Genomic DNA, 545,406 nt, shown 5'->3' with positions numbered 1-545,406 from the left:
CATGATAGGTCTCCTTTAAAGGTGAGAGCTGATTCACTTCATCTTTAAAGTCTTATCGTCTGAGTAGCTGCATTATTTATTCATCTTGTTCTGTTCTTTAGAAACAGCACCGTCAAGCTTCACAGTGAACGATCGATAGAGATGAACTAACTTCACAAGGAGCCAAAACAATGTCCGAGGCCAAACTGATTCAGCTGATTGTGTACAGTTATTACATTCAAACATCATCTGTCAGCCTTTGCTTCCTTATTTCTTTGATGTTAGGATGTCTCAAATACGTCACCACAAATTTCAACAGGCCAAGGAACAGGTCTTTGACGACAACCGACAACAACTCAAGATCTTTTTTTTTACAGGAGCTTAACATCGTGACGTAGGCTGTGACGCACATTAAAAGCATTATCTATTATAAAAATAAAATAACAAAGTTGGAGAACTGTGCGGTCTTGCCTCACATATCCACTCTGAGCCTTCCTATTCTCTGCTTATTTTTAGTTTTACTGAAATATTTGCATGCATGAGCTCAGGATGAAAGTCTAGACTAATATTTTACGCCACTGAGACAAATTAGAGACCCAAACAGCGAGTGCTGGTCTATTCTGGTTTTTCTTATCTCCTGCCTGCAAAAAATATCCAGGCACGCACTGGATCGCTGCACAAACATGTGAACCCGGCTGCTCATCTCCAGCACTTACTTCTAAACAAAGACTGATCTCTCTCTCTCTTCCTCTGTTTCCACATGCACATGACGGTCCGTCGTGCTAAAGGCCGAGCTGAGTGGTTGTAATGTTGCTGGTAGCTCAGGTTGTATTCTGGTTGTTTTCCAGTGCAAATATTGCAATCTTAATGTGACACTATGAATATTTCAGCAGGGCTCCCCATTAGACTCCGGAGCAGGGGAAGTTACACACCACCATGCATGTGCAAACGCACACACATCGCAGCGACAGAGCACTGGAAGAGATGAGATTGTAGACATGGTCACGCTTTTCTTTTCTTCAACCTGTGTATGTCTCACTCATGATTTTATACGATCAGTCTTGCTTGATCACATAAAATCGCCGATCAATGCATTTAACAGCATGTGTTCTCTGTTTGCAGATCTACTTAGAGGCCAGAGTCCACACACACCGTAAAGACAAATGTGGAGAAAATGAGGGCGAAGCGAGGGCTAAATTGAATTATCCCGCTAAGACTATTACAGTGATGATCTCTATTTATACAGCTCACTCAAATGGGAAAAGGTTGGAGGGAAACATAGGGTCGCTCTCCGCTCTTCCCTCCTCTCCACGCTCTGCCAAAGAGACTTTTTGGCTGCTGCTGGGACCTTTTATGCTGAAATATTCTTAAATCAATAATGGAGAGATCCATTGATCTACTGGCAACACCCAATTGGCTCTGTAGTGCCCATAGAACTGAGATATTAATATTGATCCCTCCGTTCAGCCGCAATATCACAGCCCTTCAAAAACAAAGCCATCTCAGAGTGGACTAACTGAGAGCTGAAGCTTGACTGTCGCCAAATTCAACAAACTCCACAGTCAAGGAAAGTGAGCTGGTGCCTTTGTATCAAACAATAATGACGAGGAAACGCAGTTTTACAACAACACCACCAACAAACTCTGTTTATGCATCTACTTTAACATCTGTTCTTATGGAAAGCACCATAATGCTAATGCTGTTACTAATACTGATATGTTGTACTTACTTAACCCCTGACACCATTAACAACACAGCTGCTTCAATATTTTGCACCATGCAAACAGAAAAATATTATATTTTACACACACATCTGAAGTATTTATGTAGATGAAACACAAATGATTGTGTCAAAAATAATGTAAATCTAAATTGTGGAACAGTGGAAGGGGTTAATGACAAATAGGGCAAAACGATATGAGAAAAAAAAAAAGATTATTCTGACATATGAGTCACGATTTTAGTAGGAATGTTAATTTTTTGTATTTCATTTTCACTGACAAAAAATACTGATGTGAATCTTGCTGGGACCTGCAGCAAACAATCATGTTCTCTTACATCTGGATGACAAGATTTGTAGGCCAGAGCCTCTCTGTAGCACTTCAATGCTTCTTTCATTTATAATGGTATGTTGTGACAGATTTCACCTTTATTAAAATAGTATCTCCTGCAATTTGGATATTGTACTTGTGATTTTGATAATATTTCGATTGATTGTTCAACTTTTAATTCAAGGAAAAACAAACAAGATGCACACAAATGGACTGGATGTAAAAACATATAATAGACACAGACAAAAATATAAGATACAAGATTGAAAGTTGGCAAGATCAAAACACTGACATATAAATCAACTGTGTTTTTTATATTTGTGAATTTCTCCAGAACGGCTTTTTACAGGCTAACGCCTGATGGCACGAGTGCAATCAATTTTCAGACAAATGCTCGAGCTTTTAATCGACTGAAGAAAAACGATTCAAATGATCGATTCATCTTTTTAAGTCATTTTTCAAATCACTTCATTCGCTGGTTTCAGCTTTTCAAATGGGAAGATTTGCTGCTTATGTCTAACGAGGACATTTGTACACATCACCTTGGAGTCGAGGATTTCATGATGGGCATTTTTCCAAATTGGATGACGTTTCAATTGGTTGACATGGACCAATTAATGGATTTATCGAGAGAGTAATCGGCTTAATATCTGAAAACAATCATTAGTTACAGTCCTGATAAATGTTAACATGTGCAGAGACAATAATTAAAACAAACCGATTAAATTCAAGTCCTGATGGAGGGGACATCAATGTGTGGATCAGTTTCTCCAACACTCCACAGACACCAAACACCATAAAGAGTAGTTAGTTATAATCCATCTCTGGCAATTCTAAATGATTGACACTAAGGTTTTTATTCTTACTGCACATGTATATCGGCTCCAAATATCACTCAGCTTGATTACTAATAATCAGAAAAAAACATATCGACCGATCCTTAGAGAGGAGAGCATGAAAAACACAGCTCGTACTGGTGTATGTATGGATACAGTGAAAAATGAGTATTTAAACTGTTTTAACAGATTTCAACATTTGTTGTCAAAAATGGCATCTTAGGTTTGAATATTTTTGAATACATAAGGTATTGTCAACCTAACTCTGTAAAATTAAAGGTAATTTGAAGAGAACATGTTTGTGATTTTACTAAAGAATAAAATTTACGTCCAGAAACCCTCACATTGGGGACATAAAGTGTGGTTTATCTGTACTATTTACAGCCTGAGGAGCTCAGCTGTTGGCTGAAAGGCGGTATGGCTCTCTCACTATAGTGGTGCATATTTCAGGGAACGCAATAAAATACATCACTTAGACTGCATAATGCCTCCATCACAGCTATTATTTGAGCTATTATTTGGATACCCATAAATCCTGAGGCTGTGTTATCACCAGGTCCAAGCCTGCCGCTTGAGAGTAATATGTGCACATGAGGGGATAGGAGGAGGCCGCCTGTCTGACAGAAATACATGTATCTAGATCACATTCGGGCATGTGGTGTCTTATCTCGCAGACGACCTGATCGAAATCATATCACACACATATGATTTCTCACTTTTCTGCAAGATAAAGCAGCTTATCTTCCTGACAGAAGCATTATCTTGAACACACTTCAACATACACCTGCGTCAGCCTTGCTTCAATGTAAGTCCACCTTTTTTTTTTTTTTTAAATATTCCTTATAAAACTCTTAACTTTCCAAACTCTTATCTGCCGCTTCTCCTCCACTGCTTAAGTTTCTATTAAACCTCTGTGCTCTCCCTCTGCTTCCCTCTAATCTCCAGGGCCACACACTGCCGCGCTGCTGCTACTACTGCTGCTGCACATTCATTCACACAAACACACTGACTCACACGCGCGCACACACGCATAATCTCGCACAAAATCACACATGAGAGCACACAGTTTTACACACGGAATCACACACGTTCTCACATACAAATGCGGGCCCCCGTTGTGTGACCGCCGTGCATTTCTAATCGCGGACGCAGCCCCTTATCCGCTGATCTGATCCTGTTGCTGCCGTGTAGTGGGAGTCGGTCCAAAGAGATAGAGACGGAGCAAAATGAGAGAGCGAGATGAAGACAGATAGTGACAGATAGAGAGAGACACGGAGAGAGAGAGACAATAGGAGGGCTGTTGTAATGTGCAGGTTGAGATGCTGCAGAGATCAGTGGGCTGGAACAGTGCAGCAGAAAAGTGATGACAGGCTAAACTGACTGAGCAGAACTTTCTAGACCGTAGCACTGCCAAGGAAATGGTTAGTTGATATTCACTAAGTGCATTCATAGAGCGGAGGACAAAGATTATGGCATATGCATACACTCACAGTCACACATGCAAAGAGGCCACCTTGGCCGTGCATCAAAAACGAGTCTGATTTAAAGATGAAAAAAAATATGAAAAAAGCGAATCCAAGTACACTTCACGTCCTCTGGCTGATGAGACTGTCGCACAGCGGTGTGCTCCATATCCAGTAACCCCCTGCATCAGGTCAACTCAGCACCACAGACCTGTTTATTATGCATGGCCTGCAGGGGAAATGACAAGAGACATCCTCCTCACACAACAGGACGGCCACATCCTCACGGCAGCGTCTGAGACAGGTGCTGAAATGTCCTTGAGCGTCCTTGCACAGCCGCTGACTGTGAGACTCCTTTTGTGCGTGTTTGTGTGTGTGTGTGTGTGAAAGTCTTACATAAGAAAGTATTGTTGTACGTCTGGAGGTGTAAAGTTGACTTTTTCTCTTTCTAATTCCATCAGCACCGATGTTTGCTCTGAATATTTTCTTGTAACGTGAGAAGTTCGTCTGCATCTGTGCACAAGTTGTCTTTTCTGAGTTGATGCTCGTGTTGTTTCTTTGTGGGGAATCTCTTGAATGTGTATCATAAGACGATGCTCCATGTGAGCATCTCTACAAACCGTGTGTTTTGCGTGTGTTTGTGTGCGGATTGAGTTTGTAGTCTCTGAGGATGACGCTAATCAGATTTTCTTCCCTTAGGGGAGGATGAGTCATTAGTACTCCAGCGCTTGTGAAGCTCTTTAAACTGATATTTCTTGTCGGTAGCATTTTTCTCTTTTAGTGCACGTTTGAACTCAGGAAGTGATCGCTCGGGGAGACCGAATATTAGCATCTTCCATACAAATTCCAGGCCATGCACATTTTTTAAAATATTTTTTATGCAATTCAATTAATAAATGATAATAATGACAAGTCAGTCTGTAGAGTCTATCTTTTGGGTAAATCTTTTTACATTTTTTTTGTTTAATCTCAACAAGTACTTTACAAGTTTTCCATGTTTAAAGTTTGTTCTATTGCCGATATCCATGAGTTCAACTTTGGTGAATTTGGCTGTTTCATGTCCTTATCACCTGTGCCATGGCAGTTACACGCAACATGTTGAAGAGATGTTTGTCAGCCAATTTTATTGTTTTCCGGTAGATTGATACACAACATATTCTCTGGTTTCAAAGGTACTTCTAGGTCAAAAACAGAACACATGTCTGTATTTCATGCATTCTGGTAAGTACTGTCTTTTTTTTCTGTCACTCTGTAATTTTTGGAGTTTCAAAATTAAACAGTAACTTAAGCCTACTGTAAAATTGTACATAAATTTGCTGTTTTTTGTATGTCCATGTTAGGCCCTGGAACGATACGATAACAATACATTTCATGTCCAACATTAACTGTGTTTCACGATGTTCCCCCGATAATCATCAAAATATTCCTAAAACTTATAATAAAAACTAAAATTGCACTAAAACATGCTGGAATCACTTTAACTTTACATGATCTAAAAGATAAATAAATGGTGTTAACCTCATCTCACATCCGATTTAACTTCAGCCAACTTTTGCACTCGTCACTTATACGTCATTCATCTTACTTCCTTCTCCACGGCACAGCCATATCTCATTTCAAAACTATAATGACTGTTTTTCTTTTTTATTTCTGATTAATTGTATTATCTGTTATGCCTTTCTCTTCTTGCCTCTTTTGTATTTGTGAAGCAAACGCCACAACACAATCTTTGTACGCTAATAAATAGATTCTGATTCTGATCTGTGTGTATATCTCAATGTTATTATTTTTGTTGTGCATGATTACTAAAAGTCGTTATTATAACAATAACCAAAGCCTACTTTTGAAATACTACATGTGTTTTCTTTGTGCGTGTGTGTGCTTCGGCAGCTTGTGCTTGAAATGATAAATGGCAGGTTAATGGAGGTCAAAGCGTTTGATCTGTTACTGTACGTCCTTGTGATTGTCTCTGGATGTAATGTGATGTATTGTAAAGCTCTCCTTCCGTGTGTGTGTGTGTGTGTGTGTGTTTGACAGAAAGAGTTAGAGTGTATGTGTGACAGAGAGAGAGAGTAGGAGCATGTTGTCGCCATGGGTGCTGATGAACAGTTAGTCAATGTGAGGCAGATGGCCAGGTGTGTGTGTGTGTGTGTGTGCGTGTGTGTGTGTGTGTGTGTGTGTGTGTGCTGCTACACAGGCAGTGACAAACTGTCTTTTTTGCTCAGAGGCTCTGCGCTGACCTCTGCCCTGTCACTACTATGGATTGGCTGCAAATATTAAGGCAGGAGTAATTCACCCAATCAGCTGACGTGTTTCCTCCCGCTCCTCTTGGGGCTGAGCAGAAATTAACACCAAATTAGAGCCAACTTACGGATGGGGAGCATGTCCAAACACTCGAATGGCTTTACACTTAACGCGTAGCTCATTTGCTCGGGAACACGCTGCAGCAACAGCGTCGTAAATAAGACTCATCTGCTCAATGCACGTCCTCCACAGAGACTTGAAGACCATCTATCTGCCTGTGCAGGAGGCTTTTCCCGTACTGCTGCTTGATGACACATCATTTGTCCTCTGATGACAGGATGTAGAAGTTGTTTTAGCTCAACAGTGCCTCTCATTAACCTGCCCACTCAATGCAAGACCTCAGTGTTAATGAGGGAGAGGGGGGGAGGGAGTGGGGGGGTAAGTGGGTGATAAATAACATCATGTCATTCCCTCTCCCCCCTTTCTCTCTCTCTCTCCTCTCTCTCTCCCTCTCTAATGTATACCAAGAGAGGATAACTAATGCCACAGTGGCTCAGAGTTTTTTTTTTTAAGGTGGGTTAAAGCTTTGTTGGAGACTTCTGCACCTGCTGTGCGTGTTGTGTCGTGCAACTTCAGCAAAAACAAGCCCTGTGCTCTTCAAAAATGTGCTCAATCCTGTAAAAAGTGTGATTTAGCCCAAACAAAAACACCCAAAATAACCAAATATAATCATGACACAATACCACATGGTGTACTTGATAAAGAAAGGCCACAATAGACACCCTGCATGTAAGGGATTTCCATCGAAATCATGTTAGCTTCGCATCTGCTAATGCCTCCACACTGTGCGCATGTAATATATGGAGTGGGCAATATTTCTCCACTACATCATCCCGTCGCGCTGACTGATGCTGTTATGAGAAAGATGGTGACACAGCAACGAAAGAGTCCCTTTTCTCTCCACCTCAGCATCTAACCACTCCTTTTGTTTCCCCACTCTCACATTACTTTGAAGAAAACCCATCCAGACACCCCGATTGCGCGAACGCACGGTGAGGGTTTTTTTTTTTTTTTTTTTTTCTTTGGCCCTACAAAGGTGACGACGCGAGCATCGACGGAGCTGTCTGTGGAGCCATTATCGCACACGGTCAAGTTACTCACCTCCCGCAATGGCGAGGAGAGCCAGCAGCGGCAGCCAGCCGTCCATCATCTTGCGTGCGTCCGAGCCCGAAAGGTGTTCACCGCGATGGAGAGTGGAGAGGCCACCCCGAGCGCACCCGCAGTGATACACCCCTCCTCCTCACGACCCAAACCTGCCTTCAGTCTCTACCTGGCATGGTGGCGTCGGGGGCTCTCCGTCGGTCCGCGCTTCTTCGGAATAGAGGAAGAGGAGGAGGAGGAGGAGGGGGGGGGGAGGGTTATAAATATCTCGGCGGGGGCCAGGTGAGCTGTGCGCTGGGTCGTGCGGTGCGGGCTTGTCCGTGCTGAACACACCGCGCGCTCAGCGATGCGACGCGCTGGAGGAGAGGCGGGGGCGGGGCGCGGAGGAGCAAGGGGGAGGAGGAGGGGGAGGGAGGGATGGATGTGGCATACCTCTGAGGCTCCACAGCTCGGCTAAGGATGCCAGCGACTTCCCCGCACAAAGTCGCACATCAACATAGAATATTCAGCAGTCTGGGCGTGTTTGTGGCGCTAATAGTGACTTTAAAGGGAACCCTGTCAAACTTCATGACATCTCTCATCTCTCTCTGCTTTATCTTTAATATCAGCCTCAAGCGCAGGTAGCTGTGGTGTTTCATATCTTCTGAAATGCATTTTTCATCAAGCAGCCAAAAAGGAAATACGGGCACCAAAGTCTTTTTCATTTAATGTAATGAGAAATTCAATTAAAATAGAATAAAATAGTCAACAGGAGCGCCTGAGCCTGATGTAGTCATTATTCAGTGAATAATCCTCACCCTCCAAAAGCTAGAGGGCTTTCTCTTGCCTTCTCTTATGTGATCTCTTCTTTTTATTTTTTTATTTCCCAGTCACTTATCTTTCATTAAAATGTCCATTTTTGTTTCCTCGATGAAGTAACCTCTAATCCCCCAACCAAAGTCACGGCAGCAGAGGGTGGGACGATGGGGAGGGGGGGAAGGGACAGGCAGGTGTGTAGTCAGGTAGACATAAGTTGGGATCTCATTCCGGATATTGCAGCATGCTCGCTGAGAGCCGTTGCCGGATGATAAAAAGAAATACAACAACTGATGTGGGTGATGAGGGGTGGAGGGGATTGCAGCAAATAAAGAGGGGTGTAGGACTCAAAATGCAAGAGAGAGGGAGGGAGAGGGGGGAGTCAAAGGAGCGTGGGAGGCAGGGAGGGATGGATGGGGGAAGAGTAAACTAAGTAAACAGGAGTGCAGGATGGAGGGAGGAGGCGGTTGCCGTGGTGACTAAGAGAAACCAGAAAGCTCCAGGAGGAAACGACCTGTTTCTCCTTCATTTTGTCTATTTTCATCACCAACACACACACACACACACACACACACACACACACACACACACACACACACACACACACACACACACACACACAAAGAATACACATGCGCAGCTGGCACTCACACACACACACTCATGAATAAATGCACACAATGCCTACACACACACACACACAAATGTGCATATGCATGCACACCCAGGCAAAAACTCTCCCACTGTAATGTCTTCCTCTCTCATGCTATCTTTATCCGCTCTCCCTCTCTCTGTACAGTCCTTTCTACCTCTCCTCTGCAGTGAATGAGCTGACCTGACAGTGCTCCTCCTCTGCACTGAGTGCTGTGAGTCTCTCTCTGAATTATTTAAAAGCTGGGACCCCCACAAGTGCTTGTCTTCCCCTAACACCCCCTCACGCTCTCCCTCTCTCTCTTCTTTCCTCTGTCCCTTCCTCTCTGGCTGTCATTCTGTCTTCTGGTGGCTGCAATTACTTCCCGTGGTTCTGTCATATCTGGTCAACACTTTGATTAACAACATACAAATCTGATTTAAGATTCACAGACTGATCACCAGTGTGAGACAATGATTACTTATGCATACAAGCACGGTACGTCAGAACAATTCTGAAGTATTGGTACTTCCTGTTACTATACTTCTATAAGAGGCAAATATTGTTGTATATTTTTGTATTGTAATGTTGTTTAGCGATGTGTAGTTACTTTTCAGATGAAGATTTTATTTCCCAAACATATGATCATCTAATGAAATATGATATACTGTTAAAGACAGAAAAGTCACACTAAAAGTAAAGATATTGTGTTAAAATATTACTTTGGTAAAGGTGTAAAGTCACCCCACTCAATGGTTCTTGAGTAAAAGTCTTAAAGCATTTTGATATTAAATGTACCATACATAAATACTGTTTGTAAGTATCAAAAGTAATTTTTATACATAAACTTACCTATATTTATATACTGTATATTATCTGATCCGATATTCAATGTTTTTTGGATTATTGGAGTCAGTGGGTTTTTTTTATCCAATTGCTGAAAAAATAAATTGATTTAATCTGCAAAGTAAGTGTCAAAAGTACAAGTAAAAGTAGATACATATATTTACATGTATGTATACATTGAATACAGTGGGTCAACTGATCATTGGCCTGACTGATTAGCAGATTCGATATGCAACATTTTTCTGATTATTGAAATCAGTGGGGGTTTTTTAATCCGATTGCTGTTTTGTCTGTAAAGTAACTAGTAACTAATGTTACCAAGTAAATGTTGTGGAGTAAAAAGTACAATATTTGCCTCCAACATGTAGCCACTACATGTTGGAGGCAAATATTGCACATGAAGTATGAAGGAGCAGAAAATACTCATACATACTCAAGTAAAGTACAAGTACCTCAAAATTATACCTAGGCACACATGAGTAAATGCACTTAGTTACATCCCATCACTGAGAGTAATCCAGTGGTATAAAAAGTAGTTAAAATAAGCTCTGTGTCAACTAGATGCAACATCAAAATGCTGCTTGCATGCTAACGAAACAACACAATAATCAGTTAACACTGTCATTTTACATCACTATGTGTACTTTAAAGGGGCACTGTGTAACTTTTGTTAGACCAATATTGTCGCCCTGAAGGTCTCACCCCATCATAACTCAAAATACAAGCCTGTTTAGCGATAAAGTTTAACAAAATGTAAACATATGGATTTAAAGTACTTCTAAAAGCTCTTGTATGAAGAGCTGTCTCTGTTAAGGCCCATAACAAGTTGCATAATGCACCTTTAACTATTGATATCTTTCTACAAACGTTACATTTTGATGGCAGCACTCTTATTTGTACTTTTACCTATTTTGATATTTCTAGTAGTACATAAGTAAAGGATCTGAATAATTCTTCCACTACTGACACATTATAATCTCATACGAGTGCAGGTGACAGAAATTATGCAAATCATCGATGTCCAGGGTCTCTGATGTGTGTTGAGCTATGAAAAACAGTCCTGTTTTCAGCTATGTGACGGTGCAGTTTTCAGATCCTCCGATGGTTTTTCTAAATAGTTTATTTCTCTTAAGAAGTCAGTTCACTTTCTCGGCCCATAAATGAACACATGAGCCTTCATATTATCAATAGAAATAAAAGGGAGATGCATTTCTTTCACTTTCCAACAATTTATGTAACCAAGAAGGAGATTGTTGGCTGGATGGTTACTGAATGCAACATTCCCAAAAAGCAGACTGTCAAACACTGCAAGAATCATGCGTCCAGCACCCGGGGCCTCTTGTTTGTTTTGACCTACTTAGTGATTTAATTAAGAGAACATAGAAGACTAACCACATCAGATCACACAGATGGAGGGAGGGGTGATACTTAGTGGTGTCTGTTTATGTATAACAGTTTGTGACACCCTCGGTAGCAGGATGGCCAAAAACAGGGATGGTTCCTCACCTGCAGATTCATCGGCCTGGCTGAGGTGTCATTGAGTAAGTATTTGTTCTGGACTCAACCCTGGACTCTGACCCTTTGAGGCGGTGTCTTACAATCAATAAGGTGCTAAAAAAAATCTGCTTTTTGAGCTGATGGTAAGAGGAGTGAATCACTTTTTACTCACTAATTTCTGGCACTGCTCTGACATTACATGTTGCTGCTCTCCATTCACAAACCGAGCGTTCTGTGGGGGAGCTACATTGCTACTATGGCACTATGGCCACGGTTATTCATAGCTCTTTTTATATCGCAGCCTGTCCCTCCTCCCTCTTTCTCTCCTCCCTCTCCTCCTTCCCCGTAGAGATGGCCCTACCTCACTCTAACTAATCACCATGGCAACCTGGTAATCCCTGAACAGAAAAATCCTGACTCTCTCTCTTTTTCTCTCTCTCTATCACACACATACACATAACAGGACTGCATGCACACACGCATAAACGCACACATGGGTGCACACACAGACACTCTGAGAGATGCAAACCAATACGCGGGTGTTTACTGGTAAGACATATCTTACTGCAAACACACGGCTGTGAGGATAAAGCTTTCATGTGTGTGTCGGCGAGGATTTAAATACACCACCTTTCAGGGCGGTGTGATTAAAAGCTATTTGTGTGTACACTATTTATGCATGTGTGCTCATGTGTGTCTGTATTTGTTGCCTCCAAATAGGTGAGTGCGTGTGCATGCATGAGGTGCCTGTGTGTGTGTGTAACTGTAATTGATTTCACACTCAGGTCAATGGTTTTACAGCTACAGGAGGAAAAGCACACAGATTCACTCGGGTTAGTTTCTCATCTCTGTTTCACTGCCTTCTTTTCCTTGAACCCTGCTCTGACTTTTTGCTGCTGGCGTGTCTATTAATAACACAGTTTGTCTGCAGATAATATGAATTTTATTTACTGCATGAAAGTCTTACAACAATAATATAACAGCACACATCACTGTGTACAAAAAAATCTGACAATATCAAACAATCACTTCATACATACATACATCATTAAAGGTGCACTATGTAGTTTTGGAGAAGAAATTCAAACTCAGAATTTTAATATTTACAACATTAATGAGGTAATAATACAAGCTCAGAAATGTTATTTTTTCCATAACTGAATAAACAAGCTGTTCTCAAGGGAAAATAAGGTTCCCAGAACACTGATTGAAGCTAGAAAGGTGGCAGGGTCCGCCACATATAAACAAAGCAAAACAGAATGAAACTGTGTTTTCCTTTAAGGTCAGTTTGTTTAAGCACGAAAGAAATCAGTCAATGAAGATCTTTCTCTTCCGATCAAAATTTCTTCCCCAATACTACATAGTGCACCTTCAAAGCATGGGTACATCTGAGCGTAAATCAGGTCAGTTAATTCACAATACAGTAAGATAACCTCAGATCAAGGCACATGTTCACTTTGCCCACTTACAAACACTCAAACAATTTTGCTGACGGGGCACCGTAATGCTATAAGACCCCTCCCACTACACTAGTACTAATCATCTAATCAATAAAGCTCTTTCTCTTGACTGACAGAGTGGCTGGTAAATGAGCCTGATTTCAGGAGTGATCGATGTGCTGATTGACACGTCAGATGGATGGATGAATATACTCCAATCAGGTGTATTGATCCGGCAGACCACGCCTAACTAGATGGCATGGTGCTGAAGGATGTGGTCAGCACCTCGATGTAAGGGGCATCCCGTGAGGTGATTATAAACCTTTTCCGCTTGCTTCGAATATCAGATTGGTTAAAGTGAGTGCGATGCTTCATCATGTGCATTGTTATGGAAATCAATTTGGTACAGTGCTGTGTGTGCTCTGGAGGCTCAATGGACAAAATAATGGAGCAAATACATGAAGAAAGGGATGGTTTTCCTGTTGGGTTCGTGAGTTTTGTGGATTTAAATTTGGGGACAATTAGCTCTATAACAATGTGATCAATGCATTTTGTAATGTATGATTTTGGCCACTAGGGAGTGCATGTGAGAGATACAAACAAACTTATGAAGGTAGTACACAGGTCAAACTCCAAAGCAGCATATCTTTGAGTATGTGTGTGCACACATGTATTAACAAGTGTGTGTCTGTGTGCATTTGTGCATAACTGTGTGATGCGCATGTGTATTTCTGTCCCAGTGTGTTTGTTTGTTCAGTGTGGCCTGGGCACAGGATGCTGCAGGGTCATGTGCTCTGCTCCAGTGAAAGGCAGTCTGTGCGTGCAGTAGTGGTGGACCAGCTCCGGGATACTGGAGAAGACACAGCTACTCTGATCCAGGGTGAAGCCCAAGCCCTTCACGCTCTTAGTCTGGGCCACGATGATGTGCACACAACTCTGACTGGTCCTAATGGAAGAAGACACACAGAGTAAAAATATTTTGTCAGAGGAGACAGGCTTGCAACTAACAAACACGCACAGCATTAGTCAGAGTAAAGAGTGGCTCAAGACTTGAAACATAATAAAGATGTCATAACTAAGAAATGTTCTCTCCTTTCTCCTTGAACGAGGCTGTGCATGGAGTTCAGTGGATGTGTAAATGGGGTTAATGATGTGGACTCTCAAATGAATGAGCAGCGCACAACAAATGTGCACTCATGCGCATGCACACATGTGCACATACACACACATACATACGCAATCGCACGAGAGGATTTCAGCCTTTATCCAAGAGAACCTGTTCTTTCTGGCACGCTTATCAGTAGTGTCTACTCCACAAATGGCACACATATTATCATGCACTAACGCCTGAGAGGTTGTCACCCCAATGCCAGTTGCCAGAGGCTCAATCACTACTGACATATAAGAAAATATAAAAATCAAAGACGCATATTTGATTTTCAAGCAAAGCTGTCAAACTCAGACGATGACAAACTGAGCTTGTGATGCAGCCAAACAAAAGTGGGTAAAAACAGCGCTATAAATAAAAATGTACATGTTGCATTATATAGCGTGCATGTACCGTGTTCTACAAACACACACACACATGGGCGCACTCACTTCAGAGCGATGGAGTACTTGCTGGTTCCTGATTCGCTGTCTCTCACCAGGAAGCTGGCTTCCCTGCAGCGCTGCAGCTGAGCCTCAGCCTGCTGCCGACTCACACTGCCATGGTACCAGCTTGGAGAGGTGAGGGTGGGGAGGGGGGAGGGGGAGGAGGGGAGATGCAAAGAGAGAGACAGCAGATCACTGACATATAGCGCGGTGACATATGGAGATAAGTCAGATGTCAAGTTAATGATAGGTGATGATGGCGAGAGAGAACGAGACTGGCGGGAGGAAGCAACGCAGCGACACCAGCAAAGATTTACTGTCATAATAAATCAGACAGTCAGATACACATTGTGGACTGAATGAGTTAACAATGTCAAAGGTGAACGCGGGAGGGCAAAGAGATAAATAAAATGGACAAACATAATGTATGTGGCTGTGTGAGTGTGGAGGGAGGCCTGCTAGGACACAAGGTGGTGCTGACAGTGGCCACAGGTTAGAGCCATATATAAACAGGCTGTATGTGGCCTTCATGCTTGGAGGCAAAACACAGACTGACATTCAGCCGCAACATGAGAGGAACAAATGCTAACATGCTCTGAGCATGTTCCCCACATGTTCCATCTGAACAGAAAGGCCATGCTTGTATGAGTCTATCCAGTCCTGTCTGTTCAGGCCTCGCCTCAAGGGTGCACCTCCCTTCAGCGTTTACGTTCATGAGGGTGCCGCTGGCTTACACTCTCAGTGATAAATGCCAAATTTTACTTAAAATTAAAAAAAGAGCCAAGTGTAAAATAAATGTGAGATTTTGGCCAAGAAGCCTGGCAGCCACTGCAGCGTATTTGACATTGTGAGTCACCAGATAAGTTGTTGGAGGAAATATTCTTGATTGCTTTACAACTTTTACAAAGGGAGATTGATTTTCAGCCCAAAACTGAGGAGGGCGCCTTTCTTCCAAAGTGTCTCATGAACACAAATAGTAAAAGTCAAAGGAAATGGAAGAAGTATATAGGCTAGGCACAAGAAGACAAGATTTGGCATTTTCCCTCTACATAATTTGTAAGATAAGCACTTATAATAAATAAAAAGATGAGATGAGATGAGATGAGATGAAGGCAACCAAATGTCTCAACCCCATCTCCTTTGTTTGATTCCTTCAATCCGGTGTCTATGAGTGAGTCCATCTGCGCTGTTTTGTTATCCCAGTGGCTGGCTTTTTAAAAATTTAGTGAGCTCAAATTATTATGGGTGGTTAAAAATGTAAAGTAATTCAGGGCTTTCAAGTTTGATACTGGATTGGGCTTCATTAAATGAAAGGGGACTGGTGGACCATGGGGGAGGTATTTTTGTTTTATCAACAGCTTATTTTCTAGTCATCGGGGTCTGTTTAATCTTGTATAATGGTATCAAATCATCACTATTTCGTTTTTGACAATTTATTGCATCTCGTATTGTTTTTTTGTGCATGATGAATACAATTCTGTGCATATTCCCCTCTCCTATAGATAAGTATATCTTCTCCCTCCTTACCTTTGCTTCTCCAGGGGCAGGCTGGGCTCCACTTTGGCTGCCTCCCCATCCAGTGGGGCACTGGGGGAGGTAGGAGACGGAGGGGAGAGTTTGTTAAGACTAGAGGAGGGTGAGAGGGGTGAGAGTTTGAGGGTGGGGAAAGAGGGAGATGGAGGTGAGAGAGGGGAGAGTTTGAGGATCGGAGAGGAGGGAAATGAGGGAGAAGAAGAGGAGGGTGAAGAAGATGGTACGAGGGTTTTATGGTTCCAGTTTTTCTGCCTCAGGGTGTGTTGCTGCTGTTGCTGCTGCTGCTGCTGCTGCTGCTGCTGCTGCTGCTGCTGCTGTTGTTGCTGCTGCGGCTGCTGCTGCTGCTGCTGCTGCTGGCGGCCGGAGGTTGAACCGTTCTCTTTAGTGGGAGAACAATCCACAGCCTCGAACTGAGCTGAAGGAAGCAGGAGAGACAATATCAACCTTTCATAATAATATTCTATCAAAGCATGCCAGAGACACCAAAGTAAACACAACTCTGGAAATTGATTCAGCAGGATTGTTTTGTTTCCTCTCTAAAGCAAACACAAAATTGTTGTGGCATCGCTGTACAAATAAAACTCATGGCATCCTTCCTCCACACCCTGAGCCCCCACCCTTCCCATCATCCCACTCTCCCTTTCTCTACCTGACAGCGCTCTCACAATGTCCTCCTTTCTCCACTCCCAGGGCAGTTCGTACTCTCCGGCGGGACGGACGTCAGACTCTGGCCGTGTGACAGGGATCCACACCCCCTCGCGGTCGCCTTCCAGCCCGCCCTCGTATGGCGTGTCGTAGATATTTGGGGGTGTGGGCTTTCCCTCTCCTCCCTTCCTCTCTCTCTGGCCTCGGTCCAACAGAACACACACTTTCAGGAGGTCTTTGGAGCCCCGTCTGCGGACCTCTACAGAAAAGAGGTTAAAAGGTGATTAGTTAACAGCATTGCAATGAGGGATTTTTGTGCAATGCAGAATTGCAATCTGCTGCTTCATGGTTGTTGTTGTTGTTGGTGGTGGTGGTGTTTTATTTTTTAGAAAAGTGTCATGTTTTGAGGCCAAAAAGGTTCTTCTGTGATTTAATACAGTTTTTTTTATCATCATGAATCTGACAAAGAGACAACTTGGCGGAGTTTCAAATGAAGCAGGTGACAGTGTTGTGAGTCCTCTGGGAGTGCAAATCCGCACCAAAAGTTAAAAGACCCACCCTCCATCCAAGTTTCCTAGAAATCCGATCAGTAGTTTTTGTGTAATCCTGCTGATAAACCAACCAACCAAACAAGGAACCTACAAACAAACAAACGGGTGAAAATACAACCTCCTTTACGGAAGTAATAATGTAATAGTGAGCTCTCCCATTCTAGTCTATCCCTTTTTATATCCAAGGTATACCTTGAAATTAAACACTCAGCTGCAGATCTATCAGGTACATCAGTTCTGCAAATAAATTCCACCCTTATGAAGGTTTTAATGTTTAGTTTTTGCTGAAACAGTCTCAGAGGGATGTTGATTTGACTTATTGTTCATTTAGCATGCTGTAGTTTGTCCTCCTGTTGAACAATACCATTGCATTATGCTAAGAGGTGTTTCTAATAAACCTTTGTTGATACAAGTGGGAAGGACCTGTCAGTATAGCACAACACAGTTAAACAGCATGCCAGCCTTCAAAATAACCAAAAATTTAAATAACCGTTTCTCTAAAACAGTATAAATAATAGATAATTAGATAATTATAAACTTCAATTAAGTCAGGCATTCACTTTCTGCAGGCTTGCCATTATTCATCTGCATAACATTTCTGTCCCATAGCCACAGAGATCCACAGGAAGTATTATTTGAAGGAAGTGTCAATCAACTACATCAGAAACTTCACAACATAAAAAGGAGGATATCAAAACTGATACATATGCTAGAAAATAATATGTTCAACATCCACTTGTATTTCACATTTGTATATCTTTGAAGTGGCATTCCTGGAATGTTTTTAGAGTTCAGTAATACAGAGAGTTAAAGCATTGTACCCTCAAAGTTTGTACGCCAACACTAGTGTGATTTGCTCCCTAAATTCTGCTTGTTATGACATGTTGTTAATTTATTTTTGGGGGGGGGGGTTAACTTGTTGTGTTTCTTTAATGTCTGACAGGTAGCCTGTGAGTCTGCACTATTGTGTGACCAAACAATGGAGCTACAGGAAGAAAAGGTCAACACAGCTGCTGATTGGCTGGCTGACCAGGCCACTTCCTGGCTGCTGGGAAGTGATTGGGCGAGACCGGGGGGGGGGCCTACAGGTTTTGGGAAGGGGTGAGGGGGTCTTTCGATTCTCTTCACACATAAGGGACCATAAAGTATTATGTGTGCGTGTGTGTGTGTCTGTGTGTGTGTGTGTGTGGGGGGGGGGGGGGGCACTGGGGCCAACTTCCTATCAAGAGAATGGGGCAAAGGAAACAGAGGCAGGAGACAGGAAGTTGGAAGAGGAAGCTGCACCCATTGTCCCTGCACAACACTGTTCCTATGGCAACCGCCAGCAGGGTGGGAAGTCAGCAGAGAGACTGAGGGTCGACTTTGGCTCTAAGTCCCTTTAATAGGGCTCTTTAGAAAGAATGTGACATGCTGTAAGTACAGGAAACTTAGCTTAGATGTGATAAAAGTGTCCCTTGGCTTGCATATTATTTATTTAGCTAATCAAAGATGATGTACAAAGAGGATTATGAGGTAAATTAATGTGATTCTGCCCTTACTTCATTATATTTTTATGCTCTGTTGTACAAGATCTGTTGTGGCAAGACAATCCTTACACCTTGCAATTTTGGTTTGCTTTCAACATATTTTGTCTTTAAAATCAATCTCTGACAAAACAATCTAATACCCTGGAGAGCAGCACTAAATCACAGACAGATTTGTTCAAAATATGTGCAGTCAGGATGCCACGCTGCTGAGATAGATCATGACCCCCCTGACCTCACCTGTGATGATGACCTGGGCATCGTAGGGCTCCATGTAGCCATCGTTCACGCCTGCTCTCTCAGCCTCCCTCTGCTCCTTGGTTTTCTCTGCATCGAAAGGATCCGCGTAGTCCTCCAGGATGATCAGCTGTGAGAAGGAAACAAGACGTCAGAAAGCACAATGCTGGCCTGTTATATCTATTCATTTACCTGCAGACAAGAGAGCGGGCAGGGGGAGAGGGGATCTTATACAGTGTGAGTGTGTGTGTGGTGTCTAAGAGTGACGAGTGATGAAGGGACGAGCAGAAATACTTGTGCAAACAGGTCAGCGCATTGTGTTTGCCTGTTTGATGTGACACAATGCAGTTTCACTACATTGTGTTCTTTTGAGAGCGGTGGAAACTGAATACAGAGTTATGAAGTGAGGGAAAACACAAAGGAGAGCATTGACCTCAAGCCTACAATGACATTAGCTTTTTGTACTGTCTATTGACTTTTAATATGCTGCTTTTGTCTGGTTTTGCTTCATTCTTTAAGGTGAAATATGAAGATGCAAAAGTGGAACATGTTACTCACCGTCGTTTTGATGTCAGATTTTCCCTTTTCGTTCTCGGGCAGCTTTTGTTCACTTATCCCGTTCAGTTTGGGGGTCTTGTCTTGCTTGTCCACTTTGATCATCCTGCTGATGTACGCTTGCGCCAAACTAGAGGTCCTGACCTGGCGGTTCTCATCTGGTGTCTCGACCTTGGAGTTCTTGCGACCTTTACCGGTTGTGAGACTATCCCAGACCGTCCCACCAGAACCAGCGTTGTTACGACCCAATTCTATAGCCGAATTTTTCCTATTTCTCCCTGCCAGTAACCCCCCCACTCCTCCATCTTTGCGTGGATTTCCTTTCAGACTGTCACGAGAAAACGAAGGTTTGGGTCGGGTTTGTGGACCAGATTCAGAGGCCGAGCGGACCCTTTCGCTTCCGTTCTTCAGGTTGATGGGGAAATCTCTGAACCATTTTGCCATGGCTGTCAAGGTATTAACACTTCTCACTTACTTGAAAGTTTACAAATCTGTTATATTTCATACGTTTTTTGCATTAGCTGCCCCACTTGAGCTAAATTCGAACCGTGTGCAAAAGCTCCAACTTTACGCACAGATATTTTACGCACGCCTCGGTTGAAGTAGCCTTGGTCTGAATCTCCTAGTCGCCAAATTCACCACTTCATGCTGCTGAACTGATTTCTAGCGTCTGAAACTGTCGTCAACTTCTTGGAAGTCATTGGCCAGTGACTCTTTGTTGCTTTCTCCCTGCTGCACCTGCAGCAACAACTATCCCTGCAGTTTGAAAAGTAGCTTCTGGAGAGCGTAAACTCGAAAGAACTCGAAGTTTTTCTTTTCACCCAGTAGAGATCCCATTCCCGGAGCGTGAGATGATGCGTCCAGTCTGTCGACCAGAAGAAGTGATGAGATGGAGAGGCAAGTTGTGAGCGCAGACTGTGGGATGTCGCTGGATTTTTGGGAGGAGCTGTGCGTACGGGATGGGGCAGGAGTTTTACTGTAACAGTCTCAATGGATACACAAGTGAAGCTTCTGAAAACTCCAAACTTTATCAGTAGTTGGTTTAATGCCAATGGACAAGTTATTTCACTGTTTGAAAACATTTCCCCTTTCAGTTTTTCTTGTGAATGATCACAGAGGACTGAGGAGTTATTCTTTGCCTAATTTGTTTATGCACTTAATTTTATTGATTTATAATGCAACAAACTCCCTACTTAAAGGGGCACATTGTAGTTTTGGTTAAGAGATTTAAACTCAGAATTCCAATATTTACAAACTCAGAAATATTTATTTTTCCATAACTGAATAAACAACATGTTCTCAGAGGAGAATAAGGTCCCCAGAACACTGTTTGAAGCTAGAAAGGTGGCAGGGTCCGCCAAATATAAACAAAGTAAAACAGTATGAAATTCTGTCGTCCTTTAAGGTCAGTTTGTATATTCAGTTTATTCAGCCATGAAAGAAAGAGAGTTTGTTTATTTAGTGTGTTTAGGCATAAAAAAATCAGTCAGTGAAGATCTCTCTCTTCTGATTAAAATTTCTTTCCCAAAACTAGATACTGCACCTTTAAATACATCGTAATATAAGTACTTTTTAAATTAGTTATTACTATTATTATCATTATTATTATTACTTTTTCACTTTATCTTTATATTATTCTATTTTTGTCTTGCTTGCTCTGTTTTACATTTACTATCTATAACTCAGTCGGTGTTGTTCTTTTCCCTCTGCCATGACTCTCAAACTGTGGATTTCCCAATTGAGGGATTAATAAAGTCTTATCTTATTTCATCCTAAATGGCATCTTAAAACAACTAAACACCCACCTAAATAAAATTACTGTAAAACAACATTAAATTAGCTGCTTCATGTGATTGGAGGTCATGCACTTGCAGCAGAGGGTTGGAGCTTTAATGTTAGGGGCCCTGGAGGATGTTGCTAAACTACCAGCAGGTTGCGCCATCTACTGGCGAATTGGAGAAACAAACAATAATGAGGCACCAGTCTGTGCATGCACCTTGCTCCATCACATGTCCTGAAAAATCTTGTTTACATGTCTCTCACCTGCAGTCCTCTAGGCTGTTTCATTTGGAGTAAACATGCAGGATCCCGTTTCTCAGCGAAAATGTCATAAAGTAGCGCTCAACAATGAATGAGTGACGTAGAGATGTCACCAATAGCGAACGTAGCCGATATCTTTAGCCCCGCCTCTATCTAGCTCTCCGGTCCAATCACAGCGCTTCCTCCGGAGAGGCTGGGCGGGACGGTTGCATCCCCGACAAAGGTAACAGGTTGCAGTCGCCGCATAATGAACTTGTTGCTGTCTCAATTTGCGTAGGAGTTGTTTTTCCACTTACTTTTTCTGTGCGGACTTTGCTGAATACCTGTGAAAATACTTGAATCATCATCAGTTTAAGGAAGTCGAGGTGTCAGCGAGGAGCAGAGGAACAACTTCAGAGACAGAGGTAACTTTAACGCTTGGTTTTTGACTTCTTATAGCCAGACAGCTAAACCAGACAGACACGACCTGTCAGACAGCTAACAGTTATACCACTTGTGGGAAGTTAATGACGGTATGTGGCGATGATTTATTCGGTTAAGTTGGTCGTGTAATCATTTCACACAGAGTTGTGTCACTGGGGGGTTTTCATTTAGCATGTTTAGCTTGGTAGCTAACGTTAAATTGATGGGACAGCTAACTAAACGTTGACGTTGCTCCTGAGTAACTTTTGAATTCGTCTGCTAATGAACCGTGAAATACACGTAAGAGATGTCTGTGTTTTAAAGTACAAGTACTCTCAAATTCCTTCATGTAACGAAAGTGGTATTTAAAAGCTGTTTCACACCGAAACAGGTATGATATCAGGTCATAAGCTGTGTCTCAGCCCTGTGCTCCCAAAGGATTTGTCACTGGAAAAACTGTGCACTGACAAACAAACAATATCAAGACCTCTGAGACAATGTTAAAGACTCCAGGGCTTCATGTAACCACATTTAAAATGCTCCAAGGCCTTGAATCTATGCAACATAATGATAAAATAACCTGACATGTATCTGCTGCAAACTCTCGAGGAAATGTTAAAGAGCAGATCTATAATGCAGAGATGCTCTTTAAGATTAAAGGGGCACAGTGCAGTTTTGGACAAGGAATTCAAACTCAGAATTTAAATATTTAAAATACTAATGAGGTAATAATACAAACTCAGAAATGTTTATTTTTTACATAACTGAACAAACAAGCTGTTCTCAGAGGAAATCAAGGTCCCCAGAACAGTGTTTGAAGCCAGAAAGGTGGCAGGGTCCGCCACATATAAACAATGTTAAACAGTATGAAACAGTGTTGTCCTTTTAAGGTCAGTTTGTTGATTCAGTTTATTCAGTCATGGAAACAAAGAGAGTTTGTTTATTTAGTTTATTCAGTCATGAAAACAAAGAGTTTGTTTAGTTTGTGTAGGCATAAAATAAACCAGTCAATGAAGATCTTTCTCTTCTGATTAAAATTTGTCCCCCAAAACTACATCGTACACCTTTTTTAAAGCATGCGTCAGATGAAACTGATGATGCAAGCAAGAAAGAAGTGCAGATTATAGTTGTAAAGTTCAGTAATGATAGCACTGACCATGCTGACACAGTTTCATTCGAAAACAGAGTTTAACCTGCTAGAGATTCTTAATTTTGAATAGAGTGATAAAGGTAAGTCCAATGTTACAGGTAGAAATACTCAAGTGTGCAGATAAAATCCCATCAATCAATCTCTCTCACTCACATACACACAGATCCACTCTCAGCCGGTGTAAGTGAGGAGGACAGAGAAACAAGTGTCTGGAATGTGGGGAAAGGGAGGGGCGTATTTATGTGCTCCTAATATGGTGTCAATTGTGTACTATTTGGTAACACTGAAGTCTCCCTTTGTTATGCCAATGAACTTCTTTGGATTTGAAAAGAGGAATAAATGGCTGTTTGTTTGAGTGTGAAAGAGGAGCAGTGACAGGTCTGGAGAGAGGAAGAAGAGGGCCTAGTTTTATGTGAAGAATGTAATGGAGAGGGAGAGAATACCCAGAGGACCGAGTGGCTGCTTGTCCTTTAAGGACGCAGACAGTGAGAGCTGCTGTTAGCTGTTATTTACACCTCTATGTGTCTATCTTCTAGGTTATGCCAGTAAAACTTAATGTTTCATCTGGAAGAAATGGGGCAAACTACAGTTTTACAGCACGTCCCCATTGGCTTTATAGGATGCTGTAAACTAGCTGTAAACTAGCTGAAACGGTTAGTCAATTAATTGATTAAATTGGCATTACATTGGAGAAACAAAATTGAATTAACCAATTTTGGTATTTAATTAAATTAAGAAGAAAAATATAAATGATCTCAAATGTGTGGGTTGGCTGCTCTTCTGTAAAGAACTTAATTTATCCCTTAGGAATATAAAAAAGTTCTGTCTTATCTTTTCTCTGTTATATCATTGTAAATTGAATATAGGCATGACCTTGGCAACAGTACATACAAACCTTCACTCAAGGTCTGCTCACTAGTTTTTATCAGCGCTTCCAACCCAAGTGCTGTCAGTCACCCCCAACAGACAGAAGATATCAGTTTTTCACAATTTTCTGACCTTTTTATAGATTAAACTAATAATCAATCAATTGAAAATGATAGCCAACCACTTAAAATACATTTTGATATAGTCCATATACTGAAAAAGACAGTATACTATGACTATCACATACAAATCAGTATGTAGGATGGGTACATTTGCAAAATAAATTAAATACAGCTCACACAGAATGGGCCTTGTTTAGTTGTCATCCAAGATGTTGTACTCTCTTAGAATAAGTTTTGACTCAGATAACCTTCAGCTTTATCTTCTCTCTTCAGCCATATCAGTTTTAGGCCCAAGATGATGTGATCATCACATGAACTGCAGCATCTGTATGAGTCAGCAGTGGCAGTTTCATGACTCCACACTGCTGTTGTTTCATTTTTCTCCACACCCGCTCTAATCTCCTAATTATATTTTCCATTCCATCTCAGATCTTAACAGGGAAGCAGCCCCGATTCAATTTACTCTGCGATATTCAATTTGAGGCCAGAGGCAGAGAGCCCGTCAGCATAACTGCAGGCTAACATGACTGGCAACAGAATCCAAAAAGCACCAGATGACACTCTTAGCTGGGCAAGCAAGCCTGAGAAAGCAGGTCTGTTGTTAAAGACAAACCCATTTGATGATACAGGATCTTGAGAGCCTTCTAAAAGGCTAATTAGGGCTGAAACTAATGATTTTCTGAAATATCCAATAGAGTGATATAGCCAACTAGATGGCTATGCTAATTGGATAAATTACTTTACCTCACTCTTCCTCCTAGGTGACGTAAACAATGCAACATGAGGCTGATGGCTGATGAGCAGCTTGTGGTGGGCCGGTTCGCCCACCCCTATTGTAAATTAACTTCGCATTATTTACTCTATTATCCTTTAAATCAGCAATCTTACAAATTGAACCTTTAACTTTTAGCCCAACAATAACCAGTTAAATATCACATGAGATTTAAAAATGCAACAAATCCTTACAATTAAGATGCAAAAACTAGAGAGTGATCACCATTTAATCACTTATTGATTATTAAAATAACGTTTCAGCTCAGAAGCATACAGTTAGACACGAGGGTTCTTTCAAATACAGAAACAATAACATTAGCTGCGACTGACAGGTTGATATCACAACACAGGCGCTGTATAACCAAATGGATTTGCAGAAGAACTTGTTTGATATCCTCCTTTTAGTATAGGATAGGATGTTTATTTTAGAGAGGCGTGAAAAGAAATTAGCTTTGGGGAGGTTGTGTGGGGACAAAATATATCAGGGTTGAGATAAACTAATGAGATTGACATTGGGAGGGAGGGAATGAACAAGCGTGGGGATGCTTTCGACATTCTCAGAATTGCTGCCCTCATTTTCCGCCCTACATCGGCTGGACAATAGGATGGGTTCCCCCTCACCCCTGTCCCTCTTTGGAGTTCGGCCTGCGTTTTCCCTCAGTGGCTTAGAAAAATTAAACCAAAGATGCAAATCATCAGACATTAAGAAAAGTGCTACCTTACAGTTACCTATCTTTGGCAAACTTAGACGCTACAGGTTCAGATGGGCATTGTCTTCTTCGTTTTTCATATAGCGTGTCTGCGGCACGTTTGTCAGTGCATGACATGTTTGCTTGACCTTGCAGTGACGGCAGTGGGCTGCAGACTTCATGCTCGACTGCACAGATGCGTTGTGACATGGTGCTTCCTCTGTGGTTCCCAAAGGGTGGATAAAAAATCGACTAACTGAGCACGTCTGATGAGCAGGTCTGTCTACGGACGATGCATACGCACCACAAGCACACAGATATCCTCAGAAGGTCGTTCATGTCGTGGTGCTTCGCTCACTGCCAGCACAGACATTTTTATTCACCTATTCTTGCTTCAAAGTGAAAGTATTGACCTTTACAGAAAGCACATTTAAGAATATTCATTCTGGTTCATTTTGGCTTGGCTTGTTGCGGGGTGCGTCACGAAGACTCCAAAATCTGTATGGAAATGTAAAAATGTGTGTAGGCGTTCAATAATGTATGGGTGCATGTGTCAGGGCAAAACAGAGTTCTCTATTTGATGGTTACTTCTGGAGTCAGTCCCTTTGTGTGTATGGGGGAGGGAAGATTGTGCACAGGACCAGCTTGACTTTGGATTTTATCACACAAGGCACTGATAAGAGAAGAGAAGGCGAGTGTTTTTCCTTCTCTCTTTCTTTCTCACTTCACCCTCCCTTTCACTCTCCAAGCCCACTTTCTGTCTCACACCTCAGAAAGCTGTGGAGAGGAAGTAAAAGGTGCGGAGGTCAGGAGGGAGTGTTGCAATAGGTTTCGAAGGTTAGTTAATGAACCGTAACAGTGTAATGACGTGGGAATGTGATCTCACAATGTGACCTAACAAAAGGTTTGATCAGTCAGTCGACGTAATACCAGAAATGTTCAGTTCAGTGGTTTAGATTATTGCCAGTGCTTAATAAAGATGGCAGTGACTTATAACTAAACCTTGACGTACAATAGATCAGTTGAAACGGACTAGATGTAGTTTCAGAAATACTCATCAAGGGTTATGTGAGTATAGAAAAAGGGAGGATTAGGGGTCAAGAAAAAAAAGTGGAGAAATTACTATAAAAGAATGAAAGCTTCCTGACTAGTTGCTATGGTACCTGTCTGTATTCAAGCTGTCAAAGTTTTGTTGAGGGGAAATAGGTTAAGTATTTGACTGGGAAAACTTCCAAAAGTTGGGAAAGGCTTAGCCGATCCTCACAAGGGGAAAGTGATATGTGGGTGTGTGCTTTCAGGTTAATGACTAATGGAGTGCAGTGAGGTCAAAGTCCACACAAGCAGTAAAGAGACAGAAAATAAGTGTTGCTGCTAAAATCTGTGTGTGTGCCTGTGTTTGTTCAAAGCAAGGCTGCATCGCTGCGTTTGTCTAACAAGGTTTTGACATCTCAGGGTTGCGTGCTAATGAATGTGTAGGTGTTCTTTGACTTTCTAATTCTAGGGCAGAGCTGTGGTATGTTAACCTGGCTGTTGATTGTACTGTAGAAGTTTTTTTTTTTTTCCATGCTTCCCTGAATCTGCTATTGTGAGTATAGCCTGACCGATACTTGATTTACTGGGCAGATACTGATATCAGTTATCAAATCTGATAACAATATATAGACACAAAACAAGGTTGGTACAGAGTAGACACAATATTTTTTTTTATGAATTGTGATCAAGATACAAACAAAGGGGGACATTTTTCAGTGAAAAAATAAACTTGTCAGTGTTAGCTGGTGGACAAACTATGTAATGGTGACACTGTTTGAGTTATCCCAAACCTAGTTTGGCATTTCGGTAGTGCAGTCTTTAAATACTTCTTGGCTAGGGCTGCATGATGTATTAAACTACTCATATTGTGATGATTTTGACGGATGTTGCGATTGAGGATATAATTCAACATTAGTGGGAATCATCATTTTTGCATCATAATTTTCATCTTCACTGAAAACGATCAAAATCATGAGGATGTGACATTTATTAGGGTCCAACTCTGTACTAAACAAACCTGTTTCCTTACATCTGGACAAAAAAGATTTGTAGGTCGGAGCATCTCTGCAGCACCACATTACAATTTTGATTATATTTTAATAATCATGCAGCAAAAATATACACAGATACCAACATATCTACAATAAGCTAATATCCTGCAGTACATTGGGCTAGACAATTTCTTTGTCCACCTCCTAATTGTGAGTTTTTTCAGTCATTTTTGTGTGTGAGGTGTACAGGGAACATCTTGACACATATCTCAGTCAAACCCTGAACACAGAATACAACCCCTTTTTGTTGTTTTAGTGTGAAAATGACCAGTGCAAGATTTATTTTCTTGCTGTAATATCATTGTAAAAAATAATGATGTAAATAATATTAGTAATTGTTAATGCAGCTCCAAGAATAACTGCTAGTTGTAGCTCCATTTGCTTCTGTTATGTCAGAGCTTGAACCACAGCGTATTACGGGCAGCTGTATCTCGGGTGGTAGTTGAAGTGTTCTTGTGCAAAACGCCAAACCTCATTGGAGTTGTTATTTAGCATCGTGTGTTAGTAGATGTGTATTAGTCTCAAGCTCCAAGTTAAATTTCAATTTCCAAGGGGCATTTATAGCGGCTGCAATCCAAAATGTCTCTGGATGCAATTGGATAGACCTATAACCAAGAGGAGCAATGAAACGTGACCCACAACTAATCAGAGCAACAAAACGTGTGAAGTAGCACTGAAAGAAACATGCAAGTTTGGGTGGTGCTTGTTCCATTTTCAAGCATTGTATCAAACATGACTCATATTGCATGAACTTTGTGATTAGCCCGACACAAACCAGGACAGAGGGAAAGGTTTGTCTGGGCTAGGCCAGGCTATAAAAAAAATCTAGACTACAGCAAATATGTAACCTGTTGATTGGGTGCAGAAATCTAGATAAAACTAACCACATCTTTGCTTCCTGCTTCTTTTAACCTGCTCTCTGCTGCGTTCCCAGCATGAGCGCACCATCTTCAGGTCGGAAGACCCCAGTGGACTACGGTGTCCAGATCCGCTTCATCAATGACCTCTGCGACACTGGCGGGGGGCAGCCTGGGCCCCAGCCCAAGACCAAGACTCATTCTACCTCCAAATACGGTGTGGCAGTCAGGGTGCAGGGTATTGCTGGTCAGCCATATGTGGTCCTGAAGGATGGAGAGAAGGGAGACTCATATGGGGTCCAGCTCAGGACCAGTCACCCCTCTGGTTACAGTAGCCTTCCCCGGAGGAGAGAGAAAGCAGAACCAGGGACACAGGGGGCAGATGTTGGAGGAGGGCAGGGAGGCGCACTACGTCGGGCGCAGTCCCAAGGCTCACTGCTGGACAGGGATGGGGAGGGAGGGGCAGGCAATGAGGATTTTCAGCTGTCTAGGCCACCAGGGGATGGGAAGTCTGGTAGTTATGGGAATTTGGATGCAGGAATTGGGGTACGGGGGGAGAGAGAGCAGGTCAGGAATATGTGGGATGGTTCTTACAAAGCGGGACTGAACGGGTCAGTGGGGAGCAGTCAGTCCTATCCTGATCCACCTCAACGAACAAATGAGCATCACTCTAATCAAAGACAGACTCCTGTCAACAGACTAATAAACAGGTTTGATGGTGGAGGCCAACAGAGAGGACTCCCTCCTGCACCACAAGACCCCAGAGCTACATCTCCTCTCCTCACCCCCAACCCCTACACCTCACCTCCGTCCTCAACTCACAGCAGCTTGGGACGCAGCCAGGGTGCTGTCACCAACGTTCCTGGACACTCTTCTAATCAGTGGACTTCACCTGGGAGGTACACCACTGTGGAGACGCCACAGGCCAGTCTGACTGAGGCACAAGTAAGAATAAAATGTTTTCTGGCTCGGCGTTACAGCTGACTTTCAGTGAGCTACAAACACCACATAGCATGCAACATTGCAAGAGTAGTTTTCTGATCTATGTCTCAAGGTGACTCCTGACCTTTTGCTGGACCAGGGTCCGAGTGCAGAGATGAGCAGTGAGGAGGAGCAGGTCATGCAGACTATATACAACATCCTGAGACAAGGGTATGGAGATACATGTTGTCCTAGATTAACACATAAAAATCTTTATTTAGCTGTCATAATACAATCTTAATGTATGATTATAATCATACATTTTTCTTCCCTTAGGACCAATGAGAGCGATGTTGTCATCAAGCATAAAGTCAAGGTTATCTTTCAAAAAATTCAGAATCTAAAGGTTAGTACTTTTTGAAAATATTGAAGTGGTTCTGCCTGCACTGGTTCATATGTCAGGTAAATAAATAGCATGAGCATATTGCTTACATGTATGTTCCCATATACATTTTTCTGCAACAGCCCAAAGAAAGACCTCAGGAAGATTGGATGAGAGAAAAAAGAGAGCTTGAAAGAAAGATGGCTGAACTACAAACTGCCCTGCAGGAGGAAAGAAGGGTAAGCAAAGCAGAAATACAAATGTGAGGGCAAAGAAATTCGGAGAGAGTTTATGTTTAATTCACAATACTTTTTTCTCTAGTGGATAAGACATAGTTTTATTTTTTAATAGAATAAAAAGGCCCATCGTGTACTTTCTCTTACTTGCAGGTTATTCCAAAGTGTGCCCTCATTTGAAGCCTCAAAATCCCACTGATTAAGTGTTGTCTTTTATTGCCCAACATAAGGTAAAAGGCATGTAGAGAATATGAGCTAGAGTTTGGGTTGTTACTGTGGTATCCTTGGATGACCCATATAACTTCCTTAAATTCACTTGGCTGATTGGAACTGGCTGCCACCAGACGATGTTAACATTCAGAGAGTAACCTGCCACTTTAAATCAGCTCTAATTACATGGCGCACATCCAGAGCCACACATAAACACTCATCCAAAGTCTCCTTGAAATGAGAGCACCAACTATCAAGTGAAGGAAATTGCTGTTGGTTGCTAGAGAGCAGGAGACTGTTCTCAAGAGTTTTTATGTCTTTTAACTAATCTAACCAGGAGGGCTGGAGTGTGCTTCAGATTAATCCTCAGATTAATCCTTAAAGCCCTCTGGGTTAGTCAAAGGTGCACACACACACACATGGTAATCTAACTTCAATAATGACTCATTATATGTTGTCTTAAGGAAGGTGGGCAGGTCTTAATCTCTAATAGCTCCTAAGAACTTAATCCCTTATGCATATCGATCGTTGGGCAAATGCAAGCCCACTTAAACATTTCCTAAAAGCCCATTGTTTATGCCACCAGAGCTACCTGATGTCTAATGTTTCACCGCTCTCATTTATTCATCATGTCTGCTTGTGTGTAGGACTCTGTTAGCAATTCTGATCCCGCTCTGAAAGCTGAGCTGGAGTCCTGTCTGGATGAAAATCTGCAGCTCCGGGAGATGCTGGACCGGAAGAAGAAAGAATTAAATGAAACACAATCAGAGTGAGGACACAAGAGCTTATACACACACACACACACACACACACACACACACACACAGACAGAGGAAAAGCAGGAAGGGGCATGGTACCATTATCTGTTAGTGTTGGTGGTCAGGAGTGAGACAAGCCCACTTTGTTTTCAAGCACACGCTCCTCACAATTTCACAAAACAAGCACTTACTGTAACTTATTCACAAGACAAACAAGTGTGCCATCGCCATTTGAATTCAAATCATTCAGTAATGTGTGTGTGTGTGTGTGTGTACACGGTGTGTCCCCTATTCCTCGCAGGCTGACTCAGCTGCGTATGGACAGGGAGAACGCAGAGGCACGGGTCAGAGAAATGGAGGACCAGCTGGCTGAGTTTCAGGATGAACTGAGAAGAGAGAACGGCAACAAGACGGTATCAGAGAAACATGCTTGCACGAACACACCCACACAGATATAAAGGGAGGAACTATCTCTCCCCCACTATTGGAGTTTTTTTTAAAACAGCTGAGACTCAAATTTAAACTAAGTTGCTTCACCAGTAAGCATTTTTGCAAATGAGCAATACAAATGGTAGGATAAGAGATCAAAAGTATCAAGTTAGTACTGTATCTTCTCTGTGTCTGTAGGACCTGATGTCTTGTCAGGCTCAGCTGATGGAAGTCTGCCAGCAGAAACAGAAGCTGGAGGACACACTCAGGCAGAGAGAGAGGGAGCTAACGGCCCTCAAAGGAGCTCTGAAGGAGGAGGTGGCCAGCCACGACAAGGAAATCGAGGTGCTACGGGAACAGTACAGTGTTGACATGGAGAAGCTCCGCAGCAGCATGGAGCAGGTGTCTCAGGTGTGTGAACAAACACAGTATGGAGACATTCATCACTTACAATTGAATTGAAATTGATTGAAGGCAAAATGAGAAAACCAATCCCTCAACAACAGACCCTAGACCCTGAGAAACCACCTCTATGTGCTTGTCAATTGTTTCCTTTGCAGTGACAATATCTGTTTGTTAGCTTTTTGTAGATTTATTGAGAGAGAGAAGAAAGAAAGAATCATCCATTTCTCACTCAAGGATGTTTTGACTGCATGAATGGATGTTTATGATTAAATACATTTCAGAATATTGTAATTTAAATAGTGCACTTGACAAACTGTGATTTCAACAATATTTCAATTTATTTTTCAGCCCTGTTTCGTACATAAACATTTAAAGAGAGGGATTTCATGTGTACTACCGTTCTGAGTACTGTTATGAAAACTAAAACTCCCCTGATGAAAGCCTGAGGACAAGAGCACAGGAGTGTCTGCAGAGGAAAAGCTGCATGAACAGGTGCACTGAGCACACTCAGCCTCAGTGCACTATGTAGTAACATTTCCTCTGCAATTGTTTATCTGGAATATTGGAAAGAAATAACATTTTAAACTGTCTCTCTTCAAATAAAACAGTGCAGAGTCTATCCACACATGTATTTATGTCTATGAAATGGTGGAGATATAATCAAACAGGCTCTCATTTTTTCTGTCTCCTGTTTCAGTCTCACGCAGGGATCGAGGCGGAGCGGTTGCGTGTAAATGCATCAGTTCGCTCCCTGCAGCAGCAGCTTGAAGACTGTAGAGACGAGAGCAGCCACTGGATGGAGCAGTTTCATGCCACCAGAGACGAACTTCGAACAACTAAACAAGAGTGAGTCCATTCTAATACGTTATGCTGTTCACAAGAGTAGAGAGACTTATGCCTGTTGTATTGTTGTATTCATTATTACCTACCTGGATTTGGGATTTCCATTACTTACTTTGACATGGATTTTGTCACCATCTTCTTATGGTTTCTCTTTGCACCTACTGTACTACTAATGTGTGTCCATCTCTTCTTTTTCATTCCACCTGTTTCACCTGCTCTCTGTCAGAGAGCCACCCAGCAGCCCTGAAACACCGTGAGAGTCACTGATTGAACACCATCTGTGTTTAGATGTGCAGTCCTGTAGATGTGGCTAGCTGTGCTAACAACTGTCTGACTGTAGTTTGGTCATCCACACTTACACTCCTAATTCATGTCTGTGTACAGTAATTAGATGATCCAAATTCAAATACTGTCAAGTACGTGGGTGCGATGTCAATTTTGGCCATTTTTAGTACTTTAGTTGAGCAGAAATGATGCTAAACACCAGTTACAGTCTGTAGCTTCAGTACATGACATATTTACATTAGGCTGTTCTCTTTCTCATTGTGTCCATGCAATGTAACACTGTATGTGAGCAGAAACTATAAAGATACAGAGGAGTGGTGTGGATGATCTTAGATTTCTGTGTTTAGCAAAAAACTTGTTGTAGACTGTCTGACTGTGGTAACAGGGGAATGCTGATTTATTTCCTGTTGTTCGAAGATTAAATAATGATTTACTGGCTCATCAAAGTCAATTAAGCTCATCCATGCAATCCAACTGCTTCTGATCAGATAAATAACAATACTTAATGTGTTGCATTTTTTGAACAGCCGTATTTGATCCTTTTTTCTTAGACTTCTGCAAGCCCGTCTGGATAAAGAGGAATTTGAGGAGGAACTAAAGGAGCTCCAGGAGAAAGTGAGCACCATGAAACAACAGATACCAGACCCGAGCCACGCTCAGTCTCTAAACCAGGTGCAGTAAACATACACTCAGCCCTATGTGACCACCAATGCACAGGTGAATAACCTGACCTGTTCAATGAAAAATGAAGCAGTTTAACCATCAAATTTTTCGTATTTCTGTTTAGGAAGTTCAGCGATACAGTGCTGATCTCCAGAAGGCCAAGTCCGAGGTGGAGAAGCAGAGGACGGAGTACGACAAGAAGGTCATGGAGGTCATCTCCATAAAGAAATCTCACCAGGCCCAGGAGGCAGAGCTGAAGTATGAAATCGACAGGCTAAAGGAGCAGTTGCAGAGGGCCAAAGAGGATGTTGCCAGGGCACAGGAGAAAAACAAACGGGTTAGTTAAATCTTACAATGAAGGATTAAAACAACCTGAAGGGAATATTTAGATCTTAGTGAGGTTAAAACAGTGTAAATGACAGAAATTACCTGGTTATATATTCTCATTTATAATCTCTATCATCTCTCTTTGTCTTTTTTCGTCTACATAATGGTCTTGTCTCCCTGCCTATAGCTTCCAAACCCAGCCATTGTCTCAGAGCTGGAGCAGAAGCTTGATGAGACGCGTAGTGAAGCTAGCCAGCTCAAAGAGAAACTCTCATTAGCTGAGGAGGAACTGGATACCAGTAAAACACATCTCAGTAGAGCTCAGATTGACGTTAAATCGCTCCAAGATGCCCAGCAGGAGCAGGAGGAGGCCAACACACGTCTTAAAGAGAAACTCTCACGGTTAGAGGCGAGTAACATCCTCTCACACACCACATCGAGGCATGAAATCCGTGCAAACCGTAGACGTATTTAAACATAATTGGGCCTCCTCTGTGGTTTCCTCAGGCTCAGCTGCAGAACAACGCCACAGAGAGCTCAGAGGCAGAGCTCGCCCTCCACACTGAGGTGAGAGGGCTGAGATCTGAGCTAGATGAGGCCATGCGAAAAGCTTCCAGACTGAGCCAGGAGCATCGTGGTTGTAGCCAGCGTCTGGAGGATACAGAGAAAGAGAAGGAGACGCTCAAACAGGCCATCAACCAGCTGGAAGAGACCAAACGACAGCAGGAGAGAGCTCTGGAGAAACTCAACAAGGAGGTAGGAGGGAGACATCCTGTTCATACTTTAACAAACAAATGAGAGCCTCTGCAGCTTAAAGTCTCCAACTGCTCTCTAGAGGATTCACAGCACAAAATAAAATAATAAAAAAATTTTCTCCTCGTCCCCCCCCTGGTCTCCTCTGTCAGTATGAGTCTCTGACCGTGTCCTCAAGAGAGGAAGCACAGGCTCTCAGGGTTCAGCTGGAGGAGCAGAGAGAGAGGACACGCAAGGAAATGCAGGAGGCGCAACGTCACGGAAACGACGCTCAGAGTGAACTGGATAGAAGTCACATAAATCTGAAGAGACTGGAGGAAGAAGTGTGTATTTTTGTTTAGAGTGTTTGCTTGCATGAGTACCGGCTTGCTTGGCCTGGTTGTTGTTTGTATTATGAAAATGATGTCTGGTCTGAGTGTTTTCAATAGTTTTGACACACAATATTCATGGCGCACGCTTGACCGGTTGTATTCATGTTTCTGTGTGATATAACATGCAAAACCACACAATGATGAACATTCAGTCCGACATTTCTGTTTCTAATATGATGATGCATTTAACTAGATGTCACGACAGAAGAAGGAGCTTCTGCTTGCAATTGAGGAGAGAGACAACCACCAGCTGGATAAGGAGCTCCTCACTAACAGACTGCGCCATCTTGAGGGAGAGATAGAGGCCAGCAAAAACAGCTATAATGAGAAAACCCGGGAGATTCGTATCCTGGAGGTAAGATATGGGCATCAGCACACCTCGTGGTTCAAAATATTTTTTTTATTTATATAGCCCAAAATCACAGTCACATTGCCTCAGTGGGCTTTACAATGAACGACTTTGGGGTGAATTATCCCTTTAATGTGCATACACTTAGTTATTACAGACAAAGAGTATTTATATGCTCACATGTCCAAACTCGGCATCATCAAGTACACACAGTCTCCCCTCTGAGCATCTGCTACAGTCGATCTCATCTCGTCTCTGTCAGGACAAGCTGAAGCGTTTGGAGTTGGAGCTGGAGGAGGAGAGAAGCAGTGCGGAGATGATGACAGACCGAGTGGCCAGGAGCAGAGACCAGATCGATCAGCTCCGCTCTGAGCTCATGCAGGAGAGATCCTCCAAACAGGACCTGGAGCTGGACAAGAACGCCATGGAGAGACATGTACGTACATACGCACACACGCGCGCACACACACACACACACACACACACACACACACACACACACACACACACACACACACACACACACACACACACACACACACACACACACTGTTTCCTGACATTTGTGATCATTTGTAACTGAAGCATTCAGTCATTGTTCAGTCATTCATTGTACTCACTGAAACTCATAATACAGTCCAAAGCTTTTACACAGAATCAAGTGTATTCTGGGTATTTGTTGACCTGCTGTTTGTCCGTGTCTGTCCTGCAGCTGAAGGAGCTGAGGGGTCGTGTGGCTGACATGGAGGGCCAGAGTCGCTCCTCTGCAGGAGTCTCCCAGCTGGAGAACAAGATCCAAGATCTGGAAGAACGCCTTCGGAGTGAGGAAAGGTAACAGAGAGACAACATGCTGCTATCCAGTAGATATTCATTCAGGATAATTTTTTTTCATGCTTGTTTGTTTGACAACTGAATATCTCAAATGTTAATGAAACTATGAAAGTGATTTAACTCCTTCTTCGAGGGGATATTTTAGCATTTAAGGAATGGAACCCATGTTTTAGGCTCGAACATCAAGCGTTTTCACTGTCACTCTCACTTCAGTTTTGCATCCACACAACTGAGAGTCCAGTAAAGCCAGATTTTAATACCTGGCTCCAGAAAGCTTCATGAGAGTAATGAGGTGGAAAATGTTCATTCTCTGTTCTTCTCTTGTATATTTAAAGGGATAAGAACACTGTGTTGGGATCTCAAAGACGTCTGGAGAGGAAACTAAAAGAACTCAGTATGACGCTGGATGAGGAGAGACTTGCACACACTGAGCAGAGAGACCAGGTATACACATATGTCAATATTAGAACATGTATCAAACACATATACAGTCAAACTACAGTTAAACCTTATCCCATGTTGCAGCTTTCTCTGAGAGTGAAAGCTCTGAAGAGGCAGGTAGACGAAGGGGAGACAGAGCTGGAAAGGATAGATGGGATGAGGAGAAAGGCTCAGAGAGACATGGAGGAACAGATGGAGCTCAAAGACGCCTTGCAGACCAGAGTCACGGCACTCGAAACTGAGCTCAAGTAAGCATTTCCTTTTCTTTCTCTCGAATTGTGTTTCTCACTGAATAAAACAACAAGTGTCTGTTAGATAGCGTGCCAGTGTATCACAGGCAAAATTGGTGTGGGGTGTAAAAGAACAGTGTGCGCATCTGGTGTGACGTTTTACATATGCATCGGGCAGGACTTTCTAAACTGTTACATGGCAGTTACATGGAGCTCCCAGACCTCATTGTCTTGCAACTTTGCAGACATTTTCAGTTGCTGTTTTTTCTTCTTTGAGATAGCTACTAACTCCTGAGCTGCCCTTAAATCTCCCTGTGGTGGGTGACAGTACGTTTTTAAAACCCCACACCCCTGTTCCATCCTATTACCTCGCAGACTCACCCTTTTTACATAGATGTCTTTTTGGCGCTCAGGCAGAATAAAGGCATATGGGTTTTTTGAGCTTATGCAAGACACTTCCTCACAGCCACATGAGTCAGAGGCAGAGACACCATCTCCTCCTTCCCATGTCACTGAATGAATAAAACTGCATGTAAATGACGTTCTCACAAATGAACTCAGATTCTTTTGTCGTTACACACACTTACAGACACCTGGTAGAGATTCACACAGGCTCCCTGAGGTGCAGTATTTCACAATGTGATGTGTGTAAAAGAAATCTGCAATCACCCACGTGTGAAACTGTGTGTCATTAAACTTTAACAGCACATTACTCATGTGCCGCATGAGGAATTCAATTCCATACATGCTCGCACTAGTAACAGGAAAAGGCATGTTGTTCCCTAATATTCCAGCAGAGGGCGCGCTATGATCACCTGGCAGCATTTGCGAATAAAGCAAGTGATCACTATCATTGTTTCAATAGTTAATGATGACTACATGGGTGGACCCCAGGAAGAATAGTTTCTGTCTTGCTAGTGGCTAATGGGGATCTAAATAAATGAATTAATGACAATGTTTGATATTAATTACATCAATGATGTTTCTGTGTCACAGGAGAAAAGCCCAGGCATCAATGCGCCCAGTTTTGGATTCCTCAGCCCTTAGCTCAGATGACGACGACAGCCTGTATGACCCCTCCACCATCACCTCCATCCTCACTGAGAGCAACCTCCAGACGAGCTCCTGTTAAAACAGCATTTCAGGGACAGGGCGAGGTGTTGGCTCGCTGCTTTCTGGAGTAAGCCAAAAGGCAGAGTGTTTTACACTACAGACAATGAGGACCTGGGAGGTTAATGACTTATTGTAGAGGTTAGTTGGGGAACGATTTTCCACACCCGAGTGAAAGGGAGGAAACAAAACATCCTCTGCATTTCATGGAATTTCCTTCAGGCTACAATGTACACCGACGGTACAGTTTGAAGGACTCCATTGCAGTCACATAATTCACTGCACAAAAACTCAGTACCACTCAAAGTCAGTAACTGGATCATAAGGAGAGAAATAAAGTTAGAAGCACAGAAAAGCATAAATAGAAAATTCCTCTTGGATTTTTCTAATTGAGTATGTCAAACCATTTCAGGGTTGAGATTCTGGATCAAGCACTTAAGGTACCAAGTCTGACTATGACTTTATAATCAGAAATACATCCTTCATTTCTTGGTGTAGACAAATTACTGTCTGAACACCCCAGCAAGAACAAATATTAGCACTACTGAGAAACGTGGACCAAACGCTGACACTGAGTGCGTTCATGATTTCCACAAGTGAAAGAGAAAGTACTGTATGAGCAGTATAACACTAATTGTTATGGTTGAAGTACGCAAATAATTATTTTTGAGTGAAATCTGAAGTTTGTTTACATAAAACAAAACATATTTTCTTGTGTTTTAAGTTTGGAATATGTCATTTTTGTGCTCATAGATCATTTGGGTCAGGAGGTTCCCACCGTCCAGTCTTTAATGTCACACGGTACACAGTTTAGGAATTATGAATATAGCAAAGTATGACACTAGTAGCATCTAAAATGAATTCTCTTGGACAGAGACACACAGATAAAATAATATAAATGTGATGGAAACCTCATCATGGTGTAAAGGTTTCTAATTTTGTTGTTGCACGAGTCGAGTTTATTCACTGTATCTGAAGCAGTTTCCTGGTAGAGGTAAAACACACTTTAGGCCTTATGGTTTTAACTTTGAGGACACTGACTGTCCTTTGTCAGGAAATCTCATATTGTATTAAAGTGGTTTTTCACTTTTAAAGCAAACTAACAGCCAAAATGTCTTCCTGTCTGATGAAAACTTTGATAAAAGTTTATTTGTAGAAGCTGCACAATTTCTATGCATTCCCTCATAGCAAGTCACTCATATAGATATTCTCATCATATTATTGCAATGCCTTAAAATTGTTAAAAAATAATTTTGTAACTGACGTGTAATTCTTATCTGGATGATTTTTGTAAAGTGTCTGTATTTAACATTTGTAGATGTTTTGGTTGATTTTTGTACACACTTTGAACAATCAGTTCGCACTATAACTGTATTACATTTTGCTGTAATGTAATGTCTCCCCCTATCTTCTCAGTGAAACTGGAAAGTGGTACTTAATGATTTGTTAGTTGTTTAAACATCCTGTTATATTTGTACTGTAATTATTGACTGGAAATATTTTCACACCGCGACTGTTCTTCACGAAATAGATCTTTTTTTTCTATAAATTTTAGCAACAATTAAACTTAAGTTAAACTGATACATGTTTCTTGCCTTTGTTATGCTTACAGAATGTTAATCAACTACTTTTACTTCATAGTTAAATGTTTTCTCATTTCTACAATTTCCTCATTGTATTGGTGCTTTTGCTTTTGCCTTTAACAGGAATCAGATGTAACTGGCTTTCTGCCCACGGAAGTTTAAGATTACAGAGAAGTCACTCCCCCGCACCTTCAAATTTCTTAGGAAGGTCAGTTGGCTTCAATAAAAAAGGAAGTCAACACATCTTTAACGTCAGTGTGCAGTAATACATTAATTCTACTTCTCCATGTCACTATTTAACAACAAATACTGGATTTCTTTCATTGAGTTCCCTGCTCCCTGAATAATATGTTAAATGTGATTTGTTTTCTGACTTGATAACAGTACTTGGATAAAAACAAATATTTAAAGTGGCTATATTTAATATTTTTATAACAACAATGAAATAAAAATGTGAAAGGTTAAAGTGAGTTTCAGCTTTCTGGCCCACGACTTTACTGTTGATGATCTAATGGAGCATTTTAGAAGCTAAAGAGACAGATATGTCCCTCAGGAGTTGGTTGAGGCCAAAAACAGCAAAAAGAGAGTAAAAGTCAGACAAACTGGGGGCGCCCATTAGCCCAGTTGGTAGAGCAGGCGTCCCATGTGCAGAGGCTTTGTCCTCGCTGCAGCCTGGGCCCTTTGCTGCATGTCACCCCCGTCTCTCTCACCCTGTTTCCCGTCATCTCTCTGAAACTGTCTATCAATAAAGCCATGCAAAGGCCAAAAACAATAATAATAATAATAAAAAAAAACAGACACACTAGACATCCATCAAGTGGCCGGAAGCACGGCTCCAACTGAACAATAATGTTGCTCCTTAACTGTTGGATGCATAATTAAAGAAATATTTGTCCCCATTGCCCCCAAGATGCCAACAACATCAGTTATTGTGGGTTTAATATAATATGATTGATCTGTAGCCATGGGGAAAGACACATACACTAAACCCGAGCAGCTATATCTAAACAAAAGTAAAATGTGAAACGTGAGATGTATGAACAGTCTGTGTGATAGACAAAAGCCACAAACTAAAGGATCTAAGAAGAAAACATTCCTATTCAAATAGGAATGTTTGGTATATTCTAGCATTTCAATGCTTGAAGGCGTATGGCGACAATTTCAAAGGTACATGATAATAGAGATGGATCAGGTTTATTGTTTTGGCAGCAGGCCTGTGCTTCTGTGGAACTTAATGTTTGTTATCTACACTTGAGTTACACAGAAGTGTGCTGCTGAACAAGTTATTCGATGCCACCAACAGGTATTCACTACACGCGAAATGTTTATCATCAACATGACAAGGACTTATATTCACATCGCCTGTGCGTGACTACAGCGTTATCTCTGCAAACACTGGCGCTGAACAGGCAAATTACAGTGAGCCAGAAGACACAGCACAGGTGTAACAAATAAGCCTCCTTTGATGTGGGTTTATACCTTTCCTAAGGTCCTTTCTGCTTTTTGATATGTCACAGTATCTGCTGTGAAAAAGGTGTTTAGATTGCTAGTTCTCTTATTTTGTTCTGCTTGGAGTGGAAGCACTAGCCAACAGAAGGTCATCCAGCTTTGCAAGACATCATGCAGCCGCAAAAAACGGAGCATCATCCAGCAGCACCTGTCTCACAATCATGCTACCTTACCCCCCAAAGACACAGCACTATATGCGACCTGTACTGTTACTGTATGTCAGCATCAGCTGTTCCTGCAGAGAATCAGAGCGTGTGTTGACACACTGCTCACTGAACCTGCAGCGCTCACATGGCTGAGTGCCTGTGTTGTTGTTTTGTCCTCTTATCTCGTGTTGCAGGACTGTTTTTGTTCCTCATATCTAAGCATCGTGCAGGGCAGAAATGTCTGCTGATGTGTCGATAAAAGAGGACTGTGTTTCCCAAATTCACATTCACATGCGATTGTTGTGTTCACCCAAACCTGGATAAATAGCTCAGACCTCTACTTTACCTGCTAGACTTCAGCTTTCTCTGTAGCACAGCTGTCAGCTCACACCAAAACTATCTAGGTGGATAAATAGCGCTACAGGTAAGAGGGAAAATATGTATCTTTAAGGATCATGCAGGGCAGAAATCAGAGCTGAGCTGATGTTGATGGAGAAGACTTGCATTCCAATTGTGTACACATTCACAGATTTATTATGATCACACACGTCTTGATGATGAATAATTTGGGCCTCTGTTTCTACATACAATCATACATGCAGAAATATATAAGCCCCATTCTTCACCTTGACAGAGGCTGTGAAAACACTAAACAGCCCACCTGCCACACCCCTGATTGATCTAAGACAGATTAATAATGTCAGTTTGTTAAGCTTCAATTGTGTAATCAAGATTAAGTTTTGTGCTGCCACAGAGAGCCGTCTGTTTGGTTTGTACTGTGGGCAGTGATGGACGGTTTGTTAGTGGAGCACCACAGGTTGAGGCATGATAGGAATGTGAGGGGTCAGCTGAGATCAGCTTCAAGGAAACTTCTACAGTGATTTTATGTTTCTAAAATAGAATCTGACATCAGGAGGTAATCCCATTTGAAACACCTGCGACTGTTGATCCAACTGATCTCTAAATCTCAGGAAAAATCTCTGGGAATAAATCCACATCTTTATGCTTAATGCCAAAACATTTTTATGACTTCAGACAGTTGTTTTTCATACATTTGACGAGGAGATGAAAGTCAGCACCCTGGAGGGAAACTTCGGCACCTCCTCTGGTTATGTGCGTGTTCACTATGTTCCTATTTGGCACACTGGCACTCGTAACAAGGCTGCGCTGAGACCCCACAGTGGCGTCTCAGAAGTGTTCAGGTCTCTTGCTGACTTTAACTTATTTCCCCTCCTGTGGTGCTATTGTGTAACTGATCTTCAAAAGACCCTGAAAAAAGACCTTTTCCTCTCAGTTCCCGGGAATTGATCTATAAATTCTTCACTTGAAACAAATTTGCTGGCATGAAGTCACACCTTGCTGAACAGATGCTTCCATGATACTCCACCTCCCATCCAATGTAACCAAACCTGTACTGTGCCAACATGTCGTGTGCACTATACCTGTTTTGAAACTATGAGTCGACATATTTTCCATACTTTCCATGGGTGGGATTGGGTTTCCATAAAATTCCAGCTTTCCAGAGGGCTGGTGTGCTAACCGCTGGGTGTGTTTTGTTTTGTAATCATGGTGTGTTTTCTATTGCATATGAGCCCCAACGCAATAATATTTTTCCATCTGTGTTCCACATGTGGAAATACAAGTCTTTCAGGCCTGGATTAGCTCAGATACAATGGGAAATGTTTTTTCAATTGTTATGTAATGAATGAGATAAGGAGTGGGGAAAAGACTGTCATTATTTGTATACGTCAGTGCTTTTAATATCTTTGTGATTAACAGCATGTGATTGTCAGGACAGAGGTCAGGATTTTAGACAACACAAAGATGTAATATGTGACATGTCTGCAGTAAAATGTCTGAAAGCGACTAGATTTTCATTTTATATTTTGTTGAGTTGTGTGCATTATCCTTACCGTCTCCAGCAATTGTAACGGCGCGTTTCATTCAGTCGCCTGTCACTCTGATTTAAGGGGAAAGACCTGAGGAACGATGGAAGTCGGCGAACAAGACCGAACATGGCGTAGACAAAACTTTATATCTTTACCTAATCCGTGAAGATGTCTACCTGAGTCACGAAGATAGTTTTTCATCAACAATGGTGTTTGTTTAACAATGAAGACACCAACTCCTATGATCCCACGTTACTCATGTCTTTTGTTTTGTGTTGATAAGGAGAACCCATGCGGAAGAAATTACATATTGTGTGTTTAATGTCTAAAAATGTGGATTTAACTTAATTGGAGAGGTTTTACTTGTGAAATAGTAATAAATGAAATCGTTCCTCTGGAATCAACAAACGCTCAAAAACCTAACTAACTAAATTCAAAACAATATGAATATCAACATGACTTTCTGAAAGCTCTGTGCTGCCAGGGATTGAATTCTTGTGGAAAATGTAGTCCAATTGAAATCAAATGAAAACACCCTGTTCCAGATAAAAAACAGAGGACTTGACCTCACTTTCATCACTGGTAGGTTTGGCTCTGATGATCACAAAGGAGTGGAAATAATGACCTTTCACTGTAAGGTTAACTTTGCTAAATTAGAGTACATGACTGCATTTATAAATAGTGTCATCATTGTTTTGAGAACATCGTTGTATCACCGCACACTGACTCGGTGTCACCCAGTGCACTTTTAACCCTTGACCATTTACTTCCACACAACCAAGATATGGTCTGATATGTTCCTGTTTATTGGTCAGTGTTCTGTTGTTCAGGTGATCTGAGTAGATTTTAATGGGTCCACTCAGCCAAAAGCAAAGGAAACTTCATTGTTATCATTAATTAGTTTATCTAAAATATTTCATACAGCCTTTTCTTATGTGTGATTTCAGTTTTGATTTCTATTTGCAGTTAAAGTAAGTAATTGTGAAATAAAAGACATTTCATCTGTTTTTATGTACAAGAACATTGTGTGAAACTTAATGAAACATTTTACAAACGATATAAACAAGACATGATTTAAATGTCCAGTTTGTAGGATTTAGAGGCATCTAGCTGAGTGGCTGCAGATGGCAGCTGGTAAGGCTGCTTAGCAGGTGACTGCTGTTTGAGTCTGCGTTTCAACACTTGTAAGTGTGAAACCACGGGATATTTTTAAGGAGCCAGCCATGATTGTGACGGGATGTTGGGCCATCTACAGCTGTGCTTGTGGCAACAAAACCAGTATTTTTAACTAGACCCATGGACATCTCCAGCCATGTTTGTGGTGACAGAACCAGGTATTTTTTTTGCCAAAAATAGATGTTTTCCAAACCTTAACTGAGTGGCTTTTGTGCCTAAACCTAACCTAACCATCAGCACAGTATTTTGACAAGAGAAAAATGCAAAACTGAACCTGAGGAAACGTAATTTTTGAATTGATCTTACTTTCAGGTAATTATAGATTAATGAAAACATGATTATGAATATCGTATTCTGTTTCATACAAAGCCCTTTAAATCCTACACACTGGAGCTTTAACAATTAACTAATGGTCTTATAAAAAGAAACTAAAAGTTACATAACATGCTGTGCACTTTTTGTAAAAGTAGCTTTTATCTGCTCATTGGGGTGGTGGTGTAACATGTCTCTCCCTGCTGGATTCTCTTCTTGCTGACTTGTGTTTTTAAGACCTGACACACTGCAACAGACTGTTGTGGCTCTATCAGGTTAAGTACGACTAATCTTTCAACAAGATATTATCTCTCAAAGTGTGCCCGACCAAAGACCGTTGAAGTCACATCAGAAGAGACGGAGTGAGCAGCAGGATTCTGACTCACCCTATAGTCTCAGACGTGGATGTATGTAAACAGCCCTCATACGTGTCTGCTGTCTGATCTGAGGATCAGTCTGTCTGACTGTGGTCAATGATGTTAACACATAATTATGGCTCATATCACGGCTGAGTATCTGGGACACATGATGACATACGGCAGGTAAGGTTTAGGTGTGTTTGTTAGTGTTCATGTGGTATTACCTCATTCCTAATGTTAAATCAACCATTAAAACAATAACACCCACTCTCTGCATTCCTGGTTAGTGATCTATTAGGTCAGAATTAGCTTGTAATATTTACCTATTAAATCCTCAGCTCATTTCTGTGTGCGCTTGTTGTTTCTGCTCCTGGTTCACATTCACTTAGCTTCATCCCCTGTATGCCACCATGAGCTGTTTTTTGCTCCTCAACAGCCATTAATGCCATTAGTCTTTATCCAATTTGAGGTCTGTGCCGGCCTCAGCTGCTGCTGCTGCTGCTGCTGCTGCTGCAGTCAGCTGAATGCCAGCAGAGAAACTCTCGCTCTGTTAAGAGGGTTTTAACATCTCGCTCCTGTTGTTTAACCTCAGTCAACTCTGGAAATATGTTGCATATTGAAATAAATAGATTAAATGCCTGCTGAGGTTTTTTCAGTTGAACTCCTTTGTTAAACCCTTTGAGATAAATATGTGGTTTGTGATTTTGTGCTGATATAAATAAAATTGACTTTACTTTATCGGTCACATTGAGCTAGTCTGCATTTTTTTTTTTTGTTAAACTTGCATTGTTCTTTTTGTGGTTATGTAGTTGTAAGTACAGACTGGACTGAAGAGTCTGTGCTGGATAAACCACACAACAATAAGCAACTTAGTTTTCTGTGATAGATGACTTATCTCAAGTAATGTCAAGGTCTCTGCAAATGTGTTATCACCACATGAAAATGAACGGCAGTTATTTCCTGAAATCTGCCTTTTACCCAGTGGCTGTGAAGAGATAACAGGGAGGGCTGCACAGGGATGTGTTTTGTTTTACGTCAATCAAAGTGCTGGATATGATGGAAACTGAAGCAGCTGAAATAACTAACATCTGACACACTGTGCAGCACTCCCAATGATACAGGTCAGGAGACCGTGGTAATCATTTGGCCACACTTGGAGACAGCAAATTTTTTTTTTTTAAAAAGCAGCATACCACTGAATCAAGCAAAGGGCAACCAATTAAAATGTTTACTTTTTAAGTTAACTGGTCCTTTGCTAAATCAAAATTGTAAGCAACCCCACAACATTGGGAACATGTCCCAAAATGTCCCTCACAAACATACTATTTGTCCCACATTTGGTTTGTTGGGATGTGGTCAACGTACTTTATATAACCATCATTAATAAATGATAAACAAATGGTTAATTAAACTTTAGTCAAGAGTTCTTTCACTGTCATTTATTAGGCAATTGTTTATTGTAAAGTTTCAACTAATGTTTATAATATTTATAATTAATGGTTTAGAAACCATTTCATTGTTCGTTAACAGTCAAATATCAATTCACTAAAGTTTAATTAAAGGTCCCATGTGTAGGATTTAGTGGCATCTAACAGTGAGGATGCAGATTGCAACCAACAACATACCGATCCCCTAACCATCCCCTACGGTGGTTGCTAAAAACGTTAAAAACTCGTAAGACCTTCCACAGAGACAGCAGCCGTGTTTCCTCAAAGCATTTTTATGCACATTCAGGCGTGACGTAGCCACGTAGCCTACGCTGCATCATCCTCTGATCATCCTCTAGCTCATTCTTTTAAAATAGTTTCATTTAGATTTTTTTCATTTTTTTGCAAACTTTCAGAAGTTCGCTTAAAATTCACTTGACATTTTATCAAAACATGGCTACTGCCTGGTTTGTCCGTTCTGAGCTACTGTAGAAACATGGCAGAGAGAAATGGCGGACTCTTAAATGAGGAAGACTCAATGATTCTTATTTACAGGTGATTATACACTAATGAAAACATAATTATGAATATTATTTTTATTCCATCCTATGCGCTGCACCCTTAACTATTAATGTGAAAAAAATCAATGAAACACCTTTGAAAGTCTCTTAAATCACTGAATTTAATACCTTGCTCTCCACTACTTTGTGAGGTAACAGGAGACACTTCTTAAACAGGTTCAGTCAGGGGTTAAACCTTGTGAATGAATAATTCATTGGGAAACTGAGCGGTGTACTGTAGCGGCAGCCTTTAGTCCAACAAGTGATGGTCAGCCTCAGTGTTTACTGACTCTGTGTGCTTTAATAACACCTCTGTCATGTGATGATCCTCATGTAAAGTGTCTGGAGGTTATTGTCCCAGAAGCTGTCCCAGCAGAGAGGACAGCAGGTACCTCCACCTCCACCTCCACCTGACCCTCCCCACACAGCTATTCCCGCTCTGCCCAGCAGCTCCCTATTTGGCGTTTCGGTCGGTGTGTGGGCGGGACTGTGTGTGTGTGTGTGTGTGTGTGTGTGTGTGTGTGTGTGTGTGTCGCTCACGCCCATCAGTGACGTCATGAGAAAAGTTCCTACAATGAGCCGAGAGGCAGAAAGAGGTGGGAGCACACACACATGAACACACAGGACTGCACACCGGCCTGAGGACTGATAACAGCAGCAGCTACCGAGGAGAGAAGTTCTTCTAACGGACCGAGACTACATCTATTTATTTATTATTTATTGGGTGGAGTATTTATTACATTAACATCCGACATGAACGGAGGGACGAGGAGCCTGTGCACGTTTGAGGACATCAGAAGTCAAGAGCAAGTGGTAAGTTGCTCGATGTTATTCATTCATTATGGTCGGATTTCTTACTTCTGTCCACTTTACTTCCTGTATAAATGCATTATGGGAAAAAGAGGCAATTTTATGACAGCATTTTAAACTTTTGAAGTCTCGTTTCTGTTTCTTCCTGACTCTTCTCGGTTGTGTGAGCTGCATCTTTCAGCCTTCGTCTGCTCTAAGTGGTATTTTAACTATTAAAGGGGCAGTATGTCGTTTTGGAGAAGAAATCCAAACCCAGAATTTTAATCTTTACAGTATTAATATTAGAGATTATTTTCATTATTGATGAATTATTATTGACTGATTCAAATGAAAATAAAAGTCAACATAATGTCATCAGAAACCAAAAGATATTCACTACAGCCCGATCAATATATCGTAGGCTGATATTCGATCGGTATATGTTGTCCAATATGCATGGATATGAAACTCTTTTTTTTAGCAATTATAACAGAAAAAGGTGCTTGGGGTAATCTGTAATTATTAAATTCTCAGTGAAGTTTACTGTACTGATGTAACTTTCACACAATGAAGTTTATTGTTAAACCGTAAAATATAATCGCCAGAATAAAAGATGGTAGATGACCTTTTCTGTTCTCCTTAAAGGAGCGCTATGTAGCTTTGGAGAACAAATTCAAACGTTTAATATTACTAAATAATACTTTCAAATTTTAATATTTACAATATTCATGAGGTAATAATACAAGGTTTGAAATATTTATGTTTTCCGTAACTGAATAAACAAACTGTTCTCAGTGTAAAATAAGGTCCTCAGAACACAGTTTGAAAGCTAGAAAGGTGGCCGGGTCCGCCACATATAAACATCGTCCTTTAAGGTCAGTTTGTTTATTCATATTATTCAGTCATGACAACAAAGAGAGTTTATTTATTTAGTTTGTTTAGGCATCAGAAAATCAGTAAATGAAGATCTTTCTCATCTGATTTAAATTTCTTCTCCAAAACTACATAGTGCACCTTTAAGTCTCTGGTCTTGTAGTAATTAAAGTATTAGCCCCTACCTCCTCCCCCAAAGCCCCATCACACACACACACACACACACACATAAGTGCAGCAGCTCAGAATTAGTCCAGATAACATCTGTGCCTGTCACCAGTGCCTTCTGCCCAAATCATCTGAAGGCTTACAGTTACAGTTGTGACAGTCAGTGAAGGCAGCTCAGGAAGCCAACCTGTGAAAGCTTTGCTCGTGCAGTATGTGCACCACCTGTGCGTGGATTTAACATCACACTTGCTTAATAAATGTGTGATCAGCAGCTCATGTCAGGAACAGTAGATGGGCTTTATCCACCGGTTTAATCATTGACCTCACCTGAATAAGCAAACTGTTAACCTGTGCTGAGGTTTATAAGGTTGCGGGGCAACATGACACTTTCACCTTATCACCACAGCAGCAGCCTCCTGCTGAGTTCAGTGGTCCGCTGGGCTCATATCAGATGGTTTTCTCTACAGAGGGTCAGCACAGTGAGCAGTCTGGTTGTAGAAAGTGAAATCTGAGTGTGATTAGAGCAGAATTTGAGAGCCAGACTATTTGTGTCAAAAGTCGAGACCTAAATATCAGTTACTGTTGTGTAACCGTACAACTGCCAGAAAGGTAGAAGTGTACAAAGGGCAGCTCCACTTCCACGTAATAAACTGATTATTTGTGCTGAGGAATGTGTCATTAAGCAATAAGCGAAACTCTGCGTTTGTTTAATGTATCATACATTACATTTTAACATGCGACTGATAGCACATTTGCATCAGCTTCGCACAGAACACATATCCGTCTTTATCAAAGTCAAACTCAACAGTCAAATAGTCCCCAAACTGCGGTATTTACATATCTGATATGGTTCTTATTAAGGCGAAACAAAGCATCAGCGGTTTTCCACCTCGACGTGTAACAGTCCCTCATGACTGTGCAGGAAGATCATTAACAAAAGATGACAGCGTTCACTGTTTATCAGCTCTATAAAGAAACATGAGGAGAAGGAATGTGCCTGATGTAGCAGAAAAGGGCCTTCAGAGGTTTTTTTGTTGTTTTGTTGATAAGTGGGTTTCCTGTAACTGAGATGATGTGATCTGGAATATAAAACAGGAGGAAATCCAGGCCGGGCTTTAAAACAAAATGTTCTATAACAGTAACAAAAATTCTGATTCTTCTGCTGTTATTTCGAAACTAATTTAAACTTGTGACACGACTTCCTCCCCCTGAAACGTCAGCGTATTAAGTAAGTGTTTTTTTTTCCCATGACGGCGATTTTTGAATAATGCCACAGTTGTCCTTCCAGGCAGACGTTTAGTTTCCCCGAGTTGTGTTACTTCACACATTCCCTCTGTCTTGTCTCATCCTCAATCATCATCGTCAGGAGTTTCTGACGTTACTGCCTGGGAATGAGCCAAACATGACATATTTATATATGTATGTGGAGCAACGACTGGAATATGCGGAGCACACCTGGTTCTGTCACACAGAGCAGTAAAAAAGAGCTGATTATTATTCACAGTGGGACGATTGTGTAAAGATTGGTTCTTCTTATTGACTGATTGCAGCGCTCTCTTCATGACTCAGCTCCATGTTCCAGGACTAACTGTCCGCCGCCAGCGTTCAGGATCTCACGTGACGATAAAACACACGCAATCCTTCAGCAACACTTCACACCTCAGCTTGTCTCTTCTTGAAACTTTACTTAACCTTTTAGTTCGTACTGACTGCTGAGTGAAGCCCCGAGCCTGACAGTCAGACATGCAGCCAGACGTTCACTACCCTGGGGAGAACTGCAGCTTGATCCTCAAGGGTTTAATCCCAAAACAGGACATTAAGAATTATTTTTATGATTGATTAGTCCATGGTAAAAGAAAAATATATTACAATACCTCAGAGTTTAAACTTCAAATTGGTAATCAACTAATTGTTGCCATAGTCGAAAACTTCACCAGTACGTCCCGCTGAGGTTGGATATTGAACCTTAGTACTTGTTGAGAGGTGGCCAAAAAGTGTCCATATCACTAAATTCGAAATCGAAACTTGGCACTGAATGCGTGAATACTTGTCTTGTTTACTTGTTCTTTCTTCAAATATTTCCTGATCCATAACTTTGACGTTCGACCTGTATTTTATTAAGTTCCTGTTCAGCCTCTTACTGTATGTTGAGACAATTTTAAACACGGATGTACTGAGGGGTTTGGAAAGTTTTGCTGATGGAAAAAAAAACGTTTGTAGAACACGTGTATATATTCTAATTCCTTATGTAAGTAAGGTAGTGAAACTGGAAACGATGTATACCTGCCGTACCGGCCCTGGTCGGCTCACACCTGTTGCCTATAAAGCAGCTTGACAGGAGACAGAAGTGACATCTGTGCAGCAGGTATCTTAAAGCAGTGCATGAGAGGCAAAGAGTGATTTAATGCACGGTGAAGGGCACACACACACACACTAACACACACACAGCTTCATGAGTAGATTTTTGTGGAATGCAGGTACTGAACCTGGAGGCACACGGCGGTGTTTTACTTTTTATGGCCGTGATACCTTCTCGACAGGTACTCTTTAAAAGTGTCTCGTAAAGGACATTTTGTTTTTCTGTTTATCAGCAACATTCCCAGGTTGATCGTCACTCCTCAGCTAATTTAACTCGGATGATTCCTGATGCCAAAGTCCAAAACAAAAGCTCCCTCCCTCCCCTTAAGCTTTTCACCCTGGCTGTATCCCGTGATCTTTTTGTGCCCATTGTCGGTGCACCCAGCAGCGTGGACGCCGTGTGTGTGTGTGCTCAGTTTCAGGTTTCTTCCCTGCTATAAAGGCAGTGTGTACTTTGGTTTACTGTGTGTATGTGTGTGTGAGAGAGAGGCTGTGTATGTGTGCAGCGTTCGTCACTGTCCGTGAGCACATCCAACTGGTGCCTTTGTCTGTGTTCCCGGGAAGTCTAGTATTACAGGTTGTCTATGAAAGTGGCATTTTTGTGTGTGTGTGTGGATATAAAAAGAAAGCAGGCAGAGAGACCTGCGTGTAAATAGTGGATGGCAGAGCGAGGATTAGCTGAGTCTTTGTTTAGAAGGGCCAGAGAAGTTGTATAATGATGGATTCCTTCTGAACAAACCCTCTCCCTGTTCCTCCTTTCTCCCACGTCTCTCTGTCTTATTAGAGCTTTCAGGTAATCTGAGAGGAAATCATGCAGAACAAAAGGGGAATTTTTGGCTTTCTCTTTCACTTCTCGGAGTTTTGTTTGTCGTAGCTGGACCCCCGCCCAAACTATTAGGCTATTTCCTCTGCCCTTTTTTATTGTTCTGGTCGCCAGTTTTCTCTCTTATTTTTCCTGATTTCTCCTGACGTTTTCACTCCCATCTATCCCTGTCCCTTATCCTCCATTGCTGTGCTTCCTGAACAGATAATCATAAAGGCCTTCTGTAGTCTGCAGAACACATGGCTATTCTTCTATAACCTCTCACAGCTTTTTATCACGGCATTACGCAACACAACCCAGTTCACTTCCCCTGTCTGGCTCATATCATGGCTGTTTTCTGTCCAGAGGGGGAGGTACAGAAGAATGATTGCTACTCTTACTGTAAACTGCAAAAAGTCAGTTTAAAATAAGGCTGTGACCAACTATTATTTACATTATTGACTGATTAAAAAGAAAAAAAAGTCAATGTAATGTCATCAGATATCTTCTTTTGTTCAACTAACAGTCAGAAAACAAAAGATATTCAATGTATCGGGAGGCTGATATTCGATCGGTTTATGTTGTCCGATATGCACCGATGCTAAACTTTTTTTTTATATATTATAACAGAAAAAGGTGCTTGGGGTAATTTGTAATTATTAAATTCCCAGTGAGGTTTACTGTTTCATTGCACTGATGTAACTGATGTAGCAAATCCTCACAAAATGACTGATGACTGATTATTGCAATAGCTGTTGATTATTTTTCCTGTCTTCACCCTTGATGTTTGAATCAACAGTTCAAGGTCCATTTAGTTGCTCCTCTGGAGCTTTGAATCACACCACATGACTATTTATGTTTGAATTTCCACCACTTTAAAGGAAGAATGAGTGGGATTTTCCTGACAACAAAACAATGACTCATACTGTAGACTGTATTTCATACAAAAATAACCCTTCTCAGTCATCACTTATGACCCACTAGAAGTGCCTGTGTTCTGCTGTGTTCAGGACATTTCTGGGTGTAAACCTTTGGGCAGTGGTGTTTAACCCCCAGCCAATAACAGTGCAGAGTGTGGGGGCGGAACGCTATAAAAACGCAGCGACCAGGTGCCAGATCCTGCCACAAAACCTGCTCGTTTTAGCCTTTAAGTACTATTTTGTACACGTTGCCTTTAAGTCCAGCTTCGTCTTCAGGCTTAAAAAAGCTCTGTAAAGTTTCAACAGCAACAGGGCAAACTCCATCTCCTGGTGAAGATCATGCGATATGATCAAAAGCTAAGTGGACTTTGCAGTAAGATTGTTTAGCCAGCCGTCAAAACAGTGTCTTCTGCAGTCTAAACAGGACGCTGTCACACAAGGCCACTTACAGAAGCTGCAGGTCATGTTCCAAAGAAAACAATTAAAATTCTACAAAGGGTTAAATAGGTACAAACAAATCATGATGCACACACGCCCACTTCTGTGTAACTGGATGCATGTGTGCGTTTGCTTGTGGTTATCTTATTTCACCACAGTAAAGCGTTCCAGCCGTCTCTTCTTCGTGTGTTGCGTGTCTAAGAGCTGACATGAGTTGAGACACCAGGAGGACGCAGTGAATACTCACGGGAAAATAAACAGAACAAGATGTGGCGGCTGGACTGGAGTTATGTAATGTCTCTGACCTCCTCCCTCACATCCGCATACTTACACTCGCACACACACTAAGTGGCTATCACTTACGAGGGGGTTCCCTGTGCCGGACGACACACAACCAGTCACATCCTGGCCCAGACTTTTCCTGTTGAAGTGCTTCTTCTCTTGGGAAGGTTTGTGTGTTTCTAATTTTTAAAGTGTTTTTCGTGCGTCGCATCTGTGCATTGTCTGTCTCCTCCCTCTCGTATTGTTAACAAGCCAGATAGTTTATGGCTACTGTGAGGTTTCGTTGCCATGGAAATGTTCCGTCTCGCTTGACATTACATCTTCTGCCCACTTTCCCAGAAATCCAGCCGCCGCTTCCAATTGGCTCGCGAGCGCCCCGAGAGTTTCCGCCTATAGTCCCTGTGACGTACATAGCACACAATTTAAATCAAACAATCTGTCTCTGTGCAGCTGTGAAAAACTTTTGCTTTCTCTCTGACGCTCGTACCCCCTCTTTCCCTCCTGCGCTGAGCGTGACTCAGTCTCTCCTCCTCTTTTTTCCCCCCTCTCCTCCCTCAAAGTAGTCCTCATCAGCCTCTCCATCACATAACGGTCTCTTTGTGGATGGACTTCATCGTCTCCTCTCTTCTTTGACTTTTTCTCAGGAGGGGTGCAGGCGACTGCGGCTCACGCTGCACAACCAGAACCAGGCAGCTCAGAGCAGGGAGCACTACAGGGACAAGGTAAGAGCCTCCTGAACCTGATAACCTGGTTATAATCTGGACTGTTACATCGGTGTAGAGAACAAGTGGTGGGAATCAGAGCTGTTGGAGGAAGAGGAGAATGATGGAAAGTTGCACTGTTTTAAATGCATGTTTTAGGCAAAGTATTTATTTGAAGATATTATGCTTTATTTGAAAAAAAAAAAAAAGCTTTCCATCTTTAATGGATACGCTGGGTCAGATTTTTCTGTCAGTTCCAGCAGTGGCACTGTTTCCTTTATAGGTAAAGGTGCTCATCACTCGAGCCATATTTGGATCTGAAATTCCAGCCACTTAATCATCTCAGTGATTCTGAGGAATTGGCTCACAGCTACTGTGCATCTATCATACCACATTCCTACACGCAAGCCGTACAGAGGCACAAACTGCTTGTAAACATGCCATAACTGGCATCTGCTTTTTATTAGCGTGGTTCCCACTCTGAGAATTTCAAGACAACCATTGTTCTACCAAAACCAGCGCCAAAGTTACAGGAAAAAATAAGAAGAAGAAAAAAAAGGCCACCAGAGCAGCAGAGTTACATAACATCTCCCCACCTACTTCTGCCTCTCTCTGCTCATGGTTCTGACCAAAGACTGCCAAAGTAGCACCATATGTTTATGGGTCTCCTTCATAGTGATTATGGCTGAATGCTTCTGCCCCCTGATTATAGAGAGGCGCAGTCCTGTGGCACACAGATATGAAGTATATTCACTATAGTTTCAGTTTTGTCTCTCAATAGTTTAATTGCATCATTCATGTCAGACATTCCTGATGGATGTTTCATAATGATTAATAAATGGAAATACTACAGGCTTTCCTTCCCAATTTTGTATTGCAATATTATCCAAAAACATGCTCCGACTCCTCCCCCGGTGTTAGCAAAACACAGTGACCTCACTAATGTGCGTATGATCCTCAGAAATGTATCCCACCCATCCTTCCGTGCTCATGCAACAACTCCTCTGCTCTCCTCTCCAGCCAGTTGGACGTGCTTTTGCACTGGTGCAGCCGGCCAGCGACAGGACATCTCTGACCCCCGAACCGGTCAAGTCTACAGAGGAGCAGGTGGAGGTTATCAAGGTGGGTGTGGCACATTTTCTGTTATTTTTGAAGACATCAGTGGTGTGTTTGTTTCATGGTTTAACATCCGTGTCTCTCCTCCTGTTCCAGGTTTATCTGGAGGCGCGCAAACAAGAGCAGCACAAACACCAGCAGAGCCTGAAGATGCTGTCAGACGAAGTTTCACAGATACAGGAGGTCAGTCTCTGGACAGGACAGTATCTCTGCTCAGTTCTGACTGTCTCACTCACACACAAACACATGCCAACGCCAGACTGTCTCTGGATTATATAACAATTTGTATGTTTGCATCATGCAAATTCCTCCCACGTCTCTTCCAGACTTGTCCTTCTTCTCTGTCTGACTTGTTAATCATTTGACAGAGCCTGAAACACACCAACGCTGAAATATTATAACATAAATATATGATAATATCTCCGTAACTCACGATTTGTCTGTATTTCACACAGGTGAGGTATTGCCTGAAGACACTGAGGGAGCAGATGGCAGCCAAAAACAAGGTAGGTCTTTCTTGTGCTTCTCACCATTGTTAACCATACATCCTGTTTTGTCCTCCACTGCTCTCGTCTCCATCTTTCACTCCTTCCTTTCTGACTTCCCCCTTTTCTTTTTCCAGCCGCTCACAAACGGGTGGAAAGTCGGCGTCCCCTTCAGAAAGAGCAGCTCGTCTGCACCCAAGGCAGGAGCCAAAACTGACGGCCAGGTGAGCAGAATCTCACGTGCACGACCTCCATTCGAAGTTGTTTATATACAATAGAAAGCATGAGTCTTTTCAGTAGGCGATGCATGTATCAAATCATAGCCGGAGTCTGTGTTTTCCTGTGGACAATGTGTGCCAGTGTGTGACGCATGTAAAGCGATCACCTCCCCGAGGCCCACCGGCAGAAGGAGGTGTAACAGAAATGTGATATAGGAGAAAAAGGAAGAAATAAAACTGAAAGCCAGAGAATTAAAAGCTCTTACAGCACCCAGGGGTGTTCGAAAATGTGTGAGAGAGCCGTTCCAGCACACACTGTTCCTCTCCCCGGCCCTCCTCATTGTTCCCAACATTCCACAGATGCCTCTCCTTTAATAGTTTTGTTGCTGTCTTTGAGCACTTTTAGCAACCACAGCTATCTGCCTATCAGTAATGTTGTGTCTAAATACAACAGAGCTGACACGTCTGGCTGAATTGTTTTTGCGCCAATTATAGCGTTTATTTGTGAGTCACGCTATGGCTTACTAGCTGAAGTGTTGCTCCGGTGACGCACGCTGACACGCCTGGTATGTTTGTGACAGCCAAACCCACTGAGCTTGAGCGCAACGAAAACATTATCTCATCATAAAAGTATCTTCCTCTCTATCTGTGTTTTATTATTTTACAACATTATATCAAAGCAGATTTAATGTGGCTTTTTGGTAACTGATTAACAGAAAAAGAAACATTACTGTCAAAGCGAAACCAGCTCTGTACAAAGTGATCTGAATGATTTACACATTTAAAATACAAAATACTTGTTTGCATAAGAATTCACCTTTCTAAGTCTTCTAAGCATCCTGGTTATGATCAGGTTTTATAGTATTAAGGTTATGTTTTGCACTTGTAGAGTAATCAGCTTGCCCTGGTTTCAGAAACTTGGTTAAGACCTGTTTTGAAAAACCTGGATATCCTACCTGGGAATAGAAACCAGGATACTATGGCATGTAAACACCTTAAAGGTGCAATATGTAAGAATTGGTCGCCTGTCAAAATTATACTCCAAACAAATAGGGGGCAGCATATCACTAGAGTTACTGTTAACTGTAGGTGCCCTTAGCTTGTTAGCTCAGTTAGCTGTGCAACTAGCAGTTCAGACTGGGAGCTCGGGGACCAGGGGAGTGTTGGTGTTTACACCGCTAGCACAGGAGCCTTGGACCAGGATGGGTCACGGCTAGCTGGTTAGCATGCTAACTACATATTGCCCCTTTAAAGTTGCTGAGCAAACAAGACTCACCAGCAGGCATACAGTTAGAAACCTGACTACTGTTACTATCATGTGTACAGGGATATTAATAACCAGGTTTTCACGTTTCACGATAAAGTCATATCCTGAATATAATCAAAAACAGGATAAGGCTCAAAACCAGGATACTAACTCACATGTAAACACACTGTGGGTATTGATTTAGCAGATGCGCCTTAGGCAGCAATTACAGCCTCAACTCTGAGTCAGCTTCACACATCTGGACAGTGCACTTTCTCCCCCAAAAGCCACTCAAACTCAGTCAGGTCGTGCCTTTTTCAACTTCAACCACACGTTCTCGGTTGGATTGGAAGATTGTGACTACTTCAGGACATGACAAGAACTGTCTGCTTATCTAACGCTTCATTTTTTTCCCTATTAGGAAGCAGATGAAGAGGCAGAGAGAACCAAGCTGAGGGAAGTCAGTAAGCGCTTATATGCACAGCTGCAGGAAGCAGAGAAGAAACACCAAGAGGAGAGAGAGAGGCTGCAGGTAACGATCATATACAGAGCTTATTTTTACTTTCATTATGCATCAGTAGGAGTGTACACCACATTTTCAATAAACTAAAATAATAAAGTGTTCTTTTGTTTTCTCCCCAGGCTGAAGGCAGCATGCTGAGGGAGCATCTGAGCGAGCAGGAGGAGAAGCTGAAGACGGCAGAAGAAGGCAGCGAGAAGAAAGACAGGCGCATCGAGGAGCTCCAGAGGTTGCTGGGAGGGATGGAGCAGGAGAGCGCCAGCCTGCGTGAGACAATCCGCAACCGCGAGGAGGAACTCCGCGAGCTGCGCAAGATCAGAGAGGAGGGCCAGAAAGGGGAGCAGAGGTCCGTTAACTGAGAAACAAACAGATTCTTTATCTTATCTCTCTTCTTATCATTCGGTGAGAATCAAATCAGGAGAGGTGTTTCATAATTCTCTGTGTGGACTTTCAGGACTGAGCAGTTGGAGAAGGAGGTGGCTATTCTCAAAGAAAAGATCCACCATCTGGACGACATGCTGAAAAGCCAGCAAAGGAAAGTCAGACACATGATTGAACAGGTGAGAGGCGCATGTGTGAGGCTCTGTAGAACAAACACCTCATCTCAGTGTTCATATTTGTGCAGGATTGGCTCAGTGTTTGACTGTGTGTTTGCTCGTCTGCAGCTCCAGAACTCTCGCATGGTGATCCAGGAGAGGGACCGCGTGATCAAAGAGCTGGAGGAGAAAGTGGCGTTCTTGGAGGCTGAGGTGAGAACTGCTCATTGTCTTCTCCTATAATTATCTTTATGGCTTTTCAGTGGGATTTAGAACAAAGGGTCAAGGTTAAAGATCCGACTCAGCCTGATTTCTGCAGGGAAGTAGATGCAACCGCTGTCTGTTTTGGTTGCCACTTTAATTGGTATCATGTGAACTGACCTCTGACCACCTGTGTTTGCAGAACCGAGAGATGCATGATCAGATGGATTACTTCCTGGGAGGACAAAGGTCAAATTCCTACCTTTCATCAGAGCGCAACCCCCAGATCGTCTACAGGTAACTTAGCTTTTCATCCACCTTTTTTTACTTGCAAATTTCAAGCCCTACAGGCAATTTTGGCTTTTATTTTGATTTATGAAATGTATCAAAATAAATGCAAAAGCAGATAATCTCAAGTTTGTTTATCTCAGCCTGCAATTTGCAACTTTGGTGAAATTGGCCCCAAAAATGCAAACACACACAGAAGCACACTCAAATATTCACCTGTTCTACTGGTTTGGATGCCGTTTCACTATAAAAACAACTAATTTATCTTCCTCTTGCCCCCGCAGTAAGCCGCTCAAGCCCTCGACCACGTCCAACAAACCACTCCCTTTCATCAAAGTCATCGAGATCAAGTCATGAAGCGACTGCGCGGAAGGAAGAGTTATTGACGAGAAGGCGTCAGAACCACCAAACCTTTTCAATGCAGACTGAAAACAAACACCACACGTGACGGCGTGAATGTTTGGGATGTGAGAGCTGAGCTTCCTGCTACGTCCTACATCAACACTTACACTAACACGCTTGAACCACAAACACTCTTGAAGGAATCTGTGTGGTGTTTTGCGGCACACACACACACACACACACACACACACACTGATGCTTGCTGTGTGTCAGCTTTAGTGTCAATACATAAAGTGTACTGATTGAGCTGATTTGAAGTTTTACATGTGTAATACTGTATGCAAGTGTTTCCTCGTCCTGCCCTGTTGATTGCTTTTCTAACCTTTGAGTTTATGACAGTGGCGTTGTTGTTGTCAAAACAGAACAGCTGGGCAAAGAGCAGAAAGTTGGTCACGACATTATGAAGTCTGTGTACAGTAACGTAGCAAACAAAGCTAAGCTAAAAGTTTCATGTAAAAATCGCTAACCAGATGATCTTCATCCATTAGTCACTCATCCACGACTCTGTTCACTTTGCTGAGTGAATGACGCTTTAAACATGTAAATACTGACTGCAACCTGTTTAAGGTCAACATCACATGATGAAAATAGATGTTTTGTAGGCCCCAAACAACAATATGGCACTTAATGAAACTGTGAGGAAACGAAAATGTCAATGGTGATGAAGATATTTGACATTTCACAGAAGTGTCTTTATTCTTCATGTTTCTTGTAAATCATTTCAGTTCCCTGTCATTGTGTATACAGTCCCCTTGTTTTTGTACATAATATTAATGAATGTGATTTGATGTTTTAATTTCTAACAGCTTTCTTCTTTGTATTTATTTATATAAAATAAAACCTTTAGACAGACTGTGTGATAGATTTTTTATTAAGTAGATTCTGATCTATTATCTGTTTGTGGTTCTCAGAATAAATTATGAAAAATTAATGCTTGTTTTGACTTCTTCAAGTTACAGCACACTTACTTTTAAATAGATTGCTCTGAAGGTAGCACCCTCTGCTGGCAGAGATGGCAAAAGTACACACATTCTTTACTCAAGTAGATGTACAGAAACCTGTGTATAAAAAAAACAAGTACAAGTACAGATTCAACTTTTTTACCAAAGTAAAAGTAAGACAGTACACGATCTGAAATGTACCCAAATATAAAAGTAAAAATTATCCCTCTGATATATATTTCTGCCGGCCATTTCTGTGCAAAGCTAACTGACAATTTTCTCCCTATTCGAGTCTCCCTCTGTCTGTTTCTGCCTTGTTACGTCCTTCACATCATTTCGTCTTACTAAGCCTGCCATGCCTGATCTGCACTTATAGGTTGAAATCAGTCTTGACGCAAAACAAAAAAACGAAAAAATATAGTATCAATAACCAGCCTGTTTGTAAGGAGCAGAAAAGTACAGATGTTTGTGTTAAAATGCAGGAAGTAAAAGTAAAAAGTCTTCAGAAAAATAAATAATAAAGATACTTGAAAAATCTACTTAAGTACAGTAATAAAGTATTTGTACTTCATTACTTCCCATCTCTGTCTGCTGGACAGTATACACAGTAAAAGTCTTGCGCTGACCACATCTAAGAACACTGTACAATATTTGGACTGTATGTAACTGTTTTATTTGGATGGCATCTTGTACAATAGGCACCGCAGACAATACAATTACCTCATTAGGAGCCCTGAATATGAAATAAAAACAAACCACCAGTAAAGACAAAAGACTTCCCCTGATGCATTAACTCACATTCAGAATGCATTAATGCACAGAAACACTGTTAAAATACATTGCACTGAAATAATTGATCAAAAGAGCACTTAATCATTAAAATTCATTAAATTAAGTATGGCTTCTGTAAAACAAACGTTTAAGGCTCAAAAAACACACGTACACGTAAACATAAGTGACACAAACAGTGTGTTTTTCTCAGTGTGAGGCAACCATTAACACCTGTTAGACGCTGTTAAAAGTGCAATATGTAAAAACATTATTTTAAAAAACATTAAAAAATTAACTAAAATTATCAACTGAGTGTGAAGAACAGTAACAGTAATGTTTCGCTAAACGTGTACGTACTATGGTGCAGATGTATCTCATGAAGTTAGCATGCTAACCTGCTAGCCCCACGCCTGAAATCCTCTCAGTGGTCCAAAGTTCTTGTGCCAACTGTGTGAGCAACAACACTCCCCCGGCTAGCTGCACGGCTAACCGAGCTAAGAAGCTAACAGTGGCTACAGTAATGGATGTATAAACAGAAGACAGCAGTTAACAGTTACTATGTTGATACGCTGCCCTTATTTGTGGCCAATCTTACATATTGCACCTTTAAATATTAGCATATTTAAATACAGTTGGTTAATTGCTGCATAGGCCTTTACATTGTGCATAAATACTGATTGTCATATGCTGTTGCATAGCCCCATAGCTCTGGTTTTGTTTTGGTCAAATCAACCCTACTTACTTCTAGTGTGTTTTCTCCCCAATCATAGCACTCATACATGCATTAATACAGGATATACGCATAAGCTACACTTAGGTGAAAAGCATTGTGCCAGTAGTCTGATATGCACTTTACTGTAAACCAGGCAATACGTGTTAGTATATAAAGGCAGTGTTTGTATCACTTCACTCTAAACTACATTCACAGGCACTTTAATCACCACCTTATCCTTGACCTTTCTTTTGGATGGGCGTTTCTTTCAGAACGAGCTGTCCAGAGTGTTGTAGTTGTCTTTGAAGTTCTTCAGCTCCAGGAAGTGTCTGGGCCGCTTGCTGCGCTGCTGCATTGAAGTGAGGTAGGTGGTTTGGGTGGGGGAGGAGGAGGAGGTGGCAGGCTCCGTGCTGCTGGTCAGGTCTTTGGCTGCAGACTGGTGGTGCTGGCTTGGAGAGCCGCCGCTGCTGCTGCGAGACTTGACGCTAAAAAAAACAAGAAAACCACAAGAGAAGCAGATTGTTCCCGGCGCATAATTAACATTCCCTGATGGGATTAGGATAAACGGAAAAGCTGTGAGGAAAGGATGTTTACTCACACGGAGGCCAGTTCAGTTAGAGCCTCATGGTACTTTAAAAACTCTGCTTCACCAAAAGCCTGCAGACAAAAAACAGTTTTTAATGCAATCATCACAACAGGATGGGCAACTTGGTAAAAAGGAAAATCATGGTACCCATAAGATGCATTCATAGAGCTTTTAAAAAGGTGCAATATGTAAAAATTGGCCACCTGTCCGATTCATACTCAACTGCTGCTAACTAACAAATTTAGCATTGTCCAAACTTTTAAGACTTTGTGTGAACAATGCATAAGGATATAAATGAGTAACAATTCAAAACAAGCCACAATACAGTCCACATATAAAAAAAATCATGTGCTACTATGTAAATCGATGTTTATGGTACTAAACTACAAAGCACTGTTAGATCTGACTTTTTCAAATGATGTCCAATAAACTCAGTTTTCTTGTTATTAATTTAAATAAGAGACTGTGTACAAAACATCACAACATCACCATGATATGTTTCTGACCTCTGCCCCGTGTCGTGCTTTATTGTACCCATCCAGCACCGTGTAGACGAGCGAGCTCAGGCTGTCTCGGAACATGCAGTTGGAATTCCGCAGCTGTAAAAGCCAGGTCCGAAGTCTTTTACCTGTCACCGCGGTGGACGTCCCGCCCAGCTCACGGAAAGGGAGATCTATTGACAGAACGGACAGGTGGTTTGTAACAGTGGGGAAAGATTTATGACAAATAAAGCAAGTTAAAATCAGTGAGAGCAACAGCTTACCAATGTCTCTGATGGCATCCAGTGCTTTCAACCTGTACAGGTAGTCATAGGAACCTGCAACACACACACACGGATTCTTTGGAAAACTGCCATAAAGACTACTCATGTAGATACTTTCTGGACTGGTGTGTATGTGTGTGTGTGTGTGTGTGTGTGTGTGTGTGTGTGTGTGTGTCTAACCAGACTGCTTTAACCGGTCATCGTCTGGGGACAGCAGACGAGGCTCAAAGTGGATTTTCTGGACTTGGCACAGTTTGGCTTCAATTTCTTGTCTCAGCTCCTACAGCGCGCGTGCGCACACAAGAAACAACACAAGAAACACCCAGCTGTAATATCATAGTTTATCAGCAGAACACTGTACAGCATCATGGTGTGTGTGGGTGTGTGTGTGTGTGTGTGTATCACCTTAGGAGCATTGTGACCAATGGGGACATGTGGTCCTCTCCGGGACTTCATGGCAAACCGCATAATTTGTCTTTTCACAAAGATAAACAGCAAAACAAAGACCTAGAGGACAGTCAAGAGTCAGTTACCTGCAGCTTTTCAAAAGTTTTTTAGCTTATTGAGTGGGATGCCAGGGAATGATGAACAGAACCATATAACCAAATAAAATACATGACTAAATAAACTATATATATGAGTAATAAATATATATGAGTAATTAAAAAATCATACTGAACTTAAGTATGTATATATTATTAAATGCTTTAGCATGATCTGCATCATGATCAATTCAATTTATTCAGTCATGAAAAATAAAAAACAGTCAATGATGATTTTTCTCTTCTGATTTAAATTTCTGTCCTGAAACTACATAGTGCACCTTTAAACATACTGTATAATAAAACACAAGTGATGTGGTCTGAAGTCTGACGCAGCACTATAATAAACCTCACAATTAAACAAGGCAGCATTAAGGTTTTGATCCTGTACTTCATTTTACTGTTTCTGTGAAATATCCACCACAGATTTTGTGTTTGTTTTGAAGAAGAACTATAAGATACTTCAATCACCTGTTAGTAAACAGCAAATACAATAACTTAAATGTATAATAGTGTTGGTGAAGTGATCAGATGATGGTCAGCAGCTGTGTTAAACTGGGTTAAGTTGTTAAAATGAGAAGACAGATTTGCTAAGGACTGAGCATAGGATTAAATGTTTTGTACTATATATATTAAATACAGCACTGTGTGTTAAATTGACTTTAATCTCAGTCAGTTTGGCACTTAAAAATAAAAACCTTTGTTTTCAGACCCTGGTGTGTAAGTTCAGCCACAGTAGTTATAAAATAGACTGTAACTGTTTATGTTTATTTGATAGTCGCAATGCTCTTGGGGTTTTTGACATTACATTAGTGTGAGTTATGATTTAAAGTTGGCTTGAATAAAAACAGTTACAAAGTAAAACAGACTCACCAGACTTCCGAAGGCCATAACAAGCACCACATTAATGCTCGACAGACGGGACTCATTCTGCATCCTGAAACTGTAAGTTTCTTACTAAACTATCTGACGTCAAAGCTTGCTAAATAACGGTAAATAACATCCAGCAGTCGACCTCTGAAAGGCACACCGTTTCATTTAGGTTGTAGTTTCTAAAACACATGAAGCTAACGTTAAACGGAAGACATAAAAACAGGGAACTAAAGTGAAGTGAAGTGCTTTTGGTCGTTACATGTCGCTGCCTGGTTTGTTGACTTCCGCGTTAGTCACATGACCACTGAGGAGCGGCGTGACGTCAGTCTGACGTTTCTCTGGTCTCTTCTGCCACCTGCTGCCTTCACAACGACCCAACAAACAAACAAACAAACAAACAAACAGATCAACAAGCAGCAGGCCTTGTGATAAAGGAACTCATTTCACAATCGAAAACGCTCAGTTTTGTTGTTTCACGATGACAAAAAAAAGAAGAAAAAAAGAAGAAGAAATCTATCTATCTATCTATCTATCTATCTATCTATCTATCTATCTAGATTAAAGTCAAGTCAAATTTGTTTCAACAGCACATTCAAAACAACACGAGTTAAACCAAAGTGCTTTATAAATACAGGCAAAAGAAAACAAGGTCGCTGGAGCAGTCAGCACAAATCATGCAAATGCACGCAAGATAAAATCAACAAGTTATCACACTTCTTGTAAAACATCCATGTTTTTCATGCACTTTCATCTTTTTACTGTCATTTTATAGATTTTATTCTCTTTTTTTGTAATGCTTTATATGATATTACCATTTTTATTGCTTTTAGTTTTTTTCAATAATAATTCATATTGACATTTTGTGTTTTGCCTTCTTGTTGTGACTTCTTCTTAATCTGGGCTTCCTTCTGTTTGGCTTGACTGTTGAGTGTTCATTCTTTTTATATTGTCTTCCTGAGGCTCTGTCTGTCAAAACACTTTGTGAACTTTGTTTTCAAAGTTGCTATATAAATACAGTTCTTATTATTATTATAAGAGCCCATTTAATAGTAGCAATTTAAGTATGATCAAAATAGATGGGCCTTGAGCTGTGTTTTGAGCAACTCAGCTGAGGGAGCAAATCTGATGACCATTAAATTGTCCAATTCTCCAATTTTCACATTCTTGCAGTTTATTTTAATGTTGCAGACTATTTATATCCACTGTGACCTGCTGATTAAATGCCATAAACTGCCCTTTCTCACAACACTGGTGCTGTATCCTACACCCTTAAGAATGAATTTAACCAGCGTGTCTGTGTGAGCAGGACAGTGATTTGCATCCATCCTGCAGAGACACTGAGTGCCATTCTTCTGTCAGGAACAAGGGTGGGTGTCTGTGGAGACGTAGCTGCTGGAGCTATTTACCCCTACTCACAGAGTTATCTCTGTCCTGAGAAGAGCATGCAACCTATCAGCCCTCTGACTGTACGGCTGATCATTGATTGGGTCATTAGGACACAAAGGCTTGGCCTAATATTTCTAACTCACTTTTGACAGGCACAGAGGCATGTGAAGACATCTTTTACTCAGTGCTGCAACATGCTGATTTGGTAACCACAGTTTCCTCTGTGTCAACGGAAGGCATTTGCAGGTGCGTGCAAGAAAAGCAGTACTTGAGCCTCTCAAACAAAACTGTAAGTACTGCTAATTTTTTTATTTTATTTCATACACATCTGTCTACTTTCTCTGCTTGTGCATTTGTGATTCAAAGGCTGTTTGTTCACCTTCCCACTCTGCAGAATCAATTTTTCCCCTCAAACAATTCTTCCTTTTCTTTTTCTAAAACGAATCAGCCATCTCAGATACGTTTCTCCTTCAGTCCACATTACAGTCCCACAGACTCTCAACAAGTCCGCCTGCAGTTGAGCTCTGTTTTGTTGAACATATGTCACAAAAGACGTGTACTTTTAACAATATTTATTATTATTATTATTATTTATTTATTCATGGGTCCACATGAGCTCTTTGTTGTCTCTGGTCCCAATTAAAGGTGCTCTGTTATTATGTATTATGATACCTGTCCGGCCCAGATGATTAGACTCAGGTTTGCCTGAGGTGGGGTGATACCATAAGGCAGTGTCGTGAGATGTCATTCTTGTTTTCTGTTTCACACAATTATCTGAATTGTATCTCTTCTCCCCTGAGCTATGAAATGCTGATGTGAGATGGAGTTTGAATATTCTGTAGGGCGTGTACGTAAGCTTGTGTGTGTGTGTCTGTGTGTGACACATTGAACTGTAGTCAGGAATGCTACCCTGTGAGAAGAGGAAAAGAGGGAGAGAACAACAATGGGAGGGGGAGGAGAGAGAAAGAGACAGACACAGAGAATGGGAGAGAGAGAGAGAATAAGAGAGAGGACGAGAGGATAAACCAGTGTGGCAGGTTTACGTCACTGTACACAGTCCATCATGCAAAGCTGATGGAAAGAGGGGAAGACAGACACACACAGAGAGAGACAGAGTGGAGCTAGGAGCTGATGTCACTACAGAGCACTGCCTTCATTATGAATCAACACAGCCGTGAAGGATAAGGACAGAGGACAGAGAAGGTAAGGTGCATGTGTGAGTGGATTAATAAGCTGATCTGAATGTGTATCTTCGTTTCTGCTCAATCGGCGTTTAAAGCAAACTGTGCAGTGTTGCCCCGGTTACCCAGATGGGAGGCTTTGTGACCTAGCAGAACAGGTGTTTCTGTAAACCGACACTCAGACTCACCTGCACTGAAAAGCACCTCAGAGTCTCCCAAGAGCCTATAGACTTCATTAAATGCTTCATATTTAGATGCAGGTAGTGCTCCTCTAATTCCCTTGTCCTGTTGTGTTTGTACAGGGAATCCACAGCTTACTGTATTTGTGTTTAATGTCAATACAAACAACTGGATACTGATTCTGACTTGATTAGTGATCAAAGACAGTTTGCTTGTCGTGTGAACTCAGATATCACCGATGAGCCATTGTCCATCTGCAATGCTATCTTTCCTTTGGCACGCTGTATGTAAATCAAAGTGACTTTGTTCTCACCTTCATACAACTTATCTGATCACGTCACCTGAATCCACTGTTACAAGGTTTCACTCAGACTCTATGAGACCAATACAAGCTGCACAGAGAGCGATTGTAGCACTTTAATGCATTGTTTTTTCCCCGAGTGGATTGCTGTTAGGTGAGTTCTTCCAGTTTTCGGTTCAGGTTTAGCTGACGATGACAGGTAGTCATGAGTATGTTGCTTGTGTAAACAGCCGCTATGATATGTGTGTACAACAGAGTCCACATTGTTCTGTGAATGGGCTCACTGAGTCAATGTGAGGGGAATGTTTTTGGTTCTCTGGCTCTCAACCTCTGTCTTTTTCTGCTCTTATCTTTTCCATCTCTACATTCACTGTCCACTTTATGCTTGTCTGCTGTGTCCTGAACTGCTCTATGATTCTGTTTGACCATTTCAAGGAGCCACAGCGACCACAATCCACATATCACAACATTCCAGCCCGATCCATTCTGAGGATGGAAATTTGTACTTTTTTTTGCTTGGCAGGCAATGGCAGCTGTTCGCTGAAGTTGTGCTTGGGGACAGAGCAACAAGAAATCAAGAAAGAGAGGAGCTCAGAGAAGGAATCACCAGGAAATCATCAGGAGCGTCGCTAAAATGTCAAACATTTTGATGCAGGACTTGTTTCTAATGAGAGGACTCTAATTCTGCCAGCATTCAGAGAAACTGCTTCCAGATTGCAGGCTGAAAGACAGCTGCTTGGAATCGTTTAAATATCAAGTTCACTCTTCCGCTCTCTTTTTGGGATTTGGCACTCTCCAGGTGGTCATTAAGTTTGTTTACTCTCAGACAATGGACTTGTCCTTGCTCCCTACTCCGGCGAGTGAGTACAACAAGCAGAGGACAGAAGCCCGCTTCACTGTCCGCTCAGCTCACTCTCCCTACTACAATCTGACTCGCAGGTCAGCTGTTAGGAAACCCAGAGGTATTTTAGAGGAGGAGACTGAGGAAGTCAGAGACAGAGAGAGATGGAGGACGGACGCTGGCGCAAATGGTACCAATAAGGAGGAGGACCACACAGTCGCTGGTTATCAAGCCAGGAGTCGGAGTCGTAGCGGTGTCAAAGGTCAGCGTGAGGAGAAGGAAAAATCAGGCTTGAAAATGTCTACCAAGCCGAACCAGAATGGCTCAGCAGAGAAAACAATCACAGAGTTTGGCACTCCTAACCCTGCATCTGAAAGCCGTGGCAGGACAGATTCGAGGAGAAACAACCTGTCAAGTAGAAGTAGGAGTTTAGATTGGACAACAAAGGACAGAAGCCCTGATCGGGGCAAAAAGGGTTATACGTTGTCAACCAAAAGAGGAGGGATCGGAAGCTTGGATGAAAGAGGAGTTGAAGGCGTGAGGGGCAGGGTGATGTCTTCAGTAGAGTACTATAACTCCACAAGAACAAGTAACGACGCTCGAGAGAGTCAGATCTTGGACAGAGCCAGTAGAGGTCATACTCTCCCTTCTAGGTTCAGGTCCCAGTCTGGCTCTGCGTCAGGACCTCAAGGAGGTCAGAGTATACTGGAGCGAATAGAGAAACTCTATGGGTCAGCTGGTGTTTGTAAAACAGAGGATAGCAACAAACCCAAGGACTTTTTTTCCACACAGAAGTCATATGAGAAAGCATCTGGGGGAACCTTCCCCAGGCATTACTCCTCAGGAGAGAAAAGCGGCCTTAGTCCAAAGCAAAGCAGGAGATCATTCACCTGGACAGAAAAAGACACTTCAGGTTCGGAGAGTTATCTTTCTCCAGGGACAAGTAAGACCACAGATAGTTTGTCGAGGGGACAGTGGCAAGGACAGACCCAGAGCAAGTATTCAGAGGGGAGCAGCGGGTTGGAGGATACTGGCACGAGGTCTCTGGATAGAGCTAGGAGCAGGTACACTGTTGCAGCTCAGATAAGATCTGCAAGGGCTGCACAGTCTAACACTTTCTTAGAAGAAGGGAGATCAGATTCATCTCGATTGAGAGAGCGAAGAGAGGGTGAAAGTAAGAATCAAGGCAGGCTGAACCATCCAGAGGAAAAGGGCAAGACTAATGGATTAGATAAGACATTCAGAGACAGATGTGGGCGGCTTAAAGAGCAGGAAAAAGAGAATGAGACTGAACTGAAGAGTAGCAGCACAGATGAAGATGTGTTCGAGTCAAACCCACAGAAAATCACAATGAAAACAATCAATAGAAAGAAAGTCCCGGAGATGTCCTCTGCAGCCAGTGTGAAAAATAAGATCAATCAGTTCGAGGCTCTGACACAGAGATCCCAGGGTTTGGCTACAGGACAGGTCCTGATGCCCAGACGGGCCTTTTCTGTGCCAATGCAGCTCAGCAGGGCGCATGATGGAGTGAAAAAGAGTGGGTCAGCAAAAGCAATAGGTGGATTGAGAGACAAATGGGATGGATTGAAAGAGGGAGAGGAGGAGAAGGGGGAGGAGAAAGCAACAGGAGCAGGAAAGAAGCTCGGGTCTGGGAGATCTTTATCAGTGGACGAGGTTGGACTAAGATTGGCGAGGAAAGAGAAAGAAGGGAATGATTTGGTTGAGAAAAAGGAAAAAGATACAGATAATGTGAACAATTCTGCTGAAGATTTTGATAAATATTCCAGACTCAAGAGCACGCTAGAAATCCCACTAGATGGAGGAGCTCAAAGGCGCCGTAGAAACTTTTACATAGACGAGACAGATTTCTCCAAAGTCTCAAGCCCTGAGGAGGCAAGCAACAGATCTCCGCCCTCACTGCCGTCCAACTCCAGTGACACCTCTGCTGGTGTACAGAAAACTACTATTGTTTCTTCACCTGTTAGTGATGAAGACAAGACTCCAACAGACACTCCAGACCACTCATCCTTTCTTTCACCTACTGCACAACTGGAAACTCCTGATCAAGAATCCTTGCCTCTACCTCGTCCCCTCGCCACTTCATCCCACAGCAACCTCCCCGACCTCATCTCTCCTGATGTGAATCCAAACAGGAAGAAGCGAGTGTTGGACCTCGATGCCTGGGTTGCTGGCTTGAATCCAAATATCAAGGTCTGGAATGGCGATGATTATGAGGATGATGATGAGAGTACACAGAAGGATGAGGATTCAAACTATGATTCGGACTCTGGAGAGTCCTCGGTGACCATTACCAGCAACATGAGCCAGTCAGATCGCAAGAGCTTCTGCGTCAGGTGGGTGCTGTTTGTAGAATCAGATTTCTGGTTTGATGGAAGTGTTCCTTCCAACAATCAGTCAGAGCTCTCCACTTTCCTCCCTGTAGTCTTTCAGACCTGTGTAACTTTGCTGGAGCTGACTATGAGTCAGAGAACGACAGCGATGAGTGGCAGTCTACGAACCGGCGGTCTGCTTCGCTGAGCTCCGACATGTCAGCCATGTCCTATGTGTCTGTGATGCCCAGTGAGGAGCTCGACAAGCTGCTGGAGGATGTCAGGAGCCTGGGGGACAACAACCTGCAGGTACACACAGGAACTTTTTACATGCTTTGCTGTGGTTTGTCAACAAATCATTCTCTGGCTGCAGTTGCACTTGTCATTTCAGTGGGCCCTCCTTTAATTGGCTTTAACATGTGTCTACGTATGAGTTAATAGGAATAAATTACATCAGTTATTCTTTCACATGGATAAGACAGATTTCTTTAAAGAAAGCGTGTGTGATAATACAGCCAAAAATAAAGCATCCTTTGGAACCTTTATTCAAATCATCTCCCTCTCTTCCCCATCTTCCCTGCTCTCATTTCTATTTTAAAATGTGAAATATATTGTTAAAAATCACCTGAAGAGTGTAACTACAACTTCTTGCTCATTCTCTGTACCTTTTCTCTTTGCAGGACTATGACGATGTGCAGGTGGTGGTTCTCCATAAAGACGTGGGAGTGGGACTGGGCTTCACCTTGGCAGGAGGCGTAGACCAGAACAAGCCAGTCACTGTGAGGAAAAAAACAGCTGCTTTCTCCTGAAACATACTGTATCTAAATGCGTTGTCCTCAGTCTCTTCATTTGTCTCTTGATGTCTTCTTCTCAGGTTCACAAGGTGTTTCACTCAGGCGTCGCAGCCCAGGAAGGCTCCATAAGGGAAGGGGACCAGGTCTTGTCAATCAACGGCACATCGCTGTGTGGCTACATCCACTGGGAGGCCCTGAGGGTCCTGAGGAGAGCAAAGTGTCGGGATTTGGGGGTGGTGGTCCTGAGGAGGGGAGGGACCAGCAGTGCCTGTAAGGGAGGAGCTCAGACAAATTATCCTGGACCAACACAGACTGAGGCCACTGAGACGGGTAAGAAGTCATACTTGATTTAAATAACTGAGTTAATTAATCAGCAGCAGTTGAAAGTGATTAACTGTGTTTTTCTGCTTTCGCTGCTCTGTCAGGTGAGCTTCTTTGTGTGCGTCTGGAGAAGAACAACAGGGATCTGGGCTTCAGCCTGGAGGGAGGTGTGGGCTCCAGTCAGGAGAACAGACCACTCACTGTACAGAAGATCTTCCAGGGTGAGAACTGAAGCTCAGTATTTTAGATCTGTATGCAGAGATTTGAATATTATACAAACTCAAAGAGGTGCACATAAAATACATTTTAAGGCCAAAAGTATGAAGACAACCAGGCGCTGTCCATGCACATGGGTATTTCTTTTTCACTAAAAATTGATGACGCAGACATGTTTGCTTCCTAGTTGGGCCTTATCAGTATACAGGGCCTTATCAGTATACAGTATGTTGCATCATTGGCAAGTGTTATCGGACTATGTGTTTTGTCATATGATACTGGAGTATCTAGGCTTGTACATTGATGGAATGGATGATAAAGTGTCAATATTTAGAGAGACACAATCAAATATCCCAGATAGCAAAATTGTACCAGAAACATTTATCTGGTCTGGTATAATTGTGGAAGGATAGCACTCGGGTGCTGAGCCATAAGCAGGCCATAGCATGGCCAGATGTCAGCCAAGAGAGAACCGCATAAACCAAAACTGGCCATCGGTCAAGTGAAATCATTCCATGTGATATTTGGGCCGGATGAACGTGTCCGGTGTGGGGCCAGATCTGAGCCACAAAGATTTTGCTATCTGAATTTGATACCACAGTGATGGAAAAGAGAGTCAACAGTGGCTGCTCACACTGTTTTAACAAAAACAGCATTATCTAGGAGGGTTCTGTGAAGAGCAGTCACATTTGCCTGCCTCATTCATAGTATTTTCTGTAACAAGGCAGATACAGAATATACAGTCTGCTTCCTGTTTGCACCAGCACACGCATGTCTAGTGTACGTGAATGGGCCCTCCATGACTACTTCACAAACTGATTTTTCACCAACAATAAACTGAAATGACGATCTTTCCCTAACCTTAACTGAAGTGAATCCTATAGATTAAATTTCCTGGTGTGCTGTTTTTGCCTAAATCTAACAACAGACAGGACAAGAACCCTTGATTCTAGTGTCAGAATCTTGCACTCTGTATGGCCGCCATCCTCCCCAACCACCTCCCTGCCACTCAAACACAGTTCATAAATGTAGTGTTTCATTCACTCAGAGAAACTTGGTGCAGGCATGATTACATTAGGTCGAAAGTCATGCTGGGTATCAGGAAAAAAACTGAAAAATTCATGTCCATGTACACGAATCCTACAGATTAAATTTCATAATTACTTCACAAACTGCAGTGATACCTGAACTTTACTCTCATATGTAACTGTGGAACATCTCGTTCGAAACCCATGAGCATTAACATAACAGCTCTGTCAGCCTCCATTTTTTGAGAAGTCTTTCCACAACATTTTTGTCCCTGGCTGCAGGGATTTGCTCCCATTCAGCCACAAGACACAAGAGCATCAGTGAGGTCAAGCACAGACACTGCGTGATAAGGCCTTGCTTGCTGTCTGTGTTTCAGTTTATCCCACTGGGTGTTGGATGGGGTCAAGGTCAGGGCTCCCTGCAGGCCATTGAGGCTGCTCCATGCCTTACTCAGAAAAGCATGTTTATGGACCTCACTTTGTGCACATGATCACATTCATGTCAAAACAAAAAGCACATGATTTTATAAAATATTACTGTTCGCTGCAGCATTAAGATTTTCCTTAGTTCGGAGCTCAAACCATAAAAAAGCCACAGACAAACTAGTCGTGGATGTATTCTATCATTTTACTGCCAAACAAAATGGGAAAAGAAATTCATTTTAAGGACATAATGTCTTGGCTATGGTGGTCCTTAAATTCTTTGTAAACAGGTGGAAAAGAGAAAGATAAGTTCATATACTTTTATTATAAGATCATTTCTAAAAAACAGACACATACCAATAACTTTACATCATGGCTGCTTCGAGTTGACTTCTCTGTTTAAATAAAAGCCATCTTTTGAATGTTCCCTTCAGGAGGTCCTGTTGACAAGGTGTGTCCTGGTGATGAGGTCCTGGAGATCGAGGGTGTGAGCATGGTGGGGATGAGACGCCTGGAGGCATGGACGTTGATCAGAAAACTGCCCCCTGGGCCTGTGGACGTGGTGCTGCGTCGCCCTCTCAAACATCCGGAAACATGATGATTATTGAGGTGCTTTGCGCACATCAAAGTTCAGAGACTGATGACGGACAAGAGGCTAAAAGTCATCCATGAGCAGTGACTAAGAACACGAATTAAGCGAGCAATTTGGGCCTGATGCCAGTTATTTTTTATAGTCATTATAACAAAGCCCTAAAGGAAATATAATCTTGGACTACCAGTTCAAAAGTGTGCATTCTTCTTCACTTTATCTACAGGGTTACATCTACCTCAAGGCCTTGGATATTTCTGTACCAGCCAGAATTAAACTGCACTGACGGCTCTTACATTTATCAAGTGAACCAACCTTTGTAACAGTTAAAAGCTAGTATCGTGGTACCTGTAAATGTAAACATATGTTGTAATTTATTGTGAATAGAAGCTAACTGCATTTAGAGTTTATATTGCTTTTTAATAAATCCTAACTTTAAGTGATGCTTCTCATTCTTATGTCCAGCAGAGGGAGACAGTGTGATATGATAACATCTTACACATACATTACATACACAATATACACAAATGACATGCAAAAAGATATTTAGATCAATATGATGCTTGGAAATCTGATTGTTGTAGCTCATCATGTAAAACACCAGTACACATAATCCAGACAGTAGATCAAGGGCCGATCCCAATATACCCGGTGCCCCTACCACTTAGCCCTCCATTTTGTGCCTTCACGTCGAGGGGTAGTTGTCCTGATTCTTGTTAGGATAGAGGGGTTATAAAAACTCTCTGTTGTCTCAGTGTATTATGGTCCTATTCTCTGCTAGTTTGCAGACGTCTCTCAATGTTGCATTTCCCCCCTTTTAATCTCTCCAGCAGCGAAGTTGCAGCACTTGTTGCCGCTCCTCTAGCCTTTAAAGCACAGCTAGTGGCCAGATAATGAAGCAATGTTCTTTTTCACTTGATATCTTGATTGATAGGGGGGAAGTTCATCCATCCAAACATCCATGCTTTTGTACCTCCATCAGATAAATGGCAAAATGTAATCGAAATAAAACCAGGAATGCCACAGTAACACAAGAGAAATCACCAGCTGAAGATGCCATATTGGAAATGACCAGCCTCATCTGTTTAAGTGAACGCCGTTGATGACTGATGCATACGAGGGTCTTCCCATTTAATAGGAGGATATTCTCAATCACTGTGCCCTCCAACTCTGTTGTGAGGCGCAAGGGGTCACTCCAAAACAAGGCATAGGGATAAAAAATTGGAAATGGGATCTCTCTCTAGACCCCGATCAGGGTGCTTTAATGTGGCAGCATCTCTTTCCTATTAAGTCTATAAAATAATCCATCACTGCTCAAGCTTGGAGTTCTTCTCTTTGAACACAAAACAAATTTCAGCAAGCAGCAAGACAACCCAATGTTACGAATGTTACAATGCTTACAGAGAATCTATCTGTGTTTCCTACTATACACAGTATGGGACATTTAGGTGCTAGATGTTATCAATCCACCAGCACAGAAAAAGCCCTCGGGACAAAGCTATCTGTACTTTTACTACCAAACAGCGATACACCTCACAAGTAGATGTGATAAGATGTCATACTAGCTGTTGATGTAGCTTTTGCAGTCTCCATACTGTGTCAAAGTTTATGTTATGGAGAGATAGACATCATTTCATTTTCACTCAAATCTTCAAATTCGAAAATATAACCTACAATGTCGACACATTCTTTCACCCCATGCATGTGCCTCGCTGGTCAGCAATAACGCTTCTCCTCAACAGCAATTATTATGGTTACATAATTTATTAGGAGTACAGAGTTCACTGTGAGGGACGATGGTGATATCTTTGTCTTTGATGATGAGGGAAGCTTCATGATCAATTATCTTATCTAACAATCACCAGGAGTGTTTCACCACACCAGTGACAATATTGTTGTACATTTGTCCACCTATCTATAGCTTTTTTTCCATATCCATTCACAGAACCTACAGGGTTAAGCCAGGCTGTCCTGACACAGATGACTTAAAGAATAAAAAACATAAGTATAGATGCCAATTTGTCATTAACATCTGTGATTGATTATATATGATTCTGCCTCTGCGTTTTATTGCCCTCGCTCTGTTCAGTCAACATGTAATCACATTGTTCTTTATGGCCTCTGTTAATATGAGCAGCTTCTGGAGGTGTGACAACCCAATAAATGAGTAATAGTGTTTGAGCAGCTGTGGAGAAAGAGAAGGAAGAGAAGGAGGGATACAGTGCACAGGTCCTCGGACGCTCAGGTGGAAGTTCTGAGAAGTGGTTTGTCATCACCTCCTTCATTAACACCACCACATCAGCTCCTGGACACACAGCTGGTCTACAACAGAGACAGAGTTCAGTGTGAGATGAGAAGAGCGATCTAACATCAGCGATGATGAAGCTACGAGCTCTGAGAGTGAGGAACGCTCTGGTGCGAGAGTGCATGGCTGAGTTTTTGGGAACTTTTGTCCTGCTGGTAGGTGACGCTCGTTGAGTTGGCTTTTTGGTTTCGAGGGTACAAACAAGATCCGTGCTGTTTTCAGTTTATTTGGAGTTTCTGTAAATCCCTTCCAAAAAAGAAAAAAATTCCATCATTTTCTCAAGAAATTTTTTTTGTCCCATAACTATTTAGCTTAAGTAATTTTAAAAAATCATTTTATTTATTTTTATCTTATTTTTTAAAAAAGTTTTTTTCTTAGTTTTGAGTACATGGGGCATTTTAGTGCGTCCTTAAGTTGAAGGTTTCTTTTATTAATTAAAAAAAAAAACTCACTGGTAATATTACAGTGTGAAAGCTGCTCTGAAGTTTGCAATGTAGTGCTTTATTTTTCCAGAAATCAAACTAATTTGCAAAGATTGTATATGTGTTTTGGGCTCTTTTTATTGAATAATATTCATTTTACATGTGGCACTTGAACCCCTTGTGCAGTTTTAGACTGAAGTCACATAGAGACAGCTTTTCAAAAATCATCAAATCACTGTCCAGAACCAAGGTGATATTTGGATTTTAATGCTTCCAATATTATTCAGTTAAAGTGGTGAAGATTTCTTGAATTAGTTAGTTTACAATATTTATGTAGTCATATTTATACAAATATTAATGGACTAACAACATTTTATGATATTTTAAATACATGGATAGATTAACATGATCCAAGTTGAGCTGACATGATAATCCTGACCTTTCACGTGTCATCATTTTACCTGACTACTGTTGCAAAAGTTTCAAGGGCCATTAAACATTTGGCATTAACGTTAACCATTTTACACAACTCATTTTAGGGTTTATTGCAGGTCAGGGTGACCTATAAACAGATAATAAAACAATATCTATTAGTGATTCATTGACCATTAAGATTTCATCAGAAAAATCCTGCATACTGCATGTGTGTGTGTTCCCTCTCATCTGTGAGGGGATGCTATATGGTCATTTAGATACGACGTTCCATTACAAGGTCAAAGTTTACAGGTTAATGAATTAATTAAATTTTCACAACCTCAAATTCATCTCTGATAAGTTTGTTTGACCTATATGTAATTAATCAATCACAAGAGAGCCGTTAGTGTGCATGCATTCATGCAAGTATCTGTTTGAAGCGAGCTTGGATGTCAGTATTTTCTTCCATGGAGGGCTCGTTTCTTGTTCCCCTGAATATTTTTTTCTCTCGCTCACTCTGCTCCCTTTATCTGCCGTGTGAAGCTCTTTGGCTGCTCCGCTGCGGCGCAGGTGAAGACGAGCAGAGAGACAAAGGGCCAGTTCCTGTCAGTAAACATGGCCTTCTCTGTGGGCGTGATGTCAGCTATGTATCTCACCAAGGGCATCACAGGTAAAATAATGGACATGAACTTTTCTTGTGATCTTTTAACTCACTGTCTTCACTGACATCCTTGAGAGATTAACATACAGTAAAATACACAATGTCAGGATTCACTTTGCTGCCTCACACTCTGAGTTATGACTTTTCCATTACTGCATTACCGAGCACTCCAGATTTATTACACTAATGTCTGGCGCTCTCTGCAAAGAGGCCTTGTCCAGCTTCTCAAGGTCTTCACTGACTGATATCCAGCAGAATACAATTACTCTTAGTTGGCACACTATATGGCTACAAATAATCTGAGATTTCATTACCTTCTAGTCTCCCTCTCACTATAATTCACTTCTATCTTCTTCCTTCCTGTCTTCCTCTGCCTCCATCTCCTGTTTTTCTCTGTAGGTGCTCATCTGAACCCGGCGGTGAGTCTGAGTTTCTGTGTGCTGGGACAGGTGCGATGGGGAAGGCTGGTGCCCTACTGCCTCTCCCAGCTGCTGGGGGCGTACGTGGCATCAGCGCTCGTCTACCTGGTCTACTATGGTTAGTCTTTCATGCACCTCAAACACTTCATCAGTGACACACAGATGGGTGATAGCTCAAAGAAAAGATTTGAATACCTTGGTCTGTTTCTTGTTAGCTCACTGACCTGACCCAGTTTATCAACACTGGTCTAATTCATAGTACCATGTGAGATTTATTATGCTTATCTATTGGTGATTGACTATTTTATAGTTGTGGTGAAGCGCCTCTTGTTTTTAGATGTGTCTTGCTCTCCAGCTGTATTTTTATAGTTGCAGCACAGGGAGAAGACAAAATTTAGGGCTTCAAAAATAACGGGCTCCTGGGTCCTACTTGCCAACCTTGAGACCTCTAAAATTCGGGGGTCCTTCCACCCGGAAAATTTGAGTTTCAGAGACTTTTTTGCCTTCTGGTGACTTTTAAGGAACGAAATACAAAATAAGAAAAACAACAAAATAACAAGAACAATGTAACACCATTTTTGTGCAGAATAACTGACCCCTCTGGCGTGAACTCACGAGTCTCTGGCATAAACTTATTTTCAGCAGTTTCATTAATTCATTCAGTTTTTTTCCCCTGTCCCCTAGAGAGTCTGTGCACTGCCCTGTGTTTTTCAGCCCCTCGCTGATGATTGATGTCGATGCGAACAGCAGAGTGGCAGATTTTATAAAATTCATTCCCCTTTCCTTTAAAACTTTCTGTAAGAAGTAGCAATTCTTCTTTCTCGGACGTCTGAAATTTCTTTGAGTATGTGTGAAGTGTGAAAATTAGTCATAAATCGGGAGTATCCTAAGAAAATGGGAAGGGTTGGCAAGTACACCCTGGGTACAGACATATTAAAGACCCCCCCGCCCCTCCTTTATATGAGCACAGCCAGATTGAAAGTGTATTTTTGTAGTCGTTTGTCTTCTTTTTGGTATTTTTTGTTTTTGTCTCTGTTGTCATTTTGTGTATTTTTGTAGTCTTAAATTTACTTTTGCAAAGAAATGTTAGCAACAGATGCTCTGACACCTGGGCCCCTGTGTCAATACACCAAACACCAATCTCTTCAGAGTAGCTAGTAGTGGAACACCTTAGATATTTTGGATTATCTGAGGAAAATACTTTTTCTGTGTATGTGAATCTGTTTGTACAGTAGTTTTCCTACATGACCTCTGTTTCTGTCTCAGATGCTATAATGGACTTCAGTGGAGGAGATTTGACTGTATATGGCCCAAATGAGACGGCGTCTATATTTGCCACGTATCCCTCACAGTACATGACTTTGGGCAGAAGTTTCCTTGACCAGGTCAGTGGGAGGATTTATTTTAATTGAATTAGTACTTTAACAGCTGTTTCTTCAGTGAACTTATAATTGCTGCATTTCTACTTCCATCAGGTCGTGGGCACTGGCATGCTGATGTTGTGCATCCTGTGTTTGGGTGAAAAGAGGAATACCCCGGCTCCCACAGAGCTGATCCCTGCGATAGTGGCAGTGATCGTCCTGGGGATCTCCATGTCAATGTCTGGTAACTGCGGTGCCGCAATCAATCCTGCGAGGGACCTGGGGCCGCGCCTCTTTACCCTGACTGCAGGCTGGGGCACAGAGGTCTTCACGTGAGTATCTTATCTTTAGCTACATATACATTATCTATCACAGTAAAGACACGCAGCACTAAAAAAACACATTTCAAGGCAGATAAGGTAAGGACAGATATCTCTTATGAAACATTTTAAAGAGTCTCTGATGAAGCTACAAACTCATTCAAACTCTTATAATGACATGTGAAGAGGGACATTGTCTTCCTCTGTTACAGGTCTGTGACCTTTGGTTTCTCTGAACATCATATATGTCAGAGGTTATCAGAGGTTAGAGCTGTTTTCTGCAAATCAAAGGAACATGAAGTGTCAGCTTGTTACAGAACATCTGAGTATGACCCAGTGTGACCCATTACCTGATATGATCTTATAACCCTATGGCTATTCAGTGGAATCTAATCTAATTGATTACAGCTGAATTAATTGATTCTTGACCACTAGGAGGCAGAAAAACTCCATAACATGCTGTCAAACATACAGCCCTGACATAATGTGGCCTTATAAAAGTGCTGTGATTAACTTGTTAAGACAGAGAGCAACATTATCATCCCTTTTGTGTTTTTGTTCCTAGAAACAAACTCTTGTCTGTTGTTAATCTGCTCTCCAGGTGTTACAACTACTGGTTCTGGGTACCCCTGGTGGCTCCACCTATAGGAGCTGTAACAGGCACTTTCATGTATTTGATTTTCATCGAATGGCAGCTGCCTGACCCGGACCAACCTGAAAACCTCTCAACTCTCTCCTCCATTAGTGAGACAATAAAGCAGCCCAGCTCCACATGGGAGAAAGATGTGGAGTTAAAGTCTTCACATTTCTAAGTGTTACTGTTATAACATATGTCCCGCACGACAAAGCTGCTTTTAACCTCCCTGTTTAAAGACAGTAATGTGCTTTTAAATTGTTTTTGAGAGAGCAGACGTGAATATGTGAGTTTAGCCACTATTCAGACATGCACACATCACAACAGGGATTTCTTTTTAATACACTCTAAACTATGAACTGAGCTTCTACTCACAGCCAGTAGAGGTGGAGGCAGCTGAAAGAGATATTGATTGAGTGTTAATGCTGTTTACATTGATGTCTGTATTTTCCAGAATATTGATTTATTCTCGGTAGATTATATTACCGAGTTGTATTTACTGTTTATGAAATGCCTTGATGACTATTGAGGACATGTTAAGCTGATTTAATAAAACTTTGCTCTGAAAAATATAACATCAATATCTCTCTTAATTACAGTGATAAGTAAAACTTGGGGTTAGAGGTTAGTATCTTTATGGTAAAAGTTGTGTAAATGTTGTGTTTCATTTATATCTGTTTTGAAATCCTTACAGAAATGTTTGAGTACACCACTTTGCAGTATATTTTGTATTTTTCACACATAGCTGAAAGAGCAGGAAACCATTTCATTGTTTCTGCCAGGTAGTTAGATGCATGTCTTTGTTGTTAAAAGCCTGTCGGGAGGTTTACTTTACTGTATGCGTGGAGAAGAGGGTCACTTCAGGGACTCAATTCAGAACATACAGTTCTCCAACCTCTGGAGGTCCACATTATGATTACCTGACTCATTTCATCAGTGTTTTAGATTGCTTCAGTCCTTCTAGGATGCACTCAAGAGAAGATTGTGAAATAGGTTGATTACAGAGTAATGATGTGTTCACAAAGGTCAAGACTGTTTTCAATTGGTGGTCTGTGACATTGACAGTGTCACAAACTGCACATGACATCGATTCACAATCAATAACAGGACAAGTGAGACAGAAAGGACAAGAAAGCAATCTCGTTGGTCTTTTTAATCAAAGTATTATTTCTTAGAGCATAGATTTTTTTTAACAAAAGTGCTACTCGTCTGTACTATTCCTGTGCTTTGTCAGCTATGGTTAGCCCACAATTCAACATGATAGATTTGGCTTTTTTCCTGGCCATACAGTTTGGATGTGTCATCATCTCCCTCTATGTTCTTGGTTTATGCCATATATATTGTTTTGACATAATAATACAATTTATGTCCTTCTTGATCTAAACAAAAACCCATAAAGAAAAAGAAAAACTAACTTAGGCCAACAGAGAACAACTGGTACACTGACAATCATGGGCTGTTGTCAGCTTTAGTTGACACACTGGTTGTGTCCTAAACAAGTACCTTTAAGACTGGACCGGTCTTGTTTATCCTTAAAGCGCAACTGTTTGACTCATTATGGACAGCTTAAAAAAAAGATTAAAAATAAATACTGCAGAACCAGAGATATCTCCTTTTTTCTTACATGCATTCTTCTTCCTTTTCAAAAACTGGTGCCTACATTACCCACAATGCAAATTAGCCACTGTGTGACATCATGGTAAGTAATTTATCAGATTACATGCAGCTTCCTCTGGAGCCACAGCCAAGCTTTACAGTTTTTTCACATATGCTGTAGTACTCCAAAAGACCTGTAAAACACTGCAAAGTAACTAGTAACGAGCGAATAAATGCTGTGGAGTCAAAATGTAGTCGAGTGGAGGTATAAATTCTTTACAGTTTAATTTATAAAGCAATCAAAACCTCACATGCTTTATGAAAGATCTATTGGTGTACCATGAATTTGAAAACACTACTAGAAATATTATTATAAGATAAAATAGGACTTTATTAAACTCGATGGAAATTCTTGTGCCAGAAAATGCTTAAAAATGTACCAACATAGGAGCAAAATGCAAAAACACAATTGACTAATAACAAAAAATGGTGTAAATGCGTGGTGATTATTAATGTTGAATAGAATAACAATAAAAATTTTAAAAAAGGTGATTTAAGGAAAATAAGTAAACTACAATAAAAACTAAACGAGAAGAGGCAGTATATATAATGATATTAAGAAGTAGAAGAAGGTAATATATAACATAAGTGCTATTGAACAGTGAAAAAGTAACATTGCACATGATATTTAAAGTAATAAATACATTTATACCGTCGAATCCGCAGATGCAGTGTAGGTTCCCACAGGAAGGTCACAAGTATTTTTGGCATTATGGTGGACATACTGCAGATGTTGCGACCTTGAGCAGTGAACAGATGTTGGAGCAGAAAATGCTGACAGAGCAGTAGAGGGCGGTATGACACAGAAGAAGAAGAGGCACATGGTTAATGATCAGTAGAGTGTGTTCAGGGTGTTAAAGCAGCAGAAAATTGAATGTGTCGATAATAAAGGTAAAGTGTTAAAATTAAAAAGTACAATATTATAAATTAATTTAAAGTATTAAAAGTTGTTCTTCCAAACATCAACGCTGATGTCAGATGTCAGATAATCACGTGCTTTAAAGGTGCACTATGTAGTTTTGAAAAATATATTTTAATCAGTTGAGAAAGATCTTCATTGATTTTTTTTTACAAACTCTCTTTGTTTTCATGACTGAATAAACAAACTGACCTTAAAGGACAACACAGTTTCATACTGTTTTCTTCATTTATATTTGGCGGACCCTGCCACCTTTCTGGCTTCAAACAGTGTTCTGGACCTTATTTTCGAGTTCGTGTTATTACCTCATTAATATTGTAAATATCAAAACTGTGAGTTTGAATTTCTTCTCCAAAACTACATAGTGCCCCTTTAAGGTCCTGAGTGCAGAAGGTACAGATGGAGGTGGAGAAGGTGAAGGAGGTGCTGCCCCAGCTCCTCCTCCTCTTCCTCCCTCCTCCCTCCTCTCTCCTCTCTTCTACCCTGGCCGAAGCCGAACCCTCCCTCACCTCGACACGGTGCCTCCAGCTCATCCCGGGCTCCTGCTTCACCCTCCCACCTCATCAAGGGCCGGTCCGTCCCATTCAAGCCCGAAACCTCATCATGACCTCGGCGAGAGTTGCAGCGAGGATGTCTCCAGGAGGAACATAGGCGGATATATATCTAACAAGACTTTTGAAAAAAGGTAGGCTTGCTGTTGTGGCTGCTGTTGTTTGGCCGCCCCCCTTCATGTGTGGCCAGTTTGCGCTGCAGTCTGACTTTACCAGCTGAAAGTGTGGATGTTTCTACAGTGTTCAGCTTCTGTGTGCTCAGCTCAGACAGCAGACACAGCTCCTAGTTTCAGAAGTTACCGTAGTCTGGCGTTAGTCAAAACATTTTTCCAAAGTCAAAGTGAAAGTTAGTCACGACACTGTGCAGCTACTCCAGACACCAGTGCATTTCCTCTAATGGATGTCTGACAGAGCTCATGGTGTGTAATTCAATTTGAGCAAGCTGGTTTGACTTTGTTAGAGTTATTCTTGTCTTCTGTTGTTTCCAGTTTACTTCCTTATGAAAGTGAATGACCTACAATAATAGGAGGACATTCAGTCACCACAAAAACACCAGTATTTAGTAACAACAACAACAACAACAACAACTGCTCACTGTTACTTGAAGGCAGATATTGTGTTGAGCACGGAAGACACTGGAAATTATTATTATTATGATAACCTTGTGTTGATTATAGTTCCACACATATCTATAAGTTGGTCATTTTAATTAACTAATACATTCATAGTTAATTAAATGTAAGTTAATGGTTATTTCACTTTTATATCAGTTGCAACAAAGTATTTTAAACATCTGTTACAACTTAACGATAAACTGCATATTAAACGTCCAATAAAGCATTTCTATGTTTGTTAACAGTGAAATAACCATTAGCTGAACTTTAATTAACTATAAATGTACTGTTTATTAAAGACCTATCAATTGATTTCTCCTTAAAGGGGCACTATGTTGTTTTGGATAAGAAATTAAAACTCAGAATTTTAATATTTACGATATGAATGAGTAATAATACAAACTCAGAAATATTGATTTTTTTTCCATAACTGAATAAACAAGCTGTTTGGAGCTAGAAAGGTGGCAGGGTCCGCCAACTATAAACAAAGTAAACAGTATGAAACTGTGTTGTCCTTTAAGGTCAGTTTGTTTGTTCAGTTTATTCAATCATGAAAACAAAGAGTTTGTTTATTTAGTTTGTCTAGGCATAAAAAAATGAGTCAATGAGGATCTTTCTCTTCTGATTAAACTTTCTTACCCAAAATTACGTGGTGCACCTTTAAGAAATATACAACCTGCCTTCTGAGCAGGTCAATAACATGGTGATATAACTCTGTTAGAGTTGTTGTAGTCTACTCTTGTTCTCTGCTTCCTTATGAAAGTAACTCTAAAGACCTACAGTACACTAGTTCATTGTAACAGCATGCAGACACCACAAGAAACGTGGCTATATTAATATCTGTGTGACAGAATCACATGAGATTATAAACCCTGTAACTTAATTAACAACGCAACCTGCCCTCAACGCAGGCCAAGTGTTTAACGGTGTCAAATAAGTGCGGGTAATTAAAATCATCTGTAACTTTGTTACTTTAGGGAGATGGAGAGAGAGTCTATAACCAGAACTGTAAAAAAAAAAAAAAAAGCAGACAAAAAGAACAATCACACTCATTTACTAGAAAAAGGCAACTAGATGAACTCATTAACAAAAGACCTAACATCTCTGCTGGATTATTCACACGATATTATCATGTGTGTATTATAACACAATATCAATATTTGCTTGGCTTCTTCATGTAACAGTAGTCTAATGTTGGGGTTTATGTTAACAGGATGTCATGCAGATATCAGGAAAACTATTAGAGCTGCAACGATTCATCAATTAATCTTAAATAATTTTTAAGAAAAAAGAAGTTAAAATGATCAGATTCCAGCTTCTTAAACGTTAATATTTGATGGTTTCTTTACTCCCTTATGGCAGTAAACCAAATGTCTTTGGGTTGTGGGCGACATTTTATAGACCGAACAACTAATCAATTCACAGGCAGATTTATCGACATCGAAAATAACTGTCAGTTGCAGTAGCCTAGCCTGTCACATGGGATGCTTTAAAACCCCTTGAGCTCACCCTGAATCCACTTTATTACCTGCTCTATATGTGGCGAAACAAAACAAAGAAACAAAGCAAAATGAAACATCAGGTACATCACACCGAGAGGGTTATATAGCCTTTCTACCTATGATTGTTTTCTTTTTTTGCTCAAGATATGTGCAGCCTGCCTTCAGATCAAAGAAATTACAAACCAACTGACAAAATGTTTGAGAGTTATCCTTAAGTATCACCAGGGAGTATTGCAGGCAAACCGGCTTATTAAACAGTGCATGTATGATTGCTTTTTGCCATGTTTAAAATGTAAGGCATTGAGTTTGGTCAGTTTAAAGCCGCACATTTCATAAAGGATTTCTGCCGCTCCAGATCCTCTACAACTTCAGCCAGACTCCAGCGCGAGACATGAAAGGTATTCTGCCCAGACGCCAAATAAGGTGCTCAGATATTCAGCATGTCCCTGGTGTTTCTCGCTTCCTCGGCTGCCAGCTTAATTCCACAAGGGCACTGCAGGTCTATAGGGTTATACAAGACGCCGGCCACAGATGGACCGAGATAGATGGAGGGAAGGAGGGAGGTGACAGGTGAAAGACTGATGAGAGGAGAGAGGTGAGAGAACATGGCAAACAGCTCTCAAACCACCATCTCTATTAGATTGTGTAGAAAGTGAGCAGAGGCCATGCAATGAAAGGGAAGAGTGTATGACAGGGCGAGAGACGATGCTGGAAACTGTAGCTGAAAACTGATCTGCCCAGCTCACGTGGAGAGAGGCAGAGCCGCTCTTTCTCAGGAGTATTGATTGGAAGCTCGCTGCCTGCCATACTGTTTGTGCCTTCTAGTGTGCACGACAAAGATGTATTACGCTTCGCCTCTGCAGCCTCATCCCTCATCTTTCTCCCCTATTCTGCACCGTTACTTAGCCAAGATAAAACACAGGGAGTGAAAGCAGTGAGGTGTGTAATGTTAACAGCTCAGCACAAATGGAAATAGAGGAGACACGTGTAGAGAGGAAAAGCATCGCTCCATTACTGACTCTCATCCACTGTAGGAGGAGACTGACAGGGGATCTGTCCGAGCCACCGGTCCCCTGATACTGTGTGCCATGGAGACAGATGCAGCTCTCTGCTGAATGTCATTTCCTCATTACGGCTCTAACAGACCAGAAATGGTCTGGTGTGTGTGTCCTGATGTGTAGCGGCTGTAATGCCTGATTGATTTTTACTCTCTCTCTGTGAAGCAAATAAATGTTTTTCACTTTCTAAAACAAAAAAAACCCAAAACATGACAGTAAATCGAGTGCATCGTAAGAATATGGTTCTCACTCCTTCCTCTCTTCACAAAAGGACACTTCTGTCCTCGTCGTCCTTCACCTCAGGGATGCTGGAGGTCAGTCACAGTTGAGGGTCAGTCTATATAAAGACGTCATTGTCAGTGGTATGCTACTTCATGTTTTCTTGTATTCATTTGAAGTACTGTACTAAAACTCCAATTTTGAGGTACTTGTACTTTACTACCATGTTCTTCTTCTTTCTACGTCCACTCCACTACATTTGGAGGCAAATATTGTACTTTTTATTCAACTGCATTTATTTTATAGCTTTAGTTACTTTACAGATTACAAACTGCTTCAAAGCCAAAGCAGCACATTGTTAAATTTGTTTATTTTAGTGGCAATCAGATTTTAAAAAGCACTGATTTTGATAATCAGAAAAATGCTAACCATTGTCTCGGACAAATAATCAATAAACTGAGGAGACAGGAGAGAAGCAGAACAGTGGGAACTCAGGAGAGAAAGTAACAACAAGACACAAGAGGATACAACTACAAAATAAAACAGGAATTCAACAAAGCAAAAAAAACCTGTATATTTAACTTTTGCTCATAGTTTGGATCCTCAAGTACATTTAATTACAGAAAATCACTCTTGATACTTATGTACATCAAATATCAAATACTTAAAGACTTTTACTGAAGTACTACTCCTGTGGGTGACTTTCACTTTTACCAAAGTAATATTTTAACACAATGTCTTCACTTTTACTCAAGTGTGACTTTTGGGTACTTTTTACAACACTGCCGATATCTAATAGTTATAAACAACAATTTACAACAACTTGAGGTTGTTTTGCAACAGAGCAAAACCTGCTGTTAAACCCGAACACTGACATCAACAGCTACATCAACTGCAGTCAACAACAGCGAGGAAATGAGGGAGAGAAGTTCTTTTCCTTATAAAGTTTGTCCCGTTGTGATTAGATCACCAAAGACGCATGTTAATGCCAGAGAAAGACAGCGTCATAGTTTATAATAATGCATCGCAGCGAAGACACAGGCATTTCCCAGAGGAGACGAGTGTTTATAACACAGATCTGCCTGTTTGTCACTGTTAACAGAGACTCCCGTCAGCAGTATAGTTCATACATGATGGATTAACCCCAGAACTGTAGAGTAACAAGGCGTCATGATAGAAGAAATTTCTATCCTGTGGACACTTCTGTTCATATTCTCATGCTCCCTTTTTCTGTTTTCCCTCTCCAGACAATCTCATGGGCCATAGCAGAAGGACGCTGGCAGAGTGGAGATGTTTAGAAAGAGGCCTCCTCCAGGTCAGTACCTGACACTAAGCATACCGAGGTGGAGTATCTCTTTGAAGATGAAGCTCACACAGCCCTTCAGAGTCTTGACTTTCATCTGCTGGCATTAACAAATGTTCATCATGACTGGATTGTAGTCAGATTACACTTAAACACATAAGCATATACAGGTGTAAATGCACAAAGGAAGTATGGAGGATAGATCCTCATATGATCGTCTGAAGTGCTGAGGTGTTCAGGGATGCATTAAGAGCTGATAGGAAGACATCATGTTGTAGACTTTTATAATAAATGACTCTAGTACTCTACGGTACTTATTATAAAGGCTAATATAAGTACATCGGTAGGTGTGCAGACAGACAGCGTCATCACTGGTGATGGCTGGAAAGACTGAAAAGAGCAGCCTTCTATTCAGCTGTAGCTGCTTTTACCTCAGTATTGAAAAGAAAGAAAATATTTTTGCCTAGTGCAGAGGGGACCGTGCTGGGGCGGTGATAGTACTTTATTCAAGGTGCACAGACAGGGCTGGAGGGAAGAGCCATCTCATCAAGGATGCATTGAAGGACATTAAAGGAATCCGTAAATCACATGTTGACATGCAAATAAAGTTTGATCTTAAAGTTGGTCTGTTGTATGCTTTGCTGGCATCATTAAGACTTGGAAGCGCTGTTGGGCTGATACATGGCATGTGTGTAATTGCAGTGTTTTTGTTGTTTTTTGCCACTGAGGATGCATTTTTGTAGAAGAATCCTTATTCTACTCTCTCACCTTTGCTTCAGATCGTATCTGGCTAAAAAAAATAGATTAATGTCCTTCAGGTTCATTACTCTAACCGGGCTATAATTATACCTTTATTATAGCTGTGACTCTTAAATGTATGTGTCAAAATGAATATGTGCAGCCTACCTGTAGTGGTGGAAATGCAAGCCAGAAACACCACCTGCAGCTCCTTCAGTGTGTGTGTGTGTGTGTGTGTGTGTGTGTGTGTGTGTGTGTGTGTGTGAGTGTGTGAGTGATAATGATATGCTTCATATAGTACCTATATGAGTGTGCGCGCATGTCTCAGTATAAACGTGAGGTCGGCATTCTTTAATGTATCGGCACGAGGCTCGCCCGCAGCACGTGCTCGGGCACCTGCCTGGCCCCGCCCACTGCGGTGCACCTTATCGCAGGAAACCGGGACCGCTGCACGAGACAGTTTGGCTCGGGAGCTCCGCTGCTCTGATTGGGTCAGCTCGTCTCTTTACAGATCCAAAATGGCGCCTAGTTTCCCCTCATCCAGCGGCTCGCTCAGCTGTGGCATCCCTGCAGAGGCGGTTGCCATGGCAACGTGCATTAAACTTCCACAGCCTGTGTGATTACGTCATGCCTCCAGCGGACAGTGTTGATGTTGTGATGAGACTCTGGCTGCGGGGTTTGCGTCAAGTTATTGATCAAACACACACAAAAACTTAATGAAAACAATCTTAACGAGGACGAATGAATTAGTCTACAATCTACATATTTAACACGCTTATTAATTACAATTAAATATTATTATTGTTGTTAGCAGATTAACCGTGAGGTCGCTGACTGACCTAATTAGAAGAAAAATGACCTCAGTGTTTTTGCGGCAGGAGGAGGGAGAGAAAATAGCGCGAGGGACGGACCGAGTGTGTGTGAGTGCGTGCACGTGTGTGTGTGTGTGTTTGGGGGAGGCAGCGACAGAGGGGCAGGGACGGGACGGTGCGCGGTCAATCCAACTTCACCGAAGTTGGGACCGGAGCTCTCAGCCTCATCCCCGCGTCCGTGCGGAGATGCGGCGGTCGTCTGTCAGTGAAACAGCGAAGATCACATAGACGGAGACTGTTAGAGAGGACAAGATGACGGTCCTCAAAGACCTCCCGGAGAAATGGTTCCCAGTCGTTCTCCCTCTGCAGAGAAGGAAACAGAAAGGGCTGAATGGAGCCAAGTCGAAAAAGAAGCGGACAGGTACGAGTTTGTGTGAAGAGTGTTTGCTGACATCTTCATCATCATCAGCATCATCATCAGCATCATCACCATGGAGAGGCACTTGGTTATAAACTCTATGTCACTGTTTTCAAATAAACATTTCTCATCTTCATCCCAGCTGAGTCCAAGTTTCATCCCTGTTCTTCATCACACAGCCCACACTGAATACTTATCTGTGTGTTAGTGTATGTGTGTTCAGTGTGCACCTCATCATATCACATGTCCGCATTACAGACCTAATTGGCTTTTTAGTACTGTACCACTTTGTGTGTGCTGCCACTGAGCTTTGTCATTCAGTTTATGAGACGCCAGCATCTGACATCAACTTAGAAACAGATTAAATAACAGGGAAATAATGACAATGATTGTATTTCTTCAGTGTGTTTTGGTTCGGTGTCACCTTTGTTTTGTTTTTCCTGTCCCAGTAGTAGGCGATAAGCTGTCTCAGTTTTGCTGTTTTCTTGATGTTTAGTGCTGATTATGAGTCAGTGTTTACATGTGAAAACAGAACTGAGCTCATCTGAATTAGATTTCTGTGTAAATAAGTCTGATGATGTCCTTGTCTCTGCCGCCTGAGACGCTGATCAATCTTCCAGGCGCCAGCCCCCGCTGTAACTGCACTGCCTCGTCTGTATCCTTATTCCTAAGCTTAACTATCACAAATCACGCTGCATGTGCACCTTCATTTGACCTCCAGCCCATCAGTCTGTCACTGTGTCACTCGCATCGCTTTCCAACAAATTAGATCACTCTGTGTGTGCGTGCGTGCGTGCGTGCGTGCGTGTGTGTGCATGACTGCAGATGATTCCACTATCCCATTTTCTTCTAATTGAATCAGCCTCAGTGAGTGATGATCACTTCTGCACAGAGTCTGATCCTGACTTTGCTTTAGTCACGGCAAGGACGACAGACTGACTGTGCTCTGTGTTGTCATCGTCGCTGTGACTTCTGTGTGTGAGCACTGTGTTGTGAGAGTGTGCGTCGCTCATGGAGACTCTGAGCTGTGGCACGTGCACTCACATGTCCAGACATGGGAGTGTTAAAGAGACGGGGGGAGGAGAGAAAAGCACTTTCTTAGTCATTCTGTGTAAGATAGCATGATATTAAGTATTTTAGCCCGTATCAATATTTATGTGCTCCTTCGTGTATCAGTTGTTTATGGAAACCTTATGCTCGCAGCAGAGTAGGCTTCTCAGTAATGGAGCTTTATAGATTTACAGACTTGCTGTGTAGCATCTAGTCTGCGTCAGGGCTTCTAATGCCCTTGAAGCTGTCAGAGACATTAAACACTTAATGGGCAGTTTGCTAAAAGATGCTCGTGCATTCAGGTTGGGGTGGTCAGCCTGGTCCTGGCATCAGATGCCGTGAAGCCTCGGTGTGTCTGTGCTTACCTGGCACCTGAATCTTGGCCCCTTCGTGGTGGGTTAATGCCGCCTTGGCAGTGGCTGTGAGACAGGTCTCTCTGGTGAACACTTGCCCCAGAAAGCAACATAACGACCTTCAGGTAGACGGGAGGAGTGCCAGAGGGGAAAGGAAAGAGGAGGGGAAAGGATTGGAAGAGTTTCAACAGAATAGATGTTGGAGGATATGCTCCTACATGACCAGACAAATCTGATATTGTTATTCTAACCAGAGTTTATGAGAGGAGACATATCAAATACCACCAGCACAGAGCTGGATTCTTATATTGTGCAGTTTTATATACACTCAAACAGCCCTCACTTAAATTAACTTTATATACACAGAAGATAAGAGCTGAGTGATATCCTAAACTCTCACTAACTAACTATAACATATTTTTCTGAATCTTACAAGTCAGTCACAGTCTGTACACTTCTAAAAGACAGGAACATTTTTAGAAATAAAACAGAAACTGAGGCCTATTCTTTATTGTTAGTTATACATATTTAAGAGTTTTACTGTTACACAGGGGCAGTATGGTGCGTATAGTGAGATGATCTGAGTTTAATTTGTCATATTTATATGGTGGAAGCAACCCCTTCAATATTATGAGGTGTATTTGTGGTTAATATTTCCACTGAATGACCAAGGCGGCTTTATTTTTTAATTTATTTTTTTTTGATCTATGTGATGAAATTTCTTGATTTGTGAGTGTGTATTTTACATGTTTGATAAGTTAAAACCAGACCTTTCTGCCTGGTAATTTAATCAATCAACATATTCTCAAGAGAAATTTTACAATGTATGATAAGGGTGTCACAAATTCAGTTTTGATTTTCAGTTATTGAATCTTTTTGTCGGTGTCTAGCTTATGTCTGAAGAAGAATTAAAAACAGCACTTGTGGCTTCAAAAAGCAACAGAAACGATACGATACGATACGATACGATACAATACAATACAATACGATATGATACGATACGACTTTGTGGACAGTTTACACTGAAATTCATTTTGCAGCGTGGAAAGAAAATGTGTAATATGTTATTGAATACAGCATGTATACTGTGATAGAAGATATTGTCCACTCGTTCTGTTCCACTTGTTGTAAGTCTACCTTAGTTGTTAGCATCTGATAGAAACAAATGAGGAGATGGAGAATACTTTGTATTTTCTAACTTGACTAAATCAGCTGTGGCAGCAGCCCAGCTGGTCTGTAGTCAACTGGAGCTCACCTGCCGCATCAAATCTGTCTTATAACCCGACAACAAAGGGACCTCTAATGGGATCTCTTTAAGTGGGCTTTGTTTGTTTGGTGAGGCTGAACACAGCAGAGACACAGATGTACGGTTAGCTTTGAGCTGTACGAGGTGAGACAGGGCTTCACACTGCTGCACAACACAGGAAACCACAGGTCTTTGTTTATGTCAGTGCATGTGATGCTAATGTTTATGGCCTCTATTGTGTGATGATGTCCCTTCCTGTGGCGCCTCTCTGCCTCTCAGCCATCAGTCAAAAGTGTGTTAGGGACTTTGTGGTCTCAGAGCCACAGTGTTCAGTGCAGAGAGGCCTCTGCAGAACATATGCTTTGGCCCTGAATTTTATAGCTGTGCGTGTGTGTGCATGTGAACTGTGTACAGCCCCGTGCAAAGCAGACCAGTCATTTCATTTAAAAAGCAGCCTCATCAATATTAGAGGAGACAGGCCGGGTGGAGGAGGAGGAGGAGGAGGGGGAAGTCCCAAACTACTTTACATCAGCATAAACAGAAAGCTAAAAAGAGCAAGAGGATAAAGAGCGGGGTCAGGAGGAGAGAGAGGAAGAGATTTCACACTTTTAGTTTTATTCTCTGTAGATTTAATCCTGCACATGAGTGTAATGGATGTAATGCTTCATCTGTGATTACCTGTAATGGGTCTCAGTGCTCCTGTTGAGTCATACAGATGTGCAAACTCACAGCTGTGGAGCATATCTGGCCCAGATTGGACCACCAGTCATTAGGAGGCAGGCAGCAGCTACTTAAAGACCAGAGGTAATGAGGTATTAGTTCTGATGTGTGTGGATGTGAGACAGAATGATTGTGTCTGCTCAGACAAGCCCCAGCAGACGCTCCAGCCTCATCGATTTATAAATGTATGCATAAACATATCGGACTGTTGTCTCCTTTACTTTTTTTCTCTGTCCAGGAGGGAAGTATTTATATTGACTTTCTTTAGAAATCACACTTGTTATGCACTTTGAAGAACAAAGATGAAGCCGTTCGAGTGCTTTCTGTTCGTCTTTGTTGTGATACCATCCATTTATGACTCATTTTGTGTCTGCAGAGGAGGAGAGAAGGGTCAGAGCCAATGACAGAGAGTACAACGAAAAGTTTCAGTATGCGGTAAGACAGTTTCCTCCTCTACATGTTCCAAAATATACACTCTGTCATTAAAGGTCAGAGGGTGTTTAATCTTTACACCAATCAACGGAAATATTGTGAAAGTCTTATATGTTGGTTTCATCCAGAGTAACTGCATCATGACATCCAAGTACAACATCATCACCTTCCTGCCCATCAACTTGTTTGAGCAGTTCCAGGAAGTCGCCAACACCTACTTCCTGTTCCTGCTCATACTGCAGGTGAGGAGAGGAGGTGAAGGAGGGGTGGAAAAGAGGGATGAAAGCAGGCATATAGAGAGTCTATGCATGTGTGTCTTTGTGTGTGGGTGCAGCAGGAGTGTCAAAGGCTGGTGAGCTACTGGTTCACAATTGTAAAGGACCAAGATGTGTCAGAAAGTGATGAAGCAATTTTACATGAACACCTTTCACAGTTTATGAGTCATACGTTTTTCACAGTTTAAATTTCACAGTTACAAGGCTCAACCTTTTCAACATTGTGACTTCAGTTTTTCTGATGTTAGAAGCGTGGCTGCATGGATTACATTGAAATTGTGTACAGACATTGATGAGCCCTGGAGGATGAATCCAACTGACGTGGTGAATTTGTGACTTTTCCTTTAGCTCCCAACGCAGGTTAAAATTTCAGTTTGTCCAATTTGTTTTAGCGCAAAACGTTCCTATCAGCCTCAGTTGTACTTTGTGTGAAGTGATAATGTTAGCGCCATCAACATCAGCATTGTCACTGTGAGCCTGTTAGCATGCAGATGTTAAGGACAGCCTAAGAGCATGGCTGCTGACTCTAGTCTTGTTTTGTGATATTCTCCCAAAAGTACATTATAGTCAAGGTACTTTGTTTCTCATACTTTGATGAAGTTATTAACCTCTTAATGAACATAAGCTTACAAAATAAGAAGCACGCAAACAAATATGTTTTTGAACTGCGAATTCACTGCACACTTGGAGCCATCTTACGAACCCGATTCCAAGCAAAGCTTAGCAAAGTGTTCCTAAACTCATGTAGTAATACAATTATGTGTTTCACCAAGTGGTAAACCTCGCCCCATCTTTGCTTGTGAAACTGAGCCTTACCCAATCACAGTACTCTCACCTGTTACCAATGAACCTGTGGGATGTTCAAGCAGATGTTTTTTAAGCTTCACAACTTTCTCAGTCTTTTGTTGCTCCTGTCCCAACTGGTTTGAAACTTTTTACTGGCTTAAAATTAAGAATAAACTTATATTTAGATGAGGTTAAACATTAAATGTACTGTTTTCGATGTCAAAATGGATTAGCAAATTAAAGGGTTGTCCAATCCGGTACAGTCAGGTGCACTCAGGTTCTTAAGGAGCTCAGCGGCCTGCTGTGTGGTGAGGATCAGATGGAGCTATCTCTGACTCTCACAATGCCTTTGTGCCCTTAATCAAACTAATCCCTTCTCTCTGTCTCTTTCTAGTTAATACCTCAGATCTCCTCCCTCTCCTGGTTCACCACCATCGTGCCTTTAGCTCTGGTGCTGAGCATCACTGCAGTGAAGGATGCCACAGACGACTATGTGAGCAGGTTTTTCACGCAACACATACTCAATTTTGCTACGTAATCTCGCTTATAGGCAGGATAGCATTACAGTGAAGGACAGTGCAAGGACTCACAATGATTTTGAGCAGACCTTAAACGTAGCTCACTAACAAGCAGCTTTTTAAAATCTGATGAGCTTGACTCGTTTCCTTCAAAGCTCACGGTGATCTTTGTCTACTGCAGTTTCGTCACAAGAGCGACAACCAGGTGAACAACCGTCAGTCTCAGGTCCTCATCCGTGGCTCGTGAGTCTCCTGTCTTGTCGTTTGCAACCAAGCACATGCCATCTCTTGCTTCCATATCTAAGTCTGCTTATTATAAAATTAATAATTCAAGTTTTATCAGTTTATCTTTACAAGCTTCTCTCACTCTCATCTCTCTTTCCTTTTTTCTCTCTGTTTCAGGCTACAAAACGAAAAGTGGATGAACGTTCGAGTGGGTGATATCATTAAACTGGAAAACAACCAGTTTGTGGCAGTAAGTGTTTGTCCAGTGCAGTGATATACAAACACCACACACACACACTGATCAGTAGTCAATCAAGATATATTGTGCTGTACACCAAACGCTATAATGCTAAATGGATTTCAGATCGATATGTTCCTTAATAGGGGAGGTCAGCTGTTGTCGGTGATTACTAACCTGTGTCCAGATGCATATACTGTGTCGTTTTTATCATCACTGTGTCATCTGGGTCTTACTTAATTCTATTCCTGTGCCGTCAGTGCTGTGCAGTGGATGCTAACCTCAGCTACTGTGTCTATTTTCAGGCTGACCTGCTCCTGTTGTCCAGCAGTGAACCTCACGGGCTCTGTTACATCGAGACAGCCGAGCTGGACGGGTCAGAAAAGACACCACACCTGACCATCGAGTCACAGTACCTCACAATCTGCAGGAGCAACAGGATAGCACATCTGAATCTCTTTGTGTTGTATTATCTTGCAGAGAGACCAATATGAAGGTGCGTCAGTCTGTCTCAGTGACATCTGAACTCGGCGACCAGAACAACTTGGCTTCATTCGACGGTGAGATTTAAAAAAAACTCGTCTTCTTCTCTCGGTTTCCGGTTTGGTACATCCTCCTTTCTCGATAAAGGTCAACAGTTTTTCAGTCTGAGCGTTATCGTAATATGAGTTATCTACCTTCACACCCTTCCACATGAACACACACAAAACACACATACACACTTTATGCACTCCCTTGCCAGCTTTGAGCGACAGCCTATCATCACCCGCCCACTAGTATACAGAACGAAAGATGTCTGTGTCAGCACAGCGCGCCCACACACACACACTCCTCACCTGCTCAGGAAAATGCATTACTGCAGCAAATCAACCCACACTTTGCCTCATATCGACTTACAAAAGGTGTGTGTTTCAGTCTTGGAGTGTGTGTGCAGCAACAGCATGTCATGGCGATGATTAATTCAACGCTATATTGTACAGCTGAAAAAATAAAGCTGAAGTTGTAATTGGATTTCCATGATCTGGCATCTGATTTAGATTTGTTTGTGTTTGTGTGTGAAGGTGAGGTGGTGTGTGAGCCCCCCAACAACAAGCTGGATCGTTTTTGCGGGACTCTGTACTGGCGAGACAAAAAATACAACCTGACCAATCAGAACATGCTGCTACGAGGATGTGTCCTGCGCAACACGGAGGCCTGCTATGGCCTGGTCATCTTCGCAGGTCTGTGTACATCTGTGTGTGAAAGAAGGGGTGGGCACGGACATCGCTGTGTTGTTCATGTAGCTCAGATCTGCTAGTCGATGAGGCTATGTGAAGTTTGGAAAGAAGTAAGATACGATGAAATAAGATCAGATCAGACAAGACAGGAAATGACAGGATAGGACAGGAAAGACAAGACAAGAAATGACAGGACAGGACAGGACAGGAAAAGACAAGACAAGATAAGTCAAGACAGGAGAGGACAAGACAAGATAAGACAAAACAAGTAAAGACATGAAAGGATGGGACAAGACATTATAAGACAAGTCAAGACAGGACAGATCAAGAAAAATCAAGAAAAGACAAAACAAGTCAGGACATGACAGGACAGACATTAGTAGACAATTAAAGACAGAACAGGACAAGACAAGACAAGTCAAGATGAGACAAGACAAGTCAAGACAGGACAATACAGGGTAGGACAAGACAAGATAAGATAAAACAAGATCAGATTAAACAAGACAAGATAAGACAGGTCAGGTCAGGATAGAAAAAGACAATACAAGTCAAGACAGGAGAGGACAGGACAGGACAGGACTGGACTGGACTGGACGGGAAAAGAAAAGAAAAGAAAAGAAAAGAAAAGAAAAGAAAAGAAAAGAAAAGAAAAGATGAGACTTTTTTGATTCCTCACTGGAGAAATTCACTTGTTACAGCAGCTCAAGAGTCCTAGGCTGAGGGGAAACGTGATTGGATGATAGATAAAAATGAAACATAAAAATAGCATAGAAAAACAAAGTTAAAGTAATAGTAAGTAATAATAAGATCAAAGCGTGAAGTGTGTTCAAGATCGATCACAATCTACAATCATCAGATCTCCCACCTCTATGTGAAAGCATGTGTGTGGTGGGTGTAACAGGTCCAACTGTCCCTGTTTCTGTCCCAGGCCCAGACACCAAACTGATGCAGAACAGCGGTCGCACCAAGTTTAAACGTACGAGCATCGATCGTCTGATGAACACTCTGGTCCTCTGGGTAGGACACCTCAAACCTCTCACTTTCATGCCTCATACAGTAACTATTTCAGGACTTGATCTCAGTGGCTTAAAATCTAGTTTCATATATCTGCTCTAATGATGTATCTTATCCTAATTTGGGCTCAAGTGACCAGAGATCCAGGCATCAGATATCTGATTGTACTTTTACTTTACTATGTTTCTCTTCATCTGTGTGTTTCTGTCAGATCTTTGGCTTCCTCGTGTGTATGGGTGTGATCCTGGCTGTGGGTAATGCAGTGTGGGAGAGAGAGGTGGGCTCCTTGTTTCAGAGCTATCTGCCCTGGGACCCTCCTGTAGACAACTTCCTGTTCTCAGCCTTCCTCTCCTTCTGGTCCTATGTCATCATTCTCAACACCGTGGTGCCTATCTCTCTGTATGTCAGGTGAGGAGGACTCGCAGCTAATTACTGGAAGTATAGAAGGGTTCGATCGGGTGACTATGACTCGCTGTTAGGTTTAGAAAAACCTGGTTTGGCTGGTTTTTGGCTTGTTTCAAAGGATTTCTTCTCCCATGTATGTAAAAACGTGATTGTTCAGTTGCAATTATATGTTGGTGTTGTTCCGGTTATGATGTCCCAGGAACAACACCAACACAGTGATATCAAATTGTTGTCTCCAAAGCACCACATTACAGTATGTGATCCCATGCACACCCTGCATTCAGTGAGAGGGAAGATGCAACAACTATATATTTAATCCTCATATTCTAAAAGTGATATAAATGCAAACCTGTGCAAAAATGAAGGAGAGCAGGAGGAGTATGTAATAATAATAATAATAATAATAATAATAATGATACATTTTATTGAGATACATTTGTTCATTATATAGATCTTTTCATGATACTCAAAAACAAACACATTATGTAAGGGAACAACACATTGAGAACAAGTAGAAAAAGAAACATATACGACAAACAACATCATCAGAGTGACGATGGAGGTTTGAATGATTTGAATAACTAATCACAAAACTCTCACACAGGACAGGCTCAACATAATGAATTAATGTCCTAATTACAATACATAATTTAAGAACAAGCTATAATCCAGGCAATGAATACAAGTTACACGTGTCACTTCACAAAAACAATGCAGATCATACCAACTCATACTACAGTAGATATACTCTTAATACAAAATGAAAGATAAACAGACATGCTTTAAGACATATAAAAATACAAATAAATATTCTGCTTTGGATGATAATTTACATTTGATAATTACATTCTTAGTTCTTCTCCTTATTAAAAAATTAAAAAAAAATTAAAATCCACAATCTATGAATTTAAAAACTTCATCAGAAGCTGATCTCGCGGAGGCCGATGTCTCCTACTTCACTGAGAAGTCTCTTCTCAGTGGAGGTTTCAAGTTTCCACATCACACTTGCGTAAGTTGCATATTGGACGATGATATGCTTCCAGCCAAGCAACGATGTCAAAAAATCGTGCTTGTATGTGCACATCTTAGACTGAGATTTAAGGTCAGCACAGAGCAACTTTGCCCTGTGGGACTACGAGCTCTGTGTGCCTCCACAGGCCGACTAAACTACTGACTGGTGGAGAATTTGTTTTCTGCTGTCTCTGGTGTCAAGGTGTGATGCTAGAGAACCTAAATCGGCAAAAAGTTAGATGACTTGTACTGTTATTATAAGGATGTGCCTCTGTCACCTGTCTGTGTCACAGTGTGGAGGTGATCAGGCTGGGCCACAGCTACTTCATTAACTGGGACCAGCAGATGTTCTGCTCACAGTGTAACACAGCAGCTGAGGCCAGGACCACCACTCTGAACGAGGAGCTGGGCCAGGTGGGCACCCACACTTTCCAGACAGAAAACACAGTCTGTGTGGGTCACACTAATATATCATGCATGTTTACTGATCGTCTATCCCAGTTTCTGTAGCTTTTCTTATGCGTCTGATTCTCAGTTAATTATTCTTTAAATACAGTATTTTAAAAGTGTATTTCCACTTAACTTTCAACACGTTCTGCCGTATGTGAATGATGGAACCACTTGTCTCTTCCTGCACAACAGAAGTGCACCAGCAGACTAAAAGAAATCTAATGCAGAGATTCAGAGATGAGGAGGCTTCACAGATTGATCTGAAGATTAGATCACTCTCTCGGCCTATAATTGGTGTTCAGTATAAGCAGTAAAAAATGCCCCACCCTAAATTCATTTTAAGCATATCAGTAAAAATCGCTTGAATGTTACTTTTAGATTTGCAATATTTTACAGTAATTGTTTTGTTTCTGTAATTTTAGATTTAGTTTTACGTGTTATATGTTTGTTTTTCGTTTCCTTTAGGTTGAATACATCTTCAGTGACAAGACTGGAACTCTGACTCAGAACATCATGAGCTTCAATAAGTGCTCCATCAATGGACAGACTTATGGTGAGTACGTGCAAGCACACACGCATGCACGCACAAATGTGCTTACCCTAATCCTAACCTTAACCGTTGATCTGAAAATCAGCTTTTTTCCAATTGGGGACACGGCTGTGCTCCCCAATTGCACCAGTTGTCCGCTGTTAATTGTTCTTGAGTCTGACATTTGTTCCCGAAAAGTGACGCAAGTTATACCAACACACACACACACACACACACACACACACACACACACACACACACACTCTTAGTAGGCACTTAAGTAGGTACACGTGTAGAGTCATTTTCAGTACAATAAAACCGCTCTGCCAATATGTTGGTAAAATGGGAATTTAATTATACGTTGATTAATGAGGTTGATTACTGGACTACATTATACTGAGAGGTGTTTCTACTATTTTTGTCCTTCCCTGTTACGTACATGAGAGGACCAGAATATTAGCTTATGACAGATCTTTATGACATTGTCAACAAAAACTGAACATTACAGACATCTTAAAAATAGAAATCCTGTACTGGGTTACATCGGGTTATGGGGTGTACCTATAACAAAGTGCTCACTGAGTGTACACACATAAAATAAATAAAATACACAACAGAGTCTCACACGTCTGTTTGTGTTACTTTCAGGTGAGGGAACAGATCCGCTGGCCCCTCAGCCAACGGTAAGTAGCCTTTTTTTTTAACTAAACCACATAATCACAAACATCGGTACACACACATTATATACAGTATATATATACTCCTAGTTCACTGAAGTCCCCAACTCTCCATTTGTCTTCAGAGATTGGACTTCACTCCCTTCAACCCGCTGGCGGACCCGGACTTCTGTTTCTATGACGACACACTGCTGGAATCAGTGAAAGTGGGAGACTCACACACCCACGAGTTTTTCCGCCTACTCTCCCTCTGTCACACCGTCATGAGTGAGGAGAAGAGTGAGGGTGAGCAAACAGACACCAACACACCATCAGTCTGTTACTTATTGCCCATTATTCATTATCATGTTTCCTCTGTCGCACCAGGAGAGCTGGTTTATAAGGCTCAGTCTCCAGATGAGGGCGCTCTCGTGACAGCAGCCAGAAACTTTGGCTTTGTGTTCCGCTCGCGAACGCCTGGGACGATAACCACGACAGAGATGGGACGACCCGTCACCTACACTCTGCTCGCCATACTGGACTTCAACAACATACGCAAGAGGATGTCTGTTATAGGTGTGCATCATCTTTTTCAGTTTACAAGTAACAAAAAAGGAGAAAAATCTGGAAATATATTGGTGTTTATTTTAGATCAGGAGAGAGAGGATAAAACATTGCTGAATAATTCGATTAAAACATTTATGAGATTAATCATGTGCAAGGAACGACTCTGTACTTAAAGGGTCAATTTGTAAGATATGCCCAGAATTTTATTTTTAAACATTCAAAAAATCAACGAACAAAGTGTGAAGACACAATAGCGACATCTTTCTTTGTGTGACTGAGATGCTACTCAGCTAACTGGGCTACCTGCTAATCGCAGCTAGTTTCTACAGCCAAAGGAAGCTACAGCAAAGATCACTTGTTATAAGGCAACCTTACTAATTTAAGGTTACAGTGATCAGCACCTTGTTGCAGAAAAAAACACAATGTCGGGTATACAGGGACATAAAATTGTTGTGAAAACAGATCTGTGATCTTGGACTGTTTATGCTGTTATATGTTCTGAGGTCCATTAACACAACTAGAACTGATTTCTGTTGTTGCAGAGGGAGTCATTAGATTGAACTCATCTGATAAATTGATCTTTTTTGTGTTTAAATCACAAATATGAAGTTCAGTCTTGATCCACACTCATACAAACTGACAGGCGACAGGCTTTAAGTTGTAGTTTATCCCTCAGTGAGATTTCACTGTGTTCCTGTGATTGGTCGTCCTTTCAGGTGCTGGAAAACTGCCCAGAAATCACAGGTCATAAATCACCCTTTCCTTAGCAACAACTTTGGTCTAGCAACAGAGCAGCAGGACCACGAGGCACTGAGCACGATTTCATGCATCAGTGCCAAAACGATATTCAGACAGACAGCCTGTGTGACCCACTCACTGTTGTTGACAGAGAAGAGTCTGGTTAATGTCGGATCGATTCCATAGAGAATTTTGTCTTCATTGCACTCTGTTCATCTTCTCTAGTGCGTAACCCAGAGGGCAGGATCCGTCTGTACTGTAAAGGAGCCGACACCGTGCTGCTGGACAGACTCCACCCCTGTAACCAGGAACTGATGAACATCACCTCAGACCACCTCAATGTGAGTAAAACGCACAAACACTTAGACGCATGGACAGAGTTCTGCTGCCATCTAGTGTCCCCAAACTCAAAAACACCTAAGCCTTCACTCGGATCTAGTTTTTCCTGATCAGATCATGTGTATCACCTTGACATGAGGCAGACACTGACAGTTCTTCTGCCTGTATTCAGATCTAATAATCGTAGAATAGAGTAGCATCAACCTACAGGACGTTGTTGTTTCTCTTCATGTCAGAATGTGTGTATATGTTTTGACATGTCTGTGTGTACTTGCTTCCAGGAGTATGCAGCAGATGGTTTGCGGACGCTGGCGTTAGCCTACAGGGATGTGTCAGAGGACGAGTGGGAGACGTGGTCAGAGAGCCACCGCTGCGCTGACAAGGCCACCAACTGCAGAGATGACCGACTGGCGGCTGCTTATGAGGAGATAGAACAAGACATGATGGTTAGTGAGTTTGTCTGAGATTGTGCCTCTGTGTGTGTGGCAATGTGCGTGCGTGTCTGACTTTCGTTTTCATTTGCATGGAAGATTAAGCCATTTGTCTCTCACCCAAGTTCCTTCTGCAAACTGATTTAAAATAGCATTCTAAGAAAGGGAACTTAGTTAGTGGTTACTTAGTGGTGAAGGGAAATTCCTGATTAAGATGTTGGGATGTTGTTAAATGATGGTTGATTATAGACTAATTTAAATTTCCAGCCGGTATAATGAACTGAAACTTGTGTGTGTGTGTGTCTAGCTCCTGGGTGCCACAGCTATAGAGGACAAGCTGCAGGAAGGCGTCCCAGAGACCATTGCTGTCCTCTCTCTGGCTAACATTAAGATCTGGGTTCTCACTGGTGACAAGCAGGGTGAGACACACACACTCTGACACACGCTTCCAGAAATTAGTTTGCATGCAGTTGTTTTAAAAAAAGCACCATAATTTGCGTAATTGTGTGTCGACACACAAAAGGGTAACTCAGCATACGGACTATCCTACGGCTGTGTCTGTCCTGTACTCTGACACTCTTGTTTGCACTGTGAACTAATTTGCCCCAAACACACCTGAAAGTCACCCAGATGGTCAACATAAAACCAGGCAAACCTCCACGTTCCCTTTAGGGATGAACGATTAATCAGATTCTTATCAAAATTGCAAAAAGGACAAGCCGCAATATTTGTTAATAAGTCAAAGTACCATTCTGACTTCTGAAGAACTGTGATGCTGCAGTCGTCCCAGCCTACAAATCGTATTCTACACATCTAAGAAAAATCTTTTTTGTGACAGATCCTCACACAAATCACACCATCATCATTTCAATGAAAATAAGAATAATGACACATTCCCTCCAATATTGTGAAGCATATCGCAATTGGAATATCAGTCAAAATAATCACAATTCGATGTTTCTTCCAAGTCTTTCAGCCGAAATTCAGTTTTACAGTGCCAGAGATAAAATAATAAGATTCTACTTTAACTCTACCATCATACATGTTGACCTTTGTCTTGTCATGTTTACAGTTAGTGGCTGACTCAGGATGTTTGAGTCAGGACGTCAGGGGCTAAAAAAATTAAAAAGGCACCACATGTATGCAGGGGGGCACCAGAAGAAAGATATATTTATAGTGAACATAGTGCACCACATTTTGTCCACTGGAAGGGCACTTTATTATGTTTTGTCTACATTAGGGGCAATCAAGAGGGCACTTTTGCAGCGTTTCTTTTAACATGGGGGCAACATGCACCTCCCCCAGAGTCCACCAGTGCCTATAGTAGACCTCCAAACTGTCAACCACTGAGAAGCAGAAAAGCAATATTAAAATCCTTGTACAAAAGAAAATATGTTCACCAGCTTATTACAACCAGGCTACACTGACCAGGAGGCAATCGTCCATATGACCGGTGGAAAGCACGCAGGCAGCCTATGATGATGAACAGTGAAACAAGCTAAAAGCACTTTAAAACCCAGACTCCGTGAGCAAATCTACCACAAACACACACTGGAAATTTCGGGGAATTCTGCCGTAAAAAACAAGATGACGGTGATCTTCTATGTGTTGCTCTCAGTCTGTCACCTGTTCTCTGTATCAGCTCAGATGCTTTACTCCACTCCAATAACCCTCTTTCTTTCTCCCACACAGAGACAGCTGTCAACATCGGCTACTCCTGCAAGATGCTGACGGATGACATGACCGAGGTGTTCATCATCAGTGGACACACCGTGCAGAGCGTACGGCAGGAGCTCAGGTCAGGTCCGGACAGCTGCATGTCCATCTTTCCGGTGTTTCTTTTTCGCTACACGTGGGAATCCACACTGACAAAAAACACAAAGGGCAGGTGTTGGTTTGAAAGAAACTGTGCAGTGTATGCATGATTGGAGTGAGTAGGTGTGGTAGAAATGTTTCCACTACTGTACAGGAGTTAGTGATGCTTTGATGTAGCCACCTGTAGTTAAAGCAACACATTTAAACCACCAAGCAACTTACAAGTGTCTAAATGCACAGCCCTGCAAATGAACTGCCTCCTTCAAAATGGGCCTATTGTATTAAGCCAGTTCATTAAGTTCTATTAAGAAGTGAGAAAAGATTTTTTAACTCCATGATGAATTCAGTGACTCATAAATCTGTCAACGTTTTGACTGATGCCCTTGTGAAATCTTCTGTACTGCATGGTGTATGAGCACACACTGTATTTCCGTCATACGTGGCTCTCCAACGTTTGCATGTCCTGACAATTGCACACTCCACTTCCCGTACCTTGTGTGAATTGCAGAACACTAATAAGTGTTGAGTTGAGTGTAGTTGAGTAAACTTTACTGCCATGACAACAAAAAGTTCTTACCTCAGCGAGCTCATTGTGCTACAGGGAAGACAGGATGACAACCACCACATCACGCTAATGAGACCTTAACATGATAAAAACATTTTAAACAAAGCTAAGCACACAGGTTTACCATTCAAAGGTCAAACAGCTTCAACATATTGTGGCACCCATCAACATGTTTTCCTTGTGATGCACAAATGAACACGGAGGTAGATCAGGAGCTGAAACATCACCACGGTTACCTGAAACCTCTGACATTAACCTGCTCTTAATCAATTTTCTCACCCTGCTATTTTCATCTCTTCTTTCACTTCTCTACGATTCCTCTCTCATCTCTCCTATTTTTCTCCTCTCTGTAGTCATGTTGTGTTTTGGTTCTTGTCTCCGTGGCGTAGGTGAGCCCTGTTGATGTCAAGTTTTTTTGTCTTCCCCTCCAGGAGGGCGAGGGACAGGATGATCGAGATGTCACGGAGCAGAGATGGAGAGAAGGAAGAGGGGATGGAGGGATGGGGAGAGGCGGGTTTCATGGGCAACGGGTTCAGAGAAGGACAAGAAGGAGATGGTACAGCAGCAGCAGCAGCAGCAGGAGGAGGGAAACAGCTGCAGTGCCCTCCTCCTCCACCTCCACCTCCACCTCCCTCCAACAACCTCATGGACAACATCTCTGGAGAGTTTGCCCTCGTAATCAACGGTCACAGTCTGGTATGAATAACACTCCCCCAGACTGACACATATACAAACATTAAACTGTCAGGAAATAATGAGTTGCCAGTGTTCAGTGTCCCTTTCTTCTTAAAGTATATGTTTTTCCACAGCTGAAACTCAGCCCCCTCACCAATGATCCTTAAACTTCTCAACCCTCCACTGTTCTCTGACAGGCCCATGCACTTGAAGCAGACATGGAGACGGAGTTTGTGTCGACGGCGTGTGCGTGCAAAGCAGTGATCTGCTGCAGAGTCACCCCCCTGCAGAAAGCCCAGGTGGTGGAGCTCATCAAGAAACACAAGAAGGCCGTCACTTTGGCTATAGGGGACGGCGCTAACGACGTTAGCATGATCAAAAGTGAGTTGTGCAGGCAGGATCAATATGTGCAGGATGGAGAGGAGGAAGTGTAACTGGATTATTTTTGAGACGGAGGGAAAGACAAAAGGAGAAGTAGGGGTTAGCCATGTGGGTTATAGTGCCTGCCATTAGGCAATGGAACTTCTCAGCAGAAGCGTCGTAGTAGAGGTTGTTTATCTACACGGTGTTAGCAGTGACGAAGGCGTGTGTGGAAATGTGTTGCAGCAGTTATGATGTCCTCATCAAGTTTGGTCTTAGTGTCTTTAATCTGGTGACTGTTTATGCATGTGTCAACACTTAGTTAGACAGTTCAGCCAAAATCACGATTCCTTTAACTTGCTTTACTGTCCAAATAACTGATTATAAAATGGCATGCCCTCTGCTTAAATCTGTAATAGAACTACATACTGGACCCAAAGATGGTGCCTATTCAATGCAAAGAGAATTGCTCACCTGCCAAAAATGTTTTTCTAGCTGCTGGGTTTACTTCCTGGGTATGCAGCCCACTGAAACTGCTGAATCTACTGAACTGGGCAACATTGGAAGCTAGTCTGAGCAGCGCTGTTGTATCCAGCTCTAAAGAATACATTAATGGTCTCCTTGTCATCTCCGTATCTAACCCAATACAAGACATCCTTTCTTTCTTGGAAATAAAGATAGCTACTTAAACAAACTCTGGACTGTAACATTAGTGTGTGTGTGTGTGTGTGTGTGTGTGTGTGTCCATGTCAGGTACACTGTCCTCAGCTCCCGATGTTTCCTCGTGTGTACTGTGTATTTCCTTACGTTCCTGTTGGACATTCTACAACTTGATTTCCTGTTTTACTCAGTTTACACAGCTTTGTGTGATTGTTGCGTTGAACGGTGTGGTGAACTTGTCGACTTTGTCCTGCTGTATGAGAACCGGGTCTCAAATGACGACTGACCTCCTCTTCATTCATTCCCCTTCCTTTTTTCTCTGCATCTCTATCACATACCTCCAGTGCCCTTTTACTTCCCCAATGATTTTCCTTTCTGTAGATTCTCAGTTCACATTTCAAATTTAGTCCTTCTGTTTGAGCAATCTTTAGTTATTTTGATGCTCCGCTTCTCCTTTTTCTTGAGGCTGTTTTAGTGTTATTTCCACTTATTTGATTCCATTAATAATTCAGATTTGAGCTGCAGCACATTTTCTGATTTCAAAGGCAAGTGTCATGCTGGAGGAAAAACAGAGAGTTTTCCCAACCTGGAAACCCAAAAGTGGTTCTTATTAAAGGAAAAGTTCAATATTCTCAATATTTTGTGAACTATGCTTATTCTCTTTAGACAAGTTAGATGAGTTTTCTGGATAGTAAAGCTGAGGCTAGGTACAGGGCCCAGTTAGCTTAGCTTAGCTTATCTTAGCTTAGCATAGCGACTGGAAACATGGGCAAACTGAGTTGAAATGTTGAATAATTTATCACCTGTTAATAAAGACTGATTTGTTACAACTTATAGATACTTTATAAATGATACCTTATTAGAAGATGGTACTTTTTATCTACACGAGTTGAAAGTTTCTCCACAGTAGGCCTTCAGGGACTTTTCCATATCCTGGTCATATCCTACAAGAAAGCCAAAAATGAAACTGTAGTTTATTTGACTAAAGCCAGCTTCATCTCATTTACTTTTCTTTCTCCTTCTCTCCAATCCCTCAGGTGCTCATATCGGAGTTGGTATCTCAGGTCAGGAGGGGATACAGGCTGTGCTGGCCAGTGACTACTCCTTCGCCCAGTTCCGCTTCCTGCAGCGCCTCCTGCTGGTGCATGGCCGCTGGTCCTACCTGCGCATGTGTCGCTTCCTCTGCTACTTCTTCTACAAGAACTTTGCCTTCACCATGGTGCACTTCTGGTTCGGATTCTTCTGTGGCTTCTCTGCACAGGTATAGGTCCTCAAGGACATCTTTACAGTTATGTGAGGTTGGTGAATTGTAATCATGATGTTCACTTTGCCTGTGTTTGTCTTTCTTGTAGACGGTGTACGATCAGTACTTCATCACTCTCTACAACATTGTCTACACGTCCCTCCCTGTGCTGGCCATGGGGATATTTGACCAGGTCTGTTCAAATTATAAACACACACAGAGCCAGATTTTTGCTACACTAGCGAGTTTGGACCAGACTAAAAATATCTCAACAACTACTGCAGAATATCCATATTTAATGCATCTTCTCACTTGCTCTCTGATTGTAGGATGTACCTGACAAGAGGAGTTTGGAGTATCCTAAACTGTATGAGCCTGGACAGCTAAACCTCCTTTTCAACAAGAGAGAGTTCTTCATCTGCATCGCCCAGGGTATCTACACATCAGTCGTGCTGTTCTTTGTCCCCTTCGCCGTCCTGTCCGACGCCACTCAGAGCACCGGAGTGCCCCTCGCTGACTACCAGACCTTCGCGGTCACCACGGCCACAGCTCTGGTCATTGTGGTCAGCGTTCAGGTGAGTGAAACCAGAGTGCTGTTATCTTTCCTCACAGCTCACGATCTCTGTATTAAACTACTGTCTGTCCCATCATTGTGTATTAACTGTGCACCCCTGGTGTGTTTTGCATGTGTGTTTGTGCATGATTATGTAGATCGCTCTTGACACAGGCTTCTGGACAGTTATCAACCATGTGTTTGTGTGGGGCTCTCTGGGCTCCTACTTCACCATCATGTTCGCTCTGCACAGTCAGACCCTCTTCAGGATCTTTCCCAATCAGTTCCACTTTGTAGGTCGGTCCCCTGTTCTCTTTATTTGTCTGTCATACACAAATACACACACACACACACACACACACACACACACACACACACACACACACTAGAGGCTGACTGAACTTTTGTAGCAGGTATTTCAGAGTGAAAAAACAAATCTAATAAGACAACATTTTATTAATTTCAGTATGCCTCAGGTAATGAGAGATATTTCAGAAATGTCAATGAAGGATAAAAGTACATAAGCAAACATAACTAAACAATTTAGAGTGCAGCAGGGATGATGTAGCTTTGTAGGCTAACCTGGAAGTTAGCATCACCCTGGTTCCCTCCACAAAAAGCTATTTTTAATTGGATTTTGGATTATCTGCGGCAAGTTTATGATACTTGCACATTTTGTTCAGCAAGATAAATCTTCAGTGTTATGCTAGTGCAGCATAACAATAGAGTAACTAGTTAGCTGCTGCAGTTAGTTCAGTAAGCAATGCAGCCAGTGGTCCAGACTGGGAGCCCAGTTAGTGTCGGTGTTTACACCACTATCACAGGAGCTTTGGACCAGGGCAGGCCGGGGCTAGCCGGTTAGCATGCTAACTTCAGTGGATATCTCTGCAACACCATACACAGACGACACAACGTCATAACTGTTGTCTCGTCACATTCTGTTGAAAATTTTAGTTTTTTTGTTTTGTTTCTAACTAAAATTCTTACATATTGCACCTTTAAGCTTTTGTTAACATCAGACCTTATTTCAGGCATCTAACCTGTTCAAAAAACCCATTGACTTCCAGACTAGGGAACCATTAAGTGTAACAATGCTAACGTATTTCTGAGTTTTAGGACTCATTCCTGCGGCACTCTAAGATTTAATCAGAAAAATGCAATCAAATACACATAAAAATCTTCCAATAACACATTAATGCACTGCTACCTGATATTATGTATGTGATAAGCCCAAATCTGACAGTAACATGAGCTCACCGGTATTATGGTTGGTCTTCATGATCTCCCCACTCACGCTTAGACACAATTGTAAATACATAGTATTGTAATAGCCTGCACACACACACTCAAGTGAGGAATTGGTTGATCCAGCAATATCTGAACCATGTTAACTGTAGTCACCTGCTAAAGTCATTTCACACCAGCAGTGAGATCATTGTGTAAAGATTTCTAATATCTGTGTGTTTACAGTGTTTGTGAAATGCTATAAACTTGTGTAATGTGTGTTTGTGAGTACAGGCAGCGCCCAGAGCACATTACTGCAACCAGTCGTGTGGTTAACTATTGCACTGGCAACAGCAATATGCATAGTTCCAGTTTTGGCATTTCGCTTCCTCAAGGTGGACCTCAAACCTCAGCTCTCAGACACGGTGAGAAAACATTGATGTGCCCATCTTCTTCTTTGCAACATGTGTCAATGTCACGTCTTCCCAGAAGGTCCATCCGAAAATGGTCCCAGCCAATGATTAACTGCTCATCTGAGTGTTTGTGTGTGATGATGTGTTCAGGCTTACCGTCACTGGCCACATGCACTGCAAATATTGACATTATCAGTGCCCTAATGACACAAGTCAGTTTTAGTGCATGAGCTCAGCAGGTGTCCTTGTCAGTCAGTGCTTTTCTAGTTAGTTGGGCGTCCAACCGAAGCCGCTGTCAGAGTGGTGTGAAGAAGTTCCTTTTTTGATTTGTTTGTAGCGTCCGGGGTTTCTCGACAGGTAAAATTACTGTGGGGATAAGATTAATTCAACATTCCACATACATTCATCACATATGTAGGTTAAAGACAGGGTAAGATAGCTGTGGGGAACAAGAAACATATCTAAGAACAACTTATCAAAATATACAGTAAAAGAAAAGAAAAAGAAAAAAGGAGACAACTACAACTGAAAATTAAACCATTAAATAAAAAATAAAAGTTGCATAATGAAGTTCTGAGTTTGATGAGATTGAGGATCAGAAGGAAAAGTGCTAAGTTATGTAAGTAATACATAGTATAGGCAAAACAGCATCTAAGTTAATGTACTTCTGGAGGAGGTGGGGCTGTGTGGGCATGACAGCGGTGCATGTGTCAATTTGCTGTCAGAGAGGACAGCGAAATATAACAATCTGTTTAGTTCAGCGTGAAGCTCTCAAACAGAACATGTACTTATGATGTCCCCTTTTCTTTCCTCCGTTCCTTCTCCAGGTACGCTACACTCAGCTGGTGCGGCAGAAGAAGCGAAAGCCGATAGGCCGTAGCGTGGGCAGCGCCTGGCGTGGGGCGGGCAGTGTGTCAGAGGGCCGTCTGGGCGCTCGCGGCGGTTCTCGGAGGTCTGGCTACGCCTTCGCCCACCAGGAAGGGTTTGGAGAGCTGATCACCTCAGGGAAGAACATGAGGCTCTCGTCTCTGGCCCTGGCCACCTTTGCATCCAGACACAGCTCCAGCTGGATCGACACGCTCCGCAGGAAGAAACATACTCATACTCACACTCCCTCCAGCGCCTCCGGGGAGTGCAGCCCAGCGCCCAGCTGTATATCTGGGTCAGTTCCACCGCTCTCCAACTCGTCTTCTGTTCTGGGCGGCTCACAGGATACGCCCATCGAGGAGGAAACGGGCACGCCACCAGCCCAGAATACACAGACTGATCTTGCCTCATCCACACAAACACCACCAGCTTCAGAAGCCGCTGCACCCCAGGCTTCAGCCCAGGCACTCGCTGCTGGCGCTCTCACCCTCACAGCAGTGAGGAATCATGGGGGAGACTCGCCTGGAGGCTGGGCGATCACTCTGGGGACTGTGCAGGTGAGCTGCTGTTGCAACACATCTTAAATCACACACACACTGACTGACACTCGTCTGCTCTATCTGCATAAACTATATTCCTTTAACTCTTCTTCTCCAACAGGAAGCTCTGTTTGGACGGAAAAGTCGTGCCGCTGCATCCAACAGCCCAGGCCTACCATCTGTTGCCAAGGAAACCAGCCAGATTGTGTGAAACATTCAGAAAAAAACGGAGGAATTACTTGTTCACTACTGTCCATCACATGTTTGCACACTCATGCAGGAGGTGTTGTGTGCTTCAGTGAGGAGATACTGGGAGCACACAGACAAAAAACCCTCTTCTCTCTGCTTCCCAACTGAAAACAAATGAATCCAAATCGCAGGAAAGAAGACGCACGTCCTGATGACACGGGCGTGTGTTCCCACGGCTGAATGATAACTGTGTTCATGACTGATAGAGCATCTTGAGAGTTACGCTATATAACTGAAGGAAAGCAGCAGGAGCAGAAACAGATGTCAAGATAACTTAATATTAATGATCTAAAAGTTTGTTTTGACTTCAGAAAGTTTAGCCTCAAAAAATATCCTCAAGCCTCTGTGTTCACTATAGTTCTCAGTGAGAACGGCCCTTTAAGTTACAGAGCGCTGCAAGACTGTTGCAAAAGCTGTGTCCCTTTTGTCTCATTGATCCGTTTTCTTACTCGTTGGACTTTACTTGTTTTCCTTTCTTTCTTTGCATCATATTGATGTGTTTTATAATGGCCTAGTTGAGTTGCACCTTAAAGCAAGCTCTCAGTGCTTTTTCTCCTCTTTTCATGTTCAGATCATGTTAATGTACCTCTGATGTGATGTCTCCTACCACCACAGTAAGAAAGAAACTGCCGCTGGCTTACTTTTCTTTAAATCTGGGCAAAGAGCAAAGAAACTCGAGGCAGCAATGGACATTTAAAGGCGGTTTGTCAAATCCTCAATCGTACATGTCGTCATTCTGTGTGAACAGTTTGGTACTGTTTGCATACTGTACACTTCAGTAAAGTGCTTTACATTTTTATTTGTCCTGAATAAAGGGAAGGTGTTTGGGGATAATCATGCCTTAACAATGACGACATTATGGTCCTTTCTGGCTCCTGATATATTGATCGAGTTCAACATCCCATCTGTGTTTTACAGTAAATGCTCCTATCAAATACTGACCCCTGACCCAGATTGGGGTGAGATAATAATTAAGTACAGGGTGATCAGAGGAAAGATATGAACCTGTTTTTGTATCTGTGCTTGTAAAACAGTCTGAAACAAAGCAATCTAAGAATGAAAACACAACATAATGTTACATGATCTGCAAAAACAAGGCTGTAAATGAATGTACTGTGCAGTGATTGGCTCCATGAATTGTTTAAGCATGGGTCAACTCTTGAACATGGAGCTGTTGAATGAGGGTCAATAAACATGTCATCTCTCTTTCACATAAAAAAAAAAACATACTGTGTTCATGCAAATGTCAGTTGAAACACCAACCACAGTCTAAGGTGGAAATGACTTAACTGTGGTGGGGTGAGAAATGAGGTAGTGTGAAAAATAACCGACACATTTTTTAGGCGACTAAATTAACCGCACAAAACACTTTTGTGGTACTTTTTGTGACAAAAATACCCTTAAGTCTAGTTTATCATGGTGCACTATCAGTTTCTGTTGACAGAGATCAAAATATGAACAGAAATTAGAGAGAAATTAGATCTGTGTCCAGATCAAAAAAATAAAAATGCAACCCTTACAGGCTACATCCCCACACTTACATATGGGTAGATGGGTAGATAATGTCACCGATATAAATAGTCCTTGAGCAGAGGCGGACTCAGGATGTTTGAGGTCCAGTGGCGGAAAAAATAAAAAGGGCACCAGCACACAAAGGGCACTGGAAGTGTGACTTTATCATGTCTCCCATAGGGGCATCAAAAGGGCACTTTCTCTGCATTTCTTCAAACGTGGGATGTTTGGCAATCTGGAACCCATTGGCCTATTCATTTATTCATTTTGTCTAAAGGGACGAATCCAGGAAACTTTTTCTCATGTTCTTCGACATTCTTCAAACGGGTGATTCTCTACATTTTCACTAATTTCTTAGGAATATGGATCTCGATGAAAAAAATAAAATAGTATCAATTTGATGCGAGTCCAAATAAAAAATCCAGATGTAGCGGATTTAAATGTTTTATGTTATATTGAATTAGTCTTGATTGAATTAAAGGGGACTACAGGGCCTTGGCGTGGGGACGTGCTCTACTGAATGCCACTTTAGTTTTGAACATGTGCTACTTTGGCTCTGATGCAGCTTGTAATCTGCAAAGTAACTAGTAACTAAAGTTATTAAAGACATGTAATGGAGTAAAAATGTAGAATATTTATCTCCAAAATGTGGTGGAGCGGACGCAGAAAATGGAGATACTCAAATAAAGTACATGTACCTCAAAATTGTACTCAAGTACAGGACTTGAGTAAATGTAATTAGTTACATTCCACCCTTGGAATTAGACCATACTGTGCACCGAGTGTGATGTTTGAGAGATGAATATGAAATTAGCACTTCTATATTCATCTCCATGGGGGTTTTGTTTTGACGCTGAGGAGGATTTCCTCTGTGTAACGGGCTGAACAAGGGGAAGAGAGCTGGGATTTCACAATAACGGGTCATACGTACAACAGTCTGCCGCAACCAGAGGAAGCCGGTATCTGTGTGGAGGAGGACTACTTGTCCGTGTGAAAACTTTGATGGGACTCACAACAACCTCCACCTGACGCCCATGCGTGTCGGAGGACTCGGTAAAGGGAGATTCATGCGCAAAAATGCGGATTTTTCTCCCTCTGCTGTGTGCTCTGTGCGCCTCAGCGGTCGGCAGCATTTTCGACGGGACCTGCCTCAGAAAAGGTAAGATCCCAAAATACATTTAATTTGTCCAGTCATGTGAGCCAGTCTGCTCAGTTACTGACAGCTGAGGAGAGGTCAAAACACGCTTAAACAAGTTTAAAAGCAAGTTGGAGGTGTTTTTCTTCGCTTTCTGTCACCCACAGGAGTGACTCAGATGTTCTCATTTTTCTGATTGAAGATGAATCACAGCAACTGATGAAACTGTGACAGTGACTGACGTGTTTGCAGTTTGAGCACTGTGTTCAGATGTTTTACTTACATTCACTTTGCACTGTAAAAATACTCTGTTACAAAAGTGAAAGTTCTGCATTGAAAATGTTCAGTAAAATCAGTGAAGTATAATCAGGAAAAGTGAAAGTACTCAATGCAGACACATGGTCCCTCCCTGTGCCTGTTAAACTAATTATTGATATTATTATTATTACTTAAGCATCAAAACAAAAGCAGGATTTCACCGTTAGTTGAGGTGAAACTAACTTTTAGTTATTTGTATGGGGCACCCTCCAGATCTTCACAGATCCATCTAATGTGTATAGCAATTTTATTCTATTTTATATAATTCATTTTGAGTCTATTTTTATTTTATTTGTTTTTTTAGTACATGTCTACTTTTGCACTGCTACTTTTTCCCCTGTTCTGCTGTGTCAGATAGATAGATAATTTATTGTCATTGCATATTAAATACAAACAAAACTTTTGTTTACACATATAAAGATAACCTATAAAAAATTTGTACATAATAAGTAGTCCATAATAAATAAATAAATAAATAAATAGAATTTCAACTACGGGGGACCATAAAGGTACATCTTATCTTATCTTATCTTATCTTATCTTCACACTGCTTGTTTTGTCCAACCAATAGTACAAAACTATTAAAAATAAAGTGTGGTGCAGTAAAAAATTATTAGATATAATGTTTCCGTCCTTAAATGTGGTAAAGTAGGAAAATAGCATTAAAAGAAAACACTCAAGTACCTTCAATTTGTACTAAAGTACAGTACTTGAGTAAATGTATTTAGTTACATCCCACCACAGGATACTAACCCTAACCAAAAAACTTCTGTATGATTTTCTTATTAAACACAAAACACTGATTTAAATGATTTGTCTTGTCATTTTGTGTCACTTTGAAACAGCTGTTTTGTAAAATTTTGTGGATATATTTTTCATCCTGTCCCCAAGCTATAAACTGTATATTTACAATTTTTAAGTTTGTCTTAAAGTTGGTCATTCTCTTGCTTCTGTCATGAAGTTCAGCCTGGACACAGGGCTGAATTATTTTCTCTAAATGTTGGTGTCATTGGCAGCGTGTTTGGATAGCTACTCCTGTTTGTACGAGCTGTTTCTCTCCAATCAGAACGTACTATACGTGTGTTTTTAACCTTGGTTGTGTTTGTTGTACTGGACTAAAACTGCTGGAGGGAGTTATGACGCTTTGAAACAACTCCTTTTAACTCAATGCAAAAAAAGATTCTGCCTTTTAATTGTCCCAATTCTTTATGCACAGGAAAATTCAATTTTTAAAATAAGTACGAATAAGTCAATGTATAAAACTTTAAATCATCACTCATCAGCTGTAGAGCTTCTGCTTTCTGTATCTAATTCCTCCGCAATAAAAGGTTCAGTGAGAGAAAGGGGGAGAATGTGTGTTTCACATGATTAATGGACTTCTGATGTCAAGTGCCAGTCAAGTCCAAACAGGAGGCTCTAAACACAAATACAGCTCAGGCATGTCTCAAGTCACGACTGAGTTTTGAGCTGTATCAGAAAATCTGAATAATGAGGGAACGTCACATATGTAAATAAAGGAGACATGACACAGAGGGGGGCAAGTTTTAGGACAGAAAAAGAAAGAGAGAAGGCGAGGGACATATTAAAAGAGGAAGTTTAGAAGGAGGTGGTAATTTTAGCCATGCAACGTGGTATCCTATCTGTGCTGTGTCTAGTCGACCGCAACCAATACTCAAGGCAAAGCTTGTCATTTTGCACCAAATACAGTATGAATGTACAGTAAAGTCAAAACTACCAGCACATACAAGGAATATAAGGAAAGGATAAGTTCACCCAAAAATGAACATTTAGTCTTTATCTAACCACATGCTGATAAAAATCAGGTGAAGTTTCGCTGTCCACAAATCATTTCTGGAGCTTCACAGCAAAACAGAGTCGCAGCATTCTCGTAACCAACTGAAGTAGATGGAGACTTGTTTCAAAATGTAAATAAATAACCGGGAAAAAAAGTTAAATGGCTCCATACAGCGTGTGTGTTGTAATCCAAGTCTCTGCCCACTCCAAGATCCCAAATTGATTTGGAAAAGACGTTATTTACACCCTTTGTTAAGCCAAAATCTTCACTGTAGCTAAGCGTTAGCTTGCACCCCGTCTGAAGTAGGTGCACAAACTGGACCATAATGTGAAAATAACAAGACTCCCCACCTACTACAGTTGTTTAGGAGAATGCTGCAATGCTGTTTTGCTGTGAAGCTCCAGAAATGGACCACGAACTTCCCCAGATTTTTCATCAGCATGCGGGAGAGTGGACTGAATTTCCATTTTTGGGTGAACTGTTCCTTTAAGTCTGTAACTGATGTTATTGTTTTTTTGTGCAGACCCTCCCTCTGGTGCGTTGGTTTTATCTCCTGGTAGTGAGTTGGTCCTGACCTGCAGCGGCCATGTGGCGGTGGATGGAGTAAAGGTCAGAAACGGCTCAAACGCCAACAGGAGAGGCAGTTCTTCAGCTGCAACCCCAACCACTGTAAACATCATAACCAGCCGTGGAGTTCAGCTGAAAAGTGACACACATACTACGGAGAATGCAGTAGGTCAATGGTATCACGCTAACCCGACTGAGGCAGGAGACAACAGAAGCCTCAGACATACAGATACAGGATACACAGCTTCGCCCACGGCTCACATGGGCCAGCCAACCAGTGCGCGCAGACTGCTAAACACTGCAAAGACGGATGGCGTGGATTATGAGGAAGAGGAAGGGGAGGAAGAGGAAGGAAGCAGGGTAACAAGGGGCATAAGGTCTCAGTGGAAGTTGAACAAGAGGACCTTGGGAAAAGGAGACAGAGACCGGGGAGGAATTACATTTGATAGGAGTGGAGCTTCACTGTCTCTGTCCTCAGTGAGACTGACAGACTCTGGGACGTACACGTGTTTCCGCAGAGGCAGGGAGAGGTTCTCCTTGAAAGTGATCGTAGCAGGTGAGTCTCAACGAAGACGTTTTGGATGATTGATGTTATAAGTGATGTGTCACAAAAATATTCAAAAATGCTATGTTGGAACCTGGCACAGTTTTATGGGCATTTGGCATTATTCTTAAAACAGCTAATCCGAAAATGATTGACTGTTTAATCTATAAGAAAAATAAATTGTCTGATGTCACACAACAATGGCAGCACCCATGGGAAGGGGATAGGGTGTATTTGTAGACTACAGTATCTATATCAGGCGTGGTAATGGAATATTGCGATACATTTTCAGGATTTAAAGTCCCGTAAAATAAATATGTATGTAATTTAACCTCCTATTTCATTTATATAAGCAAGGAGGCTGCAACATTATAGTTATATTGTGTGTACACTTGCAAAGGAGACATCATTTTGTTACGGTCGGGTACATTTTTTGTTACCTTTTTGTTGTTGTACACCTGGAACACTTGGAGTTGAGAAGTTGTACATTTCCACAAGGAAATTCCAACCCCCGACCTTGGCTGGAACACAGCATACAGTAAGTGTACAACATTGTTTGGGTGGGTCGTTCGTGTCAAGTAGTATCCACAGGAATGCCAGGACCCAAGGCCTCCCAGCAGATCACTGGATTATAATCAGTAATTATTCAGTTTGCCTGTTATTCCTTTTAATGTTGTGGCTGATGACCTGTACGTGTCAGATCCTCCAGGGAAACCCAGCCTGAACTGCTACAAAAAGTCACCCAGCAGCAAGATTCGCTGTGAGTCGACACCTCAGAAGCCCAACACTGTCAGGCCTGACTGTTCCCTCTTACTCAGTAAAAAGTAAGCACACACACTACAACTAGAAATCCCCAATTAATCATTTATACATAGTGTGAAGATGGTAGAAAATACTTTATAACACAATATAGCATAAACTGGTATTTTTGTCTTCATGTTATTCATCTTTGTGTAAGTGACAAGGCTCTTTTCCTGTGTCAACAGTGCACAGCCATTCATTCGCAGGCAGTGCTCGTACTTGTCTCTGAAGTCCCGCTGTTGGTGCGCCCTGGACCACAACGAGGAAGAGCGGAGAGAGACTCACATGGCCTTCCTGTGTGTTACGAGCTTCGCAGGCAACGCCACCAGCGACCTGCTGGAGTTCCATCCCCTGTCCATAGGTAAGTGTGCGTGTGTTTGTAATGTGACTCATGTCATCCGGTCTAAGTCTCAAGCAAGTTTCAAGTCAAGTCACTTTTTCCCCAGCTGAAACACTACAGTTGTACATGCAGTACTCAGCATTATAAAGAGAAAAGACAAGGTATTATTACCTGACTAACAACGATATTATCTGCAATTTATTAAACCTCTTCAAAAAGTATGACAGTGAATTGTATTATTGTAAATAACTCCATCAAAATATGGAATAATAAGTAATGACAGGCAGAAAAACTAAAACAGCTATACTGAAAATATAAAAAGTCATTTTCAGATCCGTCCACATCTCTGAAGGTAAATAAATCACTCACTATACTCCTTCCTGCACCCTCAGTAAAGCCCGACCCTCCGGCAAATGTGACAGTCCGGCAGATGGAAGGACAGGAGACGAGGTTGAAGGTCGTGTGGAGTCTCCCGACCTCCTGGAAGTCTGCAGACAACTTTTATGAACTAATCCATGAGATTAAATACAGGCCACACAAGTCGCCGTTTAATCAGGAGCAGGTGCGTGCTGGGAGACAAGCTGCTGGGTATCCATGTTTTTGAGCCTGTCACACTGTGTGTTTAGTTTTCACAGCTCAGTAGTTCAGTGCAATAAAACACTCTGGTGATGATGTGTGTCTATGTAGGTACATGAGATTCAGAACAAACGCTCTGAAATTATCACTGACGCGATGCCTGGTGTTGAGTACATGATACAGCTCAGAACTAAGGAGCAATATGATGGCATGTGGAGCAGTTGGAGTAAGCCTGTCTATGCCACCAGTTGGACAGGTAAATACACACACACACACACACACACACACACACACACACACACTAACACAAAAAAAGCCAGCTCAAAGTTAGATTTACTGATATTTCCTCTCGCTCAGGGGCCAGCAGCCAGAAAATGTTGCCTTATGGTTTTAAAGACATGGAAGTGATGTTAATTAAGTGGACCAGTAGATCACTGAACTTGATATTATCCACTGTGGACACAGACAAAAGTAGTCATGACAACTGGAGGAGGCAGGACTCCTGTTTCCTTCCCGTATGATTAGGTTTTCCAAAGAGGCTGTGTACAAGAACATCCTCCCATATGTACATTTACCCCGTCCAGTTGAGTTTCTGTTTCTTCCTGAATAAGTTAACTCATTGTGCACAGCATGCACACAGTATTTTAAATGAACATATCCACATATCCTGATGATCTGTGCAAAATTAAATATACCCCATTGAATATGAAAGTGACAAATGCTAATTTTGACCTGAAAGTGAAACCTTTTTCATGCAAATCTATCTATAATCTATATATCTTTCGCGTTTGCCTGATAATATATCTCTCTCTTTAACACTTTATATATTATTTGAAAGTTTTTTTTAAAAATATATATTTGGGGATTATTTGGGAAATACGCTTATTTGCTTTCTTGTGAGTCTGTTTCAACTGATTTTAAACCAGTGACTGCAATATCCCAGGCATTCCCAGGGATTAACATATGAGACAATATTGAGAGTTGTTGAGTGAGAAGAAATATAAAAAACTTCAAAAAAACGGATAAAACAAATTCTAAATCATCTGTGTCTTCTTGTAAATTTGACATTAAATGCAATACATACAATAGTGGTTTGCTTGGCGCCGCTGTACCAGCCTGTCTGCTTAAGATAGTCTTACCTGGCAACATTTAGCAGCTGTTTGAAACGCACTGTTTCAGCGGATTTCACCATTCACACTACGTTTCTGAAAGAAGACATGTAATTGACGGCAAACATGTCAAAAGTTTACTAATACAGTAAAAAGTAACCAATATTGGCTAGGTGGGGAGGTGAGATCTGATCACAAGTGGTCACTCACAGAGCTGTTATCAATGAATATAAATATAATATAATTTCCCTGCACTTGTTTCACATTCGAGACAGTTGTATCAGTAACATTAACAGAATATTGTGTTCCATATGGTTCTTCACAGTCCTTTTAAAAAGAAATTTAAAGCTTGAACTCAGAAGACATTATGGTGGGACCGGTTTAAAACAAAGTAATGTGTGTTTGTTGCCCCTTGGTACTGGTTGTGCAAGTCTTGCTGTGACCGGTTCAAATGAAGAGAAATGTTCTTTTTCATTTAAAGAGGCTTGAGGAAGTAAAACTATCATCAAATAATTCACTAGAAAAAAGAGCAAAGATTACACTGAAATAAACAGGAATTGAGTAACAGTCTTTTCTTGATCCTGTCTTGCTGATCATGCAACCTCTTAAAGGGTAACTCCACCAATCTGACACATTAAAGTGTGTTTACAGGTCTTGGGTATGACTACAGCATATGGGAAACAAGTAGTATAAATGCTTTCAGAGGAAGTTGCATGTAATCAGTGACTAAGTTGCATTGCGGGTAATGGGTCCAACAGTTTTATAGGAGTACAATGCCGTACCAGTGACCTGCTTTTTCAAAACCTTATGCCGACATTACCCACAATGCAACTTAGCCACTGAGTGTCATCACTTGAAGGAATTTATCAGATTACAAGCAGCTTCCTCTGGAGGCTTTATACTACATTTTTCACATATGCATTAGTACTCCCCAACACCTGTAAACACATTTTAATGTTACCTTTTAAGTTTTCTTGAGTCTCTAAGTGCAATATCGTAGGCAACGGGGCTTGTTTCAGTTTCACCTGTCATCCAAGAGGCTCCTTCAGTTCTAACTAACTTCTCACAGATGACAGATGGTTTGAAAGAGGCGTAAAAGAATCCATCTATGTCAAATGGCCTAGATAATGCAGCAGTATCTTTTTTCCTTTGATAACATGTCCTTTGTCTGGATGTCTCTCTCCACAGCTCCAGCAGCAACTACAACAATGGTAAGAGTCTCAATGTGTGCATGACAAGAGGTTAGCGCCCGCACACTTAGTCCATACTTCAGTTTAAGACAACATTTCAATCCCATTCATCATTCATTCATTCTCTGATAGATTTTCTGATAGCCCTTACACCTACATGATGTAACCATGTAACCATATAACCAGCGTTCTCCTTTTCAAATAGTCTCAATGTTGTTGTTTATGAGAAAATCATTAATTCTCTCTCTTTTTTTTTTGTTTCCCAACCTCCAGTATCTAACGCTGTCTCGTCTCTCACTTACAGTATCCAGTCTACCCAGACGTGGAGAGCTCTGGCGATTACCCTGTGATGGATGGCACATGTAAGATAGCTGTCAGACAGTAAAATATCTTGGTTAATGAGGTTTGTGTATGTGAGAGAGATGGGACAAAAGAACAAGAGAGAAAGAGGGAACTCTCAAATGTTGTTAGTGTTGAAAATCCCCTCTGCCCCACTGGGTTTTAACAGGAAGACATGTCATCATAATAACTGAGGCTCAACAACGAAACAAGCCACAGGAAACATGGCTCAACACACCTATCTCTCTCTGTCTCTCTCTCTCTCTCATACACACACACACACACACACACACACACACATCCAAATATATACTTTCATGGATGTACTGATCTTTATAAGGGTTTCATTCCTCTCTTTACTGCAGCTCCTCCTGCACTTCCTTCAAACTCAAACGAGGTGTCAGCTCACGTCCTGTGGATTTCTGGGTCCTTTGCTCTCTTGTTAATCATTTTGGCTGCCTACATATTCAGGTAGTGACATGTGCACATTAGATATATTTTTGCATGTCTTTTTTCCTGCTGTACAACCATGGCTGGGTCACATTACTTTGCTGAACACAAATTGCATGGCATTTTTGAAATTAGTAATATAATCCATTGGATTACAAAAAAAGTAGTCTAATCTGAATACCTTTTATTTACTTAAGAATCAAAGATTGAAAATATAACACAAGGAATGGCAGCACAAATATTATTTTATTTATTATTAACATCTCAAAATATTTCCGATGCAAACACAATGGATTTTGCATATGCAGCATTTACACTCAGGCAAATGAAATTACTCTTGAATATAAATATATTATCGAACATAAACAGTAAAGGCACACACTACAGCTATGCTGTGTGTGTTGTACAACATGTGGAATAGTGTTTTTTTTTGTTTTTTTTTGGTGTACATTTTGTTGTTTTTAACCAAAGGTCACATGGAGGACTTTGCTCTTGTAATTCAAGAGGAGCACTTACTCAAAATGTTCTTCCATTTTCCACGTTGATATAGTAATTAAAACTCCATTATCCATACATCATCATAATTTTTTAAAATTTTTTTTAAAAACAATTACACCTGTAAACTCTAAGGTGGTGTTGCTGAAGTCTGGAAGTATATTTGTGTTGAGTGTTTCTTATCATAAAAAACAATTTAATAATTTAAAAAAAGATGTAATCAAAAATGTCATCAAGTAATCCCTTTAATGTTACTATAATATGGTCATGAATACTTATTTTTGTAATCTGATTACCCATTACATGTAATCCCTTGCTACCCAACCCTATGTACAACAAACATTATGACGTGTATTAAATAATTGCATGTGGATGCATGCCAGATTTCAAACCTCAGCAAATGACTTCACCCAACTTCTCTTTTTGGTCATTTCAGACACAAAGAGAGATTTATGTCTAAACTCCACAGCCTGAGTGTCTTCACCCAGTGTGGTGACTCACCTCAGCCTCAGCCTCCGCCCTCTGCCCCAACAGCTCCAGAAGCGCAGGCTTTGGTGACTTTTAGCCCTCCTCTTTACAAAGAGCCCCCACCGGGCGAAGTGAAAGAAGGAGAAGAAGAAAATGAAGAGGAGCAGTGTCTGAACGAGAGGACTGAAGCCATGCACTTCAACAACACAAGTTATTTCTTCCTCCAGCAGCAGTGATGACCACGCAGAAAGAGGAATAAGGCAGAGCTTTTAACGTCTTTGTGTTGTTGGATTGTTGTTTTTCACTTCATAGCCAGCCAAAAAGTTTTTGTTTCTCCAGTAAGCAAACTCAGGCACAGCTTGTACAGACCGTCTTGTGTTCTATCTCTCTAACTCTATCTAATGCCTAAAATACCTCTAAAAGACTGTTTGTTGTTGTATTTTTTCTTAAGAGCAGCCTTTACACTCTCTCTCGTATGTCTGTGTCAATTTAAAGTGTGTTAATAAACTGTAGATTACACGTCGGCCTAATGAAAGGCCTATGATACCACCTCATGTTCTGTTTGTATATAACTTTGTTAAGGTTTATAAAATATATCACTTACATCCTGCCCTCTCAGTTTCATCATATTCTTTACAAGCAAGTTTGAAAAGGATTGTGCTTCTGCCAGGGGCCTCCTGGCAGCTGTGTGTGCAGCTGCCAGGAGGCCCCAGAACTCCAATTGTTCAGGAACATTTACTGTTAAAGCACAATATCAGCCGATATGACGCAGGCCTTAAGGTTGATCCTGCTTTATTGCATGATCTTGAGGCTTTGCCTTGATGAGGGTCTTTGCTGAAATATAGTTTTAAGACCATCATTATCTGAGTTTTGTGCTTATATGTTGAATATTTATTAAATTAATTGAATAAAATCAGATTTCCACTCAGTAGATATGAGGCCACATGGTATTATAGTATAGAAAGCATGGAAAAACTGCACACATTGCAAAGAGTGAAAGGAGCAGGCCCAGCAGCTCATTCTAGCAGCTTGATCCAGGCATGCTGGGATTTTTAAATAGTTTGCTATGACAATATAAAACAGCTAAATTAAACATTTCACCTGTTACACGGCCTCCAGAAAGGGATTCAAGATTCATCAGGAAAAACCTTATAAAGTTGGATTTGGGTAGTTATACACCAATCAAATTAGTTAGTATTTAGTTAGTTAGTATATAGATGCATATATGTGCATGGATATGCAATAAAAGTCAAATGAAATGTGTCACATTATTTTTGGTGACCAAAAATATTCACAGAACACAAAAGAAAAATTTTGAGCTGTGTATGTGGCATGTGATGTTTGGTATTAGAAAAGTTGATGAGCGATGAAAGTGTCACGTGACAGAAAGTTGTCAACTTTGAGAAAAAGGGCCTTAATATTCACAAAAAATAGCAACAAAACAAAAAAATATATACAAATAAATAAATATAAATAAAAAATAAATAAATACAGAAATGAATAAAAATAAAAAAGAACTAAAAATAAAAAATACCTAAAAATGAAAAAAAAATATACAAATAAAAAGTTATACAAATAAAAAAGAAATGCAAATAAAATAAATAAATAAATAAAATAAATAAATAAAATAATTAAATAAAATAAATAAATAAATAAATAAATAAATAAATAAAAAAAATCTTTTACATCCTGTCCTCTGCTGCCACCTCGCGGACGCAGCCGTTAGTCGCTGGAGGACGTTTCCATAGCAACAGGTGTAGAGTCTGTCAGTAACAGGTGACCGTTTTTCTCTCCGTGATATGGCTACAAACATTTTCTGACTTATCTGGACTAACAGAAAACACTACAGAAAAAACAATTGGTCCAACATTTGTAGAGAAACGATGGCTGGAAGAGACGGTTTGGTGAAACTGGACGTCGGCGTGTTAAGCGCCGAGCAGCAAGAGAAACTGCGACAGTTTAAGGTAACTAGTTACCAAGCTACAAAGCTAACGCTGTATTAGCTAGCCACAAACTGCAGCTTCACTTGTTTAGCTTCTTTGTATTAGCCAGCCTGAAGTGAATAAAAGTGTCTTTTGATTGCAAGATCAAGACAAGAATCGACAACGAGACGTATTTGAGGTCGCATCCAGAAGTAGACGCATTGATAGGCGACTTTTTAAGGTAAGTTGTTGAAGAATCAGTCAGCAGATTAGCGTAACTGTAAGATAACTTTGTTCAGGGTGTTTCTAGTTAGTCTGTCGGAGACTGAGACGACAAGAACATGCTCCTGTTTACCTGAAGAAGAAGCTCTGTCTCATTTCTTTATATGAGCTCAAACAAATCCCATTGAGTAACTACAGGACAAGGCCAGCCTTTCTTAATGTAAATGGATCTCTGTAAACATCCTTCTAATATTAGTGAAACTGTGTAACCTCATTTTCAATGCTAGTTTTATTTGATACTAGATATGATAAAATAAACCAGCAATATAGGCGACCTAAAGTGAATAAGATATAGTTAGCAGTAGTTAAATTACTGCATTCAGACTACATGTGTGACAAAAACATGACAATATATGATTAAAATGTGTTAAATAGAGATATCAACATGTCAAATACAAAACAAAACAAGGCTTAAAAAATGTGCTTTAAATATTTTCTGATTAAAGCCTGATTAAATTAAGCTTTATGCAAATATGTTTGAAACGCAATTCAAGCTGAGTTTGATAGTCAAATGTCTTCAGGCAAACTATTCCAGAGTATAGATGTAACTTAACACTGCTGGATTTTGGATAAAGTTTGGCTGGTGACCTTGAGCTTGTCTTGCTTTTATTCAGTAATTTCTTGGATGACAAAAGGTCTGAATTTGCCTGTATTCGTGAACCAAACCATTCATTATTATGGTTAAAGACTGTTACCAGCCCATATTCTGGACTGTTTCCACAAAAAATTGAGAGTTTCATATATGTGATTGTCTTCTTGTTTGAAAATGCATCCACCTGTTGAGTCATTTTTAAGACTCTTTCGAAAGTAATTAACCTGCTTTGAAAAAAACTATTTAACTGTATAAAACATATTAGATAAACATTTGACTACTTTGTTTGTTGGATGAAGCCAACCATCCTTAAATTTCATTTAAGAATATGGTGCTTAAACTGGCAATAAACAAGTTTTCTGCTTCAACACTTAATGGATATAAAATAATGAAACCGTCAGCGTTTACACTGATTCCCTATAAACCTCACTATCACGATACAATTTTGTCTGCCACCAGGCAGGTTGTCACTCAGGAAGAGCAAGGTTAACTGACGATCCATTTCTATTACAGACTAAATGATTGAATAAACTCATGTTTTGTCCTGTGTTGTTGTTATTTACCATTCTGAGAAGAATGTAAACGATCCAGTTGTCTTTGCAACAGTGGCGCCAACATTAGTTACAGTTAACTCCAATAAAATGTAAGCTGATTTTATGTCATCATTACATTACATAGACGAAGAAAAGCACTAGAATGACACTTCAAAATAGTAAGCGAATAAAAACCTAATAAAATCCATTAGGATCAGATGAATTAAGATACATAAAATTAAAAAAATACTCAAAAGGTGACCATACAGCACAGCAATGTCAGTGTGATAGACATCATACTGTGGTTGCATATTTACATGTCTTTCCTCCTCCAACAGAGATGTACTTCTCAGAAGGCCTGATGACGTCCGTGAGTTTGCAGCAGGTGAGTTGTCCACACATAGTGTCCAAAAAATATATAATGAAAACGCCAAAACCAAACACCAATTGATCCTACTAACGAGTAATGTGTGTGTAGCCCAAAATCTGATACAGTTTATGTTTCTGTGCCTACTAACAACAAACTGACAACATATCAATGAGCTACACACTGACATCAAAAAGTGCATCAAAGGTGTTGAAAATAGATGAAAATAGTCTAGAACAAATGCACTATTGACTCTTGTAATTGTTGCAAAAAACTGAAGTACATAACTTTTGGGGGAATTTACTGAGTCTTATTTAAAGATAAAACTTTATGATACAATTTTAAAGATTTTATAAAATATACTAGAACCAAATGGGATTGTGGCATAATTCCACTGACAGGGAATGACTTTATAGAATATGAGAGATGACTTATGCATTGTCGATTTTTGTCCTTTGATTGGATTTGACAACAAAAAGAAAAACTTAAAAAAATTAAATAAACTGGCCTTATTCTTTAAAACCTCAGGAAGAGTAGTTGTTGCTCAGGTACTAACTAATGGTGATCCTACAAAAGTGTAATCTCACCCACTAATGTGTGTCAATTGTCAATTTCAGATCACTTCGCCAAAGCAAACCTTCATGCGGTTATTAGCTCCAAAATGGAAGAAAACAGTAACATGGAGTGAAACACACCCAACACTCAGCATGGTGCCTTTCCTGTATGTCTTTTTCTGTACAGAACAACACATCCATGGACTCTATATATTATTCTCATAACAACAGATTGATATCAAGGAAGTCAGTTAATAGTTTAATACCAATATCATGAATGTGATTAAAGGTTAATGAGAAGAGGATGTCCTGTGGTTATTGATCATACAGTACTGCATGCTCTTTGTCACATCACCAGCATGATTGGGAACTATTGAAGAATGGAGCTGGTGATCTTTTTCTTTTCCTATTTTTATAATATAGAATATTTATTCATTTTTGTGCCCTTGGTAAGTTAAATTCATATTTGTGTTTAAAAAATAAAAACTATAAATTTATAGAATTAGACTTGATAATGAAACTTTCAGACTCAGACACACATTTATAGAAACGGAAATGTCATGAATGAGAATGAGAACTTTATATCTTGTTCAGAAAGTCTGCTGGCTATAATTGTCTAGTTTACCTGTTTAACTCTTTACTGTACATGTTGCATGTAGTATCTCAGTCCAATTGCCATAATAAAGGTCGGTAATATCTCTGCAAAAGCACGGATATGCTGAAACTTTATGTTTCTTTTTGTTGCAACTTTATGTTTCTTGAGGTTTGGCTTTTCAATTTTATGTTGTGACAACGATGTGCTTATGGTCCACTTAGGTTTGGGCACAAAAAACACTTGTATAGGGTTAGGAAAAGATCAAGTCTTGGCTTAAAATACCTGCTTTGGTTGCCACAAACACAGCAGGAGATGCCCTGAGGTCTTGTTAAAAACACACAGCTGGAAATTGTCCCAAGGTCTCCTTAAAAATATCCAAATCAATCAATCAGATGTCACTGTGGTCCCTTGTCAAAAATATCCAATACTTTCACTCTTACAAATGTTGACTCTACCTCTTGATATGACAGACAGGTCTTAAACATGTAATGTGGGCATGATATGATACGTTTTGTAAAAATGTCTATATGGTATGGCAGACATATTAACTGCCAACATTTTATCTTGGAGACTGGTCTGAGCATCTGGCAGCCATTACATGAACTGCACCTTTGTCTACTTCATTGTTGGCGCCATGTATTCAAAAGCTGTTGTCTTGTTTACTATCTCTCTCCGGGGAGAGCATGAATAGAGCTCTTTACTCTGCGGCTATCTTCATTTGTTTGTTGGTTTGTTTTGCTGGTGTAACATGCAGGTGTGTAATGGGTTGTGGTGCGTGGATTTTATTTGCACATCCAATTTCTTCAGCTGTCGTTTCAAATAATGGATCTGGGGAAAAATCATGAAATCCTTTGTATACAGAACCTTAAAATAAACAACTGCTCATCCAATCAAAACTCATTCCTTTGTGATCTATTGTGAGCTCAGCATTGTGTATCACTGAATCAGATTTCCAAATCTGCGTCTGATTTTTGAAAAGATTAGAATAAAGTTTACTCTCTGGGTTCGTGGTTTGAAAATATTTATCAGAATGCTTCAGACATCATTTGAGATTCGCAACCCTCTCTCGCTCTCTCTCTCTCTCTCTCTCTCTCTCTCTCTCTCTCATTCACACACTCACACTCACACACACACACAAACCGAGCTGTTCTTAATATCGAGGACAGGTAACCACCCATCCAACTCATCCCAGTGTGAGAAGGGAAGAGGAACAGCACGCACATCTTCACTTTGTTCTCGTGTTTGCTTTGCTCATAGAATCAACCAGGGAGCAGCTGCAGATTCTGTGAGTAAACACTAATTTGTGCCTAAATCAATAACTTATTTATTTTTCAGGCTTTTGTGATGTGTCTATAGTTTCAGGTATGAAATCTTGTCGTTGCAGTGTCATCGTCGAAACATGTACCAGAATAACACATATGTATTTTTGTGTGTTTTAAAGTTTTATGTTTCTAAATGCTTTATGTAAAAAGCAAATAATTCAGTTATGGAGTAAGATACTGTCTGACTTTACGCAAGACTATTCAACATCTTGGGACAATGTGTTATTAAAGTAACTTGTAAAAGTAGAAAACATAGTTAAAAAGTAACTTATTCTGTTATTGTTTTTATTTGTACCCGTATTAGATTTGGCATATTTAAATGAGAAGTCAAATCCAAGGGAAGTAAACAAATTGAATAAAGGCAAAATAGTTACATGCAAATGTTATGAGAGATGGAATGAAGGGTGTAAAGTTGTTCGTGCAGAGGTGATGGAGGACAAGAAGAGAGGCTGACAAAATGTTCCACAGTACATCATGTACATTACCAAACCTGTTTATCATTGCGTGTTATCCTCCAAAGTCTATAGAGCCTCCCACAGGATGAGTAACAAAGGCAGTAACTAGGGAAGTATGATCACAAGAGAGAGAGGTTCCATAACAACTAAAGTCATAATGACAAAATCCCTGCACGCTGCAGAGAACTTTTTTCTATTATGGAAAGAAAATCATTGAAAACAATGCACATCTATATCCACATCACTCGTAATATGTGTTGGTATTAATACACACTTTGAATTATGCCTTAATGTTCAACAGGCAGGCAGGCAAGTCTTTTCACCATGGCTCCAAAAGGAGGAACATTGGTCCTTCTCCTCATTGTGGCCTGTGCAGCCATGGGTAAGCATCAACGTCATCACATGCATCATCTCCTCTTTAAATGTTTAATGTGTACACACTGTAAATGTGTCTTTTTATGATTATTCATTAATTTTCTATTATAACACCTGTTCAGGTAAGAACCCTTATACAAGGCCTGGAAATAAACCTGATTTCAAAGACATGGCCAAAAAACTGGTATGTAAATTCCTGTATACTTGTTTGCTTTGAATGAGATTCTCATCTAAGTAGTATGCAGAATAACATCTTTTAAGTTCTACACATTTTCAATTCCAACATAGTTCAGTTTTCTCTGTCCTTTATCACAATTTTCTACTTAACTTCAGTCAATTTTCCAATAGTTTTGAAAAGATTTTCTTTTAATAAAGTCGTTCTTATGTCATAAATGACTAAAGCAGATACATTACAAGCAACTAGCATCACTAGCTGCTTGCGCCAGTCTATTCTACACCATGACTGTCACAATCGGATCCCATTTTAATATTTTACACTGCTACCATCCATTTAATAATCTTGTTTATATATTGTCTAAACAGTATATAGAGAACCCCATACGTAATTGTTGTTCACATTTATTTTGAATGTTTTCTAACTACATACAGAGATTTGAAACAATTAAATATCTTACCCTAAACATCTGATGACATATTGTTTGTTTGTTTGTTTGTTTTATCAGATGAGAAAGTGCCAGGATAAGGGTGAGCAAATTCTCAATGCACTTTTTTTTTTAATTAAAGGTCCCATATTATACTTTTATTTTTTATGTATAATGTTCACATGCTTTAAATGAACAACATTGGCAAATACGCAGACCAGCTCTGATGTGTTTCAACCGTGCACCATATAAATATGGAGGGTTGATATGTTACAGGATACCCGTTGCCAAAGATGCCGCTGCTGAGAACTGTCTTCAATAGCAGGTATCTCTCTTAGTGTGTCTCTGTTGTGTGTTCGAATGATTTCCTAAAGAGATTAAAGTAACATGATTTATATATTCCCCTAAACTCGTACAAACATTTTGTTGCCTTTTTTGACATTTATCTGGTCCATGCTGCAAAAATGCGAGGAGATCAGGGATCAGTTATTGACGAAACAATCCTGACTGTTAAACCCCAGTTGGTTCAGTAGAGCTGCTCAGCGGCCCACAGTGGAGGACTGTTGGCGCACTGTGCAGCATGTATTAAATGAATGAACAAATAAAACAGAACATCTAATATTTAAAATAATTTCTACTCTCTCAGTGACTCGCCTATGATGGACAGAAACGCCGACCAATCGAACACCTACCTTTCTGCTTTTATGAAAGCCTTGGATTCAGTCAATTCTGTCAAAAACACACTCAGTGGAGTCCCCATGGATGATAAAAAGGTGTGAATACACACATGGTTGATCACTTAAATCACATTAGATTTCTTCACATAAAGAAAATGCAGTCATTATTCGCTATTAATACTGTCATCTTAATGGGTGACGGCCATGTTTATTCACTGTTTGTTTTAAATCTCTCACCCAGCACACATTAATTGCCTATTTTCTCTGTTTTTCTTTTACCCAAACAAGATGTGGAATTGCACTGATCTTCTAACCATGATTAAACTGATGAGGAACTCTTCGGTCTGTATTCCCTTCTACTGCCAAGATCTTAAGAAAAGAAAACATAATCCATTAACTAATGCTGCTTTCTGAAAGTCTAATTATTCCTGCGATCTCTCTAATTCCTTCAGGTGGCATCTGCGTGTTACATGCGTGCATTTGTAGCCTTTCTGTCCTGGAGGACTTTGACCACACAGAGTGAAGACAACATGGACTCAGACGACTATGACGAACTGCTGTGGGCTGCCAAACCGGCACTGGAGGATATGCCTCCTTCAGAAATGAAGCTTCCACTCATAGCAACTCGCCAAAAAGTGAAAAAAATGTGAGTATAAATTTAATAAAATGCTTCCTCCACTGTCTCTCAGATAGCTTTTCTTAAAATTGAAAAATTGGTCGTTGGTTCCAGGATGAAGGTGATGCAGGAGGAGCGTGAACGCATGTCTGAAAACAAAAGGAAAAAGGTTGCAGATTGGATAAAACAGCAGATCGCCCAGAATATCTTCAACTGTACAATGAAGCCATCATCTGACTCGAGATTAAGTAAGAAATTCAAGTCAGAAAAAAACTTTCTACCATAAAATCACACATTGTTCTCTCATCATTCACCATTAGCTAGAAAACAGATGAATTTATACTATGTTTAACAGAAAGAAGAAAGAAAGAGGGAAGAGAAGGTAGAAAAGACAGGAGGAAGTAGAGGTGAAACACTTGAAAGATGAAGAGGCTGCAGAGAAAAATAAAGTGGGGAGGAAAGAGTGAACTAAGCAGGTAACTTAAAGCAAACTTGATGAACGTAACAGGGGAAGAAAGAACCAGGAGAAGGAACGGGAAGTAGACGAGCAAAAAGCAGCCTCTCATATGGAAATCATGCAAAGCATATGGAGAGTCATTTCATTTAACAACAAAATAGCCACTAATAAACGTGCGTCACAGAAACACCGCAATTGTTACCTGTGTATGTGGTGCTCATATTTTGCAAGCCACATATTTTGCAAATGTGTGTGCTCGGTCTCCAGCACTGGTGATACTTAATAGTACATGTGTATCTGCACAACAAACACTCAAACCTTACCCATAAAACCTTAATGCATTTAATGTCTCTTTTCTGTTGTCACTTTCCTGTGAAGTATGAATGGGACTTGTAACAGCTTAATTAATTCTATAGAGCAAATGCGGCCCTGCAGAGCTTCTGAGAAGTGGCTGAACTGTGAGGCGATGGACATGATTGGACAATACCTCGTACAGTTAAAAGCAAACGATGTTGATTCTTCTCCCAAAGAAGAGGTGAGAGGTGTCTGCAAAAGAGCATAAAGAGCCAATTAAACTAGAAACAGCATATAATTCATTTGCTCTGTTGGTTTGTCTCTATCACTTTCCTTTTTAGCTGCTTGAATGCTTCCGCTCAGGCAAGCTCAAATCTGCCTTCAGAAAGGACTCTGAGATGAAGCCCAGCCTGGCCAAGAGGTTTCTCCGAAAAATACAAGAGTCCTTAAGTCCAAAGGAGTTTGAAGAGAATCTGGAAAGGTGTGTATTTACATGTGAATGTGTGTACGTCAGTGCATAAAAGGTCTGGATTTGTCACATGTGTCATATCATTTCCTAACAATGTCTCATTGTTTTCCACTCACTGTTTACTCACCCTCACAGATGGACAGTATTTCAATTAAATGTATTAAAATATTAATTTTGAGTATTTTGTAAATTTGTATTTTGCTGGGCAGAAAATAATAGCATGTAATTTGTTACAAAATAGTTCAAGAGCTTGTATTTGTATATTTGAAATCTGCAAAGTACATGATTCAATAAGTCATTTTATTCTCAAATAAGTAACATTTTGAATCCCCAGGTCAAACTGTTCAAAAGAAAACTCAGAATTTTAATATTCACAATATTAATGAGGTAATAATGCAAACTCAGAAATATTTATTTTTTCCATAATTTAATAAACAAGCTGTTCTCAGAGGAAAATAAGGTCCCCAGAACACTGTTTGAAGCTAGAAAGGTGGCAGGGTCCACCAAATATAACCAACGTGAAACAGTAGGAAAATTGTGTTGTTTGTTCAGTTTATTCAGTCCTGAAAACGAGAGTTTGTTGTTTGTTTGCTTGAGCATAAACAATCAGTCAGTAAAGATCTTTCTCATCTGATTAAAATGTATTCCCCCAAACTACATAGTGCACCTTTAACTGAATCGAATTTTCTCATTCTCATTTTATTTTGATGCATGATGAGCAAGTGTTTGTAATTTGTAACAAGATACTTTTTGATCTATTCATGCCCATCTCTGTTTACACTGAACCTCTCACCTCTGTCTGGGGGTTTTGTGAGGAAAAATCTAACCAGATGAGAAAGCATTGTTACAGATAGTCGTTATAAGAGAAAGAAAAAATACATTCAAATGAATAAAATGATAAGTACTTACACAAATGATATGATATTGTAGAGAGCTGATTCAATTTTAAGAATCGAATAATTCATACATTTTTGCCTGTGAAACTCCTCAGACTTGGCACACTCGTCTGTCATTTAAAAAAGCCTCCAAACGTGACTGCTGAACTCGGCAGGAAACTCCTGCCTCAGCTTAACGCCTGCAATGACGTCAACAACCCTGGAATCAAAAAGGTATCACTCGCTTACCCAAACTCTCACCTGTGTAAGCCCTCAGCAGGGCAGAAGTAACAGATTTCATGATTTTTTGTAATTGTTTGCTTGCTTTTTGTCTTTCTGCCCTCTGCTGCCCTCACTTAAGATGAAGAAGTACCTTACCAAGCTTATGATGTCAAAGTCCAACACTGCTAAAACTCTACTTGAGCTGGGCAAAAGTGTCCGGGCGTTGTCTCCCAAAGATCTGCCCCGTATCTCTTGGGATGATCTCAAATTGTTCAAAAGTCTCGATCTGACAGTGGCCCAGCAGCGTGCCGTGGTCAAGCAACTGCTTGGAAGAACAAAGGTAAGCCTGCAGGGCTGCTGAAAGCTTGTCTCTGTCATGCTATCCCTCTCACTATATCTCATTCTACTTTCCCTCAGTGTGGAGAGGTATCAGATATGAAACTGATGGACCTTCAGCCAGTACTACGAGGTTTGCCATGCTGTGTCCTAAAGCGTATAAAAGCCCAGATGATCCTGAATGACACAGAGCCCCTGAAGCAGATGAGCAAGTGTCAGCTGAAGGCCATGCTGAAGGGGGTGAGTAAAGAGAGAGAGTCAGGAAAAAGAGGCTAAGTCTATATTGATTAAGACCAATTATGACTCTGATGAGTTACTGTCCTTTGGATCTCAAATCTCAATCTCATATAAAAAATATTTTTTGTTATCTGTTATATACACTGAGAACATCATTTTAAAAATTATTGAATGTTTCCCTGCAGCTGCGTAAGGATGTGAAAACCCTCGACTGGGTGCTGAAGTTGGATGGCGATATGCTTCGCAGTGTTCCTCTGAGATACCTGGCCAAAGCAAACATCACCTTTTCAGACGAACTAAATAATAAAACCTGGAGTCAGTCACAGGTAATGTCCCTGAATACCTCTTGTCTGCTGACAGGCTGACGCTATTGACACATTTTATTATGATCTTACATTCTTAATGCACTCTGAATCATCGGACCTCTTTTGATGCAAATTATTACTGTTTTCCATGTATTCGTCTTTCATAATTGTTAACTAATGGTGCCATGTTTCTTTCTGTTTTGGTCTTTTCTTTTCAGGCACTTTGCTTGGTCGAAAAGATGCAGGAGGGAAAGCTGTTTAAGATTAGGTGAGATATACAGTTGCAAACAAAACAGTTTCAAAGTTGGTTTCAAATCTTAAAAATGTCTCCAATATATATAAAGACAAATGCATACATATACGCATATATTAACTTGTTAGATAATGAAAGATTAACACTCAAAACTCTCATTATGTGTATTATATTTTGTGGAGTTTCAGTAATGTACATGGTCTTGTACATTGTCTGCTGTTGCTTTACATGCTTTACATTTAAAACATTATTGGCCAACCCAGGGGGCTACGATCACTTGCTCAGGGTGTAACCTGTGAAATGATTAACCAAGTACCAGACAGTGAAGTTCAAAATGTGACTCAGAACCTAACAGACGATCCACGGTGGCTCTCCAGACGGCTGGTATGTATGCATACACTATTTCATGCAGGTAAATAAAAGATGTGTAGATGAGTATTCTAACTGATAACAAATATATGTTTTCAGGCATTGTGTCTTGCCAAAAAGCTTTTTGCAACTTTAGAGAAAAAGAGGGCTGACTTTTTCAAAACCATCACTGAGGAGGAGATGAATGAGATTCCCTCACTGTTACTTCCTTTCCTGCCGTAAACAAACAATCCATTCTCTATCTCACTTAATCATGTACTTTAAAAAGTTCTATAATAAGATTTAACAGCTCTCTATCCCTGTCTCCCAGTCCTGAGAAGTTGAAGGATTTGCCCGACTCCGTGTGTCAAATCTTCCTCAACAAGATGGAAAAGGCCAACGTGTACTTGTTACCTCTTCGTGACCGTCGTTCTCGCAGCGCACTCGCCAATAAAATCCTGTCTTGCCTGGTAAATGATATGCACACACAAGGATATAGACAGGTGACAAATTAAAGGAAAAGACAACATAAATTATCTCAGTAAGGTGTTAAGCCACCATATGCTGTTAGAGCAGCAAAGATTGGCATAGACTGTCCTAGTCTGACAAACCAAAAAGTTCAGTGAGCTCTGTATGGAAGCATCATCCGTCACATTTTTGTATTATTTATTCATTTCACTTTAAATTGTCACCAACCTGCACCTACTGCTCTGTACACAGTATTATCGCATAGTAAGTCTTTTCTGTGCAACAGCAACCTGAGATTTTTCCTGTGAATTTGTAGGGGGGAAACATATCCAGCCTGACCACTGAGGAGGTGGACAGCTTTGGACCGCTCTTGTGTGAGTTTAATGTTTCCCAACTCCGCCAAATGGCCCCCGATGTCCTCAACGCCAGCCTCCAGGCCATGGCTCAGCACCGCCACAATCCTCGACGCAACTGGACGGATCTAATTGAGCTGGTCAAAGAGACTTTTGGGTAGGACAGTTCTCCGCTGGATGCTGGGGTTACTGCAGAGAAAGTATGATTCTAACAGATTTTTATTTTTCATCATCTGCAGGGATCCATCTGGCTGGTCAACTGAGACCATGGAAGATCTGTCTCCTCTCCTCCTTTTGGATGATAGTGCCACATCTGCTCTGCCAAATGAGGTTTGTATTTTTCTGTCTTCGCAGGTCGTCTGGACAGGGATGCAGCACTTGATGTCCTGTGTTTGACTGTTCCAGTCAACGTGAAGAGGCCATGGTTCATGTTTGAATTTCTCATGATGTTTTTGTTTATTTTCCATTCTCTCTGTCAGCCTCGGATGAAAGACATTCTCTTTTTCTTGATGCCGCGCCTGAAACGCATCTCTGCCGCACTGAGAAAGAAAATGTTTGATCTCATCACCACCACCACCACCAACACCACCACATCCAATGAAGCACGCAAAAAGAGAGCAGGTGTGGCAGAGAAATCCTTGAGTGCTGTTGATTTTTAAATCTTGGTTAGTGATACTACTGAACTGTACTCTACTGTACGTCTCTATTTCTCACTTGCTATGTGTGTCTCTCCTGTCTCTCACAGCCAACAGTGGCAGCAGCACTATAAATGCTAAAGTACCGACTGTGGAGCTGATTGAAGAATTGGAAATGTACAACGTCCAATGGACACCTGAAGAGCTGAATCGAATGTCAGACCAAACCTTCCGTGGAACAATAGAAACACTCGCTAGCGTCGATAACTACAGGGCAGACCAACTGGCCGTACTCAGTGAAAAAGCAACTAAGGTAGCGTAGAGGCACTGAAAAGAAAATCAATATATAATTATCTCTCATTCCAACATATTTTATTTTTTCTGTTCTGAAAAACAAAAAAAACATTCGCTGCTCTCGCTGGTCCTCACATCTAAACTACACCCGTAGCTGCTGGTTGGTTCCTCAAAGTATGCTGATTAGTTCAGCAACTGTGTGTTCAGCAAAAAGCACATAGCTTAAAGCCTGGCAGCTGCCTTACCAAGTAAGACAATGGGATCCCAAACATTCCAGCCACTGTCTTTTTGACCAATGAAAATTGCAGATAAAAAAAAGAAACTCAACTCAGCTCTGAGCAGCTCATGGGACGACTGAAATATTGACTTCCTCCTTTAGCCAATACTCTTCATACAGTCCCTTATTAACAAACAGAATGGTGACCAACAGATATCAAGCACCAGCACAGTCATTTTCTGATTCTGTTCTTGCAGCTCTTGGGCCCAGTGTCAGAGATGACTGAGACTAACGTGGTGGAGATGGGGTGTATAACTCAGGGCTTCTCTGACACAGACCTGGAGATGCTTCCCTTCACATCTGAGGCTCTGGAGAACATTGCTCGCTGTCGCTGGAATGAGTCCAAGGTGATGTAATAAAAACATCTTCAAGTGCTCATGACTGTTATACATTATTATCATGACGTTCACTAATCAAGATAACCTGTCTGAACAGATGGAGTCGGTGTGGAAGGGTTTCTCTAAATATAACAACCTGACAGCGGAGCAGCTGGATGCTGCGGATATGGTGGCACTAGGCCGGTTCATCTGTGGCCTGAACTCCAGCGAGATCGAACAGCTAGACATGGACGCCTTTACGTGCGTGCTCCATACAGAACTCACCTGTGATTTTATTTATGTCACCACTTTCTGCTTGTGATATTCACAAATTAGTCCAACCCACACAAACACTTACACTGGTAAAAACCAGCAAAACTTTTTTCAGCTGTTTTCAAAGATGAAAACAGTAAATATTCAAGCAACTTTTTTTTCACCTGGCAAAACTTTATTTGTTTCCATCTGTTTCACAAATAAAAAAGAAAGAAAGAAAAAAGAAGAAAGAAAAAAAATAAGAAACTAAGAAAGTTTATCCTGGCAAAACATTTTTTTCCACCAGTGCAACACCACTGTCGCAAATACAAATCCCAGGTCTGTAATAATTTGTCAGATGTAATGTAGGTGCTAACTGCAAAACTGCACATGTACAGTATGTAACTGAAGTTACATAGTGCAGAAACAAGTGATGGGGGGGAGGAGTGGCTGAGACAGAGACACCATTAACACTATTACAAGACACTGTACCTTTAAAATGATTTCTGAGGTAAAAAGTTGCATAATGTTGCTTTAAGTAGTAAACATGGATTTTTATTACAATTTAGATGTGAATTAGAAAATAGATCATCAGAAATGTTTTTTTCTCTTTTGCCTCTCAGGGCCGCTGTACTGATGTCCATATTAATACTAATAAATCATTCTGAATACTTAAATAGTTTTAGTAGAGGGTAAGAGTAAGACAGAGATTTCTTTCAAACGTGGGTATACGGAGAGTACGATCAATTCTTTTGACTTCGTTATGAGCTGCAGAACGTGACAACTACGTAATGTGTGTGTGTTCATGTGTGTCACAGGGACGCTGTTGTGGATCTGGATGTGCAGTGCTCCTACAAGGTCATGGAGCAGTTTAAAAGTCTTGCTGTGTCTGTGTTTGGAGATCCCAAAACCTGGACTACAGCACAAGTGTCTGAGCTGAAGAACATCATTGGTTAGATAATCCCCTCTGCTCGATGCTCTCTGCAAGAAACCAAACCTTATTGTAGTATTTCTTGAAAGTACTGGTGCAGAAACTAGTTTTAATTCACGTTATTTGCCTTTCCTCAGCAGCTTCTCACAAAAATACTGAACATCTATTTCTGTCTCCCCCAGCTGGGTTGAATGCGACTGAGTTGAAGTCTTTAGACAAGTCTGTCTTCTCATTTATCAGCGAGTCGTGCATCCCTCTCATACCACCAAGAAACTTTGCGGTAAGTAACTTTCTCTTTGTTCTTTCCTTCCATCTTCTATTAGCTCTGAGTCAAATCCGGAAGTGGAAAGTAACTAACCACAGTAACTCAAGTACTGTACTTAAATAGAAGTATTTGTACTTAACTTGAGTATTTCTGTTTAATGCTACATTTATGTTACATTTTTTGGGTTTATTTGTTTTTATTTTTTTATATTATATTATGATAAATTGTTCAGTGATCTGAAAATCTCCCTTTTATAGTCATTTTTGTGTGGAACTAATGTCTTAAAGTTTTATTTTCTTGTAAAGTAAAGAATTTTTATTTGTAGTATAGTATCAATACTCTACATTTACAGGATATCAGAACTTCTTCCTCCTCCTGACCTCTGTGCAACTTCCTGTTTCCCTCTAGGCTCTCTCTGTTGAACAGCTTCAGGCTCTTGGACCTGACAACACTGCAATGGTAACCAGTGAACAGCTAGCTGCCCTGAGCAAAGAGAAACGGGAGGCTCTTCAATCAGGCAAGGCGGGATCTCGTGATCAAACCCAAACTCAAACTCAAACCCCTGAAGACTCAGGTAAGAAGATAAGTGTACACTGCTGTAAATTCACATATTCTTTAGTGTTTAAGTGCATCTTAAAATCCCTTTACTGTCATACTGTTAACATATATGTCCAACCTGACTAATCCATGCCTCAGTGATAGGAATGAGAGTAATAAGTTAACTTTAGTAGGTGGAGTTGGATTTCCCAGCACAAGAATATAATGAGCATAATGATATATATTTAACCAGAAGGCTTGAATTTTTGGATAACAACAAAAAATATGCCAGTTGAGTTAACATGCCATGGTTGCCCTGCATTTCCAGCAAACTTCATCACATTTTGATTGATACAACTCTAAATCCTGATTGGTGTGTGAGCACCACCAACCTCACACCAGTGAGAGGGGCACAGATGAAAATACAAATTCTCAGAATTCAGAATTCTCTCGTGTAAAATAACCAAATCTGTTCTAAATTGGGCAGAAAAATTGTGTTAATGTGGGACCCCTTCACTCATACTAAGAAAATTAGGTTTCCTTAGATTTTAAAGGCTCTCAGTGGAGGTGTTTGCATTGAGTCTTCATGTCACTCTCATTCAGGAGCTCCATCAGTGAGTGTCGAAGGGATCGCAGCCTTCATGAAGCCCCTTCTGTTTCTCCTCACGGGGTTCCTGCTGCTGTGAGATCAGAGAGCCACAACACACTACTGCTGGACTGGCAGAAGCTTTATTTAACCACACATACACTCACAAGTTATCATTATAGTCGCAACATGTAATTCTTACTTTGTGATGAGGACATGTTTCTCATAGATTATGATCTCATGATGTGAGCACAGGAGTGTAGCCACAACATAATCCTCATGAGCTGGTAAGATGTGTAAGGATCCTTTATTATTACGTTTAGTCAAGTTTACTTTTAAATATTCTGTCTATATATTTATAAGAAAGTATATTTTGGTAGAATGAAGAAGAATGTGTCACTCGGATGGCCTATATATGGGATGTTTGATACTGTACTGACAAACTGGAAAATGATCATTAAACTCAATAAAGAATATTAATGCACTCAGTTAATGTTGAGGTTGTTTTTAAAGAAAAAACAGGTTAAAGAAGACAATGTGCCATTTTTTATTTATCTTTTTATATAAACATTTGGTTAGAAATGGTCTTGTCAACAGAACATGTGTTAAAGCATTGGATTATCTCCTGAGAAAATAAACACAAGCGTGAAAAGGTCACTGATGAGTACAGCACATTAAGGGAACAGTTCTGTTTAATTCTTCTAAAATTCATTCAGACGCATGAATATTAGCTCTCAGTCTGTGGATCCTCGTCAGACAACGGTGCCACTAAAAATAAAAATAAATCGGAACACAGCACTCACAACATTTTAGACCTCTATATATCAAGCAACAATTCTGTCACACTGTTCTGCTTTTTCAGTTTCATGTCCTTCTGTGTTGAGGCCAAGTCAACACCTGTCCATCAATAACCTGATCTGTGCTGACAGTGACTGAAGAAAAGTTAAAAATATGTGTAACATCTTCTCATATTCTCACGAAAGCATTCGGAATCGACATGATCACATACATACTGATCTTTTTACATTAATCATTTATTTAAAAAAAAAAAAGCCAAAGTGAAAAAGCCATAATACATAATTTGACTTTTATATCTTGCACACAGAGAAGGAATAAATCCGTTAATCTGATGTAAATACAGTACATTCCACGTAAAAAGCTGTTAAACGTTAATTTTAGTTTCACTCCATTAACTACGACTTGTGTACACTTTGGATTATTGCTCACCATTTCCCAAAGCATAGTTTGAGTTTTTAGATTGTGTTCCTAAGGACACATTCACATCAGCTGCAATTGCAATATGAGTCACGACCATTTTAGTTGGAATGGTAATTTTTGTATTTTGTTTTCCCTGAAAAAATATAAATCCATGATGATGTGATTTTTTTTTTCTTTCCACCAATTTTACACATTAAAGTGTGCTTACAGGTGAACAGGACTTCTACTGCATAAGTGAAAAAGTAGTATAACGTCTTTTGTGGCTACAGAGGAAGCTGCATGTAATCTGATAAATGCCTCCAGTGATGTCACTCAGTAGCTAAGTTGCATTGTAATGTAGGTGCTATGTTTTGAAAAGCAGTCCACTGGTCTAGAACTTCTATAGCACTGTTTGACTCATTATGGACAGTTTAAAAACAAATTGTCAAAATTGATACAGCAGAACCAGAGATATCACCTTTTTTATTCCAATTATTCTTCTTCCTTCTCAAAACCAGTGCCTACATTACCCAGAGTGCAACTTAGCCACTGAATGGCATCACATCAAACAAATTAAGTGGGTATTTTTTTAAAGTTAGTCTTTTTAAGTTAAAAAGAACGTGAATTCCTTCATGTAAGTATCCTTCTATTGCAGCTCAGCAAGGGAACATGAAAATAAACTGATGGGTGATCCATCTGTAAGTTCAAGTCTAAATTCACTGAAATGTGTAGAAGCAGTCATCACCTACAATTAAAGTTAGGAATTAATCTAAGATGTTATTGTATGTTTTTGAAAATGGCTGGCAATAAGTTCACGGTACACACACTAAATAGTAACTGAGCTAACATATTCCAAATCAACGCCATGATTCTCTAAAAAAAATTTAAAAAAAGAAAAGGACTTTACAGAAAAACACCCGGGGTGCTGTTCCAAGAAATCTCCTCAGTAGGATGAAACATTCTGTCGCTGTCCATCAACAACAGCCATCGTGATCACAGTGGTATCTGGTTCTCATATTCACATTCTCTACAGGCACATTATTATGTGGATGTGGTCACAGCAGTGAACTAGTCAGACTATCTGTTCACAGACAAAGAAGTAGCTAAAATATCATTAGCATCATCACTGAACACAAACACAACATTAGATCCTGAGAGTCAGAAGTAGAAGGTTAAGGCTGATTTCACCATGAGAATCACATTTGATTTACTTTTCTACAATCTATTCACATAAAAACTCTGTTCCGCCAGTCTTTGGTTTAATTAGTGCATAGGTGTGATGATAAACAAGGCACTTCTTTCTTTTATCACCTACCCACACTGCTCCCTCACCACGTATTTGGTGTCTCAGGTCGTTTTTCCTGCGTTCCTAGCGATGATAAAAGCCATGCCGTGAGTTCTGAAGTGTGTATTCAGATCTGACGCCTTTTCAAATTTTTTGCGGCACACCTTACAGGCCAGTTTGCCCTCCTCCTCCGTCCCCTGAGAGGAGGGCGATCCTGGTGCAGAATCGTCCAGAGAGTTCTTGTCATCATGGTTCCTGTTGTTACCAATGGAGGGTGCTGGCACACTGAGGGACTGCTGGCTGTCAGTGAATGCGTTTCTTACTTTGTGGGTGATGAAGCGATGGCGTGACAGGGAGGAGGTGGATGTGAAGCAGGCGCCGCACTGTAGACACTGCTGACCGCCGCCCTCTGTCGCTCCCCGCCGGTGCTGGATGATGTGCTCCAGGAACGCCGCCTGGTCCTCTGTGGTGAAGCCGCAGGGGGCGCAGCGGAACCCAGACTCAGGAGCGGAGTAGGGGGCAGGAGCTGAGGAGGAGGACTTCTTCACTGGACTCACCCCGTCTATGGACTCTTCATCCTGCTCCATCTTCACTGCTCCTCTTCGTCTCGGGCGAGCCCCCAAACTGCTGTCCTGTTCTGAGGAGCTGTCGGCCTCATCTCTGCCTCCCTGTGACCAGAGAATATCTGTGTTGACGTCATCTTAGTATAAAGTAGAGATGCAAATTTTAAGCAGATTCTTTGATTGACAGTCGACTGCCTTAACAATCAATTATCTGTTAATCATTAATAGTATATTAAATACGTTGGATGTTTTTCCATTTGAAGACTGTTTTAACCACTGACTTGGTCTATGATTGATGCAAAATCACAGTGAGCTACAATTAGAGCAGATAAATTAAACACCAAGGTACTTGAATAATAAACTAGATAACACAAAAAAACTGTTTGTATTTTTTTAATTACAAATTACTTCTTATTTAATCAAATACATTTTCTCATCTCAGTACCAGCATTTTATTTTTATATATTTGACAAGTATGTGTAATTTGTAACAAGATACTTTTTGATGTATTTGTGATTTTTAATTAGTTTCAATTCTTGACAATAATTAAATCGACTACCGATTCATCATCAGCATTCCCAGAATAAAGTGTTTCCTGTTTGGCTTCTTAAAAGAAATACATACACAGTGTCTTACCATCAGTGTGTCCTGGCTTTCGGTGTCCACGCTGTGTCTCAGCTGAATGTGCCTCTCCAACATCGCTCTGCTGCTGAATGTTTTCTTACTCTCACTGCAGAACCTACACACATACACACACAACTTATATTCACAAAAACACTGGTCTGATTTAGTGATTGCAGTGAAGGTTTGAGTGGGCATCATATTAGCATCACTAACATCAAGAATCACAGTTACACCTGCAGACTTATCAAGAGTTTGCAGCAGAGATTGTAACTGGGCTAAGATCATTTTCCACAAGCAAAAATAGCTGAACGATTGTCTGACTTTACAGGCTGTTATAGGCTTTTTAGCTGCAGTCTGCCCTACAGCTGTCAACACGTATTCTAAACTGCAACAAAAAAAGCAAAAAATAAATAAATAAAATAAAAACACTGTTTCGTGACACATTTTACCTTCATGAAATAATTGCAGTTCTTGCGAATTGGATATTACACTTAGTCATATTGTGATTTAAATTTGTTTGCGATTAATTGTGCAGCTACTACACAAGTAGTCATATCTCTTGTTGTATTGGTTTGCCCTCCTATGGACATAATGTGTAAAAATAGGAATTCGAACCAAAGCTATTCTTTAGATTTTTTAAGGAGGGAATGATTGAGCGTCATTTTGGCCTATTTCCACAGCCCTAGTCTGTGCTGAATTTTTATTGTTTACTCCCCGTTACGTCTACAACCACAGTATACTGATTTTGTGGCATACTGTGGCATACGCCAACAACGTCAACTGGTAAGGATAAAGATGCAGAACTCACTGGCAGCGAAAGCCACGATTTGTGCCTTTGTGTTTGTCTCTGATGTGACGTCTCAGACTGGAGGTGGTCGTGAAGGAGCTCTCACACTTGTTACAAGGAAACTTCTTCAGAGTCTGCACGATACAAGCACAAAAACATTTATAGCCGCATTAAAAAGTCAATTTAGTCAGATTATACATTGTAGGCGGACAGGTGCACTTCCAGACCTTGCCATGTTGCTCAGCCATATGATGGATGTAGTCTTCCCGGTCTGCGTAGCGTGCGTGGCAAGGCGCACACTTCCAACCTGAGGGGGCCTTTATGCTTTCTGTCTTCACTTTCTCTTCTTTACCTTCATCCATCCGTTCCTCCCCATCTGAGCTCTCCAACTTCAATGAAGGACGTGAACGAGAGGCAGCAGCTGGAGGTGAAGGCAACTCTTGTAACACTGAAGTCTTATGTGTCTGAGGAACAGAGAAAACAGGGTAAAAAATATAGAAAGAGGGGAAATAAGTGGCATCATAAGGCAGATATTCAATATTAAACATGGTATGAGCAGTCATATACCTTGAAATGGTCCAGTAGTGAATTCCTCTGCGAAAATAACTTGGTGCACTCTGAGCATTTAAACACATGCACCTTCTGATTGGTTAAATGAGTGTCAAAGTGGATGTGCAGCAGAGACTTATTCGTAAAAACTGTGTCACACATCACACATTTATAGATCGACCTGTAAAGGGATAAAAACTTGGTCAGTTGAATAAAGGAATACAGATAAATCACAGATGTGTGTGTATATATAGATACATACATGGTCTGTCCATCAGTGAGCGTTGGATGTTGGGCACTGATGTGGTTCTGTATGCTGGGAGCAGACTTGAAAGCCATGGGGCAACTGGGGCATTTGTGGAACATATCACAGTGAGCCTGCTGGATGTGAGACTTCACTGAGTTCAGTCCTCCAAACACCACCAGGCAACTGGAACACCTGCAGAGAGAAAGAGATGTTAAAAGACAAGTGAAACATGGGAAACATTGAGTATAATTCTGTTTAACCGAACACCAACATGAAGAAGACATCACACCTGTATCCGATGCGCCGTGCAAAGTGCAAACAGGTCTCGTCCAAGTGTGTCTGAAACCGCGGCGGCTCGGCCGTGCCGCCGCACTCCGGGCAGACATGTGGCGAGAGGCCTTGGTGTATGCGTTGATGAGCTGCTGCACTGCAGCTGTTTGACAGGAGCATGGGCGGAGAACACTCTGTGCATGACTGGAGAATAACAGAAGAAAAAAGGAACAGAATTAAATTGGAGTTCATATCTATATCACTGGAAGACAAATTTCTTGCTCTTCTCCCTCGCGCTCAAAAGACTCACAGTGGTTTGTGCTGGTTTGATTTCTTGGAAATGCTCAGCCACCTCTTCTTTGCTGCTGAACTGAGCCTGACACTCGGGACATTTATTACTGTTGTACTGCAACGTCTCTGCTTTCTTGTTGGATGTTGCTTTATGTGGCTGGGGTGTTGGGTTTGTAGCAGCCTGGCCTAAAAGGGATGATCCTAAAGAGGACAACAAAAGGGATGGAGGAATGAATGAGGAATACAGATCCACAGACAGGAATAACATCTGAAAAACGCTAAATTAACAACAGAAACAATGTTCACCAACCAGCTGCTGCAGATTCCTTCTGGCCAATCATCTGCTCTAAAGGTACAGGTTTCATGACCAGGTGTGAGCACTGCATGATCAGGCCCTTCTCCTTGTGCTCTCTGGCATGTAAAAGCAGGCTGCACTTGTTGAAGAAGGCCAGCCGCTTGGCGCAGTGATTACAGGTCACTTCGATCCTCAGCGAGCGCCGAGCGTAGTGCCGTGCCAAACTCTGCTCCAGGGCGAAGGCGTCACCGCACTCCAAACAGCGGTAACCCTGCAGGGGGTCAAACATCCATCTTAGATACTGATACATTCATATGAAATTGAGCTATGTAATACAATGCTGTGAGCCTGTCGTGAAATTATGATTAACAAGACCGTATTCAAACCCCTCGTTCATCCAGTCAAAAAACCCAAAATATTCCATGAACTATGGTACATTAAAAAGGGGGGGAAAAAAGCAAATCCTCATAAGACACAGTAGATGTTTGGCATTTTTGCATGAAAAATGATGATTTATCCAAATTCAAAATAGCAGCTAAATGCAATTAATTTGAATGTCAATTAACTAATTGTTTCTGCCCTGTACACATTAACAGATTACCTGTGCAGGTAGAGGGAGGCCCCACTCTGCAGGAAGAGGTGAGCTCAGATCTGGTTTATAGCAGGGCAGCAGGTTCTTATTGTTGAGGATCTTGTTGAAAGCTTCCACCAGGTTGGTCTGACTCTTGGATATGATTGCCCCTGTGCTGTTAACTATGGAGGCCGGTCTGCTGCTGCCTTGAGGATGGAGCAGAGGTGACGGTGCAGGAAGTGTCAGACTTTTTGGGCCCAGGCTGCGAGGGTTCATCCCGCCCATGCCAGCTCTGGGAGAGGAGACAGTGATGGAAGGCAGCGCTGCAGATTTGGTGATGCTAACAGCTGTGGGGGAAACTTTCGGCTTGGTGTCCACTGCGGTTTTGTCTCTGACTGTACGGGCACCTTCCTTGAGCATCGCCATGGCAGGGATCTGAGATTGCTGTGGTAACTCCCTCTTGGATCTTGTGTTATGGAGTTCTGGCGAAGGCTTTGAACTAATCACACCCTTGGTAGTGGCTCTTCCACCTCTTTTAGATGCAACACCCTTAACAGTCCTTGTGATGCTGCCTTTCTGCATTTTGATTTTAACTTTGAGGGGACGCAGTGGAGGTGAAACTTTCTCTGCAGCTCCATCAGACACAGGAGCCTCAGTGCCAGCACCGCAGCTCTCCTTTTTTACATTTCCTCCATCTCCAGTCACCTTCTCACTCAGCTCCTCAGAGTCAGCTGGCCTGTCTTCTTCTCTGGGCCCACTTCCCATGAGCTCCTCCTTGTGGCTTACAGACAGATCTGAAGTCTGGGCAAAATCAGGGCTCCTTTTGTGGACTAAAAGGCCTGTCTCACTGGGCGGTGGACTCTCAGGTGAGTCTCTCTCATCAATCACATGCTCTGGGTATTTCTCCTCTTTGACTGATGCAGAGTCCATACTGACAGAGGGGTTGCAGTGCAGCTGTGGAGCTTTGGAAGGAGAACTCTGGGTTGTAGGCAATCTCTCGTCCTCCGGTTGAGGTTTAGGTTTTTCATGTGCCACAGAGGAGAGATGAGAATGATCAGAAACAAGGCAAGAAGAGGTTTCAGGAGACCCGAACATCTCAGGGCGCCTTACTTTTGCTCTGCGTTTAAATTGGGGAGGGGAGGACATCACAGATTCTGGGCTCTCCTGGATCACCAGGTCTGGCTCTGAGTCATCGTCATCTGAGTGCATAACACGCTTAATTCCAGCCTTGATGCTACCGTTTTGTGGCAAAGGGGATGATGGATTACTGGGGAGATGAGTTTCCTCCTTCAGAGGAGAACGAGGAGAAAGGTGAGGGCTGACAGAGTGTGGTGAGGGAGGAGTTGAGGGGTTGGGACCGGCACTAGGTGAAGACTGAGGGTAGAGGAGGGGCTTCAAAGTGTTTATGACATCTGTCGTTTGCTGGGCCGATCCAACCTCAGCTCCTTTATCGTCCTCATTCACTGTGGACCTCAGTGGTGAACGACGGGGCCATGGCTCTGCGTCGGACTGTCCCTGATCCCTAGCAACAGATCCCTCGATGCCATTGGCAATCTGGGGCTCCACAGAGACATCAGCAGGAGTTTTGGGGCCAAGCTGTGATGTGAGGTCACCAAGCTTGACCTGAACCTGAGAGTTTAAGCCACTGCTTGAAGGATTGTCTGTTTTATCTCTGTTAGACTTCTCTTCCTCCTCCTCCTCCTCAAAAGACTCAGACCGCACTGTGTTCTTTACAATAACACTGACCACGGGAGGGTCACTATGTAAAGCAGGAGGACAGGGAAAGCATGAAGGAGATCCACTCTCTGTCATCTCATCTGCATTAGCCCCCGCCTCATCTCGTTCCTCCTCTGGACTTGACTGAATAGCTTCTTTGGCATCAATGTCAGGAATGTCAAAAGCTGCCAGCAAGTCATCAAAGTCTGGGGTCTTCATGTCCCCCATGGCCAGCACAAGGCTCAAAACCTATCGAGTCAGAACAGTTCATATGAGGTTAATTTAATGTCTACACGTTGGCTCAGCTGGACTATGAAAGGTAAACCGGAATGTCTGGTTGAAATAAAAATGTGACAGCTGGTATCAAAGCAGGGACGAGTGTTTGGTTAAAACAAAACGTTAATAGGTGCTCCAGACTTTACTGCTGAAAATAAACAAGTCTAAAGAAACAACAACAGTACGATAAAGCTGCTGTTTAGCGTCTCAAACTCAACTGTCATGTTGCAACAAGTGGCTCCTTCTGCTAACAGCTAGCTACACCTTAGCATTTAGCTGCTAGCTGGCCTTGCTAACGTCAACCGGCCAACTTTAGTGGTAGTCAAAATCTATAATTGGCTACATCACTGTAGCACTTAGCTACTGTGGTCATAATAAACTACATTTAATGCATTTTGTGTTTGCAGTAGCCCACGTTAACATTCGCTCACGCTTGTATTTAATTTGAATTACCTGCTAGTTGGCGAAGTTGGTTCCTGACTTTCCTCTCGGACGCATAAGATCTACGTCATCAAGTCATGCGACGACTTCCCGGAAGCCTGCGATGTTTCCAGTTTTCAGTGATGTAAACAAAATTAAAATACTAAATCTTTTAGGCATTAAGTTTGGAAAGATTAAAATAATATGTAATATATTTTTAACTACATATTAAAATATGATTTTGGTTTTATACATTACAGTAACACAAAGTTACTAGTGATGGAGAGTGATGTTTACTCAACCTCCTGAAAACACGGGAATGTAAACATCTGTTATCAGCCAAAGGCCTTTGTCAACATGTCTGTCCCCAAAGTTGTGTTAACTTGTATTCATGTTTTGTTCAACATCCAGCAACTAGAATGTTACTCAGTAAAGTGTATACCTCCACCAAGGCCCAAGAGTCCCCTTTATCTGCATAAAATCGTCATCAAGATCCATGCATTACTCCCTGAGAAATTAACAAAAATGTACAAAAAAACATCCTATCTCGCAACATTTAAGAAACCGAGAAGAAATCCTAGATCTGTCCCTTTATCTGGATCCACACCAAAAGTTAATGGGTCTATTCTAGGCCGAGACCCATCCTCCATCCAATACATAACATCCTTGGTGGAGGTAATAATTATATTCTTGAAATGCAAGTTCATCTGTGCACTAGATATGACACTTGCTGTGCATTACCAGTGAAAGTTTGTAGATTTAAATACAACATCCATTGATATTTTGGAGAATAATTTAACAACAAAAGTGTAAATAAGTTTCCAGCATCCAATAGAGTATCACCTTGTGTTCTGTAAATTTATTGAGGAAATCTGTTATTGAGTAGTTATATTACAAAAGATTCAAAAGTAAGCATATTTGCTTGACACAAAAAATTAAATCAGAATAGGCCTTTAACCTAATGTTGAAAAAAAAGGCAAAAGTTGTTTACAGTTAACACAGCTACATAAACAAAAAGATAAACAAAATGGAACCTGTATGGAGGAGAGTGATAACATTACTGTGAATAACACATGCAGTGCAATTCTCAGGTCTTTTTTATTTAACATATATTATCATAAGATCCTCTCTTTGGATGTTCATTTCTTTTTCTCCTCATCCTTCTTGGCGTCTGGTTTCGAGCCCGTCTGGGAAGCCAGAGAGCCCATGGCGTTGCGGATAGCCTCATTGTTGGGGTCGACTCCTGGAAGGTTTTCCAGGACGCTCTGGAGGAAATCTGAGTCCTGCATAACATCGTAGTCCTCTTCATCCTGGACACAGAAAATGACATGTTGTAACTCATCTTTACCAAGCAATTTTTGATCTGATGAAAATGACAAGTGAGAACTAATGAAGGCTTGTGCTTACCTTAGTCTTACTGGAGTCCAAGTCAGCTCCTGTGTCCATGTCCTCAGCACCAAAGTCTGCAGGAAAATGGAGCACATGTTTGAACAAGGAAAATGGGGTGGATGGACAACTTTTTTTTTTTTTATGTCCTTGAATGTAAGGTTGTTCAAAAAACAAACATATTCAATAGCGGAGATTAAAACACATCCTTTCAATCGCATCTAATATCCCATTATTCTTATTAAAAGTGATGCAGAACTGGTTGGATTTTTTAAAGAATGAAGAACAATTCTATGCTTGTACTACAAATGGGCTGCAAACAAGTAAAACTGCTCCTGACAACAGTTTTTTGTTTCCCAGGCTCCAAAGTCTCCATCAGGCATAATAAATTGTATTGGAGTGCCAATACAAACAAACCAATAACCCCAATGTCAGTCCATCCAGGTAATCATTATCCAAAATAGCAGATAGATATTCAGACCTCTACAAATCACTCAAACCCACAGTGATAAAAGGCAAATACGCTCTAAATTCTGGAGTTTGTGGCTTATTTTAAACTTGAGAATACAAATTATACGAGTAAAACACAACAGAATACTTCAAAACTGAAGCCACAAAAACTGGTTCTTCTGCTAATATGCCTTAAACCACCAGCCAGCAAAGTAAATAAGGGAACTATGTGAAAAATAACTTAATAACTTAAAGAAACTTTCATTTTCTGCTGGAAGCTGAAAGCAACCATTATTTAAGTTTCTGTAAACTGACCTCGATCTGTCGAAAGCAGGCATTTACTGTTAAGTGCAAGGGTGTGAAGATCTTTCTGTACTTTAAATTAATTCTGCTGTGTATTTTCTATCATTGGTGTGATGCATTCTGAATCCCATCTTGTAGTTATCAGTTCTCTGGTCACAGAAAATCATAAAACTCTAAATCCATGTTTAACCTGCTCCAGCTCCCTGCATGGACATCTGCAGAGCGTAGGCGATCTGTTCATCCTCTGTCATGCGGCTGAAGTCTGGTAGAGCAGGTGTGGATGCGTCTGTAATGGGAACAGACATCTTCAACAGGGCATCCTCAGACTCTGCAACAGAAAGAGAGACAGATATGATGTGTGAACACACTCAAGGTGGGACCTATAAAGTGTTTACTGAAGGAAGATGGACAGAAGTGTTCTCACCATCTGCAGCAGGGGAGGAAATGCCAGCTTCAGCAGCTGATGCAACAGCGGCTCTGCGAGCTTCATCCTCCTGTCGTTGTCTCTGCTCCTCCATAGACACCCGCAGTGCCTAGAGAGGAGAGCAAGAAAAATAATCAAATCATATCAAAATGACAGTCTTGCATTACTCTACATAATTAAAAAACATTAGGGCACATAGCATGACAGCACAGAAATATATAATAACAGAAAAAAAAGACAACAAAATGTGCTATAGAAACCTAACCAGAAACATACCACTGTGAACTATCATCTTTCCCTGCTCTCTTACCAAGGCCAGCTCGGGGTCTGCGCTGGGATCGACTCCAAACTCAAAGTCACTGGCACCCAGGCCCAACACTGCACCTCCCTCTCCTGCCAGGATGGGTGACGACAGCAGGGCATCAGCCAGACTGGGGCCTGGAGGCACTGTGACCAGGTGGGAGCCTGCACCCTCTTTGCCATTCAGTGTGTTGATGAAGGCAGTCAGCTTCTCTGTGTTCATCTCCTGCAGGAGATCCTCCACATTAGATATTCAAGAGGTTGAGTGTGTGTGTGTGTGTGTGTGTGTGTGTGTGTAATTTTGATGTGAAAATACCTCCTCTCCAAAGTTAATGACATCCACGTTGACCTTTTCCTTCTTTAGACGCTTTGCCATTTTGACCAGCTAGAGGAAAACAAAAATACTTCAGTCGACACAAAAACAGCATGTTTTATCACATGTTTGATCGCCTGAGTAATATATCCAATTTATCCCGCAAACATGAACAGGCTGCTGTTTAATAAAAAAGGATTACAATGCTGGATAACAACACTGAATAAACAAAGAACAGCTCTTTTAACATCAGCCCGTGTTCAAGACTTGAAGATTTTCTGGACTTTACACAGCAATGTTATTATCCAGACTACTTCATCCTCCTTTGTGAAGGAGGCGTCAGCTGTCTGCACATTTCCACGTTTAATGTAATGGTACGAATTGCAGAAAAAACGTAATACTAGGAGTAAGTTGAGCTCAACTTTTTCAAAGATCTTGCCGTTTTCTGTTGATTTTGTCAATTCTTTATGTAACCCAGAGCAAAGACTTGGGTCAGTTGACATTTCTGCATTAGTGAGTCAATTCTTTAAATAAAGTGTGAATACGTATGAGGTAATGGTGCTTTGGTGTAGACAGGCAGCAGTGTTCAAAGACTGCTCAGTATATCTTCTCTGTTCAGAGTGTGATGAGAAGCATGCTTTTGCAAGAGGATGCCGACCATCCCGTCAAAAAAAAAACAAAAAAAACTTCCAAATCTCATAGAAAGCCTCCTCCCTGTTTATCAATATCAAAGTTACAAATCCGTTTTTTGCACCGATTGTGAAATTACAGATCAATGCCAATACTGATGTTGTTTATGATGTGACACAACAGATCAACATCGGACCCCACTATTGGTTAAACTCATCTTATTTACCATTAAGCCGATAGCATTCACTATATTGGGGCATTACTAGTATTTACTGGGTAATAATAACCACTAACGTCATGCAAACAATTGACTTAGCTCACCTCTTTTTCGTTGTCCTCCACTGGGCTGCCAACAAATGCAATAATGCGCATCTTGTGGTTTTTGCCCTGTCTGTGCTTAAGCGCCAACTAGAGAAAGAAACATGACAAATGAATGTTTTTGTTTGATGACAAAATGCATTCATGTGACAAAAAGGACAGTAGATCTTTTTACCATAGACATTTTGGCATGTCGTAGCAAGAAAAGCACAAGTGTAATTAATAACACACTATATATAATGGCTCAATTACAGTTAGGTGAGCCAGTTCCCATTAGATATATGTTAATTTACAGTATCAAAAGCGAGAGAAAGCATTCAGAGTTGGGTAAAAACAAGTTTGCTCTCGTTTTGAATATGGAATTGTTTTTTTATTTACAGTATTAACTTTAAAGACCTCTCCATATGTCCCAATGCTCCTAAAATTTATTCCACACATCACAACTCTTTTCCAGCCCCTCTTTTGGTTTCCTGCAAAAGGAGCAGGAGAAGACCCGCTGTTTCATGAAAGTCACAAACTCACATGTGCCACCCTGATGCCGGTGCAGAAGCTGATGTTTCCGCGAGGCTGCACAGCATGCAGCTTGGACAGTATCCTGCCCGTGTCTGGAGTCAGCGTGGTCAGCACCTCACAGTTGCTGCATAGGCACATAACACAACTTTGTGTTATCACACTAACATATTTTAAATGTCAGGGCACTAATGCAAACACACTGCCTCTTACTTTGCCATGGTGATGAGGCCCACGTTGTTCTCAGGGTTGGTGCGGGTCTTGGAGTGACAAACAATATTAACAGCGTCCTGCTGGGCCTGCAGTCTGGTGGGCAGAAAGTCTCCATTGCGCATGTATTCACTGTTGTCCACACTAGGAAAAATTAACAACCGTGTTAACAATTACTAGTTCCAGGAACACAATTACACAAATTGGGTTAATATTGGTTGCTGGCACAGGTCAGTGTGGATAGTATGAGAATACATAAGTGCATTTCTAATGAGAATAGTGTATAACATATACACTCTTCAACATTAGTTTGGGGAAATTGGGATATGGGTGCATATATGCATGTGCATTTCAAATGAAATGTGTCGCATTATTTTGGGGGACCAGAAATATCCACAAAACACAAAATAACAATTCAGATATGTCACAGAATGAACAATTAAGTAAAACACAAAAATATCCCAATATACCTAACTAATTTTAAGTAGTGTACAAGGGGTGGAAACAGGGTGCAAAATTAACATTTACATCCACTTGCCAAATGGCTAGTAATTGACTTTACCGGCCATTTTATAAACACAATAGATGACAATTGTTTTATGGCTGTGAGTGAAGGATATCTACCAGCCACTTGCATATTTAACTAGCATTTAGCCGTTAGCTGGTGCCAATTTTTGAACAATTAGTTAATTAATCAATGAGTCGACTGACAGTAAAAATAATTATCAAGTGGACATGTTGTTTTATATTGTTGTAAATTGTATTTTTTTAGGATCCTGGACTGTTTGATGGACAACACAAGCAATACTAACACATCACTTCAGGCTATGAGATAAGCATTTTCACTATTTTCTGGCATTTAATTGGCACAATGAAAATAAATAACTACCAACATTCAATACATGAATGAAAATCAAAATCAAAATAACTGTTGTGGCCCCAGTGAACCAATACAACACCCCTGCAGCACTGCTACATATGAAAAACTCATCTCTTTTGACCAAACGGAAGGTTTTATATGTTGTTCTGAAGAAAACTAAAAAAAAAAGGCAGCGTCTGTTTGATAACTAAACAACACGTTAGCTCATTTTGTTTATGTCGGTCAAACAAAGGTGACAATAGATCCCACGAATTGCCTGTTCTGTCAATGACAGAAGGTTGGGGGTTTGTTAGCTAGCTAATGCTAACGCGTTATACAAAGCCATTATCCAACTTCAGCCGCACTCTTTACAATCAAGTCCTATTAACGTAAGGCAGCAACACTTCACTGATGAGCGTTGACCAACACATAGCTTGTTAAATGTCCACAACCGGACCACAAGTCGTTAGTTAGCTGTGTCCTGGCAGCTCCTGCAGGCTAACGTTTGGTTGTGGAGTGACTCAGGGAATAGCTCGAGCATCTTAAGCACAAAACAAAACAAGTCGCTAAACCTGCTCGAGTTTTTCAGACAAACGACGTCAAGAGACAAATCTTCCGTTTATCAAATGATAGCTTGTTTTAAATACAGTTAGTCTTTTCTATTTCAACTTTAAACATATTTCTAGTTCCTTACCAGACCATAGTACTTTCAAGCACCATCTTGATGTCTGTGGTTTGCTACGTCATCGCGGTGGTTTATGGGTAATGCAGTTTTTCTTTAAAAAAAAAAAAAAGAAGCTCCAAATTTCATACAATCCTCTCATAAGGATGATTAATAACTATTACAAATATGAGAGATGGAAGTAATAATAATAATAATAATAATAATAATAATAATGATTAACTTTTATTTATTTATATAGCATCTTTAAAAACAGAGTTTACAAAGTGCTTTGACAATCAAGCAAAAGCAGGAAACTCAGGAAGACAATATCACAGAATAAACACTCAACAGTGAAGCCAAACACAAGGAAGTCTAGTCTAAGGTGAGTTAAATCATGAAGGCAGTGCAGAAAATGTAAAAACACAAACAGTCTATATGAGTTATTACAAGTAAAAGGAACAAAAGCGATAAAACAGACAAAATCACAGAGAAGGAAGAGAGAGAGAAGATACATAATAAGAAGAAAAATAAATGCAAAAAATAAATAAATAAAAGTATAAAAACAATAGGACAATTAGAAGACAGCATCACATCAAATGAATTAGCAATCGATAAAAAGATTATAATAAATAGATTAAAGAAACAAATAAAAGCAGTAAAGGACGGTATGAAAAAAGGAAAAAGACATCACATTAAAAACAGATAAATAGATAAAAGAGCAGTAATAGGAATGGAAGATGGAAAGATGAAAATTCAGTTAAAAAAGGTAACACAAATTTAATGATAAAATGCAAAATGGATTGATAAATTATCAAGTGATTTAATATATTTAGAGTCAATTTGATTAAAATAAGTTGTGATATGATAAAAACAGTATTTTATTTTCTTTCTTTTTTTTCTGACCCAGTGGTGTGCACAGACTCATAAGACCAAGGGCTAAAATGAAAAAGGGATACCTTTTTGGGCCCTGGGGTGTGCAGACATAATGAAAAGCTTGGTTGGCAAACAACATTTAAAGACAGTATGTTGGTTCAATTAGAATAATAGGATACTTACTGGGAAGGGACACTGCCTAATAATACAGACTAGGGTTGGGCTGATACACAAAGCTATTGTCCATCGCTGATGGCTGACAGTCATCGACCCTGTACCATTGTAACAGAAAGCACAAGAACTAGTGTGCCCCCTCAGAGCTGCCATAAGGAAGGAGTTGTTGGTGTTTGTGACATGAGGGAAAACATTTTTTAATAAGGTTTGTTGCTGCTCAGTATAGCTAGCCAGCTTGTTTCAAGCTGCTGGGATTGACCCAGTATGCCCCTTCAGACCTCAACAGTCCTTTGCCTCCTTTATGTTTGAGTTCACAGTCCTCCATGATGAAAGCATATTTGTTCTATAAATACAAGTGGGACAATCAATCTGAACCTGGGACATGCAGGACAAGAAGCTGACACAGCCAGACTACAAGGTAAAAGACACTTTATACACCTTAACAACTGTACTGTTTTTCAACTTCATTTGCTCTTTGTATTTTTATATTTTGTTGATTTATTTACTGTCTCAATATAAATAATCAGTTAAATTAAATGTATTTCTAACCAGTTGCAGCTAGATAGATATATCTTCTTTATCTCTGTTTTTTAATCCAGGCTGAAGACACATTTTACTCATTGATCTTGCTGGCCCACTAATCTTTTAGTATGTTGTGGCGGTACTGGCAGTAAAATGCTTTCAAGCCAGCCCAATCTACATACAAATATAAACAAAAAACATGTAAATTTAGAGGGGATGCCCAATGTCAGCTACTTGGACAATAAACCAATAAACAAATGCCTCTTCAGGGGATAATCAAACTGAAGGTGTGTAGAGGCTTGGGTTTTAAGGGTTCAAGAATGAACACAGTTTCCCCCACTAGAATGACGTGGGGCAGCCAAGAGTCCAGAGGGATTTTGAAAATCAGCCCAAAACAAAGAAAGATATCAAGTCTTAAACAATGGGGCTGCTACAATGTTGTCTTGAACTTTGAGTTTTTATAACCCTTGTTGTATATTGTTTTACGGTGTGTTTTTTTACTTAATGTTCCCTTGTACAGCATTTTGGTCAGATTAAGCTGGTTTAAACTTAACTTAAATTAATTATAGAACTGCTCAGATACTCAAATAGTGACTTTTTGAAATCTCAGATGGAGAAACTCTTACTTTTGATGGTGATGTTTGCAACATGCTGCGCCACACCAAAAGGTATGTCAACTATTGTTGAATCTACAGAGTTTTGTGTACAAGCTTGTTTACTGAACAGCATTTACAGCTAGAATATCTATGTTTGTTTTAATCACAAAACACTAATCTTTTCTTGCTCACTCTCCTCCTCTGAACACTGTTTTGGGTTTGATGTTCTACATGTGCAGATCTGTCAGGCAAAGTGTTCGTCTTTCCCAGAGAGAGTAACAGAGATCATGTGAAACTCCTGACATCTCAGAACAAATTCAGCTTTTTGACCACCTGTCTCAGGTAACTGCGAACCAGAAAGCTTGTTTGTGGTTATGTTGGCAGAATTGTTTGCCCAAGTTCCTAACAGCTGGTGCATCTTATCAGATTCCAGACAGATCTCACCAGGAACTACGGGCTCTTCTCATTGGCTACTGCCACACACAGCAATGACTTTGTGCTCTTTAAGACCAGTGCCCAAGATGTGATCAGGGTGCACGCTAAGGACGGGGGCACAGACTTCTTGTCACTGTCATTTCCACCTGGCACCTGGCACTCTGTGTGTGCCACCTGGCGCTCTGACAATGGGTTGGCTCAGCTCTGGGTGGACGGCAAAGCGACCATCAAGAGATTCATCCAGACTGGTGCTATCACTGGAGCACCAATCACTATCCTGGGCCAAGAGCAGGACACCTACGGTGGGGGTTTCGATGCAAGCCAATCCTTCATTGGTATGATTTCTAAAGTCCACGTGTGGAACTACGTCCTGACGGCCGCTGACATCAAACGCTACATGGATGGACAACATATCACTCCAGGCAATGTGTTCAACTGGGGAAACCTGGACTTTGAAATCACAGGGCAGGTTTTAGTTGAGGAAGAGTCTGAAGTGATGTAACAGGGTGTGAGAAACTGTGACTATTTGTTGCAGCATTCACCATATTAAGTAAATGTAATGTTGTCTAGACATTATTAAAATCTCTACAGAAACTTAAAAGATGCTAGTCCCCTTTTTTCTCAACATACACAACTTTTCACAGCTATTAACCGAGTGGCAACCTCCAGGGCTGAAAAATGAAGCCAACGCACAAGTGTCAAAAACTGCAGTTCCTCAAATGGCCACTTGAGCCTGACAATCAACATTTGTGCCAAACCCCATAGACCCTCATATAAAAAACCCAAGCAGATTGAACATGTTTGGTCTTTATAGCTAATTTCACTGTTCATGACATTTTTACAGGGGTGAATACAGAGTGACTGTTGGTCGCCTCACATCTAGGGTCTGTGTTGTGAGAGAAAATACCCTTCCACGCCACCAGGTGGTCAAAAAATGAAACCAGAAAGACTTGACACAGCGGATATACAAACCACTGTAATGATAAAGCAGCGCCAATATAGCCGCTCCTAATTGAATACAAAAATCTGTTAAAAAGTTGCAAATGGCAGTGGGGAAGAGGCGAAGGTGAAAAATAAAGAGAAACCAGGCTAAACGGGTAAAATCATGGATCTTCTTCCATTTCCTTTCTCGTGCACTGACTTGCTTAGTTGATCAACCTGAGTGATTCGAACACTGATTCTACACACTTAGCTAAAAAGTCGTCAACAAGGGCCTTTAAAGGCTGACTGGTACCAAAGATGCCAATGGTGTGGGAACACACTGCAACAACAAGAGCTACAAGATTCCCTGACTGACTGCCAACCCTCAGCCAGGTGTGTCAGGGTCCTTTTGGCTTAAAGTTAGCTGCTAGCTGTCAGCAACCAGACTTTGAGCCACCTCAGCTCCACCCACGGTCCACCCCTTTGCCCATTTTTGAATTACCCAGGAGTTAGGTGGAGCCATCACACTGAGCCTCACAATAGCTCTTCAGAAACGTATAGGAGAGGTCGAGGAGAGTATAACCATGTTCGATACAGTCTATGCACTTAACAGGTAGTAAGAAAATACACATGAACAAAGGGACCAAAACCAAGATTTAGAAAATATGTTTAATCCTTTAAAATCAGACATGAAAACATCACCACCACATAACTGAAACATGGCAGGAGGGACAGGCAGCACATATTGCATGAGAAGGCATTTCCGTGACTCCTATGTACATATACACATATTATACACAGTAAAAATATAGTAATTGAAGCATATAGGACAACCAGCAACGTTGGCTCGTGAGCCGTGTGAAACATTCATGTAGAAAAAGCGTGGGAGATTAACAACCCAGAATCATCATGGAGAGAATCTATCTATAATATCACAATCTAAACATGAAATATAAAAAGTGAAATTGTCAAATAGTCCCCCTTCATAGGCAACACACGCTATAAAGTTTCAGACATCCTTCTGTCAGTATACAGTATACGTACAATCATCTAAGGTACATAATACAATTTTTTATCATTTCAGCCTCCAGCAATCAAACATATCAATAAATATACTTCTTACAGCTGAAAGGTGGCAGATTGTGGTTCATATTGCATTATTTCAAATATATTGTAGTGTCGCCAACCTTTAAGCACCGAAGGATGATGTTTTTCTTATGCCATGGTGTAGTACAGAACAACTACGACAGAACTGGTCTGCATCTAGCAATTATACAGAACCACCCATTAAAAATCATAGTTATTATAACATAAAACAACAAAATGCAGGTGTTAATAAAAAGTTATCTGCACTATTCTAATAAGGAAGAATTTCTTGGAGTGTTTTCTTTGGTGGCTGTTTGACTCCTTACCAACCAACTTAAATGGATCTGTTTGAAATAACATTTTACATTTCAGCGTAAAACCAGGAGTAGTTCATGACAAATACATCATCTCAACTAGACAAAGGTGGTAAATAATGGGGTTTAAGAGCTACAGCAATTTGTAGAAAATTTCTCTTGAATTTCAAAGGAATGTGGAGTTGAATCTTGAAATGTCTTAGGCCACGATGTAAACCAATTCTTTGATAAATAAAACATAAATCTTTACAGGGACCAGGTCAGATACAGCTTATCAGACGTGAAATTATTTAGCAAAAACAAAACAAAACATCCAGTTTAATAATAGATCCTTAAAACACAGGTCAACCCAGTGTTATTACCATATACAACATTGTCAGTCCAAGCAGGTGTCCAGGAGTGTTTCATTTCATTTTCATGTTAACCTTACTGGATCCTGAACATTCGCAGGAACTCTTTTCTTTGGCGCCGCGACTGGCTTATAATACAAAAGACTCAGTCCTTAATCCTCAACTGTCATCCTTCATTATATATTCACAACTCACATTCCCCTTTCTCCCTCTCTGCTGCATAGACCACATGTGCCTAACAAACATGAACAGTGATTTCTTACTTGAGATGATGTCTACGATCTTCAGTTTTGCTACAGTCACTCGGTAGTGATTCAAATTTCTGTATCAGAAATATCTCCAGGGGTAAAAATCTCCCTGCCAGCCACCTCACTAGCTTGTTTAGTGCCCTAACATTAAGATAATAAACATTAAACATCTTGTGAAAACAAAGCATAATTGTTATGAACAGCTGAGTAAAAGCGGCATACAAACGAAAAAAATAATAAAATACAAAAATTAGTTACACACACTGTTAGTATTATTGGTCCAGAAGTGGATGTGGGCAGGTGTCATTTCTGTAACCAGCAGAAATGATCAATCAGAGACAAACATCCTCACTGTCTGATGTCGGGAGAGCTGACGAACCACAGGGATCGACCGATTACTTGATACGATATTTACTATTTTTCTGATTATTGGAATCCATGTTTTTTTGGACTGATTGCCGTTAAAAAAAAGAAATGTTTTTGAAAATGTGCTACTTTTGCTCTGAAGTCAAATAATGATTCAACATTTAAGTTACTACAAGGAACTTCTATCTGGTTATGAAACAGTCTCAATTTAATATTGATGCCTCTTTATGGCCTACATAGCAAACAAGACCATCAGAAAGAAGATTGGTCATTTCTATAAAGACATGTTAGGACTTATTAAGACAGGATTAACAAAAGAAAAAAAAGGAAAAGAAAGTTTCCGCGAAGTGGCTTTAATAATCTGAATCTGCAAATGTACTTGTTATTGAAATTATTGAATAAATGTAGTGAGTCAAAAGTACAATATTTGCATCCAAGATGTAGTAAAGTAGCAGAAAATTGAACTAAAGTACAAGTATCTACCAAGTACTGTACTTCAATTACATTCCATCACTGGTTATTTTAAATTTTGACAGTAACATTTTAATTTTTCCTGCAGACGTATATCAGGATTGGTATAAAACTGTATCAGTCGATCCCTAAACCACAGTGACTGAACATTCAACATACACATAACCAAAATGGATTGTACTAGTGTTTGCATTAAAATCTTTGAAACCCCGACAATGGTTGTTCCAGACATACAAATGGCAGTTCATTGACTTCAGCTGTAGTGATAAGGCAGGTTTCCCTGTGTGACACTAACCTGTAAAAAAAACGTCAGTTATACACCACATGTTAGTGAAGGGACAAACATGTAAAGGCACAGACATGACAGACATGTGACAGTAGCTGGAAATTATTACTCTTCTGTTATCTTAATCGCATGACTTCATATGACAGCATCTGCTGGCCAGCGATGCCGTCGACAGCTCTTTTTTTATACTTTAGCACATATGGTCACATCAGAGGGGGAGATTTTTACGGGTTGTAAAAATGTGGCCTGCCATGTTAATAAGACACATTCTATAATAAGAAACACATTGTAATGTACATTCAGCAGTGGCAAGATCTGGTCGGACCTTCGCAGCACCACCGTGGCATCCAGCAGAATAACTTACAACAAAACGTGAAACAAAATGACCGTATGGGTGTGTTTGAACCCATCCCTCCACTGACTTTCAAACAAATACTGTACATCCACAACCAGTAAAAAGAAATGCATACATGATTGCAGAGTCGACAGCAGCAAGTGTTGATTTGAACAATCTGACCACTGATAGCTCAGAGTGCTCCTGCTCATGAGGAGCACGGAGGGGGAAATGGATGTGCGGTAATGGGAACACTAGAGTGTGAATCACGGAAATGTGAACCCAGTTAGACTGTGCATGAACACACAGGGAATTATTCACTCCTAATATGCAGGCTGTGCCCTTCATGTGCTTTTGAGAGTGTGTGTTCCTTCTGAAATGTTGCTTCATACTGCGGAAATAGGACACGATGGCCGACCTTTCGTGGATAATATGACTGCCTTCACCATCCACTGGTGACTGGGGCTTTTTACAATATACAACTAATTCATTTTTTTTCATTGGGCAAGAAAATCTTTCTTGGATCAATATAATGCTGCCAGAGCTGCCAAAGAGCAGCAGATTCAGGGCCATACACCTTTTGTTTCAGGTGTATTTCCAAGACAAGTGGGACATAGGGGGGCAAATGTGTGCACACAGTGCCAGTGTTGACGGCTGGGAAAGCCTACTTAACACAGTCTTCTTCTTCTTCTTCTTGATCTTCCCACCGCTGCCTTCTTCATTGTCACAACCTCCACTGCACCTCGCTGCTTCATCCAGCGATCCCCGTGTACTATATGGGTGAGAAAACAACAAGAGATGCACTCGAGGGTCCGTGATGGATGGGTGACTCACTCTCTTTGTCCTTACTTCCGCCCGCCTCACCTCGTCCAGAAATTTCTCGCCTTTAGATGGCACTTGTCTGTGTTTTACTGTGAAGATGAAATGAATATCAATACCAAGATTATGGAGGATATGAGAAGTATAAGAACAATAGAATTATAAATAATCTTCAATTACAGATGTATAATTTCTTTGTTCAGACTTACAAAGCAGATGTTGGTCTCAGGGATGATGTCTGACAATGAAACTACATCTTCATTTCCAGACAGGTTGCCTGAATTATCTAAAGCCCCTCCAACCTCCATGCTGAAGCAGAAAAAAGACAATTTATATGACATATTGACTAACACAAGAGAGAAAAAATACATTTATTTTACAATCCAATCTTATGACCCATCACTGCCCTCTGTACCTGTGAGAAGAACCCTGGTCAAGGTCTGTGTTTGCAGCTTTGTGCACTTCAACCCCTACAGACCTGCGAAGAAACGTCAGAGCAAAGATTATTAAAATGTGCCAGTGAGATGAAAGATTAAAGGTCATGTATTATTATCTGGGTGAAGCTTTACCGTAAGGGAGGAGAGGCGGAGGGAACTCCTGTGCTGCCTAGTGATGAGGTGGACAGGTTGGCCTCACAGTCAGCAAGGTTATCTACCAGCGGAGGGGTCCTCGGAACAAGATCTGGTCTGCCCGACTGCACGCCTGAGAGCAAAGAATCGATAACAAAACAAAATGAATGCATATTTCAACACCAGTGTCTCCACTCGGAGCTCAGCTATGAGTGATATTGTGGTTATGGACAGAATATATCTACCTAATGTTCTTATAACTTTGCTTGTGGTGTCTCAGTTCTTACCGCTGTCTGCTTCTGAATCTGTGCTTCTAAAGTGGCTGTGGTACACTAGTCTGGAGTCGACGCCTGACTGTCCTGTTGCGTGGGAGAGCGGGGTGGGACCTCCCAGTGTGGGGGCCCTCCTGAGACCTCCCGGACCTCCGCTACGACTCTTCTTAGAAGGTGAGGGTTTTACTGAAGATGGAGGGAATAAATGTGGAAATGATCAATAAGGGCACCTTTTACCCCTGGAATTTTTATGTAACAAGTTATTAATTTCAGGACATTTAAAAATACACACATACAATATGCATACTTACGTGGGATTTTCCTGAACACTGTGCTGCACATGAATTGCTGGAAACGATCTGCATAGAAGCCAGGTCTGTGGACTGAAACTGTGTCCTAAAGCAGTAAAACAGCAACAGAATCATTAGAACCTGACATATACTACAGCACTCACGTCTAAATGAAATCAAAACTGTGCTACAAACAGCAGTAGCTACTGCTTTTTATTTGCAAACAATTACTTAACTTATCCGTTAATCTGACATTTATTTTAAAGAATCAAGAAAACTATTTAAAAGTGTCTATCTCAATTTCTTAAAGCTCAAGGAAATCTTGTTGTAACATATCTAGGCTCACACAGCTAGCTGTAGCGCTCAGTTTGGATTTATTGCTCAGATCCAATTATTTTATTTGGCTGTTTACATTATCTTTTAAATATGGCAAATACATTACGTGGGTGGGCAAAAAAACATTGAGCGCACTCTTATAGAAGATAACATGGAGGCCAATGAAGTCAACGTTTATGTTTTCATTCATAAGTTAATGTGCAGTGGAAGCCAGCAAATCGTGAGTAGATGATAGAGAGAACAAGGATGAGGAGAAAGAGGGACACATTTTTTATTTTGGCTTGATGTGGAGCAAAGGCTGCTATTTCTGTACGGAGGTTTGTGTGAATGCGGAGTCAGACTTTGATGTAGATGGCTGACACAGATTTCATCCAAAATTTCAGGATGTCAGGGGCTAATTTTAACTACATCTCTCAGCGTCTCTCTTCAGCGGCAAGACACTCAGACGTACAGCCGATATAGTGATGTAAAAGTTGTATGAATTGCGATATAACTGTTTAGACTAAGGTCACATTGCAAAACACCAGACCAAAAAAAAAAGGAGAAGGAGAAAAAGAAAAAGAAGGAGTAGAAGAAGAAGGAGGAAAAGAAAAAGCATTTAGTGTGTAGGCTCTTACCCCATCATGCACCAAGGCCTTCCACGAGTGCTCCAACTTCTTAATAAACCTAAATAAATAAGACATAATAAAACTATTTACTGCAAGTTATTAAACAGGTAACATAGGTGGGACGAACAAATGTTTATATGAGGAATCGATTTGGCTGCTCTTAGACACAAACCTGTAGGACTGAAGAATGTCAATGATGCCGATGTAGATCAGCAACCTCTCTCCTTTACTATTACGAGATGGAATACCGCCCATGCTGGAAGGACAAGGCCAGAGAAGAAACAACAGATCATTTTGTCGTCCCAGTCAAAGATTACACTACAAACAAACACCAGCTCAAATTCAGCTCATGTGCTTAAGACTCACTGGTCTTCTGAATCCAAAGCTCCCTTCCCTCGAGCCTCCCCCTGAATGGACTCCATGGCCGTACAGTACAGACTTTTCTGGGCTTGTGGCCGCCGCTGATCCGGGGTCACTGCTCCCTCCGACCCCCCACTGTCCCCTGAATTTCCCCCAGCTCGCTCCCGCTCTCGACTGGCCTGGTCCATGTTGTGGATGCCCATCAACAGACTGTAATCCATGATCTTGAAACTCTGCAAGAGCTACAACAAACATAAAAATACAGTAAATGTGTTGACATGACCATCGATTGTCTCTTAACAGTTTAACTGGCTACAGACTCATGGCAGAATTGTTTTAAATGTTTCTACTTTGAGTACTTGTTTGTTATTTTGTCTGTTGTTTGATTAGCCTGTAGTAGACAGTGTAAAAGGAAGTGGAAGGGAAAGAGAGATTAGAAGGTACCATTGTAGAAAAACTGCACCAAACCTTTTTGCTATTCACATTATTGTGCATGATTTGTCATTGCCTTAAACAGGATGCCAGATCATTCATGAACAGTTTTGCTTAAGTTTAGTTTTATTTCTAAGATTAAGTTAAAGCAACATTATTTAGAAATTGGCACTTTGTGGGATTTGACATCCCCCACATTTTCTGAGTGTAACACCACTGCTGTAAATAAATATCAATGTAGGTGCTAACTAAAAAGCAAAACTCATTACGTCATAACAATGTTACGTGTTGAAAACTTGTATGTATGATTTACAGTCAACCTTTACTACTGTGACTTGAACTAAAGTGGTCTGGAGTAGCAAAGAAACAGTGACCACAAGGCAACCACAAAGACAGATTAGCCTCTAATGGAAAGAGATATTTTAATGAATAAATGATGTGCAGCCTCTGTCATATGAGTTGATTGGCTTTCCCACGTCTGATAAACCAACACTTTACACAAGGCATCTCGTGTTAACTGCCGCCAGTCTCTTCCATCATTTAAAAAGGAATCATCCCTCAAAGTAAACAAGGTATTAGTTTGCAGTGTCATGCGAGCTTGAGTCATCTCTTCAACACTGGGCTGCTAATGATCCTTCGACTGCCAGCAGTGGTGGAGCTTAACATTAAGCAACAAACAACTGTCTAACAACACTGATTAACTGCTTGAAGAGAGCCTTAAAATTACAGACGCCTCTGTACAGAACAGCTCTCCACACCTGCTGCTCAGTCTGTCAACGTGACAGCAGAATATCTAAAAAAAAAAGTGAGTTTTCATAACATTCGTTGGTACCACACAGAATAAAACATACCCACTATACCATTGGTGAAAAAGTAGAGTTCGACTAGATTTATTAATTAATTTCTAGAGTTTGATGTTCAGTTCAATAGATTCTAAACATCAGAGACTATCATTATTATATTTGCATTTAAAAATCCTCTATCAGTCTAGTAATGTCTAGTAATAATAACACTCAATACTTGCCAGCAGTGTTTTTTAAATTTTTTTAACGATGACCTAAAGAATCTGATTCAAAAAAGAAAATTGGATCTAAAATGGCTTTCATAACTCAGGACATTTGTTTTGTAAGACAATAATAAAAAGACTTGAAATCCAGTGAGGGCACAACGATAATTACGTTCTGCTGGTGTACTATTGTATTGAGATTGTGAATATTAATAACCTTGCATATTGTAACACTTCACAAGAATGCCTCCTGTAACTCCATGTGGGCTGAGAGGCTTGAATTGATACATGAATAAAAATCAATCAGACGATGAAAAAGAAGTGTCTCTGTGACTCACCAGGCAGTCCCTCTGTATAGTCTTGCACATGGCATTATAGTTGTCTGCTTCCAGCAGCAGGCCATCAGGCAGGTCCTGGATGAAGTCCAAGTCTTTGTGAGTGGGGACGGCCTTTTCTCTCTCCTTAGGGGAAGCTCGTCTCTTATAGGTGGAGCCCTTCAGGTCGTATTTGATGTGCATGGGGACGATCCGAGGCAGAAGATTGTTCATCACGCAAATACGGATATTTTTGCCTCCTGCCTGAACGCAATACAGTCCATAGAATTTGGGCAGCAGGGTGCGCTTGTTTTGGTTTATATTCTGGAAGGGAGGAGGAAATGCGGAAAACAGATTAGATATGTGGCACACATAAATTAGAAAGAAATGATTAGAGCTCCCACTCTCATGGTAATTATAATTATTGCAATAGTAATCACTCATACTGAACACACTCCCACTTTCTGTTATATTCAGGGGTCAGGCTCACCATGAAGTATCCAGGCAGCAGTTTTTGGAGGAACTCTGCCTCTTTGTGTTGAACAGTCTTGATGATGAACTCGTCATCACTGGAGACGTAGAAGAGGGATCCGCTGGCTCCCGGGTTAGACAGCTCAATCAGTGGCTCGTTACACAGAGAATACTTTAAGAGGAAGAGACGACTGCATTAGTATCCAGTGGAAATATGCTGGCATATCCAGAACTCTAATTTATCAGTGGCTATAAACTGAGGGTACAGAACTTGGGAATGATCATTTTTACAGCACAATTTCCCTTCTCTGCAGTACAACACTACTTCATTATAACGCTGTTTTGTCACATATTTTATCTCTATCAAAAAAATGCAGCTTCTAAGATTTAGATGTTGCACTTGGTCATATTGTGATTTCAATAATATTTAGATTATTCTGCCCTTGTACCACCTATGAGCCACTTGATAGAGCCATTTCTAATTATTAAACATTATATAAATATCTCTATATATATATATATATATATACATATATATACATGCACATATATATGTATGTATGTATATGTATATGTATACATATATACATATATACACATATGTATATGTATATGTATACATATATACATATAGACATATATACACATATATATATATATGTATAAATATAAATATATAAATAAGTGTGTGTATATATATATAGCAACAGTGACCACAGCCTTAACAGGAAACATGGCAGTGTGTGTTTGGTGTAAGTACTAACCAGGTAGTCATCTGGCCGAATGCCAAACAGTTCCCTGAAGTAACGAAAGGCAATAGGAGCGTAGGTCTTAAAGCGAAAGTCACTGTAGTGATGAGCAGGAGTCAGGTTACTGCCTTCACTGAAAACATGGGTGTGAGAGAGAGAGAGAGAGAGAGAGAGAGTCAGAAGACAGAAAGGTTTTAAAACTACATGAAATCCAAACCCACAAAGTCACGATGTTTACTCAACTACAATTTCAGCCACCAACCTGGGGAAGAAGATGCTTTCGACCACCACAAAGTCCTGCATGAGAACATCCCTTTCTGCCTTTTGGCTTAAGCTGCCAACTGTGTGAGCGATGCCCAACTGGATGGCACCTTTCAGGGCGGACGACGTGGTCTACAGAGGTCAGAGAGGAAAAGATATTAAGCGCTGGAACAAACGATATTTTATCTCTGTGACTTCTGCTGTTTCACTTACTATTTTTGGGTGTCCAGTGAGAGGAATTCACAAACTAATTTTAGAATATAAACACCAAACATCCTTTCCACTTTTCACCTCTGCTGCTAAATGTTGTGTGTCCAAAACCACCGGTGTCACTGACCCCTCTCCTCCCCCACCAACGCCCTGTTCTGACCTTTTTATAGGTGGTCTCTCCTGTGGTGGTCTCAACGCCCCGGTGTCCGATGGTCTTCTTCATACTCTGAGTTGTGCCTGAAGAGCCAGGCGCCTGAGGAGAGGGGCAGGGAGAGAAACATATAAATTTGGCCTGGTGTGTGTGTGTGTGTGTGTGTGTTTATACTTGTGAACACAGACGACAAAGAGCGAGCTGTATGCAAGCTTTTGGCCACATTGAGTAAACATCTTCGCATGACCGCCATCAACTCGGCTGATGAGTTGCTGAACTCTCAACGAGGGTAAAGTTGTGTAGCAGAAGACAGGAGTGAAAGCAACATCAGCTGGTCTGTTTTTTTGTGGTGTGTGAAGGATACCTTGTAGTCTACTTTCAGGGCACAAAATTAGCAACAGCCACCAGCCAAATGGTGGTAAAATATGCAAGCTGGTAGATTTGCTTCACTCACCGGCCAAAAATCAATTTGAACATTAATAAGCTATTTTGGCAGTAATTATGCACCCTGTCTACTTTACATTTGCTTTTGTAAATAACTGCAATTAATCACGCACCAGATAAATTTAAATTAGTTTGTACTGTCTTCTGTCTGAACAAATTACCCATCCCTTCAATAAATATTCTTATATTTTTTGTTATCCCTTAGAATTTTTATTGTATTTCTTTTTTATTAACATTATTTTGAATTTATATTATTATCTGTAATGAAATTACAATCCATTTATCATTAATAGAATCAATAACACAAAGCCAAATTACTTTCATGACTTAACAAGTGCAGCATCTACACACATGTATAGAGTGGGTGGCAGTAAGCAACTTTAATTTTGATTTGCCATAAATTCGAGGAGGAGAAGGAGAAGCAGAAGCAGACGAAGATGCGAATCAAGCAGTCTAACTGCTGCACCTGTATGGAGCCACACAGTGTAGACCAGAGAGCCAAACATGTTGTTGTGGACGTTTTTTACAGTTACAAAGGAACACAAGACGATTGCATATTGCAATAAATGTGCTGCAAGGGTTCTGAGAGGAGAGAGAAAGTCTACAAGTTTTTTACCCTGAGGTGTGCATAAACTACAGGATATAAACTTATTTTTAAAATACAAAAATGTAAAATTATTGGTCAACTTAACAGTACCGGTCATGAGAAGCAAGTAATTATCGACTATCTGTGTCAACTCTTGGTTCATTTACTGGCTGTGGTGCAGACAATCTCTCCAACAATACATGAAACTGTGTTTTCAGGCATTTATTCACCTGTTATCACCTGTGTAAAAAAAACTGGGACCATGTGTTTACTTTGCTTAAGCTGCTGATTGCTGCATGAATGCAGGCTTGAACTCTCTAAACTTGTTCCCCGTCCCTCTTTGGGATTGACTGGATCAACATTTACATTACTTGGGGCTGTACATAGCACAGAGTTAATTCAGAAGGACAATTTCAGTCATCGTTACCTCTGCAGGGGCCATTTTTCGGATGCCACTGGTCCCTAAAGAAAGAAAAACAAGTTACATAGGGATTTACAATGTGAGAAAGGAACAGTTCTGCTAGTTTCCTTGTTCAGAGTTGACATAGGTGTCAACCAATGCAGCCTGTGTAAATTTGATGCTTGTTATCATTCTTAAGACTCTGAACTAGCAGCTTTTAACATGGAAGAATTTGTTAATGACTGCTTAAGAATCGCTCTGCTGGTTAATTAGCAGGGCTATTTCCAGCTTTGGATGATGACTATAAGGCCGATGATGAGGCCAGACCTAAATGTGGCCACCGTGACTGACTGCCGCCCTCGATACACCAGCTCTACACAAACTGGAACTACTTCTCCCCTGAGCTGGCTGCTCCAGTTTCATCTGGTACCTGGGGATGTGTGTCTGCAGTCAGTCACCACACTCCTTCCAAAAAACTGCAGTTCATAGCTCTTGCTGCAACAGCCTACTTTGTCTCTAACAGTAACTTAACTTTTGACTCCAATATGCTAACATTATTGCTATATTTTTGTTAAATTAAGCCATTCAGTAAACTCAACCGTTCAGCACAAGAGTAGTTACTTGTTGCCAAAATAAACACATGCTGAATGTTTGAGGCATCACCAAGCAAAGACCTCTGGATGTGTGTAAAATTTACTGGCTTATAAACAAAAGATGAGCAGTGTAATTGAATTACACAACCCAGACACATGGATCTGTCCTCCTGGGTAAGCATGATAACAACAGCAGCACACAGTAGATTTGTAAGAAAAACACACAGTTGAAATAAAAGAAATATTCAACGTGATTTCCTGTGTCCTTACATAAACTTGCTGTTTAAACCTACTATCTCGCCCACTCTGCACGCACCTCTAGCCTGTAACCAATGGCAACATCTACTTCAATGCTGCAGTGCCACAGGTCAATATATACAAAAGGATGCTGGGAAAATTATACACCTGTAGTAACAACCCTGTGTGTGAAAAGTCATCTATGGCCAGCAGATTCAATCCAGGCGACGCACACACATCAACCCAAGAAAGCTGGGAGTGTTAATAACAAGGCAGAATCACTGAATGCCATGCAGCTCTTCTCAGTTAACAGGGACACACACGGCAATCCTCAGGGAAACAATGAGCATCGTTCTGCCCACATTCCCTCTCATTATGTAAAGCCACACACTATATCTTCACTACTCATGCAGTTTCTGCTCACGCACACAGAAACACTCACGCACACCCATGCGAGTACCTCGCTGCAACGCTCTCCTCCAGAACCGAGTCCTAATGTCTGTGGAGCAGGACACGGTCAGCCTAGACAGCTTAACCTATTAAATGAGCGACACTGAACACCTTTAAAGCATGAGTGTATATAGATACGAGAAATTGTGTTTCCTCTAGAGCGGAAATGATTAGTCGATTCATCATTTCAAATCAGAAAATTAAACAGCAACTTCTTTGATAATTGACTAATCAATTTTCTAATTTTTAACGCAAAAATTTCAAACATTGTCTGGGTTGAGCACCCTAAATCTGATAATGAACAATTTCTTTGGGTTTTAGTGTGATGGTCAGATAAATCAAGTAATTTAAAGATGATGCCTTGGAACATGTTTTTCCATTTTCTGCCATTTTATAAACAAAACAGTTTCCTGTTAAATCAAGGAAATCATAAGCATTAATTGATCAAATTGCAATCTTTCTTGAAGTCAGTGTTGAGCTAGACCAGTAATTCCCAAAGTGTGGGCCGCGGCCCCCTGGTGGGCCGCGAAGGTACTGCAGGTGGGCCGCGAGAGGTCATTTTCTATTTTGTAATTAAGTTTTAAGTTACCATTAAATATTTATGGGTACATATTTTAATTTAAATAAGTAATCACAACTAATAAAACAAAAACGTGATTTAAATTACGTGTTATTCTTCATTTATCTGACCTATTTTTGAGCCGGAACGTATCTTACATTTCATTATTGACGGGGGAATTGTAATTGAGGGAATACCTTATCACTGGCGGGAAAGAGTAACAATGGATTGGTGGCTGTAAGGAGTCAAAAGGAAAGCTGTTAATGAGTCAATCTCAACAAGTGAAGAGGGTCAAAATGAAAAAAAAAAAAAGAGAGGCTCGTCGAAAGTACTCAAGTGAGTACCTATCGCTTGGATTTACGAGTGTCGGACCAGAAGACAACCCGCTGCTGATTTTCAGCACTTGTGGCTTTAAAGACAAAGTACAGGAATAAACTGGATGTTGAACCTGATCTCCACATAAAGCTGACGTCTATTCAGCCAGACATCAAGACTTTGACAGCTGCTATGCAGCAGCATCACCCCTCTCATTAGGTGAGTTGCAGTCGACACAATGTAACGTTACCCAAAGTGTGGCTCAGAACCAGTATATCGAGATAAACTGCGGGTGGTTTCACAGAGACTGGACGAAGTCTTGGGTTAATGTCAAGATGGACTTGTGTGTGAAATAGCACTTTGTTTTGCGCCGTTAAACGGCCCAGCTATGATGGATTGTACGTCTGATTCAACGTTCAATGTTTCCTACATTAGGTGAGATGCAGGTGACATAATGTGGTTCATATCCAGTGTATCCAGATACTGTTTGCAGGTGGTCTCACAGAGACTTCAGTAAATCTTGTTAATGTTAATTAATATTCTGAGAGAGAGAGAGAGAGAGAGAGAGAGAGAGAGAGAAAGCGAGAGAGCTTTTGTGCCGTTGAACGCCTCACAATATTACACGGCAGCCCAGCTGTGATGGATTGTAGTAACTGCATCAGACTGCATGTGTTGAAAAAGTGCAAGTGTTGGCCTGATTCAACATTCAACGATAATTTCTGCCTGTTTTCTTCATATTGATATTGGGTTGGATATTGTGAAATTTTATGTAAGTATTTTATTGGTCAGTGGTGAAACAGCCAGGATACGGGCTTAATAATTTCTTACATTGGTTACTGTACAAATCGTTACGTGCATGTAGATGGATTATTAATGTCTTGTGTGTTGATCAGAGTTGTTGGGTGGGCCGCGAGAGATTTTCAGATTTTAAAGTGGACCATGGCACTCTGAAGTTTGGGAACCCCTGAGCTAGACAATAACACACTGTGCTGCATATTCGGGATAGGAATTACCCAACCCAACCCAATTACTTAACAATGACTTAAGCTTGTCAGAGACAGGCCTTACGACAATAGGCAAACCATCTGTTCCTCCCTGTGTACAAAACAACTCTCTGCCAGGCTTGTTCACTTGTAGCCTGCAGCCTGTACAAGGCAATAATATGGGACACACACGCTCTCCTAACATCATTTTCTGCCTATGAAGACTCCATAAATACACTGGTTCTTGCCCCGATTAGGAAACAAGGCCAGTAAGGGGCTAGCACAGTTACCACACTTTGTTACTGTCACTCAAGTGTGTGAGTGTGTCTGTGTGTTAGACAGAAAGCTGGATCTTGTATGTGTCCAGTCTAGGGCTCTCAGCCATGTGGGAGCCACAAGAGTGCTCGGAAGCCCCTATTTTTATTCACTGATTCAGCCTGGGTGGTTACAAAGAGAAGAGCAACTCCTCTGTACACATGGAGGCTAATAAGTGACGCACAACTAAACGGATTAACAAGATGCCCATCATCTGTCCTCTCCTCAGAAAATAAGAAACCTCTGATGGGACTTGAACTGCCCTCCACCCATCTGTATCTGTACTGCACAAACCTCTTATCAACAGAAGAGATTACGTCTGTTCAATACATAGATAAGCATTGGCAAGTCTGTGTCTTGGTAAGATATCAATAAGATCAATATGTGTTTTGGTAAAACATCGCCTCAGCTGTGAAGCTTTGGAAAGTAGCTGATAGAGGGCTTGTGATGAAGATACCAAATGGAAAGTGTATTTGCTGGCAAACTTTACCACAAATCTGATCAGACAGACAGAGGAAAAGGAGGGGTGTAACGGGCGAGGAAGGCTCGGAGATAACGGCAACCACTTATCCCAACCCATTCATTTACCAAACAATACACAGATATTTATTACACCTCATATTAATGATCCGGCGACAGGCTAACTCGTTAGCATGACACACCGTGTAACGTTAACAAAATTACCGGCTTGATAACAAAACACAACATTTGAGCCAACGTGGTCACGGGAATTATTTCATTAACGTGTTATCAACCTCGTTAGATGAGTCGATATAAACACTGATGGATGCTAACTACAGCTTTGTGATCGACAAAAAAAACACTGAGGTTTATAAAATAGGCAGCTAAACAAGCTAACGGTTGCTTGGTTCATTTGTTAGGTTGAAAGCCTCGATGCTAACTAACTAGCTAACTGGCTAGCCGGGACTTGATAAAGCAAATAGTCACCGAATCACACCGTTTTCATCGCTACAAAATGTTACACGGCTCTGTTTGAACGCTCGTTTCAAGACAACAAAGGAGGAAGGTTTAGCAGCTTGATACCTGTCGGGGCTGTTGATCCCGAGTCTGCTGTTCCAGCAGTCGCCATTACGATTTGACTGTTCACATCACAGACAGCGCCGACAGTTGAGTTCTGATGCTCATGTCGCAGCAGCGCCACAGCGCCACAGCGCCCCCAGCGGAGCGACGTGGAACAGTTTCAGTTTCTCTTTAACTGTGATGCCACATATAATCATTTTTAATGCTTTAATGCATCAAGTTTATATGGACGGAAGAAGATAAAACATGTCATCTTATTTCAAAAACCTTTAATTAAATGATTTTTCTATGTAATAATGATAATCTTCCCCCTTAGCTGGACTATGATTTAAAACCACTTCTGGATCTTTTTTTTTTTTTTTTGGATAAAAATCTTAATTGTTTTATAAAAAGGTACAAAGATCTTATTAAACAACAGAAAAGAATACGTTTATTATGCTTGTTTTTCTGTTAGTCATGGTAGTAAGTTAAGATCAAATAAGACAGTAAATAAGAATATATCTAAAAATAGAAACTATACAAGTGCAATTAAACTCAAAATTACAAGGCAAGCAGCGCACATACAGTACAGTACCAACAAGTGCAATAGTGCAATACCGCCTCAAGTAAAGTGAAATAGCCACAAAGTATAGTCAGAGTAATATGATACCATCTACTATAACAGGGTACACCAGAATGATAATACTTTGTGCTTGTCTGTATTAATATAGAAATATGATATAGTACATAATGTAATAAACTATATAAATATTAACATACTGTGATATCATATAGTAATGGATACAAATTATAAGTTGGAATGTAATGTTACAGAACAACATAATATATAATATAAAAGAGCAATATAGCATAGAATAACACATTATAAAACATAGTATTTGAATAATGTGCGCATATATATGCTTATATACTGTATAGTAAAATAGATTTAATATTATATTAACTTTAATTGTTTTAATTCTGTGCTCAGCTTTACACTTATGATCTTGTTTGTGCTACATACTATGTATAGTTTGTATTTATTTAATTTTATGTTTTTACTCTTTGTATGTTCTTGTCCTATGTTGGATTGAAATTGTGGTATGTGTATGTTCTTAATGATAGAATAAAGCTCATTAAATAAATGTAATAACTTTTATTACATTGATTTTATAAGGGTTTTGTGACATCCATTGATCAACAGTTGAAATTGTTAAATAGGCAAGATTTGGAAAAAAGGCTACTTTCCTCTGATGTTAAAAGGCACCCTAAGAATCAAATTAAAAACCATGTGTTGCAAAGTTAAGAACACATTATAAAAATGGGTAGTGTGAATAACAATTTTGAAATTGTCTATATGAAATTGTGTTGCCCTGTAAGGTCAGTTTGTTTATTCAGTTATGAAAATGAAGAGTTTGTTTATTTAGTTTGTTTAGTACGGAAGCCCTAAAGGGCCATGCATTCATACATTTTATTTCCTCTGTTTTCCCGTGATAACGAGTTAATTTCATTTATTTTCTCAAGATCTCGAGTTATTATCTCGAAATAACAACTGCCGTTTTCCCGAGATAACGGGATAATTTTCTCGAGATCTTGAGATAACGAAACGATAGTGTAGTATATTAAATCATTGCAGGAAACATCATTCAGTGTAGCAATGTCAGAGGAGCAGGAGCATATCGATCACCACGTCACATATGTTTTCAATCAAGGCCTGACACAGGCTGAAATAGTATTATGCCTTGCTATTACAGATAATATACACATTAGTGTGCTTAATGTAAAAAGATGGTTAGCAAGGCTTTAGCTATATCGGCTGCGCAATCTAAGTGAGCCTGATGTCGTCATTAACTACATAGCTGACCAACTATGTAGTTAATGAGGAGATCTCAAATTAATTATATCGTTATCTCGGGAAAACAAAATTTCGTTATCTCGAGAAAATTATCTCGTTATCTCGAGATCTCGAGAAAATTATCTCGTTATCTCGGGAAAACAGCAGTTGTTATTTCGAGATAATAACTCGAGATCTCGAGAAAACAAATGAAATTAACTCGTTATCACGGGAAAACAGAGGAAATAAAATGTATGAATGCATGGCCCTTTAGGGCTTCTTTAGTTTAGGTATAAAAAAAATCAACTTATTTTACCAGGGACGCTGTGGTTAAACTACACAGGCCCTGCATGCAAGGAGACAGTAAACCACACGAAAGGTATATGTAAAACGTTTTATTAGAGCTGTTGTAGATATGATCTTAACCACAAACCCATATAAAAAGAAGAAAACTGATCTTGCAGCTCAAAAAGGAATTAAAAAAATGCATTTATAATCAAATGTGTAAAGAACAGCCTATAAAAATAGTGGTGTGACACAGACAACAGTCTGTCTGACAGACTAAGCATTAACAATATTTTTGTTTCTTTATAAATGTAATCTTGTGATAACAATGCTTCTCATGTGATTTCAAATGAAGTAGATGAAGCTAGAAATTGGTCCACATTTTGAATATTCTAATAGACCTCTAAATTGGATTTGTGCCGGAATAATTGTTCCTCTTTAGTGATTTTAGGTCACTTTTGCTGCTAGCTTGCTGTTTCCTTGAATGGTCCGGCGCCAAGGGTTTAGGAGAGAGGGCACCTTTTCTTCTTCTTTTGGCGTAAGACATTGTTTGCCTTGGTGACAGCATCCATGAGAATTTTGGAGATACACTGTGGAGCTTCTTCTAAGGACCCACGACAACAGCGGCGGACAGCTGGAGGAGAAGCCTTCTTTGATGAACACAGCTTCTCTGACTTTTCCTTAATCTGATTTCATGAGAGAAGAAGATCCAGACAGAAGACAAACAGCATTAGAAAATACAGATTTGAGGTTATTTTCAAATATCACATTTAAAATGTTCCCATCCCAAACTTTGTCTTTTGATCTGCTCACTTCCTTATTTAACTCACTCTTTGCACAAAACAAGAGGTCTTGTCTTGTTCAGGCAGGGGGCAGCATTGGCTCACAAAGCTCTTGAGAGGAAAACCGACAGAGTACCTACAACGCAGTGACAACGTTACTCTCTCCACCCTATACTGGTCACAGATTGCACACATATGTTTAGATCCATGACAACAGGAGATAAAACACATCTGAGATTCATTTTTTTTTCTGTGACAAGAGAGAGGAATGCATAAAAAAAGACCCAGAAAGAAAACATAAATCATGTAAACGCCAAACACAAAGAACATTAAAGGAGCGTGGAGAAAACAGATAAACAGATTAGAGGACAGTTGTAGGAAGTGTTGTCTTACTTCTTCTTGATGATCTTGTGAGTGTCACAGATCTTGTTCAGTGAGAGCTCCTCAGTGGGGGATGTCATATTGTAATGTGGGTCGGGAGAAGTTGATTGGAAACAGTCATATCGATCATTTTCCCCCTCAGCCGCGGAACAACAGTGGAAATCCACCTGTTCGCCATTCTCACCCACGCAAAACTTGTCAAGCTCTTCACGCCACTAAAACACAAAAAGGAGAAAGGATGTGAGAAGGTACCAAAAATGACTAAATTAATTAATCATGTTATGTTTAATGCTATACCTTCTGATCAGCACATTTGAGCACATCCTGCTTCTTTTTGCAGCACTGTTTGAATCCCTTTTCAATACGATTCACGCTCTTTGCCTGACGAGCCAGCTGCTCATAGCCTGACCCGGGCAGGCACTTAACAGTATAGAGGGGCCGTAGCTTCTGGTTGTTACACAATGACTCAATGGTGTCAGCGGTTGGCCGTCCAGGAGGAAAGTTGATGTCAACTTTTTGGGAAGTAGATGGTTTCTTCATCTTCTTTCTTCTGTTTTCTCTGATGCTGTACGGAGTCATCACCGTCCTGTAAAGTATGAGGCATAAGTGTGTTTTGCAATGTGATGTCTCATAATCACACTTTTTAATTGACCTCAATTCAATTTCTCCATCTTAAAGGATAAGGTTGGTGTTACTCTATAATTGCCTTATTAGCTGTGATTCCACCCAAAGGATCCTGAACTTTTAGTCTCAGGAACCACTAAAAAGTTACTGCAGCCCACTGTCTGCATTTCCACCATGGTCTAAAAACCCCTGAGAGGATTAGGCAAATAACTCATTGTGTGACCAATTGTTGATTTCAACTTCATGGTGATGTGTCAAAGCACAGTGATATTGTGGCTGAAATAAAATGCTGCGAGAAATCAACCAATGTGAGAACCAGAAATGTTCAGCACTGCACGCCCCAGACTCTTCTCAACTTCCTGTACTTTCTGAAAGTGCTAGCCTCCATCAGGAACTTTTTGTTGGGTAAAATAATGTTCACTGAACTTGGTCCCTGAGTTGGAAATGCACTGAGTTCCTCCAAATGTTCCTAGTGCCTGGGGAAAGTTTCTGCGATGGAAACCCAGCTACTGTCATCAAATCCCAAAAAAATGCAGCCCCATCATTCATCAAAATGCTTCACTATATTGATGCAGTTTCAGTGATTAGGGTTCTGGCAAAATAAACAAAAACACAAACGCTGGGTGGTCCAGCAAAAAAATAAATAAATAAATTGAACCTCTGTCTGCATTGGCCAAACAAATATTAGATGTGCAAGTGTACAATATATAATTATTGCCACAATAATGCCATTCCAGAACAGTAAAATCCTTCCTCATAATATTATAAACCACTGTGGCGTGTGTTGGCATCTGATAATCAGTCAAATGTATGGATCATGGATCAGTGAACTGTCTCACTGGTAACTGAAGAACTGCTCACCAACCAGCCATCAGGGCCTGTTTTCTGTCCTAATGCCTGTCTTAATGTTCAGACAGTAGACATAATTGGCCACATTTTTTTGCTCATATGTGACACATATCTGTTTCTTTTTTCATAACAGTGTGAACAGCACAAATCACATAGGATCTGACATTTTCAATTCTGTATGTCCCTCAACACTTTCTGACTTCCCTGCCTTGTCTTTTTCAGTCCCAGTAACTACTGAAGATGTAAATCCTTTACTGGCTAATGTTACTCAAAAAGGAGTAAATAGTGCATTTATTATGGACTATTTTCAGTGGTGTATTAATACACATTTGGTGTTTTAGTGTGTGTTTAGAGCAGCAGACACCGTATGTGGGAATGACTCAAAGTAAACTGCAGTGTCAATGTTCATTGTAATAAAGGAACATGTCACCCAGTGCAACAGTGTGGCTCATGTTTTTAATAGTTTCTGGACAAAGTAGATTCTCAATGACACATTTTGCCAGACACATTCTTTAAGGCATTGACAGAATCTCAACATACTAAAAGTTGCTAGAGAAACGTCTGAATATGTCCTCTGCATAGGAGCATAAATGCTGTATAGTGTCCTTCAGCAACTGCTGAGTGGACCTAAAAGAAACATAGAACCTGTATTATCACTCTTGAATTTCACTGATTTGAAAAACTTAATGATGCTTCCTAACTAAGACATTTTTATTGGTGTTCACTGGATTTATTACCCTTCATACCTCTGGCCGTGGCAAGTGTTGGGGTCAAAGCTGAAGCTGTCGGTGGAGGTGGAGGGGAGCGGTGGCACCGGCAGCTCCTCTGTCGGTCCGTAGTTTGGGTTTGGAGCGTCGTTGTGGAAGCAGTTTAACCTGTCTTTGCCGCTGAGTATGCAGCATTTATAAACGAGATCCTTTACTGATGAGTCCTCCTCACAGAAGGAATCGACTGACAGCTCCCACTGAAGCAATCACAGAAGAGTAACACAGACAGTATTAAATCCTTAACTTATTGACATAGTGTCTGTACGCCTGAGGATGTGTGTTGAGTGAATGGGCCACCCTGCAATTATGTAGAGTATAGTGAGAAACAAACATGGTAGGAGGTAGGCGATAAGATTAAGGTAAAGCTTTATTCACTTAAGTATTTGGAACAGGTTTGTTGCCTGTCTTCTGACAGCTAAACTGGTGCTCATGCCAAGGCATGTCAGGCAGGGCTGCATATAATGGGCTTATCAAGTGGCAGCGCCCAAGGCCTTCAACTTTGTTTCAAAACTGCGAGCACCATCAGCTCTGCAATGTGAAGAATGTTTCATGCCCTTTTTATATCCAGGGTTATGCAAAAACATGCAAAAAGAAGATTGTTTTTGGTACGAGTATATGAGGCAAGGACAAATAAATTAAAGCGTCAGGATTACAATTTTTATAAATATTAAACGGAGGGAGTTTTTAACTGGTTATGAAACAATCTAATACTGATGCCTCTATATGACCTACATAAGCAAACAATCAGCGAGAAGATTTTCCATATGGTTTTATACAGTAGTTATTCTTAATGCATGCCACCAAATATGTTTCTGACTTACTCGGATTGGATAAGTCATAAAATAAAAAAATGTCTTTATGCCGTGCTACTGAGGATAAAGGCGTCTCACACACTGAGGAAAGCTGCTCTGTGGTCTAAAGTTTACTTTGTTTCGGCATCATATCATCGTTAAAGCCACAAATATATAAATGATCTCGTTGCTATCAATCCTGCTATCAGCTGTGTTTAACAAAGAAAAAGTAATAAAAATATATTTCTTTCTTTTACTCACTTTTTTAATATATGCACACGCTAGCCATGTCAAGATCTTTAAAAATCAAGGAGTTGCTGCTCATACCGCTTTTGTTCACAGGGGTTGCCAGAATAAACACAAAATTAAAGTTCCCTGTAGCTGCTTTGAGTTATAAATGTTGGTAATAATATGACATCTATGAGAGCCCTCCTCTACATGAGGTATTAAGTGGAGAACATTTGGTTATTAACAGGAAATCCTATTTGTTTGGGATCCAATTTTATCTCTTTCATCATGTTCCAGTGTTTCTTGTGAATTATGTTGAGCCAAATAAGAAGAAAAAGTAAGAGGAGCAGAACTAGGTCAGGAAGACACAGGATATCCTCATTTTATATTTATAGGGATTATAAACTTAATGACTCAGCCGTGGGAGCTGTTGTGAAAACTCACCGCCTGTGTGGCGCAACACAGCGTCACTTCCCTCCCCCATGTCTCATTCCGTTGGCAACATGAACTGAACCAAGACTCTGCATTATTGACAGCACTGGCCCTTCGCTTCAGCGAGCCAAAACCAGAGGGAGGAAAGTAAGATTGTGGGTAGAGGGGACGCTGGTCTCCATGGAGACAGATGGCTGGGAGATTGTCAGAGGACGGCCGGGCGAGGGGGAACTGAACGGGATATTCCAGCGCGGGAGGACCACCAAAGGAACGGGGCCCAAAACTTGGTCGGCCTAAAAGGAAAGGATGGGAATCATACCGTTACTTGATGGCACACATGAAGTTATAGAAAACTGAAACGAATGAGAGGAAAATAGACACGAACGTCCTCCTGGTCTGGAATCCGCTGGGACACAGAATAAAGGCTGTATTATTAAACAGTACAATTCAAGTGTTTTATAGGTAGGTAGGTAGGTAGGTAGGTAGGTGTAGCCTACCTTTGGGATCCAACAGCTCTGACATGTCCAACGGTCTCTGCAACATGAACGTTGAATCTGGTTGTTGCATCTCTGAAAGATTTTTTCAAAAATTAATTCAAAATAAGAATATTCTACAGTCTCAAATACTTAAAGGTCATATTGATAACATTTTTATGCAGACAAATTGTTTCAAAAATAATACATCTACAGAGCTTGTAGAAAGGTCCAGAATAAAAATTAAATTTAAAAAAAAACCTTAAAAATATCATTTTGAGGTAATAATTTTTAAATGTTTGTCGGGTCCAAAACTATTGTTTTGTTCATCTCTGTGTAAAAAATCAGACAGTTGGCTCCGGCTTCTAACAACGTTTGTCAGCCAATAGTATAACACCGTTGGTATCAGGTGGTGTTCTGTCAACGACAAGACTCTTGGTATAACTGCCCTAACATATTAGCGTGAGGGACGTAGGTAGGTAGGTAGGTGTAGTCTACCTCTGGGATCCAAGAGCTCTGACATGTCCAACGGTCTCTGCAACATGAAAGTTGAATCTGGTTGTTGCATCTCTGAAAGATTTTTTAAAAAATTAATTCAAAATAAGAATATTATACAGTCTCAAATACTTAAAGATCATATTCTGTCAACAACAAGACTCTTGGTAGTTGCCAGTTTGTGGGAAAAAACGTAAAAATGGCGGATGTATAACTGCCCTAACATAAGTTAGCTAACGTTAGGGACGTTAACGTTAGCTAGCATTAGTGAGGTAAATGTATTAATGTTGCGTTAGGGACTTTAAAGTTAGCAACGTTAAGGTCAGCTAGCTATGTTAGGTAGTACAACAAACTGGCAGCCGCTTGAGGGGGCAGATGATTGGAACAATAGCGATGTTGTGATGTGAATGCAATGGAAGGAGGGAGATGAAATGGCACATTTATTGACTGAATGTTATCAATAACATCTTTAAGTTAATACTGTACTTTACTTGAACCTGACCTATATTAACCTATAAGAGTGCCTATTAGAACTCATCTCTGACCTAAACTTAAATGCATACTATGCAGGATTTGTCAGTAGGTGTTTGTAAACACTCCATTCAAAGGTGCAGTAAGCGAATCTGGAGAAAGATAGTTGATTGTTGAGTTTGTCCCAGGCTGTCAAATACCTAAAACGCTCAACCCAAAGCATCGGTAATTGAGGACCTGGGGCAGAGACTTCAATCTCAATCTCAATCTTCAATCAATCTGTCTCGGTCAAGGCGCAACAATCCCTTTAATTTGCATCAAATTCTACTCACTCATTTTTTCATCAAGCTCCACGTATTATTCACTGAGAAACTAATAAAAATGTTGAAATGTCATGAGTGATGATTGAGAGGGATTATTTTTGAGTCTATACATTGTTTTGTAGTAAAATCCGGCATAGTATACTTTTAAAGGAGATCTCTCAGGATTACTTTCTCACACTTTAAAGAGCTCCCTCCAGATCCCTGGCAGACATTAGAAAGCTCATTTCAAATGTAAGTATCACTCCTTGAGACAAGCAAACTGAGCTTCATGAGTAAAATCAGTGGAGCGCTTCTTAAATCTTAAACTCAGGTCCTAACACTGAAATAGCCTCTTGAAGTAGTGAGAGCTGGCCAAATGCCACTCTGAACAGCTGAGCTTCTAAATGGTCCTCGCAGAGATACTGCACTCGTACGTGAATGCACACACCTTGCATGATTTTGTCAAGGTCAAAGGTGGCTTCGCGCTGCTCATCGTTGTGCTCATCTGGAAAAATTGTACACAGAAAGAGAGAGAGACAGGGAGAGGGAGAGACAGAGAGGGGCAGAGAGCCAGATAAAGTTATGTAACACTTCACTGGTTTTCTGTAATGCGCAATTTATACTGGGAGACAGCCAGTGGTGGAAGATTCCTTTAAATGTTAGTTGCTATACCGCAGTGTAATAATACCCCATTACAAGTAAAAGTCATGCTTTTCAAATGTTATGTAAAACTTTGGAAGTAATACCAGAAAAAATGTGCTGAGTTTAAAAGGAAGTACCCATTATACTGTCAGTGTTACTAAATGTACTTCCTCATGTAATTTTCTGACATTAAATTTAGATGACTAAGTAAGAGTAAAAGTAAATCATGCAAATATTTACATCTATGTAAATGTTTTATACAAAGACCGATTATCAGATACAATACTTAGCATTTTTCTGATTATTGGAATCTGTGTTTTTCACTTGATTGCAGATTAATAAGATACTTTTGTTTGAAAATTGCTGCTTCGGCTCTGATGCAGCATGAAATCTACAGTAACTAGTAAATAAAGTTATTAAATACATGTAGTGAAGTAAAAGTACAATATTTGCCTCCAAAATGTGGTGCGATAGAAATATAAAGTAGCAGAAAATGGAAATAGTCGAGTAGTACGCACAAGTATCACAACATTTACAGGTACAGTAGTTGAGTAAAATAACTTAGTTACATTCCATCAGTGCATATAATATAATAAACATATATAATATAATAAACACATGATATAATATATCATTACTGAGTCTAATGTTGTTGCTGGTTGAGGTGGAGTTATTTACAATAATTGTAACTATCTGTTAGTTGACATGTAAAATATTTGTATCTTTATATGTCAATAGTATCATCTTATATTATATTACCTTATATAGAAATGTGCAAAATATAGCTATGACATAAGTGTAACAATAAGTAAAGTACAAAAATATTCAAGTTAAGAATAAGTTACATCAAATTGTACTGAGGTAACTCAGTACTTGTACTTAGTTACATTCCACCACTGGAGACTTCAGACCAGACTTATTAAAGATACAGGGTGAATGTCAGGAGGTCTGCAGGCGAAATAAACGCACTTCCAGACGAACAAAAATGGAGCCCGGCTGCCAGCCAAGAAGCAAACACAACATGAGAACAACAACAGAGAGGAGAGGCAACAACAACAGTACCAACCTTTGGATGCTGAGCTCAGTAGAACCAACACAAAGGCGGTGGAGCAGACCAGAGCCCGAGAGGAGCCCATTGTTAACTTGATGTTGTGCGTGCTGTGTACTGTTTGTCCCGCTGCCGCTGCTGCTGCTGCTGCTGACTGCTGACTGTCCTGGCAGAGAGCTGAGAGCTGAGGCCGCCCAGGAAAACACGCTCGGCGGGGCAGCGCACAGACCGGCCCGGTAATTGGTCCAACAGACGCTGCCGTGCTGTCCGTCTGCAAACAGTTTTTATGGTTGTTGTGGGCTTTAAGGGGGGACGAGGCGGAGAGAGGAAAAGAGGGAGGGGAGGAAGTTTTTCAACATGACTCATGAGCGATCCGTGCAAAATCCTGGGTGCTGTTAGGGTGCTCTTATATGGGAGCTTATGATCTTCAGTTGAAGGTCTCTGTATGGAAGCCTGTGTCCGCCAGGCAGAGAAAAAAATACATGAGATTAAAAGCAAGTTTAGTGAAAAAATATTCACATTGCAAGTCATAGGTATGAGATTAAAAAGTCAACATTAGTCTCACAATTAATGCATAATTAGGCCAATGTATTTATCTATAATTTAAATTTTTCATAGTCTCATAGTGTGGACGTTTATCTCATAATTATGACTTTTTTACTCATAATTTCAACTTTCCATCACATAATTCATCTTTTTTGTCTCATAATTAGGACTTTTTAATCCCATGATTTCGACTTTTTATGACTTTTTATCTCGTAATTTGTTTTGTTTTTTTAAATCTCATAATTCTGCCTTTTTATCTCATAATTTCAACTTTTATCTCATACTTTTGATTTTTTATCTCATAATTTGTTTTTTTAATCTTATAATTCTGACTTTTGATCTCATAATAATAACTTTTTTATCTCATGATTATGACTTACCATGGGAATGTTTTTAAATTTTTTTTATCAAGCCTAAGTTTTAATTATTTTTCTTTTCTTTAGCTGGTTGAAATGGGCTCCCATACTCTGAGGCTGAGCACATGTGTGAACATGATTCTCATCATTAAAATTATTCAGCCTGGCTGTAAACTCTTCACTCATTTCCTTGCCATTAAGCTCAGCTGTTAATTATCACCTGCTGACTGATCCAATCAGCAGCTCTTGCTGAAACTGATAAACAAGTCGGTGTTGAAAAGTAGGCTAATTATTAAACTAATTGTGTAACTAATTTTGTCTCATAGGGAATTAAAAACAAGTGTTTTTTTAATTATTACTTTAGCAAACATTTCTTCATGTCTTCACAAACAGTAAATACGGGGGTGTGTCCAGGAGTTTTTGACTGGGGTGGCATGAAATACTTGCATGCATACACACACACACACACATTGGAACAACAGTAATTTACCATTTCTCACATACTTTAATTAAAAACATTACAGTGTCAGTTACTTTTCTGTGTTGACATATTTTTACATTCATAAAGATGTCCCTTTGATCCAAAGTGATTTACGATAAGTGCATGTAGAAAATAAATAGTCCCACCAGTCACAACACAACAGAGTGAACAAATAAATAGAAAACCCCCCCAAAAAAATTCACACTTTATTCTCGAATAATGGGTAGCAGTTGGGGTGGCCAATCAGATATCAGGGATGGCCACTGTCACCTCATGCCCTCTTATAGACACACCCCTGGGTAAATATTCAGTAAATTAGATTTGTTTGTCAGCATGGTTACTTATAATATCTAATTTCCCCTTTAACAAAATAAATACATTTCTATTCCGCCACATTCATCAAGGGCCTCTGTGCAGTGCAAACCAATGAAAATGCAACCAATTACCATCAATCAGATGTGTTCTTGGCCTCAATACCAATACAATCGTTTATTGTCTGTATATATTTATATCATTTTTAAAAAAAAGTGTGGATCACATCCCTTTAGATGCTTGGTTACAGATTGCAAGATTTTGTCAGATTGCAGGTCCGTGTAGTTGGTGAACTGCAAACAGAATCAATTTCTTAAAAAAGAATCATCCAAATCTAAGAAGCAGAGCCAGAGATATCCTGTCTCAAGTGTAGGTCAAGAAAACAGGATCCTACATGTCCCATAATGCAAATCAATGGTCTATTTTGTTATAGTTTCCCTGCCTGGTAAATTCCAATGTCTTTCAAACTCTACACCCCGTGTTTGTAATCCTGCTAGAAAGAATTGTAGTCATCCAGCCCAAACTGGTATACTTAATATCAGTCTGTGAAGTGTAAACTGGACTTTATGTCAGATATCAGTGGAATGCTCCTTTAAATGCTGGAGGACATATATTTTTGACTGTTAAGTTTTTTGTACAAAGCTGGAAAAAGGAGGAACATGAGATAACACTTGAGAAAATATCACCATGTACTAAGATCTTCCCTGTCGGTGAGACGTCATAGGCATCTGTATTTGTCTATCTATTCAGCCCTTATTAAGAAGTTTCCATCTTATATCGCAGCTATGTTCGACTGGTCTGGTCTGTATCAAGCTCGGTCTAATGACTAACTTTCATGCACCTCCTTCAGGTTTGTACTGAACTTGGATGATCTGCTTTTATTTCTATGCCCGGACTCCCTGGAAATCTTTACGAATCACCCTAAATTAATAATTGGGTATGATCATAAACCATTCAGCTCCTGTTTTTACCTGTTTTAATTAAATTGTTTTTGCAACTCGTAGCTTTTATGAACTCTGTTTATAGACTTGTTTTGATTAATGCTTTTATTTTTGTATCTTTTTATATTTTCTATCTTTTAAAGTCATTTTAAACTGTTACTCAACATCAGTGTAAAGTTTAAGTGAAGGCAATATATAAAGTGAATGCTGTGTGTGTTCCTCTATTTGAATTCTGTCCTTCTCTCCCACCATGTTTGTAATTTATTGTTTGTTTTGGTATTTAAGACCTTAAATTCCTTGCTATCTCACACTGAGTTTGAGTCGAGGGCTATCGTTGCCTCGCAGATTACAGCCTGAGAGACTGACAGTGACCTCCAGACAATCCCTCCCACCATGTTCTTGTAAAGGAGGGAGAAGAAAAACTCCCCGTTCAGCTGCAGACTGTAACTTAATGAGTTTCCACAGTTTGCTCTCTATAGGGCCACAGCTTAAACTGGAAGGATTATCCTGCTTTTGCTGTTCTGCCCACAGCTCTTTCCCATCATGTACAGTACAGTAAGATATCAGGATCAAAGTTGTGGTTGTGAGTGATGGGGGTCCGGAAACTGTTCAGAAGTGTTTGCGCTGGGTAGAAATTCCCCCGAGAGGTCAGAGAGCAAAGAACGGCAAACAAACTCGGGCAGGGCTGCAATGCATTCTCTTTCAAGAGGGCTGCTGTTAGTCATGAAAGTATTGAGACAAGCGAATGCAAAAGATTTAGCTTGTTTCAAAAACTGGTTTTATGGTCAAAATATGAGCATGAGTTGACAGAACAGACTGCCAGTGGAATGATTACAAGATTGTTGCCAGATTCTGAATGTTTTCCTGCACTTTCAGAAGTAAAAAAATTCAAGTCTGGTTTTATTTTATTAATGTTGCTCAATTCTACGTCTCTACAGACTTTACAGCTCCAGAACAGTGAATTCTTCGCACGTCAGAAAAAAAAGAAGAAACCACAGGAGAGGAAATTAAAAGAGTGCTCCCCCTTCTTGGATTAGTGTGGGTGTAATAGTTGCCACCAGTGGGAAAATGGCAAATAAATAAACAGTTGCACTGCTCTGTTCAACATGAGAGAAAGACATGTTTGTCTGACGTCTTTCCAAACCAAACTGAAATAACAAAGCAAAAAATCACAGCATATGGAAGCTGTTTAGAAGCTGCATTTTAGTAAACAACCGCACACAGAAGGAGATAAAAGCACTGCTGGTTTTCTGGCCCGACTTGAGGTACACGTAACATAAATTCTTTGTGGCTTTTAGTAGGAAAATGTCATATTTACCACATCCAATTGACTCAGTCTTTTGATTTGCTTCCTCTTTACTTGGTTAGCAACAGTCTCTATAACCCGATGACGACTTTCCATTGCCAGAGTCTACAGAATGGTCATCCGCAGTGACTAATATTTCCTTTGTGTTAAATGCTGCAGCTGCAGATCTACATGGTGCAGAGATTATGTCTGGATGTTCTTCAATTTGCAACTGAGAAAAAAACTTTTTATCATACCATAACAGGAGTGTCTTCAGTCTTACACAGCTGTTTGTATTACTCACTTCTTTCACAAACAGACAAAGTTACCAGATCTGCTCTGTGTCACGGCTTCAGCAGTTTATTAAAAGATTTACATGGATTATTTTCTTCAAAACATCAGCCGTTCCAGGAACAGGGAGGACTACATCCGGACATGCAGTACTTAATGCTGAAACCTCTCATCATTTCCTCTTTGCTCATGGCTTTATTCAAAGATATGTAGACAAAACAAAAACATATACAGGTTAATCTGGAAAAACAAAGGAAAAGTTTGCACACAGAGGAAGAGACTTCTACTGTATCTCCACATTTTTTTTCTACATTTAATGCAACATCTTTTCAGAGCTCAAAAGATATAAAAGCCTGTGAGGATTTAGTCAAACACAAAGGATAAAAGTTTAGAGGTACCGCTGCTTTGTCTGCGACAACATCAACCTGAGGAGAAACATTTCTCTACAGACATACAGACACAAAGAGGCAGGTTGTCTCTTGTTCTTTGGGTGTGTCGAGCACTAAATATGTACACACATCATATTCAGCTCTAATTAGTAATTTGGTTTCTGAGGTTGGTAGTCTGTTAGTTTACTGGCATTCGTCAAACCTGATATTTATGTTTTGCATTTTATTGCTCTGTGCATTTAAACACACTGAAAGCTGTTCATGTGTGTCATGAAATATATTTCACAAATATGCATGTACCATCAACCTTATGTTTACTTTCCTCTGCCATGTTTCAGCATCACAGGAAGTCAACTCGGCAACTCGTGTACCCAAATTTTCTCTGACTTTCCGAGTTGTTGCTCTGACGTGAAGGGGCGTTCCCCAATTGGAAATAACTGTTTCTGATTATTCTTACATCACATGAACGCGCTATTCATGCAAGCAATGTAGCAGCAGGTGGACAGATTACAGACACTTAACCAAAGGGCCCCTCTCATTTTCTGCAAAAAGGCAATCCTGGGAATCCCAAATATAAGATAAATGTAACAAATGAGGAAGGAAATATTAAAAGGCCTTTATTGTGGTTGATAATTCATTAAACCACATGAGGTCTTCATCTGGGCTTTCAATCTCATGACCCAGATATTAACATGACAAGTGAAACAAATTGAAAGGAAAAAATGAGATGATGAGATTACACAAAAATATTTATATGTACATATTTAGTAGGTGGAATGGAGTCATTATCAGGCTTCAACAGAGCTTGATGATGAGTTCACTGTCATCATTATTTTCAATTTGTTTCGCATGTCATCTGGGTCATGAGATTGAAAGCCTAGAAAGACCTACTGTGGTTTAACAAATTATCAATAGTCCCAGGATTGCCTTCTTGTTGAAAATATAAACTTTCGGGACATACTGAGCACGTGAATAGACACTGGGAAAGTGGATTGTGTAACATTGATAATATTATCAATCAAGTGTGTACATATAATCATTATTTTGATTGTGTGATGTTCTTATTTTGTTCCTGGAATGTGATGTTTACTTCTAAAGGGAGAAGCATGATAAGCTTCTTGTGGATTTTTATTTTTTTGTCTCTGCCTGCACACTTGCTGTTATTCTATGTTTCTTTCCTTGTGTCTTAACTTTTTGGAATTATGTTTAACTTGTTATGTTTTTAGTTATTGCGCAAACAAAGGAATCAAGCGGATAACAACTAATAGCATTCACAACTTTTGAAAGTCATCTTTTAATTCCACAGGTGGTCAGTGTTTCATACTGTGAAGATACATTGTCAACTGCCACACTGACTGTCACTGACTGCCTCTTTGAATCTGCATGTCTGAACACACTGTGACACACTGTAACTGTAACTGGAGAGAATCACAACAGCACATCCTGAGAGAAAATGAATCCCACTGACAATGTGTCAAAAAAACAACAAAACACATGTTCCCTGGAATAATCAAAATAGTTTTAAGCTATGAAAATATTTGAAATTCATATGTTTGACACAATCTACCAAAAAAAAAGCTCTGCTGGGTCTCATATGACTCTAAACACGCTATGATTACTTTTCACATTTATTTTCATTATTAGAAAAATAGATTCTGTCAGGAAGAAATAATGAGATATAAATGCTCTCTTAATGTATGTGCATGTGTGTGTGTATCATCAGTGAGTGGTCCCAGGCAGCTGCTCGGCCTCAGAGGCGAACAGCTCCTTGTACAGCGGAGGGAACAGTGAGTGAGCAGTGAGCGGGTAACGCTGACTGAACCAGCGCAGCTTCTCCATGTGCATACTGCACAGCGAACGCAACTCTGCCATCTTCTGGTACAGCTGCAGGGAGGACACAGACACATTTATGCTCTGTACGACAGTAAGGAACATGCAGATTAAAGAAAAAATGTTTGCTTTTCCATTAGCCAATCAGAGGGCTAAAGAAAACGTATCTGCTCTGTACTGAGACATGTACCTTGTGCATTAGACTTTCTTGGTTGTCTCGGTGTAGAATGTGTGTGAGTCCTAACTCCACGCTTCTTTGCACTCGCTGAACCCTGCCTCTATCCTCCAGACATGGACGATCTGCACAGAAAGACAAGAAGGTGAAGACAGTTTTATTTTTATCACTCTACAGTTGTGTGAACAGTCCTGGTTCACGTGGTCTGTTAAAGGTCCCATATTTATTTTCAGGTTTCTACTTTTTTGGGGGTGTTTACCTGCTTTAATGCTCAAAAAACACATTATTTTTCTCATACTGTCTATTGCTGCAGCACCTCTATTCACGGTCTGTCTGAGAGTGCCTGCCTCTCTTTAAGGCCTCCCTTCCAACCAGCTTAGTCTTCTCTGATTGGTCAGCTCTCACAGGCCTGAGCAGGCACCCTTGTACCATGTTTCTGTATCAGCTCTGTCGCTGGTTTTTGCAACCACAGCTGTGCTGGGGGTGTTGCTAAGGGTGGGGACTGCGTAGTTGTGACATCACAACTTTACAGAAGTCTTGAAGGCTTATTTAAAGGTACAGTTTGTGAATATAGGCGGTGTGCTTTTTCTATGTGGACTAAGAGATTAGATACTTTCACAGTATTTGTATAGCACACAACCCTTATGATCAAAATAGACATGGAAATCTCACTTTCTACAGTATGGGACCTTTAATATTACCATGTTTGTTGACAGCCACTAGGAGGCAGAGTGGCTAATTGTGTGAATTGAATGAATGCAGCAAAACATGATGGAAAATATGCTGAAAGACTTGTGTTTATCAATAAGTTGTCTGATATTTGTCAATGAACGTGGAGGAGGGACTTTAAAAAGGGTGAATATTTCAGAATCATGTTTTATGTTTGTTATTAGCTAAATTCAGACCACAATTAATACTGTTCTTTCAAAATGTTAACTTTTTGGTCTGAGAGATGATAGACTGACTAGATTTAGCAATCAAGAATGATCAGTTTAAATATATAGATGAGGTAAATACTGGAGAATAAGAAAAGAAAAGTCAACAAAATAAAATGTATAATGGAAAGTAAAAAGCTTGAAATATGTTGTTCATCCACTGGTACCCATCTGCACCGAAGTGCATTTTTTATGTTTCAAATACTGAGGAACAAAATGCAACATAATTGAGAGACAGGTGAGGTGATCTTACCTGTGTTGATCAGCACGAGAGCACTGAAGAGAGCAATCTGGTGCTCAGTGAGCTTCAGAGCACACGTACCGTGAGCAAATTCAAACACCGCTGTGATTAAATCACCACATGCTGCAAGAGAAGAAACCACAGAGCACTGATAAACCACAGTATTTTTATTTTATGCTGAATGCCATACAGTTTCCAAACTGCCTTTGTGCTTCAGTGTGTAGACAAATCCTCACCCAAAGACTTGAAGACTTCAACTCCAGCAAACTTCCCGTCAAAGAAGACAGTGTTGTTCTCTGTGTTGAAGAACCGACTCATCCTGACCAGAACCACCTCCATGGAGCCTGAGCGAAAAAAAAGGGAAGAAAGAGATCGGTTAAAAGAGCGATATGAAGTATTTCAGATTGTAAGTGAAGGTGTCTTCTTGTAAGGTAAACCCACCAGTCTTCAGGAGAGCGATCTGGTCGTTCTGGCTGAGATTACGGAAGCCCGGGATGTGTTTTGCGAACTCCACCACATACTGCACTGCGTCAGTGAGCCGGATGGCACAGTGCTGCCACATCTCATCCACTGACTGAAAGTGAGAATAAGTAGGAGAAAAAAGATTTTAGGGTGAGATACATTTGCAACATAACCGTCAAATCAATCAAAATTTAACTCATCCCACATAAACTCACCCTCTCTGTCATAACCACTCAGCTCTTCCTCTAATTTAGAATATAACGTTTTTGTATTATAGTTCTTTATTTACTCTAATCATAGCATACTTGTACGTGCTAATGAAAGGTCATTTTTTGAGGATCAAAAAGGTCATTAAACTTGAATTGAACATAAGCTTTCTGTGTGATCAAAGACAGAGAAGAAGAGGAGGGGAAAATGACGAATCAAGTTCTTTCAGTCTTCTCTTTGATGAATCAAAAGTTGCCTCAGCCTCAAGCCATCTGAAATGGCATGTTTTGCTTTGAGACTGGGTAACTGAGTAATGTCACACAAATACAAAAGGGAGTGTGAGAACCACTACCTACTTTGTTCTGGTAGGTTTGGATCTCCTCTCTGCTGAACAGCTTCCATCTGAGAGCCTGCAGCTCCTCCACTCGGTACTGGCTGGTCTCTCTGTGGGAGCGCACAATATTGGCACACAGCTCATCTGAAGAGAAAGAAATATAATATTAAAAATAAAACACACATGTTATTGGGTATGGAAGCCAAGAAGGGACATACTTGCAATAATTTTTTTAATGCCGAGTTAGTTATTCCGAACAAACAAAGTTTGTTATCATATGAAAATCTCGAGGATAATTTACCTTGTTATCTGGTAAAAAACAAAGAGGCAGATGAATCTGTCCGGGAAGCAACAACCAAAGGAATTCTCGTTGGGATATTGTTGGGTATTTGAATGTTACAATAAAATATGTTATTAAATAAGTAAGATTGAAGCACAGTCTAATGCGTTGATCAATAAGGGATTCTCCTTGATCTGACATTCTCTGCTTAAATCAGTTGCTACAGTTTAACATGCAATCTATGAATGCTGGTGTGGCATTCCTGATCTTTGATAAATAGTTTAAGTTAAAAGAGGAAACAAGCTTTTGTTTTCTCATGATACCAGGTTGATTATCTCATTATCTCGAGATAACAACTCTTATTTCCTTGAGATAATGAAATAATTAACTCGACATATTGAGATAATGGCATTAAAGGAGACATATTATGCTCATTTTCACGTTCATAATTTTATTTGGGGTTACTACTAGAATAGGTTGAATAGGTATGAGCATTAAAGCATACTTGCTGTGGGAGAGAGGAGCTTCTGTTGGTGCAGACTTTGACCATTTTATCTTTCAAGATCTTTTACATGCACAAGGAACTGTATAAAACACTGAAGGAAAGGAAAAAACTAAAAAGCATAACAGGTCTCCTTTAAAAAACGCAAGCACGGCTCATCTCAGCTTCCGTATGTTAGCCCAGTGTGCAGTTTGCTCACCCATGTTTCTCAGAGAGTGAGGATAGAGGCTGTAAGGGTCCTCCAGAGGACTGTAGGCATGAATCGCCATCATATCATGAGGTACTTGTCTGGAGTCAAACCCTGACATGAGGAAGAGAAATGACAGAAAAATAAGGAACAAGCAGAAGAGGATAAAGGGAACTGTACACAGTGAAGTGAGTACACACGAGTGCCTCACCTCTTATGTCGGGGTGACCACTGTTGTCCCCCCTCCCCTGGGATCTCGATGTGGGAGAGACACCTGAGCCTCGGTAGATCATACCCGACACCTGCGACTCGTTTGGGGAGCACACCAGGTAAGGATGCATATCAGCGGGGTAGGGCAGTAGATCGGCGTCCCCGCTGAAGGAGTAGGCCATGGGCTGAAGGAGCTGCGGGGAGCGGTCTTGACGGGCCTTGGTGGGGTAGGACAAGACAGACTGGGTGTCTCCCTGTAGCTGCTGCTGTTGCTGCTGCTGCTGTCGGTGTCTCTCCACCTCAGCGATCAGAGAGTCCCGCTGACGTTTGGACATCCGGCCAAACTTCACCGCTGCGGAGGACAAAAAATGGACATACAGAAATAAACAAATGCTGAATGAAGGATTGAGTTTGTCTGTGTGTCAGTGTGTTTATGTCTCACCATCTCTGCTCATGCCCTGCGCCAAGCACTTCTGCAGACGGCAGTGTTGGCAGCGGTTGCGGCTGGCCCGGTCGATCTGACAGTTGCTCTGCCTGGAGCAGGAGTAGGATACAGTGGGCAGCTGGCTACGCCGGAAGAATCCCTGAGGAGTGAACGGACCAACAGAAAAAGGGGACATTTTTAAGCCAGATACCAATATAGAGTCTTGAGATCCCTTAAAATATCATTTTTTAAATGCACAGTATGTCATTTCTGCTGCTTGGGATCTCTCAATCAAAACCAAATCATGAGACCCGTGATGATGTCACAAAGTAGCGCAGGATCATGGGAGTTGTTGTCTCCATAGTTGAAGAACCACTATTGGCTTGCAAGATATGTAGCTAGCTAGCAGGACATTGGCTGCTGGCGTTTCTAAATTACCTCAAACATATCTTGAACATTTTTGTGCTAACATTTATCTTATGTATTTATCAGCTGAATATATATAATGAAACCAAAAAAAATCTGCAAGAAGATAATAATGAATATACCAGATTCCCTAAGTTTTATGTGCTTATTTGACTTCTTCTGAGAGTCAAATGAAAAGATCTGGATCTGTATGTTCAGTAGGAAGCTGGAGCAAGCAGCCGGTTAGCTTAACTTATTGTCTCAGGAGGGAACAGTTAGCTTGGCTCTGAAGTGGAGACTCCACAAAGTAACCTTAGTCAAGAAATAAAAATTGTGTAAAACCAAAAAAATGTCATTTTACATTTCAGGTTTTGTGCTTTAGAGGGGCTGGTTGGTGGACGTTTTACCTTTAGACAGAACAAGGCTAGCCGTTTCCCCTTGTTTCCAGGTTTTGTGCTAAGCTACGCTATCAGGCTGCTAGCATACTGAACGGATACACATGAGAATGGTGTGAAAAGCCATTTCCCAAAATGTTGAACTGTGCCTTTAATACTGATGCATGTGTTTGTACAGTGAGTGTGTGTCGGACGCTGCCATCTCACCTTGCAGCCCTCACAAGTGATGACTCCATAATGCACTCCGGAGGACTTATCACCGCAGATCTTGCAGGGGATGACTTCAATCTGGGCTGAGCACACATGGAAGTAAAAAAATGTTATTAACATGTCCAGATGCAGCTCTCCTCTACTTTTCTCCTCACAGGTGCTTCTTCACAGTCACTTGGTTTATGACACACCAAGAGGGAGAAAACAATTGTAACACACATACAAGCAAGTAGCTTCCAACAAATGTCTGACAGCTGACCTGATGATCAGTCCCCTGTAAGTGTAAGATGAACTCATTACCTCGTATTTATTAATTCAAATGTCAGCACGGTATAATCTCAAGTGTAAGAATGCAATATCTAAATGCACGAAATGTAATTTCTGGCACTATAGGGTCTCTCTATCAAAACAAAACAAGCTATGGAACACCCAAAGTGACATCGGATTCTGCTCTGATACTGTTAAACTTTTCTGATTAAAAAGTGGATTTATCTTCACTCCCGCTAATCAGCCTGACTGCAGCAGCGATCCACAAAGGGGACTTCCATTGTCGGTTGTTTATTGACTGTATGTTGACTGCTGACTGGAGCTGGAGAGGAACTGTACTTTACTTCATGAACGTAACATTACAGAGAGGAGAGGGGAAGGATAAGAGAGAGAACCGGAGTCTCTGGTGAGTGCTGAGGTGAGTGAGAAATCAAACACACAGACACTAGCTTAAGTTATCTTGGGTTGGATAAACGCAAATTGCTCCCCCCTCAATGGTGGTAAACACACAACGATTGCTGATAAAAGCTATCTGACGTGACTCAGGGCACAGATGTTCATGGACGGGAAAATGTTTTAAAGTTTTATTACTGTTAAGTTTAGTCTCGTTCCCCAACTGCAGAGTCAGGCAGCAAACCTGAGAATTTCTCTGGGTTTGAACATTGCTGGAAACATCTGGACAATGTAAGTAACTCAACAAAATGTCTAACAAAGTTTTTAGACTTTTTAATGTAAAATTCTTTCGTATATTATATATTTAATTGATTTTAACAATTTTGAAAGATTCCTTATAATTTCTGATTCATAAAATATCCATAAATAAATACATTTTAATATCCAATAAAACATCAATCTCAACCTCTATAAAGCAACGCTTGTGCCTAAAATATGCCAACATCATAATGACACTGCATGTTTTTTACCCAGAGAAGTAAACTGGAAATTGATTCCCACTGTGAGAACTTAGTGTTCTGCTGTACTTCCCCTTTCACATCTACCAGTTGTTTTGTGACCGGAGTAAACCAAAGGTATTTTCCTCTCCAACACCCCTTGCCCTAATAATAAAAGAGCAAAATAACATCAAATATGATGAGGAGAGTCTTCTGAGGACGTGGAATATTTGCAAATGGAGTAAGGCGGAGAATATGAAGGTGTCAACCTCAGAGCACTTTCAAGTGGTTGACTGGCTTCTCTTTCACTCTGACTGTCCCTCTTTCATGTCACTTCTTTCTTTGTGAATCCTTCTCTGTCTCGCTCATAAAGGACATAGCTGCCAGTAATGCACTCTCTCCTTCATCACTGCCAGTAACCGGCCATCCCCCTCTCACCTCCCCACCCCCCCCACCCCCCCATGCCCCTGATCTCTGTGAGCTCTTACACCCCTCAGATTTTTTGCGTAGTGGCCATTTTTCTGTCAGAACTAGACAAGTACAATGCATGTTGCCTCAGTGACAGAGGAGTTTTAAAGCGTGTTCTGTCAAACGTATCTCTAATTAAACGATAGAGGACCGCGCATCGCTAGCTGCGTGATTTGCATTATGTAACACTTTCATGAATGATAATACTCACTCAGGAAGCAGATCATACAGTATTGTTATTTTGTTCACTATTATCTCTCTTTTTATCTATTCCTGTCATCTCCTCTCTTCCTTCCACAAATGCACTGATGGTGTGACAATTACGTCTGATGCTTATATGCAGCAGTATTTCCGTGCATAACTGTGTCAGATTTGTTCACGAGTGTATGTGTGTGTCAGTGTGTCAGTGTGTGCCCTCTTTATGCGGTGCCACAGGGATCAGCTGAAGGCTCCTGGGGAGGACAGGAGGTCTGAGGTAAAATGCACTTTTTGGATTATTGCGTCAAGCAGTTGCATGTATGATAAAGCAGAAATACTCACTGCTGATTGGATTGTGGCCGCTACCTATAGAAGTAATTGATTCACCTCAAGATTCACCTCGAGATAAGGATTAGTGTATTTCACAGATTTGACAAAATACTGAAATATTGAAAAAAAAAGCCCCCTCGGAAGATGAGACACGTCCCTTCAAATGCAACATCATGTAATATTATATTGATCATTGAGTAAAATAAAGTTACTGAGCTGCGACTATGATTGTGTTTCTGTCAGCAGTGCAGGATAGGTGGAGAGAACATAAGTGGTCTCTGTTTTTTCACTATTTCAGTTCTGATTGTCAACCTCAAAAAACAGGAAATCCACTGAGACCCACAACCTTTCACTGTTCATGTAGACACGCACGCACACACACAAACAGCAATCGCACACACCGCTCCTACAATAACTTTCCATACAATCGTAGCACTAATAATTCTCAACTGAACTGAGATAACAGCAGCATAGATCGTGACTAAAACCAGAGACAACACCTGCAAAACAGTGTTGTACTTGTACTTTACTTTTCTGCTACTTTATACTTCCACTCCACTACATTTTGGAGGCAAATATTGTAAATTTTACTCCACTACATTTATTTATAAGTCTAGTTACTAGTTACTTTGCAGATTACATGCTGCATCAGAGCCAAAGCAGCATATTTTTAAAGAGTAACTCCAACAATGTTCCACATTGAAGTGTGTTTACAGGTCTTAAGGTGTACAATTGCATATGTGAAAAAAGCAGTACAAAGCGTTTTGTGGCTCCAGAGGAAGCTGCATGTAATCTGATAAATTGCTTCCAGTGTTGTCACTCAGTGGCTCAGGTGCATTGTGGGCAATGTAGGCACCAGGTTTTGAAAAGCTGTCCACTGGTCTGCATTGCACCTTAAAACACTTTAACACAGTTTAAAAATAAATGGTCAAAATCAATACAACAGGAGATATATGCAGTAGTGCTCCCCAAGACCTGTAAACACACTTTAATGTATGTAATTGGGCGAGGTACCCTTTAAATGTATTTATCTTATTGGCAATCAAGAAAAAAAACAAAAACTTAATACTTAAGTACTTTTAATATCAGATACCTGAAGACTTATGTTCAACGCTATTCAAATAAATAATTGACTTCAATCAAAGTGATACTGTAACACGATGGCTTTACTTTCACTCAAGTATGACTTCTGGGTACTTTTTTACAATAATGGTGGAAAATTAACTTTGACGGAATCTGCGATCAGCAGCTGTGAACTCTTTGTGTGTCACTTGGGTGTCTCTGACCACACGTCTTGATCAATCAAACCCATCATCTCCTGGTGTCTGTGCACGTGATAGATAAAAATACCAAAAAAGAACCAAACCACCTTCATTTCTCCCTTTAGTGTCTTTCTCAACGACAGAGTAGGGGTTATAATATCCAGCCCGCAATACAGCTTAAAGACGAGTGCTTGTTTTACAAATACATGTACGTTGGAACTAAAAGTGGACTTTTTAACTGCCTAATGCCTAAATAGCTAATATTGATTTACACTCGTGTGGCAGGCCTGCTCCACAGCTCAACATGACCCAAATAATGAGTTTTTTTGGGTTATAGATATTTTTAAAATAGAACTGACTTTCCAGTCTAGTGGTGCCAAGCAACACTATTTTGTTTAGCTGCATTATGTCATGACTTACTCTTAACAATCGCTGAATATTCTATATTTCCGTGGCATCCCAGAAATACCCTACATTAAGAAACCAACCATAAACACACCGCACAAAGTTGCGTTAACATCTACATACTGAAGCATGATCATGTAGATCTGATCGCTTTAAAATCCAAGATCGTGCTAAATCGTTCTAGATCATTCTAGATCGTTCTAGATCATTCTAGATCATTCTAGATCGTTCTAGATCATTCTAGATCGTTCTAGAATAGCTTAATCATGTGCTGGTTGATGTTATAAGCAGTGAAGAGGTTTGAGTACAGTCAATGGAAATATTCTGGTCTGTCAGACAAAATAAAAGAGTGCCACCTTCCTCCCACGCTTCCGCACACAAAGTATACAAAGACACCGCCACACAGAGATGGACTGATTTCTTTCAATCATTACTCCGAGTTATCAATGACTTAAAAAGCACATTTGTCGACGTACAAACAACTGAAGCGTTGCCGTATAAACACAAATACAAATCAGAAAACGTTCAGAGGTTTTAGTGCGATGACTTTCTAATGAACGCGGGACAAGAAAAAATTTAATTCTCAAGCTTGATGACAATAAAAAAAGAGTACTTCATCAAGACGTTTTTAATGTGTTAAATGACGACAGCCTGAAAAAGAGTAATCAATATGTATCACTTTAAATAAACCATAAATATATCCAAATATCAAATACTGAGTACGTCATATGAAAAAAACAGATGTTTCAACCCAGACAGAGTTACTCTCAATAATCACAGTACTTTTGTGTATGTGCGTGTGTGTTTGTATGTGTGTCGGTGGGCGGTGTGTGGTGTGGGGAGTGAGGAGGTGGACGATACAGATTGCCCCTCTCAAGTCATCACTCTGTGCCTGAAATCACCTTGTCAGCAGCCTTTTCTTTGCACTGTAAACGGACAAAAAACCTCAACTTTCCTCTGACGGAAGCTTACCTTTAGTACACACGCAAGCAAGACTGCAAACAAAGTTTGTCTACACACCCCACACCCATATGTGCACACACGCACACACACACACTTACACAGACACACAGAGATTAACAAACAAGATGGTTAATCTCTCACAAACACACAAACTGTTAATCAATCCCAAGTTTTTTAAATAACTTGTTATTAAATCCAGAGCAGGAGGATTACACACACACACATATGTGTATATAAATACACACAGGGCGCGAAAGTCTTTCCGCCAACCAAATGGCTAACAAATGATCAAATTTTACCAGCCACTCAGTAGATTTATTGGCTGGTGAGTGAAACAGATCTACCAGCCACCTGCATATAATACCAGCATCTGTTGAATGGTGCTAATTTAGTGTCCTATCCTATTTTATTCATCTACAACACCACCTTCTCATAACCTATGTAAAATAGATTTTAAAATGATTAAATCATTCATTCAATTTCATTATTGTTGATGGTAAAGATTTCGGGGGGAGTATGTTGCTTTCCACTGTATCAATTAATATAAATTATACTATAAAATATTTTAATTTAGTATGTTGCTGAGCCAAGATGTTAAAAACATCTCAACGTTTAGTTTTTTGTTTTTTATTTTTTATTTAAACGATCAAGCACCATTTGGTCAATAAACACAGGTGTATTTTCTATTGTATTAGAATTTATGAGGTGGGAAAAAAAAACTTTGTCGTGAAATATTTGTTGTCACCAAAATAAACTATAATACATAATTATAATATACATAAAATTGATGCTTTTCTTTTCTTTTCTTAATAAAAGGTAAGTGTACCAAATCCTACTTTCGATTCATTGGTCCTGCCGTGCAAAGCGAAAAAGGATCTAAAAATGACTCTGACTTACTAACACAAAATTAAAATATGTCTGTCAGAGATGACTTCCTTCATGAAAAGCCGTCATCTAGGACTGCAATTTTCTTAAAATAACTGTAATCTGTATTTTAGGATATAGATTTAAAAAACGATTTAAAACAAAAAGAACAGAAAAGAAACAAACTAAATGAAAAGTATTCATCACCGCATGAAATAAAGATTGTTGCCAACAATGACAAACTACGGTATTCTATTAAAAAGTATCAGACGGCACTCGTCTGTATTAAATATTTAGTCACCGAACATTTCCGGACACGTATATTTCACCGCTGCCTACGAGTCTTTGAGTGTTCAATAATGTGAGAACTGCTTCACTACTTGGTTTCATTCATTATTTGACAACAACAGAGTGAGAAAAACTACCTACAGAACCATGTTTGAGAAAATTATCAAAGCTGATCTGAAAACTAATTACCATCACATTTACCATATTTTACTTTGAAGTGTGGCTGAACTTGGGGGTGTTTGAAAGAGGTAATGTTTTGACAATGGGTATGAATCAGCTCAACTGTTGCAATTCTTTTACCATATTTTTCGGGGGGAATGTGTCACCTGCGACTTTTGATGTTAGCTTTGATCTGAAGCCAAACGCTTCTGCTGCTTTTGGAAGTGCTCTGCAGGTTTGTGCACCCGGAGGAACAAGGAAATCCTTTGTGATAAAGAAACTGTCTAATAGTCAACGCAGGAATCCCCCCAACACAACAACAAAGCCATATGAATCGTGTGTGCGTAAATTCTGGGCGGCATCAAGCCCACTGCCAGTGTGTAACAGCGGAGAGTAAGACCATTAATTGTTTATCACTGAGGTGAAGACCCAAGTTGTATATTTTGCAGTGGGAGGCTGCTTTTCTCTCTCTCATGCACACAGTATCCACACACAGCTGCAGGGCTGAGATATGCTTCATCTAGGCGCCATCTAACAAGCAGCTGCAGATCTGTGTGTGTGTATGAGCGTGTGTGTTTGTGTGCCCGCGCGTGTGTGTGTGTTTGCATGTTGCAGGAGAGGGAGTGTGTAAGCAACTTGCAAAGACATTATTTCTCATGCCCTTCTCCGCTCTGTGTTTTATTCAATCAATTCTGAAATACTTTGTAAAATAAATCAAATTCTTTATCACTTTAATAATCGCATTTCTACAATCTTATCAGCATTTCCTCTGCATCCTGTCTACTGTATGTGTGTGGAGTCAGTCCATTCAAACTGATGCACTGCGGTTGTGAGGCATCCTGTTTTCCTGTCTCTTTCGGTTTTAAGTTGGTTAGAATTCGGTGGAAGTGTATTTGCAAAAAAGGGTTTGCAACATCTCAAATGTCATATTATGACCTGGCCTCTCGGTTCTTAATTGGTTTTCATTTGTTACTTAAATTACTTATAATGGAAATATGGTTACTCGAGACAAAAACACGAATGGCGGACATCTGGTTTTTCAAAGTGAACTTTTTAAACGACTTATTGCACCCTGATTCTCAGCATCTTGAGTCGCCTCAGCCTGTCGCCTGAGGTGCACTGTACATGTGGGAGTGAGACAGCGGGTAGAAATATCTGAGACATGATTCAAATCTTAAATGCATCAAAGGAAGCTCAAAATTGAGTCATGCTGCCAAACCATAAGACTGAAACACATATATCGATGTGAACGTAAACCAACAGTCATACGATCAAGACCTCTGGAGAGACGCTACATTTCAAAACAAATAAGAACATCTGCCTTCTTAAGGTATGCTTTAAACTGTGTGTGTGTGTGTGTGTGTGTGTGTATGTCTTTAAGATGGGATCTTGGATCCAATACAAACCTACTAAAAATATCTGGTTGACTAAAGCTTGAACTTAATTAAAGCATTAAAATCGTTTACAAAAAATGCTTGACATAAGTGCAAAATCGTGAAATTTAGAGCAAGTTTCGCTGTTTAACCAGGTGTTACATCAAACCTGAAGTAAAAAGCTTAATCACAAAGCCTGATAACGTTCAAAAAAAGGCAACGCGATTGAAGACGCAGGTGTCGAAGTCTGCATGAAAACAGTTATTTCAAGGACTTCACAAAAGCTAAAAAAAAGTTTAAAACCAAAACGTGACATTATTAGACGTCTTGAACACACAATGGTCCGTCAAAAGCATCAGCTCGCAGTCATATCATCGCTTTGAACAATCGTAAACTGTAAAATCATGGTGCGTTGGAGAGAAACTTTGCCAAAAAAATCATGCAATTGATCTAATCAATAAAATATCTTTGATTGTACTACCCACACACACAAACACACAAACACACACACACATATACACACCAAAGAACTTCATCCCTACCTCGCATCATCCTCACTCCTCCACTCGTCTCAGACGTTGTCCCACTTTCACAATCTCACTTTTCCTCTCACTTTGTCTTTCTTTTCACACACTTTTTTTTCTTCACACCACCTATCAGTCCTATCAATCTTTCTTCTCTTTTCGTTCGTCCTTTAGCAAAGCCAGGTCAGGTGCTCACTGCAGCTTTAGCAAACATATTCAGACTTTTGAGTGTCAGTCACCGCCTCACCTTCCTTGTCTGTGTGTGTGTGTGTGTGTGTGTGAGAGAGAGAGAGAGAGAGAGAGAGGAGAGACACAAAGAAAAAGGGGGGACTGTCCCCTTGCCTGGAGTCTTTCTCAAGGTACTTTTTCCTCATACCTTTGTTGTTATCCTTCACCCCCTCACTCGAGACGACACATCGAAAAATTTGCCTTATACTGTCTGGCACCTTTTAGACTCTCCCTGAGAACTGAAGTCAAACTATTCTCAACAGGAATGATTAAGAGATGATGTAGTAGATTTTATCTGTTCTCAAAGTCACATGAGAAAGTCACTATGATTTCCACTTAGATTATTCAGGTTGCTGAATCTTTTGATGCACATGGGTGTGTTTTTTTACTCTGACAGTAATAAGAAAATACATTGAGATCTTTTATTTGAGTGAAAGTCACTAAATAAAGTCCTAAATTGTGTTTGTTTATACGTAAAATCTTCAACTGACAACTTGTCAGATAAATGTAGTACAATATTTCTTGCTGAGATGTAGTAGAGTAGAAGTAGAAGTAGAAGAAAATTGAAAGCAATGAACTAAGTACAGTAAAAGTTCCTCAAATTCATCCTTAAATCAGGCTGAGCCCAGTCACCAGGGCATAATGTTATATTCTTATTAGCAGACTTTCTCATCAATAGGTGGAGGGGAAGGTGGCGGTGATATTACAAACTGCAAAGCTGCCAAACGGGTGACCGCTGTTCAAGTGTGTGGGGACATCTACAGCCATTTTTGTGGAGACCAAAAGCGGCAGTTTTTCACGGTAAGGCGGACCATCTCCAGCCGTTATTGTGGCAACCAAAACATGAATTTTAAGGCAAACCATGATGTTTTCTTCACCCTAACCAAGTGTTTTTTGTGCCTAAACCTAAGCAAAGCATAAGCTCTGTGACAAGAGAGAAATAGGAAATTCAACCTAAACAAACGTAAAGTTGCAACATTAAGTTTAAACTTTTTTGTGGAATTACAGAAACGTACTTAGCTAGCATTTACTCTGGCTTACAGTACTTGAGTGAATATAATTAGTTATCTTTCCCTCCCTCCATCTATAGCACCTGACTGATAAACGACACAAGACCTCCGTCCTTACTGCTAACCTCCGAAACAAAATCCTGAATAATAACTCCACTCTTTCTGGTTTTACGCGCATTCATTCACCAACAACAATCAATACAGTCATTATTATTTATGCTCGTTTTATCATCACACCACCTAACCTGAAGGTTGGCGGAGTGTTACACGCAGCATCTCTACTGTTGATAACACACCCAGGTGTGCTAAAGCTGCGGCAGAAAGTGTTAAACCAAAGAAGTTAAAAAAAGACAAGATGCTATCGCTGTCATCTGCACTCAGATGCCAAAGTGCCAAAGCCAGAGTAGTTGTATTTTCATCACTGTGTGTATGCAGTGTGTGTGTGTGTGTGTGTGTGTGTGTGGGGCAGCACAGGTGCAACACACAGCACCTAATAGCCCAACTCCAGTGACACCACAGTGCTTGTGTGTGTGTGTGTGTGTGTGTGTGTGTGTGTGTGTGTGTGTGTGTGTGTGTGTGTGTGTGTGTGTGTGTGTGTTGCTGTACAGGTGCAATGTTGTATGTTCGCTAACTATGAAGTTAACCACAATGCATGCACAAATATCTAGCACAAACACAAGCAATGTCATTACCACACGCAGACAGACAGACACACATGCATACTAACACACACACACACGCAGAATCTCATAAAAAAAAACTTACTCAAATGAGTCTTCTTGGACACGGCTCCTCCTGAAGGAGAAAAATGGAGTAAGTGAATCAAAATTACACAACAAACTTGATTACAGATGAGCATCAGGGGTGAATATTTTCGAGGCAGAAATATAAAGATGCAGTGTACTCGTGGGCTTCATACGTCAGACTGAAACTGGGGCTAAACCCCACACTGAGCCCCGGATTACACAACACTGTGGGACTTTCTATTAAAGAGGGTCAGATCTGATTTTAAACCAGCCACTCTTACAAAATGAAGCACATTTAGTCAAGAACTGTTTTTACATTCTTGTATTTACATTTTCTATCACTTAACACCTCTACTGCATTACATTATATTTACCTGACACCTAGAGTATAAAATATCAAACTCGATGCCTAACCATAATTAAGATCACCGGATCAAATTGTACTCACTCATAGATACCAGCTACCTAAATACGCCTGACTTTTTTCATCAGCATCCTTGGATTGTTCCCCAAGAAATTAACTAAAATGTTGAAAAGCGTCCTATTTTGCAATGTTCACAAAAGGGGGTCTATTTCAAGACCCATCCTCCATCCAAGTTTTTGCACTTTCTTTTTAAAACTACATTTACTTACATAATTGTACTTTATGTTCCCAGTACTTCTGCTATTTAAAGGTCCAATTTGAAAGAAAATTGATTTTTGAGTCTCATTTGCAACTTATCAAATACGGACACTTTGGGATTGTATGTCTGGATGGCTGCCATCCCAAAGCGTCAGTATTTGACAAGTTGCAAATGAGACTCAAAAATCTACTTTTCTTTCAAACAGGACCTTTAAATATAATTTTAAATGAAGGACTCAGATTTTTACTACACGATTATTGTGGCCAAATGAATTCATGATAATGATATCATAATAAAAGACAATTGTTATCAGTCAAATTCATCTTTAACTTTTTTTACTGTGTGTTTTGACTCTTTTTTGGCTAATAAGCACGCAAATGAGATGAAATAAGAAACAAAAGATCCACCTTGTGATTATTCACACTATATTATCATAAGTGTATTTTTTAACACGTTATCAATGTTTAATTTTCATGTTTATTCACAATATTACATCCATATCTGGATACCGCGACACAGGACTTTCATGTAATGCTGCTTTTACTTACTGTAATCCGAATACTTCCTGCACTAGTGAAACCTGCACTGTAGCAGGATTAGCTTTGCAATGAAACATCATGCCCACAGTATACACAGTATTGCCCACAACTGTAAATCAAGCGTAACATCAAAACCTATAAAAACATACAAATGAGCATGTCACCCCACGGTCATCTATGTGTAATCATGAAAGTTACTTTGATTGCATCAGCTATTACGCAAGGTGTTAAAGGAGAGCAACTGAGACAGAAACTCACCCCGGATTCAAGTTAAACTTTGGCTACGACAGATTCAGCCGCGATAAACTCATTGTCAAATCCTTAATGACAGTTTAGACCAGGGTGAGCAGCACATAGTACATTTTGGTACTTTTTCCAATGAACAAAGGCCTGTGTGTAGATAAGAAGCCTTACTGATTAAATTAGAAGATTCGTATTTACACTGGTGGGTGTCTGTGTTATGTTTGTGTGACTCTCAGGCACCCACACACACGCAGGAGATAAAGGCAGAGGAAGGTGGGTGTCTGTGAAGCAACAGGTCTTCTTTTTTGTCTGCCTTTTTGACCACAATTGTGAGAAAGTCGAAGTTGCAGTCAGTCTGGGCAAATGCGTGGAGGGTCTGAAACAAGGGGTTTATTTCTGTGTGTATGTGTGCGTGCGTGTGTGAGAAACAGAGAGGTTTGAAGGCAGGTGAGATAAGTATCAATGGAAGATGTAGAGCTAGCCGGCCTTTGTCTGGCGCCTGATCAGGGCCTCTGTGGTTTCCACTGTTTTCCTCCCATCATCAAATCAGTTTTGCTTCATAAGCAGAAACCATGGAATGAAAGCAGAGCGATGCACGCACACGCGGAAAGTGCAAAGAATTTCAACACTAACTGAGCGAAGGTGATTGCTAAATAAAATGAAAAAGATTTGCGCTTTGAACAAGACTTTTTGAACTACATATGAGCTTCGTTTCCAAATTGAGGGTAGTCCTTTTTTTAATTATTTGACGGGTTTAAAATGTTTCCATGAGCCTGAGGGTCTTTGAGCTAAATTAATATGTTGAACAGTTACATAAGCAATGCATTAATATGATTTCAGAGGGGAGTGTGAAGACTGATTTACCTTTTTTTCAGTTGTCAGTTATAGAAATACAGCAGAACATTTTTCTATGTGAAAATAATTTGTAAGATCTTTTTTTTTTTCTGATAATTACCGGACGCTTTAAAGGTTAAAGCTGATTGATTGGTTTTGTTCTTTGTAACATAAATGAGCCATGTTAAATGAGTCAAACTCACCTGCAACACACTGAATTTCACACTGAGCCACTGTCATTTCTGAAATGTGTTATTAGTGATTTTAAGGTATTAAAGGTGATCTCTGCGCAGGGTGGAATAAACGGTTGTGGTCGGTGGTTCGTGGTGGAAAAATAATCTCACACAATCACCACCATCGGCTTCCGTACAAACTAAATGTGACACAGTGGCACGTACACACACTTAGCAAGACACACCTGTCAGCCAGACCATAAACCTACCACCGTGTACACACACACACAAACAGACACTCGCTATACACGACCCTGGTGATTACAGAGGCACAAACATCAACACTGCTCATCAGTCAAAATCTCACTAACGTCTCTACGCTGACATCTAAGCTGGCTGCTGAAGTGACAGTTGCAGCATTACATAACAGCACTGAAGACCACTGAACCCAGAGAGTAGTCTGACCAATGTGCCTGAATATAAACCCGACACATACAGCACAGAACAGGGACACAATGTTTACAATAAAGCCAGATGAGCTAATAATCTTATCTAACCAGCCCAAAATAAATGTAAGACAGATATTTACAAAACAAAAAGAGAAAATGAACATACTGTGGTGAATACTTGAAACAAAAATACACATGTATACATTCAGATGAGAGCAGGCCTGTTGAAGCACGTCTGGATTATAGAATATCTGCCAGAAATTGTAATTATCCTTCAATCTTTTGTGCTGATTCATAAATAAATTCATAGATTGATATATAATAAAGAAATAAGAAATCTCGCTCAGCACTGAAAAGAATCAATATTAGTTTGAATTAATCCTTAACTACCGTACATTTGCAGTCAATGAGGGGGAAATAAATTTGGGGCTAATGTTCTGTATTGCTGCTTAAGATAAGAGGTCAAAGTGCGACAAACCAAAAGTGTGACAATAACAGCAGGATTCACAGCTTTAAGGTGATTTTAAACATTTTGGAGACTGTCTTGTAGAAAACAAGTGACAATGATTTACATGACTGAATAATAAGAAAATAATATAATAAAAAAAGTACTTTTGGTCTGATACAAATAAATTCAAACGTTTTGTCGTTGGGTAGCGGTATAGCAGTTTTAATTCTAAATTCAAAATCAATCAAAATTAGCATTCGGTTTCAATTATTCTTCTTCCAGTGTTTCTTTCTCTTTACTCTCGCTGACTTGTGCGCGTCCTACACGTGTTAATGCTGCTACACACACGCACACTGAAAAGAGCGTGGGTTTTGCAGGTGAGGAGACTCAAGCTGTTGTTGCGAAGTGCCCATCTGCCATCTATTGACTCTACTTTTTGTTTTATGTTGACTAGGGAAATATTGTTATTACATGTCGAATCAATTCTTTAAATTTGACCATCTTTACAAATGAGTACTCGATTAGTCTAACAGTGGCACGGCTGTCATTGCTGAAAAAAAATGTTTAAAACCGAATCCTGACTTTAAATTGTGAGTCAAATTGAATTGTGGATTTGGAGAACTGTGACGCCCTCTTTATAAAATCAATGAGCAGACGGCTGAGGAGGCCAAATGCTTGACATCACTTTGATTTACAAAAAGCACTAGTATTTCCCCCAAAACTGCAGAATAACATGTATAGTATATGTAAAAGACAAAAGGTCACTAAGGGACACCACAGATAGTTTGTATCCAACAATGAACGGGAGCACAGTTTTACTCTACAGGAAGAAGGGACAACAATGTGGAGCAGAACCAGAGACGAAACCAAGCACTCGAGATAAATGAGAAGACACCCACAACAGCCACTAAAACCAAGACACTCATCATCTTCAGATGAGCCATCTCAGCAGTATGAAAAACTGCACAACCACACTGAAACTCCACTTTAACCAGATTAAAACACCATCACAGCAGTTCTAGGACCTGATCAGTAAGTTCCTGGTGTTTTTTTTGTTTTTTTACACAAACCTTTAACCCTTTCACATCTATCCTATTTCCCTTTAAGTACCGTTAAGGTTGTTAAAATCGTTTTTCTCCACTTTCCGCTTTCCACGGTATCGTGTATGATGTTGTTCCAGCTCAAGATCATTTTTGACACATTTCCCCCAAAGTAACCCTGTCATATTTGGTATATTTGGAAAGTTTGGCACTCAAAACAAATTTGTGTGGGTTGTTTTGTTGCTTTTATGACTGTGAAACTAACTCATACAAGCATCTACAACACATTTAATACAATATTTAATAATATTATTTACTTTTACTCCTACCTTATGTTTCTGTTCCCTTGTAATTACATTTTACTTTAGATGTTCAAACCACTACATGACATTATAAAAAAATGTAACTAAGTACATTCATTCAAGTACTGTCCTTAAGTTAAGTTTTGAGGTACTATTTTCATTTTCTGCTACTTTTTATTTTCACTCCACCACATTTATTTAATAACTTTAGTTACTAGTTACTTTTCAGATTGCAGTCTGCATCATTCAATAATCTGAAAAATTCTGAATACTGGACTCAATGATTGGCCAGGCTGGTAACCTTCAGCAGATAGCAAGAAAAAATGTAAATATATGTGGAATTGTACTTTTACTTTTTTACTTTTACTTTTTATACTTAGTACATTCATTGCCATAAACTTACTTTTGATACTCAAGTACATTTTTTATCAGATACTTTAAGACTTTTACTCAATTACTATCTGTATGGGTGACTTTCACTTTGCCAAAGTAATATGTTTACATATCTTTGCTTTTGCAAGTATGACTTATGGGTACTATTTACAGTACTGGCTTTAAAAAATACTTGATGATGATTTTGTCCTGTCTGTTATCGCTCTTTCTAATGATTATACTACTAAATCATTCTACTAATGACATAAAGGCATATTTTAATATAAAAGACAGTTGTAGAATATAAGTGCTACGCTCTAGTTAACTTTGCTGCTGACACTGTTCACTATTTATTTTTGATGTAAAATAATAAGGTTCCCAGGAAATTGTGCCTGGAAAATAACATCACTGTTGAGCATTTTTGTTACATGTTTTTTTTTTTCTTTTCGAAAAGCTTCAATGGCAGACATCTCGAAACCTGGGGAAAATAAAACCGAAACTATCTGCATGGCTCAATGTTACTGTCACTGACGAACTGATCAAGTATCATTTAAAATGCACGACTCTCCTACATTTACAGTAGCTTGCAGTTCAGCTGACTGCATGATGACACTTCAATTAAAAACTGTTAAATCTCTACCACCTGACAATATAAAAAAGAAACTTTGAAGCTTATTTGTGTACATGTGTCAGCATACACCTGACACATATACCTGAAGAAAAATTCTTAATCTGTTTGTGCTCTTGTCCTGTATGTTTATCTCTATATTTATACTGCAGTACCACCAAATACTTCTATTACTGTCATGATAAATGACTAAAAGACAACAGCCACCCAGCCACAGTCTGTTCACCCTGCTGCCATCTGACAGAAGATACAGAAGTATCCGGAGCAGCTTCATTCCTCAGGCTGTGAGACTCCTGAACTCATCCTCAACACTCCATCATAACCTTTTTGTTTTCTTGTGCGGCATAGAGGGACCACAACTTGCATTACGTGGTACAACCCTGTGTTGTAGGGTGACAAATAAATAAATCTTGGTCCTTGAACATAAATGAAAAGAAGTGGAATTTAAGTACATTTCACTGATAAACAAACTATCTGCACGTCCGTCTGAGTACAATTTAAAATGCAGGCCTTCTAATGGAATATTATTCAGTTGTCATCCTGCTATGTTTACTAATAATGCTATGTTAAATGCAGGCACTTTCTTTTCTTGACTCTGCGCCTCACATCTATCAAACTGAAGCATCAACAATGATGTTCATCCTTGATGCAGCAGTGCAGGTGAGCTCTGGCACACTGTGTCGCTCTGCTATGAGAACAGTAGTTAAGGTGTGCAGTAGGTCTCTGTGGCAGAGGCACCAGGTGTCTTATCTCAGGCGACTGCCAACAGTTTGATTTTAGCCGGGGAGAGGCCTTGAATAGAACAGCATTGACCAAAAACAGAAGCAGAAATAAGAACTAATCCCTGAGGATTACTCCGGCTTACTGCCATTCTTACGCACTCACAGCACCTTAACCACACTCCGGTGAATGGGATGAGGAGGGTTACTCGGGTAAGATGGATGAAAGGAGATAATAGTGAACACAGTGAGACACAGTGTCAGCTGGTGGAGGACAGGTGAGCAGGAGTGGGTAGAGAAGGGCATGCTGGGAGATCAGAGGGACATGAAATCACACTTTAGAAAATAAAAATCAACAGCAGCCTTGCATCTTGCAGGTGCATTACATTTCAAGAACAGCAGTCTGATGTGCAGAATCAAACCTCAGTGATGGATCCTCTTACCTCTTTTGATGGGGTTGTCAGCTAGGGGCACGTCAGGCTCCTCATATTCCATAACTCTCCTGTCAAAACACTGGGTGGCCCTACACTCACACACTCACACCTCTCAAACACACACACACACACACACAAACACACACAAACCACAGACGCCTCGCTATGTCAGTCTGTTTTTAAACTCCACCTGCCGCCATTTGACTCATGAGGAGACAAACACTGGAGCTGTCACACTACCTGTTGGTCGTTCTAGCGCCCGGGACGGCGCAGGCATTTGAAAACGTGCAGTGCCATCTCGCCTCCTTTCTGTCCCTTACAGCGGCTCCAAGAACCCGCTCGTCATCTTCTTTAGCCCTCTCTGTCTTGTTCAACAGTACACCTCCTCTTGTGTGGTTGTTTTGAAATAATTTAATTCCCCCCGAGGCAGCAGCAGCACAGAGGAGAGAGTGCAGCTGCACCGGCCGGCCGTTCACAAGCCGTGCGCCCCGGCCTCCCCCCCTCCTCCCCCTCCTGCGCTCTCTGTGCGCCCTGACCGTCCCAGGCTGGGGAGAGTTATGTCACCGGCTGTTACGTAATAGCAGCGGATCGGGTTTTGCTTTGTAGTGCTCAGTTGAGAAATATAATCCCATGTTGCTGCCACAAATTTCCGCCACACTAATCGAGAAATTACAAGGAGACATTGAATTCCGGCGCAGGTTTGGCCTTTTACCTCACGGTTTAGTGGGGTATAACATATTTAACATACATATAAACCCCTCTTCTCAGACTGGAGGCTTGTTCAAACCAGCTGCAGGGATCTGCACGTGTAATACATGCAGGAGAGTGTTTTAATAATGCCATGCAATAGGTCATTTTAACTGAGGAAGGGAAACAACTGCAGACACAAAGAAAACGATGAATAATCGATATGTCTTCTCGGTTTACATCACTGTGGTGAACGCTCCTCTAAGACACTGCTCTTACACACATGCTGAACAGCCAATGCAAGAAAAGGCCATTTGCTGAAGTCTTAGACTCCATTACATTTATCTAACAGCTGGAGATGCTGCTTACTTTGGAGGGAGGACTTAAAGGGTAACTCCACCATTTTGACATAGGCCATTAAAGTGTGTTTACAGGTCTTGAAGAGTGCTACTGCATAATCAAAAAAAGGAGCATTAAGCCTTTCCGCTTTTCCACCAACATTTTTTAAACACGGGTCAACCCGCTAAAAACCGTCTAATGAGCCCATTCCCACTTCCCACAAGCAAGGCAGCCTGTCTGTGATTTTTATCTCAAGTGTTACGTTGTACGTATCACGTCACGATTGCGCCTGGAAACAGTTGTAACGGAAGAGAAAACAACAATAGACACATTGTGAAAGAAGCGTCTGTAAAACGGTGGATGAATTCTTTTGAGAGTCACAACCCCCATGAAATGACTCAATTCACTGTCATAATTTGAGTCATTTGGAAAGTCTAGAAGAGCCGCACGATTAAATCATTTAATCCACATTCAAGTTAGCTGGGCGCTAAACCGGAAGTTAGCCGGCTCTGTCGGCGGTCCAGGTATTTTCACAGCTGGAAAGTCAAGTTTTTTTGGCTGCAAAACACAACTGAGCAGCTTTCATAGGAATGAACGGGGCTCCACCTCCAACACTGTGTCCAGGAATAAAATGTCCTTGAATAGACTGCATCCCAAATTCCTTTCTTATTTAAGCACCACCACCGGATGTTGACAACACGTCATCACTTTGTGCGCAGAATTTAGTGTGTTCATCCGGGCCTTACGTTTAGATCAAAGCCGAGTCGAGGTGATAAACACATGTCTACTGCACAGTCAAGTGACTCGGGTGTAAATGCCAAGTTTACACATTTCCATTGCACACAAAAGCCTGATCTTTGCGGGTTTAAGTGGGATTTTTGGCCAGTGGAAAAGGGGTATGCGTTGCATTCTGGGTAATGTAGGCACCAGGTTTTGAAATGGAAGAAGAATGAATGGAATTAAAACGGTGATATCTCTGGTTCTGCTGTATCAAAAGTTATTGTTTGCTTTTAAAGGTGCAATATTTAATAATTTTAGTTTAAAACATTAAAAAATTAACCAAAATTATCAACAGAATATGAAATAACAGTTTTGACGTTATGTCAAATTGTGTTGCAGAGATATGTATACTGAAGTTAGCATGCTAACCAGCTAGCGCTGGGCCTGAAGACATATTTCTCCCAGTGCTAGTGGCGTCAATACCAACGGTCCAGCTAGCTGCATGGCTAACTGAGCTTACAAGCTAACAGTCATACACAGAAGACAGTCAGCAACAGTTAGCCACTCTGGTGATATGCTGCCCATATTTGTTGGGAGTATGAATTCAATAGGTGGTCAATTCTTACGTATTACACCTTTAAACTGTCCACAATGAGTCCAACAGTGTTGTAGGAGTGCAATGTTAGACCAGTCGACTGCTTTTCAGAACCTGGTGCCTAGATTACCCACAATGCCACTCAGCCACTGAGTGACATCACTGGGGGCAATTTATCAGATAACATGTAGCTTCCTCTGGAGCCACAAAAGACTTTATACTCCTTTATTTTCACATATCAGTAGTACTCCTCAAGACCGGTTAACACACTTTAAAGTTCAAAACTGGTGAAGCTGCCCTTTAAAATATGAGGTACAAGGTAGTTTGAATTAAAATACTGCTTACACATTTATGCATTTACTTACATTAACTTTAGTACTTTTACTTGATTGACATTTGCAATTATAAAATAAACAATCGATAACTGTTTCAGAAGTAGACATGAGGCCTATTTTGTTAAAGAAATTGATCCACAGCAATATTAATGTCAAGACAGAAAGATAAGTGTTCATTGTAAAGTCACTAACAGACACTTGTAGCAGGAAAGATTACGAGTCAAGTCAGCGATTAAGCCTTTCCAATGGAAGTTGAGCTTTCACGCTGATATCTTCAGTGAAATCAGTTCTGGCAGTGCGACAGTGGACAGAGGTTGTTGCAGGCAGTTTTAACTGAAACTTGAAAACAACTGCCCCCACTCTGCCCCCACCCCCCACCCGCTTCCTCGTCCTGCATCCACCACACACACGCACACACACACGCTTTAGGCACTAGTTGCATTTCCACCTGCACTTAACTGAGGTTAAACATGTGAGGGGCCCTCAGGAGACCACCAGGCATGTACTGTGATGAGCCCACACTCAGAAACCACACACCAGACCAAACTGTGTGAGAGCTCCAGTTAAGTGCAGTCACAGGCATGCAGGGTCATAGCTAATAATTTACTGAGAAATAAAAAAACTCACTCAGCGGCATCTGTATTTAAAATGGATGCAAGAAGAATTTACTTTGTAACTGTCACATGAATTTCAGTGATTATTCAGAGAAATGCCAGAGAACATTTTAATCTGTCTCAAATACATCAGTGGATTTTATTAGAAATAAGTCACTGATATTAGCGAGCAGTGACAGCAAACATGAATAAGACCTCTGATATATTTTAAGATCTTTTTTTGTTTTACATCTAGCTTGAATCCAGTAAATTTAATTGCCATGTCTCTTTTTTTTTAAATAAACATCAACATTAGACGTCACTGCTGGAAGTGCAGCTCAGTGATCTTGACGACTTGTGGAAAAATTAAGAGCAAGTGGCCTTTGCTCTTAGTTGCTAGTAAAACGTAAGTATCAAAACCTGGTTCTTGTTGGCTCAGTAGCATTTTGACAAAATATAATTAGAAATGGTGAGATTTAAAAAACACTTTAACTACGATTTTTAAATAAACAGAATCTAGATAAATAACAGACATCAACCTCCTAACTGAGAGTAAACATACCATATGGTTTCATGAAGCTAGCGAAGCAAAATACTATAAATTAATTCAGAAATTCATGTTCAGTGGACACTTAAGGTGAAGTTTATATGTTTTGGTTCTCTAGCTTCATGTAACCATGGTATGTTCACTCTCAGTGAGAAAGTTGATGTTTGTTATTTCTCTTAATCTCATTTGTTGATTGTGATGCGGTTGCAGGCTTGCAGCCACTCCCTATTTAAGATGGCTTCTCTCTTGAACAAACTATTTGCCTGATGGTCTAGCACCTAAAAGTTGCGAATAAATGCGTTTCAGCACATTAGACGGTGTGCGGGAGTTTGTTGATCTTCTCATCCCTCTCCTATACACCTGTCTTATGTTATAGATGCGCAAGGTATTTTTCTTTTTGAGATTCAGACTGAAACAAGATTTAAACACACATACTCCATATTTGTTTCCAAACTGCCAGTTGTCTAAAGCAGCGAGGTCTTTTTTTCCCTCCCCCCAACATGTCACACACAATGTAAACATTATAAGTGTTACACCAACAACAGCTTTGTGTTGTTACATTCACATGCAGATGTAAAAATCAAAAGCAATGCTGTCCTCATCTGTCAGTACAGTGTTTGTAGAACCCAAAATGGTGCTCTTGTTGCTTTCAGTTGTCATATTTTTAGCATCATGTCTTGCAGTAGCTGCCAGAGCAGCGCAGATCTCTGTGATGTGGACAGTGTTACTTTTTATGGCATTTTGTGGCATGCCTATGTCTGACAGTAGAAACTTGTGTCAGAGTGACTAACCAGCCTACCAACGACATGAAATTGCTACTGTATCATGATGATTTTGGGTTTTAACTAATTGTTCTGCCATTTTAAGTCAAGATATTCTCATGGCACCCCACATATTCAAATATAAGTTAACAACCTCTACATGAAAATCAAATTAAAATGTGTTAGAATGAAGCATTAAACTCTGTCTTTTTAGCTGGTGGAACAAAAGATGTATCTCTTTCAATGAATCTCTTTGATTGCATCAGTTGATCAAAAATGACAGCTGAAAACTCAAGTTTCACAATAAACATAAAATCAATACATCCTACATTAGAGACAAAAAACATTACATACACTCACACTTTTCTCGAGCAAATTTTTCAAATGGCTTAATTTTTTGCACAAATCTTAACTTTTATTAAATATAGCAATTTCAGTAACTGACAATTATTCCTAATTACATTTACTACATATGCTGCTAGTTATACTGACAGGTAAACTATCAAGTCTGATCAAGGGACTGATTAAAAAAGTTTGTAACTATAGTTTGGAGTGCTTACTTACTAAAATCTACACTGCTCTACGTTCAATATTTAAGAAACTTTAATGTTTCTTTATAATACAAAGAGAAACTCAACTTCATCTTTTGAATGAAGGTGCAATTCTTGGATCCATCTAATTTAAGATCCAGTAATTTCTTTGTGGAAAGGTCTGACGCAAAACCCTCAGTATATTAACCAAAAAAGGAAGACAAAGTTCCCTGTTGCAAACAATTTCACTTGATGACGAATAAATAAAACACATGGTTTGTATAATTTATACAATACCGATCAGTAAGGCTTTATTAGAGAAAACAAAAAATTAATGTACAGTACATTTTGAGCAATAACCTCACTTAAAAAGGCCCAAGTATTATATCTATAAAACCATCAACACTGTTGAACTTTGAATAAATAAACTTTAACATTAAGCTCAATAAATAATGTTTAGATATGTACTGTTGATGTGTTAGGGATACTAAGAAGAGGTAGTTGAGTAAAGGTACTTCATCAACCTGTACACTTTGTTAGTTATAACAGAGGTCAGCAATGAGATTCATGAATACTAGGATATAATAAAAGATCAACAATGTTGTATTAAGAGAAGTTCCCTCTTAAATACAGATTCCCCCAAAAATACTGCAAATATATGAGACAGTCACACAGGCGCTCAAACACACACACATTTTGTGGTCTCGGCTCGCTGACAGTGTTAGCTGGTGGTAAACTGGTGCGTTTATGTCAGCCTCCCAGTAGTAAGTGGCCGATGTTGATTGACACGAACAGTGCTGCACAAAAAGAAACAGGACAGTGACAATACAGCGGAGCAGAGAGGTGACCAACCACAAGCTCCATCAGACATCATGGCCATCAGACATGAGATGTATGTTACCTGTTGTTTCTGTGTGGACTTTGGAGCCATCGGTGCTGGTCACTTTACATATAATAAATGTTTTTCTGCCTTCCTTCTTATCCAGAGTGGATTCAAGCAGCACTGTGCTTCCCAGTGGGATGGGGCTGTGGACAAGACAAGTATTAGTCAAGGCAAACTGACTGTGGATGATGATAGTCGTACAATTTGACATCATTATTTTAGTTTTTTTGTTATCTGTGAACATCTGGCATTCAGTACATTTATGCTGATTTTGTGAGTCAAACAACAGTGTAAAAACTACACAGATAACTGAATTGGATCTTTCATTTGTGTGTTCAATCACTGTAAATGCACACTAAACCAACCCAGAGGTGGTTGACACTTGTTTGACTTCTAATGAAACGCCTCATATGAACACTTACACCCTGCACATGGCACAACGTTCCACTGAAACAAATGAGGTTACACAGACACACAGACCCCGCCTGTTCCTAACACCGAGATGAGATGATAAAATTAACAACAGGATATAGTATATACCAGAGGGTGTAATGGACAAAACGTACAGAAAACCAATGTCTATCTATACGCTAAGAAATTATAAAGCAGCTTTTACATTTTGACTTATATTTTATCAAAGCAATCAACATTAAATCTGCTGGACTACATAACAAAAAAACAATTTATTTCCACAACAAATCAACTGTTTAAAGTCTATCAAAATATTTTCTTTGTGTACCTGCGGTAGCTGATGTTGAGGTTGGCAGTCATTACAGGTCCAGAGAGTATTGTTGCGTGAGTTCCTGTCACCGTATCAATCATGGTAGCTATTGCCCCCCCGTGGACATGTCTGGCAACACACACAAGACATCAAATCAAAAATTTAGATTTCAAGATTTATTTATTTGTTGCCATTTTTGCCTTTAGTGGAAAGCTGATAATATAGATGCAGACAGGAAATGAAGGGAAAGAAAGGGAGAAGGAGAGGGAGCATATTCCATATTACAGTCCAACACATGACATTTATTAAATCTGCAAAATGTGAAAACTGTTATATATATATTACCATGTTGTTTACAGTATGGAGTACAATTTAGTTGGGACAGTATGTTAAAATACAACAAGCACATATGTTTATACACAAAGTTGTACAACATCAACAGTTATCTCACCCTGGCGGCCCCTCCAGTAGATGTCCAGCCTGGAAGATGCACACACACTTCTTCTCCTCACTGTTAACAAACAAAACATACTCAAATGCTGCTCCCGCATCTCTGATGTTCCTGGTAAAAAGACGAGCTTTTGACTGGATTATCTTACTAAGATACACTCCACCTGATGGAAAAAGCACACAAAAGAACTGTCAGCAGCTAATAGAGCATCCCAGGAAATAAAAGAAAAACATAATACAAGTGCAAGCAGGGGTCGTACAGCATATATATATATATATATATATATATATATACTGCCTTTTGGTACATTGTTATTACAAAAAAAATAATGAAATAGTTGATTTAAAGTCTGACAAGTTCAAGTTTACAAAAAAGGATAAAAACTAGTACAAGTTATACATTATTAAAAAACAGGTAATATGTCATGACCAAACTATGTCCTAGAACATAATTATGATATATCAATAATATATGATAAGTTATATTTTGTCAAAAGAACAAAGACAAAAACAGTGCAGTTCAACCCTAAGAGCTCAATCCATTAATTATTTCCAAAACTGAAGCACCATCACCATGCCTACTCAATTTCATGAACAAAACAAAAACACAGAAAGACAAACATCCCATTCACAGTCTGCACTTTTACCTGTAGCATACTTGAGGAGGCGATTGTAGCTCGGCAGTCTCCTCCACGGTCCTTCCTGTTTCTCTCCTCCCTCCGTCTCCACCTCACACTGGCTGTTATAATGCTCGTATAGCCGCTTCATTTCTGAGCCCCACGAGGAGTTAGGCAGGCTGAAGTCCCGGGGCTTGGAGGAAAAGGGTGATGGCAGTGCCAGCTGTACAGGGAAATGTTTTATCACCCAGTAAGTTATTGTAAGTGGGATTAAAAAGGCTTTTTACAGGTTTTCAGACTATATTTTTATACTGGTAGCACTGGTGTGTCTAACTTTTTCATTTAGGTGCCTATGCACATAATCTAGGCTCACCCAATTACACATTTGAATTCAATTTCTTAATAAATTATGTAAATGAAGGGTAACAGTGCGTTTTAATCAGAAGAGAAAGATCTTCATTGACTGATTTTTTTAATGCCTAAAAAAATTCATGACTGAATAAACAAACCGATCTTAAATGACAACTCAATTTCATACTGTTTGTTTATATTTGGCGGACCCTGCCACCTTTCTAGCTTCAAACAGTGTTCTGGGGACCTTATTTTCCTCTGAGAACAGCTTGTTTATTCAGTTATGGAAACATAAGCATGTCTGAGTTGTATTATCACCTCATTATTATTGTAAATATTAAAATTCTGAGTTTGAATTTCTTGTCCAAAACTACATAGCGCTCCTTTAACACCAGAGAAGGTACAGACTGTCCAGTCATAAAGATTAGAGGACCTTGAAGTGTCTCAATCTCTTGAGATATGTTCTCCCCCCTCATTATGACCTTGTTTTCTTGTTTTCTATCTATGCTAGAACTGTATTAAATACAGTCTTTCAGTCAAAAGCGACAGACCAGAGAGTGATCTATTATTCATCCTGCTGTCAGAGAGATATCAATGTCACTATATGCTTCTGAGGTTGTCATTTACATTATATACGTTTGCATTATATTAAAATACATTTGAAATATTCTTCTGCTTCATGTTTGTAGATGCAGTGGGCAAAACATCAGAAACACCTCTAGATATAATACAGTCCAGTTCAACAACAACACCACAAACTACATCCCCAGTAATAAACAAATGGTTGGATCGACAGCTCTCTTAACAGGGTGCCAAATAAAGTGACCACTTAGTGCATATGAATAAGAATATAATAACAATATAAACTGACATATTCATGGGTTTACATTATAGTTATAGGCCCATTCATAAAATACATCTAACAGACTAATTCTACATGGCTTTAAATTAACATTTTGACATTTTTTGACAATATAGACTTGAGTTATATTTTCAGGTCCTCTTGACAACCCCAGTGCTTTACACTGTATCACAGGCTAACTAGAGAAAAGTCTGGAAGGGTTGAAAGGAGAATGAGTTTACATGGCAGATGAAACTCCATTCAAACAGATCATCCAGTCATTTCAAGCACTTTCTTCCAAACAGTACCTACCACCATGCTCCGTACAAGGGTGCTCCTGACTGCCACGCTTGTAGCAGACGGCTGGCTGAGGTGAGCCTTCATGGGAGAGAGACAGCCGAGGCGTTGAAAGCCACTAAATATTCTACCGAGGCTCCTTGCCATCTGTACACTGCTTCAGCTGACGAGAATGGAGGGAAACCTTTCGCTGTCTCTCACAGAGCTTCCTGTGTTTTGAGGTAGTAGGCTGATGGTGTAACAGCAGTTAGCAGGTGTAGCTTTAGCTAGCTAACGTTAGCCAACACCTTGACAGCACTAACGTTGTAATAAAGAGTGAGCTGCTTTATAATGTCGAGTAAGCATGTTTAACACATGTTTGCGTTAGTCCAAGAAAATAAAAATACGCCCTGTTTTGACACACTGCTCTTGTTTCACCGGTGACTTTCATGTGTCATCAGACCTGATCAGACATTTGTCAACTTCCGGCACGAGGTTTTCCAGTACAGCGTCATCGAGGTCACATGACTTACTCCCTGCACTGTGATTGGCTGCGGGGCACACCGGAATATTGCTTCACATTTTCCAGTCAGGTGTGGCGGTTTCATACCTGATTGTGCGTATATATGTATATATATATATATATATATATATATATATATATATATATATATATATATATATATATATATATATATATATATATATATATATATATATATATATATAAAATTAACCCTCATGCAACTGATTAAAAAGAAAATCTTACTCACAATTAGTACAAAAAATGTTCCATGTCAAAAACTGCCATAAATATACTATATTTTATTTATATGGAAAATAACCTTTTTATGTGGCATCATGTAAACAAACTGGTATTTAAACATCAGTCCTGATGATAACTACCAAATATGCATTCATTTTCAGGATTTTAATACCAGTTTGTTTACGTGATGCCACAATATATATATATATATATATATATATATATATATATATATATATATATTTTCCATTTACTTAAAATATAGTATTTCTCTTCATTTTTGATATGGAACATTTTTTTGTACTAAATATGGTCTTTTATCAGTTGCATGAGGGTTAAGTTTTATTAAGAGGCATTAATACAGCCAGAGTGATCCAAAAATGTTGCATGAGGGTTAAATATGAGGACTTTTTAATATTCAAAAGTGTCATACAATAATGTTTGAAACACAATCAAACTCCAGACTGTGTACAAAAGTATTTTCAATTCAGGGGATCTGATATCAAATATGATCTGAGGAGTGTTTGTAAGTTTACTGTACTAAATATAAACACACATTTAAGGATGTGGACTTTGCTTTTTTTTAGATTTTGGAGGGTAGCATGAATTGATAAGAATTTAGTTCACTTTTCAAACAATCACAGCAAAAGCAGTCAATGTGTACTAAACTGTGGGACACTTTACATTGCTTTGACACAAAATGCATTCAATGACCACAACTTTCAAGTTTTATGAATTCACACTCAAACAAAACCATCAAAACTCTATTTACAGACCATTTTGCAGATGTTTAAATACTGCGGGAATGGATCAGATCAGGCATGCAAAAAGATTCTTTCCCAGATGTAAGAGAGGATATTAGGATGACATAATGCAGAATTTCACAGCAATTTCCATAACATTAAAATATACTACAACAAAGGACTAACCATGCAGTAAAGAGCTGCCATTATTCTTATTGTAATAGAATCTTAGTTTATGCACAAGAAACACAAAAGTTTAAAAAATGGGAAGCAAAATAAATTAACAGTATCCTCTGGGTGAGTTCAACAGAAGCAGCTGCAATAAATGTTTGTATTTTATTCACTTTTGTTAATATAATTTAATGCAAGCATTAGACATTCAAATTATTCACAGGTCTTGCCTCATTTTATAAACCCTTCTCCAAATGTGATCCTGTGAATAAGACCTGATTGCTCATTGCACTTGTTGTAACACTAAAGTTGTTCACAATTAGACAACATTTCACTCAACAGCATTGAAGTTAACTTTAGTGCATTGGAAGAGGTGATAAATTGACCGAGACAGATTCAACCAGACGTCTCTCTGTTACGCCTATTTAGGAGACTTCAACTTTGTCATACCATCCTCTAGAACAGTATCTAGTGTTTGGTAACATGCTGGAGACAAACTTTGACGGCTCAGATGCAAAGCAGACAGACTGAAGAGGTAGAACAGGAAATGGGAGATAAACTATGCATGCTAAGTAGCTTTTAATCATGACTGAAAAATGCAGTGAGACCTTCAATCTTAATCCTTGGTTCTGCACTAGGGGGAGGTAGAGGAACATGCCACTCAACTGTTTCTTATCATCATTTGATTTCTGATGAATACATGATATAGAATAATGTACTTTGTCAGAAATGATTAAACATTTTCTTGCTCAGTTTAAATGATGTTAGTTATGGACTGAACTTTTCCACACCCTTGGATGGGACGTGGATTTTTCCAAGCTTATTGTTCCACGCACATTAGTGAACAGATTCCTCCACACACAAGACCTTTGACATTAAACAGAAGCCCATGTACTTTCCTAGATGCTGGTAGTCAGTCAGGCTTCATTAGGGCGGAGGGCGATATAAACATACTGTAAATGCCTCAGGCAGGTTGAGTCAGGTGCAACGCAATGTGGTTTTACCGGTTCAATCAGGCAAAGCTATCTTTGATAACAACTATGCATGAGTCAGGGTATTTATTTGTGAAAGCTGTAATTACAAGCATCAGTGTGTTTTACAGACAAAACACAGAATGAGGGGGTGCCCATTAGCTCAGTTGGCAGAGCAGGCGTCCCATGTACAGAGGCCTCGCCCTCGCTGCAGTGGCCCGGGGTTTGAGTCCGGCCTGGGTCCTTTGCTGCGTGTCACGCCCCTTCCCTCTCACCCTGTTTCCTAATAAAGCAAAATAATTTAAAAAAGACCAAATGAGATCTGACCAACCAACGTCATCACATTACAAAATTAAATAAAACTACATAACATTTACCCACTCCCTATGCCTGAGCCATTCATCAACGTTTTTTTTTTTTAATCTTTTTTTAAAAACATACTTTTTACTTTAAAGAACTAGCAGAGCTGTTACCACATCAGGAATATTATAAAACATAGCCTTGTATGAAAGGTTTGGCTTTTCTCCATAAAAGCTCACAGTCAATGTTGAGTGTTTCTGAGATGACTTTTATTGTGGAGCCTCAGAGATGCCACACAGTTTCCTGCAAAATGAAGAGAAAAAAAAAGTTAATTAGTGTGCAAAGTCTGGATGTAATAAGTCTGCTTTAAATCTTTACTTTTGCAGCCATTACTTTATTGTTTGTCTCTGTTCTGTAATGGATGATGTATGGATGTAATGGATTTGACTGCTCTTTTTCTGAGGATGCAGGTAGGCATTTCAAATCTTACCGTGCTTCCTCCTTGGTCGTATCCACAAAGGCACAAATAGCTTTGTCTCGATCCAAAATCTGTTGTTTCAAGCTCTGAACGTCTTTCTCAGCGGTTTTCTTAGCCTCTTCGTGATCAGCTGAGGAAATGACAGAGGGAAACAAATGTTATTCCTGAGCATGTATAGAATGAGAATGTAAATAATTTAACTCACCATTTAAAGGATTGATTTTAGGTTGAAAACAAATAAATGAATTGTCAATTATTAAGGCATTAAAATGATAATGGCAGCTACTACTTTTGCTGGACTCAGACTTATATACATTACTGTAGCTGTGTGCAGGTTAGAGACTGAAACAAAGCAACAATCAGAGCAATTTGTGAAATTGTCAAAAAATGTAATCTACAGGATTTATCGACATGGACAAATATAAAAAAACATTTAAAAAATAGCATCCAGCATCCAGGTTTTGCATCTACTTTGTGGTTTGGTTTAAGCAATAAAAGCTATTTTTATTTTTAAAGATATTTTCCGTTCGTGAAAGAGTCAGAGAGTTTATTGGATTATATATTAATTAACAATCAGTTTGTGAACTAGTGGCTAGTGAATAAATGTAATCCTTGAGATGCATGTACATGGACACAAATCTTCCTTTTTGAACTCGTGCCGAATGTCACAAGAAAAATGGACAAAGTGTACCCATGTGAACTGCCGTCATTCTGGGTTGACCTTGAAGCAGTCTGCCTGGAGCCCTGTAGGTAAGAGCTGTCCCATCTAGTTCCACAGGTAGTGATGGAATGTAACTAAGTGCATTTAGTGAAGTACTGTAGTTAAAGGGTAATTCAACTAATTTTACACATTTACTACTGCATACATTAAAAAAAAAAAAAAAAGTAGTATAAAGCTTTTTGTAGCTCCAGATGAAGTTGTATGTTTGATAAACTGCCTCCAGTGATGTCACTCAGTGGCTAAGTTGCATTGTGGGTAATGTAGGCACCAGTTTTTGTAAAAAGGAAGAAGAATGCATTCAAAATAAAACAGGCAATATCTCTCTTTCTGCTGTATCAAGTTTGATCATTAGTGTTTAACTGTCCATAATGAGTCCGACAGTGTTATAGGAGTGCAGTGTACTTTTTAAAAACCTGCTGCCTACATTACCCAAAATGCAACTTGAGCAACTGAGTGACATCACTGGAGGCAATTTATCAGATTACATGCAGCTTCTTCTGGAGCCACAAAAGGCTTTATACTTTTTTCACATATGCAGTAGTACTCCCCAAGACCGTAAACACACTTTAATGTGTAAAACTGGTGGAATTACTCTTTAAGTACAAATGTGAGGTACATGTAGGCCTCTTTTACTTGAGTATTTCCATTTTCTGGTACTTTGGTATATTTCCACTCCAATACATTTTGGAGGCAAATAATGTCGGCTACTTTTTACTTCAATATATTTAGTTGATAACTTGCTTACAGTTGCTGTAACTTTAAGGGCTTCAACCAATGATTATTTACATTGTCGATTAATTAATCGATTAGTGGTTTGGTCTATAAAATGGTGAAAAATGTTGGCCGGTGTTTCCCAAAGCCCAAGGTGAAGTCCCCGAATGGCTTGTTTTGTTTACAACGACCCAAAGATATTCAGTTTAAAGAAACCAGAAAAGATTCAGATTTAAGAAGCAGGAGTCAAATAATTCAGACTGATTTCTTTAAAAGAAATGTTTAGCTACTTTTCAGATTGCATGCTGCATCAGAGCCAAAGTAGCACATTTTGAAATAAATGTTAATTGGTAATCAGATTTTTTTTTAAATATCACAGATTTCAATGATCAGAAAATTGTATTTGAATATCTGAAAATCAGGCAGGCAAGTAATAAGTTGACCCATATCGGTACTTTAGTATGAATTTTGGGTCCTTTACGACACTGTCCACATGTTTGAATAGAATACAAGGAAGTTCTTCCAGAATATCTTGTTGTGTGGTTCTTCGTGGCCTGTATAGACTGTGTGAGACGTCTCAGCAGCTCCAATTTATCATTTGTCTTTTGAAAAAAGGCCAATCAAAAGCCTGGTTGAGGTGTGTTAAATAAATGAGCTCGTCACATTCTCCTATGTGGATCAGTTTTGGCCACACTTTTACTATCTGCCCAGAGCTGACAGGTGGAACAAAAGGCTGCCTTACCTTTGAGTTTATTTATAGCCTCTGTCATCTCTGGCTTCTTCTTCTCAGCATCTGTCTATTCAGGGCACAGGTGGAAGTATTTGTCAGCAATTGGATGAATGAGCTAGTAGAATAAAGGTACACTTAATACATAAACCTGATATTTTGAAGGATATGTTGATCCTGACATGCAGAGTTCACACAGTCGAGTGAATGCGCAGCAGAACAAACACTGTCCCTTACCTTTTCAGTGTTACAGGTCTGCAGACTTTTCTCGAGTTCCTCTCCTCGAGTTTTATCATCTGTCTTTTGCTTCTTCAGATCAGCCATCTGGATGTTGAGGGACCCCAGCGTCGCCTTCAGGTCATTCATTTTGTTCTTTATTTTGACGATGGCTTCCTCCTTCTGCCTGATGTCCGCCGAGCTCTCCGACATGCTGATTTTCAGCTGATGCAGGTTATACTCCTGGCGCAAGGCCTGGGAGATCATCGTGATCGTCACGGCCAAACTCACGCCGGTTATAATAATGGCGATCTTCATCGTGGTTGAGGTGAAGGACGACGGGGCCAACTGGTGGAGACTGCTGCCGGTCACTTGTTGTTCATTCCAGGTGTAGGCTACCTCTGCAGCGCTCTGCAGGTGAGACGGTGTGTGGCCACTGTGCTTGAAAGCTGCCCCACCTGCTCAACAAGTTGGGCGGGACGATCCACCTGTTGCCACCTGTGACTCCCGCATACGGTCTCTGCAGGCACACCTTCACTGGATGTGCGTCATTGTTATGTTGCTGAAGCTTCCCTACATTTACTCCATTGCATTTATTTGAGAGCTATAGTTACATTACACATCAGGATTTTACATACAGAATGATGATAATGATACATAATATAAAACAAACTACCAACTGTATATATTTAAAGTACCAACATCATTAATATGCTGCTTACTTTAATGCATCATAAATAATATTATTATTATTCCAATGAAACAAAGTATATAACAATATAATACTCTGAAAGGGGCCATTCTGCATTACAAGTACTTTAAAATGTGATACTTTAAAATACATTTTGTAAATAATGCTATAATGTTACTTTGCTTTAACTGTGATGTACTGCTACCTTTGCTCATGAGGAATATCTGAATACGTCTTCTACTGTCGTATAAAGACTCCTCTTGTTTCTTGTTTGTTCAAAAGGTTTTTCAAAGTTTCAAAAGTCAAAAATCACCAGGAATCCTCAAAGCTCAGTGCAGTAGAGCTTTTATTGCCGGCAGTAAGAGCATGAAATCATACAGAGACAAAGTCCATGAACAACTGACCTGATGTTCAACAATAGGTGTCTTCTTTTAAGCCCAAAAACTGGGAGTGTCCTCCCATGGCGAAATGGTGTCATCCAATCCTTACTCTTCCTCAACTCTGCTGACATGGGTATTTTTCCCTGGCAATGCCCGTCCTCACAGCTGCACCTGGCCGTGCCTCAAGGTTACATGCTTCATTCTTAAATGTGTGGTTACGTTTCACTTTATGTTATCGCAATACAGTGATTCAATTGATAGGTGCATATTCAATCAAATGGTGCAGAGTAATACATGTTTCAACCATCCATTGTGATTTCTTCACACTTGATTATTCTCTTTAACGTCACAGCAATTATTACCAGTTGTCATTTACCACCAACTACTTACTATGGTTATATTCTACTACACTACCACTGTTTAAGTCACCTATATGAAATGTAAACTTATATTCTAATACAAGTCAAACTAAATTAACTCCATCATTTTAGACTGTTAAAATGAGATAATTGCATTGTGCCAATATTTAGTCACTGGTCAAAATGAAGCAGGGCTGTCATAAGAGCGCTGGTTTGGTACGGTGGCTCTGTGGGTCAAAACACAACAACACTTCAGAAACATAACAATTACAAAAACACATTTCACAAATCACATCAACATTTCAGAAAACACAACATTTTCACAAAACACAATGAAAATTCAGGTCAATGAAAAGGTTGGACAACAGCTCTTGTTGGACAGAACCTACTAAGTGACGCAGCAGCGGCACTTTCAAGGCTTTCAAACTGTTAGCTAAGTGGGCTATGCCATAATAATAGTATTAGTTGTACTCACTCTATAAAGTCGCTAACCTAGCTCTTCATGACTGAATGATAAACTGGGCGGATCACTATAGGAAAGAGGATTAGCATCCTGTTACCATGGAAAATGCTGGTTCAAGTGAAGTGACAGGATGCTACGGCAGTCATGCCCACCATGGGGGTAAAGAATGTGGTGTTCTCTCAAATGTTGTGATGTTTTCCAAAATGTTGGTGTGTTTTATGAAATTCTGTTCCGTTTCATGAAATTTCATTTTGGTTTTTAACCGTTGTTGGGTTTTGACCTCAGGGCCACCATACTAATCGGAGCTCCTGCAGTCCTGCTACATTTTGGCCTTTTACAAAATGTATACACAGGATCAGTAACCTATCTGAACACTTTAAAACTATAGTTCATTTAGTTTGACTTATATAAGAATACAAGGTTACATATAAACATTGTTGTGTTTTCTTAAAGGTCTTTGTGTTTTGACCCTCTGGGCCACCGTACAAAACTGGAGCTTCATGCAGCCCTGCTACATTTTGGCCAGTGAAAAAATATATACAGTGTAACTGACTATTTTAATACTCTAAAACTACAGAGTTCATTCAGTTGGAGTATTAAAATGAGATTTGTGCCAATATTTTGTCACTGGCTAAAATGTAGCAGGGCTGTCATAAGAGCGCTGGTTTGGTACGGTGGCTCTGTGGGTCAAAATACAACAACACTTCACGAAACACAACATTTTAGAAAACATGACATTTAAGAAAATGAAACAAGTATTTCAGTATCTGAAATGTTGATGTGTTGTCTGAAATATCATTTTGTTTTTTAAAATGTTTGTTGTGTTTTGACCCCTCGGGGTCACCGTACATCTGTCCTGTCTATCAACACAGATATGACACGTAGCTTATCTACCTTCATGATTGGTGTGTTTGATAAAGGTTAGCAGGACATAACAGGGTCAACCTGTCTGTCACAAGGCACACGGAACAGAGCAGAACAGGGCGTGTCTTCTCCGCTGCTCTCAACCCAACACACCTGAGCATGTGCCCAATCCAGACGCGCAGGTTAGCCAGCCTCCATGTTTGATCGCCTTCGGCAGAGAGGTGTAACCAGGGCGGCTGTGCACTCCTGCTGACTCCGACTCTCACATGGAAGTGAGGGAGGCTGTGCTGTGACACCTGTAGAAGAACCAGACCTCACCAAGGACGCGTTTCCTCCACGGAGAAGGCTCACAGCTCCCGGAAAGCATGAAGGTGCAGGTGATCCTCCCGGTGTCTTTAGTCCTGTCCGTGGCTTTGTTGGGTGTCTTGAAAATCCGGAAAAAGGAGTCCGACAAAGTGTACAAAAAGGACGGTTTTGAGAATATCAAGCTGCGGGTGACCAACGATGTGCTGGGAGAGTATGAGAAAGAGCTGGCAGAGACGGAGAACCAGCTGAAGACGGCCCAGACCGAGCAGAAGGAGCTGGAGAAAGAGGCGAACGAGGTCCGGGCCAAGACAGAGGCGGTGAAGGGCGACTTGGACGCCTGCGATGGAGCCAAGGTGAGCAGGAATGAGAGAGAGGAAACCATGTGATATAACTGCACAGCTGGAAGACGTGAGAGGGCGGTAAACATTGGTAATCAAGAAACACTGAATTACTTTATAACCTTTTTAAAATGGCAGCACTTGTCTTTTCATAGCCACTGGGATGTTCTGTGCAATGTAATCTCTGTCTTTGAGAAGTGGGGCCCTGTGCTTGAGCCAAACACAACACACATAACCTGTTTCACTTGTTAAGGATAAACACATCATCAGCACCTGCCACCTACCGACTAACTAAAGGCCTGCAGGCATGAGGAAACTCTCAATAATCCAGATTTTCTTCCATTGTCTTGTGATTTGTAAACCATCTATTGCTTAAATGATGTAAATCTACAGCCTCTGCTTGTATATATGGCTTGTAGACCTTCACCTTTATGGGGTCACACGCTAATTTCCTTTCCCCCCCTACCCAATCCTTTTCTCAATGATGCTAGATATGTTATTCTTTCAGAAAAAAAATGCATATTATAATCGAGAAATATAATCCATCCCCTCCCGTCTCTGGGTGCGACTGTTCCTGTGCTGAAATATGTTGTTTTTGCTCACGTTTTAAAAACGTATACAAATGTATAAGAAATGTGCATCACCAGAGCAAATGTTCTTCTGCTGTGGCCAACAATCACACGACTGAATAGCATACAATCACACTGTAGCTCTGTGTGGTTTTTTTCAGAATCTGCATTTACATACCTATCGGTCGTTCTCTTCCCATTTACTGCCCTTCATGAACCGCAGTTCCTCAGGTCATCTAATGAAACATCACCCTAAAAAGAGTCGTTCAGTGCACATAAATAATGGTAATGTCAAAGGAATCAGCAAGATTTTAGGAGGTGGAAAAATAATCTTGTAACTCTGATTAATGTCATGAAAGAAATGTTATTTGGAGGAAGTTGCTGCATCAAAGTTGAAGATGTATGGATACAGGATGTTAGATTTTCTCTTACGATCTCAGGTTTGTGTTGCTGAGATTCTCTCTTTCACTTGCAGAAATCTGCCAAAGATGAGCTGGCAACAGTCGAGTTAGAGCTCAATAATGTCAAAGGTACGTGCCGATTTATGGGCCTCATGGTCATGTGTCAGGTATTCAATAATTGAGAGAAGAGACAAAGCAATCAAGCACATATACTTGTTCAAATGCATTTTAGTTTATTTCTCTTCAGGCTAAAAAATGGAGCTTTTAATTGGTGAAACACTTACATTTCCCCTTGTCATTTTATAATACCTGCAGCTGAAACGGAGAAGCAGCAGAGCGACTGGAAAACAGAAGTGGAAACACTGAAAAGTCAGCTAGCAGCACGGAGCTCAATCTGTGACCATTTGAAAGCAGATGCCCAAATAGGGTAAGATTACTACTTTACTGGACTGAAAAAAATATAGTTTTCTGCAAATTGTGTTGAACACCTATGATTATATCTATGCATTCACCTCAATTTCTGCTGTTTGCTTAAAGCAACTTGTGTGGAAATGTGGAGGCCCCAAAAAAAGAGGAGCCAAAGGCAGAGGCTCCCAAACCAGAGGAACCTAAAGCAGAGGCTCCCAAACCAGAGGAACCTAAAGCAGAGGCTCCCAAACCAGAGGAACCTAAAGCAGAGGCTCCCAAACCAGAGGAACCTAAAGCAGAGGCTCCCAAACCGGAGGAACCTAAAGCAGAGGCTCCCAAACCGGAGGAACCTAAAGCAGAGGCTCCCAAACCAGAGGAACCAAAGGCAGACGCTCCGAAACCGGAGGAACCTAAAGCAGAGGCTCCGAAACCAGAGGAACCAAAGGCAGACGCTCCTCAGTAGAGACGCTCTCCACAAAACTTCATTTGTTAAACAAAAACACTGTCCAGGACGTTGTTTTACTGGGTCACTGTCACATGTTGTACGAGTAGGAACCTAACATTTGACTCTTCAGGTTTTGCACCTGTTCATTGGGATGTTAATGAATATATTCCTTTTCAAGCTGCTATTTATTTTTTATGCAACAACGTGATGAAGAACGAAGATATGTTTTGTAAGGTATGTGTTAGAAATGCTTTGTAATAAACAGATTGTCACAATGCAAATATTATATGCTGTTAGGGTCAAGAGTTCACTCACTTTTGTTACCGAAAGTCAATGTGAGAAGAAAGCTTCTCTGCTTCATGTATTCAGCAACTGTGATTGTCTGGCATAATTCAGTTTGGATTTATGGCTCAAATAAAATAAATACGCAGCTGTAAAGCAACGCTTGTTCATAAAGTCGGGGGGGATGGATACAGTAATATTGTCAAGAATCAAACTTTGAATAAAAAATATTCTAATAAATTGTCATGACCATTCAACATACATCTCTTACATTTGAAGAAATGTGGTATTATAAAATTTTAACTTGAGTAAAAGTGCAGAAGTATAATCAGCAAAATGCACAGTATCAAAAGTGAAGGTACTCACAAACAGTACTGGGAAGATTATATTAATTGTTAGATATGCAGTTGTGTAGCTAATCTATAAAATGCTTTATATCTTTTTTAGGATGAGCATATTATGTAAATCTGCAAAGTAACTACAGCCGGAAAATCAGAATCAGAAATATTTTGTTGATCCCCGGGGGGGGGAATAATGTAACTGTTTATTACAGCCGTTCCTTCTAATAGAAATATCACACTACAGATCTAAAGAAGGTATAAATAGAGAAAATGAATAAGACATAAGAGTAAATGAGAATTAAATATTTAAAGTACTAAAATGGCTGTAAAAAAACAAAGTCAACAACAGTAATGGAGTATAATATTTCCCTCGTGTGTCGTGTAATGTATCATAAATTGGAAATACTCAAGTTCAAATTCCTTAGAGTTGAACTGAAGTACAGTACTTTAATAAGTGTTCTTAATTACCTTCCATCACTGCAAACCAGTATGTTAAATCCCATTTAAGTCATGGTACTTGTCACAGAAATATCAGGAAAAAAATGCTCATATCGAAAGCACCACATCGGGTCCACCAGTGTTTATTCCTTCAGGCCCGTAAAGCAGCATTCTCCTAGAGGTCCCTGAGGGGGTCCCCAGCAAAAAGGGGAATCATATAGTCCATCCATAAGTAACACAATGACAGACTGTAATTGACTATTTTGGACATGGGTGTCATATACTTTCTGTAATAAGACATACAAAAGCAAAACTTTTAACAGATGGGGGTCCATGGTCTAATTTGTGTCACTTTACTGGTCCTTGACGTGAAAATGTTTGACAGCTTACACAAATAACTCAAAGGACACATTGAAGCCTCTTTTTGAAGTAACTTATTCAAGTTTCTTGTTTAAAGTGGCAGAAGAAAGGATGTCCTGATCCCTTTTTTTTTTAGATGTCTTGTTCTATTGAATATCTGCCAACCAAATCCAATGCAATATTTGTTTTGCCTGTTATTTCATTGTGTTAATTTAATATTACACTGAGGCTATAGTAACATTCAATTTCAATATAGTGAATACAGAAAATATAACCTGTACCTCAGGCCTTCTTTGATGGTTTCCTGTGATATTTTGTATAGAGTGCTGTACTGTGTCTCTGCAGAGTGTCTGTGTGGATCAGCTGTAGCAGGTTATCTCAATCTTGTACACACCATCACTGCACCCACACCCGTCATTATTCCTTCAGTAAACAATTTAACACTATCAGTATGTTGGATTGCGCCCAACATAACAAACTTGACTGTACATAATAGTCAGGGTGTGGGCTTGACAGACACATGGTTGTGAAATAACTGCTGTTCTGGTTACACAGATAATAATGAATGCAAAGTAATAAAATCCAGATCTACTGCATGCTGATGGTCATAGCTGTCAATATTTGAATGCATGTAAATTGGGGACGCTTGGAAATAAAACATTACTCTGAACCAGGAAGAGAGAGACACAAAGTGCTCCTCTGTTCAGTTTCACCAACTTGCACATCATCTGTACATTACGCTTTTTGGCCTTTAGTTTACTTCAAGTGTGTTTTTTCTCTTTTGTTAGATAACTCCTCTACCTCCACCGCTGAAAACACAGATAGGTATTGAATAACCGTTGTTAACCTTGTCCGCCTCTTTTTCTTAGTGACCCTGCCTCAGGGTTTGTGTGTGTGTGTGTGTGTGTGTGTGTGAGAGAGAGAGAGAGAGAGAGAGAGAGAGAGAGAGAGAGAGAGAGAGAGAGAGAGAGAGAGAGAGAGAGAGAGAAAAGCACTGACCATCAGTGAACCCAGAATCACAGAGCCTTTGTCTGTCACTTTCTGTAAACCTCACTACGTTTATCTCAGGCTGTGCAGTTTTTATTCCAGCTCAAAGCTTCCTGTTATGTTATGCCTGAGTTGTTCACTGCATGCTGCATTGTTTTTACTTTAATACTTACAATACAGAGCAATCTTTATCAGACAAAACGATTTGAAATGCACTTTTAACTCATAGACTGATGCTAGAACAGCAGATTTAAAGTGTTTCTTGTTGCTAGTTTAATATATTTTCATCCTCCTGGGATATTTTCAACAAAAATCAAACAACATAGTGTTGACAAGTTAATGTTCAAAGGCAATTTCATCTGGCTGGACAGGTGTGGTGTTTTTTTTCTTTCTGTAAGGCTCCACATTCATTACATTGTATTTGTTTAACTGAGATTAATGCTTAATGCCTTTTATTGGTTTTCCAACTAATAGTAAAAGGAAGCATTATATTTTTTCTTATGTACCAACACAGACCTCAACAAAGAGAAAAATATCAATACAAGAGTTAAAAAACAAATTGAAATAACATAAAATTAAAATAAAAGATCAAATAGGAAACTAGAGGGATTATGTGTTGTTTCATGAGATGAGGGTCTGGAGGATAAAGTAAACAGAATAAAGTATAGTTCAAGCAACGTATCCAGTAAAGTGATAAATAAAGGAAGCACAGACCGTTTATAATGCTTCAGGAGAATTCCTCAAGATTCTGGGAACTTACTTACTTTTTATAACCCTCTCAAAGATAAGATGCAACTCCGTCCATGCTCTTAATAATAACAACATTAATTATAATCAATGTTTTGGTGTTATTTTAACAATGTTTGTGTTTGTGTTTGAGGTCATTTTGTTCTGAAAAAAATGCATGTAATGATGCCCCCCCCCCCCCTTGTCTTCTCTACAGCATGTTTCCTGCATGTGAACATGTGAAATGGTAACTTGGCTGTACTTGAACATTGCTGTTTTTAAAATTGTAAAATTAAATATAGATGTTTTAATGCATGCATTCTTGATGTCAAAATGCATCAGTAAATCTGATTGATATGTCAGCTGAATAGAGTCTAAAGAAAATGTGAGTCGAATAGCATAATAGGAAGTAGGACTTTAAAAAGACTTACAACTGAATCATAAATGTGTGTTGGTCATCCCAGGATTAAGTTTTTTAATCCTTGTATAGTTCCTTTTTTTTTTTTTTGCTTTCTATTACCCTGTCATCTCTCACTTTGCCTCACACTGCCCTCCATCTGCTGGAGATTAAAATACTCCCCCCAGGCTCACAATTAGGCAATCAGAGGGCTATCATTCCGCCCCAGTAGGCGCACAAGGTCGGCGTCATACCAGGAGAGGATAGAGAGACAGCAGAGGGGGGACAGTCAGTCTGACTGATGTCATGAGCGAGGGCTGCTGTTCATGAAATGTACTGTCTGATCTGATGTGTGTGTGTGTGTGTGTGTGTGTGTGTGTGTGTGTGTGTGTACAGAGGTATAGAGCGTAATGTACCTTTGTTTTAAAAATAGCAAATAGTCTGCCACTGATGACATTGTTAAGCCAAATACTGACTGTCTCTTTGCATTATGTACTGTATTCTGGATACAGAATAAATTCTCATTCTATTTTTTTTTACAGCTACAACAACTCTGCATCTACTTCTTGCTGACTAAAAGCAAAAATCCTGAGTCACCTACAGGTGAAAGCGTTGTGTTCTTCATTAACCATCAGGCCTGACAGATGATGTGAAGTCAACACGTGTTACAGTCCCACACTACTCCACACAGATCAAGTGATAATAACATCACCAGTCATCATTACAACCAGAGGTCATCCTGACAGCCAGAGGTCACTTTGACTGGCAAAACCCAATATCCCTTTGACTGATATTTGGTAATTGACTATAACTGGTATTGTCTTACAAAATTATTTTTTCTTAAACTTTTATTTGAATTTCTGAATATTTATAGTTATGTCCTTCTGCTTGAAGATACTGTAGACTCTAGCTTTCCCTGTTGGCCAACAATCTAACAGGTACAAAACAAACACAACACAGGTTTTGATTTTATTTAATAAATGGTTTCCATATGTCGAAATTCTAATCTAAATGTGAAAAAGGACAGTCGCTCATGAGAATGTCCTTTTCAAATGACATGATTTTATTTCACGTTAAAATTTTAGCTCACATGTAAAAAATAGCCAATAGCATGTGTAAATGTGGAATTCACATGTAAATAAGCAGATGTCACTTAATTTAATGTGCCATGTCTTGTTTCTACATGAGGAAATTGTAATGCACATGTGATTAAAGATCAATAAATGTAAATTTCACATGTGAAAATGTGGAATTCACATGTGAAGAAGCAAATATCACTTGATTACATGTACCAAGTTTTGTTTCCACGTGAGGAAAGGATAATGCACATGTGGAAAAAACAGTGATCAAATTTAAACATATGTAATTCACATGTAAAATTTTGAATATAATGATTTGTATTGATATTTTGACAGGATAATAGAACAAAACAGATGCTATAGTATCTTATATTATTCGAAAGACATGATGTTCACTGTCCCCCGCTTTTTTTCCCTTTCAAACAGAGAACACAGACAATATCTAATTAGTTAACACAAAGGGGAGTATAGCAGACCTAAGAACACACGAACACAGAGATTTCACCCCTAAAATAAAACCAGCCCTTCATTACAGCATCAGCATGAGACAGACATATGAGAAAAAAATAAATCAATAAAACAAAAGAGAAAAGTGCCTTGAGTAAGTTATATCAGACCTCTGTATTAACCATTTAATTATACCAGGAGCCAGTACAGAATTAGTCAGATAAAACCCCCCTTAAAGCCAAAAATGAGCCTCAAACTTGTCTACAAATATTTTCTCTCCCGAGTGAATTTCTTATGTTAAGAAACTCTAATCCACATGTGAAAATGTAAATTTCACATGGAAAAATTCATTCGTTTGTGAAATCAGCCAATAACTTCTCCATTTCACATGTGACATTATTTTCTTTTCACATGTGAACATTTTCAGTTCAGTTCAAATTAACTTCATACATCTTCATCCCTGAAGGGTAATTCCTGCTCACTTTTGACATTATTTACTTTTCACATGTTAAAATTTAACCTCACACGTGATAATAGCCAATTCACACGTAACATTTTTGTAAGGGTCGCACTACCTTGGGGTAAAAAAAGCAAATATATTAATATTTGACCTTGAAATGTAGTTGAGTTATAGTGTGGAAGTAACATGCCAGTACCTTTAAAAATTGTACTTAAGTGAGTACATGTAACTTTTCACTGCTGCCAAAAACAATCCAACAAATATCAAAACCATATCACAAGGCTTTACCATCGATCCTTGTCAGTTTTGGGGTTGTAAGTTATCAAAAAAAGTGTATCGCTGCAGGATCCACTGTATCCATAACATCTCCTGATACTGTGCCAGACTTCCACTTTGGAAACCTCAAATTTAAGGACACTCTGTGCTGGCAACACCCGTTTTCCTTTAATTTAATACATCTTTATTTCATTTTTATTATGGTATTCATTTGAGATATCCATTTTGAATTGTTAGAGGAAATATTAGTGACAGGATACGACTAGTGACTTAGTGCGATGACCATCATGTGTCTTACGCTTGTCCTCCCTACAGGCAATAACCAACTAATAACTGAAAGTCATTTGACTTTGCATGTGCGGTCGTGTGTGTTTGTGTGTGCGAGAGGGAGCTCACAGCAGGATGAACATCACATCTATTGATCAGGCTAATGTGGGGAGGAAAAGCTGCAGGCCACAGCAGCTGATCAATATGCCTCTAATTACATGATGGGGCACTGAGTGAAAGAGTGACTGTAGGTGGTCCCCCCCAAACTCACAGCGTTCTGTATATAAACGCTGGCCCACTGAGGGGTTGCTCACTCGCTCATACACACAGATCATAGAGCACACACACACATTGAATCACTTTTTAACGAGATCTTTTCTGATGAGACGCTGGGACGCTGTGTGTGGATAAAGGGAACTGGTGAGTATCCTCCTCTGTGTTTGTATTTGCATGTAACTTGAGGGTTTCAGTGGAGTTGTGGAGGTTTCTTTTTGTGAATCCTATCTCACCACTGTTTGCCATCAACCCTGCCTGTCCTGAAGCAAATAGAGCCACTGATATGTGATCTCAAATGCCAACAGGATCTTTGATTCCCTGTGTTAGTGGCTCTCTCCCTCGAGGCCTTGTCACGTCATTCAGGTCCTTCCTCACCATTTGATACACCTTTCATGTATTCTCTTGTATCATCTGTGGCCTACATTCAGTCTGGAATGAGCAGACTGACTCTAATGTTTGCAGTACGTCTGTCACTCCCTTGTTTATTCTCACTGCATTGTCTCTCCTGTCTGTTACAGGCTTTTCCACTCTGCTGAGGCTCTGACCGGCTAGGCGCTGTGTGATATGTTTGATATTCGGTTGTTCTTGTGCTTGATCCTGTCAACTAAATATCAGACATATTCCTACAGAGTCTGGCATTGACTTCTGACCCTTGTTGTGTCTCTTCAAAAAAAAAAAGTCATATGTTCAGGTAAATAGAACGTAAACTTTGCATTTGTACTGCTAAATATTGTAAGTGTTTGCTTGAATTCCTTCAGTTTAATTGCAGTTTCTTTATTAATTTCTGTGAAGAAAGTGTGAACATACATTATTAGTATTATGATGTTTTACTGGTAAAATGCACCCAAAAAGTGAAACATTAACAATGATTTATTAATAATTAAAAATGTCTTTATGTACTGAATAAAAAGATAAACAAAAATGAACCTGAATATCAAGTTTCATTGTTGACTTGCTCTTTTCATTCTCTCTCGCAAACACACACACACCCACATACACAATAATCTTTACGAGCGTGACAGATGAGGAATTACAGTCTTTTCTTTTACAATAGGACGTGTGTGAGTATATCCTGTTTCATAAGCAAATAGGGGTTTTACTGGCACTGGATTTTGACATCAGAGATCACAACAAAGCCAAACCTGATAACAGGCAAAGAGATCAGAGCGTGTCCTTAAACTCACTTGACGAGCCCTTTCATTTATCAGTAGGAATAGGGAAGTTTGAAAAACATTCTTGGAGCTTCACTTTAAAACGGCGTCGCAGCAGTCTCCTAAAAAGTAAATAGGACTTGTTTTATAACGTTAATAAACAACTTAAAATGGCTCCATACAGCCCACTTGGTGTTATCCAAGTCTTCGGAAGATCCCCAATTGATGTGAAAAGATATATATATATATATATGTGTGTGTGTATATATACACACCCTTTTTAGGCCAAAATCTTCACTGTAACTGATTTGCTAAAAATGTTAGCCTGCACTCTGTTGAGCCTGGGCACCCACTTCAGGACGCTTTTGGCTTACAGTGAAGTTTTCTTTTTAAAATAGGGTGTAAATAATTTTTTTTTCTAGTTTTTTATTTTTTTAAATTTACATTTTAAAACAAGTCACCATCCTCTTCAGCTACTATGCTATATTGCTGTGGCGCCCCCGAAATTTTGTGGACCACAAAACTTCACCAGACTGTCCATCAGCGTAGGGGTGAGAAGATAATGACAACTAAAAATGATAATGCATTTTCATTTTTGGGTGAACTGTTCCTTTAAGGACATTTCTCATCAACTTTGATTTTATCCACGCGGGACATAAATAAAACCTGATGGTGTATTAACGTCATCTGCAGAGATTCATTACTGTCTCCACATCTCTGATTCACGTCCTATTAAATCAAACACAGCTTGCTACATGCTTCAGATTCTATTTTTATACTTTAATTAACTGATTTTACATAGAGGGAACATGCTTTTGGACTTTTGGCTAATTAAACGTCCTCCCTCACAGTCAATGAATTCTTCAAAAGGGCAGTTTATTATGTAAGAGTCCATTTTCTAAGGAAGCATAATAAGTTGCATCCTAATGTGCACAAGCCTGCGGGAGCCTGGAGAATAGTTGTGCTAATGTGGGTAAATAATTTGCTTTCTAATCAAATGAGTCACTGTATCAGAGTAAAATGCAGCCAACAATTATGTATCATACACGGACATGATCAGTGTAATGTCATCTGTGGACACATCAGTGCAGCACAGAGAGATAAAAAAGTCAGGACAGTAAATGTTCCAGCACTAGAGGGCGCCTGGGTTCAGTGTATGACCTCTGACCTGTACTCAATTTCAGGTTTTAATTTTTAAACCTGTTGAGAATCCAGTTCAGTGTGAGCTAGATTAAAATGTATGTTCACTGAGGATAGGTGGATGGGAGAGTGAGCCCCCAGGCAACGAAATTGCCTTTAAAGTGTCAAACAAATCTGTGTGTGCATTTGTGTACGTGCGTGTTATCAGAGGTCTCAGGATGGACTGTTCAAACAACCCCCAGCACGAAGAAGAAAAACACTGAAACCCATCCTCCAGCACAGAAGTAACCTCAGATTCAACTGAGAGGCCCTCAAATATCACGCCCCCTCCTCTGCTCCTGACAAAAAAAAGCACAAAAAAAAACAAAAACACACAGTGACGTAAAAACATTTCATGTCAAAGAGACTTTTAATAGGAAAATTAAATTAAGGTTCAGTGGATCATGTAAAACCATGTTCGCAATCATGTAAATTGCTTGATGACTCATTAACAAAATGATATGACATTGAATTAAGCAGCTGATGTGCATCAATGAATTTGATTATTATTCAGTTGTAAGAGAAAAACAATTATCAAAAACATCCTCAGCATTGTTATATTGTATCTTTTTAGATACAATATAACAATGCTGGAAAATAAGTACATATACTCAAGTGCAATTTTCTTGTACTTGTACTTCACTTTATCATTTCCATGTTATGCTCCTACTTTTTACTCTACTACCTTTATGGTCCTTCTTACATTAAAAAAAACACATGATGTGCTTGCATGATATGATGCAGTACTGCCTAGTAGTATACAAGTATCTAAAATAGGCTCCAAACTGTCATCATATTTATGTTACGGACATTTCTTATTTTATCGACTTACATTTTATCCAACATGATGTCAGAATAACGAGGGTTATCTCTACCATTTTAAGATCTGGGTGTAGCACCAGCAGTTAAGGTCAAAATGGCCCCCTAGAACATTTTCCTAAAATTAACAGTAAGCGCCACCATCTGGTACAATTTGTATTTCTAAAAAAAACTGTCAGGTTTTTCTGTATGACAAATATATTGAAAATTGGGGTTGTCAGAATTATCGTGTGAATTCTTCAAGAGAATGAAGGAAATTTAATTTTCTAGCTTTCAAACCACACCAGGTGCAATCAAGTCCACTAAATGGCACTTGAAGGCTCGATTGAGAGGTACTACCAAGAAGTTATTATAGTGTAAACACTTTTGCTGCTGGTCATTTCCATGGAAAAGCTGAGGGCTTAGTTCAATTTCATAAAGGGGGCTAATAATTTTGACCTCAACTGTACACATTTTTTAAATTTATTGTTAAAAAAATTTATTGTTTCTTTTTCTTTTATTTATTGTGTGGTTTATTTATGTTTTATTTATCTAGGATATTATTCAACAAGGAGCATGGTGAATAGCAAATGTAAAATACCACATTGTAGATCTAAATTTGGACTGTCAGCTTTCTCAATAAAAAATTGTGCTGGCTAACAGACAATATATCATCCAAAAAAAGTTGTTTTTGTGAAAAACGTAATGCTCTTGCATGTATTCATTAGTGATGAAAACAATAAATATCATAAATATAACACTGTGAAAAATTGGGAGTTAGGAGTGCTTTTACTATTCAGGACTCTTACCTGTAATGAACATTGTTTAGACTATTACTTCCACTGAAGTGAGTAAATCTGTGACTTCTTCTTCCACCACTGTGTTATAAATACTATCAGATTTTAACAATAAAAACAAAAAAAATGAGGCCTTTTCAAATTCTTTTCATTTATTGTGTCAATAAATATACGAAGAAATAATGAATAGTAAGTAAGTATACATGTGTGTGGATGTTTAGCGTGGGGTCAAGGGTTAACACACGTGCAGCTCCTGTAAAGGACAATAAGCCACTGGCTGCTTGTCTTATGGATGTTGTCACCAGTGAGATCTGCTGATAGGGTCAAACAGCTGCCCCTGAGACAAATGTTATCTGAAAGAGTGCACACTGTATACTCAAGGGCCATTACTGTGAAGCAGTGAAAAGACGGCAAATGACGAACATTGTAGTAATAATACTTGTGTGTGTGTGTGTGTGTGTGTGTGTGTGTGTGTGTGTGTGTGTGTGTGTGTGTGTGTGTGTGTGTGTGTGTGTGTGTCTGCATAATGTGTGTGTGTGTGTGTGTCTGCATAATGTGTGTGTGCAGATATAGAATGGTATTTAATGAATGGGGGCACGTGGGGGTGGACAAACAGCAACGAAGACAGACGTAGAAATGAGTGCAGAGATAAGTCAGTATAAATATTGGTGAGCATCAGTTCGGGAGGAGACACAGAGCGAACAGGTGAAAGGAGGGAATAGAGAAACAACAAGAGGGTGAATGAAAGAAAGAGGAGCGGAAAGAGAAGAGCAGCAAGGGAAGGTTTTTATATTACATAGCGGAAAGAGGTAAGACTTTTTCTCATCTGGTTATCCTGTTTTTGGTGGCAGTTTTAAAATCTGAGCACTGTTTCTTTTTTGTTTCAGAAATGGCAAACACAGCAGGAGGAGTGCTTTTAGCTTTACTGTTGTTGCTGAACGCCAGTGTACCATGTTTGTCTGTGTATAACAGTGGAGAGTGCTTCTTCAACACAAAAGGTACAGTGTGTGTATAAATTAAATGCGTAATGTTTGTAGGCTGATGTGTGCACATTTCTAGTGGTACAACATAATTAAACACACTTTTATGCTACTTTATACTTATTCAGTGTACTGTATTTCAGGTTTATTTTCTTTTAACCTCACTACATTTATTGGACGTTTATAATGACTTTGCAAAGTCAGATTTTTCATCCATAACATATGATCAGTTTATGTAGTTTTACACGTATACAATAAACAACCTGAGAGTAGAGCTGAGCAACATGGCCTTAAAATAATATCTCAATATTTTCGGGCTATATCACAATACACAATATATATCTTGATATTTTGAAGTCTCCTCAAAAGCACTTCATAAATGCTAGGAAATCAAATGTCACAATATTTTTTACCAAATACCTCAATATCTATACTGCAGCAATATTGTTTGGATGGCCATCGGTACTTTCACAAAATATTAACAATAATTAATCATCTGTAATGTGAATATAATGACTGGGTAAAGGTAAGTATAAGATAAGTAGAACAGTTCTGAAAATTACATCACTTTACTGTAATGCAGCCTGTAAAATCAGGAAAAGACAACAGGATGTAACGACATCCAAAAATTGAAGATGATGTATAGTCTCAAACCACAATAACAATATATGCATATCGTATATATTGCCCAGTTATAAATAATGCTATATAGAGCGATCAAATAAATCGGATCTGCTGCAACATTTACATGTAAATGCTGCTTAATGCATCAGTAACAGTAAAAATATAATATGACATGTAAAAATGTGTAGCATAAAGGTAGAATCAAAGGGATAATTCTGTATAATGCAGGAATTTTACTTGTTTTACTTAAGGATCTGAGTGCTTTGTCAACTGCTATATATGTCACAATAAGTACTTTTTTTTATTTCCAGGGAGCTGTGAACACATGGGACAAGTGTACGGGATAGGAGAGAGCTGGATAACCAGTGACTGTTACCAGTGTGTCTGCATGGAGCCTTTTGGAGTCGGATGCTGTGACCAGTGAGTTTGTTTTAAATTCAAATTCCCAACAAAAAAGACTAAACTTATTCGGATGTATTATATTCACTCTTACTCTGGTCTTCCCTACAGAGAATCTAAACCTGTGGACTATCCAGACTGGTGTGAGATCATCCGTAAACCAGACTCTTGCACGAGTGTTGCAGTGATGAGAGTCAATCATAAACTACCCTGCCTCTGGGGACGAGGTGGTCTCAGACCAGCTGCAGGCCAGCCGTGGATGTCTGACAATGATCCTTTATTTTGAGTTTGGCAATTAATGAAAGAATAGCAATATAACAATGTGTGATGTTTTATTTTGGATTCAGACGACAGGTTTTATTTCATCATGAGAGACTAAGCTGTACTGAATTTTATAATCTGTCCATCCTGTTTATATGTATGATTTCACATTTTAAAGTTGTGCTGTCAATGTTTGTTGTTGAGGACTCTGTCTGAATGTCTGGATTGTTTCTGGTTGATGTTTTAAGATTAAATAAAAATGTATGTCTGATTTCTGGTTTTGTTGAATGTGTTATCTGGTATTTACTATGCTTTTTTCTTTTGAATTTCTACCTCTTGCTTGCTCTACAGTTGAGTAATATATAAAATAGGGAATTCGCCCTAAAACAGAATTTATATTGTGCCATTACAAACATATTTGACAGTTTAATCAATAGAAGACTGTCACTCTACGTGGAATATCGCCAGATAGCATCATAAATACAGGGTTTTTTTTTCTTCTCAAGTGCCTTGTTAAAATTCTGATATTAAAAATACTTAAATAATGTCAAATATGTTAAATAAAAAGATTGGATAGCTTATTGGCACCCACGAGAAAGGCAAGTGTCCCAGTACACCTCTGTGTATTTTTGGCATAACATAGCCTATATCTATGCAATGCTTTTTATGCTTAAAGGGGCACTATATAGTTTTGAAGAAGAAATTCAAAGTCCAATTTTTTTATATTTACAATGTTAATGAGGTAATATAACATATTTATGTTTTCCATAACTGAATAAATAAGTTGTTCTCAGAGGAGAATAAGGTCACCAGAACACTGTTTGAAGCTAGAAAGGTGGCAGGGTCCACCACATATAAACAAAGTGAAACAGTATGAAATTGTGTTGTCCTTTAAGGTCAGTTTGTTTATTCAGTCATAAAAACAAAGAGGATTTGTTAACTTAGACATAAAAAAATCACTCAATGAATTTCTTCCCCAAAACTACATAGTGCACTTTTAATTGTCTGAACTGGATGTTTTATGAAGCATCCATGAGTCTGTAGTTTACTTGAGTAAATGTAACAGTACCACAGAGTATAAATACTCTGGTGCAAGTACAGTCATGTATTTAAAATTGTGAAATTACAAAAGGAATATTCCTCACCGGAATATTCCTCACTTCACCATGATGTCTATTACCTTTCCTTTTCTTCAGGAAAGTAAAATATTACAAACTTAACATGAGAATATTCAAATTTGTAAAAGATCCACTAACTGTTGATGAATTGACTTTTATTTTGAAAAGAAAGCGGTGTCGCAGGGTTTGAACGTCACACAGTGGCGCGCTGTGGCGTCCACCTTGTTGATAACTTTGTTTTAAATGCACTGGTAGCTGTAAAATGGTGCTTTTCTCCTGACTTGTTGGTACTTTTAATTAATGAAAAGGCAACAAAAAGCAATAAAATGTGGATACTGACACCGCTGCAGCCTGGAGGTAACTTCTTCGTCGTTGTTGACATTTTGATGCTAGCTTAAAACACAGCTAGCGAGTTAAAGTTGACGCCTTGGTCCAGTTAGATGAGCTGTTTGCTAAGTTTTGGTGTAGACTGTATATATAAAATGTTTATGGCTTTGTTGACGAAATGTTAGTTAACATTACTTATGTGTTTTTGGGTGAAGACTTGATGTCTGATTAACTTTGGTCATTAGGTTTCATTTCGTTAATGTACAAGCTGTGGATGTGTTTTCGTTGTTATAGCAGAGATACATGTACAGCTGAATGTTGCCTAAACATGCCAGTGGATGATGGATTGTTCACAAGATTACATTTATATCTGCTTTCCCTTCACAGGTTACAGTAAAAACATAGTTACTTTCGATTTCGATTTATATCTACATTTTATTACGTATTCAGTTACATAAATACAAGTATAAAATAGAAACTGAAGTGCAGCACATATTATCTTCATTAATTATCAGTCAGTCAGTCACAGTGATATGATGTTTGCTCAGTTTTAACCCACAGAGTTACATTTAGATGTCAACACAAAATTAATTGACAACTATCAGGAAAATCTGCCATTTTATAAAGAGAAAATCTCAAAATCCTCTTGTCTCCAGCATCTCCAGTGTGAGGAAGTGGAGGTTTCTCTTCTTCTACAACTGTAGACTGAATATATTTGACTGGTGGACTGTTGTTTGGACAAAACAAGACATATGAAGGTGTCACCTTGGACTCTGGACACCTTGGAAATTGAGATGAGCATTTTCTTAATCAAATAATTAATCGATGATGAACCTAATCATTGGTTGTTTTCTTTTCCTGGACATAAAGGGCTTAAACTTGACCTGCAGAGCTCCAGACCATTGGAAGCAAATTGGGCTTTGATGTTTTGCTCATGAGCTGGGTTTTAATAACAAACACTAACCAAGCTGCCACAAAATAATGTGCTTGTTCATTCATTCCTCTATCTGTTCTGCATTATATTTTTTTTCACATGATTAACCATGTTTTCAACCCCTGATTTAGATTAAATGTGTGAAACCATTAAATGTCATACTCAATAGTTTGATTGATATATTGGTCAGGTCTAATGTGAAATAAACGTATGGAAAGAGGATCTGATTTGGCATACATAAAAAAACAGTCACATGCTTAATCTTAATTTAAGATTAATTTTCATCTTGTCATGTTAGTCGATAAGTTTGTAAAACCACAGTTTGGTTGTGTGTTCATAAATTTACATTTCCTCCTGTCACTCACAGGTGAGACCCACTATCTGCTCTCCCGTAAAGACTACGTGGTGGGGCGCAAGAACTGTGACATCCTCCTTCCCAATGACCAGTCCATCAGCAGGGCTCACGCTCATTTCACTGCTACTGACCAGGTGAGAGGAAGCGTTATCATACAGTATATAGTTCACTATTTAATGGAATGAATGTGTTTATCAGAAACAAATTACTGACCCCATCATGTGTACAGTATCTTACATGTAAGGGCTACTGTATTTTCATGATTATGTGAAGCACAACAACCAGTAGAATGTATATTGTGTCATTCCACATGTATTGAACAGTTAAGTCAATAAATATAAACATACAGAAGACCACATGTCACTGTAGCTGGGCTTTATGTCAAGATGCAAAGAGAAACTGATACTGACTAGGTTGTGAGCTGAAGTTTATTCTTTATGCAAGACAGTACATTAATATTAATAAAGATAACCAAAGCCGATTGTCCAGAGCCGTGACACTGTTTCCAGAAAAGTTCACAAAGTGTCTCAAGTAAGGGTGGGTCTGTTAGTGTCTTCACTTTCCTCTGAGATTTCAGAGAAATTCCCCCAGACATTGACCTCCTTTAGGCTTGAAAGTAGGAGCTTGGGTACAGTCGACTTTTCATGTCAGAAACTCAAAACATCCATAGAGTTTACTCAAGCAATAAAACAGCATAATTCACTCTTCCATTGTGGGCTAAATACTCAGTTTCCATTTAAGCTCAGAGGTAACATAGAGGGTTTGTGCCAACTGCATACTGACTATAACACATCGCAGGAAAGTAAGTTAAACGTGTGTGTGTGTGTGTGTGTGTGTGTGTGTGTGTGTGTGTGTGTGTGTGTGGGCGCAAGTGTAAAGGCTCATGACTAAAGACAAATATAAACGTAACTAATCCTCCTGCATCAACAATGTCGACAACAAGCCAACCGTCCAACACATCAAGCAATAACTCAGCACCTCCTGTGTTTGAACAGGATCACATCCTGATGATGTGAAGGCTTTGAAATAATTACTGATAATCAACAAAGACCTAGTGAGAGGAAATAGTGAAACAAGAATTCTGTTACCACCTTAGTTTGCTCATACAAGAGTTACAGTATGTACAGTAGATACATTTGAACATATCACTTAACCCTTCTAATAATGTGCCAAGTAGACAAGTAATATATTTTCATTTGGATAATATTTGCCTGTATGATGACACTTCTGAACAGAAGGTGGTGCTGTTGCACCAGTCCAACATAACTAAAACTGAAACAAACTACTAAATTGTGGTCAGTCCAGTCGTATAGAATGGACTTCTCAGAGATTTTAACATCTCTTGTAGTTAGTTAGATGCACATACAGGTTTACCCGTCCCCCTTTAATACATTTTAAGAGACTTACAGGAGACCAACAATACAGTTGTGGTAGTGAAACATTATAACAGTGATATATATCAAACAAATATAACAGCAGTTTTGTTTTTTTATAATCATCTAACCAGATGGGTGATCATCTGAAATTAAGTACTTAATTTAGCATTTTTAAAAGATTAAGCCCTTAGATTACCATATAATGAGGAATAAACCATTAAATGAATTAATTACTCAACTTAATCAGTATCACCCAAACCCCTTTACAGAAATAACAAAGAACTAAATGGATTCATTATTGTTGGATTATTTAAAACCATGCAGCCTTTGCTGAGTGTTAACGCGTTTAATTAAAAAAAAACATACAAGAAAAATATTTAACAAAAATTAAAATAGATCAATGCTGATGCATGTTGTGGTTCTCCAGGACCATAAATTAGACACTGCCCTCTCTGCACCACTGAAATGCTCTTCAACTGCGAAACATAAAGCTATGTTTACAAACAATCTTAAAATTCAAAAGTAAAGTTTAAGGCCAGTCATGTTTTTTTTATGCTGTTTCTTTCTTCTGTCTAATGGGGATTATTAACTTTGTTGTTATTGTGAATGCAATGCATATTTAAAACCGTCACCAAACCCATCCCTTATAGTTGATTTTTATCAGATTGTTTTTTCTTAATCAATTCCTGTCTTTCTGTTTTCTGTGTGCACTTTGTGTCTAAAAGTAATTATCTATCTGTTAATGCTTGAGAATCTGCATTTTTGCATGTATACAAGGTTATAGTATAGGAATACACTTCCATCTAAGACCTAATTTAAAGGTTGGGTATGTCATTATGACATGGATAATTGAACAGAAAAATGTACAATGGTTTGTTTGACTGATGGACTGTTTTCTTTATTAATTTTATTCCTAGACACTGACTCTGAAAGACACCAGCAAGTATGGTACATCCGTCAACAGCCAGCGCTTGACAGAGAACACACCAGTGAACCTGAAGTCAGGGGACAAAGTTACATTTGGGGTTTTTGATAGCAAATTCAGGTAAGTAACTGAAAAAAGACCTGATTAGTTATGCTTTATATCATAGAGCCTTGACTTTGTTTTATCACAAAGTCTGTTTTTACGCTTTAATTGCACTTAACCAGTTTTATTTCACCCCAAACTCAGAGAATGCTTAATTAACTCATAATTAGTACGATTTCCATCTATTGCAACATGCTTCATTGCTTCATCTCAGTGTGGACCATCAGAAGCCAGTGGTTTGTTCGTCATGTGTGGACAACGATGGCAAGGCCTCGCTCACTCAGGCTCTGTCAGCTTTGGGTGGAAAGCTGGTTAACAGCTGGACTCAGGAGTCCACCCACCTGGTCATGCCCACTGTTAAAGTCACCATCAAGGTCAGGACCAGACTTTAAATCCTCATCAGCACTTGTGATATGTTTGCACCTGATGATGTGATGATGTGCTTTCTGTTTTCCTAATTAGACAATTTGTGCTCTGCTGTGCTGTCGTCCCATCGTGAAGCCAGAGTTCTTCTCAGAGCTCATCAAAGCTGCTCAGCAGAAGTTACCCCCTCCTAAAGCTGAGAGGTACCATACAATCTGTTTTTATGTTTGCACATTCACACTGAGGATGAGCTGATCAAACGTCATCTCATCTGTGTTGTTCATTGTTTTTAAGTTTCGTCCCTGAGATTGATGAGCCCAGCTTGAGTAAAGAGGACGTTAACGTTGGAGCGATTCCAGCTCGTAAACAGCTTTTCTCTGGAAAGACCTTCATATTCCTTGGTGCCAAACAGGTACGTCTACCTCTGACTTTGTGATGACATGATATTGTTTACACGATCTGCAAACCATACAGTATTTTCATTGTCGATTAATCTGTCAATCTCTTTCTCCATTAATTGATTAGTTGTTCAATCTATAAAATGTCAGAAAATTATGAAAAAGTCTAAGGTGACATCTTCAAATGTGTTGTGTTGTCCACAACACAAAGATATTCAGTATGCTGACATAGAGGCGTAAAGAAATCAGAAAATATCAGCACTTAAGAAGCTGGAATCAGAATATTTAGATTTTTTTTCTTTTTACACAAACCAATTAATGTTTTCTCCAAATAGGTGGCAACAGTAATTGATGAATCGATTAATTGATACCGCTCTAAACATTTGTACACATTATATTCAAGTATTAAACGAATACAACATAAAAAACATCACATTAATAGCAATCATCCACTCCAAGGTACAATAGCATATATAAAATACAGGCACAATAATTTACAAAAATATACTCAAAGAGAATAATTAAGCAGGAGTAATAAAACTCATTGTATTATAAAAAGATTTCACCATCTGATAAAGGTCCCAAACTGTTTGGGTCCATGTATTGTATTTAGAACGGTCTGAATTCAGTCATCTGATGGGGAGATACATACTTCAAGTCCACTATAAGTAATATATTTAAGAGGGAATTTCTTGGCCCTCCCATCCAGGCCTTTAGGTATAAGTGCTTGTTTTCTTTGTGAGGAGTAATATGATCTTCCAGCTTCGTGTTTGTCAGGTGAGCATCGGTTGCCAGGCAGTCAGCAGCCTGGAGATCCTCTGGGACACTCACTTCTCACTTCCTGGTTTTCACAAGAGCTGCAACTAATGATTGTTTTCACTTTAGATGAGATATTTTCTGAATTAATTATTTAGTTTATGAAAAAGTAGAATTTAATGTGTTAATCAGTTCTAAATGTATCTAACTTGCTGTCGCTGCTCTGCTCTGCTCTAAACAATAATGTCCATTACAATTTACAGGGCACCAAGCTTTATTATAATATTCTTACATACTCTGATCAGTTAGCAAAAATCTAGTCATTATTAACAATAACCAACTAAGCAATTAATCAACTGGTTAATTAATTGATGAACAATTTCAGCATTTTACTGGTGTGTTCTTAATAAACACTTGCTGCGGTCAAATGCCACAGCTATGAGTCATTAAGGGATACAAATCTGAACCTTCAGATGAGGACAGGTGCAGCAGAGAGCATATTAAGGTCATGAAACCTTATCAGGGACAGAACACTCAACTGTTGTGCTCGGCCTTATTGACACGACAGTATAAAGTGAAGTCTTATGGATGTTTGTAAACATCTCTGATGCAAGATGACGCATTCATCCATATTGACAAATGTAAAGTTTATTTTTTTGTAGTCTCTTACAAAAAGTACAAAAATGTGCTCTTTACAGGGTTCATACAAAGTCTTGAAAGTTTGGAAAATGCTTAATTTTAGTCTTTATGTTTTCATGTTTAACAATATGATTGAATATTAACATCTTAACTGAAATTACCCAGTTGTTATATAATATTTTGTTTCCTGGCATCTAATTCAGCAACATTAAATAATCATGATCAAAACATATGACAAACAACAAATATACATTAATTGCTGTGGGCCTAAAATTCTGTACACGCAAATTGGATTTATAGTAACAATAATAAATGTGCTGATAAGGCTTCAAGAGTCTGGGAATTTATGGTTTAGGTACCTTGAAAGTGCTTCAAAAGTGCTTGACTTTTACTCTTAAAAAGCTTTAAAAAGCTCTTTCTTTATGGCCAGGTAACTTGATGTGTCAACTTTATGATCTAATCTTTGTTTCTCTGCTTAAGAGGCAACCTGAAATGTAAATTGTAGTTGACCATTATCATATTAGGAGTGAGTGTATTTCTGTAATTTCCAAGCTTCTAGTTACAAGTGTACATACGATATAGAGTATCACCTGGAACAAATGCTTTTACAGCAACTAAAATGTTTATGTCTTCAGCTTCAACTGGACCTGCTGCACAGATAAACAGTCATGGTTGTGTAATTGCTGCTCTTCTATGTTGCTTGCAGCTGAAGCGCCTGAGTGCAGCAGTGAGTTTTGGAGGTGGCAAGAGTCAGCTGCTGGAGGAGGGCTCTCTGCCCCGGGACCTGCTGGAGTCTCCACAGAGCTGTGTGATCGATGTAACAACAGGCAGCTCCCAAGCTCTGCTTCCCTCCTCCACCACAGAGTGGGCAAAGTCTGTGAAGAACATTGTTCAAAGGTTTACACAAACTCTTGTTTTCTTCCAGAAAAAGCACTGAAGAGTTTGTTTTGGCAATTTACTTGTCAATGCAATAATTGAACACTTAAAACTCTTTTCCCCACTTACACAGAAAGGGCCTTCGAGTCATCCCAGAGTCTGAGATTGGTTTGGCTGCCATCTATGCTTCATGTGACCAGTACTGCAATCCATCCAGTTTAACAACAGACTCAGGTGGGTGACCACACAGAAAAGCACTGGTTGCTATTTTTATCTTTATTTTATAAATGTTTCTCTTCTGTCAACATTTTCCTTTGATTTGCTTCTATCTTTCTTTATGGTTTAGAGTTGGCACCCAAAGTGAATCCCAGAATACCGAGTGCTTCGCTGTCACAGAGTGTGGGGGTTGACGAGACCGTGCTACCTGCAGCATCTCAGAACATCACAGCTTACGCAGTCAACACAGAGCAGTCACAGGGGTACCAACAAGCACTCACAGACACACATCCATTATGTGTTAAAGCTGTCCAAACTTGACATTTTTCTGTTTGTCTGATATTTGTAATTACACGTATTTATCAGGACAGAGCTAAGAGAAGTCACAGGGATGACGGCGGTAGCGGAGACTCCTGAGAAGAAGCAATACCAGAACACCAGTCAGCTTCATGGATCCAAACCTGAAGCTCAGAAGATGGCCTCTCAGTGTGTCGTGGCGGATACAATGAGGTCATCGTTCAACACTGTAGAGAACACAACCTCTGAGAGGAGGAAGACGGAATCCAGACTGACAGGTAGCTGATACAGATTCAAACCAGTGCTGTTTGACATCCATCCCATACCGATCCTGTAAATTAGGTCACAGTATTGGTGCCACTACCAATCTGGTGCATTGGATATGTGCATCCCTACAATGTGTTTGGCTCCATTTGTCAAATTTGATTGTGTTTTTCACATATTTCTGTTTGGTCTAGTAGCTTGTTACAGTTCAACTTTGTGTGAAATATACTTATTAAATAACTTGCTAGATATAACATGTTAATTAGTGAGCTTTAGAGGTGCTGGTAGGCAGTCAGAGCCAGGTTAGCTGTTTCCCCCTGTGTCCAGTCTCTATGCTAAGCTTAGCTGAACTGCTGCAAGTGTAGTGGAGAGATGTGAGAGGGGTATCAATCATCTAATCTAGCTTTCAACAAGTAAGCACACTTCCCACAATGTTTAATGCTGAATGTCTGTGATGCTGTTATAAATCAGTCAATGTGTTTCCAGCTTCTGGTGGTGGCAGTAATGGTATGAGGTCCCAGCCACCATTTCGCTCGACCAATGGTGGCCCAAAGACGTTCCCATGGAAGCAGCAGTCTCCTCAGAAACAAAAGACCTCTGCACAAGCCTCCCCTCAGAAACAATCCACTCTCACCAATTTCTTTCAACCAGTCACCAAGAAAAGGTAAACAGGACCAAGATTCAAATTTCAAATTCAAATAAGTTTTATTGACATGAATGTTTAAGTTGCCAAAGCTACATTACATATTATTGAATTATTACATTTTCACAAGATAACAAATACATTTTAAACACACACACACTCTTAATTACTTAAAACAATTATTGCAGAGCTTGTTTATCTTAATTTATGACAATAATCCATGTATTTTGCAACCAATACTGCACACTGACTTTTCTCCCCACATAGATATGGCAGTTTCTGAGGATCAGGGAGATGAAAAAAACCAGGATATATATTATTAATTTTTATTTTTTTTAAAGAAAACCTCTCAGATCTTCATATTCCTCACAGTATGATATAAAGTGAGATTCTGTTTCAGTCTTGCTTTCAAGACAAAGTGAACACAGCCTGGCCTCCCTGGGTGTCCTGTTCTGCCTGTGACCGCCTGTTTCCACTCACTCATTGACCATAATGGTGTTTTTGCATGTCGGTGGTAATATAGTGCACAAACTGTACAACTGCTTTACCCAATGATAATAAATAATAAATATAAGCTCCCTGGGATCCTGAACAGGATAAGCCGTTTACGAGATGGATGGATCATTTACTCAGATGTGTCTTCTCACATTCAAATCATAGTCAAATGAAAAGACAACAGTGATACTACAGTAAAATAGTTGTGGGCATGCTAGGAAAATTTAACATGGTACTCACAAACTATAAGAAAAATTATATATTTAATCCAAAACATGTTTTTTGGAGAAACTTTGTTTTGTCCGAAACTCTATTCTTACCCATCTTCTTTCATCATGTCATCAAGGCCTTTGGACGACGACCTCTTTGCTGTCACGTCAGAGCCAAAACGGCCTCTGCTGGAATCATCCACCAGCAAACAGGCACTGAACACCTCAGTCACATTTAAAGACACATACTCACATTCAGACAGAGTCCCTGCAGCAACATCACAGACTCCACTGGGGTCAGCAGCCGATCTTTTTGAACGACGGTCAGAGGCTCAGTCAGACAGGGTCTCCCACGCTGTCCAGGAGGAGCAACGGAGCAGAAAGAGGAAGGAGATGGAAGCAGAGATTCGGATTGATGAACTGGAGTCTATCATGTCTGATGATTTTGACTGCTTTGATCAGCAGCCCTCAGATTATAAAGCACAGCCAATAAAACAAGGTTCAGGTAATGTGGAAGCTTCGTCTTCGAGCAAGAGGCAGCGGGTCCAACTAGAAGAAAATGTGACCAGCAAACGGTCACAGGTGGGCCTGGAAAAAGAGTCGACTTCCAATAAGAACCAAAGCGAAAAATCTGTACAGCACATTGTCTCCGTCAAGAAAGAGCCGACACATGATCTGGGATATGGGTCAACTTATCACGAGTCCAGCAAACGTCCACGTCCACAAGTGTCATCTGCCAGTACGAGTAAAAACCTTGATCCATTTGAGGATGACGAGGTCAGTTTGTTGGTATTTGCTCATCCAGTAATGTTGAGAAAGGAAATTAAAACTTAAACAGTCTCAGAACACACAAATCATTTACATCTCAGGTTTATAATCATTATGATTCACTATTATTGCCCTTTTGTTTCGTTTTTATAGGATTTGGAACTACTCAAAGTAGATATTTGCCAGCCTAAAGAAGAGACTAAGACCCCTCTGAAGCCCGTCACAATCAAGCAGGAGGTCCAGGTAAGTCCTGTGAAAAAGCTCTTAATGTTACAGTTTTGACTTTCTTTCTCCCTTTGAATAAGCTTCATTTTCTCGCTATGCCTAAATACCTTTTCTCTAGACTTATTTATTTGTAAGAATTGGCCTTTCCAGTTTTCAATGGCTCTAAAGCTCGAGAAAGATGGGGAGTATTGGATGCTTCAAAGTCAGTAAACACATGATTTTCTGTATACTATTTACTGGAGAATGGTGCCGCTTATCATGGGGCCCCATAAAGTGATGATGGCACCCCTGATACTCACTGCATGGATTACGCTTGGTCAAAACATCATTTAGAATGAATACTCGTCCAACTTTATATATGTATATACGTGTATGTGTATCAGATAGATATATTTAGAAGATATTTTTGAGGCAATTAATTTTTCAGCTGTAAATTGTCTCACTCAGTACATATCTTGGTGACAATTAGCTGATAACCAAAATGATTATTCATGTTATGCATTTATTTAAAAAGCAAGCATGTTATCAGATTCTTCAATTCTAAAGTATTCATATTGGAATTGGCCTCAAGAATCCACTATTAGTGAGCAAAAGATACTGTCTAACTGCCTGAGCACCATGTTATTATTGTTCAAATCAATAAATTGTGTCTTCTTTGAACATTGATCAATGCTAGAAAGAATATTATTTGTCTACCAGACAAAAGTTGACTTCTCAATGTGCTGTTTTGGCAGGAGTCAAATATCGATGAAGACCTTCCTCAGAAGCTGGTGTTAGTGGAGTTTCGATCTCTCACTGTGACTGCTGCTCCCAAAGCCAAAACACAGAAAGTGCAGAACATCAGCAACGGGAAGAACTTCAAGTGTTTCCGCAAGGTCAGACTATGATGCAACTTACACAGAGCCTCACTGAAAAAAATTAATACTTCAATTTATTATAAAAAACTCCCAACAGACTCTGTTGTGTTGTGTTCAGTTCCACTAATGAGAAACAACTTATTCAGCTCAGCTTTTTTAGTCGCAACTCGCAGCAATTAAAAGTTCCATCAGTTTTAAAAAGGAAAAATATGCATTCATCCATGGATAGATTTGTGTAGGACATCGATATACTTCCTAGCCTGTGTGACTCAAGTGGATGATTAAAATTAAAAAGCTGAGAAATTGGATGTTTTTACACTCTATCCATGAATAAAGGCATATTTTTATCTTTTCAAATGACCTATTTTCACCTCTAAGCACACCAGTAAGTTTAACATTTTAGTTTGGGTGAGGTTGTATGAGGGACAGAGTCAATGTATTATGTAGAATAGAGTAGAAGCTTCAGGAGTACTGGTGTAGGAAGCTATGCAATGTACTGCTGTGGAGGAGGGCAGCAGCAAAACACATTTTAGACACCTAAAACAAAATCAATATCAGTTTAAGTGCATGCTATGTTTAGAATATTCTCACCACTTTACCTTAGTGCCAGACAGCCCTCTCCGACTAGAAACTGCAGCTGTTATATCCATCTGTGCTCTCTTCAAAGACACCAAACTTCTTTGAGAAAACAGTAATTTTACCATGCAGAACATGGGAGTTGCTCGTCCACCGCTGCCTTGATCAGTAAGTTTGTTTGTGTTATTGTGTGATTTTGTTGTTTTGGTCGGTTTGTCTGGATTCACAGAAGTCACACAATAACACAGACAAACTAACTGATCTAGGCAGCTGCAGACCAGAAACTCTTTTTGTTCTGTGAGGTAAATTACTGTTTTTGTCAAAGGAGTCTGGTGGCTTTCGAGACAGCAATATAAAAGCTTCGGTCCCCCGTCAGAAAGGGCTGTTTGTCAGCAAGACAAAGCTGTGAAAATATTCTAAATATAGCGAACACTGCTGCTGCCCCCATCCACAGCAGTATATTAGCTTCCTACACTTGCACTCCTGCCGCTTCTCCAAATGGGTTGTCCTGACTGCCATCTACTATAGGTAATACATTGATTATGGATAAGTCCCTCATACAACCCCACTTCAAAAAACCTGGGCCATCCCTTTAAGAGATGATCATGTATGCTCTGATAAAAACGATTATTTTTATATTTTTATCACATTTGCTTGTGTGCATGTGACAGCTCTCCGTTCCAGGTGCAAAGGGCTCACCCAACGTCATTGGAGGGTCGAATCTGCTGGTTCACAACAGGGGCAAGAACTCTGATCTGGATGAATGGCTGAAAGACGCAGTGGAGGTACTTACTTTTCACTCTGTCTCTCTTATCTGTCTGTGATGTGTGTGAGCCTCGCAATCATGATTTGAGCCTGTGTTCCTTTCAGGCGGAGCGTCAGAGCAGACGGGATGAGGCTGTAGGAGATGACCTCTTCAGGTGAGAAACTAGACCTCATTTTCTGTAAGATGTGTAGTCGACTTTGTTAACCCCTTCACAGCTTCCTGAAAAGGTAGGCTGATAGTATGTAAAGACTTTTCACCTGTGCATAGGTTGAGTTTCATCTTACCTCTATTTTGTCATTAGGAAGCTGATCCTTTTGCTGATCCTATTTTGTCATTAGACAGCTGATCCTTCATATATCATCCTGATTTTATTGATCATTAGGAATGCGTTGTTGTTTTTGCTACTTTAGTTTCTTTATCATTTTGGTACCTGTGTCCTGAAAAAGAAAGAACTCTCAGCATGACTGACTCATATAGTAGAATAGGTGGAGGTAAGTGGTCATCACAACTCATCAGTAGAGGTCTTCATGTATCCAAAATGTTGGACCCTCTGAATCTGACCCCTGGAAGACCTTGTTGAACCCCATAGTTTGACCAGAACCAAAATATGGCCGACCTGAAAAGACCCAAAGAGAGATAACACCAACATGGCAGCCGCATGGCGTGCTTTCAATGAACAAGCCGTCGAAAAGCAGCAATATAATGAAACTGTGGATGTGAAGTCAAGGAAAGTGATTCCAAAAATAATTTGTCTGCATCTTTAAAAAAAGAGAAAAAAACTGAGAAACTATCCACAGTTAAAGTGGCAACAGACAACATTCCCCCCTGGTGTTTCCAAGGTGTATTATTATTGGTGCTGCTGTTGCAAAGATAACTGGATCGTTTTCCTTTTCCTCAAAGTCGCAAATGACAACAACACAGGACAAAAAGTGAGTTGATTCAATCACTTAGTCTATAATAGAAATGGATCGCCAGTTAACCTTCCTTTTCCCAGTGGACTACGTGCCCGGTGGCAGATATAGCGATAGCGAGGTTTATAGGGAACCAATCTAACCGCTGATGGATTTATTATTCGATGTCCATTACATTGTGTGATCAATATTACTGCATAGTGATACATTGACACATTGTCTATTGCCAGTTTAATCTTTTTACTTTCACCAAATATTCATGTTTCACCAAAAACATTAAAAGGACCGACAGGTGAAGTGGATAACATTGATCATCTCGTTACAATCAAATGTTCTGTTTTGAAACCTTGGGTCCTGGCACTCAAGTTAATATGACAGGCACCACCTGCCCAAACACTGTTGCAGAGTAAGTACACCCTCTCATGGCAAGGGCACTCCCCAATGGCGCTGCCCCCCCCCCCAAAAAAAGACAATGCAAACTAACACACCACAAAAAGAATGGCCCGATTAACATGAAAAAGAGCTCAAAGCATCAACCTAGCCTCCAAATTCCCCAGATCCCTATCCAATCTAACATTCATGAGACATGCCGGAAAAGTCCAATCCACGGAGGCCTTACCTTGCAACCCACAGGAATCAAAGGATTTATGCCTTGGTGCCAGACACCACAGGACGCTCTCAGAGGGTCCTGTGTCCATGCCTCAACAGGTCAGAGACAAGTCTGATCTACCGTGGGGGGCCTCTGTGGATCCAACTTGTTTGGGCACATCCCACGTCCCCTCTGTCAAATGGCATTCATGTGCCAGGTCCCAGGGTTTCTTAGCAGAACAGTGCATTGTAACGAGATGATCAACATTATTCACTTCACCTGTGACCTGCTGGGGAATGATGTAATGTGTTGTGTTTCTTTGTCCCTCTTGTTGTTTGGCCACACAGGTTTAAATGTTTCCCCTTTTGTCTGTTTGTCAGCTGACCTCAGTTCACGAGAGACTAGAAAGAGCTGCAGTACTTTCCCCATGGGTAAATGAAGCCCTAAATGTACAGTGTGTCTTTTGTATTAGACTTGCTTGGTCCCTCATTTTGTATATATTCAGTCAAGGTTGTGAAAAATTCTGTCTGTGCAGCCTCAGTTATTAGAATCAGGTACAGACAACATAATTAACTGAGACTTATGGATATGGAGCCTCTGTAGCTCCAGTTTAACCAATCGGAACGTAGTAATTCTTTCGTCACAGCGGTTGCCAGGGGAACAGAGGTGATGTAAGCTGGCGCTGCTGCTGCCGCCTCTGCCGTGTTTTCTTTGACTAAGCAGAAAAGAGACAGTCTGAGATTGATTTTGTGTGTGTGTGCATGTGTGTGGTGTGTCTGTGTGTGTCTGTGTGTCAAGGCTGAGCTGTTTGATCACTGAGTCATGCTCAGTCAGTCATGCGTAGCCGGGGAACGGACTCTGCCGCTAAGAAAACAATCCGGTATTTTTTTGGTAGGCCTAAACGAAGTTTCCAGACGTGGTTTATAGGAAGGCTGTTTGCTTTAAGCTGTTCAAACACTGTCCGTGTTTTACAGCGCTTAATTTGGACAGTTTTTATTGTTTGTTCAAAATGCCTCTAAGGACATTGAGGAATGATCCATGAGGAATGTTAAAAGCCCTCCCCGACATGGACCGACCTGTGAGATAACATCTTTTGTGTCTGTGTTTGTGTGTGTGTGTCTGTGTGTGTGTGTGTGTGTGTGTGTGTGTGTGTGTGTGTGTGTGTGTGTGTTTAGGTACAACCCCACCAAACTAATCAAGAGAAGATGAAATGCCTCCATCTTGGCGCATGAAGTATGTCAAACTCCATCTACAACAAGTGAAAACGGCTCCAGAAGAAATTTGATAATTAACTTTTGATCCCTGTATTTCAATTCTACTGTTAATGACTGAAAGTTAACTGCTTCAAATAATCAGAAATGTTTGTCAGTGTTTTGTTCTGCTGTTCTTTCTGGTTGTCTGTCTATAAATGTCTTCATGCGCTCTGTTAACTAAGCCACTGACGGCAAGCAATGTAACAAAGCAGTCATATGTTCAGAGAGTTTTCTTAAAGTTTTTATTTGTCAATAATAAAAAAATGCGGCATACAAAACATTAAAAACTCTTCAGTTGTACAAGAGATCATTGAACTCTACATGCTGAAAGCAGCTTTTCCTTCGTTTTGAAGTTAAGACCAAATGTGTTCCCTGGTTTTAGCTCAAAGAGAAACTTAAAATAGGATTCAAGTTGCCGTTTCTTAAACGCTCTCAGATGAGCCAACCCCACAGGCACTTTTACAGATCTGAAACTGTTCAGATAAGTAGTTTTCATGCCAAAGCAGCCATGGCTCTTTCTGTGGAGATGGTGGAAGCCCACCTGTCCCTTCACATTCAAGGCAAGTGCCATGTGTAAGTTGAGAGTTGACTGAGCATTCAACATGAATTGTGCGGACAAGTCTTTTTTTCATGGGTAGCAGGTTACCAAAAGGAAGAAGGAGACTGGCTTTTTAACACAGGTCTTTTCCAGAAGTAGGATTCTTCTGATTAGGGATGCACAACCATATCGTCACGTCATTGTTACCGGCTAATAATGGCCTTAAAATTAAATATCACATTGGCCCGAAATGAACATTTCACCCTGGTCGAATCGACAAAAAGCCTTTGGGATTTTGGATTATGGACTCATTACTACAGCACTCTGTAAGATGATGCTTTAATTATGCACACGCAACACAAATGTTGACAAAGTAGTTTCCTTATTTTCTCCACTAAATGTGAAAAGCATTGTTTGTCTGCATCTGTCATCATGATAAGATAAGCATATTAGTATCTTTTGCCATTAAGGGCAAGACTTGATGTAATTAAAAAACATGTGCATGTATCAGCATCGGCCAAAATGAGTTTAAAAAATATCGTCATTTGGATATAAGCAAAAGTCCAATATCGTGCATCCCTAATTTTGATTATAAAAGCAAATTAACTACCACTACCTGCGAGCTGTTTACTAAAATCCACTCAAATCTACTAAAATATCAAGTATATGGATGGACACAGTAAAACTGTTGGTGCTTTATTAAGCAAGCAGATTGCTCTTAGAGATCTCAGTGGTGGACAGTTATGTCCGACCTGGATCTAACAGGATCACATTTTTAGATTTCCTTTCAGTAAATTCAAAGAAATAACAAGAGATGTCTCCACTTTTGAGCCACCCAGTCTCCTCTGCAGTCCTTTAATGTACTGGCTTAAAACTCTTCCCAAATCTGCATCATAGCACTTTTCTGTCATCCGCTCTCAGCAGCTGCTGCTAGGCAATGGTTCATGCCTGCATGCATATATTTAATATTTATATCAAAACAAGTCAGTGAAAAAAGCATCAAGGAATAATTGAAATTCAGTATTTAACACAAGTAACAACATTTTCACTAGTTAACTGTTATATGATTACCAAAACTTAAATAGCAATGCATTAAACTACTTTGTTAGTGGAAAAAGTAATGTGACTACAGTGTTATTTAGTAATGCAGTACCCCCAACACTGATTCTTACTACCATATTGTTTTGAAGGAGGCAGAAGGGAAAAAAAAATCCCGACACAGGGATAAAAGTTTCACATCACAATAAACAAACCATGAGCTGTGCGTGAGCAGCACACAAAAGAGTTATGTATCACACTGTGCAGACGGTGACTGAAAGGAGAGAAATAGAGCGGTAATGAAGAATAGATTGCTACTGTCACTGCTCACAACCTGTCTCAATTGTGATTTGGCACTTAACAAAACAATATTGGCTGTTTTTTACCATGAAGCTGTGTTAGAAAATGGAAGAAGGATTGTATATATACACAGGAATGTAGAGTTGGGAAATATGAATAAAACAAAAAAAGACAAAACAAACTTGCTAGCCGGGTTATCTCAGAAATGTTGGGAGAAGTCTGACTTAGTTAGTCTATAGTTCCAAGATGGAGTTTAGATGTTAGCCTTCACAAGGATAGCCACAGCTTATTCAAAATGGCATACTGTAATTATAAAAATACATGCGGATGCTGAGATTTGGTTTGCTAACAATATAAAAAATAAACTATTTGGATGGTATGATTGTAGAAATGGATATTTAGCAACTGTGCTCTTCTGTGTTTTCTTTTTAAACCCCTTCTCCATGTTTATCTACTGTTTATAGGTTTAGCTTCAGTTGAACTGTCTAAAATTAATTAAAAAAAGTGTCTAGATAAGGGGTTTTGATTTTATACAAATCACATTCAACCCCCTCACAGTGAACACCACGCCCATCTTCATTTAGTCTAAATGTATCAGTATGAGGAATACAATTTAAAGAATGGGTTGATTTGATGAGAAGTTTACATTAATTGAACATTCGATGCCAAATGGCAGAAACATCCACCATATTTCTTAAAACAAACATTATCAGTGGGATGAAGATGATGTGAATTTAATTGTCTTTTGTGCTCTGAAGTTTGCTGTTCTGAATGTTAAACTTTTAAAAAATAAAACTCGAGATTTTCACTGTTCACTGGAGTACCTATCTGAAAATGGAAATATATATATAAACAAGAAAAATGTAAAACACTAGAATGATCCTTTAATGACCATATTGTTTGCCAGAATACTTGAATCCAAACGATAAAATTAGTAATGGTTTCCCAAGAATACATTCAGACCTGCAAGTGAAGATATTTGCATAGAAAGCCTTTCAGTAGCGCTGTAACCAAAGCAACAGGTCAGATTTATTAGACTCATCTAACTTTTTTAGGTATATGGCTCCAACTACCTACATTAGCAGCTAAGCGAAGAATCCTCTGCTGTTAAAAAAAAAAAGAAAGAAATGGTAGGCTCAGAATAATCAGGAACATTAAAATTGCTTATCCATGAACTTGTTGGATTGTATGTTCAGATGATCGTAACTTTGTAAGTGGGACTACAGATTGCTCTGCTTCAGTCCGTCACTTACACAACTATAAGTTGCATGGAGAGTGAGCGCAGTGGCCTCTGATTTTGAGCATTCCTCTCCTAAAGGCTATGCTAAAGAAAGACTTAAAGTGTGATACAATAGAAGTTAAATGTTGTTAGTAAATGGATTGAAAGACACATGGTGAACGAATAAATAACCCTGATGAAAATAAGGTCCCATTCAGTAGTGAGGTTACAGATTGACTAAAAAACATTGGCACACGGCAGCTTGGACTTCTGGGGACTTCTTATGAAGTCAGACGAAACTCTGGAAAGCTCTGTTTCTTTAGAAACGAATTGGTATACATCCATTGTCTTTTTGGTCTCAAGAAGTTGTAAAAATGCCTTAGCTTTGATGAGAAAACACTGCATTAATGATTAAAACATATTAAAAATCTTGTTTTCCTCTTCACCATTTACACCACTTGGTAAGAGGACTTGAAATCTGCGCCCTACAACACAACGTGTAGTGCTCTTTTCCACATCATTTTTTTCAAATGAAGTTATTGCCTCCATTGCTGATGAGCTTCCCTTTTTTCTTGAGTCTCTTCAGCAGACAGGAGGCGACGCCTAAAGCACCACCCTTCAAAAAGCGAACAAAGTTGTCTCCCACTAGCGGGCCCATGGCAAACAGACCTGGCTCCTTGGTACACTCAAAAGTGTAGGGGTGGATGTCAATGGGGTTCTGCTTGCAGGAGACAGGTTTTGTTGGATCCTGACCCAGGTACTGGCCTTGCCCCTTCAAGAAAAACAAGTTTGGGTTGGTCCCGATCAGCACTAGGGCCATGGAGATCTTGAATGCCTTGAGGGAGTTGTTCCCCTGCAGCAAACACTTCATGTCAGACTGGAAGGACACCACGCAGTGTTCGGGGAAACTGGTGTAGTCAGGAAACAGGCTGACACTGGCATTACTGGCCATGTTACCTGCTGCAAGTTGGGGCTTTGGGCACATCTTGGCACATACTGAAGAGGCAATACTAACGGGCTGGGGTCTGTTTGAAGCAGAGGAGGGAGCCACGTTTGTGTAGGTCTGAGAGCACATCATGTTGTAGACTTTGTGGTACTCTGGGTACAGGGTCTTGGGCAGCTGTTTGAAGATGAGGTCTGGGTCATCTACGTTCTTACGAAAGACGTGCAGCACTCTGATATTGCTGTTACAAGCACACAGAACTGCATCTGCAGCGCTTAAACCGGCACCTACGATTAAAACCGGATCAGAGTTCATGTCCAGTTTTCTCCGGCTTACGGCCACACCCAGGTCTGAGATGCTGTGGAATACAAATGGCAGGTCCTCCCCCTCTACACCCAAACGAACTGGTGAATCAGACGCACCGGTGGCCAGAACTACATTCTCAGCAAACAGAGAGAAAGGGACATGAGTGTCGTTCTGCACCTGCTGGTATCCCCTCACTTCCCAGAGAGCCCCCCCTCCTCCATTGTTTAGACACTCAACTCCATTTCCCTCAAAGCCCTCATTCCCACCATCTCCCACCCCTCCATCTCCTTGATCAGTGTGCCCATTTTCCAGACCTTCCCCCTCGTGACCCCGGCAGAGTTTCTGGACGGAGGTCACGTAGGTGTTGTCAGCAAAATTCTTTTGGAGGCCCTTTAGCTTCACAAAGTTACGGTAATAGGATGAGATCTCCTCTGGGGTGGCTCTGTCGCTGGTTACATCCCTAGAGAGAACAGAGAGACGATGAGGAATGAGGTAGCACAGAATTAAGCTGAGACTTGAGCCCTGTCTTTACTGTCCTCTCCCAGTACCTGCGTTTCCCATTCGTCAAGTCTCTGTAGTTAACCCCGGGAAGCTCCATCCAGATGCCAAGGCTAATAGTCAGCATGGAGCCTTCCATTGCCTGAGGAGAGAAGAGGAAAATGCAGCGTCAGAGAAGGAGAAAAACAAAGGGATTGTCAGAAAATATGGATCAGACTAAACCTTGTAGCTTACATGCCAGGCACCTCCCGGTGTTGCCCTCCCCAGCACCAGATGTGGGATGTGTTGCTGCTTGTCCCTCCTCCACTGAAGGACAGGAGGGAACTCGTAGCCAAAGTCAGCATTAGGGTGCAGTAGTGTGTCAAAAAGCACAGCCACAGGGTTCCTCGACCTCCCCTCAAGACCTTCACTCAAATATTCCAGATCCTGCGGAAATAAAAGTTAGATGAGTGACGGGATAATGCATGTAGATGCAAGGAATTGGTAGGTGTTTTTACCTGTTCAGTGATGGGTAGGTGCTTGGTCTCCTGCAGCTTCCTGTAGAGTATCGGGTTTGGGTGGACAGTCGCTGTATCTAGGTACGGCTTGTATCCACTCAGCAGGTAGGACAGACAAATACCTGATGGCCCGTTGCCTGAAAACAGACCCAGAAAAGGTGGATAAGCATCACAAAATTAGAAGTTAGATTAAGAAAAATACTTTTAAGATGTTTCCTAACCGTGACCCTAAGGGCAAAACTTTTACCTATGATGACCACGGGGACAGTGGGTGGGTGCTCTTGTGGCAGAGCGGTCTCTTCCAGAAGAGGCATGGCTGCAGCCTGGGCCAGAGCCGGCACTGAGGAGGAATGATGGAAATGTGAAGAACGGTCCAGACATTTCTGTCGCCGTCTATCTGACATTCAACTAACAGCAGAGGCCCATTGCTGCTTTTGTCTCCCCACTGGTTCCATGTTTCTGGGTCAGATTATTTGAACAGGTTCAAACCGGCTTGCTATCTTTGTGTCTGCCAATGTTGTTGTTGTCTCATGTTAGCTTAGATCCTGTCTCCATCCACCGTCATCAGCTGACTCCAACACACACACTGATCGGGGGAAAAAAACTTTTATTCATCCTGTTATTGTGCTTCCACACACAACCATGACCCTCCCTGTCTGTCTGGGGCTTCACACACGTGGAAACACCCCGCCACAACACAACGTGCCCCCAGCTTTTCTCTTTGCCGTCCCGCCAACGTCCACACACCCCCTGTCCTATCACACATGGCCCGCGGCGAGGCTAGCCTCTGTTAACCCCGGTGCCGCTTCCCAAACAAAAGGGAGTTCTAATCAGATTTATGTAGGCTTGGGTCTGTTGTGAAACGTTGCCGTTGAGCATGTGTAGTGTGTGTTTGTGTGTTACGCGACAGTGCCATTGTGTGCCCGCTGTGCAGCAAATCCCCCCTGATCACTCCTCCGAGTGGGGCCTAATCCCACTGGGCCTGTTTATGTCTTTACCGCCCCTTTCAACAGCAGCAGGGTGAGAATGTGGTGCTGGCATGCTGACAGACCAAACTATCAGAGCTCCTCCTCCTCCTCCTCCTCCTCCTCCTCTCATATCCACCAGCCACCACAACCACCACCACACACTCACAGACACTCCCGCCAAAACATTACCCACCGGCCATAGTAAACCACTTGCCCCAGTTTCATACTAACCAAAACACTGCCCACTTCGCCTTTGTCTTACATCCCAAAACTCTGGCTCACTTCCCTTAAAACTTCCATGTCTCCCTGCTGCTAATACAGTCTGCCTCATTTCACGGGCACCCCTCTCTGCCTCCCCCCTCCCTCCCACCCTCCCCCTGTCTGACCTGTGTCTGTAGGCCAACTGGTTGTCTTTGGTTGCCGGCTTGTTTACCCTTTCCAGTGAAAGCACTGGGATTCCACACATTGCCTGCCCTGTTTGGTGAATCTCGTGCCCCCAGTTGGCAAGCGGATACTGGTGTGTCCAGTTTGACTAAACACCACACTGTTTACAGTCATAAAAAGGGTTTTGTGTGTGTGTGTGTGTGTGTGTTTTATTTTGTTTTGTTTTGTTTTGTCCTTTATTTTTTGTCACTGTCAATATATATCCTGCTTGCAGTACATAATTGTCGATATATATCCTGCAAATAATATACATGTCAACAAGCTTATAATGTACAGAATCCATCCACCCCTTGTACGCATATTTATCCAATATTCAATCTTTAAGTCTTTGCACTACCTTTATTGCTTCTTTTCCCTTCTTGTACTGTTAACAACAGAACTTTTTATAGTGTTAGCCATCTGTTTTCTTTGCAGATACTACTGTAAATCATTGTGCTGTACCATTCTTCATTCTTTATTCTTTATCTTATTTGAACAGTCCTTGTTCCCATCTATATGTCTAATTTTGTGTGGTACACACAGCAATGCAAACTAGATTCAAATTCCTTGTCTGTGTACACATAATTGGCCTCTAAAGCCAATTCTGATGCTGAATCTTTGCTTTGCACGCCCTTCAATCGGTGATGATTAGTCCCTTACTATGAGTTTATTTCAGATTTTGTTTTGTAACTTTAGATTACACTGTTATCTGGCAACTTTTCCACCAGTTAAAAAACAGAGCAGGTGATCTCCCCATATTGTTGACAAAACAGAAGTATAGTTCAGTGGGGAAGTTTATTCTAGACCCTGTAAACAGTATGACAAAACAATTTCAACTCAAAGGTCCGATTAGTAGCTTTTAACTGCATCTCCCAGCAAGTGGAATAAGATAATATAATCACACGGTAGTATTTAGTGTCTGTTTAGGATGGTTAAGTCTTCCAGCTTGCTTTCATCAGCCTTGACAGGTGTAAATACTACATGATGCAACAACAGTGCCGTGCTGTTGTTGCATCATGTGCTGATTACACCTGATTCACAATACATTTTACATTCCTGAGATTATTGTGGAAAAAAAGGCAAGAGTAAATAATGAGCATAATGCGCCTGTGTGCTTTATTTTCTCTGTATTTTACTATAAAACAAACTTAGATCGATATCAAAGTGAAAAGTTAGTGCAGATCATCACGAGAGGAAAACTCTGAATGTGTTTTAAATCCAGAGAAACCTTGAGAGTAAAACACAAAACAGCTCAAATGTGATGTTGGCTTCATTTGTGGTGTGTTACTATGTTTATCTGCCCTTTCAGGCGCCTACATGTGCGCACTGTGCCCCATGTGAGGAGAGGAGGGACCATACTTTTCTAGAACGTGGTGTACTGAGAGTTGTGGGCTATATATGGACAACAAAGACACTGTTTACATGTAATGTTCAGTGTGCTCAGAAGAATGATCAAATGTACTTTTTTTAAAATAAATCATTTAGGAAAATCAGCATTTCCATCACCATCAGGATGTGCTCTGACTGAAAGCAGCGTCTGGTTTCCACAGGCCTGACACTACAGCCTCATCCCTGCAACGTGGGCTAATTTGCACAGGTCAGTTATTAAACAAAATGTGCTAACTTGGGGGTGCACTTTTTTTTTTTGTGAATGTTGCTGCAGCACGAGCTTGGTGGCGCAACAGAATGATGTGGCAGCCCATCATCATCATCATCATCATCATCATCATACATCCTCATGGCTCAAACCTCCCACCACCACCACCACACTCCTGACTCCTGAGCAGCCCGCATCCAGTAAGGAGCACATGCGACAGCGCCTGTGTCACCCATCATTGCATAATTTAGGTCAAACACACACTCACGGTCATCCGCGACACTCGGCCAAGAACAGGATCTCTTACCGCGTTGTGATGGATCTCAATCTCCCAGTCGCGTCCTCTTATCACGACCCACGGCGGCGTTTCTAACCGTATAAATAGGCAGACACCGGTGGGAGGACCTATCCGACTGTCCGGGGTCTTACATGAGATAATAAGCCAACCTCTCTCTCGTCATCACGCATGCACACACACAGACACACACACACTTACCTCCGTGCGGTTAAATCCGCGCAGACCTGGTTTGTTCAGGTCTGATCAGCCTGTGTTTGTCGTCTGAGGGGAAGGTCTTCTCTGTGTCTTTATGTCAGTGTGTGTGTGTGTGTGTGTGTGTGTGTGTGTGTGTGTGTGTGTGTCAGGCAGAAACCGGGTCCTGCGTTTGCTTTTGTCGTCACATGCGCATCTCACTGTGCACCGGCGGGCGTGAGCGCGTTCACGGAGAATGAAGAGAGCCGGAAGATTGAGAAGAGCATCTTCATATTATCATCATCATCCTCACAGCACCATCATCATCCTCACATTATCATCATCATCCTCACATTATCATCATCATCCTCACAGCACCATCATCATCCTCACATTATCATCATCATCATCATCCTCACAGCACCATCATCATCCTCACATTATCATCATCATCATCCTCACATCCTCACAGCACCAACATCATCCTCACATTATCATCATCATCCTCACCATCATCATCAACATCCTCACAGCGCCGCCGACCCTCTGCTGCTCACTGAGTGGGCTTCAAGTGGAGGCTCTTATTTTAAGAAATGTGTTGCTCAAATGTGAGTGATGCTCAGGACAACCCAGTGCTGTCCACTGCCGTAGAAACAAACAAACAAAGCCCTGCTATGGGCTCCTGTAGACTGTGTTTTATGTCCGTAATGTAAAAGTGTTGGACAGAATTAACAGAATAAACACAGAAAAAATCCCACTTAAAAACAAGTTAAACAGATGTGGTGTGTGTGTTTTTTTTTGCTTGTAGAAAAAAAAATGTATTTATCAACTTTGTGAGATCATATAGTACATTTATAAGTTTGCCAACACAGAGCTGCTGCATCAGCCAGGTAGTAATGAGGCAAATGACTGACTGAAGAGAAAATGTTGAGATTCAGAGGTGAGAAGAAAGTCTGTTGAGCTTTAAATAGTAGAGTGGCTGCACCGTTCAGTTGCTGGTCTCATAGAAATGCAGTTACCAGCTCATCTAACTTGAAATGGATGACCTATTTAAAGCGTTGCAGTTATTTTAAAGTGCTTTGCATATTTTCAGCATGTGTGGCCCCGTACTGAAAATTAACTCTTTACAAGGTTAATCTTAATGTAGTCGCTCTCTGTTCTTTAAACTGTGTTTATGTTCTTTAAAAGTCATGTTGTTTGTTGATGCTATGTCCCACTGTCTTCATTACCTGCTTCACAGTGTGGTGAAGCCAAAGACTATTTTTCCACATTGTGGTCCATTAAGTTACTAACTGACTAAATATTATATCTTCTTAAAGGTGCACTGCGTAGTTTTGGGGAAGACATTTTCATCAGAAGAGAAAGATCTTCATTGATCGATATTTTTTTTAATGCCTAAACAAACTAAATAAACAAACTTTCTTTGTTTTCATGACTGAATAAACAAACCGACCTTAAAGGACAACACAATTTCATACTGTTACTTTGTTTATATTTGGCGGACCCTGCCACCTTTCCAGCTTCAAACAGTGTTTTGGGGACCATATTTTCCTCTGAGAACAGCTTGCTTATTCAGTTGTGGGAAAAAAAATAATATTTCTGAGGTTGTATTGTTACCTCATTAATATTGTCAATTTAGATTAAAGTTTAAATTTCTTCTCCAAAACTACATAGTGCCCCTTTAAATATGATTGGACTGTCACCAAAGGAGAAAGAAAGGTTTATCTTGATTCAACATCTTAAGCACTCATGAACTACTTCTGTATTTAAAGATGCTACAACCTCATGTATTATTGGTCTTATTCTTTGTTTATATGTCAAAAAAGACGCTAGTTTCTCCGCAGCAGCAGCATGTTGTGGTTCTGTCGGACTGGAGATGGAGGGACCCAGCAGCTGTCACTCAGCGCTGCGGAGTCCCGCCCCTTTTGTCTCATGATCCAATGAGCTGAGAGGAAACCACCGCTTCCGGTCCTTCGTACAAACACATGTAAGCTAGCCGCTAGCTCAGTAAACAAACACAAAAAGTGGCAATAAACGCCACAGAGGATGGTTCAGCTCAGTAGAATCTGCTTCCGGAAGGTAAGCACTGTGGCGGACACAGTTTTAATCTCATGAAAACAATTTACTTGCCAACAATTTTAATGGTGACATTGGCATAGCTGGCTAACTGTTAGCTAGCTGTGGGACAGGCTCTTGATACTGACAAAACATCAACATTGACAGTCTTTTATCAACGTATTTATAATAAGATTATGGCCACATGTGACTGAACAGTATGAGAACGAACTATGATTGCTGTTGGATGTCTGCACCTTAGTTTAACTATGTGTTCACAGCTTTATGATAATAAATGTGTAGGTTAAATGCATTGACCACAAAGATATACTGTATGTTTTTACATGACAATTCATTCTCGCCCTTTGAAGTAGTTTCACAAATCACTCCCAACTCAAGGTCCACTTACTGTACCAGTTTATTATTGCCTGGGCTTGTAATCCTCCTGAAGATGGATCTGTTGACATGGAAAATAATTATTGACACACCTAAATAACTCAATAAAATCAGTCCAAGTCAAACAGCAAAAAAATAAAGCATTTTTTTTTATTTTTCAAATGACATTATTACTTCTATGATGAGTGAATACAGTTTATTTTCATTTTACTTGACAGGGACACTGCAAAGCTTCCAGAGTTAGCTATAAACTAATTTACATCTGTAGGCCTTGGACAGGAGACAGAGAAAACATCTATGTTAAGAAAATGAACAGTGTTGTATTTAAAAAAAAAAAGCACAGCTTCAAGACAATACATATTCACTGAGCAACAACATCAGCAACCCCAACAACAAAACAACAGCATTTCAAAACATTAAAACACTAAAACATTACGACCAGATTTCAAGAGCTTAAGTGTTGCATTTATGCTTGACCCACCCATGATTTCATCTTAACTTTAAAATCAGTGAAGCTGCAGTACTCTTTTATATAACCTGGTACTATCTCTTTCTGACACTACTGCCACATGTCATTAAATGTTGTTTGTAAATCTTAAAATATTATCCATGAAGTTACTTGGACACATTTCAGATGTCATCACTGTTATGCCTCTTTTCTGCCTCATGCAGTATGGAAACTTCATTGATAACCTCCGTCTGTATGTCCGTGGAGGCAGTGGGGGCATGGGTTTACCCCGTCTTGGAGGACAAGGAGGAAACGGGGGAGATGTTTGGGTGGTGGCTGCGAAGAACATGACTTTAAAGAGGATCAAGGACAAGTACCCCCAGAAACGTTTCTTAGGTGGAGCAGGAGCCAACAGCAGGTTTGTCCCCAAACAGACAATCTTAAGTTTCCTGTCAAGTGCCAAATCAGAATAGATTCATGTCTGTCAGAGCAGTTATGTTAATTGAGTGTGAATTGTACTTTCTGACAGTGTACGGGCGCTGAAAGGAGAGAAGGGGGAGAACAAGGAGATCTCGGCTCCTGTTGGTATCACAGTCACCACTGATGAAGGAAAAATACTTGGTATGTCAAACATATTTTTTATACCTCATGTGCTGAAATATAAGCACAGGATGGTTGTTTTTTATGGGTTAAGTACACAATTTGTGTTACATGTGTGGCATAATCATGAATCAAAGTGAAGTGGAATACCTAACTGATGTTGCAGTAAAAAGTTGACCTCATGCTTATCCACCTCCAAGGTGACCTGAATGCTGAGGGTGATCGTCTGATGGTGGCAAAAGGAGGATTTGGAGGCTCCATGCACTCTGCTTTTCAGCCAAGTAAAGGCCAGGTCAGAAACATAAGGCTGGACCTCAAACTCATCGCCGACTTGGGCCTTGTTGGGTGAGAATGAAAACACAATTGAATGCGCTTCATTTCAGCTGAGACTGAAATAATAAATATCTGATTTTCTTGTGTTGCTTCATCGTCAGGTACCCAAATGCAGGAAAGTCCTCTCTCCTGACCGCCCTGTCCAACGCCACACCTCAAATAGCCAGCTATGCTTGTGAGTATATAATGCTACGCACTTCTTTAATTCTGTCTGAGTTAAATAATTCTTCTAGTCTTCTAGTCTGTATGCTCTGATCTTTTTTTCTTACATTTTTGTTATTTCACAGTCACAACCTTGAAGCCGGAGATCGGCAAAGTGATGTACAAAGATTACAAGCAGGTATAAGAATGCATATTATTGTACTGACCTTTAATTGACCATTGAATTATTTATGCGGTTTCCCCTCATTGAGTGGTGGTGTTCTTATAATTTTTATTTGTGTTAGATTTCTGTTGCTGATCTGCCAGGACTGATTGAAGGAGCTCACTTAAACAAAGGCATGGGCCACAAGTTCCTGAAACATGTGGAGAGGACCAAGCAGCTGCTGTTTGTGGTGAGTAGTGGTAGTAACACCTATAACACAAGCTGAGGCATTTATGTTTGAGTGTGGTCAGAATAACCAGCTGAAAGATGCCTGTGTTGATAACAGAGTTTAATCTGTCTGACTGCAGGTCGATGTTTGCGGTTTCCAGCTGGCAAGTAAAACACCGTTCAGGTCGGCCTTTGAAGCGGTTCAACTTCTCACCAAGGTGAGACCAATAAATATGACTTCTCTTTTGTTCTTATTCACAGTCTTCTATTTGAATTTACCATCTTCATCCTCTCCTCCTCTTCCTCTCACCGTGGTCTTAAGGAGTTGGAGTTGTACAAAGAGGAGCTCGTATCGAAGCCTGCTTTGCTGGTGGTGAATAAGATGGATCTGCCTGATGCTGAGGAAAAACTAGAAGAGCTGAAGGAGCAACTACAAAACCCAGATGGTAAATTTGATAGATTTTTACAAATTGTTATGCTGTTTGAGTTTAAATTTGGTCCCCAAAGTCATACTGAAGGTACTCCCTGCAAAGCAAAAAAACCCTTTTAATTGTTGCATTTAGTCCCTGTTGCACCTCTTTATCCTATTTTCATCTAAATTGGAAATAGGATAAAGCGGTGCAACAGGGACTAAATGCAACAATTAAAAGGGTTAACAGAAATATCAATAGGCCAAAAAGGGTACATACAAAGAATTACAACCTTGTTGCCATGAATATGTTACCAGGATAAATACATTGTTAATACTTAAATTTTCAACATTTAGTCTGTTGTTTTTCCTTCTTGCAGAGTTCTCTGACCTACTGCCTGATGACACGGTACCGAAGAACTACTTGACCTTCAGACACGTGGTTCCCGTCTCTGCCTCCACTGGGTTTGGTATTGAACATTTGAAAAGCTGCATCCGAGAATCACTTGATGAAGATGCAGAAATGGCGACTAAAGCCATCCATCAAGAAAGACTGCAGGCACTGAGGCACCAATGACATGAGCATTTGGGATAGACAGAAGGTGTCACACATTTCAGTGGAACCTACAGTGTACGATGGAAGGTGAGTCTGCCAAAAAAAAACCTTCAAACTTATGGAACGTTAATGGCAGATGAATGTCATCCACTGAGGAAACACCTGCGAGAAGACAAACTCTGTGGTGTCGGTGAAGCCTTGCCCATAGATGACTTTCTCACAGCCATTTTTACGAGGCTCCAGGAGTTCTGCACGAGGTGAACCGTACTTTGAATTGTCGCTTGTTTGGTCAGAGGCTGTCATCAAAATATAAGACGCTGTTACAGTAACAGGGTCCATCTTTATTGAGAAATTACACATCCCAAAAAGACAGCTGAACAGATGTTGGTCATAAAATGCTGCTTTCTTGCCAGATTCATTAAATTAGACAGAGTTGTTTTTGTACCATTTGTACCGTTTTCTGTTTGATCTGGTTACTCACAACGATTAAGATTGTATTTATTTTTATTGGTGTGTTGTGGAGCACTAATCAACCTTTTTCTCACCAGATAACGATTCTGTCAGTGCCAGATGTTTGCCAGTACCTATCTGATACCAGTACTCTTTTTTTCCCTGAAAGCAATCATTTTCTTAAAGGTAACATGAGGCCAGACATTTATGTGACACACCAAACTGAGTCAGAGTCTGACTGAATGTAACTGATAGCGGAAACACTGAACTTTATAATGACGTTGAGACATATAATGTTAGACTGTATCGATCGGTCACGTCTGGCTGAGATCCTTTCCGCTAAATAAGGCTATTATTGGATGAGTGCATCTCAAGTGTGTTGTTCATTGACTATATTGTTATACAAAACAACCAATAAATGGAGCCAGTTGTCCATTAGATTTGTGTCCATTTTCCTCTTCAAGTCAGAGCTGTGGTTCCCAAGTGACCCCCTTTCCTCAAGGGACTGACGACCCCTGACTAAGTGACATATCTTATGGATATTATTTCATATTATATTCAATGCATACTGATAACAGCACAGAACAACTGATAATCTGTACTTTTAAGCCAAATAGTAAATGCAGTAACAGCAAGAAGCTTTTGCATAAAATTAGTGATTTAGATACATTTTGAGCAGATTATTTCCTGAGAATTTTGCCTCTGAAATGAGTTTTCCGGGTATTTTTAGGAACCTTTTATACAATTCTCGGAGTGTGATTGCTGAAAAATTCAGGTCGAATTACAGCATGAAGGAAGCGCGTCTGATATTACGCAACCAAAACAGGAAGAGGCATTGTTTTCCCCAGTTGCTATTCCCTGGTTACAGTCAAACTACTGGAATAACTGTGGAAACTACACTGCAAGAGAAAAATAACTGCTGGTGTTCCCTTGTCGATACGCGTTTCCTTTCACCACATGAGATGGTTCAAAACCGGTTCTACTACATCAGTAAGTAACAAAACCTGCCTATTGATTAATACAACTGGGTGTCTAACTCTGCCTTTTCATATCACCTATTTCAGATCAGGATTTGTAGGTCAAATTGGGATTGTTATGGTTGTTGCCAGCCGTAGCCATGTAACTGTTTGTGTAACAGCGACGCCAACAGATATACCACAGGGAAATGCTCAGGAGGGGAGTTTGAAAAGTTTTCTATTTCCACTTAATAATAATCTAAACTTAAAAAGTACAATTAAACTTGGTTTTCCTTCACAGATATGAATTAAATACTGAGATAAAGGGCTACTGTATATATTTTTTTTTAAGGCCTCACAAGCCCCCATTAGGCTTTGGCGACCCCTAGTGGAGGTTGGAGACCAACCAAGTGAAAAACCAGAAGCTATTAGAAATGTCAGCATAGACCGATGTGTTGATGAAAGTTTTATTTTATATTAAATATATTACAATACTGAATGATTAAGAGGAAAAAAAATATGGGAATTGATTTTTGCATCATCAGTCTGTACAGCACACAGGCAAAATTAAAAAATAAAAAAAACAGACAGCAACTGCAGTATTTCGATTTGAACTCGTACACGTGGGGTTTTCAAGGTTCCTGCAGCAGAGTGCTGATGTGTCTGGCAGGATGGGACCACATGGTTGAGAACTGGGCGGTTGGTCTGCTCCAGTACACGGATACATTCAAAGTCTCTGGCCAGACAGAGACAGACAGCTCATCTGCGGGGACGTGTTGTCGTCCTGTTAGGATCTGTCGGTCCAACCGCCTGTGCAGGCGGATACAGCAGATATGTTTGGAAGGTTGACAGCTGTACAATCACAGAAATCACTGCAGCCTGCATGGTCCCATCCTGAGCGGAGAGTCCTCAGAGTGCAACATCCGTGACACCGGGACAAAAGTCTCACTGTTGCACAGATTGATGTTAAAAATGTTACTCAAGAGCTCTGAGAAGATGCTCTCCACAGCTTTTATTAGCCCAGGAAGATGACTGAGCTACTCGACACTTACCAATACTTATAAGAAGACCAGGGCAAAGAAGAAGGCTCTGGTAGAAGGCAAATCATGAGCCCATACAGATCTCATTTACAACATTATGTGTCCAAAAAAGTTATATGATACAGATTAGCACATGCCGGAGGAACGACCGCTTCTATTGGCCCCAAATGTGTTTCAAAAAAACTGTCTCCATTCAAACTCATCAACACACATTAATTACAATAATGCACTTAATTACTGTTTGAATCGATGCTGTACATAATGCTGAGAAAAAAGTGAACGTTACAAAGGTACTTAATAAAAAAGATACTAGTAGCAATATTAGTCCAATATTGTGAAGATCATATTACCTATACAGACCTAATGCATACATGAATTACAAATGAGTGCCCACACTGGAACGAAAACAGTAAAATGACAAACAGGAGGCCTTTAAGACAACAATTTCTACACAAGGTAGAGCGATGAGTTGTAACTGTACAAACAATTTGCTTTTAGGGAGTGATATGGAATCAGTTTCCAAAAAAAATCCACCTGAAATAGCTACGCTGGCATCAGTCGAAGCACAAAAACTCCTTTCTCAATCATTTTGAACCCCTTTGACTTCCTGCCATTAGTCACAAACCCAATTAGACGACGGCAAATGGGCAATGAGGGGGAAAAAAGTCCTTCAGTGGCATGCTCGTTACCCATTATGGTCTCACAAATAGCCTACCAGAGAAATAATTTGATATAGAACTGTCATGCTGTCGGTCTTCACAAGCTCAAACAGCAAGCACTGTACAGCATAGTTAATCATTTACAAGGCTAAATATCTCAATCGTCACAGCTAAATCCAAAATGCACATTTCAAATCACAGTTTTCCAGATTCTCGAGTTATTGACTTCGTGTTCTCTCATCTCAAATGTAGAATCAGGTGGAAACTAAATACATCTTATCATCAATGGGGAATTTCCACATGAGTTGAAAAGTGGCACGTCTATAACTACACCAAACACATCCCATCCGTTTCACTCAAGAATGGCACATAAAACTATTTAAATTCTCCTAAATAATACTCGTCAACAGCCGCATCATTCTCCAAAAATCTCTCATCAATACTTCCTCAGTCATAACTGGATGTCTGTGTGTGTACTTCTCCCAGAGATGGATGAAAACCAGATAATATAAAAACACTTTTACATTCTGCTGTGGATGGAGAAAGCTATATAGGTCACAGTCACACAGGAAAAAAAAAAAAAGCCAGAAGGAGAGGAAAAATAGAAACACAGACAGAAGGACGAGTGCCGGGTCGTCTCTACACTTATCTACAGAAATCCACTTCTGCCTACAACACAACACAACAGGAAGAGGAGAGAAGAGAGAGGAGGCGACGCTCTCTTTCAAAATTAAAGCAGAAACATACTCTGTGTGTATCTTACTGTACATATTTACACACGCACAAACAAATCGAGGGGGAGGGAGAGAGGAGGGTTGGGTCCATGTCGTGGGTTATGGGCTATAAATGGTGATACAATATGGGTTACCTATAGTGGAGAGGAAGCGTCTAAGCCTACAGAAGGTATAAAATCACTGCCCCCTCGCATGCTTTCCTTTCAGATCAGACAACTGTTCTTTTCAGTAGGAGGAGGTTGCTGATAAACAGGGTTGTCTCATGCATACAGTGTCGGAGTTTCTACAGTGATTCACGTGCATCAAAAATGATCCGACGAATGGAGCGATGCAGCAGTGTGATGTGTACGATGAGCTGCTCCCGACTCCGCTGCTCCAAGCGACTCAAGAGGGGACGGTGGCGTAGACGTGAGTATGATGAGAGCCGAGCTAAGGATGATGTGTGGAGGTTTTAGGACAGGTGGGGGAGGAGGAGGAGGAGGAGTGGTGGGGGTTTCCGGTCCCATAGGTGAGGCCTGAGCAGACGGGAACAGCTCAGTCTGAGCTCCAGCTGGTCTGGAGTGGATGTGGAGCTGATTTCTCCTCCGTCGGCACTCCGCATCGTCTTGTAGAGAGACACTGAATGACGCCGTCTGGCAGGACGGCCTCGGAGATGCTTGTACACACTTACTCACACACACCTTTAGCCTGTTTCCACTCCAGTGGGGGGCGCTCTCTCTCTTTCTCTTTAAACGCTTAGAGTCAATTTTGTTTCATTTTTGTGTTTTTCATTCATAGAAAAGGAGAGACAAGTGTAGTTCCTTAAGGTCTTTTGCAGAGTGGGTAATACAGCTGTTATATTGACGTCTCCCACAGCTGAGGAGACAAAGAGAGAGGGAGGGGGGGAAGAGAAAATGAAAGAAAAGACATTTTAATATTTGCCACAGTTCAATGTTGGTCAGTCACTTCTTTTCTAGCTTGATCTTGATGGTATTAAGATAAAGGACATACTTATATCAGCCTCATTCTTTAAAGTGAAAATCTCAAAGACTTTAATTTAAGTGAATGTCTGTTATGTCACTATCTATTGCAGATAGAGGTAACACCACTGCCTGCTGATGAAAGTATAGAAACATATATATATTTGCAGCATTACAAACTTGTTGTTGGTCTTGACATTCCTGGAAAAAAGCTTTATTAAGTTACTGCTAATGCAAAGCTGAACATTTCCTCCTAATGCAGCTTCTCATTAAAAACATTTAATTGGTGGAACACGAGTTGACTTTAATTGTGAAGTCATCGCAGGAAATGCAACGAAGTAGTCAGTGAGCTGAACACTGAACTGCTGCTGTTTATTCAAAGAAACGTTTAAAGATCGAGACAACTGGCATTTTTTTGGCATTTTTCAACAGCAGATCAGTTTGTCATCTGGAAAATGGATTTTTCATTGTGTTTGTGAGGCATAAAATCAGATGATGGGAAAAAAAACTATGTCCTGACTTCTTTATTTCAATGGTTTGACCTGTGACCTGTTGTATGAAACCACATTTATTGTAACTTCCAACTACCGAGACTGAAATCTTTGATAGTGCCACTTTAAACATGATTAGCAATGTTTCAGTACACTGAACAAGTATGAAGACTTTTATGATGACTGACTTAATCTAACTGCTAAGATTTAACCAACTTTAAATGCTGAATTATATAGTTAACATATTTTGTCATATATCAGATTTAAGTATGCCGGGACACTGCGACCCCCTGACTAATCACACATGTATGCTGAGCACCCACACACTCATCCTCTTTCTAAAGACTGGTGTCCACCTTCATGGCCGAGTTCACTTTCATTCAGAAAAACGTAAACATTCAGTGTTGAAGCTGTCAGGTGGACGAGTGAAGTTGATCCCGGCATCTACGGATCACTACACACAAGTCTTGAAAAACTGCAAGCCTTGATCAGTTTGTACAGTACATACACACAATCTGCCTCGTCTGTTGTCCGAATAATGGCAACAATTTATGACTCTATAATCACCTAATCTGACACAATGACCATCTCAAATGACAAAATTATCATGTGGATTTGACGTTTCTCTCAGCAACCAGCTTCAAGCTACAGATCCAGGTTCAGATTTATCCACATCTTTCTCTAAAACTGAACTTCAGCTGGTCTGCAGCTCAGTCTGGGCCAAGAGATTTTACTCTGAACCACTTTGTACATTAAGACACTCAATAAAGTGACCTGTACAATCTTCACTGTATTAAAAATAAGTCATCATGGTGTGATGTAATCCTGTCTGATACTTGCCCTGGCGCTCTGCCTGTTGGCTTTCCTCTGGTCGTCTGGGAGAGGGGGCATGGGGTACGGGTATCTCCTGCTGGATGCAATAGATCCTGTGGAGGAGGTGGGAGACTTGGCAGGGGATAGTGTCCTGAGGAAAAAAGGAAGGGACAGTATTAAAATATCGCCTCTTGTGTTGTGGTTGGTTCAGGATTATGTTGGCCAAAGACACAGATGGATAAATGAGGTGAGTGATTCAGGAAGTTGAGCTAATGTTAGATCTGTGACTTTGGGCAACATCCTCCTTCAGCTGCTCTAATTATTCAGTTTTCACCTTCCTACAAAGAGAGGTTGATCTTAAAAGCTCATACTGCTGTTTACCAAAAGCACGGAGACAAACAGATCATGAAATTTGGTAAAAAATAAACTGTGCTCAGCTTTTAGGGGCAACCTCTGCATAGAGCAGTACACAGTTCCCAGCAGCGGTGTGGGCGTAGCCATAGTTTCCTGCTACTCACAGCATCACTGTTTCATCATCGGACACTGACACACAACTACAAATTCACCTTCAGCTGCTGGAGAAGTGCCAGCACTGAACCGGTGTGTACTCTTGGAAAGTTTAATCCGTGTGTGTGTTTAAATGATGAATGCTGGGAGCAGTGAGTGTGAAGAGGCGACTGGGACGACAGACCAGACCGGAGCTGGGTGAAAACTACAGACTAAGGTCCTGTTCAGTGAAGTAGCCACAGAGAGCAGCAGCCCCATGTGCAGCAGCCTGTTTATACCACTGCTGCGCGGTGGTTGGAAACACCTGGAACGGTCAAAGTAGTGGAGAGACTGAGGAGGCAGGTCAACCACTGATTACAGAAGAGGGTTTTTTTTCTTATAATAACTTCCCGTATTCATTCATTACCTAAAAATGTACTGTGAATGATTACATAGATTCCTTTGCTAAGAAATAAAGCTTCTATTAGTGTCTGATACAGGTTGAATTATCTCAATGTATACTGGACAAATTAAAATGAAATTTAACACAGACATTTCTGTTCCCCAGACGATGAATCATACTGATTTTGGTGACTTACTTTTCTTCTTGCACCAACATGAGGTTCTTTTTATCTGGTTTGAGCGAGATGATTACTGGATGGATTGATATGACATGTGGTACAAACATTAATGTCCACCACGGGATTAATTTAGGGAACCAATAACTCATCTAGCCCCATCATCAGGCACACATCGTGTATCCAATCCTTTGGTTTATGACATAAAACCCCCTATCACCCACATTCCCATCATTCTCTGCTGTATTTTTTCTGTTTAGTGCTAATTAGTAAATGTCAGCTAGCTAACATGCTAAACTAAGATGGTGAACCTGGTAAACATTAACATTTTATAGACACTGCAAGCATGCTGAGCAGATTTTTGCCCGACTACAGCTACACAGAGCTGCTAGTAAAAATACTATTTCTAGGCTCACACACTGTTATAAATGGTGGCAATAGCGACAGAATTTTAAGCTTGCTGATTGGCTGTTGACTGAGGCAGTAGTTTTATACTGTGGAGAAGTGGTTTATACTCGGAAATACTAGAAAATGATCGGTCAGTATGTCATTTAACATTGTGAGATGTTATTCCCAGTTCTGTAACCAGGGCTCCTCGATGTTTACCTCCACATGTCTCCACTCTCTCGGACTGTTTCTGTCCTTTGGTATTGACAGAGGGGAGGGACAGGAATGTGCTCCTGGACACAGTGAAGGTCTATAGATCACAGTGCTGATTAGCAACATATAGCTTGTCTTTAGTGAAGAAACAGTTGCTGCGTTGACATGGGACCGGCGCTCTACAGAGCCCATGAGCTTCCTTGTTCTTGTCAAGAAAACCTTGTGAGTTTGTGATCATCTATAGACCTTGAACACTAGTCGACCGTGGGCCTACAGTTTTTCACAGCAGCACAGTGATGATGTCAGCGCCGCGCCCGCAACTTTCGGCGCGGCAGTGACATCACACTGGCGCATGTGAGGTCACTGGGAACGAGCTAGACACACAGACAGTCAGTGACAGAACAACACACAACATGCAGAGGCGACAAGAGACTGAGGGGGAGAAGCAAAGAAGGGAGTAAGGAGAAATCAGGAGGAACATGATTGTATTATAACTGTAACACTAGCACAGGCAGTCAGAGCCATTATCAATACAATACAGCAGGAAAGAAAAATCTGCAAAGTAAAGTGCAGCTGATCAAAAAGAAATTAGTCTTCACTCAAACTAAAAGGAAGAATGACAGAAATCAGGAAACATTATAATGTAAAGCAGAAAAACCTCATTAACCCCTTTTAGAAAATTCAAGTCGCAACATGCCAGCTGTCACTAACCCTTTCTCTACAGTATTACTTCTAAACGTCCACAGAAAAAACATCTGATTGGAGCTGAATGTTACTTTCCTTGACCAAGCGACAAATCAAACCAAAAGTGAGGGGGGTTTTAGACAAGCGTGTGGGGTACAGGACATGGTCTGAGGTAATACCTAAGGTAAGGTCCTTCAGTGTTTTTATTCACATCTTCTACCCACTTAGTTACATCATAAAACTCTGTTTTGAAGCGAGGGGTTAAATACCTGTGGGAGGGGGAGGAGGGGGGTGATAGACACAACACAAGGAGGGGGGAGGAGAGAGAAAAGGAAGGAAGGAAAGGAAATTTAAAAAAAAGGGACAAAATCTCCAGAAATAAGCCAAGTGTTGGAGGAGGGGGAGAGAGGAAGAGGAAATATTTTAGGAACGCAGAGCAGAGCAAAGATATCCTGAACAAACACCAAGATGCAATTGAGAAAATGGTGAGAAAGATGGCGGACAGACCTGTGTGTGGTTTCAGATGAAAACGGCACCATGAAAATCACAAACAACTGTGTCGTGTGTCACAGGCTCAGTTGCATATTGGTTACAAGTCACATCATTCCAAGCAGTTAGCGTCTCGCTGCTCAGTCAGTCTCATGCTCGTAACGAGAACAGGTGCACTGCAGACTATTTTCAAACCCACAAACAGACAAACCGACACGGCAGGCTGGGCGGCAGCCGATGCACATTGTTCATTCACAGTCGACAGGCATGTAATGTATGCAAATACTTCATTTGTTCACAAGTAAGTGGTGAGTAAGTTCACACGGCAAGAGACGATGTGATCTCACTGTCTTGTGACTCTTTGTACCTCTCTGTATCTCTGATGCTAAATTTGAGAGAAGCATTTGCTTGCTTTTTACTCTTCACCTCTAAAGGAAGAAGACAGTATTTTACTTAATTTTGTTATTGTCAACAAATCTCATAAAAAGACTTTAACCAACAATTGACCCGACTAGAACCTAGAACCTGTTTGTGAAGCCAAAGACTGACTCAGTTATTCTTCTGTGCAACAGACCTCCATTGTTGTTCAAACACTATAAAAACACATAAATGAGTCAAACGGTTGCTCTAGCTGACATGTTCCTTCATTGCAATGAACTCAGGCACTATAGTCTATTTTGAGTCTATTCCTATAAATGCTGTTAAAACTCCCTGACGCACCAAACGTGTATTAAAGCATGAGTGAAAGTAGTTGCTCCAGTTTGAGGAACATTTGCTAAAAACTACACCTGTTTTATGAGATTATTTAGCCTTTTTTTTTAAATGAAACTGTAAATACTTATATACATGGCTATTAAGACAGAGAACACTGTATCCGACATAATCATACATTTTATTTCATTGATTTATATTCCCTGAAATGCTCATTTTGAATTTGTGTATCATGAGATGTTATGTGGCCATCTTTGTGTTGTGTTTGTCAGTGTCATGTCAGCCCATGGGACTGGGCACTATTTAGTGCAGGACACTTTAATAAACAAATCAATCAATATAGGTTAGGGTTGCAGCCAATGGTATGAAAATTTACGGTTGTTACTGTACCATGTACATTTGCTTATCTAATTCCACAGTGTTAGTGTTAAAAAATATATGACATAATATTTTGTGGTATTACCGGTATACTCAAGTTTTTTAAACCAAAGCGACCCTTCTGTTTTCATTCCTTCCTTCCTCTAAAGGACAATTTTAATAGTAATAATTGTGTAATACTGTTACAACCCTAATACAAAAAATGAACTTGTGACGTGTTTGTTAATGATTTGCTAGTAGCTAACGAGCTAGTTAATGCTACAGAAAAGGTAGGAACCAAATCTTGAGAGACTAAAACATTGTTTTGTTTTGTCTTTTCATGGGGTTTGTTGACATAAAATATATAAAACCAAGAATAAAGCCAGTTTTTATTCTGATTAATCTATTTGCCACTAGAGCTGCTCCTTATCTGCATATCCCACAAACACTGATCTCATGACATGACCGACTTGCCAGACAGGACTTACTCTGTGGAGTTTGAGCGAGCGCGGAACTTCTTTCCTTTGAGTTTCTTACGATTACCACTCAGATTCCCTGGAGAGAGACAGAACACAAGCACACACTTTAAATTCAAATACATACGATATTTTGCAAAGTATTTACTGGGGGGCAACAGAGGACGTGTATGAGTTGGGCTGCAATGTGTTTGTTTCGCATATATGAAAGAAAAAGTACTTAAAGCACTTAATTTTGCTCTGACAGGCTTTATGCCAAGTTTTTGCTGTATTTGTTAAAGATAAAATTATCACTAAGATAAAGAACAGAGGTGATTTCCTGCCCTTTTATCACAGGTGTGCTACGTGTTTCCTACAATTGTTTTGGGGAAACAAACACATTGCAGCCCTTCTGTCTGAGGCACCCAACAGAAAAAGCATATCTGAAAAGCTGCAACAATTAGTTAATTAATCGATAAGTTGTCAACTAAATAAATCACCAACTATTTTGATAATCGATGAATCATTTTGAGTAATTTTTCTCAAAAATGTTTAATATCCAGCTCCTCAAACGTGAATATTTACTGGTTTATTTACTCCTCTATGAAACTATGTATGAAGATAAATATAATAAGCTAAGCTAAGCTAATAAATTGATAAGCTATGTAAACTGAAGATCTTTTGGTTGTGGACAAAACAAGACATTTGAGATGTCATCTTAGGTTTTTTTTAGGTTTTTCTTTTACAAACTTTTATGGACCAAACAATTAATCAATGATCTATGAGTGGGGATTTGTTACCTTGCCATGAGTTGCTCCTCGGTCGCCCATTTTCACAGATGTCAGAGATGTGTTTGGCATCTGGGATCCTCTCACTCCATGAGTGGGATAGGCCATTAGATCTACACACACACACAAACACACACGGACAGCATGGACAGAAAATTATCAGTACAACGTCGTTCTTCCAAGCTGCTACAAATCACTAAACGCCATTCTGCTCCCGCTGCACTGGTGGAGACGAAGGACAGGCTGAAACCATCGCAGCAGATGGCGACGTTATGAGCCATGTAACAAAACCATGACAGCTGAATGTGACATGATATGAGGACGTAGCACTGAGGCCTTTTCTGCTCCATTCTCTGTTATGAACATTTTGGTTCTGTTCAAAAATGTTTACAAAGAGAGAGAGAGAGAGAGAAAGGCGTGATGGTAAAAAAGCATGATATGAACACGCATGAACACACCAGAACACACACACACACAATTATCCAGCGAATGAATGAGTGATGATGAGATGGCACACCTGAAGCCAAACAGTGAGATGTTCTGATAAATGGATGGCATGGAGGGGGTGAAGGACAGGGTGCAAATCTGCAGGTGCGACAGACAGGCTGACCTCTTCTTGGAGCTGCAGCCGGAATTGGTGCTGACACCCGGGGGCATGTCGCTGTAAAACGAGTCTGCGTCCCCAGGCTTTGTGACATAGTCGCCTGGGGGCATTTGCCTGGACAGACAGAAGAATGTTTTTAGAAAAGACAGAACAATAATTACAGGAAAAATCTAACATCAGATATTCTCAACCAAGACTTTTATCACTACATGTATGGTGTTCGGCAAATTATTTTTGCTCTGTGAGAATGTGCTGTGTCATACTTCATTTGTTAAAACCTCTTGAAGCTGTTGTTCTTCGGTTGTTGTAGTATTAACTTATAAGAACTTCACCCCATCAAAACAACTACTGTACCTGACCCAGTGCAATAACTGTCTATTGTGCAATAACCTTCAATGTTTTTAGCCCTTTAACAAGTTTAGGGACGATTTATTTATTATGTACTATTTATTATATACATCATTTTTATACGTTTTTATATGTGATGCTGCTGTGATATGGATTGCTCCTGAACAAAGTTTCATTGAATTTCAACATGCAATGACAATAAAGTATCAATCTATCTCCCAACTTTATTCTAACTATTCCTTAATCTGTTCCTGCTTCTCTTTGATCGACAGTTTGTCTTTCTGTTGTTATGCCACCTGTCTGAGTTTCCTGCTTTTGCTTTGTCTGTCAAAGCACTTTGTAATCACTGTTTTTAAAGGTGCTATATAAATCAAATCATTATTATTATTAAAGACTTTGTTTTATGCAGAACCACTGTGGCAAGAATAAAACAAGAAAATATTATTGAGGGTTTTTTGTCTGTGTATGTTAAAAGAGGAGTATTATTGAGTCAAAACTAAAAAAAACAATTCTGTCATGTAAAATCAACTTGAATGCAAAACATTGAAAATAGAGTTAAAGCGAGCGAACCGGCAGAATCGTCGGTGAACCTCCGACTCAACATAGCGTCTCTGTTTGTAGGTCCTGTAAAGAGAAGAAGGAGTATCTTCAGTCCAACAATAGCACAGTTGTACTGTATAGCTGCATGTTTATTGACAGATTAATTTTTTTTGGTTTGTCTAAATCATTTTTAGAAGTCATTAGGGTCTTCAACTATTATTATACAGAAACATGCTTTTTTTCATTCACATCCTGTTAAACATTTCACAGGTCACAACCCTTGGAAATGAAACATCACACATGCAGGCTACAGGGACACTCACTTGTAACACCAGGCTGTAGCAGCCATAATGAGGGCGAGGAAGAGGATGGAGCCGACGATGGCCCCGACGATGATGTTGGTACTGGTGATACCTGAGACAGAGGAAGAGAGGAGAGTGTGGAGCAGAATAGGGTGTTAATTTGATGTGTGTCTCTTGTTTCCTGAGTCATGTGGACACAAGGGGATACACAAACCACAAAACACTGCAGCAGAACACAAAAACACAGTACATTTAGCAGGAAAGGTGTAAAAGGAGAACAAGGGGGACAAACTGAGAACAAGCTCAGCACGACTCTGAGGGGAACTTACATGTGCAGTAGGTTCCCATTCAGAAAAACATTAAAAACATCTGATATTTTTCAACTTGGAAATACAATTAACCGACCGAGGTGAGCTGAAGTCGGGGTGAGAGAGGAAGAGGAGCAGGAAATGACATCAAAGACAGGACTAACACAATGAAAAGGAACTCAAATCTGACCTCAAGTCACTCCGTCAAAGACATCAGCCTGTCGACAAAGAATGAGTGTGAAAATAATGACAAACAAAAAGAATGACATGCATGGTTCAGTGAATACAAAATGCAGCTGGTTTTAATGAGCAGACGTGAAACACGGACGCTGAAATAATGAATAATGCAACAAAAAAGGCACAAAAAAAAGCTTGAAATATTCAACGTAACATTTGTGAATGGGACGGATTTTAAAAAGAAGAACTGAAGGAGATGAAGTGGTGGAGAGAGTTGAGAAGTGCAGCTATGGACAGCTGAGAAGAATGAAAAGAGAAGAGGGAGAGGAGGTGCAGATGAAGAGAGGAGGTGTGGATGAGAGCATTAACATCTGTACCTGAAACTGAGGCTGTGGGTCCCACCACGAGATAACTGAGAGGAGACGTGGAGTTACAGTCCTCTCCTGCCCAGCCCAGGTAACACACACACTTCAGCTCGCTACTGCACACCTACAGCGTGAACACAGAGAACAGGTTAAACACACATCATCTGTCTCATAACTGTGAGGTCTCACAATATCAGCCGTTATCAGGTTAGTGAAGACTGACTGTGATTCAGATATTTTTTAATAGCTAAAAGATACTCAAAAATAGTCAGAATTAAAAACACGTTTCAGGGCAATTCCCTTGTTAGCACTTTGAATTGCCTTGCTACTAAAATATTTAAAGAAAAAGTTGAGTGCTACACTTCCTGTAAACAAATAATATGCTGCTACTCAATACTGGTATATTATTCAGTACCTACTTTGAGGTTTTAGGAAGTAATGCTAATGTTTTAAACTGTGTAGTCAATATATTACATTTGTGACATTAATAAAGCATATTAAACATCTATAATATAAACCTGATTATAATACTATAACATGACAGCGCACTGGGGCCAATAGTTAGAAAAAAACAACAACAACAGAGCTGGACGATAGGTGTAATATTCAGAGCTAGGTTAAAGTCATAAATGTACGAGAAAAGCCAAAATAACCCTGATCTAACCATTATACCAGCTTCAGCTGAGCGTTAGTGTGTGTGTGTGTGTGTGTGTGTGTGTGTGTGTGTGTGTGTGTGTGTGTGTGTGTGTGTGTGTGTGTGTTCACTGTATGTGTGTGTGTACCCCGTGTCCGGAGCAGACGGTCTTGTCGGTGGTCCCGGGGCAGGTGCTGAAGTTGAACTGTTGGATGGGGAGACACTTGTGATTGAAACAGATGCGGTCCGTCCCGCAGGCCGTCCCGTCCTCAACATATCCGAGGTCAGTGTCTCCATCGATCACCACGTGAGCACCACTGGAAAACAAACAACACAGCACATTTAACAAGAGAAAGACTGTGTTGAGCGCACATAAATGTTGGAATAAAATGCATGAGGATGTTGTTTGTTAACACAGCACAGTAGATATGTGCTTTCCAAAGACAGTGACTGATATCAGCTGTGACCAGTACACAACCAGGGAACAAAGCTTCCCTAAGACAAAAGATACATCACACACAAAGTCTTTTTTAGGCTTGTGGTTTTGGCTTTGAGTGTTTTTCCTCAGTGATTTGTACCTGCAGTCAAGAGAAGCACTGTGTCGGGCTACAGAGAAAGAGGTCAGCCCTCCCTGCAGCTCTCCCAGTCGCGGGGCGGGTGAGATGTTGGAGCACAGCAGGTAACCACAATGAACATCCCTGAAATACAAACATGTAGCCTACAGTCACGGAGAGCAAAACTCAATGAGAACAAACAGGTAGAGGGTTCAGAAAGGACTGTCTCACTGTTTGTTACACTGGATCCAGGTGTCCTTGTCCTTCCCACAGTTGCCTTTCTCCGTCCCCTCGATGTTTAACTTCTCGTAGCAGAACTTGTCGGCTGCTGTCGCCTCTGAGGGAGACGCAAAGACATGTGATGAACATTCAGATCGAGCACAAGGCGTTATTCCTGGATCGATTTGCACATTGGATTATTGCACTTACTCTCTCCCCAAATGTACTTGCACTGTCTGTCTTTGGTTTTGCACCTTCCGTTGAAGCAGCGACCCTGTAGAGAGAAATATGGTGTCACAAATATCACCGGTGAAGTAAACCATTTTTTTCTAGTTTAAACATAAAATACAGTAAGATCCAGTGACCATTTTTTAAAAACATCTCACCTGGTCTTTTTCACACGTGTAGCCATCCATCTTGTGCACATTCTGCGGACACTGCAAAAAAACAGAGAAAAGAGATGCTGTGACATACTGAACGAGCCAATATTAAGTTTATAGCTCCAGTGGGGGGAAGCTGATGCTCACCTGGCTGGAGTTGCCTGTGCAGTTTTCTGGGATGTCACAGTCATTCACTGCATCTCTGCACACCACTCCCATGAACTCCATCTGACAGAGCATACGATAAAGGTCAAAGAGACTCCACTGACGTTCATTTATTCATTCACTTTGAGATATACTTTTAAAAGGTTGTTAAAGGTGGAATACGTAAGAATTAACCACCCGTTGAATGAACACCCCAAACAAACAGTGGGCAGTGTATCACCAGGGTGAAAACTGAAATTCTTACATATTGCAACTTTAAGGATGACATTTTGGGGTTAGCATGTTCAGGAAAAGAGGCGGCGAAACTTTTTATTTTTTGTTCCAGTTGGTCTCAGATTTTACAGGATCTCTACTGTTGTTATGAGCACTTTTTCTTTGTTGGTCGCTTCAAAAGTATGAAATTCAAATAAATCTAAGTGAAAATGTCCTTTTGAAGACCAAAGTGATATTCTTAACGGGGGCTCCTCCTTTAGCCTGCTGCCATGAGTTGTTAGTATTTGACACCCCAGCAGAGGATGAACCTGTTGTGTACCTGGCAGCTGTTGCAGCAGAGTCCGTTGCTACACTTGGATCCTTGGGTCAGGGTGCACTTGTTACAGCAGGCTCCCCCCTCTTTGGCACACTCCTAAAAGACAAAAAAGAAAGTGCTCTCAGTTGTTTCCTTCTGATTTGATGCAGATTGTTGTGACTTTTATGTAACACATTTTACCCTCACACAACTTTAATCCATTTAAACAGAGGTCTCTCTGGACAAACTCTGTGATCATGTAATAACTTGTAACACTGTTTATCCAGCGCCTACATTTCTCCAATGAAATTACTTCATTACTTAAAATTAACTCAAAGTCTGACACAGCAGGCGCTTTTGTTATTGGGTGATTGACCTTAGATGATTATCCAGTTACCTCTTTAGGCTCGTAAATCTCCCTATTAGCATCCATCAGGTCTCCTCTGAAACTTTCCACTGGGCTGGTCAAACCAGACCCATTTATTGCATTATTTAGGATTTTCTCACCCATATGACAACTGACCGAAGGGTCATTCCCCGCCAACTAACCCAGAATTCAGAACTTCAGCTCATGTCATGGATTTTCTCGAATTTCTATTAAATTCATGGGACCTTGCAATATCCTAAAGCTGTACTCCAAATACTTTGAAGTCCATTACAGCCAGTGAGAAGGAGGAAGAATTGGCAAAACAAATAAAGATGAAGAAGTAATATAACATCTTTGAATTGTGTATATATATGCAATGAATATTAACACATTCACATAAAAAAGTTTCAAGGAAATTAAAACAATCATTCTTGGCTAAATCTACATTCAAGATATTAAAAAAGGCACCAAATCTATATTTAATAAGATCTGTGGTACTCAATGTTTCATGCAGGACCATTTCAGTTCTAGGTGTGATGGAGCTATATTAATACTACACAGAACCAAAGAGATTCCCCGCCCAACGAGATTAGGCTGGTAAAGACGCTCCCAGTTTTTAAGTCATTGCTTAAAACATATTTTTATAGTCTATTGTCCTCCTGTAAATTCTACGGTAGACTGTTTTACTTTTTATTTGTTCTGATCTGTAACTATGGTGGCCCGTGTTCTTAACTTTTGTTTTATTCTCATGTATTCTGTGAAGCTTATTTTAAATTGTATTTCATGTGAAGCACTTTGTAACCTTGTTTGGGTAAGTGCTATATAAATAAAGTTATTATTATTATCATTAGTATTATTTAAAACTTACAGCTGGGCTGCCACAGTCACACTCCTCTCCTGGCTCCACGAAGCCATTTCCACACACCGGGGGGTCCAACAGCTGAGGAGAAAAAGAGCCAAATAAACATTCAAACTACTGAGGAAATACTTGTATGTATATGAGTGTGCATGTATATGGTATATAGGTATATATGTGTGGCATACCTTCAGAGGCTGGTTGAAAAGACAGGCTCCTCCACCGCTGTTCAGGAAGTTGTGGTACTCCTCCACGTTGCAGTCAGAGAACCTCTTGGGCAGGTAGAAACTGTAAATGCCAGAGCATACTCAGATTATAGCGGGAGAGAGGGGGGGCGTGTTCCCAAAAACAGGAAAAACCCTTAACAACTGGTGGAAAAAAATATGTTTTAAACATTTTTACCCACACAACTAGACTAAATAATGCCATAGCAGGTTTGTCATATTCAATAAAGTTTGTATTTCTTTACGGACACGTGATTAATTCAGGTTTTATTACAGGTTTACCATACTTACAGTTCAGAGGAGATCCTTACTATAACATGGAGGTAGATATACAGTAGAGCTAAGATTGTGAGGATCATGTGGAGATACGTGGAGGATGTAAATGGATTCTATGGGAGGATGAATGTGGGGATCTGCCCTGGAAATTAACTTGATTCACTTTTGAGCAGTTATTGCATTATCATGTGAACTTGAGCGGTCCCATCGATATTAAACAAGTGTTTGGAAGACACTCAGAGAGCAGAAATCCAGCTGTATAGATCAATAAATACTCCATTTGATCTCTTTCGATTCACTTACAGTAAAAAAATCAAATACGGTTTGATGATCCGTTCACTGGAGCCCAATCAGCATCTGAATACTTGAGCAAATCTATTATAATCAAATGTCGAGCGTTCATTCTGATGCTATTCACACAGCACTAAAATGTTATTATCGTCAGCTGCACAATCAGGCTTAATGGTGATTATGCGTGTCTGGTCGTGTGGCACATCAGGACTGAAACAGGAGACAATGCAATAACAGACAGACTCAGTGAGAGCAGGGGGCCGTGAGAGGTCCTCATTATTTGATATGAAATGACACTAAATGAAGCCACCTACAGGGATAATGACTGTATAAGGAGCCGGTAATGATGCTTGGATGATGGATGAAGAACACTACAATATTTCAGGTGGATTTCCTAAAATAATCAGGTTTAAATATCATGTGGGATTTGCATCTTTGATTTCGAAATTTGCTTAATTTGGTCAAAATCTTGTAGTGTTTATCCCCCTATTAAACTGTAATAAGGGGTTGAAAAGAAGATGAAACGTGCTTGAATGATTCACTGGTCACCAGAAGTACAATCATTACCACTTGGACAAATATTATCATCTCAGACCATGAGAGGAAGATTAAAGCTTAAAACATAAAGACCACAGTATTAATTGTCTGTAGTGTGTAAATCTTTTTTATTATGTATCCAGAAAATGCTTTACTGACATCTTTCTTCCTCTCTTTCTTCATTCATTCACTCCTTCATTCATTCATCCACTCATTCATTCAGTCAGCCTATCACCACCTAGTGGTGGTTAGGAGACACTGCAGAGCCTGAGCAATCATTCAGTGGTTAATGTCTTTATCTTTATTAATTAGATCAGAAAATACTCAATTGAAAATGGGTCAGGTTTTGTCCTGGTATATTCTTGGCAAAACACATTAATTCTTGAGAAGAAAAGAACGGGAACCACCATTAATAAAATGGTTAATTTATAGATGATTAAACTTTAGTTAACAGTTATTTAAAACAATGAGATGCTTTATAAAACATTTATTAAGCAACTGTAAAGGTTTAAAAACAGGCACAACTTTATAATGGCCATCTAAATAATCTTTAAAGATAAACTACAGAGTATTTATTAAAGTATTATAAACATCAGTTGCATCTTTACGATAAACAATAGCTTAATAAATGGTTCGTGAAGCATTTTGTTTGTTAACAGTGAAAAAACTATTAACTAAAGTGCAATTAACTATAAACTTACCATTTATTAATGATAGTTATTATAAAGAGTTACCAAAATATCTCTAAAAAATATATTGCAAAATATAAAACACTTCCAAATTCAAACGTAGCGTTGTCAAAAATATTGAAATATCAATAAATATCAATACTAATTATTTCAAACTGTTTGAATACTCATTTTCGACAGTATCAATACTGATACCAGCAGATTTTTACTCTTTTTTCTCTCCGACACACACCGCTGCAGTGTTCATATCTCCTCCCACTCTTCTGAGTATAGTCAGAAGTAAATTACCTTAAATGCTGTTGTTCTTAACCCACAGTACACAAGCTTTGTTTTATTTATCTTTTAATAAAAATTAAAAAGGTTATGCCCTCATTGTTTTTTCCTTGCGGTATCAAACACAGTATCGAATATCTACATTTTTCAAGTTACTGTATTGAAGTTAGACATTCCAGTATCATGACAACACTACTCGACTGTTTCAATCATTTCTTTTCTTTAAGGACTGTTCCCCTCTGCCATATCCATCCCAGATTTAGTTATGTCCATAATAAGCTGCCACACACACTGCATATGAATAAACACATATTTATAAAACAAATATATTCAATACACACACACACACACACACGCACACACACACACCCAGTAGCTAAACCCTGTGAAAAATAGCGAAGATAGTTAGTAGTCAGGTTAGGCTGATCAGACATGCAGGGATAAAAAGAAATCCGTCAATGGACATGACTGGAGTTTGCTCATTGAATACAAGCGTCTGAAATACCATTGACTTAATTTGAGAGAATACACATCTGGGCCATTCACAGGTGACAGACTCATGAGAGTGCAGAGTCACCTGTCCTCATGACATTAAATTAGTTTTATTAAGTGTTAGAGAGGGGGTGTACTGTTGTTACAGGGAAATGACAAATATTGGTCTAAGATGAGAATGACATTGCAGACTGTATCAATCGGTTAGACATGGACAAAAAGAAGTGATGAAAAGTCCTGACTGTCAGAGGGCAGGAAGAAGAGGGAGCCTTTAAATAATTAGACTAATTAAATCATATAATTTTCCTGGTTGATCAGTCGGGCCAAAAACTGAAGAGTACACATGAAGTACATGTGAAATTGTACAAAAATGATCATGAAAAATACAGCCAGTGTATGATAAAGGGACATCAGACTGTATTTTTTCATATCATTCGAATAAAAAGTAAAGCTGGGGCCACAGCGGCTGTAGTGCTGTTGGATGAAACGGGAAAGGTTGTGATGACTGACAACCCCTCCGAGGCAGCCGGTTGGTTCGAAACAGCACAGGCAACGTTTTAGCCAAGCTTCTGCTCACCTGCTGTCCCATTCGGGATAGGAGGGGGAATGCGAGAGGTGTTTAAGAAGAGGGGTATACACTCACATACACACACTGCACACACAGCACACAGTCACATCGTGTGCTCACAGTGGCACAGTGCCAAGCTTGTATAGAGTAAACACTGCAGATGTACGCAAACACATTTTGAGACAAACACTGTCATGATTCCTGCATGAAACTGGAAACACAAAATACACACAGACGGAATCATCACCTATTTTCTAATCTTAGCAAGCAACAGATTATATAACAGATTACTGCTGGAAGAAGCCCAGAGGAGTTATATAAACAAGCCATAATGAAGATGAACATAGGCTGACACCTAGTGGTGAATTATCACACTACAATAACACTCCAGAGGATATCAGCACATACGCTGACACACAGATGCATCTTGATGGAATTTTAAAGCTCTAAATAATTTCTTTAACAGCACAGTTCTCGCTGACATAGTGTGTGTAAGTGTTTGTGATGTAATACTATGTGTAACTTTGTATCTTGAGTTTAATGAGTGACCTGCCAAGAAAGACTCTGGTGCAATACATCAAATTTTTAATATTGCACACAGTCCCTTCCAAATAACTTGAATTAATAAAACCTTCTGCAAGCAAACATTAATGTTACTTCATTTACAAAGATCATAAAATGTAATTAACTTTTGAGTGCTTTGAGATACAAAATATAATGTAGTTCAAATTATTATTAAAGTTGTCCGCAATTAATCTGATTATAAACTTTTAACTAGGTCAGATTTCATTTAACTCTTTGGTGACAGGTACCCATCTAAATTCGACGTTAACATTAAAAAAGTGCAGCACTGTACTCAACTCTGCTGGGAAAACTCTGATGGCATCCATAAAACATCAGTTTATTCAAATGAACCATGTTTGTTTGTTTGTTGGTTTAGGGAAACTGTTGTCTGCCTCTGCGGTGGCTTTATGTTCATAACGTGATGAGGAAATGCACCGTAAAAGTAACTTACCCAACGTCATCCATGATACAGCCCGACCAACGATCATCGCACTTGCACTCGCCTGGGAAAAAAAACACATTTACTTGATCCATCCGCATAAAAAGAAGGTTTACAAATGAATGTGTGTAAGAAAAAGTAAGAAATAAAGGAGTCATTATAGGTCCTATTTGTGAGAAAAGTTGATTTTTGGGTCTCACTGTGGGATGGATTGGCCATCATCCCAATGTGTCAGTATTTGACGAGTTGTGAATGAGACTCAATAGGAATAGGAACTTTAAGGTTTAACTGCGTACCATTGAGGATCCTCTTCTTGTCAGAGAAGATGCCGATGTTCTGTCCAAGAGACTGAGCGAGCGTTATGGCCATCTCATCTGTTTTGCCGTACTGATGAAGAGACAGGTAATAGAAAATAAACAACATTTCAGAGAGTTTAGAGAAAATAAATAGTGTTAATTTAAAAGAAAATGTTACTTTAATGGAATAACAGAAACTAAACTGAAACTACTGTATATAACATTAATATATGCTCAGTGTTGACATGTTGAACATTTAAATATGCTTCTGTATTAAGAGAAAAGACAGCCGGCTGGTGGTGCTCAATATAGGTTTTGTAAAATCTGTGATCATTGATTTATGGTTCAACACTCACCTCATTGACTCCCCCTCCTTTGGTCAGGGAGCAAACTCCTCCCATATAAGAAGCTCCTCCCCAGCCGCTGTGAAAACGATTCCCTCTGATAACAAAAGAAAGTTTGTGTTTAATAAAACATTTTTTAAAAAAGAGGCTGGAGCACCGAGAACAAAAGGAAATCATTGTAAATACTCAGACTTACGAGAAGAGGTGAACAGAGTCACATTTTTCCTTGATAAAGTCTTTTCGATACTTCATGAACTCCCTCAGCGTCACCATGGGGTCGTCGTCGATATTGAACTTGTTGTCGGCTGACCACGTTTCCATGGCAACCAGCACAATCCGGGTATTAAGCTGTTCCTTGAAAATCTGGAGAATTAAAGTAAATGTAATTATCTCTTGAAAGTCATAAAGTTCTTGTGTGAGTGGCAAAAAACACTAAATGACACCTCCTGACTGATACTGACTGACTGACTGACAGGCTTCATTCTCATTAACATCTCCAGCTGTTCGTCACAACAGCAGCGGTCAAACAGTGGGTGTGATCGATATGATCCTGCCACCAGTCAGCAGCACATTACAGGCAGCTAGACGGAGGCAACAAGGGCAACAGTCTGAAGGACAAAGACGGAGCAAACTGGATGGCAAATAATAATGTTTGCTTTTGTAAGATGGAAATCTATCGGGATGCCAGGCAAGACAAACACCGGGGAAGAGGACAGGAGCAAAGCCTCTTTGTTTTAAGCTGAATGCCAATAGTCTCATAACAAAGCTGACAGAGCAGAGAGGGAGTGGTCAGTGATATGAGCGTGATTCAAACCTGGCTCCTGCAACCCCACCCAACCGGCTCCACCTCAGTTTGTGCACATTAAAAGCTGTCGTAGCCCCCACGCTGATGATGGCTTCGAGCTGTTCATTTTTTGCCCACAATTAATGAGAAGACTTGTTCTCTGTGGGCCGGAGTTTTATATATTTTTATATTTTCATGAAAAAAAAACGTTTTGCTTGTGGTTTAGTGTGAGGATATACCGTATGTTATATATATATACTGGATTCAGTGGGTTGTATGTTGTATTAGGTTGTCTGCCTAAAAACGTTTTTTTTCTTATTGTGCAGGGGATGTTTTTTTCATCCAGGTAGTTAGAAAAGACTTTGATGATTCTGGAAATACCTTCAAAACAATGGCTAGTGCTGTTAAAAAACTTTTTGGGTTTTTAAATGAATTTCGGGCATGACGTTTTTGGGTAATCAGATGTTAAGCTGTGTGACTCAAAATGTATTTATTATTATTGTACCAACTAAATATATTTGTTTTTTCTTATACCCTTACATGCACATACCAGTCAATAGAAAGGGAATGCACTATTTACTTTACAATGCATGCTAATTGTTTTGGTAATGTTATATAGTTATAGTACATAATTTGTTGTCACTTAACAGTTAAATGAGCTTGGCATCTATCAGTACCCATGGAGACAGATGTCTCCTGCATAGTGGGTGGAAATTTGTTTGGGAAGAAGACCACAGCTGTCCTTTTCCAAACAAGGACACATTTTACTGAGTATAATTTATAAAGTTGTTCCTTTAATTAATTGTGTCTGTATGTTTATACATCCTCTTACTTATAAGCAGTAACTGTGAATGTGGCCTCAGTGCAGCAGGGCATAAGCTGGGAAAAAAGGCAACGATACTCGCACATGGAAATCAATGTGAACATCCCAAATAGAGTCTGCTTCATACGATCCTCTTCAAGGACACGACAAAAAGCATGACCTTTCTCCAGCTCCACCGGCCTATCAGCTTACAGTCATGACCCTGTAGCAGGTCAGATTTCCGTTGCACAGCACACAGATGTGGCTGCGAATAATGAAACATAGAAATATCTGCCTCAGTGCTGTCAGGATGCCACTGCTGTTTCAGTCCTCTGAAACCTGAAAACTCATGACTGGCTGGTTAATGGCTGCTCACAGCATATTATGAGGCCTGGAGAGGTTTGAAATGTAGAGAGTAGGCTGGTTAAATGAGAAATCAGTGCTATGTGTGCTCAGCTCCAATACCTGGGAGTGCTTGTGGCAAGCTTTCCAAGAAGAGGATCAATACAATTCTTACCATGTCAGCCATATTGACCACTGACTTAGCATAGTTATTCGTGTGCCCAACAGAAAGCCGATGCTTCTTGTACTGAGGAGAGAGACAGAGAGAGGGACACAGAGGGATGGAGAGGAAACAAATAAAGGAGGGATTTATAATCTGGAACAAATTCATTTTAAGCCTTTTAAATCTCTAAAGGAGCCAGTTTCAAATATCACCTTTATTGTGTTTAAAATCATTTCAGTCCCAGTGGACTTCAGTCAGGCTCATGTGTTTTATGCACAATAAAGGTCGTATTTGGAGCGTCTCAAGAGTACAAACACTTACAGTACTTCATTTACAGTGTTGATTCTCAGCTCACCCACCATCCTGTACTAACGTAAGCTCTCAGCAATTTAAATGAGAAGTGTTCTTCTATATTTTGTTTTTACTGTCAACAAATCCCATCAAAAGACCCAAAGCAAATATAAGTTCTTAATATGAAGTATCACCTATGAAGCCAAAGCCGGATAAAGCTTATTCCTCTGTGTCGTCGGAAATTGTTTAATCTTCATAAAAAATAAAACTACATATTTGTGACTATTTTGAAAGAACATGCTCGGGCTTAAAGAGATTTGGAAAGTACTGAGACGGACTAACACGTAGTTATTTCATAGATTTGGTCTTTTAATGGGGTCAGAAAAATACTATATAATGGCAGCCTTATACTTTAAATATAGATATGTGTAATATAAGTGATTGATCTGTTTGAGTGTCTTGTGCCAAATGGCGCCCAGCCCGAACAAGCTTACAAGACACTAGACAGCGACAACAGCCAGGATGTACAGGTCCATAAATTCAAGGAGGAAACCTTTCCAAAAATCAATTTACATAACAGAAAATGTGCTGTTATAGGGATAGCGTGGTCTTTGTCTTAGCTGGGCTGAATTTTCTGTTTTCCGTGCCACTGTAAGCTCCTGTGTTGTTTATTATCAGACTATCACCTCTTGAGGTAGAATGTGGCTAGTGGCTAGCTGGTTAGCATGCTAACTTCAGTAGATATCCCTGTAACAATGCAAAAAAATCATTGAAACAATGTCAAAACTAGTTTCTTTACATTCAGTTGATACATTTTTGAATGTTTTAAACTAAAATTCTTACATGTTGCACCTTTAACTGAGTTTTTTCAAACAGATGAATCCTCAAGTCACTGTAGACAGGGCAATGAATATAATATGTATGTGCTGAATTCTGGGTGGAGCTAGAGCCATTTTGGCAGGACTGATCATTTAATAGTCATTTTTGGTTAGACGGCTGGCATTTAAAGACGCAGGCACAGGCACGAGCACATTTAGGCTTCAGAGTAATACATTACAATAATATAATATGATTTTACAGTATACACTGTAATATAGTTGTGCATCCATACCATATCTTCATAGTTAAAATCTTACCATTAAATGGTCATTGATCACCATCAGCTCGATGTACTTGATCTCATCAGCCACGCTTCGTGACACATGTGGAGCCTGAGAAGAAACCACACGTTTATTTAGTTTTCAAATAAAAACAGATAGACAGACTCAGTGTGCTTCGATTTTTTAACATCAAGGACGATTTCAGAACGCACAGACACAGCAAACACAAAGATCAACTCATGTCTCTTGCGTCACAGAGAAAAGAAAAGACAAGACACGACAAATCAATAGGGATGAACTTTGCGAAGCTAAACCAGGTTTGTCTGTTTCCCAATTTCCAAATAAAGATGAGAGCAGCTCTGAGCGCTGAGAGACAGGCAGCTGCAGACATCTGACTGTGTCTGAGAAAAGACGAGGCTGGAAACAGCCTCTACTCTCAAGGTAAATATTTCATGAAAAAGAAGAGGAATAGAAGAAGAAGGGAGAGGGGTGAAGAGCTGTTGTGTGGGAGGAAAACGAGGAAACAGTGCTCTCTCTTCAGCTTTGTGAATTAACATAAAAAATACTGGCAGGTAAACAGGTTTGGACAAAAAGTACCTAGAGCATAATTATCTCTCTATTTTGCATTCACACAAACAAAAATGTGCACATCATAAAGTGACGTCAGTCCATCAGCATCCATCTGCTAATGATGATGATTTCCAAACTAATTTGCCTGGAGAGGAGTCATACCTGTCTTTTTTTTCTCCTGTGAACCACTTTCGATCCTGGAAATGGAGGGCTGGGAAAAGGCGGCTCTGGGAGATCACCTAGAGAGCATACACATTCATTGCTATCAGTAGTAATGCACAGTACATTACCTATCCAAACAGTCAAACACTGTTTAAAATTAACAAGAATGCATGATTAAATTAATTTCACTACTCCTCATGTCTCCGGTCATGATCTTACCATTAAAGAGATCACTAAATCCGTCTTGCCCTGCAGATTTATAGATCATGTGAATGTGGACATCTCCCTGAAAGACACAAAACGAGCAAATCAATCACAGATTACAGGCGAGTGTCTGATGTACAGCTGCGTTCAAGTTCACCTGAGGTAAAGCATCTGGAAATTATATTACATGTCCATGCTGCTTGTTTGATTCTGTCTAATCCGTATTGATGACCTGTAGGCCTATGTTAATCTTATCAGATTGTCAATTTTGCTAATATTGTACTCACAGACATACCCAGGGGGGCTTCTGTGTTTGCATCCGTCAAACTCAGAGCAACAAGGGGTACGCGAGAGGATCATCAGACAAATAATTGGACAGAGGCACATGATATCATGTGGTTTCTTATCAGACCAATTTATATGATTTGCAAATTACACCTTAGAGATTTATTTCCATATTATTATTCTATTTCTAGGAAACATTTTTTTTAATTGCCTCATTATTCTACTTATAATATGCAATCTATGTCTAATTGTATCATCTCTATGGTTTTGATGCTCTGTGTGTGTGTGTGTGTGTGTGTGTGTGTGTGTGTGTGTGTGTGTGTGTGTGTGTGTGTGTGTGCGTGCGTGCGTGTGTGTCTGGGGAATCATTTCAGGAAAAACACTCATTTTGATGAACGAAGATATCGACGACGCATGCGCGAACCACCTGTGAGACATCGCTGAGGGAGGAAATACCTCACACGTCCTGTTTTCGCTTCACTCTACTGTACTTGTATCGAGAAGACGCTGTTGTGTTTAAGGTCCGACTGTGTCAAGAAAGAGCAGGCTGAAATGCCTCCCCCATCGACCTAAACTTGATTTAACTGCCGATTAAATAAGGTATCGTAGTCTATGTTTAATGTATTTATCGTGTTTGAGCTTCACATTGAGGAATTCGGGGCGCAACAGGTTGTTGTCATGCTAACTTTTTTAGCCATCAGTTAGCTAGCTATGTGGCTAATTTGAGGGGTTAGTCAGCTCACACGTACCTCACAGTTCTTGTTCATATTTTCATTATGTTGGCGATAAATAGCAGCGAAAGAAATGTGTTGATTTAGCGAAAAAGATATATGCAACAATAATTAACGCTTGGTGTTTTACAAGCCAACGGGCTAAAAGAGCGATGTTAGCTAGCTAATTAACCTGACAGGCTAACGTCATCTGGAAAGCTGTTGAATATGACAGCTTCCTAAATACCTGATATTACTCGGTTATTATGTATATATATTGCCATCTCAGTCAGTATTGCTGTGTTGATGCAATCGTCATTAACCTCTGCTGATGTCTTTGGTCACTTATTATCATGATGACTGTATTGAAACAGAAACGAGTAACAAGGTGCTGTACATTTGTGAATCGAGATGAAAATACAATGAAATAAAATACACAACAACAAAATAAATGTGAGTGAGGAGCAACATAAACAAATAGAAACGGATAAGCCATATCTGTGTTTGTCACTGGACAAATGACAGACCTGAGGGGCCCTTACTGCAAAAGCCTGCTCACCTTTAACTTAATTAGGATAAATTGCAAATAGCTAAATGTGATGATAAAATAGTTTACAGGAGTTTCCCACAGTAAACTTCACTTACAACCACGATCAGCCGCTGCTGCACACTGTCACATTAAGAGCGCCCAAGCATCTACTGTAATTCAATTGCTCATTGTTTAGCTGTACAGTCTATGTAATGCACTGCAGTATAGACAGTCATGCCGTGCAAGCTCAGCCCCGGAGTCATTCTCACTTTGTTTGCTGATGAAATGAGAGCATTGTTACTCGGGGACAGCAGATATTGGGTCAACTACGCTGTGGTGAATATAAATACAGGGGGGTTGCCCATAGCTAGGTCAGTCTGTGGCACAGTTAGCGTACTTCAATAGCAATGGGGCCATTTGGAGAAACTTGTATAACCATGCCTGTTTTCTTGTAATCAGGAGTTACGTGAACAGAAATTATATTTAAAATATGGCCCCATTGCTTTCCACTGCACTTCTACCAGTCACTTCTTTCTGTCTGGCTTCCTCTCTTCATCAGGAACTCTCCTCGTGGCCTTAGTTCCTGTCAGCATCCACCATGTCGTGCCGGGACATCCATGCTACCAACGCTTTTTCCTTCATCATTGCCATTGTGTCTGTGGGAGGGATTGCTGTGGCAGCGTTAATCCCACAGTGGCGTATAACGAGACTCGTCACCTTCAATCGCAATGCCAAGAATATCAGCGTGTATGATGGGCTGTGGGCTAAATGTGTGAAACAGGATGGCTATTCAGGATGTTACTACTATGATTCAGAGGTATCACTTTGAGATATTTACTTTCATTTCCTTTTGCTTTTTAATTTAATATCCTTAACTGTTCTCACAGAAATCATGTCTTCCTGTGTTTTTAGTGGTACTCTAAAGTGGACCAGCTGGATCTGCGGCTCCTGCAGTTCTGTTTGCCTATAGGCCTGCTGCTCGGCTCTCTGGCCTTGCTGCTGTGCATGGCAGGAATGTGTAAGACCTGCTGCTGCTCAGACAAGCCAGAACCGGACATTAAGACCCTCAGATTCCTGGTAAACAGCGCAGGCTGTCACCTGGTGGCAGCAATGTTTTTGTTCCTTGGCGGAGCCATCGCCATCGCGCCCTCCGTGTGGTTCCTCTTCCGCACCAAGGAACTGAACACCAGATATGACAACATCTTCTCTGACGGCTTTGCTGTGTATGTATCTATCGGCTGCTCTGGAGGACTGATGCTCGCTTCCCTGCTGATGTTAATGTGGTACTGTATGTGTAAAAAGCTGCCTTCACCCTTCTGGTTGCCTCTGCCCTCCATGCCTACCTCTCTATCCGCCCAGCCTCTCACCGCCAACGGATATCCTCCTTCCCCAGTTTATGGTCCTCAGCCCTTCCCACCACAGACCTATCCCCCCACAGTGATCGACACCCAGCCTTATGTGCCTGCCCAGGGCTATGTACAAAGTGTGGTCGCCCCTGCACCACCACAGGTGTACATGTCTCAGATGTCTGCTCCAGACGGGTACGGTTCAGAGGTGGGAGGGACCCAGGCCTACAGCTACGCCCCCTCACAAAGTTACGCTCCCTCACAGAGTTACGCTCCCTCACAGAGCTACGCTCCCTCTCAGGGCTATTCATCCAGCTACGCAGGCCACCGCTACTCTTCCCGCTCACGGATGTCTGCCATAGAAATCGACATTCCCGTGCTGACACAGGGACAGTAAGAGAAGAGAAGCTGATATCCTCAGCACATTGAAGGCATGATAACACTAATAGAGTATGATAGATGAAAGTTAATAACATGAGAGCTATTTACAGCCCATAGAGTGATAGGTTCAAGAATTCAGTCAGTCAGTCCAGGTCTGTAAATTGCAGATTATAGAAGCCGAGAGCCTGGAGATACTATATGAAGGATGAGATTTTCTCTTAAACGAAGATCACTAAAGCATTGATGCGAAAACACTGTATTCAATTGTAGAAAGGGAAGAAAATATAGGCAAACTACTGAAGGACACCTCAACAGACTAGCGTTTTTTACTATGTTACCAGCAGAGTAGGACCACTAAACATTAGCTCCTAACTTGCTTAAGTGGCCAACGGACCAACCTGACAGAGACAAGCAAATAGTTACCAGCATTTGGATTGTGGTTCAATGTAAATAACCATTTTTAACTTTGGATTAAAGAAGCCTTTTCTGACAGCTAGTCAGCAAAATAAAAGAAATTCTGTTACATTTGTTTATGTTGGACACATTACATTAATCCTTAAGTCACTTTTGCTTGTGTAAAGCGTAAAGTACAGTGGTCTTCTGTTATCACTACTGAACGTAACACTGGTTGTCATCAACTTAAAAATGCGGTTGTTCTCAATGAACGACTAACTGACTCACCTGTTTGTGTAACACGAGTTGTTATTGTATTGTTTTAATGGCGCAGTGCCCTGTGAAGAGCAGCTGTTAATGTTTTTAATGCACTAATTCTGTGAATACTGTGCCAGTGCCTTTGTTCACTGACTTTATTAGCCTTGAGTATTTTCTAACATATTACTTAATCATTTATTGTAACATGTGCTTTTAATAAGTGTTTATGTCAAAAAAAGATGGCACTAAGAAATATGCTAATGTTAAAAACACTAAAAAAAATGTCAGGAATGAGAATGCAGATGATTCAAACTTATGCCAACAATTGTAATGTTGTAAGGTTGTTCAGTGGTAATACTTGTGATTCAGCCACATTTAACTCACAGTTTAAATCTTGCCTTTTTTATGTTTTGCATAATGAGCACTGATCAACATGCCTTCAAAGTCTAATGTGTAAATCATGTTATTCTACAATGTTGAGGTCAATGAAATGTTTTTTTTTTCCTACACTGGTGTTATTTTTTATTTTTTATTAAAACATACATCACAATGCATCTGTGTGCCTGTCTATGTCTCGGTGTAACAATAGGAACAATTTACTAACAGCTTTAAATTACTTAATAATGTGTAACTGCAACAAAAATACAAAACACAATCACATTTCTGTCAGACTGAAATACAAACTGAGAGTTTGTAACAGTTTAATTGATAAGTTGTTGGATACAATCAATGACCTGTGAGGTCATAAAAATGTTACAGCTCCCTTTCTACTCCCTCATGATGACTAGTTTCAGTGAGGGATATTAAAGTCGTTCATACGTCAGTGACAGTCTGCATCAGTGATACTGAGGCCACATTTACACCACCTGGCACCCTCTTGGTTTGTTTTACACTTTCTTTTGTTGTACACTTTTGGACTGTGCCTTTAGGCGACTTCAGACTAAAAGTTAGACTCATAAAGGTTGTTTTATGTTTTTACTGGTGTTCATCGGCTGCTCCCTGCAGCTTACTGTTATACAGAATACTGACGACAACATGTTTCCATAATACTGCACAACTGCATCAGTTGATAGCTTCATTCTCACTTTATATATAAATCACATTCTTGTGTAGGTTTATGATAGGAGCTACATTTGTTCAGCTGTTGGCTTTGACTCGTAAACAAAGCGCTCAAGCTGTAGACCTGTTGAATCTGTATGTGTTTGAAGTACATATGTTCCCTAACAGCAGCTAGTAGTTACTGCAATAAGAAAGTCTTTGGTGCAGTGAAAGACCTTCAGCCTTACTGACATAATCATTATATTTGCATATAAACAAGACTAAGCTACCACATGTAGTGCAAAATATCTACAGTGATGCAAAAGCGAGTAACCAGTAACTAGGGCTGAAGAAATATCAAAATATTATTGATACAGAGTATGGCCAATGGCAATATCTAAGTCACAGATGCTGCAAGTTCTTGATAAAGATCAAATGTGTCACAACAAATTGTTATAAAAGAAGCATTGTGGTCATACAGAGATGCTCTGTAGGCCAACAAATCATAATCTCCAGACATAAGGGAGTCTGCTTGTTTGGTACAGGCCCCGGCAAAAATCACATCATCATTACCCATTTATATTTTTCAGTGAAAATGAAATGCAGTCGTTCTGTCCTACAACTAATGTTTATGTCCATTATAAAGTCCTGTTTGTAATATTTTGGATTAATCAATTATTTATCCTATAAAATACCAGAAAACATTAAAATTGGCTCGCACAATTCAAGGATTACTTACTACAGGATAAGGTTAATGTAGGATAATCTACCTGGTATAAATGCTGCTTTCTAGGGTCCATATGCACATTAAAAACAATCAATAACAACATTTGTCCAGAGTTTGTCTTGTCTCTAAAACCCAAATATCTTAAATTTACAAACATATAAACAAGGGGGAAAAGCCTCAAAAATTATACTGGAGGAGCTAGAACCAGATAATGGAGTTTGTAAATTACCTAAATGATTAATCGGTTATCAAAATTGCTGGAAATGTTTCTATTGCTCGCCTGATCATTAACACACTGTACTATGTGACCAAAACAAAGCTCCTCTGCTTTGCACTTTAAAACATCTCTGAGAATATAAACTTTTGTCCTGAACCGTGATCCGCTCTGTGCGTCAATATTGAAGTTATCACCCCGTAGGCTCTGGAGAGATCCCAGACCCAATTAAGAATAGTGAGCACTCTATTAAAACGAGTCTTTTAGCGCTCCAGTGTTTTGTCTTATCTTTGATGTAGTCCTCGTGGACCTAGCATCTGAATTAACAGCCAGCCTAAATAGCAGGAGTCATAATTGGAGCCAACTCCGTCTTTGATGTGACACTTTCATGTTGACTGAGAGTTTAGCAGCTGATGATTAATGAGACTTTAATAGAAGTGTATGACATATCTGTTTTTGTAGCACATGCACACGGCACCATCCATCATTATCAGAGCAGTTACTCCTGAATAAACTGTTGTAATAAAGCTTTTTCTTGACCAGCGTCTTCTTTGTTCCCCGGATCATCACCACCAGCATACAGACTCGGCAGGGAGTGTGTATGGATGGAGATTTGGGGGTCTAAACACAGATGGCTCTCATATGTTGTGCTACAAAGAGATGGGGGGCGGAGCCTGGGTTGCCAAGGGAGATGGTACCTCAGACACAGACTGCTGGCTCATGAATTTAAAGCAGGGAGGGGCAACACACGTCTCGCCCTCGCTCTCTCTCTGCATGTGTGAATGAACTGGTCCAGGGTTAGTAATATGGAGTTGGCTTCAGGCCACAGGGAGACCCTCCGTCTTCTTAATCCCATCACAGAGCTGCATTCCCAGTTCATACTGGTTTAAGAAATCCTCCTCTTGGCACCTTATGCAAACACCCCCACCCTACAACCTGCCACCACCCCCATCATCACACCCTCTCCTTCACCCTCTCAACTCCCCACCCCCTCTTCCTCAGTTACCCTCTCAACCTCCTCTCCTCATCCTGTAACTGCAGGTCGCCACACAAACCAGTCAGGATCAAAAGATGGGAGGTTTGGGAATATTTTACAGAGATGCTACTAGTCTCCGATAAATATTCAGTTTAAAATGATTTTAAATCCTATTTTGGCAAAATAGGTCTGAACCACCGCCAACTGTCTGAAGGAGACAGACATTCATGGTCCTCAGAGAAAGAATGGTGATCCCTTAATATTTACCTTAGTGCAGGGGTCCTCAACTACATTTGTCCAATGTCTCAGCAGACACCGTGAGGGCTGGACTTTCAAATAAATAAATAAATAAAAATTAGCGTATTTGACTATTGTTTAATATTTTCACCGTCTTGCAAAAATGATGTTATTTTCATTAGCTTATGTCAGTGTAAACAGACTCCTAAAAAACATGGAAAATCCATAATGATAACAACATTCACACACGTGGAACACAAATGTTTCTTTGCGAGGTGGGAAGCTTTGCCGGGCCTGATGTGGCCTGTGGGCCGCCACGACATTCCCACGAGCCTCAGCTGTTTGTGTAGTTTGTGATCATCATTAACAATATACTGTGCCTGCTTCACATCAGCATTTCAGCACTGTTATTGTGAGCGTGATAGTGTGATAGCGTTTAGCACAAAGCACCTGTGCCACTGTATCTCACAAAGCTGCTAGCATAGATGTAGAATCTCACGCTTTTTCCCAAATACTAGGCTACTACATACTCGTTCTATACAGTATGTACATGTACTGCAGACTAGTAGTCATAGTGTGCGTTTTTAGCAGTCAGTATACAAAAAAACTTCAAATACAGAAAGAAAAATGTCTTTCTTAAAGCTCCTATTTGTAAGATATTTGATTTTTCAGTCTCATTCCCGACACTTTGGGTTGATGACTGACCCGACCTGTCAACCCAAAGCGTCAGTATTTGACAAGCTGGGAATGAGACTTAAATTAAATATCTTACAAAAAGGAGCTTTAAGATTGATTACTTATTTTTGTTTTTCAAGATCTTTCTCCAGCGGCTTCACCACCATCCACCATTTAATTCTATGTATATAGGTTAATTTATGGTAGGATTTATTCTATATTTTTCTAGCTGCGAGGCACTGTGGGACAATGGCATCCATCAACAGCTCAGTCAAAAATCAGCAGTATTTAGTATACAAACAAACAAAAACTGCTGTGTCTTTGTTTTTAGTCCTTCATAGCCGCTGCAGAACTGAACTCATGGTCACTGCACCATCAACAAAACACAACACTTCGTCTCATTCCTCCCTGAAAGCGAACAGAAAGAGCTGTCAAGATGGAGCCGCAGAGGCCCTGAGGTGCAGGTGGGGTTGGAAAGGTGTCCAAAACAACAAGAGGGCCTAGCATATGGTGTTTTCTGCATATGCAAGCCAGCATCTCACATCCTCACTCCGAGTCGTCTGCACGCACACGCTCACACAGACACTTACTGAAGAAGTGCAAGATTTATCGGCCACGTAACGCACGGGTACATCACGTTCTTAGCTTGTGAACTTTAATTTTGGCACTCTGTGTTGCTCACAACTGTAGTCTGCTTGTTCACACGCCTTTTTACATAACGCGATGAGACATTTTGAGACCAGTTCAGCCGCAGAAGGTGACAAGAGCAGCTTGTTCAGGACACACTTAGCTAATGTCCTGCATAACTTTTTCTGCCTTGGCGGAAGAAGGGCAGATGGGCTCTACCATATGGTCGACAGGAGTCCTGCCGACTCTCGATCTCAAAACACACCCTGTCCCTCCATGTTTTTTTTCCATCACTTTGAACTAGATCATAACAGCTACAAATATTGGTTCAACAGAGGACACAAAGCTTCTGCATTAAATACCGTAACAAGAACACGACTGAGCATTCAACCTTTAAAATTAACTCAAACACACACTATTCTCTGTATGTGTGTGTTAATGCACAGCTTTTTACAGCAACTGGCAGCTGGGTGTCGGTGTGACGACCTGCAGACCAAGCGGACTCTCAAAGAGACACACAGACTGAGAGTGAAATGGAGAAAGAGATACACCGAGAGGAGCCCAGAGATGCAGAGGGGACGAGACAGTCAGTGAGGACCATCGCCCACGGGGAGCACACATCCACAGCTCAGTGCTGACAAACTGACAGCCGCCGCCGGCCTCGGGGGCAGCGCCATACCCGGCATTGTTATGCAGACAGGATTCCCCCACCTAACAAGCCAAAACCAACACTGCCAAAGAGGCTGCGTGCCAAATATTAGGCAAAAAGAAGATATTCAGGCCCAGTATCTTTGTCATACAGTCACTTGTGCAATATTTCATTAGTGAAATAATTATATTCTGTATAATATTTTAATGTGTATTTTTATTATTATCATTATTGTATCTTTATTCAATTCATTGGGTGTTATTTATTTATAAAGTGTAAATTTTTCTACTCGTTTGTGTGTATTTGCTCCTCTAATTGCCGTTCCTTGATTTTATTATAAGCTGACTCAGAGAGACACACACAAATATTCCAGTGTACCTGTACTGGCCTGTACCTGTGCAAATGGCAATGAAAATCGAATCTAAAAAATAAAGTATTCCACACTGGAAGGGGACAGCCAATGTGTCCAATGTGCAGTGACAAACAAGAATTAAGACCCTTCACTTGATCAGAAGCTGAGTTAAATTCCTGCATTCAAAATGTTACTTAAAGTAGAAACAGACACCAAGTGATAGTTTTGTTGGCGCCACTGGATCATTTCAGTTTTCCAGTTTTCAGAGTCACAAATAACAACACAGGACAACACATGAGTTTATTTATTCATTTTGGCGATAATGAAGACGTGAAAGCAGACAGAAATGGTGCCAGGCTGCCAGCCGGACTGGATCACCAGTCAGCCTTCATTTTCCCAGAAGATTTCAGTGGCAGACAACACTGCACAGTGAAGGCGAGTTTTACAGGGAACCAATCTACAGTGAACACAGGCGGTGTCCTTATTCTATAGCCATCACATTGTGTTATAACATTTATTTCATAATGATACGTAAAGGCAAAATACTTGTCATTTGCCAGTTTATGTAAAAGTCACAGTGTTATCAGCAAAATGTACCAATGTATCAAATATGCATATGTGAACAAAAAACAAGTAGTATGAAGTCTTTTGTGGCTCCAGAGGAAGCTGCATGTAATCTGACAGCGCCTCCAGAGATGTCACTCAGTGACTAAGTTGCATTTTGGGTAATGCAGGCACCAGTTTTTTGAGAAGGAAGAAGAATGTGTGGAATAAAACAGGTGATATCTCCGATTCTGCTGTATCGATTTTGATCATTTGCAATGCTACATCAGCCGACTGCTTTTCAAAACCTGGCGCCTGCATTACCCACAAGGCAACTGAGTGACATCACTAGAGGTTTTATCAGTTTATCAGATTACATGCAGCTTCCTCTGAAGACACAAAAGGCTTTATACTACTTTTTTCACATATGCAGTATCATTCCCCAAAACTTGTGAGCAATAATGTGTAGAATTGGTGGAATTACCGTTTAAGTTAGCCTTTAACTTGAAAGTGAGGAATCACAGGCAAAAGAATGAAGGCTTGTAGCATCTAGCAGAGAGCCTCTTCGAATTTTGAAGTGCATTTTACGTCACTGTGTGTGTGTGTGTGTGTGTGAGTGACCAAAAAACGGCTACCGAGTCAGATACTGTATCTCTGAAGAAGAGTGCTGCAGCAATATTCTGAGTTAAGATCTCTCTCTCTCTGTCTCTCTCTCATTGCTTGAATAATTCAGTCCCTCCAGAAAACATTGGAGAGGAATGACGGAGGCAGAGGGGTGACGAGGAAGATGCCAGAAAAGGAGGGAGTAAAGAAGATGTTGAAGGGAGGAGAGAGCTGTGACAAAAGTGAAATAAACCTAGAGGGCTTGAAGCATCGTTGTTTCTCATCTTTGCTCTTTTATCAATAATTCAGAATACTCTTTTGCTTTCATTAACTTTGGATTTCCTCTCCTCTTTCATTATTGTATAGCAAACTTCCATTTTAAACCAATTAGTCATTCTTGTTTTAAAGTTTTCCTGCAAAAGATACAATAACAAGCTATCTTATTACTATTACTACTGTTTTTTGCTCCTTCTCCGTCGGTGTATCCGCCTCCTCCTAACCACTTTATCCTCAGTCCACACTCCTCTTTTCAGTCCTATCTTGATGTCCATCCTCCTTATTTCCTCTCCTTCAACACCATTGGTACTAAAGCTGTCATACGGGGATGAATCTTAAGTCGCTGTGTGCCAGGTGCACATACACACTTCCACACAAGAAAACACACACACACGCATGTATGGACACAAACACAGACACAAATCCTGACCTCTCTTATCATGCCTCCTTTCGTCCCTCACTGATTAACACCAGACACACACTTCTTCTGGACGTTTTTAATTAGAGCAGAAAGGACACACACACACACACACACACACACAGTATCAGCTGCTTGTTCTTTCGCTCTCATGCTCAAGGCGTCTTTAGACAATCTCAGATCTGTCCTTTCGTTCTGACTATAATGCCTGTAATTGTTATTATCTAATTGGCTGTAGGCTTTGTAATCCTGCAAATCTCCCTGTCCTGAGACCTGCGAGCTGCACTCAGGGTGGCAGCGACTGGTATGCGATCTGTAACTGATTCGGGTTTTGTCTCAACCACCTCTCAGGACAATAATTGACCCCTGTGTGAATCCTGTAACACCAGGACTCTCACTCATTATCTGCTGCACACACAGCTCTGTAGGGCAGTGATTTCCTGCCAGAGGGGGCGTACTTCTTCTGCAGCTGCCAGGAGGTGCATTTAAAGACTGTAAGTAAAGTAGTGCTCATGATTTGATAAAAAGAAATTGGTTTGGAAGAAAAACAAATAGGCAAAATCGGCTACAACTAACAATTATTTTCATTTTTGATTAATCTGTTGATTATTTTCCTAATTAATCGGTTTGTTGTTTGCTCTAAAAAATGGTGAAACATGTAAATCTGTTTCCCAAAGCCCGAGCTGACCTCCTTAAATGTCTTGTTTTGTCCACAACCCAAAGATATTCAGTTTACTGGCATAGAGGAGTAATTAAACCAGAAAAAATTAACAGTTAAGAAGTTACAATCAGAGAATCTTGACTTTTGTTTACATAAAAACTCACTCAAAGCAATTAATTGATTACCAAAATAGTGGGTCATTAATTGATTAATCGATTAATTGTTGCAGCTCTACACACAAACATGATAACAAATTGGCTTTAAGAGGGCTTTGGCTAATTCGCGAACAAAATTACTAAAAGTATGAAAGTGGAAACATCAAAATACACTTAAAGTACTTAAAGTAAAAGTACGCATTATGCTTAGTGTCATTTGATTCATGATACAAACTTCCCTTCAAACCTTCTTTTATAGAACAGCATTTATGAACTCTTAAATAAGTTGCTGGGTTTTATCTTTTTACTGTTACTCATTTTATTTTATCCCACGATGTTTTATAATCCTTTTGTTGTATTTTTAGCATGTTCATTTGTTTTTAGCTGTTGTTTGTTTTTCTTTCTTTTCCTTTTGGTGAAGGATTTTGTAACCTTGTTTAGAAAAGTGCTATATTATTAAAGTTAATTTTTACATTTTATTGTTAAAAACAATAAATCGATATTCAAACTAGTTGCCAGTGAAGCTTCTGTCCACCAACTGTAATCGACTCGTAGTATAATAGTGTAAATAACGTCCAGTTTAATATCAAGAACACAAATGGAAGATGTCGGCAGTGGGCAGCTGTGTGGGGAAAAGGTTGGGAACCACCGCTACAACTGACCGGGGAAATTCAATACGACTGAAAGGCAGCCGGGCGTGAAGACATGAACGAAGAGAAAATTAATAAACCCCTCTGTGAGGAGCCCGCACCAGCACCTGTACATACATTTTCATGTAGATTGGAGTACTTACATCTCTGCTGCCCTGTCCTCCAGGTTCAATCATGTAGGTGTGATTGCCATCGAAAAACATCCCACTGAAAAAGAGACAGAGGAGGGGAGAGGGGGGAGAGAGAAGAGCACAAATCAAACCCAGTTTCTGTTGTTTTATTCATTACTAAAAGGAGTAATGCATCTGAATTCAACTCCTCCTCAGCTATCAGTGTGATAGATTAGCCATTTCTGTGCTTGCCCACAGGGGGGTTATTGTATTATTGGAGCATTTGTCAGAATAATAACTGTAATGCACTCCTACAAGGTGCAGTTTTGGACAGACTCCTCCGCTGGCCCGACTTGCTGTATTTGGCATATGTGCGGCTTAGGAGGGGTGGAGGATAATGTGAAACAAAAGGTCATCCAATCATGCGAGAGATTTCCCCCCACACAGCATAACTTAAAGGTCACCTACTGTAAGGATTTTATCTGTGGAACAATGACTAAGAGTTTGAACTGTTGACCACAACCTGCAGTGACTAAGACGTCTATGAAAAGAGTGCGTTTGAGCAGAAAATCACTGCAAATCCTGATGATCCTCTCTAACATTTATTGAAAGATGTAAAGCCATCGCATGCACTTTCACTGTGTGCACTTAAAAAAACACTAAAAATACATTCAGCACATGAAGGTACCAGAGAAAGAGGCAACGTCACACACATCATTTCGACCAAGCAATCATTTTAAAAAGTCAGAGATCAATTTCTCATTTAGCAGCCGGATGAAGGTCTCCTTGTCTCTGTCCGCCCGGGTGTGCGCATGTGCACAAAAGCCGGACATCATCCGTTAATTAACTTTACCTGAAGCTTTTAGGAGATTGGCCGGGTCAGACTCACAATCTGTATTTCACCTCCAACTGTCTCTTTATTGCCTTCAATACACAGAATTCACCTTCAACACTCGTCATCCTGGTCCAACATTGCACTTACAGCAGATTACACACAGAAAAAAGAGAGAAAACACAGGTGAGCCTTTTTGTTCTGTATGTGAGTCTTCTTCTAATTTTCCCTGCATTGTTTTATATGTCCTTTATATAACATTTGTCATTGTGAAATTGAAAACTGTAAATAAAACATACTAAAAAGGAAAGTGTATTTTGTTAGTTTGTTGTATCAGTATGGAGCAGATATAACATGTTATCATTGTTGCCGATCACAAAATAAACATGTAATTACGATTTTAACTCTCTCAGGACTCTCAATCAGATTCTCACTGGGAGCCATAGAATCATATATGAACATACAATTTTCTGCCAAAGTTGAAACAAGCTTTGTTATTTAAACTGAGCAATGTCTGTATTTTTGTTTAAGTCGCTCCCTTCTTACTGGTTTGAAGTTGGAAAATTGTGATGTCACATACTTCTGTGCACCAATCAGGATTTAGCAACATTTGAATCTTAAGCTGATGACAGTTATTAGTGAGGTGATTGCCTATCAAATCTGATCAAACCACATCTCTAATGTGCTTTGAGTGACACAATCTTTATTAATTATACTAAAGGATGTTGTTTCCTAACGTAACCTATTACTACTTTACCAATGTTATGTGTTGAAAACATGTATGTTGAAGTAAACATGTATGTAACGCTGTGATCCTCCCCTCTCACTGAAGTTACATAGTGAGGAAACAAGTGATGGGGGGTGGAGTGGCTGAGACAGAGACACCATTAACACTATTACAAGACACTGTACCATCAAAATGATTTCAAAGCTGTTATTTTAAGGGTTAAAAAAAAGTTACATAGCGTTGCTTTAAAGAAGCTATAATCAATATCTTGAACAATATATCAATGAATAGATATGAATCTACAGAGAGTTATCATCTGATACTGCAGCTCTCCTACAGACAAAGTTAGAGACAGGCTGGTGAACATAGCGGTGCATGTCGCAGCTGAAGTGTCAGATAATTCCCTCAGGAGTCAGTAGTGACAGAAAACATGTATTTTGGACTAACATTCACCAAGTGGCAAGAAACACCACTTCATATCAATGGTTTCTCAGTTACTTATGGTTGTGTGAATACACAACAAAGGTGATGTCCTCAAGTGGCCCAAAAAAAGTTATTGCATAGTTAAGTTTTTTTTTTTAATCTTAATAAACTTATTCATTTAAGATGTGAAGGGCTTTAAAGCAACAACACATAATTTTGCACACATCAAGTACATTATTGTTGAATTAAAGAGCTCAAAATTTGAAGTTATGTCTTTTTAAGAAACGAGGCGGTGAAGTGCTCAGGTTGATAATTTCTTAATTAGTATGAGGATTGGTTGAAACGGGAACCCTAGTCAGTGCCTCACTGTCTACAGCTTATGTGATGGGAAATGGCGACATGATGGATGAAGCTGAGAGCATTATTGCTCTGTATACAGTTAATACCCTATTGCATTGCAGGGTAAAGTTTCTCTTTGTGTGTGTGTGTGTGTGTGTGTGTGTGTGTGTGTGTGTGTGTGTGTGTGTGTGTGTGTGTGTAGAAAGAGGAGGGAGCAGGATGTATATTATGGTAAATATCTGACTCAGCATAAGGGAAATACTCTCCCTCTAATGTCTAACCCCTCGACACCACTATACACTCCCTGAACTCCCTCCCTCTTTCACCCGCATGCACGCGCACACACACACACACACACACAGGGGCATATGATTGGTGTGTCTCCGTCTCCTATATAATGTCTTCTTGTGTATTTATTTCCATAATAAGACATTCATAATTTACAACCCAGAAAACCTGAGGTTTCAATCAAGAACATACTAACACACATTCACATTTGGACTGATGAGCAGTAACACATTACGCTTTAGCCAAATAACAGAAGTCTGTAGGAAACACTTTGAATCTACTCCGTCACATTATATCCTACTCTGTGTTATAAATGAGACCGGTCTGCATGTGCAACACATCTACCTCATTCGGGTTTGATTGATTCATGCCCTACTTTTCATTATTTTGTAAGCGCTGCTACATAATTTGCTCTGCTGACAAACATGTTGCCACAATCACATGAAATATGCAAACGTTATTAAAAGCCGGAGCTCAGTTCAGCTTATTCAGCAAGTATCAATCTGATTGCCTTAATTAGCTGAATTTACTTCCTGCACTGATTATCTGGTTTGTTTAGCCTGACATTATTTTGAAGGAAGATATATTGGATTGAATCGAGCCTTGATAAGGCGTAATGGATCGAGAATGAATAATAACGCTCTCAGGAGCAACTGATTGGAACATATTGGAACAAGATGGCACACAGCAATGTCTCTCTCCAGAAATCATGACTCGGTAAGTCGATTTAATCCACAGACCTTGATGAGAGAAGTTTTGGGAACTATTTTCTTTCAACCAAACTACACCCAGCAGACATCACCACACAGAGGGAAGCGCGTCATGGACAAGAAGCTTCACAGAACTGAAGCTTTCAAATAAATGTGAAATACAAAGTATCTAAAAACTGTACTTAAGTCCGGTACTTGAGTAAATATACTACTTGAGTTACATTCCATTACTGGATAAATAGCACTTACAGGTAAGAGGAAAAACATGTATTTTTGGTTTGAGGTGAAACTGTCCCTTTAATTTGCAAGCAAAACTAAAAGCTATTAGCTGTATCTCTCTGTTTTTGTAGAGAAATCCCTGTTACTCAGTATAAATATGTCCAGTCATTACAACTAAACATTAATTAAATGCAGTCCTCAGAGATCCAAACACTAACAAGCATGATGAGTCACATCATGAATACAAGGATTCCTGTTAATGAATGAGCCGTGGATCAGGCTGACAAGGAGCTTCTTCTAGTAGTTTTCCTTACTTGTTTACAGATTTTAGCGCAATAAATTCTGCTTTCTTACTTTTTGCAATTATTTTCCAAAGACCCCTAATTAATTCATGTTAAAAAAAACAGCAAGCACAAAATATACAGTACAGTCTGTCAGGAGTCTGGGGTAAAGCACTGTTGGTTTTTCTTCTCAGCAAATGTGTGTAAGCACCTGTGATAAACTGTAATACATGCGCATGTGTTATACCTAATTATTCACAGGTGCTGTTTTATGCAAGTACGATACATATTTGCCCTGCAGGAAGGCTGCTCCCTCGCTTCACACCTAAAGCATACACACACATATACTAACAAGCATCTACAGTGTACATGCGTTCCTCCCAGCAGGCCTTGTGTCTGACCCGTCTCTCTGACAGAGCACTGCTTTGGAGCACAAACTCTAAAAATACCGACGCGAGGAAAAGGCGAAGAGAAGGCGTCTGAGCAGCTCCTGTCCGAATGAATGATAACCTGCGCGACGAAAGATGCAGAGAGACAGAGAAGGGCTGGCTAAAACTAATTACACTGACTTAATGGATAAATGGGAGCAAGGCCCAGGACTTGGATGAACACAGGCAGCAATGTTGGCTAAGAAAAAAAGTCAAATAAACACATAATATTTGTACTTACTGTAATCCATGGCAGGTTGAGAGAGCCACAAAAGAGTGAGGAATGTCTCTGACCGTCCCCTGATAGTAGCAGTGCTCCCCTCCCTGTGAGCAAAACACAAACACACACAGATTAACATCTAACACGCGGTTTCCTCCTAAAATGTCTCCACTCACTGCTTTTATTACCATATTCCATCAGGAAATGAGTTCAGAGCGATCAATCACACATAATTCATTTGCTGACACACACAGAGTGCAAGTGTGTTCTGGTGTACGTGTGTGTGTGTGTGTGTGTGTGTGTGTGTGTGTGTGTGTGTGTGTGTGTGTGGTACTTTGCACTTTGAGCTTAACTCAGTCACATCCAACCATCTGTGTTTTAACTTCTCCTTCCTCCATTACAACTTCTACCCACACGATAGGAAGCCACAGCATCGGTCACTCGTAAAAAAGTTTTCCATCTCTGTCACCACTCACCATCAACTCTTCACCCTCTTTCTTCATCTGTCTATATATACTGTATGTATGTGTGTGTGTGTGTGTGTGCTTCTTCCCTTCTCTGCAAGCATAAACACACATTTATTTTCTATAGACGTGTATGATGTCTAAGTGTCTAAGTGCTCTGCAGGCCATCTCTTCCTCGTCCATTTCTCGTTGCCTAACAGCCATTAGGCAGGAAGCCGGTCTCCCCGAGGAAACCTAGCTTTTATCGGAGGATCAATTTCTGCTCTTCAGTCTGAAGCTGCGCACAGCAGCAACGCACTGCTTCGTCCGCTCTTACTTTAATCCACGTCTGTCTTATAGCTTTTTGGGGAGGATGCATGTATGGAGTTGTAGTTGTTGTTGTTAACTATATTGAAAAAAGTACTTAAAACCTGAAGATGTTGGATCACGACTGCAGGAACTTGCTCCAATTCAGCCACAACAGCATCCATGAGGTTGGCGCCTGATGTGGTTATTAGATGGGTTTGGGGTCAGGACTGTGTGCAAGCCAACCAAATTCTCATGGATATTGTCATATTGAAACTGGAAAGGCTGCCATCACACTCTCTGAATATCTGCAGTCTTAATATTATCAGACAAATTGGGAAATATGTTTATCCACATTCATGCCAAGAACTGGTTGAGAAATGTCTGTGTGTTAAGTGTGGAGTTGGAGCCAGCAGCTTGTTAGCTTAGCTTAGCATAATGACTGGAAACGAGGGTAATCAGTTAGCCAACGTGCACTTCAAAAGCTCACTTAACAATACGTTACATCTCGTTTGGAGTCTTGACTTCACCCAGAGGTTGCTGGACAACCAGTGGAGACTCCAGAGAGTGACATTGTTGATTGTTGCTTTTATACTTTGTTTGTTGTATCGGTTAAATTGATTGAGATGTGTTAAGTAGTGAGTTTAAAAATGTGTGGGTAGGGAGACTTTGTTACTTTTGGACAGCTCACTACCTCTGTGGCTTTATATTTATTATATACATCTCTCACAAAAGTAAATATGTTTCTCAAAACACTGAACTACTCCTTTAAGATTTCCCTTCACTGAAACAAAATGTAAACGTAATTGGCCTATCTCAAACCAAAAAAACAAGCAAAATTACACAAATTATGGGCACAGATGGAGCCAGACCATTCTTTAAAAAGCTATCTGAGGTATAAGGGAACTTGCAGCCAATCACACTGAGATATGTCGCCAGAGAAACCATTTTTTTCCTATGTTACGGCACACCTGGGGTTTTTCCAGTGGTTTTCAAAGTTAAAGCTTTCTCGACTTTTCAGCACAAGGTGCGGAGTCGCACTGCTTTTTACATTAACTACATCTGACTGCCTGGTGGCCACTCAGGCCCACTCCACAGGCGCACCCAGCTTTACTTTGAACACTGAGTCTCGTTATGAACAGTAGAACTAATGTAGTGCAAAGGGGTCCTCGTGAATGTACAGTAACAAAATGTGTGCGTTTGTGATGAACTCATCTGTATAAATTGCTATCATTGAATCAAACGAGTGAAATTGCATCAGTCATGCCGAGTTTGATTTGTTTTGTTTTCTCTGCTGTTGTCTTGACTTTACGGTTCTTTGCTCTCACTCTCAGTCCCAATCATTACTCTTAGCGATCATTTCTAAATCTGAGTCTTACAGGACGAAGGAAACAAGCTATGAGCTCGAGGCACGTATCATATTAACCTTAACCTTGACTCTCTTTTCTCTGTTTCTACAATATCACATCCAGACAACCAGAACTGACGAATACAAGTACAAGCTCACACCGGTGCATTACTGGCAAAAGACGGAGAAAAAGATTGAATAATCTGACTGAAAGATGAAACTTGTGAATGGGACAGAAGAAGTTGTACATGTTAAGTCGATACAACTAAATGGAGCTACATATGAAGAGAGAGAGGTTGGTAGAGTGAGCATGAAATGAAGAGACAGAGAGGGCTATTTATAAGTGCTGCTGTGCTCTACTATCCCAGCGTCTCTCCTCCCCCTGTCGCCCTGAACCTTCTGCTCCACTTCTCATCAAAGCAAGAAACACCCAAAACCCAGCGCTGTGGGTACATCCTCAAAGTGTGTGTGTGTGTGTGTGTTGCTATATTTGTCTGATCTGTGATCTCCTTAGACCCATATACAAGTAATTAATCATGTAATCTGGACATCACAATGCACAATGAAAAGGTCGAGGTCAGACAGTTGGTAAACAAGTAGGACACTCTGCCCTCTGAAAGTCAGTGAAAGTTTCAGCAATTAGATAATGAAGAGGAAGATGGAAAGAAGGAAGGAAAAAGAGTGAATGTGCATACAGAGAGTATTCACAGCCTAAGAATGACCTCAGTCTATCCCCAATTACCACTCATGTATTACTTATTGCACATGGCTGGGCGATATGACAAAATACACCATTAAACAATAAAAATGTTCAGCTGTCAGACATTTTGTAACACTATTTATGGAAGTACTGGCATATATTTATTCTTTGGTAACATCTCTGTGTGTATCAGGAAGTTGTGACTAGGGCTGAAGATTAATGAGCAGCACAGCTTAATGGCCACAACACTTATAGTACTCTATAACAAATCCAGTTACTATCACCATGATCATATTTTTCAGATAAATAATTTATCCGCGATTTAAATGGTGTATGTTGTTTATATGAATTGATTGTAACTTCTTTATTTTAAGAATAAGAGCAGACAGCTTTGGTTGGATTTTAATAAATGACAGAAACACCCAGAGGCATCATTTGTGAGTTACCAAAAGTTTGTACACACTTGTTTGTCGGCTACTGTGTGGTTTTATCTTCAATTTGTTTACATGAACCGAATCATAAGAATCTAACCTTTGTAACAATGTACATTTGAGCTGAATCAGGTGCATTCTTACATCCTCTGGTCTTCCTCATTTGTATATTATGGGTGATTGTAGCAATAATTACTCACATTCTGCCTTATGTTACCTTTGGTTTACTAGCGTAATGTGTTTTTGTGCTAAACAAGGATTTGGAAATTGTCCTTCATTCACTGAAATAAAATCTAACTGTGAACAGCAAGCCCGAACTGCTACCACATCAAGCACTATGTGCTACCTTTATTACTTATGTAGTCCATGAACAGAGGGGATTCTGAGGTAGAGCAGCAGCTGTGCTATGATGGCTGACATATCGACCTCTGTGAGCAGAGTAACAAACAGGAGCTTGTCTCATATTAACCTTCATGAACAGCAGCCATTAAAAATAATAATAAAAAAATAGAGCAAAGCATAACAATAGAGAAAGTACATTCTGGATATTCATCTACAAGGTGAATTAATTCACGTACAGAGAGATCGCTTTATAATAAGTTCCATAATTACAAGAGACCATATCACAGAATATGTGGTGTGATAATTGGGATCACTCTCTGTAAAGTATCTAATATCTCACTAATCTGCTGCTTAGCTGAGTAAATCCTGACCATTATAACCCTCCCTCCACTTATGTGATGTAACACAACTCCTCAGTGGGTGTCCTATGACTGAAGTCCAGATTCCAGAGGATTATCACAGCAATCTTAATTTCATGTTAGTTGAAGGTTTAGGCCACAGCTACAGTTTCATTTTGGCCCTCTGAAATCTTAGCTGAACAAAGACTGGAGGGCTGTGATTTCTCTGTGTGTGCAAAGTAACGCATTGATTAACCAATAAAAGGCTCAGGGAGGAGGAAGAACCTGTGGGGTGGGCAGGAAATTGCAGCTGCGCGACAAGTTGAAGGCTACACGATTCAGCTGTTTTTTGGAGTCAGAGTCAGCCATGGCCATCCTGGCATTGTATTAGACATTTCTATCTCCAACTACCAAAAACTTTACGGCAGCTCTAACAAGGGCTTTGACTACAGGACGGGGCGTGTAGAGCTGGAATATTAACACAACTTAAATCGGTGAATTGAGGATTTATTTTGGCCAAACAAGAGGTGACTGTGGAAAGACAAACCAAGATTGTTTTTGGTGAGTGTTTTTTTGTCCCTGTTGAGTTTGAATGACTTCACGTGGCAATTGATTGGGGGTGACGCACCAAGTTGTAAGCACATTGTTGACATATCATCTCCTTATAAACTCTTTATGCCAAACATATTAGCAAACAGTCGCCTACTTATTCACACATCCAGCGGATATGGATCAATCATTAGCAGTCATTTGGAGCTGTGTTTCTTTACACGTATACACAATTTCTTACACAATATTCACTCTTCCTTTAGCTTGTTTTTAGTCTGTTTTTTACAACTTCTACACTGACAAAAATGTCTAAAACAATGCTGACTGACGTATTAGCACTATAGCACTATATGCTGAAGAAGAAATAACTGTTGAACTGCCAAATCCTCCTCCATTTTTACCAGCTAGTTGCTAAATGTATCTGTCTGTCTTTTAGTGCTGCAAGTAACATACAGTGTGTTCATCAGATCTTTTTCACAGGAACAACTGCCTGCTCCAGCTGGAAACGATGCTAATGAGAGCAGTGAATCAAAACACTAAAGTTGGGGACTGTAAAACCAAGACACTGAGCTGAAATATGTTCAAATGTTCAGTACAGCTTCAGGGAACAACAGAGTGATAATTCGCTGTGGCTTCTCCAGATGTGATTTGGCTGATTGAAACATTTACCACTTGTGTTAAGATGCTTTTATCCCCAAAACATAATCAGATACAAACTACATGTCATATCAGGGTCTTAATGTTAAGACGAGGGCACCATAAACACTGTAGCTTCCACTTAAACTGCAAATAGTCCAATAGTGAAAGTGTGAGTGAGCATGAGGAGAGATGATTTGCAGAATCTTACATTGGTGACGACAGTCTTCCCTTTTTCTGACAAATGCCTCTCCACGTACCCCGAAGACAGCAGATCACTGGGAACAGAGAGGAAAAGAAAAAAGGGAATTAAAGTTAGAAAATTTGTGATTTTTCATTCAAGTGTCACTCAGTTACACAAGTGTGCTTGTATTTTATAGCAGGATTGTATTCTGTCTTGGCAGCACAGAGCTTCAGAGCATCAGTCCAGCTAATTATGACCAGCGTACAGGGACGAGGCTATTTCCAGCACACAAACTCACGCAAACACAATTATACAAATCCAGCCTTCTAGCAAATGTCTGGCGTGTGTGTGCGGGTGTGTGTTTGACTATCGGAGGAATGAAGGACAAGTGAAGGTCAGTAAGGAGTAAAAGAGGCGACACAGGCAGAATGGGAAGGAGGCAGGAAATAAATTGAGAGAGCGAGAAAGAGGAAGACTGGCATAAATAAGAGGAAATCAGTCCATGTGTGCTTTCTCAGCAGAGCTAGACCCAAGAATCCCAATGGAGATACACACTGCAGACCCAATCTAAGACAGAGATGTATGAGCTATAGTGCACACAAAGCCACACACACTCTCGAACACACATACACACACGCACACACAAACACACAGAGGAATGCGGCATATGAATGGGGATTTGTCCTTTTTCTGCCTATTTAAAAAAAAATTATAACATACAGTTAAGTTTTAGCCCCTTAGCTCATAAAAAGGTGACCTGAACAAGAACGTGCACACACACACGCACATTCACACATACATAAGCAAAAGGCAGTGTAGGAGTGGGCTTTTATTTCTTAAATATACTGTACAGCGAGCAGTGCCAGAGCCAACAGTAATCTGAGGCGTGTATACACAAAAACACAAACACACACACACACACAATGAAAATAGTAAGAACAAATAAAGCCAACCCTGCACCAGAAAAGAGCAGCATAAAAATCAATCAGAACAATCAGCATTACAAACTCATTTTCATCGGATTAAATTTAGCCCAGCTTTGCTGAATCAGGAGTCTTGATATAACGCAACTAAACACAACTAAATTACAGTGAAGGCTGCTGTGTTTATCAGTCAGAGGACAGAATCTGACACAAAAATGTGCAACCGAAACAGTAACAAGGGTATCTGAGCGGGCCGCTCGCCACACTCAACCAGAGAGCCATCAATCAACTCCAACTTCCTGTCAAAATCCAGACATCAACAAGAGACAAGTAGGCGGGACACATTTTCATCTAGTTTGCTCACCAAACAAACCAGCCTCTTCTTCAGTGTCAGTGTTCAGTGACGGATAGAAAATGTGGGTGAAAGTGTAAGACTTGATTGTTTTTCACCAAACAATGAAAAATCATGTCACTGCATCGATTGAGATATATAAAATTAAATGAAACTGGAGAAAAATATTATAAAATTATTCTACAGATAAAAAGTGAATTCATGAGAAAGAATGCATAAATCTAATCACAAAGCTTAAGTCAAAACACGAAAATACAAGAAAATACAAGTATAAAAGGAAGTCGAGAAAAGACTGGCAACAAAAGTAAACAAAGCAGGCAAAATCCAAAAAATTACAAAAACTAAAAAAAACAAAAAAAACAAAAAATAACAAAGGAGCACTGGGAACACAAGGAACACAGAAGACGTAGGACTGACGTTGGGATACAGAACAGGGACGCATGAAACAACATGCAAACTGACAAAGAGAAGGCGAGAAACACAGGCTTAAGTAGTCAGGGTCCAATTAGCAAATGAAACACAGGTGAACAGGAAAAAGGGCCGCAAAACGACAAAGTGAGGAAGTGAAAAGCAAAACATGACACATAACTTCAAAATGAAATAGGAAATAACTGAACCAAAAACTCAAACCATTGATTTTTGTTGAATTTTGATAATGCTGCTTTAGGATTTATATCCAATGTATGAGTCAATGTCATGATGGAGCAGCTTTACGTATTAATAGATACATTTTTTATATCTTCCACTTCAAAAACTGAGATATTTGACAAAAGGACAGACTGCTGAAAGCAAAGAAAAATCAGTTACAGTAATGAGTCATAACAAGACAGATGGTAGAAAATTGTCTTGCTTCTGAAGACAGACACATCATGTGTTTTTTAAATATTAACTGAGCTTTCTTTCAGCAAGTAAAAGGTTTCCAAAGATGATATAGGCCTACCATATATTATTTGAATAAAACCCCTGACATCAGCTTGTGCACACACACATGCACTGGGGACGGAAGCTGCTTTCTAAGTTGACTAATGGGCGTTTTGCTACAGCAATGAAAATATGCAGGGAAAGAGGGGAGAGAGCAAGAGAGTGAGGTAAAATGGAAAGAGGGCGAGAATGGCCATCAAGGGGGGAGTAATGAGACAGAGGGCAGGAAAGCAGCAGTGAAAGTTAAAGAGACGAAGAAGCAAGGTGTGAATACAGAGCTCAGGGGCCTCGTTTCAGAAACATTTCCCAACTGCTTGTCCTTTCTTAAGGTTCAAAGATAGGGAAAATCTTATCTTCTTATCTTATCTTCTTATAGAAGTCATTCCCAAACTCATGGCTGTGTCTCATTGTATCGTAGACCTCATATCTCATCTTAAGAAATCCTAACTAGATCTGCAAACTTGGTTCTTCAATCGGCACTCGTTCTGTCATGCCTGTATCTGTGTTCAGCTGTCCCCTATACTGCCTGTATCCATGACAACAGCCGACTCACACAGGAAATGAGACATATAAGCCCATTAATGCATGGTCCGAGAAAGCTAACAGGCTAACACCAGTTTTAGCTTCTCCAACAGGCTCGCACAAGTTTCGGCTGAGCTTCTCCAACAGGCTCACATCGGTGTTTGTTTTTCTAACAGGCTAACATCAATATAAGCTTCTCCATGAGGCTAACATGTGTATAAGTCTCTCCAGCAGGCTATCATCGGCGTTGGTCTTTCCAACAGGCGACTTCAGGCTCCAATCAGGTGTCAACTTCTCCAAAAGGCTAACATCAGTAACTTCTCTAACAGTGTTAGCTTGCCCAGCAGGCTAACATCAAAGTTAGCGTCTCCTAACAGAAAACATCACTAGATTCTCCAACAGGCTAACATCAGTAGCTTCTCCAACACATAACCACTGTTAGCTTCTCCTAAAGTTATGGTTTCAGTAGCCTTTCAATCATAATATTTTGGTGTTTATGTTGTTCCCTGTCTTTGTCATTTTCCATACAGACCAAACAACAGTGGTTGCCATTTTGGCAGTTATTCTGAATGTAGGACAGTCTTTGCCATCCTTACTTAAAGAGGTTATATTATGCTTTTTGGGTTTTTGCCTTTCCTTCATTGTGTTATGAAGCATTTTTGTGCATGTAAAAGGCCTGCAAAGTGAAAAAGCCCAAAGTCCATGTCAAAGGGAGTTACTCTCTCTCTGCTCCTGCACTGACTGAAACATCTGGTTTGGAGTTGAGCCTTTACTTCTGTAACTTATGTTCATCACTATGTAACAGGCATTATATTAATACATATTTATATATATTCGTTATGAAATATATACACTCCAGTCAGTCAGCAGACATAAAGTTGCTACAGCTGCAGTGGCGTTATTTTAGATCACACTACCTTGCTCGGCATGACCCTCCCTTCTCTGCCTCTGATTGGCTACATCCTGCCCGCTAAGTAATGCGCATGTGCAACTTTCCTCAAAGACTACACAGAGGCGAGTTGTCTCACTCTGTAGCTAAAGTATGAACCTGAAAATTAACATAATATGACCTCTTTAAGATTCCTAACTTGAGAGAATCTTCAGTTAGGATGGTCCAGTAATAGCTAAATTCCTATCCAAAGATTAAATTGGATTTTTCCCAAATGCAGTCAGGAAACATGTTTCTGTAACACCAGAAAAGCTTTAAATGTTCTCCTTAACAGGATTGCAGACTGAGAGAGTTTCTGTAATGAGGCTCCAGGGCTCTAACAGACATCCCATCATGCACTGCGATTAAGCTCTCTCCTGAAAAAAATCCACATTATAAAACAGGCAACCCCCCATTGTCACACTTCACACCTTCCAACCTCAGGTCACACATCGCATCACCTCAGACTTACTACAACATTGTGCAAATTAAACCCTCCATGACTCCTGAGACACAAGTGACATTTTATCAACATTTTGCATCAGAAAGGATCGTCGTGAAAAATATTCATACGCTCCCGTGATGAAGACGTTCTGTGTGTGCATGAGTCCCTTGGTCATAGGCGTGCGCTGTTGGCCTTTGTTCTGCTGGGATGTGTGTTTAAGATTCAGAGCTTGTGATCTTTATCCGGCTCCACACTGAGCACAGACGGGGGGGAACAAGCGAGGAGCATACTGAGGCAGCAAGGCAGACACACAGGCCTCTAATGGAGGACGCTGATAACAGATTTCAGCTTTAATTGTTGGGGGGATTTAAATAATTTATTTGACAGACAAAAGACACAAACTCAGCCTCGACCCCATCCCCCACACTGACACACACACACAAATGTAGAGATCTCCCCACCGACCCGATATAGTTCCCCTTCTTCCTGTTAACATGCATACACACTTATGTATAAATGTATAACTGGGAGCGACCTCTTTGTAGCTTCACTCCGATATGGAAACAAACACAAAATATATAAACAGAGAGCTCCTCTCATGCGCTGTTTGCATGTGATCTCTCTCTCTCTCTCTCTGTGGAGATAAACGCTGCAAACTCTCGACATAAATGATGATCAGAGGGAAGCTGAGGGCTTCATTAATGAGAATAAACAGGAAAAAAGGGATGAGGGAAAACAGAAATAGAAGCATAAATGTAGGCCTAATAAATTATCATTATCATCACAACATTCAAGAGCTCAAAAGAGGATTCATAGTATCTCATTTCAGATATGTACTTCAGACATCTGGAGCCTAAAGGTGTTCAGAACAGATTTGTGGCTGAAACGGAGGATAACAGCAGCCACATCTCTCGCTCATTTTGTGTCGTATTCAGTGTCCATTACCCTCATTCTCCCAGCTCATTGCCTTTTTAAACAGTCTGCCTCATCCTCCGCTATACTGGAAGAGAGTCTTCTTGGCTCCGTCGCCGCGGCAACATCTGTTTGAGAGCTTGCATCCAGCTGTCAATCAACCCCGGAGGAGATTTCAGAGGTGGATCCACAGACGCTCACGCTTTCAGCTTACAACGTTTCATACAGCCATTTCCATATAATCACATCCCTCTCTCGCTTTCTCCACACTTTTAATGTCAGCCAGCCGCCAAGAGCACTGCTCGAGCTGGGAAAATGTTGCTGTGAAAAGACTTATTCAACTTTATTAAGAGGGTCTTTCTGAGGAGGTAAAAACTGACTGAAGCGGTGAGAAGCTGCGAGTGCACTGAGTCCGCCTGGCTGTCAATCACATCAAACTCCATCCTTCCTTCAAAGCATTTTGTTGTGAGTTGCTCTGGACGAAGACATCTGCTATGGCAACCCAGTTCGATCTCCTGAGGTGAATCATGCACACATACACAAACACACACACGAACAAAGTTTCCGTGAGGTCTAAAATTCCTCTCACGATCTGTGTCGCCTGGCACCGCCGTGGCACTGGGATGAAAAACAGCCCAAAAAGGACAGATTGGCAGGACTAATGTTTGTGTGTGTGTGTGTGTGTGCATGTGTGTGTGTGTGTGTGTGTGTGTGTGTGTGTGTGTGTGTGTGTGTGTGTGTGTGTGTGTGTGTGTGTGTGTGTGTGTGAGCACAGATTGGCACAAGTGTTGGGGGTAGCAGGCTTTTCATTGCTTTCACACAGGCAAATCTAGCTGTTTTCAAAGACTCTCCTAAATACAGCCAACATGCCAAAACACAGTAAAATAAGCACACGAGAACATCCATGTGCATCTGCACTCAAGCACCGCAGTCATCAAATGGACTTCTTCCTCCTCCATATATGGATTTTTGCCATTTAACCCTGTAATAAAAAGGGCACCGCCACACAAAGGACTGAACATGTGCTGTGTCAGGTGTCCATAATGAGGATGGGGGAGTGCTGAGGAAAGAGAGCGGAGGAGAAAGGAAAGGAAACATGGTTGGTGTGGGGGGGGGGGTGCAGCTAGATGGAAAGATGGATAAGAGAAATAATAAAGATCTGAGAAGGAGTGAAGGAGTGATGAGGGAGGGGGGTCGAGGTGGAGGTTTCTCTTTGGGAAAAGCTGCAGCTGCTTTCACCTGCAGCACCACCCCCTTCTCGAGGCTCAACCACCCTCCCACTGAGGCCTCATTAAAGGTCTCCAGGCTATAATTCATTCACTCTCCAATCACTTATCAGACATGCAATTCCACCGGCACGCTCACTGAGATCCCTCCTCTTATTGTACAGGGAATACTGACAAACAAACAAGATACACTCATGCTAACAGAACAACAACAAAAAGGACGAATCAAACAGAACGCTTATATTCCTGCTCTCTGCAGTATTGGGTCCATTATGCAGTCGGGTCTATAGCACGCAACTTACACTCGACATAGAGTTGACTCCTGAATTATGCAGTGGCTGAGGATGTTGTGGGCACAGAGCAGAACATGCAGATCTGTATCTGTGACAACATGTGGATTATTAGTGAACTCCACGCCATCTAAACAGGGTCAACAGAGACAGAGAAACAGACTTTTGGAGCCTCGTACAGTCATCACGACTTGTTTACTTTCTATGTTCATCTGATGGGATTATTCTCTGTCATGCGTCATCGTGTGTGTATGAATTTGCTCTCCATCTATCCTCCAACTGACTCCATCAGATTTTGCGCAGTGGTAAATTTTGTTAAATAGTTAATCTCCTGACAGTGAAGCATACTTTCGATTGATTTTTTATTCAGCATGACAGAGGAAGAGGAGTAATCTATGAGAGACAATAGCCTTTAGAGAGGCATTAGTATCTTTTCCTGCTGAGAGAACAACAGTCTTCCCTTCTGTCCCGGTCTTCAGAAGAGCAGGCTCCTGGATCTCTTTGTCTCCACTAATCCTGCATACTGAGTCGAGACGGCTCGACAGAGGAGAGGGGGGAACACAGGGATGGTATGATAGAGCATAAAAGGGAAGGCCGGTAATTCAATGCTTGACATCCTGTAAAGTCTACCAACACAGGCCCTGCTCTTAAACGATGGGTTCACTAGTGGCTTTAGAGCTGGATGAAGCCAATGATTTCCCAAATCGATTTAATTCTGATTCACAAGGTTTCAATTTATGACTGATTAAATATCAACTTGGTTCGGGTTATTTCAGTTACAATACCATTTTTTACTTATAGGGTTAGGGTTAGGGAAATAAGAAAAAATAGAAACTTTCCTATTTTGAACAGTCATTATGGCCATTCGAGAAAAGATTTCTGACTTTACAAGGTACATTCAAGTGCACTTGAATGCACCATAAAGTCTCTGTCCCTCCTCCATCACTTGCTGTACACTGAAATTGCACGAGTCGTTATTAGGCATAATGAACAGGAAGGATTAAGAAAGCAACAAGAAAACAGCTTACAAGGGCTTTTGAGTTTTGTGTCAGGAAGTGTGAACCTGTCCTTTAATCTTATCGTCAGCGTGTTTATCTGTTCTCAAAAGTGCCTCAAGAAGTCCTGCAGGGCCTCTGAAGTGTAACACACCTTCAAATAACATCCATGCAGCTATTTGTTCTTCTAAATTAACCCTGCTCACCTCCATAAAATTAATCTGTGTCCACCTTCCTGACACGCTCCACAAAGTCTGCAAAACACACATATACACACAAACATCCCTTCTACACCAGAACATACTGTACTGTACATACACAGCCCTGGTTTTGACGCTGAGCCACTTAACAAACACAGTCTTTAATTTAATGTTTGTGAGGACTGCATTTGCTCAGACAGACTCACAAACATAACTCCCGATGTGGTAGCTAAAGTGTGTGCGTGTGTGTGTGTGTGTGTGTGTGTGTGTGTGTGTGTGTGTGTGTGTGATCAGACGACACACAGATGAGAGGAAGAAACCCTGCCAGAGGCAAGAGAAGAAGAAGAAACTAGGAGATGAAGATGGAGAGAGGAAAGAAGAAGCAGGGACTGTTTTCTTTTTAGGGTACTCCTTTCAAGTACCTACCTCCCTCGAGCATGCATACTAACACACACACACAACCACACACTAACACGCACACAACTTTATCGCTCCCTATCTCCTTCTCTGACTCAACCCACCCACCAAGACTCAAGGGTGCCTGAAGGACATCCACACATCCCTCTCTCTCTCTCTCTCTCTCTGTCCTCTTCTTCCTCTCCATCCTTAACTATTTCTTTCTCTCCCTCCTTCCCTCTCTCTCTCTCACACACACACACTCCCCTCTCTGTGTTTTTCTCATTAAGTCCGCAGTAAATCAGATCACGCCTCTCTGCAATAAATTACAGACCTGGGAACAGAGGAGCAGAGACAGAGATGGAGGTGGAAAAGGAGGAGAAGAGCGGAGTTGGGCTGTAGCGATGTCAGGGTGCAGAGAGGGAGACTGGGCTGGGTGATAAATTGTCTTGGAATGGGACATGAGAGGGAGTTAAATCATATATATGTGGAGATGTAAGGCTGCATGCACATGTACGTACAAGTGGCACACATAAATTTTACACATGCACGCGCAAACACATGCACAACACTGGGACACGCACTGATAACACCACAGCATCAGCACCTTTCACGGTCCAAGGCAGCCAAACGCCTACACACAGGGCCAAAAGTCCTCAAATGGCCAAAGTCAAAAAGTCCACTCAAAGTCAGACAAAGTTGTGAAGTCAACATGAACATGACATCAGCTGAACGGCATTTTGATGCACTTATTTGTCCTACAAGTGAACAAGTGATTATTGTTGGGTAAAAAATGCTTTCAGAACTACAAGTCCTCCCACTATTCAGCTGAAAAACAAGTAGGAGGAGATATTTTGGTTGTCCAGGCTTCCGAGAAAAGAAAAATCCCTTTGATTTTATACAAAGACGCTGTTAGATGGCTGGTATTTAGAGAATTTCCAAAGCCTGGACGGGCAAAAAAACTTTCCCAGTTGAATCATCAATAGAAACAATGAGTAAAATGTTGGAAAATATCTGGTTCTTTGTCAATAGAGATGTTTGTATTTACATAAATAATAGTAGCAACATCAAGCAAATGTGCTGCTGCAACACACAGTGAACTCATTGAGTAAGTTGTAAGCAGAGCACTTGATTAGAGAGAGGAGCATCGTCTCTATTTACTCCAGTGGACAATATTTTTAAAGCAATGGCGGATCGTGGAGCCTCTCAGTAGCTCCCGGAGGTTAGCTTAAAATACTAGCAGCCCAGTAATGTAAATCAATCAATCAATAAATCATGTATTAACGACGAACTGCCAAACATTGTACTTCTGTCTCTCTGTGAATCACATGACGATCAGCTCACTGCTCAAGAGCTCTGGTTGTACGCTAGTTTGTGTTGTACATACCGTCTGTTTTAATATATCTGTGGTGTATATGGCGGTGTTTAATCGACTGTGTGAAGCAGTAAAGACTAAGACTTTTGACCTGAATTTACTGCAGAGAGCAAAAGTCACCAGAGATTCAAAGACAAAACTGGAAATGGAACAAACAAAGAAATGTGCAGGTCACATGACATAGAAAAAGAAGAATATTGAGACTCGGTCCGTCAATTTCAACCTCAAATAGGATGTCTTATTGAAGGTGGAGATTTTTAGATCTTGTATCAATATGGAACTGTTCTTGTTTTTATGAAAGTCCCCATTATGTTTGTATCGTGCGCGAACACATTCGTAAATACACAACAGAATACAGTTCACAGCAGTAACACGCAAAGAAACGTGCTGACAAAGGAAAGGAAAAACACTACCTGCAAACCTAAATGCCACAATCTATGATTTAAACATAATTTGCTTTGAAAATGTTGTAAGAGGAACAAAATGCTAGGTATGTAAGGTATCCTTTTAAAGATGAACCAAAACTTAACATTGCCAACAAGACTGAGTGTAATTTAAGTAACAGAGTTAAATAATTTGCCTTTCTTGGCCCAAATCCTCTTAATTTTCCTCCTCTTACGTATTGATCCTCCCCTTCTCCATCTAAGCCTTGTTTCTGTCGATCCAGTTGTTATCTCTAATTAAGACAACACTTTACGTGCCTCTCCTGCACCTGGGGCCCAACGAGACGGCACACACAAAGACTCTGCATTGACGTCTGCCATGGTAGGAACGACCCTCTCTCTTCACACACACACACACACACACACACACACACACACACACACACATTCCTGCCCATGCACATACGCACACATTCATCAAACCACTGGACCGTGGGCTGTTTGGTTAGCTCCTTGCCTAACATGAGCAGTTGAAGGAACCCCAAATTTATCTCCTCCAGCCCCCTCCCCACTTACACCGTCATCCCTGGTGCACACACACACCCTCCCTTCACACAGATGAATAATGCATTTAGCATCGCCTGTAATTGACCCTGTGCATTTGCATAAAGCATTTGTGTGCATGCAGGGAAAGCTGACACAACCCAGTAGTAGAAATAACAATACACTGAGTGTGTGTCAGTGTCAACATCACACATGAGGTCAGGGAGAAGCCCTCTTACTTTCTGCTGCTGCAGCGGATTATTTCATAACACTGAAGAGGTTATGAAACTCTCGAGTCCTACTTGGGCCTGCCCACCCCGTCCTCTCTCTGTCTGCACTCACATATTGTCGTCCTGTACATAACATATATACGGTACGAATACACAATGACACTTGTCCTCTCTGCTCACTGTGTCCTACTTGCACAGAGGCAGAGCCACTTCAGCACAGTAATACTACTGACTTCTTGGCTTGTTATCGTTTGCTGTCAGCAACTGTGCAGTTTGTTGATTATATATTTTAGGATATGTGTTAAGCTTTTCTAATGAATGTAATTAAAAAATGGTGAATATTAGCTGATAGGTACTAGCCTGTATTCAACAATTATTGGCCACTTCCAATACAACAGCTGAGTTGCATTACATTGTACAGGTGTACCTTATGAGGTGGCCAGCTAGTGTAATGATGAAATATTAATAATTTTATCAATTTTCTGTGTATTGTCATAATACAATCATATCATGTTGCTCGTCCTTGATTCCCTGTAAATTGTACTTTATAGAGCCTGAACAATATATTGGTTGGCCAGCAGATATCAGCCTATCAAAGATATATTGGTATCATCAGCATATTATCTGATATGCGCTGTAATGAAAACTTTCTCCTTAGAGATTATAATACAGAAAACAATGCCCAAGGTCATTTTTATTGATTAAATTGCCAGTGAAGTTTGCTATTTTTCTTCTGTTTGACTGTAAAATACTCTGCCTCCATTTCTTACTTTCATCACAGGTGTTTGATAACCATATTTGAGGGATCATTACAAAAAATGTGTGTATATCAGCCAATATATATCAATATTATTTAATGGAGCCGTTTTTTATACATTTGCCATATTGTGATGTAGGGTTGCAAATAATAATAAAACATTTTCAATTAATTGATTATTCATTTGGTCACAAAATATAAAATAAATAGTGAAAAATGTCCCAGACTGATGTGTTCAATTTATTTGCATCTTTATTCCTGTTAACAATCATTAATTTTCCAAATGTTTCCAGAGTCCAGTTTTATTATTTTGTATAGGACTCATATATTGTCTTATATATCAATATGAAGATATTGATTGTGTTACCCCACCCTACACTTAGTGGTATGACTCAACACACTTATATACAGGACACATTATATACTCTAGCATCTTTTCCGTACCATGTGTTTGTATGTGCACGAGTTGGTGGTATGTCTACTTTTTCACCGCACGATGGACGAGTCGGAAACCATTACAAACACACACACACATGCGTGTACACACTCCTCTTTAATCTTAAAGCAACATCTATTATTCAGCGAGAGCAGGTGGGAGGGGCGGGGTAAAGGGGTAGTAGGGGCATGGCTGAATGGAGAGTGGGTGTGGAGGGAGGGGGCAATCAAGGGTGGAGACGTGTGTGTGTGTGTGTGTGTGTGTGTGTGTGTGTGTGTGTGTGTGTGTGTGTGTGTGTGTTGGGGCTGAGGATGATTAAAAAGGGAGGCAACCCCCTATCCTCTCCACATTTTCAGCTCACTTCAGTCCCATGAATGGTAAATTGCAGCCGGCCGGTGAGATGGAGGAGTAAGAGGAAGACAAAGACAGCGAGGGGGAATAAAGACCCCGTGACCCCCCAACCCCCTCCTGACTTCCTCTCTATAGACTGTCATACTTCAGATGGGCGGCTCGTGTCAATACAGCATGTTGTTAATGAAAGAGCTAACGATTACCGCACACACATTAATGCTATTAACGGGTTATTCGCACCACACAGGACACTCGTTTTGACCAGTTTCTTATCTAAACAAAATGTCACAGCACATGATAGGACAGCAACCTCTAAACCCTCATGCTGGGATAGGCTGAAGAGGATAATCAGGTAAACTGTATGGATGGATGGATGGATGGATGGATGATGTGATAAAACAAACACGTAATATCTGAATCATCAAGGACGGAGCCTCCAGGTCTGAAAAGTGAAGCTGAAGTGCTTTAAACCTCCTGCTTTATTTCTAATGGCCAGGAGGGGACGACTCCACTGGTTTCAAAAAGAAGTACAATTGCATGTAAGCTTATGAGAAAATGACCCTACTTCCTATCCTCCCCAGCTTTACCCTCTCAAATATGGACACTTCTGCTCCAAAAAACTAAGATGGTAAACGGCCATAATACCAAACTTGAGGCTTCAGAGGTCGTGGTCGTCCAACACTTGATGTGAACGCTTGAAAAATAAATTTTTCCTAGCTGTAATATATCATCAGGTGAAAATACAGACTGGGCGTCTCTGGGAGTCATGTTTATGATCTTAATTTAGCGTGTTGGCATGTTTACATTTGCAAATTAGCACTAAGAACAAAATATAACTGAGGCTGGTGATAAGATCATTAGTTTTTCAGGTGAAGAGACAGAAAATTTCCCCTCATCATGGTGCTATATGAAAAGGCAGGTGATCACTAAAGTCAGAAGAATCATCGTCCCGAGATCATGAATGTCTGCGCACAATTTCATGACAATCAATCACCAGCTTTTAAGATATGTTACTCGGTGTGGACAAAAGATCTGTCTTACAGATCCACAGAGCCACGCTGCTACCAATGCTAGCAAATGTGCCAACACATATCAAGTCAAATTTTCACATCTGAAAGTAAAAGCACTCAACTGAAAAATTTGCATATAACAGCCAACATGTGTCCAAACCCCACACACCATTTCACAAGACATATGACTTTATAACAAAACGCCTACACTCCTATTATTCACAGTCTGAGGCCAAACAGGCTCAAGGCAAAGACTCTGAGAGGGACCCCCAAACACAGTGATAATTATGATACATACTGTAGCACTCGAGACTGAGCCGACAGCTAACGCTGAAAAACACATCTTTCTTGTTTGCTCATGGCAACAATTAAACACCAAAAAATGCACAGCAAGAGAGTCGCCCATTGATCAAAAATGAGAGAACTAGGTTTTGTTACTGGGAGCCAAAAAACAATGTTGGCCCATTCAGCTAAAATACCTCCCACTTCTGCACCCACACACACATCAACTGGATTTATTCTGTCTGGCATGAAAGCTATCTGTAAACAAAATCATTGTGGCTGTCAAGCGGGGGGATCAGTTCACAGAGGAGTGTGGTAGAGGATGGTGATGAGGAGAGAAGAGGGCACCATGAGGAGGAAACTTGAGATCTGCCCCTGTAAGGACAGGAAACTGGGACGAAGATGGAAAAAACTATAGCCATTACGCCAACTTTAACAATACCGATCACCATTTTCATTATCAGCTCATCATTTTGTCATTTAAATGCCAGAAAAAGCCATTAATCAAAGTCCAAAACTCAAAGATATTCAAGTTGCATTTACATAAAACAAACAAAAACACCAAATCCTCACCTTTGAGACGCTGGCACCAAAACATTTGGGGCCTTTTTGCTTGATAAATAAATGACTTGATGAAAGAAATCATTTTAGATCACCTGACGACTCAATTACTCAAGTAATCGCTTCATTACTAAACTATGTTGGCTGTAAAATTATGTAAAATCACAATTTCCTCGAGCTCGAGGGATCAAATTGCTTGTTTATCCCAACATACAGTTGAAAACTGAAACATATTGAGTTTATGATGAAATAAAACAAAGAAAAGCTGCGAATCCGCACAACTGACAAACTAGAACTAGAAAAGGTTTGTTATTCTTGTTTGAAAATCAAATTAAAGATTAATTGATTAACAAAATAGTGCTGTTTTTTGTATTGGCTGGCTGACTCACAGCCCGACAAATAATACAAGATTTTTTTTAGAGAAAACAGATGAAAGTCACACAGTACAACGCTGATCTGAGTCTCTCATTCTTATTCAGAACCACACGTCAAACTGTTGCCCGGAGCTGTCTGCTTGGACACTAATTCACTCTCTGAAAAGCTAAAAACAGGACTTCACTTAAGTGTTTCCTCTCAGCCGATGTTCTGACGGACTTCCTGTACCCACATCCAGTCAAGAAATTATGATAAAAGACGCTGTAAGCACACAATGTCACACGGATAAATAATGACCCTGCATCAAATCAAAGTGCTGATGAAAGTATATGTGCACGACTGCACGTGTGACAACTTGTGCATGTATGTGCGTGCGTGCATTTGTTTAAGTGCAGGCGGCAATATCATATCCATGACTGGTTTTTGCATCATGCTGTGACCTGCGAGCTTTACAGGAAAATATCCTCTAAGCCTGGGAACTCCTGTGATGTAAGGTTTGACTTCCACTGTGATGAGCAGGCAGCATCAGGTCGTGTGTGTGTGCCAAGTTCACAGGGTTTCTGCTTTGGGGCCAAATGAGGCAAACAGAAGCAAAACAGAGGAAAGGTTTAGAAAGGATGTACAGGATAGGATATATGATAGGATGCCAAAAAGGATGTTTTATAAAAAGTGTATGGGGTGGATGAGAGATGGAGTCAGAGGAAGAGAGAAGAGTTGCTCGCTTTCCATCAGCAGCACTGTGATCAATATCAGTGTCTGACGGGGCAGTGCTCCAGCCTTTACCGTAAATCACTTCCTATTATGATGGACCTCTAAATCACACACACACACACACACACACATAGATGCATATACATTCTTTCATACAATGGCCCACTTCACTTCAGCACACACCAACATTACATATTTATGTCCTGAGAGCGTGTTCCCAAAAACAGGCAATAAACAGCACTGAGAGGGCAGGAAAATATTACTTCTGTCCAGCAGTTCGACAATGACCAACTTCAGTTAACATACTGGAGTCAGCACAATAATAATGTGCAATATGTGCTCGGGGATTTACACTGAACAGGAACATAATGTGAATTTCTACTCAAAGATGTTGTTTAGGCCCGAGACTGACAAATCACTCCTACTGGGATCATTTCAACAAGCAGTTGAGTCATTTTGTGAGCATTTGAGTCAAAAATGAATCCACCTTCATGTATGCAAGACATCACAAGATATTGTAATTGTCACAATATTGCTAAGCCAACAGCGAATAACACAACTATGTTACAATAAAGACATCAACTCAAACACATATAGCCTTGTTTGACAGCCAGACACGCTAAAGATTGACAGACAGATATCTATTTTCTAGTTAGCCCAACAAAGAGATAGACAAAGTGACAAAAAAATAGGCCTAGCGTTATTAGCTAGTTTTTCATACAGATAGCCAGATTGACAGATAGATAGATATCCAGACAGTCGGATAGCTATTAGCTTCTCGCCAGATAATCAGATACAGACAAATAGCTAGCTAACCAGACAGATGTATACTTATTAGGTTGTTAGCCAGACAAACAGATACCTGGATAGCCAGACAGATGTATATCCAGAAAGACAGATAGCTTGCTAGCATTAGACACACAAATATCTATTAGCTATTTGTGTGTCTAATAGATAGCCAGGCAGAAAAGATAGAGAGATAGACAGGCAACATAAAAAGTCAGATATCAGCTAGCTAATCAGACAACAGTTAACAGTTAGCTAGATACCCAGGGAAACAGTTATCCAGAAAGCCAGACAGAGATACATATTAGCTTGTTCGTCAGACAAACACACATATCTGTTAGCTATCTGTATGTCTAGCAGCGAGCCAGGCAGAAAGAAAGAAAGCTGGACAAACATTCAGATATGAAGACAGATATTAGCTAGCTAGCCAGACAGAAAGGTTTAATAACATAATACTCACTGATTCAGTTCCACATCCAAGATGAATTTTCTTCCAAAAGCTTCTACTTGAAAGCTGGCTTGGGCCACATGGTTCACCTAAAAAGGCAGAGAAGATGGGTTATTTAGCCTACTATAACTAACGGCAGCCATTATCATATTCATGGATCAGTTCATTTTCATATGCAAGGATCAATTCTCATCGACATTGATGGATGGCTGCTTTGTCTTTCCGAGCATCAATCAGCAGTAAGAATAAGACTGTTTTCGTTGAGCCATCACGGCCTGTCTTCTGCTGAATTTTAATTTCTTGGAAAGGATCTGACGAGCGACAAATCAGAAATACAGTTTATGTAACACACACACGTTCAGTACACACATGCACGTGGGCAACATAATGTACTTTTACCTCAATGACTGTTCATTTCTATGTTTACCAGACTGCTTTTGTAACAGTCGCACAAAGACAAGGATTCACTGAAATCCTTAAACCCAAACTGAACCGCGCATTTGCTGGTAGAAATGATACGACTGCGCACAAACACAGAAATTCGCCCTCTTTCTTCTCTGACTGGCTGATTGATTTGAGGGGGATGCGGGTGCATGATTCATTTTCCAGCTCTGGGCACATATGGCTTCATTACACACCCTCGGGTCAATGAGAACTCCCCACAATCATTCCTGTGCAGGTTCAGGAGAGTCCCAGAGCTGAGCTAAAAACACACAGCTCACCCTCCCCCTCAGGCTCGGCCCACGGGCTACCTTCATTACGGACCGGACACTGCATGACAACGAGGGGAGGAGGGGTGGGTGTGGTTTTTTTTTGTTTCCGTTTGAGGAGGTGCCCCTGAGCTCACCCAAGGATGACCTTTGCCTGTGAGGTCCCCACTGGCCACAGACTCTATTGTTTGGAGGAGTGTGTCCTATGCATATATGAGCGGATAAGTGTGTGTGTGTGTGTGTGTGTGTGAGCGAGTACAAAGGGCAATCCCTTTCCATAGCACACTTTGTGATGAAATCTAATCTGGCAGACTGGATCCATGATGGGAGGAGGTACCAGTAATTGTGTTTAATGAAAGCACATCCCAGCTCGACTGAGCCGGGCCGGTGTTCTGAGGCCACCGCTGACTCTCCTGGCATTGATTTCCGCGTTATAGCAAGTCTGACTTTCCACTCACGACCATCCAAGTATGACTGTAAGTGCTATCAATCCACTGCACACACACACACACACACACACACACACACACACACACACACACACACACACACACACACACGCTCAAGACTGATTCCACTCAAAGCGTTTTTGTTTTTTCCACCAAAACAACACACGAGCACTTTGCTGAACTCCCCACCGCTCATTCATCACTGGAGCTGTTTGTGTCTGAGACTGAAAATAGGCAACGCAACAGAAGTCTATAAATAACCTCTCGCGTGTCACACATCCTCAGAAGTATTTGACGGATTTGTTTTTAGGCTGTTGATCTAAAAACAGCCAATAACTGATCAAACCTCGTGCAAAGTGACATCACGGCAGAGCAGATTCAACTCTCTGGAGAGAAAAAGAGAGTCGGAACATGAAACATCAAATCAGAAGATAACCAGCGCCTGCCTGCTCGTCCTCCTCCTCCTATCCTGTATCTGTTCCTCACATGTAATGTATATTTTATGGCTTCATTACAACTTTGAGGCCGTTAACGATTGCCTGCGTGCGAGTTATTTTGATCACCGCGAGCTGACACGATCCATTTTTCAGACAGAGCAAAATAAAGTCAGTTCGTGAGCTGTAAAACTCAGGAATTACACAGAAATGACTCATGAGAATACGAGGCTTCAGCCATGATGTGAAGTACTTTGAGCAAATCTTCTTATGAATGTGTGTTGAAAGTTAAAGTTCCTCCCTTCATCTGCACGGCTTTAAAATCCAGTTGGTGATACATGACAAACCCAGTGATGGAGATTAGCATCAGCTTCAAAAAAGGGAATTATTAAAATGATATCTGATGGCAGATGGTTCCTGTTAGCTTGTTTACCCATCGGGCTGCAGCTCTGTCTGAGGTGTGAGGAAGACAAAGGGTTAGCGCCTCCCTGCATGCTACCATCTGTAGCCCTCTCCACTCTCTGAGAGCCCTGGACAGAAACTAGCCTACACGAGGCTAAGCCGCACAAATTAAAAACGCATGACAGGTTTGCACAATGCTAATTGACTCGTCTCTTGAAATGAACCCAGCAGACATGATGCTTCACTGAACTGAGTCAGTGATTATGATTATTATTGTACTGTATCGGACCGAGCGGCTCTGGTCGGCTTCCTCGTCAAATAATACTGTCGTCCCCGAAGGTTTCAGATAACTGCCAACAGCTTTCTGCATAATTGTGTCACATGATGGATTTGGTGGGTGGTCCAGGCTAACACGCTACAGAACAAAGTTTAGCCTGTGCGTAGCCGACTTCACCTACAAGTCTACAGTGTTTTGATTGGTTACAGAAGTGCGCTGACATCCAAACACTGGCAACAGTACAAAATAATATTAAATAACTGTTTACATATTTATATTCTGATTGAAATGTATTAATTATCTTGGGGATCAGCCCGTCTTCAGAAACATTTCCTGGAGATTATCACAGTAAATCTAAAGATATTGATATTTGAGAGCTAACAGAATCCGCTAATGATGTATATATATCATATATCAGATGAACATTTCCTGGTTCCAGCCCCTTAAATTTAAGGATTTGCAGATTTTGTCATTCATTATAGTGAATGAACTGTTGGACTGTTGGTTGGACGAAACAAATAATTTCAAGAGGTCACTTGAACATGATTAACTAATTCATCAACAATAATAATGAATGTTAGTTGCGGCCCTATTAAACAACCATATGTACCAAAGCTGGACATTTAAGGGTTCACTGTGGAGGTTTTGCCAACTAGTTGTGCTATTTACATGTTATGGTGTGTAAATGATCCACACTCAGTAGATCGCCTCAGCTGGCAGCCATGACACAGCTGCGAGGGCTGCAGTGTGATCCTTTGGGGCAACCCCGACATTCAAAGTTAAATCCACTTACAGTGATTGTTTTTGCTGCTGACACGCTGAGGTTTGTTTTTAAGTGTCTGACAACATTATAGAGACAATTCCCACGTAGATTGCCCTTTTTGATAAATAATAAGATCCTTTTTGCAACCAGAAGTACACGTCTCACTCTTGGAGAGAAGTCTTGCTCTGAAGTCTTGCGAGGTGAGAGCTGTTGCCTCACCTAAGATTGTCAAAATCAGCATCAGCGATGACTTTGGAAAGAAACTGCTGGCAGTTCCTGGAGGAGAACTCAAAACACCGCCCTCCGACTCTCTGACTTACATTTCTATACCGTCATCTTCCTGTAACAACTCTCCTCTCGTGAGATTTCAACATAAGAATTCTCCTTAAACGAGTTTCTGGGTACAAAAAAGGATCTTATTATTTAATCTCCGTATAAACAGCTTCTATAATCAAGCACTCTCAGTGGACACAACTTTAACATAAAGGATTACATTGCAAACATTGCAACCGTGTTGCGACTACCAGCTGAGTCGATCTGAAACATTCGGTAAGCATGAATCATTTACACACCCAAACATGTAAATATAAGGCCCAGGTTTAAAAATACCCAAAATTCCCTTAACTTCTCCGTTCCCTCTGGTGGACAAACGATGTCATGGCAAACACTTTTTCTAAATCACCTTAAACACAGTGAATTTCTCGTCCACTCAGGTATATCACATATCAGCTTCTGGTCACTTTCATTCATGAATAAAAGTGCTTCTTGAATTGGGATGTGAGAGATGAGCTGGTGTAGGTGAAGCAGCTGCTGGGACGACAGCATCCCAGCTGGACAGACAAGATGCAAGTTATCACTAAATTATTAATCACCCTGTTGGCCCGCTGACTACAGCTGATGATGTCCCTAAATGTGCAGCGTGGACAGAGTAAACACCACAAAGCTGAATATGATGCATCGGTTCACATGCAGTGGTCTGCTTTCTTTTGTTTTGCTTTTGTTTGTTTTTTTGCACATGCAGGCACTGATGACCCACATAGCACCTGCACACTGTCTCATTAATGCGGCCTAAATGTTTCAGGGCTTCTTCTGTTTTGTTTGCAAATGAACTAATGATTCATCTCCCCTCTGAGGACAAGGGCAGAGGAGGAGATGAATCAATGCAAACATAAACACGCAGGAAACAGAAGAGGTGTCTCCTGAAGGCATCTCTCCTGCCTGCACACAGTAGACACCACCCCCCCTCCCCTCTCCATCCATCCTGACACTAACACTGAAGACACCGTGTACCTGTGTGGAGCCGGAGCTGGCTTTCACCCTGGTGCTGAGCCCGTCCTGCGTGATCTGGCTGTGGCTGTGGCTGCTGTAGAGCAGGCGGAGAGGCACCGTGTCCTCCTTCCCGACGAACCTGCCTGCATCACGAAGAGCCTTCAAGCTCGACAAGGCGTCTCCTGCACAGAAGAGGAAAACACCGACTTCAGTACCCGCCTGTCTGTCTGTCCGTGCGGCAGGTGATGCACAGACACATTCATCACAAAAACAACCGCCATCTGAAATGTCGATTGGACCCTTTTCCTCCTTTGATAAGATGAAACAGCTACAGGCTACATGCATATATTAGGTGGAGATCATGAAAAAGCCGAAGGTGGGATCAAAAAAAATAAAATAATAATAAACACAGGCCTGTTTATGATGATTTAACGCTTATAATAATTGATTTAATCTCTGAAAATAGCATCAGTTACCATTTTGGACATCGGGGCTGCTCTGGTGACCGACGTGCATCAATCCAAAGACGCACAAAAGGGAAATCCACCATCGCGGGCGCATCATCACCACCTTTCTCTCTCTCTGGTTGGGAATTATAAAACAATGCGGTAGTCCAGGAGCAGGCTCTCGGCGTCCTGCCTTCGCTAGGGGAGCTTGAAGCCGGGGCTGGTCGTCTGGATAGCGCAGTCCCTCTGGTTGGGGGCCATCGGGGGGTCTTTACGAGTCTGAACGCCGAGCGCGTCTGAGCGCACCGAGACCCCGCGGATGAGCAGCACGGAGGAGGCAGGGAGGAGAGTGAGAGAGAGGGAGGGAGGGAGGCAGGGATGGATGGAGGGGAGGAGAGGACTGGGGGACGCCTCCTTAAAACACATCAATATCCAGCGGCTCACTGCAGAAACGCCTAATGCATAAATATGAGCGAGGAGTGGAGACGGGCTGGAGAAAAGCTGCGGGCCCGGCGTTCAGCCGACTGGACCGACGGGGATGGGATCAACACCCGCCTCCTCATCGCTCCTCCATGTTAAAGTGCTGCAGGAGCGCCATTCCTGCCCAATTCTGCCTGTTTTTACCACCATGAGTCACTCCATCAGCTGCCAGGGCTCTAAACAGCCATGGGAAAATGCATGAAGCCCTCTGTGTGTGTTGTGTTGTTGTTTTTGTGGCTTATTTTTCTGCTTTTTTTTGCCAAAACAAATACAAACATGTCAAATAGCTGTTTCCCACCTGCATATGGAGGCGTTTAATTCATATCTTTGACATGTTTATCTCCTATAAATGTGTCCATGCATCCTCAAAACCTTTAAACTGCTGACAGGGGCAGCAGGAACAAAATATTGAATGTTTTCTTTAAAGGATAAGTTCTCCCAAAAATGAAGATTCAGTCATTATCTTCTCACCACCATCCTGATGGAAAGTCAGGTGAGGTTCTGTAGTCCACAAAACATTTCTGGAGCTCCACGGCAAGACAGCACAACAACAGTTTTACATTTTAAAACAAGTCTCCAGCTACTTCAGTTGTTTAAGAGAATGCTGCAACGCTGTTTTGCTGTGAAGCTCCAGAAAGGTTTTGTGGACAAAGAAACCTCACCTGACTTGAATTTTCAGTTTTGGGTGAACTGTTCCTTTAACACTAGACCTACACAAGTGTTTATGTAAGCACACAGCAGATGCTTTAAACCTGGTGTGAATTTGCCCCAGAGCCGCACAGCAAATCTTACAGAATTAATGAGCTGATGAGAATGAATTTTCTTTTTTTTCCAGACACATAACGATTGTTTACTCAAGGAGCTGATACAGCTCTGAGGCATGAGCTCAACACAATCTGGCACTATGTTATATGAAGTCTGGAGATATTATTTTTTTTGTAGATATCTTCCATATAGACTCCTGCAGAAACATAAACGGGTACAGATAATAGATGTGCATGCTTGGCTCGTATGAGGCAGGTACAGTTTGTGCTCTGCGATCATTAAAGCACATTAAGGTAACAATCTGTACAAAAGAAGCAATAATGACGGTAATTTCAGCTTTCAGTGTTGCCTTTTTATTTGCAGTATTTCTGTTCTTGCACCTTGGAACACACCGTTACTCTCGTCTTCTTCTTAATGCCAGTGGCACAGAGACTCCCGTTTGACCCAGAGCATCCATTTGAGAGCATGAGGGAGAACAAGGGCACTATGCTAATGCACTAAATGCAGGGAAAAAGGGAGAAGCTGAGCTAATGCATCAGGAAAAAAAGCACAAGTCAGGTCATGAAAAGTGCACTTAGGAAGAATCCTAAAATGTCATATATAATGTCAAGTACCACACACCCAACCTGCAGAGCATTCACATTAACACACATATACAACCACTATGTATTTTATATACATATATAATCCATTCCACGTGTCTGGGAAGATTTAATTAATCAGATTACTGTGTGACTAAGGCTGCCTGTTGTCCACATGATGCTCCTTTAAATGAACAGTCTGTATTCAGTTGAAGAGACGGCATGCAGAGACTGTAAACTGATGATCTGGGAATAAACTCAACAATCAACTGTCTACCAGAAGTTAAGTTTTGTTTCTTTGATATGTTGTGATGGGATTTGTGTTGGGTGTCATCTTTAGGTGACATTTTATCCCAGTCCATTGTGCTTCAAAGACATTTCAACATATAAAACTAGTACACATGAATTACTGTGTGTTATTTTAGACGCTGAACTACTTCTACAGCAGTTGAATCCAGGTAAAAGCAACTACATTACTAAATTTGTACTCCTCACAAAGGAGTTATAGAAATATTTGGGGCAACCAAGATGTGGATTGTACCAACGGTCATGGGAATAAGTCCATTTTGACAGTTCATAGTGTTGAGTTTAGAATCTAAAAACCAAATAAATGTTTTTCAATCAATTTCTGCAGCACACCAGAATGTGCAAAATGTCATTTTAAAGCCACAGTTGAGTCATTTATAAATGTCATCGTACGCTGGTTTACCTCGTTCAAGTCTGACATCTTAAAACAATGCTGTAAACAAAATGCTACAGAACATCAGCAGCTGCCTTTCATCCGATATAAAACAACATAGGAAACAAAATAAGACACTTTAGATCGTTCTGCCTACTATAAACTAGACAAGAAAAATCTAGTGACTAACATAGTCCATGGCACAGAATGTTACAGTTCATGTATTGGAAAAGGCAATGACAGTGCAGTTCATCCCTTTAGTTCACTTTTTCCCGCACTAGTCATCGAACCCCAAAAATTCCACATCCATGTCGTCACTTGACTGAAAAAGCTCCCAAAGTCTCAGGATGGAGTTGTCAGGAACGTCCCTTTGCTTAACATGTTCAACGCGTGTGTCCACTTTCCGTCTTTTGCGTTTATAAACCCTGATCCTCCTATTTATTTTGCGAACTGGAGAGAAGGTAGGAAAGCTTGTATCTTCCTTTTCTGAGAGGTTTCCAGTTATTTTGTCTGGCAATATGTTTCCGCCTTGTACAGCCTGAAACACTGAGGAATCCTGTTTCTTATCAGAGTCCTCTAGTTGATTTGTTATAAGGCTTTTTGAGGAAACTTCATTCTGTTCGTTCATATTATGGAAGTGAGAGGTTGAGCTGTCCACGTCTTCTGTTGCTAGTTGGTCCAGAGGGTCGACCTGAGTAGTTTTGGAGGGAATAGAGGCAACAAATTCGCCTCTAGAGGGAGCCGTTTCCTGCTTGGCCTGAGGAGCTTTTTGAGTGCAAGAGGTCAAAGAATTTTGTCTGCACGGCCGTTTACGTGCAAGAGATCTGTGCTTGAATCTGTCTGGGTGAGTGTTATAGCTTCTCCTGTCTCCATCTCTGTGAATCGGAGGAGCAGCAGCAGGAACTGATCTGTTTTTTAAAGTGTGTCCTGAATTAGATCCCTCGTGCTCATCAACAGTCCAGTTCTGCTCTTCTTTAATAATCTCTGTGGTGTTGAGATCTCCCTTGTGCCTTGGCTCAGTTTTCCCACATGGTCCTGGAGCAATCAGAAGTGAGGAAACACTACACTTTGGTCTGATGGAGAAAAAAAAAAATAGGGAGATTTAGTTTTCTTCTTGGTAAAATACGTTTATAAGTTTTTGATGTATGGGGACAAATTACCTTTTAACTTGAGTTCTGATGTGGATGAAGTTGCATTGTAGAGTTGAAACCAGTTTGTCCACCACCAAGTATTCATCACTCCTGGAGAAAGCCTTGTGACGTTCACTTTGAAGATGCTGAACAAAAATAAAAATCACCCAGTTAAATAATTAATAATTGCAGCTGTCCAGTGCAGGATACTGAGCACACAACTTCCTCTATTGCACGAGCAACTAAATAAATACAAGAAAAAGCTTCTGTTCAGAGAGAATGACATCACTGAACATTGTTGAGGTTAGCTTGATTCTGAAAACAGACTCTGAGCAGTTTCCATTATTATGTCTGAAACAAAGCTTGTGTTTTTTTTGTTGTTGAAATTAATTGTTAGCCAGACTCAGTCTAATTAAAAGTGAAACTACTACACAGGACCATATAAATTGTATCTTACAAGTCACTCTGTTGTTAGTGATAACTCACCGTTAGCATTTAAAGGCTAGCACTTCATAATGTTATCATATTTACCAGCTGCTGAGCAAAATCACATCTAGAATTTGAAAATGTTTTTAGACGTGTATATAAATTAGGGTTAAAAAAAAAAACAACGACAAAGCAAGAGAGTTGTTTCGTTCACTGAACAGTTAAACTTTATCACACTATGACTCAAATTAAATTTGTGGTACATTTAAACAAATAAGGGTTTAAAAATGCCTCCTCCATTTGGTCTTCCAAAATACAAGACACAAAAGGGCGTTCTGTGACTTTGATGTTTATATTGTCACTACTTTTCTTTACTTTTATTTTGTAAATGGCTGGAACTAAAATATACATGGTGTTGGTATTGTATTGTTAACTTTCTTCTTTACAGGTGTGATAACTCACCGTTGTGACGTTCTCATATTTGATCATACAGCACTCGCAGTAGCCGCCTCGTTTCTTGTCTCTGTTCCTCTTTCGGCCGTGTGCTTGCTCTTCACTAAGATGAAAACAGTCTGGTTAAAATTCTTGATTGGTGGAAAGAATTGATACCAAATGTGTCAGACTGAATTACTGATTAATCTGTACACTGGTAAGTGTGCAAACACAGTTCAGTAACTGGTGAAAAATATATTCTTTACTACTAGTGCTAAGACTTTTAGTTACTTTATTTTCTACAATGTTGAGAGTTTGTCTCAAAATAATGAGTTGATAGCAGTAACTTTTTAACAGAATATCCATAAACAATGAGGGGCTGGGTGCAAAATTTAGTTTGTTAAACTATCTTTGAAGCTCCTTATGGGGCATGTAGGTCGGATATGGTACTTCAAGTGAATGAAATGTATGTTTGAATATGTTTAGAAATGTAAGTCATGAAAGCAACACCGTCCTCAGGTTAAATTAGCTAAGCAGAGAAGAATCACCATACCTGTTCCCCCGCTGTTTGTTCCCCAGAGGATCCTTGTCCTCTACATTGAAAGGACTACAGGGAGGAGCCCTGGTCTTCAGGTTGAACTCAGGCATGTTTGGCATAGTGAGGTAGATTGGACGGTAGTGTCTGATGAAGAGAAAACATTTAATAGTCGAAAGATGTAAACAACTTAAAGACAGTAGGGTAGATTTCAGCTTCTTTTAACTATATTGCCTCTTACCTGCTTGAATCCTCAACCTTGATAAACGGTTTACTGATCCGACCCCCTGCACAAACATAAATGATGGTTAATTTAAATTTGAGCATGTATTTAGAAGCTCAGAAAATGTGGTTAGTAATAGATGAGAAAATTACCCTTGCATTTCTGAAAGCCTGAATGTTTTGCTGCTGGCTCAGCTTTGACCTAAAAAGAATGACAGAAAGAAAAAAAAAACACAACAAAACATAATAATTTTAAAACATTTTCAACATTGCAATCCAATAAAATGAGTAAAGAATGGATTTAAGAATTTTAACCTGTAAACTTACACTTGATTTGACAGTGGTGGTAGCAGGAAACTGGCTGCTGACAACCTTTTTTTTCTTCTTAACACATGCTATTATATCTGCAAGTGCCATAAAAGAAATACAATTAGAGTGAGTCATTGTTTATTCATTACACATTAAAATAATCTACATACAGTTGATGTAATGGAACAGAAACCACTACAGATATAACCTCTACAACATACCATCTATGTAGAGGATTTTCACACCCCACTCCAGAGCATTTGACAGGATCTTGTTCATTTGTACCCTCTCCTAAAAACAAACAAGTGTGTATTAGCACAGAAAACAACAGCCAATATTACAGCTCCTCGCTATACTCATTAGTGATGACTTAACAAACCTGCTCTTTCACCACTCTCTCCACCAAAGACTTCCCTCGACTTGTTACAAACTGCAAAACAGGAATAGAAAATGAAAATATGACATTAATAGTAAAATATATCTAGAAGGGAACAGCATTGATTGACCCAAAAACATATCTGCACTACGGCTGAAACAATAAAAGTGAGCTCACTGTGTCTGCTTGGCCCTGAGACCTGCTTTTGATGCGTTCCCCATTGCTGCAGGGCCGGTGCGGCTTTGAAGGAGGGCGAGGTGAACTCTGTCCAGACTCTGGGCTTGGGAGAGGAGAGTCCTGCCTGAGGCAATGCACATATCGAGCCTCCCTCTTGTTGGACACCAGATACTTGATTTCCTTACTGAAGAACTTCTCAACAGTCTGAGTGGCAAACACGAGAAAAACAGTACAAAGTTTTTGGGAAAGCTTTATACCAAACGCTTCATGAGTAACAACTGCAGAGAGGTTGTTCATAGTGTTTTGTAGGATTGGCAATGAATGTCTGAGTCAGATTTGTAATCTTTTAAACCAGATAATTTCTGGACTGGATTAAATATACATTTTGCCAGGGCAAAGTTCTTGTACTTCTGCTGATATTTAGCCAAAATTAAACTTTTGAAAAGCTCAGCTTGTTTTGTTCAATGGATGTATACAAAAACCTCATTTTGCAAATATCTGAAACCAAATTTCAGGTGTCACAATCCTACTAATACTGAAAAAGTTCAACAATATTCCTTGTGTGTTATTGAAATCATCATCATCAAAAAAAAAAAAACACAGTTTACAAAGTGCTTTGACAAAACAAAGCAAAATTGCAGAGGACAAATAAATAAATGGCATTTATAGTTAAAACAATTTGGAACAAATAACTGAAGAACAGAAGTAATGAAAAAAAAATGTAATTAATAAAATAAGCAAAATAAAGAAATGGAAATAAATCAAAAAGGTAAAATAAACAAAACAAATAAATTAATATAATAAACTCAAACGGTAGGAGCAAAAGCAAAAGGACGACATCACATGAAGGCAAGTCTATAAAGGGGCATCAGTGGGGCCTGATGGTGAAGGCACGATCACCTTTGGTTTTTAGCCTCGACTTTGGAACGATTAGAAGGGCCCCGCCCGAGGATCTAAGGCTGCGAGCTGGCTCATAGGGAATTTATGCTACCACACAAACGAGACAGTGTTCATCAAATGCAAAGGAGAAAGCTGAGTACAGGTGAAGCCAATGTGTTCAGGGCTGAGAGGATGTTGTGGTATTGAAGGTATTCTGGTCGAAAATATGTAATTATGTGTTATTAATCTGTAACTTCGTGTACATGTCAAGCAGGAGAAATTACAGAGGTTTGAAAGCTAAAAATAAATAACACTGGAGAAAATGTGTTTTTGTCTCACCCCTCCCAGCTCTTTGATGTCTCTCTCCAACGTCTCTGCTATTCTGTTTGAAGGCAGATCCAGGTAAAACACTTTGCCAGCAAAAGGTTTGACTTGAGCACGAGAGGGCACGAGCGAGGTTGGCTTAGCTTGGCTCAGTGTTGCCGTGTCCCCAGCACTGACACCTTTCCCTGAAAGACAATCACCAGAGTCACAGGATAAGAGAGGCAATACAGATGTAATCTCAGCTGAATGTAATAAGTAGTCACTACTCAATGAAGAGATCAACCACAAATTAATCCATTCATCGAAGTGATTGATCAGCAGTTTATCAAGTCAAATATTTTAAGGGTTGTAGCTTCAGAAATACAAAGAGCAGCTTGTTTTTAATCATTCTAACTTGTATGTTATGTATAATCTAAGTGTGAAAATGTTGTCACCTGTTTTGAAGTGTTGTGACTCTATCACAGCTACTTCTGTCTATTGTTTACATGACACCTATTGCATGTCTGCCTATTCTGGAAGTGGCTTTTCCTTAAGTTCCTCAGTTTTTTCCGGTTAAAGTAGTTTTATATCAAGTTTTTCCTTATCCTTACCTAATGTTTGAGGGTGGAAGACTGTATATGTTGTACAGATTATAAAGCTAATACTTTTGGCCATATAAATAACTGTTAAAGTTGACTGTATATGATTTCAATTAAAGGCAGTCTTTAACAGAATATAGAGGTCTTCGAGAAAACAGTCATAATGTTAGTGATATACCGTAATAACCGTTAATTAGCTTACTACAAAGTTACAAACTTGACTGGAAAAACACCAAAACAAGCTAAGCAAATAAAATAAATGCTAGTATAACACGGCAATAAACAACATTACCTTGCCAGTTGGGTCCTGTGTGCCTCTGGCTGCGTTTTGGCTTCATTTTATTCTCTTTCATTGAGAAATAAATGTTTTCTTGCCCTCTTGTCCTGAGTCAACATGCCCCAGGAAGTCCTCGTCTGTCCCCTGTGTGTAAACAAAGACGTTTATTATTTACAAAAGAAGACAAAGAGCAACCCAGACAAAGTGTCTAAATAATAATATAAGAGTAATTATCATTAATGTAAACAGAGACTGTGCGCCCGTATTACAAACTTAACTGTCGGTAACTTTTAAATGCGTAGTCAACGTTACCGTGCAGCGGCTCGTTTCCTCAGCAACAGTCTGTCGGTTAGCTGCTTGGTTCAACTGAAGTTACATTATTCCGTAAGCTGTGTTAACAAGCGTCACAAGATGTGTTGGTATTTTTGTTTTCAAAGATCATCCATCGGCAGGCGGATACAACTGTCCAGCCAGCTGTAGTAAACTTTAAGACCACGGCTTACTCCTCGTAGCGTCCGTTTCCCGCTTTAAATCCAATGGTGGACGGACTTTATGTTGCCATGTTTGACACTCCCGGCCGCGTAATCACTGCTGCGTTTAAAGTCACATCCGTTTACGTGAACTCCTCGAACCTGGCAACCCCGGACATACGTAAACGCTCCGGTTGTGTTTGAATGTGACGTTTCCACACTGCTGTTAAAAAATAAATAAAATAAAGAAGACGCAGAATTGGCTTCATTTACAAAAACATTTTAAATACTATACGTGTAAGCGATTTTATTTTGTATACTTATTGCATTTAATGTAACGTAACATTCCGAAAAGTTAAAGAAAGTGCTGCTGAAATTGATATTACGTAACATCAGCATGTAATGTTTGCTGTGATGTAAACTGAGCAGCTAGCTAGCGTACAACCTACAGCCGCTGGACGTACACACGTGTTTAAGTTATGTTTTTCTTATAGAGCCTCCAGGACAGTGGCAACTGTCATCATTTCGGGAAAGTAAAATACCGAACAGGGATGTGTATGTTCACGGAAGACTGCGTTGATGCTGAGGTGCTTTAGCAGGTACGAAGTTAGCTAACTAGCTAATTGGCTAACTCAGGTTAGCTTGAGAGCTGTGTAATGTTAATGTTAGGGCACCTGGGATGATATTGTGATAACAGACGAAACAAGCCATCGTTCAGCAAAGCAAGTTCTCTTATACATAATAACATACAGATTGTAATATGTCTAATGTTGAACTGTATATCTGTGTTTAAAGGAGGCAGCATGAGTGGTCAGAGTCCTACTTCGTCAGCCAGCAATGGCATTACTCCACTCCAACAGATGGTGGCGTCCTGCTCCGGAGCCATCCTCACATCTTTGTTTGGTGAGATACAATGACTATCATGTGCGGTGTTTTAAAGAGACTCAATGGTGTTTATACTTCTTCTAGCTCATATGATGCAACATTACTGCAACAATTTCTCATTGCACATCATTTGTTGACCATTATTTCCAGGTAGTCACTGTTTTTTACTCAACATTATGGAAACCGACATCTCAGTTTTTCTACTTTATTAGGTGCACCTAGCTCAAGACTATTGTCTGAGACTGTACTGGTCTTAGCTACATGCACTGAATAACCTGTCAAATGAGTGTACTTCGGACAATCGACAGTGAACGTCCTGTTCCTTTTACACCATCAGTTTTTGTGGTGGTAATAAAGCTGATAACAGTTTCAAAAGTCTGTCCAAGGGGTGTGTTCAGATGCTTATCAGAAGCTCCACATTGTTAGACTTAAGGGGCAGCTGACAAACAATAGGCTTCTCTCTTGATCTGCATCCAACCCAGAAGATAAAAATAAAACATGGACATGGTGAAAATGATCATGTGGTAGCCTTTTCTAAAAAAGCCGTTTCTGTTGCTCTATCAGACTATCACACTTGTCGTTTACTGTGATGGGTCACTACTCTGGATCAAGTTTTAAATTTATGAATATTATCACATTGCATTTTACCTAACCTCACACCTGACATACTTAACTAACCATCTAAACACATGCTCTAACATTGGCGTATTATATAGGTAAAGTAGATCTACTTTGTCATATGCAGTGGCTCATGACAACGTTTTCCTTTTTTTCAGTCACACCTTTGGACGTTGTGAAGATCAGACTGCAAGCACAGAAAAATCCCTTCCCTAAAGGTATAATAAATTTGAACCATGTTAGTCTAGTGTTAGGTTTATTAATTAAGTAAATGTTAGATGACCAGACGTGTGTTTTTATTAATATCTTTCAGGGAAATGCTTTGTCTACTGCAATGGGCTTATGGACCACATATGCGTGTGTGAAAACGGCAACTCCAAGGCCTGGTACAAAGCCCCCGGTCACTTCAGTGGCACACTGGTAAATATTTCACACACCTACATGTCACCATTCAATGTCTACCAAAATGAAATATAAAGGTTTAGATAAGTTCTCTATCATGTTTTTGTGCATTAGTGACAGAGTCGATTTGTATGTGTGTAAAGTAGAGCTGCACAGCCATACTGTGATAGAAGCTGCCAAAAAGCATGTCTTCCTAGTAACTCTGTATCTCTGCAGGATGCCTTCATCAAGATCGTACGCCGTGAAGGAATGAAGGCATTATGGAGCGGTCTTCCTCCAACCCTGTGAGTGTGAAGTCTTCCATGTCTCTTTGTTGCACTTCATTCTGATTGTTCTCCTCTTAAAGCCCAGTTATAGTGCAAATGTGGTTGTGTAACAGTCGTTTAGCCTGTAGCTGATGCACTCATTTAGGGTGCTTTCGTTTTAAGTTGTACCAATTAGTGGCAAATCACCCAAGGTTTTCTTGAAGGCTGTTTACCAAAGATTGATTTATGTTAAGTATTATCATATTGGAACTTTCATTAGTGTTATTCTTGTGGTTGACTTTTTTTCCTGCCTGGAATATTTTTGATATAATTGTGATGTTTTCTGTATGTTCTATCTCCAGTGTTATGGCAGTCCCAGCCACAGTGATCTACTTCACATGTTACGACCAGCTGTTTGCAGCGCTGAGGGTCAGAATGGGAGATTACTCTCAGGAGGCTCCTCTTTTGGCCGGAGCTATCGCTAGAGGTGAGCCCATTACTGTTGCATTACTGAAGGAAGAATCTGTGGCTGGTGTTACAAGCTTCATCAACATCAGTTAGTGATGATGGTTTGCATTTAAATATTGTTTGCAGAAGGGAAAATATCTTTTTTTTAACAAAAACACATGAAAAGAAAAGCATCTTTAGTTTTATCATGACTTAATTTCCGCTTGGTTAACTTATTGCAGTATTTTAATAATGCTGGTGGTTTAATTTCCAGATTAATTTTCGAGAGCAGCCAGCCTTACTTTTTGCCCTGCAGCCCTGAGTATATGTAATTTCATCCTACACTAGATTTAATTTTGAAAGCAAAGTCTCGACCCTCAGTTTTGACCCAGAGTTGGTTCACCTCTGTTTTTAATAAAGCCTGTGAACATTTATTAAAAAGAGAGTTTTAAAAAATAAATAAATAAAGCACAGTTTGTGAGAATGACTTCATTTTTCTTTTTGGTAATTCATAAAGATACACTCCTCTTTTCAATTCAAATGCTCCATCAAACTGAAAAAAGCTTCCTGGAGTGTTTTCTCTGGACTGATTTTTGCAAGAGAAGATGTGTTTGTGTTTTGAACCTTTTCTCTTTGTTTTCTCTTTGTTGATCAGTGGGTTCAGCAACAGTGATCAGCCCTCTGGAGCTGATCCGTACCAAGATGCAGTCACAAAAACAGTCGTACCAGGAGCTGACTGACTGCATCCGCTCCGCAGTGCAGTCAGAAGGCTGGAGGTCTCTGTGGCGGGGTTTGGGGCCCACGCTCCTCCGAGACGTGCCCTTCTCAGCCATGTACTGGTACAACTATGAGAAGGGCAAGAGCTGGCTGTGTGAACGATACAACACCAGAGAACCCACTGTTACCATCGTTTTCATATCTGGAGCGGCATCTGGCTCTGTAAGTGCATCTACACAGCGTTCAGCTTTTCAACCTGTAGATGAGCATGTTGAGTAACTTGTCAGAGAATATCACAATACATAAGTAAACTGTGATCAAATGATTAATATAGTAATTAATACATATTTTAATTTCTTTCAGTTTGCATCCATTGTAACATTACCGTTTGATGTTGTCAAGACGAGAAGGCAGGTGGAGTTGGGAGAGCTACAAGCGAAGAAGTGTAATTATTGTATTAAGTCTTTATTGTTATTATTATGTATTTAATTATAAAATAAATAATAAACACATCTGCTAATGAGGTTGTTTACATCATTTCATGCCGTCTTTTCCTTCTCAGTATCCAGTCAGGTCTCCTCCTCCACCTTCAGTGTGATGCGCAGGATTGTGGCACAGGACGGCTTTGGTGGACTGTTTGCAGGTACACTCTTTTGTGACATTTTGTGAATCATTATAGTTACAACCAGTTCAATGGCACATAATCACTCCGCTTTTCTGTCACCAGGTTTCCTTCCCAGACTGATCAAAGTGGCCCCGGCCTGTGCCATCATGATCAGCACTTACGAGGTTGGAAAAGCCTTTTTCCGCAAACATAACCAGGAGAGGATACTCGGGCCGCTGCAGACCAGCAACACCTGATAGTTTTCCTGTAATTTTCTCTCCAAACCAAACACCACAACGACTACTGCTAGACTACACACCTGTAAGGAAACAGCTCATGTTGCCAAATAAAAAACACACAGAAATAGAAGTGAAAAATACCAATTCCTGCATTGCAAGGTATTATAAATAATCAAAATTTATATTAAATGATTGTTATAAGTATTTATAGATTCATATTCTATGGGTTTTATGATCACAGCTATAATGTGCGCACAACTGAAATAAAAAATACTAATTTTGTCTCATTAGCATTCAGATCAGATGCTTTATGATGTATTTATTAGCCAGCAGGTGGCAGCCACAGTTTTGTTTTGTTGTAATTTTCCAGGTCCCACATGTTGTTGTGTCACTGGGATCATGTGCATTGTGCCTGATGTCTTTAGAGATGTAAAATTCATCTGTTTTATTCCTCTGTGTGTCGCTCTTAGTCAGTGTATCCCCACTAGACACAGAGATGTTTTTGCACTTCACCTCCAACAACTGCAAGCTGTGAATATTTGTGTGACACCGTGGCAAACACAAAAAGCCAATATCAGTGAGAGAGTGGTATGGTACGAGTGTATTTTCAGTTTGATAAGAGATTGTGGAAGGGGACTGTATGTAAACTAAATGAAAATGTGACATCTGAAATGTTCAAATACATACCTGAGTTTCTTTGAAAATTCTTGTCATTCGTTGACTTTATTCGAGCTTTATCGCCACACAAATTCTCACTGTTTGAGCAAGTGGAGTTTATTCAAAACGAAGGATAAAAAGGCAAACAAATCCAATAAAACATCTGCTGTATGTCTGTGCAAATGGCTGCTGTAACAAGCTAAAGGCAAAGTCATGAGTTCAGTGTTGAGGTACAAATTACATTACAGTGATATTCTGCAAATAAATGTTTTTCTCATTCTCAAAATATCTGTTGAAACACTGATCATTTGTCAGTGTTGAGTTTCAGGAATGATCTAGCCATTAAAATACTGCATTTTAATATTTAAAGGGAGCAATAACAATAATAATAATAGGCTGTCTGATAAACCCAGAACTGAAGGGTGAATATTAGTTATAGCGATCATTACCTGAGAACACAATCAGGTGATATTGATTTATGCACGACATAAAAAAGATTCAAGGACATTTTCACCTGAATGTGAGACAGTATGCGAAATCTTGAATACAATCTGATAAAAGTGGAGGCAAAGTCACCATCATAAATCAAAGAAATTGCTATATTAAAAACAATTCGGTGGCAGCAGTAACAGCACAGCAGATAATAAAAGACCCTGTCAACGGCAGGAAATGATTTGCAGTGACACAAAGAGACTAAACACTGACCGAGGCTCACAGCATTTTGTGTTATCTCCTAAACTCTGCTCTGATCTACAGAAAAACATGTTTGAGAGAGGTGAGAACACCTTATCATCACTGTCTCCTCAACAAAGTAATTCTTACATCAACGTTCTGTTATTTTATTTCCAAGAAAGGTAAAAACTAATGCTCCACGGATAAAAAAACAAAAAGAAAAACACCAACAGAACAGATTTAAACATATTGATGGGTTTACAGCTGGAGATTCTCCGTGAAGAGTCAGAGGTTGTTTCAATTGTAATGGAACATTAATAAGACATTATTCAGCCTGAAGGAGCCGATTCAAAACACATGCTACACCAGACTCTCAACTCCCAAACCTGACTTCCATCTTAAAGCTCCGGGCTCCACGTACAGAACATAAACAATATCACACACATTTAGAAAGTTCCTGGATTGTCTGGTCCCTATGAAGGAGTGACGCCTGGGCTGCTGATCTCTGTCGCTGGACTGGCCAAACACTCGCTGGACTTCAGGCTGGCCAGAGACTTGTAGCTGGCGACTGAGGTCAGAGAGCCACACAGACCTCTTAGAGACGGAGTTTCTTCTTTACCTGAACGACATGGTACGCTTGATTCATACTCACGTCAATTAATAATAATTTGTATAGTGCTTTTCAAAACAAGTTGCAAAACACTTTACATGCAATTACAAAAAAAAGCTAATAAAATATGAAATACAAATAAGATGGTAAAACAAGTATCTTTAAAAAGTGAGTCTAAAATACTGAGTTTTTAAAAGTGAGACAATCAAAGTGGAGGCTTTCCTGGACATCAGGAGGAGACGTACCTTGGTGGGGCCAGTGTGGCCCCGGTCTGGCCTCCAGACTCAGTGTGTGTGACGGGTCGAGAGACGTCTGGGAGAGACTCATGTCTGCAGAGAGCTGCTCCAGACTCTGGAAACTCTTCCTGCAAAGAGAGGATAGAGGGTCAGTAATCAACAGAAAATGAATCGAAAATCATTTTTATAATGCATTAATTTGTTCAAGTAATTCAATTAAAGTCCCAGATTCACAAGATGGATGATTTGCTGATTTTCTTATGAATTGTAAATTAAATACTTTCGGGTTTCAGACTGTGAGCCGGACAAAAATGTTCTTTTCACATTTCATAGACTATTGTCTGAAACAATCAAATAATGACAAATAATTTATTTTTTTTCAAATAATTATTGGAAGTGCAACATCTTTGTGGTTTAACGATATCCAGTAACGATACACATACATATATAACAAATAGAGAACATCACCAGCTTGGAATCTGTGAAGTTGCAATCAAAGTAAACATTGTTGCTTCTAAAGTTTCTAAATAATCTATTGTCAATATATCTATATAAGCAACACACCACCAATCTCAATCTAGTTGCTGTCAGCTGCAGTATTATTTCTCTGATTATTTCTCTGATTTTTTCTCTAAGAACAATACTTGTGGGGTTAGCAGTGTAAGAGTAATCCAAGCACTTTATAAATCAGTTAATTAGTTAATAATTAGTTGCAGCCCTAAACGTAACCAAACTAAACCTGGAAGCTGGAGGATGTCAACTCATCTACATACTCCTCCCACTGTCCCCCTGCGCTCTTCCTGTAAAGCAGCGTGTCCAACGCAACAGCGTTGGCGTCCAAGGCGACGGGAGACGGCCACTGATTGGTCAGATGGGCTGTCAACTCTTGTCTGGACCGCAAATCGTTGTTCTTCAACACCGTCCTAAAGACAACAGACAGTGGCCAGGGTTACAGACAATTTATTGACTAAATAAACTCTCATTCAAAAAATATAAAAGCAGGGGAGTTGCTTAGTCCTCTTCCACGGAGTCCGCCATGTTTCTACAGTAGCCCAGAATGGACAAAACCGAACACTGGCATTAGAGAGGGCCTTTCACTTTTTTTTTTTTTTGCATTTTTAGGGGTACTGTACGTTCTCCTACTCATTTGGAAGAGGAGGGTGAGGCGAGGAGTATTCAGTTGGTTGGATGCTACTAAATCCTACACACAGGACCTTTAATATTTGCCTTTGTTTCTTCTCAAATAAATAAAATAAACAACAATTCAAGGCTGTGCAAAGACTACAAACATGATATCTCTGGCATCCTTTTTGTTTGGTTGTTTTTATTTTCTTGGTTGTTCATAGCTAATCACAGATATATCAGTATTGGCACCAATGTGTACCAAGATAAAAGTGTCACCAATAACATACATAGTTGGCAGGTTTTGTTTTTTTTTTCAAATTTAAAATGTCTACCTCAGTACTTGGTTACACTAGTTTGTCAAGCATTGGCGTAAAAGAAAATAGAAAAGAACACCAGCCAATAGATCATTATCAGATTTTCCAAGTCAGAGACATTAGCTTCTGTCTCAAAAATGCTGCATCTGTCTGGCTCTACAGACTATCAGCTACCTCGTCCTCCCTGACGAAATCATAAACCTGCCGTAAGTTGTCACACACAGTCAATCTTCCATATCCGTCACTGTTTTTAAAAAAATCAAAGTCAATCCTTTGAATTGATTGTGTTTATTTTCATCCCTTCCTTCCTCTCTAAATACTCTCAGAAGCCCCTTTAACAAATGAACTACTAGCCTGAAATTGTCCGGACGTTACCTCAAGGAGCTTTATGTTTGAACGTAAATGTCTGAACCAGTTCGTCCAGACATTTAACAGACCTATATTCCTTTCCACATTTTCTTTGATTATTCAACCAAACCAACCCATCTGAGTCTTTCCATTTCCAGACAATCTTCTGTTGTGTGCTACATTTGTAAAAGGGCAATTCACTTTGTATGTGAAAACAGCTTAACTCACGCTGTCGTTCCTCTGACTGTATTCACCATCAGAGCATCTCTTTCTATCAGAGCCTCATGCTTCATGTCACTTTGCTTTTCACTTTCAATCTGCATTTGAAAACATCCACTGACTCATCACACCAGCTTGAGACTGCAGCTTCATCTCTAAAGATCATGACACAAATCCTCTCGACAGACCTTGTAGCCAACTCTGAATTAGTGATCAAACCGAGAAAGCGTTTTCTCACAGATTGGAACGTAAATTAAACTTAATGGAAAGACACAACGCTGATGCAGCTCTACCTCGTGGCTAAAAGCAGCACTGACTGCGATTGATTCGACAACACACAAATAACAAACCACCTGCAATCTCCAGGCTTCTTGCTGTGCACTGAATGTCAAATTCACAGCTGGGTCTGCTGCAAAGACCTCTCCACCTTATCATCAGCGACCTCACATGCACTCCCTAACAAACAAACAAACACACACACGGTTGGTCCTGAACTTACAGTTGGTCCTGAAGCTCCAGTACAATGTACTCAAGCTGTTCTTTCTCCAGTGAGTGGGAGATGTGTGTGTCTGCCAGGCTCTGCTGAAGGGCTTTGTTATGAGATACAGCCTCGGACAGCTGGACTTCTCGGAGACGGACCAGCTCTTCCAGGTAACCCTGAGACAAACACACGGACAGAGCACACACACTCTGTTTTTCATTTGTTTGTTTGCTGCCATCAAGGCGCTGCTGTTTGAATTGCACAGCTGAAATCTTTGTTTTGGCTCAAAGCAAATTAAATAACCAGAGAGAAGAGGCAGCCATGAATGAGCCACAGAGGGAAGAAACATTACAGATGCTGTATATGTGGCACTTCCTCCCAGCATTTCACAATTCGAGCCTCTAATTGTCATGCAGACATCAAGGAAAATGTCACACTGGCATATATTACCATACAATTTGTTTATCCCAAAATAACAGTAACGTCACACACACACACACACACTGAGGTGCTACCTTCTGCTCCAGCGCCATGCGATACTTCTGCTCAAAGCGTTTGCACTTGGTGACCAAATTGCTCTGCTCGGTGAAGATGGAAGCGGCGGTGGCCATTTTGTCGGGGGTGCTGCTCTCGCTGCCGCTGCTCCCCATCGTCCTCATCTCCTCCTCATCGCTGCTGATGCTGTCCGCACTGCACGAGGAACAAACATATTAGTACTCCTCCGATAAAAAAAAAAGCTGAAGTCTTGCTTTTCATAGGTTTTTCAACACATCTGCTGTAGATGCCGATGTAAATGTCATGCAAAGCTGTTGTTATTTTCAAGTTGTTTGGAGACTAAGTGGAGGGCAGTGGATATGGCAAGTTTAGCATAAAGTCTAATGAACTTACAAGAACAATAGCGCAGGTAAGTTACATCATTTTGAACAAAAGAAATTTTAGTCTAAATTATAAATATAAAATGTTATTCTTAAAAAAAAACTCAACAAGAACATAAGGGAATGTGTTTCCATCCTGCATGTAAACGTTACCTGTTTATTGAACAGTACTGGCTGAACCTACACTGATGACGAACTGTGTGATGAAGAGAACTATTTGAATACCTCTGAGTGAACTTCAGGTAAGGCGTGTAATCAATCACAGCGGGGGAGCTGCCGTCCACACCCTCTCCTTTCAGACAGAAGCTGAAGAGAGAAGACAGGATGGAAAATCAAAGCTCAGTCTCTTTTTTTAGCTGGTTCACAGCTCAATATTCGTATTGAATAATTTAACTGGACATCAAGTGATGCTCAGTGACATGACAGTGTTCTTGCATCATTCCCCTGACTTGAACTTTCCAATCACCTTGATGTAGAGATCCTTGGAGTTTTACTTTGTCTTCTTCGTGGAGGTTTTGCCAAAATACTGACTGACTATAAAACAACTGAAAACACAGACTGTACACAGACGACCTCTAGTTAACCATTTGTGTGACCTCCAAACCCCAGTGTCCAGTGTTATATAAAAATGTCCAAACTAGAGATGTGAACCCAACGGCAGCTTTACCAAATGCACGGGTTTCACACACAAAAGTGAGATCTCTTCTGCTTATCTCATCTAAGACAGTATCAACACGTTGCAGTAAAGACAATCACATTTGTCCCAACTTGGTGAGGACGAGTTTGTTTTTGTAGAGACAGAAATGTTGAATCTACTTGATGGTTATTTTTGAGGACACTGTAGTGTTCAGCAAATGTCCCATTAAGTGTGTTTAATCTACCATTGAGGAGCTTCCTGGTGTGAGGTATGTGATTTATTATTTGAGGCCTTCTCTCTTGACCCGTCACATAATTCTGCAGCGTTTGCAAGTGATGCACCTGCATCAACTCTCTGGTCTCGTTGTATCTCTGGTAGTTGCCTTATATTGCTTTAAAAAACTTTTAAAAAATGATGACCAGAGCCCGCAACACTGTAATTTACTAAAGTCATTACCTGAGCCAGATGCATTAGTCTGAAACACCGCAAAATTATGTCACGTGGCGACAGCCTAAAAAGTTTTTAAAAATCTGGTATTTCTGGAACTTCGTCCAGGTTCTAAATATTCTGTACTATTTCATCTTTTATGTATTTCTATCAGTGAGGAGAAGCAGCTTCTTATTCCATCCACATTCTTATTTTCGCCTCTATTAAGATGAAAGCCTCTCGGCTCACCCTCTAAATTGGTAAAGAGATTGTTATATTTCTGATCCTACTTTGCCAAAATCTACCTCGTGCAGAGAAAACTAAACACTGGCTTTGCAACGGGGAGAGAAAGTAGGACTGAACAAGAACAACCGTAAGAAACAGCAGAACGTGATGAGCACCTGAAGTCGATGGTGTTGAGTCCGATGAGTGTGTCTGCCAACAGCCCCGCCTCCTCTCCCAGCATGATCGCTCCGTCTTCGTAAAACCTCCTCCAATCAAACACAAACATGTGAGCACATTATTATGAATTCAGCTCACACTCCTCCAGAAAACTGACTGGGAATTAAATACAAAGTGGGGCAGACAGGTGCAGCTGCAAGATGTGCGCTAAGTATGTAAGAAGATGTAAATGTATCCTGCAGCACACTGATGCTGGAGACAGACAAATCCTACATACACTTGATTTGATTTGGTTGAAGAGGAAACTGTGTGTACAGTATATGAACAACATTAAAGACCTGGTGGTTTTGAAGTCCCTCAGTGCAGATGAGATGTACTCTGATAATCTTTTCTCCATCAGGACCACTCTGATCCACGCCCTGCCCTGCAGAGAGAGATACCAGTGTCACTGAGCTGAGTGGAAGCTTATATCACATAAATAGACCACCAGCAACACAGGATGTTCAGGATAACAGTATAAGAGTCTGCAGCCATGATGAATGCCCTGTGAAACTATACACTGTATTACTGTTGCTTTTTGTGCATGGCTTTTAATGTGTTTAGTGTTTATGTTTTGCTTGTCTGTGACCTGCTAGTTTGTTATTGTGTCGTAATTATTATTATTATTATTATTTTATTTCTTATTTTTTTGTCGATGTTGATGTTGCTGCATTAACGTTGCTTCTGTTTTATCTATAGCGGCTGCTGTTTGAGCTGAGTTTATGTCAGCATGTGTGTGTATGTATGGACTTTTGCCTAGTTCTCTGCCTTTTAACCTTTATTCAGATTTAGTTTTCTAATCTTCTAATGTATTATTTGTATGTTGATAACTAAATCATTTCATTCTCTTTTAGGGTGACTCTTAACATCAGTCCAGGGACAGCAGATGTAAAATAGCCTTTTGGCTAATTCTGGCATGTTTACATTTGTTAAAATGTTTTTATTAATGTGCATTGTCCCTGATTATTAAACCTTTAAATAAATAAATAAATACATAGGCACAGCAGTGCTTTGAGCTAAATGCTAACATCAGCGTGCTAACATGCTCACAATGACAATGTTAACATTAAGCAGGTGCATGCTAGCATTTGCTAATGAGCACAAATAACAAGAAGCAGCTGAGGCTGATGGGAACTGTGACTAGTGACCAAGTGATTGCGCTGGATTGAATTGAAAAATAGACAGAAATGGTCATGAAATGAAAAATTAAGTGATTATACAGTATATACTTAATTTATTCAGGAAGTCACATTGCGATCAAGATCTAATTTTCAAATGAGACCTGAGTACAGAATAAAAAAAGTACAAAAAATAACGACAAAGAAATATTATATCATCAAGTGACTACATTGATTTAAAGCCATTCACAACACAAAATGTATCAATCAAGGAAAGTGTCCTCAAGGGCAGGGGTAACAAAAAATGAATGAAAAAATGACAGTAATGAAAATGCTTACAAATTTATAATTAAAGTAATGAAATGTGTGTAAATTAAAAAACAGAGTGACAAAATGTCAATGGATTTGATAAACGTGATTGATATTTTGTTGCTCTGATGATCAGCTGGGCTGTGTTACTGTCTGCGGTTCATCAATCACAAAACCCAAACACATTTATCATTTCCAGCAAGCAATTTCTGTTACTTCCAAAATGTCAATAAAAATCCACATCATGTTGTTGATCATTGTTGCTTTTTAAATATATGTTTATGTGCTCCTTGTTTTACCTACTTGTACGTACATAATACTTCTATGTTTAATTCTACCTTACCTATACCTTACAGCTCTGTGGTCCTTGTTCTGTTCTTGTCAAATTCAAAGGAGTCAAATCCCTTGTATGTGTGCACATAAATAAAGCGGATTCTGATTCTGTTAAAACTGCAAAGCTGCTTTTTTTTATTAATGAAAAGAGTTCATGACCCGAGCGTGTGTGTGTGAGACTAAGTCTTTTTTCTCACCTACAGCCTGACTGCAGAACAATATTAGCTCCGGTTGTTTGCTCTCTTGCCCTCGGGGTAAGACTGAGTCACATTTCATGAGCATGTGTTTTCTTAACATTTTTTTTTTACCTTGTTCGCTTTGCTCTTTTGTAAAGCAATAATAGGATAAAGCACAATAAGCGAAAATCACAACGCCCGATTGTACATAGTGTGTGCGTGCTGTAGATCAGAATACGTTTGGACTCAAAGTAGAAGATTAATCAAAACTAACTTTCTGTTTTAATTTAAATGCTCTGTTGGCATTCAACATTTTTTTTCCCCTCCTTGCCGCCTACACTAATTAAATCTGATCCCTGGACAGTTTCATCCTCACTTTGGCTCTCGATGATCGCACGTTCTCCATGCTCTCGATGCTGCGGATGCAGTTATGAGGGACTTTACTGCAGGCGGTTTTTATGTAATCCCAGAAACTCCGAGGGCTCTCATAGCCAAACCAAGTTGTCTGACCTGACGGAAAGAGAGAAGGAAACAGAGGTTTTTACAAGCTTTTGTCTTCAATTATAGTGCTCGTGAAGGGCTTTGTTAATCAGAAATTACACCTAAGTGATATTAATGGTTCACTCATTGGACTTCATTTCTTTTAGTGGTTGTCAGGTGGAAGACAAAGACAGGGAAGGTCTGGCTTCAATCTAAAGTTTAAAAATAGGAAAACACTGCGTATGACGCTGGGAATACTTTCCACCAGTGTCCATTTACTTGACACTAATCTCAATAAAGGGAAATGAGATGACGGTAGCTATCTAAACTCATGACCTAAATGGATGAGTCATTGTAATTTCACGTTCAACTTTTGCATGTCTGGGTCCTGATGGGTCAGCGGTAAAAAGACACATAACCACAACTTCCTCTGCTCTTGACAATCAAATGATGGCAAACTGCAAGAAAAATAGTATTGCATTCTCCAGTTTTAATATCACACATGTGTTTAAAGTCAATTTTGGTGCCAGTTATGCATCTGCATGTATGCGTGTGGATGAGAAGAGGGTTGTTTTTACCTTTGAGTCGATGACTGAGGATGTGCTCCAGGATGGAAACGAAGTTAACGAACTCTGGAGATGAGTCATCTATCGTCTCAAAACAGGAGCGGTCCAGCATAGTCTTCACTGAAAACCTGAACACAGAAGATGATGCACATACTGATATTAAGATCAGCAACTGGACCTGGAGCTTAAAAGGCAGCTTCACCAATTTTACACATCAAACTAAAAAGACTAAAGACTAAAAATGTACAATTCATAGACTGCGAGGAGCTTTATAAGCATTTAGGAGGGTCTCATGAAAAAGATTCTGCTGGTTTCATTGTGGGAATTGTAGGATCCTGACTTTTTAGAGCTTGACATATACTAAAAAGTCAGCATATATATTTACTATTCTTTTTTTTAAAAAAATGTGTCTCTTGTAAGTCCCAACTTCATGGAAGTGAGCTTCCTTTGAAATGTTTGAGGGACATATCCACATTTTCTTACACTGACATTTAAAGGGGCTCTGTGGAACCGTGTGTTTTGCTGGAAGCCAGTCGTTACTTTATGTTAACGGACACCGTTTCTAAACAAAGCTACTGTTGCTCTCTGTTAATGGAGCGAAGAGAGGCACTGAGTCAAGAACATGCATGAAGTCGCATCCTTTGGACTGTCGTGGAAAATCCAAGTTCTTCACAAAGAAATCCACAGACCAGCAGCAGTAAACAACTTAAACAAATTGTCAACAGGCTCACATATGGCCCATAGAAAAGTGACTTATACATAGAGTCCCTCTAAGTATCCAGTGATAAACTTCTTTCTTTGTTGCTGATCTCAGACTTGAATGATGTCACAGACGAAGACACACTCAGACTGGTACTGCACATTTTAGCAAATGCACAGAAGACCAAACAAACAACAAAAAGAAGAATCGCCTTCATTTACATAACTAAATCCACTGAAGACTATTTTCATTAATCTGAACTTTCTTTCTCTCATTAATTAAAAGAGACCAAAAAATAAACACATCTGGCCTTCACAGTTGTAAAGAGGCTTTGATCAATCTCCTGTGATAAAAGCAGTCATAGCGTGCCGCCCACTATGACTGTCATGTGCACCGACCGACTCCGCCTAATCTGATTTCAACTAATTAGACAGGAAGGAGAGTTAATTGACAAGGCTGCCATGTGTGTCGATGCGTGTGTGTGTTCAGAAAATACTGCCAAATTGTGCGGCGCTCTTAGCGTCAGCCAAATAATCTGACTTCATATCTCTCTATCTCGTTGCTTAGCAGCACGGTGACCACAGTGTGTCTTCCTGTGAAAGAAGACAAAACTGATTGATTTCATCTTATTTCCATGAAAAAGAGAAAGGGCTTTAATCACATATCATGCATATTAGCTATCAGACACTGTGAAGAACAACCCTGCTCTGTACAGCAAATTAGACGAACTGATTCACTTCTCTGTGTAGAGTATATCATCTACACACATGGACTCAATGTGAGAAAACTGAAATTTCCTGAAATAAACCGTGACCAGAAAAAACACCTTATTATACATTATTCTGCTCATATTGACTAATGAATCATGAAGTTTAGGACACCTGCAGCAGACCACCCAGTCATCAGGACATCATGTTAGCAGCTAACGTGCCTGCAAACCACAGATATGTCCAAGGTGTCACATCATGTTATCATTATATGCTTATTAGCTGACTTTCACATTGGAGGGTGGGGGGGATGGTGGGCTGCCAACGCTCTGGGGACATTTCCAGACATTTTTATGGCGACCAAAACAGGTATTTTAAGCCAAACCATGATGTTTTTCTGACCCTTACCGAGTGGTATTTGTGCCACATAAAGAAACGCTAAATTTTAACTTATTGGAGCTTTTGCAGAAACCTAATTATCTAACATTTATTCTGACCCTACGATATCAGCCAGGGATGATAATCGGTCTACACCTAGTTTTTATTCCTGTATAAGAGTGTTGTGTTCTGTGTTTTATTCCTAAAAAGCCTCGCCAGGGACAGAGACTGTAAAAAATTAGCCATGGCTAGCAGTTCTATATACATTACATCAGTTGCGTTTTTATTTAGATGTAACAATGACTACATGTATCGTCACATTATACCAGTAAACACATTTTTTTTTTAATAGTCAAATGCATTACAGAGAATACATTGGACATATTTAGACGCAAAATAAATAGTTAACTAACTGTGACAGACTGAAATATAACAATTTTACTGTCATACCTGAGGGGACCTGAATGCAACTGTTGGGTCAAACTGACTGATCTGACCTGAATAACGCCGTCCTTTAAGTCTCAATACATCCACAACACTGTCTGCCCACACAGATGGATTCAAATGTTACTCCTCAGGTTGTGTTTTTGTGTTTTCGGCACGACAACTCTGAGTGAACAGTACTGGCGTTGAAGATGTGACAGCTCTGTTGCTATGCAACCGAAAACAATAAACGACTTCAGCTTTGTTCCCTTTCTAAAAGAAAAACAGATGAATGATTTTTTTTCTGTTTCATTGTTGTGCTCATGAATGAGAGAAGTTACAAACATCCACAGACTCTTGATGTGAGAACTAGTGAACATAAGAAGGGGCCATTCATTCACACCTGGGCTCACCTAGCCCTAGAAACCCACATGAAGGCCGGTTCACACATGTCCTTAACGACTCTGTAAGGACACTCCCACACAGGGTTTAAAAGCCTGCAACTCCCCTCCAGTTAGTTAGAACTGAAGAAGCCTCTTGGATGATGAGAGGTGAAACGTCTTCAAGTCCAGCTGCCTAAGATACAGCACTTAGATTTACCATGACCTGGATGACTGAGAACCTCTATCAACATAAGAATGGGCATTTTATACAGCATAATAAATCTTACAGTGAACCGGACAGCACTTGAAGGCGGCACAAAGACATTTTGAAATGTGACAAAAGGAAAAGCTCATGTGTAAATGACCTAATTAATGATGGTTTAATTCCATTTAGGCTTACTGGGACTCTTGAATAGAGCAGAGATGTCAACAATATCATTATTATTATTATTATTATTAGTAACACCTGTGCCTTTCCTTCTGTGACAAATGTCTGGTGTGGAAAAGAAGCTGTCGAGGTAGGTCTCACAAAAAAAGAAAAACTTCAATGGCGATTCCAGCAGCCATGATTTAAAGAGACGTGGGTGTGATCAGGGACATTTATCACGGCATCAAAACTAGTTAAGAGGCTTGTTCAGCCTGAGACACCTGACCTACACGTCTGCAGAGAGAAGCTGTATTGTGGACTGATTATTTTAATTTCTTCAGGTCAGTTACATCAACAGATAAAGTCTCAGTTCACTATTCATCTCATATACTTATATTTCTAATTCATTATGTTTATTTTTTTACAACAAGGATGATGGTTTTAGCTGTTATATTAATATGAGTGTGTCTCACACCTCTGACTGACAGTGTGTACAAAAATAAAGAGACTGTGATGTAATCAGCGATGATTACAGGCCCGGTCAGAATAAACATGGAGGGTTTATGAAGGAGAGTGAAGCCGGTGTGTTCACCTGCTCAGTGTTTAATGTGGACAAAAACATTTGAAGAATTGGAATCTCATCCACAGAAAAACAGACAAGATATCTCACTCAAGCTGCCAAACAACGTGCTATATGCATAACAGAGAAATTAGATTAAAAAAAAAAACAACTGGCACCTTTTCGATGGCAGGTGTGCAGTTGTGTTGAAGGCGACCGCAGCAGCTTCATTAGAGTCGACTTCCAGCAGAGATCTACTCTTTTCCGAAAGCTTAAACCCCCCCAACAAGCAGCAGTCTGCTAATGAACCAGTCAATACACACTCACACTGTGCAGGCAGCCATTATTCAAAACCACTGAACTTTAAGCGTCGATCCTCAAGTTTCCAAAGATACAAAATACAGCTCACGAATTTGGAGTTTGGTCAAATGTGCAGACAGACAGATTTTTCTCCCAGTGACACGGTGGTTTAAAGCAACATTTTGTAACTTTTCTACCTTAGAATAACAGCTCCAGAATCATTTTGATGGGACAGTGTCTTATAACAGGGTGAATGGTGTCTCTGTCGTCTTGTTTCTGCACTACGTTACTTCAGTGAGAGGGTAGGGTCACAGCATTACATACGTGTTTTCATCACAACATTGTTATGACGTAATGGGTTTTGTTTGTAGTTTGCACCTACATTACGTCTGACAAATTGTTCAGAGCTGGGATTTGTATTTACGACAGTGCTGTTGCTTTAAAAATCACAATCCCACCGTTACGCCTTATCCTGACATTTCAGTTGTTTGTTTTGTCCGACCAAGACATCAAGTTTATTATCATATTTAACAAAGAAAAACTTCAAATCTTTACATTTGAGAAGCTAGAACAGGTAAATATTTGACCATTTTGCTTAAAAAATGACTGAAATGACCAATTAACTGAACAGATTCTGATTAATTTTCTGTCAACTTGAGTTAACCTCCATAAGATATCATCTCGCTGTGTGGAAGGAGATGAGCTTGACAACCTTAGAGCTACAGCCTAACTGAGGGGAAAATGTATGTAACAAGTTGATTCTCTCAGTTTTTCATCTTCTCTTCCTTCATTTTGCCGGTTTGCCATCACTCGTCTGACTCTTTCCCTCCTCCGCTCGTGCCAGTCCGAGAACTGATGGCTGGTGCGGAGGCAGAAACAGACGGGAGAGGACCAGACTGGTCAGCAAGCAGCTCCTGTGTCTAATTACTCTCCATTTACATCTGTTTTAAATGACAGTAATGGAAGTAGGACTACCTGAGCATACTGCGAGACGTGTCCCTAAAAAGGCTGAGCAGACACCAGCTGGAGCAGGTGGTGCATTATCAGTTTGTTTTCTGAAGTACACCTCCATTTCTTCCCTTTTCTCTGACCCCTTCCTACTCTTCGGTCCTAAACGCACCACAGGGACTATCGGTTGTTAACTGACATCTGCCAGCAGCACAGAGAGGACCACAGATCAATACTCAAAGAAAAGCGCTTTCCACTTCAGAGAAGGAGAAACAGGCAGGCGACATGTGTGTGCACACCTCAGCATCTACTGCTGCTGCTTTCTCCATATTTTTTGCCCGGCTTATCATTTATGAATGCACCGAGGAGAGCAAGGTCGTGTCCTCACCCGTGTTGTTTTCCTGAATGTTTGTTCTGGAAAAACACCAAATGTTCGCGTCTTTAGTAGACTAAATATTTGAGTTTGGAGCAAAAACAATCAAACAAAAAAAAGCACTTATCTGCTTGAATAATACACTGCTGGTATAATGGAAGAGGAGTTTAAAACTGTCTTTGGACCATCAATAAGGGGACATCAAACAAAAGATATAAATCCTTTCATGAATACAAAAACAGAACATTTCTTTTTGATGGCTAATCTACTTGTTTTCAAGCGGCTGGGTTGTGAATGGTGGAGGAATTTGGGCTCAGTATTTCTAGAATCCTGGCCTAATCCACACTGAACAAATTATGAGGGTAATTAAAGCTGAAATGTGAATGCATGAATGTTTAATGAAGGCTTGAGGAAGCTGCTGCTGCTGCTGCTGCTGGGCGTCAATGTGTGCTGGAGAAAGTGAATGAATGACAGAGAAAACACACACACCATATGTATCTCTAATGTATTCTCTAATATTTGAATGCAACTCATCCCACACACACACACACACACACACACTTCCCTCTTTTTTAAATGCTTATTAAATCATATTTTTAAATCAGGATGGAGTCAAAATAACCTCACTTAACAAATCTGCCGTCAGAGACCCAGACGCTGTTTCATCCTCCCTGTCATTAAAGGAAAGATCAATGTGAGGGATTCCCACCTGCACACCGTCAGCAGGTTCCTCCTCTCCACCGCGGCGCTCCTGCCCGCTCCCCGCTTGCGGATGAGATGCAGCCCCACGCCGAGCGACGCCATCCCCGACCCGAGTCCGAGGCTGCGGCCGGAGGCGGTGCGTTTAGTCCCCGCTCCGCTCCCTCTGCACCAGGGGAGGACCAGCTGTCTCCGTCACCTCCGAGGAGCACACGCTTCTCAGCTGGAGGAAGGAGGGGAGCGACGGGAGCCTGGGTCAAGACAGATATTACACGACTTCCGGTGGGAACTTTCAAAATAAAAGTTCACTCTCCTCATCCGAGATGAAAAAAATATAGTTATGTGAAAAGTACAGAAGCCCTAAAGGGCCATGCATTCATACATTTTATTTCCTCCGTTTTCCCGTGATAACGAGTTAATTTCATTTGTTTTCTCGAGATCTCGAGTTATCATCTCGAAATAACAACTGCCGTTTTCCTGAGATAACGGGATAATTTTCTCGAGATCTCGAGATAACGAAACTTTGTTTTCCCGAGATAACGATATAATTAATTCGAGATCTCGAGATAATGACTGTGATATGATTGGCCTGAGATTATGGAGACGCCCGGGACCACGTAGCTGGTCAGCTATGTAGTTAACGACGACATCAGGATCACTTAGATTGTGCCGCGGATATAGCTGAAGTCTTGCTAACCGTCTTTTTAGATTATGCACACTAATGTGTATATTATCTGTAATAGCAAGGCATAATGCTATTTCAGCCTGTGTCAGGCCTTGATTGAAAAGATATGTGACGCGGTGATCGATATGCTCCTGCTCCTCTGACATTGCTACACTGAATGATGTTTCTTGCAATGATTTTATATACTACACTATCGTTTTGTTTTCTCAAGATCTCGAATTAATTATATCGTTATCTCAGGAAAACAAAGTTTCATTATCTCGAGAAAATTATCCCGTTATCTCAGGAAAACGGCAGTTGTTATTTCGAGATAATAACTCGAGATCTTGAGAAAACAAATGAAATTAACTCGTTGTCACGGGAAAACGGAGGAAATAAAATGTATGAATGCATGGCCCTTTAGGGCTTCCGTAGAAAAGTACCCAAAAGTCATACTTAAGTAAATGAAATATCTTGTTAAAATACTACTTTGGCAAAAGTGAAAGTCACCCATTCGAATAGTAGGGGAGAGTCTTAATGTGTCTGATATTAAAGGGGCACTATGAAGTTTTGAAGAAGAAATTAAAACAGAATAGCAATATTTATCGTACTAAAGAGGTAATAATGATAATAATAAAAAAATCCATTACTCAATAAACAAGTTGTTCTCAGAGGAAAATAAGGTCCCCAGAACACTGTTTGAAGCTAGCAAGGTGGCAGGGTCCGCCACATATAAACAAAGTAAAACAGTATGAAACTGTGTTGTCCTTTAAAGTCAGTTTGTTTATTCAGTTTATTCAGTCATCAAAACAAAGAGAGTTTGTTTATTTAGTTTGTTTAGGCATAAAAATTACTCAATGAAGATCTTTCTCTAGTGGTTAAAATTTCTTCCCCAAAACTACATAGTGCACCTTTAAATGAAATTAATTAATTAATTAATCAAAAGTAATTAGATGGAAATTAATGTACTGGTATCACAAGTACAAGTTAAAATACATATATACATAATTATAATTTACTCAAGTAAAGTGCCTCTAAAAATGAATAAATTCACTTATACATGCATTAAAGCCAATTGCAGAGCATTAGATTTACGTTGAATTTAAAGATTTATACTGAATAATCAGTCAGTAGACACTTTCTGTGGGCTTAATATGACATCATATAATTTATTATATATTATAAAATGATATGATATGATATGATATGATATGATATGATATGATATGATATAGGATGAAAATTATACTTAACTTAACTTAACTTATATTTACTTGTTTTTCAGGAAGATTCTGCTCAGGCTGTTTGCTCTAAGAATGTATCATTATTATTATTATTATTATTATTATTACTATATTGCTGTTGTTGTTGTTGTTGTTGTTGTTGTTGTTGTTGTGTGACAAACCCTTAGCAACAACTTTTTACACTTTTATGTATAAAATATAATTTAGAGAAAGTAAAATTACAGAAATTACATTTAGCTGTTAACTGAGCAAATTCAAAATGAAAAATACTTATGGAACATTTTCATGTCTCGTAATGATTTTCCCATGTTACTAATATGGATTTATTGGTTTTAACATAAGGCTAACTGTCTTTATAAAAATTATTTTCAGGTTGGAGAGTTTCTTTCCATATTTTATGCTATTTCTACTTAACACCAACTTTGATTCAAATGGATTACTTTTATTTTGAAGGTACATGTGCCCAGCCGGAAGTATGATGCTGTTATTAAAGGGAGTTGTTTTTGACATTAAGGAGTCCTGAGAGAAAATATGATTTCAGCCTGACATCAGTGTGAGAAATAAAGGTGTGAGTGGCTTCTGTCTGTCAGACAGGAAATGATCTCATGTGTGAATGTATGTCTGCTTTAATTTAACCTGATCTCAGCTGCAGGTGCAGGACTATCTGATTCACCAAACAAAATGAATGAAAAGATTCAGTATCTTATATTTTATTCTTTGAGCATCACACTGTGTGTCAGCAGGCAGCTGATGTTAAAGGCCCAGTCACAGCTGACCATGTGAACTATACAAGTATAGTTTAGAAGAATTTCTCAGTTAAATATAAATAAAATAGATGTTATCTGGCCAAGGCTAGGCTGTTACTTCTGTGTTGACAAAACATTATTCTGCTGACTTAAACAAACCTTTCACAGCATCAGAAAACATAATGACTCACGTTATTTTTTCATGTCTGGAAATACGATTGTGACAGTTGTGTCATGTTTCAGTCCTGTGTTGTGATTCGTGGTTGAACAACAGATGCTCTTGTTTACATTTAGATCACTGTTTGTGCCTTTGAATTCATTTAAATCGCTCTTGAAGGAGGAGAGCGCCATCCAGTGGCCCCAGAGCAGACAACACATTCTGGCTGAGTTCCCTCCATATTTATACACCCTTGCTTCCTTTACTTGTATCTCCTCCTCAATCCTGGCCCTCCCTCCACTCATGACGAGGAAATGGGTTGTGAAGTCAGTGTGAGAGGTGGATGAATGAATGGACCTACATTATCAATACATTTACAGCTATTTGGAACAATGACTAGTGGACAAGTGGTGACTGAACAAATACAAACCACCATAAAATGTGAAGAAATCCAGTACAATAGTCTAGATGTAAAAACATTAGGGCCATGATTAAACTCTGTGGTAATTTTCTAGCTCTGCTTGATCAAGTCTCAAGGTCAGTTGTTTTTGAGAATGTGATTAATTTCAAATATTAAAAAATCTTTATTAGTTAATATTGTGGACCTGAGATGTAGAAAAACGTAGGTTTTTGTGCCCTTAACACCTCAATCCAGGTATATTTCTGATGCTGTGGTTTCTAGTGTTGTTGTGTTGATTCAATATGGTAGAGGAAGTACTCAGATCTTTAACTTAAGTAGAAATACCAAGAAAACAATGTAAAACATATTCTGCAACAGGTAAAAGTTCTGTATTTAAAATCCTATCAAATCTGATCATCTTTTATTTGCTCTCTTAATGTTTCACGTTTGTCGTAAACTTTGTTTTCATGTTTGCTGTGAAGCACTTTGGTACAAACCCTGTTTGTTTTAAAGCACTCTATAAATACATTTGACCTTGACCCTCTAAAAGTACGGAAGTACAACACCGATTACAGAAAGTTTGGACGCTGTGTAAAACATAAATACAAACAGGATGCAATCATTTGCAAATCCTTTATGACCCATATTCAATTGACTACAGTACAAAGAAAAGATATTTAATGTTGAAAACTGATCAACTTTATTGTTTTCTGTAAATATACACTCAGTCAACAGGAGCAACATTAGACTGGGAAAGTTGTGGAGTTCACCAAAACTGAGTGTTGTTATGAAAACAAAAGTGATGCAGCACAGTGGTAACATGCCCCTTTTCTGGAATGTGTTGCTGACATCAAATTCAGAATGAGTGCATATATACAAAAAACAATAAAGTATATCACTCTGAACATTAAATATCTTGTTTTTGTATTGTTTTCAGTTGATTATGACTCGAAAAGGATTCACAGATCATTGCATTCTGTTTTTATTTACGTTTTTACACAGCTTTCAACTGTTTTGGAATCAGGGTTGTACCATCAACATGTACTTAAAGTATCAAAAGTTAAAGCACTCATTGTGCTGAAAATTGCCCCCATTGACTGATATGGGATCCATTTATATTTATATACAGTTAGGCCATTCATTGAGGTGTTCCCAATCTGTGGGTAGGCCCTCGTCTGAGAGGCACACGGAAAATCTGAGTGGTCATGAGATGATACATAGAAGAAGAAGAAAGAAAACAGTTTTTTTTCAGACTTTTTAAAGTACTCAGAAAGTATTGGTTTAATTTAGAGCAAATTACTGCATTTTGTAAGAATATCATATGTTTTTTTAATGTAAACTCTTAGTCAGTAAAGTAATTAGTAACATTATATAACATACAGATATATTTCCTCTGAAATGTGGTGGAGTGGAAGTATAAAGGAGCATAAAATGGAAACAGTAAAGTACTTCAAAACTGTCTTTTAGTACAGTACTTAAGTAAATGTATTAAGTTACATTTAAACAGTGTTATAATATATATGTACTATATATATATATATACAATATTACTTTAGTAAAAGTGAAATTCATCCATATTAATAGTACTTAAGTAAAAGTCTGAAAGTATCTCATTAAATGTACTTAAGTATCAAAAGTACAAGTAAAAGTAAATCAATCAACCAACTGTTGGCCTGATGCAGCCTGTAATCTGTAAAGTAACTAGTAACTAAAGTAGTCAAATAAATGTAGTGGAGTAAAAGCACAATATTTGCCTCCAACATGTAGTAGAGTGGTATAAAGGTAGCAGAAAATGGAAATACTCAAGTAAGGTACAGGTATCTTAAAATTGTACTTAAGTGCAGGACTTGAGTAAATTTACTTAGTTACATTCCATCACTGCCTTCCAACTGCTAATATAATAAGGTGTTACTGATCATGTTGCTCCTCTGTTTAGTTTGTAAATATGTTGGACAAAATATACAGTTTTCAGTATTTAGACCAGTACAACATGAGTACAGCTTTAACACCCACAGGTTCAGACTACCAATTGTGTTTTGACACACATCTGAAACTTTACTTGCGTGTGAAGGAAACCAAACCAGAACAGCAGCGTCTCGTGTTCATGTGTTCTGTGTGAACCTTTAGTTTCAGCGCCTTTTAACCTCTATGCAGTCAGCATGTACTTTTTACAGGACGTGAATCAACCACTGACATCAACCACAGCAGTTGCATTTGCAATTACGTCAGTGACAGAGGTAAAATCACATGACAGTTGTAAATATGATGAACCTGATGACACTGATAAGAAACACGACTTTACCCCTGCTTTGCTTTAAGTTGATATAAAACAAATGAATGTAAGAGATGGATTTAAAGCTAAACACCAATACAATAGGAGCCTTTTATCTACAATATATTGTAGTGTACAGCCTTATTTTGTAGTTCTTTTAAATACCCCTTCTTCACAAGGGGAAATTATACAAGATGAGATAAGGAGCAAATATGACAGGACAGGTTATAACAACACTATCTTTATGGTACTTCAAGGATTAAGGAGTCACACAATGTCAGAGTTCAACAGGAGATGTAAACATGGATATAATGTAACTGTGAAACAAATAAACTCTACGCTAAGACCTTTTAAGGTACAAGATAATGTCTGTATTTCCTGTGCACTTAGTTGTGCTGTTGATTGTTGATGGCAGGTGACTGAGCTCACCATCATCGTACCTTTGACCTGCACTAAGGCAACATTATGACTTTATTTAAGGCAGTACACTGTCTTTTAACAACACATGCACACCCTTGATTCAGCAGTAACGTAAACGACACATGCTCTTCTATTTATCTCATTTTCCTCTCTTTTCAGACAAATGGAGATCTCTTGTCATTTTGACTTCTGGAGTTTATCAAAACAGAGATCCCTTAAAATGTTTTGTTGTTCCGCCTACAGAAAGACAGCATGACAAGTGAATATGAATATTTTTATTTGAGCATTATTCACCTTTGTTCTACGCCATCATATCTTGTAACATCATCTTCATTAGCACAGATGTTTTAATCATTGTAATACGTTTTAAAACTAATAGAAAAAGAGACATACAGTGAATATCAAGTAAAACAAAGAAAAAGCAAAGAAATCAACAAACATTACTTATAAGACAAACTGAGACTTTCATGCCAATGTGCCTACTTGGCTTTCTTGATCCAGTGGTTGAAGAATAATTTAGATCATTTACTCAAGTAAAAGTACCAATATATCAATGTAGGAATGCTCTATTACAAATAAAGGCCTGGATCCAAAATCTTACTTTAAAAATTGCAGAAATATTGTCTGAAAAATGTACTTTTAGTGGTAAAAGCAAAAGTGCAAACTGAGCAGAAACAGCCCTGATAAATGACACGGCTGATAAATTAATATATATTGTTGATACTGATACTGGATTAACATTTCTGTTGTAGTTCATCAAGGTAGAGCTAGTTTAAACAACTTCAGTGGGTCACAGCCAGGCACTACTTTTTTGAAACGGGTCAAAAGTAAAAAAAATATTGTGAATCTTTAATAATGTGATGTTAAGTACATGTTTTTTGTGTATATTTTTTATCTGAAAAGTATGTACAGCTGACATTTAAGTGTTGTGAAGTAAAAAGTACGTATTAAGTAGTACGTAGTAAGTATATTCCTCTAAAGTATAGGCTCCTTACAACCTCTACCCAACCTGCCTCCTCTGTGTAAATTTCCGCAATAGTTTGACGTTTAAATATTCAAATACTGTCTGCTTTCATGCCTAAATGAGAAGATTAATACCAATCCATTAGCTTAGCATAACTTAGCATAGCTACTTGACATGGAGGGAACAATTAGTCTGACACTGTCCCGAGGTAAAAAAAAAAAAAACATGTTTTATCTGGTTCGTTTAATCAGTACAAAAAACAAAACGTAAAAACAAAACATCACAGTGTTTCGGGGGGTTGTGTGTCAGACTATTTCTTGACCGGATGCAGTGGCTTCCTGGAGTTTTCGCTTGTTGCCTGGCAACCTCATAGTTATTAACAAGCATAAAACCCTAAATAAAACCACAATGTATCACTTTTACATTTTGGTTTTCATACACATTAATCATTAATGATATTAATTAATGAGTCATGTTGCCATGGTGAAGATTCTAGCAACCAACAAGTCTCCAGGTAGAAGGCTAACTCTCTGTCCAGCACGTAGGCTAACCCGGTAAACCACTTCATCTTTTGAATTATTAAATAAATAAGATATAACATCTTAAGCGGTGAGCTTGAGGGATACTCAGGGATGGATTTAGTTAACTTGGAAGCGGGCCAGGTAATCTGTTTCTCATAAACTAAGCTAAGCTAACTATCTGCTTTAATGGACAGAAGAGGCCATTGGCCTTCTTATCTAACTTTTGGCAAGAAAGCATTGCTACACGTTTATCCCCACAACATCAAACTCTTGTTTTAATTGTCTAATAATTACATAAAGACATTTCACGACAGGGCTACAGATATGGACACCTGTCCCCAGACTCCTCCGCTCCTCCCCTGGCTGCTGTTGACTGGACTGTTATCGATTATCTCACTGGATGAAGCGTCGAGCAGCGGACGTGATCCAGAGAGCCGACAGCACGGGGAGGAAAAAGCCACGGATGAACCACAAAGAAGTACAAACCTGCATTTTATTTCTCTGGAGACGAAAGAGTCAGCGCTCTCGTTTCCCATCGAGGCTCATCCGCTGATTACACTACAACTGCTGTAGAGCCACGTGAGAGGGGAGGAGGAGGAGGAGGGGAGGGAGGACGGGCCAGCCTTAGGTCCAGGCAGGCGTGTGATCACCACCTCTGTCAAAAATAGACAGGAGCACTGAGAGGGGTCCGGGGCGACCATGGCGAAGAAACAGCGGGTCAGTACCTCTAGCTTTTACTCTGTTTCTATTTTGTTCTACTTTCATGTGATGCCTCTTCTTCCTGTGTGCTGCTGTTTACTGTCTGATGATACACTTTACACAATTCACCGCAGAATGAGCTTTAATCCTGAGGCTGCTGTCTGGTGATTTGCTGGTGGAGGGGGTTTATTTCAGAAAGTATAAATATAAATTGTTTAGACAAGGAAATTCAAACAGCTTCTTCCTCTAACAGGACCCAGACATGGATGTGAAGGGCGACATGGAAATGTCTACAGGCAAACACGAGCAAAATGGAGATTTAAGGTATTAAATTCTCTCTTTTTCTTATGGAGTTCTGCAGGTGTCAGGAGTGATGACTCTAACACAGCTAAAACAGCTCATATACCTCAAGATGTGTCTTATTTCTTAGAAATGAGACTTTGTGTTTGACATCTTGACTTTTATATACAACTCATTCAGTGAGAGCAAAGACGATGACAAGAAGAAGAAGAAAGAAAAAACACCAAAGCTGCCCATGGTCGGCCCCATTGCTCTGGTAAGTTCAGTCATCACACTGTGATCTCCCTCAGTCAGAAATAGGTGTTATTATAGCTCTATTTTTTTTTATTTCATTGCCTTACAATACAACTAAAATGTATGTGTTCAAAAGGAGCAGGAAACAGGAGAGGTGATGTGGATTTTTTAAAAAGTGTTTTAATGGTCATGTCATGATATCTAGAAGCATTGTGTAACCAGTGATGTAAAAGTTACCCAAAAGACAAACATTACTAATAGTACTCGAGGAAAAGTTTCAAAGTGTCTGATATTAAATGTACTTAAGTATCAAAAGTACAAGTACAAGTAAATTATACATATATTTACATGCATGTTCATACTATGGGTCGACTGATTAGCCGCCTAGTCGATTATCAGTTCTCTGATTATCAGAATTTTTAAATCCAAGAAAATAAATTGGATGAAAATTGTGCTAAAGATGCAGCATGTGAACTGCAAAGTAAGTATAGAGAAGTTTCGAGTAGAAGTATAAAATCAGAAAATTGAACTACTGAAGTACAAGTACCACAAAATTGTACTGTACTTGAGTAAATGTACTTAATTATATTCCATCACTGAGCATAACAGTAAGGTGTGTGTGTGTGTGTGTGTGTGTGTGTGTGTGTGTGTGAGGTAAGAGGGGAAGCAGGGAGGATGGGAGTGCGGCACATCCTCCTGTTGTTTGGGTGGACTCCACCAGTCCCCCGCTGTGAGAACATAATGGCTCCTCAGACCTGAAAGTTTTCTCCCTGTTCTGATTGCATAATTCAAAATTCTTCCTTCACAAGGAACTGATTCCTATTCCTGCTGTTTCTTGTTTGGTCTTCAGTTCAGGTTCGCAGACAGCTGGGACGTTTTGCTGCTCATTGTCGGGACAGTGATGGCCGTGGTCAACGGTGTAGTGCTCCCTCTCATGTGTATTGTGTTTGGAGACATGACAGACAGCTTCATAGAGGACTCCATGAACTCCCAAATCAACATAACCAACCCCAGTGAGTTCTCAATTACAGGCGTGCACATACATAATTAACTGGAATAAATAATGAAGAGGCCATATATTTAACACCTCTTAACAAATCTCTTTTGTTACCTCGTGCCTTCAGATATTACCATATCTACCAGCAACTTACAAGAAGACATGCAGCGGTACGTTTATATTATCAGCATACAATTAAATTATGTCCAAAATGTTGAATTTAGAGTTTGTAAAGATCAAAATATTAATATAGAATCCCATCAATAATAGATTTCTTGTTACTTAAATCTTCTATTGCCTCCATGTTCCACTTAAAGGAGACCTATTATGCTTTTTCATTTTTTTCCTTTCCTTCAGTGTTTATATGTTTATATGAAATCTTGACAGTTAAAAAGGTCAAAGTCCAGAAGCTCCCCTCTCCCTCAGTAAACTCTGCTCCTGAACACCTCGTCAGTAGTCTCGCCTTCGATTCTGTGACTCTGTGACATCACACTACGTCACCATCTCATACATTTGCATAATTTATTGCCTGGCAGCTAGTTTGGCATGCAGGAATTCATTTAGCACAGCTACTCTGTTGTTGTTAGCAGTGCTGGCTCAGGCGTGTGTGAGCTGACCAATCAGAGCAGACTTGAGGGTGGGGGAGTACAGAGCAGCAGCACTGGACAGAATGAGAAAACTGATGTGTTTTTGAGCATTAAAGCATGGAAACCCATTCCAGTAGTGAGCCAAAATAAAACTATGAACCTGAAAATGATCATAATATGTCTCCTTTAAGTTCCTTTCAAGTTGAAGCAAAGGTAGTTTCAAAGTCACAATGCTTCTCTTCTTCCAGCTTTGCCATCTACTACTCCATCATGGGGGCCGTTGTACTGGTGGCAGCCTACATGCAGGTGTCCTTCTGGACCCTGGCAGCCGGGCGGCAGGTCAAACGCATCCGCAAGTTGTTCTTCCACTGCATCATGAAGCAGGAAATCGGCTGGTTCGATGTCAATGAGACGGGAGAGCTCAACACACGTCTCACAGAGTGGGTAACAGAGAAATCAAGACACTCTGGTTCATATTTATCATTTCAATCCAAGTGTAATGCTGATCATGCCAGGTGTATCAGCACTGCTAAGAATGTATGCAGCCACAATTATTTTCTATTTCAAAGATTGCAGATTTCTCAAATAATTTATTAATCATTTAAATATGTCATCATAAATTCCCAGAGCCCACGTTTTTAGTTTTAATTTACAACCAGCAGTCCAAAACCAAAATATATTAAATTTACCATTAGAGCCTCACAGATATATCGGTATCAGCGTATGTGCTGTTTGATATGCGCTGATATGTAAACTTTGTTTTTTCAGATTAAAATGCAGAATATGATGCTAATTTATTATTTTAACATCCCCAGGGAAGGTTACTGTTTTGTTGCACTAATGTTGTTTTGGACGGTAAAATGTATTGTTAATATAACAATATCACAATTTTTTATATCTGTAATAGCAATATTGGCAACAGACTGAAAAATTCGAGTATGGGTTGGATTTTCTTATCATTATAGAAGACAAAAACAAAAAACAAAAACAACAAATATTCACAATTGAGAAGCTGGAACGAGTCAATTTTTGGCTTTTGTTTTTGAAAAATTACTTCTGAACAATTGAACGATCATTAAAACTCTGAATAATTCTTTGTTTCTTTTTGGTTTCAGGATTTTCTTTTATTTGATAATATAACCCTTCTGAAGTTAATACATTAAAATCTAGATGAATAAAGTTGCGCAGTTCTCACTTTACAAATGCAAAATTGCTTTCATTCCTTTGGCAATACGTAAAAGTTTTCAGTACTCTGAAGATCATGGGTGGTTTTCATTTGCATGTGCAGTGATGTCTATAAGATCCAGGAGGGTATTGGTGACAAGGCGGGAATGCTGATCCAGGCCTACACCACCTTCATCACATCCTTCATCATCGGCTTCACCAAAGGCTGGCAACTCACCCTGGTCATCCTGGCTGTGAGCCCGGCGCTGGGCATTTCAGCCGCACTCTTCAGTAAAGTAAGCATCTCTCCATTATCTTTTGCTCTTTAGAAGTTCGTCTGCAGGCATTTGTAATTACATTATGTCCCTCTATTTGTCTGAATAGGTGCTGGCGAGTTTCACTAGTAAAGAGCAGACTGCATATGCCAAAGCCGGAGCTGTGGCAGAAGAGGTGCTTTCTGCTGTCAGGACAGTGTTTGCCTTCAGTGGTCAGGACAGAGAGATCAAGAGGTGTGTGCAGAATGCTACTACTACTAACAACAACAACAACAACACCAACAACAATAATAATAGTAATAATTGTGAAACTTTATTTATATTGCACATTTTGTACAAAAAGATGGAACGCTGTCCTTCAAAAGCTGAAAAATCCACATAAAAGTACAGTAAAAGCAAGTAGAAATTTTCTTTTAAAGAGGTATTTCAAACCAAATAAAATCAATAAGATTGATAGTAAATAAATTACAGTTAATATACTGTTAGTGGGATTAAGTATACTAGCTGATAGCTGATTATCAGAGCTGGAACATCCGAATCTTAATAGTTGCCCGGAAATCATGACACAGTTTTGACAAACCTGATGGAAGGTTATGACACCAAATGGGATTGTTTCAACAAAGCAAAACATTTGGGCAGGGCAAATAAATATTGGTCAATAAACTGATCAAAGTCAGAGGAAGAAGCCCCTGAAAGGCTGGATAAGTGGATAAAACCCATAAAAACAAAGGAATTGGATTAGATGTGGACATTTGCTGATGCCAAAGGGCCCTGCTGTCACTGCAATCTGATTTCTATTTAACTCTAACTTTGCTTCCCATTGAGCTAACCGTCATGCTTGCACCACAGATATAATAAGAACTTGGAGGATGCTAAGACCATGGGAATAAAGAAGGCGCTCTCGTCTAACATCGCCATGGGCTTCACCTTCCTGATGATCTACCTGTCGTACGCTCTGGCCTTCTGGTACGGGAGTACACTCATCCTGAGCGGCGAATACACCATTGGATCTGTACTCACTGTGAGTAGACACATTATGACAGATTTCAAAATTAACTTTTTCATTTTAAGCTATGGGAGACTCTGGTGCGGCTAACACTCGTGTAATGTGTGTGTCTCAAGGTGTTCTTCGTTGTGCTCATCGGAGCGTTCACTGTGGGTCAGACCTCTCCCAACATCCAGAGCTTTGCCAGCGCCCGCGGAGCAGCACATAAAGTCTACAGCATTATTGATCATGTAAGGAATACAACATTATTTCCTCAAAGCTCACATGTCAAAAGATTTTTATTAATCTCTTTGCTGCTCGACAGTGTGTCAGTTTGTATAACTGAACATGCACCTCTGCATTCGGCCACGCCGGGAGGCCGCTTTGATAAAGCCGACGAGTTGAAGTCAGTAATGAGATGTTGGATTCTGCTCTAATTGGAGCACCTGCTGTTTGGATGAAGATTGCAGGTCACTTGGTTGATGTTGCACAGCTGTGGCTTTCCCCTTCCTGAGCTCACTGTGAATGTACTGTGAGGTTTAAAGCTTTCCAAAATTGCACCACAATTACGCATGTACAGCATCCTCCTGTAGTGGAGTCAATATGATTTATGTTAGTCAGTTAGCTGATGATGTCACGCTGACCATTATTTCACTTAATTCAACTTTGATCTTTTTTTATTAGTTGCTATCTATTAAACTAGTTGGATGGGCAGCTTTTGAAGGGAGATGGTGGCACACATAGTGAACAATTACCTTCTATCTTTTCACCACTTTTACTTTATGTGGTTTGTGTTGTGAAACATGCTGTAAAAACAACTCTAGATGCCATTTTGCTTTTCCACTCAGTTGATTCCTGCTTGATATAACTCTGAGAGCATGTAGTCCATGTCTGCTCCACCAGTCTCTTTTCATTCACCCTCATCTATTGAATCAGCTGCTGTAGTTGCTTGCGGAGTTTACAGACTTGCCATATAAACACCAGTTTGCTGCAGGCGTCCATGTTTTTCCGAGGAGATGCACTGGGATGCAGCGTTGAGGGTCATTTTCAGTCAGAGGGGTCTATGTTTAGTTTACAGTGTGCCTGTAAATTTTTCACCATGACAACACACTCAAATCAGTTTATAAGCACTGAAACAGGATACTGTAGTCTACAAACCATGAGCTGAAGAGCGCATCTGTTTGCACATGAACACAAATTAGCATACACACAGCCACAAGCACAACTGAGAGGGTATGAAAATCTCCTCTGTTCTTTTTTTAGTTTCTCCATGCTGTGAGCAAATACTGAATGAGACTTTGTTACTCTCTCACATTGGACTTAAGACCTGTGGACAGCTTGTTTTTAGTTATTTTTTATCTCCTTTTTAAATATTGCTTTTATATTGCTTCTCATTTTGTCTTTTATTGTAAAGCACTTTGTGATCTAGAGAGGTGTTCAAAAGATAAACAAGATAAACTGTCTGGTCTTAAGTACCAAAGGGTGAGGCCTCCAACAGGGACATAAAACAGAAAAATCTTCAACAGCGAAGCATGAGAGAGCATAGCGATTTGTGTGTTTAGGCACACTGAGAGAAGCAGTGAAAACACAAAGAGCTATGGAAATAAACATTAGCCCTGTAACATTAACAGCCTTCCTCCCATTGTCTGTTTGAGGTTATGATAAGAATCAGGTTCTTTATCCAACTGTGGCCAAACTGTTCACTCTTGTCTCAACAGAAACCGAGCATCGACAGCTATTCAGAGGCGGGTCACAAGCTCGACTTTGTCAAGGGAGACATAGAGTTCAAGGGGATCCACTTCAACTACCCCTCAAGGCCGGAAGTCAAAGTATGTTCCACATGGACTCTGTTTAGTGAACTCTACAAGAGAATACAATCAACTGACATATTATCTCAAACTGTGTCTCATTACTGACATTATTATCTCTTGTAGATTTTAAACGACTTGACTCTGAACGTGAAGAGTGGACAGACCATGGCCTTGGTAGGGAGTAGCGGCTGTGGCAAAAGCACCACGGTCCAGCTGCTGCAGAGGTTCTACGATCCACATGAAGGAAGTGTAAGTAATATTACTAAACCACCTTTATTAAAACAATTGATTCAGTATGTATTCAGTATTATGGTGTCACTTTGGGATCTAAAAGAGTACACCACTGATTTAGCATCGGACTACTATAACATTGTCGTTGTCTCATGTTGGATAGTTTAACGCAACATAACAAAATCGATGCAGCAGAATATATCCTCTTTTATACTCTATTCATTCTTCTTCTTTGTCAAATCCTGGTGCCTGCATTACCCACAATGCAACACTTAAGTCACAGATTCAGGTTTGCTAGGCTAGTAGTTGCTAATGTAGCCTCTAGCTGTTAGCTTTTCGCACAGATGAGGTGCAGGATATAGAGGTCTGGTGAGGTCGCTTCAGATTTTTTTTATTCCAAACTTGTAGTTTTCAACCACAACTGATGCTGACTCAAGTGACATCACTCGCGGCAAATTATCAGATTTTGCACAGCTTCCTCTGGAGCCCCAAGTGGTACTCCCCAAGAACTGTAGACAGACTTTGATGTAAAATCGGTGGAGTTCGTCAAATTCAAAGCATTGGTATTTGACACTATCTGACACTAAACAATCTCCAGGAAGTAACATTGTGTGTCTGTTCGGCTCTTGTTTTTAAGATATGTATTGACGGCCACGACATCCGTACTCTCAACATCCGCTACCTGAGAGAGATGATCGGCGTGGTGAGTCAGGAGCCTATCCTCTTTGCCACCACCATCTCTGAAAACATCAGATATGGCCGACCAGACGTAACGCAGGAGGAGATCGTACAAGCTACCAAGGAGGCTAACGCTTACGACTTCATCATGAACCTTCCCGAAGTAAGACTGTATTTCTGACTCCCTGTCCCCTGTGCTTATCAAAACTCTGTCCACAACTTGCTAATATTGAGACTCTTATCGTTGAGCAGAAGTTTGAGACGCTGGTCGGAGACCGAGGGACTCAGATGAGTGGAGGACAGAAGCAGAGGATTGCAATTGCTCGAGCTCTCGTCCGCAACCCCAAAATCCTTCTGTTGGACGAAGCCACATCTGCACTTGATGCTGAGAGTGAGACCATTGTGCAGGCTGCACTCGACAAGGTACAAACATGCACAGACACATGCTCTGCTTCATCCAGGACACAGTTTTAATGCTTATTTTACATTTTGACATTGATGAAAGAAATGCATTTAGAGTATTAAGAGTCTTTCTAGGCTTCGGTCCGGACTGGACCAGACTATTGGATGGATTGTATCAACATTCATGCTCCCCAGAGCATGCATCCTACTGACTTTGGTGATCTCCAAAGTCACTCCAGCGCCACCAGCAGACTGTCATGTTTGTTTTTTAATGAAGTGTTTTGACTAATTAGGATAAACTGGGTGCTGCACTCTGAGATGATGCCTCATTCAATCTTCTGAAAGCTTCTGTGGGGATCTTTATGCTGTTGCGACCATATAGCAAGCATCTAAGACTTCCTCTGGTTGAGTCAGCTGACTTCCTGTTGGCTACCCACACACATGAATAGGACCTAATGGGCTCAGTTTTGATCATACAAAACATTTCGTTGCTGTGTTTGTGACACTCCAAAAACTAAATTCACCATTCTTTTTCGGATGGGTATGTATGGGAAAGATAGTGTGGCAACTACAGCAAAATTGCCCCACCAGTTGAGAATTGCCTAAGTCCTGTCACTAATTTAAAAAATTGCCCACTGCAAACATGCAAACATGTTGTATGTACTGTGCATGAATGCATATTTAGCTGATTCTTGTAACAGTAAGCAAAAACTCAGACACGTCTTTGTGTGCAGGTCCGACTGGGTCGTACCACCATAGTAGTTGCCCACCGCCTCTCAACCATCAGAAACGCTGACGTCATTGCTGGCTTCCAGAAAGGGCAAATCGTAGAGATGGGAACTCACAGCGAACTGATGGAACAGAAGGGAGTCTACCATTCTCTGGTCACCATGCAGGTAACACAAACACATAAACACTTTGACATTTGGTCAGACTGGAACTGAAGGGGAATTTTATAATGAATGAATGGTCAGTCTTTGATTATGTTTGTGTTTGTGGTTTCCTCCCATCTCTACTGACTATAGACCTTCCAGAAAGTTGAGGACGGGGAGGAGGATGACTGCGAGCTGTCTGCGGGTGAGAAGAGCCCATTGGCAAAGACCTTCTCTCACTCCTCTATACGCAGGAGGAAGTCCACACGAGGCTCCTCCTTCGCTGCCTCAGAGGGCGACAAAGACGAGAAAGACAAGTTGAAGGATGCCCAGGACAAGACAGAAGAGGTGAGCCTTGGTGCAACATGTAGAAAGCCTCGCAAATAAAACAGATCAAACAGACAAAGGCTATACAAATTTCTATGCTCTCATAGTCCAACCGCACAATTACTGGAAGTCTGATCATTAGATGCTGAAAAGGCTCTTGACGTGGTCGAGTGAGATTTGTTTGGTTGAGTGAAAAATATACCGCATAGGTGAGGCTATTATACCTGTGTGTTATTGCCTCTGTTCAGGCTGACTAACCAAGGCTTTAAACAATTTCCCCTCAAGGATAATAAAGTATTTCTGATTCTGATTCTGATAACTCTATTTGTCCTTGCTAGTGAACCATTAGCTATTACTTTGCATGTTTTGAATGGTCATGATGGTATTGACTGACAGCTGAGGAAGTTCTCATTATACGCTGACGATATATTATTGTATATTACAAATCCTGACAAATCAATACTAAATATATTGTCTGTTCTGAGGATTACAAATTCAATGTATCTGGACTTCTTGCACTAAGCACTGCAGCCAAAGGTAATTCAAAATTCACAGTATCCATTCAGGGTTATATCTGGCTTGTTTACCACTAGGCTAGCAATATTACACCCAGTCCGGATACAAACGGAACAGGCTCTGTGTCTCTTGGGTACTCACTTTCTTCCCGTAACTCAAAATTAGAAAAAATATTTTTCATGGCAAAATGGCTCTGCTCCTCTCTCCCCACTTTGGAGCAAGTATATGTGCTAAATTCAGCAGTCTGCAGTCTCGCCTAATGAATCTCTGCCCAAAGACAGAACCAGAAGGGAGGCAGAGAGAAAAGAGATGTGACTCAACTCTTTCTCCCTCTTCCTGCAGGATGAAGAAGCTCCCCCCGTGTCGTTCCTTAAAGTGATGCGTCTCAACAGTTCTGAGTGGCCATACATCCTGGTTGGGACCATCTGTGCCATGATCAACGGAGCAATGCAGCCAGTGTTCGCCATCATCTTCTCTAAGATCATCAGTGTAGGTTACTTGTGGTATCTGTGTACAAAAATAGTTATTTTAATTAATGTTAATTGCAGCATTTGCGAGATGTTGCAGAAAATAGAAAATTAGGTGTTTCTTCTCCTCTCAGGTGTTTGCAGAGCCAGATCAAGAGATTGTCAGGCAAAGGTCTACATTCTTTGCACTGATGTTCGCTGGTATTGGAGCCGTGTCCTTTGTCACTATGTTTCTGCAGGTATGGGTGTGCACACACATACACACACACACGTATGTTGATTTTCCCCAAAGAGTTTGACATTGTTGGAAATACACTTCTTGATTAAATGAGAAGATTGATACCACTGTATGTCAGGAAAATAAACAAGTGACACCAACACACACACACACACACACACACACACACACACACACACACACACACACACACACACACACACAAGCTTTATCCCAGAGAAAATGTTGCAGTGTAAACACATGCAGGTGACTTGACTGTTGTGCTCATGTCTTCTGTCTGTAAAATTTTCACAGGGTTTCTGTTTTGGTAAATCTGGAGAGATTCTGACCCTGAAGCTGAGACTCAAGGCCTTTACATCCATGATGAGACAGGTGAGTGCAATGAAATGAGATGAGAAAGTAATAACTAGAGACATTATAGAGAGACAAACCACTTGAGACATATCCCACCCCTTCCCCCAAAAGCCACTTGTGTCCTTTATGGCAGTGAACAGTGTGTCACAACAAAGTGGCACACACGCTTAAAATGTTCACATATTTCTGATTGCTGTCATATATTTTTTAATTTTAGTGAATTTATTCTATTGATTTTAATGGGCTACGGAAAATGTTTATCCTTGTTTTCTTGTAGGATCTTGGCTGGTTTGACAACCACAAAAACAGTGTTGGAGCGCTCACAACAAGACTGGCCACAGACGCTGCCCAAGTACAAGGGGTAGGTCTCAACACACACACCCACACACACACACACACAGAGCTATTTACTACAAGACTACCACAACCAATCGGCTCTGTTCCCATCTGCTCAGGCTACAGGAGCACGTCTGGCCACACTGACGCAAAACTTCGCCAACATGGGCACCGGTGTGATCATCTCCATGGTGTACGGCTGGGAGCTGACCCTGCTCATCTTGGCTGTCGTGCCCATCATAGCGTTTGCTGGTGCAGCGGAGATGAAGCTGCTCACCGGACACGCTGCCGAAGACAAGAAGGAGCTGGAGAAGGCTGGAAAGGTCGGGGATTTTATATTTTTTCAAGCAGCAATTGTTGAAACACTGATCATGTTATACATAGTAGATATAATATTTGTATGTTTTTTTCTCTACAGATTGCTACAGAGGCTATCGAGAATATCCGTACTGTTGTGTCTCTCAACAGAGAACCCAAGTTTGAATCTTTGTATCAGGAAAACCTCATAGTACCATACAAGTACGAGAAATTACATAATTTAAACCACAGATCCAGTCTCTCCATGGGACATATAATAAAAAATAAATAAATATCTACATTTTAATGAAATTAATTAATTTGTGCTCATGCCACCTTTCTCCCACTCTCTGTGCAGGAACTCCCAGAAGAAGGCCCATGTGTATGGTTTCACCTACTCCTTCTCTCAGGCCATGATCTACTTCACTTATGCAGCCTGTTTCCGCTTCGGAGCTTGGCTCGTTCATGAAGGGAGGATGGATATGGAGGGCGTATTTCTGTGAGTAAACAGACAAGACTTGGGTTAGGGTTAGGGTCAACCCTGTCTTGTGTCTTAATCAGGAGATTGGCAGCTAGGAGTTTGAGTTTGCAAGCACTTACAGCAGGTTACATTAGACCGAAGCATTCCTGCCCGGAGGAGAGGATGTTTATATGGCTTTTAATCATTACCCCGGCCCTGAAGCATGTGAAGGGCCACTGTGAATGAGCGGGCTCCAAACCAAGAGCAAGGACTGTAGTCAGTCACATAAGACACCTGTACCACCTAGACACGCACGTGTTTCAGGAACGTAACTCAGTTTGTCATCGTTGGGAGGGACCATTGCCTGCATTTTTTTTCTGCCTGTTACACAAAGAGGAAGTCCAAAGTTCATATCACCTTGAGCTTCTAACAGAACATAAAACTATAAAACTACCCACAATTTAACGTAATATAAAGCCAGCTGCTACTAGTAATGCTAAAAATCGTGTTGGAGGAGATGACAGACTGCAGATAGATATTGTGATGATATTGTTATTGTGAATTCTTTTAGCCACAATAATAGTGTTGTAAAGATTAAAAATCTGACAGTGATAGCCCGAGTAGGGTCCAAAATCGTGGATTGGCCGATCAACCGACTGACATTTCCATTCCTAGAGCCTCAAGTCTTTATATTATATTATACTATAAATATAACCCTGTAACCTGATGAAAGATGCTCGTGGGGAAATATTCCATGAGTCAAGTTTGACTCATGACATTATCATGATGTCTTGTGCACCTTTGACCTCTTCTTCTCTGCATTTAAAGGAGTAACACATTCGCTCATTCGTGTCTGAACTGAACAGGTTGACTTGTGTAACTAAAGGACAAAAAAGAGTGACATCTACAAACACATTATGTACACACAAAGGTTCAGATATCATTACTTCCTGTTAGCTCAGCCTTACGTAATCCTCTTTAACACTCCATTGACGCAAAAGGTAGAAAGGTAAGGAAAGGAAAGGTAAAACTAATATGGATCTGACTTCCTCCCCTCAGTGTGATTTCAGCTGTTCTGTACGGCGCCATGGCTCTCGGAGAGGCCAACTCCTTCGCTCCAAACTACGCTAAGGCCAAACTGTCAGCTGCCCACCTCATGATGCTAATCAACAGCGAGCCAGCCATTGATAATCTGTCACATCAGGGAGAGACACCGGTACACAAACACAAAACCTCACAAACCTCACACAATACCTAAAATAGAGGACTATACACGCATGCTAACAGATCCCACCTCTCTCTCATCCCTTAAAACTCCAGGAGACATTTGATGGTAATGTGTGCTTTGACGATGTGAGGTTTAACTACCCTTCACGCCCTGAAGTTCCCATCCTCCAAGGGCTGAATCTGAAGGTGAAAAAGGGAGAGACTCTGGCTCTGGTTGGTAGCAGCGGCTGTGGAAAGAGCACCACCATCCAGCTGCTGGAGAGGTTCTACGACCCCAGAGAGGGGAGAGTGGTGAGAAGACATACACACACCCACGCTCGCTGTAATCATAACGCCTATGCCTCTTCACCTACTGTCAGTTAGCTAATGGTTAGCTAGCCTGTCTGTTTATGGCTTCTTCACAGCATTGTATTGAACATTGGTAAGACAGGGACCTGGGAGACAGTACAATGTGTGTGTGTATAGCGTGTGTGTTTTTATCTTAACTGCACCCACAATTACATTTTATCTTTATAGGAGGGAGACAAGAATGATATTTATTGCCGTCTCCTGGTCTACCATGTTGTGACAAGGTCACTGTTTTAAAGCTGCTCCTCTGATAGCACAAGGATCTTGTTTTTGAAATGTTTTTGTTTCTTAATCAGCAACTGTGATTTGACTTTATTGACTTATTGACTTTATAGAGCTGCGATGATCCAATATTTTTATTTAATTTTTTTCGGGTTGTCTGTCCAGCCCTAAAACTCCACTGTACTCTACCTGCTCAGTACCAAATGGCACACAGGCATAGTTAGCATCCAGCTGGTGAACACAGTGGAACATTTAGGAGCTAAAAAGCCACAGGAGCTAATGGAGAGCCAAAAGAAAGAGGCCAAAAATTGATTTCTTGCCGATTTCAATCTCTGCCACTCATTCTGACATAATATGCTTCCATTTTCTCCATCAGGTGCTGGACAGCGTGGATGTCAAACAGCTGAACATCCAGTGGTTGAGATCACAGATAGGCATCGTGTCCCAGGAGCCCGTGCTGTTCGACTGCACCCTAGCAGAAAACATTGCGTATGGAGACAACAGCCGCACTGTGACCATGGAGGAGATAGAGGCAGCTGCTAAAGCAGCTAACATTCACAGCTTCATCCAAGAGCTGCCAAAGGTAACCGCTGCCATGACCTCACGTGTCAGTAATGCTGTCTTCTCAGTCGGGAAAAGGCTGAAGATAAAAGGCGGTGTGATTTTTTTTTATCTTTATCTTTACAACATCTCATGGCACCTAAAATTAATGAACTCTACATAGTAAAGGATTGTTCCCCTAAATTACAATTAAACATATTTCCTTTCTCACGTCTAGTGATATCTGATCTTTTGTCTCAAGTGTTATCTAGTTTTGGCTACATTTGCCAAAGTTTATAGATATCCTTCCATTGATATCTGATTTATTCCTCCACCTCTTTATAATGGTGGTGAATGGAATTTGGTTTGTGTTGCTCGTAGTATTGAAACATTATTTTTTAAAATCTAACAGAGAACTCTCTTTTCAGACACTGACAAATGTAGCACAAGTCAAATAATAAAGACATCACTCAAATTGGTAAAAAAAAAACAAAAAAACAATGATAATAAATTTAAATCAATTGCTTGTGTATTATATATTGAGTATTTTAGTGTGTGCACAGCAGGTCAGTTGAACATGAACATTTTTGATGCAGCACTTTGGGCTGCATGTTTCCATGAAAGTTGTGGCTATATAAATAAAGTTGAGTTGAATGTAACAATATTATGTGCCACCTCCTTCTCTGTCGTGTTTGTATGAGCAGAAGTACAACACTCAGGCAGGCGATAAGGGAACGCAGCTGTCAGGTGGACAGAAGCAGCGTATCGCCATCGCCCGAGCCATCCTCCGTAACCCCAAAGTGTTGCTGCTGGACGAGGCCACGTCCGCACTCGACACCGAGAGTGAGATGGTGAGTGTTTATCATCGACTTTATAAAATATGGACAGAAATTTCCGTCCATAACCGGCATTGTTACTAATGGCTAGCAGGGGGCGACTCCACTGGTTTCAAAAAGAAATCTGATTGTATGGAAGTTTATGAGTAGATGACTGCACTTCTCACCTGATTTATTACCTCAGTAAACAGTTGTCTAATGTGTTTATGGTCTGAACTGCTAGTTCTCAAGTCTTCGCACGATGCTGAATTTTGTAATTATGCTCCTCTTTCCAGGTGGTGCAAGAGGCGCTGGACCATGCCAGCAAGGGCAGGACGTGCATCATCGTGGCCCACCGTCTGTCCACCATCCAAAACGCCGACCGCATCGCTGTCTTCCAGGGAGGAGTGGTGGTCGAACAGGGGACGCATCAACAGCTGCTGGCCAAGAAGGGAGTCTACCACATGCTGGTCACCAAACAGATGGGTGGCGGGAGCCAATAAGAGGAGAGAACTATTTTTCAGTTTCCAGAGGGATGGACTCAACACTCGTGCCTTTCATCGCCAACTCTCTGCATCTGAATGTTCAAAAGCCAAAAAGTCTAACATCTGTTCATTAGGCGTTTTTCTTCACAGGCCTTTTTCACAGATGATATTGTGACATGTGGTCGTAGAAAATAAAATGAATGAGTGAACACACTTGCAGCTCACTGGGACACTTGAATGTTAGTAACACTTGTGCTTTTCCTGCCACACAGGTCAAAATGTCTGCTTTGAAAAAGGCCCACTGCCTCGTACCGTCTCACGCTTTCTTCTCTTTGTTTAAAAAGATCTGTTCACGTTTGTGCCTCGTACACTGGGACTCATGTATGGCCAGTCCTTTTTAAGGTGGAGCTACTGTAAGAAAAAGAAAAAAACCTTCGCTTTTATTGATTTCTTGTGCCTCCCTCCGTTAACTGCAAGTTGTAAGACAAATGTACAGTGATTAAACTTGCCAATACACTGGATTTATTTTGTATCATAGTGCCTGATACTGGGATCATCATCACAGATACGTTCTGTTATACAGTATCTGTATTTAGGTAAATTCCTTGATAATTTATTGATTGTGTTTTTCTATGTTTTCTACTGTCAGTTAATAATTGAGTGCCTGAAGTGTTTAACCTGGGAACATGTTGAATTTTCTGTCACACACTAGGAATCCTGTTTTTTTCTACAAATGCACGTGATTACTAACCTTTTCAAAGAATATGCTTATGTGAACCTATTAAAGTTTTCTATTCAATTATTGAACCATCACCTCATCATCATTTAACTCATTTCACTGGACAAAAACAAAAATCAAGCAGATGGAAATCTCTCAAACTTTATTTCAACTCCACTACATTTCCAAAATTTCATACATTTTTTCAATGTTTATTTTCAGATTTAAAAATACTGAGTTATTTTTCATGTGAATATTTAAAAGGAAGAACAATCTCACTCTCATTTGTAAAAGTCAACAGTCACAGACAGATTACAGATTAGTTTAAGGCTTTAAATGCAGAGAAAGAAATCACAGTTTTTATGGTTCGGTGATGTTTTACAGCAGTCGGCCCAGTTTGAAGCCATGAACAGTCATTCATCTTTAAATGGAGAGACATCAACAAAGCTGCATAGTGTGTAGAGGCCATAAGGTGCAGTGACCATGTTAGTCAGGATTTGGTTCAAGGAACGATGAAACAATCAACAAAACAAGTTTCACTGATGAACTGAAGTATAACAGAACAATGTGCAGTACTTCAGTAGACTGGAAGGCAAGCTTTAGTCTTCAAAATGCGGAAATTTCAATAATTCTCACTTTTTGAGCATAGAAATATAAACAATCATGATACAGCAGCTCTTGTCAAAAGATCTTTCACAGGTCCAGAAATGGTGACGACAAATAATTAAAAATTGAAATTAAAATGTTACCCTGTTATTCTAGTAAACTAACCTACAGAGTCACAGAGGAACGTATGGAGCACTGGGGGCAAATAGCATTGGCTAACTGTGTTGGTCCTCAGCTGATGTGCGCAATGCATTTCTTCTGATCAAATTAAGATCAGAGATACCTTCTTAATGTAAGTGATGGGGGACAAAATCTACAGTGCTTGTTCTTCACAAGAACAAAGTCTGCACTACCCTTTAACTGCATGTGTTTGTGGAAAAATTTAACTTTTCTATGGTGAATACAATTTTGATCATGTTAGCCAGAAGTCAAAACAAACACCAAGAATATATCATCAACTGGTTAAACTTAGAAGAAAATTAATTTTAATTTCTGTCCAACTTCAATAAGTTGACAATAGTTTTACATTTCTGTAATTTTCTTTGGAGGATGGAATCAAAACATAAAACAAGACAAATCAATGTTGTTTAACTAACATCAAAGTTGTTTTTATGGGTTTACATTGAATACCTTTTATTATAAAAGAAAAATCTAAGGCAAACAGTCAAAACAGCCGGAAGTTATTTTCTACAATTCTCCACCTTCGAACAGTCTCTGTTTATTTTGACAAACATAAAGAAAAGGTATAGAGTTTAATACTGTTGGGAATAAAATTAAACATTCTCAATAAAATTTATACTACAATCATGATAATCAGGAAAAATATTTACATCTAGAATAACAAATTATGTATGTTTAGCACTACGAGAAACAAAAGAGTTAGTTTTTTTAATGCCAAAACCAGTGGTTATCACTTACTGGCACTGATTCTCTATAATTGCATTGATCTGTGCTGAGAACAAACATTACTATCACTAGCTGTCGGCTGGTAACTGAGGGTTTGCAAAATGTGAGTGTGTTAATGTCCAAACAAGTGCTAAGGAATAAAAAGTAAACGTGTACATTAGCTTGTGTTTAGCGACTGTCTGTAAGGGAGAGCACTTATAGCTGAGAGGTGGTGGCCAGGTGGAGCATCTCGTGCAGGGAGCTACAGAAGATGTTGTACAGTGACGCAGCATCTGTCTGTCGGAAAGACTTCCACGCCGAGATGGAAACAACAATCCTGGAGGGTGAAAAAGTATAGTGTGGATATGACTGCAGTTGCCGAATGAGCAGGGAAGGTACAGACGACTTCAAGCTTTTCGCTGCTTCATGAATTTGAACCCAACTGTGAATTATAACCTCAATACCACAAGTAGGTGAAACCTGTATTGAAAAACATCATCATCACAAGAAACAGCCTTATGAAAACAGGCTTATGTCTTTTCTGCCCACCTGTCATCTCTGATGCGGTAGAAAAAGCCATAACCATGTTGCACCATGGGAGCCACGGCCCCCAGAACTGTGGTGTAGCCCACCAGACTGGATGACAGCACGAAGTTACCACCGCCACCACTGCAGACACAAACACAACTCAGTTACAGGCAGATCTGTACAGAGATATGATATCTGTACTATAGTTCCGTTCATCACGCTGGCCATTTATCACAATGTCCGTTATGATCCAGTAATATTGTCTAATCACACCGCTGTTGCAGTGAAACCACATTTATATAGGAGCCCAACCAATATAGAACATTTGAGTCCAACACTCATATTAATCTATCAACATCCTAATGTGGATACTGACATCTACATTTGTGAAAACACAAAATTAAATAAACAAAATTTATACTGATTTCAAAAGCTCAAGTTCACGTTATGGATCGTTAATCACATTAGTTACGAACACTTTCCCTGCTATGATCACTATAGAAAGCTCTATTACACATGTTGGTACATATGGATTTGAGCCAGTTAAATCGGTACCTCCTTGCATAGAGAGGGTCCATGAAGAGTTCAGGAGTGGGAAGTCCCTCCTCTTTGGCGATAAGATACAGCCCGAGAAGATGCCTGTCAAAACCTGAACAGCCACGAAAGAACATGAATTTACATATAGTATATCAGAGACACACGTCAGTGCTCCACCCATTAACATCCAAAAGCCACATAAACATTAATTAATACTCCCAGTGATTGATTATAAGTGTTCATGCATTGTTTGCATCCATGTGTGCTTGCTGGCAGTCGTCTTCTTTTTCACTGGCTTTTATTGGTCCCATTTACTAGCTACAACCGTCTATGAGCAGATTAATATGAAACCGATAGCAAGGTGTGAATCGTGTACTGTGCAAGATAAAAACAAAACAAGGACCCATAAAATGCTCCACAGGCCTACTTGTGGTCAAAAACGGCCACAGTATTCTCTCACCGGTGAGAACTTGGTTTCCTCTCGACACGAATAACAATGTACAATAACTAATTTGACAGTAAGTCTGTAGCTTTAGTAAAAGATATTAAAAAAGTAACAGTTAGAGGCTGCCGTGTGGTCTGAGCCTTGTCAGCTGCCTGATCGGTACTATGCATTTGCAACTCTCAACAGAGAACAGAAAGAAGTCTCACCCCTAGCCACTTTTGTTATCAGCTCGGGAAAAAAAACGGTGTGTTTAATTCAGAATATTATTGATTAGACTTATTAATGTCCAGATGTATTCTGAGTCAATCGGCTATATCTAGCGGGTTTACTCATATTTAAAAAAACCCTTGTTTACATGCTAATTTTGGTGTGAAAGCGTTAATAGTGTGTGTGGTCTAACTACTGATTGGAGGCATGTAGAAATACAGAGCAACTACCTGTAAGTAAAGTGAACTAACCTTTTCCTTCCTGGGCTTCAGCCATCAGTTTGTTGTGTTTATTGAAGGCCAGCAGCATGGCTTTCCTCTTGGCATCAGCCTGACAGAAAAATGCTTATGTGTTAATGTTCAAATATTCAAAGACTGCCTCCTCCTCCCTCTCTTCAGTGATTCTGCCACAGTGCACCGTTTGAGACATACACACACTCACATTGGACGTTGGGTCCATCATGACTGTACACCAGTCCACTGCCTCCTTGGTGCAGGGTCGCATCGTCTCCGTCCTGCCGTGGTAGAACTTGCGTGTCATTGCTGTCTCATAACAACTTCCTGGCCTGAGAGCGGTAAGAAGAGACATCGGGGTGATTCACTTCTTAGTTTTCAAACATCACTCTCGCATGGTCATATTAGTGAGTCCATACTTCTTGTGCAGTCTGGAGTAGGCCAACTGCATGGCTAGTTGAACAAAGGTGTCTGGATGCAGCTTCCTCTGTTTGATGGCTGCTTTTCCAAACGCTGTGAAGGCGTAACACACCACCTGCAGGTCCTGTGTCTGTAAAACCAGCGACAGAGTGGACAATCACACAGCTGTGACTACGGACAAGTCATTTAGGCTTTCTTCTTAGCATGGACTGCTGTTTAATATAGGCTCACCGACTCCAGGTATTGCTGCTTGGCGTGGGTGATGTAACTCTGGACCTTTTCGTCCACAGTAAACACCAGCTCCTCAGGAGGGGATATGGGTCTAACTCCCTCTGAGCCCTAAAAAGTACAGACATTAATGTGTCATTAGTGGACAGATACATTTAAAGTGAGCTATCACCATCAAGGACTTTTTAAATTCACATAAAGAATCAAGTAAAAGTCTATATTTACCTTCCATTTGCCTTCTGTAGCTTTCACTTGCTGGTCCAAATACCAACAAAAGGACACCAGAACCATTGCATCATATGGCGCATGCTGCAAAACAATTTGGATCTATCATTTTTAAGACATTGGATTTTAAGTTTTTACACAGTAGATTTTTTTGCTTTTTGGGCAGAGACGTTTCAAGACACCAAGATGAGCAGCGTGAAAATCTCTCATCTAAAAACAGGCTTTCACAGTGCGTCTCTAAACTCCTCTAACATGACACACACACAAACTCACGTCACAAGTGGATCCAAACGTGCCGTCTGCGAACACGATTGAATTGTACGATTTGTCTCCCCAGCGGACGGTTGGGTTGCCTGTAAGTGCTTCCAGGGTCACCTGTGATCAGAAGGGCAAAGTCATACAATCAGACACGGAGGCAAATGAACAGTAAGTCATGCAGTCATAAATAATTCAACTTTGTGCCGCCCGTACATTGGTGTAGTTCTCTGGAGAGGAGTAGGGTTTGGTTTCATCCAGCGATATGACGAACAGACTGCTCTGGATGGTCTCCAGGATGGTCTTATTGTGCTGATCAATGCTTATTAGATGCTCTCTGGCCTGCAGAAACAGTTAACAGTTAAGTACTGATCCTCAGGCATGCTTCTGTAATATGAGAACTCTCTCACAAAATAAATAATCTATAATCTGTTATAGATCTTATTCACTGAGATGAAAACCTCCAAAGCTTGAGCACCCCTACCTTCGCCCAACGAGTCCTCTCCTCTGAGGTGAGAGCACTCACTCCGTCTCCCTCCGGCTCTCTCTCACAGCGCTCTTTCACATAGCTCAGCTGCCTATACAGGATAACATAAACCAAATAAAGCTTGTTGAAAGCCGGCTGTTTTCCATTCAGCCTGCTATTACAGGGTTGCGACAGCGACCAAGTTAATTTTCATTTATTTTTGTTCCTTTTTGTTTTTTGCAGTCGCCTCTGTCTGTATTCAGTGTTCGTCTGCCCTCCTGTAATGTAATCTTGTAATCACTTCCTAGCGTGCTTAGTTGTGTCTTAAGTTGTATCACTTGTTACGTCTTGCTTCACTAGATAAAAGGCAAACAAAACTGTTACTTGATTATTTCTATATATTAAAGGGACAATTGAGATGCTGTGCTGAGTAATTTGATTATTATCTCCTTGCATCTCTTCCTCTCTCTCTTTCTTCCCTGTTGGTAGGAGCTTAAACGTGAGGAAACACAAGGAGTCGTGTTACCCCAAAGTAGAGGACCTCTTGTCTGCTCCCTAAAGATACTGTAAGTGTAGCGCCCTCTTAGGGCTGATGAGTGAAATGAAAAATATTCTATTAGAAATTAGATAAGCAGTGTCAGCAGCAGTTAATATACAGCCTCAAACCATCAAAAAGAAGATTGTTCTCCTGGGTACTAGGTTTCATATTTGGATTTTATCACAGAGTGGTGTTTGTTCTTGTAATCACTACCTGAGTAGTTCTGGAGGAGTGAGGATTTGTCCATCACAGAGTGCGTCAAATGTGAAGACCCGTCCACGACAAAGCACTACCAAATGGGAAGGGGATGGACCTTCACGCTCTGTGACACAGCACAATACACACATTACACAACGCTGATGTCAACTGAGAAAGTGGAGTAAAGAGCACACAGGTGGGTCTGAAGGTTAGAGATAAAAGCTGAGTTTAATCTACCTGTTTTGAAGTAATTACGAATGGTGTCCTTCTTTACTCCAGGTACTTTGCAGGTGCAGAACAACATTCTGAACTGATCCATATCTAATGCTGTTTTTCCAGCTTTCTGTGGAGGCAGCCTCTCCCTAACGCATGCAAGAGAAAGAAAAGGAAATTCATATTTGACTTATGTGAAAAAGAAAAGCAAATTCAGCTTAAAACACCACAAACACAGAGCTTGCGTTGTGTTTTAACATGTCTTACATGCGGATCAGGCTCCAGTACTGTAGTGAATGCCATGTGATAATACTGGCCCTCTGAAGAGAAGTTCCCTCTGCAGGAGGCCAGCAGTGCTCCAGGTAGGGCGCCGGGCCTCCGAAGTTCACATTCAGCTGAGAGGGGGTGCGGACCTCCAGGTACGCAGTGTCTAACCACCATTCTTCCAGCTGGGAATAAAAAAACAAAACATTCAGCGAAGTAAAAAAAGACATCTGTAACACTAAAAACGAGACACTTCCAGATCAATTACGCACCCAGTTTCTCTTTGTCCTCGCTCTCTGCTGTAGTTTCTGGTGCAGATCTTTGCCAACACCCTGTTGAAACTTCTTCACAATGTCAAATGTTGCCTTCAACTCTTCATCAGATGCAAAAGGGCGAACTGATGGAAATACAAAGTTAGTCAGTCTGTCAAGTGAACATGTCGTCACGACTGTGAAATTAACTCAATGTACAAAATATTTACCGATTATGTGAAACACACAATCATACAGGCATACTAAAACACTTGTATATGTAATATTATAATACTCAGAACTAAAGACTGTCTGAATTTGACATATTTAATAATATTATAAATCACAACATCTCTAAGCGAGGTGTACTGGGGAGAAGAATTGTTGGACCTGACACAGAAAAACCCAAAGAGAGCTGAGGTAAACTGATGACTGCTGTTGCATAATTTTAATTTCAGTATTGATCATTTATTTTAATTAAAATGTCAATTAATCTATTTTATTTCCAAAGTTTTTGTCCTGTTTTTGCTCTAATCCACCAATTTTCAGGAGTATCAAAGGTCAGTGGGTTCATGTTCATGTGCATGATAAATATTTAGAAAACCTGCAACAGAGTAACTCAGAGACAGAGCAGGTTGTACCGAGCTACTATCTTACCTGAATCCAAGTACTTAGAAAGGCTCATTTCTAGCGTCGGGACAGGCAGGGCTGGCAGGCTGCTTTGGTACTGGAAGGTCCGCTCGGGCAGAGACTCTGACAAATGATTCGCCATTTCTTCTCTCTGTAACACAAATAAATGTGACACTGCCATGAAGCTGAGGCTGACATGCCTTGTATCACTGATATGACTAAATCAAATGTTTCAGAAAAATCATCCACTTGACTTTATTTGCAACTGTTTATTCTGAACAGTGAGATTAGTATAACTTGTATTTTAATGTTTTATAATTAGTGTATAAGTTCTACAATGTACCAAGATTTGCTGTGTACATCAACAGACAATGTTTGGGCGTTTAGTCATGTACTACCATGGCCTTTTTTTCATACAGATTTCACATATGGGCCTACTATACATATGTTTTAAACCCACATACAATACATACATGACACACCTGCCATAAACAAGACATGAGAGATGTTTTTAAGTTAACATGAATATATGTAACTTTTTGTCTTCCTTATAAATATAATTTTCTTTTCTTTTTTTCTTCCTTTAGCTTCACTTTATTGTACTATTTTATTGTATTCTACTTTGAATATCAAAGTATCTGTATATACATCTTCTGTGTGTGTAGCATGAGGGAGGCTGCAATTACACCTCATTGTGCAGTCCTATATTGTATAATGCAGATAAAGCTGAACCTTGAACCTTGAAACACTTGTACATGGTTGCCCTGATTTCAACCATGGTAATCCACAGTGTATGCAGTCACTGACCATTATATGCAATTTAAAATCATGGTTCAAAGACAATTAGGCGTGCGACCATACTTACAAATATCCTGAAGCATGTTTTGTTTGAGGTTTTATGTATTGTTCTCCTTGTTTTTATGTTTTTTTGTATGTGCTCTGGTATGTACACAGTATAGCTGTTCTGTTTGTATGTATTTTATGTGTAGCTGTCATTACACCTGCACATGTGCTGCAGATGAAAATGAGCTAGGGATGGCTAAACTGGCACATTTACAGAAATGTTATTAATGTACCATTGCCCCTGTAAATGTAATTAAATGAATTAAAACGATAGTAATCCTAAACCATGTCTAACTCCACTTAGGTTTCAGACACATGAGCAGGTGAACACAGCACAGAGATCACATTGGTTTAGTATTTAGGGAAATACCACCAAAATATGTGTTTTTCTCCCAGTTTTGATATCCCACACTTCTGTTATGGAACATTAGCTTCACTAGCTGGTTAGCTTTACAATGTTTCTTTGCTATAAAAGCCATATACATTCACAAACTTCTTCTACGACGACTGGATAAATGTTGTAGTGTACTTCAGCGTCCAGTTTCATACAATTTTAGACTACTAACCTGCTTGTTGAAAGCACTCTGATAAATAAGACTTTTACGCTAACATGTAGCAGTAAGATAGCTAAGTGTTTAGCCGACACAAAGCTGTTAAGTGTTACAGTTAATTAGCTTCTCTCTCCTCCGGCTATAAGCTAACAGTATGACAACAACACTGTCTGACCTGAAAGTTGGGTGAAACTTGAATTAAACACTTCGTAGCTTTCAAACACGGAGCTTCCGTCGGCTCACCTTCTTCAGGATACGTTAGATTAACGCATCCACACACAGCAGAAGTATCTTGAGTCTTGCAGTCGGCTGGATGTTGTAGCGGCTCAGTGTTGTTTTGTCCGCAGCGGACTTCACCTTTACCCCACTGGACCTCGTTGCCAGCCCGGAAGACATCACTGCGCATGCGCGTCGCACTTGACCTACATTTCTATCTGAAATAATGAGGCATTGATACTGAGTGTGTGTGCTGCAGAGAGGTGAGGGGCTGGATTCATTTAGGGGCTGCTGACCAGAATAGAGTCTATGAAACTTGAAACGAGTCTTTTACTTAATCCCTGCACAGAGAGAGGATTTATAAAATGATAATAAAGTTATTAAGCTACACAAACAGATCCACAGGTCAGTGACACAGTGAACCTTTCTCTGCAGCAAAGCCAAACAATTCTTGCAAATAAAGTTCATAGCCTTAAGTAGGCTATGTGTACTACATCCTTGTGTGTTTTTTGGCATGTGTCAGTTTTTCATGGTTTGGACTTCACCCATTTTTTTCCCAATCGAGAGGATTCCTCAAAGAAGGTTCACATTTTGTTCTAGTCTGTCTGTCAACACTCATATACCCATGTGTACTTATTCCTCCTGTAAATACTGGCCATTAAAAGATAAGTTCAACCATAAATGAAAGTATAGTCATTATCTACTGATGCCAGAAATGTTTTGTAGTCCACGAAACATTTCTGGAGCCTCACATCAAGACAGTGTTGCAGCATTCTCTTAAACAACTGAAGTAGATGGGGACCTGTTTTAAAATGTAAAAAGAACAACTGAACAAGAATATTAAATGGCTCCATACAAATTGTCCAGTGTAATCCAAGTCTAGTGCGAAGATCAAAAACTGATGTGAAAATACTTGATTTACATAGACGAACTCTTTGCTGTAGCTGCAAAGCTAAAAGTGCTACTGTGCAGCCCGTCTGAAGTGGGTACACAAGCTCGAGTGAATATAAAGGGTGTAATAACATCTTATCAAATACATTTGGGATCTCAGGTATTCCAGAGACTTGAATTACGTCAGATGTATGGAGCCATTTTATAGTTTTAAAACATTTTTTTAGTGTTTTAGAACAAGTCCCCATCTACTTTAGTTGTTTAGAAAAATGTTGTAACACTGTTTTGCTGTGAAGCTCCAGAAATGTTTTGTGGACTTTGTGGTGTTTCTGTGATTTTGTCCACCCCTTTTATATCAATGAGTGCAGCTCAAATAACAACCAAAAACAAAAACAGTTCAGAAAGAGGTTTTATTTTTAAAAATGTGTGCAGTCGGTTCACATTTTAGAGCATTTAGTTTGTCCTGTTTTGATTAGGACTCAAGCTACAGTACATATCAAAGTGTACAGCATACCGTATATTGCTGTGTACATGTGCATTACAACAATTAACTACACAAATTAGTTAAAATAGCAACTAGCAAATTTTATATTTTTATCTTCAAGGGTGCATAGAAATTGTTCAATTGTATAAATGAATAGAAATAGTCTATGTAAAAAAGGAAATAAATCACAAAAAAAAATTAATTGCACTATTATTCTTCAATATTATGGCCTCTGAAAGCAGAAGGCTACTGGTTACAGTATGTTGACAGCAGCATGGTTTTAGTAATTGAGTTAGTTGACTGTTGTCTTTTTTTGCATTAATTCAGCATCTTCAGGTTATTGCAAGCATTACATGCCATATTTGCTGATCACTTCCTTTCCGAGTGTAATGTAGGCTGACATGGCGTCATCGTTGGACATTCCTGAAAGAAATAGAAAGTATTTGGATTAAAAACACAAAATATCAATATGTAAATGTTCAGGTCAGCCGGTCAGTAAACCACTTTGGTCAAGACTTAAATATCTCTACAACAACTACATGGACTTCCATTGAATTTTGTACAGACATTCATGGTTCCCAGAGGATGAATCCAACCAACTCTAGTGATCCCCAGATTTGCCTCTAGCACCACCAGCAGATTGACATTTGTAGTTTTGGTTCATAAATCATGTTCTCCTTAGGATAAATTGTAATCACCATGGTGATGTTCTGACTTTTAAGCAGGCACTTTAATCAGGTCAAAATCCCAATTTGTTCTCCTACAACAATCTCATCATCTTCAGCTGTAGTTTGTGTTTAGAGCGAATTAGCAAATGTTAGCTTAGACACTAAACTAAGATAATCAGAATGATACAAACATCAAACCTGCATAACAATCATATGTTAAAGGTCCCATATCAAACTTAATTTATGGCGTTCAAAAAAACACATTATTTTTCTCATTCTGTCCATTGCTGCAGCACCTCCTGTTCACCCTCTGTCTGAATGCTCCGTTTTAGCGTCTGTCTCTTTAACCACCCAACCATGTTTCAACATCAACTCTGCCGGTGGTTCTGCAACCAAGGCTGTGCTGAGGGTGGTGATTTTATAGTTTTGACATCACAAACTTTACAGAAGTCGTGTTGGCTCATTTAAAGGCACAGTTTGTGAATATAGTGTTAGAGTTGGTGTGGATTTCTCCATGGATTGAGCATTTGGATACACCCAACCCTACTTCATAATCAAAAAAGACATGGAAATCTCACTTTTTACATCATGGGACCTTTAACAGTGTAATTGCGAGCATGCAAGCATTCTTATTGTTACCTTTGCGGGAGTTCCAGGCGTCCCATTTGGCTTTTCCTTTCATGTCCAACATTCCTGGTCTGTCTACAATTGCAACAGGACACAGAGATTAAGGAATGCTCAGACTTATGGGAACATTACATGGAAGTTATTCTGTTTTTCTGCAGCAAGTCATACCGGTGTTAACGTCTCCTACAAGTGCCTGCTTATAAAGGCCATACAGGTCCAGCAGCTCCTGATCTGAAGGCCTCGTCTTCACGTTCTTCACATCCTCTGCAATCTTCTCAAACTCTGCCTGCAGGTAATAGATGGAAAAAGAAACTGTTAAGTCACTCTTTACTTTTCTTATTTAATTATTCATAACGTAGCTATTAAGTTGCACAGGGTAAGCAATCATAGGCAGTTTTTTGTCCTTTGCCAAGTCCAACAGTTGAGTCAGGATAAGATATCGGGTGCAGCAGGAGTTTAAAGTAATCAAAGGATATGAGAATGTGCATATTAATCAGTTACAGACAGCACTGAATAAGGAATCTGAGCGTAGTATTCAAGTCATGGCGCACAGCCCGGGAAACCTATTGTTGGAGGGAAACAATGGGCTTTTATTCCAGGCTCTACTGCTTTTGGGCCTCTTGAATAATCTACTTTACAAAAGGATCTGGGACAGACCAGATAATCATAGGCCATCAGAGACCCTTTTATATGGGCAAAAACTTGAAAAACCCAGAAACTTTAAAACCTTTAAAATGTGCCTGAAACCATTTAAAACGCTACAAATGATCTAAATCTTAACTATTTGTCAAAATTGGTATTAATTGTGCCAGTCGAATATGTTTCATCTTCCAGATCCTGTTATTCATAACCACGTGTGATAATATTTCTCGTTTTTCTTTCTTTCTAAGCAATCTGCTTGCAAGTCAGCGATGACTGCAGCGTCGTAAAGACCTCAGGGTCCGAGCATTAATATGCCAAGACTCGCTTTCCTCACATTCACCGACCCCACACTGTCAAAGATGGATGACTCGCATACAGTAGATGGCGTGAGCACCCAACCGCTGACCTCTTTTCATTTCATGGCGATCCCCACACACATCCCCGTTACACCGCTGAATGAAATGACAATAAAGCAGTTAATAGTTACCTTTTGAGACATGTTCGCAGATTTAGCCCCGTAGTTCAGATAAATGTAATATCTCTGTCTCTGCTTGACGGATTTTCGCAGCTGTAATTGCGGCACAGCTGATCAATGCAATACTGCCGTGCAAGGAGTGCCCTGCAGAGGAGGGAGCAGGGAGCTGATTGGCCGCCTGTCATCATCTCACACTCACACACACATGCACACACACATGCAGAGAGAGAGAGAGAGGGGGAGAGAGAGAGAGAGATATCTGAATGATACCTCATTTCTGTATTTAAATTTCATGCTACTCTCTAGTATTTCCTGCACTCTATCAGAGCTGTAGTTACTTTGAAGATGGGTTTATACACGGACACATGTTAATCTTCGATCCTTAAATGTTATACTAATTGTTATAAACTACCCAGCAGCAGTTGAAATAAGCAAAACATCACCCAATCATAACAGTAAAAAGCTAACGTTAGCCTACTTACCCAGGGATAGCTACTGTAGCTAATATAGCAATAAAGTAGCCTATAATGCAATTAATACATTTTCTGCATCACGAGTCGCGTACTTTTACTCACAGAACATGCTACTATTAATAGGTCATGTGTTTTACTTTACTTTTAGAAAAAACATGAATAGGGCTACAGAGCTTAAAACTACATTTTAGGCTATCAGTAGCGTCACCATGGGTAACCCTCAGTAGCGTTACCATGGCTAACGGTGCGGTAGGCTAGCTGAACAGGCTAGTTCCTCCACCACTGGATAAAAGCACTGAAGTGGGACGACGTTATCTCGAATTAGATACAGTTCAATAAATCGTTTTTGAACACGTTACATGTGGTCAGTGACTCCGTTATTTGTACCACACACGCCCCTTCCGTGTCGTACTACTCACTGAGCGCTGGTCGGCGCCGCTGTGGCTCGTTTCTTTTAAATAAAGTTTGTTTTTTTTCAATTCAAACAAGATGGCGGCGCCCTGATGTCCACCCGTGCTGAAGGTGTGACTTCAACACCAATTTTAAAGCTTTTGCTGTATTAAAAAAAAATCAGGTAAAGTAACTTAATGTCACTTTTTTTGTCAGGTATGTTGTTTATTGTCATAATGTTTAAGTGGTTAGAAGAACTGATGTGTTTTTACTACAGCTGAACCAGTAAAACCTCTGTCACGTCACGTTTATTTTTACCTACAGAGACATTATTATGAAACTCAAAAGGTCATCATATCATTTGCTGAAAGTGGTACATGATAATGCTTTATTTATTTTTACTTTTATAATTATTATTATTATTTATTATAAAGCTCAAACCTTGTTATTATGACCCGCCTGATAACTTGATTTTTGAGGACTGATACTGATATAAGTATTTGTAGCTGTAATATTTCGTATCCATTGTCATGTATTATTCATCTTCATTTCTGTTTTTATAAAGGTTTGTTTTTATCTTTACTGTGGCAATCAGCGTTACCACTACTCTGTTCAGCACCTTGCACACCTCTGTTACACAAATAAAGATTAGTCTATGTTTTGTGTGGAACATTTTTGCGTTTGTTTAGAATATAATACTATTTTTTGTAAAGGTGAGGGTTAGGGTTGAGTGAAAAGCGTAATCTTTGAAAAATGTACATGCATTTCAGATTATCTCAGTATTTGTATTCCCCCTTTGTCTTTAAAGGAATAGTTCACTCTAGAACGAAATTCAGTCATTATCGACTCAACCTCATGCTGATGAGAAGTCTGTGTAGTTTCTTATTCCTCAAAGTGCAGCTGGAGACCCGCGGGGTAACCCTCCTACAGCAAAAATCCATATAACGGGCGTCAATGTGCCCGAGACGAAAAGGTGCATAAAACTACACAAAAACTTTGTAATATTCCTCTATACTGCTCGTCCGCTGCAATCCAAGTGTCCTGAAGTGGCGACATCCAGAGTTTACTTGAAACGACGTCATTTAGTACATTTTTATAGCCTAAGCGGGTGCGAGGGAGACTTGCATGCATGCTGGAGCGTGCCTCCAGGAAAATATAGTATAGTGACTGTTTAGGCTAGAAAAATGTACTAAATGACGTTGTTTCAAGTAAACTCTGGATGTCGCCACTTCAGGACACTTGGATTGCAGCGGACAAGCAGTATGGAGGAATATTACAAAGTTTTGTGTAGTTTTATGGACCTTTTCGTCTCGGGCGCCATGTACGCCTGTTATATGGATTATTGCTGCCGGAGGGTACCCCCGCGGGTCTCCAGCTGCACTTTGAGGAATAAGAAACTACACCGGACTTCTCATCGGCATGAGGGTGAGTCGATAATGACTGAATTTCGTTTTAGAGTGAACTATTCCTTTAATGACAGCATGCACTCGAGCTGGCATGGATTCTACATGTTTGTGCAAAACCTGATATTACTGTATACATATTGCTTGGTCTCTACTGTACTTGATATCAAAATTTTACTACTTGTTTCCATGTCTTAATTTCAGAGGAAGTATGGCCACTGCAGGGAAGCCAGCAGCTAAAAAGGAAACCAAGAGGTACACTCCAGCCAAAACCTCCTTTACTTCACCATTCACTGCAAAATGGAGCCCACTTCCCCAAGAAGATATGCACTTCATCCTGAAAACCCTAAAGGACAAACTGGTTTCCGCAGGTCTTGAGAAGAAAGAGGTGAAAGTGTTTCGCCCGTGGAGGAAAAAGAAAGACCAGAAACCTGCTGCAACATCAGAACCTGTTCCCCAGGTGAGCCAGGATGCACAGGTGCAGGATGCTCCCAAAAATGGCTGGACAGATGTGGCAGCCAGACGACAACTGGCCATTGGCATCAATGAGGTCACCAAAGCTCTGGAGAGGAACGAACTCAAACTCTTGCTTGTGTGCAAGTCCATCAAGCCAGCACACATGACGAATCACCTGATAGCGCTGAGCGCCTCTAGAGGCGTCCCGGCCTGCCAGGTGCCTCGGCTCAGCCAGAACGTGTCGGAGCCACTGGGGCTGAAAAGTGTCCTCGCGCTGGGATTCAGACAGTGTGCCTCCAAAGATGACGAGATGTTCACAGACACTGTGGAAGCAATTACACCCAGAGTACCTTCGCTGGATGTTGCATGGCTAGAAGGTGCTGCACCCAGAGTAACAGCTGAAGGCCCCGCTGAGATGGAAGTGGAGGAGGAAGTCGGTGAGGAGACGGGTCAGAAGAGGAAGCTTGAGACAGAATCTGAGGAAGTCACTGAGCCTGCTTCCTCCTGCACTCTGCAACCTCTCAAAGTGAAAAAAATAGTTGCTAACCCTGCAAGGAAAAAACAAAAGGTCAAGTAACAGCCAGTCAAAGGAAACAGAAACTCTGCATAGATATTAAACAGACCATTCCTATTTTTGTATGTTTCTTCTTGTGACCCCTTTGTCACAGGTTATGACCTTAGTTGTTCACACAGAGGTCATTTCTTTCCAGTTTGTTTCATTTGAAAGTTAAAATAGCTAGTATTTTTCAAAACAATATCCCAGGTGGGATCCACTGTTTTTTAACCCAACCAGGTGAACTTCAACGTAAATTTATTTCTCTGACATTTTAGGGAGCAATAGGTTTATAATCACCTATTATGCCTTGCAAATCAGTTTACAAGGACCCGAGACTTCATTACAGTGAACCAGAACTTATACTTAATTGATTAGTCAAATGACAGAAGACTCTCTGATTTCATCTCCATTGGTGGAGGTTTATTTTTTCGTTTTTAAAAAAAAGTTAATTACATATCTTTGGGTTGAAGAGTGTCCGTAGTGTGACTTTTTTCTTTTTCTTTTTTTACAATTTCGTTTGACAAAACTATCAAGAAAACGTGAATTTTGTTCACTTAACACATCAACTTATGTTTTTGTCTGTTTGCAGATGCTTGACTTTCAAGTCAACAATGCACTCTAACAGAACAATGTGAATAAAATGTTATTTGTTGGCATGAGCTGCCTTTCTAAAGCAAATAAGTCTCTGTTCGCTCTACTGAGATATATGGAAACCTGCAGCTAGAGAGGGTATGAGAGCTTACATGCAGTTTAAGTGATTTATAATAACTTGGTTAACTTGGACCCTAGTGTGATCTTTAAAATTGAGTTTGTTTTCAAAGTGAAATTTTATTGTATTATATTTGTGAATTAAACTGTTTACAAAATTACTTTGACCAATTACAAGTCTATTTAAAAGTTGTCAGTCAAAGCTCCCCGCCGTAACAAAAAGAAGTGCTCCCCGCCATAACAAAAAGAAGTGCATTACTCATGTTCCTTTTTAAAGTGAGTTTATTCAATCAAATATCCATGCTGGTATAGCTGACGTGTGTGTTGAAACAGATTGTTATTTGCATGGGGTCATGTCTAAATGATGCTGGTACAAGTTCTTCAGCTTTTTCACAGCTTACAATGGATTTGAATAAAAATATTGTTCTTCAGTTAGAGAAAGCTGTATGTCATTTCAAAAGTACACCCACCCACCCCCACCCATCCCAAAAATCTTAATAAAAAAAAAAAAAAAAGACAAAAACAAAACAAACATCTTTTAAATAAGGCAGGTACTTCGGGTTGAGTTCTCACTAAAGGGTGTGGCTAGTAACAACGCTAAAATCATCACGGCAGCAGGACTGACATGCTCAAAGTTCATTCCAACAGCTGCAGGCAACACATCTGTGACACAAACAATATCCATGAGGCACACTGTTGACTCAATAACCAAGTTTCAGTGCTCAATTAATACCAGGAACATCCGTCTTTGTGAATGTAACTCATTCAATCGTTCAATGGAAAGAAAAGATCTTCGAACCCTGAAGCACTGACTGTCCGTTGGTTGTCCTGTTCTTGCTAATATATAAAGGGATGAGAGGAAAATTACATCACATACAGAAAAATGAATGACAAAAATGGCAGCAGCCTCGACCTCTTAAGTTTGCAGAGCCACATGAACAGGAACATCAAACATAAAGTAACAAACTCAGAGCAAAGAACACAAACATTTTTAACCTTAGAGTACACCAGCAGCAGCATCAAAGATCCTCATCCTGCTCAGCTGAGCACAGGTAAATGCCAAATACTCCCAAAACACTCAAAAATCAGTTTTGAAGTTGCCTATTTAATGGGAAATTCTCAAGAAATACTGGAAAGAAAAAGGTATTATGTCTTAAGACATTTTGCAATGTACAATTATAAATATCAGAACTGTTCAAAGAATTTCACGCATTTAGCTGCACAACACTAAAAAATGACCCACAGTATATTTTTCAGACACACAAATACAGTACCATTAAAAAACAAATCCAGAGAAGTCATTAAAAACAGACCTGGAAACACAGGAAAGCTCAAATTTGAAATTGATGCGGTTACTGATACAGGCTTTTGTCTATTAAATTATTCCCCAGACACTCTGAACATTGTGCTCAATTCTCTTTGTTTTATTTAGCTGAGAGTTTGATTAAGAACACATTTAACATCCTACTGCAGGCGAAAGTATTGATGGTTACGTATGTTTACGAGCCCAGAGTTGTACCAATATGCCCAATCAGCTGCTTTACATCCTATTCACTCCTTTGTAACAGGCTACTGGAAGTAATAAGTCGTAGTTTCTCTGACTAAGTTAACAAAAAGAAAGTGACCTTGGCTGCTTTAAATGCGACTGAGAACATTAATCTTTCAAAGCATGTAAGCCATTTTTACACTAATAAACTGTCCCTCAACAGAAACACTGACTATATTGAAAACTTTTTCTGTACAAAATCTAAATGAAATCCACCCAGGTTATAATTTAATTAGTATTTTGTTGTTTACCATGCCTTGGTGCTGTAATTCTCACTGCCCTGCTTGTGCATCCTTACTTTTTTCAGCTACAGTTACTCTGGCCTCTAATTTAACAGTCTATCTAACTGGACAACTCACCATTCACACAAAGGTAACCCTAGGTTGTGTTTGTTCCTACACAGATTTGCACGAGCGAATCAGTGAACATAAACACACAACATGTGGTTTAAATGTTCTTTCAAAAATACCAACCCTAGAAACAAGTCTATAAAGTAAAATACAGCTCACATCCTTTGTAAAAAACCAAGGTTGTACAGTATGTAACGAAACCCATCTTTTTTAAAATCTGACCCTTAAAAAAACAAAAAAATAAACAAGGACCCATTTGCTTGTTTAGGAACTCAAAAATTGTGCTTCGTTGATGCAATACATTCTTCATCAGAAACCACTTGAACCCACGTTGTCTGAACAAACTCATTGACATCTACACTACGAGGACAATACTTTGGATCAGCCCTCCCGAACCCCAAACTCACACTACAGGAATAAATATGATCTGGCTTTAAATGTACAGGTAACTATATATTTGTAACAAAAAAAAAACATGTATATAAATGCACCAGTTGGATGAGTCCTTCCATGGAGATATCATTTTTTTGTGTATGTGTGTTATTTGACAGTGTTTGGGTTTCTGTGTGTGTGTCAAGATGATATTGTTCTCCAGAATGCTTGAGGGAAAAGTTTCTTCCTTCATACGCCAGCTATCACAGAAACACGATCTCAGCATTTCTAATTCTACTGAGGCCCAAAACAGCACAGATGGGAGAAGTTTGCCTTCAGGGCTTTCTGCCAGAAAGCCTTTCTAACACGCAGTCATCGTTGTGAAACGGTTGCAGCTTGGTTCGGTTTAGGCACCAAAACTCCTCAGTTAGGTTTAGAGAAAGGTCATGGTTTGGTTTAAAATATTAAGTCGGTGTTGACTGCTGGTTTCATAAGGGACACCTACAGCAGTCTTCTGGGTGAAAGTCCTGTGTTTGACTCATTCCTCAACCACAGCCTCCTCCATTCGAGGACATTCGATGGGAATTGATCTGGAGCCAACTCAACTAGAACTCGTCCGATCTATCAAATTTTTATGCCTCCGAGATCATCTTACGAACAGGTTACAATTTGTCTCATCCATTGAAATCGCCTGCCTCTGAGTTCATCAATGCCTTTCTATTGATGACAGCATAGCATGTTTTTCTACAGTTGCACATTGTAAAACGACGTCAAACTCATGCATCTACATTGATGGAAACTTGCAACAAGAAGGAGTCATGGCAGAAAGGAAGAAACGGTCCAAAGCGTGGCTTCATTTCAGAGAAAGATGACAACAGTGCTAGCTGTATTGTCAGTAAAATGATCATTTCAAGGATGGATGGAAACACCAGCAATATGCTGCGTCATCTCTCAACACAACATGCACCTAAATTAAAGGACTGACACGCAAGTGCCACTGCTGCCCTACCAAGCAGCACCCATGCTGTTATAATAACATAAGCGCCACGCAGGCAGGCTTGGGCAAATTTTTTTCTGCAAATTCTGTACAAACATTCTCTCATTTGATCCTTTTTAGATGACAGGATATTCCTACAGCCAGCTCGACATGGCATTTGTATCAATAAATTCTTATCAGTTCCCATCCTTACAGCTTTCTGGCAGAAAGGCCTGAGGGCAAACATATCCCACGTGCCGAAACAGCCAGCAGAGAAACTACTGACCACGATGATATGAGACGGGACGGGATTAAAAACTCTTCAACTGCCTTTACGACCCTCTTACTGCAGGTGAGCCTTTGCAGTAGGGACAGAATAACTGATAGTTCTGTATTGTTGTTGATTATCATTTACAGAGTTCAATGTCAGCGAAATTAAATGCCATGCCAGTCCCTTGTAACGAGGTCTCTGCTGAGGCAGAAGAACTAAACAAAATTCACAATGTCAAGGCATCCTCTTGTATGTCAGACTGTTTTAAATGTGAGTGTGCATGTCAGGAGCATTGTACTGTATGAGCATCTCAGGCATAGTATGACTTCACATTCAGGATGTTGATGATTTAAGAGTTTTCACCTCCAGGTGAACTGAGAATGTTCTTGATGACGGGTGAACCGCCTCCCAGTCTCCAGGTTGGTTTTACGGTTGTAGTTCTCATTGTCTAGCATGGGCTACCTGTATGTCCAGGTAAGGAATAGCCTGAGGTCGCTGACGACCTCTGGATCAGTGTTTGTGTAGCAGCCGTGATAAGACCGGCTACTGAAGGACGAGGCCAACCTGAAAAAGCAAGGGTAACCTGTTGTTAGAGGAATTTGGGCAAAAAGAATACAAACATTCAAAACTAGATCAACTTCAGCAGATATTTTCCTGTCACTCCTGACACACGGATATCTCCATGAAAGCATAAATAAAACAAAGTCATACCTACATCTAATAAAACTTGGCTGTTATGTGTAATATGACATTTGGCTTACTAAAAATGTTATTCTTTAAGGTCACGCTGGTGCAACCTAATCAGCAGTTTGAAACTAGCTCATAGTTAAAAAAGAACTTAAGAAGGATTTAATACGCAAATTTAGTGAAGGACTTACAAATAACTGGTGCCACCCAAATGAAAATGACCAATACTATAAATATCCAGTGCTACTTACATCAATAGCCCTAAAATAGTCTTTTCATCAAAGCATGGTTTCTCACAACTGAGCCTTTGAGAGTCCCGCTGACTAAAGATTTCTGTTGACTTCATTTGATTGTGCAACTTGCAGAAGCTATGGCAGAACAGGCAGCAGAAACCTGCACTACAAATAATGTCTACAAAATAAAACAAGGACCTACTTCACGTCTCATTATTGGATCTTAAAACCAGACATTGAAGGATGCTGATAAAAGTTAATCGATAGTTTGACAAATCGTGTTGCTCACCTTATCAGGGTCCATTGGGGGACACTTCCAGTTGTAGAGGTAATACTGCAGATTTCCATCTCCTATGCCAAACTTGAGCTTTTCCAGGAACACCTTATTCTCCATTAGATCCAAGGCATTGAACACATCAAAACCTTTCTGTTAAACACACAGAGGAAGAAGTAAAAAATTAAATGAATGAATGATGAATAACACAGTAGCAAAAAAAAAAATAGGACAGTTGGCATGTGAGGGTGACATTACCATTTTGGCCAGGATCAGTGCATCATTCATTAAGTCCAGTAGTGGGGTTTGTGTATGAACGTTGTAAAAAGAGTAAGCAGCCTTCAGGCTCCTATGGAGAGGGTGGTGCATCACGGTCGAGGGCAGAGTGTAGAAACTAGCGAAATCTGTCAACACACCACCGGCACCCTGAGAAAAGAGAAACATGACAATGCTTTAAACAGAAGAATCAACAGACAGGCTGTCAGTAACGTGAGGACAGAAACTGACTCCAGATACCTCTACTACATATGTGTCTATTATGTTGTCCTGTGGGAAGAACCAGTGAGCCACCTCCTCTTCTCCCATCGACGGTGCAAGTTGGAAACGTTTCAGGTATTTCTGTAGCAGCTCGGTGACCTGGCGGATGTCACGCCGCTCCATCGGCCGCAGGCCCGGAGTCTTGGTGCTCTATATGGGTTTCAGAGAGCAAGAGAACAAAGTCGATTTAAATCCCTGCCGTTAATAAGTGTTGTAAAGAGACTTAGGACTGACATGTGTGAGTGTTTACATCTGGTAGTCTGTAGAGTTTCATGGTTCTTTGCAGGGTCATGTTTCTGCTCAGGTGGGAGAATTTAACTTCAACAAGCTTTCTGGGATTCAGAGAACGATGCCAATACCTGACGCAGACAGAGACAACAACAGAAACAGAGGAAAAGAGTTAAATGCCTTTTTAACACCATGTCTAATGTGTTACATGTTGTGATATTGCACAGCATACCTGCATGTGGACACAGGTTTCGGTAGTACCACTCCTGCTGTGTATACTGCCTGAAATATTCCTTCTAAGTTCACCCTCCGTGTGATCTCTCTGATGAGCACTGGGGCAACGCGCTTTGAACGCAGCTTCTTATGGACACACAGGAAGTTGATTTCAACCATCCTCTTCAGTCTGGAGCAGCAGAGGGAAAGAAGATGACTCGTGCATTAGAGTGAAAGGGTTTCTATCGAATCATAACGACTTTGCGCAAAGTGCATATGATCAGTTATGGGTGCTTACGTGTCATAGATGCGTATATCTGCAGGGATGGCACTGATGAAGCCAACGAGCTTCTTATTTGAGGACACTCTCACTCCACAATGCCACTGTGGTAACCAGCCAGGTGGACGCAGAGCCCTGAGAGGGACAGCAGACAGTTCAATACTGTGTATACATATTTGGTGAGCAAAGTAATCATCAGAAGAGACTTCAGAACAGAATGCTTACCATTTGAGAAAGTTTGGTGAATAATCAAATCTGAACATGTTGTCGTCGTCCTCCACATAGTTCTCATTTAACAATGTGTACAACTCCTTCAGCTGAAAAAGACACAGCAAAACATTTATTTTGTGCATCGTCTCCACAAACTGTACTTTAGAGCTGCAGTGATCCGTCAAAGAAAAATTAATTGGCAACTATTAAATGTCATTTTTTCAGCCAAAATGGCAAAGATATGTGTCAGAATGTCCCATTTGGTCTTAGAAAACTTTCAATCAGATTGAATATTGTAGTGTTTTTGTGGTAGTAGGCATGTGTCACTGTTTCTTGATGTGAAAAAACACTAATCAGCAGATTAACTGATTGTGAAAATAATCGTTAGCTGCAGCCCTTATGAATTTATTGCGTAATTGTCGGAGACAAACACTGTACTTACTACATCTGCGTTACTGAGATCCAGAGTGTCCCACATAAAGCCTTGAGGTAAGGAATATGGCTCCTGTCTAATGTTTTCTTTGTCTGCTTCAATCGGCCCGTGACTCGTCACCACCTCGTCTGCAAAAATAGCACAGCTCTTATCAAAGACTCGAAACTATTTCCCAAATCACCACATTTCCAAAGGATCTTTAATTTCCTGTTATTTTATTCTGCTCAGGTGACACTGATCCTGAACCATCACTAAACCAAAGTGTCTTTTCTTTAACTGATAAAACCACAAAACTGCTCACAGTTATACTAATCTGTTGGTCTGTTGGTCCCGTGTTGACTAGGCAGGCACATGGCACTGGCCCTCCTGCGCAGACCTGATTTTTGGCCAACAGTTGTCATGGAAACAGCTTAATCTAATGCCACTAAGCACGCCTGGACCCCCATTGAACTTCACAGCTGACATGTTTTTGGGACACTTGGCTCTGAGCAGCACCGACTGTGGTGAATAAACCCAGTAGATGGCGCTGATGCACACAAACAGTGATCAAGAAAGATGATGATGGAGTTTCTGCTGACAGCTGAAGTAATATTGTTTGAGTTAGGGATGTAATTTCAAACCAAGCTAATAATTAATCATCACTCAATCATTAAGAGCTTCTGAGCTACCAAATGCAGGATGGTCCTAAATGATAAATAAGCATTATTCAAACATGACATGGATTAATAAATAAGCTATAAATACAATAAATATATACTATAAATCTTGCTTACTCTCAGTGGAGTAGGCACTTACTTAGCTTCGGCACGGGCTGGGTGTCCCAGAACTGGTACTTGTGCTTGGCTGCCTCATCGATGCTCTTTGCTGGACCCTGGCAGGACAGCAGCTCCATGGCTCTTTGGATGTCCTGCAGCTTCTGAATGGGCAAGCCAGGGTTCTACATTTAGAGAAGAAATGGGCCTTAAGTATAAACAACACATTAATGAACCTTTACCTGAATGTGTGACATGACACGTCTAACAGTAGTCTGTATATAACATCTGGCCAAAGACGGACACCCCATTTACACCCAGTATTAAAATGGGATCTAAAAATGGGTGTTTTTGCTGCATTCTCGTTATCCTCATCGAGATCAGATATCTGTCCTCTGGTGATAAGAGGTGGCTGCAAAACAGCCACAAAAAAATCACAAAGTTGTGCGAGTTGTTGAGTTAGGGTAAACTTTATAAACTTTGTGAAACCCTGTGTACGACAAATTCTTAAATCAATTTTGCAAATTTAATAAATTCACTTATTCTTCTCTTTGTATAAAGAATAATGTCTCAGTTTGTCTGGCATCAAGGCTACTCTCCAACTACATAAATTGTACGCTTTTTTAATAGCAGATCAGCTGCACAGAAGAGTACAATAAACACTGTTATGCAAACAGTTATTTCTTACTGTATATCAATCATTTCCCACGTGTATTGCTTTCTGTTTTCACAGGCTCTGTTGAATAACACATCTTTTGGCGCAGTTATGGCACAGAATAGACACATAATCAGTAATGAGAGGCATCTCTCTTTCAGCCTAAATTTGAACAACAACCTATAATTTATGTCAGCTTACATCAAATAATTGCATCAATGTTATGTTGTGTGCAGATGCCAGCACGTTGTGCGGGTTGCATTTACACCCACCTAAGATCTGATCACAATGCAGGCCCAACTACCTCCAGATGTGATCAGGCAGATCAGATCACTTTCTGATCACGACGCATTTCCACCTTGCATTAACTTTCATTTTACCTTATCTGGATAATGCGTACGGATACAGATCACATTTTAATACCAGTTCAGAATTTCCTGCATGATTCAAATGTAGCTAAAAAGACACAACGGAGGGCATGTGTGAGATTTATACCCCTTTCAAATAAAAACAAAGTACTCTCAGGGGATGTTGAACAAAAGTTCGAGCTGCAATTGACTGTTCACACCAGACTATTTATAACTGATAAATACTGGACCATCACTGCTAACAACACATTTTTACACATCAGTTCAAGCCTCTGTCAAATTGAGAGTTATTGAGAGTATGTTTACATGTACATAGTAATGCGGTATCCCTATGCATTGGAGTTTCTGAGGTTTGTGTTTTTTTGCATTTAAAGTACTCCTGGAAAGTTGTGATGGTGCAGGTTTCCAGTGTTGTTGTCTCTCGCTGCCCCAGTCAGCGCAATCTGTAATTCTATAGAGGACACTTCAATTTTGTGGGATTTGTCCCTGGTGGCTTGGTGTCAAGATTTCTGCAGCAGGCTTTGCAGATCCAGATGGGTCTTTGGTTTTTTGCCATCTCTGAGCCCCTCCCTGTCATTTCCCAATTCTGCTTTCTTTGCTGTCATCTTATCAGCAGAAATTAAAGACAGAAGCACCGATTTAAATTCTTCATCTGCACTGCTGTCAGACTTGCACTTTGAATTCAGCATGCAGATCATGATATGACTAACTACTCACATAACTCAAGCTGAGCAAGCACCTGCCCCCACATAGCAGATGGTGATCAAAGGACTGGATAAGGTATATATAAGGTGTGTCAGAGTGCTCCAGGTAGCAGACAGTCTTCATACTTCTCTGAGATATCCGCTTGTCTTCAGAGCCCCACTGGCACTCGACTTTTGGGGCTGATGCTGATACCGATTTAAGGGAGTAAATACTTCTGAAATTGGCAGATGTGCGCACATTTTTTTCAATGATTCGTCAAATGTGGTTATCAAACACTTGTGACAATGATATATAACTGAGGCAGGATATTTTGCAGTTTAACAATTACTGTCTCAAATGACATCAGTGCACCTAAACAGTAAACCTAACTGGGGAAAAAAGCTCTCATATCATACAAGATTATACACCGATATGTATCTTTGATGGGCCAATATTGCCAGATGATACTGATCAACCAATGTATCGATCAGGCTCTACTTGTCTTGTTTTCCAAAACCAGATTATGATATGTACATGGGCAAAAATATATCTGGGAAAGTACTGTCCATGAAAATTGGCTTGGTCTTTCCAGGTTGCTTCAAATATAAGTCACTGACTTCATAATTAGGGTAACCACAAGGGTTATTATGAGCCTGGGTCAAGGTATATTGCCACTAATGGTAAACAAACACGTATTTTTTGGGTTGTGTCGTCTGTGCAAAGGGACTATCCTGCACCTACTCCTAGTACCATGTCTACCAACAGCCTGGCAAGTGACTCCACTAGGTTACTGGGTTACAGTTTGGGTTTTTCTTGCACATTTCACTGGGTCACCATCATCACTGCACCTTGATCTCCTGAGAGTCGGAGGCAGAGTCGGACTTGGCTCCCCCCGAGCTTGGCTTCTCTTTCTTCCTCTTCTGCTTCTTCTTCTTCCTCTTGGCCCCCAAATCCCCCCCTGGACTCCTGGACAGATACGAGCACAGACGCACAGCACATTATTGAGCAGGGGCTGACTTTTGTTTCACTCACATTTCACTTACAGACACACACGAACAGGAGCAGCCCAGAGCTAGCTAACGTTAGCTACCATAGCAACGACTGACAGCTGAGCTAGCTAACATAACGTTAGCTAACTAACGGTCTGCTGTCATCATGTCATTCAGCCAGGACGCTAGCTCAGAGTGTACGTTTGTACGCGAGGACACACACGGTTAAAACAACAAAGATGCTGATGTCATAAAGGTTTCACACCAGCACTTCTCCTGTGGTTACTAGCTTCAAAAGTCGGCCTTGTGGCGAACAGCCTGTCTGTGTTTGTGTCGGCTAACGTTAGCTAGCTGCGCTAGCTGCTCCCGACCGAGCGCACACATACACAAACAGGCAGCCTGAAATAACGCTACTGCGTTTCCCAACAGGACCGGCCAGGCCATCCTCACCCCTGCAGATGCTCATTCTCCTCCTCGTTGTCTCCGTCTATCCCGCAGGTGTCCTGGTCGTCTAGCTCCAGGCTCTGCTGACTGGCCGCGGATTCACTGTCCTCCGCCATCATATAAATGTTTTAAAAAATTGCCAGCCGCCGTATGATAGAGAGCACGGGCAGCGGGCGAGGGATGGAAAAACAAAGAAGATGCTGAAGGAAAGCGCGCCGCCCGGAGGCCAGAGGAGGGACGACAGCCACACTCCTACCTTTAACCGTGAGGTACGGTCCAGCGGTGCACACATCACACTGTCGTGAAGCGATAAAGACACTAACAGCATCGATTCTGTGTCAGATTGTGAGGATAATTCAAACAATGATGACTTAAAGGGTCACTATGTCGTTTTGGAGAAGAAATCAATCAATCCAACTCAAATAGATTAAAGAAATATTTGCAAAAGGGTGAGGTAATAAAACAAACTCAGACATATTTATTTTCTCCATAACTGAATGAACAAGCTGTTCTCAGAGGAAAATAAGCTCCCCAGAATACTGTTTGAGGCTAGAAAGGTGGCAGGGTCCGCCACATATAACCAAAGTAAAACAGTACGACGCTGTGCTGTCCTTTAAAGGTGCACTACGTAGTTTTGAGGAAGAGATTTTAATCAGAAGAGAAAGATCTTTGTCGACTTATTTTTTTTATGCTGAAACAAACTAAATAAACAAACTCTCTTCGTTTTCATGACTGAATAAACAAACTGACCTTAAAGGACAACATAGTATTATGAACTCATTAGTTGCCCTTTATGGTCAGTTGTTTGTTCAGTCATGAAAACTAAGAGAGTTTGTTTAGTTTCTCTTTCTCTTCTGATTAAAATTTCTTCCCCAAAACTTCATAGTGCACCTTTAAAACTACATTTTGACACAACTCCTTCTCTACAAGACAGAATCGTAACATCAGGTAATAATGCAAAACTTGTCTTAGGTGATATTGTTCCATAGTGGTGCACATTCCCAATCAAATGTGCAATTAATTAAATTACAAAAAAGACACGTCATGCAGTGGATCTGGGATTCGGAGGGCTGTTGGGATCCTGATGCCTGATTTGACATGGTGGTAATCCAATCTTCTTACAAGATAAAAGACATATTTATTTTATATTTTCTTAAAATAATGTACATTTTTCAAAAACTCAAAATGATGATTACATGGTATGAACTACGACAATGTAGTCAATAATGATAAAACAATGGAACCCAGCAGGAATTAAGTGCAACATTCATGACTGAAAGTGCAACTCCACCAATTTTACACATTAAAGTGTGTTTACAGGTCGTGGGGAGTACAACTGTATATGTGAAAAAAGTAGTATAAAGTCTTTTGTGGCTGCAGAGGAAGCTGCATGTGATCTTAAAAATAAACTGCCTCCAGTGATGTCACTCGGTGGTTAAGTTGCATTGTGGGTAGTGTAGGTTCAAGGTTTTTCTGGACTCATTGTGGACAGTTTAAAAACAAATGATCAAAACCTATCACTGTTTTTTCCACACATTCTTCTTTCTTTTAAAAAACTGACGCCTACATTACCCACAATGCAATTTAGCTACTGAGTGACATCACTGGAGGCAATTTCTCATATTACATACAGCTTGGACCTGTAAACACACTTTAATGTGTACAATTGGTGGAGTTGCTCTTTCAACATAGCAACTACTTAAAGATGGCATCTAAATTATATCATAATTAACTTTTGGGCTGTCTGACTGTAACAACAGAGATTGACAGTTACTACTTTGGGGTTCCTAAAGAATACAAAATCATAACCGTCTGTGGTTGAAGGGGAACGTCTTGAAAACATGACGTGTAAAACTGAGGAAATAAAACTCTCAAATGACGTCTTTCATATTTGTTCAATTATACAAACACAAAGACAAATCATTCCAGTTTGGCTGTTTATTCAGAATAATAGGCTTCAAATATAATGCGAGCAACCAAGTTACACACTCAGGATGCTGTATTGCAACTCCACCCTAGAGCTGGAGGTTGCTGTGGGATACTAAGAGAGAAGAGGCCATTCACAACACCAACTCACACATCATTTTGACCAGGTAGAGGAAAAGGAAAGAACTATACACACTCTGTAATATGATTGCTACGACTATATGAACCTCGAGTGGATGCATGTTGATTATTTCTCAGCTCTCTCGAATGAACACACACACAGTCTGACAACACAAACTCACAGCCAGCAGCATCACAGATGAATACCACCCAGGTGCACATAAACACATTCAGGACCAACATTCACCCTCTTAAAAATCACAAAAATAAGAAAATGCACTGAAATGACCTGCAGATTAGCTTCACATACAATCGCACTTAGCTTTATCTATCCTGTGCTACACTTAAAAACTCTGGTAAATCCTTAACTGTGTACTCTGAGAGAGATCGGTGTCTTGCTGATTGCTGTAGAGGATTTTTTACGATTGCAGCAGCTGGTAGACATTTTCTGAGATGTCTGCAGTGTAGCTTGTAACACACGCTAGTGCTGAGGAAAGTTTACTGCATGCTTTCTTTCACGAGTGGGAGAGAAAGGGAGGGCTGAGGTAGAGGAGAGAAGCTGAAGGCAAAAGAAGACGAGAAAATAAATAAGGTAATTTGTTCCACAAATCTGTTGCAGAGTCAGGTTGTTCAAAGGCACTTGGAGCACAAGGAAATGGTAAACAAGGTGAAACACAGCATGCAAGAAAAGTTTGGTTCAGGTAAAACTTTTGCTGTTTGTTTTCTAACAATAAGGCGGGTGAGGAAGAAAAGCCCTTAACATACTTAAAGAAATAAAAATAGCCTATTTTCGGGTAAAATACTTCATGTTGGCAATTAAAATCAAAGTGATTAAAATTACAAAACAAGGCATCTCAAGCAGCCGTATAAAAGTGATGCATAGCCTTCAGAGCAAAAATATGCCAGTCAGTGGTTCAACAATTACAAAACCCTTCATATTATTACACCTCACAATTATTTCGTGTGGAACTACAGTTTCGTAGTGGTATTATATCTTTGCCCACTGGCATAGTGGTGTGTCACATTATCTGATTATGTTGCAGTGCCGATAGTGGTTTGATTTCTTCAGTCCAAAAGCTTCACCTCCTGTGACGATCGTGTTAACACCCATACAGCCTTCTGACGGGCCAGATTAAATTCTAGCAACGTTCTCAAAACCATTCAAAGTACAGGATTTACACATTTATATCAGGGGTGACTCTGATTCTGAGACTGTGAAAAGAGCAGCATCACCTGCACAGATATTCCACAATCTTAGAAATCAGTCAGAACGGGTTATAATCTCACTTTAAACAAGTGTGGTGTGTTCCCGGCTTCTTTACAGTCAGTGGACTGAGGCCAATATGGCTCGAGAAAAAAGGTTCCTGTAGTCTTTCATCTGTGAGAACCACCCATCCTCTGTTTCTACTACAGCTCCTTTACGCTAACAAGGCTATTTATAAAAAAAAAAGGCATATATTTGTTGTGCATAAAATATTCTTATTCTTGCCTCCTAAGTCCATTTGTCTTCCTCGGGCAATATCAAGTGGTTTGTGTTTATGTGGAGTGTCGTGAGGAGGACAAAGCGGAGGACAACAGTGGTCATTTTTATAAAGGGGACCCGGAAGTTCATGAAGGATCTGAATCACCCCTTCGTGTTCTCAACTAGAAGGGATCCCAGTGCTGAAATATTCTCTCAGTGCTATAGTTAAGAAAAACAAAGGGCTTCAGTTCAAATGGTCACATCCTTCACGTTAAGGTCTGCGCAGAGTGGGAGTCGAGGCTAAAGCATAGGTTCACATCTTGAAACAAATGCCCATATGTACAATTGAACAGTTTTGGCTGCTGTTATTGTTCCTCCTGTCTAAACCAAGAAGAAATAGATCTCTTCCTTAAGCGATTTCGATATAAGAGATGGTATGGTATACAAAATACTTGTATCCTTGTTCTGTGTACAAATGCCTTTTAAGTTCATTTGACGTTATAGTCTTCGAGCTTCCTTGCTGAATCACAGAATACTAACCACTTCCAAATTATAACCACAAGTGTTCTGATTCAGTGTGTAGTTGTTCCCAATACTCATCCGTGTAATTCAAACGATCATATACAGTATTGAACAGACTTGCACTATGTATGCACAGAATATTTCCAGGCGTCAACAGGATCGGGGGTTTTCAATGGGTGTTTATAAATTCAAATTACTGTGATATTGACCAAACCTTAAAGACATGATGGTTCTGTGGCAAGTTCTGAAGTTATAAAATGCATCTTTTGGGAGATAATGGTATTAAGATGATTGAAGGATAAGTTCACTCAACAATGAAAAATTCAGTCATTATCTTCTCACCCCCATGCCGATGAAAAAATCGGTGATATGTTTTTTGTTTGTCCTATTTCTGTTGTTTTTTTTACATTTTAAATCAAGTCCCCATCTACTGCAACGCTGTTTTGCTGTGAAGATCCAGAAATGTTTTGTGGACTACAAAGCTTTACTTGACTTTACATCAGCATGGGGGTGAGTGGATAATGACTGAATTTTTATTTTTGGATGAACTGTTCCTTTAAGTGACACGGAATCTACAAATGTACTTTATTTATTATGTCTGTGTTAAGATGAAATGAGAAGGTTTTTGAACTTAAATTACACCAATTCACACAGCATCTTTGCCTCTGACTTAGGATTTTCCCCCATAACTTATACTGAAATCACTTTCAGAGGGACCAGTGTATACAGAAGGAACAATTACAGCGACCATAAACCCTGTCCATGTAGTCAATGTTAATATGGACATGTGAATTTTCTATAAAGAAAAAAATGTGAATCTATCCTTTAAGTGGTGATCTGTGGATCATTTAAGGTTGAAGGCCAGTAGGGGTCGCTCTTCTCTCCTCTGCCAGGGACTCTTCTTCTCCTCCTCACCATCCTCGTGAGCTGCATCTCCATCAGGAGAGACCGACAGCAGCGTGTTATCAGTCCTGAAAGTCTCTCCCTCTGGTGTCGGCAGGGGAGGAGGAGAAGAAGGTGATGAAGAGGAAAGTGAGGGGGGTTGCTCTTGTATTTGTACCCCCTCTTCATTTTTACCCTGATCCACTCTTTGATCCTCTGCTTTGTCTGACAGGATGGATCCTGTTTTACTGTCCTCTGGGCTGCTCTTGGGCGTCTCCTCCTCGCTGCCTCCCCCGTCCAAATCATCAACATACACCAGCTGAGTGTAGGCCATAGCTGCTGTCGTGCCCTTCGACCTGTCTTTCTCAATCTCTCTTTCCTCCCGCTCTCCGTCTCTCCCCTTGCGGCCCACTCTCGGCTCGTTCAGATCCACACCGGAGTCCAGACTGGCATCGTTGCCACGCCTCCTGCCGCTGCCATTACCCTGCGGACCTCCTCCACCTGGTGTGGTACTGTGGCACCCTGCTCGCTGGAGGTCAATGTAGGAGTGGCGAATATGAGCATTGGAGCGTCCATCAAGTGAGACAAACCAGGCTCGTGGGTGAGGCAGAGGCTTCCCCCCTCTTAGCTCCATTAAAGTCTTTTCAGCCAATAAGGTGTCCTCGCTGTTTATCTCCACTAGACCCGTTTCCCCAAGTGCTGCTGGGATGGATAGAGACTCCGGCAGGCCGAGTCGCTCTCCGTCACCCTGATTGGTGGGATTTGGGGTGCAGTCGGTGGGTGTTTGCCCCAGAGGTTGCTGGGAATGTGAGGCATTTAGCTCAGCCTGGATGGTCTCCAAGTCACTCTGCTGGTCAGTCTGCAGCAGGAGGGCCTGACCAGACAGAGGGTGCTCCCCAGGCAGGCGCATGTAGTGTGCTGGGATCACGAGCGTAGGACGCACCCTGGGGTAGCCTTCTCCTCCACTCAGCAGATCCACGGAGCCGCAACAGAGCAGCTGGCCCGGGCGGGTGAGTGATGGGAGATTAGGACGCTCCAGGTGGTCCACAGAACGGGACAGAAGGTAGTCAGTAGCTCTGCACTCACTCCCCTCCCCTCTGCTGGGGGAGTGAGGAGGAGAGGAAGGGGAGATGCAATCAACAATCCCAACACCGGCCAGCGGGTTAGCTGACATCCGACCGTGAGTTGGTGATGACAGTGCATCTAAAATCCGGTTGCCCGATGAGCAGACGGAGGTGTATGATTGACGGTAGCCCCGGTCTGTTCCGCATGAAAGGGGAGCCTTTAGTTGGAATGTCTCCGCAGACTGCCGGTAGTCTCTGCTGCGAGGCGTCAGATTGCCAAGAGATGAGCCGTGGTGGCTGTTGTTGCCCAGAGAGGAGCGGCTGTGTTTGCTGTGATGGATTATGTTGTGTTGACGTGGATTGTCTTGATGCTCGTAAGAGAAAGGCTTCAGCATTGGTGTGGTCATGTCGGGCTCAGTCGCTGTGGAAACAAGTTCCAGCTGCACCTACAGACAATGAAATATTTGAGTGTAAGAAACTTTTAAGACATATTTAATGTAAAGTAAGATGTAAAGAGGACACAAACCAAGGAAAACATCACATTTATCAAACTATTTGAGAGTATTTTAGCAACAGTATTGATACTTTCTTTCTGCCCACCACAGGGATGTTAGGTAAAGCTACAGTACAGCACCTCCATAATACTTAAGAGTGTTTCATTTTATGCTTAAGGACCCCTTAGCTAGGTAGATATGTCCCCGACACAGGAAGCTTGAACCAAGCCAGCCAGGTTTTAATTAAGTGCTTCCTTTGTTGTATTCCCTTAGACAGTGCAGTGTAGACTAGTAATTGAGCTGTTCTCTGTAAGTCAGACAGACCTCGTTGCTGATGAGGTTCAGGTGGGACATAGAGGTGGCTTGATCCCTCTTACTGCTGTCCAGACCAGAGGACATTGTGAGCTTGCGGTGTGACACTCGAGGCTTCAAACAACGACGCCTGAACAACAAAGAAAGACAGCAGATGTTATGATTCAATCAGAGAAATCTGTTTAACTTCAAGTACTACTTCCCTACAGAAACACTGTGATGAAAACAGGCACTTCAATTGGACAACAGAATTCCCTCAGTGCTTATATTTGAAGTAGAGCACTGGTGTCTGAGTACTTGTGGAGTACCAGTCTGCTTTGTTTACATTTAATTAAACACATTTTCAGTCAGTACACATTTTCTGTGGTGCAACTTTTGTCATGTGACCTGCTATAAACAACTTTCCACGTGAATTCTGATTTATTTGGTGCTGATATCATAACTGAACAATGGATAAAGTGAGTGAGCCACATGCAGAAGACAACAAAGCTGTTCAACAGTATCCTCTTAGATGGACTTCAGTAGATTTGGCTAAATAATGACAATAGGACACACTATTTTCAGACCCGACGCTGAAGGGATACAAAAGGGGTTTCCTTCGCATGAAGAAATTGTTTATTACTTAGCAGAGAGAACAAATAAAGAAAAAAATCATAACAAACTCAAAGCTTTGGTCTCTCTTTGACTTAATGTTGAATTTAATGTTCCATGAGATACTGCCAGTAATGTGACCTCTCCTCTGCCTAAAATAGTCCACATTACCAGTCAGGGGATCTGACTCATATAATTGTATATTCCTGATTTTGTTTCCCCATTTTGGAGACAAATCTGGCAACTTCTGACTTCAGACAGGACATGCTGGTGTTTCACACACCTGCAGTAGTACAACAGGAGGCAGAGCAGGCAGAGCAGGATGAGGGCCATGCCTCCCAGTATAGCCAACAGAAACACGGTGTGGTACATGCTGATGTCCTTCGCAAACACCGGACCTGATGGACAGACAAGAAGTTGGGAAAAGAGAGAAAAAGCTAATTCTGAGCTCATAAAGAAAGAAGGCTTGGCTGAGTGTCTTATACCATGTCCATACTCTACATACGGTATGTGAGCACATATATGACCTGCCAAAATGGTTTTACAGTAACTATAATCTGTGTCAAAGTAGTTGCTCACCTGAGTGTAGTGGGGACATGGCGGCCACCCAGTATCCCAGCTGAGGAGCAATGTAGGTCAGACTGAGCTGGTTGCCCTCCCTCTGCACATGACCCAAACTGCTCTTTATCCAGGCACCTACACGCACACAAACAGAGCTTGAAATCAAATTTCACAACAATTATTCTGCATTAATGCCACCGTCACAGACTGCATTAGTGACAAAGTGACAACTGGAAAGGCCTGCAGCAAACTCCCACCTCACTCTCATTAACTAAGAATAAACAGAGCGGCAGTCAACTGAGCTACATTTAGACACCTGTCAAGTGTAAATGATTTATGTTCGTTTACATGACAGAAGTAAACTCAATTAAGTTTACACTTTTAAAGACCTTTTTACAACCACGGTGCATTACCGGTTTTAAATTCATAATGACCAAAAGTGTGAACGTATGATGGAAAACCAATATGGACAATATATAGCCATGAATTATTTATTATAATACAACAGTCCCCTTTAATTCAATCAAATAAAACATATTTTTAGATCCTGATTTTTATTTGGATCTGCATCAAATTATACTCACTCATAGATACCAGACACCTAAATACACCTGATGTTTTTCATCAAGAGCACAGTGATGATGAAAATGGAAATTTGTTCAGTAATTGTTCTGTGGTCCTGCTGACAAACCAGCCAATGGGAACGGAAAACAAACAGTTTATACTGACAGTGTATAACATTACATCATATTGATATAATTAATCAAATGAATGCAACTGGACCCAGATAAGGAGCATTAAATGAATTAATGGATTCTTCTCTATAAAATTATTCATGCATTTAAGGCACAGTATGTAATTTCTGCTGCTAGGGTCCCTAAGTCAAAACAATCCAAACAAAAGACGCAGGGGTTGTTGTCTTCAACAAAACAATCACCATTTCCGTGGATTATCATTCAGATGTGACTCAGGCAGAAATGTTCACAGACGAGGTATTTTTACATTCCTTTCTAACACTTCTGGAAATTAAATTTAAGACTTTAATACTTTCTAAGACCTTTTAGAGGGAACTGAATTCAGTGCTTTTTAAACCTGATTAATAGCTGTTAAAACGCTGATTCAAGCTCTGTAGTGACTGTTTTGGCAGTACTTAATTCACCCACGGGGAGGCAGCACGCTCAGTCTAATGTCACTGACAGCCTATGAACAGGAGCACAATAGCAGCTCCAGCAGTGCCAGTGCCCAAAAACCACAACAAAGCCAAAAGGCACTGATTGATTGGCTCACAGTAAATCTGCTCCAAGAGGAAACACTCAGTTGTGCCTTCACACTTCCCCTCCTTTGGGTCTCAGGGCTAGCATGGTGAGAGCCACTTTGTTTCTATGTTTATTTTCAGTTATACAACATCAAATAGTCAGGAATCTGCATCGATCTTCAGGAGGAAGCAAAAGCTGAGAGGATATCTGACGAGGAAAGAGCTTGAACAGGAAATAAAACATAACAAGGAGAGGAAACAAGAGAGGATAAAGAGGAGGAATGGAAGGAGAGATAAGGGAACAAGGGGCAAAGAGACATCAGAGAGGTGGTGTGACTCAGCAACCTCTCTCACACTCACACACAACAACAAGGCCTGTGCCCAGCCCTGCCAGGATTCACCCTGGTTCTGTCTGATTGTTTCCACAGGGGAGTCCTCGCTCTGTGTGACTGACCTGTTCAATACTGACATTTAATGACTCTGTTCCCACGCTTCCCCACAATACACCGCAGAGTGTCCGGGCTCTGCTTGGACACAATGCATTTATAACGTCAATACAGCCTGCATATTACTTCTGCTTCTCACCCATTCATGCAAAGTCAACACAGCTGACATTGTCTCTTGTAGAGATTCACAGATAGTCAGTTCATCTGAGGAAGCATCGTCAGACTCGTCTCTGTCTGTTTACAAGGTGAACTTGATCTGTTTGTATATGACATCATTTCGCCCCATGCTCCGCTGACATGTAACAATATGAGGTTGTCAGTTATACAAGAGGAACAGGTTTCCCTGCACACTTTGTAAACAAAACTATCCTCTTTGTGACTGAGGGAGCTTCAGTATTCCTCCAAAGAGACACCAGATGAATTTCAAAGTTCTTTGCGTCTGTTTTATCTTCAGTTTAACACATACACAACCACACACAAAAACACACACACACACACACACACATTTTACACACTTAACTGCTCAGTGAAGAAACTCAATCAGGAGCCGGGCCTTTCTGTTGTGTTATTTATTTGGTGGGTTGCTAAGGAACACGAGATGTAGCCTGGAGAGGGGGGTCCGGGGACAGCTTCTGTTGTGGAAATACTCGCTGCTACAGGCTGTGCGTAGGCTACGTGTGTGTGTGTGTGTGTGTGTGTGTGTGTGTGTGTGTGTGTGTGTGTGTGTGTGTGTGTGTGTGTGTATGTGTGCGTTTGTTCTTTCAGCTTTTATCAAAGCCCTTTTTATAAGCTCTGGATATTGATACTTTGGGCTCTTTAAACTGAGCCTCGAGATCCTTGAAACTATCATGAGAGCAAAGATGGTCCAGATTTTAAACACTGAAACAATGATTCACTCAGCTGTTTACCAGGAATATTCTGAGGGTGGATTTAGAGAGAAATGCTTGACTCATCACACATGCAGTCAAGACTGAAAGAAGTTTAATATAGAAGACATTTATTACCCCCGTGACAAGGGTCCTATTATTTTTGTTAAGCTTCATGTGGTCTGACTCAACACATGGAAACTGTCATTTTCTTCAAGCTAACAAAATTGAAAATTTGTCATCTTATAAATGGATTTCCTTGTATTTGTGTCAAATCATAATGAGTAAGAAGGATATGTTTCAAAGTCACATTTTCTACCAGTTTATCAGGCAAGCTGTTGACAAGTCAGATTGGTCTAAGAGTAAACATTACCGACCTAATGTTGGCAGGTATGCTGCATCATCAGCGCATCATCATGACCCACGTTTAAAACAATCTAAATCCAGAGTAGATTAAACAGCACTATATTCTTTGGTGTCAAGTAGAAATAACTTATAAGCATTATTAGTATTCTTAGACTGCAATTCGACCGCACTGTATGACCCGGGTACATTTTATTTCACCAGAAGAATTTTAATAGGTCCTGACAGACCTTTCACTGGCAGAAAACATAATGTGGAGATACAGTAGATGTGGAAATGTGAGACTAATGTACACAGAGGAGGATGTTTTGTAGTGCAGACTCATCTGAATCAACTGATGATCTAATCACCTTCCCTCAGCTCGGCCTGTCCAAGAACTGGGTGTGTCACAGTGTGGGACATCTGACAACAAAGATTTAAGATTGCTGAAATAAATCAGAGGGCCCAGAGAGGTTTCAAGGGTCTCTGCTGCAGTAGTCGGCACCACAGAGCCCTTTACTATTGTTTAGTTCAGTTTGAGATTTAACTGAGCTCCAGCAGATTATGCATCCACGGTCCAACCTTGTGATGTCTAGCAGTATTTGTGTTTTGATTTGCAGATTAACAAGGCGCCCCGTGTTGGTCATTTTTTATGACCTTATGAATAAATTCATTCATCAACCTGACACACAGCTACAAGTGGCTGCACTGTGTGAATATGCACGTGGTCTGTATTAATGCTCCTGTTCTGACACTTTCATAAATCTTTCACTCAGGGAAGTAGGTCTCATTTACATAGAGGAAAGGGTTGAGGTTATTTTTCAGACTAATGGAGATGTAGCAAGCAGCATATGTTTAGAGAATCAGAAAAGCTTTTGTGTTTCTGTCAGTACATACCTAAGCGCGGGTCGAATCTCCAAGCTGGGATGTGATCATTTTCCTTCAGGCCACTGTCAGCCGGCAGCGGGATGGAGACCGTGATTGGCTCATTCACCTGCAGCTCTGCTCCATCGCTGGCCAATAAGTGAACAGAGATGGCTGCTATCGGAGTCAACTCAAACCTCTTCTCTGTCCCTGTGAGAGAGGCAGGAGAGTGTGAGAGAGAGAAACGCAGCAAAAAGGAAAGGGAATAGGAATAAGGTGCGCAGGAGGGGGAGCAGAAAAAGGAGCAGACGGCGGGGGGGTTGGGGGGGAGTAACATAAAAAAGCTTAGATAAAGGAGAGTTGTCAGGGGACAGACAGGAAGGAAAACAAGGGGAAGACAGGAAAGAGGGAAACAGGGTGGAGAGTGAAAACGCGGAGAGACTGAGGGTGGAAAGTGTCACAAAGCACAAGTATGCTTATGCTGCCTGGAGGGAGAAGGTAGGTGCTATGGGGAGGGGGAGCTTTTGAGGGGTATTCAAGCTGAAGGAGAAAGACACACAAATTCATACAACACACATCAAGACGTGGATAAGACTGCCTGAAAGCGTGCGGGCACAGAGAGCACACACACAGGGGTTATTGTGTTTCAGGAGGTCAGATAGAGAGGCCACTCCAGGGTGGAGTCTCTCTGATGTACCACTGCTTCTTCTCTTCACTCCCCACCCCCCTCTCAGCAGCCTTCTCCCCTGTCATCTGTGCCCCCTCTCTCCTTTCCCTATTTCTACAGTTGAGTCTTAAATGCCTATTGTGCTCTGCTACCATAAGCCAGTTCAAGACTCACCTGTGCTGTTGCCGCCGAGGACCTGCAGGTGAGGAAAGTGCTGAATGTGCGAGGGGGTGCTGGCCACGGTGAGCAGAGCAGTTAGGTTGGCGTAGGATGTGTTGGAAGGAAGACTCAGAGCTCTGCGCTGGAAATGAACAGTAGGCTGATGCCTGAAACCTTGAGGAGCGACGGAGAAACCACGGACATTGTTAGAGTTATTGTACTCGACCAACTTTTTTAAGGATTTTTTTTCTGTAGTTGATGGATGAGATGGGATACATGGGAGGAGGAGGAGGACACTCACACACCCACAGAAACCGAACTGGTAACTGTATATAACTGGGCTGCACCATAAGGCTCACTATGGATATACACATATGGATGGAGCCTTGTGTCCGTACTTCGTCCATATTTCTGCACGTTTTCTGAAAGATTCTGAGCGGTAAGGCGAGTTGGTGAGAAGTTTTAAACAGCTGTATGATGTTTCTTCACCTGGGCACAGAGAAGAACAATTACTACGGAACAGCTGGGAGGAAATTGGATGGGAATTAAATGTAAGCTGGATGGTGGTGTGCAAGACCAATTTGACTCTCAGCGGCGCCACCTAGTGGTTGTATTGCTTAACATCCATGCCAACGTTAAGGGCGCATGGAAGTACTGTATGTGGGCAGTGACAGTTTGAAAGAGAAGCATCTATTTTCGTACATAAAGGCCACAAGGCTGACTCCAATTTCACTTTATAATTCTAATTTTTCTCATAACTTTTAACATTGCAGTGGTTGCATAGGTGTTGAGCCACCAACGATAAACCTCAACGCCCCAGTCGAAACCAGTCGGGCATTGCGAGTCGGTCTCCATCTTTCTCCACTTGTTTCCTGTCATTTCTCTAGCAACTGCTCTCTAATTAAGGCATACAATTCCCCCAAATTATGTATTCACAATTATTTTGGTCAGATTCTTCTGTGAGTTATAAATAACACAAACATTAGGTACTTGTTTAAATTATTTGCTGTGCAAGATATTCAGTTGTGATTAGGCAATTAGCTTACTTTTTTCTGTATTGTACATCATACATTAGTCAAACTTCTCTTTTAAACTGTCTGTTAATGTCATCTTTATTAAAAGCAAAGCCAAATCCAGATCTTCTCAGAACATCCTAAAGTACAAGGCTGGTGATTTCCTATTGTTAAAATATCCCTAAAAAGCCCCAAACCAATAATGATTTGATCCTTTAACAAGTATTTCCTGTGCAGCCAAAGCCTGATACAGATTATTCCTCTGAGCCACAGACCGCTGCTTGTGTTAAATACACTTCAAAGAGCTACACAGTTGTGGGCACTGTAGTTTATTCTGAGTCGATCCCACATACACCGTCCTGCTGCAGGCAATACTCACTAGAGCACCAAATGTGTTTTAATCCACGACTGGAAAAAGTCCCAAACACATGCAGCAATTCTGTTGTTTGAGTAACAACTGCTAAAACTACAGCACCCAGCTGTTTTAAAAATACTGTCTTATCTAAAAATAATAGTATGCAGTTGTGAGTAATTCTGAAAGATTTACATCTTTAGGACCAACAGACTTGAGGCTGAATGCAAGACAAGTTTTCACCTGACAGCAGCAGTCCCTGCACACTAATGTTGTTTCAGGACGTTTTACAAGGCAACTTTCTACTCCTCGTCTTTGCCTAATGCCTTTTTATAAATTCAGCCTTCAAATAAGGCCTAATGGTGGTAACTCCGGATCAATACAGTCGAGATAATGCCTCGCTTGACTATTTCTTTGGGCCTGTGTGATGCTTCTCTCTGATATTTTTGGTGCAATTAATAGCTTCCTTTTCATTTCTCCCATCCAGTCTCTGCCTGCCCCTCAAATCTTAGATAAAGAGGAATAAACAGTAAAAACTGCATGTAGCTGGACTCAGCAAGGTGATGTCATTGTGGTCCGACTGTGGGTGCACATTCCTGAGCAGTGAGACACAGATCCAGCTGTGTACGACTGTTCACTGTGTTTCTAGTTGCACTCGACATGGATTTTGGCTCTGTAGTGCGTGCATCTTTTAACTTTCATGCTTCTGTCGAAGTCGTTTCCATGAAATTCAGGTGCGAGTGTTATTTCCCTTCTGTGGCTGTTTTTGCGAAAGGAAATGACCCCGTTTCTGTTCTTTGTGTGCTCCTGTCCTCAACTCTACTTGTCTTTTTTCCCTCCACTTTTCTCTCACCTCATCTGTTCCTCCTTCTGTTGGACACTGCCCTGCCCATCCCCCTTTCTCCCTTATTCTCTCCCACTGCTCCACCCACAACCCCACTTTCCAGCGCAGCGCTGTATCATCCTCTTTTATTCTCTTTCCTCATGCCACATGCCAAGGTTTATCACTCCCCAGGGCGTCCAAGTTCACATCATCGTGACAAACAGAGTGTGTCGGACGGAGGGCAGAGAGGCACGTGCTGTGGGCAGTGTGTACTCAAGAGGTTTGCATGTTAATGGTGTCTGTACTTCTATGCGTGCTGTGTCTGTGAAGTTTTTTTTGTCAGACAACACAGCTGACACGTCAAATTACTCCCTTGTTGGTCACAGACACACAAAAGACGCAGCAGACAAAGAGACTATATTGATTGTGCCTGAGTGAGAAAGCCTTATCTAATGTAATTACACACATCTTAACAAAGAGGCTGACTAACAAAGGCAGACAAATGATTTATATTGTGTGTATGTGTGTGGATGGAGGAGGGAGGATTTTTCATCATGGCATCTGTCAGACCTTACTAGACAGTAGGCTGTTTAATGTTTGGGTAGGACTAATTATTTTCAGTTTTTATTAAACAAATATGTGAATTTATCAGTGTTTTTTTTTGTTATAAAAGCAGGATAAGAAAATATAAATACATGAGTAACACTGTGGCTTTAAATATGCAAAAAATGCTGTTAAACAATTTATATTTTTTGCAAACAGACTTTTTTTTCTCTCTTTACCGCCTTTCAGCTGATATACTAAACCTAGTGAACTAATAATGTCTTCTTGCGGCTGAAAAAAACCCCCAGCTTATGTGTGTGTAAACTAGGAAACAAATCCCACTTCAAAGATAAATAAAAAAGTATTAATACGAAGTGTTTTTGCTCGTCATATGTAAAAAATCTGCCAAAGAACAAGTGTTTAAGAGTCTTTAAATACGATGTGATGTCCGAAAAAAGTCCCTATATCTCACTGAAATGTTACTTGGTGAGTATGTCTCACAATACGTGTAAAGAGATATTTTAACTAAAAATTAGGTTAATATACTTTAGTTTTTACAATGTGAAACATAAAATCTGGCTAAAAATTTAGCTTTGCCACAACAGTTGACAACAATCTCACCACAAGGTCTTTTAATAGCTGCTCTGGAGATTTCAATCTCATCACATGACCTTTCTGTGGAGATGGAGTTTGCCCAGTTGTCATGGATTTATACATAGATGTTTGAATATCTGCTTTTCTGAGAATTTTAAAGACTTTTCTCCTAATTGGCTTAACATTTGAGATTTTAACTTCATCTGCAGAAGAAGCTCGTGTGACATGATCAAAAGCTCCGGAACGGCTGCTGATGAACGTTGAGTTGAGACAGTTTTACAAACTGTTGAGACGTCTTTTAAAACAATCTGCTTATTTGAAAAGATTTTAGTGTTTTTTTGGTAAAAATTGTTTAAGAAAAAAAAAAATCTAAACCACAGCCGTTCATATAATGATGCATACACACACTGTGTCTTACCTTGTAGGCCTGAAACAATCTCCACAACATCTTCATACACTGTCAGAGTAGCAGCTCTTTCTGGTAGCAGGTCGAGGCTGATGGAGGAAAACACTGGGACACAAACAGGACCACACGCACCACATTAACTGACCCAATGAATTCACAATCAGATAAGAAGCAAACTGCAATCTACCTGGCCACTTTACTGATCAGTATCGGACATAACAAGTCATTAAACCATCTTTATACATTTTTAATACTCCTGCTTTCATCCTGTCTGCTGTGCAGGACACAAGTCTGACCCAGCGAACTGCACTTCTTTCCTCTTCCTTCCTTCCTTTCACTCCTCCATTGTTCAGAGCTGGTAAGCGTGATAATCCAATTGGCTGCCGTTCCGTTGGCTCATAATAACCACCCCCCTCTACACCCACTAGTACACACACACACACACACTGTACTGCAGCCTCTTGGGAGGTACTTTGTGTGCACAAGTGTGTGTTAGTGAAAGGGAAGCTTAAGCAGCCCCCTTGCTGGGTTTTGGCATCTACTGTAATAAATTAGTAATGGAGCACTCCACTCATCATTAGCTCACACACCTGGCACAAACTCACAATATTTCCTTCACACTAACACATTAAACAGGCACACACATGGAAATCAATAACCTGAGAGCAAACACTGCAAATGGAAATGTGGCTATTTCATAACATCAGCTCCTGCAACTGTCCTTAAATATCTCTCTCTCTCACACACGCACACTCACCAGGTAATCTGGAGGGAGTCCAGGGCACAGAGTTTGGCACATATCCCTGTTTGGTTGCGGTAACGACCAACAGTGTCCCAAGGCGGTAGGGGAAGCGCAGGTAGGTGTTGCCATCAGCTGATGAGGTTTCCGTGGTTACAGGAGTGTGGTTGGCGAAGAGCTGTATGGTGGCTCCTCCCAGGGGCTGGTGAGTGCTGGCATCGCTCAGGTGAACCTTCAGAGTCACCTCTGTGAAGCGACAGAGTGTTCACTGAGCTGGTGTATATATATCTGAGAGTCAATGCAGAGAAAATCACTACAGACATAAAACACAGCGGTGTTATAATTACAGCCGTCTAAAATACAGTCATCTACTGAAACTGGGTTTTGTTTCAGTGCCAGGCCCTTTGCCTCCAATCCACAAAGACGGCGTTCCACATCCCAGCCAATCACAAAGAGACGGCCGTCTGACCATTTCCTGGACTCCTACCAACAGCACTTCCCCTCTGAAACAATGGACCATTTCCCTCTCTCAAAGAAGCCTTGGAACACAGGGGAAAAGCAACTGTACAAATAAACACCTTCACTAATGGAAAGGAGGAATAAAATGCATTTACACAGACTGCCTGTTGATTGAGGAGAGGCTCACAGCAAAGGCTGGAAGATAACAACAATCTCACTAGTTCACTGCATCTGATGAAGCCTTTATAATATTCTGTGTCAGACTGAAATTTTGAGGCATGTCAGATGGTGCAATGACTTCTTGGTGAACTGTACCAATACAATGTAAACAGAAAAAGAAAGAATAAATGACAAGATGATATTTCACCAAAAATAATCAACTATACTGCAACTATTTTGAAAACTGACTGTTATAGTTATTTAGTTTAGTTATTTATACAGTTATTTCAAGCAGGATGTGAGGATTTGCTGCTTTCCTTTGCCTTATATTAAACTGAATATATAATTGTGTTTTGGACTGTTGGTTGAATAAAACAAGCAATATGAATATATGCTAGTACAGGGTGTGCCTGTGCCATATCATATTGTTCACCATTACACCGGCACGTCATACTGTTACACACAGCAACAACAAGCATGGCTGAAAGGAACAGTAACATTGCTACTGGCTCCATGTTTAAAGAGTTATTTCCAAAAAGGGGAGCAACTTCAAGTGTTAACGCTGACTGGTCCGATCATTTTTTGACCGGCCTCAAGTGTATAGCTTTAAGCCAGCCAGAAGGGGCCAAACAACAAACCTTTTTCACCGTCGCAAGCAGAGGCACCTGGTTGAAAATAATGTAAATAGCTTTTTAGTTTATTTAGTCTATTTTATTCTGTCTAACTTGTTTTGCGTCTGTGCAAGTAACATGCTGACTTGTTTTGTGTCTGTGTAACTCACGTGCTGACTGTGTACTGAACATGCTGACTTGTTTGTGTCTGTGTACAACTACGGCACGTGCCTTTAATTGCCCCCCCCCCCCCCCGGGACAAATGAAGTTTTAGAATTGAATTGAACTGAACTGAGTACGAAAAGAGCAAAAAATTCCAGCGAGGAGAACTCAACAGTTTCTGTTGACGTGTTTAAACTAGTATTTTGTTATATTGTCATAAATATCATAATTGCAGAAATAGAAATATTGTGATATTATTTAATTCAGATGATTTAGATTATTGCCCACCCACATCACCATGGGATATTAAAAATCATGGACAAAATTATCATTTTTATCACAGAATAATCTGTTGATCCTTTTCTCAATTAATCAATTAATCAGTGGATGCAGCCCAAGGAGAAAAAAACATAAAAAGAGACATGTCATCAATTTGCAACATGCATCTCTGGTGCTCTCTTGTTTTGAAAATGTCACCAAACAATAAACATGCTACTTTGGCCGTAGTGCTGACGATTTCAAGCATCAAACAAAATCCCTTAAAGAGGAAGAAGAGAAGAGTTCTGGTTCTGCTACACAATCTGTGACACCAGTGAAGTGAGACTGCAGGCAGTACAGTTGCATGGATAATACTTCATAGCGGTTGTTGTAATTAACATTAATCAAGTTGATAAAGGTGGGGCGTCTTTTAATTACTTTATATACTGCTGGGCAGCTTGATAATTCCCCCCAGAGATCAATTAAGTCTTATCTTAACCAACAGTGATATAGTGGAAGTGGAGAGGAAGCATAAAGTGGCAAGTAATGGCAGGAAAATGGAAATGCAAAAGTAAAAGCAAATCAAACCTGTGCTCAAGTACAGTACGATATGCACACATCTATTTTCTACTCTGCAGTGAGGCAGCTCAGCTTCATTATAGAACAAGCTGAAAAACAAAAAGCCGATCTCAGCTTTATATCCCGAAGGTATGATGAAAACAAACTTAAAAAACACTATCATTTAACATTCAGGCCACCCCACGCTCTGTGTCTTCACACATGACAACTCTGTTTGATCATTCGCTGCTGATTGACCCGCGGTGACCGCTCAATTAAGCCTGAAAGGGTTTCTCCCTCAATCTCCCTTGACCTAAACATACCCACCTCCCCCATATTCACTGCAACTGAATTTCATCGTAACTCTTTCTTGTAGCCCCACCCTTCGTGACACACACGCTAACACATACATACCCCCGGCTAGACTAATCCGCCCTCCCCCCACACTCAGGGATCCTGCGGTTGGGGAGGAACCACACTGACAATCTGGTAAGAGTTCAGCCCGAGTGCAGGCTCCACCTAAAAACACAACACTGCGCTAAATGATACCTTTGCATGGTAGAAGTTATATGCTGTTTTGTACGGGACAGAATCTGGCAGAGCAATGTGTCAATCTCAAACCAAACACATCATTATCCTGAGAGGTCTGGTGTGAAGATCTGCTCTGCAGCTGCTTTCTGGCCCTTCACTTCATTCCTCTCCTTAATTACATTTGCGCTGTCACAGCAGAGGACTGGAAAACAAAAAGATTTCCCCTTGAAAGAATCGTCCCAATGCATTAAGATTTGAGATGTGTGTGTGTTGGGAAAGATCATGACCTCACTTCCTGTTCCCCTCCCAGTGATATGTTGTTAGGGGTACCAGCTGTGCTCACTTTAAAAGAAGCCCCCTGGGAGACTCCAGACTGACAAATGCAACAGTCCCCTCCCAGTACTCATCCAATAAATCACTACTGCTGTGGCAGCATCGTTAAACAAGCTCCTTTCTGCTCTGACGAAGATCTCGATTCTGCAGCTACACTCGACCCTCCATAACTGTACTGACTCTTCGTCTGTGTATATTGAGTACCATATGGACAATAAAGGTATCAAAGAGAGTTTTGCCTGACCAACGCTGCGATCCCAGACCAATTATCTCAGGCAGCAGCAGCCAAAGCAGCAGGGTGGTTGTGTGTGTTTGAATGCGGGTAGAAAGACCCTAGGAGTGAGAAAGACTGTGTGAATGTTTTCAGCCCACTACAGTCTGAATTAACACAAGTGTGGCGTATTAATCAGAAGTTACAGGGAGGCAAAGCATTCCTGCACCAATAAAGTGAGGTGTGATAAACTGGAAATGCCTGGAATGGCTGGCCTCCATTGGGCGTGTGAGGGGGTTTGGTGCTCTTCCAAATCGAGAAGGGGGGAAACAGATGCTTTCTGCACACGAGGCTGAGGGGAAAGCTTGCTTGTACACAACATCAATATAACAGTTGCAGCCATGCAAGTGGTCACTGCTCATTAAATTAGTGGCTTATCACAAGTTGGTGGTGTTCAAAGTGAGGTCAGTTAGGGTTGTGCGATATGACGTCATATACCGTGCACTGGTAGAAATGTGTCCACCGTTATTGATTTGGTAATAAAGTTTACAGCATGGGAGCTACCTCTTGGTGTCTCTGCTATATATTTGGTATAGGCTCCAGCTTCCTCGATAGGTAACGTGATTTGGGCAGGACTACTTGAGTGACGTTTGGTGACAGTAATGATCATGTTTTCATGCTGCACTGTAGAGCTGCGACGATAAATCGATTAGTTGTCAACTATTAAATTAATCGCCAACTGTTTTGCTTGTAAATTAATTGTTACATTTTTTTTTTTCTCATTCAAGCTTCTAAAATGTGAATATTTTCTGATTTCTTTATTCCTCCGTGACAGTAAACTGATCATCTTTGGATTTTGAACAAAACTAGAAATTTGAGGATGTCATCTTGGATTTTGGGAAACACTGATCGACACTGTCTCGTATTTTATGGACCCAACAACTAATCAATTAATCCAAAAAATAACTGACAGATTAATCAACAGTGAAAATGCTTGTATGGCTGTATTCTCATTTGGAAACTTAAAGGCTCCATTTTGAAGAATGTTAGTTGAGTCTTTTGTCAAATTAAGTGTTGTCCTGTGAAGAAGTTGCTTTTGTTTTGTATGTTTTAAATCAAATCAGAAATTGTGATGAGGTATGGTACGGTACGAAGGGCGGAAAAATAACTTTTCTGTCCATATGCCAAAACGCTAGTGATTGTTAAAATTTTAACTGCCACTCAGTAGATTACGATTGTTCTTTTGGCGAGTGGTTAGTGAAGAAAATCTCTCAGCCACTTGCATTTGGCTGGTGTCTTTTGTGCCCTGACAGTTTGGTTATTTTGAACCATTTCCTAATTACATTAAAAGAACAATTGTTTTGTGATGTGTATAGTTAGGTATAGGTGATAGACTTTGGCCCTATGACCCACCCCTAATGTCCGTGAAAAAAAAACATGTTGTTTATAATCATTAAGCAAATGCAAAGTGAGTTTCCAGCTGCCTGTTTTTATGTGCACTTTCAATTTGCACATAAAAAACCTGCATGGAAATAGTTTTTGTGCTTGGCTGTGTTGGATAGGTTGGTGAATCAATAAAAACAAAATGCAACAAAGTGCAATGGAAACAGACTTAGTGAAAACATTGTGACTTAAATGTCCCTCAAGCTTCCACTGGAGAGGCTAAAAGATGCAGCAGATGAAAACATCAGATCTGTGTGGAGGAGGAGGCCATAACCTCTCTCATATTAAAACATGAAACAAGCACATGCCATATTTCATAACATTTTGCATTCTGTTCATTTTGCATTCACTGTTTGAATGTTGACTGCAGTCTTTTAATTACACCTTCTTCTGCATTGATTTAGTGGCTAGAGAAAATGCTAATAATTTTGGAACTGGTTTGGCTACAAAAGATCAAATCAACAAGTCTAAGAAGACTGTAACAGCAAAACGGGGCGACAAAACAGATTTCTTTCACCATCTCAAGCAGCAGCACATGGTTGGGTACAAGTGGAGCCAGAGATCATGTGACAAGAGCACAAGATCTCTTTTCACAGACTTTTGAGAAGCTGAAACATTGGCAAATTGTTTGCGTAATAAAGTATATTTGAATTAAAGTATTTTAAAGAAATACCATCCAGCCATAATGCCGACAAACCAAAAAGAAAGCATTGAATTTAAGGATTTGACTCTATTAAAACTACAGCAGAGTGTGTCGTTTCAACTTCAAGCTCCAACAGACTGTTGTTTGTGTTTCTGGATGTAATGACTTGTTCGACCACAGCAAACTAAAAAACTAAGACTGACGCTATTTGTTTCTCATTCAGATTAACAACAAACATCTGATTCTCAGTGTGGTCAGTAACAGACCTTTTAAAACTGTTATGGGAACAAAGCGAGGATCACATTAAAAAGGTCAATAAGATTAAGTATGAATCACCAGCAGGAATCAAACATGTCACAACATGTGGAAACAGAACTCAGCGCATGGTTTACAAAATAAAAAGCACACACACTAAAGCTCTGCCATTACAAATCAAGAAAAAGGTTTCCGATCGGTGTCCACCCTGCTGCTATTTTCCCTCATCTGGATTAAAAAACAGATTAGACAGTGTTTGTCAATCCCATTAACTCAGCAGGGGACTCAAAGCAATTAGGTTACATCATCAGGTCTCCACTCTCATGCTAAAGAGTAAACCGACTCCTTTCCTCTTTCTTCAGTACTGTATACCATTACTGGTTCTGCTCTTTGACCTCCCCCTCCCTAACTACAATGATGTCTCATGACCCGATATATCCTACCCAAACTGAGCTGCTGTTAGCACTCCGACCAGCACCTCGTGATTAAAATCAAGCTTGGCTTGCTGGTGACGATATGATTTGATTGGTCTACTTCCTGGCAGCCCTTGTCCAGCTTCAGCGAATGTTTGTCTGCTGGAGATGCAATGCCATGCCTATTATGGGCAGCAGTAATGTGAGTGAGATCTATATCTGCGGGTAGATTGTCTGTCTGGCTCCACTCATCCATGTTGCCTGCTGGACGGAGCAGGAGAAATCCTCAGTATCGACCTGAACACACACACACACACACACACACACACACACACAAACAAACACATACACACACACAGCCCCCGGGGACAAGTGAAGGTCAATCTGAGGCGAAGTCAACACCAGAAAAAGAGTAAGGGAAAACAGAGAGCCAAGAGAGAACGTGACAGCCTTCAAAGCACCGCAATCTTGTGAATTATCATAGGAATTATACTTTGTTATTTACCAAAGCTTTTCATACATAAAATGCCTGGTAGAACAACTTCAAAAACTCCTCATAAAATATCAGTAACTAACTCTGCAATGTTGAGAGTGTGCAGGGTTGCATTTCATCTCACCCTGACTACTGATTTACAGGAATAGTTACTGTATGTTTACATTCATACTTCTACTGTAAACACAGTTGTAGTGAGAGGACCAAATGTAAGCTAGCTAAAAATAAAACAACTCCAGTGTGTGTGTGTGTGTGTGTGTGTGTGTGTGTGTGTGCAAGTGAGAGATAAAAGTGATGGGTAAAACAGATGTGGCTCCACTTTCGTAGTAAATATGACAGGGCAGCTTTGAAGTTGGTAACTGAATGAGATGCCAACAGATTAGTGTGATTCATGCTGGTTTTCAAACTGCATGTGTCTGCTGCAGCAGTGACAGGATACCCTATGACACTGAAGGGAAATTAATGCATTCACCCACCACAGCCCTGTTATGGTTAGCTGCTGACACCGCTATCTACAGACACCACTTCACCGTCAAGCCGATTTCATTCCTCGAGTATAATCTTTGGATTTAATTCTTTATAGTTTTCAGTGTTATAATCTCCAAAAAGATACTTCATATTTTAGTTTTTCATGCTCCATCTGACGTATAGTAGATGCTAGTAATGCATATAGTATAGTTTTTTTTAGGTCACTATGCTTAAGTCGGGGCTCCAGGGTGCGACTATTTTGGTCACACATGCACCCAAAAAACTGTCAAGTGCAACTAAACATGTTCATTGGTTTGGGCACAGCTAAATTATGTGCTGGTGCGCAAAAATGTAGTCCAGTTAAGTTCTTAGACTTTTACAAGGGGGTCGACCGATACCAATACCAATTATTACAAATCAATAAAAAAAATGTTAAAATCTGATACGTGGGACCGATATTCATTTACAGTAAAAATTAAAATCTTTGTGTCAAAATTTCAAACAACCAGTGATGGAATAAATCTAAGTACAATTTACTCAAGTAATAATCGTAAGTACAATTTTGAGGTACTTTACTTGAGTATTTCCATTTTCTGCTACTTTATACTTCCTCTCCACTACATGTATTTCATAAGTTATATATTATAAGTTAGTATTCAGTGTTGATGGGCTATTAATTGTGATGTGTTACAATCAGATAGGCGGCACATTGTGTGAGAGGATGTTGCATCAGAGCCAAAGTAGCACATTTTAATATGCTTATTTTATCAGCAATCTGAAAGAAAAATCCCTGATACCGATAATCAGAAAACGCTGAATATCGACCCCGCTAATCAGCCAGGGCTGATCATCGGTCTACCCCTAACTTCCACTACTGTAACACTTGAATTACCTGGATGGGATCAATAAAATGTATCTTATTTTTCATCTTATCTTACGAGTAAAGTTGAGCAGAAATTAATATTTAGAAAAATTATTTATAAATCATCATTTGGTTCATTTTTAACAGCATAAATGGCAAAAATGAAATGGTTCCCACTTCTTCAATGATTAGCATTTGCTGTTTTTTTTATTATAGCAGACTGACAAGCTTTCTGTTTAACACTGCTGGACCAAAAAAAAGCATTTGAATATGTCAACCTGGGCTCTGGGATCACACTGACTACCTGTGCAATCAAGAAAATAATCATTAGTTTTAGCTCGAGCACAAAGGCAGTGTATTAAGTTTGTTGTTGGTACTCATCTACTTGCTGTGAGACACCTGAGCCAGGTGGTCTCCTTGTTCCCACACAGTACAAAGCGAGATAAAGAGTGTTTTCTGTTATAGCGACGATTAAAATGACAAATCACAGCAGCTGGACTCTCCCCTGCTGCATGATTGTGGACTATATGAGGGCATGTTTTCAGTCACTCGCACTATTAGTATTTTCAACATTCATGTCTACATACGGATTAAAAAGGTTGTTATCCAGTGAGATAAAAAACAAGTTGGGCTGATAAACATTTCAGAGAAGTTTTCGTGCTGTTTCAGCCAGCAGCTAACTTGCTAACGCTAGCTAAGTTTTGGTCACCTCAGCATCCGAGCAGGCTAGCGGTACCATTAGCCACCAAAACAGCCGGCTAACCAGCCGTTTAATGGACAAAAGCAGGCTGAGGAAAATATTAAAAAACACTTTTACCTTCTGTGGCTGTGTCCTCTGGTAATGTTTTGGCTGCTGCTTCGGAGACGAGGCATCCCAAAAGGCAGAGTACAATCGCGGCGGCTCGTCTCCGGTCCACAGCCCGCATCATTGCAGATGTGAGTCTGAAACGGTTAAAAAGCACAAAGTAGGAGCCAAATGTTGACGGTAACCAACTCACTGACCGGACACATCAGCGGCAACTCGCTTTATTCCGCAAAGCAGGCGACACTCCATGCTCAGCAGCGTCAGCAGTCCTGGTTTTTCCCCCCGTAACGCCGTGTTTCTCCTGTCCCGTTGTGCATCCCCAGCCCTTTTGCCGCTCGGTCGGTTTTTTCATCGACGGCCCAGGGTCAGAGAGGAGGAAGACGGCCCCATTCCTCTGAGCCACATGCCCCAGAACAGCACCAACAGGCGGCTTCGTCCACACGCAGCACCGCTGACACCCGCAGACCTCCAGCGCCATCTGCCAGCCAAATAATGGAAAGTACAGCTTTTTATTCTTGTTCTGGTTCAATATTGTTATCAGACCACAATATCACTAAATACATTAATAATAATAATAATAATAATAATAATAATAATAATAATAATAATAATAATAACAATAATAATAATAATAATAATAAATATGGTTGGTTAAGCAATTAAAATTGAGCTTTAAGAAAAAAATACAAAGCTTTACAAATAGAAAACAACTTTTATTTTTCCCCCTCCACCTCCAAGCTGATTAAATTTAATAAAATAACAAAAATTCATTTTATTTCACTCTTCTCTTTTATCTTTTCATGCCATAATCAATGAACTAGTAGGCAATCTCATGTATGGATGTATGTATCAATAAATGATGTATGTACATTTTGTTTTGACCCTCCAATTCCTGAGCAGCTTGATGTTTTTGGCTTTTACTGAAGTTGTTTCACAGCTGTTGGATGGACTGCCATGAAACTTGGTTCACAGCCTAAAGATAATTTATTATCACTTTGGTGACTTTTCATGTAGCGCCACCATCAGGTCCCAGTTGTCCAATATTTTGGTTTAGGACTAAATACCTACAGAACTAATGACATTCCCATCAGCCTCAGCTTTATTTTGTGTTTAGTGCCAGTTTGCAAATGTTAGCATGCTGAACTAAGATGGTTAATATGATACCTGCGAAACATCTGCATGTAAGCAGTGTCGCTGTGAGCATGCTGGCCTTCACATGGCTGTAAACTCAGTCTTGTTTATATATTATGACTAACTGATGGTAACTTTGGTATTTACTGCTTTGTTTTCTTGGTAAAACCCTTTCATTTTCACCAGTTTTGCATCAAAGACCACAATGGAAAAACTTCCTTGGTAATCCTTGACATTTTGCAGTTGTTTTGTGATTGAATTTCCTCCATCTCATCAAATCAGCTAAAGTAAATGACATTAGAAACTCTCGTCATGGAATATGTCCCGAACCTTTCAATAAAATTTCCAACAACATTAAAGGGAAGGTCAATAAGTCACCTGGTTTTCCCCTCTCGCTTAAAGTTCCTCATAGTGCACAGATTGGAGAATGTCTTAGCTGCAAAACAGGTTAGACAGTCAGGCAGACAATTATAACAGTCTGAACTTGCAGTCTGGACCAATAACAGACTGCAGTTTTCTCCGGTAACTTTTGGTCATGTGAAAATCTGTGTGTTTCCTTATTATGAACAGGTGAAACATGTTGCTCCTTTCAGACTGAGAGTTTCCATTCAGCGATGAAGATCTGCCGCTCAGACATGAGGCGCTCTGCTCTCATAATCCTGATGCTCAACAGCTTCTGTGCCTGCTCACAAAGTAAGAATGTTATTTAAACTTACGACACTTTTGTTCTAGTTTCTAACATTAATAGTAATTTCATGGACACAGAAATATGATGCATTCTTGAGTGTTTTCAGTTTCTTTGCATCAAGAATACAAATGCCTGAAAGAAAGATAAAAGCATCATTAGAAAGAAACTGTAACTTTTGCAAAGTGGAATTACATACAGTCTGATCAGATCTTTATTTCTATTGGATTGTGTTTCAGTTCCCCATGAAGTTCTCTATGTTGTGGGCTGCTTTGTGAATGGCACAGTTGAGGTCCAGTTCGAGTTTGATGCTGAGGAGATCTTATACATGGATTTCCCAAGAAACGAGATTGTTTACACTGTGCCCAGATTTCTTGATCCTGATCCAAGTGAAATTTTGTTTGGTATGAGTACACTTCGCGATGCTCTGGAAAACAAGGACCTCTGTTTAGCATTGACTGCAATGTCAGCACAGGAAAAGAAAAATCCACCAGAAGAAATCGGTAAGTTAATCTCAACATTTATCTCTGTAGTGATGTGATTGATACATTGCTAATAACGTTTTTTAATTGCATTTTGACCCACTAAAGACCCCCCTGAGAGCATCCTCTACCCTGCAGAAGAAGTTCAGCTGGGCGTTGAAAACACCCTCATCTGCTTCGTGAATCATTTCTACCCACCTGACATCAGAGTCAGCTGGACCAAAAATGGTGATCCGGTGTCGGAGGGGCCGTCACTCAGTCGATATTTTCCCAATAATGATCAAACCTTCCACCAGTTCTCCACCCTGACATTCACACCGAGGGACGGGGACGTTTACAGCTGCACTGTGGAGCACCTGGCCTTGGACAGACCTGTAACAAGGATCTGGGGTGATTGTTTTATCTAACGGACGCACTTAAAAATAGATTAAAAGTTTTTTTTGTGTCTGTATTGATGCATGTACTTTCTGACTTCCTTCACAGATCATGAATTCAGTCATCCCAGTCCTGGACCAGATATTGTCTGTGGAGCGGGCCTGACTCTGGGCTTGTTGGGAGTCATTGTTGGAGTATTTTTTATTGCCAAGGGACACCATGGAGATTAATTTCTCTATCGCTGTCACTAACGCTCTATCACTTATTTAAACATCACTATCTGACATACACTGTATGTTTGATTCTGCCTGTTTTGCAACTTTGAAACCTGTTAGGAATACCAACATTCATGCATAAAAGTGCTTTATATTCTCAAATTGTTTGCTTTTAAGAGAGCATTATAAATAAACTAATCAGTGGAGATGTTTTACCATGCAGTGGATGATTATTACTTGTATATGTTTTCAGGATTTATAAAGTACATTGCATATAAATAAGTTATAGATCAAATAAATCTGTTCGCTAGTGATGTAGTTACTCGAGATATGAACCATATATGAACGATTTGAAGTACAGGCACAGTTTTGGGCTCTTTTGAAAGGTAATAGGCAGATTTCTTTCCCCCAAGTTTTCAGAAGCTCTGTGAGTGCTTCTTTTGGTTTGAACACATTTAATTATATAATTATTTTTTCTCGCCTACATTTTTAATGCAAAAACATGCCTTCAACCTATAACTGCTCTTATTAGCTGGACAACACAATGGGTCCACATCATATACTTTTACATGGTCCAAGTTCAAATTAGGTAACAATATCACAGAAAATGAACACTTAACACTTGTTTTTCTATCTAGGAAATATCCAGGAGCCTGGCAAAGGTAATGCCATTTTGTGACCTCAAAATATCCCTGATTGAGAGTAACGGGTAAAAAAAACAACTCATTATAGTTTTTTATTTCCTGTTTTACACTACCTTTAAGCATATTAAATAATAGTAGGTGGAAAAACAGCCTATTCAAAGAGCAAAACTCATAAAACTACATAAACTTAGGACTTTAAAATTGATATAAACTATATATTACTGGATTGTAAATTTCATTGGCTACATGAGGCATCAATCATCTGGAGGCTTGCATGTAAGTGGTTCAGGAGAGAACTGACAGCTATAATCACTTATTTTGCAGGTCAAGATTTTACACAAAAAACTCACAAAAGTCACTCATTTTACCACTCGCAGGCTTTTTTATACATAATCAGTACTTTAGCTTTGTGGCATTTTACAGAAATACTTAAAAATATAGCTGGTGCTGTTAATGCTGGACTTACTTCAAGATGCAGGACTTACTTAAATGGATTAAGGGTTTTTACAGTATTACATTGCTGGTACTACCTGTTGTATGCCAAGAGCAGACAAGTAGTTAAACCACACAAAATACCATTGTGATCATGGAACACTGTTTGAAGATTGATGTGAGTGTGAGTGCCACACCTGCAGGGAAAAATGCTGTTTATAAATCTGGAACTGAACTTCCTCATTTGTCGAGATCATAATCAACTTACCATTTTCTCCGTTCAACATTTTATTCATTTGATCTCTTGCACTGAAGTGACAACATGTCTCCTGCTCTCAGCTTCTTTACTCTCCTGTTGGTGTTTTCAAGAGCAGGTAAGTAAGATGAAAACAGAACCGATCATCATGTTTATTTGTATAGATATGATAGAGTCAAACTTGTAATGAAAAAGTAGTGCATTACAATAGAAACAGTCATGCCTCTATTCACATTTTTACCTTTAGAGTGCAGTGTGTGATAATATTAAAGGAGACCTATTATGTTCATTTTCAGGGTCATGATTTTATTTGGGGTTACTACTAAATATGTTTACATGCTTTAATGCTCAAAAAACACATCAGTTTTCTCATTCTGTCCAGTGCTGCAGCTTTGTATTCTCCCTCGCTCTGTTTTAGCTCCTGTCTCTTTAAGGCTCTCCTCCTGAATACCCAGTATCCTCTGATTGGTCAGCTCACACATGCCTGACCCAGCACCGCTAACAACAACAGAGCAGCTGCGCTAAATCAATTCTTACATGCCAAACTAGCCACTAGCCGTAAGTTATGCAAATATCTGACTCTGTGACGTAGTGTGATGTCACAAAGTCAGGGAATTAAAGGTAAGACTAGTGACGAGGCGTTTCAGGAGCAGTGTTTTCTGTGGGAGAGAGGAGCTTCTGTTGGTGCGGACTTTGACCTTTTGAAATTTCAAGATCTTTTACATGCACAGGAACATACAGTATATGAAACACTAAAGAAAAGGAAAAAAAAATTGAACGAGCATAATACATCTCCTTTAAATGAACAAGGGGGTACAACTAACTGTCAGTATGAACTAATATCTGTTGGTATTATTTTTTCAGATGCTCTCTATGGTAATCTTTTGAGCCGTTGCCAGTTTAGTTCCCATGATGGTCATGACGCTGTGTACCTGGAGCAGTTCTACTTTAACAAGATATTGGAGGTCCAATACAACAGCACTTTGGGGAAAGTGATCGGCTATACAACAGAAGGAAAAACATTTGCAGATATCCTCAACAACAACCCCGGGTTTATCCATCATGAGCAATGGAAAACAGAATTTTGCAGAAGAGGTGCCCAGCGGGTTTATGGTGGTCTTCTTACCCCAGGTGATTATCACAGAACATAACAGGACTTGTCTAAAAGGGAAAGGGAAGTACATTTTCTTTTTCTTCCTGGGTGTTAAATCTGAAGCCAAATGCCACTATATGTATTAAATATGATGCTACAGCCATCAGCCTCTTAGCATTGCTTAGACTGAAACTGGTTTGCCTCATTGTGTCCCACGTGGATTGGCGTACATCCAGGTCACGGAGGTATCATATTTATTCCTTTATATCCAGATGTTTACTTGGATCTGCATGAAACTGTACTCGTTCATACCAGCCTAAACACACCTAATTTATTTCCACAAGATCCATGCATTATTAACAATTAAATCAACAAAAAATCGAGAAGGGGATTAAGATAAAAATCTTGCAATGTTAAAGAAAGTAAGAAAGAATTCCTGGACCTGGACCTGTTCCTTTATCCAGATCCATCCAAAAGTTAATGGGGTCTATTATGGGCCACGTTTTGTTGAAATCCATTCAGTAGTTTGTGTGTAATCCTTCTGACAAACCAACAAACCAACAACACAGGTGAAAACACAACCTCTTTGGTGGAGGTAAATCACAGGGGTGACCAGTTCAGGGTTGATATTGGACTTCTTAAAAATTCACTGAATAACACATTAAATCTTGTTTGTTTAATCTGTTCGAGTGTGAAATGACAATTCAGTTTTTTGCTAAAGTATATAGATGTTCACATGGTGGACATTTTCCTCTGACCTCACGCTCATGGTGGGAAGCTCGAACGCTGGAATGATGTTATGCTGCTGTGTTTCAGAGTGCAAGTCTTACAAATACAGAGAATCTGACAAATTGTTATTTCACCGATTCTCAATGATGGATAGTGAAAATCTGGAGGAACATTGGGCCATATTTCAAGGTAAAACAAGTTATTTTATAAGCCATTAGCTAACGTTAGTATTCAACCACTTCCTAGCTAACAATATATCTTTTTTGTTCCTCATCCACTGCGTTTGCAGGCAAAAATAAATGTGTCCAAAATTTGTGTTGATTTTCTAGAATTAATTTACCCCTTTCAGTATCCTGTAACAATATCAAATGGTATCGTTAGCTAGGAAGTGGTTGAATGCTAACGTTACCGGAAGCTAATGGGTTGTCAAATATGTTGTTTTACCTTAAAATATATCCCAATGTCCCACCGGAGTTTTACTATCCATTGTATTTTCAGTTGCTGATCAATCAGGAAGCAGTGAAATGATAAACTTTTGTCAGATTCCTGACATTTGTAGGACTTGCAACCTGCAACACAGGAGAACATTTGAGCTTCACTTTTAGACCCAGAAGGTCTGTCCGTATTTTGGTTTTGCAACTTGTATAATGCTGATAGCAAGATGTGATATTTCATGACAAAATCTTGTGTCTTGGGTTTTTTTTCTCTAGTTGAGCCCTCTGTTTGGGTGAGGTCAGTTGAGGCAGCGGGCAGCAAACATCCAGGCATGCTTATCTGCAGCGTGTACAACTTTTATCCTAAACAAATCCGAGTGACTTGGCTGAGGAACGGAAAGGAGACGACATCCGACGTGATGTCCTCTGACGAAATGCCCAATGGGAACTGGCTCTACCAGGTCCACTCTTTTTTGGAGTACACACCCAGACCGGGAGAGAAAATCAGCTGTAAAGTGGAGCACGCCAGCCTCGTGGAGCCCCAGCTTCATGAGTGGGGTAAGAGAGTGCACATGTGGACACGTGAGGTAAAAGCAGAGTTTTCTGTGAGAGAGAGGCGCTTCTATTGGTGTAGACTTTGACCATTTTAACTTTCAAGATCTTTTACATGCACAAGGAACTGTATAAAACACTGAGCGAAAGGAAAAAAATGAAAAAGCACTGAAGGCCCTTCTTTAAGATTTTATAGAACAAACTACCAAACTTTATATGAAATAGTTCAAATGACTTCCAACTTGAGCAACTACAACAGTAAAATGCTAAAGCATCAGTAATAATTATCCAGTAACAGATAATAAAACATTAATGGCGGTAATCTTTTTTTAATACTGAGAACTTTTACTTTTTGATACGTTAAGTAGATTTTGCTGATGATACTTGTTAAATTTAACTTAATTATGACTGCAGGACTTTTTCTTGTAATGGTGTACTGCTACTGATAGGTATTACAAGTGTTTCTAGGTATGACAGCATATTTAACATAAACAAGTAGATCCCATGCCGTTGTAGTTTAAATGTGAAAATTGTGATGCATGAACAAATAAAGTGGCACAGTGTATGTAGACATCTTCACATCAACTATATATCAAATGAATGGAAATATGATGCAGTGTTTGTGATGATGGTCCTTTCAGAGCCTATGTCTGACTCAGGGATGTATAAGATCATTGTTGGGATAGCAGGGCTGCTGCTGGGTCTGGTCTTCTCAGTTGGCGGGCTGATGTACTACAAGAAGAAATCTTCTGGTGAGAGATGAACTCTAATTTATATTGAGATTAACGTTAACATTTCACCTTTACTGATAGCTGCTTTGACCTCATTGTCTGTATGTTTTGCAGAGCGGGTTTTGGTGCCAACAACTGAGGTAAGCATTTATACATCACAAATAATCTCTCTGTCAGTTTGTCTGAAACATTTGTGGCACAATGTCACTTATCTGCTTCAATGATGAATTTGTCCTACAGGTGTTTTATCCAGAGAACACACTTTAAGGAGAAACCTGTGGGGATTCACTGAGAATATTGTCCTGATCAAATCCAAACGCTCAGTCTACGTGCATATTTCTGTCCAGTCAAAAATGTTTTCCTACAATTGAATGTTTGACCACTGTGTAGAATGATGTATGTGCAGACTTTGACACTAGAAGGCTGTTTTCACATTTATCAGCTTAAAGTTAACATTTTCTGTGTGCTCAATGAAAATCTGGACTTTATGTTCACAGTCAAGTAGAAGACATCTTGTGTCCAACAGTTAAAGTTGTAATCTGCATATTTTCTTGATTTTTTACAGAGAGAGAAGTAGGTGCCATTTTAAGGATTTTAATATAGCCATTATACGTTTTTCCTACAAAAACCATGTCAGACACATATTATGGTGTGTTCCCACAGAAAGCAAAGCAAATTTTTCACATGCACAAATTACATACAAAGTCAACACGAATAGATGCACAACAAATACGCAAAATTCGCATACTCGCACAAGCTGAAAATATTCAGCAGTCAGCATAAAATGTACATATATTGTGTGTATGTCGTCTGACTTTGCCAAGGGTTGTATGTGGTTCTTATGCAAGTTACTCTGTGGGGCTCAGATCCAGCTAGAGAGAGTCGGGTGCAGAACCAGACCTTCTGGTGGAATAAACACCCGGAGTCACATTGTATTGTGCTCTGATCCGGAGCTGTTTACTGACAGGAAGAGAGGTCAGATATTACTTTATAACTTTTTAACTTTTGGGATTAAAAAGTAGATTAATCTTCACTCCTGTTAATCAACCTGACTGTGGCAGCGATCCACCGGGGTTGACCTGCAGCCTGGCATTTCTGTACTGTAATGTTGACTGCTGACTGGAGCGGGAGGGGAAATGTACTTTACTTCACAAATATAACTTTACAGAGAGGAGAGGGGAAAAAGAAGACAGAGAACACTGAAGTCTTTGAGAGCTGAGCTGAGTGAGACGCTCAACTGAATTCCAACAAGTAGACGCACACCCTCAAAGTGTGCTGATGCCACACCGTTAGAGAATTTTTGTGTATACATTAATGTGTGGAGGGATCTTTAAATGTTCTTTTCATTTTCTTGCCAACATTAATAAAGCTACAATATATCTGTTTCTGTTATCTGATCATATATGACTACAATGAATCCTCAAAGTTCAGAGCAGTGTTGAAGAATAAAGACCCAGATCTCAGTAACACCTGTGGTTTCATTCTGTACATCTCTACAATGTTGTGGCAAACATTCATGTTTGCTCTTCTCTAATAGGTTGTTTAAGCTGATGCTGACATAGTGACTAACAAATAGAAAATTGCTGACAGCCTCCTTTTAGCGGCAACAAGTAGCTGTTTTTTAGCGAAAATGCTGTATCAAGGTTTTTAACAAGAGTCTACAGCCCAGCCTGCAGCTCTGTGAGCTTGTGGCCGCAGCAGCTTTGAGCTAAATGCTAACAACAGCATGCTAACATGCTCACAATGACAATACTAACATGCTAACGTCTAGCAGGTAATATTCATCATGTTCACCATCTTAATTTAGTGTATTAGCATGCTGACATTGACTAATTAGCAATGAAGACAAAGTACAATCAAAAGTTAAAGGACCTGTTTCACAACTCCTCAAAAACAGACGTAATGTTTATAGTTTACTAACTCACATCCTTCCAAAACATTTACAAGAACATTGACCTCATATGACATGTCATAAGATAGGATTAGATAAGATTTATTGATTTATATCCCCTTGGGAGAAATTCACAGGTAACACCGCCGTACAGAGGGAAATAAGTAGCAGCACAAGAGTAAGTCTCAAAAAATAGAGACGATAATAAGGAGATATTGTCTGGCTTTATGCTAGAGTGGCGGAGCCATGACGGAGCAGAACCGTACCGGACACGTATCTGGTGGAATCACTGTCCCGCAGAACAGGTTGGACTGCTGTTTTCCCATCAACAGTTATATAACAGGAAGCTGTGGTCACACAGGCTCTGCAGACGCATTGTCTAACTTCCCACAGTGGATTTGATTTGCGCATGATGTGGTCATGTGACTTCTGATTTTTCATGCGTGAGTTTCATGCTGACAAAAGAGAAACGGACATGTGCAGAAGGTCTCCAACAATGGTGATTCGCAGCCGAGACATGAAGCGCTCTCTTCTCGTAATCTTGATTCTCAACACCTGCTGTGTGTTTTCACAAAGTAAGAATGAGTTTAAACTTGACTACCTTGTTCTAGTAAGATGAATACTTTGACATACCTTTTTACCAATTCATTTATATTTTCCTTGTTTCCATTTATTGTTTTTCAGTTGCCCATGACGCTTACTATCTTGTTGGGTGCTTTGAGAATGGGACAACTGAAGTACAGTTTGCATTAGATGCTGAGGAGTTTTTCTATGTGAATTTCAAGAGAGAGGAGGTTGTGTACACTCTGCCCAAATTTGTTGTGGATGACCCAAGTCATATATTTGAGATTCCGCATTTATACAGGGATGCTGCGAGAGCCAAGGCCCTGTGTCCAGTGGCTGCAGCGTTGATCAAAGCAGAGGAGAAAAATCCACCGGAAGAAAGAGGTAAATTAATCTCAACATTTATCTCTGTAGTGATGTGATTCATAAAATGATGATCACGGTTTTTACTTGCCTTTTGACCCACTATAGACCCCCCTGAGAGCATCCTCTACCCTGCAGAAGAAGTTCAGCTGGGCGTTGAACACACCCTCATCTGCTTCGTGAATCATTTCTATCCACCTGACATCAGAGTCAGCTGGACCAAAAATGGTGATCTGGTGTCGGAGGGGGTGTCACTCAGTCGATATTTTCTCAATAATGATCAAACCTTCCACCAGTTCTCCACCCTGACATTCACACCGAGGGAGGGGGACATTTACAGCTGCACTGTGGAGCACCTGGCCCTCGCCAGACCTTTAACAAGGATCTGGGGTGATTGTTTTTTCTTATGAAGGCACTACAATACTATGATTTGTTGTAAAGGATATCCTTGGATCTGTAATGATGCATGTTTTTCCTCCACAGAACCTGAATTCACTCATCCCAGTCCTGGACCAGATATTTTCTGTGGAGTGGGCCTGACTCTGGGCTTGTTGGGAGTCGCAGCCGGAACAGTTTTATTGGTTAAGGGACATCATGGACAATAATTTCTCTGCCTTACAGACATTACACACATGAAATTGATAATAACATGCCATATTATATTTAAATTTAAGGCATTTTTGAAAGCAGAAATAATAATATTCCTCTTAAAAAGGAAATACTGAACTCATCAACAGTAAAACACATGTGTATTGTTATTTTATTATTATTATTTAATTATTAGGCGAATATTCGCTTCACGTTTGGTCTGAACGCACCACAGTTCTCAACTTAGCACTCAGGGATTTTGCTGCTACAGTCTTACTTGGTCAAGTAAGACCCGATAGATATTGCATAACTGACATTGCTGAGTTCTTTGATTTTTCTTTTTCTTTGTTGTGCTGATATTATACTACATTTTTACAAATTACTGTCTCGTGATTGTCAGGTGTGACCACATCAGTTCAGCTGTTCAGTGAAACTAAACCATAACATTGTAATACACCATAAGCAGCGATCTCCAGCTTCTGGCCTTCTTCCCAAGTCCAGTATTTACCCCAGAGGTAACTCTGAGAAGATATACCCAGGCAGCTTTTGCAGGAGACCCTTATTAATATAAATGATTGATGATAGTTTTCCTTTTGTTGCTAGTGAGGATCTGCCTACTTTTCCATAGAGTACACAGTTCTGATTATGATATTCACCTTTTGTAATGAAATGTAAAGCACAAGAGAATAACCGAATGATAATAAAGGAGTGAAAATGTGCATTTACTCAGGGGCTGTACTTAAAGACATGACATGTAACATTTCCAAATTAAAATCTCCAAACAGGACTACACCTTTGTTCTATATTTTTTGAGCTGTAAACTTGAAAGTTTGAAATATGAGAAGCACTGTGGATGTGTGGTCAGGCACAATGAGACACTAGGAGGAGGATCCACTTCCATTCAGGTTTATTGTAAACTTAAACAGGATGTGGGACAATGGAAACTCGCACCAATCAAATCTGGTTTTCTAAACAGAAAATAAGCACTATGAATTACAACCAATCAATAAACTATCACCATACAAACTAAACACACACGGAGCAAATATCCAGATGTATTAACTCAACATACATTCATTCTTACTTAAATAGCTCAAACATCAAGATTCTGCCAACGTAAATGAACAAATAACAGATAACTCACACTTTCACTCAGACAAAATAATTGCTGCCAGTAAGGAGCCCAGGCTTCTGCTGCAGGTGGGGACAGGGCTCACACCTGAACTCAATCCTCTATATACAGGCTCCAATAAAGCCATGCTTGATCCTCTCTTACCCCCTTTCGACCAAAGCAAACCAAGTGCTAGTTCTTGGCTGGTGCTGGTGCTGATTCAGAATTGGTTCAACCTGCGAATCTTTGAAGAACCAGTTTGCTTTTCCATGATCATGAGAGCCACTGTAGAGTCACATTGTTCAGTCACCGTATGTGTCTCCAGTTTTCCAGCATTATAGGAACAACTATGGTGGACTACATCGACTCTTTAAGTGTTGCTCCTGGCTTTGCATGCCTACATTGGCATCCGAACGTGACCGGTCCTTGGACCCCTGTTGCTTTGATTTGGCGTCCATAGTAAAAATCTTTTGTAAAAATGGTGGTCATAAGTGGTTTTAGTTGGTCCTTGGTCATGATAACCCCGCCCACAGCCCCCAACATAAGCTGTAATTTATTCCAGATCAGCAAAGTGTTGATGCCACTTCATTTAGTAGTTGGTTCCCCCCTTGTGATGAAAGGTAAGGCAGTCAGTTTACAAGCAGGGCACTTAAGATCCTCCCTTTATACTGACACAACAAACAGACTTTGAACCACACCTACTTACAGTAATGTTGTTGAACATCTGCTGCTTCACTTCCTCATAGCGAGATTGATTTACTTCCCATTTTGACTGTATATTCTCATTTGTCACCATGCGTACTTGCAGCTTCTTTTCACTTCTGTGTCTGCTCCTGTTATTTTCAAGAGCGGGTAAGTAACATTAAAATAAAAATCTATGTTGTTGTTTAATTGTGTTGCTGTTCAAAATAGCACATTGACAAGAAAGAGAGAGATAAGAATGGATCATGAACAAGACAATGCAGCTTTCTACATCATCTAATACTTGTTGGCTTTCTGTTACAGATGCACTCTTTGGTTACATTGTGGGTCGTTGCCAGTTTACGTCTTCTGATGATCTTGTTTATCTGGCACAAGTCTACTTCAATAAGGTGTTTCTGGGTCAATACAACAGCACTTTGGGAAAATATACCGGCTACACAGAGAAAGCGAAAGAAATAACAGATGGCTTCAACAAAAACCACAAAATGTTGGAACAAGAAAAAAAGAATTACAACAAATGCAAAACTTACATTCCTTTGATTTTGGACTTGTTCTCACAGACAGGTGATTTTGGTGAACACAGTTAAAAACTCTGGTAAGGCTTCAGAGTACAGACTACAAATTACAGTGCTGTTATTTAGTATGTATGTTGTATCAATAAAATACTTACTGGGTACTTATAGTAGTACATAGCAAGTACAATTGAAGAAGAGGCTCAAGAATTAAGGGGTAACAACTTTGTGTTTAGGAGGGAATAAACGTGCAAGTATTTTATGAATTACTGCATATCTATTGAATAAACACGGGGTCAAGTAATAAATTGGCTTTAGTGAGGTAAATTACTTTATATGAAAGGCAAGCTATTAATTAATTCAACATATGACAAATGTCTTTTAAAGATTAATCCCTCAGTGGGTCTGGTATTGTTGTTTTCACCTTGTGAGTGTGTATCATAGCAACATGTGGTCCTGGAGACCTATTGTAATGAGAACTACCACTACCAAGTGATTCAGAAGTATTTTGCCAGGTGTTTTTTATGTCTGTATGTGGAGAGATTTTGATCTTTTTCACTGAAACCAGCTGCCTGCTACATGTAAAAATGAGGCTATGAGTGCACCAAAACAGTAAAGTTGTTAATATTAATATTAACGTTAGTCTTAAAAGTTTTTTTTCCTAAATGCAAATGTGTTTATTCTTTACTCCCTGTACTTCTTCTGCCTCCCGTTGGTACCCAGTTAGTATTGAACTGGTATTCTGTATGTACAACATATTTATGCTGTAATTTGCATTCTGTAATCTGAAGTGTTACTGAAACTCTCTTCATGATAAGTGGATTAACTTAAGATCTAAAATTTCATGCTAACTTGTTTTGTGCACTGGTTCTTTCCAGCGGTTGAGCCCTCTGTCACGCTGAGGTCAGTTGAGGCAGCGGGTAGCAAACATCCAGGCATGCTCATCTGTAGCGTGTACAAATTTTTTCCTAAACAAATCAGAGTGACTTGGCTGAGGAATGGAAAGGAGGTGACATCTGATGTGACGTCCACTGAGGAAATGGCCAATGGAAATTGGCTCTACCAGATCCACAGCCATCTGGAGTACACACCCAGACTGGGAGAGACTATCACCTGTAAGGTGGAGCACGCCAGCCTCATGGAGCCCCAGCTTCATGAGTGGGGTAAGTGAGTGATCGGAGGTGTGACAGGATTAGATTAGCTTAAAGCTGCTGTAAGTGATTTTTTTTTTTTTTTTTAATTAAATAAGTGTTAAATATCTCTATAATTCCAACAGTAATTACTGTTATAGAGTGTTTGGTCAGTGACCATCAAGGCAAAATTGTTCTTTCATCTATTTATTTTGCTATCAATAAAAACACTTTTAACTAAATGTTCCTTTGAAAAGATTATGCTAGGAGTATTTATTAATGCACAAAATGGAAATCTAATGCAGTGTTTGTGATAAATATGTTTTCAGTACCGAAACCTGCATCAGAGAGAAACAAAATTGCCGTTGGGACAGCGGGACTGCTGCTGGGTCTGGTGATTTTCATTGCTGGCCTGATTTACTACAAGAAAAACACTAGCGGTGAGAGAAATGATCAAATTAACCTTGCAAGGCAGATGTATTATCCTGCCAGGCTTCAAGCTATGTGCTCGTGGCCAAACGCACAATCGGCCTCCTATGAGGAACAACTGGCAGCTACGGGTGTAGTTTAGGTGTGGCAGTTTGTAAAGCTGTAAACCGAAATCCATAAAATCCAAGGTCCAAGCACAAAAGCTGGCAACACAAGGCAACAAAAACAGAAGGAGCACGCAGGGGCAAAACCTAGAATAAAAATACAAAAACTAAATAAAAGTACAAACCAAGGAATCATTGGGATAACAGGCAGTAGCACGAGGAACACTGAGACACAGGATTGATGTGGGAAAAGATGAACCAACAAAGTATAATTGAAAATCACAGGCTTGAATAGACAGGGACTAATTAACAAATGTAACACAGGTGAACAGGGACAAAGTCAGGAAAAGGACAAAGGGAAGAGGTGAAAAGCAAAACATGACACACGAGGACAGAACTAGCAAATAAAACAGGAAATAACTAAACCAAAACTGAAACCATAACAATCACCTATTCCGTATTTTTTGAAAGCGTCTTCCCTTTTTCAAGCGGTTTCTAGTGGCGTCTTTCCAGATGGTTCTGGTGACAAAGCATCTAGCACAAAAGGTTAAAATTAACCAACAATATCGTATTCTTTGGACCTCCAGTGTTTGCAGCCCAGCCAAAGAGCATGTAGAGATAAATAAGTCCTTTTTAAAGACTACAAAGACACAAACAGAACACCCGCATTATACATTACTGAATGTCTGGCCACCTGAAAAAGCTGTTACAGTGCAGCGGACTCGAGGGCATCGATGAACTTGTCAGGAAAGATTTATTGTTTCATTATTCTTTAAATCACAGAGTGATTGTTTCCAATCCATCAGTGTTTATTAAGTAATATTAGTTGTGACAAGAGCCTTTGTCTATATTCAACTCAAAAATCAGCTGTGTGTGACTCTGTTTTCCTTTTTGTTTTTACCCCCAGGGCGGATGTTGGTGCCAACAAGTTAAGATTTGTACAGCGAGTGAAAATGTGAAATGATCCGTGGAATCAACTGACAAAAATGGCAGAGGATCAAATGAAGAAGGTTTTTATGTGGAGAAAATACTGAAGTTCTCATATCTGTAGGAATAATTTGTGTTGTAATGTTGACTTAGTGTAAACTTTAATCTCAGTTTAAGAAAAAACAGTCTTGATGTGTTTTGTCAAAGTCTACATTTTCTTTTGCACTGTACAGATTACGATGAGTTAAGTGAGTTTTTTTTCTCTGAAGTGACTTGACTAAACCCTGATGTATTCTGGTGTTCAGATGATCAAAAACTCTCTTGTACTATAAACTGTGATTAATGTATTCTTGCTAATAAACATGGAGATTAATCTGACAACAATAGCATCATTGATGTTACTGAATCAGCTAAATCTTATGGGATTATAGCATTTTAGTTTCTAGTTTGATTATTGTCTGTTACAGACTCAGGTATGAGTTAGGGTTAGGGACAGTCTCAGCCTTGTTTCCCAGTCTTTATACTCAGCTAAGCTAACCAGCTACTGACTGTATCTATATATATTGAACAGACATTTTTTTTATTATTATTATTTACCTAAATGACAACAGCTGGGATAAATAGGCGTATGTTACTGAAACCCTATCTGGTGCAGATGTTTTCAAAACCATCAGTTGTGTTGATTTTAATATTTATTAATGCCTCAGGACTAACAACTGTCTAATAAAAACTTCTCCACATGATTAGGATGGGATTTTTGTTTAGTGCACAATACACAATGTGTATTTTGTGTTTACCATGTCAGTTGTTTGTACCAGCATGACAGGGTAGGTTAAAGTAGTTTAAATAATTTAACAGCTGCCTGTCAGTTTGTCTGAAACATTTAATTTATTTGTCTCAGTGATCCATCTGTCCTACTGGTTTTAAATACAGAGCTGCTGGGATTCACATGAGGATGATATCATTATTTATGCATGTACAATTAACAAGACTAATAACTCCCAAAAATCCAAATCTCAGAAGAACCTCACAGTATGGTGCATTTCTCCTGTGCTTACCTACAAGATGTTGTGACCCACTTTCATCACTGCTCTCCCACACTAAGTTATCTGAGCATTGTGGTCCTCAGTAATGTCTTACAGACATGACATGGCATTGTGTAATAAAATATAGGGAGGGAGAAGGACTGTGAAAGGCAGACAAAAACAACAAAACTGACTAGTCTTTGTTTTTTGGTGTTGTGGGGAAGGCCGCACAGGTTGTCTTCTGCTATGTCATACTGCACAGGATAAACTTGTTTACTTTCTTAATGCTCATTTTATTTCCCAAACAGGAATGGGCCATAATTGTGTTCATTTAATGTGGCTGTGGAGGCTGTTAGAGTTAAAAATATGGGAAGGCAGTAGATAATCTATTTTGATCATTGATTAATCGTTTATTCTTTTGCAAAAATGTAAAAAAAAAAAAAAGAAAAAAAAAAGAAAAGAAAGAAAAGAAAAGAAAAGAAAAGAAAAAAGATTTATAATAATAATAATAATAATAATAATAATAATAATAATGATAACAATAATAATACAATATGGCTTCATGTTTGCTTCTGGTTTCAAACATTATGGCTGAATGTTGTGAATCTTCAATGACAGTATACAAAGTAGTTAAAATTAGCCCTACATTTATCAGCTGTAACAGTAGTGATGCTTACACATTAATTATATTAAAGAAATATATATATTTAATCTAAAATGCACTTAAGTTAAATATCTGAGTACTTCTCCCCCCACTGTGTAACTCTGCCCAGAAAGGTTTGCCTGTAAGACAGCGTCCAGGGCATCAATTCACACCGCGCCTCCTCTTTATGCGCATGCGCACTCTGGAAAAATGAGCCGCTTTGGGTTTTATTTTATTTTCCTCTTCTTATTATATAAATGTCCGAGTTTGATGTTGTTCTTGTGCTTCGCCATTTATGTTTACATTCATTACAGAACAAGATAAAACAAAAATAAAGAAAAGACAGGAAAATGAGTTTGGAAGAATTTGACCTAAATAGATAACAGCTTTTGATTTTTTTTCTATTACCAGACGTGTTTTCCTTTCAGCGGTCATGAGTCGTCCTTGTCACTGCAGCTCTGACTGGCGTCAGTCTGGACTGTGCTGTTCCCGTTTCGGAGGTCGACACAGAAACCATCACGAAAACACCGGAAAGGTTACGTTACTGGGCTGCGATAAGACGCAGGAGATGCTTGATAAGAGGCTGTTATAAACACAGAGATGTGTCTGGAAAACTACCTGCATCCACCGACCACAGGGAAGGACTCGACAACACAGCTGGTAAGACTTAAAGATTTACTGGAAGTGTAGAGTTTGTTTTACTGACCTGCTCCAACAGGTGGAGTGACCGGAGTTATAAGTAGCTAGACTGGCTCAGGAATACTGTATTTTCAATTTTAAGTATTTTGATTTCATGCTGCTTTTCAGAAGGAAATATAGTACCTTTAACTTATTTAAAGTTAAAGTTATTTTACTTTGCAGGTGTATAAACCATATAATCAGCATACTAGATGTGATACACGATAAATGTAAAAAAAAAAAAAAAACTCAATTGAAGCCACAGACAGGATACAAACAGTATATAAAATACCTCAAATTAGCTCCAGCTACAACATTAAAATGCTGTTTTAATATTAATCCACCAGTTTTAAGCATAATGTGTAACACTGTGACAGAGACTTCTTTTTACTATTGACTATTTTTACTGTGTGACTTATAATTATAAGTACATTTTGCCAATAATACTTTAAAATACTGTTTGGAACGCACTTTTTTTAATTGAGTATTTTTACAGTGGTATTGCTTCTTTTACGTAAAGGATCTAAATACTTCCACTGCTGACCTTATCTATTCTACTCCACTACTCTACCATGCTTTATTCTGCTTTACTCTTCTTTAATCTACTCCTGTTCTCGTTCTCGGCTATTTTACTGCTTTTTAATTTACAATTTCTCTTCTGTGGTCTTCTTACTCTACACCACCTGACCACATTATACATTAATCTATTTTACTTCTAAATTACTTTCCTTTTCTCCTCTTCTTTACTCTTCCTCACGCGGTCGTCTGCTGCTTCAGTTGACTTTCCACGCTGCCTTACTCCACTCGACATACACCACATATTCTACTTAACCTCGGTCTAATTTACTTAATTCTCCTCTACCCTAGCTTGTATGAAAAAATAGATTAATCAATCATGAAAACAATTGTTATTTGCAGCCCTAAAATGTAAAACTTACATATCTTCTAGGTGAATAACATCAATATTTTAGCAACTATCCAACAAAATAAAGTTGTATTTTCCACGTGTTTTCACCACAAATAAAGTTTTTAGGAAGTTCACACTTCTATATTGTGGTATGGATCCTATTTTCTCAGTGTATAAACTTGTGTTCTTGTTGTTTGTCTTCTCCACAGTTTTTCTCTGACAACACTCAGCAGTTTGAACCAATGGGCCTCTCTCTGTCAGTCTGGCTGTACAGCAGGTCAGACAACAGCCCTCTCTCCTCTTCATCGGGGTTCACTCCGCTGGCTGTCCCGACCTGCTCTCGCCTCGCGGTCACTCTGAACTCCTCTCCGGTTGCTCCAGGAGACGGTCGCTCGCAGTGGAGCTCAGTCCACCACTCTCCTCACTTCCTGCTGTCAGCCTGCAAACAGGAAGCGACACGTTCACCTGTTGAGCGGAGCAGCGATGGGGTGAGGGCGGAGATGGGGGTGAAGAGCGGACTTCATGTCTGGGAGGTGCTGTGGAGGCCCAACCACAGGGGGAGTCATGCCGTTCTTGGCATTTCCAGGCAGAACTGCCCTCTTCAGGCCTCAGGGTACAACGTGCTGGTGGGGGGAGACTCACACTCGTGGGGTTGGGAACTCAAAACCAATCAGCTCTGGCATGCAGGACAGAGCCTTGGACTTTACCCAGAAAAGAAAAAATGTCATGAAGATTTGAGGTCACAGTCCTCCACTTCATCAGACACTAAGATGGCACAGACACCGCTTCCCATCCCTGAGCGCGTCCTGCTGGTCCTGGATGCCGACGCAGGAACTCTGGGATTTATTGTTGATGGCAGCTTCCTCGGTGTAGCTTTTGAAGACCTCCCTCGTGGAGTGGAGTTGTTCCCTGCAGTGAGCAGTGTGAGAGGAGGTGCCAGCATACGTTTGCGCTACCTGAACGGTGCCACCCGTGAGTGTGACATTTTTACACAGATCTGCTTTAGTAAGATCTGCTCGGGTATTATAAAACATTATAACCTAACAATTTTTGTTTCTCTTTCCTCCCCAGGTGATCCACCTGCCCTGATGGCTTTATGTGGACTGTCAATTCGTCAACATTTAGGGGAACAAAGGCTGAATCAAATGCACAACCTGCCTCTACCCACCCGCCTCCAGCACTACTTGCTTTCTAGTCATTAATGTACACTTAAACATGTACACACATTCACACAATAGGAAACATGTCAAGTACTGAAGTGCACCAAGAGATGCAGGACATTTCCTTTTTAAATGGAAATGTATGTATTTATCATTTGTTTTATTTATTGCAATGTAATATATACATTGTTCAATCATAATATTTAAACTGTGTAGTTTCGAAACACCAACAGCGAACTGAGAGGAAAGACTTTTGGGGTGTGTTTTGCAAAATAAAGGAGTGTTTCTTTAGCTGCATCTCTTTCTTTCTTTGTGTACAGAATAAATTACTCCTACTTAAATTTGACCTTGTGTTTATGCTGCTTTACAGTTTTAATCATTTTGCATAATGTTAGAAGAAAAGAGAATCAGAGCATTTTGGTGCAGTATTGTTGTTTGGTGGTGTGGAGGCCACCACTTTAGCAGAGGGTCAGTCCCAAGGTTGCCCTAAAACATTAATGATGCCTTAAACTGCATAATACAGTTGCTTATACTCGTTAATATATCCTTAGCAAAACTCTGTATGAATTCATCTATTGCTCAATGATAACAAACTGCCTAAATTCATTTTTCAACTTCAAATGAGCATCTGTTAGGTAAGAAGGAAAGATGACTCAGACTCTTGGCTGCTAGCTCAGCTGCTACAGTGCCAAAGTCTTTTAAATTTTAATTGAAGTTTAATCATGTTTTCCCCAATGGTTGGGCTTTAGAAGGTGAGAAGCATACACCCATTCTACCACTAATGGGAAATATTTACTGAGTAACAATATCATAATGTAAATATAAAGCTTTAAACAAATCCTGATTTAAAGAACTGATAAATAAAAAACTTTGATGTTTGAGGTTTTTTTTCAATATTGTCAATACAAGAATTAGCTTCTAAAATATGATATACAATTATAGATTAAAAGTAACAAACAGTATAAAGTAGTTCAAATTTGCTCCAACTTAAAGCAGCTACAATATAAAGCTATGTCTATTATGTCTACATTAGGCCTACTTCTGTACTTTTAAGTAAGATTTTGGACACAGGATGTGTACTTGTAATGGAGTATTGTGGTGTGTTTCAAGTAGGCAACATTTTATTCTTTTTTTGGAGATCAGATATTTGATTGTGAAAATTGAAGCAAGTTTTTCGAAATATTGGTCCCACTCCGAGTGTTTAAAAATGGTAATGTTAAGGAAAAATATTTTTTAAAAAGGCTTCGGAAGTGGATCTTGTTTATTCTTGTATTTTTTTTTTTTTTTTAATAAAATCAAACCGACCCATATCATTTTTGCACTGTCCCCCATTGAGTCAGAAGTTGCCTGATATCTCTCTGAGAAGTAGCAGAGTGACAATAAGAACACACAAAAGTCGACTTTTATTAGTCCACTGATTGCTCATTTTGTTAGTTCACTTTAAGAAAAGGAAATATCATGAATAAATTATGTTTATTTGGGTCTGTTGTTCTGTGTTTTGCCAGTTTAGCTGCTGATAATCAGCCCTAACTGAAGTCAACAATTAGCAGTAGCCATTTTATCGGCTTGGTGTTGCCATGACAACAGAGAGACAAAGGGAAGGCGCGCGCGAAAGAAGGGACCGTGAAAGTGATCTCTCTGGCTAGCTAACTGAGAAGCTGCTGTAACACGAAATATTTATCAACTCTTTAAAAGTATGTGTCAGACTTTATTAACATAGTTAAGTCCCATTAGCTTTCCTTTAAAAACAGCCCCGACCCCTCCTGTGAGTATATGTTAGCTAACTAAATGAATTGTTGTAATAGCTAGATTGTCTTAAGGTAGCTAGCTTACAGTAGCTAGCCTAGCTAAGTGGCGGCTAACCTAGATTAACTCCAATTTGATGGCTGATTTATTAACCTAGGCAGCTACGTAGCTAAAAGTTTTTGTCTTTTAAAGGTTAATGAAAATGTTGTACCTTATTGTACACTTAAATATCTGGCGTATAGCATTAAATTAGTATCTTAGTTTTGACTGTTCCTACCGGATCCAGAGTTAACTTGTCATGGCAGCGCTGGATGGTCTGAGTGGAAGAGGAGCGCTAGTTTTTGGTCCCCCAGGCATACATGAAGACGAAGAAGAGGAGGAAGACTCACCTGTGGTAAACTCAGATGTCACACTCAGCAGCAGCGAAGTAAATAGTTCCAGCAGTCAGTTGCAAACTCTTGCATATGTTTATTACCAGGTTTTACTGAGTGTTTTAGCCCAGCATGGACAGGTAGGCCTCTGCTTCTATGACAGTAAGGACTCCTCTTTACACTACATGAACGACACACCTGACAACTACGAGCTTCACCTGCTGGCCAGAGGTATCAATACACAGCCTTTTACACAGCTCAATGTTCAATAATGCAGAAATAACAATTATGTGTATGAACCCACATAAGTGTTTGCATTACCATACTGTGTGTACCTTGTTCCTTCTTCTGTTTGTTGTTGTTTAGTCATCCAGGAGGTTAGTCCTCATTTAATAATTACCAGTGCAAAGCAGGAGCGCTGCATGACACGCTTCCTTCATCAACTTGGTGAGTTCTGGGAGACAGAAATGATTTTAGCCTCGGGAAGAGAAACAGAAACATGTCAAAAGAGTTTTGTTTTGACATAGTATGAGACAAGTAGTTTCTGGGTCAAGGAGATGCATTGAGATTAGAGCTGCTTGACACACAGACAGCTAGTGTGATAACGGAGTAGAGTGATTCTGTTGCTGTTATGCACTGCTTTACACACTGTTTTTCTTCTAATTATCTTTTTCTTTTACACAACAAACTATTTTTATTTTTTTCCCTGTCCAATCACAGGTTCAAACCCAGACTACAGACCAGAGGTGGTTACCTATCCATATGTTGACTTTGGTAAACAGACGCCCACTCACAATATCTAAATGTCCTCATTAATTTTTAGGTAGGATTTCTGCATTAAATTAACATGATTTTCCGCAGTGAATGATTGATGTGAGTCCATTTTTGAATGTTACAGGCCTGGAGGTGGGTAAGCAGAGGCTACTTTCTGCCCATCTGCCTTTCCTTCCTGCCTCCATTTCAGAAAGCGAGAAAATGTCCTACCTCTCCTCCTGTATCTCCTTTGACTCACCCCTGATGGTGAGCCACCTGTCTACGTATCATCCATCAGTCTATCAATGTGCAGGAGGTGATCATTAACTGTCCATCATTTTCTTGATTTTATATGTGTTATGTCTGTTAATGTGTGTGTGTGTGTGTGTGTGTGTGTGTGTGTGTGTGTGTGTTCGCATCCGTAGCTGAGGGCAGTGGGTGCTCTTCTGAAATGTCTGGACAGGAGGAGAGTGGGAGTGGAGCTGGAAGACAGCAGTGTTGGAGTTCCTATCCTACAGTTCCACGCCTACACGCTGTAAGACACACACACACACACACACACACACACACACACACAGGGGCTGTTATCACATATTTTCCATAATGAGGACCTTGACAGAGTTTTGTCAATGAAGAGTGATTTCGTTCTGCACTGTATTCAGCTTGTTGAAGGCTGTCAAACAGGCAGCAGTGGTATGCGTTTGTGGCATTATGTTTTCATGGTATATTTACATTTACTGTATTACATTTTCTTTATTCTCTTTGTTTCTCTGCATCTCTGTAATCTGTCCCATGTGACGCAGAATTCGTCAGGAATGAAAAGTGTTGCTTCTCTGAAATGTGCGTTGTTTCTCCCCAAACTAGTAATGGTGTTGTTTGCATTGACCGAGACACCTACAGGTAAGAGTGTTCTATCACAGTCTCTATTAGATGATCTTTGTCTCTTTGATCAAATGATCTTTGTCCAATATATAGTATTTTGTTAATAGCTGACACTCCATATCTCCAAAATCTTTCATAAATTGCTCCTTGTGCCACAAAACCAAAACCCACAGTGCCTTTATTGCTCTCCTGCCCTAAATCTATATATATATATATATCTTACCTTAAACTGGCAGTAGACAAGTTTTTTGCTTTAACATATAGTTATAGGGAATTGTGGATTGCACAATGGAATGGCTATAGAATAATGACACTGTCTGCGTTTAGATTGGTTTGCCAAAAACTGTGTTATTTTGTCTGCTGACAGGCACAAAATCTCCTGGGAAAATGCAGGCTGATCATTCAGTCAGGCTGGCAGCCTGGCAGCATTTCTATCCGCTTTCACGCCTCCATTAAAGACTTAATGAATGAATAAAGTCATGTTTTGTCCTATTTTCTTGCTAGTTGCTACTCTGATTCATAGCTGTTAAAAATACTACCACTTGGAAACGCTAGGGGGGGGAAGATGTCTGTTTCTTCTCTATCCTCTGTGTGATATGTTTACTTTCTTCATGTCTTTTTGTTGTAGTTTCAATTTGTTAATGTGTTTCGGCACCTTGTGAGATAAACACTTTATTTCTACAAAATATAATAACATGAATAAATAAATATAAGGTGGCAAATTGTATGAAATCCGATTTATAATTAGGTTAGGCAGAAGAAAACATATAAAAAGAGACAAATGATGATTGAGAGATCACCATAGATGTTGTATTTGTTCCAGTGTACTGCAGATATTCAAATCAGAACTTCATCCTTCAGTGTACAAGCTGCATTCTGGCGAAAAGGAAGGACTTAGTCTTTATGGTACGCAGCTCTCACAGTGGTAATTCCGTCCATTATCACTTACTGTTTTATCTAAAGGTTTTTACATGAACCACTTGTTCTTGTTGTGTGTTGCAGGGATACTGAACCGCTGCAGGTGCAAGTTCGGCTCCAAACTGCTACGGTGAGAAACACCTCTGCTGGAGTCCAATCACACAATACAAATATGAATAATGAGCTTACTTCTTCATCAAAAGAAAATATTAGGCTTTCATTAAAAAAAGGCTATTTTTGTCAGCATGTCCTCAGTATTCGGTTTAACTAACCAATGTCTTTATGCATAGCTAATTTAATAGACAGATGAAATTCAAACTGCTCCACATCATACATAAAAGACAGTAACAATAATACAACAATTATATAATCATAACTATCGGGTTAAAATTATCATGGTAAAATAATTCACTACTTTGTCAAAGTTAATTTATTATGAGGGAACATTAGGGGCAGTAGCAACAAACTACCAGAGCAAACAAAAATGATTTTTTTTTTCATATATTTGCAAATTTTAATTTACCTCTGTTGTGGGATTCTGGCAGAAGATTTTGTGGTTGTCACAGGAATTTCAAGGTTTGCATACTGCTGCTCGTATCTATGGCAACATGATGAATGTCTAATTTTTTCCAATATAATGCATCATCTGTTTTTGGTACTGTAACAAATTAGATTATTATTGATGATTGTGGGAATGTACATTTATGTAATTCTGCCGTTTTTCTTTATGCAATCATACCTTTTTTTTTACATACACACACCATCTGGTTAACTTTTTCTCACATACTGGAAGAACTTAGTTTTTCCGTTTGTACTATTTGCTTTATAGAAGTAACGTAAGTGTAAGAGATGTCCTTTCCTCTCTCAGCCAGTGGTTTCTACGGCCAACGCAGGACCTGGCCGTGTTACACAGGAGACAGGAAGTGATACGTTTCTTCACGTCACCACGAAACTCCGACGCCCTGAGCACCCTACAGTCCTCACTACGCAACATCAGTAACATACCAGTAACTCTGACCAGTGACCTACTTTTTCTCCACATCTGTGACTACTTATCCCCTTACCTGCTGTGTCACCACCAGTCTCTCTCTGTGTGTGTGTGTGTGTGTGTGTGTGTGTGTTTGCTTGTTTGTTAGACTCTTTTGCGCAGGATGTCTCTCTCTAACACCAGAGTGACCAACTGGCAGAGTCTGTACAAGGTTGGACCATAAACCCTTTATCCAGACAAGTTCTGTTAAATGTGTACAAAATGCTGCATTTGTGTGTGTTTGTCAGACATTGTACAATGCAGTGTGTATCAGGGACACGGTGCGACACCTACCTCAGTCCATTCAGCTCTTTCGTGATATCAGTGAAAGGTTCTCTGATGACATCCACTACATTGCCTCCCTCATCAGCCGAGTTGTGAGACTCACACATCAATACACAGCTCAAATCTGAGCAGTTTCCTGGCTTTTGTTGCCACGCTCAGTGGTTCACAAATGTGTTGCAGCCTGTCGAGTGTTAATGAGTTTGACTTCATCTCTGATTTGGAACATGTAGGTGGATTTTGAAGCCAGTGTAGCTGAGAACCGCTTTACCATCAAAGCAAATGTGGACCCAGCAATTGATGAGAGTAAGATCCTCCCTACTGGATTCAGTTACTTAAACAGTCATGATCGAAAATCTCGAGTATACTGAGACTGTCTTGATACGTTTATTAACGATGCTCCGTCCCTCTTTCAGAAAAGAGGAGGATGATGGGGCTGTCCGACTTCTTGACAGATGTAGCCAGAAGAGAGCTAGAACACCTGGACGCTCGCATCCCCTCCTGCTGCGTCATCTACATCCCTCTGGTCTGTCCACACAGTTGATATGTATCTTTCCAACAACTAAATTTTTTTTCTCATCCTGCTTCCAACCGCATGTGCTAAATTACTGGTGGGATTCATACTATCAGATATGCTTCTCTGGAGCACCACACACTGTATATCAGTGCTCATATATCATTTTTTAATTCTCCCCACAGATTGGATTCCTGCTGTCTGTCCCTCGCCTGCCCAGCATGGTGGAGAAAGAAGATTTTGTGATAGAGGGGCTTGATTTTATGGTTTGTGTGTGATCTTGTCCACATGTTAATTTTGTTTGTTTGCTGTTTGTTTGCTGTAATACCTTTCCTTGTGTCCATGTGAGCTAGTTTCTGTCAGAGGAACGTCTGCACTACCGCAGCCGGAGGACCAAGGAGCTAGACGACCTCCTCGGAGACTTGCACTGTGACATTAGAGGTCTTTTATGTCCTTTCCTAGCAGAAAATCTTTACCTGATAGCTGGCATGTAGAAATTACAACAACCACTGAAGGCCCTCATGATGGTTTACTTCTTGTTTCTCAGACATGGAGACGGCGGTAATGACACAGTTGCAGAAAACAATCCTCGAGAGGAGCGACTCCCTTTACAAGGTTGGTGTTCATCACTGTGCACTTCCAGGTCCCAGTGTTTAAAACTCCCACTCTGATAAAACGATTGTTGGCATGAAAGAACTCTGCTAATGTGTGTAGGTGGAGTTTGTTGTGATTAACTATCAGTGTTGCCTTGGACTGTGTTAAATATTTTGATTATGAAACAGTTCCGGATGGTCCTGAAGTTCTTTTCAAGTGCTGTGATATTTGTCTCATGACAGATGGGTGTACTGCTATTTCATGCTGTAATTGCAAATTTAATTGTTATTTCTGAGGACATAATGAACATTAAGGTTAGATGATAAATTATTGTGTTTACAATATTGGAGCTGCGGTTCAGATTTTCTAGCCTATTAGGCAGACTTGGCAATTAAAGGAATGTAAAATAAACAGTGAGCTTTATTGAAAAACAGACTTGCAGCGTTTCAAGTTTATTAAGCTTTATTAAAGTGATTCTCTCTTTTGGATTCCCATTACATCAAAACATTCAAAGAGAAATCTTACACTGCTCCTGCATTATAATCCACTTCTTTGTCGTCCTTCTGCATCCTCAGATTGTTTCAGATACTCATGTATTCCACCAAAATGCGGCTTGAAACACAGGTTCCTTCTCAGTTCACATGCACGACCCTGTTAAGCTGCAAGTTTGTGAACACTAGAGCTTCTGGTTGCTGCTTTCACTGATCAAAAATGCCCTGTACATGATAGTCAGTGTGTTTAATATGTGTTGTGTAGGTTCTGGATCTAATTGCTGAGCTGGACTGTCTGATGGCCATGAGCACTGCCTCCCAAGAGTACGGCTACACCTCGCCCAAACTAGCCAATCACAGGAGGATAACAGTTACACAGGGCAGGTAGGGACTCACGCACTAGATGGTAACAAATGTCCTGGTACTTCAGTTGTTGTAATCTTTAACTTTGATGATGGAAAGTAGCGTGCCATATGAGCTTTTTTCTCCATTTTTTAGACATCCGCTGTTAGAGCTGTGCTCTCCTGTGTTTGTGGCCAACACCTTCCAGAGCTCAGAGTCGCAGGGCAGAGTCAAGATTGTCACTGGCCCCAACTCGTCGGGCAAGAGTATCTACCTCAAACAGGTGGGAGAGTCAGAAAACACTCCCACAAGTTCAGTGATACACATCTTCTGGTCTAGCTCAATTAAACTCAACTTTTTGTGTCACTTTGCCCAGTGACACTGTTTTTTCATGTCTGTTTCTTTACGTGAACCAGTTTGTTATATACATACTTCAGTTTCCAGTTTACTTGAAATCTGTTTATCATCAATGTTTGGTAGGTTTTGGGGCCAAACGTGCTTTTTTTTCTTTGTTTTTCTTTTGATGCAGTCAGTGATAAGCTATGTTTAGAAGCTTTAAGAAGCAAAAGAACAGCAAAACTACACAAGTGGGAGGCACTACTCGTTAAAAGAAATCGGGATAATTGTTTCTAATCTGCCTTCAGCATCTGTTTTTTCAGCACCAGTAGTTGCACTCCAGATACTAATTACTTCAGCCTTCTGCTAGATGATGACAGCTGTTATGATGTACAAGATTTATATTTTCCCTTTTCAAACTTTTAAACTTCATTGATTATTAAGAGAACCACTGTAGCTGCCATTTACAACTTCATCAGAAAACAAATTTAATGTAATTAGGAGTTTCTTTTTGAGAATGTCTTCATTTTTCAGTCCTTTTGGTGGAGAGTTTTGACCTCCAGGCTGCCATTGAGAATCACTGATGTTACTCCTTAGCCCTGACTTGTAACTTGTAAGCTGCTTTCTGATTTGTCTTTGGCAGGTGGGTCTGATTGTGTTCATGGCTCTGATTGGCTCGGATGTGCCCGCGAAGGAGGCAGAGATCGGTCTGGTGGGTGGGATCTTTACCCGCATGCAGAGTAGAGAGTCTGTGTCTGTGGGCCTCAGCACCTTCATGATAGACCTCAACCAGGTACCAAAAACATAAGTTTATGCACACAACCAACTGTGTGTGTGTATGTTGGTGTGTGTGGGTGTGGAAATAAAAGATATGAACTTCCAACACTATTGTCCTCCAGCTTTACTCCCACTCTCCACCTGTCAAGACATTTTTATAAAGGAGGAACTGCCTACAGCCATAAGACACACACACACACACACACACACACACCCAAAAGAGCAATGTGTGGTGTTACATTTTGTGTCTCTATTCTCCAGATGGCCCAGGCTCTCAACAGCAGTACTGGCAACTCATTAGTTCTCATCGATGAATTTGGAAAAGGAACTAACACAGTAAGGACTTGTCTCAGCGCTTTGTGAATTGAATACATATGTATACACATAACAAGGACACACAGTGTCACTGATGTGAAGCGCCTTAAACCAATCTCAGCCAATATTATCTAATTTAGAGCTGCAGCAAGAACAGACCTTGAGCTCAGCCCAACATGTGCCACCTATAAACTACAAAATAGCAGCAGCTGTTCAGAGCTGCAGATATAGAGGTGTTGATCTGCGCCACCTTCAGGCAAGGAAGCTAATGATGCAACCTGAGAGAAACAACTGTTATACTGCTGTTTTTCAGTAAGTGCCGTTTGTGTGTGTTGAAGTGTTTCATAAAGACACATTTTTACATTTTATATTTTAGTTTTGTTTATTGGAGCCTTTTTCCTGTTGGATACTTGGAAATGTACAGACTTCACAGCCTTCTGAGAATCATTATGTTCTCCGTCCTCCATCACTGTCAGGTTACTCTGGAGAGGGACGGAGAAGGTCCAAACCAATTTTATTTGTCAAGAGAAGAAACAGAGGTGTGGGAGGCAGGGCCCAGAAACAATAAAAGAAAATCACCTATGTATGCTGGAGGTCAGCCCGGTTCCTAGATGTTAAAAACAAGAATTTAAAACAGCAAACACAAATGTACTGTTTTGGTTTACTTTTGTAAACCACAGCAGGCAGATGTTTTCAGCTAAAAGTGACTGTACACTACCTGCTCAGCACCAAACGACAGACGGACACATTTAACGACTAGCTGGGGAACATAATGGAACATTTAGCAGCTAAAGACCCAGATATTTCCCTCAGGAGCTGGCAGACCAGAAACAGCTAAAAGTGAAAGAATATTGGACTTGAATTCACCAGGTGGCCCGAAACAAGATTCCAACTGAATGATAATGTTGCTCATTGACTGTGTGGAAATAAGCAAGTAAACGGTTCACCACATCAATTTAAAGGTGATGATATGTCTATAGAACAACATAATACAACAAACACAACATGTGGTGTTTTGCAGCCACAAGCTGAACTGTACTTCTGTTGTATCTGAGTATTTACAGTAATATCTGCTGTAGGTGAGTGTGACACAGCATACAACTAACATAAAACCAGCCGCTTAAAAAAAACTGTACCTCTCATCTGCAGGTCGTGCATGTGTTAAGAATTAAGCAGCTATTGCTTTCCTTGCCTGTAGGTGGTAACCTGTACCATCTAACTGCAAAGCCTGTTTCTTTTGTTGCATGTCATACCCTTCTGTCCATCCACACTTTTCCTGTTGTGGTTCAGGTGGTCGGACAATGACAGAATAGTTCCTTGTTGTGGAAAATGCTAGCAATTCTATTTGTACAACAAATGTTTAATGTAAACATACAGACTTTGATTTGTCTTTTATGGATACTTGGCCCATGGATACTTGCATTTGTTGTCAATAATATAATAAAGATGCCTGGCTTACTTTACAGTATTATCATTAATGTAAAATAGAAATTCATTCACAATATAGTCACCTGTAACATTAGGGTCAACATTAGGGTTAAAATGTTTGTAATACTGTTGCTCAATCAAAAGGGTAGCATGCTCTCTGGTGGGTGGACCTTTTAATCCACGGGCAAGAATGGTCTTTTAATTCACTAACTCAATCTCAGGCTATCAAGGGTTTGTCTAAAGAGCTTAACCTGAATTAAAACCGAAGTGTTTTGCCAATAGCAGCATCATCCTCTCTCAGAAACACAGCCAACTGTATAATGTTGCCCTTCAGGTGGACGGACTGTCTCTGCTGGCTGCGTCGATCTCTCATTGGCTGAAAAAAGCTCCGGTGGATTTACCTCATGTCCTGTTGGCTACGAACTTTCACAGCTTGCTGCAGCTGGGCCTGCTACCTTCCTCTGGCCTGCTGTCTCTTCTGGTACTGGGAGAGACTCAGCTTAGCTTGCACAATGATGAAATGTAGCCCAAAGCATTTTGTGAATGTTCATTGAGGCTTCACGATCGTGAACTAATATACTGCAGAAAAGTGTTGACAGCACAACTTAAGAGTGACCAATTTAAGACTCAGTTTCATATTTGTTTTACCTCATTAGAAGTTTATTTTATAAGTATTTGGTTTTGTGTGTGTGGTGTGGTGTGTGTGTGTGTGTGTGTGTGTGTGTTAGACTCTAGAGACAGCAGTGGACGGAGATGAGTTGGTGTTTCTGTACCAACTGAAGGAAGGGATCTGCCAGTCTAGCTATGCTGCCAACATTGCTACACTGGCAGGCCTGCCAACCAGCCTTGTACAGAGAGGAGTGGAGGTAAAACACACACACACACACACACACACTCAGATAGCCAAAAGCATGCTGGCATAGATTTCATGTTTGTGGGTGTGTTTGTGTGTTTTGGTCAGGTGTCTGAACTGTACAGGACGGGAAGGGCCATCAAACGCATTGACAACTCCTCATCCGATGAGCAGGCAAACAGGTTAGTTTACAGCTACACATAATGACAATAAACCAACACAAGAGAGCGATGTCGGTGATTCGAGCTGTGCCTGACAGGTGCAGGTCGGTGGTGGAGAAGTTCCTGAGCCTTGACCTGGAAGACAAAGATTTGAACCTTCAGCACTTCATGAAAGAGGAGCTCCTGCCCTCTGCTGGGGAGCTGCTGAACCGCAGCTGAACTGCTCTCCGGCAAATGCAAACACATTTCTACAACTCTGTGGTCAGTCTGATCTTTTCATTTGGTTCTGGGAGAGAGCCGGCTGGAGACAGGAGACGTTTATCTAAATACATGACAAGAACTCTGTGACTGAAACATTTACTGCATATGTTGTAGCAGCTCATCTTTTCCCTGTTTTGTTCAGTTGGAATACAAAGTTACAAACAGATTGGTTGGATTAAAGTCTTTCTAAATGAATATGCTTATGCGATAATCATCTAAGCAGTGTTTTCTAATTCAGGACAGCACAAAAAGTCTGTAAAGCTGTTGATTTGTTTTCACCATATGGTCCTTTCAGCATCGCTTCACAGAGTCCTGTTCTTTTTTGTTTTGACAACATAAATAAACGCAAGTTGTTTATTGTGGTCCCGTTGAGGCTTCAGTGACGCGCCAGATAGTTAGGACAGCCACAGTGAGATACAAAAGTGTTGTGACTTGGAGTTTGTGTGCAGAGTTGCAGAAGGGAGTGTCGCAGCAGTGTTTGGTCATGACAAAGATGGTGTTGTTCGAGAAGAGCTCCACTATGGTCTCCATGCCGCACTCCTCTGCCTTCACACAACCCAGAGTCTTAATGTCCAGAGTATCAGCTGCGGAAACAAGACGATAGTAGTCAGTATAACATCTCAAAGTAAATGAAAGTAGTCTACACTCTCTAATGCTTAAATATGAATTAACAGTCTTATCCAACCCACCTGCCTTCCCTCGCCCCGTGTAGCAGCGCTCCCCAAGGCTACAATTGGTTTTGGTGGTGTAGCAGGCATCCCAGAAGCCTAGGTCACAACGGAAACACTCCAGTAACTCCTCCTCTTCCTCCAATCCTACCGACTCCATGAGCTGCTCGAGCTGCTCCTCATCCTCACCTGAGCCCAAGGAACACCACCGAGACAGGACAGTTTGATACCAGAAACAATGAGAAGAAACTTTATTTATTTTACTTGACCTTTTCATTTAGTCCAACTGAGACTGGAAACTTGCAAGGAAGACCTGACCCAGACTGTAGGAAGTTGCAGACAAAACTCATCAAAACAGCCGCGCTTATACGAGTACAGATGTCAGATTAATGGATCAAAGGCTTTGGATTATTCAGATTTGGAGGCATTTATGTAATAGCTTGTTGGATATATTCATTATTCAGAGGGTGCTGAACGTGTGAAGTGTTGGAGCGCTGTTGAAGGACATCAAGCCAAAACTGATGAGCCACATTCTGCCGAGCACTTAAGCAGCTCAGAAATATTTTGTTTATTCTGCAGCAGTCTGGAATTTGTTTCTTTGAGTGGATGACTTGTGTTATTCAGGGAGTGCTCCAAGTCTTCGGGCTCCATCGTGTTTTTATTAACCAGACAGATACTGGAATTAATAGAAAGAGCTGGCTGCAGAACGTAGGGCAGGACTGGGAGAAACCCTTAGTTATTCCTACACAATCCCTCAAAATAAGTGCCATGCAATAGCTCCTAAAATACAGAGAGGCTTCATCCTAAAATGACTGATTTTGTTCATCAAATATGGCTGAAAAATCTCTTTAAAGTTAAAGTCTACTTTTGAGCGCATTACAACTCGGCCATTTTATATTCAAATAACTGTAAAGACAGCATATTTGTACAGAAATATACCTCATTATCCAGGTAATCCTTGTCTGAGATTTCTGTTTGTAATTCATTGTCAGCCCATCCAGTTACCAAATGGCTGACTTCAGTGCTACAATAGGCTGCTGCTGGGAAAGGACTAATCTCCTCCTCGGGGGCATAAGATGAGTTTCAGAGAGAATCACAATCCTTATCCCTTCTCATCTTGTTAGCTAGTGCAAGCTCAGATGAACTTGTACACAAAAGAGTAGTGAGGTGGAGCCGACAGACAACAGACGTACAAAATCTATACTCAGCTGCCAGTTTATTTTAGGTAGACTTAGCCTGTCTTGCCTAATACAGTAGTACTGCAATGAATCCTGTCCTTATGTTCAGTATTTGTTGACACTGCATTGACTAATTTGTGGTACTGTTTTTTTCTTTGTCCCATTTTTATCAGTGAGGGTAGATTAAACTTCAGCCTCCAACAGGGTCATTAAGTTAAATAAACATCTATTTTAAAACAGTTCCAACAAAAACTGAAGGCCATAACCTTCATGAAGCTTGGAGTCATTGCAGAGCTGCAACGCTGGGAGAGGATCGAAACAAAATGTACTGGCAACTACTCTGATAGTTGATAAATCTGATGGATTGAGTCACTGTTTTTTCCTTGTCTTACATTATAGTTAATGTAATATTTTTTAGACAAAACAAGACACTAGAGGATGTCACCTTGAACTTGAAACAAGGCTACACATGTTTTCACTATTTTCTGTTGCTTCTTAAACTAAGCAATTATTAGATAAATCAAGAAAACAATCAGCAGACTAATCAATAATCATAATAATATAGTTGTAATTGTAGGGCTGTTATATTAGACAGTAATTTAAATTACATTTATTATGGACTATGTAGTTTTGGGGGAATAAATTCAAACTTAAAATACTGTTAAGGAAATAATACAAACTCAGAAATGTCTTTATTTGATGTATTTCCATAGCTGAACAAACAAGCCATCCTTAGAGGGAAGAAGGTCCCCAGAGGACTGTTTGAAGCTAGACAGTTGGCTACTTAGCGTAGCCTGGTCCTGCAAATACTTACAAAGTAAACAGCATGATATTGTGTTTGTTTATTCAGTCATTAAGATCAATCAATAAAGATTTATGTCTTCTGATTAAAATTTGTTCCACAAAACTACATAGTGCACCTTTAAAATACAAGCCCCGTTGATATTTCACAAATCAAGTGGACGATTAACATGCTAGAAATGTCCATAATATATATATATATTTTAAAATATGAAACAAATCCTTGTAAGTAGATAATTCTGATTTTTGTGAAACCAGAAGGAATCTGTAACTCATGAAATGAAATGAGAAATTAATCTTTAGGGGGTAAAATGTAAAACCTCTAACAGCAGCACTATTATAGACACAGTCCAAACCGTATACGTCATCTTACCTCGAGCAGGTGCGAGCATCATGATGGCAAAAAGACAGAATATTAGTCTTCTCATTTTGAGCGGGATGCTTCTTCCATTGACTGCACTATGAGGACTGCTGAGGAGACCAGAAATGCGGCTGAAATTGGATTAGTCAGGAATGCACCTGCTGTTTGTCCTGCACCGATTACAACTACTGAGAAGCTGCAGATGATCAAACTGTGGAAGTTTTTAGGGGGAACAGCAGCAAATGACAAACCTCACCTGGCCCATAAGGTCTGCGAGAGAGGAGAGAATGGATGTGGAGTTTGGCAACCAGAAAGATTTAATGTCTCCTTAAATGTAATTTGGTTTATTAGCTGTTTTGACAGAAGATACAGTGTGATGTTACACATAAATCAAGCTGGTGACTCATCCCTTCGGCTTTGAAGAAGTACTGAACACCAGACGTAGACAAAGGTAGTAGGAAAACATTTCTCCATCCAGCTGATGCTTCTCACTTTTCACATACACTCTTTAAGACGTCTTAACTGAATCCCTTTTCCTGCCGTAACAGGTGAAGTCTTTTGAAGTTTTTCAAACCCGCGTCTTCAGGCCGGTTGATCCTAAGTCACTCACATCTTTTATTCCAAAAAAGCGTCGATCATAGCTCCTCTCACCCTTAAAGGAACAGAGAAATTGCATGTGTCCTTAGTCAGCGCATGGTTAAGCAGCTTACAGCCTGCCGTACGTCTGCTCAGATATGTATCACCACACACACATTAATCTCTCAGAGGAGGGAATTCGATTCAGTTATATTCTCAATGCAGCAGAAAACGTGTGTTGCTGAATTATGTAACAACACTGTCACACACACACACACACACACACACACACACACTCATACACATAAGAAACCTCAAAGATTGCAAATGAGACTGCTTTGCTGCAGTGCCGCTGTTGCATCTGTGAGATAAAGATATTGAAATCCCCTCTGGTCAGTGTAGTGTCAGATTCAAAGAGATTTCACAGCTGATTTAATCTGAACATAAGGATTAATGCCTTGTAAATCAAACTCGATGTGTAACATGTGAATGAAGGAACAGGAGCAAAATTATTCCCGCTACTGGCAGAGCTGAAGCGGTTAGATGATTGAGTCATTTTTTCTCAGCAACAGTGGCAAACATTTGCTGTTTTCAGCTTCTTAGATGTGAAGATTTGATGCTTTACTTTGTCTTGTCTGATAGTAAAGCCAGTGTCTTTGAGTTTTTGAGACTTGTTTGGGCGGAACAAGCACCTTGAAGCAATTTAAAGACTTGTGATGGCTTTTTTTTAGCCATTTTTGACAACTTTGTGATCATCTCCAGAGGTGTTTTTTATTATGTAGCTTACTCTTATTGATAGAAATGGGTTGGACGCAATTCAGGCCGCATGATATGGTTAATAAAACTATATTGTTATTATTTTGACAGATGTCTCGATTGCCATATAATCGACAATTAGTGGGAATAATCATCACAATTTTCATTTCCACTGAAAAACAGTTTGTTGGAGTCTGTACCAAAGAAACATGGTTTCTGCTTCCTTTCCTCAACACTTAGGGCTGGGTATCATTTAAAACAATTTCGATACCTTGACTTCGATACTAGTTCCTGAACAATACTTTTTTCAATACTATTTTTATGAAATCCGTTTTACCAAAAGATTACATTACACATACACGTGGTGAGCCCTGTCGCTGGGCGTGTTTTTCCTGCATGCCTCAAGCACTATTAGATCTTGGCACGACAAGCATGCTGCATGCTTATTGGCTCACTGGCGCTGATGAGATTAACTCGTTAGGTATTGAAATTTGGTATCGAACGCAAGACTTTTTTCGATGCTTTATAGTATCAAGGCAATTCGGTCGGTGCCGTAAAAGTATCAAATATTATCTCAAATGTTATAACCTTCATGAACATTATTGCAGGACTGTTGCAACAGACTTCATTAATTTACGCTAGTTGTACAGTTGAGCGGAGGCAAAAAGATTTGACAATATTCAAGAAAATAACTTGCAGATTAATGAAAACATCTCCAAAATCCAGAATCTTTTCCTTTTAAATACATCAGAGCATCTCACACTGAGAGAGACTCGTGTATGTGTGAGAGAGCTGCTGTTCTGAGCGGTAAGTGCGAAGGAGGCTGCTTGCAGCTTGTTGCAAGATTCAGACACATCTCCCGAGCTCATGCCTGCTCTTGAAAGATACATCCAGCATCTTAAAAACAGCATACTGTACCTACACGAAATCCTCTACGGAGTCTATGTGCGTGCGTGTGAGAGAGAGATATGGGTGCTGTTTTTAGTCAGTGAAATGTGTGGCTGCAAATTACTGTACACTTCAGTCCCAGTCGTCATCTGGATGGCAGGATCCCAGCATGGGCCCGAACAACAAGGAAATACTCTGCAGTCCTAAAGCACCTATAAAAACCTTCAGACTGATCCCCTGTGTAATTAGAGGCTGGAGGAGAAAATGCTGGCGATAATTAAAATCCTACCCCCTTTACCTCTCCGCCTGTTCAAATATGCTTAATTGGACCCGATAACGTTTTACTCTGCATTGTTTTGCTCTGTTTTGGCTGTTCTGCAGCAGCCGAGATGGAGGATGGAGTATTTGAATAAAGCGTAGGAATCAGATGATGAAGTGAGAGGAGATGAAAGGTCGGGATGGTGGGAGAGCGAGGCTTCAGTTACACGACTCACAGGACCGCTTTTCTCAGTTCAGCTGCGTCAGGAATAACTCATATCTGCCTCACCAGATTTTACTTTTTTTCTCTCGTAAGTTATTGCGCTTTTCTTTGTATCTGCCATCTGATTGAAATTCCTTAAGATCTCGCCTCTCCACACTCGAGAAAATGGAGAAAACTGAGCAGCTGACTGTGAATAAAAAAAAAGACGTGAATTACTGTAAAAAACAAAAACTCCAGGCCACACTTGCATGTGTACTAAGCAACAGCTGGTATTTATAGCGTGGCTGTAGGTGTCGAGTGAGTGTAGTGTGGCCTTAGGTGCTTCTCTTGTTTATACTGTGACTCAATTTCCTCCGATAAAGAGTAGATTACAGTATGTGTGAGATTAGATAAAGACTCATTTAGACCTAATCTCGCTCATCCTCTTAAAACCTCCTCAGCTAGGAAATATAGACGCTGTATCTCTGCGGAAAGAGAGAGAGAGAGTGTGTCCACCTCCCAGTATGGCACCTCAAGAAGTTTTCAAGAATCCTCCTCACGTCCTAATATGGTCAAACAAGCAGTGGCTTTTTGGGATTTGGGGCATGGGCGAGTTCAAAGACAACAAGATGGCGTGTTGACATCAAACAGAATAGCTCCAATCTTTCAAACGTGGGTGAGTCAGAGAACGATGTAGGACAAAAACACCCTTCACAGACAGTGAGTCAGAGCCACTGCGCCACTCGGAGGCACTAAAACATACCAACAAACATTTCATCTGTTTATTGAGGAATGCATATTCTTGTCTTTAGAGTAAGTCTGCACGTGAAACGTTCAGATGTATCTCATCATGCATATTTTATGAGACAAGAGAAGTTGAGCCAGCAGGCGGATCAGTGTTGAGGCAGAGGAGTTTCTGTCCGTATGTTGAAGTTGATTTCACTAGAGTTGCAGGAGTCTGAGTAGACGGAGCAGCGGGAGATGGAGAGGCAGGGGGAGGGAGGGTGAGGAGTTGGCTCCTTGTGGTGCAAGACTCGGGCCAGTAGGGTTGACCTTCCTTCCTTCTCCCCCTCCTCTCTGTCCTCCTCTTTGTCTCCACCTCCTGCATCCTCCGTGGATGGTCTGCTACTGATGTTGTGTCTGTACTTGCGTGGAAGAGGAAGAGGAGGACCACAAGAGTTTGAGAGGGGGAGTGTGTGAGTTGGAGTGGCCCAGCATTCCTGCTCTCCATCTTTACACTCCCACTGCTCCAGACAGCTGAAGCTGGGCTGCTCCTCCTTCAGATCCTCAAGGTCATCAGGTGTCTCCCGTCTGAGGACTTCCAGGTCCCGGTTCTCGTACAGCAGCGTGGCGGCGCAGATGAAGATGAACAAACCCACTCCCATGACCACGGGCCCAGCCAGTTTCATCCTCTCAACGTGGGTGCTGCCTCGGCCGCCAACGGGCTTCGGTGCTGCGGATACGTAGCCCGCCACTGCAACGGCCATCCCCACCAACACCACCACCACACCCAGCATCAGCCACACGCCTGGGGCGGAGCGCAGGTGCAGCTTGGTTTGGAGGGCTTTTCCTTTCCTCAGGTGTCTGCGGCATGCTGGGAGGCAGGCAGGCGATGACTGGGTGGAGCGGGAGGAGGTGGGGCTGCAGACAGGACTGGTTGCTGTCATCCTCTGGCTTCAGGCTGAACGGGGAGAAGAAAAGAGGACAAAGAGCAAAAAACACACAAATTAAGCAAGAAAGTGTTGCGTGCAGCACCAGAGGGAGAGCTCAGGGGGTGTTGGAGAGAAGATAGTTTACTCTGCATTGCACTCAACAGGAAATAGCAGCTTTAATAAGACATGTGGCCGAGTTAATGAGATGCTAACTCTTCTGCAGCTCCTACAGTGTCTCTGAGGAGCCACAGAGACTCTGTACTCAACCCTGCAGCAGCCTCTCTGAACCCACACTCAACTGTTATTCCTTACACTTTCAACAACGACTGACCGCTTTCAGGACCTTGTGATTTCACTTCACAATCTAACCGCAGTCGAGAAAAAAAGAGTCACATTACCACGGTGGTTGCTCCAGCTGAACTCGTGATATAATTCCCCCCCGGGGCGAGTGAACACAACGGGTGATTCAACAGGACGCAAACGAAAGATGATAAATTGCCTGTCAAGTCTCGTTTCACGAGTGCTCGCACGCACGCATCTTTACGTGTTGTCTCTTAATTCACGGCTCGACCACTGCTCTGTTGCTGACTACAGTCATTCACTGCAGTTAACTGTCCGGTTACTTGAACGCAGTCAGAATAAATTCAGATTGGGTACTTGCCTTGTTTTGGACGTAAATCCGGAGCAGAAACTGGCTCCTCGGCATTATCAAAATAAATCAGCCTGAGTTGCGTTATTCCTCCCACACTCCTCCCGCGTGTCTTCTCCCGCACTTTGATGATTCGCGGTTAAATCCAGACTTTCACCTAATTCCTCCTCAGATTTAAGACGCTTTTCATCCTCGGCTTTGCTGTCGGAGCCGGCGTGTGCTGCGGAGCCTGAAATGAAGCTTTCATAGTAAATAACAGTCTTACTAAAAAAAAAAGTGGTGCAAAGCTGCCTCTCTGCCTCCTCACTGCTTCTTGTGCGCCTCTGCAGCCCGTGTTTTGATTTGTCTCTGTGTGTAGAGGAGGGGTCGTGGGAATCTCTGGCTCGTCCAGGCCAGTCCCACGGTGAGCCCAGTTATTCTTAGAGATCACCAGCCCATCAAGTGACAGCACAGAAGTGAAGTAACTGAAGGGGAGGGCCGCCTTTCTTCATGAGAAACATTAAAAAATGTGGAGAAAATAAATAAAATTACATGTACTGAAAGGGGCCTCTCAATTTATATCTCCTCAGCTGCAATTCCAGCACACTTTACATTTTTTTGCTGGCTCTTTGTCAAACACATGATTTGCAGTTATAGATTTTTTTGGGATGATTTATTTCCTTCCGTTCCAGGAAGCCATAAACGTTTCAATTTAATTCTGTATGGTACCATAATCAATAGCAGTTGTTCAAAAACCAGAAGGCACTCTAAATATATGAAAATGCGTCAAGTGAGGAAGGACAAATCTAATTTTTATTTATTTTTAATCAATAGCCCGTTGATTGAATTTTGCTTAAAGGCGAACCGCACAGATTTTATACACCAGTGTCCGTCTACAGGTCCTTGAAGGCAACTGTTCACGTGGAAAAGTTGTAAAAAGGTTTTTACGAGTCCAGAGGGAGCTAGGTGAAGTCTGAAATTGCCTCAAGTGATGTCACATGAGTCGATGTTGGTTGGGTCTTAAGACTACAAGTTTGAAAAAGAAAAAAATCTGTTGGTGTGGGGTTAAAAAGGAAGTGAGTTGGGACCTCTGTAGCCCGCTCACGTCTCTGCTCTCTACTTAAAGGAAGCGGCCCAAGACTACATTAGCTGCTGTTAGCATAACTCACATGAATCCTTGATCGACTACCATTTGATTCCTTGAGTTTGCCTTGATGGTCGTCACCATCATGTTTTTTTTTTTTACTTTAAGCTCTGATGATAGAGGGAAGTGTCGCTTTGAATGCCGTAGCCGTCCCTTCAACCGTCGCTGCTTAAAGTCCCTAATCAAAAGGTAGCCACCCCAAAAATCATACCCTCCTTTACCGTCTATTTTACTGCAAATGGGGCCATAATTTACAAAGCGATCATAATGTGTTGAAGAGGACTTGATGATTGGGTGACTGGGACCATTAACTCATCAAGAAACTATTTACTGACGTAATGAATCAAGTGCAAAGTAGGGTAATTTTCTCATAAGCCTACATATCAGATCCACAGCAACCAGTGGAGTTGCACTCTGAAGGCCATTGGAAAGACTGCAAGTTTAAGGCTCACCGGGTTTGGCTTCACTTTTCAGATCTGAAGCCTCGTCTTGATAGAGCATTGTGGGTAATGTCAGTGTCACGTTTTGACCGTGCATGATAGACATGGATACGACCAAGCTGCCCAGTGGCCACTCGTGGTATTGAAGTGAAAGTTCCCCTGTGGCCCAAAAAGCATTTTCCCCATATACCACTGTTATAAAAGACACATCTGTTAAACTACAAATAAGGTCAATTATGACTCTTTCTATTATGAACTTTTGATCCATGGAGGTTTTATATTTGTAAAAGTTTCCTCTAGCCAAGAAAAGCAGGAGATCGGAGATGTCATCACAATCTAAAGTCCCTGGGCAGAGTGGGAACTCGCAAGCTGGGCCAACTGGAAACTCTGATCCGCATATTCAGTTTGCCACAAAACGAGGAAGTAAACCAAGGAGATGGAAAAAATATGGGGCCATACCCGCCAGGTGAGCAATTCTCATCAGACTGAATAGGCGGCATCTTTGTGTTCACCAGGTAAATAAATATTAAAAATCTTGACAAGGAAAAAGAACGCATGGGATTAAGAAGATGATATTTTTGGTTCTGCTGCTTTTATTTTGAGTCCGACAATTTTAAGTCAAGTACAATTCTGAATCAGATCTGGGACACTTTTAGTTGCCACAGCTTAGTTTCTGGCACCAAGTGTAATATGGGCCAACAGATACGGCACATGTACTACTAGCCAGCATTTGTGTGAGCTTCATCTCTTTGCTTTGTGGGCAGGTGTACGATACGGCGTGGTGGTTTTGCATGTAGATTTGGCCCAAATATAGCCACATAGAGTTTGTGTACTTGTTTGTGGCTGGGTTTTTCCAATTTGTATGTAGGTCATGTATTAAAAAAAAAATACAGAAAATGTCAGCCGACAACCACACTATAATAGCCACATTTTAATGTTTAAAGCTACTAATTTTGAAATCAACTACATGGTCATGCACATGTGCTCTGTACTTTCCACCGTAATATTTTTGTGGTTCAAAATTCAATATTTATTGTTTTAAATGTTTAAGATATATAAAAAAATAATTGCTGATTTATTTTTAGATAATTGTGAAGTCCTGAACACTTCTTCGCTCTATATATGTGGCTATGGCAACTGACAGCAATGCAAAATTAATGATGAAAGAACATGCAGGCAATGAAACTGTCATCCATTATACATCAACCCTTTAAGAATTCGTACTGCAAATTTTATAATGTTCTTGGTCATGCTTGGCAGTTTAAGTACAGATTTATAGGAACTCTATTCTGAAGTGAATTACCGTGTCTCGTAATGTAAATCTGACACAGACCTGGTGTTCACTGTGATGGATTTACAAACAATGTTTTGAGAGCATCCTGACTGAAGAGAAGTCAGTGGGCTGCATGAAACCACAGAAAAGATTAAATCCACATTTCTAAAACACAAAAATAAAGGCTTGCATAAATAAACATTTGTGATGCAATTTATGAGAATATCACTGTTAAAATGCTTCATTAGGAGTAAAATAAAATTCATCAATTTTCATGACAGCTGATGAAGACTGGGGGAAAAAATTGTAAATTGATTTGAGTTTGAGAAGTACAGATTCTTTACTTAAGTAAAAGTACCAAAACAACAATCATAAACACTCCATTAAAAGTTTAAGTCCTGCAGTTTAAAATTTTACTTTAAATAAAAGTGGAAAAATTATCAGCCAAATTTACTTGAAGATGAAATGTCTGAAGACGACTAAGCTGCAACATATATTTTGTTGAGTTGTGTACTCACACTATCCCAAATGTTTCCAAAAATGTTCAAACCCAGAGAAATGTGTTATTTTACTCAAGGTAGCAGCGTGTTTCATATGGTTGCCTGTCACATGAACTTCCAGGTAAGTGCCAGATGATCTGTTAGAGTCTGCAAACATCACACTTTAAAAACACTTACCTTGCCTGTGAACCTTGTTTCTGCCTGAGTCACATCAGATAGATTTTGGGTTGTTTAGCAATGAAGACAACAACTCCCATGATCCCACACTACTTCACGACATCATCAAACTATGACTTTTCTATTTATTGTTTTGATTGAAACCCCTTGTTGCAGAAATGACATTCTGTGTGGTTAAAGTATCGAAAGTAAAAGTACTCGTTCTGCAGTAAAATGTCTTGTTACTGGTTATATAGTTATATACCTTATTAGATTGTTAACACTGATGCATCAGTGGGTAAGGAGCATATTACTGCTGTAGCTACTCGAGGTGGAGCTAGTTTTAACTACATTATATATATTTAGTTGGTTTTCAACTGAGGGGTTGGGCCCCTCCAAAAGGTCACGTATCTGAGCAGTCATGAGAAGATTTATGAGATATCTGTGCTATATAGAAATATGTTTATTTTTTGGACTTTTCTCTAATCTTTGATAAGATTTTTTAACTGAAATTGGATCATTATACCACTTTATGCCTCAAACAGGTATTTAAATGAACCCATCTGATCTTTGCTAACCGCCAACAACTAACACACATCTTAAAACTGACCAGGAGCCTCAACCAGACAGTTTTTTTTGTCAGGGATCATAAGCTCAAAAGATTTGGTACACCTGATTTAATCTTCAATAATATCTGGGTTTTTTTAAGCTTATTGTGTTTTTTTCTTTAGGTATAATCTTAATTTTAAAAAGTAGCTAATGATCATGTCAAAAAAGCTGTAGTGGAGGAAAAAAGTGCAATATCTTCCTTTGAATTGTAGTGGAGTACAAGTATAGAGTAAAAGGAAATACTTAAATTAAGAGCAAGAAATGTACTTTTAGCTCAACACAGACAAGATATCATAAAAGTCTTTAAAAAAAGAGATATCAACAGATCAATGTTAAAGATGACGGAGGAAACTCCATCCAGTGATAAAGCACAACACAACTGAAAGCTCCAGAAAAGGATAGTAGATGGACCTTGAGTTGGGAGTTTTTCAAACTATTGTATCTCAGAAATGAAATACTTGGGTAAATGTGTTTTCCACCACTGTAAATAGGTACATACAAAGCTTCAGAGATAAAATCCACAGTTTCAGATTATCTGAGTGCGTGTGTGAAGTGACTGAGGTCAAACGAGGACAGCAGACAGTGTGCATCTCATTTATTTTCACCCATTCCATCAAACAGCCACAGTTACCTCAGAGCCAAAACAGCGTACCATTACCCCTTAAATTAGAATACATAAATAAAAGCTGTTTGCATATAAACAGTTGCTGATGTACACATTCCAACTTGCTGAAGTACACGCCGATTTACAAAGACACATACAATGTTTGTTTTTCTCAAAATCTATGTATGAGTTGAGGCTCGTATTTTTCAGTTCACTGTCACAATGTCCTTCCCTGTCGACAGATGTCAAGCCTTTGCATAACCAAGCAGGAGTAAACTCTGGTAGGGAGCGAGGACAGTCCATTTGTAGCTGTATACTATTTACAATGTGAATGACGGAGGTTATTTGAATCGAGATCAACAAAACAACCAAAAGCTGTTTTTTTTAAACATTCGTAATCATGTGCCGTTCCCCCAGAAAAGAGCAGATAGAGAAGAACAGAGCTGGTTTGTTGGCTCGTTCCACCTTAAAAGACTGCAAGTTTCCTTGATTTAACATTTAGCCCTTAGCCCTGCTCGTCAACAAAACAATCCTCTGACCAGAAAAGCAACACGCAAGGGCTGGTGGGGAATGACATCCTCATTTCTCAAACACACTTAGTCACATTTGCACACACACACAAAGTTTTAACCATCCCCCATTCAATCGAAGCTTCAGCCAACTCCAATTTAAACAAACTCTCTCGCCTTCGGGCCTGTGGAGCGGCCCACTTTCTCCACCTAGAGGAGAAAGACTGAACTACATAGTGCTTCTTCTCCACTGGGTTTCACATTTAAAAACCTCTCACCACCTCACGATTGTATTTTGCAGCTTTTGAAAAAACAAAATTATCTGTTGCCCGTTAAAAAAGCAACAAAGCACACACACGCTTGTTCCATCTGCTCTGAGCTCAAGCACCGTAACAGTTCAAATAAAACAGAAAAAAATGCAACAGAATCGTGACACTAAATCCAATCCATGAACTGTACAATGTTAAGAAGCATTGAAGGTGCTTGTAGTATTTTTTTTTTAATGATTCAGTAAACAAACACGATATAAATCCTCATGGTATCATGTAAAACTCTCCCTCAGGGCTGATCAGTACTGTCCATCATGGAGAAAAGAGGGAGGGGAGATGGACGTTTTTAAAGATGATGGCTTCCACTCGTTTCTCTCGTGTAGCTGCGCCGTCGCAGAGCCTGACAGACGAAACCTGTCCCAGCTGATTATATCAAATGTCTGTAGGTGAGTGTTGATGGAACTGGGTCTTACTCTTCGTCCGCGTTCTTCAACATGAGGATGGAGTTGTAGATCTTCAGGGCGGGTCCTAACTTGATTGACAGGATCTTGACGATGTCTGCTTGGGTGAGCAGCAGGAAGGCCTCGCCATCTATTTGCTGAAGAGAAAATGATAAAGTTTTGCTTAATTTCTCTGTTTTTTTAATCAAGCTTCTGATACTTTTAACTGAAGAACCAAGATTCTTTTAACTGAAGCTGCTGATCATTAAGTTAATATGAAGAATCTGTTCGCCAACAGTCTTTTTTACACATCCAGCAGTTATAGGGAGACATTAGCCCACATGAAGTCAAATCTAAGTCTGATATTCACTCTCTTTAAGCTCTGTCTTTGTTCTCTACAATCTCCTGAGGGAAATATCTAGCTCTTTAGCTGCAAAATGCTCTACTACGTTCACTGTCTAGTCACTAAATGTGTCTGTCCCCTTTAAATAAAACAGTTTTAATTAAATACTGAGCCAAAAATATTGAAAATGCAAAATTAGATGAACATTTCCCAAAGAAAGTGTGTGTCATTGCTGTGCTAAGTGATTGGCAAGATATCTGGATGATCAGGGGTGTGGCCGCTTTGAGTGACATCTAGCTGCGTCACTGATCTCAACCTCTCGGCTGTGGTTGTGGTGTAGGTGCCTTTTGGAGTATATTTAATGCAGATGTTGGACAATTGATAGGGCTTGCTCTTAACTAGTATGCAGGAGTGGAGGGAGAGATGACGGTGTTTACAGTTGATTAATGTGCGACGTAAAGTTTTAATGCAGTCTGTACTGTATATCTATACAGAACTGCGTACATTTTGTCATAGAAATCACTTGGTAGCACTGTTGGAAGAGATGTGACTCAATACTGTCTCTGAACAGAAGTCACATTTTTCAGGCATGTCTTATTATGAAAATGCATGCAAATTTTATGAAAATGTAGGAAGCTGCATAAAATTACACAAAGCTGCAAGCACACTAATAAGGCAACTAAAAGTCTGTGAGAAATGTAAAAAAAAAAACTGATTGAATATGCAAAGACGTTTCGTGGCCCTTTTCCGTCTGCTTTATGTCAGACAGCAGACTACACGCAGGTGGCAGCAATACATAAACATAGAATTTATCGAGTCAGTGCTTGTGAAATGCTGCCAGCTGTGTGAGTATGCATTATGTATTGGTTTTCAAGTTCTAGGACGCATTCACTGTACTAAAAAAAAAGATGAGTTAAAGGGATAGATCAGGTTTTTTTAAGTGGGGCTGCATGAGGTACTTATCCATAGTTGGTGTCAGTGACTCCTTTGACAAAAAAGGTAATATTACCTCACAGAACACAGGAGTTGTTGGTCTACGGCTGCCTCAAGTTTGTTTGTGTTATTGTAAGACTTCAGTGTTAAAGATTCACCAAAGTCACACAGTAACACATACAGTTATTAGAGAAGAAGCACACTTAAAAGGGATAGTTGGATTTTTTTTTTCTTACAGTGGGTGTGTGAAAGGTACTTATCCATAGTCAGGGTATTACACAAAGTACACGACGGTCTGCATACCCCCAGTTTGGAGAAGCAGCAGGAGTACTGGGATAGGAAGCTAAGCAATGTTCTGATGTGGACAATATGTAACTAAAATGGAGAGTATGTTATATTTGAAATATTTTCATCACTCTACCTTGCTGTCTGACACGGAAACTGAAGCCATTATATTGCTCTCTCGAAAGCCACCAGACTCCTTGAACAAAAACAGTAATTTTACTTCAGAACACAGGAGTTGCTTGTCTACCACTGCCTTGATCAGTTAATTTGTTTGTGTTATTGTGTGACTTCAGTGTTTTGAAGTGTTAGTTTAGATCCACCAAAGTCACACCATAACACAGAGAAACTTAACAATGGAGGCAGAGGTAGATCAGCAACTCCTGTCTTCTCTGAGGTAAAATTGCATTTTTTGTCAAAGGAGTCTGATGGCTTTGGAGAGAGCGATATGATGGCTTCAGTCTCCGTCAGAAAGGGCTGTCTGACTGCAAGGTAAAGAACAGAAAATATTCTAAACATAGCGTACACTGAAACTGCTATTGATTTTGTTTTAGGTGGGCCTTTTTTAAAGTGGCTTAAATGCGTATTGTTGCTGCCCCCGTCCACATCAGTACACTGCTGAGCTTCCCACACCGGTACTCCTGCTGTTTATCCAAACTGGGGGCGTGCTGACCGTCATGTACTATGGGTAATACCCTGACTATGGGTAAGTACCTTATACAAACTCCCTTTAAAAGACTCAAACTAACCCTTTCGGTGTGTTTCCTCTGTCATAATTGCACATAAAATGTAGATATCTGGCTCAAATTCAGAAGAATCATTAGTTCAAGTAATCTTTAGCTGGATCTTAAGACTTGGTGGGTGTGTCAGTAGGTTGAAGTCCTGGTTGGCGATGAAGTGCTCACCTCTGTTTTAAACGTAGCAGCATGTTCTTTACATCCTGGGAGTCCTTTGACAAAACAGGCCACCTGATGAACAAAGGCAAACAATTTTGAGCAAAAAGTGTTTGAATCAATAAATGTTTATTTACTGATCAAAGTGCCTTGTACGCAGGCAGAAAGAGACAACCAATTCACTAGAACAACCAGAAAACTCTGCTTGAATATTCATGCACAGTCACAGTTTCCCTGAACAACAGGCAGCCTTCATGATGGATGAGTGAATGAGGAGTATGTCTGCTTTTCATGTGTTGGCACGGGGTGAGTGTGTAAGCATGTCTGACCTCCTCAGCGCTCCAAGTGGCCACTCTCTTGGCAGTCAGCCCCAGGACCTCAGGCAGCAGCTGGCAGTGCTTGTCCCAGCAGAGGGCCACCCGGTGGGGGGGGGAGGCGGAGATGCCGGGAGAGAACACCGACTCGTGGAGGGCCTGCTGAAGAGAGATGGCGTCTGGAGAGGCTGAGGAGAGGCAAGAGGAGGGGAGTCAGTGAGGGGTGAGGTGGTGATTTATATGCTTTATCTTGTCTCATTTAGCATTCAAACGCACCTTTACTATCACCAATCTCCTCCTTGACATAGTGCATTTTCAGGTATTTGGGAACTGGAGCAGTCCTGAAGAAAACAGTTAAAGTTAGTCTCTCATACAGGATCGTCTGCAGTGAACTTCAGCAGCACAGCTTGGCGTGATGGTTTCATGACTCTACCGTTTAGGCCTCGTTCCATTGTGGCTCTGCTCGCTGGCTCCACCCGGTGGCTCCGGCTGGCTGTTGCGTCCTAAACGCTCAGCTTCCACTGTCACTGGTTTCCTAGCAACACAGATAACCCGCTCTCAGGTACAGACCACTAGAGATAGAGTTGCATGCAAAACACTGATAGGAGTTCTCTTGGGAGTGTTAGTGGCTTTCAAAGTGTGTTCATGCTGTTTTTGTGCAGCAGCAAACCTGTTCTGGGAGTCCTCAGCTCCTTCCGGCTGGTCGGGCGTCGGGGCTGTCTGTGTCGTAGTGTTTGTGTGAGCATCGGGGCGTCGCCCACGAGGATGAGGTCCGCTAATGGCGAGGGGTCGCTCTCCGCTGAGGCGATCTGGCAGCAAGCCCTCCTTGTTCAGATTCATTTCCGAGTAGGGACAGCTCACCTGACTGCAAACACACAGACAAACAAACTTTAGCCAAGACTGAAACACACAGCCATTAAAAAAAAAAAAATGAGAAAGAAATCCAGTTTTTACTTCTGATGCTCTATTCAGCATGTTTCAACAAAAATTAAGGAAAAGCAGCTTAAAGACTCTAAACTCCCACACACACACAAACACACACACCACATTTACGCTGCCGGCAGCCCACACACAAGTATAAATGACATTTAAGAACATTGAGATTCTTTCTTCTGCTTACATTCACACTCCCCAAACATTAATCTCATCTCATTTTTTATCAAACTATTAATGTGCTGCTACATGCAGAAACAATGACAGAATTGTTAGAGGTTTCATAAATAGCTCATTGAACAGCATTTAGGTTAGAATGTACCAATAAAATGTAGATTAAAAAATGTAACACAAAAGTGTTCACTGAGACAAAAAATGAGTTCAAAGTTTCTAAGGCATGAAAATAAAAGAATATTAAATACACTGACTATGAGGTATGAGACAGCAACTTAGAAAACAATCCTCTATGTGCCATTACAATAAGATTAAGAAAAAAATAGGGAACGAATGACAAAAAAGACAAAGGACTGAAAGTACGGCCTGTGTGCTACTAACGTGTAGTGGGTCCCATAACGAGGTCCCCTGATGTGGCCAACCCCGTTGCATCCTGGGGTAGGACATCCTTGTCCTGGGGCAGCTAATAAATCACTGGAGCCTGAAATATACACACACCACACACACACACACAGGAGTGTTTGTAAAACTATGCAAAAACTGCAAGACCATTTCCATTTTAAATCATTCATCAGATTCCTCCCACCACCAACATACAGGGGTAAAATGAAGGCAGAGACAAACTGCTGACTCATCTGTTGAAATTACAAATTTAGGATCCTTCTTCTCATTAACTTTGATCGACCTCACTGAATATCAGGACAGGAAGAGTGTGTCTCACCGTTGGGGTATTGTAGTGGGTGTCCAGTTTTCTGACACCACCCTACAGGGTGCAGATCAGGGCAGTCCGTTTCCACCCAGTAGTCGTACTCTGAGCTCCAGCCATCAAAATGAATCTAGACGAGAAGAGAGACGGATTAGACTCAAACTGACCGCAGGGAAAATCCAAACACATCTCGACGTGGAGACATCTTGTACCTTTAGTCGGTGGTCCTCTGTGTCCACTATAGTTGCAACACGGATGAGCATGGGGTTCCTCTTATCAACAGCTTCCACTTTCATCCCAAACTGGAAGCCATGTGGAGGTCGCTAAACACACAGAGTAGAACAAAAATCACATGACTTTATCTAGACTCCAGTTCTGCATATTATAAAGCTTTGTGTACATTAGTGTGTAAGAATTGTACCGGTTTGAAAGCCCGAGCAGGAGCAGCCTGCGTGCCCGTCTCTTCCAGATATTTCTCCCATGAGAAACTCTTGGGTTGCTTATATTCTGAGGAGAGGAATGAAGACTCATTAGACCCATCATTTACTGCAGATAGTTCACACAGTAACAAAGTCTGTTGAAGCATGTCCAGTGAATCAAAAACTACAATTTGGACATCCTCAGGAAGTGACAGCAGCATGCATTTCATCATCAATGTACTAATAAAGTTAGCTTAAATATATTTACTTAAACAGAATTTTGAGTCAATCCTTCTTACAGTCATAACAATATTTGGAAAACACAAGCAATACGTAGAATACTTTCTGAAATGCATAGTTATCACAAGTGAACAATATTGTTATCAGTATAATCTACAGTTTTACTAGCGTTTATTTATGAAATTGTTAGGATTCTGTATTATACGGGGGCCTACAGTATATTAAAATAGATTATACTGACCCACATGTGTCTTGGTCTGTGTCTTACCAGCTGGAGTGGTCAGAGTTAGCTCAGCCTCTTCACAGAACCCCACAGGATGGATGTATGGACTGCTAGCATCACACCTTGATAAACACACCATTATGAGGTGAACAGGCAGCCAATGCATAGTAACTAGTAACTTAATTGTGTTCTTGTTGCGTAAAATCTGTAGTAATGTATGTTTGTCCAAATTTTCCCCCAATTTCCACATTCATTTCAAATACCTTTCCATACTTTCCGTACATGAAGTTCACAGGAACATTGCTGATGTTGTAAAGACATTTAATCTTCATTGATTTCAGTTCGATTTAAAGCGAAAGAAGTGCCCCAAGTTGACTGGGAAATATCTCTGGATCACACCCATTCTTACGGTGTTGAACCCTTACCAATAATCATACGTGTCGTCCCAGTTATCAAAATGAATGAGCAGTCGGTTGTCAACAACAGCAGCGATGGTGGCCACACAGATCAGTGACGGGTTCTTCCTGTCCACCGCCTCCAGTTTCATTCCTGCTCTGAATCCAGATGGAGTCACAGACTAAAATAAAAAAAAAATAAACATACAGATTTAGCACATAAAGACCCTGAATTAAATTAAACAACTTTTAAAGAATCTAAAGTGTTTAATACGCACTGTGTTGAGGCTCTTGAAAAGATGTTTTGGAGCCAGCTGACCCCTGCAGTTCTTCACATACATGCTCCAGTTAAACTCTCCATCCTTACAACCTGCAAGACAAACTCACTCAGGAAGGTTGTTTGGAGAACCATGCACAGATGTGTCTGTTTGTGTGTGTGTGTATGTTTGATTACCTTTAGGCAACAATAACTTATGTCCATTCTTCTCACACCAGCCAGCTGGTTTTATATCCCATGAGTCGGCGTTGGCCCAGAAGTCGTAGCATTCTGGGTAACCATCAAAGTGGAGTCTTATCCTATAACCTTGGATCTGAGAGAGAAAGGGAAAGCTGTATGAGTGAACTCTTAATTATGCACAGGGATAAAGATATATATGCTGAAGACAGCCATTAGCAGCCATACCTCTGCAACAGTGAGTACACAGAACAGAGACGGGTGAGACGGGTCGAGTCCCTCCAGCTTCATTCCCACCTTAAAACTGTTCCTGCTCTGAGGAAATGACTGGTGCTGCAAGACAAATGAACATCATAGCACAGTCACAAATTGGCATATTTTAGACCAAATAAACAAAACCATCTGTTTTAGTTAAATAAATATAAAATTGGCCAGTGTTTACAGGGAAAGAATTACCTCTTTGAATAGTTTAACAGGAGCAGCAATGGCCCTCTCCTCTTCCAAGTAAGCAGGCCAGCTCCACGCCCGCTTCTTATTGGGTGCGGCCGTCACTGAGGGTTGAGCAGAACAACACGAAAATATGATGTACCGTAGCTGGTATGAGCGTCCATCACGTCATTCATGAGAAACAGACAGCTTCAGATACACCTCTTGACAAAGGTTGACATTTAGTTTACATGATAATGTGACAATTATCTCACACTGTGATATGGAAGATAATTTAATTGATTACTTTATATGTTATGGACATGTAAAAACATGCCTGTAATACTGATAGAACCTGATCAATATTCTACTAACATAAACTCTCATTCATTCTTATTTCGTATCATAATAACAGACACAGGGTGCCAGTAACTTTCATGAGTCACAGTTCAATTATTTAGCACATTTTAAATGGCACTTGGAAAATAAGACTCATTTTCATCCATAATGTAATTTGCACAATAAAAGTTGATATATATATCAGAGGACAATCTGCAAGAGGTTTAATTTCTTACAACAGCAATATCACAACCATAAACTGCAGCATTTTAAGACTTATAACTCAACTTTAGAGATTTGCTTGTATTTAAGACCTGTAAAAGCCTTGAATTTAGGTAATAATGTCAGTTATTTAAAGATTGTGGCAGTCTAACATACCCAGTTTGGCAATTTTGGCACCTCTTCTGCCTTTGGTAGTCTTGGCCTTTTCCTACAACAAGAACATGTTAATAATCACTTTTTTCCTCAACCATTTTGTATATTTCCTCAACTAAAAGATATGAACAGAAATGGTGAGAACAGAAAAATTCCAGGACAAGATACTCTGTAACTAAACCTAAGTTATTACAGCAGGGCAGTTCTGAACACTTGAGTGGCCTGTGGCCCTGAAAGGGAACAATACAGGAGAGAGATGCAAAGAATAATCTCCTTACCTCTGGTTCCTCTTGGTTTTCTTCCTCTTCATCACCAGAATCCATATAGATCTTCCTCTTTTTGCGCACACGTTTGCCCAACCTCTCACCCTCAACTGCCTGACTCTCCCTTGCCTCCCCTGGAGATGATCTTTGGGAAAGAAAGATTTGGCTCATGATGACACAACAAAACACAGTAAGGACCACAAAGAGGTGTTAATGAATGCCAGATGCGTACCTGCCACTGGAGGGCTGGGCACAAATGGAGCTACAGAATTTGCCCTGAAAGAGAGCATCCCGGGGAACACGGCCACCACAAGCCCGGCATCTTGACAGCTCTCCATTTGGACCTGCGTCTGCGCTAGAGCCAACTTCAACACTGGGACCGACCTCCACACTGGGGCCCTCCATACTGGGGCCCTCCTCTAAGGACAGAAGCACAGGACCAGGGGCTGGAGGACAAAACAGAAAAAGGGAAATGTTCACAGTACATAAAAACACAAACAATGCAATTCTTCACAATAACAGTGTTGTAAGGACTTAACAGGTTCTGTCATACCTTTAGCTTGAGACGATCCTGGCTGACTCTGATTGGCTGGAGCTGTGGCTGTGCTAGTCTGTGATTGGCCCTCTGGTGGAGGGGTGGGAGTGTGAGACTGTGCAGGGTCCAAGGTCTCACTGTTAGGTGCTGCCTGCTGCCCTTTGACCTCTAGGTCTGTGACAATCTCAAGAGTCCCAAACTCTGTCATGCGGAACTGAATGACACAGAAAACAGAAATGCTCATCAGTGATTGAGTGTTAAGCCATAGAGGTAGCCACCAAGATCCTGAAACACAGGTGTTTTGTATTTTCCACCTCTGCTATTAAAAAAAAACTACAAACTGCAAATCTGTGTGTGATCAGAGAATTGTGCACAAACATTTACACAATCAGAGATGATCACAAATCTGACACAAATCTCTCTCGTACCCTGATATCACTGCCTGGCAACGTCGCAATACCATCCTTCCAGTCCAAAGCACCCATCATGTCAAACTCAGCTCCCTGGGAGGGGCCATCACTGGGTGGAGTGTCAGTCATTCCCACCAACCCTCCAATATCCCCAACCTGCAAAGACGTAATAACAGCCACTCAAAGACAGATCATGTACTGACAGCTGGCACAAAAATGTTAATACAACAGAGGTTTAATAGACATGCTCAGTCCACATCACTGATACAATTAGGGCATTGTTCTCCTTACATTGTATTGACTGTGCATAGCAGTGAGGCACCCCCCTGTATGGTTTTACCTACAAAGTGCTCCCACCGACAAATGCAGTTTCTACCTGCACTTGTAAACAGCACTGCCCAACATCACCACTAGATGGCGACTGTGTGCTGGCTTGCAGGATACACCATGCACTTCGATTTCAGACAAAACAGTCAATAATAATATTGTTTTGCTGGTCAACTAACAGGGAAATACGTGCACAAACGGCCCCATTAGAGTGAACCTCCATCAGGACCATTGACAAACACGAGGAAAGATGTCTCAACTTTAAGTTAACCACACAACTTCATCTTTTCCTTGTTTTAACAGTATCTCTTAAAACCGGCTGTTTGCCTGGTTATGAACAAGTGAGGGGGTAATTTGTTTATCAATTTTAAGGAGAACAGTGTTTTCTGCACTGATTGGCCAAACTTAAAAGCGTTTTAATCCGACTAATATTACGATATAACGTTTTGGTGTTGACGCATGTTCAACACTGAATTATGGTGATATTTCCAGTTTGCATGGAGGTCATAACCATGTGAAAAGTAAACAACACCCCGAGCTAATGGATCTTGATGAAGTTTGACTTTGCACCGAATGCCTCAGTTTTATTCTAGCCATAAATAAAGTGTAAGAGCGCCCATGATTAGCATTCGTCTTATACAAAATGGCGGAGCATAGGAAGAGGCCACCAACACGTTTAAACTATGTAAATTACTCAAGTTACCCATTTAAACAATGCATGCAAAGCCGCTACGCGTCGAACAAAAGCAAGTGCTTGCGGTGTAATTTCCTGACTTAGTGTTTTCCTTCACTCGGGGTATTTTCTTCACTTTCCCCTTGTCACGGAATGTCAGCCCAGGTTGCTAGCTAGCGCTGACATGAAGCTAACCGCCAGCTAGCTCCACTCCGTTCAGCTGCACTGGGGGATTGCTAGACAGCTAGCCGTAGCATTGTGACTGGATGCAGCCAGCTAAGGACAATCCGTAATAAATAAGTTTCCCGGTTAATAACAATAGGAAAACGCATTTTGCAAAACGCCAACATTTCGCACAATATCACACACGCTCGCAATAACACGTCGCTGCCGTTACGGGCTTCAACATTGTTGCTTGAATAATTTCTTCAATAGAAACTTGAAAAAAAAAAAAAAAAACGATTTATTCTCGCCGTATTAAATCAGAGTGGAAATAACGTGAACTAGCGCTAATTAGCAAAAACGAAGGCCGGTTTTTCAAATTTCGCCACTGTTAATGGCAATAAATGAGTATTAACGGCCGTATTGTTTGAAAATGTGGAACTCACCTCGTTTCTGTTTTAACTCTTATTTAGAGCTGGACAGGAGGATGCGCATGCGTGCAAGATGCGCTGCCTGACAACTTTGGGTCTCGGAAAAGTTCAGTTTACTATCGGTGGTCAATACCAGGCCTGTGTACACTTATAACACGCCCAAAACTCAGTTCAGCGCCGATATAACGAACGCTACCGATAGCCTGGAGCTCATATCCCCTCTGTTTTGCTCGTAAGTATTTCCCTCAAGAAGTACGAGTGTGTATCAATGGAGCGCAGGGACCGCAGTGTCTTCCATTACATTACCGCTTCCCCTCTGGTCAAACTGGCCCAATTTTCTCCCCACTTCCAACCCCTGTACCACCGAAAAACAGCCCCCCCACCCCCATTTATGTACATTTACTCCCGAGCACGGGCGATTATCAGGCATGCACACGCCGGTTGCTAACTGTAGGATTAAATACTCAGGCCTGCAAATTCACCCGAAGTGACATTTTAAACCAAAAAAAAACAAAAAAACGAGCCGAGCACGTTGCAAGACGCAGAGTCAGGACCGGACTGGCTTTAAAATATACCTAAGAGTCATGTCGGCTGGTGCGTTTGTGGTCTGTGAAAACCAGTGAATGAAGTCGGAACAACATGATGACACACATTGAGTTTAGCCTGAACAAAACACAACGTCCAGTGCGTTAAAACACAACTGTAGGCTCACATTTGAGCCGAGATTAAACACATTTGAAGCCAGTGTATCGGACTGTGTGGCATCTCTATTGCTGCTAGATGTATGTTTTTATGGCTGCAAATGTGACAGCTAATCCATTTAATTCAATCGTGAGGCTACCGTGAGCACCCTGTCTCTGCCTGGTGTGTTTTTTAGCTTGGTTTGAAGTATCTGACGGGTCGCTAATGATCCAAATACTTCAAACCCAAATGATCTCCAGCCATCCTGCAGTATTCAATCCCTCCCACATAAGGCGGTTGTGTTCTCCGGCATAATAAAGCGACACATCTTTCACGGTTAGTTTGAGCCACCATTTTGATGAAAACACTAGTCTATCTGGACACAAATCGCCAGCGTGTCCACGAGTGTGCGTTGCGTGGCCGGGCTAACAGGTAACACAGCGAGATAAGTCTTTATTTCAGTCAACAAAGGCCGCCGTGATGGGAGGTGAAATGAGTTCAGTTAAGAAGAAGCGGCGGCGCAGGTTTCTGTGCCCCGTGTTTGTCGCTAGATGGCGGAAGACGTCCAGTTTTCTACGAGGGGATTAACGGGGTCGTGTAACGTGCTTGCTTGCTGCAGCCCCGGCTCGTTTTGTAATATAACATCCAAGAACAAAACCATGAGATGGCATTCAAAGGCAAAGCGGTCGACTCGAAGGTAAGAAGACTGTTTCGTGGTTTAGCTCAACGTTGCAGCTGTCTGATCATCTGTGTGAGCTGTTAATCAGGATGATGATCAAGAGGAAGTGACAGAGGTGTTTTTAATGTAACGCACAGATACAACATGTCTGCATCGTTTCATAGTCAGCAGGGCAGGTTTTTGCAGCAGATAAGAGTCGCTGTCTGCACCTTCAGTGTACTGTACATCCCTCCCACTGCAGTTTGGTAGCCTATCACATGTTAGACTCCAAACACAGCTCCAGGTTAGTGTTGCGTTACGTGGAAAATATGCGGTTAGACAAATCATACACTGTAGATACACTGAAACATTGTCTCTCTCTCCCCCCCCTGTGTGCATCAATCCCACAGACCGTGCTCTTCAACCTGCTGCTGTGTCTGCTCATATTTTACTCTCTCTTCTACATGATTGGGAGTGTGTGCTTTGGTGCCTTCAGGTGAGCGTCTCTCATGCGCATGCGCACGCAAACCCAGCTAATAATAGCATCATTATCAACCTTCCAAATACCGCAAGTCTTCTACACCTGGGTGGCTCCTGAATGAGTACAATTCAACACACAAGGAGATCTGGAAGTCACGTGTAAATATCTGTAACTGCAACTATCTAAATAACTGCACAGTTGTCTAATACTTTACCACTGAGCATCTGAGAGGGCAGTACTTTTAAAACATTTTAAAATGTGTCTGAAAACATGGCCAAAGGACAGTCAGGTATGTAGACATTAATTTAAAAGACAGCAAGTAGAGCCAGCATTAGTACTGAATGTCTTTGGGAATAATTTAATTTATTGCACTAATGAACTTGCAGTTTTATTACTGTTGTAATTGCATTTGTTGAGAATGCTGATGGGAATTTGTTATTATTTTTATTATTATTATTATTATTATTATTATTATTATTATTATTATTATTATTATTGTTATTGTTTGCATCAGGGTAGTTGTATCATTGTTTAGTTTTCATATGGGTCTTTTGGTTTGTCTTATTGGTTTGTGTGTATTGATGGTATTAACTGTAAGGTTTTTGGTTTTCTATAATTGATACTTATTTTCTGCAGCTTGTACAGCAGTGGCAGTCTCCACCCAGGGACTGAAGAGAAAAGAAAGAAAGAAAGAAAGAAAGAAAGCAGAACAGTTTCGGCATTTACAAGTTGAGACTGTCTAATGCAACCTAATATGATGCTGATTAAAGAGAGCAACAAGGCCCCAGAGCCTCAGACCCTCCAGTGCCCTGCTCCCCAATACCTAAAAGGATGAGTTCACCCAAAAATGGACATTCAGTCATTATCTACTCACCCCCATGCCGATGGAAAGTCAGGTGAAGTTTTGTCTTCTGCAAATCATTCCTGTATCTTCACAGCAAAGCTGTTCTGCAGCACTCTCCTAAACAACTGAAGTAGATGGGGACTTGTTTTAAAATGTAAAAAACACAACCTGAAAAAACATAAAATGGCTCGATAGAGGAGGGATACAAAAATCCAGAAGATTCGAGATCCCAAACTGATTTTCAAAGACGTTATTTACACCCTTTTAAAAGCCATAATCTTCATTTTAGCTGCTAAGCTATAAACGCTGGTTTGCACGAGCTAGACTGTGCATCAAGGGTTTAAATAAAGTCTTTCAAATCAATTTGGGATCTCAGGGATGACTCTGAAGACTTGGATTATGCCAAACAAGCTGTGTGGAGCCATTTTATGTTTCTTTCTTTCAGTTCTTTTTCTACATTTTCTACGTAGACCCTCACTGTCTACGGCACTAAGTCCACATCGACTTCAGTTGTTTAGGAGAATGCTGCAACACTGTTTTGCTGTGAAGCTCCAGAAATGTTTTGTGGACCACGAAACATCACGACTTTCCCTGTGCATGGAGGTGAGTAGATAATGATTGAATTTTCATTTTTGGGTGAACTTATCCTTAGGGGTTCACTGCATGTCAGTAGGTTGTTCATGAATTACTGAACAGAAATGAAAGTTTCCAAATGTTGGAATATATACCACTAAAACACAGTACCAGCAGAAATGGTAAGGTTCTTAACATCATGTGTCCTCAGTCAAAATAGACTTTTGAGAACTTTATTCTTTTTAGTTAATATTGTCCTCAAAATTGTGTTCTAAAAAACAAAACACTAAGCAAAATAGGTCCGGTAGTATTTACTGGTTCTGTAGATAAAATATAAAGCCATGTGTAATCTGCAGTATGGATGTTAGAGGAGACTCACTATGCACAATAAGCAGGAGGTACACAGTGTCAACAGAGGCTAAAAAGCTCATTTTATTGCAGCAGTGATTGCAGTGGTGAGATTTGGTGGTCTCAAACGTGTTTACTGTACTTTATCTACACCATGTAGCCTTTATCTGGAGGCTCCCTTTGCCTGTTGCCAAGAGGCATATTTACACAGTGTTGTAACACATTTTTGTGTGACTGCTGACATTATTTCTCCCTCTTTTCTCACCCCTCATTCAGGTTGGATCACTTTGATGGACTGATTCCATTTGACTTCAAGACCGAACCTGCTGAATCCAACTCCAAATACTTGGGTGAGCACACCAAATGCAACCAATATGAGTCACAGTGTGCATGTGCTTTATTCACTTCCTGTGTTTTATTGCTATGTTGGGGCTTTTCAGTGAACCTCCTGTCCTTGGAGCTCACCTACTTTTGCAGCGGCCTTTTGTTTGCTGCAGTGGTGCGGAGGCGGGTCTGGGACTACGCCTTCACTGTCACACTTCTGCATGTAATGATCACCAGCCTAGGTGAGCAGAAATTTAACAATACATCTATCTTAAGTACACACACATAAATGACTGACATATTTTGTTCCTTGTTGTAGTGATGCTGGAATTCCCCATGGTGTGGCAGTGGTGGCTGGCTTTAGGTAAAACAGACGTCGTAAGTTATTGCATTTAACTTGATGAGCTCAATTCTTTTTGATGCTCTACTTTTTTGTTGTTCCACAGGAAGCGGCTTGTTTCTGATGATCTGCAACGGTCAGCTGATCGCTTACTTCACCTGCCAGAGTGAGCAGAGCTACGCCTCCTTCAGCATCTACTGACAGAAAGCTACTCTGTGTATAAACTGTTCCATAAACAGTCTTGTGAGGTGAGGTAGAAAGGATTAGACCAGATGTCCTCTTCCTGGAGACACCCATTAGATTCACCACAGTGATGGGCTTTTTCTGTTTGCCACTAAAAAAGGACCTCACCATCACAGAAAGTCAGAGCTGGGTCCAATTTGTGTCTACGGGTTGCCAACAGACTGGCATCTGTTTTTATGTAAATGCCACAGGGAGATGTTCTTCTGCCTCTGTCACTATGCAGGATATTAAGGCACCCTGTGAAGTATTTTCAGTACCACTGTAAGCTGTGAATGTAAGCGCAGAATGGGCAAGTTGCAATACATGTTTGTTGTATATTTTAAAGATGTAAATGTAAAGTATTAAAAAATAAAACTGCTTTAAGATTGAGTGTTTATTGTTTCATCCTAGGACTTGTGAAATAGGGACCAGCCTATTTCACATATGAACTGATACATAAAGAAACAGTAAAATGTAAAAATATACCATAATTCAGTAGTGTAACCAGTGAGACGTACAGTACATTGCAGCGTTAGTGTTAAAATATTTTTAAGTAAGTGTTTAAAAATAGACTTTGACTGAATAATTTATGACATAAAAAAATAAATATTTGAACAAACATGCTCCCAGAGGATTTGGCGTTGTTATGAAACCAGTTCTGCTGCCACGTACTCCACTGGGTTCATGAAGGAGAATCCGAGGAAGGCCTCACTGGCCACGCCTGTCTGGCACCTCTCATTGACAGAGGCAGGGACAGGTTGTATTGTGAACTCGGGGTCGATGTAGCTGACATCACAGGGACTAGTCTGGAGAGGAGAGAGAAATGAACACATACTCAGGTACACTGCATTGACTCAAAAAGAAAAAAAATAGCACTCTTGACTCATTTCTGATCACTCCTACCACTTTCGGGATGAATGGGGGTCTAACTTTCCTCGCCAGGAGGTCGTCCCAGTTGATGGATGCAAAGAAGGGATGTTCCTGCAGCTCCACCTGGATACAATAAAAAAAATAAAAATTAGACCCTCTGTATTTAGCTGTGTTTATGTGCATTATTGCTTTTTTTGTGTGTGCACTTACAACATCGCAGCCCTTCCCTAAGCGTTTGGAGACATCTCTTTCCAGCAATCCCTCTAACAGTGAACGAGCAGCCGGAGATGCTCCACTACGCAGCTGCAGAGGAGCACGCAGAATGTTCTCAAACATCTCAGCTTTGGCGTGGCTATAAAATGGAGGCTGAGAGAAAGAACAGAGAGGATGAGTAAAGTGAGGATGCTGAGGAATAAGATGAGAAGTAAAACAATTATTTGACCTGCACTCACCATTCCATAGAGCATCTCAAAAAGCACGGTGCCGAGGCTCCACCAGTCCACTACTGGACTGTATGGGTGACCCTGTAGCACCTCTGGAGCCAGGTACTCTGGAGTTCCACAGAATGTATGCATTATCCCACCTTTGGCCACCCCTTCTTTACAAAGGCCAAAGTCAGTCAGCATCACGTGACCCTCACTGTCCAGCAGGATGTTTTCTGGTTTGAGGTCTCTGGAAGAGAAACAGACGGGACACAAGTGTCTGTTTAGTCCTGTTGCATTTGTTTTCTCTGGTTTCATTTTGCTTTTCCTTTGCTGTTTATTGTTATTGTGGTGCTGGAAGACATGGTGGTTTTAAGTGATAACATTTTCTATGCAGCACTCTCTCCTAAAGTGAAAAACTTTTATTGTGAAGGCAGGGCATGAATTAATATGGAACATTTTTAAATCTTACATGAGCAAAGAAAGTCTACAATGTCTTGTTTGTCTTGAGCCGTTGTCTATCTTTATATACAATCACTGGTGTGTGTATATGTACCTGTAAACAATGTCAAGAGAGTGGAGGTAGCCCAGCGCCATGGCCATCTCTGCTGCATAGAAAGTAGCTCTGGGTTCAGGAAATGACCCCTCCCTCTGAAGGTGGTAGAAAAGCTGAGGACACAAAGATGCGTCATCACAAATTACAATAAAATTCAACGCAACAGCCTCAAAGAGAATCAAAACTACTTGTGGCATCTCCAAAACTAACTACAACTTGTGGGTGTAGACCAAAGAAATCTGTAGCTAATATTGTTGTTTTAGAAGCTAGAGGTTTGTAAATTTTACTCTATGGCGAAGTTGACAGAAGCACTTTTTCTAAAAACATACCTCTCCTCCATTAACATAGTCCAGGACGAAGTAGAGCATGTTTGGTGTCTGGAAAGAGAAGTGGAGCCCCACCAAGAATGGATGTTGAAGTCCTTTCAGCAGCACGCTCCTCTCAACCATCACATGCTTCTGCTACAGAGACACAACAGATACTGTAAGTAGTACAGTAGTAGATAGACAGAATGGACAGAAAGGACGGACAGATGGATGAATGGACGGATGGATGGATAGTTTACCTCTTTCCTCTTGACAATCATCTGTTTCTGCAGCACCTTCACAGCATAGTAGCCTCCCTGTTTTCTGTGTCTTGCCAGCAGCACCTGGAAGTTTGAGTTGTGTCATTTAATGTGCCACCAAAAAAACTCACAAACTCAGCAATTTTGAAGTAAAATAAAAATCTCTACCTTTCCAAAGCTTCCTTTGCCAATCATTTTGAGGTAGTCGAAATCTGATGGTTTCATCCTGATTAACACAACAAAGGAAAACTATCAGATACGTGTTGTGATACACTGGCCAGTTAACTGTCTCAATTTTTTTTTTTTTCGGGCTCAAGGGCCCCTAGATATCACAAGATGATTAAAAAGAGAAAAAAACAAACATTTTTGTTCTTCAGAAGTATGTTTCTTTTTGCCTTTGTGGCAAAATACTGATTGAAATTCAAATTAGTTGGGATTAAGGCCATATAACCTGTGATAAGGGGTCCCAAGCCCAAACTGGGACACTCCCAAAACCATTTTTTCTTTGTATTCTTTCTGTAATAACTGCAGAAAAAAACAAATTTTCCTTTCATTTTGCATTGCCACACCTTATGACTGACCAATGATGCATTAAAAACCATAAGAGACAACATATAAACTCTATTTTTTCAATGTTAATCAACAGACTGCCACAGAAAGACAAGAGTTGCTCTGTAAAGTGAAACAAAACTCCACAGATTGACTTTCTGTGACAAAATATTTCTGGGCATCAGGTGGAAAAATGACTTACTGCGAGGTTTCTGTGTTCACTGAGCTCTGAGGAGAGAAAAGACACATAAGGAGAGGTCGGTCAGGAGGTCAGATTTAGTTTCATCACCTGTCAACACTCACTAAGTCTTTTCCTCCCATCTCAACTCACCACTGTGCCTTTCTCCTCCGTCTCTCGCCTCAGCTTGCTCTGCCGCTGCAGGATTTTCTGAGGGTCCAGGCTTCAATTAGGAGGTGAAAAACAGCACATGTTGAGAGTTTATACATTCAACCCAAAGTAAAAGGCGTTAATAATGAATTTTTGCTAACTCACTGTTGGCAGAGATGTTGAGCGGAAACAAATTTGTGTAAGAATTCACTGAAGCCGACTTTCTTCCCCTTGAGCAGAGCTGTAAGACAGGCAGCTGGTTAAAACCTTACATAAGAGCTCAGCAGCTGTATTTACTCAAGAGTTAGTGAGTGGTGGCCATAACTTTGACACGCTTTAATGAGGCCATTGGAGCAAACTGTTGGGTTAGCCTATGTCTTCAAGAATAATTTTAACACACCAAGCCCTGATACTAGTCTACTGTAATGCGATATTCTTACATTATAGTAGACACCTGTTTCTGATTTCTGGTCATTTTTATCTCTTGTAGCAGGATTTTTGTAAGTTAGCACACAAACCTTTGCCTGTATCGTTCTATGACGTCACAAGGATACTTTAGTCAAACGTCAGGATATGAGGATAAACTCACCTGAGAAAAAAGACACAAGCCCTCTCATTTTGGAATAGGTCATCGGCCGCTCTCGAGTCACGGTCATTTGGATGAAGATTGACTGACTTAGAGGTTTTGTAAAAAAAAAAAAAAAAAAACCTTTAAGAGAGGAGAGGACAGTGAAGAGACGCTGTCCGGCGGCAGAGCTCACCCCGTTACTCGCAAACTATCAGAGCTGCTCAGTTTAAAAGACCGCTGACGTAGGAGGGCACCGGCAATGCTGCGTTTAGGTGCCCTCGGAGATGTCAAACGGAGAGCCAGCAGTGGTGGAATGTGACACTCAGTGAAGTACTGTAAGTAAAAATGTACTTGTACTTTACTACTTGAGTATTGCCATGCCACTTAATACTTGTAATGGGATTGTAAGGGAAATACTGTCCTATTTCTACAATTATTTGTTAGGCTTTCTTACTTTTCAGATTAATTTAGATTTAGTCGAATTTAACCCCCATTTGTTAACATCTTCTCAACATTTACAACTGCTGATTTGATGAATTGCTGTGAGGAAAAATGTATTTATGATTTATCAACATTTATAATTGCAGAGGACAGAAATTAGGATTGTTGCTTGGAACGTGAGAGACATTATATTAATGACTTGCTATAACTGCACACTTGAGTAGGCTTACAATAAAGTGAAAAACTCACAACCCTTTAACCTGAAAGTTGTTTGTATCAGTGGTTCATAACTGATAGATGAATAAATATTAACAAACCATTTATAAAGCCATTAATTACATCTTTGGAAGGGATAGCCCGCCAAATGAATGTCTATAAAGGCGACATATAGGCTATGCTAGGGCTGTCACGGTATCAGATTTGTTTGATTGTTTGTTTTTCTCAGTCTAACGGCATCAACAAACTGAATACAATACATTTTAGCAAAGAAGAAAAGGAAGAAAAAAACGGACTGGGACAAAAACAAACAAAAACACCCGAATAAAACTAATACACCATTATCTTAGCCAGAACAATTCACCAACACTCTTGCCAGTCATCTCCTTTGACATGATTTTTTGTGGCATTAGTAGCCACATGCTGTAGTAGCTGGCTAGTAGGTTACTGCACCTTTTTCTACTTCTTTTTTCCATTTAAAGGTGCTATTTGTAAGAAAAGTTGATTTTTGAGTCTCAGTCCTAACTCGTAAAATAATGATGCGTTGCCATGGTGGCTGACTGTCCTACAATCCCAATGGGTCAGTTTTTAGACGAGTTAGAAATGAGACTCAAAAATCAACTTTTCTTACAAATAGCACCTTTAATGGCAGGTGGCAATAACCAGTGTTAAGGTGCATTGTCACCACCAACCACGACAATGGGAGAACGAAAGGAAAAAGAAATTATTTTAGAGGTGCTGGGTCATTTACACAATATTACCACCTGTGTTTTATTATTATGATATAAGTATTTCACTTTAAAATATCATGATTATCATCAATATCAGTGTATCTCAACAACCCTAATAAATGCACGACATAGTATAATTCATATTCAGTTGTAAATAATGATAAGATATAGCACATAGCTATTAGCCACAATCCATAGGGCGAAAGGGTTGAAAAAAGTAGGCTACAGTGAAAAGTAGACTCCCAGAATGTGCAACAAATAGTCTAGGCTACTTTAGGTCCTGAGGAAAGGAGCTGTTGGCACGTGAAGGCAGCATGCTGAGCTCCTGTCCCCTTATGAGAGTGCTCACGAACCTGCCACGAGGTTGTGAAATATCCCAATTGAATTTCTAATCAATGGAACTTTTTCTCTTTCTATCGTCTTTCTTTCTTTCTTTCTTCCCTCACATGTTACACTCACAGGTGGTTAAAGGACTATATACCATCACAGTATGTAGGCTACTGTATGTAGAACAGGAGAGAATAGTGCACCCTTTCGGTTGGATTTTATATAGGCTACATACCACAGACATTACTTTTCACGAGTAGAGATGTGGGTCATGGAAACTATAGGCCTGCATGTGTGAATTCGTGACAGCATTCCAGCACATGGCAACTCTACATCTGTCTTCCTGTCTCAGGTGGCTGCTGCACGCATGAGAAACATCAGGACCTGTCCACACCGCCACAGAGACCCAGTTTTATGTTCATGATATATGACCAAACTCCTTTAGCATTACACGTATACCTCCATAGTGACCGCTTGTTTTATTTCAGAGCACTTCAGGCACTGCAAACACTATTAAATCCAAATCCCTCCGGCTTGCGTAACCACAATTTTATTATCAACATGTGATTATGTAATATGTTCAAGTAGAAAAGGGAGAACTATCTTAAGACTGGCACAGATGATGATAAACAAATTCTTGATAGTGGGACAGAAAGGTGTCAGATTAATCTCTTCCGTCAGTAAAAAGAAAAGAAGATATAGATAATTTGAGATAAGAGATGTTACTGGGCTTTGCCACAAGATAAAATAAGCCCACAGGTTTAATGGGAAGTGTTGTCTTGAATCGGGAAGAGCAATATAAAAGAGTAATACCATCAGAATACGATTATGTAAATGAGAAAAATGGGACATAGAGTGCAGATACTGAAATAACGTCAAGTTTGTCGCTGTGTCTGTTTCTAAATTTGGGTCCGCTGAGTTGAGGGCAGTAGGTACAGGGTGTCTTGGTTACTGTTGCAGAAAGCTGATCCTTGGACAGCAACAGAAGGAGGTTCCTCAGAGAGAGAGAAAACCTCCCCCCTTTCCCGTCACCTCAAGGTGAACTGGTTTCTGCTAGTATGACTGACCTTCCTCAGTCTGAGCCCTCTTGTTCCATCACTCTCTGACGGCATGCAAACTGGCCGGGACTGGTTTTGCCTCTCCAGGCAGGCAACAGGTGACGCTGAACACAACGCACACATCTCAACAGTGTTACAGCATTCCTACAACAGTGGAAACCCACACAAGAGTCAGCAGATCAACCCCACCTACCAGAGAGGCCTGAGAGAGCTGAACAAAATTTAAACTGTTCAACTGCAGAACCAAAAGACCCTCACAATTTCTGGTCTTAATTTCAAATCGCAACCTTTATTACCAGCTTCATTTCCACTGTTTAACCATCATGAACTTTTGAATCTGTGATGTCCCTGAACTGGTGTCGTGTTTTATTCATGGTCTTCTTACAGTCAGAGATCTGGGAGTTCCTGCAGACAGATTTTTTGTTGACCTCAGAAATGTTGGGTCAAAGCAGCTTGGTTTCAAACCTGCTTCAGCAGCAAAAATACACATTAGAAACGAGATACAGTAAGCTAAAGCACAAGAGCACTGCCTGGTTTCTTTAGTTTTTGTAGGTTAAAGGTTGTTGTATTTGTTTGGAAAGACAGATCTTGATGACAAAATCAGGCATATCTGGGCAGCTGGTATCTATGAGTGAGTACAAAAGAGGACTGTTGGGCCTTGGTGGAGGTATGCGCCCTACTGAGTGCCATTGTAGTTATTGATGAAACTACCCCTACCTAAAAACATGAATCAAAATGAGCTCCACCTTGACCAGCTACATAAAGAAAATGCTGTTACACATTAATGCATCAGCAATAATATGTTAGCAATATACTATATAACACTGGGGTCCTTGACTTTTGATACTATAAATATAATAACACCACTGAATATACATTATGGTTAGCAGATCTTATTTTGAAAAAAATGTAAACAACATATTAGTAAACAATCAGGTGCTTACAGGAGGAGTGTTTTTAATGCAATAAGTAATGCAGTCTACATACAGTTCAGTACATTTGTCACACACGACAGCAGTGGTACTTAATCTGTCCTGTAGATGGCGACAGCAAACTTTCAAAATATAACACTAATATTACTGTGATAAACTTCTAATAGTTATGTAAAAGCTGTAATGATAAATGAAAATAACAACAATAATCATTGTACTTGTATATTTGCTCATGGACTTTTCTTACAGTAAGTACAAATTTGAGGTATTTGTACTTTTCTGGAGTATTTTTTAGGGAAATATTGTACTTTCTTTAATATATAATGATATATCAAATTATTTGACAACTGTGATTCCTAGGTATCTCATACATTTATATTTGCATGTAGGGTACAAGTGAAGAACTTGCATAATATGATGCATCATTATAAACTACCTAATGATATATACAAATACAGCAGAACAATTAATTCATAAATGATATAGTCAATTGCGATGTATAACAGCTTGTTTAAGGGATGTTTCATGCAAAAATGACAAATTTCTTCTCAAATATCAGAATTTAATGTTTTTTTAAATTTGAATTATTCTAATAAATGTAATTACTTTTAATGATGTAAGGTTTGGACTATTGATTGGACCAGTCAGTTAAATGTGAAAGTAATCAGCAGATAAATCCATAATGACGATAATCATGTTGCTTACACATTAATGCATGAGTGATAATAATGTAATGTTTTGATATAAAATAGTATGATAATTTAGTAACAGTAAGAAATAAGATAAAGACATTTATAAAGAGGAGATTTATAAAGATAAAGGGTGAAAATTATATGAGAGTAAATAGTAAGATATGATGTTTCAGTGTTCTTTGGTACAACTGAGTCTCTCATACCAATGGTACTTGAGTAAAAGTCTTAAAGTATCTGACATTAAATGTGCTTAAGTATCAGAAGTTCAAGTAAAAGAGAATTCTACATATGTGTACATCTAGGCCTATACAGTATGGGTTGACTGATTATTGGCCTGGGCGATTTTCAGATCTGATATTCGCCTTTTTTCTGTTGTTATTATTGAAAATCAGTGTTTTTGATTTTTTTTTATCCGATTGATTGCTGATAAGATAAATCAATTAAAAAATGTGCCTTCTTTGGCTCTGATGCAGCATGTAATCTGCAAAGTAACTAGTAGCTAAAGTTATCAAATAAATCTAGTGGAGGAAAAAGCAAAATATTTGCCTCCAAAATGTCGTGGAGTTTAAAGAAAAAATGGAAAATACTCAAGAATCTCAAAATTGAACTTTAGTGCAGTACCCGAGTACATGTACTGAGTTACTTTCCATTACTACACTGTTGTATATACGTTTACTTAAAGGTGCACTACGTAGTTTTGGGGACGAAATTTTAACCAGAAGAGAAAAATCATCATTGATTGATTTTTGTTATGCCTAAACAAACTAAATAAACAACTGCTCTTTGTTGTCATGACTGAATAAAGGACAACACAGTGTAACACTGTTTTACTTTGTTTATATTTGGCGAACCCTGCCAACTTTCTAGCTTCAAACAGTGTTCTGGGGACCTTACCTTCCTCTGAGAGCAGCTTGTTTACTCACTTATGGAAAATATAATAATGTCTTGTTTATTTTAGTTTGTATTATTACCTCATTAATATTGTGGGAGTTTGAATGCCTTCTTCAAAACTACATAGTGCGCCTTTAACGACTGATGCGATGTATTGTCTTTTCCTATGCTTTGCGTGCGCGCGCACCCGGTAGCGCGCATCCCGGCGTGAGCGCGCGCGACGAAGGGGCGGGGCCGCGCGGAGTCAGCGCAGGCAGGGATGAGAAACTTGTCCCGGATATTTACCTAACGATACCTGGCTGCTGTGACGCGCCCCGTCCCGAGGTCTCCACAGCGGACTGTCCGAGGAATATGAGCCGTGTCTGACGCGGGACGAGCGAGGTACACTTCTCCTTCTCTGTCTTTTAAACCGTCTCTTCCCAGAAAAACACATTCACTTGGCCAAGTTGTAGCTACGAGCACGTAAAGCCCGTGGTTGGTGGAAAGTTTGGCCGGTGGAGTGTTCCTCCTTTTGGGTGTAGCTGTAGAAAACCTCAGGTTGGCAACAGGTTCCTTGTTCGCGCTCGGGCTCAAAGTACAGCGGGGTCAGTGAAGGGTTCATTATCGACAGAAATACACTGAGAGAGGCCCTGTTTATTCATTGGTATGTGTGTGTTTGGTGAAGTAACAGCAGAGGCTGTAGTTCTGAGCTTTAACATCTACGCTAGCTGTGTTTAAATCCTACAATGATCACTTTTAACTTGTGCTGAAAAGCCTATGGCAGAGAAATCTGTGTTCAAACCATCAGAAAGTACAAGAACTTTATTCTCAGTTCCTCATCTGTGAAGGTTACAGTATCAGAAATAGCAGCAAGATGCAAAACAGCCAGTGAGGTCATAGTGCATCATGATGAATCTGCTTTTTTAAATGTAGCATTAGCTTGTAAATTCATTAGACGCCTGCCTGTGAGAGGGTTATCATGGAAAACTGGTCATCAAACTGGGACCAGCTCTGTTTTAATATATTCAGAGTGTGTCACCGTGTTCAAACATTAACCCAAACAAAACTGTGTGTCCTTTCAGAAACCGGCCCGGATCCATTAATCGTTCACCTGGAAGCCAAGACAGGACACATGTATGGACACACACCGACATGCATGTAGCTTTCACACACTCACTCACACACACACACACACACACACACACACACACACACAGATTGATGTTAGGGTAAGTTTTTGGGTTACGTGCATGCATTAGTAGTGCATGTGTGATTTGCTTCCAGCGCCTGGTCGGTCTCAGATCTGTCGTGGTGCTGTCGATGGGCGTGTTCAACTCTGAAAATGTTTAACATTCTTATCATTCAGCTGCCTGCAAAAGGCGGAGAGACGCAGAGAGGGAGCGCAGCAGGGAGAGGGAAGGGACATGTTCAGACCCAGGCCAAATAATAAGGAATTACGCAAACACACACACATACAGCAGTCACTCCTTCGCATTCACGGTGCATTACTCACTGCAGCCCGATGCAGCCCATACAGTATATTACTCACCACACAGTGTCATCCTGAGGGAGGTGCTTTCATTGGAAGACAACAGGCTGGAAACATCTGACACTGTTTTTGTGGTTATGTGTGTGTGTGTGTGTGTGTGTGTGTGTGTGTTTCCAGGTCCCCTCTCAGTGACGAGCTAAGGGCAGGGTGTTTGTCTTGAGAGGGAGGCAGAGTTACCGTGGTAACAGACATGCCAAAACCGGACCTGCTCTGTCTAGTTCAGCTGCTGGACGGCACTATCGAAACCTTCAGAGTCAGCGTGCGTAACACACAAACACACACACACACACACACACACACACACACACACACACACACACACTGTTTCCTGGAGATCATATGTTGCTCCTATCTGTCTCTGGGTTCTGCTAATGATCGTAGTGTCAGTTCACCATACAGTGACCGACTACTCTTTCCTTTTCCCATTGATCCACATCTTCTCGTTGACCTTGGTTTGAAGGACACTGTTACCTCCTGCAGCTTACAGAGCTTGTCACACTGAGGAGCCTTTTACATCACGAGCATATCATCATGTCACACACTGCCCTGACAGCACTGACAAGCACACATGCAGAAAGGCAATCACAATATTGCTTTCTAGGACCGCAGCTGTGCAGCATCTTTATGTGAACGGTGGGAGAGCAGGGCGAGTCCTGTGGTTGTGATGTGCAGAGGGATTTCATTATTAAACTTTTTTTGGCCGCTGTGTTTCTCCCATGAAGACAAGGTTTTCTTTTACAGATTTTCACATGCTTTGAGGACAGTTTAGACTGGATTTTGTGTCCACACACATCAAAAAGTTTCCCGCTGCAGGAACACACTGTTCGCCACAGTTGACAGTAAACATGGTCCTCATGATGTGAATGTGCTGCTGGTAACAGAGAGTGTGGAGAAAATGTGGATGAGCTGCAGGTTATCCCTCAGTGCGATTAATAAAACAGTGAATAGTAGAAAAGTAGAGTTATGTGCTGCAATCAGATTTTCACCTGGATAAATGTATTATTGATTGTTTTGTCTGATTTACAAGCATTATTAATATTTAAAATCACCACACAGACACTCTTGGATATTTTAAAACATAAACATTCATATATTTCCAGCCTTATTTCTCATTATATTCCACCATGTCCCAGTGAGCAAAAAGTGGTCTAGATCATGTCTTTTAGACATCATTTATGGACATCCAAGACGTCTAAAAGACGTCCTCTGGGGAGCCAGAATGAAAGTTTTTTATACGTCTTTTCTGGACATTGTATAGACGTTTATATATCGTTTATCGACTAATTCTGGCTGTCAGTGGACGTCTAGACTGTTCCAGAGGGATGGAGCCCTAACATTGAAATCTGGCCGCTGTGTTTTGAACGAAGGCGGGAGTGGGCTGCTCGATTGAGATGGAAGAAAAAAGGTGGTAAAAAACTTCTAGGATCTCTAGTTTTAACAGGTGACCTATTTATCAGCTCTATTATTTACCATGTTTTGGTCATCCAGCCTTGGAACATTGGCCTAATTGATGAAGTTCACCTTCTGAAGTGACTGAAGTTGAAAAGACGTGTAAAATTATATTGTAAAAACTCTTGGACATCAATAATGAACGTTGAAAGATGTTACAAAAACACTTTAATACTGGCTCTGGCACTCTTTTGGATATGTTTTTGCTCAGTGGGTTTGGTCAAAGATTATACTAAGGTTTCTTATGGAGGGTTTGACATATGTGGACAGGGGGTCGATGCAGGGGATTGACTTCTGAAACAATCTTATTTGGGCCACTGAGGAGGACCTTGGTTTTGTCTGGGTTCAATTGTAGAAAATTGAGTGCCATCCACTTCTTTATTGCATCCAGACAGAGATGGTGGGTGCTCATATCATATCATATCATAACCAAGCTCCACTTCGCTGGAATAACCTTATACTACACATATGGGAGGCAGGCTCTGTTGACATTTCAAAATCAGGCTGGAAACAAATTTATTTTATTTTCACTATGAACCTAAATCACTGAATGTCTCCTTATTGACAGTCTTTTTATGGATACACTGTATGATCTTTGTTTTTAAATTAATCACCTCAACCATCTCGTCTCATTAACACTTCTACCTGTTTATTTGTGTGTAAGAGTGCTTATGAATGTGTCCATACTTTTACATGTATTGTTGTGTTTTGCTGTTTTTACTGACTTGTAAAGTGTGCAGAGACTCTCTGGGTGATATGCACTTTAAATAAACTGAAGTGGAAGTTGATAGAAAGTATCCTGATCTATACATGAAGCACTACTGCAGCATATGGCACAGTATATTTACATGTACAAATAGGCAGACATTAGAAATGTCACTCAAAGTTTTGGCTGGCATCAATAGAATCGTCTGTTGTTTCCATGTTTCAGAAGCAGGATGAAGGTGAGGTTCTGTTGGACCTCGTATGCGACCACCTGGGCCTGCAGGAGAGGCAGCTCTTCAGTCTGCAGATCAGAGAGTCCAGCACAGCCATCGCCTCGATCACAGCCAACACACACTCTCCTGTGAGCTCACTGTTCATCTGCGGCACATTCAGGCTGAGATTGTAATATATTGCACTCGCTGATTGCAGTTAAAGACGATGATAACCACAGGGTATGCTCGCATAAATGCTTTTTTTAGCCCCAGTTAGCCATTATACTTAATGAATTTCCTCTCTCTCTCTATCAGAGATGGTTGGAGCCTGAGAAACCCTTGAAGAAGCAGATTAAAGGTATCTGACTTGTTCTGGCTCTGAAGAATTTACTGTCTTTACCTGGAATTACTTCTCTAGATATATAAATGTTTTAAAATGTATTTCAGTACATTTATAGAAAGGAGGTGTAGGAGAGAAGAGGTGCTGTAGATGATTGAGGTGAACTTGTACCATGCGTACGTGTCACATTTGACAGGATGACATTTCTCTGCAGGTCTCGCTTCTCCCTTTTATCTGAACTTCAGAGTACGATTCTTCATCTCTGATCCCAACTCTTTGCAGCATGAACAGACAAGGTTAGTACATGTGCTGCTCTGTCATGAGTGTTTTTGTTATGTGGAGAAGTTGTATGACTCAGAAAGGTCCTTTTTGCAGGGATTGTTGATAAAAATGAAAAACTTACTGGTCAGTGTCTATCTAGTTTTGGCATTTTTTAATTCACCATCAATGCTTGGCTCAATCCAAGGCCAAATAAATAAATTCATGTTTTTGTGATGCGGTGCCAGTTCGAAATGAAGGTCAAACAAGTCTGAGAGGTTACAGCCATGCTAGCTGCTCCTTGAGGCTGCACTGAGGCACAGCAGTATTGGCTGATGTTTAGCAGTTCAGATGTAAAATTGACTGCATTTTATAAAGCGCTTTCTAGTCTACTGACCACTCAAAGTACACTGGAAGGTTTCTGTGCTCAGCCATTCACATGTTCAGACCTGATGGAACGGCCATTGGGAGCAATTTGGTGTTCAGTATTTTGCCCAAGGACAATTCCACATTCATGATGTTCTGAGTAGTGGACGACCTGCTCTACCTCCTGAGCCACAGCCACCCTCATATTTAGTCTGTTGCTTATTTTAGATTAGTGTGTAAGCAAGCTAACAGTTGCTAATTAGCTCTAAATACAACGTACAGCTGCGGATGATGAGAATGTCATTTGCTTTTGTAGGTATTCAGTCATAAACCAAAGTAACTGTGATATTTAAATGAAATATCAATATTGTGTTGATAATACACATATGAGAATGTTGTCTGAATAATTCAGCAAAGATATTCGGCCTGGTGCATCTTCTGTTTATGAGTTCATGGTTTCCTTTTCACCAGTAGGAAAAGGAAGGCTGAGGCTGAGTAGATGATAGTAATTGTTGTTGTTTTTTTTACAGTAACTACAGACTCCCTCTCAACCTCCTTAAACTTGTATTTTGAAGGTTAATTATTTGCCAAAAGAAGAAAAAACACATAGTAAACAAGGTTAAAAATGGATTTCTTTGCCAGCATTTTTTCAAATTTCTATAGATATTGTTATTGTGAATTCATTTGGCCACGATTATGGAGTGGTGAAAATCTGATATATTTAACAGCCCTTGAGGCTATTACATGAAAAGAACATCACCAGTGTTATTATAATTAATCCTGGGGGGACATACATTTGTGTATAAGATTTTATGGCAGACCATCCAAAGGTTGTTGAAACATTTTGTTCAAAAACCACAAATGTCAGGCTGCTGGCACTAGCTGAAAAGTCAGAGGATCACCAAAGTTAGTAGGATTCATCCTCCGAGAACCATGAATGTCTGTTACAAATATTGTGCCAATCCATATGGCAGATGTTAAGATTTTTCTCAGGAGAGTGGTGCTGGATGAAAAGTCAGGGGATCATCACATTTAGTAGAATTTGTCCTCTGAGGACCATGACTGTCTGTAGATCTATAAATGTGCAAAACATTGAATAGTTGTTGACATATCAGTCTGAATCAAGGTGGCAGAGCCAGGCAGCTTGTGTGGCTAAAAACACCAGAGTGTTTGAAGAGGTTTCTAAAGGAAACAGAAAATACAGGTTTGAGTTGTTAAAGTTCGTCTTGTTTCCTCCCTGCAGGCACCTGTACTTTCTCCAGATCAGGAGTGACATTAGAGAAGGACGGTGAGTAACACACAAACACAGCCGCCTATTCTCTTGTGCACAGTTTGTGTTTAGCTGTTATGATGTATAATCATGGAGCATGATTGCAGGTTGCAGTGCCCGCTGAGTGCAGCTGTAGTGTTGGCTTCTTACGCTGTGCAGTGTAAGTCCCATCTCTTCCAAGAGAAACAAATGATTAATGACTTAATAAGAACTCTGTGAGTAATTGCTCCTGTTGAGGATGCCGTCAGTAAGCAGCAGCTCTGTTACAGTACCCCAGCTGTCAGTATGTAGATCTGGTTATATGTTTATGTGTCAATCACCTGCAGCTGAGATGGGGGATCACAGTCTGTCTAGACTCCCTGGTTACATCTCCAAGTGCCACTTCATCCCTGAGCAGGATGAAGACTTTCTGTCTAAAGTGGAGGATCTGCATCCACAGCACAAGTAATACCTCAGTTCATTACATCTAGTTGTTCCTGGAAAACAACCAGCTTATTGTGCAGTAGCTTCCTGCTGTTGTGTGTGACTCTGTGTGTGCGTTCCCAGGGGGCTGAAGCAGAGCGAGGCAGAGCTGTGTTTCCTCAACACAGCACGGACGCTTGAGCTGTACGGAGTGGAGCTGCATGCTGCCTTGGTAGACTGATTCCTTTGATTAATCGCTCATGTGTTCTATTTAAAGGGACAATTCACCCCAAAATCAAAAATATTTTTCCTTCTACCTGTAGTGCTATTTATCCATCTAGATTGTTTTGGTGCGAGTTGCCGAGTTTTGGAGATATGGACTAGAAAGATGTCTGCCATCCCCCAAATATGATGGAACTAGATGGCACTCGGCTTGTGGTGCTCAAAGCACCAAAAACATACATTTGGTAAACTCAACAACAATGTCTCTTTCCAGAAATCATGACCTGGTTACTCAAGATAATCCACAGACCTTGTTGTGAGCAGTTTCACGTAGGAACTATTTTATTTCTATTGAACTACATCCGCCAACCGTGTCACCGTGTAGAGGGACTCATGGGTAAGAGGCTAGCTAACTAATACCCCTTTCACACTGGTCAAAAAACCTGCTAACATCTGGCTTTTGTCTTCAATGTGAATGTGTATAATCAGCATTTACTCCTGCGTCAATTGACTCTGCACGGGTATTTATCGCGTTTAGCTCTGATCGGCTGCAATGGAAACACAACACCTGGATGGACGCTGGCCTGTTAATACTTTCAAATCCATCTCTGTTAAAACAGTGTTAGAACATTGTTCAGTTAGCACCCAGTTTGAAAGAGAAACTGGAGTAAAAGTTTGTGAAAAAGCAACCATTGTTAGTGGCTTTCTAGAAAATAGTTCCTACATGAAACTGAACACAACAAAGTCTGTGGATTATTTTGAGTAACCGAGTCATGATTTCTGGAAGGAGTTCTGTTGAGTTTAGCAAATGTCTTCCTTTTTTGGTGCTTTGAGCAACACAAGGCATCTAGTTCAATTATATTAGAGAGAAGGCAGCCGTATCTGCGAAACTCTGTAACTCACACCAAAATAATCTAGATATATGGCACTACCGGTAAAAGGAAAAATATATGTTTTTGATTTTAAGGTGAACTGTTCCTTTAACTTCCTTTCATTACTGACACTTGTAGTCACTCCCTCGTCTTTCTTTCTCTCAGGACACCAACAACGCCCCTCTGATGGTGGGTTTGGCCTCCAGTGGTGTTGCAGTTTTCTGCAATATGATTTGCTCCAGTTTCTTCCCCTGGTGAGTGATGGAGCCACTAATTACTTGGCATGTTCCTGTAATTCTCTAAAGCCTCAACAAACTGCATTCTTCACATGTAGGGGCAACATCATCAAGATTTCATTCAAGAGGAAACGTTTTCTCATACACCTGAAACGTAAACATGTAAGTGAGTCCGTCTACGGTCTATTCGTTCTTGATTTGATTGATCTGCTCTGAGCAATTGCTGCTTTTAATTGCTCTGCACACTTGACTGGTAAATCCAATGTCAGCACAATTGTTTGATTGCTTTTTTATTGAGCTGTGATGTAATTATTATAGTTAAACACTTACAACACTGCACGGACTACATACAGGTGAATGGATTAAATTATTCATATCCACACTTTTGGCAGATTTTCTTTGTGTGTTTCAATGTGTGAAAAGTCATAAATCATTCATGAAAAATACAAGAAGAGGCAGTGTTTTATACCTGACAAGCAACCTGAGCAGAATCAGTTACATAACAGAGATGTGCCCTTGAATATTAGAGTTACATTTCAAAGCTTTACAAAAGCCTAATGTCTTCATTTTGCAGGGGGAAACCCAGGATTGTGAGGTGTCCCTGCTTCTGCCCTGTCCCAAGACTTGTAAGAACCTGTGGAGGTCCTGTGTGGATCATCACTCCTTCTTCAGCACCAACCGGACTGCCCGGAGTCCCAAATACAACAACAGCACAGTTCAGTCCTACAGAAAGCTCATAACACAACACCTGGGCCTCGGCAACAGTAAAACTGAGAGGTGAGCCTGCGCTTGTATATTCATGTGTACCTTCTTCTCATTGATACTGAACTAAAGTTTTCTCCTTTTCCTTCCTAATGTTCAGTGGTCCAGTGTGCCAGCGTGTGGTGGGAGGGATGGTGTGGAACCCGGTCCTGCAGAGGTCAATTTCATCAGAACACCTCGAGACCAAGAGTCTGCCCTCGAGATCGCCCCCAACCACCCCAAACTGGTACGACCTGCAGGTTTTGTCTAACTCAGCATCCTCTTTGTGTCCTGTCTTTTGATGAAATTTTGTCTCTCTGGCAGGCGAAGTCCTCGAGTTCGCCACGGTATCCGTAAACCTCGCCCGTCCTCAGTTGAACTGACCAATGAACTGAAAGACATGTCAGAGGGAGAGGATGTCTTCTACACATATAGGGCATCCGTGAGCAGCAGCAGGATGGACAGTGAAGGGGATTCACCGCATAAGTTAGTATCAGATACAACAGTAATGGTTTCTATCGACTTCTGAGGTTCAAGCACTCTCTCTCTCTTCAGTGGGCTTAGTTGGCATGACATATATACCTCTATGTAAAGTTCTAATTAGTATCCGTGTTTCCTTCAGTGTATTTTTATGTGCATGGTTGATAAAAGCAGCGTAATAACGTCCTCAATTGGAAACACCTTTTCAGAATAAGTTCTGACTCAGCAAAGAAGCATCTGCTATGTTGTTAATAAGCTTGTAAATAAGATTTTCAACAATGGTTAGTGTCAACCAAAGATGGTTTACTTCAAAAAAGAAGCACCTCTCTGTATCGATTTGAAATCTGGATGTTTGGGAAGAGCAGTTAGCCATTACTTTAGCAACAACTAAAGCTATCTGTCCATCAGTGTTGAGGCAGAGCAGCCAGAGGACATCAGAGGGAAAACCAGAAAACATTTTCCCCGTAGAATATGATCCAGTTCTCCGACATAGTTTTTATTGTGTCACATAGTGCCATAAAGTATTACACACTTTTCCTGGGGGATCCTACATGCCCATCCAAGTTACATAGTCAAAATACAAGCGATTGGGGCACAGAGTGGGACTGACAGACTGACTGACAGAGATACCATTCATCCTATTACAAGACACTGTACCATCAAAATGATTTTGAAGCTGTCATTTTAAGGTAAAATAGTTACATACTGTTGCTTCCTCTTTGTAATTATTGCTACAAACACATCATAGTCATTACTGTGTTGACAGCCAGATAGGCCTCACAATTAAGTATTTTTCCTAAATCGTTCAGCCCTAATGTGTGTTGTCAAAGAATTTATTTTAACAAAAGAAAAGAAATGATAAGGATATGAGAGAAGTCATAATATTTATTTCTGAAAGTCATTTTTTTAGTCTGTATAATCTCTTTATTTCATCTCTTTCAGCCTTTCTGGCACTTATAACCATGTGACAGATGAGGTTCTGATGCAAACTGATGACAGTATCGGAGAGGAGGATGGTGACCAAAGCTTACACCACTACAACAAGGTCTGTTATCTAATCGTCAACTCTAAATGAGTCTACTTGTTTTCATCATTTGCACGCATATGAATTGATTCTGAGTACTTGTATCTACGCAGGGTGCTCTTGGCGATGGTGACTTGATGCTGATATGTATCGCCCCCGATCATGAGGGCAAGTTTGGCTTCAATGTTAAAGTGAGTCGCTCTCTTACACTCAACCCACAAGGACTAAGTTTCATTTGTTTACACACTTTGTGTTGTCACCTGCGGTCTTGCTCCATTTAATTGCCCAACTCTTTCTAGGGTGGGGTGGATCAAAAGATGCCTCTGGCCATCTCCCACGTCAAACCTGACTCTCCGGTAAGAACCGACTCACATGTGTTTGTGCTTTGACGGTGTGGCGTCTCCAGGTTGTGGCAAAATACCTTTGTGATGAAATGTGAGAACAGTATCGACTAAAGGATTAATATTTATCCAGATGGACTGGACTGACACAGAGCTGTGACAATTAGTCAATCAATTCATTTGTCAATTGACACAAAAAATTACTTAGTTACTATTCTGAAAAGCGATTAATCATGTAAGTCAAGCAAAAATGCCAATGTGATAGGAATATGAAATATCTTTGGGTTGGGGAGTGTTGGTCGGACAATCTAAACAATTTTAAGAGGTCACCTTTGGCTTGAGGACACTGTGGACATTTCTTACCATTGAGACAATTAGTTGATTAATTAAACGGATTAAGGTATAATTCAAAAAAATTATGTAAATATTATAAGAAATTACCCTTAAAAACAGAAACCAACTCTCTTTATTTGGATTCCTTATATCTGTTTGTAAAAATTGTGACCAAGAGACATTATGCACTATTTTTATGCTGGTCAACTGGTCATTTAAAGGAAAATGTTAGTATAGCTGGACCAATACTGGATTTTTGAGGCCGAACCTGATATCGATATTTGGCAGTTTGAAAAATCCTATATGACAACATTCAAATACAGTTGTAGAGTGCTGGCAATATTACTCTTATATTCCTATTTCCATTTTAATTCTTATATCCCTGTGTGTATCTGTGTTTTTGCTTAAATTATCTATCTCATCTCTGTATCTTATGTTCACAAATGCAATTCATGCATAAATGTAAAGACAGTCCATGGATTTTTGTTGTCTTTTCAATGTCCATATTTAGTTCCTGAGAAACAACCCTGAAAATATACTGTTAATGAATAGTCAAACACAAGAAAACCCCAAAAAAGGTACATTATAATGGAGAAGTTAGACACAAGGTGTTCATATTTAAAGGAACGTTATGTAAAAATTGGCATTTCGTGCGATTTGGCGCCCCCCACAGTTTCTGAGTGCAACACCATTGTCGTAAATACAATTCCCAGGTCTGTCACAGTGTCAGTTGTAATGTAGGTGCTGACTACAAACAAAACTCATTACATCATAACAATGTTATGTGTTGAAAACTTGTATGTTGAAGTAAACATGTATGTAACGCTGTGATCCTACCCTCCCACTGAAGTTACATAGTGCAGATACAAGTGATAGGGGGGCTGACTGGCTGTGACAGAGACACCATCCACCCTGTTACAAGACACTGTACCATCAGAATGATTCTGAGGCTGTTATTTTAAGATAAAAAACTTTAAATGAGGAGAAAAAGAATCGACCAGTTGTTTTACTGTTGAAAAGATATTAAATAACTGGGGACCATTTAGTCAGGAATACATCTGTTTTTAATTGTAGTCTAGCAGTTATATTGTCCATATGAAAACCTTAATTCTGATCGTCTTTGTGGCAACAAGAAGAAGGACTCGCTGCTGTAGTGGCCGATGGTAACTTTTAAAAAACAAACGCAAAACATGAAGAAATATCTCAATTCAGATCCCTTAGATTTTTAAAAGAAAATTGTGACCAAGATGCAAACTGAGCAAGACATTTTACTGTTTAAAAATTAACTTGAGATTTCTCTAAAGTGGAGATAATTTGTGATAGCGATAATGTTTCTGTCACATTTCCACAAAATAGTCTGGTTGAATTCTGTTCATTACACATTAGAATGGTTATTTTTGCATTTCCATCATCAAAAGTTGTGGATGTCACCAAAAGAACCACTCCATGCTTACTGTTTAAGTACCACAAACCTTTTTTAGCATTTCTGCAATTTCTTATTACTTATTGGCCAACATACAACTGATACAGACATATACAATTGCTATAAAATCGGTCTTCCTCTAATCTTGAGTTGCAGCCCTAGACCGAAAAGACAGATCGACGTTTGGTGTGTGGATGTAAGTTTTTAATTGGTCCTCTGTTGTTTGTAGGCAGGTCGATGTGAGCCCAAACTCCTGGAGGGAGACCTGGTGGTGCTCATCAACGGTCGAGACATTTCTGAACACACGCATGACCAGGTTGTCATGTTCATACGAGCCAGCAGAGAGTCGCACTCCAGAGAGCTGGCCTTGCTTATCAGACGTAAAGGTGTGTGTGTGACAGAGAGACAAAACTGCTGAAGCAGCGTGTGATCCAAGTGGGCACACTGTCTTGTCATGTTTCTATGAATATTTATCACAGCCTTGAACTGTCCTTGTATTCCAGGTACTGGCCGTGTGGCACCCCTGCTGCAGCTGCCTCCCGCCCTCACACTCACCGGCCAATCGCAGGGAGACAAGCCGCATTCACCTGGCCAGTCGGGGCGGGTCACGACACTGGAGGAGTCAGTGAGACAGCTGGAGAGAGGAATACAGTCTGGCACACTTAGCTTTCATTTTGAGGTATTTAAAATGAAGTCAACAGGTTTTTATATGCAGGAGCAGAATACTTCTTTATTTTAAGCAGGATTAGGTAGTTATTTGGGGATCATAACGAGCCGATTTTGGGACAGATGTTGGCCCTAATCTACACTCCTGACAATCCAAAACAAAGGTGCCGTGACTGGCTTGGAATATGTAGTTTTTGTTTGTGTTTGTTTACACGTGTGCTTGTAATTTCTAGAATTTATACAGGAGGAAGCCGGGTCTGTTTCTTAGCTGTGCTCGGCTCCCAGAGAACATGGACAAGAATCGATATAAGGATGTTTTACCTTGTAAGTTATTGTGACTATGTGTCTGTCCCCTGCTGCTGTTCGTCTCTTCCCTACCTGGTGCACTCAACCCCTCTACTTTCAGCTCTGTGCTGCCTTTCTAACCTTCATCTGGAGCTGTGGCACCTCATGAAATTTAATTGTTTTGGCCTGCGGTGCGTCGACAGCTCTGTTATGACCCTCCTGCTCTTCTTTCAGATGATTCTACCAGGGTGGTGCTCCAGGGTCGGGAGGACTACATCAACGCCAGCCACATCACGGTGCGCATCTCTGATGTGTGAACTGTGTTTCGTGTCCTTGTCTGACATTAAATGTAAACTCATCCTCTATGTGGTGTGTGTGTGCATCTTCGTCTGTGTCTTAGGTGGCGCCCCCAGTGTCTGGTGTTTGTTTACGTTATGTTGCGGCTCAGGGTCCATTGCCACAGACCTTCACTCACTTTTGGCAGACTGTTTGGGAGCAGCAGATACACACCATCATCATGCTAACAACTCTGACAGAGAGAGGACGGGTATACATACTTCTACATGTTCATACTTTTATAGTACAAACACGAGTAAACAGAAAGGGAACTCTTGAACGTAAAATCACACAGCTCGGTGTCAGTGATGCGTGAGCACACTAATTACTTCTTGCACATTATTACATGCTGTTTTATTTGATACATGATTACTGTAGTTACAAGCTCAAGTGGGGATGTTTGCACACAAAAACAATCAATCTGCACAGTTGTGAATAATAACAGGGTTTCAACTGTGGCGGAAAGCTAAATGTAAAGTGTGAGCAGGGTGGAAATGAGATAAATCATCTGAGGGTGAAGACACATCCACTCGGAGACAGAGGCAGCGACGCATCAAGGTCGTGTTGAGTGAAGATGTCTCTGTCTCAGCTTGCCTGTTGCTTGGTAACCAGATGCTTAACATTAATTGATTGATTATTCGTCAAGTGCCCCAAGTTTTCCCTCTTCTTGAGGATCACACACACATCGACAATCAGTTCACATCCTGCTCCTGATGAATTGCTTTTGTTCCTCAGTCTGGCGGGTGGAACGCACCACACTGTTGAATACGAGTCTGATTTCATGAGTGGCGAGTGCAGCAGATGTAGCAGCAGTTGTAAATTGTATCCTGACTCATGACTCACATCAGATGTAATGTAATTTGTCGGTTGATGTCATACACCTGCAGACCAAGTGCCACCAGTACTGGCCGCATCCGCCAGAAGTGAAGGATTACGGGCACATGCGGGTGAAGTGTCACTCGGAGGAGTGTAACCTGGCGTACGTGACGCGACAGTTCACCCTGACACACACACAGGTACAGAAACTAAAGCTACAGAAAATTAATGAGCAACTATTTTAATAATGGTGTAATTGTTTAAAGGTCCAGTGTGTAGGATTTAGTTCCATTAAGTGCCACGCAAAACACAAAAGGCCCTCTCTAGAGCCAGTCTTTGGTATGTCCCTTCTGGGCTACTGTAGAAACATAATGGTGCAACATGGTGGAAGAGGACCCACACTTTCTGTAGGTGTAAATGAAAACTAAAACTAAGGTAATAAAAAAAAGGGGAGGAATCTTTTCAGGTGATTATACACTAATGTAAACATCATTTCAAATATTATATTCCATATCTGCACATTAGATCCCCCTAAATCATACACACGGGACCTTTAAAGTCCAACATATAAACTTTTTAAGCTTCTCAAATGTGAAAATGTGATGATTTTACATGTCTTAACATTGTAGTAAATTCAATATTTTGTGGTTTTAAACTTTTTTTTTCTTTATTTCTGAACCTATCGCTGCCCATCTGCAGTACCTTTAAGGCCCAGCAGTGGGCAGGGACAGATATATCTGTAATGGTGTGTACAGTATGTTGTCCAATGTACACTGATAGGAAAACTTTTTATTCTTGAAATTATATCATTTTTTAAAATTAGTTTTAGACACATTCTTTAAACACATTTTAAAAAAATTGCAAAAAATGTGTGTATATTGGCCAATATATTGACATATACATTTTTTTACTCCCTATTATCGGCATAGGCCCTAAAAATCCTTTATCGGCTGAGCTCTAAAAGTTAAGCAAATGTATACAGTATGGTGATTGTCAATTTTCATGTCGCTGTGTACCTTGAAACTGTTGTCCCACTGCAACCCGACAGACATTTTTTCGAGGTAGAAGCAGGCAGATTAATCAATTGTGAAAATAATCATTAAATGCATGCCTGCTTTTATATCCTCATGAGACATGAGCAAAGCATGACCATGGTCACACAACCTGGAGCTTTTTCTGTTTGTATGTTTGGTAGCAATATGTTCCATGTTTGTGCCATATGTCACATAACAGAGCTCACTGCAGGCTGCAGCCACTCCTGGCAAACTATCTGCAGCCAACATACATACACTTATTTCTGTGTGGGTGGTTTGGACTGTATGTGCATGTGGGAGGGCATGTGCATGTATATTACTGTATTTCCTACTGTGCGTACTGTATGTGTGGATGTGCAGCAGTGTGGGTCTCTTCCTGAGAAGTTTATATGGTTGATAATCAGATTAAATGAGCTGTTTTTCACATTCACCTCCATGGTGAACAGGTAAACAAACAAAGATAATGCTCAAGGAGGCATGAAGTCTGAATGCACACACACATGCAGTCACAGATACTGCTGTGTGGGCCCATCTGCTCCTCTGGCGGAGCGAGTTAATCCCTGCATGGAGTCACAGGTCACATGACCGCTATAAACTCTAAACTCAGCTATTTCCTCCCCGCCTTCACTTTTTCGTCCAGCTCTGGTCTTTTTCCTCTCTCCTCTCTCCACCCCACCTGTGTCCCTCTTCACTTCCTAATATCAGTGTCACCGACTGGTCACGTGCAGGTTTGTGCTCCTCACCTGCTCCGTTTTTCCACTAAACCCTTGTTTTGTAACAAGTAGTCTGATGTGGGTGATTTATTTCCAAAAGGTTACATGTTTATTTATTGTTTGAAGGTTATGCAATACTTTAATACTCTCTGATTACCTGCCATTTCATGTGTGTGTGTGTTAGCGGGGTGAGGAACGTGCAGTCACACACCTGCAGTACGTCGCGTGGCCGGACCACGGCGTACCCGATGACCCCTCAGACTTTCTGCTGTTCATCAGCTCGGTCAGGGAGCGGAGGAGAGGTGAAGAGCCACTAATGGTACACTGCAGGTAACACACACACACAAAAACACACACCGTCTCTCTCTCCCTAATTAAACACTGCCAGCATGTAGCGTACCCGCCTCTACTGTACACTCAGTGTGTGCTTTGAATGACTCTTTCAGCGCTGGGATTGGACGGACAGGTGTTCTGATCACGATGGAAACGGCGCTCACTCTGCTGGATGCAGGTCAGCCGGTGTTCCCGCTGGACATCGTCAGAACGCTGAGAGATCAGCGAGCCATGATGGTTCAGACCACGGTACACAGAAACACACTTAGGTTCATAGTATCATTGGAATTTATTTATTTGACCACAGTGGTTCCTCTCTCCCTTATTTAATCCTTTATTTTAATTTATTGCGTCATGATAACTTGTAGATTTGTCCACAATAGTTCTACATCAAGTTTATGAGTCTTTAAGTGGTTATGAAACTGTTTCAATTTAATAACGTTGCTTCTATATGACCTACACAAGCAAAGAGCATCAGCGGGATGATTGTCTATTTCTGAATAGTTATTATAGTTATTCTTAATGCCTGTCATTGGGCAGATTCGGACTTATCTGGATTGGATAAATCATGAAATTAAAACTATTTTTAATGGTGGGGTGCTGAAAAGGAATTGAAGCTTGTCACAGTCAGAGAAAATTGCTTTTTCTTAGCTCAAAACAGGCTGGTCAAATCGTGCATTTATTATTTAAGAAAATAACATTTGGGATTTTATTTTTCATTAGACATCCTGAATTAGTTTGAAATGTAAAAACTTTTGTTTTGTATAGGTTAAAGAAAGTGATCAGCTTCTGGAAGATTAAAAATCTGTCGAATTCTCTAAAAATACCATATTAAGAACTTAGAGTCTCAAAATGACTTTATAAAGGTCAACGTCACAGTTTTTGACATCTGTGTGCTCCTCAACTTCAACCCTCATTAATAGAAATGTGGCTGCCACAGTGTTACACTGACGGCTGATGAGGTGGAACAGGCGGGCAGGAGTTGGAAGCCGTGCTCTGTTGCACCTCAGCGGTATCAGTCAAGGAAAGTGTTACTCATTGCTTTGGTTTGAGGTAGTGCTGGGAATATGGCAACCCTCCAATCATAAGCCTGCTTCCAGGATACTACTGCTACCACTATCGCCCTTATTTTGAAAGGAGATCCAATCCCTGAGGCTTTTCACTCTGATGTTTTTGTGCTGATGGAACGCTTCCTCAGGTTTCCCTCATGTGTTTGTGTCTCTGACAGTAATGGAAAACATGCACAGTCAGAGGACAAACCGTCGTGTGCATTGAAGGAGAAGGCTGGCAACAAATCTCATGAAATCCTGTAGTGTGCTAGTTCGTCTCTCAATACTTTCCAGCTTCCCAACCCTGTCTGTGAGACTAAAATCAATGTCACCACAAGGCCCGCTCAGTAGCTGTTCTGGAGCTTTCGATTGTTTCACACAGTCTTCCTCAGCAGATGGTGTTGCCAAAAATATTCAGTTTTATTTTTAGAGATGCTAACAGCATGGCTCTATGGAAGGCAGCTTCGGTCGATTGGTCGGTCCATCACTTTGGTTCAGACTGGAAAATCTCAACAAACATTTCATGGTTTGCTTTGAAAGACAAATAGTTTCTAAAAGATAAATTCTGTTGAGGGGTTTAGATTACTGATTGCAACATAAGGAGCCAGCAGATGACTGAGGGCCACACAGGATAGCCCATGAACTGGTCATAGGATTTGTGATTGCTATCATGGTGGTGTTTAACATTAAATCCACTTGTTTGTAGTTATGTCAAATGAATTTATCTGTCTCATGAGGTCCAGCAAAGTAAAAGTCAATCCACTTTTCCTGAAACTTCCTTTTCTCCTCAACTGTACCGCGTTTTTGGCACAGTGGCTTTTCCATCTCACTTCCACATTAAACTGCTGAGATGTCCAGCTAACAGCCCTAGCATTGATGGCAGAAAACTATTCCCGCGACACTCACAAGGTTTTCTACAAGTTGTCATTACTGACCTGACAAACGATTGTTAGGGGGGTGCAGTTTGTAGTGTCACATATTAAACGTAGGCTACTGATTCCCAAAGTGCGGGCTGTTCCCTCATGGAAGGCTGTGAAGGTAATGCAGGTAGGCCTGTTTATTTACAATAACTAAATAAAACATTGCTATGCTAATGCAATTGGGATGCTAATGTGTTTTAATAAGTTTGTGGATAACACTGGACTCCATGACAGAAGAATTTTGGTTTCACAGACAACTCTTGTCAGTAGGATCAGTTCATTGTTGATTTGAATATAACCCTTTCAAAAACAGCAGCGTTGTCTGATAGCTAACAACACTTTATATGTTGTGTGTTTCAGTGTCAGTTCCAGTTTGTGTGTGAAGCCATTCTGCGAGTCTACAAAGAGAAACAGGGCGGATCTACAGCACCGTAGGCCGAAGCAGCAACAGGACCAGAACAGACACATTAACTGTTTCAGCCTCATCTCATTGCGGGCGACTTCCACAGAGGGACTTAACGGATTAATCTGTCATCGCCTATGGAACTGGTACCCAGAGCGGATAATGAGAATATAACTAGCTTCAGAGCACAGCTTCTCTGTGACCTCCCACCTAGTCGGTGTTTAGTTTTAAATGATAGAGCATCGAGCTTGTAGAGGCTGCTGATGTGAGCTGCTAATTTCTGTCCATGAGGCCATACGGGAATGTTGCCTCTACTTATTAAGCTACATGTGCCTTAGACCGATGCCTCCCAGCCGATGGTTCGGACAGGGCGGGAAAGGCAGACCTGGATCGATATATTCTGTAGTTTATCTTTGTTTCCAAAGATGAAGAGCAAGGTGGGCTTTAGATCACTACAGTAGATACTGTGAGGTCACGGCTGCCTGCCAGCGGAGCATCAAACTCACTGTTCAACACTCTTAAATTATTACAACACTAAATAAACACTGATTTATACTGATGTGTCTGCTTTGTCATTTCCTCTGATGATTAACATTTTAGATCAATAAATAAGGATATGTTGATGTTGCTTTAAAGGCTTGATGGTGTTTTCATAACAAATACAAGCCATTTTTCCTCAGGATGAAGCTGCTGACTGAAGTCTGCTTATTTAACCTTCAGCTGAGTGCCTCTAAAGTTGGCATTTTATCAGGGAAACTATATCAGCATCACAAATCAGCCAGATACTGTCTGCTGAAGACAAAATATTGACTTACAGAAACAACAACATGTAACATCGCTGTCAGGATTTTGGTATCTCTGCAAGTTTATGATCTTGATACTCTTTTAGGGTGTTGTTTAAGTTGTACTGATACCACTAAAATGAAAGAGAATGATACAGAATCTTATAATTTTATATATATATAAGACGTTTTGTCCAAGAGATGCACTCAGGGGAGTTTGTGTGAATCTGTAGCTGCTACTTGGGTCATATTCTCAGTTTACAGTTAAAAATGTATACATGTATTGGACTCCAAACAGCAATAATGATTGGGCAGAAAGATTTTCTCAGAGAGTTAAAGGGTATCTCCACCAATTATACACATTAAAATGTGTTTACAGGTTTTGGGGAGTGCTACTGCCTATGTGAACAAAAAGTATAAAGCCTTTTGTGGCTCCAGAGGAAGCTGCATGTAATCTGATAAATTGCCTCCAGTGATGTCACTCAGTGGCTAAGATGCGTTGTGGGTAATGCAGGCACCAGGTTTTCGAAAA

At 40.4% G+C, this 545,406-nt stretch overlaps 45 protein-coding genes across 57 annotated transcripts; 25 read left to right on the top strand and 20 right to left on the bottom strand.

Annotated features, from left to right (window-relative positions):
* Positions 1-12,423: 12,423 nt before the first annotated feature.
* Positions 12,424-20,431, bottom strand: she (Src homology 2 domain containing E). Its single transcript, XM_073485827.1, has 6 exons — positions 19,583-20,431; positions 19,028-19,154; positions 16,718-16,972; positions 16,063-16,483; positions 14,542-14,661; positions 12,424-13,888 (listed from the first exon to the last, which is right to left on the bottom strand). Exons 1-6 carry the CDS (start codon positions 20,021-20,023, stop codon positions 13,696-13,698), a joined length of 1,557 nt encoding a protein of 518 aa, XP_073341928.1. The 5' UTR covers positions 20,024-20,431; the 3' UTR covers positions 12,424-13,695.
* A 1,438-nt stretch (positions 20,432-21,869) lies between these two features.
* On the top strand, positions 21,870-39,689 carry cgna (cingulin a). 3 transcript variants are annotated; one of them, XM_073484853.1, is made up of 21 exons: positions 21,870-22,023; positions 25,780-25,900; positions 28,642-29,509; positions 29,646-29,716; positions 29,822-29,891; positions 30,011-30,106; positions 30,961-31,082; positions 31,373-31,484; positions 31,699-31,911; positions 32,603-32,751; positions 33,585-33,705; positions 33,821-34,033; positions 34,211-34,432; positions 34,531-34,779; positions 34,929-35,099; positions 35,341-35,502; positions 35,759-35,932; positions 36,209-36,327; positions 36,663-36,771; positions 36,853-37,016; positions 37,995-39,689. In XM_073484853.1, exons 2-21 carry the CDS (start codon positions 25,893-25,895, stop codon positions 38,128-38,130), a joined length of 3,549 nt encoding a protein of 1,182 aa, XP_073340954.1. In that variant the 5' UTR covers positions 21,870-22,023; positions 25,780-25,892; the 3' UTR covers positions 38,131-39,689. The 3 variants fall into 3 exon arrangements, with proteins under 3 accessions (XP_073340954.1, XP_073340953.1, XP_073340955.1); XM_073484852.1 differs by lacking the exon at positions 25,780-25,900 and having other exon boundaries at positions 29,619-29,716; XM_073484854.1 differs by lacking the exons at positions 21,870-22,023; positions 25,780-25,900 and adding an exon at positions 27,025-27,095 and having other exon boundaries at positions 29,619-29,716.
* Positions 39,690-47,667: 7,978 nt separating this feature from the next.
* tuft1a (tuftelin 1a) lies at positions 47,668-60,265 on the top strand. Its single transcript, XM_073484991.1, has 12 exons — positions 47,668-47,882; positions 54,344-54,421; positions 55,421-55,522; positions 55,613-55,699; positions 55,972-56,022; positions 56,139-56,225; positions 57,887-57,997; positions 58,108-58,331; positions 58,440-58,545; positions 58,651-58,734; positions 58,925-59,019; positions 59,295-60,265. Exons 1-12 carry the CDS (start codon positions 47,823-47,825, stop codon positions 59,365-59,367), a joined length of 1,158 nt encoding a protein of 385 aa, XP_073341092.1. The 5' UTR covers positions 47,668-47,822; the 3' UTR covers positions 59,368-60,265.
* Positions 60,266-61,003: 738 nt separating this feature from the next.
* On the bottom strand, positions 61,004-64,871 carry c17h1orf43 (chromosome 17 C1orf43 homolog). Its single transcript, XM_073484990.1, has 7 exons — positions 64,601-64,871; positions 63,591-63,692; positions 63,366-63,465; positions 63,186-63,239; positions 62,929-63,095; positions 62,435-62,493; positions 61,004-62,321 (listed from the first exon to the last, which is right to left on the bottom strand). Exons 1-7 carry the CDS (start codon positions 64,661-64,663, stop codon positions 62,105-62,107), a joined length of 762 nt encoding a protein of 253 aa, XP_073341091.1. The 5' UTR covers positions 64,664-64,871; the 3' UTR covers positions 61,004-62,104.
* Positions 64,872-68,477: 3,606 nt separating this feature from the next.
* LOC141012439 (uncharacterized) lies at positions 68,478-74,529 on the top strand. The gene is made up of 7 exons (XM_073485923.1): positions 68,478-69,319; positions 70,184-70,843; positions 70,933-71,128; positions 71,500-71,598; positions 71,694-71,943; positions 72,039-72,155; positions 74,036-74,529. The coding sequence occupies exons 1-7, from the start codon at positions 68,478-68,480 to the stop codon at positions 74,197-74,199; spliced, it is 2,328 nt and encodes a 775-aa protein (XP_073342024.1). The 3' UTR covers positions 74,200-74,529.
* Positions 74,530-76,566: 2,037 nt separating this feature from the next.
* Positions 76,567-80,904, top strand: aqp10a (aquaporin 10a). The gene is made up of 6 exons (XM_073485599.1): positions 76,567-76,650; positions 77,875-78,001; positions 78,392-78,529; positions 79,678-79,796; positions 79,887-80,104; positions 80,694-80,904. The coding sequence occupies exons 1-6, from the start codon at positions 76,567-76,569 to the stop codon at positions 80,902-80,904; spliced, it is 897 nt and encodes a 298-aa protein (XP_073341700.1).
* Positions 80,905-83,924: 3,020 nt separating this feature from the next.
* atp8b2 (ATPase phospholipid transporting 8B2) lies at positions 83,925-113,733 on the top strand. Its single transcript, XM_073485932.1, has 29 exons — positions 83,925-83,986; positions 88,493-88,560; positions 94,262-94,320; positions 94,446-94,559; positions 95,773-95,871; positions 96,078-96,139; positions 96,299-96,371; positions 96,665-96,735; positions 96,840-96,919; positions 97,421-97,579; positions 98,505-98,593; positions 98,802-98,998; positions 100,300-100,420; positions 100,922-101,047; positions 101,788-101,947; positions 102,029-102,217; positions 103,172-103,287; positions 103,567-103,731; positions 104,024-104,135; positions 105,409-105,514; positions 106,528-106,792; positions 106,969-107,152; positions 108,829-109,052; positions 109,144-109,227; positions 109,364-109,609; positions 109,746-109,884; positions 111,106-111,236; positions 112,052-112,648; positions 112,752-113,733. Exons 2-29 carry the CDS (start codon positions 88,536-88,538, stop codon positions 112,839-112,841), a joined length of 4,083 nt encoding a protein of 1,360 aa, XP_073342033.1. The 5' UTR covers positions 83,925-83,986; positions 88,493-88,535; the 3' UTR covers positions 112,842-113,733.
* A 1,570-nt stretch (positions 113,734-115,303) lies between these two features.
* il6r (interleukin 6 receptor) lies at positions 115,304-125,128 on the top strand. The gene is made up of 10 exons (XM_073484922.1): positions 115,304-115,550; positions 118,163-118,762; positions 119,451-119,574; positions 119,737-119,912; positions 120,284-120,453; positions 120,579-120,723; positions 122,765-122,787; positions 123,071-123,128; positions 123,471-123,576; positions 124,487-125,128. The coding sequence occupies exons 1-10, from the start codon at positions 115,469-115,471 to the stop codon at positions 124,752-124,754; spliced, it is 1,752 nt and encodes a 583-aa protein (XP_073341023.1). The 5' UTR covers positions 115,304-115,468; the 3' UTR covers positions 124,755-125,128.
* A 1,178-nt stretch (positions 125,129-126,306) lies between these two features.
* On the top strand, positions 126,307-129,497 carry LOC141011684 (RIIa domain-containing protein 1). The gene is made up of 4 exons (XM_073484924.1): positions 126,307-126,482; positions 126,605-126,681; positions 128,186-128,232; positions 128,832-129,497. Exons 1-4 carry the CDS (start codon positions 126,402-126,404, stop codon positions 128,900-128,902), a joined length of 276 nt encoding a protein of 91 aa, XP_073341025.1. The 5' UTR covers positions 126,307-126,401; the 3' UTR covers positions 128,903-129,497.
* A 3,585-nt stretch (positions 129,498-133,082) lies between these two features.
* otoa (otoancorin) lies at positions 133,083-142,221 on the top strand. The gene is made up of 23 exons (XM_073484624.1): positions 133,083-133,136; positions 133,247-133,440; positions 133,525-133,658; positions 134,284-134,402; positions 134,503-134,642; positions 135,622-135,739; positions 135,867-136,067; positions 136,145-136,303; positions 136,486-136,626; positions 136,824-136,873; positions 137,122-137,242; positions 137,327-137,445; positions 137,538-137,676; positions 137,991-138,184; positions 138,267-138,357; positions 138,507-138,648; positions 138,773-138,975; positions 139,431-139,580; positions 139,669-139,811; positions 140,621-140,754; positions 140,916-141,013; positions 141,407-141,572; positions 142,139-142,221. Exons 1-23 carry the CDS (start codon positions 133,083-133,085, stop codon positions 142,219-142,221), a joined length of 3,093 nt encoding a protein of 1,030 aa, XP_073340725.1.
* Positions 142,222-142,654: 433 nt separating this feature from the next.
* znf687a (zinc finger protein 687a) lies at positions 142,655-151,297 on the bottom strand. 2 transcript variants are annotated; one of them, XM_073485299.1, is made up of 11 exons: positions 151,246-151,297; positions 148,831-150,765; positions 148,245-148,500; positions 147,954-148,135; positions 147,663-147,847; positions 147,389-147,565; positions 147,145-147,307; positions 146,805-147,041; positions 146,599-146,711; positions 145,803-145,905; positions 142,655-145,271 (listed from the first exon to the last, which is right to left on the bottom strand). In XM_073485299.1, the coding sequence occupies exons 2-11, from the start codon at positions 150,742-150,744 to the stop codon at positions 144,666-144,668; spliced, it is 3,936 nt and encodes a 1,311-aa protein (XP_073341400.1). In that variant the 5' UTR covers positions 150,745-150,765; positions 151,246-151,297; the 3' UTR covers positions 142,655-144,665. The 2 variants fall into 2 exon arrangements, with proteins under 2 accessions (XP_073341400.1, XP_073341401.1); XM_073485300.1 differs by having other exon boundaries at positions 145,112-145,303.
* Positions 151,298-152,044: 747 nt separating this feature from the next.
* On the bottom strand, positions 152,045-157,692 carry LOC141012459 (26S proteasome non-ATPase regulatory subunit 4-like). Its single transcript, XM_073485945.1, has 10 exons — positions 157,610-157,692; positions 156,060-156,200; positions 155,859-155,973; positions 155,340-155,426; positions 154,392-154,460; positions 154,086-154,301; positions 153,776-153,884; positions 153,542-153,679; positions 152,620-152,675; positions 152,045-152,522 (listed from the first exon to the last, which is right to left on the bottom strand). Exons 1-10 carry the CDS (start codon positions 157,633-157,635, stop codon positions 152,352-152,354), a joined length of 1,128 nt encoding a protein of 375 aa, XP_073342046.1. The 5' UTR covers positions 157,636-157,692; the 3' UTR covers positions 152,045-152,351.
* Positions 157,693-158,993: 1,301 nt separating this feature from the next.
* Positions 158,994-160,780, top strand: LOC141011939 (serum amyloid P-component-like). The gene is made up of 4 exons (XM_073485294.1): positions 158,994-159,044; positions 159,759-159,816; positions 159,984-160,086; positions 160,171-160,780. Exons 1-4 carry the CDS (start codon positions 159,009-159,011, stop codon positions 160,679-160,681), a joined length of 708 nt encoding a protein of 235 aa, XP_073341395.1. The 5' UTR covers positions 158,994-159,008; the 3' UTR covers positions 160,682-160,780.
* Positions 160,781-163,805: 3,025 nt separating this feature from the next.
* On the bottom strand, positions 163,806-177,387 carry pip5k1ab (phosphatidylinositol-4-phosphate 5-kinase, type I, alpha, b). The gene is made up of 17 exons (XM_073485418.1): positions 177,330-177,387; positions 172,861-172,895; positions 171,413-171,505; positions 171,044-171,174; positions 170,797-170,914; positions 170,052-170,204; positions 169,586-169,885; positions 167,816-168,051; positions 167,622-167,705; positions 167,459-167,507; positions 166,527-166,611; positions 166,231-166,401; positions 165,944-166,076; positions 165,790-165,852; positions 165,584-165,683; positions 165,420-165,466; positions 163,806-165,327 (listed from the first exon to the last, which is right to left on the bottom strand). The coding sequence occupies exons 1-16, from the start codon at positions 177,373-177,375 to the stop codon at positions 165,464-165,466; spliced, it is 1,800 nt and encodes a 599-aa protein (XP_073341519.1). The 5' UTR covers positions 177,376-177,387; the 3' UTR covers positions 163,806-165,327; positions 165,420-165,463.
* Positions 177,388-179,519: 2,132 nt separating this feature from the next.
* ecm1b (extracellular matrix protein 1b) lies at positions 179,520-187,979 on the bottom strand. Its single transcript, XM_073485137.1, has 10 exons — positions 187,728-187,979; positions 186,468-186,524; positions 185,250-185,321; positions 184,776-184,847; positions 184,291-184,571; positions 182,807-183,024; positions 180,885-181,173; positions 180,600-180,802; positions 180,255-180,342; positions 179,520-180,110 (listed from the first exon to the last, which is right to left on the bottom strand). The coding sequence occupies exons 1-10, from the start codon at positions 187,795-187,797 to the stop codon at positions 179,928-179,930; spliced, it is 1,533 nt and encodes a 510-aa protein (XP_073341238.1). The 5' UTR covers positions 187,798-187,979; the 3' UTR covers positions 179,520-179,927.
* Positions 187,980-191,971: 3,992 nt separating this feature from the next.
* rorc (RAR-related orphan receptor C) lies at positions 191,972-216,308 on the bottom strand. Of its 2 annotated transcripts, XM_073485240.1 has the most exons (13): positions 216,127-216,308; positions 215,896-215,997; positions 209,102-209,131; positions 199,105-199,190; positions 198,116-198,257; positions 197,675-198,025; positions 197,476-197,577; positions 196,517-196,638; positions 195,933-196,065; positions 195,728-195,835; positions 195,504-195,614; positions 194,331-194,440; positions 192,015-194,194 (listed from the first exon to the last, which is right to left on the bottom strand). In XM_073485240.1, the coding sequence occupies exons 2-13, from the start codon at positions 215,945-215,947 to the stop codon at positions 194,030-194,032; spliced, it is 1,512 nt and encodes a 503-aa protein (XP_073341341.1). In that variant the 5' UTR covers positions 215,948-215,997; positions 216,127-216,308; the 3' UTR covers positions 192,015-194,029. The 2 variants fall into 2 exon arrangements, with proteins under 2 accessions (XP_073341342.1, XP_073341341.1); XM_073485241.1 differs by lacking the exons at positions 209,102-209,131; positions 215,896-215,997; positions 216,127-216,308 and adding an exon at positions 207,117-207,366 and having other exon boundaries at positions 191,972-194,194.
* A 4,974-nt stretch (positions 216,309-221,282) lies between these two features.
* Positions 221,283-225,594, bottom strand: them4 (thioesterase superfamily member 4). Of its 2 annotated transcripts, none has more exons than XM_073485613.1 (6): positions 225,169-225,594; positions 223,695-223,887; positions 223,049-223,211; positions 222,616-222,726; positions 221,895-222,019; positions 221,283-221,790 (listed from the first exon to the last, which is right to left on the bottom strand). In XM_073485613.1, the coding sequence occupies exons 1-6, from the start codon at positions 225,298-225,300 to the stop codon at positions 221,744-221,746; spliced, it is 771 nt and encodes a 256-aa protein (XP_073341714.1). In that variant the 5' UTR covers positions 225,301-225,594; the 3' UTR covers positions 221,283-221,743. The 2 variants fall into 2 exon arrangements, with proteins under 2 accessions (XP_073341714.1, XP_073341715.1); XM_073485614.1 differs by having other exon boundaries at positions 223,049-223,108; positions 223,706-223,887.
* Positions 225,595-227,855: 2,261 nt separating this feature from the next.
* On the bottom strand, positions 227,856-231,411 carry LOC141012443 (uncharacterized). The gene is made up of 5 exons (XM_073485929.1): positions 230,958-231,411; positions 230,736-230,790; positions 228,574-228,691; positions 228,323-228,386; positions 227,856-228,066 (listed from the first exon to the last, which is right to left on the bottom strand). Exons 1-4 carry the CDS (start codon positions 231,252-231,254, stop codon positions 228,353-228,355), a joined length of 504 nt encoding a protein of 167 aa, XP_073342030.1. The 5' UTR covers positions 231,255-231,411; the 3' UTR covers positions 227,856-228,066; positions 228,323-228,352.
* A 2,454-nt stretch (positions 231,412-233,865) lies between these two features.
* Positions 233,866-236,446, top strand: LOC141012468 (uncharacterized). Its single transcript, XM_073485958.1, has 4 exons — positions 233,866-234,352; positions 235,382-235,436; positions 235,623-235,734; positions 235,845-236,446. The coding sequence occupies exons 1-4, from the start codon at positions 234,059-234,061 to the stop codon at positions 236,176-236,178; spliced, it is 795 nt and encodes a 264-aa protein (XP_073342059.1). The 5' UTR covers positions 233,866-234,058; the 3' UTR covers positions 236,179-236,446.
* A 10,861-nt stretch (positions 236,447-247,307) lies between these two features.
* Positions 247,308-248,710, top strand: msmp2 (microseminoprotein, prostate associated 2). The gene is made up of 3 exons (XM_073484806.1): positions 247,308-247,419; positions 248,337-248,445; positions 248,536-248,710. The coding sequence occupies exons 1-3, from the start codon at positions 247,311-247,313 to the stop codon at positions 248,708-248,710; spliced, it is 393 nt and encodes a 130-aa protein (XP_073340907.1). The 5' UTR covers positions 247,308-247,310.
* A 1,255-nt stretch (positions 248,711-249,965) lies between these two features.
* Positions 249,966-265,228, top strand: nbn (nibrin). Of its 2 annotated transcripts, none has more exons than XM_073485515.1 (17): positions 249,966-250,160; positions 250,787-251,553; positions 253,713-253,840; positions 254,037-254,196; positions 254,285-254,388; positions 254,480-254,597; positions 256,685-256,875; positions 256,988-257,088; positions 257,201-257,333; positions 257,437-257,645; positions 258,118-258,295; positions 259,116-259,755; positions 259,900-259,989; positions 260,706-260,846; positions 262,076-262,189; positions 262,275-262,324; positions 264,846-265,228. In XM_073485515.1, the coding sequence occupies exons 2-17, from the start codon at positions 251,356-251,358 to the stop codon at positions 264,877-264,879; spliced, it is 2,589 nt and encodes an 862-aa protein (XP_073341616.1). In that variant the 5' UTR covers positions 249,966-250,160; positions 250,787-251,355; the 3' UTR covers positions 264,880-265,228. The 2 variants fall into 2 exon arrangements, with proteins under 2 accessions (XP_073341616.1, XP_073341617.1); XM_073485516.1 differs by having other exon boundaries at positions 249,999-250,160; positions 251,432-251,553.
* A 3,316-nt stretch (positions 265,229-268,544) lies between these two features.
* osgin2 (oxidative stress induced growth inhibitor family member 2) lies at positions 268,545-270,597 on the bottom strand. The gene is made up of 5 exons (XM_073486039.1): positions 270,510-270,597; positions 270,263-270,399; positions 270,000-270,191; positions 269,816-269,907; positions 268,545-269,727 (listed from the first exon to the last, which is right to left on the bottom strand). Exons 1-5 carry the CDS (start codon positions 270,574-270,576, stop codon positions 268,545-268,547), a joined length of 1,671 nt encoding a protein of 556 aa, XP_073342140.1. The 5' UTR covers positions 270,577-270,597.
* Positions 270,598-275,685: 5,088 nt separating this feature from the next.
* gtpbp10 (GTP-binding protein 10 (putative)) lies at positions 275,686-279,936 on the top strand. The gene is made up of 10 exons (XM_073485287.1): positions 275,686-275,798; positions 276,843-277,036; positions 277,148-277,239; positions 277,419-277,563; positions 277,653-277,726; positions 277,839-277,891; positions 277,998-278,105; positions 278,224-278,301; positions 278,406-278,529; positions 278,873-279,936. Exons 1-10 carry the CDS (start codon positions 275,766-275,768, stop codon positions 279,067-279,069), a joined length of 1,098 nt encoding a protein of 365 aa, XP_073341388.1. The 5' UTR covers positions 275,686-275,765; the 3' UTR covers positions 279,070-279,936.
* Positions 279,937-283,721: 3,785 nt separating this feature from the next.
* On the bottom strand, positions 283,722-349,816 carry adam22 (ADAM metallopeptidase domain 22). Its single transcript, XM_073485531.1, has 32 exons — positions 349,732-349,816; positions 349,277-349,437; positions 344,964-345,040; positions 328,621-328,687; positions 323,338-323,420; positions 318,883-318,946; positions 306,052-306,118; positions 305,833-305,909; positions 305,137-305,211; positions 303,722-303,793; positions 301,815-301,981; positions 301,631-301,715; positions 301,275-301,365; positions 300,991-301,042; positions 296,814-296,913; positions 296,638-296,709; positions 295,427-295,519; positions 294,877-294,957; positions 294,736-294,786; positions 294,560-294,623; positions 294,362-294,467; positions 294,155-294,274; positions 293,725-293,893; positions 292,955-293,066; positions 292,114-292,204; positions 291,821-291,874; positions 290,816-291,016; positions 290,311-290,411; positions 289,544-289,610; positions 287,678-287,767; positions 285,178-285,301; positions 283,722-283,742 (listed from the first exon to the last, which is right to left on the bottom strand). Exons 1-32 carry the CDS (start codon positions 349,814-349,816, stop codon positions 283,722-283,724), a joined length of 2,940 nt encoding a protein of 979 aa, XP_073341632.1.
* cldn12 (claudin 12) lies at positions 306,791-310,490 on the top strand. Its single transcript, XM_073485532.1, has 3 exons — positions 306,791-306,921; positions 308,120-308,377; positions 308,473-310,490. The coding sequence occupies exons 2-3, from the start codon at positions 308,159-308,161 to the stop codon at positions 309,301-309,303; spliced, it is 1,050 nt and encodes a 349-aa protein (XP_073341633.1). The 5' UTR covers positions 306,791-306,921; positions 308,120-308,158; the 3' UTR covers positions 309,304-310,490.
* A 1,691-nt stretch (positions 349,817-351,507) lies between the features above and the next one.
* dbf4 (DBF4-CDC7 kinase regulatory subunit) lies at positions 351,508-358,406 on the bottom strand. Its single transcript, XM_073484868.1, has 13 exons — positions 358,184-358,406; positions 357,887-358,015; positions 357,032-357,201; positions 355,814-356,017; positions 355,640-355,690; positions 355,482-355,551; positions 355,279-355,355; positions 355,105-355,153; positions 354,971-355,016; positions 354,748-354,876; positions 354,225-354,318; positions 353,367-353,482; positions 351,508-353,279 (listed from the first exon to the last, which is right to left on the bottom strand). The coding sequence occupies exons 2-13, from the start codon at positions 357,945-357,947 to the stop codon at positions 352,484-352,486; spliced, it is 1,863 nt and encodes a 620-aa protein (XP_073340969.1). The 5' UTR covers positions 357,948-358,015; positions 358,184-358,406; the 3' UTR covers positions 351,508-352,483.
* Positions 358,407-358,755: 349 nt separating this feature from the next.
* On the top strand, positions 358,756-363,202 carry slc25a40 (solute carrier family 25 member 40). The gene is made up of 10 exons (XM_073484872.1): positions 358,756-358,940; positions 359,137-359,244; positions 360,003-360,062; positions 360,158-360,264; positions 360,463-360,530; positions 360,854-360,978; positions 361,594-361,877; positions 362,019-362,100; positions 362,218-362,298; positions 362,383-363,202. Exons 2-10 carry the CDS (start codon positions 359,145-359,147, stop codon positions 362,514-362,516), a joined length of 1,041 nt encoding a protein of 346 aa, XP_073340973.1. The 5' UTR covers positions 358,756-358,940; positions 359,137-359,144; the 3' UTR covers positions 362,517-363,202.
* Positions 363,203-363,256: 54 nt separating this feature from the next.
* Positions 363,257-378,583, bottom strand: rundc3b (RUN domain containing 3b). Of its 3 annotated transcripts, none has more exons than XM_073484869.1 (11): positions 378,369-378,583; positions 372,534-372,649; positions 371,852-371,985; positions 369,839-369,924; positions 369,500-369,589; positions 368,261-368,341; positions 367,676-367,850; positions 367,179-367,336; positions 365,447-365,596; positions 364,683-364,801; positions 363,257-364,446 (listed from the first exon to the last, which is right to left on the bottom strand). In XM_073484869.1, the coding sequence occupies exons 1-11, from the start codon at positions 378,461-378,463 to the stop codon at positions 364,301-364,303; spliced, it is 1,350 nt and encodes a 449-aa protein (XP_073340970.1). In that variant the 5' UTR covers positions 378,464-378,583; the 3' UTR covers positions 363,257-364,300. The 3 variants fall into 3 exon arrangements, with proteins under 3 accessions (XP_073340970.1, XP_073340972.1, XP_073340971.1); XM_073484871.1 differs by having other exon boundaries at positions 365,413-365,596; positions 378,369-378,564; XM_073484870.1 differs by having other exon boundaries at positions 364,210-364,446; positions 369,500-369,586; positions 378,369-378,564.
* Positions 378,584-386,197: 7,614 nt separating this feature from the next.
* abcb4 (ATP-binding cassette, sub-family B (MDR/TAP), member 4) lies at positions 386,198-402,420 on the top strand. Its single transcript, XM_073484807.1, has 28 exons — positions 386,198-386,463; positions 386,699-386,769; positions 386,926-387,001; positions 387,830-387,992; positions 388,104-388,146; positions 388,812-389,003; positions 389,852-390,023; positions 390,112-390,236; positions 390,852-391,023; positions 391,125-391,238; positions 392,706-392,816; positions 392,922-393,047; positions 393,667-393,870; positions 393,960-394,130; positions 394,844-395,005; positions 395,135-395,329; positions 396,167-396,313; positions 396,426-396,530; positions 396,824-396,901; positions 397,161-397,244; positions 397,339-397,542; positions 397,638-397,738; positions 397,875-398,015; positions 399,036-399,192; positions 399,297-399,494; positions 400,150-400,356; positions 401,018-401,164; positions 401,425-402,420. Exons 1-28 carry the CDS (start codon positions 386,446-386,448, stop codon positions 401,629-401,631), a joined length of 3,891 nt encoding a protein of 1,296 aa, XP_073340908.1. The 5' UTR covers positions 386,198-386,445; the 3' UTR covers positions 401,632-402,420.
* A 59-nt stretch (positions 402,421-402,479) lies between these two features.
* On the bottom strand, positions 402,480-411,181 carry crot (carnitine O-octanoyltransferase). 2 transcript variants are annotated; one of them, XM_073484733.1, is made up of 17 exons: positions 411,098-411,181; positions 409,488-409,609; positions 408,852-408,976; positions 408,583-408,764; positions 408,340-408,464; positions 408,118-408,226; positions 407,385-407,478; positions 407,117-407,242; positions 406,919-407,020; positions 406,646-406,729; positions 406,424-406,531; positions 406,192-406,322; positions 405,981-406,104; positions 405,791-405,869; positions 404,906-404,999; positions 404,372-404,491; positions 402,480-404,159 (listed from the first exon to the last, which is right to left on the bottom strand). In XM_073484733.1, the coding sequence occupies exons 2-17, from the start codon at positions 409,600-409,602 to the stop codon at positions 404,039-404,041; spliced, it is 1,839 nt and encodes a 612-aa protein (XP_073340834.1). In that variant the 5' UTR covers positions 409,603-409,609; positions 411,098-411,181; the 3' UTR covers positions 402,480-404,038. The 2 variants fall into 2 exon arrangements, with proteins under 2 accessions (XP_073340834.1, XP_073340835.1); XM_073484734.1 differs by having other exon boundaries at positions 411,030-411,118.
* Positions 411,182-412,352: 1,171 nt separating this feature from the next.
* acbd7 (acyl-CoA binding domain containing 7) lies at positions 412,353-414,963 on the bottom strand. Its single transcript, XM_073484735.1, has 4 exons — positions 414,870-414,963; positions 413,909-414,026; positions 413,753-413,815; positions 412,353-412,868 (listed from the first exon to the last, which is right to left on the bottom strand). The coding sequence occupies exons 1-4, from the start codon at positions 414,879-414,881 to the stop codon at positions 412,795-412,797; spliced, it is 267 nt and encodes an 88-aa protein (XP_073340836.1). The 5' UTR covers positions 414,882-414,963; the 3' UTR covers positions 412,353-412,794.
* Positions 414,964-415,812: 849 nt separating this feature from the next.
* Positions 415,813-419,004, top strand: rpp38 (ribonuclease P/MRP 38 subunit). The gene is made up of 2 exons (XM_073485551.1): positions 415,813-415,904; positions 417,328-419,004. Exon 2 carries the CDS (start codon positions 417,335-417,337, stop codon positions 418,154-418,156), a length of 822 nt encoding a protein of 273 aa, XP_073341652.1. The 5' UTR covers positions 415,813-415,904; positions 417,328-417,334; the 3' UTR covers positions 418,157-419,004.
* A 3,811-nt stretch (positions 419,005-422,815) lies between these two features.
* nmt2 (N-myristoyltransferase 2) lies at positions 422,816-429,549 on the bottom strand. The gene is made up of 12 exons (XM_073485969.1): positions 429,352-429,549; positions 428,761-428,878; positions 426,249-426,390; positions 425,463-425,581; positions 425,036-425,127; positions 424,829-424,945; positions 424,550-424,720; positions 424,340-424,448; positions 424,069-424,239; positions 423,811-423,978; positions 423,568-423,705; positions 422,816-422,922 (listed from the first exon to the last, which is right to left on the bottom strand). Exons 1-12 carry the CDS (start codon positions 429,462-429,464, stop codon positions 422,902-422,904), a joined length of 1,479 nt encoding a protein of 492 aa, XP_073342070.1. The 5' UTR covers positions 429,465-429,549; the 3' UTR covers positions 422,816-422,901.
* Positions 429,550-431,268: 1,719 nt separating this feature from the next.
* Positions 431,269-455,501, bottom strand: fam171a1 (family with sequence similarity 171 member A1). The gene is made up of 9 exons (XM_073484938.1): positions 455,025-455,501; positions 446,367-446,594; positions 445,622-445,714; positions 441,894-442,052; positions 441,086-441,262; positions 437,298-437,414; positions 437,002-437,116; positions 436,140-436,257; positions 431,269-435,767 (listed from the first exon to the last, which is right to left on the bottom strand). Exons 1-9 carry the CDS (start codon positions 455,134-455,136, stop codon positions 434,220-434,222), a joined length of 2,667 nt encoding a protein of 888 aa, XP_073341039.1. The 5' UTR covers positions 455,137-455,501; the 3' UTR covers positions 431,269-434,219.
* A 1,231-nt stretch (positions 455,502-456,732) lies between these two features.
* LOC141011698 (RLA class II histocompatibility antigen, DP alpha-1 chain-like) lies at positions 456,733-458,089 on the top strand. The gene is made up of 4 exons (XM_073484940.1): positions 456,733-456,836; positions 457,068-457,331; positions 457,419-457,700; positions 457,794-458,089. The coding sequence occupies exons 1-4, from the start codon at positions 456,758-456,760 to the stop codon at positions 457,913-457,915; spliced, it is 747 nt and encodes a 248-aa protein (XP_073341041.1). The 5' UTR covers positions 456,733-456,757; the 3' UTR covers positions 457,916-458,089.
* Positions 458,090-459,298: 1,209 nt separating this feature from the next.
* On the top strand, positions 459,299-463,038 carry LOC141011461 (H-2 class II histocompatibility antigen, E-S beta chain-like). The gene is made up of 6 exons (XM_073484623.1): positions 459,299-459,350; positions 460,097-460,363; positions 461,765-462,046; positions 462,682-462,792; positions 462,886-462,911; positions 463,012-463,038. Exons 1-6 carry the CDS (start codon positions 459,299-459,301, stop codon positions 463,036-463,038), a joined length of 765 nt encoding a protein of 254 aa, XP_073340724.1.
* A 2,120-nt stretch (positions 463,039-465,158) lies between these two features.
* Positions 465,159-466,930, top strand: LOC141011697 (H-2 class II histocompatibility antigen, A-U alpha chain-like). Its single transcript, XM_073484939.1, has 4 exons — positions 465,159-465,237; positions 465,347-465,610; positions 465,698-465,979; positions 466,073-466,930. The coding sequence occupies exons 1-4, from the start codon at positions 465,159-465,161 to the stop codon at positions 466,192-466,194; spliced, it is 747 nt and encodes a 248-aa protein (XP_073341040.1). The 3' UTR covers positions 466,195-466,930.
* Positions 466,931-468,030: 1,100 nt separating this feature from the next.
* Positions 468,031-471,831, top strand: LOC141011699 (H-2 class II histocompatibility antigen, E-S beta chain-like). The gene is made up of 5 exons (XM_073484941.1): positions 468,031-468,140; positions 468,294-468,554; positions 469,381-469,665; positions 469,962-470,072; positions 471,073-471,831. Exons 1-5 carry the CDS (start codon positions 468,083-468,085, stop codon positions 471,096-471,098), a joined length of 741 nt encoding a protein of 246 aa, XP_073341042.1. The 5' UTR covers positions 468,031-468,082; the 3' UTR covers positions 471,099-471,831.
* A 1,226-nt stretch (positions 471,832-473,057) lies between these two features.
* LOC141012266 (SPRY domain-containing SOCS box protein 4) lies at positions 473,058-475,796 on the top strand. Of its 2 annotated transcripts, XM_073485703.1 has the most exons (3): positions 473,059-473,420; positions 474,555-475,317; positions 475,417-475,796. In XM_073485703.1, the coding sequence occupies exons 1-3, from the start codon at positions 473,361-473,363 to the stop codon at positions 475,545-475,547; spliced, it is 954 nt and encodes a 317-aa protein (XP_073341804.1). In that variant the 5' UTR covers positions 473,059-473,360; the 3' UTR covers positions 475,548-475,796. The 2 variants fall into 2 exon arrangements, with proteins under 2 accessions (XP_073341803.1, XP_073341804.1); XM_073485702.1 differs by having other exon boundaries at positions 473,058-473,420; positions 474,555-475,796.
* Positions 475,797-477,549: 1,753 nt separating this feature from the next.
* On the top strand, positions 477,550-487,514 carry msh5 (mutS homolog 5). The gene is made up of 25 exons (XM_073484622.1): positions 477,550-477,645; positions 477,730-477,853; positions 477,989-478,069; positions 478,343-478,396; positions 478,521-478,642; positions 478,801-478,910; positions 479,240-479,275; positions 480,081-480,163; positions 480,260-480,305; positions 481,044-481,182; positions 481,312-481,374; positions 481,451-481,579; positions 481,718-481,790; positions 481,901-482,010; positions 482,184-482,264; positions 482,352-482,439; positions 482,546-482,613; positions 483,349-483,467; positions 483,582-483,708; positions 484,405-484,554; positions 484,800-484,874; positions 486,616-486,762; positions 487,010-487,147; positions 487,243-487,316; positions 487,394-487,514. Exons 1-25 carry the CDS (start codon positions 477,550-477,552, stop codon positions 487,512-487,514), a joined length of 2,454 nt encoding a protein of 817 aa, XP_073340723.1.
* Positions 487,515-494,092: 6,578 nt separating this feature from the next.
* Positions 494,093-495,826, bottom strand: LOC141011819 (uncharacterized). The gene is made up of 2 exons (XM_073485118.1): positions 495,558-495,826; positions 494,093-494,925 (listed from the first exon to the last, which is right to left on the bottom strand). The coding sequence occupies exon 2, from the start codon at positions 494,909-494,911 to the stop codon at positions 494,138-494,140; it is 774 nt and encodes a 257-aa protein (XP_073341219.1). The 5' UTR covers positions 494,912-494,925; positions 495,558-495,826; the 3' UTR covers positions 494,093-494,137.
* A 4,400-nt stretch (positions 495,827-500,226) lies between these two features.
* l3mbtl1b (L3MBTL histone methyl-lysine binding protein 1b) lies at positions 500,227-512,310 on the bottom strand. Of its 3 annotated transcripts, none has more exons than XM_073485113.1 (22): positions 511,734-512,036; positions 510,144-510,281; positions 509,734-509,929; positions 509,413-509,626; positions 509,196-509,325; positions 508,921-508,972; positions 508,234-508,328; positions 508,006-508,110; positions 507,778-507,913; positions 507,602-507,693; positions 507,354-507,505; positions 506,947-507,050; positions 506,468-506,553; positions 506,259-506,369; positions 506,062-506,176; positions 505,722-505,821; positions 504,904-505,098; positions 504,667-504,768; positions 504,510-504,574; positions 504,249-504,421; positions 503,932-503,994; positions 500,227-501,626 (listed from the first exon to the last, which is right to left on the bottom strand). In XM_073485113.1, exons 2-22 carry the CDS (start codon positions 510,252-510,254, stop codon positions 501,498-501,500), a joined length of 2,526 nt encoding a protein of 841 aa, XP_073341214.1. In that variant the 5' UTR covers positions 510,255-510,281; positions 511,734-512,036; the 3' UTR covers positions 500,227-501,497. The 3 variants fall into 3 exon arrangements, with proteins under 3 accessions (XP_073341214.1, XP_073341215.1, XP_073341216.1); XM_073485114.1 differs by lacking the exon at positions 511,734-512,036 and adding an exon at positions 512,294-512,310 and having other exon boundaries at positions 501,407-501,626; XM_073485115.1 differs by having other exon boundaries at positions 501,407-501,626; positions 506,974-507,050; positions 511,734-511,820.
* A 653-nt stretch (positions 512,311-512,963) lies between these two features.
* LOC141011817 (putative transmembrane protein 244) lies at positions 512,964-516,258 on the top strand. The gene is made up of 6 exons (XM_073485117.1): positions 512,964-513,096; positions 513,468-513,553; positions 515,580-515,653; positions 515,744-515,869; positions 515,947-515,991; positions 516,074-516,258. Exons 1-6 carry the CDS (start codon positions 513,064-513,066, stop codon positions 516,166-516,168), a joined length of 459 nt encoding a protein of 152 aa, XP_073341218.1. The 5' UTR covers positions 512,964-513,063; the 3' UTR covers positions 516,169-516,258.
* A 310-nt stretch (positions 516,259-516,568) lies between these two features.
* Positions 516,569-520,242, bottom strand: sgk2b (serum/glucocorticoid regulated kinase 2b). The gene is made up of 12 exons (XM_073485116.1): positions 520,069-520,242; positions 519,645-519,720; positions 519,483-519,552; positions 519,354-519,379; positions 518,771-518,828; positions 518,603-518,686; positions 518,367-518,498; positions 518,038-518,150; positions 517,512-517,731; positions 517,270-517,425; positions 517,093-517,182; positions 516,569-516,995 (listed from the first exon to the last, which is right to left on the bottom strand). Exons 1-12 carry the CDS (start codon positions 520,133-520,135, stop codon positions 516,834-516,836), a joined length of 1,254 nt encoding a protein of 417 aa, XP_073341217.1. The 5' UTR covers positions 520,136-520,242; the 3' UTR covers positions 516,569-516,833.
* A 5,340-nt stretch (positions 520,243-525,582) lies between these two features.
* On the top strand, positions 525,583-544,651 carry ptpn3 (protein tyrosine phosphatase non-receptor type 3). The gene is made up of 27 exons (XM_073485272.1): positions 525,583-525,716; positions 526,397-526,448; positions 526,981-527,122; positions 529,244-529,378; positions 529,545-529,587; positions 529,784-529,865; positions 531,437-531,481; positions 531,571-531,623; positions 531,790-531,907; positions 532,010-532,097; positions 533,125-533,213; positions 533,294-533,357; positions 533,770-533,972; positions 534,058-534,183; positions 534,261-534,422; positions 535,359-535,461; positions 535,554-535,631; positions 535,740-535,796; positions 537,767-537,923; positions 538,041-538,216; positions 538,437-538,527; positions 538,723-538,784; positions 538,889-539,035; positions 539,712-539,840; positions 541,572-541,717; positions 541,834-541,969; positions 544,050-544,651. The coding sequence occupies exons 3-27, from the start codon at positions 527,054-527,056 to the stop codon at positions 544,122-544,124; spliced, it is 2,634 nt and encodes an 877-aa protein (XP_073341373.1). The 5' UTR covers positions 525,583-525,716; positions 526,397-526,448; positions 526,981-527,053; the 3' UTR covers positions 544,125-544,651.
* Positions 544,652-545,406: the final 755 nt, after the last annotated feature.

Source organism: Pagrus major, chromosome 17 (assembly GCF_040436345.1).
Source record: "Pagrus major chromosome 17, Pma_NU_1.0".
In the NCBI taxonomy this organism is placed as follows: domain Eukaryota; kingdom Metazoa; phylum Chordata; class Actinopteri; order Spariformes; family Sparidae; genus Pagrus; species Pagrus major.
The sequence above is the reverse complement of the archived record's forward strand: the minus strand, read 5'-3'. Positions and strand labels throughout refer to the sequence as shown.

What these genes read in the sequence shown, in the direction of transcription:
- she (XM_073485827.1), bottom strand. Translation starts at nt 20,023, where the DNA reads ATGGCAAAATGGTTCAGAGATTTCCCCATCAACCTGAAGAACGGAAGC. An exon ending in AATCTGACATCAAAACGACG is followed by an intron (nt 19,155 to 19,582) that starts GTGAGTAACATG and finishes TCCTTCTCACAG; the next exon opens with CTGATCATCCTGGAGGACTA. An exon ending in AAGTACTCCATCGCTCTGAA is followed by an intron (nt 13,889 to 14,541) that starts GTGAGTGCGCCC and finishes TTCTTCCATTAG; the next exon opens with GACCAGTCAGAGTTGTGTGC.
- cgna (XM_073484854.1), top strand. An exon ending in CTTCGAACAACTAAACAAGA is followed by an intron (nt 32,752 to 33,584) that starts GTGAGTCCATTC and finishes CTTTTTTCTTAG; the next exon opens with ACTTCTGCAAGCCCGTCTGG. An exon ending in CACAGGAGAAAAACAAACGG is followed by an intron (nt 34,034 to 34,210) that starts GTTAGTTAAATC and finishes CCCTGCCTATAG; the next exon opens with CTTCCAAACCCAGCCATTGT.
- tuft1a (XM_073484991.1), top strand. Translation starts at nt 47,823, where the DNA reads ATGAACGGAGGGACGAGGAGCCTGTGCACGTTTGAGGACATCAGAAGT. An exon ending in GGGAGCACTACAGGGACAAG is followed by an intron (nt 54,422 to 55,420) that starts GTAAGAGCCTCC and finishes TCTCCTCTCCAG; the next exon opens with CCAGTTGGACGTGCTTTTGC. An exon ending in AGCAGGTGGAGGTTATCAAG is followed by an intron (nt 55,523 to 55,612) that starts GTGGGTGTGGCA and finishes CTCCTGTTCCAG; the next exon opens with GTTTATCTGGAGGCGCGCAA.
- c17h1orf43 (XM_073484990.1), bottom strand. Translation starts at nt 64,663, where the DNA reads ATGCAGAATGAGTCCCGTCTGTCGAGCATTAATGTGGTGCTTGTTATG. An exon ending in TGACCGGTTAAAGCAGTCTG is followed by an intron (nt 63,240 to 63,365) that starts GTTAGACACACA and finishes TGTGTGTTGCAG; the next exon opens with GTTCCTATGACTACCTGTAC. An exon ending in GGATGCCATCAGAGACATTG is followed by an intron (nt 63,096 to 63,185) that starts GTAAGCTGTTGC and finishes TTCTGTCAATAG; the next exon opens with ATCTCCCTTTCCGTGAGCTG.
- LOC141012439 (XM_073485923.1), top strand. Translation starts at nt 68,478, where the DNA reads ATGGACTTGTCCTTGCTCCCTACTCCGGCGAGTGAGTACAACAAGCAG. An exon ending in GACTGAGGCCACTGAGACGG is followed by an intron (nt 71,944 to 72,038) that starts GTAAGAAGTCAT and finishes CTGCTCTGTCAG; the next exon opens with GTGAGCTTCTTTGTGTGCGT. An exon ending in TGTACAGAAGATCTTCCAGG is followed by an intron (nt 72,156 to 74,035) that starts GTGAGAACTGAA and finishes TGTTCCCTTCAG; the next exon opens with GAGGTCCTGTTGACAAGGTG.
- aqp10a (XM_073485599.1), top strand. Translation starts at nt 76,567, where the DNA reads ATGATGAAGCTACGAGCTCTGAGAGTGAGGAACGCTCTGGTGCGAGAG. An exon ending in TCTCACCAAGGGCATCACAG is followed by an intron (nt 78,002 to 78,391) that starts GTAAAATAATGG and finishes TTTTCTCTGTAG; the next exon opens with GTGCTCATCTGAACCCGGCG. An exon ending in TGGGGCACAGAGGTCTTCAC is followed by an intron (nt 80,105 to 80,693) that starts GTGAGTATCTTA and finishes TCTGCTCTCCAG; the next exon opens with GTGTTACAACTACTGGTTCT.
- atp8b2 (XM_073485932.1), top strand. Translation starts at nt 88,536, where the DNA reads ATGTTTAGAAAGAGGCCTCCTCCAG. An exon ending in ACACGCATGCACGCACAAAT is followed by an intron (nt 101,048 to 101,787) that starts GTGCTTACCCTA and finishes ATTTGTCTTCAG; the next exon opens with AGATTGGACTTCACTCCCTT. An exon ending in CCATGGGGATATTTGACCAG is followed by an intron (nt 109,228 to 109,363) that starts GTCTGTTCAAAT and finishes CTCTGATTGTAG; the next exon opens with GATGTACCTGACAAGAGGAG.
- il6r (XM_073484922.1), top strand. Translation starts at nt 115,469, where the DNA reads ATGCGGATTTTTCTCCCTCTGCTGTGTGCTCTGTGCGCCTCAGCGGTC. An exon ending in CTATGCCACCAGTTGGACAG is followed by an intron (nt 120,724 to 122,764) that starts GTAAATACACAC and finishes CTCTCTCCACAG; the next exon opens with CTCCAGCAGCAACTACAACA. An exon ending in CCCTGTGATGGATGGCACAT is followed by an intron (nt 123,129 to 123,470) that starts GTAAGATAGCTG and finishes TCTTTACTGCAG; the next exon opens with CTCCTCCTGCACTTCCTTCA.
- LOC141011684 (XM_073484924.1), top strand. Translation starts at nt 126,402, where the DNA reads ATGGCTGGAAGAGACGGTTTGGTGAAACTGGACGTCGGCGTGTTAAGC. An exon ending in AGAAACTGCGACAGTTTAAG is followed by an intron (nt 126,483 to 126,604) that starts GTAACTAGTTAC and finishes TTTGATTGCAAG; the next exon opens with ATCAAGACAAGAATCGACAA. An exon ending in CGTCCGTGAGTTTGCAGCAG is followed by an intron (nt 128,233 to 128,831) that starts GTGAGTTGTCCA and finishes TGTCAATTTCAG; the next exon opens with ATCACTTCGCCAAAGCAAAC.
- otoa (XM_073484624.1), top strand. Translation starts at nt 133,083, where the DNA reads ATGTGGAATTGCACTGATCTTCTAACCATGATTAAACTGATGAGGAAC. An exon ending in ATTCTTCTCCCAAAGAAGAG is followed by an intron (nt 134,403 to 134,502) that starts GTGAGAGGTGTC and finishes TTTCCTTTTTAG; the next exon opens with CTGCTTGAATGCTTCCGCTC. An exon ending in GGAAAGCTGTTTAAGATTAG is followed by an intron (nt 136,874 to 137,121) that starts GTGAGATATACA and finishes TGGCCAACCCAG; the next exon opens with GGGGCTACGATCACTTGCTC.
- znf687a (XM_073485299.1), bottom strand. Translation starts at nt 150,744, where the DNA reads ATGGGGGACATGAAGACCCCAGACTTTGATGACTTGCTGGCAGCTTTT. An exon ending in GCACGGCGCATCGGATACAG is followed by an intron (nt 147,566 to 147,662) that starts GTGTGATGTCTT and finishes TTCTCTCTGCAG; the next exon opens with GTGTTCCAGTTGCCTGGTGG. An exon ending in AATCGTGGCTTTCGCTGCCA is followed by an intron (nt 145,906 to 146,598) that starts GTGAGTTCTGCA and finishes GTATGTGTGTAG; the next exon opens with GTTCTGCAGTGAGAGTAAGA.
- LOC141012459 (XM_073485945.1), bottom strand. Translation starts at nt 157,635, where the DNA reads ATGGTGCTTGAAAGTACTATGGTCTG. An exon ending in CTTGAAAGTACTATGGTCTG is followed by an intron (nt 156,201 to 157,609) that starts GTAAGGAACTAG and finishes AATTTTTCCTAG; the next exon opens with TGTGGACAACAGTGAATACA. An exon ending in CCGGCATCAGGGTGGCACAT is followed by an intron (nt 155,427 to 155,858) that starts GTGAGTTTGTGA and finishes TTCTTTCTCTAG; the next exon opens with TTGGCGCTTAAGCACAGACA.
- LOC141011939 (XM_073485294.1), top strand. Translation starts at nt 159,009, where the DNA reads ATGCAGGACAAGAAGCTGACACAGCCAGACTACAAG. An exon ending in TGACACAGCCAGACTACAAG is followed by an intron (nt 159,045 to 159,758) that starts GTAAAAGACACT and finishes TTGAAATCTCAG; the next exon opens with ATGGAGAAACTCTTACTTTT. An exon ending in ATGCTGCGCCACACCAAAAG is followed by an intron (nt 159,817 to 159,983) that starts GTATGTCAACTA and finishes CTACATGTGCAG; the next exon opens with ATCTGTCAGGCAAAGTGTTC.
- pip5k1ab (XM_073485418.1), bottom strand. Translation starts at nt 177,375, where the DNA reads ATGGCGACTGCTGGAACAGCAGACTCGGGATCAACAGCCCCGACAG. An exon ending in GGGATCAACAGCCCCGACAG is followed by an intron (nt 172,896 to 177,329) that starts GTATCAAGCTGC and finishes TTCTTTCTTTAG; the next exon opens with GGACCAGTGGCATCCGAAAA. An exon ending in GACATTCTTCAGTCCTACAG is followed by an intron (nt 167,508 to 167,621) that starts GTTTGTGTCTAA and finishes TTATTTATTTAG; the next exon opens with GTTTATTAAGAAGTTGGAGC.
- ecm1b (XM_073485137.1), bottom strand. Translation starts at nt 187,797, where the DNA reads ATGGGCTCCTCTCGGGCTCTGGTCTGCTCCACCGCCTTTGTGTTGGTT. An exon ending in AACACTTGCCACGGCCAGAG is followed by an intron (nt 181,174 to 182,806) that starts GTATGAAGGGTA and finishes CATACTTTACAG; the next exon opens with GACGGTGATGACTCCGTACA. An exon ending in TCAAATGTGCTGATCAGAAG is followed by an intron (nt 180,803 to 180,884) that starts GTATAGCATTAA and finishes TTTGTGTTTTAG; the next exon opens with TGGCGTGAAGAGCTTGACAA.
- rorc (XM_073485240.1), bottom strand. Translation starts at nt 215,947, where the DNA reads ATGGAATATGAGGAGCCTGACGTGCCCCTAGCTGACAACCCCATCAAA. An exon ending in GCAGGGCATGAGCAGAGATG is followed by an intron (nt 198,026 to 198,115) that starts GTGAGACATAAA and finishes TGTCCTCCGCAG; the next exon opens with CGGTGAAGTTTGGCCGGATG. An exon ending in TCTCGTGCTGATCAACACAG is followed by an intron (nt 194,441 to 195,503) that starts GTAAGATCACCT and finishes CTTTCTGTGCAG; the next exon opens with ATCGTCCATGTCTGGAGGAT.
- them4 (XM_073485613.1), bottom strand. Translation starts at nt 225,300, where the DNA reads ATGGCAAGGAGCCTCGGTAGAATATTTAGTGGCTTTCAACGCCTCGGC. An exon ending in CCCTTGTACGGAGCATGGTG is followed by an intron (nt 223,888 to 225,168) that starts GTAGGTACTGTT and finishes TTCCCTGTACAG; the next exon opens with CTGGCACTGCCATCACCCTT. An exon ending in CTCAACATCAGCTACCGCAG is followed by an intron (nt 222,020 to 222,615) that starts GTACACAAAGAA and finishes TCTTGTCCACAG; the next exon opens with CCCCATCCCACTGGGAAGCA.
- LOC141012443 (XM_073485929.1), bottom strand. Translation starts at nt 231,254, where the DNA reads ATGAAGATCGCCATTATTATAACCGGCGTGAGTTTGGCCGTGACGATC. An exon ending in GGCTATAAATAAACTCAAAG is followed by an intron (nt 228,692 to 230,735) that starts GTAAGGCAGCCT and finishes TCATTTCCTCAG; the next exon opens with CTGATCACGAAGAGGCTAAG. An exon ending in ACGACCAAGGAGGAAGCACG is followed by an intron (nt 228,387 to 228,573) that starts GTAAGATTTGAA and finishes TTCATTTTGCAG; the next exon opens with GAAACTGTGTGGCATCTCTG.
- LOC141012468 (XM_073485958.1), top strand. Translation starts at nt 234,059, where the DNA reads ATGAAGGTGCAGGTGATCCTCCCGGTGTCTTTAGTCCTGTCCGTGGCT. An exon ending in AGAGCTCAATAATGTCAAAG is followed by an intron (nt 235,437 to 235,622) that starts GTACGTGCCGAT and finishes TAATACCTGCAG; the next exon opens with CTGAAACGGAGAAGCAGCAG. An exon ending in AAAGCAGATGCCCAAATAGG is followed by an intron (nt 235,735 to 235,844) that starts GTAAGATTACTA and finishes GTTTGCTTAAAG; the next exon opens with CAACTTGTGTGGAAATGTGG.
- msmp2 (XM_073484806.1), top strand. Translation starts at nt 247,311, where the DNA reads ATGGCAAACACAGCAGGAGGAGTGCTTTTAGCTTTACTGTTGTTGCTG. An exon ending in GTGCTTCTTCAACACAAAAG is followed by an intron (nt 247,420 to 248,336) that starts GTACAGTGTGTG and finishes TTTTATTTCCAG; the next exon opens with GGAGCTGTGAACACATGGGA. An exon ending in GGAGTCGGATGCTGTGACCA is followed by an intron (nt 248,446 to 248,535) that starts GTGAGTTTGTTT and finishes TCTTCCCTACAG; the next exon opens with AGAATCTAAACCTGTGGACT.
- nbn (XM_073485515.1), top strand. Translation starts at nt 251,356, where the DNA reads ATGTTAGTCGATAAGTTTGTAAAACCACAGTTTGGTTGTGTGTTCATA. An exon ending in ATCCATTTGAGGATGACGAG is followed by an intron (nt 259,756 to 259,899) that starts GTCAGTTTGTTG and finishes TCGTTTTTATAG; the next exon opens with GATTTGGAACTACTCAAAGT. An exon ending in GGCTGAAAGACGCAGTGGAG is followed by an intron (nt 262,190 to 262,274) that starts GTACTTACTTTT and finishes TGTTCCTTTCAG; the next exon opens with GCGGAGCGTCAGAGCAGACG.
- osgin2 (XM_073486039.1), bottom strand. Translation starts at nt 270,576, where the DNA reads ATGCCTCTTCTGGAAGAGACCGCTCTGCCACAAGAGCACCCACCCACT. An exon ending in TGTCCCCGTGGTCATCATAG is followed by an intron (nt 270,400 to 270,509) that starts GTAAAAGTTTTG and finishes GTCTGTTTTCAG; the next exon opens with GCAACGGGCCATCAGGTATT. An exon ending in ACCTACCCATCACTGAACAG is followed by an intron (nt 270,192 to 270,262) that starts GTAAAAACACCT and finishes TTATTTCCGCAG; the next exon opens with GATCTGGAATATTTGAGTGA.
- gtpbp10 (XM_073485287.1), top strand. Translation starts at nt 275,766, where the DNA reads ATGGTTCAGCTCAGTAGAATCTGCTTCCGGAAG. An exon ending in CGGTTCAACTTCTCACCAAG is followed by an intron (nt 278,302 to 278,405) that starts GTGAGACCAATA and finishes CGTGGTCTTAAG; the next exon opens with GAGTTGGAGTTGTACAAAGA. An exon ending in GCAACTACAAAACCCAGATG is followed by an intron (nt 278,530 to 278,872) that starts GTAAATTTGATA and finishes TCCTTCTTGCAG; the next exon opens with AGTTCTCTGACCTACTGCCT.
- cldn12 (XM_073485532.1), top strand. Translation starts at nt 308,159, where the DNA reads ATGTCGTGCCGGGACATCCATGCTACCAACGCTTTTTCCTTCATCATT. An exon ending in GTTACTACTATGATTCAGAG is followed by an intron (nt 308,378 to 308,472) that starts GTATCACTTTGA and finishes CTGTGTTTTTAG; the next exon opens with TGGTACTCTAAAGTGGACCA.
- adam22 (XM_073485531.1), bottom strand. Translation starts at nt 349,816, where the DNA reads ATGCGCCCGCGATGGTGGATTTCCCTTTTGTGCGTCTTTGGATTGATG. An exon ending in ACAGGAGAAAAAAAAGACAG is followed by an intron (nt 305,212 to 305,832) that starts GTATGACTCCTC and finishes GTTTCTTCTCAG; the next exon opens with GCTCCACATGTGTCACGAAG. An exon ending in GTGACTGTGGCAGCCCAGCT is followed by an intron (nt 295,520 to 296,637) that starts GTAAGTTTTAAA and finishes TTTGTCTTTTAG; the next exon opens with GAGTGTGCCAAAGAGGGGGG.
- dbf4 (XM_073484868.1), bottom strand. Translation starts at nt 357,947, where the DNA reads ATGAAAGAGAATAAAATGAAGCCAAAACGCAGCCAGAGGCACACAGGA. An exon ending in CACAGGACCCAACTGGCAAG is followed by an intron (nt 357,202 to 357,886) that starts GTAATGTTGTTT and finishes ATTGTCTTTCAG; the next exon opens with GGAAAGGTGTCAGTGCTGGG. An exon ending in CCACCACTGTCAAATCAAGT is followed by an intron (nt 355,154 to 355,278) that starts GTAAGTTTACAG and finishes CATTCTTTTTAG; the next exon opens with GTCAAAGCTGAGCCAGCAGC.
- slc25a40 (XM_073484872.1), top strand. Translation starts at nt 359,145, where the DNA reads ATGAGTGGTCAGAGTCCTACTTCGTCAGCCAGCAATGGCATTACTCCA. An exon ending in GGCCGGAGCTATCGCTAGAG is followed by an intron (nt 360,979 to 361,593) that starts GTGAGCCCATTA and finishes TTTGTTGATCAG; the next exon opens with TGGGTTCAGCAACAGTGATC. An exon ending in AGAGCTACAAGCGAAGAAGT is followed by an intron (nt 362,101 to 362,217) that starts GTAATTATTGTA and finishes TTTCCTTCTCAG; the next exon opens with TATCCAGTCAGGTCTCCTCC.
- rundc3b (XM_073484869.1), bottom strand. Translation starts at nt 378,463, where the DNA reads ATGGCGTCGCTCGGCGTGGGGCTGCATCTCATCCGCAAGCGGGGAGCG. An exon ending in CCTCAGTCATCGACTCAAAG is followed by an intron (nt 371,986 to 372,533) that starts GTAAAAACAACC and finishes TCTTTCCGTCAG; the next exon opens with GTCAGACAACTTGGTTTGGC. An exon ending in GCATGGCGCTGGAGCAGAAG is followed by an intron (nt 367,337 to 367,675) that starts GTAGCACCTCAG and finishes TGTTTGTCTCAG; the next exon opens with GGTTACCTGGAAGAGCTGGT.
- abcb4 (XM_073484807.1), top strand. An exon ending in GAGCAAAATGGAGATTTAAG is followed by an intron (nt 386,770 to 386,925) that starts GTATTAAATTCT and finishes CAACTCATTCAG; the next exon opens with TGAGAGCAAAGACGATGACA. An exon ending in TGCAGGCTGCACTCGACAAG is followed by an intron (nt 394,131 to 394,843) that starts GTACAAACATGC and finishes CTTTGTGTGCAG; the next exon opens with GTCCGACTGGGTCGTACCAC.
- crot (XM_073484733.1), bottom strand. Translation starts at nt 409,602, where the DNA reads ATGGCGAATCATTTGTCAGAGTCTCTGCCCGAGCGGACCTTCCAGTAC. An exon ending in TACTGGAGCCTGATCCGCAT is followed by an intron (nt 408,465 to 408,582) that starts GTAAGACATGTT and finishes TGCATGCGTTAG; the next exon opens with GGAGAGGCTGCCTCCACAGA. An exon ending in TACCGCATCAGAGATGACAG is followed by an intron (nt 404,160 to 404,371) that starts GTGGGCAGAAAA and finishes TTCACCCTCCAG; the next exon opens with GATTGTTGTTTCCATCTCGG.
- acbd7 (XM_073484735.1), bottom strand. An exon ending in TGTAGGAGACGTTAACACCG is followed by an intron (nt 413,816 to 413,908) that starts GTATGACTTGCT and finishes TTGCAATTGTAG; the next exon opens with ACAGACCAGGAATGTTGGAC. An exon ending in CGCCTGGAACTCCCGCAAAG is followed by an intron (nt 412,869 to 413,752) that starts GTAACAATAAGA and finishes TATTTCTTTCAG; the next exon opens with GAATGTCCAACGATGACGCC.
- rpp38 (XM_073485551.1), top strand. Translation starts at nt 417,335, where the DNA reads ATGGCCACTGCAGGGAAGCCAGCAGCTAAAAAGGAAACCAAGAGGTAC.
- nmt2 (XM_073485969.1), bottom strand. Translation starts at nt 429,464, where the DNA reads ATGATGGCGGAGGACAGTGAATCCGCGGCCAGTCAGCAGAGCCTGGAG. An exon ending in TAGACACATATGTAGTAGAG is followed by an intron (nt 423,979 to 424,068) that starts GTATCTGGAGTC and finishes CTCTTTTCTCAG; the next exon opens with GGTGCCGGTGGTGTGTTGAC. An exon ending in CCCCAATGGACCCTGATAAG is followed by an intron (nt 422,923 to 423,567) that starts GTGAGCAACACG and finishes TTGCTTTTTCAG; the next exon opens with GTTGGCCTCGTCCTTCAGTA.
- fam171a1 (XM_073484938.1), bottom strand. Translation starts at nt 455,136, where the DNA reads ATGATGCGGGCTGTGGACCGGAGACGAGCCGCCGCGATTGTACTCTGC. An exon ending in GATTGTTTCAGGCCTACAAG is followed by an intron (nt 442,053 to 445,621) that starts GTAAGACACAGT and finishes TCGCTCCTCAAG; the next exon opens with GTTTCAGGCATCAGCCTACT. An exon ending in CATGTCCCCACTACACTCAG is followed by an intron (nt 437,117 to 437,297) that starts GTGAGCAACTAC and finishes TCTGTCCATCAG; the next exon opens with GTCCGGTGTTTGCGAAGGAC.
- LOC141011698 (XM_073484940.1), top strand. Translation starts at nt 456,758, where the DNA reads ATGAAGATCTGCCGCTCAGACATGAGGCGCTCTGCTCTCATAATCCTG. An exon ending in AAATCCACCAGAAGAAATCG is followed by an intron (nt 457,332 to 457,418) that starts GTAAGTTAATCT and finishes GACCCACTAAAG; the next exon opens with ACCCCCCTGAGAGCATCCTC. An exon ending in ACCTGTAACAAGGATCTGGG is followed by an intron (nt 457,701 to 457,793) that starts GTGATTGTTTTA and finishes CTTCCTTCACAG; the next exon opens with ATCATGAATTCAGTCATCCC.
- LOC141011461 (XM_073484623.1), top strand. Translation starts at nt 459,299, where the DNA reads ATGTCTCCTGCTCTCAGCTTCTTTACTCTCCTGTTGGTGTTTTCAAGA. An exon ending in GTTGGTGTTTTCAAGAGCAG is followed by an intron (nt 459,351 to 460,096) that starts GTAAGTAAGATG and finishes TTATTTTTTCAG; the next exon opens with ATGCTCTCTATGGTAATCTT. An exon ending in GCCCCAGCTTCATGAGTGGG is followed by an intron (nt 462,047 to 462,681) that starts GTAAGAGAGTGC and finishes TGGTCCTTTCAG; the next exon opens with AGCCTATGTCTGACTCAGGG.
- LOC141011697 (XM_073484939.1), top strand. Translation starts at nt 465,159, where the DNA reads ATGGTGATTCGCAGCCGAGACATGAAGCGCTCTCTTCTCGTAATCTTG. An exon ending in AAATCCACCGGAAGAAAGAG is followed by an intron (nt 465,611 to 465,697) that starts GTAAATTAATCT and finishes GACCCACTATAG; the next exon opens with ACCCCCCTGAGAGCATCCTC. An exon ending in ACCTTTAACAAGGATCTGGG is followed by an intron (nt 465,980 to 466,072) that starts GTGATTGTTTTT and finishes TTTCCTCCACAG; the next exon opens with AACCTGAATTCACTCATCCC.
- LOC141011699 (XM_073484941.1), top strand. Translation starts at nt 468,083, where the DNA reads ATGCGTACTTGCAGCTTCTTTTCACTTCTGTGTCTGCTCCTGTTATTT. An exon ending in CCTGTTATTTTCAAGAGCGG is followed by an intron (nt 468,141 to 468,293) that starts GTAAGTAACATT and finishes TTTCTGTTACAG; the next exon opens with ATGCACTCTTTGGTTACATT. An exon ending in GGACTTGTTCTCACAGACAG is followed by an intron (nt 468,555 to 469,380) that starts GTGATTTTGGTG and finishes GGTTCTTTCCAG; the next exon opens with CGGTTGAGCCCTCTGTCACG.
- LOC141012266 (XM_073485702.1), top strand. Translation starts at nt 473,361, where the DNA reads ATGTGTCTGGAAAACTACCTGCATCCACCGACCACAGGGAAGGACTCG. An exon ending in AGGACTCGACAACACAGCTG is followed by an intron (nt 473,421 to 474,554) that starts GTAAGACTTAAA and finishes TCTTCTCCACAG; the next exon opens with TTTTTCTCTGACAACACTCA.
- msh5 (XM_073484622.1), top strand. Translation starts at nt 477,550, where the DNA reads ATGGCAGCGCTGGATGGTCTGAGTGGAAGAGGAGCGCTAGTTTTTGGT. An exon ending in CTATCCATATGTTGACTTTG is followed by an intron (nt 478,397 to 478,520) that starts GTAAACAGACGC and finishes TGAATGTTACAG; the next exon opens with GCCTGGAGGTGGGTAAGCAG. An exon ending in CTGGCCTGCTGTCTCTTCTG is followed by an intron (nt 486,763 to 487,009) that starts GTACTGGGAGAG and finishes TGTGTGTGTTAG; the next exon opens with ACTCTAGAGACAGCAGTGGA.
- LOC141011819 (XM_073485118.1), bottom strand. Translation starts at nt 494,911, where the DNA reads ATGACAGCAACCAGTCCTGTCTGCAGCCCCACCTCCTCCCGCTCCACC.
- l3mbtl1b (XM_073485114.1), bottom strand. Translation starts at nt 510,254, where the DNA reads ATGACTGACACTCCACCCAGTGATGGCCCCTCCCAGGGAGCTGAGTTT. An exon ending in CTGTTAAACTATTCAAAGAG is followed by an intron (nt 508,111 to 508,233) that starts GTAATTCTTTCC and finishes TTTGTCTTGCAG; the next exon opens with CACCAGTCATTTCCTCAGAG. An exon ending in CGTTATGGGACCCACTACAC is followed by an intron (nt 505,099 to 505,721) that starts GTTAGTAGCACA and finishes GTGTGTTTGCAG; the next exon opens with TCAGGTGAGCTGTCCCTACT.
- LOC141011817 (XM_073485117.1), top strand. Translation starts at nt 513,064, where the DNA reads ATGGCATTCAAAGGCAAAGCGGTCGACTCGAAG. An exon ending in ATCCAACTCCAAATACTTGG is followed by an intron (nt 515,654 to 515,743) that starts GTGAGCACACCA and finishes GGGGCTTTTCAG; the next exon opens with TGAACCTCCTGTCCTTGGAG. An exon ending in TGTAATGATCACCAGCCTAG is followed by an intron (nt 515,870 to 515,946) that starts GTGAGCAGAAAT and finishes TCCTTGTTGTAG; the next exon opens with TGATGCTGGAATTCCCCATG.
- sgk2b (XM_073485116.1), bottom strand. Translation starts at nt 520,135, where the DNA reads ATGACCGTGACTCGAGAGCGGCCGATGACCTATTCCAAAATGAGAGGG. An exon ending in GTGAACACAGAAACCTCGCA is followed by an intron (nt 518,829 to 519,353) that starts GTAAGTCATTTT and finishes TGTGTTAATCAG; the next exon opens with GATGAAACCATCAGATTTCG. An exon ending in TCTCTTGACATTGTTTACAG is followed by an intron (nt 517,732 to 518,037) that starts GTACATATACAC and finishes TTTCTCTTCCAG; the next exon opens with AGACCTCAAACCAGAAAACA.
- ptpn3 (XM_073485272.1), top strand. Translation starts at nt 527,054, where the DNA reads ATGCCAAAACCGGACCTGCTCTGTCTAGTTCAGCTGCTGGACGGCACT. An exon ending in TGGAGCTGCATGCTGCCTTG is followed by an intron (nt 532,098 to 533,124) that starts GTAGACTGATTC and finishes TCTTTCTCTCAG; the next exon opens with GACACCAACAACGCCCCTCT. An exon ending in TCACCCTGACACACACACAG is followed by an intron (nt 539,841 to 541,571) that starts GTACAGAAACTA and finishes TGTGTGTGTTAG; the next exon opens with CGGGGTGAGGAACGTGCAGT.